Consider the following 576716-nt stretch of genomic DNA (forward strand, 5'->3'; position numbering starts at 1 on the left):
TGGCGAATTAACAAAAAGCCAGTCTCAACAATAATCACCGCAAACTACCAGATTGTAACAAAACTCATGTTTTGTGACTTTTATAGAAGGAAATCTGGCAACACTAGCCAATCTGGCAGGTGACACCAGATCCACAACAATGCAAATGATTCAACATTCCCCAAAAGTCAATTAAGCTACTCAATTTTATGAAACTGCTATAGAAACGTCAAAGAAAACTGGACAGACTACCCAAGCAACAGAATACAAAGGCATTCCCAGCTCATTAGACGGTTTTATGTTAAACCTTAAAGAAGGTTAGATCTCATGGAATACAGGGAGAACTAGCCATTTGGATACAGAACTGGCTCAAAGGTAGAAGACAGATGGTGGTGGTGGAGGATTGTTTTTCAGACTGGAGGCCTGTGACCAGTGGAGTGCCACAAGGATTGGCGCTGGGCCCTCTACTTTTTGTCATTTACATAAAGGATTTGGATGGGAGCATAAGAGGTACAGTTAGTAAGTTTGCAGATGACACCAAAATTGGAGGTGTAGTGGACAGCGAAGAGAGTTACCTCAGATTACAACAGGATCTTGACCAGATGGGCCAATGGGCTAACAAGTGGCAGATGGAGTTCAATTCAGATAAATGCGAGGTGCTGCATTCTAGGAAAGCAAATCTTAGCAGGACTTATACACTTAATGGTAAGGTCCTAGGGAGTGTTGCTGAACAAAGAGACCTTGGAGTGCAGGTTCATAGCTCCTTGAAAGTGGAGTCGCAGGTAGATAGGATAGTGAAGAAGGCGTTTGGTATGCTTTCCTTTATTGGTCAGAGCATTGAGTACAGGAGTTGGGAGGTGATGTTGTGGCTGTACAGGACATTGGTTAGGCCACTGTTTGAATATTGCGTGCAATTCTGGTCTCCTTCCTATTGGAAAGATGTTGTGAAACTTGAAGGGTTCAGAAAAGATTTACAAGATGCTGCCATGGTTGGAGGATTTGAACTATAGGGAGCGGCTGAACAGGCTGGGGCTGTTTTCCCTGGAGCGTCAGAGGCTGAGAGGTGACCTTATAGAGGTTTACTAAATTATGAGGGGCATGGATAGGATAAATAGACAAAACATTTTCCCTGGAGTTGGGGAGTCCAGAACTAGAGGGCATAGGTTTAGGGTGAGAGGGGAAAGATATAAAAGAGACCTAAGGGGCAACTTTTTCACGCAGAGGGTGGTACATGTATAGAATGAGCTGCCAGAGGAAGTGGTGGAGGCTGGTACAATTGCAACATTTAAGAGGCATTTGGATGGGTATATAAATAGGAAGGGTTTGGAGGGATATGGGCCGGGTGCTGGCAGGTGGGACTAGATTGGGTTGGCAGCCCATCCCACACATGCACCACCCTCTGGGTGAAAAAGTTGATCTTGAGTTCTCTTTTGTATCTTTCCCCTCTCATCCTAAACCTATGTTCTCTAGTTCTGGCCTCCCCCACCCCAGGGAAGAGTTTTTGTCTGTTTCCCTATCCATGTCCCTCATGGTTTTATAAACCTCTGTAAGATCACCCCTCAGCCTCCGACGCTCCAGGGAAAACAGCCCCAGCCTGTTCAGCCTCTCCCTATAGCTCAAATCCTCCAATCCTGGCACCATCCTTGTAAATCTTTTCTGAATCCTTTCAAGTTTCACAACATCCTTCCGATAGGAAGGAGTCCAAAATTGCACACAATATTCCAAAAGTGGCCTAACCAATGTCCTGAACAACCTCAACATGATCTCCCAACTTCTGTACTCAATACTTTGACTAACAAAGGAAAGCATACCAAATGCCTTCTTCACTACCATATCCACCTGCGACTCTATTTTTGAGGAGCTATGAACCTGCATTCTCTTTGTTCAGCAACACTCCCTAGTCCTTACCATTCAGTGCATATGTCATGCCCTGATTTGCCCTTCTAAAATGCAGCACCTCACAGTTATCTAAATTAATCTCCATCTGCCACTCCACAGCCCATTGGCCCATCTCTGACTAAGAACCTGTTGTATTCTGAGGTAACCTTCTTTGCTGTCCACTGCACCTTCAATTTTGGTGTCACCTGCAAACTTACAAATCATACCTTGTACATTCACATCCAAATCATTTAATAAATGATGAGAAGCAGTGGACCCAGCACCAATCCATGTGGCACACCGTTGGTCACAGGCCTCCAGTCTGAAAAGCAACCCTCTACCACCACCCTCTGTCTTCTTCCTTCAAACCAGTTCTATATCCAAATAGCTGGTTCATCCTCTGTTCCATGTGATCTAACCTTGCTAACCAGTCTATTATGAGTCTATTTTCAAGATGTCATCATCTATTTCCCCACATTCTGTATCTTCTATGTCCTTCTCCATAGTAAACACTGATGCAAAATACTCATTTATTATCTCCCCCATCTCCTGCGGTTCCACACATAGGCTGCATTGCTGATTTTTGAGGAGCTTTATTCGCTCCCTAGTTACCCTCTGTCCTTAATGTAATTATAATATTCCTTTGGATTCTCCTTTATCTCATGTCCCCTTTTTGCCCTTCTGATTTCCCTCATAAGTATACACTTACTGCATTTATACTCTTCTAAGGATTCACTTGATCTCTGCTGTCTATATCTGAAATATGCTTCCTTCTTTTTCTTGACCAAAACCTCAATTTCTCTAGTCATCCAGCATTCCCTTCACCTACCAGTCTTGCCTTTCACCTTAATAGGAACATACTGTCTCTGGACTCCTGTTATCTCAATTTTGAAGGCTTCTCATTTTCCAGCTATCCCTTTTACCTGCGAACATCTGCCCCCATTCAACTTTTGAAAATTCTTGGCTAATATCATCAAAATTGGCCTTCCTCCAATTTAGAACTTTAGAACTTTTCCATCACTATTTTAAAACTAATTGAATTGTGGTCGCCGGTCCCAAAGTGCTCCCCCACTGACATCTCAGTCACTCGCCCTGCCTCATTTCCCAAGAGTAGGTCACGTTTTGCATCTTGGTGGTAAAAACAATGACTGCAGATGCTGGAAACCAGATTCTGGATTAGTTGTGCTGGAAGAGCACAGCAGTTCAGGCAGCATCCAAGGAGCTTCGAAATCGACCTTCAAGGGCTTCTGCCCGAAACGTCGATTTCGAAGCACGTTTTGCATCTTCTCCAGCAGGTACATCTGCATACTGAATCAAAACATTTTCTTGTACACACTTAACATAGTCCTCTCCATCTAAACAGTAACATTATGGCACTCCCAGTCTATGTCTGGAAAGTTAAAATCACCTACCATAACCAGCCTATTGTTTCTCAATTTCCCTCTGAATATTGGGGGTGGGGGTCTATAGTACAATTCGAATAAGGTACTCACCATTTCTTATTTCTCAGTTCCACCCAAATGACGTGCTTGGACACATTCCCAGAAATATCCTCCCTAAGTACAGCCATTATCCCTTATCAAAAAGCCTCTGTTATGCACAGAAAGGTAATGGGCATTTATTTAACATAGCAAAACATATCAAGGCAGATATATTTTATTACTGTTTGTAATGTCTCAAAATAAAATGGGTCATGTTCTCTGAGTGAGTCTAGTTTCTAATTACATATGTAGTGTGACAGAAAGAAAGGAGTCAATACAATGGTGTAATTTAAACAAAGGTTCTTCAGTTTTGTCATGCCATACTGCTTATGCAACTTCAACTATTTCCCAAGAGAAGATACATTCGCCCTGAGAGATAAATGGAAAATCAGAAGGAAGTATGACATCTTGTGTAAACTGGTTGAATCAAATAATCAAGTGACCTGTCAGCCAGACAGTAATGAATTCAGCTTTTTAGCGGGGGAAAGGAATATAAAGGATGAAACTCGCTTATGTCAAAATGCACTTTTTAAACTACATTGAGTCATATATTAAACGTAATAATTGCGAGGAACTCCAAAAGGCATTGACAAGCTATATTCAGCACTTACGAAAAGCACCAAGAGAGTTTATGCATCTGATCAAAACCCCATTTCCCCTCAAGAAAAGTGAACTTGTGTGGACCTCAAGATAATGAAGATTGTTGGTATTGATACCCAGATAGGGGAATAGACAATTACTAGGCGAAAGTGAGGACTGCAGATGCTGGAAATTAGAGTTGAGTGTGGTGCTGGAAAAGCATAGAAGGTCAGGTAGCATCTGAGGAGCAGGAGAATCGACGCTTCAGGCAAAAGCCCTTCATAATCACTACTTGGCAGCCATGTTCACACATAAAAGAATAGTGACTTGGTAAAGGTACCTGACTTTTACTTGGTTACCTTCAGTAATGAAAGTATGTTGAATCAACAGATATATTCTGTACTAAGGTTAGCTTTTCAAACCACATATATTTTGTATATTGGCAAACCTTTGGCACTGATGACATTTTTGTTTTTCTTTCCTTTCCTGGCATTACCTTTTTTATTTATTATTTTACATCAATTTTCAATGGACAAGCCCAAAGTAGAAAACTGCTCATCACCACTAGCTTGAGGAGAGGATTGTGTTGTTATATGGTTGCAGTGCCTAACCTACATTTGATTTAACAGAGCAAGTAATGTTTGTGCCACACAAATGCCAGGCAAGGACCATCTTCTATAAGAGACAATCTAACCACCATCTGTTGACATTCAATGGTGCTACCACCACTAAATCCCCTACAATCAACATCCTGGGGGTTACCATTGACCAGAAACTCAACTGGACTTACCATTTAATACAACGGTTACAAGAGCTGTTCAGAGACAGTAACTCACCTAACTCCTCAAAGCTTGACAAGGCTCAAGTCAGGAATGGGAAGGAATTTCCCTTGTTGCCTGGATAAGTGCAGCATGAACACTCAAAAATCTTGACACCATCCAGGACAAAGCAGCCTGTTTGATTGGTATCACATCCACAAATATCCACTTCCTCCACCAACAACGCTCAGTAGTAGCAATGTGTGCTACCTACAAAATGCACTGCAGAATTCACCAAAGATCCTTAGACAGCACCTTCTAAACACACAAACACTTCCATCTAGAAGGACAAGGACAGCAGACACATGGGAACACCACCACCTGGAACTTCCACTTTGAGTCACTTACCATCCTGTCATCGCTGTTCTTTCACTATCACTGGATCAAAATTCTGGAATTGCCTCTCTAATGGCATTGCAGTTGTACCTACAGTTTATGGATTTCTCAAGGGCAGCTAGGGACAGACAATGAATGCTAGTCCAGCCAGAGACGCCCATGTGCCACAAGTGACTTAAAAAAAATGAATATGGTTGAATGTTTGCTTTGTAGATCATAGACAATTACAGCATAGAAACAGGCCATTTGGTCGATTGTAATCATGCCATCCACAAAGATCTGACAACATTAAATTATTTTCCAACTTTTGACCAACAGCCCTGGAGGCTATAGCAACACAAGCAAATGTCTAAATATTGTTTAAATGTTACAGCTTTTGACTCAACCACACTTTCAGATAGTGAGTTCCAGACTTATACTACCCTCTGAGTGAAAGATTCTCAACTCTCTTCTTAGCCTTCTATGTCTTAGCCAAAATCTATGCCATCCTCCCTCCCACCCCCTACCATTATTGAACCATCTACTAACAGAAAGAGTGCCTTCATGTCCAACCATTCCATGCCGCTCACAACCTTATCCAGCTCTATCAGGTGCCTTTTTAACCTTCATTACACAAGGGAAAGAAAAACAATCTGTCTGATCTTTCTTTGTAGCTTAGACACTTTACCCCAAGAGAAAGTGAGGACTGCAGATGCTGGAGACCAGAGTTGAAAAATGTGGTGCTGGAAAAACACAGCTGGCCAGGCAGCCTCCGAGGAGCAGGAGAATCGACGTTTCGGGCATAAGCCCTTCTTCAGGAATGAGGCTGGTGTGCCAAGCGGGATGAGATAAAGGGTAAGGGGGAGGGAATTTGGGGGAGGGGCGCTGGGAATACAATAGGTGAGAGGAGGTGAGGGAGAGGGTGATAGGCCAGAGAGGGGGTGTGGCGGAGAGGTCAGGAAGAAGATTGCAGGTCAAGAGGGTGGTGCTGAATCCTGGGGTTGGGACTGAGATAAGGTGGGGGGAGGGGAAATGAGGAAGCTGGAGAAATCTACATTCATCCCGTGGTTGGAGGGTTCATAGGCGGAAGATGAGGCGCTCTTCCTCCAGGCGTCGTGTGGTCAGGGTCTGGCGATGGAGGAGGTCAAGGACCTGCATGTCCTTGGCAGAGTGGGAGGGGGAGTTAAAGTGTTCAGCTAAGGAGCAGTTGGGTTAGTTGGTGCGGGTGTCCTAGAGGTGTTCCCTGAAACGTTCCACAAGTAGGCGGCCTGTCTCCCCAATGTAGAGGAGGCCACATCGGGTGCAGTGGATACAGTAAATGATGTGTGTGGAGGTGTAGGTGAATTTGCGACAGATATGGAAGGATCCATTGGGGCCTTGGAGGGAGGTGAGGGGGGAGGTGTGGGCGCAAGTTTTGCAGTTCTTGTGGTTGCAGGGGAAGGTGCTGGGAGTGGAGGTTGGGTTGGTGGGGGTGTGGACCTGACGAGGGAGTCACGGAGGGACTGGTCTTTTCGGAACGCTGATAGGGGAGGGGAGGGAAATATATCCCTGGTGGTGGAGTCTATTTGGAGGTGGCGGAAATGACGTAGGATGATACGATGTATCTGGAGGTTGGTGGGGTGAAAGGTGAGGACCAGTGGGGTTCTGTCCTGGTGGCGATTGGAGGGTTGGGGTTCAAGGGCGGAGGTGCGGGAAGTGGAGGAGATGTGGTGGAGAGCATCGTCGACCACGTCTGGGGGGAAATTGCGGTCTTTGAAGAAGGAGGCCATTTGGGTTGTTCGGTAGTGGAATTGGTCCTCCTGGGAGCAGATGCAGTGGAGGCGAAGGAATTGGGAATATGGGATGGCGTTTTTACAGGGGGCAGGTAGGGAGGAGGTGTAATCTAGGTAGCTGTGGGAGTCAGTTGGTTTGTAGTAAAACACTTTACCCCAGGCACTCTGAATCTTGGTAAATCTCCTCTGCCCTATCTCTCGTGCAATTACAGCTTTTGTATAATGTGGTCACCAAAACTGCACTATTCAGCATGACCTTCCTGTTTTTGTATTCTATGCCTTGGTTAATAAAGATAAATCTACCAAATGCCTTCTCAATGAACTTATTTATCCACCTTGTTATGTTCAGGGATCTGTGGATATGCACGTTAAGGTCCCTCTGATATTCAGTACTTTCTAGGGACCTATTGTTCGTTGTGTTATCCCTTGCCTTGTGAACTCTCCCCAAGTGCACGACCTCACCTCTTTCAAGGATAAATTCGATTCCATTCCAGTTGTTGAGATCTCCTGTGGTGTAAGGCAACCCTTCTCACCACTGATGCAACCTTTGTATTTAAGTCTAAAGCTTTAATGCACTCAACAAATAGCAAGAGCCCCAGTACTGAATGCTGTGGGACTCCACTCATCACAGAAACATCCCTCTACCCTTGATTTCTGCCTCTCAACCAATTTTTGGATTCAACATGCGATTCTGCCTTGGATCCCATAGGTTCTAACTTTCTTGATCAGAGGAACCTTATCAAAAGCCTTATCAAAGTCCATGTAGACCAGATCAACTCCATTACACTCATTATAAACCACAGAGTTATACAGCATGGAAACAGATCCCCTGATCCAACTTGTCCACACTGACCAATATTCTAAATTAATCTAGTCCTATTTGATTAGATTAGATTCCCTACAGTATTGAAACAGGCCCTTCAGCCCAACAAGTCTATACTGAACCCTCCGATGAGTAACCCACCCACACCCATTCCCCTACCCTGTATTTCCCCCTGACTAATGCACCTAACACTATGGGCAATTTAGCATGGCTAATTCACCTGACCTGCACATCTTTGGACTCTGGGAGGAAACCGGAGCACCTGGAGGAAACCCACGCAGATACGGGGAGAATGTGCAAACTCCACACAGTTACCTGAGGCAGGAAATTGAACCCAGGTCCCTGATGCGGTGAGGCAGCAGTGCTAACCACTGAGCCACCCTGCCGCCATTTTGACAGCATTTGGCTCATACTCATCTAAATTGTTCCTATTCATGTAGCCCTCCAGATGCCTTTTAAATGAAGTAATTGTAACAGCTTCTACCATTTCATCTATCAGCTCATTCCATACATGCACCACCCTCTGTGTGAAAAGGTTACCTCTCTGGTCCCTTTTAATCTTTCCTCTCTCACCTCAAACATATGTACTTTAGCTTTGGACTCCCCTACCCTGTGAAAAGACCTTGGTTTTTCATCCTACCCATTACCCTCATGATTTTACCCTCATCCAATGCTGTAGGGAAAATAGCCCCAGCCTATTCAGCCTCTCCCTATAGCTCAAACCTTTCAATCCCAGCAAAATCCTTGTAAATGTTTTCTGAACATTTTGAAGTTTAACAACCTCTTTCCTATTGCAGGGTGACCAGAATTCAATGCAGTATTCTACAATTGGCCTCACCAATGTCATGCACAATCGCAACATGGAATCCCAATTCCTATACACAATGCATTAACCAACGAAGGGATGTGTGACTTTTCACCATCCTGTGACTACTTTCAAGGAACTATCCACCTGTACACCAAGGTTTCTTTATTCGGCACCACTCCCCAGGGCCCTACCATTAACTATATATGTCATACCTCGGTTTCCATTACCAAAATGAAATGCCTCACATTTATTTAAATTAAATTCCATCTGCAACTCCTCAGCCCATCTGATTAAAGTCTTCTTGTACTCTGAGGGAACCTTCTTCACTATACCATAAATTTTGGTGTCATATGCAAACTTAGTAACCATTCTTTCTATTTTCACATCACAGACCATAAGACCAAAAGACATAGGAGCAGAAATTAGGCCATTCAGCCCATCGAGTCTGCTCTGCCATTCAATCATGGCTGATAGGTTTCTCAACCTCAAACTCCCGTTTTATCCCTGTAACTCTTGATCCCGTGATACTCAAGAACCTATCTATCTCAGTCTTAAATATACTCAATGACCTGGCCTCCACAGCCTTCTGTAGCAATGAATTCCATAGATTCATCACTCTCTGGCTGAAAAAGTTTCTCCTTATCTCCATTCTAAAAGGCCTTCCCTTTACTCTAAGGCTGTGCCCATGGGTCCTAATCTTTCCTGCCAATGGAAACATCTTCCCAACATCTACTCTGTCCAGACCATTCAGTATTCTGTAATTTTCCATTAGATCCCCTCTCATCCTTCTAACCTCCATCAGGTACAGACCCAGAGTCCTCAAACATTCCTCATATGTTAAGCTTTTCATTCTTGGGACCATTTTCGTGAACGTCCTCTGAACATGCTCCAAGGCCAGTACATCCTTCCTGAGATATGGCACCCAAAACTGTGCACAATACTCAAAATGTGGTCTGACCAGAGCCTTAGAAGTACAACCCTGCTATTTTTGGAAATATATTTTTATTTAAAAAAATAAATTTCTTATGAATATTACAACAAATACAAAACCAAACAATTTAAACCAATGTTAAAAAACAAACCAACTAATTACATAGATAAATAAATAAAAACTAATAACTAAGCTAAAAAAAGGAAAATCTTAACAATAGTAATAATAATAATAATGAACATAAGCCAGCTCAGCTCTTGATCATTGATCGCTTAAGTTTATATGTATTCATATATTCATACATATTCATTCGTAGTTCCTCCCCTGTGGATACCAGATTCATTACATAGAATTGAAAATGTGTTGCTGTAAAAGTGCAGCAGGTCAGGCAGCATCCTAGGAACAGGAGAATCGACGTTTCAGGCATAAGCCCTTCTTCAGCCCTCATTACATAGAATTGCCATGGCAATATAAAGGCTCTTATTAGTATGGTGGACAAATCTGTACCATGGTAGTCCAAAAAGGGCCACCATGCCTTATAGAAATTCTCAGTTTTATGGTGCACCATACTCGTAAGAAAGTCCAAAGGGATGTGCTCCATGACTACGCCAGCCCCGAGGGATTTTCTGATACCCACCCTAATAGAATGTTTTTTCTTGCACAAAAAAATGAGGATACTGAAAAGCCTTTTTTTTGTGTGCATCCAATGAAAGTGAATTAACAAAGCCAAGAAGAAGAGATACCGGGTCCATTTCCACCTCTGTACCCAAGGCCTTCTCTATTTTGCCTACCACAGCACTCCTGTATGCCTGCAGTCTGTGGCAAGACAATGAGTAAGCGTGCCCATGCACACTTTACAGTTAGGACATTTTGGAGATGCTCCTGCTTTAAATTTAGCGAGGCGGTCTGGGACAAATGGACCTTGTGGAAAATCTTCAATTACAAGGCATGGGTTCTGTTGCAAATCAAGATCCTTCTTGCATTTTCCCAGGCATCCTCCCATATTTCAGAAGATATCTCAACGTCCAACTCCCTCTCCCATACTTTACAGAGCCATTCAGTCTCGTCCAAGGGACCCTCTCCCAATAAATGATAAGCATTACTAACATCCCTGCTTTTATATTCAAGTCCACTCAAAATAAATGCCATTATTGCATTTGCCTTCTTAACTATTGACTTAACCTGCAGGTTTACCTTGACAGAATCCTGGACTAGAAGTCCCAAGTCTCTTTGCACTTCAGACTTTTGAATTTTCTCCCCATTTATTCTTGTGGCCAAAGTGCATGACCTCACATGCTCCCACATTGTACTCCAGCTGCCACTTCTTTGCCCACTCTCCTAACCTTTTCAAATTCTTCGACAGGCTCCCACCTCCTCAATGCTACCTGTCCCTCTACCTATCTTTGTATCATCTGCAAATGTAGCCAGAATGCCCTCAGTTCCTCCACCTAGATCGTTAATGTATAAAGTGAAATGTTGTGGTCCCAACACTGATACTTGCAGAACACCACTTGTCACAGGCTGCCATCCTAAGAAGGACCCATTTATTCCCACTCGTTGCTTTCTGTCGGATAGCCAATCTCCTATCCATTCTAGCACCTTGCCTCTAACTCCATAAGCCCTTATCTTACTCAGTAGTCTCCTGTGTGGCACCTTGTTAAAGGCCTTCTTGAAGTCCAGGTGGATATAATCCATCGGCTCTCCTTGGTCTAACCTGCTTGTTACTTCCACAAAGAATTCTAGCAGATTTGTCAGTATGACCTCCCCTTGATGAAACCATACAGACTTTGCCCTATTTTACCATACACTTGCAAGTATTCAGAAATCTCATTCCTCACAATGGATTCCAGGATCTTAGCCACAACCGAGATTAGGTCAATCAGTCTGTAATTCTCCATCTTTGGCCTTACCCCCTTTTTAAACAGGGGTGTCACATTGGTGATTTTCCAGTCCTCTGGGACCTTCCCTGATTCTAGTGATTCCTGAAAGATCACCACTAACGCCTCCACTATCTCTTTAGCTATCTCCCTTAGAACTCTGGGGTGTAGTCCATCTGGTCCATTTATCCACCTTCAGTTTTTCCAGTACCTTCTCCTTGGTGATGGCCACCATACTCAGCTCTGCCACCTCACTCTCTTCAATTTTTGGGATATTACTCACATCTTCCACTGTAAAGACTGTAGCAAAGTAGTCATTCAGTTCCTCAGCCATTTCCTTGTTCTCCACGACTATCTCTCCAACATCATCTTCTGGTGGTCCAGTGTCCACTTTTGCCCTTCATATATGAAAAGAAACTCTTATGGTCTTCCCTTATATTACTTCCTTTATATTACTACCCTCATGTCTAATTTTCTCACTCCTTAATTTTTTTTCTTTGTTGCCCTCTGTTGGTGTTTGTAAGCTTCCCAATTCTCTGGATTTTACTGCCTTTTGCCACATTATATGCCTTCTGTTTTGCTTTTATGCTATCCCTGACTTCCCTCGTCAGCCACATTTGCCTCATCCTCCCTGTACCATGCTTCTTTTTACCTTGGGATGAATCTCTGCTGTGTCTCTTGAATTATTCCCAGAAACTCCTACCATTGATGTTCCACTCTCTTCCCTTCTAGGCTCTTCTCCCTCTCAATTCTACCCAGCTCCTCCCTCGTGCCTCTGAAGTTGCCTTTATTTAGCTGTAATACCATTACCACCGATTCTATCTTCTCCCTCTCAAGTTGCAGAGTAAATTCAATAATATTATTACCACTGCCGTCCTAAGGGTTCCTTAACCTTAAGCACCTTTATCAAGTCTGCCTCATTGCACAACACTAAGTCCAGTATTGCCTGTTCCTAGTGAGCTCCATCACAAGCTGCTTCAAAAAGCCATTTCATCAACATTCCACAAATTCCTTTCCTTGCAATCCACTGCCTGATTTTCCCAGTTCACCTGCATATTGAAATCCGTAATGATCACTGTAATTTTGCCTTTCCTTCACATCGTTTCTATCTCCTGGTGTATCTTGCACCCCAGTACCTGACTACTCTTTGAAGGCCTGTACATAACTTCAACTTTTTTTTTAACTTTTGCAGTTCCTCGATTCTATCCACACAAATTCTACATCATGTGACCCTACTTTGTTTCTTACTAATATGGTTTCCTTCTCAAAAAGTTCAGTTTAATTTGTCAAACATGAATTGTTCTGAACAAATCCATCCTGATTATCCCCAGTCTATCCAAGTGCAGATATATTATGAAATTAAAAACAGTAAGTGCTGGAAAAATTCAACAAGTCTGGCAGAACCTGTGGAGAGAGAAACAGAGTTAATGTTTCAAGTATAATATGATTCTTCTCTGGAACTGGAGATATAATCTATCCCTCAAAATTGTCCCTAATACATTCCCCACCACAGACGTTAGACTAACTGGCCTGTAATTTATTTGTCTATCCTGTCATCCCTTTTTAAATAATTGGACATTGTCAGTCCTCTGGCACCTTACTTGTTGCCAGAGAGAATTGTAAAGTATTGCCAAGGCCTCTGATATCTTTCCTCCCTCAACAGCATAGGGGATATTGCATCCAAGCCTGTAGATCTGTCCACTTTTAAGGCTGCTAATTTTGCTAATATGTAGACTCCTTTCTATGTTAATTTCATCTAATATTTCACCTTGCTTCTATATCTGCATCATTCTTTTCCATTGAGAAGACTGATGCAAAGTGTTAATTATGAACTGCATCCATGTTTCTGGTTCCAAACACAGATTAACTTTCTAGTTTCTATGGGTCTGACTCCTGCCCTCTTGCTTTCTGCATATTTGAGATAAAAACACTCTTGGTTTTTCTATATGCTATCTGCCAATTATCGCATTCTCTTAGCTTTCCTAATTTCCATTTTAAGTTTCCCCTGAGTTATGGTCACTATCTCCAAAATGCTCCTTGACTGATAGATCTTCCACCTGCCTGGGCTCATTTCCAAATATTAGGTCCAGAACTTCCCCTCCCTTATTGGGCTTTCTACATACCAGGTACAAAGGTTCTCTTGGACGCAGTTTAAGAATTTTGATTGTTCCCCAGCTTTCACACTAAACCAGCTAATCTTTGGATAGTTAAAATTCTCTACGTTTGGTCCACTATCTCTCCCTGACTGGTCTGATAGTACAGATCTGTCAGTGTGTTTTCCCTGTTGTGTTTTTTACTTCTGTCCCATGCCCTCCTTTATAATCATCCTATATACTTCTCTTCACTGCTATTACTGATTCTGTGGTCAATATTGTGACCCACTCCTCTTTGTATTCCCTCCCTATCTCATCTGAATACCCTATAACTAGGAATATTGCATTGCCATTCAGTCATAGCTATGACATCATACTCCCATGTGCCTATCAGTGCCCTCAGTTCATCTACCTTTTTCTATTTACAGTAAAATATATCCCACTTATCTAGCCTATCTTTCATCTGCCTTCCAGATTCTCTCACATTTTAACTTACAATTTCATCTTAGCATTCTCCCCTACAAAGTACTTGTCATCTGCCAAGTTAGTTTAAATCCACTTCAACAGAATTAGCATCCCTCCCTACCTGGATGTTGGTTCTTTTCCTATGCAGATGTAACCTGGTCAACTTGTACTGCTCCCATTTCCACCAGAAACAGTCCCAATGCATCAGGAAAGTAAAGTCTTGCCTTCTCACCATCTCTCGAGCCCCACATTCATCTGCTCTATCCTTCTACATGTCTTCTCACAATGGTATAATGCAAAGAGTAATCTGAAAATTACTTCCTTTGAAATTTTGTTTTCCCACTTGTAAGACCTAACTCCTCTTCCTCTCTGCATCATGAACCATGAATTCCGACTGTTCATGCTGTCCCTTCAAAATGCCCATGACATATTTGACCATGGCATGCATGAGGTTACATACTATCCTGGAGTAATGACTCTGGTTGGAAAAGCGCAGGAGGTCAGGCAGCATTTGAGGAGCAGGAGAATCGGCGTTTCGGGCAAAAGCCCTTCACTTGGAATTTCTGAAGGACTTTTGCCCGAAATGTTGATTCTCCAGCTCCTGGGATGCTGCCTGATCTGTTGTGCTTTTCCAGCACCACACTCTCCACTCTAATCTCCAGCATCTGCAGTCCGCACTTTCGCCTATTCTGGAGTAATGTCTACAGCTGCAAAATTATTTGTCCACTGCTCTCAGTAAGGAATTACCCTTGATATTTATTTTTCCCAGGCCTAGCAGCCGGACCTCCCCACACTTACAGTGGTCACTCTTACCATTTTCGAGGCTAAAAGAGTTTGCAAATGATAAACACTCAAGGGATTCTCTCAGTACAGGCCTGGTTTCCTTTTTCTGTTTGGTGGTCACCCATTCACTCTCTATCCGAACTTCCTTTAGCCACATCGTGAAATGTATTATCGTCCAACCACAGTCTCATGAATGCACTGTACTGCTCCAAGCTGCTCTGAAGTTCCAGAATCCGGAATCCTGCACACGAATCCACACATACTCATGATAGATAAATTTGCCATTTATTCATTGGGTTCCCATCATTAATAATGACATAACCTTACATGGGAATGAACACAAACGAGAAAAGAAGTGAAAGTTTATTTTTTCTCAATTTGTTTATGTTTTATTTGATGCAAATACAAGTGAAAAACTTTGCAAGGGCCTACAGCTGACCGGAGTAGCTGCCGACGTACCAGTAAGTCGATCTGCAGCAATTCCGTGAGAGAACCAGTGTGTGACTGGAGGATCATCGAGAGCCAAAACGGTTCCTCTGCAGGCCGGGTGGGGGAATAGGAACTTTCAGGGAGACCCTGGGTTGGGAGGAAGATAAGAGTCGCACCACAAGGAGAAGGCAATGAGAGTCGGATGGCAGAGGGGGAACTATTCTTTCTGAACTGGGCAGTGATTGCTTTTTACCAAACTGCATTTATATCTCTTCAAGGAGAAAAAAAATCACTTCAATTTCAACGCAGAAAGTTTGCTGGTGGGGTAATAGTAATAATGGTCATTTTTCGCGCTCAAAACCCCATGGATTATTTTCTTGAAATTAAAGGGGGCAGAGTCAGACGGAGTGACGGGGTAAAAAAACAAACCATCTAGAAGAAAGTGAGGACTGCAGATGCTGGAGATCAGAGCTGAAAATGTGTTGCTGGAAAAGCGCAGCAGGTCAGACAGCATCCAAGGAGCAGGAGAATCAACGTTTCAGGCATGAGCCCTTCTTCAGGAATGAGGAGAGTGTGCCAAGCAGGCTAAGATAAAAGGTAAGGAGGAGAGACTTGGGGGAGGGACATTGGAAATGCTATAGGTGGAAGGAGGTTAAAATGAGGGTGATAGGCCGGAGTGGGGGTGGGGATGGAGAGGTCAGGAAGAAGATTGCAGGTTAGGAAGATGGTGCTGAGTTCGAGGGTTGGGACTGAGACAAGGTGGGGGAGGGGAAATGAGGAAACTGGAGAAATCTGAGTTCATCCCTTGTGGTTGGAGGGTTCCTAGACGGAAGATGAGGCGCTCTTCCTCCAGCCGTCATGATACTATGGTCTGGCGATGGAGGAGTCCAAGGACCTGCATGTCCTTGGTGGAGTGGGAGGGAGAGTTGAAGTGTTGAGCCACGGGGTGGTTGGGTTGGTCGGTCCTGGTGTCCCAGAGGTGTTCTCTGAAACGTTCCGCAAATAGGCGGCCTGTCTCCCCAACATAGAGGAGGCCACATCGGGTGCAGCGGATGCAGTAAATGTTGTGTGTGGAGATGTAGGTGAATTTGTGGGGGATATGGAAGGATCCCTTGAGGCTTTGGAGCGAAGTAAGGGGGGTGGTGTGGACACAAGTTTTGCATTTCTTGCGGTTGCAGGGGAAGGTGCTTGGAGTGGAGGTTGGGTTGGTGGGAGTGTGGACCTGACGATGGAGTCACGGAGGGACTGGTCTTTTCAGAATGCTGATAGGGGAGGGGAGGGAAATATATCCCTGGTGGTGGGGTCCGTTTGGAAGTGGCGGAAATGACGACGGATGATATGATGTATATGAAGGTTGGTGGGGTGCTAGGTGAGGACCAGTGGGGTTCTGTCTGGTGGTGGTTGGAGGGGCGGGGCTCAAGGGCGGAGGAGCGGCCCCTAAAAAATAAGTATACAGCTTTGGAAACTGTTGGGGGGGACAGCGTTGCAGGTGTAAGCTGCAGTGAAGGGGTCTGTGGCTCTGAGACTCAGAAGGGAAAGGGGGAGAGGAGGAGAGTGCTAGTTATAGGGGACTCTCTAGTTAGAGGGACGGACAGGCGGTTCTGTGGACATGGGCGAGACTCACGGATGGTTTGTTGCCTCCCGGGTGCTAGGGTCCGAGACGTCTCAGACCGTGTCTTCAGAATCCTTAAGGGGGAGGGTGTGCAGCCAGAAGTCGTGGTACACATTGGCACCAACGACATAGGTAGGAAGAGGGGTGGGGAGGTCATTCAAGAGCTCAAGGAGTTAGGCTGGAAGCTAAAAGCTAGGACAAACAGAGTCGTCATCTCTGGGTTGTTGCCGGTGCCACGTGACAGTGAGGCAAAGAATAGGGAAAGAGTGCAGTTGAACACGTGGCTGCAAGGCTGGTGTAGGAGGGAGGGCTTCAGATATTTGGATAATTGGACTGCATTCTGGGGAAGGTGGGACCTGTACAAACAGGACGGGTTGCACCTGAACCAGAAGGGCACCAATATCCTGGGGGGTAGGTTTGCTAGCACTCTTCGGGGGGGTTTAAACTAATTTGGCAGGGGGATGGGATCTGGACTTGTAGTCCAGCAAGTAAGCTAGCTGTGTGTCAGGATGCCCAAGACTGTAGGGAGGCTGTGGAGAAGGTAGCACTGACAGGGACTACTTGCGGACACAGAGATGGGCTCAAGTGCGTATACTTCAACGCAAGGAGTATCAGAAATAAGGTGGGTGAACTTAAGGCGTGGATCGGTACCTGGGACTACGATATTGTGGCCATCACGGAAATGTGGATAGATGAGGGACAGGAATGGCTGTTGGAGGTTCCTGGTTACAGGTGTTTCAGTAAGATTAGGGAGGGTGGGAAAAAAGGAGGGGGGTGGCATTGCTAATTAGAAATGGTATAACGGCTGCAGAAAGGAAGTTTGAGGGGGATCTGCCTCTGGAGGTAGTATGGGCTGAAGTCAGAAATAGGAAAGGTGCAGTCACCTTGTTGGGTGTTTACTATAGGCCCCCCAATAGCAGCAGAGATGTGGAGAAACAGATTGGGAAACAGATTTTGGAAAGGTGCAGAAGACACAGGGTCGTAGTCATGGGGGACTTCAACTTCCCAAATATTGATTGGAAGCTCTTTAGATCAAGTAGATTGGATGGGGCGGTGTTTGTGCAGTGTGTCCAGGAAGCTTTTCTAACGCAGTATGTACATTGTCCAACCAGAGGGGAGGCCATATTGGATTTGGTACTCTGTAATGAACCGGGACAAGTGGTGGGCTTGTTAGTGGGTGAACATTTTGGTGATGGTGACCACAATTCTGTGACTTTCACCTTGGTTATGGAGAGAGATAGGTGCGCACAACAAGGTAGATTTTATAATTGGGGGAAGGGAAATTACGATGCTGTAAGGCAGGATTTGAGGAGCATACGTTGGGAACATAGGCTGTCAGGGAAGGATGTGGTGGAAATGTGGAACTTTTTCAAAAAGCAGATACGACGTGTCCATGATATGTATGTACCTATCAGGCAGGAAAGAAATGGTCGTGTGAGGGAGCCTTGGTTGACGAGAGAGGTTGAATGTCTGGTAAAGAGGAAGAAGGAGGCTTACATAAGGTTGAGGAAACAGGATTCAGACAGAGCAGTGGAGGGATACAGGATAGCCAGAAGGGACCTGAAGAAAGGGATTAGGAGAGCTAAAAGAGGGCATGAAAAATCATTGGCGGATAGGATCAAGGATAACCCCAAGGCATTTTATGTGTATGTGAGAAACCTGAGAATGACGAGAACGAGGGTAGGTCCGATCAAGGACAGTAGTGGGAGACTGTGTATTGAGTCGGAAGAGATAGGAGAGGTCTTGAACAAGTACTTCTCTTCAGTATTTACGAACGAGAGGGACCGTATTGTAGAAGAGGAGAGTGTGAAATGGACTGGTAAGCTAGAAGAGATACCTGTTAGGAAGGAAGATGTGTTGGACATTTTGAACAACTTGAGGATAGACAAGTCCCCCGGGCCTGACGGGATATATCCTAGGATTATGTGGGAAGCAAGAGAGGAAATTGCAGTACCGTTGGCAATGATCTTCTCGTCTTCACTGGCAACGGGGGTGGTACCAGGGGACTGGAGAGTAGCGAATGTTGTGCCCCTGTTCAAAAAAGGGAATAGGGATAACCCCAGGAATTACAGGCCTGTTAGTCTTACTTCTGTGGTAGGTAAAGTAATGGAAAGGGTACTGAGGGATAGGATTTATGAGTATCTGGAAAGACACTGCTTGATTAGGGACAGCCAGCATGGATTTGTGAAGGGTAGGTCTTGCCTTACAAGTCTTATTGAATTCTTCGAGGAGGTGACCAAGCATGTGGATGAGGGTAGAGCAGTGGATGTATTGTACATGGATTTTAGTAAGGCATTTGATAAGGTTCCCCATGGTAGGCTAATGCGGAAAGTCAGGAGGCATGGGATAGAGGGAAATTTGGCCAATTGGATAGAAAACTGGCTAACCGGTCGAAGGCAGAGAGTGGTGGTAGATGGTAAATATTCAGCCTGGAGCCCAGTTACAAGTGGAGTTCCGCAGGGATCAGTTCTGGGTCCTCTGCTGTTTGTAATTTTTATTAATGACTTAGATGAGGGAGTCGAAGGGTGGGTCAGTAAATTTGCAGATGATACGAAGATAGGTGGAGTTGTGGACAGTGAGGAGGGCTGTTGTCGGCTGCAGAGGGACTTAGATATGATGCAGAGCTGGGCTGAACAGTGGCAGATGGAGTTCAACCCTGCCAAGTGTGAGGTTGTCCATTTTGGAAGAACAAATAAGAATGCGGAATACAGGGTTAATGGTAGGGTTCTTAGTCAGGTGGAGGAACAGAGGGATCTTGGGGTCTATGTACATAGATCTTTGAAGGTTGCCACTCAGGTGGATAGAGTTTGTAAGAAGGCCTATGGAGTATTATCGTTCATTAGCAGAGGGATTGAATTCAAGAGTCGTGAAGTGATGTTGCAGCTGTACAGGACTTTGGTTAGGCCACAGTTGGAGTACTGTGTGCAGTTCTGGTCGCCTCACTTTAGGAAAGATGTGGAAGCTTTGGAGAGGGTGCAGAGAAGATTTACCAGGATGTTGCCTGGAATGGAGAGGAAGTCGTACGAGGATAGGTTGAGAGTTCTCGGCCTTTTCTCGTTGGAACGGCGAAGGATGAGGGGTGACTTGATAGAGGTTTATAAGATGATCAGAGGAATAGATAGAGTAGACAGTCAGAAACTTTTTCCCCGGGTACAACAGAGTGTTACAAGGGGACATAAATTTAAGGTGAAGGGTGGAAGGTATAGGGGAGATGTCAGGGGTGGGTTCTTTACCCAGAGAGTGGTGGGGGCATGGAATGCGCTGCCCGTGGGAGTGGTAGAGTCGGAATCATTGGCAACCTTTAAGAGGCATTTGGATAGGTACATGGATGGGTACTTAATCTAGGTTAGAAGTTCGGCACAACATCGTGGGCCGAAGGGCCTGTTCTGTGCTGTATTGTTCTATGTTCTATGTAAGTGGAGGAGATGCGGTGGAGAGCATCGTTGATCACGTCTGGGGGGAAATTGCGGTCTTTGAAGAAGGAGGCCATCTGGGTTGTTCGGTATTGGAACTGGTCCTCCTGGGAGCAGATGCGGTGGAGACGAAGGAATTGGGAATATGGGATGGCATTTTTACAGGGGGCAGGGTGGGAGGAGGTGTAGTCTAGGTGGCTGTGGGAGTCGGTCGGTTTATAGTAAATGTCCGTGTTGATTCGGTTGTCCGAGATAGAAATAGAGAGGTCTAGGAAGGGGAGGGAGGAGTCTGAGACGGTCCAGGTAAATTTGAGGTTGGGGTGGAAGATGTTGGTAAAGTGGATGAACAGTTCAACCTCCTCGTGGGAGCACGAGGCAGTGCCGATACAGTCATCGATGTAGCAGTGGAAAAGGTGGGGGGTGGTGCCAGTGTAGCTCCGGAAGATGGACTGTTCCACATATCCTATGAAGAGGCAGGCATAGCTGGGGCCCATGCGGGTGCCCATGGCTACTCCTTTTGTTTGGAGTAAGTGGGAGGGTTGGAAAGAGAAGTTGTTCAGAGTGAGGACCAGTTCAGTCAGTCGAAGGAGGGTGTCAGTGGAAGGATACTGGTTGGTACTGCGGGAAAGGAAGAAGCGGAGGGCTTTGAGTCCTTCGTGATGGGGGATGGCGGTGTACAGGGACTGGATGTCCATGGTGAAGAAAAGGCGCTGGGGAGAGTGAGGAATGAGGAGAGTGTGCCTGCTTGGCACACTCTCCTCATTCCTGAAGAAGGGCTCACGCTCGAAATGTCGATTCTCCTGCTCCTTGGATGCTGCCTGACCTGCTGCGCTTTTCCAGCAACACATTTTCAGCTCTGATCTCCAGCATCTGCAGTCCTCACTTTCTCCTAGAAGATTTTAACCTACTGCGAATCCTCTTGCAAGGATGCCTTCCTTGAAGGAGCTCTCTTCCTCCCTCTACAAGGATTTCAGTGAGTCCCTCTCTCACTGCACACCCCAGGTCATCTCCTCTGCCAGAAGCTCTTCAGCCACGTTCTCAAACAGACTCACTACTACAGCCACATCTCCTTCCTCAGCACCTGCCTACGGAACCGACTGACTCCGCACGGACTCCGGACTACGTTCAGACCAACAAAATTTGGACCCAACCAGGACAACCAGTACCTACAACAAATCCGAAGCCTCCAGCAACAGACCTCCCTCCGGATCCTCCGCTCCACACTTGCAGCCATGCGCCGCTACCTACATTCCCTGTAATTAGCCCTACCCCAGCTCAGGACAACACTCTCACAGACCTGCAAAGGACCTCTACTGTTCTTCATCCACAGAAGAATCCATACACTAAACAAACAGTTCTTCCTAGCCATATCGGAAATTAAAGACAGTAAGTACCAAAAACCTTCATGTACTTACCTCCACACTCTGGGTTCCTCAACTGTTCCAGAATCTTCGGCCTCCAAAATCACTCTGACGCCATTAACCACGTGGCCGTTGCAACCTCCGCCGCGAACCATGATGTCCCTTCCGCCCCCCACCGACCTTCCAGCCTCCGCGATCGCCGCCCAGACAACCGCCTCCACGATCGCCAGGAAGACCATCGCCGACAGATTCGCGGCCTCTGCGGGGTCCACGGCTATCGGGAACAACACCGTTTTGGCCGTCGCCACAGCCACTTCCGCCCCCGGGGTTGCCATCGCCGCAGCCACTTCCGCCCCCAGTGACATCACTCACCTGCACAACGACCACGCCGCATGCGTCTCCGCCCCCACGATGATTTCCATCACCACGCCTAACCCCGCCCTCACGCCGATCTCCATTCACACGCCTAACCCCGCCCCCACACTGAACCCCGCTCCACGCCGAAACCCACCCCGCCCCGATCGCTGCCCCCGCCCTGATTCCCGCCACCATGCCTAACCCCGCCCCCACTCCCAGCTCCAGCCCCACACCAGGTCCTAGCTCCTTTCCCTGCCGTCTTTTCACCCTCCAGAACTACCCCTTTCTGAGGATGAAAGATCAGTCCTTGGCAGAGGCCTCACCTTCATTTCTCTACGCTCTCAGATTAACGAGTTCAACACGCGGCAAGACATCGAACAATTCTTCCGCCGCCTTCGCCTCCGCGCCTACTTCTTCAACCAGGATTCCTGCCCACCATCTGACGACCCCTTCTCCCACCTCCAACACACCCCATCCACCTGGACACCCCGTGCTAGCCTTTTACCTGCCCTCGATCTCTTCGTAGCCAACTGCCGCCGCGACATTAACTGCCTCAATCTCTACACCCCTCTCACCCACTCCAACTTCTCACCCTCGGAATGTGCAGCCCTCCACTCCCTCCGTTCCAACCCCAATCTCATTATCAAACTGGCAGACAAGGGAGGCGTGGTAGTAGTTTGGCGCACCGACCTTTACACCACTGACGCTAAACACCAGCTCGTGGACACTTCCTCCTACTGCCCCCTTGACCATGACCCCACCTCCCACCACCAAATCATCATCTCCCAGACCATCCATAACCTCATCACCTCAGAGGATCTCCCATCCACCGCCTCCAATCTCATAGTCCCACAACCCCGCACCGCCCGTTTCTACCTCCTGCCCAAAATCCACAAACCTGACTGCCCCGGCCGACCCATTGTCTCAGCCTGCTCCTGCCCCACCGAACTCATCTCTGCATACCTCGACATGGTCCTGTCCCCCTTAGTCGAAAATCTCCCAACCTACATTTGGGACACCACCTACGCCCTCCATCTCCTCCATGATTTTCCACTGCTACATCGATGACTGTATCGGCGCTGCCTCATGCTCCCACGAGGAGGTTGAACAGTTCATCCACTTTACCAACACCTTCCACCCCGACCTCAAATTTACCTGGACCGTCTCAGACTCCTCCCTCCCCTTCCAAGACCTCTCCATTTCTATCTCGGACGACCGAATCAACACGGACATTTACTATAAACCGACCGACTCCCACAGCTACCTAGACTTCACCTCCTCCCACCCTGCCCCTGTAAAACGCCATCCCATATTCCCAATTCCTTCGTCTCCGCCGCATCTGCTCCCAGGAGGCCCAGTTCCAATACTGAACAACCCAGATGGCCTCCTTCTTCAAAGACTGCAATTTCCCCCCAGACGTGATCGACGATGCTCTCCACCACATCTCCTCCACTTCCCGCTCCTCCAATCGCCACCAGGACAGAACCCCACTGGTCCTCACCTACCACCCCCCAACCTCCATATACATCATATCATCCGTCGTCATTTCCGCCACCTCCAAACGGACCCCACCACCAGGGATATATTTCCCTCCCCTCCCCTATCAGCGTTCCGAAAAGACCACTCCCTCCGTGACTCCCTCATCAGGTCCACACCCCCCACCAACCCAACCTCCACTCCCGGCACCTTCCCCTGCAACCGCAAGAAATGCAAAACTTGCGCCTACACCTCCCCCCTTACTTCCCTCCAAGGCCCCAAGGGATCCTTCCATGTCCGCCACAAATTCACCTGCACCTCCATACACATCATTTACTGCATCCGATGTACCCGATGTGGCCTCCTCTATATTGGGGAGACAGGCCGCCTACTTGCGGAACGTTTCAGAGAACACCTCTGGGATACCTGGACCAACCAACCCAACTACCTCGTGGCTCAACACTTCAACTCCCCCTCCCACTCCACCAAGGACATGCAGGTCCTTGGACTCCTCCATCGCCAGACCATAGCAACACGACGGCTGGAGGAAGAGCGCCTCATCTTCCGCCTAGGAACCCTCCAACCACAAGGGATGAACTCAGATTTCTCCAGTTTCCTCATTTCCCCTCCCCCCACCTTGTCTCAGTCCCAACCTTCGAACTCAGGACCACCTTCCTAACCTCCAATCTTCTTCCTGACCTCTCTGTCCCCTACCCCCACTCCGGCCTATCACCCTCACCTTAACCTCCTTCCACCTATCGCATTTCCAACGCCCCTTCCCCAAGTCCCTCCTCCCTACCTTTTATCTTAGCCTGCTTGGCACACTCTCCTCATTCCTGAAGAAGGGCTCATGCCCGAAGTGTCGATTCTCCTGCTCCTTGGATGCGCTTTTCCAGCAACACACTTTCAGCTAAGAAAACAAACCCCAGGCTGAAAATCAACTTACTTCTCACTTTCATGTGAATTTTGTCGTGACCAGCTCCGAATGTCTCTCATCAAGATCAGCATTAGTTAAATCATGTTCTTGGCTCGATCACTGACATCACCCCTTCTCTGGTGATCATGAATTGGGAGTGATTCTTTTCCTCTTTCTCCAAATTGTTTCTTAATGGGAAAGGTTTTATTATTAAGCTTTGCTGTTTGTCCTATTTTAAATGTTAATTTATATTAGTTATTAATTTACAATTAATGTTTGCAATTTAAATATGGATTTTATTTTTGCTGAAGTTCATATTTTCTGTTGTGGCAACCCCTATCTTTCTAAACTTTGCTGACTAGACTCCGAGGAAGAGAAACTTTGAAATGTTGGACTATAACCTGGTGGTGTGTGATTTTTTTAACTTTGAACACCCCAGTCCAACACCGGCATCTCCAAATCATGACTTTGAAATGTTCCACACCTTCCTTCCAAATCCCCATTCCCATGCGAAAAGATGAGCCAACCTTCCTGTAAACTGAAACGAACAAATGCTGGAGATCACAGCGGGTCAGGCAGCACCCATGGAAGAGACAGCAAGCTAACGTTTCAAGTTTGATGACTTGGATGCTGCCTGACTCGCTGTGATCTCCAGCATTTGTTGCTTGTCAGTACAGATCCCAGCATCGTCAGTCATTTGTTCCTCCCAAAAAACTGTCTGCACATTTGGTCATTCTGCTTGAAAACAGCAGTCTTCTCCCATGACGTAAACTTGCTTTGGAAGATTAAATAATCAGGGATCATTTAGCCCGTGATAAAAGAACATGAAAAGGCATTCCGTCGTTGGTTTTTTTTTGTTGTTTTTGTGTCGATATTGTAAATTTCCACTGACGGTTTAATTGCCCGCTGCTGGGATCCGCCCCTCCTCAGGGAGGCACTCACCATGCTGACGGGGTGATGACGGCAGTTGGGGTGGAGCCATGAGCTGGCAGGTGCTTGAATTTGGCTTCGGTTCTGCACTCAGTGTCCATTTCCTCGTCTGTTTTTCGACCTGAACACGCTTTGGCGATCGATAGAGGCCGATGAAGGTTCGCCACGTTGAGTATTTGTTTTTCCAAAATACTTCGTTGCTTTGAGCATCCCGACAGTGTAGCTTGAATCGTCTCCCTCTTCCCCCCGCCCCCGCGTGCCGTCTGCCACTGGCGGTTGGACTGATGCTGGGCCTCGGGAGCGGGCGGCGCGGCGCGCGCTCCCCGCCGTTGCTCTTTCTGCTGCTGGCGCTGGGCGCGTGCCTGGCTTTCCTCGCGCTCAGTTACTGGGTGTCGAGCTCGCGCAGCGCCGAGCTGCAGGCGCGAGTGGCCGCACTCGAAGCCAAGGTCCGGCGCACGGCCGTCGACCTCAGCACCATGGAGCTACAGAAGCATCAGCTCCAGCTACAGCTGCAGAGCCAACTAGAGGGCCACAAGGACGAAGTGGGTCAGCTCGCACTTCTGCACCGCCAACAGGTCCAGACAGAAGCCAGGATCTGCAACGAGGAGAAGGTAAAGTAACATCGCTGAGGGTGGAGGGGCATGTTCTGGAAAGGATTACAGGCAGAATGGAATTCCAGGACAGTTTTAAAAGATATTGAACATTTAAAAAAAAATGTTTGGAACAAAGGCGTTATGTTGGAATACAAAGTGATAATATTCTGGTTAAGTTGTGCAAAACTTTGGCGAGGCCTCCACCTCGAGTTTATAGAATAGAATCCGTAAAGTGCAGATATAGGCTGTCAACGACCCACCTTTTTACTGTAACTGCGCCAAGGCTAATCCTTCTAGGTCAACATAACCTTGGACGTTACAAGACCATTTAGTATTGTCAATCCACCTAACCTGCACATTTTTGGAGTTCCGAATTCATCTTTGGACTTAGCCTGATAAATGATCAGGACCATTTGTGCCATATGCGGGAGTCATAGAGATGTACAGGCACGGAAACAGACCATTCGGTCCAAACTGTCCATGCCGACCAGATAGCCAGCACCCGGCTCATATCCCTCCAAACTCTTCCTATTCATATAACCATCCAGATGTCTTTTTGAATGTTGCAATTGTACCAGCCTCCACCACTTCGTCTGGCAGCTCATTCCCTACATGTACCACTCTCTGTGTGAAAAAGTTGCCCCTTAGGTCCCTTGTTTATCTTTCCCCTCTCACCCTAAACCTAAAGCCCTCTAGTTCTGGACTCCCAACCCCAGGGAAAAGGCTTTGTCTATTTACTCTATCCATGCCCCATATAATTTAGTAAACCTCTAAGGTCACCCCTCAGCCTCTGACGCTCCAGGGAAAACAGCCCCAGCCTGTTCAGCCTCTCGCTATAGTTCAAATCCTCCTACCTTGGCCGCATCTTGTAAATCTTTTCTGAACACTTTCAAGTTTCACAATATCTTTCCGATAGGAAGGAGACCAGAATTGCACGCAATATTCCAACAGTGGCCTAACCAATGTCCTGTACAGCTGCAACATGACCTCCCAACTCCTGTACTCAATGCTCAATAAAGGAAAGCATACCAAACGCCTTCTTCACTATCCTACCTACCTGCGACTCCACTTTCAAGGAGCTATGAACCTGCACTCCAAGGTCTCTTTGTTCAGCAACACTCCCTAGGACCTTACCATTAAGTGTATAAGTCCTGCTAAGATTTGCTTTCCCAAAATGCAGCACCTCGCATTTATCTGAATTGAACTCCATCTGCCACTTCTCAGCCCATTGGCAGATCTGGTCCAGATCCTGTTGTAATCTGAGGTAACCTTCGCTGTCCACTACACCTCCAATTTTGGTGTCATCCGCAAACTTACTAACTATACGTCTTATGCTCACATCCAAATCATTTATATAAATAACGAAAAACCGTGGACTCGGCACCGATCCTTGTGGCACTCCACTGGTTACAGGCCTCCAGTCTGAAAAACAACCCTCCACCACCACTACCCTCTGTCTTCTACCTTTGAACCAGTTCTGTATCCAATTGGCTAGTTCTCCCTGTATTTTGTGAGATCTAACCGGTCTCCCGTGGGGAACCTTGTCGAACACCTTATTGAAGTCCATATAGATCGCATCTACTGCTCTCCCCTCATCAATTCTCTTTGTTACTACTTCAAAAAACTCAAATTAAGTTCATGAGACATGATTTCCCACACACAAAGCCATGTTGACTATCCCTAATAAGTCCTTGCCTTTCCAAATACATGTACATCCTGTCCCTCAGGTTTCTCTCCAATAACTTGCCCACCATCGTGGTCAGGCTCACTGTCCTTCTTAAACAGTGGCACCACATTAGCCAACCTCCAGTCTTCCGGCACCTCACCTGTGACTATGGATGGTATAAATATCTCAGTAAGAAGCCCAGTGTTGGAGATATTTGCCCAATAGGTTAGAGATCACAAAACACAGCTGGAAGTGAAATTGACAAACCGTTTATTGCAAGCCATATGGCTGGAAGAGAAATTGACTAGGCTGACATAGAACTGACAGTCTGCACAGGTAGATCAGAATTTCTCTTCCCAGATCTGAGGATGAGACCAGTTTTATAGGAACGCTGCACAATGACACCGATTAAGAAATGGAAAACTACAATGTTTCTGGAAATGGAGTAATTTAGTTGCAAGGATGCTAATTGAAAAACAGTTTATTGGATGAATGTCCTGTTCCTTCACACAATGCAACATCCTGACAGCAACAATGGTTCCATTCCTCTTCACAGGTAGGTGTTAATATCTCCTCTGAAGTGGTGAGGTGCTTCCATTGTCCTGTTCCTGGAGCATGTCCTTGCTGGTGCCTTTCTGTCTGTCCTGCTCTTTGTGTGGCTTTGGTATTGCTGGGTTGTGAAACTACCCTCAGGCCTTTGAGATATCTGTGGTACTCTGTTATGTCCTTGGGAGCTTAAAGTGTATTCCCTTGTCTGCGTGCTGTCTGATTCAGCTTGTGAGCTGCTTGGGAATTCTAGGTGTTCTGGTACAGTTTGGCCAATATTGCTTTTGTGAGTATATCGTGGTTTAGCAAATCTTTTCCCACACCCAGCAATCCCTTCCATAGCTTCCCACAGAGCTCTAGGGTACACCTGATCAGGTCCTGGGGATTTATCCACCTTTATGCATTTCAAGATATCCAGCACTTCTTCCTCTGTAATATGGACATTTTTCAAGATGTCACCATCCATTTCCCTACATTCTATATCTTCCATGTCCTTTTCTACAGTAAATACTGATGCAAAATACTCGTTTAGTATCTCCCCCACTTTCTGCGGCTCCACACAAAGGCCGCCTTGCTGATCTTCAAGGGGGCCCTATCTGTCCCGAGTTACCCTTTTGTCCTTAATGTATTTGTAAAAACTCTTTGGATTCTCCTTAATTCTATTTGCCAAAGTTATCTCATGTCTCCATTTTGCCCTCCTGATTTCCCTCTTAAGTATACTTCTACTGTCTTTATACTCTTCTAAGGATTCACTCAATCTATCCTGTCTATACCTGATATGTGCTTCCTTGTTTTTCTTAACCAAACCCTCAATTTCTTTAGTCATCCAGCATTCCCTGTACCTACCAGCCTTTCCTTTCACCCTGACAGGAATATACTTTCTCTAGATTATTATCTCATTTCTGAACGCTTCCCATTTTCCAGTCATCCCTTTACCTGTGAACATCTGCCCCCAATTAGCTTTTGAAAATTCTTGCCTAATGCCGTCAAAATTGGCCTTTCTCCAATTTAGAACTTCAACTTTTAGGTCTGGTCTATCCTTTTCCATCACTATCTTAAATCTAATAGAATTATGGTCGCTGCCCCCAAAGTGCTCCCCCACTGACACCTCAGTCACCTGCCCTGCCATATTTTCCAAGAGTAGGTCAAGTTTTGCACCTTCTCTAGTAAGTACATCCACATACTGAATCAGAAAATTGTCTTGCACACACTTAACAAATTCCTCTCCATCTAAACCCTTAACACAATGGCAGTCCCAGTCTACTTTTGGAAAGTTAAAATCCCCTATCGTAACCACTCTATTATTCTTACAGATAACGAAAATCTCCTCACAAACTTGTTTCTCAATTTCCCTCTGACTGTTAGGGGGTCTATAATACAATCCTAATAAGGTGATCATCCCTTTCTTATTTCTCAGTTCCACCCAAATAACTTCCCTGGATGTATTTCTGGGAATATCCTCCCTAATAGCTGTAATGCTATCCTTTATTAAAAATGCTACTCCCCCTCCTATCTTGCCTCTTTCTATCCTTCCTGTAGCATTAAGCTGCCAGTGCTGTCCATCCCTGAGCCATGTTTCTGTAATTGCTATGATATCCCAGTCTCATGTTCCTCACCTTGCCCTGAGTTCATCTGCCTTCACTGTTAGGCCCCTTGCATTGAAATAAATGCAGTTTAATTTATTAGTCCTACTTGCCCCTGCCTGCCCTGACTGTTTGACTCGCTTCTGTTCTCAACTGTACCAGTCTCAAATTGATCTCTTTCCTTACTATCTCCCTGGGTCCCACACCCGACTTTACTAGTTTAAATCCTCCTGAGCAGCTCTAGCAAATGTCTCTGCCAGTATATTAGTCCCCTTCTAATTTAGGTGCAATCTGTCCTCCTTGTACAGGTCACTTGGACCCCAAAGGTGATTCCAATGGTTCAAAATTTGTGAATCCTTCTCCCATACACCAGCTCCTCAGCCATGCATTTAACTGCTGTATCCTCTGATTCCTGACCTCACTAGCTTATAGCACCAGGAGTAATCCAGATATTACTACTCTCGAAGACCTCCTTTTTAAATTCCTGCCTAACTGTCTGTAATCTCCCTTCAGAATCTCAACTGTTTCCCTCTTTGGTCATTTTCAAAAAAGAGTGAATTCAGTCATTTCTCCTTGAAAGTTAACGGCATTGCCATTGTTGAATACCCCAGTATCAATGTTCTTAGGGTTGCCATCGTCCAAGAACAGAACTAGACCAGTGATTATAAATACAGTGGCTAAAAGTGAAGGTCAGAGGCTGGGAACTCTGTAGTGAGTAACTCACTTCCTCATTCCTGCAAAGCACAAACCAGGGGTGTAATTGAGTTCCATGGATGACTAGAGCTCCAATGACACTCAAGAGGTTTGACACCATCCAGGAATAAATAGCCTGCTTGATTGGCAAATCTTATACCTTCACTATCCAATTCCTCCTACATTGATAAATTGGCAAATTTATTTGGAAAGTTTATCAAATTGGCAAATATTTACCATCTACAAGATGCACTGCAACAACTCTTAGGGCAATGCCTTAATCAGATTCTAGCTGCCTGCATTAAAATGCATAGTCATAGAATCATACAGCACAGAGACAGACCCTTCAACCCAACTCATCCACACTGACCAGGTTTCCTAACTAGTCCCATTTCCCTGCGTTTGGCCCATATCCCTCTAAACCTATCCTATCCAAGTGTCATAATTGTACCTGCCTCTACCACTTCCCATGGCAGTTCAGTTCATATATGCACTATCCTCTGTGTGAAAACGTTGCCTTCGGGTCCGTTTTAAATCTTTCCTCCTTCTCCTAAAACCTATGCCTTCTGGTTTTGGACACCCCTCCCCTGGGGAAAAGATCTTTGCTATTCGCCTCGCATAACCTTATAGTGGTTTATAAAATTATCTCTCAGCCTCCTGCATTCCAGGGAAAAAAAAAGTTCCAGCCTCTCTTGATAATTCAAGCCCTCCAATCTTGGTTACATCCTTGTAAATCTTTCTTGCACCCTTTCAAGTGTAATAATGGTCTTCCTTTAGCAAGGCGACCAGAATTGTACACAGTATTCCAAATGTCATACCATACCAATGTCTGGAACAGCTGTAACATGCTTGACAGTTAACTGTCAGTCATTAATTAACTAATGCACCTTTCGTTTTCGGTTAATACTTTTTTGTCTGCCAGGGTTGAGTCTTTGGAACTCTTCTTGAAGGTGGTGGAAGCAGAGTTTTTTTTTGCATGTTTTTAAGGCACACATTTTTTTTTTTGTTCAGCAATGAGCTGAAATTATCAGGGTAAATGAGGGCATGGGTTTGAGGTTCCAAACAGATCAGCAATGGTCTTATTGAATAGCAGAATAAGCTCTTGGCGCTGAGTGCCCTATTCCTGATTTGTGTATTCTACTAGACAGCAGCTACATGGGGAAGCAATCACCTACAAGTTCCTTCTCAGCCCCGGGTGGCACAGTGGTTAGCACTGCTGCCTCACAGCGTCAGAGACCCGGGTTCAATTACCGCCTCAGGCAACTGTCAGTGTGGAGTTGGCACATTCTCCCCGTGTCTGCATGGGTTTCCTCCGGGTGCTCCGGTTTTCTCCCACAGTCCAAAGATGTGCAGGTCAGGTGAATTTAAGATGGCCATGTTAAATTGCCTGTAGTGTTAGGTGAAGGGATAAATGTATGGGAATGGGTCTGGGTGGGTTGCTCTTCGGAGGATCGGTGTGGACTTGTTGGGCCAAAGGGCCTGTTTCCACACTAAGTAAGTAATCTAAAGTAAGTAAAAAGCCCCACGCTGAGCTGTATTGTTACTTCAATATTGCTTAGTCAAAATCTTGGACCTCCCTGGATATTAGATTACAATTGTTCAAAAGGCAGCTGTGCACACCTTTTCAAGGGCAGTTTAGCTGGGTCATAAATGCTTGCCTCATCAGTGACTCCCACATAACGGTAAATGAATTTAAAAATTCAATACTTCCAGCAGTAGTACCAAGATTCATTTGCTTGTACTGCTTCTGTGGTGTATAAATATTTCCCCAAGAAGTGAAAATTTACATTCTTGCTGATCTTTATCTTTTGATGCATGGCAGTTAGATTAGCAGAGTGTTGGTGTAAATTTTTCATTTACCTGGTATTCTGTGCCTCTACCTCTTGAAAACTAATGTTATTTCTTCTGGTGATATTACATACTATTATTTTGGTATTAGTACACTTGCATTCATCCTTTTAGCTTGTGTGGTTTATTCAGGAGCTAACCATTTGGATCCTGGCTGTTGCAATCACAGGTGACTCGAACACTATGATTTGGTTTGTGTTGTCTTTTTCTGCAGGTTATATTATCTAACCATTAAATGGCTAGATAATAACTGAACCATCTTATACTAACCAAAGTTTTTCTTCTTTTTTGGTGTCACTGATGCACTGGTATCTTCTAATCTTAGTTTGTGAAATGACAGGGCATTTTTAAATTTAATTAAGGCCTGTAAATGAGAAAATTGTTTTAGGCATATCCCTGGGGATATTCATTTTTGTCACATGCACTCGAATGAGTCCAGTGAAAGGTTTGGGATGTCACTTCTCAGTGCCATCTTAAATACAAGGTACATAGTAAGGATGCTTTAAATGTTGTTATTGCAATAGCCTATGTGTCTGTTTTGCCTCCAGGACTCATCTGTTCTCCTCCTCCTCTTCCCTCCCCCCCCCCCCCCCCAGCTGGCTTGAGTTGATTCTACTCCGGGCTCCAGCTGCGACTCTCTTCCAGGACTCAGCCCACACTCTCTCTGCTTCCCCTTCTGGGCTCCCAGCTGAACTTGTTCTTCTCTCACTCTGGGCTCCGGCCCACTACTCACTTCTGGCACTTGCCTCACAGGTTGGCCTGGGCTTAGTCTGCTCCTGCTCTGGGTTCCAGCCATGACTTGTTTTCCATTCTGTTCTCCATTCCCCCTAGGGAGGGTAGTTTAAAAAGTTAAAAGTTGGTGGTCGAGTGCGTGGGGATGAAAAACTGCAGCAAAAAGGAGAAAGCAAGAGGGACTGATGAGCAAAGGAACTCCGACTGGAACATCTTACTCTGCTGCCATCTTTGCACAGAATTTCTAAAGGGTAGTGGCAACCCTTCCAAAAGAGAGCATTATTTTTATTGCTGTATACTAATTAAAATGTATTTGTCACTCATTGACCTAGAAATTAGTTGATGCCATCCCCTTTAAAGTTGGGTTCAAGTGTTTGCTATGCTAAGCATGTGCTCATTTTGCATCTAAAGTATGTAGTTCATCACATTATGAAAGGCTCCTGTCTAGCCTGCACCTGAAACTGACAAAGTCTCTTTTCAAATCTGAATAAGGTGCCTAATGTGCATCTGTGTGTGACCTTTCTTGACATTTGACCTCTTCTATGGCATACGGCCTCAAAATGGCCATGTTTATGTGAGGTTTAATCATGGTCCTTCTTTATAAATTTTTAAAAAAACATTTACTCAGTTTGAGAATCATTGACTGCTGCTTGGACGTCTCCTGAGCTCATAATGACCACTCCCCTCCCCCATGGATCCACCTGTGGTGTTACCAAGGAAGCCGCCAAATCAATACAGCCTGAAAGTACTGAGTGAATTGCCTTTCACTGACTGTCAGATTGGCTTGTCCAGGTCACTGGTAATATGGTTATAAATGTCTTGAACTCTTGAGGGCACTTTTATTTTAAAACTTTCCTTTGCTGCAGTACTGTGTTCAGTTCTGGTTGCCCAGTTATAGGAAGGATGTTATTAAGCTGGAGAGGAGATTTCAGAGGAGATTTTATAGGATGTTGTTGGGTATGGAAGGTTTGAGTTATAAAGAAAGGATGGGTAGGCTGGGAGTTTTTTTCACTGGAATGTAGGAAATTGAGATGTGATCTTTATCGAAGTTTATAAAATCATGAGGGGTACAGATAGGGTTAGTGGTAGGTGTCATTTCTCTAGGGTTGGGGTTTTCAAGACCACGTGGCACATTAAGGTGAGAGGAGAGAGATTCGTTTAAAAAAAGACATGAGGAGCAGATTTTTTTACACAGGGTGGTTTACGTGTGGAATGAACCTCCTGAGTAAGTGGTGGATATGAGCATAATTACAATATATAGAACAAATTTGGATAATTACATGAATAGGAAAGGTTTGGAGGGATATGGAGCAGGTAGGTGGAACTAATTTAATTTGCCATTATGTTCGGCATGGACTGGTTGGACTGAAAGGTCTGTTTCCATGCTGTACGATGCTTTGACTGTATAAAAGCAAAATATTTTGATGTTAGAATTCTGAATCAAACAATGCTGGAGAAACTGGCAACAACAGTGGAGAGAAATAGAGTTAACATTTCAAGTTGGGAATGACTCATGATACCAGACTCAATGTTAATTCTGCTTCTCTCTATAGATGCTACTAAACTGGTTGTGTTTCTCCAGCACATTCTCTGTAATTTGCTTTCTTTTATTGTTGTTTGTTCTCAAGGTCTATTATATACTGTCTTAATACTTAATCAGGTTAGAAAAAATTATATAACACCTTTTTTTAAGAACTGCAGGACTTTCCAAAAAACACAACATTGCTAATGAAGTAATTTCAAAATGTAGTAACTGTTGTAGTTTAGGAATGTAGCATCCAATTTGCACATAGCAGACGTTAATGAACGATAATGCAATAATGACTATATATAGTTTTTTTTCATTCATGGGATGAGGGAGTCACTGGCTCGGCAGCATTTATTGCCCAGCCCTATTTGGTCAAAGGACAATTGAAAGTCAACCACATTGTTGTAGGTTTGGAGTCACATGTAGGCCAGATCAGGTAAAGATGGCAGTTTCCTTTCCTAAAGGACATTAGTGAACCAGATGGGTTTTTCCACCAATTGATAATGGTTTTGTGGTCATCATTAAACTCTTAATTCTAGATTTCTTTTTTCTTAAATTCAAATTCTACTGTCTACCATCTGGTGGTATTTGTACCTGGGTACCCAGAACATTATCTGGATCTCTGGATTAATACCACTAGGTCATCACCTCGCCATGGTATTTTTAGTGGTGGCGATTGAGGGATAAATATTGACCATGGCAGCAGAGGTATCTGTTGTACTCTTCAGTGTAATACTGCCATTGGATGATTTATATTCACCTAAATAGGCAGACAAGGCTGAAGTTTAATGGGTATACAGCTGTGCCCAACAACTTGTACAAATTCTTGGTTGAAGGAGAAGCACTATCCAGGACACTGGAGCAATGTGCCACTCATCTGAATAGTGCCATGGTAACTTCTTTGTCCACCTGAGCAAGGCATCTCAGTTTAAGACCTTGTCAGAGATGGGCAGCTGTGATAGTTTAGTGCCATCTAAGTATCCATTTAGATTATCTGCTCAAAACTATTGTAAAATGAAATCAGAGTGGATTGATATTTTATATGGGCCCCAGTTCTTGTCATGAATGTCTTCAATGTGATGAAAATTCAGGAAGAACTCAGGAATCCCAAACCCCATACTTGAATACAGAATTTCTGGTATCCACAAAGCTGGAATTTAGATTATGTGTACATGGTATCTGGAGGCAGCTGGCCAGTTAAATGATTGATTCTGCATTGCTTGATCTCTGTAACCCAAAGTGTGGTGATAAGATCAAAAAGAAGCAGATCTGTTTTCAAGGCATTTCTTTCATGTTACCAGGATATCCAATTGGAAAGCTGAGATACTTTCAAATATGCCTCCAGCAGATCTTGGGGTTGCATCAGATATCCTTTGGGGATTGGTGTCAGGGATTGTTTGGAGGGAATCGGTTGCCCTGCAGGGATGTTGATTGTTGAGAAACTTGTGTGTAAAAAATACATTAACCCCCCCTGGAACTGTCTAATTTAAGACCTACTAAGAATGTAAATGTGTTTATATGAATGAGTTTTTTTTCTCAGTATACTCAGGATAGAAATTTAAGAACAATATTTTCTGTCCTATATGCATTGATCCAGAATGTATCGGTATGGTGGGTGAAGGGAGAGATGGAGGATGCAAGTTGGCAGAAGAGTGTAAGGGGCTATGGGGAATGGCTAGAAGGCATTAGGGTGTATAGATTCCCATGTGGGGTGCATGGAAAATGTGTCGGCATGAGGGGTGAGAACTGAAGGAATTTTTTTTGGAACAGTAAGGTAACCCTTTGCATCTGGTCCTACTTCCCCTTTGCTGGAGAGAAGGGATGGGCACCTTTTGTGTTGCGAAAGGGCTTGGTAGAAAGAAGGGAAACAGTATAGGCAGCTGGCTGACTGTCATTAAGTTTGAGACCAGTGTCCACCAACTTATTCATACTTGTTGGAGGCGAAGGGAAAAAAGTTTTAGATAGTATGCCATAAGGAAAGGAAATTGACAATTTCTTGGAATACACTGCAGTTTTAGCAGACTTGAGTAAGACCCAATTATAAACTTCATGGTCCAGCCAAGTTGAATGCCTGTGCTATGCATGAACATTTAGAAGATCAGTAAAATTTCCGCATACCTTTTTATTTGTCAATAAAGGAGTAATTCAGAGATTTCTTGTTGACAACAAAAACTTACACCTCTTACTCTTTGGCCTGGAACTTTAACTCTGTTTCCCTCCAGACTTGCTATCTGATCTCTACTGAATGTTCCAGCTTTTGTTGTTACTTAAGTCTTCATCCAAAGTATTTTGCTTGTGCATTAGTGTCTGTTGGAATTGCACTCTGTCAGCAGCCATGTCTCAGTTGATGTACTGTTGCGTCTAAGTCAGAAAGCATTGTGGATTGAATTCTACATCTAGAGACTTGAATATCATTGTGCTCCTTTGTAATACTGATGGAATATTGGTGGTACTTCCTTTTGGATGGGATACTCAATCGAGGCTGCAACTGCTACTTGAGGTGGTTATATAGGATTCCACAGTACTATTTTGAAGATAAACAAAGAAGCTCCAATAGCTTCGAGTTAATATTCGTCCTTCAGCAATAAACCAATTATCTGAGTGTTCTAATGATACATTTGTGGAAGCTTTTTATACACAAATAGAAGATTAATGAATGGTGTCAGCATAACAATCACTTTGCTAGCCTTGTCCATGATGGTTCTCTACTAGGCCCAGTGCCCAGTTTTGTTAATCCAGTTTATTTTTGTATTTGCTGGCACAGCACGCTCAAGCAGTGTATTCCGGATCCTAACCACTCACTGTTTATCCTCATAGCCACTAACTGGTTATTTAGCATTCACTCTAACTTAATGTCATCTGGTTCTCAACTGTTCTGCCAGTGGTAGTTTTCTCTCTTCAGACCCTTGTGATTTTGAGCAGTTCTGTCAAATGTCTGTTTTCTGAGCAGACCAGCGTAAACTTCTCCAGTCTATCTTGTAAGTCAAGATCCTCGTCCAAGGAACCATTCTTGCAGTCTGCAGCCTCTATAGAGTCTTTACGTTCTTTACAAATGTAGTCCTTAGAATCGGACATAATACTCTAGTTGAGTTGAAACATTTTTTTAAAGGTTCATCATAACTTTGCTTATGCAAAGAAGTACTGTGCCTCTCTTTATAAGGTTAGAAGTCACACGACACCAGGTTAAAGTCCAACAGGTTTATTTGACATCACAAGCTTTCGGAGTGCTGCTCCTTCGTCAGGTGAAGGTGAGTACCAGGGGCCCAGAATGTTTTTGTGACCTCTCTTATACAGTCTGTTCTGTTATTATCAACAATTTGCCACATATGCTCTCTGGTCCCTTTGCTTCAGTATTATATCTATCATTTTATCTTGCTTCTACTTGATCTTTCCACCAATTTGTTGCACTGTTTCCTATGTTGCAGCAGTGATTATACTTCAGAAAACTTAATTGGTTGTAATGTATTTTAGCACATCCTGACATAGTGAAAAGCACTTTATAAAAAATATAGTTTAGTATTTTTAGGGGATTGTTAAGGGAGGCATTCATAGTGTGGTTGCTAACTGGTATGGAGTTACAAAAAATGTTTGGAAATGACTTGAGTTTGCAGTTCAGTAGCAAAATCAATATTTGTGCATTACGAATGGATTAATACTTTAGATTTTTTTGAAAATTGCTTAGTTTCTATAGCTCTTGCTGTGGGTAGAATTTTGTATTTGCTTCATGAAAATAGAACCAAAGATGGTAATGTGTCTCTTAGTTGGTGATCTTATGTGCATTTGACTTGTTGCAGTGAGAGAATACATAAGATTGGTGTCTCTAGTTGTGCATTTGCATCGAAGATGGCAGCCAGATCACCAGAATAAAGCAGTTAGTGTGGTTAATGCTAGAGAAAGATGAAGTACCTTTACCTTTTGAGGAGATTTCTGGTGAGATGTGAGCGGCACGGTGGTACAGTGGTTAGCACTGCTGCCTCACAGCGCCAGAGACCCGGGTTCAATTCCCGTCTCGGGCAACTGTCGGTGTGGAGTTTGCACATTCTCTCCGTGTCTGCTTTCCTCCCACAGTCCAAAAATGTGCAGGTTAGGTGAATTGGCCATGCTAAATTGCCTGTAGTGTTAGGTGAAGGGTAAATGTATGGGAATGGGTCTGGGTGGGTTGCCCTTTGGAGGGTCAGTGTGGACTTGTTGGGCCAAAGGCCCTGTTTCCACACTGTAAGTAATCTAAAAAAGATATATTTCAGCATCTCGTGGTTGATAGGTTACAAAAATATTTTTTTAAAAATCATGCATTTATTTCTACATCTGCAGATGAAAGAACTTACTAGGAAATGTGGCAAAGACTTACTGTGGAGTGCAGAGAGATTGTCAGGAAGATCCGTTTCAGGAGCTTCATCACAGCCTATGATCATAGAATATGCAGCACAGAAAGAAGTCATTTGATTATCACATCTAGTCCGATTCTTTTAAAATAGCTATCCAACTAGTTCCATAGCCCTGTAATAATTTCTTTTGAATTTGTAAAGTATTTCTTTTATATTTAGTAACTTTATTTTGCTTGCTATTTCAGCATTGAATGTGCACTGCTATGCAAGTATTGTACAGCATTTCAACTTGTATACTGGCTTTTCAAGGCAAGAAGTATTTGAAAAAATCTAATTCCATTGATTCTTGTAGGAACTGATGATTCACTTAACCCCAACTTTAGATTAAACAACTTTTTCATTACTGCAACTACACTGTAAGTGAGAATTCACTGTGTAACATTTGCTTCTGACTTTGCCCTTACACTAGTGGTATTAATACAGTATAAAGCAAGATGAACAGCTTGCATGTACAGTTAAAAAGGCAGGAACTGTTCTCGCAACCACCTTGTTAGAAATGTAAAACCAAATTTCTGAGATGGAAGTGGAAAAAGAATTCAATTATTAAAGATGTAAATATGTTAATGTATAGATTTGACGCACACTGATTTAATATGATGAGTTGCGATTTCCTACTGCTCCTAGGAATGTTAGTATTAGTGGTTTCATTATGCCACTACTGAAAGCTCAATCAGTATTCATCCATGGCAAACACACTCGATTTGCTACTCTTGTACGTAGGCAAATTTTGTCAACATACTGAGTCCGTTCAGTTTTCTTGTAATTTAACATTTATGTGCTCACATATGAAATTAGTACAGTTTCACACTTGCAGATGATCCTACTTAACTGTAGATGTACTACATTCAGAAGCTCAGTAACTGGATAGCTACAGAGCTGTAGAATTTAGTTTTGCATTACATGGGAGGTTACCTTCCCTTGAGTAAATGTAGCAAAGTGAATGTTATTGATTGATTGGAGGTCTACACCTGGAACTGAAATTGAGGTAGCTTTGAGGAAATGAAGGAAGCAAATATTAATTTTGCTATCATCAATGTTGCAGTTTCCAGCACAGAGCTCTATTGATGGTACACAGGAAGACCAAATAATTAGACTTTGTCTTAAATACTACAATAATAGTTTTGTAATTTGTTTGAAAGTTTATAGATTACAAATGAAAAAAAAACCCAAAATGAATTGTATTTGCATTGACAAATCTATGTTCAGATTCCTAACTTTTTTTATATCAATGTTTGTTTGTTTTGCATTTAAAGGAAGCTCTGAATAGAAACATTACCAGTAGCACAAGGATTATACAAACACTGCAAGGTAAAGATGTTTTTCATTCTTTATAGTATTCAGGATTGCATTTTTCCTTTAAGTAGCAGTATCAGCTGTTGACATATGTAAGCACCAGAACATTCTGCAGGCGGTGGCATTTCAGTATTTGGTTTAGATGAGCAGCTTTGATGGACAGTGTCACCAACAATGCTATCAAGCAGCCCTGGCTTAGCAATTATTTGCTCATTGACACTCAGTTTGAGTTCTGCAAGGTGTCTCAGCTCCTGATCTAATTAAAGCTTTAGTTGAAACATGGCCAAGAGATCAGAGTGACTGCTGTTGATATCAGGACCACATTTGACTGAATGTGGCATCAAGGAGTTTAACAAAACTGGAGGCATTGAGAATTGTGGAAAATCTGTTTGCTGGTTGGAGTCATATTTGGCACTAAAGATGGTTATGATTGCTGGAGGTTAGTTATTTCAGTGTCAGGATATCTCTGTAGGAGTTAGCAGGGTAGTGTCCTTTGCTTAATCATCAGCTGCTTCCAACTGTGATAAGGTTGAAAATAGGGATGGTCACTGATGCCAAACATTGTACACAACTCCTGATACACTGAAACAATATATTGTTCAGGTGTTGCTGCATTGGGACACATTGAAGTTGGGGCACGCAAGAGGCAAGTAACAATTGTGCCACTCACATGTCTGGTAACGACCATCTCCAGCAAGAGACAATCTAACTCTCTCACCCCATGGCATTCACTGACATCATCATTGCAAATGGCCAGCAGAGGTTCAAAAGGGATGATCAAGAAGTAGATGAAGGCAGTGTGATATTGTCTACATGAACTTTAGCAATGTCTTTAACAAGATGTTGCATGGTCGGTTGTTGAGTGAGATTAAATCTCTCAGGATCCAAGGAGAGGTTACAAAATTGGCTTGATGGTAGAAGACTGTAGTGGTACAGAATTGGTTTTCAGACCAGAGGCCTGTGACCAGCAGTGTGCCGCAGGGATTGGTGCTGGGTCCACTATTATTTGTAATTTTCTTTTTAAACGATTTAAATGAGAATTTAGGAGGTATGGTTAGTAAGTTTGTGGATGACACCAAGATTGATAGTACACTGGACAGTAAAGGTTAACTGGGAATGCAGTGAGATCAAGATGAAGTTGATCAGTGGGCTGAAGAATGGCAGATGGTGTTTAATTTAAATAAATGCAAAGTGTTGCATGTAGGTGGGTCAAACCAGGGCAGCACTTCCATAGTCAATGCTGGGACTCTGGGGAGTGTTAAGGAATGAAGAGATCAAGGGGTACAAGCTCATTGCTCCTTAAAAGTGGAGTCACAGGTAGACAGGGTGGTGAAGAAGGCTTCCTGCTTGCTTTCTTTTATTGGTCAGCAAGTATAGGAGTTGGGACGTCTTGTTGCAGCTGTACAAGACTTTGGTGAGGCCACATTTGGAGTACACTCTGCATTTCTGGTTGCCCTGCTATCAAAAGGATATAATTAAACTAAGAGTGTGTAAAAGATTTAAAAGAATGTTATTTGGACTGGAAGGGTTTATTTAAAAGGAGAGGTTTGGATAGTTTGGGGCAATTTTTTCTGGAGTGTAGGAGACAGAAAATTGACCTTTTATGGAGGTCTATAAAATGATGACTGGCATAGATAACGTAGATAGCCAACAACTTTTTCACATGGTAGGGAAGTTGGACAAGGTTTAATGTGAGAGGGGAGATGCACAAAAGGGTCTGGGGTACAATTTTTGTGTGTTGGAACAGGCTGCCAGAGGTTGTGATAGAAGCAATTTTGTCATTTAAGCAACACTTAGACAGGCAAGTAGAAGGGATAAGTATGGTGGGATATTGACCAAACATAGACAAATGGGACTAGTTTTAATTGTGAAATCTGACAGCATGGGCAAGTTGAGCTGAAGGGTCTGTTTCCATGCTGTAGACCTCTATGACACTAAGTTCATAACCACCTTCTCAAGGGCAACTAGGGACCGGCAATAAATGCTGGTTATCCAGCAATTGACTCGTCCAACAAGTGAATTAAAAAAAAAATGTGGGGCAAGGAATGAAGCAGGAATATATGGGCTGTTTAAGTTGTATGCTCACTCCTTCAATCAGATGCTGATGTTGCAAAATGACGAGAATCCACACCCACCCTGTTAGTTTAGTTTTATGAACTTGCATAATAATTATTAAAGTATTATTATTTGAGAACTTAGATTCTATAGTAGAGAAAAAATGGATTTTGTGTTCAAATTCTGTTTGAATCTGACTTTTTTTAATGGGTTACCAGATCATTTTGAGCATTGAGTACATTGAGTTAAAAATTTACAAGTCTTGTGATTTTAGTTAAATGGCCAGCAGCTTGCTACCCAGGGAGATAATTGTGAAGGTTTTTACTGACTTAAATTTTACAATTTACAGTTCTGGAGAGAGATGGCTCCAAAAGCAGTTTCATTCAGAGGAAAGAAGTCCAGTGTAATAAAGGTGTTGTTATTGGCAATTGCCAAAACTGAGGAGATGTCCTGAGTTGTTGAGAAGACTGGGAAAAAGTCTCCAGAAGCAGAAGGCTGTGGCGGTGTTGAAAAGGATGACCACCTAAATGGCTGTTGAATACTTGTTTAAGGAACACATGCTAAGTAGTTAGTGAGCCAATTTAGCAGTTTGTTTAAAGGATCTTAGGGACAGACATTAACTGAAGAAAATAGCATTAAGTGAAAGCTCAGATTTTCTGAATGCAAACTGACAACAGCCATGCAACTGAACAAGAAGTTTTGGCATGCCAATGGGATAGCTTTTTACTAAGATTTGAGTATATGCAACGGTAATGTTGAGGTAAAAGAGATGAATCTTTCTGATATTTGCAATGAGATTTTTCTAATAGTTCTTGTATAATGTAAGAGTCCTTTCGTTTTGTACAATAAACCTTTTATGTTCTTTTCTGAAAAGTACATTGACAGCATCTTGTGAATATATTCAGTGACTACTGACCTCCATTGTAAAGAAAATAAATAATGTATCAAACCAGATTTCACTCTGGAATTTGACTTGTCTAGTATTATCATTAACTGCGATCATATAAAATGTACTTGAATTTAAAAGAAATGTGTGATTTGTTAGAAATGAATGTGTGGAGGCACTGAGGATAGGAAGAGGAGATTGCTGTGAAGTTCAGTTAGAAATGAAGTGCTAATTGGAAGAAAGAGGAGAAAAATATAAAGGGGGAAAAACAAGTGGAAAAGTTAGAGATTGAACAAATTGAAACAAAGAGAAATAGCCTTTAATTGGAAAGAGAATAAAGGAAAACAAAGTGAAATGGAATTAAAACAGCTTGAGCTTCACAAAGTCAGAACACAACATGGCTTGGCTAGAAACATCTTTAGACGTTTTAAAAAAAGACAATTGTTCATATTATGTTTCTGATTCCATTGAGGAATTGAACTAGAAATCTGTTTGGAGTCTAACGATACTTTGATTCTCTGACTGTATTTTGATAGATGCTTCCTTTTTACTTCAGAACAATTTCAGGAGCTGCAAAAAGGATATAGCCATTTAAGTCAAAAGTTGCAGGAACTGCAAAAAAAATTAACCTATGATGTGTAAGTATGTGAACTCTTCAGTACTTATTCATTAATACAGTTAATTTTGTACTCTTGTGATGTAGGGGCAGAAATAACTTGTCTTTTTTAATTTGATTAACCATGCAAATATGCTTCATAAAAAGTAGCTGGAAAATTGATTAGCTTTGCCATTGGCAGATTTCATGAGCTTACTGCTTGTCATTTGTTGTGCCTATTAAGCTAATAAATGTATAATAAATAGAAATTATGAAAATTATCTCCCAATTTACTTTCATTGAATTATGGGATTAATCCTAGTTACATATTTGGGATTATGTAGGATATAAAACTCCAGATGGGTGACACAGCCCAGCCAGTCTGTGCTGCTGTTTATGTCCATTTGAGCCTTTCCTCCCATCTTTTCTAATTTAAATCTGCCATTGTATATATTCCCTTCTCCCTCTTACACTTGCACAGTTTCTTTTAAACATGCCTGTACTATTTATTCCAACCATTCTGTTGTAGTAAGTTCTGATTTCTTACTGTTCTTTAAAATTCCTTATTGGATTTGTAGATGATTATCATGTATAATTGTTTTTAGTTATGCTGTTCCTCATAAGAGGAAGTTTTTTTTATCAAAACCCATCATAATTTTAAATATCTGTATTTGATCAATCCTCAACCATTTCTTTTAAGTCAAGAGGAGTGCCAGCTGGTTAATTCTTTCCTTATTTTGCCCTAATCTCACCCCCACCCCCACGTTTTTGGCATGTGATGCATCTTATCTTCTATTATATTGCAAGTGGTCTCTTTTTTTTCTCTCGCGTACTCCATGTGAATTATTTAAAAACCTTCTACATTCCCAACTTGCCCCAGTTTCGAGCAACTTACATCAACTTGAAATTTTAACTTCTTCTGTATTGATGATTGCTGTGGTGAGTATTTTTTGGTGTACTGAATCTATGTAGTATTTTTGCACAGATTTGGAACTTTGGATTTTAATTACTCAGTATTGTGACATAAGTCAGTGTGCAAATTAAGTGACCATTTTAAGCAAAATAAATTAATTGTTGATTTATTTTTATTTGACTATTCAGTACTCAGTGCAGTAACCAAATAAATGATCAGAAAGAGCTGTATGAAGAACAAATTAAGGAATTAAACAAGAGGCTTGCGGAGACTACAAAGTTTCAACCTGAAAACAAAAATGCTGAATCAACCAATCAAAGCAAGTTATTGGTAAAAACACAATCTATTTATAGTCTGTTTTTCAAACCAAAGCTTTGGATGTGGTCTCTTTTCTTTATGTAGTGCACTCTATCCTTTAGTCTCAAATATATTTGTTGGAATTGGAACTTTCAGATCAACTGCTTGGTGATAGAACTTTGCAGTGGCTTAATATAGCTGATACTAGAAATAGTGCAGAACCCAGAAAGTGACAATTCATGTGCAAAACAGATGTGTTTAAAAGAGAATTCTAAGAAACTTACAATGAATTTAAAAAGTAGCAAAAGTGTTCACACAGAGCAACTACCTTTTGAAATAATTGCTCAGAGATTGTGGCATTTAGAAAAGGTGGGTGCAAAGGTATGCATGAGTGATATGCATTTGTGACCCACTTACCTTTTCCTTTAGCCTTTAGCAAACCTGTTCCTGCTATATTTTGTGGTCCTGTGGCTGCAAAATATTGCCTGTCTAGGATTTGTTACTATTCCTATTTGTAGTCATAGGACTGCAATTGCTGACTTGTTGCAATAAAGTTAGCAAACGTTGAAGTTTTCATATTGATAGAAATTGTTGACCCTATGTCTTCCCGTGTTAACAGATTTGACAATCTAGGGTAGCACATTGCATGTTTGTTCAGAGCTGTCTGCACAAGACTCAGTTACAAAAGTTAACATTTTAATACAGAAAGCTAAGCAATTTTATATCCTTTTAAATACACCTGCCTTCTTAAAATAAAATTGTTTTAATCAAATTGAGCATCTAATTATTATTAGATGTGTTGTGATCTTCCCTAAAGATTACTTCAAAGAACAAAATTTGTGCTTCCAGTTAGCAGCTGAAAGAGTGAGTTGTCAAGACTTTTTTTAGTGTAAGAAAAGCCCACTTCTTTTAGTAGGCAACTTTATTAACAATAGAGAGTAACATTCTCCTTGTTAGTACAGATCGCAGTTCTCATGGAATTGCATAGGTTGTAGTAACAATGCATATTATCTCTTGACTTACAATGCCCTTCTGTATCACCATTCTGCTTAGTGGTAACTTTAAATGACTATCTCCAGACCGTTTCCTCAGATTTTGCAGACTACATTAAATCACCTACCAGCAGTGAAACCTGTTTTTGATGATTCTTCTTGACCCTGGCCATGCTGGAACAAATCTAATATCTATGGAAGGTTGCATTTGTCCCTCTTTGAGTAGAGACACCTCTTGATTCTATGATCTGGCAAAGGTAGCTAGCAAATTCAAATCGCTCCTTTGTCTGCCTGTCTGAGATATTCATTGATTTGTAAGAAAGCAGGTAAACTGATTTCAAAAGTGGCTTCCTCTGCAACTCCGTTTCATCTGTGTAGAAATGCTAATTTGCTGCCCTTTCTTGGGAATGTCCGATAGTACACTATGCAAGGCAGGTTTCTTTGTTTCAATTCTGCAGTAAGTACATATGAGCCAGAAACTAATATGCATTGCTACTAAAACCTATGTAATTCCATGAGAACTGCCATCTGTGCTAACAAACAAGGAGAATGTTACTCTTTATAGTTTATAAAGTTGTCTACTAAAAGACGTGGGCTTTTCTTACTCTAAAAAAGTCTTGACAAGTCGCTCTTTCAGCTGCTAACTGGAAGCACAAATTTTGTTCTTTGAAGTAATCTTTAGGGAAGATCACAACACATCTAATAATAATTAGATGCTCAATTTGATTAAAACAATTTTATTTTAAGAAGGCAGGTGTATTTAAAAGGATATAAAATTGCTAGAGCTCAGGAGTGTCTGGCAAAGAGGAGGCAGCAAGTGAGGTGGTTAGCGTTTGGTCAATGGCATAAACAATGATGAAATGTAAACCAGTACCGCCACCAACTGACAGGTGCACAGCCATGGTAGCAATAGAAGAAACAACTCCTGCTGATAGAGGTAGTAGATATTGAAGGCATGTGAAACTTTCATTTTATTGAAGCCCTCTAGCTTGTACAGTCCTGTTTTTTGGAAGAGCTGTCCAATTCTACATCCCTGTCTTTTTTTCCATTGGCCTGCAGCTGTTCCTTTTGCAAGTCCCTTTTCTCATTTCCCCATTAAAAGTAATTATTGAAAGTACTTCTGTCACCTTCCAGGCAATACATTCCTAATCTTGAGGAAATTATCTTAAATCTATATTTCCATTGGCTAACTGGAGAACAATTTCTTCCCATCAGTTCACAACCTATCCTATTTTGTATTCTAAAGAAAGCAATCCCAGCCCCTCTTTTTTTTTTCTTCAATTCTATGATTATTCTAGTAAATCTTTCTTCTACCTGGTCCAAGACCTTTCCAAAGTGGGGTGCCAAAAATTCAATACATACTTGTCACTCCAGCTGAGGTCCAAACAGCATTTGCAGTGCCCTAGCTTAACATACTTTTGTACTTGCTTTTGCCCAAATTTATAGACACTGAATATAGGGTTATGTTTGTATTGCTTGAAAAAATGTCATCTTTTATCAAGATGTTTTCATCTTGCACTCAAGCAGGCACTTCATAAGAATACATATTTAAGGGGCAAACCAACATTTACATAGCATGATAGGAGTGTTAATTGGTTGACAGTGGACTCTGGTAGAGGTCTTCCCATGGCAAATGTACCCAGTAATAATACTTTATAGTTAAAAGCTAGACTTTTTAACTTTTAAACCAGCCAGGTTGACTCCGATTAAGCAAGGAATGCTGTAAGAAATAAATCAGTAAATGAATGTTAAGAATTTCCTTTAATTGAAACAACTATAGTGCATGTGCACAAATTGTTGGTAGGGTTTAATGTGGTGCCCCCCGTGTACTGGGAGCTATATATATTAATATACAAGGTCTGTTCTTTGCAGACAGAACAGTCATTTGTTTCTACTCAGCAAAGTAGATGTAGTCATTCACTGGTTCATTTCTCAGACCAATGCGCTGAACAAAATTTTAAACCAGGCAGGTTGACACAACACAGTTGTTTCTACTCGAACAATCGACCAACTGGTAACTGTTGTATTATTTCTTATGGCAATACATTGCCTAATCTGAGTTAGCCTGGTTGGTTTAAAAGTTAACAAAACCTGGCTGTTAATTGTCAATCAGCATTGACAGATGCATTCTCCATGGCAACACCTGTACTTATCAGTTTGTCAACAAGTCTGCACTTTTTTTCTCTCACGCAGTATAAATGTTGATATTCACCTTGAATTTGTATTCTTGTGAACTGTCTAGGTGAGTGCAAAATGAAAAGCTTGTACAAAATGATTTTTTCAAAAATACTCAAATTCTGAACTGTCTAAACCTCAATGTGTCTTTCTGACAGTTCCATTTATATTGCCTGTTATTCATACCACCATGTTATTTCTAGAACAAATATCCCTGCATTTCAGATTATTTCAGTTCTATCATCAGTGTGCAGTTTTTGGAGTGCATGTCATTGTTGCATAGCTTCCTCTAACCAGAAATACACAATGGTGATACTCGTGTTTGGAAGAGGATTGACAGTTTAGAGCACATGGTTGAAATAATTCATTTGGTTTATAGGACCAGTAGGGTCAGTTTTATAAATCCAATAAAGCAAGCATCACAAACCCAAATTTTTTTCTTCCTCCTTTTTCCTCTGGTCTCTCCCTAACAACGCAAAAATATTTTAAACTAAATAGAATATGGCAGCTTTTAAAGTTGGTAATTCATTTCTAAACATCTAAGTGAATTACAAATTTCCAAATCACTGTCCAGCAGACTGAACACAAACATACAGGAAGACAAGCTACCATTGAACCATCAGATAAAGCACAACTGTTTTCAAGACAAATCAATGACCCCACAGATCTGATCGAAGTTGAGAAAATAAATAAAGTTGAACATCAAGAAACGATAAGTGAATTTGAACATGATGCAACGTCTAGAAGGTTTGCTCAAGAAATTGCAAATAAGTTACTAGATACAGGTATGAATTCTAAAACGCACACTTTGAATGTACCTTTCGTTCATTTAATTATGAACATCTGGAAGTGTAGTTTTTCTATTGAAGTTTATTTGGCTTTAAAATGTTTTAAAAATCCAGCTCAAAGTTTTTCATTTTTTTAAGACAGAACAGTGGATTCAATGCATTCTGACTCTTATACTGTTTTTTTTCCCCTTAACTTGTGGCTGAAATATTCTGTATTGTTTTGAATATAATAATGACGGTTTTAAAAATGCATTTGTGCTAGCAGATACAACTCTTACACCATTCATTTATGCTTTGGCTTTTTGATATTATTGTAGCAGCAAGTGTGAACCATTCTGTTTTTGACAAGAATTAGGAGTGGAATCTCTAAATTTAAAGATAGAATATAGAACACAGAACATTACAACGCAGTACAGGCCATTCGGCCCTCGATGTTGCACCAACCTGTGAAACCAGGCGACACTATTGCATCATCATCAATAAGTTTATCCAATGACCATTTAAATGGCTTTAATTTTGGCGAGTCTAATACTGTTATAGGCAGGGCGTTCCATTCCCTTACTACTGAGCAAAGAACCTACATCTGTCCTATATCTATCACCCCTCAATTTAAAGCTGTCCCCTCGTGCTAGCCATCACCATCTGTGGAAAAAGGATCTCTGTCCACCCTATCCAATCCTCTGATCATCTTGTATGTCTCTCTTCAGTCAACTCTCAAGCTTCTCTCTAACAAAAACAGGTTCCAGTCTTTCCTCATAAGACCTTCCTCCATACCAGGCCGTATCCTGGTAAATCTCTCCTGCACCCTTTCAGTACTTCATATAATGTACACACCAGAGTTTTGTACAGCTGCAATATGACCACATCTACCAATAAAAGCTAACACACCTTCCGCCTTCTTAACAACCCTATCAACCTGGGTTGAAGAATGTGGTGCTGGAACAGTACAGTTGGTTAGGCAGCATCTGAGGAGCAGGAGAATTGACTTTTGAGAATTAGCCCTTCATTAGGATGCTCCTGCTCCTTGGATACTGCCTGACTGGCTGTGTTTTTCCAGCACCACACTCTTCAACTCTGATCTCCAGCATCTGCTGTCCTCACTTTCTCCTGTCAACCTGAGTGGCATCATTTTAGGATCTCTCTGCTCATCCACATTACCAATGATCTTACCATTGGCCCAGTACTCTGTATTCCTGTTACTCCCTCCAAAGTGAATCACCTCATACTTTTCTGCATTAAACTCCATTTGCCACCTCTCAGCGTAGCTCTGTAGCTTATATATGTCTCTCTGCAACTTGCAACATCCTACCGCAACTCCACGGTCCTTAGTGTCATCCGCAAATTTAATAATCCATCCTTTAATGCCCTCATCAAGGTCATTTATAAAAATGACAAACAGACCATTAGTAACTGAGCTCCAAGATGAACATTTCCCATCAACCACCATCTTCTTACAACTGGCCAATTTCTGATCCAAGCTGCTAAATCACCCTCAGTCACATGCCTCTGTATTTTCTGCAATACCGTGGGGAACCTTATCAAACACTTTACTGAAATCCATATACACCACATAAACCGCTTTACCCTCATCCACCAGTTTGGTCAGCTTCTCAAAGAACTCAATAAGGTTTGTGAGGCCCGACCTACCCTTCACAAAACCGTGTTGACTATCTCTAATCAAATTATTATTTTCTAGATGATAAATCCTATCTCTCAAAATCCTTTCCAACACTTTACGCACAACCGAAGTAATGCTCACTGGTGTATAATTACTAGGATTGTCTCTACTCCCCTTCTTAAACAAGAGGACAACATTTGCTATCCTCCAGTCTTCTGGCACTATTCCTGTAGACAATGATGACATAAAGATCACAGTCTAAGGCTCTGCACTCTCCTCCCTAGCTTCCCAGAGAATCCTAGGATAAATCCCATCCAACCCATGGGACTTGTCTATTTTCATCCTTTCTCGAATTGCTAACATCTCCTCCTTATGAACCTCAATCCTACCTAGTCTTAATAGCCTGTATCTCAATATTCTCCTTGACAACATTATCTTTTTCCTGTGAGTACCAACAAAAAATATTCATTAAGCGCCTCGCCTATCTCCTTAGACTACAAAACACAACTTCGCACTACCGTCCTTGACTGGCTCTAATTTTACCCTTGTCATTCTTTTATCCCTGACATAGCTATAGAAAGCTTTAAGGTTTTCCTTGATTCTACCTGCCAAAGAGAGCCTTCAGGTATTTAATCTGCTATGTTCTGAAAGCACTTGCTGCACGAGTACTTATTGAGTTCTCTTCCTTCAGGGTAACCCTCGGGTGATATGATCTTGAATTTTAGGTCCTGCTGATATTATGAACAGAGTTGGGCAGGCATTGAAAATAGTAGAGACTTTTCTTCCCTGCACCACACCTTTCCTTATTTGTGCATATACAGTTGTACAACTTCCAAATTAAAAATGTTGGAAAGTTGGTGTTTCTGTTTTTTGAAATATCCTCTCCCTTTTCAACCTTTGTCAATTTGCTCTTTTAAAACTGTAAGTGTCTCTGGCTCTGCAGCTTCGAGAACATGCCTACTATCGTCATTTGGCAGTGTGGCAATTAATTAATTGACCACCTTGAGAAAAAAACAGAATGGCTGATTCCCACATGACCCATTGTGTAGCCTGACCACAAGAAAATCTCTTCCCTAATATTTCCATTTATCAAGAACCGTCAAAACTGAGTTAATGTGCGATTGTTTTGCAGGCGTGGTTGAAGATAAAAATCAAACAAGGCTTGGCTATGAAAATTTAGAATCCAGAAGAAATGCAGGTTCAGTATACTATAATTTTGCATTTGTAACTGCCAGGGTAGAGTTGCAATGATGAGTAAATGACAGTCATTTATTGAAAGTAGGTTGAAGTGTATGCTCCTTTTAAATCTGTAAGCTACTTGAAAGGTGTGGGCCCAAGTCCTATGATGGACTCGGGTGCCTAACCTAGGCTGCCACTTTATTTATTGGGGTAAATTACATTATCCATTACATGAGACATTAAATGTGAGAATCTGTCCCCTTAAGATTGAAATGAGGAAAATATTTCCTTTGGCTGTTAACCTTTGGAGTTATTGGACATAATTTACTAGTGAACTTAAAAGTTTCAGATGACTAGTAAGGAATTGGAATTGGGAACATGATGAACATGATTTTATTGAATGGTAGAGCAGTCAGAAGAGGCTGAATGACTGAGTCCATCTATTTTTTGAGTTCTTAAATCTTAACTCTAGGAATAGACACTCTGGCTGCTAGACTATCCAAGCTTGAGGCGGCCAGACCTGCTGGTTGCTATATTTCTAAATATTGATCTCCTAGATCATTATAGTTACTGGCCCATTGGGACTTAGTTGCAGTTCCTGAGAACAAATAGCAGAAAGAGTAACCCTTGAGCCTGCTTTGTTATACATAAGATTGTGGCTGATGTGTTTGTATTTTGAAATGGTGTATTTATAACCAACAATGACATTTGCCAATATAAAAATGGAATCTCTGTACAAACCCAATCCAAATCCACTGGTTAGTGGAATTCTAATTGTCACAGTTCATTTATTATGTCAGGAATATTGTCAGTTTTTTATTTTTAATCTCCTTGATTGCTAAACTTTATTTGCATTTTCTTTCCCCCCTCCCCCCAAAACTGCAGATGATGAGTATCAAAATCAAAAAGAGCTGGTGAATACATCGAAAGGGAAAGAAACTGCGGATTATAATGGAGATGAGGGCAATGTTGCAGAATTTGAGAATGACAAAGAAGCAGAACTTGCAAATGAGTTGACAGGTGTCTAGTTAAGTATTTTTATTTTGAAGAAAAGTGAAAAAACCCTCCTTCGATAATGTTTACATACAGGTAAAAACAAGGGCTGCAGATGCTGGAAACCAGATTCTAGATTAAAGTGGTACACAGTGGTTCAGGCAGCATCCGAGGAGCAGGAAAATTGATGTTTCGGGTAAAAGCCCTTCATCAGGATCAGTATGTTTACATACAGCAAATCCTCATTTTAAAGTTGTAGTTACATTCTAGAAGTGCAAGTTTTAAGTGAAACAACTTTAGGCAATTAACATTTCCTATTAAAAGCAATGCAAAAACTGTATTTAGGTTCTGTATCACCATATTAGAAAATGAAGTTTTGTAAATTAAAGGATTTTACATTGCTAAATTCCAATATTGGTAAATAAAACAACATTTTAAATAAAATATAAACAAAATATGCTAATCCTTTTTTCTAATTGCCTCCTGCTTGCTGCCAGTCCCCCACATCGTCTGCCAGCACCACATCTTCCCACTCTGTTATCCTCCCTCTCGCCACCCTATTTGTTTCCGAGTTGCTGACTCTGCATGCCGATCTTTCCATTCCCTTAGCTTCCCTCACAGTGAGCCTCTTGCTTCCTGTCTCCTGAGCCCTTAGTGAGTGGGGGTTGAGAAATGAATGATGAGGTAGGATGAGCAGTTTGGACACAGGGGATGTCATAAGCTGGAGAGGCAGCGAAAAGGAATGCCACCAACACCTGAGAAGGTGAAGGAGGGATAAAAGCCACAGATTTGTGGTTTGCAGTGAGATGGTGTTAGCAGCCATTGGGAAGCATAGCAAAAAGCAGCAAGAGTATGCCCTTTTGAATTGTGAGCTGCCATGTGCTAGAAGGGTCAAAAAGACTGATTCATAATGAACCAGTTGGGTCACGAGACTCTGTCAGATACTGCGTGAAAATTTATAACAAAACTGCTAAAGGTGACTAAGGGCCCTGTTAACTAATGTTGAAAATGGAATAACAAAGTGGGTTAACTTTAACTTACTATAAAAATCTTGAGTTAGGTAGGAACCTCATGCCTTTTCCTAGGCAATTCTTTATTAATATTGTTCTTGTTTGGCATTGAACCTTGTTCTCCTGTCACTAGTGACCTTTGTACTCTTGTTATGTACCAGAAACATTCATGATGCTGAAAGTTCATTTTCTGGCTAGTGTATAAAATGTCTTTATACAGCATACTTTTTAATATTTTGCCTCTTTTCCTGGATTTTCGCAATCAGTACACTGATTTCTGATTTCAGAATTGGTTTCTTAAGTTTCCAGTTATCCTAAGCCTCCAACTGGTGTCCTCGCTTTTCCTTTGTACAAATTAATATTTTCTAATATTGGTTTTGTCAGTTGCAGAGGAACCTCAATTATCCGAAGGACACAGGCAGGGAGTATTTCATTCGATTAACTGAATTTCAGATCATCAAATGCTGGATAACGTAGTTTAGCCAAGCATTGGGACCTTGCGATCTTGCTGGATAATTCAATATTCGGATAATTGAATGTCGGATAATCGAGGTTCCTCTGTCATGCCATTGATTGGTACAACTTTAAGTACTACATTTCCACTAACCAGACTCATGATTAATGCCAACATGATTATTTTGTTCAGATGCCACAGCCTTCTGAAGTGCACAGTTTCTTCCAGACTGAGATTGTGGATCCAATCCAATGAAACAAAACATAATTGCTTGACTGTTCATGCACTAGCGAAACCTTGGAGATATAATATCTTTTAGTAAAGCCTTTTCATAAGGTTCCACACAGGCCGTTGGAGAAAATGCAGAGGCATGGGATTAAGGGTGATTTAGCAGTTTGGATTAGAAACTGTTTTTCTGAAAGAAGGCAGCGAGTGGTGGTTGATGGGAATTATTCAGCCTGGAGTCTGGTTACTAGTGGTGTGCCACAAGGATCTGTTTTGGGATTACTGTTTGGCATTTTTATAAACTACTTAGACGCAGGCATAGGTGGATGGACTAGTAAATTTGCAGATAACACTAAAGTTGGTGGAGTAGTGGACAGTTTGGAAGAATGTTACAGGTTGTAGCGGGCTTCGCTAAACTGCAGAATTGGGCTGAGAGGTGGCAAATGGAGTTCAATGCAGCTAAATGTGAGTGATGCACTTTGGGAAGAATAACAGGAAGGCAGAGTACTGAGTCAATGGAAAGATTCTTGGTAGTGCAGAGGGATCTTGCAGTCCATGTACAAAGATCCCTGAAAATTGCCACCCAGGTTGATAGTGCTGTTAAGAAGGCATATGGTGTGTTAGGTTTCATTGGTAAAGGGATTTGAGTTCCAGAGCCGCAATACCTTGCTGCAACTATGCAAAATGCTAGTGCTGCTGCACTTGGAATATTGTGTACAGTTCTGATCGCCATATTTCGGGAAGGATGTGGAAGCATTGGAAAAGGTGCAGAGGAGATTTACCAGAATGTTGCCTGGTCTGAAGGGAAGGTCTTATGAGGAAAGGCTGAGAGACTTGGGTCTGTTCTCATTGGAAAGAAGAAGGCTAAGAGGGGATTTGATAGACATCTACAAGATGATCAGAGGATTAGATAGGGTAGACAGTGAAAGTCTTTTTCTGAGGATGGTGACATCAGCTTGTACGAGGGGGCATAACTACAAATTGAGGGATGATAGATTTAAGACAGATGTCAGAGACAGGTTCTTTACTCAAGAGTGGTAAGGGCATGGAATGCCCTACCTGCCAATGTAGTTAACTCAGCCACATTAGGGAGGTTAAACAATCCTTGGATAAGCACATGGATGGATGATGGGACAGTGTAGGGGGACGAGCTGAGAATAGTTCACAGGTTGGTGCAACATCAAGGGCTGAAGGGCCTGTTCTGTGCTGTATTGTTCTATGTTAAAATGCTCTGGATTCTGTGTTTGCCTCTTTGTTTCAGTTCCACTATGTTCCTGTTTCTTCTTAAAAGTACTGAAATGCACACTAGCAGTTAGCTAGAAGCATGTATAGCTTGATTAGAGATGCAGGACTGTGTAGCTTTGTACATCTAGTATAAGGTTAAATAATTCCTTCAGGTGCTGAAAATCAATCAATGTGTATGGTATGAACTGCGTAATAATAGACTTTGTCTTCTGAAAGCTAAATAATGACCTTCAAAGTGTACCCATTACCAGACATTGTAATACAAATTGGAATTTCATTTACAAAGGTCTCCCTTAATTTTGACTTGGCTGTCAACATGATTGTTTGTTTATAGTTCTAAATAATAGTTCTAACACTTTTTTTTTATTTTTGAATATTTAGAAAGACACAGTGAAGAAGCTGTGAACAGAATTCTTAAAACTGAAAATAATAACTTGGGATCAATGTTGTGAAGAAAACCTTGTGAAAATGGTTAACTGACTTTATCTCTTTGACCTTGCACATTTTTGGTTGACGATGCTTGAACTCATTTCTTTACAAATGATAGGGGCTTCAAATCAAAATAAAATGAACTGGAACTGATCATATGCAGTGTGCGTTCTATGAATAGTTGGGAAGTCAAGAGTGTAGGAGATTTTATGGTTTTGAACAAAATTTAGTAATAAACCTTTAAGCAGTTGTTTGAGAGTAATTCAGACTCTTGGTGAATGTTTGAGCAGACCAATATTGAAATTTGATGCTCTAAACCTTACTACATTCATTATCAAAATACTGGTATAATATGGTTTCATAATTTAGATATTAGCACCTTTTTATTTGCTTACAAGTATCAAGTTCATTATAATAGGAATCTATTTCAATGTAGATTTAAAGAATTTCTATCTTAGATATATCATCAATTATAAATCTTAAAGAGAATTATTTTTTAATCTGTTGGTGAAGTAGATTTCAAGGATAGGTCCATTGTTTAAAAAAGGTTCTGAAATACTTATAAGATATGGCCAATCTTTACGTGTATTTTTGTTGTGAAGTGCACCTCCTACTGTTGGATGTTTGCAGAAAAAAAACTATTGATTTTTTTTTTCTTGGTTGGATAGCTTTTTAAATTACTAAGATATGAAAATTTTAACTGTCCACGTAGCTGTCCCCATTACAAGCTTACAGTAAACATAATTGAATTTTTGCAAAAAAATCCGGTTTTGGCATCTTGAAGTGACGGTTGAAAACTGAGTTCAAGCTGCTTTCACTCATTATAGCTGTTTAATCTGCTTCACTGCAATATCAGGTCATGAGGATTCTGAGGTTGGGGTGCACATTCCTCTTTCTTTCCACTGAAAGATGAATTTTCCATCGTCTAAAATTAAAACACTACTTGAATAAGATTTATCTGTTGGGCCAAATTCTTTTAACAAAGAAGCAGATTATATTCCATTATTTTTTGTTTTAGCTATCTCAACAAGGGCAATCAGTTATGTGGCTTTGTTTTTAAAACAATGTATTCATGTTTCCGTTCATACATTTTTCTCATTTAAATTTTGAAATTAGCTTGGTAACTTTATCCTGATGAAACAATTTTACTTTTCCCTTTGTATTTTTATTTAAAGTGAATTTTCTACTTGGGAAATCTATTGCTGTGTTACAAAAGAAGGGCAGGAAGGAACCTCCTCTCACTTGGATTTGGTGCCTTTGTGAGCTTAGGAATGACATGGCTTTTTTAAAAAAGTTCCTGAAGTTATGAGAAGTCATTAAAATGATGTTGGCTTTACTGTTCTGTCAATAAATGTTTACTTGGTGAAGCTTGCTACTGTGCTAATATAAGTTATTTGCAAATTGGATTGTTGTTAATTCTATTTGATGGTAACAAAATTTTCATTCTTCTCTTACTGGTCATGTTTCCATTTTTTAAAAATAAGGTAACTTTAGTCTCGGCCACTAATTTATTTTCAGCTTTCAATAGCATTACATGATAAATTGCCATAGCTGTTGATTTTGTAGGTCCTGCCTAAGTAGTATGTACAAAGTTAAGAATCTCTTAACACCAGGTTATAATCCAACAGGTTTATTTGGAAGCACTAGCTTTCGGAGCGCTGCTCCTTCATCAGGTGACTATTTTTAACTTTGTACACCCCAGTCCAACACTGGCACCTCCATATCATGACCTGAGTAGTATGGTACTTTATCCTGCAGTTTGTTTGGAAGTTACCCAGTAAGAATTTTTTTTTTCTAGAGTTGATTGTGGATTAGTTTTTCAAAACCTCATTCATAGTTGTATTACCAAAATGTGTGAACAATCTTATTGCCTTGTATTTAATTAAATTCCAGATATTTATATTTGAAATGTTTTTGGGCATTTGGAATTGTATTAAAATTTGGTTTGGTTTTGATGTTAATAAATAACTTACAGATTTAATTATGTTTTTACATTTCATTTGAGCATTACACATTTAAAATTAAATTTTAAAGCTGTTAACTCTAATTTTAAATCCATTGAAATGGACTTATTTGATTATGCTTCGCACCAAATAAGATGAGAAGGAACCAGGAAAGTTCTGTCTTTCTGAGATGCATGTAGTTCTCAGAAACCAGAGAAGTAAAATAATAAATGTCTGTAGGTGAAAAAATCTTCAGCACCTAATATATAGTTGAAAAATGACTGTAGTTATTTGTGTGCAGTGACAGTCCAGTTGATGACCACCATTGGGATTATTCTAAATTCTGCAGAATACATACACCTACTTTGTCTGTTTATGGAAAATCAATAAATATCTAATGTGCGAAGTAAGCTCAATAACATGAGTTGAAGTGCCACCTATCTCCTTTAGCTACAGCTTCCTTCCATAGGTAATCTGTGATTTTCCAGAAATAAATGTGCTCTGCACACCCGTCATTTATCATTCATGTATAGGCAGTTAATTGAGATATTCTCTGGGAAATAATTGCTTGGTGGGACTTTACATTAGCATAACATTTGAATGAAAAACATTCAAATGTTAAACAAATGTCAACATAATAGGTACTAGGAATACTAAAAGACCCCGAATGACACTCTTACCAGCCTATCTTTCTTGAAAAAAGTTAAATGTTTTACCTGTTGTAAGGTCTGCTGTCCTAAATGAGTACAAGTATCATCATTATGCTGTTCTGTTAATTCAATTCCACAGAAGTTTGGCACTTCTCCAGAGCTGTAACTACTGTAGAAATTATATACTTTTGAGTTTTCACAATACGTCTGGCAAAGCAGGCACAGCTACAGTGGAATTAGTGGCAAATACATTTTTAAATATAACTTGTGGGATGTGAGCATCGCTTTCTGGCCAGCATTTACTGCCCATCTTTAGTTGCCTTTGAGAAGGTGGTGGTGAACTGCTTTCTTAAATTGCTGAGTTCAACATACTGTAGTTGACCCACAATACCTTTGGAGAGGGAATTCCAGGATTTTGAACCAGCAACATATTTCCAAGTCAGGATAATGAGTGGCTCGGAGAAGAAATTGCAGGTAATGGTGTTTCCAGATATTGCTGTCCTTGTCCTTCTAGTTGGAAGTAGTTGTGGGTTTGGAAGATGCTGTCAAGGATCTTTTGAATTTGTTACACTGCTACTACAGATGGAGTGGATGCAATCCAAATCAAGTTGCTTTGTCTTGGATGTTTTGTGGTGTTGGAGCTGCACCCATTCAGGCAAGTGGGGAGTATTCCATCGCATTCCGGACTTGTATCTTGTAGATGGTGGACAGGCTTGGGGGTCAGGAGGTGAGTCAGTCACTGCAATATTCCTAGCCTCTAAATCTGCTCATTTAGCCACTGTTTCTATGATGAGTCCACTTGAGTTTCTGGTCAATTATAAGGATGTTGTTCCTAGGGGATTCACTGATTGTAATATTGAATGTCAAGGGGTGGCAACTAGACTGTCTCTTCATGGAGATGGTGATTGCTTGGTGTTTGTGTGGCGCAAGTTTACTTGTCACTTGTCAGCCCAAGCCTGAATATTGTCCAGGTCTTGTTGCATTTGCACATGGGCTGTTTCAGTATTTGAGGAATTGTGAATGATGCTGAACATTGTGCAAATCCTTGGCAAACATCCTCAAATCTGACCTGTTGATGGAGGGAAGCTTATTGATAAAGCAATTGAAAATGGATGATAAAAATGTGAAGGGTTACAAGAATTTGTGGTCACTACTGTTTGAGTGTTGTAAGAATCCACTTCTTCGCTATTTTCATTAGGTACAGGTCCGTGGTCCATTTGACATTGGAAACCTCTGAAGACACTGGATACAGCAAAGGCTGTGGGCCCTGACAACATTCTGGCAATGGTATTGAAGACTGTGCTCCAAGAACTTGCTATGTTGCCTCGCCAAAATGTTTAATCCAGCTGGAACACTGTCAGATAAATGCATGTCAGATAAATGCCAATGTAGAAAATTGCCTAGCTTTGTACACAAAAAGCAGGACAAATCAAATCTGGCTAGTAAATCGATAGAAGACTAATAGTGTGGTTATCAGCAGAAATTGGAAGGAGCCATCTGTAGTACCATTGAGTAGCATTTGCAAAGAGGTTAATGTGTTCCCTGATGCTCCATTTCATGGTGAGGTGAGAGTTTTAAGAACTAATTTTGAACTAAGAGTAATTCTGAAGTAAATAATTCAAACAAGTTTGAAGTTAACTACACTTGAATCGACCTAGTGTCTTAAATTTAGTGCCACAGAGAAAAGATAACTAGTAGTGCGGTTTTCAGAAATTATTTGTAGTTATTCCAGTAAAGGATAATAGGATTATGATTGCCCAGAATTAAGGGAAGCTTTAGAATTTAAATAAGAATTTTTCTAGCCCTTGAGTGGTGAGGGCTGTAGGGGAATAGTGAGAATGAAGTGATTTGATCCTTTGAATTTCAGAAAATAAAATTTGTCCCCTTAAAGTTTCAACAGCTTGTGAATCTCACTGGTAAGCAGTGAGGATCTTTCCTACATGCATTTTCCAATTCTACAAAACACTGGTGAGAAACTAGATGGCACAAGCTCCTGACGTAAGTCAGCAGGTACATGATGGGTGTTCTGGCCTGTTGCTTCTACGGGGTTCTGTGTCAACTTCATTCACAATGTCATATGACGCTGTCTGCGGACAGCAATTGTCTCCGGTCTGTCCATGGATGTCACCAGTGGCAAAACATCAGTCTCATTACATTACTGTAGTTGATCATTTACAAACTCTGAAGATACCAGCTATACTTTGCAGCTCACTGATCCTGACATTGTAATGCTCCTGGCATGTTACTGTGCACAGGCTAACTTTGTTTACTTGGATATTCACAGTATTACTGCCTACTAGTCTTTTTAGTATATTTCTATTTCGTGCATAAATTAACAGGACCAGCTCACCTTGTTTCTTAGAGCAAAGACATGTTGTACAGCATTGTCGACTGTATATGCCATCAACTTGTATGACAAACACACACTGCGTGTGCTTCAACCAAATGGCTAAATCTGAAGTTTTATGTAGTCCTTAGTTGACTAAGAGGGACTGTTGTCAGTTAGGGGCTGCTGCCAAATGTTGACCATAACCAACCTCGACTGAGATTAGATTAGATTACTTAGTGTGGAAACAGGCCCTTAGGCCCAACAAGTCCACACCAACCCTCCAAAGAACAACCCACCCACACCCATTCCCCTACATTTACCCCTTCACCTAACACTACGGGCAATTTAGCATAGCCAATTCACCTAACCTGCACATTTTTGGACTGTGGGAGGAAACTGGAGCACCTGGAGGAAACCTACACAGACACAGGGAGAATGTGCAAACTCCACACAGACAGTTGCCCAAGGCAGGAATTGAACGCAGGTCTCTGGCACTGTGAGGCAGCAGTGCTAACCCTGTAAATATAGTATGAGTGCAAGCTCGCAGGGAACATACATATTGATTATAAAAGCGTCTATAGATATACAAAGAGAAAAGAAATAGTGAAGACAAATGTCCATTAGAGTCAGGAACCAGGGAAGTTATAATGGGGAACAAAGAGTTGCAGTCTAATTAAATATATTTAGGTTTTTGCCTTCATAAAGGAGGACTACAAATAACATCATGTTGGGGAACACAGGATCTAGTGAGAGGGAGGACCTGAAAGAAATCAATATTAGTAGGGCAATGGTGTTGGGGCAATTGATGGACTTAAAAGGCTGATCAATCGCCAGGGCCTGATAATTTACATCTCCGGAGTGCTTAAGGAAGAAGCCTAGAAATAGTGGATGCGCTGGCAGCCATATTTCAGGATTCTATAGAATTTGATTTGTTTAGGTGAAAGGTAAAGAAAGTAATTTACAGAAATACCCTCAAAGGTAGTTTATTTTGTTGCAGATGGAGTTCAAGAAGTGCTGAGATTATTTGCAGTTTGAAATCATAGCAGGAAACCAACAATGTTTTAAACTACTGTGCATGAGTTGCAGGGAAATCTGTGCTGAAGTTGTGGAATCCACAGTCATGAGGTTAGTAAATAATTTGGAGGATTACTTTTAAACCAGAATACAAAGGAAGATGACAAATAAAATATTGTATGGCAAAGAATAGCTGGAATGATCAAAAGAAGTCCGTGAATCTGGAAAGCAGTGACACCCTTTTGAATTGTTCCCAGAATAGTACTGAATGAAGCTTAAAAGATTTTGTAATGCAAGGAATTCTAGCTGGGTTGTATAGAATCATACAGCACAGAGGCTCTTAAGCCTATTAAATCCTTAAAAGTTAGATCTCTACAAAGACTCCTGCTCTAAACAAACTATACTGCCAATTTAAGGGAACGTATTTTGCTCTTTTATTTATTTTAAAAAGTCTGTTAATTTTAAATTGTGGCATGGTGTAGTTGTCAGTTATTTTAAAAGTTAATAGAACTAAAGATTGTAACACCAAACTTGACTGTTGTAATTTTGGGCTGATTCTTATTAGTTGACTTCTTATTTCAGGTCCAGCCCATCTAAGACAGATGCCTTCAGTAATTGACATGTTTTCACAGCTTGAGTAGGCTTGTGATCTTGTGGTATATCTTGACCTCTGAACCCCGAGACCTGGTTCGACTGTCATCTGTTTGAGTTGTGTAAAACCATCTCTGACTAGATTGTTTAGAAATATCTTCTATAGCTTGTCCTCATTTACTTAGTGGAAAGGAGAAAGAGTTATGCTGGCCTAACAAACAGACACTTGGTAAATTTATGAATGGGAAGATTTCTGGAACTCATTGTAAAAATGTTCCAGCCATAAACATGTAGAATGGTTGTGCTGAATGGAGAACTTAGCATTCATCAATTATTAGCAACAAAACAAATTTTAAAAATTATATTTTTTATTCTGGTCACTAAATACAGTACAGCATAAATTTAGCATTGCTGTTGATGTGCAAAGGCTCAATTTTACGTAGACCCTTTCTAGCATTCTGAAACGTTGCCACACCTGGAGCAAAATGTTTCAAGTCTTGAACTGCGTCCATTGCCATTATTTCCACTGGAGTTAAATTAACTTGACGACTGGAAAGTATTTGTGAACAGAAAAATCGAATTCTGGAGGAACCTGAAATTAAATTTAAAAATTACCTTGCATTTCAAAAGCCATTATTGTATAAGAGTCTGAAGATGCATGCAGATCAAGTTTACATTGGAATATAGAATTGCTTTGCATACTTGCATTTTCTAATTTTAGATATTTTAACTTCCTTCCACTGTGTTCAATGTATTGGTCATTCGCCCTCGCACAAATTAACCTACAGTCTGCTTGATCTCTTCAGCAGCTTGTTGATCCTCCAACCTTACTGGTTATCTACAGTTCTTGGGCATTATCTCTCTACCACTGCCATCCTAAAGACTAAAATTGCAAGGCTATGGAAAGCAGACATTGTTTAATTTGGAATCTTAAACTCTCAATTACAAACATAGATTTAAATCCTTTTTACATACTGTATAAGAATAAAAGGCAGATTAAAGCATGAGGAAAGTTACAAAAAAACAAGGAATCTACAATTAAACAAAAATGCATAATAAGAGTGTTAATGTTCTGAGGACAGCCCTCCAGCAAGGTGCTCCAGCAAAGATCAGAAAATAGGTCCAATCTGCTTAACTTCTCATAAGGCAGTCTCTCCCAACCCAGTAACAGCCTATTTGCACCTGTTTTCAGTGACCTATGAACAAGGGCAACTAGTTTCTTTGGATATCAAAGATTTCTCACTGTTTAAATATGACAGTCTAGGCTAGGATCAGAATATCCATCTGCCTCCAGCCTGTTATATACTTTTATATCAATTGTTAAAGACAACTTGGCCCATATGCTTCATTCCAGGATGACCAATCTCAAAAAGAACATGTTCTCCCAGTTTCTTCCATCTACATGGAGTAATCTAATTCAGACAACAAAAACAATGCAACAATTCTAGGACTGTGTAACTTTTGCCTCTTCATATGAAATGCACTTCTGTGCCATGAAAACCAACTCGAAAAATTGCAATTGTGCAGGATTAACATTTATTAATAGCCACTAGCATTGAAAACTTATTTGCATAAAGAATCAAGTTTTTAAATTGAGATAAAAGTGAAATATTCTAATAACACTTGATAATGGATCATAGTTTAAATTTCCTTCATATTCATAGAGATAGAAAGCACAGACCTTTCGGTCCAACTCTTCCATGCTGACCAGATATCCTAACCTAATCTAGTCCCATTTACTAGCACTTAGTCCATTTCCCTCCAAACCCTTCCTATTCATATACCCATCCAGAGACCAGAATTACAAGCAATATTCCAAACATAGCCTCACCAATGTCCTGTGTGGCCACGACATGACCTCCCAACTCCTATACTCCGTGTTCTGACCAATAAAGGAAAGCATACCAAATGCCTTCTTCACTATCCTATCTACCTCTGACTCTACTTTCAAGGAGCTATGAACCTGCACTCCAAGGTCTCTTTGTTCAGCAACACTCCCTCGGACCTTACTATTAAGTCTGATTTGCTTTTCCAAAATGTAGCACCTCACATTTATCTAAGTTAAACTCCATTTGCCCATCTGATCAAGACCTGTTGTTCTAAGGTAACCATTTTTGCTGTCCACTACACCTCCAATTTTGGTGTCATCTGCAAACTTATTAACTGTTCCTCCTATGTTCACATTCAAATCATTTATACACATGACAAAAAGTAGTGGACCCAGCATCGATCCTTGTGGCACACCACTAGTCACAGGCCTCCAGTCTGAAAAGCAACCCTTCACCACCACCCTCGGTCTCCGACCTTTGAGCCAGTTCTGTATCCAAATGGCGAGTTCTCCCTGTATTCCATGAGATCTAACCCTGCTAACCAGTCTCCCATGGGGAACCTTGTTGCACACCCTACTGCAGTCCATATAGATCACTAGATTCATTCACTGGAAGTGGATATTGCAGGTACTTGTTGCTCATCTCTAAAGACCCTTGAGAAGGTGCTGTTAAACAATCAAATCAGTCTGATGATCTGCTGCAGTCCTTATGCAGTTCAATATCATGGTGCTGTTAGGAAATAAGCTTCAGGATTGTGACCCAGCAACAGTGAAAGAGCAATGATATAACTTCAGGTCAGGATGAACTGTGGCTTGGAGGAGAACTTGCAGATGGTGGTTATACATCTGCTGTCTTTGTCCTTCTAGGTGTTAGAGGTTGCAAGTATGGAATATAGATCATGTCCTCATGAAACTTCTTTGTTACTTCTTCAAAAAACAAGTTAGTGAGGTATGATTTCCCATGCACAAAGCCATGTTGACTATTCCTAATGCATGTAAATCCTGTTCATCAGGATTCCTTCCAACAAATTGCCCACCGCCGACGTCAGGCTCACTGGTCTATAGTTCCCTGGCTTTTTCTGACCACCTTTCTTAAATAATGGCACATCATTAGCCTACCTCCAATCTTTTGGCACCTCAACTGTGGCAATTGATGATACAAATATCTCAGCAAGGGATTCAATCACTTTCCCAGTTTCCCACAGAGTTCTAGGGTATATCTGATCAGGTCGTGGGGATTTATCCACCTTTGTGTTTTAAGACATCTAGCACTTCCTCCACTATAAAAATAGACATTTCTCAGGATGTCGCTATTTATTTCCCCACGTTCTCTGTTTGCCATATCATTCTCCACTGTAAACATAGATGCAAAATATTCGTTTGGTATCACCCCATCTCCTGTGGTTCCACACATAGGTGGACTTGTTAATCGTTGAGGGGGCCTATTCTCTCCAGTTATCCTTTTATGCTTAATGTGTTTGTAAAAATCCTTTGGATTCTCCTTAACTCTATATGCCAAAGCTTTCTCATGTCACCTTTTTCCCCTCCTCATTTCCCTCTTAAGTATGCTCCTACTGCCTTTATATTCTAAGGTTTCATTCGATCTCTGCTGTCTATACCTGACATATGCTTCCTTCTAATTCTTGACCAAAACCTCAGTTGCTCCAGTCATCCAGCATTCCCTACACCATCCCCAGCCTTGCCTTTCACCCTAACAGAAATATACTGTCTCTGGACTCTTGTTACCTCATTTTTGAAGGCTTCAGGATATTGGTTAGGTCACATTTGGAATATGGCATGCAATTCTGGTCTCCCTGCTGCAGGGAGAATGTTATGAAACTTGAAAAGGTTCAGAAAAGATTTACAAGGATGTTGCCTGGGTTCGAGGGTTTTAGCCATAAGGAGAGGCTGAATAAGCTGTGGCTATTTTCCCTGGAGTATTGGAGGCTGAGGGGTTATGTTATTAAGGTTTATAAAATTGAGGGGTATGGTTAGGGTGAATAGACAAGGTCTTTTCATCAGGTTGGGCGAGTCCAAATCTAGACAACAGATTTAAGATGAGAAAGGTAAGATTTAAAAGGGACCAAAGAGTCAACTTTTTCATACAGAGGGTTGGTGTGTGTATGGAATGAACTGCCAGAAGAGGTGGTGGAGGCTGGTACAATTACAACATTTAAAAGGCATCGGGATGAGGATGTGAATAGGAAGGGTTTAGAGGGATATGGGCCAAAAGTTGGCAAACAGGACTAGATTTATTTTGGTTATCTAGTTGGCATAGATGGGTTGACGGAAGGGTCTGTTTCGTTGCCATACATCTCAATGACTAAGAATTTTGATGAGTTGCTGCTGTTCATCTTGTAGATGGAATACACTTGTCACCATTGTTATGCATGCAATTGGGATGCTGCCCATTTAAGAGTCGGTCAGGTCAATTGCATGGGTGGAGCTGAGGGCTCAGTCTAGTACAGGCTGTGGAGATATAAGCATTGAAAAACAAAGTGTTCCTGTTCAGAGTTTGACCTGTTCATCCTTTGTGTATAGTTCCTGGTTCCAAGTGAATTACAAACTGTATATTTAAGATCCCAGATGCAGTGATAATCAAGTTCATTTTGATACTCTTCTGTTTCATCAGATGGTGTGAACCTTGGTAGTCAACTGTGTTAAATGTACCTGGGCATGTTTCAGGAACCCCACCTTGTCTTAAAAAAATACTTGACTTGGGGGTATCAAGCAGAGACTAAAATTATGCATATTTTTCAACTTCCAGCAGTATTTACTCTATGATCAGGTGTAGGGCCCTGACTGATACTTCTCATAGTCCATGGGTGACATCAATTGTTAATATTGCAACTGTTATCCCTACTTAGATTAGGTAGTTCAGCACAGCCAAACACAGATTAAAGCTAGGATTTGCCTGGGTGATGCTTTATGTTGAAAAGACAAGGTATTAGGAATAATGTTTCTTATTTATATACCTGAATAGGATATCTATATGTATCTATCTTTGTGTTCCTGTATTTATTTCTGCAAACAAATGTGACCGCCATATCTCCAGATCTAAAACTTACCTTCGACTCTTTCTTGTGGCCTCCTGCAAGCAGCTTCATCACCACAATATTAGGCTTTGCAACTTTCAAAATTCTATTTACCTGAAAAACAAATTCCATGCCATGGGGGAACAAATTATAGACAAGCTAGAAAAGATGGTTAGCAAATTCAACCCAAGAAAAGGGGCATATGAATGTAGGTGATATTATGTTGATAGATGAAATTAAAATAAGACTTTTAAATAGAGACAATTGGATATACACTTAAGGCTCTAGAAATCCAACATACAAAATGTAAAACTGTTGTTGCCAAGCATCAGTTATATTTCATGTGTAAATATATTCTGCAGTAAGTACACAGTACCTCATTATCTGGGTTTGGGATGTTTTCCAGTATCATCTTTGCCTGTTGGAAGTGCTTACTAGCAGCTATGTATAGGTCGGAAGATTGAGGAGGGGGAGTGTACTTGTTGAGGTCAGACATTTCCTGGTTGATAACAAAACATAAAAATACTTTAAAGTTGAGACTTTTTTTAAAAAAAAGTTCATTAATATCGCATACCAGCATTCACTGCCCGTTTCTAAATGCAACATTCCTTCTTGAACGGCTGCAATCCTTGGATATAGGACCACTGCTTGAAGCTTGTTAAAATGTTTCATAAGATACAGAGTTGTGTAGTGGCCATCACTAAGGAGAAGATGCATAAATTGCTTAGAACAGATGGACTATATCCCAGGGTTCTGAAAGACAGCTGAGGAGATTGTGGGGGAGACATTGGTAGTCACCTTTCAGGAATCAGTGGAGTCAGTGAAGATCCCAAATGGCTGTAAAAGTAGCTAGTATAAGGTAACACCGCTGATTAAAAAGTGAGAGACAGAAGACAGGAAACTATAGCCCAGTTAGACTGACCTTGATAGTTGGTAAGATTTTAAGAGTCCATTATTGTAGCTGAGATTGTGGAGTACTTGGAAGTGCATTGTAAAATAGGGCTGAGTCAGCATGACTTCATCAAGGGGAGATCATGCCTGACAAATCTCTTAAAATTCTTTGAGGTGGTAATGAGCAAGTTAGGAGGAGAGCCAGTGGATGTGATCTATTTGGATTTGGCTGCTGAATAAGATAAGAGCCCATAGTGTAGGGGCATGGTATTGGCATGGTTAGAGGATTGGTTGACTGGCAGAAGGCAGAGCGTGGGGATAAAGGGGTCTTTTTCGGATGGCAACCAGTGACCAGTAGAATTCTGCTGGGGTCAGTGTTGGGATCATGACCATTTACATTATACATTAATGACTGGACAAAGGAACTGAGGGCAGTATTGCTGAGTTTGGAGATGACAAAGATAGGTGGAGAGACAGGTAGTGTTGAGGCAGGGAGGTTGCAGAAGGACTTGGACAGGCTAGGAGTGCGCGTAAGGTAGTGCCAGACGGAATACAATGGGGGAAAAGTTTCAGGCTATGCACTGTGACAGGAAAAATAGTGATGTTGATTATTTTCTAAATGGGCAAAGACTTCACAAATCTGAAATACAAAGGGAGTTATAGTTCAGGATAATCTTAAGGTTAACATGCAGGTTCAGTTGGTACTTAGGAAGGTAAATGCAATATTAACATTCATTTTGAAAGGGCTAGAATACAAGAGCAGGGATGTACTGTTGAGGCTGCATAAGGCTCTCATCAGACTACATTTGGAATATTATGGGTATTTTTGGGCCCTGTATCTAGGGAAGGATGTGCTCACCTTGGAGGGGTCCAGATGAGGTTCACAAGAATGATCCTAGGAATGAATGGCTTGTCATTTAGGGAACAGTTAAGGACTTTGGGTCTGTTGTGGTTCTGTTCGCCGAGCTGGGAATTTGTGTTGCAGACGTTTTGTCCCGTCTAGGTGACATCCTCAGTGCTTGGGAGCCTCCTGTGAAGCGCTTCTATGATCTTTCCTCCGGCATTTGTAGTGCTACAAATCTTCTCACAGACTTTGAACTTTGGGTCTGTACTTGAGAGTTTAGAAGGATGAGGGGGAGATCTTCTTACAAAATACTGAGAGGTTTTCAATATTGGTTGGTTGTTTAAAATGGAATGGGAGGGGTGGAATTAGGTAATGGAGCAGTGAACTCTAAGAGGAGAGGGAGCATGATATTATGAGATGAGGATAATCAATGAGGATAAGAAATTGTTCAACGCAGAGAGTAAGATAGGACAATAGTAATGGTATCACTAACGGAAACTTAATGGTACATGAATGGACAATAACTCTGAATGAGAGTGAAGAACAAAATGAGATGCTCAAAATGAAGAATTCCTGTGAAGGAAGTGGAAAAGACCCAAGTATAGTAAGAAGCACAACATCACCACTGTCTTGAGTTGGGAAGTGGCTACAAATATAGCCAGACCAGGAGCCTTTAAATAAGGGAAAGTATCATCACCACTCAAACAGACTTAAGTTAAAACCTTGGTAATCAATGTAATCATCCACAATATGCTCAGAAATATAAGACACAAAAATAGGAACAGGAACAGGCCATTCGGCCCACTGAACATGCTCTGCCATTCAACATGATCATGGCTGATCCTCAATCTCAACATCATACTCTGCTCTCTCTCCTCACACCCTTCAACACCGTTAGGTCCTATAAATCACTCTTTTTCTGTTGTATATGTATTCAGTGACTTTACTAAAACAGCCTTCTGTGGTACAGAATTCCACAGGTTCACTTGCCTCTGAAGAAATCTCTCATTTAAGGTTAAAATGGCCTATTACATATCCCGAGACCGTGGTGCTTGTTCTAGATTTCCCCAGCCAGGGAAAGCATTATTCTTGCACCGAGTCTGACGAACTTGGAAGAATTTTATATATTTCAATCAAATCCCCCCTCATTCTTCAAAACTCCAGTAAATTCAGGCCTAATCGACCTAAACTTTTCTTATACAACAAAACTACCATTTCAGGAATTAGTCTGATGAACCAATTCCTGGTATGTTTTTTTCTTAAGGAAGGAGATGAAAACTACAAAAGTACTCTGGGTGTGTGGTCTCACAAATGCCCTGTATAGCTGTGGTAAGACTTCCTTGCTCCTGCAGTGAAACCCTCTTCCTGTGAAGGCCACTATATTATTTGCCTTTCTAACTGCTTGCTGCTCACAAATGGGAAGAACATAGTAAACAGGTATTCTGAAGGCTATTGTATAGAGTGGGTGTGAAAGTTTATTTGTTAATGAGTTCACAGTGTCAGAAGTCAGATAGATAAACTGCAAAATAAATTGATAAATTAGTTTCTAACTGACATGCTGAGCGAGAAGTTAAGAGGGAGAGAAAGAGGGAGAAAGAGAAAAAAAAAGAGTGCATCAAATGAGGTAACTTGAGTTGCTGCTCATAATGTCTCTTTCTGAGGAGGCAGAGAGGATATCTTTAGACATAACTCCCTAATAGGTAAGTGTGACCCTGGAAAGGCATAGCATGTCAGGAAGCATCCGAGGAACAGGATTCCTGATGAAGGGCTTATGCCTGAAACATCAACTCTCCTGCTCCTTAGATGCTGCCTGACCTGTGTTTTTGCAGCACCACACTCTCGACTCTTTTCTCCTAATAGAGTTAAGTCTATGATGGTGGCGAAAATGCTAGAACCTCAGAATCAAAAACATTTTGCACATGGAGGATTAAAATGTTAATGAATTGGATAATATGCATGAAGATGTACTCTTGCTACTCACCTTAAACTGTAGGTAATGCACAGGTGGAGGAGTGAGAACACTGTTGAAAGGGGCAAATCTATGCTCGTATCGGACCTGTTCGCTATCCAGTTCAAATTTCGGCTTTCTCACTTTTCCATCCATATCAAAGGCTATCATAGTCTGTACCACACATAAATAAAAATGGGGAAGATATGCCTAAAAAGTGTGCTGACTTGAAACATAAGTTATCTTCAGAGTTCTGAATGATTATATTCACAGAAAAGCATTAAGTCAAATTATTTGTATCAAATACAAAACATTTTTGCAAACCACTCTGTTTTCACAAGGGTATAACCATGAATAATTACATTTGTATTAAATGTAATAATTACTTCAGTATATTAGGAATCTCCCATGGTGTTGCTCTGTGAATAGATTACACCTTGTACACTGATTTAGAGCAGTAGGATGTAATGTAAGAGTGCACATTTTCAGGTTCATTGATTTATAGTGATTAAGTCAAATTCTGCCTTAATATATTGTATTCTGGAATTTTAATGAGTACTATGAAAATTGATTCTGTATATTATTACATAAAAATTTAAATTACTGGTAATTACTAATTGTTCCATTGTCTATTTATTTCATATTTCCTCTCAGTTTCTCCTTGACCATTCAGTTTTCAGCCATCAAAATAATTTATCCCCAGCAACATCAGTATAGGCAGGAAAGTATGGCGAGAGAAAGACAAAAGGAGGCGGCAGATGGCTATAAATAGATTGAGTGAGTGGAGAAAATGTTTGGCAGATGGTGTATCAGAATGAATGAAAAGCTTAGTATTGATTAAAGGGAGAAAGATTTACAGAATTCTGAGGTGCAGAGGGATCTCTGTGTTCTCACGTATGACAAAATGTTACTCTGCAGGAACAGCACATAGTCGAGATAACTAATGGAATATTATTCTTTAATTGAGAGGAATAGAACATAAAAGTAAATAAACAAGGGAGGAAGAATGCAAATATATTGTAGGCATTCAGAGGAGATTTACTAGGTTGATATCTAAAATGAGTGAGTTATCTAATTAGGATAAGTTGGACACCCTGGATTTGTTTCCTCTGCAATTTAGAAGAGTAGAATTGCTCTCTTGAAGAATATAAATCCTGAGTATTCTTGACCAGGTTGATGCTTCCTCTTGTGATTCACAGCAGAGCAAATAAGTGTTGCCCTTTTAGAACAGAAATGAAGAGTGGCTCTTTCTCTTGGAGGGTCTTGTGACTTTATAATGCTGCCTCAGATGGTGATTAGGTGGGGTTATTAAATATTTTTAAGAATGAGGAGAACAGATCCTTGTTAGGCAAGCAAAACAAAGGTTAGAGGATAGATGGGAATGTGAAATTTGAAACACGAACAGTTAGCCACGACCTTACTGAATTGCAGACAATGCTTGAGGTACTAAATAACCTACTTCTGCCTCTATTTTGTATTTATTATTTTTAATGCATTTGTGAAATAGTTAAACACATACCTTAGGCAAATATTATGCACCAGTAGTACAGATTTTCCAGGTGTCATTATTTATTTGGGGTAAATAGACAAAGCCTTTTCCCTGGGGTCGGAGTCCAGAATTAGAGGGCATAGGTTGAGGATGAGAGAGCAAAGACATAAAAGAGACCTAAGGGGCAACTTTTTCACGCTGAGGGTGGTACGTATATGGAATGAGCTGCCAGAGGAAGTGGAGGAGGCTGGTACAATTGCGACATTTAAGAGGCATTTGGATGGGTATATGAACAGGAAGGGTTTGGAGGGATATGGGCTGGGTGCTAGCAGGTGGGACTAGATTGGGTTGGAATATATGGTTGGCGTGGACGGTTTGGACTAAAGGGTCTGTTTCTATGCTGTACATCTCTATGACTCTAAGTCTATGGTACCTACCCAGTAATAAGTTGATCAACCAGCAATGGCCTGTCCCCTGTTGCTCACTCCCTGCTGCCATCACCCTAGCTCATATATGGGCTCTGCTCCCTTGTTCCATTCCAGCTTGCTTTGTGCACCTCCTGTGCAGCCATAAACTTGTATGCCTCACCCTTGTCTAGGCACACTATGATCGGTATAAGAACATAAGACATAGGAGTGGCAGTAAGGCCATTCGGCCCATCGAGTCCACTCCGCCATTCAATCATGGCTGAAGGGCATTTCAACTCCACTTACCCGCATTCTCCCCGTGGCCCTTAATTCCTTGTGACATCAAGAATTTATCAATCTATGTCCTTGCTTACTATGACATGCCTGTTCTGCTCGCAAAAAAAAGCTTTTCACTGTACCTGGGTATGTGACTACAAAAAATCAAATTGAATCAAAAAGCTGATTTCTGCTCTCCATGCCATGCCAATAGTTGACCTTGTTTCCAACTGGAACTCAACCCATTGCATACCTGCTCCATCCTCCAGAAACTCTCCTGCACGGTAGCCCAATGATCAGCCAGAATAACTCCTCGAGCTTGTCCACTCACAGGATTTCTCCTTCCAACCACAGAGTCTGTCTCTGGAAGCAGTGGAAATGAGGGAATCTTCTTTGGGAAAATCCTCCAATCATGGAGACACAGAATCTACAGCTGGAGAAGCAACACCTCAAAGAGTGTGTCTCTCTCGCAATGAGGAGGTTTAGTCATCCATGGAGGTTTTATGGGTGTTTTGGAGTCTCTGGAATGACCTTTGGGCAGTGTTGTCCTCATTTAGCTCTATTCAAATATATATATTTTCAACAAGATGATTGCCAGCAATGGCGTCTCTTCCCTCAACTGGAAAATGATCTCTGGACAGCATCTCGTATCCTTTCACCATCGACATACCTGCTCTGGCACAAAGGGCTTAAGTTTTCAAATGCACACTCATCACACCTAGCTCTACCTCTTCATCATCTCTTTCAATAATTCCACTGTGTGCGCTTTGAACAACAGCTTGTCCATTAAAAATAAGACAATTTACTTTAGCTAAACAATTAGATTAGATTAGATTAGATTAGATTACAGTGTGGAAACAGGCCCTTCGGCCCAACAAGTCCACACCGACCCGCCGAAGCGAAACCCACCCATACCCCTACATTTATCCCTTACCTAACACTACGGGCAATTTAGTATGGCCAATTCACCTGACCCTGCACATCTTTGGATGGTGGGAGGAAACCGGAGCACCCGGAGGAAACCCACGCAGACACGGGGAGAACGTGCAAACTCCACACAGTCAGTCGCCTGAGGCGGGAATTGAACCCGGGTCTCTGGTGCTGTGAGGCAGCAGTGTTAACCACTGTGCCACCGTGCTGCCCACAATGTGAAGACCGAGTCCATTGTCTGTGTCCCCTACCATGAACTTCCTCTTCATGGCACTGATTACAGTCTCCTTAGGCTGAACTAGACTATATAGAAACACAATGTCCCATTCAACACTCAGATAATCTAATATCTTTATAGTCACAAAGGTAGTCTAATTCCACCTCTGTATGAGGTGAGGATCCTATTAAAACTCATCTGCTGCTGAAATTCTCATTTATATCTTTGTCACTTATGAGCTTAATGTATTCCAATGCTATCCTGGTCAGCCTATTGTTTTCCACATGCTGAACTGCTGATCCAAATCTACTGCCCATATTGTATCTGGCACAAAGACAAACTGATTATGTTCACCCATCATCCAACAGTCACCCACTTACATTGGTTCCTGCTCCACCAATCCTCAAGTTTAAAATTCTCATCTTTAACATTTAAATCATTATACAGCCTTCTTCACATCCATCTTTGTAATCTACTTCAGTTCGACAAAACACTCACCAATTTTCCTTTCTTCCAATTTTGGCTTTTTGTGCATCCTCACTCCCATTGGCCTTTAGCTGCCTAGGCCTCGTGTTTAGAAACTTGTTCCCTATGTTTCCACATACCAACTCCCTCTTATAGAACCACAGAACCATACTAAGAGACTACTTTAAATTAAAGTATGTATGCATTTGGGAAGTGCTTTGGGACTACTTTCAATATTACATTTGCTATATAAGGCTTGTTATTGTCGAAGACTTAGGACTAGATCACTACCTAGTTGGCCAATTTAGTAGCCCTTAAAAATGGTGGGCAGGTCCTGAATCCAGAATCATGCACTCCTATTATTTCTGGCTATATTGCAGGTGCAGATAGTATATTTGAGCCCCTTGCATAACAATATGTGGCTCAGTGCATCTCAGAGAAGTCACTAAAGACAAGGGAACCCCCCAGTTCCAACTGGGAAACAAAAAAAGTGTCACCTGTTCACGGAATTCTTCTCCAGATAGGTTTTGTAAGAAAAAGAATAAGTTATTCTTACAGTTTCAATAGTTAAAATGCTGCATTGCAGGTTTGCCGTGTTTTCACTGCAGTAACTGCTTACATGGTTCTCCTCTGGTTCTATCATGAAAATAAGTTTAGAATTACAGTTGCGCTTTATCCAAGATCAGAGTGTGTTTCCCCTTGCTAAAATGCTATTTTGCATTCAAAACTGAAGTTGTCAGCACATAGGGACTTCAGAGTTACGATCGGAAATGATTGAAATATCTATAAATGCTTTAAATTTTAAAACAAAAAACAAACAACTGCTCCCAAAAACTCTTGATCGACAAGTCACCTGTTTTTGCATTTGCAGCAAACTCAATTGTTTTCATGTGTAATATTTTGATTCGTGGGGTCATTATAAATGGACAGTCGATTTTCAAAAGCTTCAGAACGAGATATTTCAAGAGAAGACTGACAGTTTTAAGACGTTATTAGAAAATATAGCAAGTGAATCAGGGTTTTTACAACAAATTTGAATTGTGGAGGGGGTTTAACTTCTTATGTAATGGTTGATTTGATTTGTTTTCCCAAAAATGAATTGTGTTTTGTGTGAGGTCTATTAGATTAGTTAGAGTTTACCTTTTCCACCTCTAATGCAAATACAATGTTCCTGCAGATTAGTGATTGTGAACACTGGCTAACGGATGAATGATACATAGGAGCATGGAGGGGTACAGGGGCGATAAGGGGGATAAAGGAGTACAAGAGAACTTGGAGAGGATGGTGGGAGATACATGGTTTGTTGGAGAGGGTTTGAGAGCTTGACATTCATAATAACATCTGGGCTGATGTCTCAGTGTACATAGACAAACATTCCATGTTGTTAGCTTCACCATCTGCCACTCCAGCTTAGTCTCAAGTCTGTCTCTGGGGGAAGAAGGCCCAATTCTTCCCTGCTCCTGCCTCACCTAACATACACTCAAAGTGTAATTTAACTCTAGAAAAACTCCATAAATAATCTATGATGATAAATAAGGAGTAAAACATACCTCATATCAGCATGATTAAATTTGTTTTACACTTCTCCAAAACTGTTTGTTCCTTAGTTGTTTAGAAATTTTTCTAATGGAAAAATTATACTGACAATAGTTTAAATATTAATGACTACTGATCTGAGTATTGAAACTTCTTCAAGTGAATTTCAAGTTACCATTAAAACACAAAGCAGCATAGGAATGTCATAGATGGAGTTGTGAAAACTTTTGTTTGAAAATGTTATAAAATGTACCTATTGTGCACTCTGTGAAATTGTGCAAATAACACATACTCAGACAGCACAGATGTAGTTTGTAACTCCCTTCAATAGTTCTGGTGCAAAACAAAAGCAGGCAGAGGCCCAGGTGTTCCAATAAAAACTTTAAAAACCCCTTTGTACAAGTTACAAAACCTCTTGCTACGTATCTTTATGTTATCATGAGATATGCATTTTTGTGTTTTTAATCTCTTTAGTTCTTTATTTAAGATTATACGTGACAACTATGAAGGAGGGAGGGAGGGAGTAAAAACAAGTAGCTTTGTAAATTCACCTTTTAATGATTTGCATGTGTTCCAGATTATTCACTCAGGACTGATTACTTTTATAAGTCTTTAGTGTCTCATTGGTACTTTCCTACATTCATACGTTCCCTAACAGCAATAAAACAATAGGAAATTGGCTGATAATTGCAATCAACAGAACTTGGCAAACAAATGGATATGTTAACTCGCAGAAAATTAGCACTATAAGCAAGAGTGGATAAATATTATTGTACATCAGGTTTAAATAAAATAGAAGCCTCAGATTAAACAATGTTTAATATAACAAAATGTATGTACATAGTTGAAAGACCAGAGAATGTTATAGTTGGAGCATTTAATGGGGTATGGGTGTTGGGGTTGTGTGGCAGAGGAGTGTGGTGAGTAACATTTTCCTCTTTTTGTAGTTACAGGATTTACCGTTTCTGTTTGAAAGATTATTCTTCCTTCTCTCTGTTGTGAAGTTCACAGCTTCTCTGATCTCCCTTACGTAGTAAGAGATAGCTATAGTACAGTTTATCAACATTCTTAAAAGCAAAAACATCCTCACCTTATACATTCCAGCACACATATTATGATAAGCCTGGCTCAAGGTGATTTCTTTGCTCAGAGGTCGAACTGTATTTAAGATAAAGAAATACAGTTTCTTATTTTTTTCCTCAAGGCTGAAAAATAATTCAATTCTGCAATACTTTTAGAATCCACTTAAACAAAGATTGCTGCAAATTTCTTTAAACATTATGGCATAAATTGGCATGGGTGTCTGCTTTTAAATTTTTCTTTCACGGATGTGAATGTCAATAACAAGTCAAGCATTTTTTGCCTATTCCTAATTTCCCTTGAAGGTTTTGATCAGACAATCTTGAATTACTGCATTCCATTTAGTGTACGTATATTATAGTGCTGTTAGAGAGGAAGTTCCTAAACTGACAAAAAGGATACCAGCATTAAGTGTCAGCCTACCATTGCATTAGCCCATTCTAGTACTGTCTGCAACAAAGGCCTGCATCTGCAGTCAGTGGGGAAGAAAGGATGCTTATATTTTACCTTACAGAAAATTGTTCAAAAGACTGAGTGACTACTGTCACATGCCTTTCCCCCTTCCGGTGGCAATTTGGATCTGGAATCAAGTCAAAATTGATCGTGACAGCAGCAGGAGTGATGTCAGCAGGCAGGTAAGTGGCCAGTAACACTGAAATATTTACAACAAACTAGGTAGGAAATTAAAAAGATTGAAAATACTTGATTTTTCATAGCAATTTTCAAGTAATGCAGTAAATGATGACAATTAGATTTAGATAGAAGTGAAGATAAGCTTCTTATGAAATATATCAAACTTTGTCATTATGAAAAAAAATGTTGAAATTCCGTAAATAGTTTGGGCGTTACTGAAGGTATTTCGCATTGATTATAAAAGTTACAGACCGTTAGAAACCCTGTTTCACATCATTCAAAAAAACTTGCCATAGGCTTTAGTGAGGATAACAGCGTTAAGATTATGAATTCTCATCAGTTGCAGTGGTTTCCATTGACTGCAGCCCAGGGTTGTCTCAACAGTGCACCCTCCAGAGACACATTTCTGCAGCACTCCAGAAATGTTGCAAGTTTGAGTGAAGTAACAAATGAATATTGACAATATTACTGTCATCACAGAAAATCTGAATCAGAGCTTATTTTAGACAACATTAGTCTCTACCTTTCTTTTTCTTTTTTGTCTTTTTGCTGCTGCGGCCTTTCTGTTGTTCCTCTACAATTCGCTCCTCTGCCATTTGAGAGGAGTCAGCACGGCTCAGTGTTGATATCAGCCAAGCATATAGGAACTCTGAAAGATACCTACAAAGCAGGGGACACCAAAATGCAATTATGAGAGCTATGGGAACACCTTCTGGAAACTTAAGGGAACTATGCAAACAGGCAAGTAATTTTCACTGAACATGCTAGTTAGGACGCAGTTGACATTATTGTATTAAAAGTTAAAATTGTACAAAATGAGCTGAAGCAGGCTTGCTTTTTAAATAACCTTTGCTCATCTTTCAGATTAGTACAATTTAATATGAGTTGGCCCAGTCAAAGATGGGAAAATGAAAAAAAAATTACAAAATGTCAAGTTGGCATCCTGGATGAAGTGTTCTTACTGACAGATGTATTCATATTTTATGGATGTGGCTTACCAACGCAAAGGTCAATGTGAATTATAGTTAGGAGGAGGAATGAGGGCCTGCAGACAGATTGTCAAAAAATTGTGGGATATTTACTTTTTTCTTAATTTGAAGGTTTTAATCCAGCTCTTTCAAGGAATATGGCATATTTCAGAGCACTTCATTCAGCAAATTATTCTCAACTGTTCATAAACTGAGCGATTTATTTAAAATGAACTGTGCAGAACTAGTCTATTTTTACATAAAACAGAATAAAATGAAGAGTGAACTATGTTGAAACTTGCAGATGAATGACTTCAAAGAGATTGCAATGAGCAGAACATTTGGAAGTTTTAAAATCAGTGGCTGGCCTCACCGCTGAGTGTTTCATGGAAAGCAGTTTATCAGTGTGGTCACCCTGCAGATAATGGGATGAGAAATATTCAGCCAAGGATGATTTTGCTGCTAGTGTAGGGGTTCACAGAGTCTGCCTTGCTCTCAATCTGGTATTCAACTTTGGATGCTGGTGATGGAAACTTGCTCTGGGGACTGCAGCAGAATCAAGTCTACAGCATTATGTAGTACGATGCCTCCCCTGTGTCAAAGTCAAGGATGTTAATGAGCAGCTGCAGAGCTTGCTGAAAGGAGGGTGAAAAAAGCAGATTAACAGCCCCGACTGATCATGGTCCTTATTGGTGATATAGTTAGGAGGAGGAATGAGGGCCTGCAGACAGATTTTAGGGAATAAGGACAGAAATAGCAAGCTGATCCTTAAAAAATGTAGTAAACTCCATTATATTTGCAGGGCAATATCCTTGTGGGTACAGAGAAAAAAAAAAGAGTAAATAAAATGAATACGTAGACTGCAGGGATGTTTTGGAAGGAAGGTTTTATATTCCTCGGTTACTGGAACTGAATCTGTGGGATATGGATCTGTATAGGCTAGATAGGTTGTATGTGAACAGAGCTGGAATTGATCTTCTTGCAGCATGATTTGTTGTTAGGGAATGCGTAAAATATCTAAGAAGAAATTATCAGCAGTGCATATGGAGAAAAGGCATGGGTATGGGACAAGCTGAATTTATTTTGTAGATAGCTACATAGCTGCCATATAGAGTCCTTCTGTGTTACGACCATTCTATAATTCCCTTTCTACTTCTATTCTACTTTCTACCTTCTCAGTAGTCACATGTGGAAAATATTTAAATCAGAGATGTATTACAGTTCTATGTATATATAAATAGTAGCAACACAGTTATAAGACTAATGAAATAGAACGAGCTATTTCTTAAATGTGAAAATTCAACATTTGTAGTTGCATAGACTGTTTATAACTAAACAAGATGAGGTAGTCATGATTTAAACTATAGTTTATGAGCCGAAATTCAATCTGAGTCTCTTCCAAACATAGATGCCCAAAAGATAGTATTAGCTAGAACTTTGAATGCTAACGTGGTTAGGTTTTCATACCAGTAGACGTAATAGAATTCATGCATGCTATAGAGTTCCAATTCGAAGCCGCTCAACAGGTACTGGATCATAATCCGAAGGTTATGATAGAGGATCCATGTGCCTAAGCATGCCAGATGCTGTCTCTGTGGTTCCTGCTTCAATAACATGCTATGGAGCGCTGCATCAACCTTTTCAGCCTGCAAGCAGGAGTATATACAAAGTTAAGCTTTTTTTGCTAAACTATTGTCCCTTAAACACACTAGTGTTTGAAATGTAATCTTCACATTATGGCTTTGAAGAATTCCCATCCATCAGTTACTCCCTCCCTTTCTCTCTCTCTCTCTCTCATCACCACCACCCCACACACACACACAAAAATTGTTATTGCAATCATAGCATTCAATAACAATATAATCTTTTGTTTGGTTAACCGTGCCATGGAAAGATCAGGCTCCAGTTACTATATTATTGGCGATTGCTGATCAGTTTTAGACAAATTAAGAATCTCTATGGAGCTGGTTTTTTTGTGACAGATAACTTAAGTGCCAGGATGTTAGATCAACTAAAAATAGCTATTAAATATAATTTCATACAAAATTATAAACACCTGCCACTTGTCCTTTTGATTTTCTGTCTGTCTTGGATTAAAGAAATCTTTTCCTTCCATCCTTTCCCTACTCTTGGAAGATTTTGAATCTTTTACTGTACCTTGATTTCTTCAATCTTTGCTCCTATTGTTCATTTTGAAGGTCAGAACATTCTTTTAAAATTTGGATTTAAGACTCTCCTTTGAACATTGATATTGTTATTATCACAAGAATTGAAATCAAAATTAATAGGTCCTGGGGAGTGTTGCTGAACAAAGAGGCCTTGAAGTGCAGGTTCATAGTTCCTTGAAGGTGGAGTTGCAGGTTGATAGGATAGTGAAGAAGGCATGCTTTCCTTTATTGGTCAGAGCATCGAGTATTGGCATTAGGAGATCACGTTGTGGCTGTACAGGACATTTGGTTAGGCCACTTATTCTGCACAATTCTGGTCTCCCTCCTATCAGAAAGCTGCTGTGAAACATGAAAGGGTTCAGAAAAGATCTACAAGGATGTTGCCAAGGTTGGAGAGTTTGAGCTACAGGGAGAGGCTGAAGCTATTTTTCCTGGAGTGTTGGAGGCTGAGGGGTGACCTTATAGAGGTTTATAAAATCATGAGGAGTATTGATAGGGTGAATAGACAAGGTCTTTTCGCTGACGTGGAGGAGTCCAGAACTAGAGGGCACAGGTTTAGAATGAGGGGGGAACAATTTGAAAGGGACTTAAAGGGTGGCTTTTTCATGCAGAGGGTGGTGCATGTATGGAATGTGCTGCCAAGGGAATTGGTGAAAGCTGGTACAATTGCAACTTTGAAAAAGCATCTGGATTGGTATATGAATAGGAAGGGTTTAGAGGGATATGGGCCAAGTGCTGGCAAATGAGACTCAGTGGCACAGTGGTTAGCACTGCTGCCTAACAGCGCCAGAGACCCGGGTTCAATTCCCGCCTCAGGCGACTGACTGTGTGGAGTTTGCACGTTCTCCCCGTGTCTGCGTAGGTTTCCTCCGGGTGCTCCGGTTTCCTCCCTCAGTCCAAAGATGTGCAGGTCAGGTGAATTGGCCATGCTAAATTGTCCGTAGTGTTAGGTAAGGGGTAAATGTAGGGGTATGGGTGGGTTGCGCTTCGGCGGGGCGGTGTGGACTTGTTGGGCCGAAGGGCCTGTTTCCACACTGTAATCTAATCTAATCTAATCTAATTAGTTTAGGATATCTGGTGAGCATGGATGAGTTGGACCAATGAGTTGTTTCCGTGCTGTACATCTCTACGACTCCATGCAACTCGAAATGATTTCACATAACAAAAAAGTACTAGAACAGTAGCATTTTGTTATTAGTCACATAAATGTAAATTCGCTGATTACGTACTTCCAACAGGAAACAATACACACCATAATACCAACTCCCTGCCCTGTACTTCTTTTCAAGTGCAGATTTCTACAGGGATTGCAGGTTCGCTGAAATACTGTACCTCTAATTTACAAACTTTGCATTTTTATGAAATGACATAAAACGAGTCGGTTTTTTGGGGACATGAACTCTCAGTGGAAATTTGGTTGAAGTTTTCAAGATCATGAAGGAGTGAACAGTGTATCGGGAGAAATTACTCACATTTACAAATGGATTGAGTATCAGAGCACAGATTTACAGCATTTAGCAAAAGAAGCAAATGCAGAGTGACAGAATACATTTTTACACAGTAAGTGGTTCAGGTTTGGGAAGCACTACCTGAGGGTGTGATGCAAGTAGGTTCAATTAAAACAATCACAAGGACGTTGCTTCTATTTGAAAAATCATCCAATGTACAGAGTTATGAGGAAAAGGCAGGGAGTTTGACACCAAATCAAAATGGAAAAAGTGAGGACTGCAGGTGCTGGAGTTCAGAGTCGAGAGTGTGGTGGTGAAGGCTGTAAGCTGATGAAAGGCTTATGCCCAAATGTCAATTCTCCTGCTCCTTGGATGCTGCCTGACCTGCTGTGCTTTTCCAGCACCACTTACTCGAAACTAAATCAAAATGGTCACATAACCAGCGCAGAGAAGACAGGCAGAGTGGTTGGCCTCTGTTTTGTAACAATTCTGTGATATATTTAACAGATGATGTACCCTGTACAAGATTTTTATGGAATTTAAGAACACTGCTTATGTTCATTTGAAAAAAATAATTAAGTTTTTTTTGAGGCTTTATTCATTTGTTGACTGATGTACATAAATTGTGATGATTCTGATCCAGAATCTGTAACTGGCTTTATAAATGTATGACAAGGACTTAAAAAGTTTGCATTAATTCTAAAGGGATTCTGAAGCCTTGAAAAATTCCTCCAAAAATGTGGGTTAACGTAATTGCCAATTATAAAAATGACATGTTGGCTTGGCTAATCATCATTTTGAAATATCATTTGCTTCTGACTCAAAGACTGGTGTGTCTTAAGCTCCCTTGCACATTTGCAACACAGTCCATATTATGTGATTGATCTCCTATGCCAATTGTAAGGTACTGATTAATAAAATATCTACTTGCAGGGAGAAAACAGAGGCTGACTACTAAATAAGTGTTTAACATTTGGTTGTACATATTACAACGCAAAGTATATGTAAAAACATAATTTTTGGGAGTGAAACAAAATGGAGTGGTTTTGTATGCCAAGCCAATTTACAGAGGAACCTCAATTATCCGACATTTGAATATCCAAATATCGGATTATTTGGCAAGATCGCAAGGTTCCAATGCCTGCATGAATAAAGGATAGCATGTGTGGTATTGTGTCGCCATTTAGTGCCACACGTGTGAGAAGTGATGAATGCTTGCAATTGCAAAAAATGTCTCTTTGTTCATCTATTTAAAGTGGCATTTACAATATTTGTTTGAATTATTATTTATCTTTTAATTCATGTTTAATTTGTGTTAGCTGATTCATTAAAAAGATACAAAAAATAAATCAACTAACAATCTTGTTGGTAACTTTTTCATTGGAGATAATTTGGTAACACTCACCATGGGGATCATAACAAAATAATTTATTGTCAAGCTGGAGAAGAAATCCATCCGGAAGAAGTACCATCCTGTTATTAATTGCAACTGCAAGTGAAAGCATGTGAATACACCTAGTCTCCATGTTGGGTAAGACACTAAACCAAAATTCCAATGTAACTCTTAGGCAATCATAAAAGAGTATGACACTTTTCTTGAACAAGACAGGAAGTTTTTCTGGTGTCTTGACAACTTTACCTCTTAATAAACATCTCAAAGCAGATAATCAGATAATTTTCCTCATTGATGAGAACAATGGTTTGCTACTATGTTACATTACATTTCAAAAAAGACTTGGAATGTCCTGAGGTTATGGAAGGTATCATAGAAATACAAGTTACTTCCTCCTTGCATTTCATAGTTCAAGGAAAATACCTCATCTTGAAGAGTGGCAAATTCCTCTAGGCTGTGGCCAAGTTTATCTCTCTGGCGAGCTCTGTTGTGTCCATGAATCTGGATCAAACTACAAAATGGCTAGCAAAAAATAAATCAATGGTAAGTTGATTTAGAAGTTTAAATCTTACAAATCTTGCACCATGACTGTCAGTGTCACATACACATAATATTTTTCAACTTCTGAAACCTGAACAACTGAGATATATGTAAACCGTTAATACTTTATATTCACTAGCTCAGTTGGCTAGATGGTTAGTGTGTGGTACAGATTAACCAAAACAATGTGGGTTCAATCGACAGAATCCTCCCCTGCCCTATTCTTAATAATGGAATAATACCTCTTAAGTGGAAAACAAATTCTCTCTCTGAAATAGATAGATGCCTGCAATACCCTCCTGGACTCTGGGTAGTTACTTAGCCTACCCTAAATTATAATACATAATACTCATATGTGAAACTGCTGCACGTAAAGTGTGGTTTAATAATGCTTTTATGTGAAAAGAATATACAGACTGCTTAACTGAAGAGGCCAAGTTTTTGTTGGTGAGATGTTTGACAATTTAATTTTAACATTCTTTTGCACTTTCAGATAGGGCCTGTATTTTATCTGCACTGCTGCTATAGCAAAAAAAATGTTTTGCTGCAAAGGTAGCAATGTTTTAATTGCTTCTTTTAAAACAAATACTGGCAACAAAAAATGGCCAAATGCAGGAAGATATTTGTTCCAGACTCTTAAAATCTTATCATGTTGCAGGGTAGCTCCATGACGGAGATAAATTTAGTAATGAGCATGCAGACCAGAACTGCCCCAACTTTCATGTCTGATTCATGCAATAATTGCAGCCAAGTTTCAGTAGAAAGGTTAATTCTTTACATTAATCTATTTTCCTCAGGAGAGCCACCATGCAGAGAGGTCCAAGAATGGCTCCAGAAATCAAAAAGAACACACCATAGAAACAAGCAGTGAACCTTCACAGCTGTCTGTGGCAGCATGATAGCTCAGTGGTTAGCACTGCTGCAGCACCACGCTAGGGAACCAGATTCAATTCCAGCCTCAGGCGACTGTGTGGAGTTTGGACATTCTCCTCGTGTCTATGTGGGTTTCCTTTAGGTGCTCTGGTTTCCTCCCACAGTCCAAAGATATGCTGGTTAGGTGGACTGGCCATGCTAAATTGCCCATTGTAACTAGGAATGTACAGACTAAGTGGATTAGCTATAGGCTGAGTCTGGGTGGGATACTCTTCAGAGGGTCAGTGTGGGCTCAATGGCCTACTTCCACACTGTAGGGATTCCACGATTCTGTGACTGACTGTGCAATTACAAACATTTTTGGACACCCAAAGAGTTAGTGACAAAAGAGATAATTCCAAGGCTGGTACAGTAGTGAAGAGGTGCAAGTTAAATAGTTAAGGCTGGCAAGAGCAAGGCAGGGAATGAGATAAAACCGAAACATTAAACTGCATTTATTTCAATTTAAGATGCCTAACAGGTAAGGCAAATGAACTCAAAACTTGGGAACTCAGAACTGGGATATCATACCTATTATAGAACTGTGGCTCAGGGAGGGGGAGGATTGGCAGCTTAATATTCAAGGGTATAAATGCTATAGGAAGAATAAAAAGGAGAGCAAGAGAGGAGGGCGATTGGCTTTTTTAGTTATAGCAGTAGATGGGGAGGATATTCCTGGGAGAACACCCAGTGAAGTTATAGTCCGTGTAACTGAAAAATAGGGCAGTGATGATCACATTTTTGGGATTGTAATATAGCCCCCTGCAAAGTCAGCAGAAGATTGAGAAGCAAATATGTAAGGAAATCTCAGATATGTGTAAGAATGATAGGATAGGAATGCTAGGGGATTTTTAACTTTCAAACATAGACTGGGACTGTCATAGTGTTAAGAGCTTGGATGGAGAGGAATTTGTTAAGCATACAAGAACATCTCCTTATTCAGTATATGGATGTACCTACTAGGAAAGGAGCAAAACTTGACTTTCTCTTGGGGAAATAAGGCACGGCAAGTGACTGAACTGTCAATGGGAGTACACTTTGGGGGCCAGCAATAATTCTATTGATTTTAAATAGTTATGGAAAAGGGCAGACCTGATCGAAAAGTTAAAAGTTCTGAATTAGAGAAAGGCCAATTTTGTTGGGATTAGGCAAGAACTTTCAAAAGTTGATTTGGAAGGCTTTTCACAGTTAAAGGGACAATTGGGAAGTGAGAGACCTTTAAGCATGAAATAACAAGAGTTCAGAGACAATATGTTCATGTTAGTATGAAGGGCAAGGCTGGTAGGTGTAGGGAATGCTAGGTAATGAGAGAAATTGAGGCTCTTTTCAAGAAAAAGTAGGCATATGCCAGGTATATATAAGCTGGGATTGAGTGAATCCAGAGAGGAGTACAAGGGCAGAAGGAGTATACATAAGGAGGAAATCAGGAGGGCAAAATGGGGACCTGACATAGTTTTGCTAAATAAAGGCTGAGAAAAATCCAAAGAGATTCTACAAATACATTAAGGCCAAGAATAACTAGGAGAGAACAGGGGCCCCTTAGAGATCAACAGGCGGTCTATGTATGGAATCACAGAAGATGCATGAGATATTAAACTAATATTTTGTGCGTCAGTATTTACTGTAGAGAAGGATATGGAAGTAGAAAATTTGGAGAGAAAAAAATTGACATCTTGAAAACTGTCCATATTATAGAGGGGGTGGTGTTGGACGTCTTAAAACGCATAAAGGTGGATAAATCCCCAAGATTTGACCAGGTGTTCACCAGAACTGTGTGGGAAGCTAGGGAAGAAATTGCTGGGCCTTTTTCCAAGATAGCTGTATCATCAATAGTCAAAGGTGAGGTGCCGGAAGACTGGAGATTGGCTAACGTGGTGTCATTATTTAATAAAAGTGGTAAGGAACATTCAGGGATCTGTAGACCGGTGAGCGTTATGCCTGTGGTGGGCAAGTTATTGGAGGGGATTCTGAGTGACAGGATTTACATACATTTAGAAAGGCAAGCACTGAATAGGAAGAGTTACCATGTCTTGGTGTGTGGGAAACCATGTCTCATTAACTTGATTCAGTTTTTCAAAGAAGCGACAAAGAAGAATGAAGACGACAGAATGGACTTCAAGGTGTTTGACAAGGTTCCACATGGTAGACTGGTTGGCAAGGTACATGGAATCCAGGAAGAGGAAGCCAACGGGATATAAAGTTGGCTTCAAGATAGAAGACAGAGTGGTGGTGGGGGCCTGTGGTCCCAGGGTGTTTTGCAAGAATTGGTGCTAGGTCCATTGCTTTTTATCATTTATATAAATGATTTGGATGTGAAAATAGATGGTATGGTTAGTAAGTTTACAGATGATATAAAAATTAGAGGTGTAGTGAACAGTGCAGAAGGTCACCTCAGGATGTTGATCAGATGGCCAATGGGCCCAGGAGTGGTAGATGGAGTTTAATTTAGATAAAAGTGAGGTATTACATTTTGGTAAGGCAAATCAGGATAGAACTTATACAGTTATTGATAAGGCCCTAGGGAGGGTTGCCAAACAAAGGGGTGTAAGGTGCATAGTTCCTTGAAAGTGGAGTTGCAGATATACAAAGTGCCGGAGAAGGAGTTTGGCATGTTTGCCTTCATTGCTCAGTGCATTTAGTATAGTGGTTGGGATGTCATGTTGTGGCTGTACAGAGCATTGGTTAGGCCACTTCTAGAATACTGAGTTCAATTCTGGTCTCCCTGCTATAGGAAATATGTTGTAGATATGTATATAACTAGAAAGGTTTCAGAAAAGATTTGCAAAGATGTTGCTGGGACTGGAAGGTTTGAGGTCGAATAGGCTGGAGCATTTTATCCTGCAGTGTCAAAGGCTGAAGGGTGACTTTATGTAGAGGTTTATAAAATCATCAGGGGCATGGGTAGGGTGAGTAGCCAAGGACCAGGGTAGGGGAGTCCAAAACGAAAGGGCATAGGGTTTAAGGTGAGAGAGAGAAGTTTAAAAGGGACTGAAGGGGCAACTTTTTCATGCAGAGGGTCTGCGTATTTGAAACAAGCTGCCAGAGGAAATGGTGGAGACAGAGAGAATTACAACATTTAAATACAGCTAGTTCTCCTCTAATGCCTTAGTTGCTTTCCTGTGTAATGCCATGTTATAGAAAATTGTGCAATAGAAATAATGGGACCTTTGGGGAAAAAAAAAACAGGGTTGGGGTGCACCACCAAAAAATACCAGTAAAAATCTAAACAACAATAGTAGTTAACCTAACACAAACCTAAGTAAATTTTGAGCTGTTGTAAGGTACTGTATACTGTCGTGCAATTCATTAGAATCTTCAATTGATTACTCTCGATTGGCATCTATAACTGCTGGCTGCACTACATTCTAGCCAGTCTTCTGACCCCATCCAATGGTAACACTGCACAAGTCAGATCCCAGAATGAAACCTGCCTTGGTAGATCAAGGGCTGAATCTTAATTTGTTTTGCCAAGTTTCTTGGAGGGTTTCACATTGTGATGCTTGGGGACATCTATCACCTTATTTTACAAAACCCACCTGATTTGGTGCACCTTTCTCACATTCCAGCACCATCATACTATGTACCATTTCCAAAACAACTCAACACTTCCTGTATATCCTGGAATTGACTAACATCCGTGGTGCAGCACCATCTTTAAAAAGATATCATGCACCTAGTCAAAAGCTATCAGTCTGGAAGTGCCCTGCATAGTTCCTGATATTGGCCCTTGGCAGACAATGGAAAATTGGTTTGGAGAAAGTGAGGACTGCAGGTGCTGGAGATCAGAGTTGAGAGTGTGGTGCGGGAAAAGCACTGCAGATCAGGCAGCATCTGAGGAGCAGGGGAATCGACATTTCGGGCATAAACCCGGAATGAATAAATCAGGAATGACTGAAATAATTAATGGAAAATTGGTGCTTCTCTTTGTGGGCTGGGACATGGAGATGCTGCTGATGAGGATGGCGTGATGCAAAGGTAGGATGTTTTATTCTCCCAGGCCAACAGAGGACATCGTTCTCCTGGAACCACACCAACCTGGACCAGGGTTGCCATCCAGGCCAGTACAGTCTCAACCATTTCTAGGAATGCACAGAATGTTGGAAGATCAATGTCATTCTCTCCAGTGAAAATGCCACCATCTTCTCGTTGATACCTCACATTCTCTCTCTCTCTGCTACTGTACCCACCATTTCTGGCAACACTTTTCCCACTCACTCTCATCCTCATTAACATCTGATCCTGATTAACTCTAATCTCTTCTGCACAGCCTACTCTCACCCTCAGGATATCTCTACACATCACAAAAAGAAATAGCATGCCACCCACCTTTCTCTCTCTCACCTACTATGTGCAGAGTTTCCTGGCTCTGACCATGTCCAAGCCCCGACTGGTATTTTTTTTTGCACTTGATTACCATTGTGATTAGTTACTGAAACAGATTCACATGAGTCTGCAGATATTCTTTAACATCTAAACATATTTTTTTAAAAGAGAGAAAAAAACAGCTCTTAATACAAACAACAAAGCCAACTTTCCAACCGCTCCTCAACACTGTCCTTTTCAGTGAACTTTCACTCTTAAGTTTTTAAATTAACAGATTGCTTCCAGCTTCTTGTCCTCAGACTGCCGAGACATTTTCACCATGCTTTTCCAAGTCCACTAGCACAACCATTTCACAATACCTTACACAAAGCTCTTCACAAGAAAGCGCAAGGGTCAACTGGTCATGTGATTCCGCGTGCAGTCTAGTCCTCCGCGCACAACACCTTTTTCCGGGGATGAGAATCGCGTAACAGCGAACAGGAGTTCACTTTATAAAAAGGTTGGAAACTCAGAAGTTGCGTTACAGACAAATTGTATCTAATAAACAAGCATTATAGGAGAGTTACCTGTAGCATCTGGATGGGATACGAATAGGAAGAATTTAGTGGGACATAGGCCAACCACTGGTCAATGGGACTAGATCAAGTTTAGGATATCTGGTTGGCTTGGACGAGTTGGAACGAATGGTTATATGGTCTTTCTGTGTTATATTACTTTATGACTCTAATCAATCTGTTCAGAGATGTTATCACACATCGCTGGAGCAGGTGGGACTTGAACTCGGGTCTCTCAGTGTAGGGGGAGAGACACTATTTCTACACCACAAGAGAGCCCCCAGTAAGAGTAGATTGATCAGATTATGGAATCAGGTACAGCTATCCTGATACATATAGACACACCCAATCCCACATCCATAGAGTCAAACAGCTCCATTAATGTTAATTCTCTAGACTCATAAGATGAATGTTTTTTCCATGAGAGATCTAAGGCCAAAAATATCCATGGAATCATCTGCCATGAGAGAAAGGTTAGATCGAAGAGTAAAGAGAGAAAGAATTGGAAAATAGCAATAGCACCAGCAGAAAGTATTCCTGTTGAATTTAATAAAAAATAAGAACCCAGAAACTTTTCTTCCAAAGTAACAGAATTGCTACCCTTTGAAACAGGTTAAAAATTATGCACCAAATTAGGTGGTTTACTTACCCGAACACAGTGAGTGACAAATGAGTCTATATAATCCTTAGCTTGATGATTATTGTAAAGGCAACATCTGAAATTAACCAAAATTTGAAAAATTAGGCCCATAATATTTATTTATTTTTGCAATACAAGAATATACAGAAAGGACTTTTTTTTCCCCCACAGTTTAGGCTTAAAATCTTCCCTTTACAGATGCTGACAAATTAACAGCATTTTCTGTTTTCATTTAAGTTAGATGGTTATTCATTTCTATTCAAACGAAACACCCTGACCAGCCAAAGTGTACTAAGTACAAAATTAGACATAATACACAAGATGATTCAATCAGGAAGCTTTAAGCATGGTCAAAGAGGTAGGTTTTAAAGAGCACTTTAAACAGAGGAAAGCAAGGTAGAGAGGCAGAGAATTGTAAGGAGGAATCTTCAAAAATTGATCCTGGACAACTGAACTGAATACATTGAGTAACTGTATCAGGGAAGTTCAAGAGGTGGAATGAGTTCAGATATACGTGAGTTGGGGCTGGAGGAGAATACAAAGAAAGGGAGGAGTGAGATCACAGAAGGATTTGAAAAGAAGAATTTTAATCAAAACATTGCGTGATAGACAGGGGAACAGGATTGTGAGCATAAAAATGCAGCCAGATTATTGGGTGACCTTAAGTTTATTGGCAGGAGAATATGGGCAACTGGCCATTATCACTGGAACGGTCAAATGTAGAACTGTTAAAAGATGAATGAAAATTTTAGCAGCAGCTGAGCTGAGCTGAATTCAGACAGTATAATGATATGGGAGAAAAAAAAAATCTGAGCGCTGGCATCAATACATGGTCAGAAACTTATGCTGGGGTCAAAAATGGCATTAAGGTTACAGCAAGACTGGTTTATTCTCAGAATCTTGCCAGGGAAAGGGATGACACCAATGGTTTGGGAAATGGAGTTTGAAATCAGCACCAAAAGCAACATTTTGGTCTCCCCAATGTTTAAATTGCAGAAGTTTATGCAGGAAGCGAAGCCATTCAAGTGATTCCTAGTTATGATTACACAAGAAAGAATGGAACCAACTTAGTAATTGTGTCCAGCTTATACTATAGTTTATTTCTAGCATTTTAATTCAAACTGCAAATTGCATTAAAATGGCTCTACTGAAAATGATTAGGAGCAATGTATGTATTTAACATGGAGTTCAGATCAGCAAATGCAAAAATTAATTGCTTTTGAAGTAGCACAATAGTTTATTTACTCACTTAGCTGAAAGCACAGGAGGACTAACAAAGTATCTCAAAGCATCTTTTATCATATCCTGCATCAGATGTGTACCAAACACCTTTTTGTTATCGACCAAAAAAGTTGCCTGCAACAAAAATATTTGTTATAAATGTAAACTATTTGCTAACCAGGATAATGTTTGTATCAATAATATATGTAAATTGTTTGGGATATTCAGATCATAAACACAGCAAAAGCAGATAACTTTGAATCTCACACTATAGTATTTATAGTATTTAACGTGCAAATATAAATAAACATGTAAACACAATGGAAGTGCAGTCTTTTGAACATTGTATAGAATGTGTAAAAATTTACGTACCTGTAATAAAGACCTAGAGAGCACACAAGGTGACTGTTCACTAAATTCACAGAAAAAGTCCTATAAAATAAAAGTTTTAAAAACACTTCAAAAATATTTTGATGAGACAAATTTCAAATATTTTGAGATGGGAAAATAATCTTGAAACACTCAGACATATTGTTAAAAACAACTTTGTTTGTAAGAGAATTTCTCTATAAAAAGTTTATTGTACAGATGGCCATAACGTTTTGTAGAATCCTCAACTGAAAAAGTGTCCACTCAGCCACTTGACAAACTGTTTTAGAACATAGAACATAGAACATAGAACATAGAAGAATACAGCGCAGTACAGGCCCTTGGGCCCTCGATGTTGCGCCGATCCAAGCCCACCTAAACTACACTAACCCACTATCCTCCATATACCTATCCAATGCCCTCTTAAATGCCCATAAAGAGGGAGAGTCTACCACTGTTACTGGCAGGGCATTCCATGAACTAACGACTCGCTGAGTGAAGAACCTACCCCTAACATCAGTCCTATATCTACCCCCCCTTAATTTAAAGCTATGCCCCCTTGTAATACCCGACTCAATACGCGGGAAAAGGTTCATACTGTCGACCCTATCTAACCCCCTAATCATCTTGTACACCTCAATCAAGTCACCCCTAAACCTTCTTTTCTCTAGTGAAAACAGCCCCAAGTGCCTCAGTCTTTCCTCATACGATTTTCCTTTCATACCAGGCAACATCCTGGTAAACCTCCTCTGCACCCGTTCCAATGCCTCCACATCCTTCCTATAGTATGGCGACCAAAACTGCACACAATATTCCAGATGCGGCCGTACCAGAGTCTTATACAACTGCATCATGACCTCAGGACTCCGGAACTCAATTCCTCTACCAATAAAAGCCAGTACGCCATATGCCTTCCTCACCGCACTATTTACCTGGGTGGCAACTTTCAGAGATCTGTGTACATAGACACCAAGATCCCTCTGCTCATCCACACTACCAAGTATCCGACCATTAGCCCAGTACCCCATCTTTTTGTTATTCTTCCCAAAGTGAATCACCTCGCACTTAGCTACATTGAATTCCATCTGCCACCTTTCTGCCCAGCTCTGCAGCTTCTCTATATCCTGCTGTAACCTGCCACATGCTTCCTCACTGTCAACAACTCCTCCGACTTTCGTGTCATCCGCAAACTTGCTCACCCAACCTTCTAACCCCTCTTCCAGGTCATTTATAAAAATGACAAACAGCAATGGTCCCAAAACAGATCCTTGCGGAACACCGCTAGTGACAGCACTCCATGAAGAAACTTTGCCATCAACTACTACCCTCTGTCTTCTTCCATCCAGCCAATTCCTAATCCAAACCTCCAACTCACCCTCAATGCCATATCTCCGTATTTTCTGCAGTAGCCTACCATGGGGAACCTTATCGAACGCCTTACTAAAATCCATATATACCACATCTACCGCTTTCCCCTCATCAACCTCCTTCGTCACCTTTTCAAAGAATTCAATAAGGTTTGTGAGGCACGACTTGCCCTTCACAAAACCATGCTGACTATCCTTGATCACATTATTCCTATCTAGATGTGCATAAATCCTATCCCTTACAATTCTCTCTAAGACTTTGCCCACAACAGAAGTGAGACTCACCGGCCTATAGTTACTAGGGCTATCCCTACTCCCCTTTTTGAACAAGGGAACCACATTTGCTATCCTCCAGTCTTCTGGGACTACTCCTGTAGACAAAGAGGACATAAAAATCAAGGCCAATGGCTCTGCAATCTCCTCCCTTGCTTCCCAGAGAATCCTAGGATAAATGCCATCAGGCCCAGGGGACTTATCTATTTTCACCTTTTCCAGGATTTCCAACACCTCTTCTCTACATACCTCAAAGCCATCCATTCTACTTATTTGTGCCTCAGTATTCTCATCGACAACAATGCCCTGTTCCTGAGTGAATACTGAAGAAAAGTATTCATTCAGTGTCTCCCCAATCTCTTCCGCCTCCACACGCAACTTCCCCCTACTATCCTTGACTGGACCTATTCCTACCCTAGTCATTCTTTTATTCCTAACATACCTATAGAAAGCCTTAGGGTTTTCCCTAATCCTATCTACTAAGGACCTTTCGTGTCCCCTCCTTGCTGCTTTTAGCTCTCTCTTCAGGTCCTTCCTGGCTACCCTATAACTCTCAATCGCCCCAATTGAACCTTCACGTCTCATCTTGAGATAGGCCGCCCTCTTCCATTTAACAAGGGATTCCAATTCCTTATTAAACCACGGCTCCCTCGCACGACCCTTTCCTACCTGCCTGACAGGTACATAATTATCAAGGACACTCAATAGTTGCCCCTTGAACAAGTTCCACATATCATTTACACTCTTGCCTTGGAGTCTACTTTTCCAAGCCACACATCCTAAGTCATGCCTCACCGCATCATAATTTCCCTTACCCCAGCTATAATTCTTGCCCTGTAGTACACACTTATCCCTCTCCATCACGAGTGTAAAAATCACCGAATTATGGTCACTATCCCCAAAGTGCTCACCTACCTCTAATTCTAACACCTGGCCTGGTTCGTTACCCAGAACCAAATCCAGTATGGCCTCACCTCTTGTTGGCCTGTCTACATATTGTGTCAGGAAACTCTCCTGCACACATTGAACAAACACTGACCCATCTAACGAACTTGAGCTATAGCTTTCCCAATCAATATCAGGAAAGTTAAAGTCCCCCATAACAACCACCCTATTACTGTCACTCATCTCCTGAATCACCTTCCCAATCCTTTCTTCAATGATTCTAGGACTATTAGGAGGCCTGTAAAAGACTCCTAACAGGGTGACCTCACCTTTCCTATTCCTAACCTCAGCCCAAACTACCTCAGATGGCAAGTCCTCATCCATCGTCCTTTCTTTCATTAGTTAAAGTCAATACTGTTCAATCTCGCAAAAGTTAAAAATAATTTGTAGGTCATTTAGCACTTACAAAGATGAAAAGTAAATTCCAGCATTTTCAATGTTTTAACTTTTTTGTTCCATTCAACAATTGTGTTGCTATCTGAACAAATGTACAAGCCAATACTCAAAGATTACAGAAAAAGGGTCACTCTGATTGATGTCATGGTAATGCCTTGGCTCCAAAGATCAAAAATTAACTTTGATAACTCGCTCTGTTGCTGCATGTGCCCATATACCATGGAACTGCCATCACTGGATCAGTATCCTAGATTTTCCTATCTAACGCCGTAATGGGAGGACAATGACTATTAAGACCATGGCTCTTCAAAGAGAAGGGCTCTTGCAGTAATTAAGAATAGCATGCAAGTGTGGCCTAACCAGTGCTATTCACATACCAAGGTTTTGGAACAATAACTAAAAAGTTCACCTTTTCACAGTTAACCACAATTATACCACTGATGGTAGCTGTGGTGAAGTCTGTAGGCTACTCTGCCAACTGAAAGAGGAAGGGTGGCACTCTCTTAAAAAAAACTTAGGCACAGTGAAAGGAAAAACAGCATTAGGTTTATAGTATAAAGTAAAGTTTCATAAAAGAGTTACAAGCAGCTGGGAGTGAGGATGAAGGAAAACAAAAGAAAAACAAGGATCTCATAATAATTGTTTTTAACCTGCACAGCTGAAAATAAATACTAAAGATTTCCTGCAAATTTGCTTTTCATTGAATACAAGAAAATGACTATAGATGAATTAACTGAGCTTTTTTTTTGTTTCTTGATTCAAAAGGGAGAAACAATTTTAATTTGGTATGAAACTGCAAGTCAGAGAGTCAAGGGCTCAGAGACAGGCCATTTGGCCCAAACTGGTCCATGCCAACCAAAATGTCCATCAACGCTAACCCCATTTCCCTGCACTTGCCTATATCCTTGGAAACTTTTCTTTTCCAAGAATTTATCCAAATGCCTTTTAAATGCTGTTAACGTCCCTGCCTCAACCATTTCCGCTGGCAGCTTATTCCATATGCATACCCTCTATGTAAAAAATATTGCCCCATAGGTTCCCTTTTATTCTTTCCCCTCTCACCTTAAACTGATGCCCTCTAGTCCTTGATTCCTCAACCCTGGGAAAAAGATTGAGTGCATTCACCCGAACCATGCCTCTCAGGATCTTATACACCTAGATTGTATTATCTCCAGTATGGAAACAGGCCATTCGGCCCCCCAAGTCCATCATCAACCCTCCGAAGGGTAACCCACCCAGACCCATTTCCCTCTGACTAATGCACCTAACACTATGGGCAATTTAGCATGGCCAATTTACCTAACCTGCACATCTTTGGACTGAGAGAGGAAACCCATGCAGACACAGGGAGAATGTGCAAACACCACACAGACAGACAGTTACCCGAAGCAGGATTCAAACCTGGGCTCCTGGTGCTGTGAGGCTGCAGTGCTAACCACTGTGCCACCCTCAGTCTCCTACGCTCTAAAGAAAAAAGTCCTAGTTTGTCCAATCTCTCCCTATAACTCAGACCCTTGAGTCCTGGCAACATCCTTGCAAATTTCTTCTGCAATCTTTTCAGATTAATAACATCCTTCCTATGGCAAGGTGACTAAAACTGAACACAATATTCCAAGTGCAGCCTCACCAACATCCTGTACAACTGCAACATAACTTCCCAACTTCTGTACTCAATAATCAGACTGATGAAAGACAGTGTGCCAAAAGGCTTCTTCATGCCCTGTCTACCTGTGACTCCACTTTCAGAGAACCATGCACTTGAATCCCAAGGTCCCTCTTATCCATTACACTCTAAGGCCCTACCATTCACCATGAAAGTCAAACTTGATTTGACTTTCCAAAATGCAACACCTTACACTAATCCATATTAAACTCCATTTGCCAATTCTCAATCCACTTCTCCAGCTGATCAAGGTCCTGCTGCAATTTCTGATAACCTTTCTCACTGTCCACGGTAACACCTTTTAGTGTCATCTGCCAACATAGAAATCATGCCTTGTACATTCTCATCCAAATCATTGACATAAATAACAAACAGCAATGGACCCAGGACTGACTCCTGACGCGCTCCACTAGTCACAGGCCTCCAGTCCGACAAGCATCCTTCCACTATTACCCTCTGCTTCATTCCATCAAGCCAATTTTGTATCCAATTTGTCAGCTTCCCTTGGATTCCACGTAATCTAATCTTCCGAAGCAGCCTCCCATGTGGAAGCTTATCAAAGGCCTTACTAAAATCCATAAAGATGTCTACCACCCTGCCTTCAACAATCTTCCTGGTCACTTCATCAAAGAACTCTAACAAATTTGTGAGGCATAATCTCCCACGCACAAAGCCATGCTGACTATTCCTAATCAAGCCCAGTCTTTCCAAATGCATGCATATCTTATCTCAGAATCTTGAGTATCTGGTCAGGACCAGGAGATTTATTCACCTTCAAGCATTCTAATACATCCAACATCTCCGTGATACACAGTGCCCCCAAGATATGATCACTAACTTCCCCAAGTTCCCAAGGTGTTGGGTTTCGGCAATTGCACGGTGTACTCGACATTTGAGTTTGCTTGCATCGGTCTTTGTTTCCAGAACAACATCGGCATTACATAGAAAAGATGCTTTTCTGTGTTGCTAAAAATTGGTGATATAAATACAACTTCTGTTTCAAAGGATGTTTTATATTTCAAAATCAATTTATCCCTGAGAATCATCTGAATAGTTAACAGACGTTTTAGAAAACTATACATAAATCTTCAACTTACCAAAATATTGTGCAGGTTTGTCAAGTTGACAACTTCACAAACCATTTTTATTCGCTCTATAAGTTTAGCAAAATAATTGACCATATCCTCTCGTTTTATAATTTTTGCATAGCGAGGAAATGTTGGAGGTAACAAGCGCTGATTGACCAGTGGTTCAAATCCCATCATTATAGGATGATCTATCAAAAGTGCAAAGTTATTGTTTTTGCTTCAGTATTTATTTCTTAAAAACATACAATTACAGTTTTAAAAACACTAATAAAAGGTTACATTAATCAGCCCATCCACTTCAGATAGGAAACTTTAACAAACCAAAGTAAGAACCAAGTAAATAAAATAGAGATGCAGGGCCAGATGTGCTGTGCCTGAATGTTGTAGGAGCTGGTGGACTCCATTATGGTTCACAGTGATCACATCTGTACCGAATCTAGTTGGCTGAGGAACTCCATCTCAGAACTGATGAGCTGGAGTCCAAGGATCAAACACTGTGACAGTTCAGGGAGCAATCACACTTCTTAGATCAAGTACCTTGAATTTGGTCAGTTGTCAGAGATAGGAAGGTGTGACTATGAGTGAGGCAGATCGATGGATCGAGGGAATAGTTCTGAAGGACCCTCAGCTCTTGAGATTATCTAACAAGTTTAAGATTCTTGCTTTTTGTATCGATGAAGTAGGGGCTGCAAGAAGCAAACTGATCATAGCATCGTGGTGCAGGGATCATTCAAGAAGGGGGAGAAAACAGAAATGAAATTGTATTTGAGAATAGTAGGCAGTAGTCAGGACAACAGACACTGTACTCTGTGGCCAGGATTTAGAATCCTAAAGGCTATGTTGCCTGCCTGGTGTACAGGCTCAGGATCTCTCAACTGGGCTGCAGAGGACCTTGGGGTAGGGGAGAGGAGGGGTAAGATCCAGCTGTTGTGGTTGCATAGGTACAAGTGACATAGGTGGAACAAGGAAAGAGGTTCTGCTGAGGGAGTATGAGCAGCTCGGGGCTAAATTAAAAAGCAGAATAAAAAAGGTAATAATCTCCAGATTACTGCCTCAGTCTCAAGCTAACTGGCACAGGGTCAACCAGATTATAAAAGATGTAAACTCATGGCTCAAATAATTGGTATGGGAGAAATGGGTTAGAGTTCATGAGGCATTGGCGCCAGTCATTCGGAAAGGAGGGAGCTGTTTTTACAGGACAGGATCAAAGAGATCTGGCATAGCATGACAGGAGATAGGGCTTTAAATGAAATAGTTACTGGGTTCAGAAGCATGGAAAACTAGAAAATCAAAGTGATGGATCATTAGTGATGGAGCAGATTGCTACAAGAAATTGAAAGGGACAGAATGCGTGAATGTGATTGTACACCAAGGAACCATGAAAGTATGCAAAAATTTGATGAGAGAACAAATTTAAAGGTATCTTTGTATCTTAATGCATGAAGCATTCGGAATAAGGTTGACAAACTGACAGTACAAATCAAGGTAAATGTGATCTCATTGCCATTATGGGAACATGGTCACAAGGAGATCAAAACTGGTAACCTAAGATTCAGGGATATTTGACCTTTCAGAAACGCAGAAAGGATGGGAAAGTTGGTAGGGTAGCGCTATTAATAAGAAAGAAAACAAGAGCAGTTGAGAATTGATCGATGCTTGGATGATCAAGAATTAATTAGAAAATATGACACCCCTTTTCTAAATGGGAGGCAAGTGTTAGTAATTGCAGGCCGATGAGCCTAACATCTCTATTGCTGGAAAAATATTGGAATCAATTATTAAGGAATTAATAGCAGAATATTTGGAAAATCGGAATTTAACCAAGCAAAACCAGCACGGCTTCATGAAAGGGAAATTGTCTGACTCATTTATTAGTTTTTCAAATAAGTTTTACCCACACTGAACAGGAGGGAAACCAGTAGATATGTTGTATTTGAACTTCCAGAAGATGTTTGGCAAAGCACTTCACAAAGATTTAAGTCATAATAACCTACAGTGTTTGAGGCAGTATATTGGCATGGATAGAGTACTGTCTATTTGGTAAGAATCAGCAATTGGGAATAAGGGGTACTTTCATAAGTTGGTGACCTGTGACCACTGGGGTTCCACAAGGATCAGTATTGGACTGCAACTGTTTACAATATATATTATACTAAGAAGAAGGAGATGAATTTACTGTAGCCAAAAGCTGCAGACACAAAAGTAGGTGGAAAGGCAGATTGCAAAGTGAAAGTTACAGTTTGCAGAGAGATATTGATAGATGAAGTGAGTGAGCAAAAAGATGGCAAATGGAGTTTAAGATGGGAAAACATAAACTTGGTCATTTTAGAAGGAAAAACAAAAGAACAGAATGCAGAAACATTGCAGAAACTTGCAACACAAAAGGGACTTAGGATACTTGGGCATGAAACATAAAGCTAGTTTTGGTTCCCTTACTTAATGAAAGATGTCATTTCATTAGAGACAGTTTGCAGAATGTTCACTAGGATGATCCGCAGTGTGAAGTAATTGTCCTATGAGCAAATGCTAAACAGGTTGGGACTCATTAGAATTTTGAAGATTGAGAGATGATCTCACTGAAACAGACAGGATTCTTAAGGAGTTTGACAGGATAAATGCTGAGAGGATGCTTCTCTTCATTCTAGAACCAGTCAGCATAGCCTCAGAATTAAGGGGTGCCTATTCAATATAGAGATGAGGAAAAATTTCATCTCTCAGGAGTTGAGAATCCTTGTAATTCCTTGCCAAAGAGAGATGTGGGGTAGACAGCTTGTATATATTTAAGGCTGAGACAGATAGATTCTTGATCAGTAGGAGAATCAGGGTAATGGGGAAAGAGCAAGGAAGTGGATGTGAGGAATATCGTACCAGCTATGATACACAGCAGGCTTGAGGAGCTAAATTGCCTACTCCTGTTCCAACTTCTTATAGCCTTGGGTATAATCATCATACACCAAACAAGGAAGGTCCAAGCTTTAAATCCTCGATTTTAGTGATAGAGTTTGCTGACACCAGTGGATAACAGAATTCTAATCTAAAAATTATGCACTACCAGGACAGAAGCATCAAAACGGCCCTTTCCAAAATTCTAGGCTCTCAAAACTAAAAGAAAAGGAATGAGAAATATAAAACCGTAACTCCTCCAGTTTCTCCATTACACTTACCCGACCACACACATCTCAAACTCCAAGCATCCAGTGACACTCCTGGTCTGAGGTCAACTGCATGCCTAGCAGTGATCACTAATCCCAGTCGCATTGCTGGGATTGAAGAATTGTCAGGTGTCTGACTGGATGGCAGTTCTTGGAGGCAGAATATCATGTTTCAGAGGGCCGGAAATCACAACTTCAAGCAACTAATTGTCAAAGTATGTAAAATTCAGTCTAAGCTTTTGGGCCAATGGGAGTGGATTTGTACCTAGTATTCCAGCCAATGGGCGAATCACTGCCTCTGCACTAAATCCCAGTTTCAAGTACTGTTTCAAGGAACCTGTGAAATAACTAAAATGTAGAAAATATTATTTTGTACCTCCTTTTGTAGTATCATTTTGGGCCTGAATGCCATGGTGGATCGAGTTTTGTATAGCAGGTAGAAGATCAGCAGCTTGAGTTATAAGCTTCTGGGCTTCACTTATTGCACTCATCTAGAAAAGCAAGGTACTACATTAGACTTCAGTTTTAAACTTTCTTCATCATTATAATGTCACTGATCTTCCCAACACTTATTCCACGCAGTGCATCAAAACAAAGCTTTGATGGTGGCAGCCTTCCACCATATTTCTATCTGTGAAATTATACAACTAATTAGCAGGAAGTACAACAGCAACCTTAGTGGGTGGAGGAGTCCCCATTTCCTAGATTCAGCCAAGGGAAACCATCTTTCTTTGATTGAGCTGAGAATCAAGGTATAAAGGCTCACACTTCCCTGTTCTTATCTACAAAAATAAATATTACTAACAGTGCTGTGCATCACAGCAACCACGAGGAAATGCTTTTTGATGGATATTCTACAAAGATTGGATGGGGAAAAATGTAGACTTATGAGAGTAGTACAATGCAGTCAATTGGCTGCATGGAGAAAATCAGGAAGAACACAAGGTCGACAAAAAAAAATTATGCAATATCATAAGATATTTTATCAACTGTTCCCCATCCAATTTATTAGAAAGAAATGCAGAGAAAACTCTTTTGTATTGATGCTATAATGTTACTTAGGCCTTTATGTACTGGGTTAAATCACGTGCATACAAATGTGCCCACTTTAAGTGGCAGGGGCAGTATTATATCAATGGATCGAAATTTGACAACTCTTATTAGTGTTCAAATCAGCCAGCATATTAAAGGGAAGAAATATGCAAAAACGTGATTTTCTAGAACTTGACTGATTTACACCACTCAACTGTTTGCTTCACGTAAGCAACATCTTAATCCTGGTCCTCCTATTAGTTTGAAGAATTTGCAAGACTTGTGCAGAACGTTTCTCAATAAATGTATTCTGAAATAAGATTGGTACAGTCATAGAGTGATAGAAATGAACAGCATGGAAACAGACCCTTCGGTCCAACTCGTTCATGCTGACCAGAGATTCTAAATTAATCTAGTCCCATTTGCCAGCATTTGGCCCATATTCCTCCAGACAGACACCTTTTAAATGTTGTAACTGCACCAGCCTTCACCACTTTCTCTGGCAGCTCATTCCAAACATGCATGAAAATATTGCTCCTTAGATCTGTTTCAAATCTTTCCCTTTTCACCTTAAACCCATGCTCGCTTCTTTTGGACTCCCCTGCCCAGGGGAAAAGATCTTGGCTCTTCATTCTATGCCCTTCATGATTTTATAAACTTCTGTTTATCCATCAGCCTTCAATGCTCCACAGAAAATATCCATAGCCTATTCAGCCTTTCCCTATAGCTCAAACTCTCCAGTCCTGGCAACATTTTGATCAATCTTTTCTCTCTGAATCATAGATTTCCAACTTGAAGTCTAACTACAGGGCTTGAACACAGATACCCTAGGGTAGAATTGAGTGAGTATTGCACTACAGGAGGTGCCGTCTTTCTGATATGATGCAAGCCAAGGACATATTCAGTCTACTTGGCAGATGTAAAAGATCCAATTGCACTACTTGAACAGGAGCAGGGGAGTTATCCAGTGTCCTGACCAATACTGTATATACTCAAGTAAAAGTTGATCTCATGTAAAAGCCAACCCCCTATTTTTGGCCAAACAAATCATGGAATTTTCTCATGTAAAAATCGATTTTAGTTCTTCACAGATAACAAATCAACATTTGCGAGTCGAGGTATTGTCCTGTACACAAATGTTATGATGAGTAAATGATTTTTTTGTGCTATTATGTGTTTTGAAGTACAATTCACACCAATGTTAGACTACAGATTTCTTAAGTTCATTATCAAATGAGCACTATAATTAGTACGATAAAAGGTTTATCACACCATTTCCAAAAAAAAAGGTCTATATGCATTTATTGCTCTCGAATTATTGTGCAGCTGTTGACAATTTCTCATGGCTACAATGATCGGTGAGACTGTATGAGAGTCAAATGTCTGATAACATTTTTTTAAAAATCAGAAATAAATGCTTAAAATGTTAGATTGAAACTAAAAAAATGGAGGGAAATGGAAAAACTTGGCAAAAACGCTTAAGATACATCAGGTCAGAGTAAGGTGACAACTTCCCTTTGAATGCAGCTCAGCTGAGGTCAGTTCTCTTGTTGCACTTATGGAATCACCATAATTCATTGTGTATTTTTTTCTTTATTTGTTTAGAGATCAATTGGGCTTCTGCTAATGATATGGTATTTTGAACTGTAGCATGAAGTTTAGTCCCTCAAAAGTAGTATCCATGTCATAATCAACCCCATAAATTTAACGCTAACAAAAAGTCTAAAATTGACTTTTATGAGTATACACGGAATGTGTCCTTCAAACAACATTGCAAAAGAACAGATAGTTACCAGACTGTTGTTTGAGGGAATTTGCTGAAAGCAAATTAATTTCTGTAATCCCTATATTACAGCAGTGTCTATATACTTACGAGATTACTTTATAGTAAGCATGCATACTAGAATAAATTCCACACAGAAGATAAAGTTCGTCAATGAATTTCATGAGGAGTTTGCGAAACATACAATTTTTGCAGGACAATTAGCCTCTAGTTTTAATTGACGAGACACTGAAAAGGAAACATACTTATTCCACCATACACATTTAAATATGATGCCCATCTATTATACTCATATTGAGTTTAATATGTAGGCCACCACATTCCACTTTAATTGTATTGAAGACTATTTGCATATATACTGAGCTGAATTTTTTCATTCTTTAGTCAAATGTTATTTGCAGCAAACTTCATGTAGAGTTTCCCACCATGGCCCATAATGAATTTCCTCCCATAATCTTGCACTGCTCACCTTATTAATTATGCATCAGGGTCGACAGCACCCATTCATTCAATGCTGCAAAGGCTGAAATGCTCACTGCTGCCAGGGGCTTGCACCATGGGCACCACATTTAAACATCAGCTATATAATAGTTTAAATGATACAAGCTGGGAACTGTCCTTCTTAAGTCTGCTGCTCCATTACTTTTGGTGACAAGATGTCACAGAAAGGGAAGTCGGCATGCTGCTTTGGAGAAAGGAACCTGGAGATGCTGGTGAAGGGGTTGTTTAGTGATGAGGGATATCCTCCTTCTATAGGCCTTCAAAGAATGTCCCAATACTGCTCGAAGCCAGCCCAGATAGAAGCCTAGGTGTCATTTCATACACCAAATGAAATGCTGAATACTCCTGGAAGATGGTTAATGACCTCCTGTAATCCACAACAGTGAGTACCACAATTTTCTCCCTGGTTCCTCACTAACTCTGCTACTACACACTAATGTCACTGATGACAGATGACAAGTCTCACCAATGTATGCAGTATCTGCACTCAATAGGTCTCACCTATCTTGTGATCCTAAACTATTAAACCTTAGTGCCCTCTGCACTTTCTACTCAGTCATTTGGGACACCTAACCACATCTGCTGCCTCTGCAAAATTATGAGCAGTTGTTTCATTCACTTTCACACTCAATCCCTCTTCTGATCTCACTGCAAGAGAAAATGTCTCATTATTGGGCAGAGTGTGTAACAACTGTCAGCAATGTGGCTGATATAACGATAAGGTGACCCTTCAGATAGCTAGGGAAGACAGAGATTGCTCATGTGGAGAGACAGACTTCCAGGTCAAGACAACCCAGTCAGCTTCATTGTGCTGTGCTGTACATCCATTACCAACACTGAGAACTTACTCTCAAGATGCTTCAGCCTAAAACCCAATTGCACTGCTAATGGCTACCTTCTCTTATGTAGGCACTTGCAGCATCCACACAGAAGTCATCCCAAAAGGTCAGATACTCAGGCCATCACTTCCTCTGCCACTTCTGAAGAAGAGGCCACAGATCACTCCGGGATCGCACCAATAAGCCTTTCTCCTACACATTCCACCAGTTCAGATATTTTTACCTCACTGAGTTCTCTATCTACTTTAGATTTGGCAGCACAATCTGGCAGACATATCACTGGCATGTCTCTGCATCCAGTCAAGAAAGTAATGCCCAAGGTCTCTGGCACTTAGATGACAGCCAGAGACCAGATATTTGCTCTACTTCAGACAGGAGGGGACCTCCCATGGTGTCAATACAAGTGCACATGCGGTGAACAATGTTAAAAATCACACAATACCAGGTCATAGTCCAACAGGTTTATTTGGAAGGAGAAGCTTTTGGAGCACTGCTCCTTCATCAGGGAGTGGAATAGGACCATATGACACAGAATTTAGAGCAAAAGATCACTGTCATATACTGTTGAACAAACCTAGATTGCTACTAAGTCTTTCATCTTTTAGAATGTGTTGCAGGTTTCGATTCACTAACATGGAAATCCTAGAACTTCTTTCAAGTCACATTCCAGAGATAACTTAAGGTTTTACAAAAAATAAAGTGACATCTCAGCTCAAACAAGACATTAAAGGCGTGAGGTGAGAGTCTGTATATATTCCAATCTTGAGTTGGACTGGTTTTTTTTCCAAAGTAGGAATTTATAAAATGTGACTTGGAACATTTTGCTAGTCGACAGATTGTGTGCTTTTTGAAGAGAAGAGAATGTATCTGCAAATTTGCCTCATAGACTTACATGTGTGTGTGCGTGCATGTGAGTGAGAGTGAGAGTGAGAGAGAGAGTGAATGAGAAAAGGGAAAGACTGGGAGAGACTGTTGTTGTAGCATCTGCTTGGTCTCACCAATGTACCTGCAGTGTGTCAGATTGACAACGCTGGCTGGGTCACATGAGTACCTGCCGCATATATGGTGGGTGTGTCCCCACATGTAATGGCAGTATCCAAATCAACAATCTGACACGTATTGCAGTGGTTGCCATGTCAGGGTTGTATGATGTTGTGGTAGATGCTGTCCTGAAAGCTGGGCACTAAAGGTCTGTTTAAGTTTTGGCGGCTGTTTAAAGGCAACAAGGGGAAGTATAGGGAAGGTTTTGGCGAGATGCTAATCCTCGTCGACAACATCCTGTCGGCTGTGAAGAACAGGGCACAGTTTCTCTGCTCCTGAAAGTACTGGACACTGAAGGGTATCCTATCAGTCTTATCCCGTGTCTGTCTCCTGAGGAGGTCATTACGGTTTCTCGCTGTGGCACGTCAGAACTGGCAATCGACAATTTGAGCATCGTATCCTGATCTTACGAGGGCGTCCTTCAGCACCTTCAGGTATCCACTGTATTCTTCCACATCTGAACAGATCCTGTATATCCATAGGCCTTGTCCATAGGGGATGGCTGTTTTAACATGTTTAGGGTGAAAGCTAGAGAAGTGCAGCATTGTGAGGTTATGTATGGGTTTGTGGTAGAGTGAAGTACTGAAATGCCTGTTCTTGATGGAGATCGTGTGTCCAAGAATGAGACAGGTACTGATGAGTAGTCCTTAGTAAGTCTGATGATGGGATGAAACTTGCTGATATCACTGTGCAGTTGTTTCAGTGACTCCTGTTTAGTTCACAGTGTGTTCTTTGGTCAGATTGGTGGGTAGTTGCCTGCAGTGTTCCTGGTTGTTCAGCTGTCGGTACATTTCCTTGCTCAAACCATCAGGAAATGTGTAAATTCCAGATTCATCAGCTGCACTCAAGGTAGAGCAAAACGTCACCCAACCACAATGCAATGCCACCCATGCTCTCAAAACCAATCGCAGCATTGTCATTATACCAGCAGACAGAGGAGGAGCCATCGTCATTCAGAACAGAACGGACCAATACAAGGAAGTGTACCGACAACTGAACCATCAGAAACACTACAGGCAACTACCGAATGACCTGACCAAAGAACACACCCGTGAACTAAACACATTAATCAAGACTTTGGATCCAGTCCTTCAGAGTTCCCTATGCACTCTCAACCCACATACTTCTCAGTAGGGGACTTCTACTGCCTTCTGAAGATATATGAAGCCAACATACCTGGACAGGAATGGAATCCTGTGTGAACCTCTCTAGCTATGTCAAGGGCACCTTGAAACCCACTGCAACAGAGGATCCCCAGCTTCACTACAGATTTCTTACAGAAATTCAGCACCCATGGACTAGTCGAACTAGGAACATTCCTCGTCACAATGGACTTTTTGGCACTCTACACCAGAATCCCCCATGACGATGGCATCACTGCAACAACCTCAGTACTCATAATCACCAAATGCGGCACCATCCTACAACTCATCAGTTTCATCCTCGACAATCAGTTCTTCACCCAGACACATGGAACAGCCATAGGGTCCAAACTTGCAGCTCAACATGCCAACATTTTCATGCACAGGTTCGAACAAGACTTCTTTACTGCATAGGACTTCCAACCAGCATTGTACACCAGATATATTGATGATATTTTATTTCTCTGGACCCATGGAGAGGAGACACTGAAATAATTACACAGTGATATCAACAAGTTTCATTCCACCATCAGACTTTCCATGGACTACTTTTTAGTATCTATCGCATTCGTGGACACATGCATCATCATCAAGAATGGGCACTTGCACCTACCGCAAACCCACAGATAACCTCACAATGCAGCACTTCTCTGGGTTACACCTTAAACGTATTAAAACAGCCATCCCCAAAGGAAAGGCCCTACTCATACATAGGATCTGTTCAGATGAGGAGGACATCCTCGTAAGACCAGGATATTATGCTCAACTCATCAATCGCACAGTTCCGACATGCCACAGCGAGAACCGTAATGACATCCTCAGAAGATAGACACGGGATACGGCCAATAGGGTAGTCCAGTACTTTTAGTACTTGTCCAATACTTCCCAGGAGCACAGAAACTACTCCCTGTTCTTCGCAGCCTGCAACACATTATCGATGAGGATGAGCACTTCGCCAAACCATATACCTCCCCCTCTCACCTTTAAAACAACTACCAAACCATAAAAAGACCATTGTTCGCAGCAAACTGCCCAGCCTTCAGGACAACAACCACCACAACACCGTACAACCCTGTCAGTGACAACCACTGCACAACGTGTCAGTGTTGACATGGATACCACTATGTACGCGGCAGATACTCATGTGAGTCAGCCGTTGTCTATCTGATACACTGCAGGCAATGGTACATTGGCGAGATCAAACAGCTGCTGCGACAACGGATGAATGATACTATACAAAGATCGCCAGACAGAGATGTTCCCTCCCAGGCGGGGAACACTTCTTCTGTCAGGGACAGTCGGCCTCGGATCTTTGGGTGACTATCCTCCAAGGCAGACTTCAGGAGACACAACAATGCAGAGGCTACCGCGAAGATCGTTACCCATGAGGATGGCCTCAACTGGGACCTTAAGTTCATGTCACCCTACAGGTGACCCCACTACACTACTGACTCTCTCACTCACACACACTCTTACATACTCTCACACTCACGCAGACCCTCTCTCATATACACAATCTCACATATGCAGACACACACGCACACCCTCTCAGGTAGATACTCAATCATACACAAACTATCAAACACACACACACACACACACACTCCCTCCCATGTGTGCGCACACACATGTAAGTCTATGGGGTGAATTTGCATTTGCAGAATTGTATTTGCAGATACATTCTATTTTGTTCAAAACACTCAAAATCTGTAGGTAGTCAATTTTTTTTATAATCTATGTGACATTTTATAAATTCCTACTTTGGAAATAGAACCAGTCTGACTCAAGATTGGAATATATACAGACGCTCACCTCACACCTTTAATGTCTTGTCTGAACTGAGATGTCACCTTTTTTTAATAAATCTTAAGTCATCTAGGGAATGTGACTCGAATGAAGTTCTGGGATTTCCGTACTCACGAATCAAAACTTGCAAACCATTCTAAAAGATGAAAGATTTAGCAGCAATCGAGATTTGTTCAATATATCGCATCAGTGTATGACACTCTGATCTTCTGCTGTAAATTGTGTCCTATGGTCCTACTCCACTATCTAGCTGGCAAAGGAGCAACGCTCTGAAAACATGTACTTCCAAATAAAGCTATTTGACTATAACGTGGTGTAATGGGATTCTTAAACTTTGTACTATATGCATGTGCATTGCTGTGTCTATGGACAGGCTGAGAAGCACCATGAAAAACCAGGTCCAGCAAAATATTCAGTGGGAGCTGAAAATACACATGATCTGCACTCCATGGCTTTAGCCATTAATGTAGCTTTACTTATTGCCAATCAACTTCTCATTGGTTGAAAATGAACATTTTAAATTGCATATTGCTTCAACTGGGATGCCACTGGGGATTTTTAATAGGACAAATGTAAATGTTTTTTTTATTTCCCCTACCTTTCTTTTTATTTATTTACTTCAATGTTTTTCTGTATCAGATTGAACTGGAATCCGTATTATTCCCTTCCCTGATATTAAATTTCTTTCTTGATCCTCAAATTTAATTAGTTTGCAGATAAACTATTGGTCCTACCATTCACCAAGGTCCAGGTGTCCTGTTGCCTCAGAAGCACTCATGTTTCCAACCATTTGTAATGCAAATGTGTTTCAAGAGACTAATGGTTGTCTGGGCTTACAACTAAGAATATATGATAATGCATGGCTGAGAGCCCAGACAACTGTTAGACAAATGAAAAACTTGATCCCCAGCTTGATTGACAACACTCAATAAAAATACTGTGGATACTGCAAATCTGAAACAAACAGTGAATCACGGAGAAACTCAGCAAGCCTAACTATTAGAGTCAGAGCTGTACAGCATGGAAACAGACCTTTTGGTCCAACTTGACCATGCCGAACAAATATCCTAAATTAATCTACTCCCATTTTCCAGCATTTGACCCATATCCCCCTAAATTCTTCCTATTCATATACCATCCCAATGCCAGTTAAATGTTGCAATTGTGCCAACCTCCACCACTTTCTTGGCAGCTCATTCCACACATGCTTCACCATTTGTGAGAGAAAGGTGCCTCTTAAGTTCCTTTTAAATCTTTTTCCTCTCACCCTAAACCTGTGCTCTCTAGTTTTGGACTCCCCAATCGGGGTTGGGCGGGGGGGGGGGGGGGGGGGGGAAGACCTTGTCTATTCACCCTATGGCCCTGATTTTTTAAACTTCTATAAGGTCACCACTCAGCCTCCAATGCTCCAGGGAAAATAATCTCAGCTTTTTCAGCCACTCCCTATAATACAAACCCTCCAATCCTAGCAACATCCTTGTAAATCTTTCCTGAACCCTTTCAAGTTCCACAACATCCTTTCGAGAGTAGGAGGACCACAATTGAATGCAGCATTCCAAAAGGGGCCTAACCAATGTTGCAGACAGCCACATGACCTCCCGAATCCTGTACTCAGTGCACTCACCAATAAAGGCAACCTTACTAAATGCCTTCTTCACTATCCTGTCTACCTGCAATTCCACTTGCATGGAACTTAAACCTACACCAAAAGGTCTCTCCTCAGCAACACACCCCAGGACCTTACCATGAAGGTACATCCTGCCCGGATTTGTTTTTCCAAAATGCAGCATCTCACATTTATCTAAATTAAACTCCATCTGCCATTTCTTGGCCCATTGGCCCATCTGATCAAGGTCCTACTGTACTCTAAGGTCAATGCCCAGTGTTCTTCCAATTACACTGTTCTTCACTGTCCATTGTGCTTCCAATTTTGGTGTCATTTGCAAATCTACTAACCATACCTCCTATGTTCACATCCAAATCATTTCTATAAATGACTAAAAGCAGCACCGATCCTTGTGGCACACTGCTGGTCACAGGCCTCCAGTCTGAAAAGCAACCCCCCACCACCATCCTCTGTCTCCTACCTTTGAGCTAGTTTTATATCAAAATGGCTGGTTCTCCCTGTATTCCATGTGATCTAACCTTGCTAACCAGTCTACCATGAGAAACCTTGCTGAATGCCTTACTGAAGTCCATATGGATCATATCAACTGCTCTGCCCTAATCAATTCTCTTTTGTTGCTTCTTCAAAAAAACTCAATGTGGAGGTGCCAGTGTTGGACTGGGCTGGATAAGGTGATGGTTTCAAAACAGGACAGTAAAGAAGATTTTAACAGATACAGAACAATATGATGGGGTCACATATAGCGTGGCCTGAACCCAAGATCACAGCTGAAGCAGTCTTCATGGGTATGGAACCTTGATAAATTGTCATGATCTCTCTACCTTAATTAGTTTGTACAGTTTTGAATTGCTTATTGTTTTGGTTAGACCCTCGGCATGCCACTCTTATACCTAACATGTTATTCCAGTCATTTAGTTTGACTCCAGCACCACCTTATTTTTAATTTTTCTAATTAGCTCTCTGCCTCACTTAATCGGATTATAGGTCATCCCTTTACTGGTTATTCAGTTGTGACACTTGACTTACACTGTCTGACGCTTTTGGTCACCTGCAGAAACTTATTATCTGACCCTCCACTCACACTAGTTGCATGATCTTTTGATTTCTCTGCCTCTGATCACTCTGCCTATAAGCTGTGGCTGTGAGCTCTTCTCTCTCACTGCACCTGATGAAGGGACTGCGTTCCCTTGTGATTTCAAATAAGCCGTTGGACTATAACCTGGTATCGTCTGACGTCTGACTTCAAAAAACTTAATCAAATTAGTGAGACAAGATTTCCCACACAGAAAGCTATGTTGACTATTCCGAATATGTCATCACCTTTCCAAATACTTTCCATCTCTCAAGATTCCCTCCAACAAGTTGCCCACTACTGATGTCAGGCTCACCGGTCTATAGTTCCCTGGCTTTTCCTTCCCATCTTTCTTAAATAATGGCATTATGTTAGCCATTCTCCATTCTTCCAACATCTCACCTGTGGCTATCAATAATAGGATGATGACACAATAATAGAAATACATCACTTCTAAGGTTTTGTGTTTTCAATCAAGTACCAGCACCCTTTTGAAAAAGGTCTCTATCAACATACCAACAGATAGAAATCCTGTAAAGTGATGCAAACTTGTATGTTAACTTCAGTAGATCCCCTGCTCATCAGCAGGTTCAATTTATGAAAATGATTCAAGAAAAAAGTTTTTTTTGCGTTGATTATGTTGAAAAGCTCCCACAAATAATCTGTCTCACCTCTTTCTTTGTAAAAGCGATCAGGGTTGTCAATAATAACCGAGTAAATTTTATCCTACTGAAAACTGCTGTACATTGTTGATGCTGAAACATAAGTAGTAGTCATATTAGAATTTCCAAGTAATTTATAACAGAAATACTTAAATCACAACTTTTAACAGAAGCCAAAACAGGTTTCAATTCCATCCTTCCTCTTTTCATGTAAAAGAATGAAACAAATTATATTCCCAATTGGATGTTCTAGTATAAACCATTCTTTCAAAAGCTATTTACTACAAAATCTGGGAAACTGACTAGAATCATACAGTGATTCATATAAAATCTACAGTGCAGATTGATGCCATTTAGCCTGTCAAAGTTTGCGTCAACCGTCTGAACAGCATCCCATCCAGAGCTGTTCATCGCCCCAATATCAGTAAACCCCGACATTTACTATAGCTAATTCATCTAGCACATCCAGTGCACATCGCTGAACACTACGGAGCAATTTAGCACGGCCAATCCATCTAATCTGCACATCCTTGGACTGTGGAAGGAAACCCACACAGACATAGGGAGAATTTTTATGTGTAGTTGCACATTCACTCAAGCTGGAAGTGAACCCGGAACCCAGCCACTGTGAGGCAGAAGTGCCATACACTGAGCCTTCATGCCGGCCCTTAGACATACTCTTGTGCAAGTTTATATTACTGACTTTCTCCTGTCCATCCTTTAAGTTGTACCCAATTTCTTTGAAAGGTTACAAAAGAATATCCAATAAAGCAGCATCCAAAACATGGGCAGTGAACAAATTCATTCCTGAAAGACCACTAAATGAATGGGAAAATTCAATCATGGAGTCTTTTGCTGAAGTGAGTGTGTTGAAGCAAGCTTTTGTTGGGGCCTTTCGTCTGGACTGCTGTTATGCTTGTGGAGCCTTTTGCCAGAGTAAACTTTTACCAGAGCCAAGGGAGTAATGGGAGACAGGGTCCTGAGGCTTCAAGGGAGGTATGGCAAAAAGGAGAGAGCACAATTTTAAACCTGACAACAAAGGAAGAAACTGCTCACTGTCAGATAAACTTGAAACAAAGGTAATTAATTTGTTGCAAATGAATATGGAATCTCCAAGTTTAGGCAATGTCAGTTCTGAAGCTAATGGATGGAAAAATTCTATGGCATGTTTTTGTAGTGAATAGTGTCAATTGTTAAACTTAAATCAGAATTTCAGACTTGAGATGTAGTGAAACAGGTTTCAATTCCATCCTTTTTTTATCATGTAAAAGAATGAAACAAATTATATTCCCAATTGGATTTTCTAGTATAAACCATTATTTCAAAAGCTATTTACTACAAAATTTGAGAAACTGACTAGAATCATACAGTGATTCATATAAAATCTACAGTGCTAGATTTTCCAACTGGGTGCATGGAAATACTAGTGAGATCACAGCTAATGTATGTGGAATGTGTGCTTAAGGTGAAGAGAGAGAATGAGGATGAGGAAAAAGAGGAGACTGGCCATAGTAAATCATGCTTCCTGAAACATAGTAGGCAGGGTGGGTGGTCTATTTGGATGAGGCTCTTAGTACACAATCAAGAATTACTTGTGTCAGCTAGTGCAACCACAGCATCTGGTATTCCCTGCCCTTTTGTGAGATAGATATTCCTCCTTTATACTTTGAAGGTGCCGATGTTGGACTGGGGTGTACAATGTTAAAAATCAAACAATACCAGGTTACAGTCCAACAGGTTTATTTGGAAGCACTAGCTTTTGGAGTGATGCTCCTTCATCAGGTGGTTGTGGAATATAGGATCGTAAGACACAGAATTTATAGCAAAAGTTTACAATGTGAAGCAACTGAAATTATATATTGAAAAAGATCTAGACTGTTTTGTTAAGTCTCTCATCTTTTAGAATGACTGTTGATTTCAATTCCTTCATGTGTAAATCCCAGAACATTTTTAAAAAAGTTACATTCTCAAGTAAACTTTAACAATAGGTGCCATGTCGTCTCAGATAACGCATGGTAGGTGAGGTGCCCTGTGTGAGGCTGTCTGCGCCCCAATGTTCAGACTGATTCTGTTTTTAAAGAAGGGATTTGCAGCATCATACATGGATTCATGCAGTTTTTGAGCAAAACAAAATATAATTCTGCAAGTACAAATTCACCCCACAAACTTGTGTGTGTGCGGAGGGGTATGTGTGTCTGTGAGAGAGAGTACATGTATGTGTGAGTATGTGAGTGTAAAGGGGTCAGAGACATTCGACCTTGGACCTTCGGGTGGACATCCTCCAAGGCGGACTTTGGGACAGGCAACAACGCAAAGTGGCCGAGCACAGGCTGATAGCCAAGTTTGATACCCATGGGGATGGCCTCAACCAGGACTTTGGGTTCATGTCACACTACAGGTGACCCCACTGCACGACTCTCTCTCTCTCTCTCTCTCTCTCTCTCTCTCTCTCTCTCTCTCTCTCTCTCTCTCTCTCTCTCTCTCTCTCTCTCACACACACACACACACGCATGCAGAAGCTCTCTCTCATACGCTCACACATTATAATTTTGCAAGTACATTTTATTTTGCTCAAAAGGTGAATCCATTCTAAGATTCTATAAATCCCCTTTTTAGAAATAGAATCAGTCTGAACATTGGGGCACTGACAGCCTCACATAGAGCACCTCACACTGTCAATGCATTATCTGAGATGACATGGAACCTATTGTTAAAGTTCACTTGAGAATGTAACTTTTAAAAAAAGGTTCTGGGATTTGCCTAGGAAAGAACTGAAACCAATGTGGTCAATCTAAAAGAGGAGAGACTTAACAAACAATCCAGGTCTTTTTCAATGTATAATTTCAATTGCATCACACTGCAAACTTTAGCTATAAATTCTGTGTCTTATATTCCACAAGCACCTGATGAAGGAGGAGCGCTATGAAAGCTAGCGCTTCCAAATAAACCTGTTGGCACTATAACCTGATGTTGTGAGATTTTTAACTTCTCCTTTATAGGAGGACTTCCATCCGATTATCACAAAACCACAAACAATACACTTCAAAGAGATGAATTCTTACTTCAAGTTCAACCTCTGGATTGCGTTCTTCTCCCTGCCGACTTCTGGTGCTCTGTTTGGGGGAGGGGACAGGGGGAATAAACACATTATTCTTAGAGTGCAACACAGAGAAACAAACTTTGCAATTAGATTTGCAGTAAAGAAAGAACCACTCAGAATACCTGCATATACTCGAGCAACTGAACAATCAGAATACAAATATTTTGTTATGTTACAGTAAACCAAAAGCTTGGCAATAAGCTATAAATTATGTTGCATATAAATGCTGAACTTTCATTGAAACTTCTTAGCCTACTGCATGAACATAGTACCTTCACTCTTCTTTGTAAATCATCTTCTACATCTTTTAACATGCCTGGAAATAGAGTTTAATAGAAATAGCAGAATAATTAATGGTTCAACAGATCTTTTGGATTCAGTCATACAAATTATGGCACTGAAACAGTAATTGCACATCAAACAAAGAGGCATTTCAGATGAGCATTTACCAATGTGACATTTAGCTCTCCACTATTAAATCAGAATTATTGACTGTAAATATTTGTTTGTGTCTCAATGTTAATTATCACAATTGAATTAATGACTATCATGTAAACAGTGGTTTCATTTCTAAGTCAGGATAAATTCATGACAATTATTTCTTATAACTTCAAAACAATTCACATTTAATAAAATTTTAACCTTGACTTGTAGTTTCTTTCAGTCTTAGTCATGGGTAAATAAGGTACTCGCTGATAGCAGCTCCAGTTATTTAATTAATAGGCTGATTAGAACTAGTCTCTCGCAAACAGAGCCTGACTCAGATCTTTGGAATTCCAGCTAGGATAAATACAGGACAGCTTCACTAATACATGGAGTTAGAATGCTCAACAATATACAACTTTGACACAGATTTGACTTAGTAAGATAGAGGTGCAGTTCTAATCTTTTACAGAAAAGAGTGGTTCGAAAGAGGGTCCAGGTAAGTCCTGTGGCAGTAAATCAAGCGAGCAGGTAGATGATTGAGGTGAGTTTTAAGAGTGTACTTCCTTTAAATTGGGGAGATATAAATAACATGGAGATTCCTGAAGGGCTCATGCCTGAAACGTCGATTCTCCTGCTCCTTGGAAGCTGCCTGACCTGCTGCGCTTTTCCAGCAACACATTTTCAGATATAAATAACATACCAAGTTAACAGTTTAACTACTTAAAATAACTAAAAATAGTGATATTTATAAACTTGAAACTCTATTTCGACAAATAAAGATGACAGGGCAGAGTTTGATACATTTCAGCTGTAGTACATGGGATCTAGAGCACCCCATTGTAACCCACATCAGCACTGCAGCTCAAGAAAACTCCACTCAGTTGATCAACTGCAGTCTGAGCATTGATACTGAGGCAGAAAGGGAGAAAGTTACTTGAACTCTAATCAGGAGCCAGTCATGCCCTTTAATTAGACTTCAGCTTTGGTCTGTAGTCAGAAACAGAGCTATACAAGTGAAGCAGGGAGTACTACAGAATACAAAAAGTCTCCTCATGCATGAATTATTCAAAGCCAGCATGTAGGTATAGTGGTTAATTTGGATGATTATTGCAACGTTTACTACAAGGGGCATGGAATATGAAAGCAGCGAAATCTTGCTAAAACTGTACAAAGGATTGGTAGACTGTCCCTAAAATACCACGTACAATTTTGGTCCTCGTAAAGTGGAGATTGGACATAGATCTGAGAAGTTTTGATAGTTTGACTCCAGGAATGAATGGTTGTCTTAAGCTGAGTAAGTTGGGCTATACTCACTGGAGTTGCAAGGATGATAGTAACCTTATTCAAACACAAGATTCTGGAGTCTTGACAGAGAAGATACTGAGTGGCTATTCTTATGGGAGAGGCCAGAACATGGAGAGACAGTTTCAAGATAAGTAGCCTTTCATTTAATATAGAGATGAGAAGGAACAAGGGTTGCTAATCTTTAGAACTGTTTACATCAGCATGCAGTGAAGTTCAGGACTTTGAATACATGCAAGGCTGAGTTAGACAGAATTTTGACATACAAGTCAGTCAAGAATTATAGGGGTAGACAAAGTGGATTTAGTGCCACTTCAGATCAGCTGTGACTTTAATGACTGGCAGAACATGGTTGGAGGGTTGAATGACTTACTTTTATCACCTATTTCACCTACTTATGCTTCCCACTCACAGCTTTAGGAGCCTTTATTCTAAATGTTAACCTGCTTTTTTTCTCATTCATTTGTGGCATGTGGATGCCGCTGTCTAGCCAGTGTTTATTGCCCATCTCTAGCTGTCCTTGAGAAGATGGTGGTTAGCTGTCGTCCTGTACTGCCACAGTTCACCTGCTGTGGGTTGACCCACAATGCTGTTTGGAGGGAATTCCAGGATTTTGACCCAGTGACAGTGAAGGAATGGCAATATGTTTCCAAGTCAGGATGGTGAGTGGCTTGGAGGGGAACTTGGAAGCTGATGTGTCCCCACATAACTGCTAACCTTGTCCTTTTAGATGGAAGTGGTGTCAGTTTGGAAGGTGCTGTCTAAGGATCTTTGATGAATTTCTGCAGTGCATCTTATAGATAGTATACATTGCTACTATCGAGTGTCGGTGGTGGAGGGACTGGATGCTTGTGACATTAAGCCAATTGAAGCAGGCGGCTTTGTCCTGGATGGTGTCAAGCCTCTTAAATGTTGCTGAAGCTGCACCCATCCAGGCAAGTGGGAAATATTCCATCACACTCCTGATTTATGTCTTGTAGATAGTGGACAGGCTTTGGGGAGTTAGGAGGTGTGTTACTTGCCACAGCATTCCTAGTCTCTTACCTGCACTTGTAGCCACTATGTTTGTGGTCAGTACAGTTGAATTTCTGGTCAATGGTAAGCCCCGGAATATTGATAGTAAGGAATTCAATGACAGTAACATCATTGAGTCGCAAGAGTCGTTGGTTAGGTTGTCTTATGGGAAATGGTCATAGCCTTTGTGTGGCACAAATGTTATTTGCCACTTGTCAGCTCAAGCCTGGATATTGTCTAAATTTTGTTACATTTGAACATGGACTGCTTCAATATCTCAATCTCAAATGGATATTGGTTACGCCACTTTTAGAGTACTAAGTGCAATTCTGGTCTCCCTGCTACAGGTAGGAGGTTGTGAAACTCAAAAGGGTTAAAAAAAATTTACAAGGATGTTGCTAGGGCTGAGCAATAGGTACAGGCTGAACAGGCTTGGGCTATGTCCCTGAGAGGTTACTAAAATCACAAGGAGTATGCATAGGGCTGGGGGAATCCAAAACTAGAAGGCATAGGTTTAAAGTGAGAGGGGAAACATTTAAAAGGCACCTAATGAACAGCTTTATCATGCAGGTGGTGGTGCATATATGGAATGAACTGTCAGAGGAAATGGCAGAGGTTGGTACAATTACAGCATTTAAAAGGCATCTGGATGGGTATATGAATAGGGAGGGTTCAGAGGGATATGGGCCAAATGTTGGCATTGAGGAGTTGGACCGAAGGATTTGTTTCTGTACATTTCTATGAATGGTGTGGGCGGCACGGTGGCACAGTGGTTAGCACTGCTGCCTCACAGCGCCTGAGACCCGGGTTCAATTCCCGCCTCAGGCGACTGACTGTGTGGAGTTTGCATGTTCTCCCCGTGTCTGCGTGGGTTTCCTCCGGATGCTCCGGTTTCCTCCCACAGTCCAAAAGATGTGCAGGTAAGGTGAATTGGACATGCTAAATTGCCCGTAGTGTTAGGTAAGGGGTAAATGTAGGGGTATGGGTGGGTTGCGCTTCGGCGGGGCGGTGTGGACTTGTTGGGCTGAAGGGCCTGTTTCCATACTGTAAGTAATCTAATCTAATCATTATGCAGTCATCAGGGATTATTCTGACTTCTGACCTTATGATAGAGGAAAGGTTATTAATCAAGCAGCTGAAGATGGTTGGTCCTCCGATGTTCTCATGAGGAATTCCTGCAGAGGTGTCCTGGAGCTGAGATGACTGATCTGCAACTACCACGCGCATCTTCTTTATGTGCTTGGGATGACTCCAACTAGTGGAGTCCCCCGAGACCCACTGATTCCGGTTTTGCTAGGACTCCTTGATACTGCACATTGTCGAATACAGCCTTGATGCCAAAGGCTGTCACTGTCACCTCACCTCTGGAATTCAGCTCTTTTGTTCATGCTTGAACCAAGGCTGTAATGAGGTCAGGAGTTGAGTGCCCTGGCAGAATTCAAACTTGGTGTCACTGAGCAGGTTATTGCTGACCAGATGCTGCTTGATAGCACTGTTGATGACACCTTCCATCATTTTACCGATGACCGAGAGTAGACTGATGGGGTGTTAATTGGCCAGGTTGGATTTGTCCTGCTTTTTATGTGCTGGGCAGTTTTTCACATTGTCAGGTAGATAGTGTTGTAACTGTACTGGAATTGTTTGGTTAGAGAGCAGCACATTCTGGAGCACAAATCTTCAGTACTATTGCCAGAATGTTGTTATGGCCCATAGCCTTTGCAGTCTCCTGTGTCTCCAATCATTTTTTTGATATTACACAGTCTGAATCAAATTATCACTTGGAATTAATCAAATAATTTTTGAGGTATTGAATTTGAATTTTCGATTTGGTCACTCCCAACCTCTATACATTTCCCTTTTGCTCTTTGCTGATTCCCCATTCCTATGGCATAAAATTCATCACCATCTTCTAATTTTGAACACAGTTACATTTACTCAAAACACTAACTATTTCAGCAATACATGATGCCAGACATGCTACTTTGTTTTTATTTCAATTTTCCAGCATCCACAGTTTTTTGCTTTCAACAAATTATGCCAATCGTTTCATTAAACTACATATGTTTACCTGTGACTCTCAGATCTGTGACATTATTGGCCATTTTGAAGCCATAAGTCATCGATTGAAAATCCTCCTGAAAATACCAATGAAAATAAAGAGCTAGTGATTGACAAGTAATACATTTTGTACAATATCTAAGTATATTCCTTCCACATGGGGTTGTGCATCTCCATTTACTTATTTGCAATAGAATAAATAAACAAAGACAAATTAAAACTGGAAGTTACCAATAGATTTTATTGCTGGCAAATGATTAGCAACAAATTCTGCTTTCTTTCAAGAAATTTGAACAGTTTTCAGGTATTTTTAAAGAGAGTCTGGAGAACAGTGCTGCAGAATATTAAGTGTTAAGTAAACATAATTAAAATACATTTTTTTGTAGGTGGTATGCAGGAGTACTGGTACTCCCCAATATGCAACTGGGAATTCACTTATGGATATTCAGCATTTTTGGACAGTTAGTGACAGTGCACTAACACCAATCCTATAATTTGACAATAAAACCACATAAAATATTAAATAGGGTAACATGCATTTTTTCAATCCTTGTGAAGGTTTTTCCTTAATCAACCATCGACCTACTTTCTTTGGTGCAGACATGATTTGGATGGATTGTTGAATCACACATTCAAAGGCTGAACTACTGACTTTAGATCCTTAAGTACAACTGCAATGTTAGCATCATTTAATCACAGGCACCTCTGACCTCAAATAATGGGATGTGAACATGCCCAACATGGAGTTGCATTTTCAACTTGACGTTTAGTAATGAGAAGTATGGTGACATGTCTGACTGCCTACTCGCATATAATTTGAAGTGATTTAATCTAGCTCCACCCCACCCCCACTCATGAAGACTGGGAACCTACGTCACTTGATAGTACTGAATCGGAATAATGCTAAAATTTTTAACTTGTATTCATCTGAATAGATGCAAGAACACTGAATTCCAAAAGAAAGTAGAAATTTACACTGCATTACAATTGATTCCTCGGAATGGCAGGACTGATGTCTGAGAAACACTAGATTAATTAGGACTATGTATAGAACAATGAGGATGGATCTCATTGAAATCTATAAAATTTGAACAGAACAAGATGGCTAAGTGCAGGAAGGAGGTTTCCAATGACTGGAAGTCCAGTACTAGGGGTGGGGGTAGGGGGTCACAGTTTAAGAACTAGTATATTTGTCGGATGGCAGCTAGGGTATTGTGGGTAGTTGTGGGTGCCATATTATAGGAAAGATGTGAATGCATTAGCAACAGTGCAGAAGTGATTTTCAAGAATGGTTCCAGGACTGAGAGAATTCAGTTCCAAAGATAGATTGATAAAGTTGGAATTGTTCTCCTTGGACAATAAAAGACAGAAATGAGATTTAATAGATGTTTTCAAAATCATAAGCGAGTAGATAGGTAGAATCTGTTCCCACTTATAAAAGAAAGAAGAATGGAGGGGTATATGTTTAAAGGATGTACAAAAGGAAGCAAGGGTCATGTCAGAAAAAAGCTTTTTCACACAGTGAGTAGTTAGGGTATGGAATGCACTGCCTGGAAATATGGAGGAGACAGGTTCAAGTAAGGCATTCAAGAGGGCATTGATTTATTATTTGTTTAGAAATGGCGTGAGGAATATGGGAAAAAGGCAGGAGATTGGCACCAGGTAATAGAAATGGTGCAGCCATGATGGCTTGAATGCATGTGTAACAATTCTGTGATTCACATGGAACAAATTGCAACTGGAGATTGTTGCTGAACGAGACAAGATTGTGAAAGTAAGTTTTGATATTTCTTTACCTTCCCCCTTTTGCTAGTTTAATATCTACTCCAACTTTTACTGCCCCACCTCTAATAAAAGATCATCAAACATTAGATTGGCTTCTGTCCCTACAAATACCATCTGAACTGCTGTGCATTTGCAGTATTTTCTACTCTTATTTAACGTTTCCAAATTTGCAACATTTTGGCTTTATAAAAAGTCAATTTCTCTTGCTTGGAACATAATTAAAAATGATCCTGACACAAATCTGGAGTAACATTTTTTCAATAACTTATTTTAAAAGATCTACCATTCATAATTTTGGTCTTGCTTAATCCTTGCACTTACCTCTTCAAAAACAGCTGCTTTGTTGACTTTTTCTCTGGCAATGTCACAGATCTTTAGGATGCCCAGAGCAAAAGCTTTCATAGCAGAATCCTCAATTAAGTCTGGATTATGAACATAAAGACACGTGAAGACTGTCTGGGCCAAAGAATGACCTTCCAGCCATGTTATCTGTGAGAAGAAACTATGGAGTTAAGATTCCAATTCCAAATTACATTTACTTATGGCAATATAAAACTGTTTTGTATTTGAAACATTTCCTGCATACACAAGAAAAATCAAATGCATGAATTATTGGTTTATATGATAAGAACAATTCAAATTATTCAATATTTAGTAAGCAAATAGACAGTTCAGGAAATTGATTTGTAAGTACAAAATATATACAGAATAATAAAATAAGCTTTATCCTTTTTGGAGTTTGATTTCAACTGCTTTAAAATATGAAAATAGTGAAGTACTATTAAAATATGAATGATAATTCAAACCATTGTGGTGGCAATTTACAATCCTTTCACAAACTGCTTTAAATCTATTACTTAGTCATTGGATACGGAGAGAATCTATTTGTAGTTTGGCTATTTAAAAGATATGCCTGAAAATGCAAAGCACTACAGGTTTTTAAACTTTACTTTACCTAATTAGACTTTTAATAGGATTCTTCAGTTTCATAAAAACCTTGATACCTATCTAATTTAGGATGGATTACTTAAATTGTAACTTTCATGAAATTTTGTTCAATTTTACCAGTTCAATTTATTAAAGGAAGTTTCTAAATGAGCCAAATTATCTTAGACTTGCAGCAAACCAAATAATTCAATTGAGTTATCACTGTAAACCAAGAAAGAAATGCAAACAAGATGGGTATCAACTTTTTTTTCCAAGTAACTCTCTTGACTTCTAGGTCAGTCTTTATTATTCAACTTTTAATTCTATATATCTTTTGGTGTATGATTCTATTCTCCCACATTCACTATTGTTTCTTCACTTTCAAATGATTCCCACACTAGTTTGTAGAAATCTTCTATTCAATATAGTCCCTTGCCTTTTGGCTGATTGAAGTTAAAAACTGAAAGGCAAACTTTAGGTTTTAATGCAGTCAGACATAAAATAAATGAGAATCCCTGAGGGCTTCTGTAAGCAACCAAGAATAATACGAAGATCATGATAACAGCATTGGTCCATATATTTAAAAAAAACATGATTTACATCAGGTGAACCCTGAGATCTTTCTTCCCTCACTTTAAGCCAACATATTATTTCTTTATTGGACTGCTAACATATTGAATAACAACGCAAAGCATTGAATGGAATTCAACAAAAACTTCTGACAAAAATAACACCATATGGATGCAGCATGTGGCTATAGGTCAGATGGCTAGTGCCAAAAGAAATCTTCCAGATTGAAAAAAAGAGATTCCCACAGAGATTGTGTTTGTGTTATTATGTCTTTTATTTATTATTCATATGAAAGAAAGAAATATGGGAATTGAGGAGACAGAATTTTAAATTTTCTACCATTGCTAAATTGGTGAAATCACAAGGAAAATTCCTAAAAGCTGAATGACAACATGGTTAGCAGGATGACAGATGGCAAAATCAGTTTTATGGAGAAAATCGGAAACTAATACATTTTGCAATAACAAGATTGGGAATATACCTTAATGATCAGATTATAAAATGGAGTAATCTTGGTATGTAATTACTCAATTTAATAAAGATGACAGTGCAAATAAATTAGGCAATAAAAAGGTAATCAAAAAACTTGATTTAGTGTCAAGTCTTGTGGTATCAAATACAAAAGAAAGACATGAAAACACTGACAAATATGCAGCTAAGATTAACAAGTCTTTTACTAAGGTCATGAAGACACAAAGTCAGGCTTTGTCCATTAGAACAAAAACATTAGAAGAATGATAAAATAGAGATCATAAATATTAAAAAGTTAAACTTAACTTTTCAACTGTCAGCAAGAAAGCAGTGGACACAAATTTAAGATAAAAACAATGTCAAAAATTAAGCGAAAGGTTAGAAAAATTATTTCCAGAGAGCAATATGATCTTATTTTTCAAAAACAAACCTCAGTAAATTTCTTTGAAAATGAAATGGATAATTCAAGTAGGTGCCTCTGATGGCTAAACATTGAACAGATGTGCCAAATACTTTCCAAAGTTCTATGATTTCTTAATGTCTTGAAACTAAAAAGATATCAAGCTTACCAAACAACAGAAGCATGTATCCGTTATACCTATCAGTTCAGGCAAGGTTAGACCCTTGATTGTAATTGCTTCATCCTTCAGTAAGATAAAAATATAATATTAAGGAGTACAGACATCTACAAGGGATATCACGCTAAATTGCAGTAGTTTTAGACTCATCCATTTATAATTAGTTTAGTCTGAGGCTCTTCAGATGTTCTCACAGATTTCAACTTCCAAATTCTAAATATTTCTGAACTCACCAACATTCAGCTTCATATAAATGTTGTCTAAATTACACCCACTATTTACTCAATTCTATAACAGCGCTGTTGAGTTTATTAACAGTGAATAAGTAACTTTAGACTTCAAATCTGTTGGAGGGACAGAAAATCCTGAGGGGGGTATTTTTATTTTACTTACTTGACCTCCACGAGGCAGGTAGTCAGAAAGGTGTGGGAAATCTATAATGTGAGATTTTAAAATTAGTGTCACTGATTTGCTGCTGCCTAGAGGTCAGCCAGATTGAATTGGTTAGGACTACAACTTGCAGTCAGGCAATTAGTGTAGGTTGTAGGAACAGGCAAGTCTTGGAGGACCAGTATTAGGAGGGACAAACAAACCAGATGTACATTGGTAGTGGCTAAACTGCAGAACTGATTGTGGTGCGAGTGTGATTGGAGGCAAGTTCTTTCGTGTTCTGTTTGATTGAAGAGGTTTATCAGCGAGACACCTGTATCCAAGAATTTGGTGTCAAAGCACTCAACTTTAAATGCTCATCTCAGCAAGTTAGATTCTAACCTAGTATAATTAAATATAATGAGAATGTATACCTCTTTCAACCTCTTATAATGCAAATCCTATCAGTAATTTAGTTGTCTGCCCACATTTCAACTGTCTTTGAAACTGGGCAAGTTTGCATCTGGAAGTAGGTTTGAGATATAGAAGCTTTTGCTAAAATTCTAAACAGGAAAGGCTGTAACCGGTTGGAGTACCTCTAGACTAATGTAAGAGCATCAATTATCTGTGTTGTTCATCAGATTTAACACTGCTTTCTGCAAAATTTGTGAGTATCATCAAATCACTACTCTCCAAAGGCAATTTAAAAAAAAGATTCTTGCATACATTAGGTAAAGACAGTATAGTGGGCAATTCAGAGATATGGACAACTAATTCAAAAGAAGTGAAATAAATTAGCACCACAGCAGGTTAAGAATTTGAATTTGGTTGGAAAAAACTCTGACAATTAAAAAAAGTTGCAACAGTAAATAAATTACCATGTAGCCTTTTGGGACTTTCATTAAAACTTCATAGATCATTAATGTCATTTAGGAAAGAAAGCCAGCCATCCTTATCCTGTTTAGCCAACAATGTGAACACATCATATCAACATGGCTGATTCACAGTTCCTCTGAAGCAACCTTGAAAGTCACCCCATTATACTAAACTCAAGGCAACTAGGATTGACAATGAAACCTGTAATGAATGTGAAACCTGTAATAATGATACTATATGAAATGTAATATCAGATTCTATTCTCACCTTACCTATGTTTCTTTACACCGGAATTGTCAACAACAAATTAGCAAATTAACTTTTATTCGTTTCGCTTTTTGTAAAGTATCATAAAGAAATACACTTCAATGTTAACAGAATTCAAACTTTACAATAAAACAAAACTTGGAAAGTTAAACTTTTCCATTCCAATGATAATAATTCCATAGTGACCTGTCGGTTTGAAAAATTAAAAACTTTGAATGAACAGCTGTAGAGCTGACAATGTTTCAGGTTTTAAGATTTTTACCATAATAAAGAAAGTAAACCATTCACTCAACATTATTTCAATAGACACTTGATACTCCATTTAATATTTCAAATGGACAAAAATCTCCAGCTATGGTTATATTTTACTTTTGTCAATCAAGTGGACACTTTATTCTCCTGGAACCAGTCAGGAATTCTTAGCTCTTGTGAATTTACTTCTGTTCTTTTTCTTTACTAGCCTGGCAATCTTTAATATGAAGACTATATTTCAGTGAGGGCCTTTCATGGAAATCCTCCCTTTGGCTCAAGCTAGGCAAATCTTACAGTTTAGTTTAAAATACTTATGGATTCTGGTTCCAACCTGCACTCCTACTCTATGAAGTAGGGCTTCTCAGATTTTGGGTTAAGATGGTGTCACGCGCTCCAAAGCAAAAGCTGCTGTGGAGCTCAAACAAAGTGTTAACAGTTGCATGACCCCTTTAAATCCCATCCTACAGTTCTCACAGATTAGGCAATGCCAATTTCAAGCCTCAAAATGGGTTAAAGTGGGTTTAAACACAGAAAGCACTGTTACAAAGACTTGCTGCCCGTATTTACTCTTGGTCTGTCTGGCTATTGTCATTATATCTTCTTTCATCATAGTCTAGAAATTTAAACATCTTGCACCTTCATTGTAGGAAAACAAGCTAGGCTCCCCCTTAAAGTATTTATTAATTAAGCCACCCAGACTTGCTTCCAGTTAGAATTTGGACTAGGACACATTACTCCTTTTATTCTTACATTTTACCCTAAATTATAAGTGCACAATCCAAAAATGCAAACTAATGAAACTTCTCACTTTAATACCTTATAATATAAAAATACTTGATCCCTGAACCTTTCCTCTGTTGTGCAACTATTTCCTGTCCTTCAACAAATCTAATGTTCTGGCCCATGGGTAACTGCTAGATTAAAAATCACATAATTACTCGAATTTCAAATGTACGTTTCTTTTCATTCAGATAAACAACCAGATTTTGTGAAACAGCCACAACTTGTTATGAATAAGAAATATTCACCAATTTTTTTTTGAATGCTGGGAGGTAAAAATTTGGGGGTGGGGACAGAAAGTGCACTTTGCTGAGATAACAGCAAGTACCAAGTTTGAGAATTACATTAACGCAGTCGCAAAAGTCTAGTTTTGAAATAGAGTGCCAAACCTTGATCGCTTGTTCCAGGTTGAGTACCTTACGATTAACCTGGTTTCCAATCATTCCTGCATCCATCTTTGGATCCATCATCTCAATTGCTGACATGGCTTCAAATAGGCCAAAACTGAAGAAAACATTTCAAATGCATCCTGAATTACAATTTTCATACCATTTGCTGTCAACAAATTATGTTGTAAACTTTAATGTATTAGAAAGATCACCAATGAAATAGATTTTAAATAATTTCAAAAGCAGCTTAATCAGTGAAATTAATTTAATAATGCAATTGCATTTGTTGGGAAGTAAAGAAGGTTGCTCCCCGCTCCTTCCACTCTATTATGTAAGATTAACTGTAACTAAAATAAATTGTTACTACTGAATTAAAAAATATTGCCATACTTACAGTTTGTCATGTAGTAGTTCACCCAATTTAAGTTCTAAAATAATACAAATAGATTAAATTAATATTTTTGCTGAAGTAGTTCACTATAAGATGTAAAGTGTAAACGTAAAATGTAAGAATTCTCTTGTTATTACAAATATAACTTCAACTATTCAAAATCTGAAATTTTATTTTGCAACATTTACTGGAGTGAACATGCAGACTCTTTTTACTTTGCATCAGTATCACCACTATGATAACCACAATCAGGGTGTGTCTGTCATGTTACTAGAATAAAGCAGTATGAGATGTCCTGTTGGATGTTTTCTCAGTCTACATCAGTATCAGCACAATTTTGAACACCAGAGTTACAATATACAATGTTAACATTCCTAACAACAAGCTTGTAGCACGAAAGCATACTCAAGGAAATATACACTTGTTACAAGAATATTGCTGGACAATTCTACTCGAGACCTTGGGGAGAGTGAATTGCAGATTCAATAAAGATGAACAGTTTAACTTCAAACATTAAATCCTTTGTACTTGAAACCTAAACATAGATATCTCTCATAAGAGATATCTCTCAGTCCCTGACTCACAAGCCTCCTTCCTGATGAAAGGCTTCTGTTCGAAACATTGATTCTCCTGCTCCTCGGATGCTGCCTGACCTGCTGTGCTTTTCCAGCATCATGCTCTCAAACCTGTACAGCTGTCTGATCATGCAGTGAACCTTCACAGCTGACTGCTTCTGCTGTTTAGTTTCAAATATCTCTGGAAATTGGAGTTGGTTCTAAGAAAAATAAAGTGAAACTCACAGCTGACCTTGGAGAAACCTATGTGGGGAGCTCAAAGCAGGGGAACAGCCAAGTGGCTTTTTTTCTTAAAAAGTGGAACCATACTGCTTTTTTTGTAAATCTACAACAGTGAGAAGAGTGGGTTCTTTTTTGATTAAATGTTATGTTGAAATTTATTTCTTGACTAAACTTTAAAAAATATAAAACATTGGTACTAAGCTATCCTACAGCAGTGTTTTTAAAGCAGTAAGACTGTCCTATTTTCTGGGTTTGTAAATTGTGAAGGTGCAAAGATAGCCTTTAGTAGAGTGAAGTGCTCTTCCTGTTGGATGTGGGAGATTAGGGAGAATTTCAATGTTACTGATGACTATGTCTGTAGGAAATATATTTGGTGGTGAATTCTATAGGATTGCATGGAGCGATCAGGAAGTTACAGGAGCTTAGGGGCGTGATGGATGGCAGTTGTGAGAAGGTAGAAAAACATCAGATATAATCAGGTAGATGGGTGACCTCCAGGAAAAGTTGGCAGGTAGTGCAGGTGTCTCCTGTGGCTATCCCCATCTCAAACAAGTAAGCTGTTTTGAAAAATGCAGGAGGTGGGACTCTCAGAGGAATGTAGCACTGACAGCCAGGTTTCTGGTACCAAGACTGGCTCTAATATAAGGAGGGTTACGTCAGGTTCCAGGTGATCAATTGTGATAGGGCACTCTCTAGTCAGAGGCACAGACAGACGTTTCTAAGGCCGACAAAGAGACAGACTGATGTGTTGCTTCCCTGGTGTAAGGATCAAGTATATCTTGGAGAGGATGCAGAATATTCTCAAAGGGAAGCGTGACCAGCAGGAGATCATGCACACATTGGAACTAATGACATAGGGAAAGAAAGCTGTGAGGTTTTGAGGAGAGAACATAGGAGATTGGGCAGAAATTTAAAACATAGGTCATAGAGTCAGTCCTACAGCACGGAGACAGGTCCTTTGGTCCAAACTGGTCCATGCCAACCAACATGTCCATCCATGTTAACCCCATTTCCCTGCATTTGGCCCATATCCCAGCTGCCACTGTCAGAACCACTTCGGCCCCCACTGATGCCACTCACCTCAGCACCGCCGACAGAATTGTCTATGACATGCCCTCCTGTGGATCCCACAGACACCACCTCCGCACCCTCCCCAGGTAAGTGTCATTTCCAGAAATGATGTCACCCCCGCTCCCTCGACTACCACTCCAGTTACAGTCTCCACCCCCACTCCCAGCTCCAACCCTACACCAGGTCCCAGCTCTCAGCCCTGACGAATTTTCACCATTGCCCTAGACCTCCCCCTCACTGAGGATGAATGATCAGTCCTCAACAAAGGCCTTCCTTTCATCACCCTTCGCTCCCAGATCAATGAACTCAATGTGTGTTGTGACACCGAATACTTCTGCTGCCTCCGGGCTTACTTCTGCTACCAAGACTCCCATGAACCCTCCACCCCTCGCCAACCTTTCACCCTCCAACACCCCTCCAGTTTCTTCCTCTTCAACGTCCCCACCATTGACACTCTTATTCGTTTGGCCGAAGTGGTCCTCACCCACAATTTCTCCTTTGAATCCTCCCACTTCCTGCAGACGAAATGGGGAGCCATGAGCAGCTACATGGGCCCCAGCTATACCTGTATCTTTGTTGGTTGCATGGAACAGTTATTCTTCCGTAGTTACACCAGCACCATTCCTCACCTTTTCTTCCACTATATTGATGACTGTATTAGCATCACCTCGTGCTCCCCATGGTGGATGAACAGTTCATCAACTTCAACAACACATTTCACCTCGACCTCTACTTCACCTGAACCATCTCGGACACCTCTCTCCCCTTCCTGGATCTCTCCATCAACGATCACCAACTCAACACAGACATCTTCTACAAACCTACCGACTCCCACAGCTACCTGGACTACACCTCCTCTCACCCTGCCTCCTGTAAAAATGCTATCCCTTATTCCCAATTCCTCCGCCTCTGCCACATCTGCTCCCAAAAGGACCAGTTCCACCACAGTACACACCAAATGGCCTCCTTCTTTAAAGGGCACAATTTCCTCCCACGTGGTTGATGTTACCTTCCAGCACATCTCATCCACTTCCTGCACCTCCGCCCTTGAACCCACCCCTCCAACTGCAACAAGGACAGAACCCCCCCCCGGTCTTGACCCACCAACCTCCGTATACACTGCATCATCCTCTGCCATTTTCGCACCTACAAACTGACCCCACCAGAGATATATTTCCCTCCCACCCCTATCTACTTTCCCTCTGCGACTCCCTTGTCAAGCCCACGACCCCCACCAACCCACCCGCCCCTCCCCGCACCTTCCCCTGCCACCGCAGGAATTGCAAAACCTGTGCCCACATCTCCCCCCTCACCTCTAGCCAAGGCCTCAAAGTAGCCTTCCACATTCATCAAAGTTTTACCTGCACCTCCACATGTCATTTGCTGTATCTGTTGCTCCTGATGTGATCTCCTACATCGCCTACTCACAGAGCGCTTCAGAGAACATTTCTGGGATACCCGCACCAACCAACCTCACTACCCGTGGCTGAACACTTCAACTCGCCCTCCCACTTCCGCCAAGGACATGCAGGTCCTAGGCTCTATCATCGCGACTCCCTAACCACCCAACACCTGGAGAAAGAACGCCTCATCTTTCACCTTGCCATCTCCAACCACATGGCAATGTGGACTTCACCAGTTTCTTCATTTTTCTTCCCCCTACCTTATCCCAGTTCCAACCTTCCAACTTGGCACCACCCTCATGACCTGTCCTACCTGTTCATCTTCCTTCCACCTACCTGCTCCACCCTCCTCTCCAACTTATCACCATTATCCACACCTTCATGTACTTATCGCACTCTCAACTACCTTCCCCAATAGCCTCACCTGCCTTCCATTTATCTCACCACTCAGAGGCTCCCAGCCTCATTCCTGATGAAGGGCTTTTGCCCGAAATGTCGATTCTCCTGTTCCTTGGATGCTGCCTGACCTGCTGTGCTTTTTCAGCACTACACTCTTGACTCCAATCTGCAGCATCTGCAGTCCTCACTTTCGCCAGATCCTTCTAAACCTTTCCTATCCATGTATTTGTCCAAATGCCTTTTAAATGTGTTTAACGTATCCACCTCAAACACTTCTGCAGGCAGCTCATTCCATATTTGTATCACCCTCTGTTAAAAAAAAAAGTCCTCATGGTAATAATGCCTGGATTACTCCTGGCACCACAAGCTAGTGAGAGTAGGAGTAGGAGGTTACAGCAGATGAATGCATGGCTGAGGACCTGGTGCAGGGGAGAAGGGTTTTTGGATCATTAGAATCTCTTGTGGGTAGACGAAGAGCTGTGGCATTTTTGATTAAGGACAACATTATGCTGCACTTAGGGAGGATATTCTTGGGTGTACGTCCTATGAAGGTATTTGGGTGGAACGCAGAAATATGAAAGGGACGATCACCTTATTGGGATTGGACTATAGTGTCCACTAGTAGTCAGTAGGAAATTGAGAAGCAAATTTAAAAGGAGAACTCAGTTATCTGTAAGAATAATAGGGTGGAAATGGCAAGGGATTTTAACTTTCTAAACATACACTGGGACTTCCATATTGTGAATGGCTTGGATGGAGAGGAATTTGTTAAGTGTGTACAAGAAAGTTTTCCGATTCAGTATGTGGATGTAACTACTAGAAAAGGAGCAAAACTTGACCTACTCTTGGGGAATAAGGCAGGGCAGGTAGCTGAGGTATCAGTGAGGCACACTTTGGGGCCACTGAGTGAAGGAAAAGAACAGATTGGATCTATAATTTAAAGTTCTAAACTAGAGGTAGGCCAACTTTCATGGTCTGAGGCAAGAACGTTCAAATGTTGACTTGGAGTGAATATTTACAGGTAAAAGGGTGGCTGTAAAGTGGAAAGCCTTCAAAAATGAGATAACTAGAGTCCAGAAACACTAGGTTCCTGTTAGGGCGAAGGACAAGGCTGGTAGGTGTAGGGAATGCTGGATGGCTTGAGAAATTGAGGTTTTGGTTAAGAAAAAGATGGAAGCATATGTCAGGCATATACAGCAGGGATCAAGTGAATCCCTGGAAGAATATAAAGACAGTGGGAGTATAATTAAAATGAAAATCAGGAGAGCAAAAAGGGGACATGAGACTGCTTTCCCAAATAAGGTTAAGGAGAATCCAAAGGGATTCTACAAATTCATTAAGGACAAAAGATTAACTAGGGAGAGAACAGAGCCTCTTAAAGATCGGCAAGTCTGCCTTCGTGTGGAACTGCAGGAGACTGGGGAGATACAGAATGAGTATTTAGCATCAATGTTTACTGTGGAGAAGGATATAGAGGCCAGGGAACTTGAGGAAATAAATAGTGACATATTGAAAAATGTCCATATTACAGACGTGGTAGTGCTGGATGTCTTGAAATGCATAAAGGTGGCTAAATCCCCAGGACTAATCAGGTGTACCCTAAAACCCTGTGGGAAGCTAGGGAAGTGATTGCTGGGTCCCTTGCTGAGATATTTGCATCATCAATAGCCACAGATGAAGGTCCTGAAGTATGGAGGTTGGCTAACATAATGCCACTATTTAAGAAAGGTGGTAACTATAGACCAATGAGCCTAACATCAGTGGTGGGCAAGTTGTTGGAGGGGATCCTGAAGGACACGCATTTACAAACCAGGATTTACATGTATTTGGAAAGGTAAGCACTGATTAGGGATAATCATCATAGTTTTGTGCATAGGAAATCTTGTCTTACTAACTTGGTTGAGTTTTTTGAAGACGAAGCAAACAGGATTGATGAATTGGAGATGCCGATGTTGGACTGGGGCGTACAAAGCTACAAATCACACAACACCAGGTTTAATTGGAAGCACTAGCTTTCAGAGCGCCGCCACAACCACTTGATGAAGGAGCGGGACTCCGAAAGCTAGTGCTTCCAATTAAACCTATTGGACTATAACCTGGTGTTGTGTGATTTGTAACTTTGTTGGATTGATGAACGCAGAGAGGTGGACGTGATCTATCTTGACATCAGTAAGATGTTTGACAAGATTCGGCATGGTAGACTGGTTGGCAAGGTTAGATCACATGGAACACAGGGAGAACTAGCCATTTTGATAGAGAACTCGCTCAAAGGTAGAAGACAGGGGGTCGTGATGGAGGGTTGATTTTCAGACTGGAGGCCTGTGACCAGCAGTGTGCCCCAACGAGTGGTGCTGGGTCCACTGCTTTTTGTCATTTATGTTAATGATTTGGATGTTAACAGAGGTGGTATGGTTAGTAAGTTTGCAAATGACACCAAAATTGGAGGTGTTGTGGATAGCCAAGGAGGTTACCTCACAGTACAATGGGACCTCATCAAATGGGCCAAGGAGGGGATGTTAGAGTTTAATATAGAGAAATGTGCAGTGCTGCATTTTGGAAAGGCAAATCAGGGCAGGACGTATACACTTAATGAGTTCATAGCTCCTGGTGGAATTGCAGGTAATCAGGATAGTGAAGGCGGCATTTGGTATGCTTTCCTTTATTGGTCAGTGCATTGACTATGAGTTGGAAGGTTGTATTACAGCTGTACAGGACATTGATACAGTATGCCAAAAAATGGGCTAACCAAAGTCTGGTCTGCCTGCTATAGGAAGGATGTTGTGAAACTTGAAAGGGTTTAGAAAAGATTTACAAGGATGTTGTCAGGTTTGGGGGGGGGGGGGGGGGGGGGGGGGTTGAGCTATGGGGAGAGGCTGAAAAAGCTGGGGCTGTTTTCCCTGGAGCATCGGAGGCTGAGGGGTGACCTTATAGAGGTTTATAAAATCGTGAAGGGTATGGATAGGGTGATTAGCCAAGGTCCCCAGGGGTAATGGAGTCCAAAATTAGAGGACATAGGCTTAAATGGAGAGGGGAAAGATTTAGAGGGGACCTAAGGGACAACTTTTTCACATGTGCATGTATGGAATGAGCTGCCAGAGGAAGTTTTGGAGTCTGATATAATTACAACATTTAAAAGGCATCAGGATTGGTATAGGAATAGGAAGGGTTTAGAATGATATGGGCCAAATGCTGGCAAATGGGACGAGATTCTTTTAAGATATTTGGTTGGCATGGATGAGTTGGACTGAAGGCTCTGCTTCCATGCTGTACAGGGAGGTTACGTGTACCATCTTTTGTGAAGACAAAACTAAGTTATACATTCAGTTCTTCTGCTGTTGCCTTTTTCATTGATTATAATTTCACCCACATCTGACTCTATGACATTCACTGGTCTTTACTTTATCTTTTCTACTTGTTACTTCCTCAAAATCTCTAGTTGACTTGTTAAACATGATTCACCTTTTGTAAATCTATGTTGGCTTTGTCCAATCCCTTTAATGCTTTCCAAATGCAACTTATCATGTCTTTTAGAAAAGACTAGCATTTTCCCTGTAACTAATGTTAGGCTAACCGATCTGTAATTCTTTATTATTCTCTCATTTTTTTGAATTACATTTACTTTCCTTCAATCTGTAGGAACTATTCCATCATCTATAGAATTTTGGAATATGGCCACCAATGCATCCAATGGTTCCAGGGTCACTTTCTTTAGTACTCTGGATGGAGATTATCAGCCTTTAACTCCATTTGTGATTTGTCTTCCTTTAACCCATTAATCTCCCCAGCATCATTTTCTTATTAATACTGATTTCCTGCAATTCTGCCCTCTTACTTGACACTTCGTTCCCTAACATTTCAGAAGGTTAAGTATACCATCTTTTGTGAAGACAAAACTAAATTACGTATTCAGTTTTTCTGCTATTTCCTTGTTTCTTGATGAAAATTTCACCTGCTTCTGAATGAAAGGGGACCTATATTACTAATCTTTATTTCTCCTAGGTGAGAGATGGTGCATCCGTAAGGTGCTGCTAAAGGAACCTTGGTGAGGTACTGCAGCACATCTTGTCAATGATATATATTGCTACTACTGTGTGCTGGTGAAGGCTGTGAATATTTAAGGTGGTGGTGGATGGGGTGGCAATCAAGCAAGCTGCATTCTCCTCAATGGTGTCAAGCTTCTTGAGTGTTGTTAGAGCTGCATCCATCTAGGCAAGTGGTGAGTATTCCACATCACTCCTGATTTGTGCTTTGTCGACAGTGGACAGGTTTTGAGAGATAGGAGGTGGGTTACATGCCACAGAATCACTAGACTCTGATGTGTTTTTCTAACAACTATATGGCCATGCACACCACACAAGTAGATGTTGTGAAACTTGAAAGGGTTCAGAAAAGATTTACAAGGATGTTGCCAGGGTTGGAGGATTTGAGCTACAGGGAGAGGCTGAAAAAGCTGGAGCTGTTTTCCCTGGAGCGTCGGAGGCTGAGGGGTGACCTTATAGAGGTTTACAAAATTATGAGGGGCATGGATAGGATAAATAGACAGTCTTTTCCCTGGGGTCGGGGAGTCCAGAACTAGAGGGCATAGGTCTAGGCTGAGAGGGGAAAGATATAAAAGAGACCTAAGGGGCAACTTTTTCACTTAGAGGGTGGTACATGTATGGAATGAGCTGCCAGAAGATGTGGTGGAGGCTGGTACAATTGCAATATTTAAGAGTCATTTGGATGGGTATATGAATAGGAAGAGTTCGGAGGGATATGGGCCGGGTGCCGGCAGGTGGGACTAGATTGGGTTGGGATATCTGGTCGGCATGGACGGATTGGACCGAAGGGTCTGTTCCATGCTGTACATCTCTATGACTATGACTATGACTCTGTGTCCACTTCTTGATAAATATGGAGAAACCATGTGAACTCATTAGCAAACATACTCACTTTCATCCTTACAATGGAGAGAATTGACGAATGAGCTGAAGATGATTAGGGCTGGGATACTACCTTGAGGAACTCCTACAACTATGATGGATGGGGCAGATGCCCAGATGGCTGATAAATATCTATTCATTGTATTCCAGAACTATAAAAAAAATTACAGCACAGAAAGAGGCCATTCAGCTCATCATGTTTGCATCAGCTGAACACTTTTACCCAACTGATCCATAGCCTTCAAGATAACAGTGCTTCAGTTACAGATCTGACTCTCAAATAGCCATCATTACAGGGGAACACAAGGGAAACACTTCAATGACATTCTGAAGCTCTCTCTTAAGTGCTGCACCATTGATATTAATGACTGGAAGGAGTTTGCTGCCAAACATTTAAAACTGCAAAAACTTGTCTATCAAACTTCATCATGCTTTGATGTAAACACATAATTGATGGAAACACAGCAGCAGCAGAGAAGGAAAGAAAAGAAGCAAATCTTGCACCCTAGATCCCACTATCTCATGGCATGTTCTGCTCCAGATGTCCAAAGATGTGTGCATTATGACTTATCACTTATCAGTTACTTCCAGCCATGGCAGATAGCCACAATCCTGAGTAGGCATATCTTTGAATTGATATGCATCCACTGTTATCAACCAATTTGAAGGACAAGGACAACAAACGTTCGGGAACATTATCGCTGCAACTTTCTCCCCAAGTTGCAAATCATTTGGATATGGAACTATTGCGATTCCTTAATTGTTGTTAGGTCAAAATCTGAAACAGTTTGGCGTATTTACAGATTGTAGAGGTAAAAGGCAGTGTGGTTCACCATCACTTTGAGGACTATTAGGAATGACTAATTACTGTTCATCTTGTTAGTGATGCTCACATTCCAAAGACACCCAAAAAATAAGTTTTTGGATGATAAAAAGAACAGGCAAAGACATAAGTATAAATTCGGAAGAAGTTCTGCTGTTGGGAAAAAAACGATATATTTACTCACTTCTTGGATTACATGACACTCTCAATTTACAAACAAATTAGGAGCAGATCTAGTCCATTCAACCCCTTAAGCCTACACTTTCATTCAACAGGATTATGGCTGACTAGATCACAACCTCAAATGCACATTCCCACCTACTTCTGATAATCTTTCACCTCTCTCTTAACAAGAATCTAGCAACCTCTGCCATAAAAATATTCAAGGACCTTGCTTCCACCAGCTTTACATGATATTAAGAAACTTGCTCAAAATATTGATAAATTTACCTTTACAGCAATCTTTGAATTGCTTGGTGATGTCGACCCAGTTTGCATTACTTTTTTCCATTTTTTCTGAGATGCCAAGCCCCCACCCAATGTCGTCTTCATCCAAAGATGCTTTGGTGACCATGGTAACTACAGAGATCAAACCATATAAGATAGTTTAGACTCTCCTGCAGACAACACTTTTATGGTTCCTGCTGACTGGAAGACTCGACACAAAGATTTGACTTCACTACAGCACTCAGTAGTAACAAAGGCTTTCAACAGTTTTCCTGAGACCTCCAGGGACAGTATCAACGATTATGGAGAAAATACTATCATTTTATTAATTACAGCAGTAGATACAACATTCTAGTAAAATAGAAAATGTTAAGACCTCGGTCTTTTGCTAGGCAGAAAGAGAATTGATAAGCTGGAAGGATGCAATTTCTCAAAATTATCTCTGATCTTTATGCTAGGGGGAGGAGATGTCTTCATCCAGCACACCTGAAATCACACTTGCCCAGCCCAACACCACCACAATGAGAAAAAAGGTTTCACCCACATAGTTCTGTCTGCCTCAAACCAGATAATGGGGAGTGGACAGGCACATTTTGCAATCTTTCAGTCTCCTACTTCTTTTCTCCCCACCACCTCTATGTAACAGGCTTCATGAAAATGCAACTAGCACATACTGCCAACAGATGAAGATGGCTTCCCACTCCCTTTCCACTGCAGAACTTGTGACCATTAACGGCCCTTGTTTTTTCCTTCTCCCAATGAAGTCTGCAACAAACCAAATTAAAATGTTCTCTTCCCTGAATTCTATTACTCCTTTCCTCTTCCAGAGTCCAGACTATAATAATAGTATCAGGATGAGCAATGACATCTCATCTCACCATTTAGCAATTAATATTCTCTTTAAAAAAGCCAGTTTGTGAGGAAGTCACTTATCCCGAACCTTAAGCATTATAATGCAACAGATAATATACATTTAATACTTAAAAACATTGCCAGTTACAACTTGCCATGCCAGAAGTGATTTGTTTATTCCTAACCTGTCTGTTAAGCAATCCATACTAAATGTATTATTTATAAACTCATGTGTTCGAATCTTGCAGAATGACAATGACACTTTAAACAAATTTGGTCTGAAAATTCATATATAGTAACATCTATAGTGGAGCTTTTTTGGTGCAATGGTATTATCCTCTATCTTTGGCAAAGGAGACTCTCCGACAACAGCTCATGGTGTTACAAGCAAGGTACTGACATGGACAGAGATCGGGTGACTGGCAAATGGCAGAGAATGTAGATAAAGGATTTTTTTCAGGATGGTAGCCAGTGACAAGTGGAGTTCCACAGGGGTCGGTGTTGGAACCATAAATAATCACAATATACATTCTGGATCTGGAAGGAGGAACTGAGGGCATTGTTGCTCAGTTTGCAGATTATACAAAAATAGGTTGGGTGGGGGACAAGTAGGAAGCAGGGAGGCTACTGAAGGATTTGGACAGGCTAAGTGAGTGGGCACTGAAGTGGCAGATGGAATATAATGTGGGATAGTGAGAGTTTATCCACTTTGTTGGGAAGAATAGAGATATAGGCTATTTTCTAAATAGGGTAAGCTTCAGAAATCTTGTTCAGGAGTATCTTAAGTTTAACATGCAGGTTCAGTTGGCAGTTAGGTAGGAAATTTAGATGTTACCATTCATTTCAAGAGGACTAGAATACATGAGCAAGATGTACTACTCAGGCTGTGGTCAGTCTGCATTTGGAATATTGTGAGCAGTTTTGAGTCTTGTATCTAAGGAAGGAAATGTTGGGTCCCCTCCACACTAGAGGAAGTTTACAAGAATGGCCCTGGGGGTGAAGGGCTTGTTACTATGAGAAGTGGTGGAGGACTCTGAATATGTACTCGATGGAGTTAGAAGGATGGGGGTGTGAGCTTATAAAATACTGACGAGCCTGGATAAAGTGTACATGATGAAAACGTTTCCGCGTCTGGAGAAATTGTGACCCGAGGGCACAGCCTCAGAGTGAAGGAATGGCCATTTGAACTGAGTTGAGGTGTAATTTCTTCAGCCAGAAAGTGGTGAATCTGTGAATCGCATTGTCGCAGAAGGTTATGGAGGCAAAATCATTGAATGTGTTTAAAACAAAGATAGCAAAGTTTTCGATTAGTTAGGGAATTAAAGATTATAAGGAGAAGGCAAGAGAATGGGGTTGAGAAACATCTGTTCCTATATTTAATGGCTTTATTTAAATCACGCTTATGCAATCACTACTCCATTGCAGAGGCCTTACGTGTAAAATTGAAAATGTCACCAACTGCTCAAATTTACTTGCATGATTTTTTGAGGTCCGCGGATCGAAGCATGTCTAACCGAATGACTGCTGATTACACAAGAGATTACGGGGTTTCATCCTTTCCCCTTACCTCGAGAGTGAAGCAGCCGTCAATACATCACCGTGACCAGATTAGCGAAAACCATACTTTGAGTTCATCCCACTCCTTTCGCCGTACGGCTACCGCCGCACTTCGCTTTTCGGGAACTGAAGTCCTGACAGGGAAGAGAACAGCATCCATACCATATCTGGAAGGACCCTCCGGAACTACAAATCCCATCAGCACCAGTGACGGCGGAGGCTCGCTGAGAAATGTCGCGAGGACTATCTCGAGCTGCGGGATGTGAATTTGACCATTTCCTGTAACTGAATTCTCCCCTGCAGCGGGACGAGGGGTGGAAAGGAGAACTGGAAAAGCCAAATGGTTGATGGCTTTAATTACTACCACAGTCTTTACCTGGGCGTTAATGGAGTCTGTCAGAACATTACTCATCCATCGAGATCAGCAGGAGAGAAAGAGACTACGAGTGTAAAGCGCCTTTAACAACTTGAAGGCGTTGCAACGCGCTTCCCTGCCAATGAAAGTAAGTGTGTTGACAACATCAAGCCACATCGCTGAGTGAGCTGATGACTAGTATTTCCATAGATACTAAATGTTAGAACATTGGGATTGTCCATCCTTTTCCTTGTGCAGTGGATCCTGAGTTTCATTTACATGCATGCTGATTAACGTTGTTAAGAGTTTCTCATTCAGTGAACGTTTCACGAATGAGGGTTTCCATCTGCTGCACGTTGATGCTGGCAACTCGGCATTAAAATATTTTTTTGTAGACACTTTGCGATTGGACGCTGGCATTGTTTGCCACTTCGCATCTTTGTTCTTATTTTAAATCCTAAATCCACTTTAGCTGCGCATACCAGTTTTTAGTATATTCACAGTCTAGGAATGCCCACCTTGGGGGCAGTGACAAAAACAAAGTGCTGGTAAAGACCAGTTCTGGTTGTATCCGTGGAGAGAAAAAGAGAGTAAATTTTATTTTACATTGTTATAGATCGTAAAGTTGGTCAGCATTGTGGGCCATTATTTTATAGTTATTTCAGCCATTAGAAAAGGAAAGTTTTTGTTTGCTCTTGGTTTCTCGCCTTTTGTATCTCGGATTCCTGATCGATCAGAGAGAATAGCACTAACTGTATTCCGTGGATGAATTACTTTTATACCTGTGCTTTGCATTAATATCTGTGCAATCTATGGAGGATGGTCTTCGGAATTATGTTTTTAATATTGAGGACAGGATCGTCGTTTAGTAAGGCTATAAATAAGAAATAAGAGGAGGCCGTTTGGCCCCTCCAGCCTGAGCCGCCATTTAGTAGAATCATGGCCGATCCAACATTCGTCTCGTTCACTTTCCTGCCCTATCCCCATAACTCTTCATTGTTGTACGATCAATAATCTACCCAATGTAGGGCAATCGAATTGGATTTGTGTTTGTGATGCACGGGTTAGATTGCGTCCAGTATTGCATATGATCAGATGCGGAATTTAATACGTACATGAGGGACCTTACAACCTGCCTTGGGAACGATATTAACCTGTTTATATTGCTATAAATTATTTTTCCAAGAGTTCAATTTTATATACAAAGTTACTTGCCGTATTTCTATTTATTTATTTGCCTTTGGGACGTGTGTTACTTGCTGGCCAGCACTTATTACTCGTCCCTCATATGTCCTTGAGAAAGTGGTGGTGAAATGCCTCCTTGAACTGCTGCAGTTCCTATGCTACGGATAGACCCACAATGCCCTTCAGGAGGGGATCGCAGGATTTTGACCCGGCAACAGTGAAGGAATGTTCATATATTTCCAATTCAGGATGGGGAGTGGCTTGGAGGGGAATTTGCAGGTGGTGGTGTTGCCGCCATGAATCTGCTGCCCACGTTCCTCTAGATGAAAGTGGCCATGTGTTTGGAAGATGCTGTCTAAAGATCTTTGCTGAATTTCTGCAGTGCTTCTTGTTTTTTTTGGCCAGGCCCAGGAGCAGACCCAAGAAACATTTTTTTTTCCCTTTTTTTTAGCACCCATGGTGTGTGGGTGCAGGTGTGAGACACAGTGAAAGACACAAAGTGCACGAATCTTTATTCAAATTCCACCACCAGGAAGATAGGAAAACACCCGGGTGGCCAGTAACAAGCACTGCCCTTCACATCAAAGGGCAGTGCTGTGTGATCAAAAGAGTGAAGGGGAGGGTAGGGACTAAATCAAAATAGAGTTGGAGGGAGAAATAATGCACTCCACTCCCTGCGGCGCCCACCTCTCCCTGAACAACTCCAGGGTGTTGGTCGATACCGTGTGCTCCTTCTCCAAGGACACCCGGGCTCAACATAACCGCGGAAGAGGGGCAGGCAGTCGGCCCTAACGACCCCCTCCACGGCCCGCTGCCTGGACCTGTTAATGGCCAGTTTGGCCAGGCCCAGGAGCAGACCTACGAGGAGGTCTTCAGACCTGCCCTCCTTCCTCCGTACCGTGTGCCCAAAGATCAGGAGCGTGGGACTGAAGTGCAACCAGAAGCAGAGGAGGAGGTTTTTCAGAAAATCAAAAAGGGAGTGCAAACGCCCACACCCAATATATACATGGTCCACGGACTCCACAGCGCCACAGAACAAGCAGTTGGGCTGGGAGTCCGTGAACCACCGCAATCTGCGGTTGCAGGGGACTGTTGCATGCAGCACCCTCCACCCCAGATCCACGAGAGAAAGGGGGAGGACTCCCGCGTAGAGAGCCCTCTACTGGGGATCCCCACCTCCCGGTGGCAAATGGGCACGCCAAGGCGTGTCCGGACGGTGGATGAGGGAGAAGAGGTGGACGGTGTGCAAGCAGCAGTCTATACAGGGTCCTCCTTTTCACATCCATGAAAGAAACAAAATTAAAATTCCGGAGGCGGCTCAGGTTGTGGGGCACAGGCTCCCGCGGGAAGTATGGGACCCTGGGGCCAATGTGAAATTCCGTCCGGGCTGGGGTGAGCGCTGACGGGATCCAACCGCACACCTGAGCGTCCTCCAACTGGTGCACCACGTCGGGTCCGAGCACCGCCGTTTTAAGGCGTCGGATGGTTGTGGCCACGTACCGGACGTCTACCGCTGCCCTGCTCGCTATGTCCTGTGGTAGCGTTCAGCCCAGGCCCCCGGCACCCAGCACGTCCCCGACCCTGGTCACCCTCGCCGCCACGGTCCTCCCCTCCGACAGCCACTCGAACCCGCGAGTACGGAGGTGCAGATTCCTGAGCAACGGCTCCCTGACGACAGCCGCTACTCCAGCCGGAGGGTAGGCGCGACGCGATTCGACCATGTTCCAGACAGTGATCAGGTCCTGGTAAAAGACAGGCAGCGTCTTGAGGGCGACCTCCAAACCGTCACGGTCGACGAACAGGAGCTGCCTGTCGTAGTTGAGGTTACGCACCTGGCGGAAAAAATACATCGCCAGGGCGCACCACCTAGGAGGAGGCAGTGCATCTTGTAGAGTACACACTACTCCTGATTGGAAGGAGTGAATGCTTGTGCATGTGGTGCCAATCAAGTGAGCTGTTTTGTCCTGGATGGGGTCTAGCTTCTTGAATGTGGTTGGAGTTGTACTCATCCACTCCTGACTTGTGCCTGGGCTATGAGCAACTTGGCATCCGGTAAATAAGGATAGATAAAATTGGAGAGATTAGTATATGGTTCAACACTAGTGTAGGAAAAGTGGGGTTCAATTTATGGGTTACTGTGTAAACTGGAAACTGTACCAGTGGGATGGTCTGTGCCTGATTTGGGCTGGGACCATTTTTGGTGAGTGATATAACCATGGTGGTAGAGAGGGCTTTAAACTAAGTAGGACAAAGGGATCAAATGAGAGGAGATGTGATAAATTGGAGGGAAATGATATAATAAGGCAGGTTAGCAAGAGGGTAATGATTACCAGAATATGTCTGGAAGGAACAGAGAGTACAAACTTAAGAGTGCATCAACAGTTAAGGCCACTGATTGGTTGCTAAAAAGACAAAGTTGAAACAAACACTGAGAATGCTAGAGAAACTCACCAGGTATGGCAGCATGTGTAGAGAGAGAAACACAGTTAATGATTTGAGTCTGGCATGACTTTTTCAGAACTGTAAGATGCTTTCTTTTTTAAAAAAAAGCCATCCGACAGCTAAAGAACAGACCTGATGAATGGTCTCAACCCAAAACATCAATTTCTCCAGCCCCTGATGTGCTCTGGCTTGCTGTGTGGTTCTTCCAGCCTCCTATTTGTCTACTTCGGATTCCAACATCTGCAGTTTTTTTTGTCTTTAACCAAATTTATACCACTGTGAAGTCTCTTCAAAGGATGCCACTTTGAAGAAGTTCTCTGCCTCCTTCAAGTCCTGATGAAGGGTCTCAACCTGAAACGTTGACTTCTCTAGCTCCTGATGCTGCCTGGCTTGCTGTATTCTTCCAGCCTTCTGTTGGCCACTTTGGGTTCCATTATCTGCAGTTTTTTTGTCTCTTTGAAAATTCCTTGGGCTGATGGAATCCCTGCTAAAATTCTGAAACTCCTGGCATGACTGCACAATCTTGTGTCCTTCATTTAGGAAGATTAGTGCATAACAAGAAGTCTGAAGATCACTGTCATTAAAACTGTATTCAAGAAAGGAGACAAGTCATAATTGGCGAACTACACTCCTTATGCTCCCTGTCTTGCACAGGGAGGATCATTGCAAAGATTCTTCAATCATCTCCCCCAGTGGAACTCCTTCCTGAGTTTCAATGCAGTTTCTGCCCATCAAGAGTCACTGATGTCATGGCCTTTATTCGGCTGCAAATCTGAAGGAAAATGCAAGAAATTACACCAATCACTGTACATGACATTTTTCACCCTCAGGAAAGCCTTTCATTCTTGTCAAACTTGAAGGCTCATGGAATACAGTATCTGCTATGTTGGTGCTTCCTGTGGAAGCAGAAATTATACACAAGCTAGATGAGCGGTAAATCTAAACAGGAATATTTTGTTGATGATGTTTTGTTGATGGGATCCAAATCAATGTGATTGTTGATAGAGTTCCGGTTGGAATGCCATGCTTCTAGGAATTCTCATGCATTCCTCTGTTTGGCTTGCCCTAGGATGGATGTGTTTTTCCCAGTCGAAGTGGTGTCCTTCCTCATCTGCATGTAAAGATATTAGTGAGAATTCCTAGAAGCGGCATTCTAACCGGAACTCTATCAGCAAACACATTGACTTGTATCCCATTTGTCACCCGCTGAGAAAAAGAACAGGAAATGACACCACCACAGGAAATGATGTCACCAACCCAAGGAAACCTAAACACATAAATAAAAAGCGGACCATACCACCAGTGCTTCACCAGAGGCTCACTGATTATGTTACCTAGTATGGTGATGAAATGTCTCAAAACAAACCTTCCAGCTCAGTGAGCAAACCTACATCCATTTTTTGCCATCTTTCAAGTCCCATGATTATATACTTCACAAACTGAAACACCACAAACTAGGGTGAAAAAGATTGTGACATTAAACCAACGCTGTATAGAGCATGGCTAGCTCAGTTGGTAGATAATATGGTTCTGGGTACTTCTACCCAGCTCTGGAGGCCGAATGGTAAAATTGTTGTACTTAAATATTGTATGTGGAATTTCAACGTGAAGTTCAAACACTGCTTTCAGAATCCATGATTGAAACATTCATCTTTCAATAACTCCTAGACTTATAAGCATCACAGTGTTGTGTAGTGTAGTGGTTATCATGTTCACCTGACATGAAAGTATAAAAAAAAGGTGCAGGAGTAGACCAGTCAGTGCTTTGAACCCAGACTACTATTTAGTGAGGTTATGGCTGATCTTCTACCTCTGTACAATGCTCACAAATGTCCTTCTGGGAAGGAAATCTACCATCCCCACCTTATCCGGGCAACATGTGACCCCAGCCGCATAGCAGTGTGAATGATTCTCAACTGCCCTCTGAAATGGCCTAGCAAGCCACTCTGTAATAACAATTGCTACAGTCTCAACAAAGAAATGAGACCAGACAGACCGTCTGGCATTGATGCTGGCACTGGAAAAGACAACAGCAGAAACAGCCCTGTCAACCCTGCAATGTTCTCTTTACTAATAGCTGAGGGCTAGTTCCAAAATTTGGAGAGCTGTCTCACAGACTAGTCAAGCATATCCACGGAATCATACCTTACAGATAATGAGGTAAAAACAATGACTGCAGATGCTGGAAACCAGATTCTGGATTAGAGTGGTGCTGGAAAAGCACAGCAGTTCAAGCAGCATCCGAGGAGCAGGAAAATCAATGTTTTAGGCAAAAGTTCTTCATCAGGAATACAGGCAGAGTGCCTGAAGGGTGGAGATCTACACCCTTCAGGGCACTCTGCCTGTATTCCTGATGAAGGGCTTTTGCCTGAAACGTTGATTTTCCTGCTCCTCGGATGCTGCTTGAACTGCTGTGCTTTTCCAGCACCACTCTAATCCAGAATCCTTACAGATAATATCCCAGACCTGCCATCACCATTCCTGGATATGTCCTGTCCCACCAGTAGGACTCACCCAGCAGAGGTTGCTGCATAGCAGTATTTAATTGGGAGGCAATTGCCCTGGGAATCCTCAACATTGACTCTGAACACCAGGAACCCTCATGTCTTTGGTTTAAACATGGGCAAGGAAACCTCATGATTCCCATGTACTGTCCTCACTCAGCTGATGAATCAGTACTCCTCCCTGTTGAGCAACACTTCGAGGAAGCACTGATGGTGGCTAGGGTACAAAATGTATTCTATGTGGAGGAAAATGGCTCAGTGACAGCACTAATTGAGCTGTTCAGGCTCTAAAGGACATAGCCGCTAGACTAGGTCTGTGGTAGGTGGTGAGGGAACCAACAAGAGCACTAAAAATGTACTTCACTTTATCCTTACCAGTCTGCCAGCTACTGATGTGTCTGTCCATGACAGTATCAGTTAGAGTGACCACCATACAGTCCTTGTGGAGACGAAGTCCCGTCTTCACATTGAGAATATTCTCCAATGTGCAGTGTGGCTTAATCACCGTGCTAAATGGATTAGACTTTGGACAGATCGAGCAACTCAAGACTGGGCAAAATGTACCCACTGACTCATGCTGGACCCTAGCTTGTGACTAACTAAACTGGAACAGGGTCATGTGGGAAGGCAACAAATGTCTCGAAAGACTTTGACAGAAAGCTGCAGAGGTGAAGTCAAGGATGGAGGGAGCACACAAATCTTTAAACAACCTATGTACCCAACCCTTCAATTACCACCTGCCACTCTTGTTGCAGAGTCTGCAGATTGTGTCTTGGACTTAGCAGCCATTTCAGAACTCATCAAACCAGAGTGATGCTAGTTAACCTCGATCCTGAAAGATTTCCTGACAAAACAATTGTTCTGAATGGTTCTGATAGAGTCTGAAATTTTCTCTGTATCCTTCCAGTAATAAGCTTTCTTTTATTTCTTCTTATACTGTACTATATGATTATTTCCATTTTACAATCCAAAGTAAACGTCAATTTGTCAAGTGTAAGAAAGATGTTGAGGACAGTACAGGGAGGAACTATGATTGCTGGTGACAAAGGTCTGAGTTAGAAGGAAAAAAATGAATGAAGAACTTGTGTCTTTTTAACAAGATTTGTGGCTTAGGCTGAGGTTCTGGATGTAGGTTTGCTCACTAAGCTGGAAGGTTTGTTTTTCAGATGTTTTGTCACCATACTAGATAACATCCTCAGTGAGCCTTCCTTGGGTAACCCAAGGAAACCCAAACATATAAATAGAAAACGGGCTATCATCTGGAGGCTGACTGAAGATGTTATCTAGTATGGTAACGAAATGTCTGAAAACAAACCTTGCAGCTCAGCGAGCAAACCTACATCCAGAACTTGCCTCTTTCAACATAGAAAGAGGGCACTTGATAGACTACCTTATATCATCAAATCGGAGGCAAAGAAAGCAATGGTAGCATAGAAAAATTAACATGTATTGCATTGAGAGGCACTATACATTCAAGCAGGACATGTCATCTGTATACTTAATCCCAGATTTCCAAAGCAACTGCTGTATTTAGAAATTGGGAGCAGCCAGAGACTCCCGTACAGCTTCCTCAGTCTGCTGTAAGAGAAAACATGTAATTCGTTATAAGGTTCTGATGGCACCTCGATTCCCTTGAGAAGAAATGAACTGAATTGTTATGGCATATCCAAGACAAGGTTTTATAACTTAAAGATTCTTAACTGTTTAATTAAATAAACGACTAAACATGCGATTTTATTTCATTATGTGAACTTTGAAATTGATATTAGTGCATTTCAAATAATGGTGTTTATATTTGGCCAATAAGAACAATTGTTCTTTTTAAACATGAATCCAGTGGTGTATTATAGCATTTGAGCTACCTCCAGGAACTGGATTGTTACAGTGAGTACCCTTTGAGGTACATAATATTTTTCTTCTGTTTATAATATGTTAAACCTCCACATATTCATGTCTGTTTTTGGATTTTATTTGAAACAAAGTTTCAAAATGAGCAGAAACAATTCATACACATAGTCAAGTGCAGAAAATGTTTCTAAATCCTGGATCTTTTCATTGTGGACTTTAAAAAAACTGTTTCCTTGTGTGACCAATAACTTTGTATCTTTTGCTGGAAACCGTGCATTGGATTTCAATACGGTTTGCATTGGAAAAGCCATAAAAATGAACCAAGAAATAAATGAGTAAATTACACTGTTTATGGAAAAAAAGCATGTTTGTGAGTTAGTTTCATTGTGTAATTTGATTTTAGTATTCGGGTTACGTATTGGATAGATGAAGAACGTTCATACAACGAAAAATCTTTTTTTCTCACTGGTTCTTTTAAGATTGTTTTACCCAAAAACAAAGTGTTTGACCTGACCTTCTATGTGGGACCTTGTCAATGGACTCCAGTAAGGCCATGTAAACCACATCAACTGCACTACTCTCAACAATATATTCAATCACCTTTTGAAAGAAAAAAGCTCAATTACATTAGTCAGACAGGACATCCCTCTGATAAATTGGTGCTGACTACATCTGACCAATTCTTGCCTTTGCAAATATTGGTCAATCTTGTCCTTCAGAATTTTTCCCAAAAGTTTCTTTACTATTAATGTCAGACTAACTGATGGATCTAAGGCAACCAAAAATGTTATGGCATAAATGGCAGTACAAATGTTAAGAGTGGAAGAATTATGATAAAATTGTCCAGTATGTTGGCTCGAGGATAAATACTAAATCCAGGTTATATTACCTATAGAAAGAGACATGATCCATTACTTAATATGGGTCCTGGAAGTCCAAAAACATCAGCATGAATCTGAAAAACATCCAGTATACAACTACTGTTTTATTCTGAAAAAAGCACATGAGTGGAAAATGTCAGGTCTTGAAATCTGATTGTGGTAAAGGGCACACTCAGATTTCATAGAGATGATTTAATGGATTGGTCCAAGAATTGGGGTAAATGAATCTAAAAGTTTGCTATATCTAGTTGGAGAGAGAAATTTAGTCAATTATGGACATTGGAAATAAATACTTGACCACCTTGCCTTGGCTCAATCAAAGGAGGAATTAAAAGTAAAAACAGAAGAGGAGAATAGTTGGATGGGTGGATAGTTTTGACATACAGACTGAAAGAGAGTTGAAGAAAGACCGAATCAGCAAGACGTTATGAGCGGCCTCATTAAGATGATGATAAAAATGAGCAAATAAAATGTGAAGTTTAACTCTTGTTGTAACTAAAGTCTCAAAGGTTTGATTGCCAGACCTTTTCACAACATGCATACAAAACATTGTTTTGGTACCAGTATTTTAAAAGTAGGATTTCTTCTAAAAAAATGCTTTTGAAACTGCCAAAACACCAGTGGTGTTATGGGATCTTTTAATTATTTTGGAAATTATATTTATTTAAATTACCGAGAGAGGTATTTGATTTTTATTTATGTAGAGATTTTAACATGGTTATAACTGAGGTTGGTTACTTTTTCGAAGGTATTTTTAAAAATAATCATTCGGCCAGACCAGAAATGAAACTTAATCCAATATGCGACAAGGACCACCCTTAAATGTCAATGGAAAATTGTTTTTACAGTGGTGGTTTATGATGGGAGTGTAAAGATTGAAGGCTGTTAGTGTAATTTTGGTTTGGGATAGTCAAAATTTGATTTTCAGGAAATGAAATCTTTTAGCGCAGTTCAAGGAAGATCTGATTGGGGCCAGAGGCAAATATAGTTTCCGTCCTCGGAAGGAGTGCAGAACAGTTCAGGGAAATCTCAGTTATCTCTGTAAAACTTCAGTCTGTGAAACGTGTACACCAGGTATGGTTAGTTAGAAATCCAAGGTTATTGAAAGCTGTGAAAGTTAATATCTCAGTTTTATGAGTACTTACATAAGAAGATTATACATTTCACAGGAAGAACCAGTGAAGTTGCACTTAAAGATCTAATATGTTGAGTCTCTATAACAGATATTATCGGAAACTGGATGAGACATTCTTTGCTGCAATATCAATGTAGTTTGTTTACTGCTTAAGTCATAATTTCCAATGTTGCTTGGATAGTGAAGAGTGAAGTAAGAGTGAATGACTATTGGAATCTATTTACAGTTGTTTTCTCAGCTGTGAAGATATTGCCTCCCTCAGTTTGTTTCTAGAGGCTTTGCTTGATTTTTGTCATTTGCATAAGCATGGTACTGAATGTAGTCAAAATATTTAAAGCCAATTTTGTGTCTTCCACTGTACAATAATCATGTTTAGCTCAATTGGTTGGACAGCTGGTTTGTGATGCAGAGAGATGCCAACATTACGGATTCAATTCCCGTACTGGCGGAGGTCAGCACGTTCTCAAGCTCATTCTTCATCTGAAGTGTGGTGATCCTCCAGCTAAACCACTACCAGTCATCTATCTTTAAGGAGAGAGTGGCCCCAATGGGCCTCTTGGACTGTGGTGATTTTACTGCAATTAAGAGTCAGGGAGTTTTTTCTTCCTATCCCTGCATTATTCCAGCATTTTTGTGGGTGTCAAAAAATTGATTATATCTTTTGAGAAGGCATCTAAAAGTTGTGACTGATGATGTGTGACCCTTCACATCTTTGCTGAGGAATTTGATTTCAGTTTGAAAGGTTCCTTCAGAATTGTTTTTGTCAATTACTCCTAAATCAGGTCACAAACTCTGTTGGTATCAGCATCTTGAGAAAATTGAAAAGGATGAATATTAAAATGTAAGTTTTATACGTGGCCTGAGGCTCCAACAGTGTTATCTGCCTATCACAGTATTGGTGAGAATAATTTTCACGTGGTCTTTTTGGGCAAATGTTAAGCTTGCATATTTAATACATGTTGAATAATTTATCTTCAGTTGATCAGTTGTAATCTTGTTTGTCTCAATGTAATTGAGCACTTTTCAGTTTCACTACTAAATTGTTCTTGTTTGACTTTTTTTTACAAATTTAGAAGTGTAAATGAAATTGAAGTCACAAAGGTTTGGTGAAACTGAGTCTTACAAATTTAACTGTTAACTGGCTGTTTAATTGTTTTGATTTGTTTCAACATCAGTACTTTAAGAATGAATATATTACGGTAAGAATCATACAACAATGTAGATTTCACATTGTATTAACTATACTGTTACTTTCAGTTGCTTGCCGGTTGTTACAAAAACATCTGCATGAAAGACCTTTTCCTTGAACTTAAGGTGATAATGAAAGAATGGTAGTTTCCACTTGACGCTTTGTACACAGCTCAAAAGTATTAGGATATTATCTGGATTGTTAGAACTGGATTCTGGGTAGTCCAAGATGGAGGACAGGAAAAATTTATGGCTGTAACAGGCTGCTCTTTTTTTGAAGTATTTTAGGTGTTGGAGGTGATTTCCTCAAATTCCAGGAGCAGCAATTACTATTTTCTATGCTGTTGCATTGTTTTGGAACTTTGGAGAAAAAAAAGTCAAAACCACAGCACTTTTAAAAGGGAGAGGAACAGACAAAGGCAGCACATGGCCAGGTCAGTGCAGGGGGTAGAGAGAGAGAGAGAAGAAACTCACACTGCTAACTGACGCAGCGGTGAACCTCTGCAGTTACTGCCTTTGCTGTTTAAATTCATGTCTCGCTGGACATCGGAGTGCATCTGGGAAAATAAACAAACAGTGAAATTCACAACTAATCTTGGAAGAACCTATTTGGGAGAAGTCACAGCACAGAATCAGAGAAGTGAATATTTTTAAGTGTGGCCTACAGAAAGTCTGCAGTAGTGAGTTGAGTTGGTTCTTTCTTGATTATATGTTTTATTGAGATATGTCTCTTGATTAAACTTATAAATACAAGCCATAAGTATTAAGTTGGCCTGGAGCAGTGTTTTGTAGAGGAATAAGACAGTTCTATTTTCTGGGTCTGTAGATTGGAAGAAGCAAAAGAAGCAAAAATGGCCTTCAGTAGAGTGAAATGCTCTTCTTGTAGGATGTGGGAGATTAGGGAAAGTTTACATGTTACTGAGGATTATATCTGCAATAAATGCCGTTGGTTGCGAATCCAATCAGATCTAATGGATTGGTTGGAGAGTCAGTTAGAAGCAGTGAGGAATTTACATAAGCAAGGGGATGTGATTGATGGCAGTTATAGGAAGGGAAAAAGTTGCAGATACAGTCACATAGATGGGTTAACTCCAGGAAAGATAAGAGAGGTAGGCAGGTAGTGCAGGAATCTTCTGTGGCTATCCCCATTTCAAACAAGTGTGCTGTTTGGAAAATGCAGGGGGTGATGGATTCTCAGGGGAATGTAGTATGATCAGCCAGGTTTCTGATATCGAGACTGGCTGTAATGCAATGAGGGGTAAGTCGGGTTCCAAGAGATTTATTGTGTTAGGGGACTCTCAAGTTCAAGGTACAGATAGACATTTCTGTGGCCAGCAGTGAAAAATCAGAATGGTGTGTTGCCTCCCTGGTGCCAGGATCAAGGATGTTTCAGAGAGGGTGCAGAATGTTCTCAAGAGGGGAGAGGGCCCAGCAGGAGGTCATCGTACACATCGGAACCAACGACATAGGAAGGGAAGAAGATGAGATTCTGAAGGGAGAATATAGAGAGTATAGGCAGGAATCTAATAAGAAGGTTGCCAGAGTAGTAATATCTGAATAGTGAGGGTAGGAATAGAAGGAGAAGGACATGAAGGAATAGAATGTAGGGAAGTCGGTGGTGACATCTTGAAAAATGTCCATATTACAGAGGAGGAAGTGCTGGACGTCTTGAAACGCATAAAAGTGGATAAATCCCCAGGACACGATCAGGTGTACCCTAGAACTCTGTGGGAATCGAGGGAGGTGATTGCTGGGCCGCTTGCTGAGATATTTGTATCATCGATAGTCACAGGTGAGGTGCCGGAAGACTGGAGGTTGGCTAACGTAGTGTCACTGTTTAAGAAAGGTAGTAAGGGCACACCAGGAACTATAGACCATTGAGCCTGGCGTCGGTGGTGAGCAAGTTGTTGGAGTGAATCCTGAGGGACAGGTTGTACATGTATTTGGAATGGCAAGGACTCTTTAGGGATAGACAACATGGCTTTGTGCGTGGGAAGTCATGTCTCACAAACTTCATTGAGTTTTTTGTAAAAGTAACAAAGAGGATTGATAAGGGCAGAGCGGTGGACGTGATCTATATGGACTTCAGTAAGGTGTTCAACAAGGTTCCCCATGGGAGACTGGTTAGCAAAGTTAGATTTCATGAAATAGAGGGAGAAATAGCCATTTGAATATAGAACTGGCTCAAAGACGGTTGTGGAGAGTTGTTTTTCAGAATGGAGGCCTGTGACCAGTGGAGTGCCACAAGGATCAGTGCTGGGTCCACTACTTTTCGTCATTTGTATAAATGATTTGGATGTGAGCATAAGAGATATAGTTAGTAAGTTTGCAGATGACACCAAAATTGAAGGTGTAGTGGACAACGAAGAAGGTTACTTCAGATTACAACATGACTTTGATCAGATGGGCCAATGGACTGAGAAGTGGCAGATGGAGTATAATTGAGATAAATGTGAGGTGCTGCATTTTGGGAAAGCAAATCTTAGCAGGACTTATACATTTAATGCTAAGGTCCTGGGGAGTGTCGCTGAACAAAGAGACCTTGGAGTGCAGCTCCTTGAAAGTGGAGTCGCAGATAGATGAGATGGTGAAGAAGGCATTTGGTATGCTTTCCTTTATTGGTTAGAGTATTGAGTACGGGAATTAGGAGGTCATGTTGCTTCTGTATAAGACATTGGTTAGGCCTCTTTTGGAATATTACGTGCAAATCTGGTCTCCTTTCTATCGGAATGATGTTGTGAAACTTGGAAGGGTTCAGAAAAGATTTACAAGGATGTTGCCTGGGTTGGAGGATTTGAGGTATAGGGAAAGGTTGAATTGACTGGGGCTGTTTTCCCTAGAATGTCGGAAGCTAAGGGGTGACATTTCGAGGTTTATAAAATCATGAGGGGCATAAGACCATAAGACATAGGAGTGGAAGTAAGGCCATTCGGCCCATTGAATCCACTCTGCCATTTACTCATGGCTGATGGGCATTTCAACTCCACTTACCAGCATTCTCCCCGTAGCCCTTAATTCCTTGTGACATCAAGAATTTATCAATCTCGCCCTTGAAGCCATTTAGCGTCCCGGATTCCACTGCACTCCCCGGCAATGAATTCCACAGGCCCACCACTCTCTGGCTGAAGAAATGTCTCCGCATTTCTGTTCTGAATTTACCCCCTCTAATTCTAAGGCTGTGCCCACGGGTCCTAGTCTCCTCGCCTAACGGAAACAATTTCCTAGCGTCTACCCTTTCCAAGCCATCTTGTAAGTTTCTAATAGATCTCCCCTTAACCTTCTAAACTCCAATGAATACAATTCCAGGATCCTCAGTTGTTCCTCGTATGTTAGACCTGCCATTCCAGGGATCATCCGTGTGAATCTTCGCTGGACACGCTCCAGTGCCAGTATGTCCCTCCTGAGGTGTGGGGCCCAAAACTGGACACAGTATTCCAAATGGGGCCTAACCAGAGCTTTATAAAGGCTCAGTTTCACATCGCTGCTTTTATATTCCAACCCTCTTGAGATAAATGACAACATTGTATTCGCTTTCTTAATCACGGATTCAACCTGCATGTTTACCTTTAGAGAATCCTCGACTAGCACTCCCAGATCCCTTTGTACTTTGGCTTTATGAATTTTCTCACCGTTTAGAAAGTAGTCCATGCCTGTATTCTTTTTTCCAAAGTGCAAGACCTCACATTTGCTCACGTTGAATTTCATCAGCCATTTCCTGGATCACTCTCCCAAACTGTCTAGATCCTTCTGCAGCCGAAAATGTGTTGCTGGAAAAGCGCAGCAGGTCAAGCAGCATCCAAGGAACAGGAGAGTCGACGTTTCGGGCATAACCCTTCTTCAGGAATCCTTCTGCAGCCTCCCCACTTCCTCAGTACTACCTGCCTGTCCACCTAACTTCGTATCATCGGCAAACTTCGCTAGAATGCCCCCAGTCCCTTCATCCAGACCATTAATATATAACGTGAACAGCTGCGGCCCCAACACTGAACCCTGTGGGACAGCACTTGTCACCGGCTGCCATTCCGAAAAAGAACCTTTTATCTCAACTCTCTGCCTTCTGTCAGACAGCCAATCCTCAATCCATGCCAGTAGCTCACCTCGAACACCATGGGCCCTCACCTTACTCAGCAGGCTCCCATGGATAGGATAAATAGACAAAATCTCTTCTCTGGGGTGGGGGAGTCCAGAACTCGAGGGCATAGGTTTAGAGTGAGAGGGGAAAGATATAAAAGAGACCTTAGGGGCAGTGTTTTCACACAGAGGGTGTACATGTATGGAATGAGCTGGCAGAGGAAGTGGTGGAGGCTGGTTTAATTACAACATTTAAAAAGGCATCTGGATGGATATATGAATAGGAACGGTTTGAGGGATATGGGCCAGGTGCTGACAGATGAGACTAGATTGGGATATCTGGTCGGCATGGATGAGTTGGACCGAAGGGTCTATTTCCATGCTTACATCTCTATGACTCTAAGTTAAAGCAAATGTTTGCGAAATAACTGGGAAGTTAACATGCCAATTAGCCAGACATACAATTGACTGGATATCAGGTGTTAACGGAATGATTATTAGATGCTGAAGCATGGTGCGATTTGTATCAGAACATGCTTTCCAATGTTAAGGCTTATTAAAATGTAGCTGTGTTTTCAATAGTGACATTTCAACTGTGGAATTGTTTTCTTACTCATTCGTAAGATGTGGGCATCGCTGACTCGGCCAGCGTTTATTTCCCACAACTAATTGCCACGAGGGCAGTTAAGAGTCAACCATGTTGCTGTTGGTCTGGAGTCACGATACAAATCGCACCATGCTTCAGCATCTAATAATGTTGTGCTTCCCTATGATCCACATTGACCTTGCCCTGGTGCTCTTCTTACCCAATCTTAATCTTCTTAATCTTTTATTTCCCTCTATTTCTCCTTGTGCTAGAATCACTTCCTTCCTTGATACATAGACTGCTTGGATTCTCTGACTCTGGTCTTTTGTGCATTCATTTATTTCCCTAGGCACTACTGAATGCAACTATCTTCAGTTGTCTATGTGTTTAAAATCTACAATTTCCTCCCAAGTTCACTCCACCTCTCTACCCAAGGTCTCAACGTCATTTCTTCTTTAAAGATTTTTGATCATAATTCCCAATATTTCCTCCTTTGGCTTGGTAGCTGTTTTTGTTGCAGGTTTAAGGTGCCTTAAGAATACTTCCCATGTTAAAGGCACTGTATTCATGGGCGGAAAGAGAGAAATGAGGCAATAAATGGGGAAAACAGGATGTAGAAGAAAGAAAATAAAGCAATATGAAGGACTTTTTATCCATTGTAGTGATAAATGTGGAACATTAAATAGGAAAAAATATACGTATTAAAGTAAGAGAACCATAATAGTGCAGTATAGTCTCGCATGAAAATTAATTCATGCGTTGAGTCACCAATGGGGAAATGGAAACACCACTTTATCCTTGTGTTTCATAATTTTACTCTCACAGTATTTTGTGACCATTCTTGTAAAATAGTACACAGCAGTCTGTCAGATTTCAGTACATGTTATATTCATGAAGGGTTAGGAATTATTCTGCTGTGTGCATGTCACGGACTCCTGACAGTACAAGACATTTCGCCCATCAAGTCAGCACGAATAGTCCAAAGCATCCTACCCACATCCTATCTCCATAACACAGTATGAAGCAATTTTTTTTAAGCATGACCAATCCACCGAACATGCACATCGGGACTGTTGGAGGAAACTGGATCACCTGGCGGAAAATCATGCAGACACATGGAAGATGTGCAAACTCCACACAGCCAGCCAAGACTGGAATTGAACCTGGGTCCTTGGTGCTGTGAGGCAGCAGTGCTCACCACTGAGCCAACCTTGTCAGTCTGCATCAGGATATCACTGCAGTTCATTGTATTTACTAAACCAATAACATTTCATTCTATACGAATGGACTGTGTGAAATACATTCAATGTCAGCTTCAATATCATTCTAAACCTTTGATTATTTTAAATCTTGGATACCACAATTCATTATATGGTGGTATAAGTTACTTGTGTGCAAATCCCAAGCATATTAAAACAAAACAAATGCTGAATTACATTGAGAAAAATCAATCTGAATTAGTGCCTAAGACAGAAAACAATTGAGTGAATTGCATGAAAACAAAATGTCACCTCGACAGAAATAAGTGCACAGCTAGTCCAGGATGAAGTGGGAGACTGATGTTGAGATGTTTGAAAGGTTTAGTCAAAAGTGCAGGTTACAATCAGTAGAAGGCACTAGTGACAAAAGAAGCTTTTCAAATCTTTTTCAATATCTGGGAGATGCATGAGGGCAACAGTAAAAACACACATTTTTAAGTAATCTAGCAAGCTTCTCCAGCCACAGTCAAACCACCAGGCCCACTAAAATGAGTTTCAAAGTTTCACTCAGGAAACAGAGTGACCCTCTTGACTATCTTTTAACAAGATTCAGAAATGTAACAAACAAATATAAATTCAAGGAAACAGACCAGAAAGTAACAGGTCAGTTCACTCGGGCTCTGCAAACCAAATGTACGAAATGTTCTTTATGTACAGGACATGTTCACAGTATTGCAAGCTCCCCTGCCAAAGTACATAAAGTCAGGAGTGGACAGATGAACATACTGACTACCTAAATAGTTAAGTCAAGGAAAAGGCAGCAGGAATGACACAACATATAGGAGGAGAAAGTGAGGTCTGCAGATGCTGGAGATCAAAGTTGAAACTTTATTGCTGGAACAGCACAGCAGGTCAGGCAGCATCCAGGGAACAGGAGATTCGACGTTTCGGGCACAGGCCCTTCTTCAGGAACACAACATATAGGAACCTATGAAACAGGATCACATATAGATCATTTGGTGCCTTGAGCAAACTTGACTATTCAATGAGATTGTTGTTGATCTGTTTATGTTTCAAATTCCACACTCCCCTCTATTCTTGATAACCCTGGATTCCCGTGCCTAACAAGAATCTCTCTGTCTCCATTTTAAAAATATTCAATGATCCTGCTTCTACTGCCTTCCTGAACTGAGAACTCTCTGACAGAAAAGAATTTTCATCTCTGACCTGAAAGGGTGACCATTTATTTTGAAACAGTGTCTTCTAGTTCTAGATGAACCAGAAGAGGAAATATTCTTTCCATCTCCACCTTGTGAAAACCATTCAGGATCTTAAACATTTTAATCGGGTCATTATTCACCAACGTTGCCTCTAAGTTGCACAGCTGCTTGGATGTTGCGTGCATAACGATCAGCGTGTTGATGTCATTCTCAGTATTGACATCTAATTTGGAAGCTGCTGCCACATGTGGATATCAGAGGTAATTAGAGGAAATATTGCTAATTCTTACTACACGGCGGTAAACCCTTCTAATTAAACCAAACGCACAGAAAAGCTCACCTTGCCTCATAGTCTGTTAAAGTGTGAGTGACAGAATTATCCAAATTCCACTATTTAACAAAAAAATTATTTTATTCTTTAACTCTAAAACTGAACAGTAAACAACTATTTACAACTGTAAGCCTCCTTTCTCTTAGAGATTTGTTATCTACCCCCCCAACCACACCACACCACACCACACACTCCATAATAATCTACTGATCCAAAAAAGCCCCTATTGAATTTACAGCAAATCAATGATCAAAGTCAGTCAGCGGCTGTCATTAGCGGTGGTGAGCTTTCTCTTTGTAGATCTCCCTGGGTCGTCTTTGGTCTTTTATTGCAAAAATGTTCCATTTGAAAAGGTACCTTTTAGAGAGATGGTTTTTGGGCAATCTGTCTGACAATGGCAGCTGGTCTTCTTTCGCTGGCTAACTATTCAAACTTCCTGCTTTTTATACCCAAAAACATTGGATCATTTTATTGGTTCAATGTTGTCAAAACAGTCAAACTCAAATTTGATTGGCTTTTAGCATCTTGGGGCCTAACTTAAACTGATTGTTTTCACAGCAGTTTGAATTTGACCAATGAGCTATCTAGGTTACAGCCAAAATGTTACATCTTTCAATTGTCTAGTATACTCTGTGACATCACAGGTATTTGCTAGATTTCTCTCTCTCTTAAAGATACAGTACATACCTTCAACTTCATAACACAATCACTGTTCTAAATTTCACTGGAAGCTAGCCCAGGCTGTCCAACCTATGCTTACAATATTAGCCATTCAAATCCATGTTTCTTGCAGCTCTAGAGACCCGGGTTCGATTCCAGCCTCGGGCGACTGCGTGGAGTTTGCACCTTCTCCCTGTGTCTGCATGGGTTTCCTCCCAGTGCTCCAGTTTCCTCCACAGTCCAAAGATGTGCAGGTTTGGTGAATTGGCCATGCTAAGTTGCCCATAGTGATAAGTGCATTGGTAGGTGAGTGGGTCTGTGTGGGTTACTCTTCGGAGGGTCGGTGTGGAGTTTGAGGATACAATAGATATGTGAACCACTCAAGTGTACAAAATGTCTGGAGTGACAGTTCCCAGACTGGGAAAAAAAAATCTCTCAACCATTCAGATCAGAAAGAAAACGAGAAATATGCCCCCACCGTAAATCTGAAATTTGATATTGGAGCACAGAATACCGGCGGCACAGTGGTTAGCACTGATGCCTCACAGTGCCAGAGACCCGGGTTCAATTCCCGCCTCAGGCGACTGACTGTGTGGAGTTTGCACGTTCTCCCCGTGTCTGCGTGGGTTTCCTCTGGGTGCTCCAGTTTCCTCCCACCCTGTGCAGGGTCAGGTGAATTGGCCATGCTAAATTGCCTGTAGTGTTAGGTAAGGGGTAAATGTAGGGATATGGGTGGGTTTCGCTTCGGCGGGTCGGTGTGGACTTGTTGGGCCGAAGGGCCTGTTTCCACACTGTAATTAAATCTAAATCTAAATCTAAAAATCTAAACCATCATCCTGTTCAAGCTGCACCACAAGATCTTTCCTGACACTTTGAAAGGAAATAGATACCTCCTGAAAAATGCTTTGCAATCAGGCAAGATAAACCTGCAGTAACTAGTAGAACAGATTCGACAACTAGGAATGACCTAAATTTGGAGGAGTCACAAATGAAAAGATGTCAACTGAATGGTCTCCATCACTGAACAAATGGTCCTGCTACCTTGAAATTGAACAGTTGTGAATTCCGTAAATCATGAGATGAAGGAAGTGTCATTGGATATTCAAAGTTATATACCCATTGAAATATGCCCTCTAATTTGAAGCAGTACTGGTCCAGCTGTATTTTAAAGGGGTCGTCATTGATTTCCTCCATTGTGGAAGCAGGCCATTTGGCACTGAGTCCACACTGACCCTGCAAAAAGCATTCCACCCAGACCCTTGACCCCTCCCCTCTCCCTGTAATGCTGCATTTCCCATGGCTAATCCAGCTAGCCTGCACATTCCTGGACAATATGGGGAATTTAGCAAGGCCATGTCACCTAACCTGCACATCTTTGTGTGCAAAAAAAACTTCCTCCTACTTTAGACTTGGGGAGGAAACCAGAGCACCTGGTGAAAAACAAAGCAGACATGTGGAATGTGCAATCTCCACACAGACAGTTGCCCTGGAATAGAATCCGGGTTCCTGGCTACAATGCTCAGCACTGAGCCACTGTGCTGCCCTAAACGTTGTGAGATACTTTGAAAATTTTCAGTGCCTTATCACTGACATTCTGCGAAGGTGTCAGTGATTCACCCCTACGTTAATTACCAAAGGGAAAGTATGAAGGAGGAACCTCCCAGAGATGGATGGAAGCAAAATGCCAAGAGTGTCAGCTAGAATGAGTAAATTCCAATGTTGTGAAATGTAACATTAAAATCCAAATGAATAGGTCACACTTAGATAATGAAATTCACGAGGCCAATATTGAAAGACAAAACTCTTGATAGAAATGGAAAAATAAATAATTTGGAAAGTTCAGGTAATTAAAGAAGATTTCCATAAACTTAAAGCACTCAAGCGGAAAAGTTAGAGAAAGAGTTGTTGTCCTGGAGAGAATGAAGGCTGAACACAACATAATATGCATGCTGGAAAGGAGCTTATGGAAGAGAAACATGGTTATAAATTCCATCATGGCAGATTGTGAAGTTTGAATTCAATAAAATCTGAAATTAAGACCTGGTGTCATGGTGATGACAAAACTATTTGAATCGCGAATGTGAATTCTGTGAATTGTCGGAGAAATGTATCTGTTTCAAATCCAGATACACTATAATATGGTTCAATCGTAACTGTTCTCGAGACATTTAGGGATAGGTAATAAATATTGGTCTAGCCAGCAATGCCCACATCCTGTTAAGAGATGCAACTTTGACAGTAGAAGAGATTCTTTGGTCAAAATATCATCAGCCCGTGTTTTAAAAAGAAGAAATTGAAAAAAAAAGAGTACCAGGACTGAGCTGATGCAGCTTAACAGTATTTGACAGTTTGGAGAATGTTGTACTGCAAACTATTAATGTGAGAAATGTTGGAGCATTTAAAAGAGGAAATAGGAAATACAAGAACATCAGTGTAGTGGCCAAAGCAGGAAGCTGAAAATCGTAAAAAATAGGCACACAGAGTAATTGGAAGAGAACCATGAGACAAAGAATCATAATGTCAAGCTTGGTCAAAGACCAACTGTAGTGTGGGATGAAGAGGCACGCTTTTACTTTGAATAATGTACTTTGAATAATGTTTTTGAGAAAAAGAAAACAAGACATAAGAAAAACTTGAAGTTTTTTTAACTTTTTAAGTGGAAATTATGTTTATATAGTTAATTTATATAGAAGCTAATCCCCTCTGATTCACACATATATTAGTACGGTGGATACTACATCACTCAGTACTGCACTCCAATTCTGCACAGCTCATGGATAACTTCAATTTCAACTTGGATGTTAGCTGCAATATTTGTACAAAACAACGTGATTATCTCGAAGAGTAAGCTTCATTTCTAATAAGGCATTACCTGGCTTTGGGTGGGATATGGAAAGTAGCTGAGTGAAGGAAGGTCTTCCAGTTGTCATCTCGAAGTCGATACTTGACTGGCACCGCAACCTTAGCTTCAGAAGTACTCTCAATGCAGTAACACGTTAACGGATTATTCATAGTTCCAATAGGGCAGGAAGAGAAACTTTAAAAAAAACTTGTATTTGCGATTCAAATCGTATTCGTGAATGTAAAATACCCAGTTAGTATCCTGTTGTAAAACAGAACAACATTGTGGACGCTACGTGTGAGATATCCTTGATAAATAGAGAACTGTTCCGAAATGTCAAAAATACTATTTACGATAGTTTCGAAACAAACAATCATTGCAACGTATACTACGTCGATGTTGAATTTTCAGACTGGAACAACTTAAAGAAATTGTGTTTTAAATCGATAAAATAAGAGTCGCTGTCCAAACAGAAGGTACGGAGAGCTTTAGATAAATGGTCCAGTTTTGCAGGGGTGTGTCTCAGTGGCTGATGCAGGCGCACGGCGACGTCCGTGCTCTCAGAGTCGGTGCTGCGAGACGTTCGAGCAGTTTGTATCCAAAACAGCGGCGTTTCGTTGCGTATGCTGCTTTCTCCTATACCTGTGCTCTCGACATACACACGGAACAAAGCAAGCAACAATCTGCCACCATTATACGGTATGAGTTTAAAGGGACGTACGTACGCTCTTCTGCTTGTTTTTTTTAAACTGTCGATTGGTACATTGTAAGCTTAAAATATTGAAGCTAGAAAATTCCAGTGTATGATGGAACGTTAAGGTCTATGGAATAAAAGTAGATAGTGACTGGCGGTCAGTGACAGGCCCATCTTTCCATTTGACGAGTGCCCCCTCACTTGCCGAAGCCTTGGCACACTGCAGTTGCTATAGGAAACGCTGGGATTCCTGGGCGCTTTGTTAATTATGTGATTTTATTAGAATCAATATGATTGAACTCGTAACGAAAATGCTAACTTAAAATTCTTTTCACGTTTCACATTCAAAATATTTGAACGTGTATTGAATGTTTTAAACCACAGTACTGCAAGCTGGAGCTATTTCCGGTAAATATGGTAAATTCTTCAGTTGATGCTCAAGGAGACTGGATTGGATATACTTTCCTGCCATTGTCAATATTGTGATTGCCACTTAAAACAGCATCTTCAATTTATTATATATTGTAATGTAACAGTTGAATGCCTCGATTCAAAATTTAATGAAACGCCTCTGTCATCCCAATATTGAATGTTTGCTGAGAATTCTGGTTACTCGGATATTACGTTTGCAGGAAAGGTTCAGAATTCTTACTTTTCAGCAGTTGTTTGCACTTGCATCCACTTAATGGTTATAAGACACTAAAAGTAATTACCATAATATTATTTTATGAAACATATTTTAATAGGTGAATATTTAGATTGGTTCTGAATGATTAGCATGAAGTCTACAAGCAAAGTACCAAGCAAAAAAGGCAGCTTCCATATACAGGCTGAATCTCTTTTGACTGAAGCTAGTGTGCAAAATAACTACTGGATGATCTTTAAGTAAGCATGGAGTGTTGAGACTGTGTGGCGTAAACATTGTGTTTTCTTCTCCACAAGGCCATTACTTCTAAATCTAGATTTGTATGGAAGCTATAGCACAAGAACAGCTCATTTGACTGACCCAGTCCAATGAGTAATTATACTTCAATCAAGCCTGTATCTTCTCCTCTTCATGTAATCCTATAAGCATAACCTTTCATTTCTTTGTTTTCATGTAACCTAACTACACAGAACAGAAAGACATGGATGATACACTTAGAAAGCAATTAAAACACGATCAGTTTACAAGAGGTAAAAAACCTTCTGTATAATGTGTCTTGCAATGGATGAAATACGATATTGACTTTTAGATGAAAGTCTTTCATAGGCCTTCAGCAATGCAATATGGTAAACAGTTCATCAAGCATGGATTCCAGAAACTGAGCTGAGGATATTGAAAAATGTCTGCAGTGTATTTTCCACATCAAAGGTATCTGAATAAAAGTTAGTCGTAGTGAAATTGTGATTGAGTTTGAAGACACACTTATAGTTTAATGCTTGTTATTCTGATGAACATGCTTGCAGTTACCTAATTAAAGTTGATGCTTTAATGAAGGCTTCATATTTAATAAATTTTGTGGATCTGACTTTGTAGGATTGCAGATACCTGGACAGATATTTTAGAAAGCGGTCAATGAAAGGACATTGGGACATTTGTTTCCATAGCATTTCTTGGTAGTTGCATGTCTTGTAACAACTGTTTGCTCATTGGAGACCATATGCCTGGTTTCAATTTCTACTTGAGGTATTGTTGATGACCAGCCTGCTGAAGAAAAGGAGCTTTTTGGCTTAGCTGACCTGATTGTGGAAAAATCCTTTTTGTGAATCCAGAGTGAAACCTGGTTGTCCTCTTGAGGAATACTGGGAAGAATACTTAATTATGTGTTTCCAAAGGGATCTGAGTTTGCAAACCTCTCAACACAACTGCCTATCAACATTCCCTCTATGCTGCATGGCCAGGCAACTGCTCCAAAAGTCTGCGCATGCCAACTTGTGTATGATGCCTTTCCCAGCATTGACTTCTGATTTTGGAAGCCACTGGCATCATGGACTTTACACGTTCCCCCAGAAGAATAAACAAAATTTAGGGGATTGTAATTGCCTATGTTTGGTGACACTTTCTACATGTGCCAGAATGTCCAAATGACAGCCATCTGCAAATCCCACACCTTATCCTTTTCATCTTTAATCACCCTTGGTTAAAATCTTCTTTCCCCCAAAGTGAATCCCTACAAAGAAAGCAATCCACTTTCTACCCTGTCCAATTCTTCCCCTATTGGTGTTTTTGTGTGTATGTGTGTGTTTTGAAGCATTAAGAAGGGTAAATATTTATACTGATTTTTCAAACAGTATGTTAATTAGCCTTACATTATTGCCAAGTAAGTCTTATTTTCACTTTAATTATTTTGTTTCTTGAAGATACCATGTTGATGGATATATTTATTCTAAATCTAATTGGTTGCATTGCTAACTGGGTAAACATTATAAATTTATGTTGTGGTTAATGCAGTAGTGGGAATAAGATAGGGCTTTGAAAGTGCACTCGCCCAAACTCAGCTTTAAATATATATTTTGAAATTCCTGAAAGAATACTGTATGGTAGTTACTTGGGATACAATTTATAATCTGAATTGAATTGAATTGAATTGAATTGAATTGAATTGAATTTATTGTCACATGTACCAAGGCACAGTGAAAATACAGGCAGATCACATAGTTAAGTAGCATAGATAGTAAATAATGGGTAACAGCGGCAAAAACAAAATCACAGGTCCAAGCGAATGTTAAGCGTTTGTGAGTCCATTCAGTATTCTAACAACAGTGGGGTAGAAACTGTTGCGAAACCAGCTGGTGCGTGTGTTCAGACTTCTGTACCTTCTCTCGGATGGTAGAGATTGTAGAGTAACATCCTGCTGAAAGTCAATAATGAATTCCTTGGTTTTTGCTGGCATTGAGAGCTAGGTTGTTCTCATTGCACCATTTTTCCAAGTCTGTTTCGTCGCCATCTGAGATTCGACCGACTATGGTGGTGTCATCAGTGAACTTGTAAATGGCATTAGTCTGGTATTTGGCAATGCAGTCATGGGTATACAGTGAGTACAGTAGGGGGCTAAGTATGCGTCCCTGGGGGACTCCAGTGTTGAGTGTTAGGGTGAAATATTGTCCCCAGTCTTCACTGACTGTGGCCTGTGGGTCAGGAAACTGAGGATCCAGTTGCAGAGGATGGGGCTTAGTCTGAGGTCACTAAGTTTAGTAATCAGTCTCGAGGGGAAAACCGTATTGAAAGCTGAACTGTAGCCAATGAGTAGGATTCTTATGTAGCTGTTCTTGGTGTCAAGATGTTCTAGGGAGGAGTGAAGGGCAAGTGATATGGCATCTGACGTGGATCTGTTGTAATCTTCCAGTCACTCTGAATTCAAATATCTTATTGATCTTACCAAGGATCATAACATCTTCGCCTTTTGAACTGTAAATGTATAGATGATAGTTGTAAGGAATGTATCTAATGATAGGGCGGTAATGGTTTACAGATATTGTTGCTGGACTAGTAAACTAGAGATCCTGGTAATGGACTGAGTTCAAATCCACACCACAGCAAATGCTGGGATGCAAATGCAAAACAAATCATGAAATCATTATTAATTGGCATAAAACCCATTTGCTCCATGAATGGCCTTTAGGGAAGGAAACTAGCATCCTTACCTAGTCTGGTCTACATGTGACTCTTGCAATGTGGTTGATTCTGTGCAATGCCTAGCAAGCCATTCAGATATACCAACTGTTAGAAAGGATGAACTGCAGAATGCTGTTCACCACCACCACCTTGCCAATGAGCAATTAATGCTGATCCAGCCAGACCCCATATAAATAAAAAGCATTTTGTCTTGAATCTGCTGTCATTCAAAAGATTGTTACTTGATAATGACACGAGCCCAACTAGGTTCAGTCTTCATTAGTTTGAAGAGAAAGGCTGTTTCTATTTATCCCAATTGCCTTTGTAAATTTATTTGAAAAATGCTGGTTTCCATATTCAAAATATAATAGAATTGTTTATTGAATATAATTAAATTGTTCTATATGGTGTGGAAAGTTTCTACTTGCTTTATTGTACTTGTTAAAAGTGTTATAATCCCTGAGCAGGTTAATATTTTTACAGAGTATGTATAGTGATTGGGAAGGATTATACCAAAGATGTGCAGGCTAGGTGGATTTGACATAGAAAATGCAGGATTATAGGGTAGAGATGTGGATCTGGGTGGTATACTGTTTGGAGGTTAGGTGTGGGCTGAATGGCCTGTTTTCACCCTGTACAGATTGTATGATTCTATACAACAAGGTTTTAAAATTTTGAGATATTTATGACAACAAACAATCTAAAAACAGCCTCTAGGATTTAATATTGAATTTCAGAACTTGGCCATATCAATGCTCCTAATTTTTTTAACATTTGCAACCATACAACTCCAGCAGCCTTGTATTGCTATCTTTTTTTTCCTCAATAGAGAGATCCCATTTTCCCCTTCTCACATTTTAACCTATATATATTTTCTATCCATATCTCCCTTTCATCACAATTAACAACAGTTTGTCCTTGGAACTAGGCCCCACGCTATCTGTTCCTCTTGCTGCTCCTCGACTGCCATCAAAGATATTAAAAATATTTTTTCCAACCCTTTTCAGTTCTGACAAAAGTTGTAATGGATTTGAAACATTTAACTCTTTTTCTCTCTCCATAGAGGCTGTTGGATCTGCTGAGTTTCTCCAGTATTTTCTGTGTATGTTGTTTTTATTAAACTAAACAGAAGAGACAGTCAGGTTGTACGTTCGCTCACTGAGCTGAAAAGTTTATTTTCAGATGTTTCGTCTCCATACTAGATAACATCATCAGTAAGCGTCTGGTGAAGTGCTGGTGTTATGTTCTAGTTTTTATTTAGGTGTCTTGGTCTCTCTTAAGGTGGGTGATATCGTTTCCAGTTCTTTTTGACAGGGGATGGGAAATGGGGTCCAAATCGATATGTTAATTGATGGAGTCCCAGTTAGAATGCCAGGCCTCTAGGAATCCCCCAGTGTGTCTCTGTTTAGCTTGTCCTAGGATGGATGTGTTGTCCCAGTTGAAGTGGTGTCCTTCTTTATCTTTATATAAGGATACTAGTGATGGGTCATGTCTTTTGTGGCTAGTTGGTGTTCATTTATCCTGGTGACTAGTTTTCTGCCTGTCTGTCTGATGTAATGTTTATTACAGTCTTGCATGGTATTTTGTAAATGCCATTAGTTTGGTTGGCTGTTTGTACAGGGTCCTTTAGGTTCATCAGCCATTGTTTAAGTGTGCTTGTGTGCTTAAGTAGGTTTGTGAGCCAAGGGGTCTGAGTAGTCTGGAAGTCATTTCAGAGATGTCTTTAATTTATGGTAATGTGGCTAGAGTTTCTGGGCGTGTTGTGTCTGCTTGTTTGGATTTGATGTTGAGAAATCGTTGGACTGTGTTTATTAGGTACCTGTTCTTCTTGAATATGCTTAATAGATATTTTTCTTCTGCTGTTCGTAGTTCCTGGGTGCTGCAGTTTGTTGGGGCCCGTTGAAATAATGTCCTGATGTAGCTCCATTCGTGTGTGTAGGGATGATTGCTTCTGTAGTTAGGCATCTGGTCTGTGTGTTGCTTTCCTGCAGACACTGGTCTGAAATTGTGTTGGAAAAGCACAGCAGATAAGGCATATCCAAAGAGTAGGAGAATAACCCGTGTGGTTGCAGGGTTCCAAGTTCTTCCTCCAGGCATTGGGTGGCAAGGGTTTGGCGATGGAGGAAGCCCAGGACCTGCATGCCCTTGACGGAGGGGAAGGAGGAGTTGAAGTCTTCATCACAGGGCAGTGGGGTTGGTGGTTGCGCACCCATGGGATCAATATGGTTTTCAACAGTTTCCTGATGCCCCTGCCCCCACATTATCCCAGTCCCAAGCCTCGAACTCGGTACCGCCCTTTTTACCTGCCTTTCCCATCTATCTGCTCCACCCTCCTGTCTAACCTATCACCTCCTCCCTCACCATCATCTACCTATTGCACTCTCAGCAACCTCCCCCCCCCCCCCCCCCCCCCCCTGCCCACAAGCCTCATTCCTGATGAAGGGCTTATGACTGAAATGTCGATTCTCCTGCTCCTCAGATGCTGCCTGACCTGCTGTGATTTTCCTGCACCACACTTGCACCCTTGTGGTGCAGTGATGATGTCCCTACCTCTTAGTCAGGAAGGGTTCAAGTCTTATCTGCTGCAGAGGTGTGTAAGAACATCTCTGAATAGGTTGGTTAGAAAATATTTCAAAGTTCAAAATATAACCATATAAAATATTCATTTTTAATAAAAATCCTTATGCATATTAATGTTCAATGTTTTGAAAAGCAGAGTCTAATATAGATCACATAGATGTTTCAATTGAAGAGAAATAGAAAATTCTGGAAATACTCAGCACTTAAAGCAGAATATGTGGAGAGAAACAAAGTTCATATTTCAGGATGATGATTATGCTATAACTTGAGAACAAAGCAACACACACTAGAGCATAATATGTTTAATTGAAATCACAGTTATTGTTGTGAAGCTAATTTTAAATTGTGATATTAAAAATCAATGCATGTTGGAATATGGTGTAATAATCACAATTTTTTAGAAAATATTGTATCTAAAGTGATTAATATATTTCAAATATACAGGAGAACCTGGATTATCCGAACGAAATGGGCGGGCACTCTTTCATTCGGATAATTGATTATTAGGCTAATCGATTTAAATGCCTTTCCTCTGGAGCTCGGAGCTTTTAAAGTCTGCTCCCCATTCAGGAGATGAGCAGCAGCAGCACACAGCGCATGAGACTCCCCCCCCCCCCCAAACTCCACCTGCCACCCTTGCAGCACTACCCGCCCCCCCAACCTGGTCCAACACCACCCCCCGCCTCCCAGCAGAAAGTGCATGAACCCCTGCCCACAGCCCAGCCGCTCAACCCCGCCCCCTGCCACCCCAAACTGTGTCGAACATCACCCCTGTCCCCCAATCCTGTCCAACACCACCCCTGCCCTCCCCCAAACCTGTCCATCAATGCCCCCTGCCCCCTAATCCCATCCAACACTGTCCCCCTGCCTGCGCCCCCTCAATCCCGTCCAAGACCGCCTCCCCCCAAAACAACAGGACTGGTGCTGCTGGTGCCTTTGTGTGCACAGACACATACACAAACTTTTTATTGCAACTTTTTGATCAGTTCCACGTTTGCCCTGTACATGACAATGTTAGAGTGATTATCTGGGGACAGTGGGGCGTTTATTAGAACTCCAGGGAAAGTGTGGGGAGACAGAGAGGGCGGGAGGTCAGTCATTTAGAGACAGTGCCTGTTTAATCTCTGTAAACAAAAGACTCGATCACTGTTGGAAACACGTCTCTGATGTAATGTTTCTGTCAGGACCTTGAGATCTCCTTCGGATAATCCAATTTTCAGATCATTGGTATTTGGATAATCGAGGTTCCTCGATATTTAGAAGTAGTGACTGTTCAGATTGTTAGGAGCTAATGTTGAAGTTTTTTTCTGAGTGAAATTGGAGAGTTTTAGAGAACTGTTGCCTTTTGGTGAAATTTAATCTAAACAAAATATGTAAGGAAAATATATTATTTTTTCATTTTTAAAGTGGCATATTGTTGCAGAAATTGTCAGTTATAATGCAGTTACTTGATGCATCAAGGTTGTGTGGCAGTGCTAATCCTCAGTGTGACATGATCTGAGTTTATGTCAGTTGTATATTGTACAATTGTGTGTCAATTTGCAATTTGTTTTTCTGAAGAAAGTTGGAAGGGACAAGACAAAGCAGAAGACAGAGAGCAGTAATGGGAATGGCCCTGGTGAAAATGAGGAAAATTTGGCAAACTAGTGATTTTTATATATGTTGGATTTCTGCTGGAACAATCTGGAATGTCTTGTGTAGATTTCCTGACACCAGTATTTTTTGACTGCTGATCTCATATGCGGAAGGATATCTACATGATGTCTTCGACAAAAATACACTCCAGCTTAATGAACAGTAAATAGGTAGTGGTATATTATATATTACTTAGCTAGTTACATTCTATTTAAGATAGTGATTGTCTCTTGTGAGATATCAGACTCGAGCAAGTTCACTTTACAGCTACTGAAACATTCTCACATAGCATTTGGAAAAAACAGAATTTCCAACCACCTGAGAAATTATGATTGGCTTGCCCCAGGAAAAGTCCTTTAAATTCTGATGGGTGGAGACCACCTTTTGATGTTAATTGACCATTTTTGGGTCTTAAGTGATACAAGTGATGAGTCTTCTATGTCAGTTCTTGGAAAGGAAATAGCTACTATGTGGAAATATCATCCACAAATCCTCATCCAGTTCTGTTGAAGAAAAGTAAACTTTTTTTGTTAAGTATTGTGAGAATGTAAATAATATTTAACAACTGCCAAGATTGGGGCGTTTCAGAATTACAAATATCTTTATGTTGCTGTGAATGCAAGTTACCATGTTTTTCTCAGTCTTTGCAATGATAGTTGCCTGAAAAAAAGGATTTAAAACAACCATTGTTTGCATTAATCAAATCCTTAGCAACTGTGTTATATGGCCTCAATGAACCTTTGATTTCGTAGCTCTTAAGTGCAGAACTCATGTTCTGTAGTAATTTTTTCCGACGACATGTTTAACAATTTTTTTCTTCATCAGGAATGAGGCTTGTGAGCCGAGGGGGGTAGAGAGATAAATGAGAGGTGGGGTAGGGGAAGGTAGATGGAGGTGGGGGTAATGGTGATAGGTCGGAGAGGAAGGTGGAGCGGATAGGTAGGAAGGAAAATGGACAGGTAGAACAGCTCAAGAGGGTGGTGTTGAGTTGGAAGGTTGGAACTGGGATAAGGTGGGGGTAGGAGATATGAGGAAACTGGTGAAGTCCACATTGATGCCGTGTGGTTGGAGGGTTCCAAGGTGAAAGGTGGGGCGTTCTGCCTCCAGGTGTCGGGTGGTTAGGGTGTGCCAATGGAGGATGCCCAGGATGTTCATGTCCTTGGCAGAGTGGAAGGGGAAGTTGAAGTGTTCTGCCACCGGGGAGTGGGGATGGAGATGTCTGGGACACCACTGCCTATTTGCAGAAAGCTTCAGAGACCTCTTCAAGGTGAAAACTAGCTGATCATATCAGACATTTTTTGAATCATATAGTTTAGTTCTTACAACACATTATTGAAAACAAACTTGATGATTCACTCTCACAGGTGAAACATGGGATATAGAGAGGGCTGAGTTCTCATTAATTTTGTTTTCATATGTGAGGAAAATGTGGACCTGCGTGGAAAATATTAATGTTTTTTGGAATTCATGATTTTCTTTTGCAGATTACATATTCTTGTAGCTCAGGTTGAGGTGATCAACTTCCCTTTGCCTTTTCACTGGTAGACCCACCTCTCTCTCTCAACAGCATCAAATAGGATTGTGATTTCTCATTTTTTGGCTGATGCTTTCTAGACTGTTACATAAACTGAATTATATCGAATATTTATTTGTTATGCAATAGAATAATTTATGGGAATCTTGTATTGTCAAGTGAAAGGTGGATAAATGTACTCTGACTAACCTTGACCAGTTGCAGTAACCCTTTTTATGTGGTGAGATAAACACAAGGGTCAAGAGTCAGGGGAAGGTATAACACAATTTTTTTGAACACTTTATCAAGGAAGGACAATATTTAACAGATCCTACAGTAATTAAACTCTATTATACTCAATCAATGTCTTCACAGACTCTTCAGTAAACGGTCTTAAATTTCTAAGTTACAGGCTCAAATCTACACCCAGGCAAAAGTGAGGACAGCAGAATCTAGAGTGGAGCTGGAAAAGCACAGCAGGTCAGGCAGAATCCGAGGAGTAGGAAAATCGACATTTCGGGTAAAAGCCCTTCATCAGGACTCTACTCTAGATTCAAATCTATACCCACCATTTATTTCTGACACATGCTTCCAAGGATTCGCTACACCCTATCTTCCGGTCCCTATCACTGTATTTGAACTATTTGTCTGAGTAGACTGATGAAAACCACTCAGCAAAGCTGGGACAGGCCATCCTTTGGTCTTTGAGGATTGGCTGATGTTTCGGAATTTGTGGTCATCGATTTGGACTTCTCTTGTCTCGGGCTGATTCTGGTCTTCAGGTCATATTGCCGAGGGTGCGGAGCTCGGATGCCAGTTGAAGATGCTCACTGTAGACACCATTGAAGAAGGTCCAAAAGGCGGAGTGATCTGGTCCTTCAGGTTACTCCTTATAACCACATTTTTACTCTCTTTTCAAAGATTCTGTGGCCTGTGTCTAATAGTAGCATCAAACAAGAGGCAGGAAGACCCTACTCTCCATATCAGGAGATCTCGATGTGATTTTGAACCTTCAAATTTTCAAATGTCGTGCTTGTCACACTATGCCTCTGGCCTCTGACAGTGCTGATGGCACCAAGTCTGTGTAGTATTCTTGTAACAAAGCAGATTCATTGGAGGTGTAAGCAATGAGGCAGTTAGCACCTGGCCTTAGGGAGTGGCATGATCAGTCAATGGTTAGTAGTGAGAAACAAGAGATTGACAGTGTTGATGTTCAAAGTTTTAAAATGTTAAAATAATATGAAGCAGTGATTATGCTCTAAATTATTGTAACTCCTATCCTTTGTAATTTTAAAAAAATGCATTATGTTTTAATGGTGAAAGATTTTGTTGTGATAGATGAATAATTAATTAGATTGCTTTCTGGTTGAAATGATGAGCATATCATTCATCACAAATGTGAACATGCTCACTCAACAAGTTAAATTTTCCCTGTAAACATACCATGGTTGATGCAAGTAAATGCTTACATGAACTAAGCACACAATTATAGTCTATTAGTTCTTCAGCCTTTTAAACCAGATTGTTCTTTTGTGCTTGTGCCTGAAAAGCAGGAAGAGCATAATTGAATATGTACACATCAATATTGTATAGGAGACCAAGAATTGAACAAAACCTTTGTATTTATCCTGTTGAATGTGGTATTGCGCTTCTTATAATCGCTCATATATTGTAAGATAAAGATGATCAGAAAACAAATGTTTACTCTTAAAACAATAGTAGAAAGAAATGCAGTATCAAGTTGCTTTATTTTCCAGAGGTTTTAATCTTTTTTTTCTCCTTCGTTGTAAAAGGTAATAATGTGACACTTCCTTAACTTCTGCTGAACAGACAAAACCTTGGTAGGTGCCACCAACATTATAGTGTATTGAGCTGCAGAACGTAGTGTAAGCATGAGAAGGATTGCTAATTGGAAACATGTTGCTTGGGATATACTTCTGAAACTTTCTGATGTTGCATTCAAAGTGCAGGAAAATCAAAATTGACGTATATTTGAATCAAGTTTGTTGAATTAATGCAGTATGTTCATGAATTTCTCCCAAGAATATAATAACAGTTCACTTGCATACATTTGCTTTGTTTTGATTTGGAGGTGCTGGTGTTGGACTGGGGTGTACAAAGTTAAAAATCACACAACACCAGGTGGACAACCACCAGATGAACGAGCGGCGCTCCAAAAGCTAGAGCTTCCGATTAAACCTGTTGGACTATAATCTGGTGTTGTGTGATTTTCAACTTTGCTTTGTTTTGGTTTGACTTATGGCCAAAAGGAGGGATCTGTGTCATAGAGATGTACAGCACGGAAACAGACCCTTTGGTCCGACTCGTCCATACCGACCAGATATCCCAACCCAATCTAGTCCCACCTGCCAGCACCCGGCCCATATCCCTCCAAACCCTTCCTATTCATATACCCATCCAAATACCTCTTAAATGTTGCAATTGTACCAGCCTCCATCACATCCTCTGGCAGCTCATTCCATACACGTACCACTCTCTGCGTGAAAAAGTTGCCCCTTAGGTCTCTTTTATATCTTTCCCCTCTCATCCTAAACCTATACCCTCTAGTTCTGGAATCCCCCACCCCAGGAAAAAGACTATGTCTATTTATCCTATCCATGCCCCTCATAATTTTGTAAACCTCTATAAGGTCACCCCTCAACCTCCTACGCTCCAGGGAAAACAGCCCCAGCCTGTTCAGCCTCTCCCTGCAGCTCAGATCCTCCAACCCTGGCAACATCCTTGTAAATCTTTTCTGAACCCTTTCAAGTTTCACAACATCTTTCCGATAGGAAGGAGACCAGAATTGCACGCAATATTCCAACAGTGGCTTAACCAATGTCCTGTACAGCCGCAAGATGACCTCCCAACTCCTGTACTCAATACTCTGACCAATAAAGGAAAGCATACCAAACGCCGCCTTCACTATCCTATCTACCTGCGACTCCACTTTCAAGGAAATATGAACCTGCACTCCAAGGTCTCTTTGTTCAGCAACACTCCCCAGGGCCTTACCATTAAGTGTATAAGTCCTGCTAAGATTTGCTTTCCCAAAATGCAGCACCTCGCATTTATCTGAATTAAACTCCATCTGCCACTTCTCAGCCCATTGGCCCATCTGGTCCAGATCCTGTTGTAATCTGAGGCAATCCTCTTCGCTGTCTACTACACCTCCAATTTTGGTGTCATCTGCAAACTTAATAACTGTACCTCTTATGCTCGCATCCAAATCATTTATTTAAATGACAAAAAAGTAGAGGGCCCATCACCGATCCTTGTGGCACTCCACTGGTCACCGGCCTCCAGTCTGAAAAGCAACCCTCCACCACCACCCTCTGTCTTCTAGCTTTGAGCCAGTTCTGTATCCAAATGGCTAATTCTCCCTGTATTCCATGAGATCTAACCTTGCTAATCAGTCTCCCATGGGGAACCTTGTCGAATGCCTTACTGAAGTCCATAAAGATCACATCTACTACTCTGCCCTCATCAATCTTCTTTGTTACTTCTTCAAAAAACTCAATCAAGTTTGAGAGACATGATTTCCCACGCACAAAGCCATGTTGACTATCCCGAATCAGTCCTTGCCTTTCCAAATACATGTACATCCTGTCCCTCAGGGTTCCCTCCAACAACTTGCCCACCACCGAGGTCAGGCTCACCGGTCTATTGTTCCCTGGCTTGTCTTTACCGCCCTTCTTAAACGGTGGCATCACGTTTGCCAACCTCCAGTCTTCCGGCACCTCACCTGTGACTATTGATGATACAAATATCTCAGCAAGAGGCCCAGCAATCACTTCTCTAGGTTCCCACAGAGTTCTTGGGTACACCTGATCAGGTCCTGGGGATTTATCCACTTTTAACCATTTCAAGACATCCAGCACTTCCTCCTCTGTAATCTGGGCATTTTGCAAGATGTTACCATCTATTTCCCTACAGTCTATATCTTCCATATCCTTTTCCACAGTAAATACTGATGCAAAATATTCATTTAGTATCTCCCCCATTTTCAGTGGCTCCACACAAAGACCACCTTGCTGATCTTTGAGGGCCCTATTCTCTCTCTAGTTACCCTTTTGTCCTTAATATATTTGTAAGAACCCTTTGGATTCTCCTTAATTCTATTTGCCAATGCTATCTCATGTCCCCATTTTGCCCTCCTGATTTCCCTCTTAAGTATACTCTTCTAAGGATTCACTCGATCTATCCTGTCTGTACCTGATTATATGCTTCCTTCCTTTTCTTAACCAAACCCTCAATTTCTTTAGTCATCCAGCATTCCCAAGATCTACCAGCCTTTCCTTTCACCCTGACAAGATATACTTTCTCTGGATTCTTGTTATCTCATTTCTGAACGCTTCCCATTTTCCAGCCGTCCCTTTAACTGTGAACATCTGCCTCCAATCAGCTTTTGAAAGTTCTTGCCTAATACCGTCAAAATTGGCCTTTCTCCAATTTAGGTTTTCAACTTTTAGATCTGGTCTGTTCTTTTCCATCACTATTTTAAAACTAATAGAATTATGGTCGCTGGCCCCAAAGTGCTCCCCCACTGACACCTCAGTCACCTGCCCTGCCTTATTTCCCAAGAGTAGGTCAAGTTTTGCACCTTCTCTGGGAGGTACATCCACATACTGAATCAGAAAATTGTCATGTACACACTTAACAAATTCCTCTCCATCTAAACCTTTAACACTATGGCAGTCCCAGTCGATGTTTGGAATGTTAAAATCCCCTACCATAACCACCCTATTATTCTTACAGATAGCTGAGATATGTGAGACCATTTATTGTGCAATCAGAATACTTTGGCCGAGCTAAAATATTTTGAAGTAATAGTGCTGCTCTGACTATTAGCCAAGATAATATATTCAGTTTGTTAGCATACTTTTCTTTAAGCACAAGAATTTCATTAAATATAAGTCATCTTTTGTAAACTAACAGTCGCTAAAATACCACTATCATATCACTGTTGGAAACATTCATAGAGTCATAGAAGTGTATAGTATGAAAACAGACCCTTCAGTTCAACTTATCCACGCCAACCAGATATTCTAAATAAATCTAGTTCCATTTGCCAGCATTTGGCCCATATCCTTCTAAACTCATCCTACTCGTGTACACATCCAGATGTCTTTTAAAAATTCTAATTGTGCCAGCCTCCACCATCTTCTGTGGCAGCTCATTCTATAAATGTTCCACCCTCTGTGTGAAAAAGTTGCCCCTTAGGTCCCTTTTTAAATCTTTCCCCTCTACCTTAAACCTATGTCCTCCAGTTCTGCATTCCCCCCACCCCAGGGAAAAGTCCTTGTCAATTCACCCTATCCTTGCCCCTCATGATTTTGTAGACTTCTATAAGGTCACCCCTCAGCCTCTGAAGCTCCATGAAGTGTAGCCCCAGCCTATTCAGCCTCTCCCAGTAGCTCAATCTCTCCAACACTGGCAACACTCTTGAAAATCTTTTTTCTGAAACTTTTCAAGTTTTACAATATCCTTCCTATAGGAGGGAGACCAGAATTGCACATGGTATTCCAAAAGTGGCCAAACCAATGTCCTGTACATGTCCCCATTTAGAATGGTGTGCTGGAAAAGCGCAGCAGGTCAAACAGCATTTGTTGAGGAGGAAAATTGACATTTCGGGCAAAAGCCCTTCATCAGGAATTTGCCTGAAAGGTCAATTTTTTTTTTTTTCCTCCTCGTCGAATGCTGCCTTACCTGCTGTGCTTTTCCAGCACCCTCTAATCTTGACTTTGATCTCCAACATCTGCAGTACTCACTTTCGCAATGTCCTGTGCAGCCGCAACATGACCTCCCAACTCCTTTGCTCAGCGCACTGACCAATGAAGGCAAGCATACCAATCACCTTCTTCACCATCCTGTCTACCTGCAACTCCACTTTCAAGAAACTATGAACCTGCACTCCAAGGTTTCTTTGTTCAGCAACACTCCCCAGGAGTTTACTATTAACTGTATAAGTGCTGCTCTGATTTGCCTTTCCAAAAGTCGCATCTCACATTTATCTAAATTATACTCCATCTGATCAAGGTTGCTTTGTACTCAGAGGAAACCTTTTTTCTACTGTCTACTACACCATCAATTTTGGTGTCATCTGCAAACTAACTAATCAGACCTCCAATATTCACATCTAAATCCTTGATATAAATGAGAAAAAGCAGTGGACCCAGTGATCCTTGGGGCATACCGTTGGTCACAGGCCTCCAGTCTGAAAGGCAACCCTCCACTACCATCCTCTGTCATTGACCTTCGAGTCAATTATGTATCCACATGGCTAGTCATCCCTAAATTCCATGTGACCTAATCTTGCTAACCAGTGTACCATGAGGAACCTTGTTGAATGTGTTACTGAAATCCATATAGAGCACATCCACTGCTCTGCCCTCTTTGTTTCTTCTTCAAAAAACTCAATCAAGTTAGTGAGAGAGGATTTCTCACGCACAAAGCCATGTTGCCCATCCCTAATCAATCCTTGTCTTTCCAAATACATATAATTCCTGTCCCTCAGGATTCCCTCTAACAGCCTGCTCACCACCAATGTCAGGCTCACCAGTCTATAGTTCACTGGATTTCCCTACTACCTTTCTTAAATAATGGCACCACGATAACCAACCTCTAATCTTCCAGCACTTTACCTTTCACTATTGGTGATACAAACATCTCAGCAACAGGCCCAGCAATCACTTCCCTCGCTTCCAACAGAGTTCAAGGGTACACCTGATGAGGTCCTGGGGATTTATCCAACTTGATTAATTTTAAGACATCCAGCACCACCATCTCTGTAATATGGACATTTTTCAAGATGTTGCTATTTATTTCCCCATGTTCTCTATCTTCCATTTGTTTCTCTACAGTAAACATTGATGCAAAATAGTTGTTTAGTATATCCCCCATCTCTTGCAGTTGCACGTATAGATAGCCTTGCTGATCTTTAAGGGGCCTTTCACCCTAATGGGAACCTGCTGTCTTTGGACTCTAGTTACCTCATTTTTGAAGATTTCCCATTTTCCAGCTGTCCCTTTACCTGCGAATGTCTGCCCCCAATCAACATTTGGAAGTTCTTGCCTCAGTCTGTCAAAATTGGCCTTCCTCCAATTTAGAACTTTAACTTTTAGTTCCAGTCTATTCTTTTCTATCACTATTTTAAAACTAATAAAATTGTGGTCGCTGGCCCCAAAATGCTCTCTCACTGACACCTCAGTCACCTAACCTGCCTTATTTCCCTAGAATAGGCCAAGTTTTGCACCTTCTCTAACCACATCCACAAACTGAATTGGAAAATTTTCTTGTACACACTGAACAAATTCCTCTTCATCCAAGTCCTTAACATTATGGCAGTCCCAGTTCATCTTCCAATTGAAGTAGCAGTCACACATAATATGATCTGTTTCCAGTTTGAAGCATATTTTCTCAGCCAATATTTTGAGCATGTTGTATTCCTTTTAAAAAGAAGGACAAGGAAATAAAATGTTGTGTTTGCAGAATCACTCCTACCATCATCATGTGCTCACCCCCACCTCCAAAAAAAGTCTGCCTTTCATGTTATTTTATACAGAATGTGGAGTTCTTTTGACTATGTTACTAGACAAACTGCAGAAGTGCTAAAAAGAAATAACAATGAACAGTAGTGCCAGGTTAAGTAGTGTTACAGTAACTAAACGAGGGAGGAACATTTTTATGTCCAAGTTGAGTCTCCATTTAAACAATTGTGAAGACTGGAAATCCATTTCTGTTTTACATAATCCAACACTGCCTCAAATTCTTTGTGTGTAATCCAAAAATCAACCAACACAGTCTCCATTTGTTAGAAACTTTTCAAGTCTTTATTAACTTATTGTTGCATTTGAGTAATTTATGGAATTACAGTCTCCTTTTCCCTTTGTATCTGTATACTTTTAAAGAAATCCATATTAATTATTTGGGAAACCCTGTGAGGAAATTAGGATGAAGACGTTAGTTTATGTTAATACTGATAGATGTATGTTTCTTAAGAATAACCTGAGGCTTGAGTAGCTGAAATGGAGATGTCCTTTTCGTTGATTGTGTGAAGAGGTTTTATCCTGATTTCTATTTTCCCTTTATTCTGATTTAAGGTCCTATTGCAATCTTATCCTCAAATCACTTGCTGCAAGGAGAAAGAGGAAACACTTTATTGCCATGATAAAAAAAATTAAACCAAGTAGCTTGCCAAGAGAAATGAAATCTTCATTTTTTTCTAAAATTGGATCAATGTTTCCTTACCACATGTCAGTTGTTGTAAAGAATCCTGAATCAATCTTATCTGCATGTTGTGAGCAAGGGAGCAGAGAAAGAGAATGCAACCTGCAGCAAACATTAATGTTGGGATTGTCTACTGCTGGCCACTTTTAATGCGTGAATCAAGCGAGCACCAGTTTGTAGTTCAATCATGTCTTTTCACGTCACAAGTTCCAAGGTGCTTAGCAGGCTATTTAGCTGTGGAAGGCATAACAGTAAAACCTAAACCTCGTTTGTTCCTTTGCTCGCATTGACAGAGGAGAGAATTAGTGATTGATTTGAATTTGAATCTTGAACAATATTCCCAATCCTGATGCCACTTGTCCCCTCCTCTGCTGACTGGGATTACCTCATACCCAAAAGATGCAATTAATTCTAGTTCCTTGTTTGCAAACTGCTTGACTGAAATGTTTCATTACAATAAAATAATGTTTCCATTTTCTTCTTGCAATAAATACTGAAGAGGGGACCACGATAAGCCTTCAAACTGCGGTCTGGGAAGATTAAAATTAATATAAATCTCTTTCAAGAGACTATGTCAGGCTACTTTGAGTTTAAGATCCTTCTTCCTCAGGTTGTTTTTAAGAACAGCGCTATCATAAATATCAACAATCTGTGTCTGATTGAAATATGACATTCCTGGTGATGTTGGCACTGACTATTTCAATTTCTGATTTCCATTCTGTGTCAAATCAGATATAGAAATGAGCTATATTCTAAATCAATAATTTACTTATGAATCAGCAAGATGAACAACCTGTTGAGCCACATAGACCAAAAGACCTCTGTTCAATCCGGGACTAGAGTCATAGAGTCATAGAGATGTACAGTATGGAAACAGACCCTTTGGTCCAACTTATCCATGTCGACTAAATATCCTAACTTTATCTAGTCCCATTTGCCAGCATTTGGTCCATGTCCCTCCAAACTATTTCGATTCATATACACATCCAGGTGCCTTCTAAATAGACTCCCCCACCCCAGGGGAATGTCTATTTCTCTTATCCGTGCCCCTCATGATTTTATAAACCTCTATAAGGTCATCCCAACAGCCTCCACTCCAGGGAAAACAGTCCCAGCCTGTTCAGCTTCTCCCGGTAGCTCAGATCCTCCAACCCTGGCAACATTCTTGAAAATCTTTTCTGAACCCTTTCAAGTTTCACAACATCCTTCCGATAGGAAGTAGACCAAAATTGCATGCAATACTCCAAAAGTAGCCTAACCAATGTCTTGTACAGCCATAACATGACCTCCCAACTTCTATACTCCATGCTCTGACCAATAAAGGAAAGTATACAAAACACCTTCTTCACTGGCCTATCTACCTGCGGCTCCACTTTCAAGGAACAATGATCCTGCACTCCAAGGTCTCCCCAGGACCTTACCATTAAGTGTATAAGTCCTGCTCTGATTTGCTTTCCCAAAATGCAGTACTTTGTATTTATCTAAATTAAACTCCATTTGCCATTCCTCAAACCATTGGCCAATCTGATCGAAATCATGTTGTACTCTGAGGTAACCTTCATTGTTCACTACACCTCCAATTTTGGTGTCATCTGCAAACAAAAATTAACTATACCTCCTGTGTTCACGTCCAAATCATTTATATAATGATGGAAAGTAGTCGACCCAGCACCAACCCTTGTGGCACACTGTTGGTCACAGGCTTCCAGTCTGAAAAGCAACCCTCCACCACCACCCTCTGACTTTTACGTTCAAGCCAGTTCTATATACAAATGGCTAGTTCTCCCTGTATTCCATGAGATCTAACCTTGCTAAACAGTCTCTCATGAGGAACCTTGTCGAAAGCTTTACTGAAGTCTATATAGATCACATCCACAGCTCTGCCCTCATCAATCCTCTTTGTCACCTCTTCAAAAAGTTCAATCATGTTCATGAGACATGAGTTCCCATCCACAAAGCCATGCTGACTATCCCTAATCAGTCCTTGCCTTTGCAAATACATGTAAACCTTGTTCCTCAGGTTTCTCTCCAACAATCTGCTCACCACTGATGTCAGGCTCACCAGTCTATAGTTGCCTGGCTTTTCCTTACCCCCTTTCTTAAATAATGACACCATTTTGGCCAACTTGCAGTTTTCCGGCACCTCCCCTGTGACTATCGATGATACAAATATCTCAGCAAAGGGCTCAGCAATCACCTCCCCATATCCCACGGAGTTCTGGGGTATACCTGATAAGGTCCTGGAGATTTACCTACTTTTATGCATTTCAAGACGCCCAGCACCACCACCTCTGTAATATGGGCATTTTTCAAGATGTCACCATCTATATTCCCACTTCTATATCTTCACAGTAATCACTGTTGCAAAATACACATTTAGTATATCCCCATCTCCTGCGGTTCCTCACATAGACTGCCTTCCTAATCTTTGCAGGGCCCAATTCTCTCCTTATTTATCCTTTTGTCCTTAATATATTTATAAAATCCCTTTGGATTCTCCTTAACCCTATTTGCCAAAGATATCTCATGTTCCCTTTTTGCCCTCCTCATTTCCCTCTGAAGTATACTCCTACTGCTTTTCTACTCTTCTAAGGATTCATTTGATCTCTCCTGTCTATATCTAACTCATGCTGGAAAACTACAGCTGGTCAGGCAGCATCCAAGGAGCAGGAGAATTGATGTTTTGGGTGTAAACTCTTCATCAGGAATGAGGCTCATGGGCCAGGGCGGGGAGGGGGGAGAGAGAGGGAAGGTAGCTGGGAATGTGATAGATACGTAGGTGAAGGTGCAGGTGGAAGTGGTAAGTCGGAGGGGAGAGTAGAATGGATGGACAGGTAGGACCCGTCAAGGGGGTGGTGCTGAGTTGGAGGCTTGGAACTGGAATAAGGTGGGGAGGAGGGAAATGAGGAAACTGGTAAAATCCACATTGATCCTGTGTAGTTGCAGGGTTTCAAGGCAGAACATGAGGCGTTCTTCTTCCAGACATCGGGTGGTAAGGGTTTGGCGATGGAGGAGGCCCATGACCTGCATTTGGGAGGGGGAGTTAAAGTGTTCAGCCACGGAGTGGTGGGGTTGGTTGGTGCAGGTATCCCAGAGATGTTTTTTGAAACAATCCGCAAGTTGGCGGCCTGTCTCCCTGATGTAGAGACCACATCTGGTGCAATGTGGATAGTGTGTGTGGAAGTACAGGTAAATTTCTGTTGAATGTGCAAGGATCCTCTGGGGCCTTGGATGGAGGTGAGGTGGGAAGTGTAAGCGCAGGTTTTGCACTTCTGTATCCTGTCTATAATCTAATGTACGCTTCCTTCTTTTTCTTAACCAAAACCTCAATGTGTGCTTTTGTTGGGTGGGTTTCCTAGAATTCTTCTTTCTCACTGGAATATATCTTTATTGTGACTATTGAATTATTTCCTTAAATTCTTGCCTCTTCAGCAACCATGTTTTTTTATTAAACTTCTTTCCCAAGCCACTCCAGCCAGCTCTGCCATCATCCCAATGTAATTCATTTAATTAATTTAGGTCAGTTGTTTCCACTCTAAGTTTCTTACTCTCAAACTGAATGCTAAATTCTGCCATGTTATAGCACTTGTTTTCTAGGGGATCTTTTAGTCTGAGATCATTTGCTAAACCTGCCTGATCACACATTACCAGATCCAAAATTATTTGATCCCTAGTTAGATCCACAACATATTGTTTGAGCAAACTGTCCTGAATACAGTCTATGAATTCCAGTTGGTCTTCTATATTTTCATAAAGATTGACTTTATCCTGATTAATGTACTGCCTTTTTTATATGCCCTCATTATTTTCTGATTTATTCATTGGCGTACAGTGTTGTATAACTGTGCGACAGCCTACATACTACTTCCACCAGTGTCGTCTTCTCCTCTTATTTCTTAACTTCATCCAGATGGATTCTGCATCTTCTGATCGAAAATGATTCACTCTAACAAATCTTCCCAGTCACTCTTTCCTTCCTGCATGTTCTTTCGAAAAGTTGCATACCACTGAATGTTTAGTTCCCAGCTTTGATCTTCTTGTAACTCTCTCTCCAAAATGGTTATAAGATCATTCCCATTGACCTCTATTTGTGCCCTTTGTTTATTGATTTTTTTTAGAATACTGTGTGCATTTATGTAGAGCCAGTAATTTTACCTCTACCATTTTATTTGCTCCTTTTTAATCATTATTTCTGTTGTTTTTCTGTTTGTGCATGCTAGCCCTTCCCATCCTACTGAGTATCATGGTCTAACTAGGTGATCTGCAATGCAGCCATTTCCTGTTGATTTGTGAGGCTACATACTTTTCTTCTCATTCATTCACACCCACCCCTGGATTTATTTATTTGCCTGGATATTACTCCCAGCATGTTTCCATATAAATAACTCCTTTTTGTCCAGTAGTTGTGCCACTGCACCTTGTTTCTGTTCTTTAATTTAGCTCCTTACTGTTCAAATTCTTTCAGCAGAACTTTCGTCTATTGTTTTTCCTTTCCTGATGTGACACAGAGCAGAATTTGCCCATTCTCTAAACACTTACTTTAGATGTGTTTGCTTTGACTCATCTTGGTGTCTAGTATCTACTTTTTTTTAGAAAAATATATTTTATTCATAGGGAGGAATCTTTATGTACAAACACACTTATTAAAGCAGTTCATAGCCAAAGGTTTTGCGCACAGAGAAGAAAACACTGGGGTTTGATTCTTGATAGCTATAACTAATCTAATGGCATTTCTCAATTTTATTCGGTACAGGGAACTATATAAATGTATCTAAGGCATCAGGTGGGTTTGATTACTGAATGGACACCGGTTGTACTTTGGCAGGAAGACCTTAGATAGTGGTCTTTCCCCACTGTGCCATGGCCGCAGCTGCCCCAAACTTCACTGGGCCCTCAGCATGTATTCCCGGACCTTGTAATGTGCAAGTCTGCTACACTCGGACAGGGTCAACTCTTTCAACTGGAAGACCAGCAACCTTCAGGCAGACCAAAGAGTGCCATTCACTGAGTTGATGGTCATCCAAGCACAGTAGATGTTTGTCTCGGTGTGCAAGCCGGGAAACAGACCGTAGAGCACAGACCCCTGCGTCAGTAAGCTGCTTGGGACGGGCCTCACCAAAACTACTGCAATCCTCTCCAGATTTCCTTTGCGAAGGCACAGGTATTGGGGTGGGGTGGAGAAATTGGGTGAGCTTGTCACACATCTCTTTGTGGATAATGCCTTTGGAGAGAGATACAGTTGTTTGGTCTGGACATGCATGACGGATCTCAAAGATAGGGCCCTTCTCACCACCAGCCAAGAGATGTTTTGGTGCTTTTTGGAAAGTTCTGGTAATGAAGCACTCTGCCAAATGACTGAGACCATCTGCTCAGGGAACTACCCAAAAGGATTAACCCTTTCTTTTTCTCACAGGGTCTCAAGGACACTACATGCTGACCACTACCTGATGGACTTGTAGTCAAAGGTGTTTTTCTCCACAAATGTTTCCACGAAGGACATGTTATATGGGATGGTCCAACAAATTCGAGCAATTTGCACTAATGAGGCCACCCCTACCCTTTGTAACACTGGATACAGGAAGAACCTCAGAAAGTAGTGACACTTGGTGTTTGTGTACCAAGGGTCTACTCACAGCTTGATGCAGCCACACACAAAGGTGTGTTGAGTATGTTCTTTCCCTTTTTGTCCAGCGCTTTATACATGGTATCCCTTCGGACCTGGTCCACCTTTGACTTCCAAATGAAATACAAGATAGTCAGATGATTGAAGCAATGCAGGTTCAGGGTCTCTACCAGATCTGTGCCAATCTCCTGTATGCTGCAACACATCACTTGTCCTGTCATCACAATCGTATTTGATTTAATTAATTAAGTACTCTAGTAACCATGGTCTTTACATTTATTTTAAATATTTTCAATATCAGAATCAATACAATGCTGAAAAGCTATTTTTAGGAGAAAGAGGAAAAAAGAAGCCTCTGGACAGAAACATAAAGTCACAGTCTTACTTGTACTTAAGTAAAAGACTATAAATATTCATGAATCGCTTTCTTTAGGGAAGAGCAGCCAAACACCTCTTTCCTTCCTTTGCTTCACTCCAGGACTCTTCGTAGGTTGCATTCAAGTTCTACTAACTCTGGTGTGGCCACACTTGGGATTATTGTGTACAGTTCTGGTCACCGCATTATAGGAAGGATGTGGAAACTTTGGAAAGAGTTCAGAGGAGCTGTACTAGGATGTTGCCTAGTATGGAGGTCAGGCGTTACAATGAAAGGCTGAGAGACTTGAGGCTGTTTTCGTTAGAGAGAAGGTTGAGAGGTGACTTAATTGAGACATTTAAGATAATCAGAAGGTCAGATAGGGTGAACCTTTTTCCTCGGACAGTGATGGTGAGCACGAGGGGACATAACTTTAAATTGAAGGGTGACAGATATAGGACAGATGTCAGAGGTAGTTTCTTTACTCAGAGAGTTGTAGGGGAATGGAACACACTGCCTGCACCAATAGTAGACTTCCCAACTTTAAGGGCATTTAAATGGTCATTGGATAAACTTATGGATCAAAATGGAATAGTGTAGGATAGATGGGCTTCAGATTGGTTCCACAGGTCGGTGCAACATCAAGGGCTATAGGGCCTGTACTGTGCTGTAATGTTCAATGTCCGTGGTAGAAGCAAATATGGTAGCAATTTTTAAGAGGCCTTTAGATACATGAGCTGGCAGAGAGTAGAAGGATATAGACCATGTACAGGCAGGTGGGATTAGTTAAGAATAGCATCAGTGTTAACAATGACATCATGGGCCGAAGGGCCTTTTGCTGTGCTGTATTGTTCTATGTAAGTTGGCTACTTAGACCTTTTGTGTTGGGAGCATGTGTGGTTATTTAATGAGGAATCCAGTTTCACCTGCCTCATAATTAAACTGGGCAGATGCTGGAAACCAGAGTTTAGATCCGAGTGGTGCTGGAAAAGCACAGCAGGTCAGGCAGCATTCGAGGAGCAGGAAAATCAGCGTTTCAGGCAAAAGCCCTTCATCAGGAATAGAGACTGCTTCTTGGATGCTGCCTGACCTGCTGTGCTTTTTCAGCACCATTCTGATCTAAACTCATAATTAAACTGGAACCCTTGAAAATATAACTCTCTCAAAGTCTGGAAAGTACAGAATTTAAAATGTAGATTTTGTTTAATGCTAACTACGATCCACATTTAGTACATAGTAGGTTTGTACACAACAAACTTTGAATGAACATACACACACACTCGGTCCTAGTTTGAACTGAGTTTACGAGTTGAATTTATGCGCTTCCAATACAGCTTAAGGTAAAGTTGCCATTGTCTTACAAAACCATACGGCTGCACTCTGATTAGACAAAGACAACTAATGGTGGTTTAACCAGAAAGTCACCAGGCCTGAGGTGAAGGGATAGATTGAGAAGGAGACTCCTTCGTGGTAACCTCAGCTATTGGCATCACTGTGTACCAGAAACTGGCTATCCACTCCCAGCTTAAGACGTTGAGTGGAGTCATTTAATGAAAATCTCGTTTTGTTTTTTCTTTATAAGGCTGCTGTTTCACTGGAACACCTGACCAAAAAAAATCTGCTTAAGCTAGAAACTGCAGAATTTTAAACTGTAGAATTCAATTTAATGCCAATTGCAAACTCAATTTGGCTAAATTAGGTTTGTTTAAAATGAAGGTTTAGTCTTTCTTACCTGATAAGTATTCCTACTCAGTCCAGTGACTAATGGAGTGCATACTACTGTATGCTTGACCAGTTTGAGCCCCAATAGTTCCAAGCTTGATTGATTTTGGTGTGGAGGCTGATCTAGAACACTGATACCTGCTCATTCGTGCAGCAATTTATTAAAAGGTGCATTTGGCTGTAATTGACATTGAGAGCAGAAGGAAAGCTTAAATAGTGTGTTGGGCAGGAAAGTGACTGAAGATTTCTATCAGCTAATGGATGTTCATAGCTTTGTATTTTAAGTATTTTAACAAGGATTCTATGAGGGGGAAAAAAGTACTTAATCCTTCTAAAAGAGGTAGTAATCTTAGGATTGCTACCAGTGCCATGTGCTAGTCTGGGTCGAAATAAAAGAATAGGCAGGATGAATGTGTGGTATGAGAGATGGTGCAAGAAGGAGGGGTTCAGATTTTTAGGATATTGGGACTAGTTCTGAGGGAGGTGGGACTATTACAAATCGGACGGTCTCCACCTGGGCTGGACTGGAACCAATGTTCTCGGGGGTGGTTTTGCTAACACTGTTGGAGAGGGTTTAAACTGATGTGACAGGGGGATGGGAACCAAATGAGGAGGTTAGTAGACAGTAAGAAGGTAGTAACTAAAGCCTGTCAGAAACTACATAATAAAGTCAGCATGACTAAGGGAAAGAGTAGGCAGGGAGCAGATGATGAGTGCAAAGGGACTGGTGGTCTGATGTGCATTTGTTTTAACGGAAGAAGTGTAGTAGGTAAGGCAGATGAGCTTAGGGCTTGGATTAGTACCTGGGAATATGATGTTATTGCTATTACTAAGACCTGGTTGAGGGAAGGGCATGGTTGGCAACTAAGTATCCCAGGATATCGATGCTTCAGGTGGGATAGAGAGGCAGGTGAAAGGGGTGGAGGAGTTGCATTACTGGTCAGAGAAGATATCACAGCTGTGCTGAAGGAGGGCACTATGGAGAACTCGAGCAGTGAGGCAATATGGGTAGAGCTCAGAAATAGGAAGGGTGCGGTAACAATGTTGGGGCTGTACTACAGGCCTCACACAGCAAGCGTGAGATAGAGGTACAAATATGTAGACAGATTATGGAAAGATGTCGGAGAAAAAGGTGGTGGTGATGGGAGATTTTAACTTTCTCAACATTGACTGGGATTCGCTTAGTTTTAGAGGTTTAGATGGAGCTGAATTTGTAAAGAACATCCGGGAGGGTTTTCTAGAGCAGTATGTAAATAGTCCAACTCAGGAAGGACCTGGACCTGGTGTTGGATAATGAGCCCGGCCAGGTGGTTGAGGTTTCAGTAGGGGATTACTTTAGGAATAGTGATCACAATTCCTTAAGTTTTAGAATACTCGTGGGCAAAGACGAGAGTTGTCCTAAAGCATGAGTGCTAAACTGGGGGAAGGCCAACTATACCAAAATTCGGCAGGAGCTGGGGAATGTGAATTGGGGGCAACTGTTTGAGGGTAAATCCCCATTTGATATGTGGGAAGCTTTTAAAGAAAGGATGATTAGAATGCAGGGCAGACATTATCCTGTGAAAATGAGGGATAGAAAGGGCAAGATTATGTACCATGGATGACAGATGAAATTTTGAGACAAGCTAAGAGGAAAAAGAAGCATACATAAGGTCTAGGTGACTGAATACAGATGAAGCTTTAGAAGAATATAGGGAAAGTAGGATCAAACTGAAACAAGGAATTAAGGGGGCTAAAAGGGGTCATGAAATACCTTTAGTAAATAGGGTTAAGGAAAATCCCAAAGCCTTTTATTCATATATAAGGTGCAAGAGGGTATCTAGAGAAATGGTTAGCACCCCTCCAGGACAAAGGAAGAAAGTTATGTGTGGAGTCAGAGAAAATGGGTGAGATTCCTAATGAGTACTTTGCATCGGTATTCACCAAGGAGAGGAACTTGCAGATGTTGAGGTTAGGGATAGATGTTTGATTACTGTGGGTCAAGTCAGAATTAGGAGGGGGGGGGAAAGTATTGGATATTCTAAAAAGCATTAAGGTTGACAGGTTCCCAAGGTCCAGATGGGATCTGTCCCAGGTTACTGAGAGAAGCGAGAGAGGAAATAGCTGGGGCTTTAACAGATATCTTTGCATTTTAGAAGATCCAATTCAAGAGCAAACTACAGTAAATGGAAAATCCTGGGGAAAATTGATCAGAGAGGTCTGGGTATTCAGGTCCATTGTACTCTGAAAGTAGCAATGCAGGTCAATAGAGTGATCAAGAAGGCATACGGCACGCTTTCCTTCATTGGACGGAGTATTAAGTACAAGAGTTGACAGGTCATGTTACAGTTGTATAAGACTTTAATTCGGCCACATTTGGAATACTGCATTTAGTTATGGTGGCCACATTACCAGAAGGATGTGGATGCTTTGGAGAGGGTGCAGAGGATGTTCACCAGGATGTTGCCTGGTATGGAGGGCACCAGCTATGAAGAGTGGTTGAGTAGATTAGAGTTATTTTTTGTTAGAAAGATGGAGGTTGAGGGGGGACCTGATTGAGGTCTACGAAATCATGAGAGGTATAGATAGGGTGGATAGGAAGAAGCTTTTTTTCCAGAGTGGGAGACTAGGGGTCATGAGTTCAAAGTGAGTGGGAAAAGGAAACTATGCATGGAAAGCTCTTTACGCAGAGGGTGGTGGGTGCCTGGAACGCATTGCCAGTGGAGTTGATAGAGGCAGGCACGATAGCATCATTTCAGATGTATCTGAACAGATACAAGAATAGGCAGTGAACAGAGGCATACAGATCCTTGGAAAATAGGTTTAGATAGAGGATCTGGATCAGCGCAGGCATGGATGGCCAAAGGGACTGTTCCTGTGCTGTAATTTTCTTTGTTCTTTGTTCTGTAATTGCTATGATATCAAAGTCCCATGTTCCTAACCATGCCCTGAGTTCATCTGCCTTCTCTGTTAGGTATCTTGCATTGAAGTAAAAGCAGGTGAATTTATCAGTCCTACCTTGTTCTCTGCTTGTCCCTGTCTGCCCTGACTGTTTGACTCACTTCTTTTCTCAACTGTACCAGTCTCAGATTGATCTCTTTTTGCACTATCACCCTGGGTCCCACCACCCCCACACCTTACTAGTTTAAATCCTCCCGAGCAACTCTAGCAAATCTCCCTGCCAGTATATTAGTCCCCTTCCAATTCGGGTGCAATGCGTCCTTCTTGGACAGATCACCTCTACCCCAGAAGAGCTTCCAATGATCTAAAAATGTGAACCCTTCTCTCATGCACCAGCTCCTCAGCCACTCATTCATCCTGCTGGTTCCTCTTTCCTTTGAGAACATTCTGCACCCTCTCTGAGACATCCTTGATCCTGGCACCAAGGATGCAACACACCATGGGTTATGAACAGTTATAAAAGTGGAGGTATACAAGCAGGAAAAGGCTTCTTACCCCCCTCCTGCCTGCTCCATTATTCTAGATCACACAGTAGTCCCACATTATCCATATACTCTTGGATGTCTTTACAGATTATCCGAAGGACACAGGCGGGGAGTGTATTGTTCGATTAATTGAATTACGGATAATCGAATGCCGGATGAATAGTTTAACCAAGCATCAGGACCTTGCAATCTTGCTTGTAAATCTGATATTCGGATAATTGAATGCCAGACAATCGAGGTTCTTCTGTATTGCAAGAAATAGATGATTATATCTTGAATTTCCTTCGTGATTGAGCTTCCACTGCCTCAGGTAGAAAATTCCAAAGGGTCACCACCCTCTAACTCAAGAAGTCCCTTTTCATAACAACAGTCCTAAATAACTTGTCTTTTATTCTGATATTTTTTTCCCTGTTTTAGATCCCACAGCCAATTGTCTATCTGTCTATCCTATTCAGAATTTTGTATGTATCTTGATATTGTGTTTAAACTTTCTAAACTGAATATAGGCCCAGTTTTTTCAATCCCTCTTCCTAGAGCCAGGATCGGTCTGATGAATCTTCACTATACTCCCTCTGTTGCAAGTATATCCTTCCTTAACTGTGCACATATTCTACGTGCAGTCTGACCAGTGTTTAGTTCAACCTGAGGAAGTTTTGCTCTTGTATTCAAATCCTCTTGCGATAAAGATTAACATACTTTTTACCTTTCACTTTGTTTGTTGTGCTTGCATGCCAATTTTCAGTGACTTATGCATAAGGACATGTTCTGCACATTGTAACCACACCCTTCCTATTTCTCAGCTCTGCCCATATTGCCTCACTGCTCCACCATAGTGCCCTCCTTCAACATAGCTGCGATATCTTATCTGACCAGTAATGCAACTCCTCCACTTCATTTACCTCTCTCAATCTGCCGGAAGCACCTTTATCCTGAGATATCTAGTTGCCAATCGTGCCCTTCCCTCAACCAAGACTCAGTAATAGCAGTAACATCATACTCCTAGGTACTAATCCAAGCCCTAAGTTTTTCTGCCTGACCTACTACACTTCTTGCATTAAAACAAATGCACCTCAGATCACCTGTCTCTTTGCATTCATCAGCTGCTCCCTGCCTCCTCTTTCCCTTAGTCACACTGACTTCCTTATTGTTGGGGAGATTTCACTGGGGTGTTTAATGTAGGGCTAGGGAGGGTGACACTAGTTCTGCAACAGACACTTCTAGTTCCAGCCCTGAAATGGTTAACAACAGCCAAGCGAGCTGCTGCTGGCGACTGCATGACTACCTGGCTGGAGCTTGTAAGGGATATGCATAATGTTAATTAAATCTTGGAGCCTGTAAATACCAGCCAGTATCAATTGCCCCATCGAAACTCGGGATTAATAAAGAAACCGATCGGAATCTGTAACTGTTAGACAAGTGTGAATTGCTCTATCGGAACCTGTAACTGTTAAGTGTGAATGGCTCTATTTAAGTCTAAAGTGGATAAGTGTAATTGTCAATTTAGTTAAACTGAAACTATTGAAAATGGCTAGCCTGTCAGACGCATAGTAATTCCTTGAAACAATGAACTATTGAATACGGGATCGGAACCGCTCCCGCGGATGGCTGAGCCATTGTCAAGCACAGCAGGAGCTGGACAGGCACTTCGATGCGGCCAATTAGGAGGACGGATCCCCAGCGCGCGCAGATGAATGGACCAATGGGGAAGGCGAACTGACCGGGGACTCCAGGCAGCGCGAAGTATAATTGTGTCAAGTTTGAACGAGAAGGGAGAACGCCTTCTCCTACGAATGCATGCTTGTAGATTCGTTGTACCAGTTAAGATTCTGTGAATAAACGGCTGTCTGCGTCTAACCATAGTTGCCAGTGTGAGTCTCTCCTTCCGAAAGAACACGCAAAGACGGGACCCCGCGGGTCCGTCTTAACATTATCTAGTTCCTTACAGGCTTTATTTACCACCTCCTTACTGTCCACTAACCTCCTCATTTGGTTCCCACCCATCTGCCACATTAGTTTAAACTCTCCCAACAATGTTAGCAAAAGCACCCCCTAGGACATCAGTTCCAGTCCTGTCCGATGCAGACCGTTACCAGTCTTGTTCACCTACAACCATTAAACCATATCCTTTTACTTGTACAAGCACCATCAATTCATCTATCAAGTTGGAAGTGCTCTTTGCATTTTGACAGTTTTTAATTCTGCCTTTTTAACATTACATATGTAATTTTATTCTTGGTTGATTCCAAACCTTGTTTCTGCTGCTTTCCTCTTTCTCTTACAGGTTTTCTATTTCCCATAATGAGCTTAGTTTCTTCCATTCTGATTACCCTCTAATAATTCTATCTTCTGAACATCACCACCAAACCTCTCTGCAAGGTTAGTTTGAATCCTGCTAAAGTGTAGCTCATCCTCTTTGTACAGATCTCATTTGCCGGAGAACTAGTCTCAATTCTCCAGAACTTCCTCCTGCACTGGTTTTTCAGCCATGTGTTCATTTACTCAGAAATCCTGTTTCTGTGCTTGGTAGCATTTGATACTTGGAGCATTAGAGATTAAGGCTTTAGATTAGATTCCATACAGTGTGAAAACAGGCCATTTGGCCCAACAAGTCCACACTGACTCTTTGAAGAGTAACCCACCCAGACCCATTTCCCATTGACTAATGCGCCTAATACTATGGGCAATTTAGCATGGCCAATTCACTTGACCCACATCTTTGAGTTGTGGGAGGAAACTGGAGCACACAGAGGAAACCCAAGCAGACACTGGGAGAATGTCTGTGTCTGTGTGGAGTTTGCACAGTCACACGAGGTGGGAATCGAACCCAGATCTCTGGCGCTGTGAGACAGCAATGCTAACCACTGAGCCACTGTACAGCCCATACCTTTGTGTTGTACTTTTCAGGCACTTGACTAGATCCCTAAATTCTACTTTCTGGACCTCAATCCTCTTTCTACCTATGCTGTTGGTCGCAGTGTGGACCACAATCTCCTGGCTTTTTACCCTAAGTAACACCAAGTATAGTGATTTGGAAACCAGCTGTCAGTTTTACCTTCTGGAATCCAGGCAGTGAAAAATAAAACAGGAGAGCACTTGCCAGCATAATACCTGTCTTAAAAAAAGTTTTAAACATTTTAAGGAAAGCTTTAAAACATCATTATTAACAACATTGTATGTTAATTTTATATATATATATATGTTTCAATTTCAGATTTTTTGAAATGGCAAAGTGAAAGGGGAATTTTATCCAAAATGAATAAAGTCAAAGTGTCAACAGAAAAAGGGTGAGTAGATGAGAAAGCAGACCGATCATTTTAATGGCGTAATAACAACTAGCTTTGTTCTTGTCGTTCAAGCTATAGGTTAAAGGTTGATTGCACACATCATCCGATCGAAATACACAACGCTTACTAATGTTATAATTATGGCAACACGATTAGTCCAATTAACGTCTCAAGTGAAAAGCATGGTTGATCTGTACCTCACCTTGGTCACATTTGCTTCACATAATTAGATTCTAAAGAATAATCTATTGAATTTTTGCGAAGATTTGTAGCTCGGGTTGTAGATGAGGTCGTAGATTTTGTTCATCGAGCTGATCTGGTTTTCTGCAGACGTTTCGTCGTGTTGCGAGTGACATCATTGGTGTGTCTTCGATACGGTGTTGGTGGTCTGTCCAGCCTGGTATTTGTGTGTCTCCGTTTTTTGGTACTTCTGGTTCTATATCTGAGTGGGTTGTACATGGGGTTCAGTTCAATGTGTTTATTGATTGAAGCCTGGCACTCCAACCAGAACTGAACGAATTCTCTTGCGTGTGTCTAGCCTGTGCTAAGATGGCTACGTTGTCCCAGTTGAATACATATCCTTCATTGTCTGTGTATTTGGAAATGAGAGAGTACCGGTTGTGTCAGGCAGTGGCGATCTGATGTCCGTGCATTCATATAGTCAGTTTTGTTCCTCTTTGTCCTATGTGGTGTGTTTCACAGTCCTTGCAGGATATCTTACAATTGAAGAGACTAAGTGCAAACTTGGGAATCGGTTCAGGAAATGTTTATGGTCTGTACCCACCAATCAACCACACCTTACGGTTTCCATCGATTTCAACTCCCTTTCTCACTCGTCCGACGACATGTCCATCCTTGGCCGCTTCCACCGTCAACACGAGGCAACATGTACTGGAGGAAGAACACCACCTCTTCTGCCACGTGAGCCTGCAACCATATGCACATAATTCACCAGCTTCCAAATCTCCCTACCCCCTCCACCTCATCCCAGGTCCAGCCCTCCCTCTCCACCCTGCCCCCTTAACCTGACCCTATCTGTTGTCTTCCTTCTCATCTATCCATTTTATCCTTCCTTCCCACTGACTTATCCTAGTCAGCTCCTAACTGCACCCATCTATCACCATCCCACCCACCTTTCTTTCAGTCCAACCCCTCTCTCCCTCTATTTATTTTGCAGCCCCTTTACCCTCCCCCAGTCGTGATGACAGGTCTTGACCTGAAATATCGATTCCCTTCCTCTCCTGATGCTGCTTGACTTGCTGTGCTTTTCCAGCTCAACTATTTATCCACTCTCTGACTCTTCAACATCTGCAATTCTCACTGTATCCATTGATAATCGGCTATCCACTAAGCTCTTGGTTTCGTCAAAAAAGATGAGCTGAATTATTCATGACCTACTACTTGCCACTACCAGATATTGAAAGCCTAGTTTGTGGGCGATGACAGTCAGAATTTATTGTATTACGTAAATTGTAATATTCTAAGGTTCCTCTCAAGTTTTGGGAGCTGTTTGTGCTCAATGTAATTGAGATTTGATTCCATGATTGGATAGTACTTGCTGAACAGTCCCATGAACAATCAAATCACCATAATTATTGGGCTCATAATTTAGTTCAATAATACTCACTCGAATTGATATAAGCAGGGACCTGCCCTCTGCAGGAAGAAGGTATGAGCATACAAAATAAGAGCAGAATTAGTCCAGTTTGGTCCTTTTTGAGCTTACTCCACCAATCAATTTCTTTTTTGAATTCTACTTCTCATCTACCATTGATAACCTCCGATTATAGTTAGCAAGGGAACTAATTTTCCTCTGCCTTATAAAAACTTGATGATACTGCTTTTACTACCTTCTAAGACAAAGAGTTCCCAAGTCAAACACTCTGAGAAAAAAAGAATGCTCTGTTTGACCCTGATAAGGTGACAACTAATTTTCAGTCAGTACCCTCAAGTTCTGGATTCGTCCATAAGAGGAAACATCCTTTCCACATCCACCTTGTGGGGATTTTTCAGGATCATATATACTTCTGTCAAATCACCCCTCATTCTTCAAGCCTCCTGTGAAAACAAGCCCAGCATGTTCAATCTATTTTCATAAGACTCCTCATACCAGATATTAATTCAGTATACTTTGTTTGAGCTTCCTCTAATGCACTTAAATCCTTTCTTAAATAAGGAGATCAAAACTGCACACTATTTAAAATATGGTCTTCATAAAATCATAAACATAGGAACACAAGTCAGCCAATTGGCCCATCAAGTCTGCAATGCCATTCAGTGAGATCATGGTTGATCTAATTATTTTCAACTCCATTTTTTTGTTATTTCCCCATAATTAACCTAGAAATGAAATTCCTCTGAGTTGAACATGGGTAACAATGCAGCCTCAGCAGCGTACTGCGATAAAAAATACCACAGATTTATTCCCCTCCAAGAGCAGAAATTCCTCCTCACCTCTGTCTGAAGTAGGCAGCCCCTTACTCAGATTATAACGTCTATGGAATCTAAACTGTCAAACCCTTTACAGTATTAAATGTTTCAGTAAGGATGCTCCTCATTCTTGGAGCTCAAAACACTTCCAGTTTTAGGCTGTCTATTGCCCTGTATAGTTTTAGCAATATGTTTATTTTGTAACTTTGTTTACTTCATTCCCTTTGAAATAAAAGCCAAATTCTATTTGCCTTGCATATTATTATTGGCTGAACTGCATGTTATCTTTTAGCAATACATGCTTAATGACCGCCAAAGCTCTCTTTTTTTTCTAGCTTTTTGCATTCTTTCTCCATTTAATAGACAGGTGTTCTATTCTTCCTGTCTATACCCCTCTGAAGATTGTTTGCAGTGTCCTCACTGCTTGTCTCCCCACCTATTTTTGTTTCATCCACAAACTTGGCAAAGAACATGCACTCCCCTCATCCAAGTAATTAATATATATTTTGTAAATAATCGTGGCCCCAACACTAATCCTGTGGCATTCCAAAGTTTCAGGTTGGCTTCTTGAAAATGCCTTCCTTATCTCAACTCTGTTTTCTTTTAGTTAGCCAATTTGTATCCATGCCAATATACTACCTCCCAGACATGGGACCTTGGCTTATTAAATAGCCTTACATGTAGTATCTTATTGAACACCTTTTGGAATTGCAAATATTACATGAACTGGTTCGTCTCTATGTATTCTGCTTTTTACTTCAAATAATTCTGACCAATTTGTCAGGCATGACTTCCTCTTATGAAGCCATGCTCATTTAGTATGATTATATAACATATTTCTAAATGCTCTAATATTTCATTGTTTAAAACACACAAGCACAATCTGAATCACAGATGTTAAGGTGGCTAGCCTCCAATTATCTGGTTATTGTCTCCCTTCATGTTTGAATAATGGTTTTACTCTGGCAGTCTTCTAACCCTCTCATACTTTTAGAGTCAGAGAGATGTTCGGCACGGAAACAGATCCTTCAGTCCAACCCCGTCCATGCCGATCAGGTATCTCACCCCAATCTAGTTCCACCTGCCAGCACCTGACCCATATCCCTCCAAATCCTTCCTATTCGTATGCCCATCCAGATGCCTTTTAAATGTTGTAATTGTACTAGCCTCCACCACTTTCTCTGACAGCTCATTCTATACACGTACCACTCTCTGCGTAAAAACGTTGCCCCTTAGGTCTCTTTTTATATCTTTCCCCTCTCATCCTAAACCTATGCCCTCTAATTCTGGACTCCCCCACCCCAGGGAAAAGATTTTGTCGATTTACCCTATCCATGCCCGTCATAATTTTGTAAACCTCTATAAGGTCACCCCTCAGCCTCTGACGCTCCAGGGAAAACAGCCCCAGCCTGTTCAGCCTCCCCCTGTGCTCAGATCCTCCAACCCTGGCAACATCCTTGTAAATCTTTTCTGAACCCTTTCAAGTTTCACAACATCTTTCCGATAGGAAGGAGACCAGAATTGCACGCAATATTCCAACAGTGGCCTAACCAATGTCTTGTACAGCCGCAATATGACCTCCCAACCCCTGTACTCAATACGCTGACCAAAAAATGAAAGCATACCAAACGCCGCCTTCACTATCCTATTTACCTGCGACTACACTTTCAAGGAGCTATGAACCTGCACTCCAAGGTCTCTTTGTTCAGCAACACTCCCTAGGACCTTACCATTAAGTATATAAGTCCTGCTAAGATTTGCTTTCCCAAAATGCAGCACCTCGCATTTATCGAACTCCATTTGCCACTTCTCAGCTCATTGGCTCATCTGATCAAGAGTTCGTTGTAATCTGAGGTAACCTTCTCCGCTATCCACTACACCTCCAATTTTGGTGTCATCTGCAAACTTACCAACTGTACCTCTTATGCTCACATCCAAATCATTTTCTAGAATCTTAAGGATTGCTGGCAAATTACTACTAGTGCATCCACTATCTCCTATAGCTGTTGTCTTTAATGTCCTAAGATGCAACCCATGAGGTCCAGAGGACCTAACTCTGTTTAGCCCCATTCATTTCCATGGTACCTTTTCTTTAAGTGATTGTCATTGTTCATTCTCTGGCTTACCACAAACGTTGAACTTTGTATGTGTTTTTCTTTCAATTCGATACTATCCTTGACTTCCTATGTTAGCCATTGACTGTTTAACCCTTTTCTAGAATCCTCCTTCCCCGTTGATATATTTGATTATTGTGATTCATGAATACTTTCTTAAATGTCTGCCATTGCTGATCAATCATCTTTTCTGCGGAACACATTTCCAGTGCACTTGAGCTAACCTTACCCTCATTCCTTGCTAAATTTTAATCTGGGTAACAACATAATTCTTTCCAATCCAATTGGCTCAGTGGTAAGCAAAGCTGCCTCATAGTGCCAGGGACCTGGTTCGATACCACTCTTGAGAAGCTGCCTGTGTGGAGTTTGCACATTCTCCTTGTGTTCTCCGTGTGTCTGCGTGATTTTCTTTGCGGTGCTCTAGTTTCCACCCACAGTCCAAAGATGTACAGGTTAGTTGGATTAGCCATGCTAAATTGCTTGTAGTATCCATGGATATGCAGACTAGGCGGATTAGCCATGGGAAATGCATGGTTACAGGTACAGAATAAGAGGGGTGGGTCTAGCTGGGATGTTATTTGGAGAGTCAGTGTGGACTTGCTGGGCCGTATAGCCTCTTTCTGCACTATAGGAATTCTGTGATTTTCTGATATTTATTCAAGACTGAGATGAAGAAAAATTTCAACTTGTAAAGAACATTCCAAAATATCTTGGGAATTCCCTACTTGATAGAATCATGGATTCTCAACAATCTAGTAATTCTGTCGTCTCATCCCCCACCCCCCCCCCCCCCCAGTCGAAGCAAAGTGCTCAAAGACACAGTGTAGTTTTACTTGCTTCATGATTAAATTAGATTAGATTCCCTACAGTGTGGAAACAGGCCCTTCGGCCCAACGAGTCCACAACGACCCTCAAAGAGCAAGCCACCCAGACCCATTCCCCTACATTTACCCCTGACTAATGCACCTAACACTATGGCCAATTCAACTGACCTGCACATCTTGGACTGTGGGGGGGAAACCGGAGCACCCGGAGGAAACCCACCCAGAAACAGGGAGAATATGCAAACTCCACAAACAGTTGCCCGAGGCGGGAATTGAACCCAGGTCCCTAGTGCTGTGAGGCAGCAAATCTACCAACTGAGCCGCCTTTATTCCAGGCCCTGGAGGAAGAGAGAATGATCGTCTGTGTGCACAGGGATATGAGTTCACAGTCTTCTCTAGAACAGCAGTTTCTCAATTAGCTATATGGTCATTTTACAGGGAGGAGCATCCAGATAAGGCAACATGCATATTGATTGGGTGACCGTTACAATCAGCAAGTGTCAATACTAAAGATTAAGCCATCTGTTGTTACACAATGAAAAACTGGCTTCATGTAATGAATACTGTTTACTTTGTTAAACTGACCTCACCTTCTGAATGCTACCTCATCTTGTTAAATAGCTGTACATAATGAATGCTTTTCCACCTTGTTACCCATGCCTTAGCACCCCATTGTTAACTGCAAGTTCTTATCTGATCTGAGTCATGCTAAGTTGAACCTCTTATTTCACAAAACTCAGAACTTAACTCTTTCCCTGTCTGCTTATACCCGATACACACTCTCAGTTCATGATAAGGGTTGATGGATTCTGGGGCATTATTGACTACAGGGATAATATGACTAGCTAGAGTTGATGTAAAAAATAAACCATAATCATGTTAAAGGTTAGAAGAGGCTCAAAGTTCTAAAGTTCCAATTTATGTTAATATATAAAGATTTATATTGAATCATTTTGGAAAGTGTATAAATTCCATAGCTTAGTGGTAATGGGCCTACAGTATGACATTGCTCCTAATTTACCCCTGCTTGGCACCAAATGAACAATTTTGCTTAGAAGAATGTACTTTAAAAGTGAAACAGTTTTACATTGATGTAATAATTGGTACTAGCTTGAGGTGATCATCTTTGGATGAGTCTTAGGCAAAAGTGAGCACTGCAGATACTGGAGATCAGAGTCTAGATTAGAGTGGTGCTGGAAAAGCACAGCAGGTCACACACCATCTGAGGAGCAGGAGAATCGACATTTCGGGCAAAAGCCCTTAGTCAGGAATGAAGGCAGGGAGCCTCTGGGGTGGAGAATATTGTCAAGGCTTAAAGCAGTAAGCGTAAACAATCATACAATAGAATATAGCAGGTGATTTTACAAAACTGACCTTGATTCTGAACAAATCTTCAACCTTTTACAGTATTGTATATGGCTCAGAAGTGTTTCAAATTGGATTACCAGTGGGATCCACAGAATTTACAGGAATATGAGCAAATTCAAAAATAGCATCATGTGTGGAGATACTTGTTGTATTTGTAGACAATTATCACTCTGCCACTGTTGTCCCTGAGTCCATTTTCTTCTTGAGATTTATGCAATGAATGAAGCAAACAATCATTATTTATACAGTCTGCTGGTTAAGAGGGATCAAAACACTAACAGTATTTGCCCACAGTGTAGTCTCCTGTACTTTAGGGAAATAAAAAGCAGACTGGATGACTACATTCTGTCCACAGACATGAGCCTGAGTTTCCTGTTGCCTACCACTTCAACTCATCATCATGTGTACAGGCTAACGTCTCTGTCTTAGGTTTCCTATGGTACTCCAGTGAAGTTTAGCACAAGCTGGAAGAATAACACCTCAATTTTCACTTTGTGCCTGCAGCCTTATGGACTGAATATGAAGTTCAATAAATTTAGGGCCTCAACACCACCTCCCATGTCCTTACCCAAACCCTCTCATTAGATGGGCTGGTATCATAAACAACCCATGGCCCCCATTCTTCCATTCCTTTGTCTTTTTCTCTCTTTCTCTACCTATTGTTTAATCTCTGCCCTTCACCCCACCCCATCTTCAGGATATATACCAAACTTTTTTCTAGTTACTATCCGTTTTGGAGAAGGGTTACTGAACCGGAAATGTTATCTCTGCCTTTTCTCCTGATGTTGAGTTTTTTTTCCCAGTAACTTCTGTTTTTGTCTCTGATATCTACCACCTGTAGTTCTTTTTTTCTTTCTCAATTCAGGCTAATGTGTTACCTCACACAACATGGGCCTGTATTTCCTGTGAAAACCTCTGTGGTACCTTATTGCACTTGAATTTCCAGAAGTATTTGATATGTCCAGAGGCTCCCTTTGATGGACAGAAATAGAACATCGAACATAGAACATGACAGTGCAGTACAGGCTCTTTAGCCCTCGATGTTGCACTGACCTGTGGAACCAGTCTGAAGCCTATCAATCTGACACTGTTCTGCTTTTATCCATATGTTTATCCAATGACCATTTAAATGCCCTTAAAGTTGGCAGGTCTACTACTGTTGCAGGCAGTGCATTCCACACTCCTGCTACTCTTTGAGTAGAGAAATTATCTCTGACATCTGTCCTATTTCTGTCATCCCTCAATTTAAATCTATCATGCTAGCCATCACCATCTGAGGAAAAAGACTCTCACTGTCCATCCTATTGAAACCTTTGGTTATCTTAATTAAGTCACCTCTCAACCTTCTTCTTCTCTCTAATGAAAACAGCCTCAAGTCCCTCAGCCTTTCCTCATAAGACCTTCCCTCCATCCCAGTCAACATCCTATTAAATCTCCTCTGAATCATTTCCAAAGCTTCCACATCCTTCCTATAATGCTGACACTAGAACTGTATGCAATACTCTTAAGTGCGGCCTCACCAGAGTTTTATACAACTTTTTATGACCTTGTGGGTCCAAATCTCAATCCCTCTACAAATAAAAGCTAACACACCATATGCCTTCTTAACAACCCTATCAACCTGGGTGGCAATTTTTAGGGATCTATTTACATAGACAGTGAGGTCTCTCTGCTCATCCACACTTCCAAGAATCTCACCGTTAGCCCAGTACTCTTTATTCCTGTTGCTCCTTCCAAAGTGAATCACCTCACGCTTTTCTGCATTAAACTCCATTTGCCACCTCCCAGCCCAACTCTGCAGCTTGTCTATGTCCCTCTGTAACCTGCAACATCCTTTAGTACTATCCTCAACTCCACCAACCTTAGTGTCACCCTCAAATTTACTAACCCATCTTTCTACGCCCTCATCTAGATAATTTATAAAAATGACAAACAGCAGTGGGCCCAAAACAAATCCTTGTGGTACACCACTAGTAACTGAACTGCAGGACGAACGTTTCCCATCAACCACCATCCTTTGTCTTCTTTCAGCGAGCCAATTTCTGATCTAAACTGCTAAATCACCCTTAATCCCATGCCTCTGTATTTTGTTGCTCTAATCAATTTTCAAAATGTTCGCTTTTTTTTAATAGCTCCAGAGTTGTTCCCACTCATTGGTCCGATATTGTCAATACAATAAATTCAATCTCAATTGAGTTTTAGTATCCTGGGCATAATTTAAATTAATTGATTAAATTTGAATTATTGTCAAAATCAAAATTCAGGTATCCATTTAATAGTCTTTTGCTACACTTGTCTATTTTGGAACAGCCCGTCTCTTATTGTGGGTGTATTTAAAATTTACTTTAAAATTCAGAAGACACTTTCTATCTTAAAGTGAACATACACTCTTTTGACTTGGTAACAATATCCATAAATCCTATCTTTTATAATCACGTCCAACAATTTACCCACAACCGAAGTCAGACTCAAGTCTAGTTCCTCAGTTCTTCCTTACAATCCTTCTTAAATAAAGCTATGACATTAGCCATCCTCCAGTCATCAGGCAACTCCACCATAGTTATAGATGATGCAAATATTTCTGCAAGGGCTCTTGCAATTTCCTCCCTTACTTTCCACAACATTCTGGGATTCGTTAGATTAGATTCTCTACAGTATGGAATCAGGCGTTTTGGCCCAAGAAGTCCACACCGACCTTCTGAAGAGATCCTGTCCAAACCGAGTTTCAGGAAATGAGGGGTGACTGAGTTTAGCAAGAGAGATCAAGGTGAAACTTGCCTTGTGGGCCCATCCGTTTCACTCAACCAACACTCAGACGATCGCGTATTCAGTCCACCTGGAAGCTCCGGGTAGGTTGGACTCCCACTGCTGCCACCATAAGTTGGGTTCTTTACCCGAGGTTTCACACATGAGATGCCATTCGCACACACCAACCTCTGCAAACCGTTATAGTTTATTTATGTTTGTACAAGCTAGGTGACCCCTTTGACCCTCTTCACAGACATGCGAAGTAGAGACAAAGAGGCCCCGAACAAAGTAAACATCTCCCTTTTATACAGGTCACTTGGTCATGCTCACAGATACTCTGGCCACTCCCTCACTGTCTCATGCCATTCCTGACAACCCCCAGCCACTCCCTCACAGTCACATGTTTCCCCAGATACAATGGTAGGATGAGATCATCCTCTGAGATCATGTAAATGCCCTAATTTTGGGGAATCATTATGCAGACGATTCCCCAAGACAATGCAGGTGCGACATACCGAGTTTTGGGGGATAGCTATGAAAACATCTCTGAATGGAAGGCACTGAATGACAGTTTAATTTGATAATAGTAAGGGAGTAGTATAAAATGATTGTCTAAATGGAGTGGGAATCACTGGCATTCCTGCATGAATTTCGTCCCTGCCCACTACCAGAATGTTCAGTCAGTGCAGTTTAATCCTTTAATATTACATTAATGTCCAGAGAGATATTCCAATTTAATCTTTGAACATTGCACTATTACTTATAGATAATAATGTTAAAATGGAAAATGTTAAAAAATATATATCAGACATCAAACTTAAATAAAATAACCACTTCACTGATTAACTGAAATAAAAATGACACTTCTTCAATAAATTTCTTGAAGTAAAAGATTTTCTGCAGTGCCGACCAGGTGTTGAACTCCCCAAAATGAAAACGCAACTTCTTTTTGTTAATTTTAAAAAAAAACCTTTTAAAATGCATCTGGATGGGTATGTGAATTGGAAGGGTTTAGAGGGATATCGGCCAAGTGCTGGCAAATGTGACTATATTAGGTTGGGATATCTGGCTGGCATGGACGAGTTGGACTGAGGGTCTGTTTCCATGCTGTGCATCTCTTTGACTCTAACTCCTGAATTTAGAATAAAAACCTCCATAGAAATGGTGCAATTATAGATCTTGATCAGATCCTATCGAGAGTATCATATCCAGTTCTGAGGGCTAAATCAGCAGATCCCGATACTAGGGCATAGAACATAATTATGAAGAAGGATTGCTTAAACCTGTACTGCTGCCTCACAGTGCCAGTGACCCAGGTTTGATTCCACCCTTGAGCAACTGTCTCTATGGAGTTTGACTATTCTTCCCGTGTCTGCACGTCCTCTGGTTTCCTCTCACAGTCCAAATGTGTGCAGGTTAAGTGGATTGACAAAGCTAAATTGCCTGTAGTATCTAAGGATGAACAGGCTATGTGGATTACCAGTGGGATATGTAGGGTGTTAGAGTTGTCTGGGTGGGATTCTCTTCCGAAAGCCAATGTAGATTTGGTGGGCCAAATGGCCTACTTCCATCCTGTAGGAATTCTATGATTCACTGACATTGGATATTGGGTCAATTGAAATTTATGTTTGAGATCAACAAATAGTTATTATGATGTCATTATTGTGTACTTTACACATTGGTGTTTCAGAATTCACCAATTTAAATCAATCTATTGACTTTAGGTCTAGTCCATTATATGGAGCTAAAAGGATACAACAGCTTACATGTCAGTGGAAGCGCAAAATGACTGCAGAATTGTGACTTAGAATTATAGAATCCCTGCCTTGCAGATAAAGGCCATTTAGAGTCATAGAGTCATAGAGATGTACAACACGGAAACAGATCTTTCGTCCAACTCGTCCATGCTGACCAGATATCCCAACCCAATCTAGTCCCACTTGCCAGCACCCGGCCCATATTCCTCCAAACCCTTCCTATTCATACACCCATCCAAATGCCTTTTAAATGTTGCAATTGTACTAGCCTCCAACACTTCCTCTGGCAGCTCATTCCATACACGTATCACCCTTTGCGTGAAAAAGTTGCCCCTTACGTGTCTTTTATATCTTTCCTCTCTCACCCTAAACCTATGCCCTCTAATTCTGGACTCCCCCCACCCCAGGGAAAAGACTTTGTCTATTTATCCTATCCATTCCCCTCATGATTTTATAAACCTGAAAGTCGTCCAAATTTTTATTAAATTTCACTATATGCCATGGTGGCATTTGAACCCATAGTCCCTGAATCTTACCCTAGGGTTCTGGATTATTAGTCCAATGATATGGCTATTATGCCACTGCTTCACCTGATATGGGATCTATAAATGTCCACATGCAAGGACAAACAGGATCTCAGTTTAATGTTTCGTTTTAAAATGACATCTTTGACAGTGTAGCATTGCTGCAGCACAACATTGATTTGTCAGCCCAGATTTATTCTCAAGCACAGTTCTAGAGTCTCTAGAATGTCACAAATGCATAATCTTCTCACTTGAGGGGAATGTCCAACCTATTGTGCTATAGCTGACACAAAGAATTAGTTTGACTCTTTAAACCCTGAGCAAAAACTAATGTGTTGAAATAAAGAGATACTTATTCAGTAATTTATTTACTCAAATCTATCAGAGAATTTAAATTTCTGTTATGGGTAGGAGACAATACAGTATTTCGTTAACAAACTTGACAACAACTCTTGACAGCGACTTGTGAACAAGTCTGAAATCTAGCTATTGTAGCATGAACTTAGAGAAATTTATTTGCACATTCAATAAAAATGTTTTTAAATATGCTTAAAAAAGGATGTGGTTTTCTCTTCCTTTTCATTATGACTTCTTTTGACATCTTGCTTAGCCAATGCAAAGAGTAGGCAGTTCAAGGGCTCTTTTGATCTGATATCTCCCATTAGGAATTAAATAGTGGCTTTTGCTCCTTATCTGGAAGATCTTTGGCATAATTTTAGCCCTCCCTACAAGAAATTGATTTGATCAAACCACCAACAAAAAAACACACAGAATGCAAGTGCCCTTTTTTTTACAAAATTCATTACTTTACATAAAAATTAAATGTCCTAGTAAAGTATATTTCAACTCATTGTAAACCCATAATACAAAAAGTCACCTTCAGATTATATTTGTAATAAAACTTCAGAGCTATTTTTACCTATAACCCAGCTCGTAGTACTAACTAGAATGGGAATACAATTTGGCCCACCACGTCCATACAGAACCCACACAGACATGGAGAGAACATGCAAACTGTACACGCACAAAGTTGCTTGAGGCTCGAATCAAATCTGGGTCTTTGAAGCTGTGAGGCAGCAATGCTAAAACCACCATGTCACTGTGCCATGTTAACTTGCGGGAGCAGTGAGCACAGGAGAGGCTAGGTGGAACCTCCAATCAATGATCTCTCTCTTTCTGTCTATTACTCGACTTCCTGCAAGTATCGATTCTTCCCTCCTATCCTGTTGCTCTTCCAGAGTTACAATCGTGATTGGAGAGCAGAAAGGGAGGGAGAGCACACATAATTCATGGTTACGGAGCACTTATTCTGGTGGGTCTTGCAGTCACCATTGCAGAAAACCACTAGCTGTGCTATTATGATGTAAGATGTATGTTTTTATATATTTTTCATATCATTTATTTCAGGGTTTGGTTTTTGTGTGTATTTTGCAGAAGTCAAGTAGCATCTGAGTTTTTGGTCTATGTATATACAGGGGCTTAAGATGAACTTTTCTGGCTTTCTAGGGCCATTTTGTTTTTAAAACATATGATAAAGTGGTAAGAAGAACTTACTTGCATTTGGAGAGATTTACAAGCAGATAGCATAAATGTTAAAGAGCATTAGGCTGCTTTTAGTTAGAAAGATTAGGGTTTGAATTTTCTTTTGTTTCAGTGGAAAGTAACTTCCTGTAGCTAGGAAACCCTTTGGTTTCAGTTTCCAGATATCCAGGTTGAAGTTGGATGCGTGATTTTCCTGAAGTGAGGAATTAATTCAGTAAAGTTAGGAATAGCTTACCTCTGCCATGTATTCTTTGAAACTTCCAGACCAGAAGTGTTTGGGTTAAACTCTGAAGAGATTATTTGAAGCTAAGAATTGTTGTTTGCCTTTTGTGCCCTCAACATTTGAATTTTAAAAGCCAATGGAAGAGCACCTAAAAATTAATGAAGTCAAAACTGTGTAAGATCATCTTTTCATACGTAAATAAGGAGAAAGAGGCCCAAGCCTCCTCTTATTCTCGAGAATAAGGCTGGATAAATATAGAGTAAGGAATTAGGGAATGGCAGAGGAGTTGAATAAACACTTTACATCAGTCTTTAAATTGGAAAACACTTATTCAAAAATACCGAAAATACTAAATAGTCAAGGGGGAGAGGAGGAAGGAAATAAATACAATAATTATCGCGAGAGGAAAAAAAGTACTAGGGAAACTAATGGGACTAAAAGGCAATAAGATCCCGAGACTTGGCAGGTTGCATCCTCAGATTTTAAAAGAAGATAATGGATACACTGGTAGGAATCCTCACTTGTTTCGGCAGCACGAATACTAAAATGTGAAGGCTGGCATGGCCCCTGTGCAAAGATGACATGCAAGTTCATGAAATGTTCCATATTTTAAAAAATAATGTAATCTTCCTAGGGTATCCTTAGGTTTGGAAAAGTCCAGATGATTAGAAAACAGCCAATTTATTCAACACCTTTATTCAAAAATGAAGGGAGATAATGAGATGGTAACTATAGGACAGGTTAACATCTGTCATTGGAAAAAGTTTAAATTCTGTTATAGAGGATGGAATAGTAGAGAATTTAGAAGTATGTAATGGTATTGAGCAGACTTGGCATGGTTTCATGAAGGGGCAGTAGTGCCAGTCAAGTTTTTTAGAGCTCTTTGAAGAGGAAACAAGTGCATTAGATTAAGGGAATCAGTAGGTGTAGTATACAGAGGAACCTTGATTATCCGAATTTCGGATTATCCGAAGAAAATCTCAAGGTCTTGATAGAAACATTACATCAAAGAAGTGTTTCCAATACTGATCACGTCTTTTGTTTACAATGATTAATAATGAACCTGGCTTACTGAAATGCTGCCGAGAACAGTGCTGGACATGGATGGGAGCCCGGCCCAAATCACTGACCACCCGTGCTCATTCGCTCGTGCTCTCTCTCTCTCTCTCTCTTCTCCCACTTTCCCTGGAACTCTACACAGTTGTGTGCTCTAAACCCCTCTTCCACAGATAATCTCTCCAACATTGTTCTGTACAATGCAAAGGTGGAACTTGTCAAAAAGTTGCAGTAAAAAGTTGTGTGTACCTGCGTATATGTGTGTGCTATTTTGAGACTCCACCCACCCCTCCCCCACCGCAAAAGGCAGCAGAATCTTGCTGTTGGTATCGTCTGGCTGACCAGGAAGGGGGAGGGAGGGAGCTGACGGGGGGGGGGGGGGGCACGGGGAGCAGGGTGGTCAGGTTGGACGTGGGCAGGGGGTGCGGGCGCAGACTGGTTTGTGGGGCAGCCGGGGTGGGGGGGAATGTTGCGGACTGGGTTGGGGGCCAGACAGGGGCAGAGGCTCACACACAGTGTGCTGCTGCCTAGTCTCCTGAGCCGAGAGCAGACGGGGTTGGAGGGGGAAGGACAGCATGGGAGGCTTCAGCAATGCTGCAGGTCCCTTTACACACAAGTGTGCATCTGCTCAGAAGCAAACCCTGAGACAGAGAGAGGGAGCAAAGCAAGCCGAGCAAGAAAAAGGAAACGTCAGAAAATTCCAAGCCCCAGAGGAGAGGAATTGAATCAGTTAATGAATAATCAATTATCCGAATGAAATACTGCCCACCTATCTTGTCTGGATAATCGAGGTTCCTCTGTATATGGATTTCCAAAAGGTATTCGCCATCCTACCATGTGTAAGGCTACTTAATCTTAGCAGAACAAAGAGACCTTGAAGTGCAGGTTTACAGCTCCTTGAAAGTGGAGTCGCAGGTAGATAGGATAGTGAAGAAGGCGTTTGGTATGCTTTCCTTTGCTGGTCAGAGTATTGAGTACAGGAGTTGGGAGGTCATGTTGCATCTGTAACAGGATATTGGTTAGGCCACTGTTGGAATATTGCGTGCAATTCTGGTCTCCTTCCTATCGAAAAGATGTTGTGAAACTTGAAAGGGTTCAGAAAAGATTTACAAGGATGTTGCCAGGGTTGGAGGATTTGAGCTATAGGGAGAGGCTGAACAGGCTGGGGCTGTTTTCCCTGGAGCGTCGGAGGCTGAGGCGTGACCTTATAGAGGTTTACAAAATTGAGGAGCATGGATAGGATAAATAGACAAAATCTTTTCCCTGGGGTCGGGGATTCCAGAATTAGAGGGCATAGGTTTAGGGTGAGAGGGGAAAGATATAAAAGAGACCTAAGGGGCAACTTTTTCATGCAGAGGGTGGTTAGGTGTATAGAATGAGCTGCCAGACGAAGTGGTGGAGGCTGGTACAATTGCAACATTTAAGAGGCATTTGGATGGGTATACGAATAGGAAGGGTTTGGAGGAATATGGGCCGGATGCTGGCAGGTGGGACTAGATTGGGTTGGGATATCTGGTCGGCATGGACGGGTTGGACCGAAGGGTCTGTTCCCATGCTGTACATCTCTATGACTTTAAGTGCCCAAATATTGGAGGAAGTATATCAGCATGCGTAGTGTATTGGCTATTAATTAGAAGACAGAATTGAGAATAAAGGGGCATTTTCAGGGTGGCAATATGAAACTCATGGGTGCCATAGGGATCAGTGTTGGGGCACAATTATTTACAATCTGTCTTAGTGGCTTGGGTGATAGAAGTGAATGCACTAGAAAATTTGAAGTAATGCACTTTGGCAAGAAGAATACCAAAGCTATTATTATTTAAATAGAAATAGTCTGTAGAAAACTGCAGCACAGATCAATTTTGTGGATCCTAGTTCATCCAAGTTCAGCAGTAAATCGGCAAATTTAATAGAATAATGGCCTTTAATTCAAAGGGAGCAGAGTTTAAAAATGAGAAAATCATTCTAAAACTATAAAAGTGACTGGACAGAACACAGCTGAAGAACTTTGAAGAGTGTTGGGACTCTCGTATAAGCAAAGATAGACTGATATAGGAAGCCGTCCAGAGAAGTTTCAATAGGTAATTCTGATATGAAGGGATTTTCTCATGAGGTTGGACCTGTACTCCATGAACTTTGGAAGAATGAGAGTTGATTTGTAAAGGGCTTGACAGGGTCCATGCTGAGAAGTTGTTACCCATCAAGATAAGGCGAAGGTTTAGGCAGAAAATTAAGCTATTTGGCCCACCGAGTCTGCTCTGCCGTTTGATCATGGCTGAAGTATTTCTCAACTCCATACTCCTGCCTTCTATCCATAACCTTTGATCCCCTTTTGAATCAAGACCCAGTCTATTTCAGGTTTAAGTACACTTAATGACTTGTCCTCCACAGCCATCTCTGGCAGTAACTTCCATAGATTCCTTCACCCTTCAGATCATTCTGGTGAACCTTCTTTAGACCCCCCTCTAACAGCACCACATCTTTCCTTAGATATAGAGCCCAAAACTGATCCCAATATTCCAAATGTGGTCTGACCAGCAGTACATTCCTAGAATACATCTTGCATTCTAGCCCTCTTGAAATGGATGCAAACATAACAACTGCCAAGTGAACCTGCATGTTACCTTTAATTAAGTGAATTCTGAACTAAGATGCCGAAGACCCTTTATGTTTTAGATTTCTGAAGCTGTTCCCCATGTGGAAAATAGTTTATACATCTTTTCTTCCTACCAAAGTGCATAACCTCACACTGTCCCACATTTGTATTCCATCTGCCACTTCTTTGCCCATTTTCCTAGTTTATCCAAGTCCTTCTGCAGCCTCCTCATCTCCTGAACACTGCTTGTACCTCTATCTATCTTTGTGTCATCCACAGGCCTAGATACAATGCCCTCACTTTCTTTGAACAGATCAGACAAAGTATAATGTCAGTAGTTGTAGTCTCAGCACTGACCCCTGCTGAATTGCACTAGTCATCAGCTGCTGTCCAGGTAAAAACCACTTTATCGCCACTCTTTGCCTTTGAATCAGCCCAGTACCTTGTCCCTAAAGTCTTGGACTCTTGTAGAAAAAACTGGGACTAGTTAGCATAATCTCTGAATAAGATGTTGCCCATTTAAAACACAGATGCAGGGAGAATATTCTCTATATCCTAAGAGAATACTCAAACTATGGGATTTTTAATAAATGATTTTCCGATTGATATAAATATTTTTATAGGTAGAAAGGCCATAAAGCAGAGGAGTAAAAATTAGGCCATTCAGCCCATTGGGTCTGCTTTGCCATTCAAGCATGGCTGATAAGTTTCTCAACCTCCTTCTCCCATGTTCTCCCCGTACCCCTTGATCTCCTCGACAATCAAGAATCCATCCATGCCAGTCTTAAATATACTCAATGACCTGGCCTCCACAGCCTTCTGTGGCAATGAATTCCATAGATTCACCATTGTCTGGCTGAAGAAGTTTCTCCTTCTCTCAGTTCTAAAAGGTCTTCCCTTTACTCTAAGGCTGTGCCCTTAGGTCCTAGTCTCTCCTACCAATGGAAACCTCTTCCCAACATGTACGCTGTCCAGGCCATTCACTATTCTGTAAATTTCAATTAGATTCTGGCTATCCAAGATGGTGGTTGGGAAAAATTTTCAGTTGTAACCGGCTACTCCAAAACAATGGCACTTTTAAAAGGGAGAGGAACAAATAAAGACAGCACATAAAGGGTGGGGGTTGGATCCAGGGAAATAGTGAGGAAAGAGATCAATCTGAGACTTGTACAGTTGAGAACAAAGGCGAGTCAAACAGTCAGAGCAGGCAGGGACATAGTGGAGAACAAGGTAGGACTGATAAATTCAACTGCATTTATTTCAATGCAAGCAGCCTAACAGGGAATTCCGATAAACTCAGGGTAAGTTTAGGAACACGGGATTGAGATATCGTAGTAATTACAGAAACATGGCTCAGGGATGGACAGGACTGACAGCTTAATGTTCCAGGATACAAATGCGACAGGAAGGACCGAAATAGACGCAAGAGAGGAGGGGGAGTGCCGTTTTTGATAAGGGATAGCATTACAGCATTACTGAGGGAGGATTTTCCCAGAAATACATCCAGGGAAGTTTTTGGGTGGAACTGAGAAATAAGAAAGGGATGATCACTTTATTGGGATTGTATTTTAGACCCCCTAATAGTCAGTGGGAAATTGAGGAACAAATTTGTAAGGAGATTTCAGTTATCTGTAGGACTAATAGGTGCTTAAGGAAGGGGAATTGAACTTTCCAAACATAGACTGGGACTGCCATAGTGTTAAGGGTTTAGACGGAGAGGAATTTGTTAAGTGTGTAAAAGAAAATTTTCTGATTCAGAAAGTGGATATACCTACTAGAGAAGGTGCAAAACCTGACCTACTCTTGGGAAGTAAGACAGGGCAGGTGACTGAGATGTCAGTGGGGGAGCACTTTGGGGCCAACGGCCATAATTCTGTTAGTTTTAAAATAGTGATGAAAAAGGACAGACCAGCTCTAAAAGACCAATTTTTGATGGTATTAGGCAAGAACTTTGAAAAGCTGACTGGCAGCAGCTGTTTGCAGGTAAAGGGACGGCTAGAAAATGGGAAGCCTTCAGAAATGAGATAATGAGAGTCCAGAGACAGTATATTCCTGTTAGGGTGAAAGGAAAGGCTGGTAGGTATACGGAATACTGGATGACTAAAGAAATTGAGGGTTTAGTTTAGAAAAAAAAGGAAGCGTTTGTTAGGTATAGACAGGAGAGATCGAGTGAATCCTTAGAGTATAAAGGCATAGGATATACTGAAGAGGGAAGTCAGGAGGGCGAAAAGTGGACATGAGATAGCTTTGGCAAATAGGGTTAGTGAGAATCCAAAGAGATTTACAAATACATTGAGTACAATAGGGTAACCAGGGAGAGAATAGGGCCCCTCAAAGATCAGCAAGGCAGCCTTTGTGTGGAGTTGCAGGAGATGGTGGAGATACCAAACGAGTGGAGTCATAGAGATGTACAGCATGGAAGCAGACCCTTCGGTCCAACCTGTCCATGCTGACCAGATATCCCAACCCAATCTATTCACACCTGCCAGCACCCGGCCCATATCCCTCCAAACCCTTCCTATTCATAGGTCTCTTTTATATCTTTCCCCTCTCACCCTAAACCTATGCCCTCGAGTTCTGGACTCCCCGACCCCAGGGAAAAGACTTTGTCTATTTATCCTATCCATGCCCCTCATAATTTTGTAAACCTCTATAAGGTCACCCCTCAGCCTCCGACGCTCCAGGGAAAACAGCCCCAGCCTGTTCAGCCTCTCCCTATAGCTCAAATCCTCCAACCCTGGCAACATCCTTGTAGATCTTTTCTGAACCCTTTCAAGTTTCACAACATCTTTCTGATAGGAAGGAGACCAGAATTGCATGCAATATTCCAACAGTGGCCTAACCAATGTCCTGTACAGCCGCAACAAGATCTCCCAACTCCTGTACTCAATACTCTGACCAATAAAGGAAAGCATACCAAATCCCTTCTTCACTATCCTATCTACCTGCGACTCCATTTTCAAAGAGCTATGAACCTGCACTCCAAGGTCTCTTTGTTCAGCAACACTCCCTAGGACCTTACCATTAAGTGTATAAGTCCTGCTAAGATTTGCTTTCCCAAAATCCAGCACCTCGCATTTATCTGAATTAAACTCCATCTGCCACTTCTCAGCCCATTGGCAGATCTGGTCCAGGTCCTGTTGTAACCTGAGGTAATCTTCTTTGCTGTCCACTACACCTCCAATTTTGTTGCCATCTGCAAACTTACTAACTGTACCTCTTATGCTCGCATCCAAATCATTTATGTAAATGACAAAAAGTAGAGGACCCATTACCGGTCCTCGTGACACTCCACTGGTCACAGGCCTCCAGTCGGAAAAACAATCCTCCACCACCACCCTCTGTCTTCTACCTTTGAGCCAGTTCTGTATCCAAATGGCTAATTCTCCCTGTATTCCATGAGATCTAACCTTGCTAATCAGTCTCCCATAGGGAACCTTGTCGAACGCCTTACTGAAGTCCATAAAGATCACATCTACTACTCTGCACTCATCAATCCTCTTTGTTATCTCTTCAAAAAACTCAATCAAGTTTGTGAGACATGATTTCCCACGCACAAAGCCATGTTGACTATCCCGAATCAGTCCTTGCCTTTCCAAATACATGAACATCCTGTCCCTCAGGATTCCCTCCATCAACTTGCCCACCACCGAGGTCAGGCTCACCGGTCTATAGTTCCCTGGCTTGTCTTTACTGCCCCTCTTAAACAGTGGCTCCACGTTAGCCAACCTCCAGTCTTCCGACACCTCACCTGTGACTATTGATGATACAAATATCTCAGCAAGAGGCCCAGCAATCACTTCTCTGGCTTCCCATAGAGTTCTCGGGTACACCTGATCAGGTCCTGGGGATTTATCCACCTTTACCTGTTTCAAGACATCCAGCACTTGCTCCTGTGTAATCTGGACATTTTGCAAGATGTCACTATCTATTTCCCTGCAGTCTATATCTTCCATATCACTTTCCACAGTAAATACTGATGCAAAATATTCATTTAGTATGTTTTGCAAAAATGAGATAATGAGAGTCCTGTTATGGTGAAAGGAAAGTCTGGTAGGTATAGGGAATGCTGGATGACTAAAGAAATTGAGAATATAAAGAATGTTCCAGGATACAAATGCAGTGGGAAGGACAGAAAAGGAGGCAAAAGAGGAAGAGGAGTGGTGTTTTTGATAAGGGATAGCATTACAGCTGTACTTAGGGAGGATATACCAGGAAACACATCCAGGAAAGTTATTTGGGTAGAACTGAGAAATAAGAAACGGATGATCACCTCATTTGGATTGTATTACAGAACCCCTAATAGTCAGCGGGAAATATATATTCCTGTTAGGGTGAAAGGAAAGGCTGGTAGGTATAGGGAATGCTGGATGACTAAAGAAATTGAGGGTTTGGTTAAGATAAAGAAGGAAGCATATGTCAGGTATAGACAGGATAGATCGAGTGAATCCTTAAGATATAAAGGCAGTAGGGGTATACTTAATAGGGAAATCAGGAGGGCAAAATGGGAACATGAGATAGCTTTAGCAAATAGAGTTAAGGAGAATTCAAAGGGTTTTTACAAATACCTTGATGTCAAAAGGGTAACTATGGAGAGAATAGGGCCCCTCAAAGATCAGCAAGCCAACCTTTGTGTGGAGCCTCAGGAGATATTACATGAGTATTTTGCATCAGTGTTTACTGTGGAAAAGGACATGGGAGATATAGAATACAGAAAAAATAAATGGTGTCATGTTGAAAAATGTCCTTATTACAGAGGAGGAAGTGCTGGACATCTTGAAATGCATAAAAATGGATACATTCCTAGGACCAGATCAGGTGTACCCCAGAACTCTGTGGGAAGCTAGGGAAGTGATTGCTGGGCCTCTTGCTGAGCTATTTGTATCATCGATAGTCGCAAGTGAGGTGCCGGAAGACAGGAGTTTGGCTAACATGGTACCACGATTTAAGAAGGGTGGTAAGGATAAGCCAGGAACTATAGATTGGTGAGCCTGATGTTGGTGGTGGGCAAGTTATTGGAGGGAGTCCTGAGGGACTGGATGTACATGTATTTGGAAACACAAGGACTGATTCGGGATAGTCAACATGGCTTTGTGCATGGGAAATTATGTCTCACGAACTTGATTGAGCTTTTTGAAGAAGTAACAAAGAGGATTGATGAGGGCAGAGCCGTGGATGTGATCTATATGGACTTCAGTAAGGTGTTCGCGAAGGTTCCCTGTGAGAGACTGGTTAGGGAGGTTAGATCTCATGGAATACAGGGAGAACTTGTCATTTGGATACAGAACTGGCTCAAAGATAGAAGACAGGTGAAGGGTTGTTTTTCAGACTGGAGGCCTGTGACCAGTGGAGTGCGACAAGGATCAGTGCTGAATCGAATACTTTTCATCAGTTATGTAAATGATTTGGATGTGAGCATGAGAGATATAGTTCGTAAGTTTGCAGATGACACCAAAATTGGAGGTGTAGTGGACAGCGAATAAGGTTACCTCCAGATTACAGTGGGATCTTGATCAGATGGGCCAATGGGCTGAGGAGAGACAGATGGAGATTAATTTAGATAAATGTGAGGTGCTACATTTTAGAAAGGCAGGTCAGGGCAGGACCTGTGCACTGAATGGTAAGGTCCTCGGGAGTGTTGCTGACAAAGAGACCTTGGAGTGCAGGTTCATAGCTCCTCGAACATAGAGTCGCGGGTGGATGTGGTAGTGAAGAAGGCATTTAGTATCCTTTCCTTTGTGTGTCAAAGTATTGAGTGCAGGAGTTGGGAGGTGATGTTGAGACTGTACAGGACATTGGTTAGGCCACTTTTGGAATATTGTGTGCCATTCTGGTCTCCTTCCTATCGGAAGGATGTTGTGAAACTTGAAAGGGTTCAGAAAAGATTTACAAGCATGTTGCCAGGATTGGAGGATTTGAGCTATCGGGAGAGGTTGAATAGGCTGGGGCTGTTTTCCCTGGAGTGCAGAGGCTGAGGGGTGACCTTATAAAACCATGAGGGGCATGGATAGGGTAAATAGAGAAAGTGTCTTCCTTGGAGTGGGGGAGGCCAGAACTAGAGGGCATAGGTTTAGTGTGAGAGGGGAAAAGATATAAAAGAGACCTCAAGGGCAACTTTTTCACAGAGAGGATGGTGCATGTGTGGAATGGGCTGCCAGAGGAAGTGGTGGAGGCTGGTACAATTGTAACATTTAAAAGGCATCTGGATGGATATGTGAATAGGAAGGGTTTGGATGGACATCGGGCGGGTGTTGGCAGGTGGGACTAGATTGGTTTGGGATATCTGGTCAGCATGGACGAGTTGGACCAAAGGGTCTGTTTCCGTGCTGTACATCTGTACATATGGCTCTGAGATCCCCCCTCATCCTTCTCAACTCCATCGAGCATACATCCAGATTCCTCAGACATTCCTTATATGTTAAGCCTTTCATTCCTGGGACTATTTTCGTGAACCTCTTCTGAACACGCTCCAGGGCAGTACAGCCTTCCTGATCAGAAATTCTATAGGGTATTAGCAGGTAGGAAAAGAGTCAAGTTCTGACTTGTGTCAAACAAAAGGTTCAGCTGAGCATGACTCAGATCGGATGAGATCTTGCAGTTAACAATGGAGTGCTGGAAGCATGGGTCCTGGGTTAACAAGTTGGAAAAGCATTTATTATGTAGAGCCATTTAACAATATTGGAAGTATTCCGTATGTCAGATCTGTTAAACAAGATGAAAAGTAATCATTATGTGAAGCCAGTTAAGGTTAAGAACATTCTTTGTGTCAGAGCAGATGGGTTAATCTTTGTTATTGACACTCGTTGATTGCAACAGGCATCCAACAATATGTATTTTGCCTTATCTGGATGATCCTCCCTGCAAATTGTCTATAGAATTCATTAGAAAACTGTTGTTCAAGAGAGAGGACCGAGAACTCATGTCTCTGTGCAGATTGGCGATCGTTTTCTCTCCCTCCAGGGCTCAGAATAAAGATGAAGGAGGTAAAACTCTACTGTTTCTCAGAGCATTTTGCTTCGACTGATATGGGCACAGAGAAACCGGATGACACTAAAATATGGGGCACAAAACTGCACGCAGTACTTCAAATGTGGTCTGACCAGACCCTTATAGTGCCTCAGGAGTATATCCCTGCTATTATATTCAAGTCCTCTCAAAAGAGATGCCATAATTGCATTTGCCTTCCTAACTACTGACTCAACCTGCAAGTTGAACTTGACAGAATTTGCACTTCCAACTTCTGAATTTTCTCCCCATTTCAAAAATAGTCCATGCCTCTGTTCTTCCTACCAAAGTGCATGACTTCACACTTTCCCACGTTATACTCCATCTGCCATTTCTTTGCCCACTCTCCTAACCTGTCCAAATCCTTCTGCGGCCTCCTCGCCTCCTCAATGCTACCTGTCCCTCCACCTATCTTTGTATTGTCTGCGGACTTAGCCAGAATGCCCTCAGTTCCTTTATCTTGATTGTTAATGTTTTAAGTGAAAAATTGTGGTCCCAACTGTGAGCCTTGCAGAACACCACCTGTCACCAGCTGCCAACCTGAGAAGGCCCCTTTTGTCCCCACTCTCTACCTTCTGCCAGACAGCCAATACTAAGTAGTCTCCTGTGTAGAACCTTGTCAGAGGCCTTCTTGAGGTTCAGGTAGATAACATTCATTGGCTCTCCTTGGTCTCACCTAAAAGAATTCTAGCAGATTTGTCAGGCATGACATCCCCTGGATGAAACCACGCTGATTTTTGCCCTATTTTACCATACGTTTCCAAGTATTCAGAAATCTCATCCTTCACAATGGATTCCAGTATTTTACCCACAACCAAGGTTTGGCTAATCGATCTGTAATTTTCTGTCTTTTGCCTTCTCCCTTTTTAAACAGGGATGTGACATTAGCAATTTTCCAGTCCTTCAGGACCCTCCCTGACTCTGGTAATTCCTGAAAGATCACCACCAGTGCCTCCACTATTACTTTAGCTGTCTCCCTTAGAATTCCGACATGTGGTCTATCTGGTCCAGGTGATTTATCCACCTTCAGGCCGTTCAGTTTTTCGAACAGAAAAATTGTTTGCGTTTATAAAATATTTTTCACAACATGCTGGATGACCCAAAGCACTTCATGGGTAGTGAAATAATTTTGTAGTGCAGTCAGTGTTGTATTTGTTTTATTTAATGATGCTATGTAATATTGCGCACATGTATTTTGCTCAACTGTTTCATTGCCAGAGTCCTACAAGGACATAGATAAGTAGGAAAAAGACTAGGCCATTCAGTCCTTACAGCTTGCTTCACCATTCTGTAAGATCATTGCTGATCTGTGCCCTAACCCCATATACCTACATTGGGCCCATATCCTTTGATATCCTTGCTTGATTGAAAATAATTGCCTTTTTTAGATTTAAACTCACAAATTGAATTAGCATCGACCAGTGTTTGGGGAAGAGAATTCTAAATCTGTACTGCTTTGTGTGAAGATGTTGTTTCTAACACCTCTCTTGAATGGCCTGGCCCTAATTCTGAGACTGGTTCTAGTCTTCGACCAGCGGAAATAGTTTATCTTTATGTACTCTGTCTTTTCCTTTTAATACCCTGAAAACCTCAATTAGATCATTCCTTAACCATCTAAATTCTAGAGAACAAAGGCCTAAGTTGTCACGTCTCCCCTCATAACTTAACCCCAGAAGTCTAGGTATCATCCTTGTAAACCTGCATAGAACTCCCACCAGTGCCAAATATCCTTTCTAAGGTGTCATGCCAGATCGGCTCTCAGTACTCTAAGTGGGGCCTAACTAGGATTTTGTATAACTGCAGCATTGCGTCTGCATCCTTGTAGTCCAGCCTTTTAGATATGAAAGACATTCTGTTAGCTTTCTTGATTATTTTCTGTATCTGTTAATGGCATTTTAAACAGCTATGCACTTGAACCATCAAATCATATTGGACCTCCATTATATTAAACTTTTGTGCCTTCTTAAACAAAAATACCCTTTTTCTTCTTCCTTTTCCAGTCTGAGATAGATAACCTCACACTTGCTTTCATTAAAATCCATTTGCCATTGCTTTGCCTAATTCACCTAATTTATCAAGATCCTGTTGAAACTTTATTCTGTTGTCAACATTACCTCTAATGTTGCCCAATTTTGCCTTCAGCAAGGACCCATGGTGTCAGAGGCAAGGAACTAGCATGGATAGAAGCTTTGCTGTCTGACAGAAAACACAGAGTGAGGACAAAAGGGTCCTTCTCAGGATGGCAGCCGCTGACAAGTGGTGTTCCGTAAGACTATATTGGGACCACAATGTCTTCAGCCAGAGAGTGGTGAATCTATGGAATTCATTGCCACAGAATGCTGTGGAGGCCAGGTCATTGAGTATACTTAAGAATGAGATAAATAGGTTCTTGAGTATCAAGGGGATCAAGGGTTACAGGAAGAAAGTGGTATCAGCCGTGCTTGAATGGCAGCACAGACTCAATGGGCTGAATGGCCAGTTTCTGTTCCTTTGTCTTATGGTCTGGGAGGCCCAGTAGCAAATGCTGATGCATTCAGCCTCCTCCTTCTGGAAGAAACACTGCTGGTGCTCCTGCCACTCGAAGAATCCGTAATGATTTTCACTTTTCATTTCCAGTCACAGCTGACAATGTCAGACTTTGGACGCAGAAAGATTTGGTTCTGGCAAAACTGAAACAGTTGGTTGTGATGGAGCAAACCGAAGTCCTGTCACAATCAGAATTTTGGACTGAGAGAGACAAGATCACATTAGAGGATGGCATATTAGGGTGAAACAGTATCAGGAACACCAATGCAGACACAAGACTCCGCGAAGCGAAAGAGACAGTTTACTTCAGGGGATGAAGTTTCTTGTCGGGACCAAGAGAGTGGCCCTGCATAGATAAGAGACAGACATAGTTGACGTAAAGTCAGGTCCAGGTTTAAAGTTCAGGTAGGTGCGACATTCCTGAACAAGCATGTGGACGAGATGAATGCTGCAAACTCTCAAATGGTGCAGAAGCAAAATGTGCCCAGCTCCTCAACAGCCTTTTTGACTGTTCTAGAACCCGTGGATTCCTCCTCCCTGATCAGCTTTGTAGATATTTCCAAGTTTGAGATGGACGTGCCGAATGTCATCAAGTTGACATCTTTGCCGCCTGAAGAAGTGAATGAATTTCTTCAGAGACACTCTGGGTGCAAGAGGCAAGATACTATGTGTTACATGCCCCCCCTGCCGTGTCAGAGGCGGAGTTGGAGGAACCTGACTCCATGCTAAAATGGCCCAGGAGGAGTACAGGAAAAACAACTGACCTATGTCCTCAAACTCAGATGGAAGAATGTAGTGATTGTATCAAGGTCAGCCAGGTGGACCTCGTTTAATAGGTGTTCCCTCAATGGACCAGTTTTCCAGCCCTGATTAGGATCCCCTCGCTGACGGATAAGACCAATCATGTCCTCTCCCAACTCTATTTTGATTAGTCTCCTCCTCCTCTCCCTACAACCCCCAATTTCACTTTCTGACTTAAACATTGCCCTTATCAAGCTTTCCTATTTGATGTTTCACTTGCCACGTGGGCATTTTCATGGTGGTGGAAAGTAAAATCTTTGCATAATGATGTTGTTTTTACTGTGGCACTGCACAAACATACACACAGCTGTAGGTGATTTGAGGAAATTTATAAGCACTACTGCCGGGTCCCCTTTTGGTGCAGTGGTAGTATGGGGGAATTTATTTAAAAAACTCAGCAATATCAGGGACTTTATTCACCGTTGGAGTCAGGTATGTCTTCGACAAAGAAAAGAACAGGAGTGTCAGACATCCTGTTTGCTCTGAGGAAGTTGGATCAGTGTCAAGGGCTCTCCACATGTAAATAAATGGTGACTTGGTGACTGGATACTGGCCTCTGTGGAATTATGTCTTTGTGAATTAAATATTCCAGGATACTTTTCTTTTAGAAGAAATAGACTAAATGAAAAAGGAGAAAAAGCATTGAAATGCAAGATGGAATCAAAATAATGAAGGGTAAGGGCCACAGCTCAGAAAATAAAACAAATACAATTTTGGATAAATTTTAAGAAAAAAACGAACATCAGAAAGCATTGCTATGGATTATTTATCGCAGAATTAATTTAAAACAATAGCTTGTCCAACAGGTTATCCATCGGCTACAGCATGGTCCACAATGGCTCCTTGGTGGCCTGATGAGCCTTACAAAAAAAATGTCAAGTACTTCTGGACAAGTTTTCAAGACATTGTTCCTCCACATCGAGGAAATTTCTCTTCTTTGCTGCTGATTGGTTCACAAGTGAGTGGGGGCAAGGTTCTGGCCATTGGAGTAGCGGTGAGTGTGTGGGGATCGGGAGTCATTCAGGTGGGCCATCAGTGAATGTTTCTTCCCCAGATACCTTAAGCAAAAACTAGCAAACCTCCTGGGCCTGAGTGAGTGATCTTCTTTCTTCCTTTGTGTGTCTGTGTCACTGACTAGGACAGGATTTATTGCCCATTGCAAATTGCTCAGACCCTAGCTCTGGAATGGCTCATCAGCATTGGAGTTTGACACAGTGTTTCATTGTTGGAAGATGAACAGGAGAGTATTTTGGCACTTTTCTTCATGACTGAACAGCCCTCTTCAGGATCCACTTTGGTCACCCAGCATGAGAAAGAAGGTTCAGAAAATGTGCCCTAAAAATAGTCTTCTATTACTGACCTGGCTGGGAAACTGCATCCAGCAGGCTCATCTATCTGCAATCTTTGAATCTAGAATATGTCTCAAAGCCCAGGTCCACCTTTTGCTCTCAGAAACAGCTGCTGCGTGTGTGGTTGGAGTTGCAACTCTTAGGATCAGGTTATTGAGCAAAGGTGCACAGAACCTGTGATCAATGAAACTGAATTTTCCAAGTGGGCAATCATATTTGTTAGCAAGTGATTGCTGATGAGAGCAATTTGCATGAGAGGGGCCAGTAGTTTTTGTGCTAGAGGAATTGCAGCATCAAGATGGAGTTATGGAGAAAAAAACCTTGCTGTCATCTTGTTGAATGACCAGAAGTCTTGAAGAACAAAATGGTCCAGTACAGATCCTACTTGTTATGTTTTTGTGTTCTAATCATTTTTTAAAAAGTCAGATTTATATGGATCATGACAAAAGTTACTTGTGAGCCACATGGACAATTTCACATGAACAGAGCATCGTATGATGATTAGATTGGATTAGATTACTTACACTGTGGAAACAGGCCCTTCGGTCCAACAAGTCCACACCGACCTGCCGAAGCGTAACTCCCCCAGACCCATTCCCCTACATTTACCCCTTCGTCTAAGACTACGGGCAATTTAGCATGGCCAATTCACCTAACCTGCACATTTTGTTTGGATTGTGGGAGGAAACCGGAGCATCCGGAGGAAACCCACGCAGACACGGGGAGAACGTGCAAACTCCACACAGAGTCGCCTGAGGCGGGAATTAAACCCGGGTCTCTGGCGCTGAGGCAGCATAGAGGAAGAAAATATTCAGTAGGCTAATCCCATCCAATGATTTTCCCTAGCTTATTTAATCCATCAAGTAACTTTTGTATCACCTCTAAAATATTTGTTTTGAAATGATTCAAGGGAATTTCTGATATATTACCACATCAGCCTCGTAGATGATTGCTGTTCATGAACTCTTTTTATATATGCTGCAGACTTAAGGAACCAAACTATAAACTGAAATTATTATTTTCTTATAACCCAAAATAAACAGCTGAAGGTGCTTTGTGATGTAACTGTCCCTTTTATGATGTCACAACAGATTTGTGGCTTTAATTTCCATTGGTGTTTGCTATTTTTTAGAAATACAATGCTTGGATTACTCATGCTTAGTTATGTGTGTTTTAGGAAACAACCAGTTACTGATTCCTGTGTAATTGGATAAAAACAATACTGTCGGACAATGGAGGATGAGAGCCCTGGACATGATGAGATGTACAGTAAAATTGCAAATAAATAGTGTTTTGTAAGCATGAACGTCTAAGAGGTTCTGAATTTATGTTGCCATGGTAGGAAGACTGATGAGTCCCCATGGTCTGATGGCCAACATCCTAGGGTCTTTAAAGGAAGTGGCAACAGAGATCGTAGATCCATCCCTGGATGTGGGAAAGGTTCCAGTGAATTGGAAAAATGCTCATATAACACCTTTATTGAAAAAAAGGCAAGATGTAGAAAATAGAAATCTACAGACCTGTTAGTTTAACGTATGTCATTGAGAAACTGTTAGAAGTTGTTGTTAAGGAAGTAATAACAGGACATTTGGAAAGTCAAAATACAACACATTGGAGTCAGCATGGTTTTATGAGGGGTAAATCATGTTTGACAAATCTCCTAGACTTCTTTGAAGACGTAATAAGCAATATAGATTATGAGGATTCTCTAGATATAATATATCAGGATTTCCAGAAGGCTTTTATAAGGTGCCACACAAAAGGTTAATACACAAAGTAAGATCACATGAGATTAGGGATAATTTATTAACTTGGATAGAGGATTGGCTAACCAACAGAAATCAGTGTTGGGATAATTGGGCCTTTGTGGTTGGCAAGATGTAACTAATGGAATTCAATAAGGTTCAGTCCTCAAACTCCGAGTATTTACAATTTCTAGTATTGACTTAGATACAGAGATAGAAGGTACTGTAACCAAATTTGCAGATGACCCTAAAGTAAGTGGGAACGGAAGTTGCAGTCAAGAAATAAGAAATTTACAAATGGATATGGAGAGGTTAGGTGAATGGGCCAAAATTTAGCAGGTCAAGTTTAATGTGGAAAGTGTGAGGTTATCCATTTTGGTTGGAGGAATAGAAAGGCAACTTGTTATGAAGTAAAGAGAAACTTCAGAGTACTTCAGTGCAGAGGGATCTGGATGTCCTTTACATGAATTGCAGAAAACTAATCTGCAGGTAAAGTAGGTAATAAGGAAGGTAAATGGAATTTTGGTGCTTACAGCTGAAAGCATAGTATATAAAAGCAGGGAAGTGTTGCTTCAACTGTACAAGGTTGGAGTGAGACCGCACTGGAGTATTGTGTACAATTTTGCTTGAAGAGGGATGAAATTTGGAGATCCTTGGTTGTCTTTTGATGAGAGATTGAGCAATCTATACTCTCCAGAGGTTATTGGAATGAACGCAAATCTAATTGAGGAATATAAGATGATAAAGGGGATTGATGAAAGAGACATAGAGAGGATGTTTCCTCCTGTGGGCAATCTTGAACAAGAGGTCAGAGCAAGAGGATCAGGGATAACAGATTTAAAACAGTGATGCGAAATTATTTGTAAATCTGAGCAATTCACGACTACAGAATGTGGTGGATATTGGGAAGTTTAGTAAATTTAAGGAGCAGATAGACAGATTTTTAATTAGTTATGGGTTGAAGCATGATGGAGAATAGGCAGGAAAGTGGAGTTGAGGCCAAGGTGAGATTATCCATGATTGTATCATATGACTGAGCAGGCTTGAGGCACTGAATTGCCTACTGTTGCTCTTAGTCCTTATGAAAGAGACTCTTTGGTGCTTTGCACGTGAAGTCTGCTACTGAAAACTGCAAGCTAAATTCAAAAGCATAGATATATATTTTTTTAAAATCTCCTGGTAGCAACTAAACAATGCAGCATTCTAAAATTGTAAATATTTTCAATCATCCTTTAACATGTATTGTTAGACCTGATTTTAATCCATTCAAAATTGAATGTTTTGCACAAATAAATTAGGGCCCATTATTTGTGTTTGTGCTGATTTTTAGGTTTCTTAATGTGATGGAGATAGCTGAAATTCTATCTGAATGAATTTTGAGGCCTGTAGAATGCAGTGTATTTTTGGTAATTTTCAATTAAGTATTTTGCATTATTCTCAGGAACACCCGTATCCTTGGTCTCCTTGGCCAGCTGGAGAAGATCAACTTGGAATTGACCTTGCAAGATGTGGAAAATGGCCGTCACGTCACTGCCAAGCTTCTTCATTTGGTTCAGACTCAAGGTAATTTTGTAAGGTCTTTATATTTGTTTTAATGGTTGGTCAAGCTTAAACCATGTTTAATTTACCTTAATGTTTTCGTTTTCCTTTACCTTAATGAAAAGCAGGCATATCCACCACAATTACTCTGTAGATGACGAAATGTGGAAGAAAGCTGATCTTAGTCACTTAATAGCAAACGTCTTCACTTTGGTTTACCTTTGAGTTTCTAGTTTGGCATTGCACAGAAAGGTGGTAATTTTTGGGTGTTGTTCAGAAATATTTCCACTGGCCAGCCACTCTGGTAATGTTTTCAGTGAATCCTCAAGGGAATCTAAATTTTGAGGTATACAATGAGGTAAGTGTTTAACCTCATTTAAATTTTTGTAATTATAATTGGCTGTTCTGAGCACCAGGTCTCTTTAAGTTTAACTGAACTGTCTTCCTTTTATCAATTAAATAATTTAATGTCCTGTAATAAGTACTAAGGTCAATAAGTATACAGAAATAACAAAACAAAATAGACTTAATCAATGCGTGTTATCCTTCATATAAAAGCACAATATTTTCAATTTAAGGTTCCTGAGTGCTTTACCTTGATGAGTATTTGCAATGGTCAAGGATGGGTTTAAAGATTTTCCATTACTTTGTAAGTGGTGACAGACCATTGGCTTTTTTTTTGTAGTTTTTCACAGAAATCTTCACTCAGATTGCCAAAATAAACAAACTTTATAAAAAAACTAATGAATTAACAATTGCATAATAGGCTGTGTTTGTCATGTCTGCATGTCCTTCCTGTCTCCAGAATGTTGCCTCTGTTATTATGATTTTATATGAATTATTTAAATTTAAATGACTTTTCAATAGTTCCAATAACATTTGTGTTATCTTGCACAATAGCAACTGGAATGCTGCACCAAATGGGATCTCTGAGTTCCTCCTCCAATGGTCTCGAATTATCTGCACTTTAAAGTTTTTGACAGCTCTGTAGGCATCATTGAGGGTGATAGTCCAGTTTTAAAGCTATGAATTTATCTTTTCCTGATTTGTACTACTTTGGGTTTCTTCAGGCAATAATGCCTGAATTGTTAAGAGTAACTCAACGTGACAAGTGTAGAGCAATATTTGTTTTTATGCCACCTATTGTTTTCCTTGCTATTAATGGCAATTTAGTTGTTGCTTCCTCTACTACACTTTATATGAAGTGTCTTTGTTGTCTACAAACACCAGTTCTTTTTTATGAAATTCAGAAGAATCCCTACATAATTCTGGGCACATTTTTTTACACATTTCCTACTGTTGTTGCAATAAATCTCCGACTACTGCCATTTTTTATTTGCCAGCTGTTCCCAGTGAGTTCCACACAACATAAATTTCACTATATAAAGAAAACAGATGATACAATGATAGCAGCATTCCAGACTGTGTACCAGGGAACATGATTTTCTTCCATCTTTGCTGGTCTTGTTCTCTCTAAAGAAGGTGGCTGTTCCTGACAAGGTTAAAAATCACACAACACCAGGTAATAGTCCAACAGGGTTAATTGGAAGCACTAGCTTTCGGAGCGCTGCTCCTTCATCAGGCACCTGATGAAGAAGTGGCACTCCAAAAGCTAGTGCTTCCAGTTAAACCTGTTGGACTATAACCTGGTGTTGTGTGATTTTTAACTTTGTACACCCCAGTCCAACACCGGCATCTCCGAATCGTTCTTGACAAGGACTGCCTACTCGTTCATATATTTTATTTCAATGGGCTGGTTGTTTACCCTTTTTCAATCGCTTACTTCATCCTTCGAAGCAACAAATACAGAGCAGGTACCCAAAATGTTACAGTGGTCAGCCACCCTTTTTCCATTATTTTGGCTTGAGTTTACTTTTTTGAGTTTACCTCATACTGAAGATCATTTGCCAGCATTCACCCAATGAAGGAGGTATGCTCTGAAAGCTTGTGATTTAAAATAATCTGTTAGACTATAACTTGGTGTTGTCTGACTTCTGATCTTTACTAAACACTTTTGTACCTTTTATCTCTATACAAGGTACCAGAAGATTCCCTGCTATCAATTTTGGAACCCGTGTACATGTACCTTTTGTACCTTTGTTTTACATCAGTACGGGCTACTGTGGTTTTTTTTGTTTGAAGATCGGAAATTAATACTGTGCCAATTTATTCTGTAAGAGTTCTATACTATTCTCAAAAATAGTCTGTACGTATGTCCTTTCTTCCTTACAAGGGGTTGAATGAAGAATTATAGTATACTGACTAAATGCCTGTAGGGCTTTGTTTTGTATCCTGTAAATCTAACTATGTTAAGTTGAAAAGTAAATGAAACCAGGGAAATTCAGCTCAGATCTGGAAAGTATTATTTGCACTCCACGTAGTGGAAAGAGGAGTCTCACAAATGTCTGTTGACTTTTGAATCCAAGTTTTTATGCCATTTAAATGTTGTTGAGTGTTAAAACATCTAGATGCTACTTTGTCTCTTTGTATTCTTTCATGGGTATCACTGGCTGTACCAACATTTATTGCCACCCATAATGGGTCAAAATCCTGGAATTCCCTCCCTAATGGCAAAAATGGGTCAACCTACAGCAGATGGACTGCAGCACACCACCACCTTCTCAATGGTGACTAGAGACAGGCAATAATGACCAGCAATGTCCACATCCCACAAATGAATTTTTTTTAAAATGCCCTAGAGAAAATAGTGGTGAGCTGCCTTCTTAAATCACTGTAGTCTTTGGGTGTAGATACTAACACAGTACTGTCGGGGAGTTTCACGATTTAAACCTAGCAAGTTTATGTCCAAGTCAGGATGGTGTGTTGCTTGGAAGATAACTTGTTAGTGATGGTGTTCCTGTGCACATGCTGCCTTTGTCCTTCTATTTGGGGAAATGGTGGATTTTTGTGATTTTGTAAATTTGTTTTGACATATTCCTGGAGCAAGTGGCACTTGGACTCAGGACTCATGGCCCAAAGATAAAGAGATTGCCACTGCAACACACAAGGTGCTGATCGTAAGATGTTTTCATTTCCAGCATTTGTATTCATAGAAGGTTAGGCTCAATAGGCAATCTTTCATCAGTTTAGTTTGCTATTTAGTAAATTGAATTTTGGAAGCAATCAAATCTTTTTTGATGGAAGCGGAGAAGTGAAACAGTTTATCTGTGAAGAGTCTCTGACTACTCAATTTCTTGGGGTAATAGTGGGTGAATAGGATTGGTGAAGTATTAAGCATGGAGCAAAAGGAAAGGGAGGAATAAGTTTGGCCAAGTGGCTCAATGAAAAAATGGCAAGAAAATTAATGGAATACAGGTGTTTTAGGAGAGCAGGCAGGGACTAAATCAAAATAGAATTGGAGGGAGAAATAAGGCACTGTATCTCACACGATTGATTTGCTTTATTTTCTTACACACGGATGTACTATCACGCACAACTGAGCAACTTTTCTATCACCAAAATTTCTCTGACTTTTTTTAACCTAACTACTAACTAGAAGTCTCTAACTACTAATTAGTAATCATTCATGTAACCAATTAAATATTTACAAGCAAAGCCAATTATGGGCAATGCCAACCATCAAAATGAGAGGAGGTAGGGAGAGACGGAAGGAGCTAAATCAACATGGAGTTGGAGGAGGAATGGGGCTGAGACTTTTAATTTTCTTTTTATACTCCGAAGTGCTATTAAGCATAACGAAGTAATTCCCAACACCAAAATCACTTTGACACTTCTTTCTCCATTTTTTTTTGTTTTAACTGCCAACAGTAATACCCTGTGTAGCCAATCAAGTATTTACAAGCAAAGTCCATAATGGGCAATGTAAATCATCAATCTGGTCAGAAATATTATTACACATCTCTGGAGCAGGTGTGACTTGAGCTTTGGCCTCCTGGTCCAGGGGTAAGGGCGCTGCCACTGTGCCACAAGTGGGCCCCTTTTAGGTCGATTTGTGCTCCTAACATCTTATGGTGCAAAAAATTTGATTTTATGGAGTGACTTAAAGAAACTAAGTGAAGGAGAGAAGAAGAGCAGTTTAGGAGCAAATTCCAGAGCTTAGGGCCTGGACAGCAAAGGCATGGCTATCACTGGTGGAATGATTTAAATTGAGGATATTTTGAGGTTAGAGTTAAATGAGTGTGGGTATCTGAGGATTCAAGGGCTGTAAGAGATTACAGAGCTAGAGGGGAGCAAATACATGGAAACATTTTGAAAGAATGATAAGAATTTTAAAACTAAAGCTTTGTTTAACCAGAAGCAGTGTCAGCATGCACAGGAGTGATGGGTGAACAGATTTGGTGCAATTTAGGACACGGGCAGTGGAATTTTAAGTGAGCTTAAGTTGATGGAGGGAGACCAGCTGTAAGTGCAATAAAATAGTCAAGTCATAAGCTGACAAAGGAGTGAGTGCGGTTTTCAGTAGCAGAACAGCAGAGGCATGTGAAGATGAGTGAAATTGCAGAGGTGGAAGCAGGCAGCCATATTAACAGTAAAAGCATGGGTTTAAGAGCTGCTCTCTGGATCATATATAAGATACAGTAGAGAGGGCAAGAGAGGTGGTAATGTGATAGAACTGGTAAGAAAAAATAACATTGTTTTGGAATGATATGAGCTAGGAATAGGAATAGACGATTCAAGCTTACGCTGTCATTTAATGTCTGATCTCCAGATATAGTCTCACCAATGCCTTGGATACTTGCAACAACATTTCCATACTTTCAAACTCCAGTCCCTAAGCAACAAATGCTAAAATTCTATTTGCCCTTCTTATTACCTGCTGTACCTGTAGATTTGCTGAAGAGTGGCCACATATTAGAAACAGGAGGCAAAGTATAGATAAGTGAAGGACAATGGATATAACTCTAAAATAATAGGAAAAAAGCCATAGAAAATGATCCTCCAGTAATGTTTCAATAGCTAAGAAGGGAGCCAGATGAGTGAGATTGCACCAGCTGGAAATTACTGGACATGTGTTGAAGGAAAACAGTGAGATCAATAGTGCCAAGGCTTCAGAGAGGCTGATGAGGACAGGGAAGGATAATTTACCTTAGGATATGAGTTTTGACTATAAGAGGTGCTTTGCTACTGTGGCAGGATGAAAAGTCTAATTGGAGTTCAGGGAGAGATGGGTAAATTTTGTAATTAGTCTTTATATCTTTAATGTTTTGTACAGACTCTTTTCAAATTTACTCTTCACTTTCCTGTTTGACAAAGTTGCAAAGCTGCTTATACTGAATAAGGTACATCAAAGGAACACCAAACTCTTAACTGTTAATTGGAATATCAAATATCGAATGCGCGTGTAAGAGAGAGAGATTAAATTATCCCTGTACTTTCTTTTTAAGTTCATTTGGCATAATGACAATATCAATATATGTTGGAAATAAAATTTGTTGAGTCGACGGCCCATATGATCTAAAAAAAAAACCTCTGGCAAGCTAATGAGTTCTCTGAGCCCTGATTTGTCATCAGCGACTTGAATAATAGTGTTCCAGTGCCTGCTGGTAATATGCGTGTACATAATTAATTTGATAGAGTACTGCAGAGATGGCCAGCTCTTTGGTCAGAAAGTACACTTCTGGTACTAGCTACGTTAACCATGGGTATATTCCATAGGAACGTAAGCATTAAACTAAGATTAAGAGTTGAATTTTCAGTAATATAAAGAATGTTTATTTTTTAAAATGCTGTATCTCAGTGTTTATAACTGAATCAAGTATGTTAGAAGATTATGTAGTATACCAAGGAACTGGTAGCTAAGCAATTAATGTGACGTATTACATTAAGGATGTTGAGTTGTCTTTGCATCAACATAATCATCTTTGCTTTGAATGAGAAGCATACCTTGATTTAACTTAGGTTAATTGTATTTCTGCAGGAGCTACCACCAAATATTTACATTAAACATGTTGGAAAATTTAGAAAAAATGTTTTTTTCGTATTAGCATTTGCCATTTATTATGGAATTAAGTCCAAATTCAGTTTTGGAAAAAATTATTAACTGTATCTATTAGCTTTCCCATCGTGATGTCAGTGATTTCATACTGCTCAAGACGAGTTACTCTGGCATGGTATGTTCTTTGTGTATCATACCAGAATCCTGATGCGACTCTTCTACTTGGAACTCCAACAAAGGTAATGGAAATCCGCTGGGCTGCCCTCAAAGGCATCCCTGAAGAGGCCAGACTTTGCTAACAAGTCACGAGAGGACCCAGCATGTGACTGACCAAAATGAAAAAGTCTCATGCGAGCAGTCACTGGAAACATCGAAATTTTCAGGAACATCCAATAGTGAAATAGACGCACCTTCCTGCCAACAAATCATCTGTCTAACTCTTCAAGCAGCACCTTCTAGGCATGATCCATGCCTTGAACTTATCAGATATTGTAGAATCTTTCAAACCAGAGTAAAAGCAAGTCATCTTTGATCCAGAGAGACTGCCCAAGAAGAGAATATTTGCTTTGTTCATGATGTCCTCTTCTAGTCTTTTTTATTATCTTTAATCTTTTATTCCAAAACAAGTACCTATTCCCATAGTAATTTGGTTAATTTAATTATAGTTGACAACTTGTCATCCATTTCATTTTCTGTTAGTTATTTTCTTTGACTTGTTTGTAGTATTTGCTTTCCAACAGCAGGTACTTGACGGTACTGCCACTGAATGATCAAGCAAGTTCAATTCCTATTGCCTACACAGTATGGATATTTTTCTTCCTTCCTGTAGTTGCCAGTTCTTGGCAGGGAATGATTTCATGGATGACAGAAGTATCATTTAACTCAGCGTCAAGGCAACCAGCATTGAAGGCTTTTTCATTTTTCATTGCTACTGCTAAGAAGTATAGATTTTTTTTTATTTAGATTTAGATGAGATTACTTAGTGTGGAAACAGGCACTTCGGACCAACAAGTCCACACCGACCCAATGAAGTGCAACTCACCCAGACCCATTCCCCTACATTTTATCCCTTCACCTAACACTACAGGCAATTTAGCCTGGCCAATTCACCTCACCGGCACATTTTTGAACTGTGGGCAGAAACCGGAGCGCCCGGAGGAAATCCACTCAGACACTGGGAAAATGTGCAAACTCCACACGGTCAGTCGCCTGAGGTGGGAATTGAACCCGGGACTCTGGTGCTGTGAGGCAGCAGTGTTAACCACTGTGCCGCCCCTAATGTTGCCAGGGTTGGAGGGCTTGAGCTATAGGGAAAGGGGGGACTAGGCTGGAGCACCAGAGGCTTAAAGGGTGACTTCATAGAGGTTTATAAAATCATGAGGGAATTGGATAGGGTATATAGGCAAGGTCAGTCGCCTGAGGCGGGAATTGAACCTGGGACTCTGGCGCTGTGAGGCAACAGTGCTAACCACTGTGCCACCATGCCGCCCAATCAGTGTATAGCAATCAGGCGTAAGAACTTCCCTGGCCTCATAAACCCGCCCCTGAGTTGTCAATTAAGTGTAGCTCAATTGCTGCTGCTCTCATTCAGAACTTTATTTACCATTTAGAATTTGGATCTTGCTGATACATTGCTACTCATGGTGGTGCTATCATCAACTGTAGTTTTAGGAAGGGTATGTGAATTATCTGCCATTGTTTTGCCATGCAGGCCTTATTCAGGGCTCAAAGCTGAAGGATTGTAACTCTTGCAAGAGTTATACTAAAGTGTTGAAGATAATCTTTGAATCCATTTGAAGTTAGCAGTGAGTATGGGATAGTTTGAGAATCCGAGAGGTTTGGCTACACATCTTGAGATTCCTCACAGGTTATTTGACCGAATAAGGATTCACTATATTCGGGATAATGCACAGATTGACGATTTAATTAGATTAGATTAGATTAGATTACAGTGTGGAAACAGGCCCTTCGGCCCAACAAGTCCACACCGACCCGCCGAAGTGAAACCCACCCATACCCGTACATTTACCCCTTACCTAACACTACGGGCAATTTAGTATGGCCAATTCACCTGACCCTGCACATCTTTGGATGGTGGGAGGAAACCGGAGCACCCGGAGGTAACCCACGCAGACACAGGGAGAACGTGCAAACTCCACACAGTTAGTCGCCTGAGGCGGGAATTGAACCCGGGTCTCTGGCGCTGTGAGGCATCAGTGCTAACCACTGTGCCACCGTGCCGCTCACAAATATTGGGTGGAAAGCCGAATAAGAATAAATATTTGGATTGACACTTGGAGTGTACCACAAAGATAGGTATTTGAGCTTAACTGTTTACAATCTATATTAATAACTTGGGTGAAATTCAGAAAAATCACACAACACCAATCTAGCTATCAGATGAAGGAGCACTGCTCCGAAAGCTTGTACTTCCAAATAAACCTTGCATGATTTTTAACTTTGTCCACTCCAGTCCAACACCTGCACTTCCCAATCATGAAATTCAGAGGAGCAAATTCAATCATTAGGAGGGTTCCAACTCGATAAGGAGGAGGTACTGGATACACCATACTTAAAGTTGACAAAGAATCTGCACTGGTTGAAAAGAATCCAATGATACTGTTACAAGTAAGAGTGGAAATTGCAGACACTAACCATAATCTTAGGCTTGAGGAAGGTGGCAGAGGACTGAGGAATTGCAAACATTCCGCTGATGTTCAAAAAAGGGTATCAGGATAAGCTCAGTGATTGCAAACCAGTCTGTATAATGTCAGTGGTGAAGAATCTTCAAAGAGCAATAATCTGAGTTAGAATTAATAGTCACAGAAATTAGATTATGATTAGAAAGCTAATTACAAATGTGAAAATGGATAGCAAGACTTTCTACAGGCACGTAAAAATGTAAAAAAGTAAAATATGTGTTGGTCAAAGTTATTGATGTAAACAGTAATGGGGAATTAATAGAAGATACAAAGGAAATGATCAATGAAATGAATATTTTTCTTCAGTATAGTGGATACAAAAATTCTAATGGTAGTTGTAAATCAGGAGGTGTAGGTACAGAAGAACATACTGTAATTGCAAACAAGGGAAGTGGTACCAAGCAAACTGTGGTAGCTGTGAGCTTTCAACTCTTGAGGTCTTAATCTTAGGGTCTTAAAAATGCTGGCCAATGAGGCAGTAGATGTGTTGGTGATAATTTTCTAAAATTCTTAAGAGCTAAGAAAGATTCCATCAAACGGGACAGTAACAAATATAACCCCTCTATTCGAAAAGGGAGAGAAGCAGAAGACAGGATCCTATAGATCAATAAACTTGATGTTTGTCTTGAAAACGATGTTAGAATCGATGTTAGAAGTTAAAGCTGTGCACTTATCAAATTCCAAAGTCATAGTGAGTAGTCAACATGGTTTCATCAAAAGAAAATCATGTTTAACCTATTTATTGGAATTCTTTGAAGGAATAAGATGTGCTGTAGATATACTATATTTGGATTTCTATAGGCATTTGATTAGCTACCACATCAAAGCTTATTACAGTATAATAACATTTCATTATATTGTGGTGACATACTAGTTTGGAGAAATGATTGTATGTCCAGCAGAAAACAGTATACCTAAGTGGTTTTTTCATTGGTAGGATGTGATTAATGGAGTCTGGGGATTTGTACTGGGCCCTCAAGATTTTACTGTTTACATCAATAACTTTGAGAAAGTGACGACTGGAGATCAGAGTCAAAGAGAGTGGCGCTGGAAAAGCACAGCTGGTCAGGCAGCATCCAAGCAGCAGGAGAGTCACGTTTCCGGCATAAGCCCTTCATCAGGAATGTGGAGGGGGGAAGGGGTATGAGAGATAAATAGGAGGATAGGGGTGGGGCTCAGGGGAAGGTAGCTGGGAAAGTGATAGGCAGATGCAGGTGGGGGAGTGATAGTGATAAGTGGAGGGGAGGGTGGAATGGATAGGTGGGAAGGAAGAAGGACAGGTACAACAGTTCAAGAAGGCGATGCCAAGTTGGAGGGTTGGATCTGGGTTGAGGAGAAGGGAGGGGAGATAAGGAAACTGGTGAAGTTCAATGTTGATGGCATGTGGTTGAAGGATCCCAAGGTGGAAGATGAGGTGTTCTTCATCCAGTCTTTGGGTTGCTTGGATTTTATGATGGAGGAGATCTAGGACTTGCATGTCCTTAGCGGAGAGGGAGGGGGAGTTGAGGTGGTCAATCACAGGGCATTGGGGTTGTTTGGTGCATGTGTCCCAGAGATGTGCTATGAAACGTTCTGCAGTAGAAGAGACCACATCAAGAGCAATGAATACAGTCGATAAGGTGTTTGGATGTGTAGGAAAATATCTGCTGAATGTGAAAAGATCTTTTGAAGCCGAGGATGGAAGTGAGGGGGGAGATGTGGGCTCCGCTTTTACGTCACTTGTGGCGGCAAGGAAAGGTGCCAGGAATGGAGGGTGGGTTGATGGGGGGTCGTGGACTTAACGAAGGAGTCACAGAGGGAAAGGTGGCAGATGTGGGAAAATGTGCAGTTGTTCATTTCGGCAGGAAGATTGAAAAAGCCAATGTTACTTAAACAGAGCTCATCTCTAGAAATCTGAAGTGCATAGGGGTCTGGTTACTCTAATGCTCGAGTCACAAAATGTTAGTATGCAGGTATAGCACATGATTAAGAAGGCTAATGGGATGCTATCCTTTATTTGAAGAATTTGAAAGTAAAAGTCATATGCTATATTTCTGATATACTACGAACATTGTGCAGTTTTGGTCTCCTTACTTAAGGAAGGATGCAAATAGGTTGGTAGTGGTTCAGAGGAACTTGCTAGATTAATACCTGAAATTAGTAGGTTGTCTTATGAAAATAAGTTGGACAGGTTGGGCTTGTTTCCTCTCGAGTTTGGAAGAATGAGGTGTGATTTGTTGAAATATATAGACCCTGAATTGTCTTGTCAAGGTGAACATGTGGGTGAATTTAGAACTAGAGGGCACAATTTTCAAATTATGGGTTATACTTTTAGGACACAGATGAGGGGAATTGGTTTTCTCGGTTGTGTGACTTTGGAACTTTGTTTCAGAGAGCAGTAGAAGTGAGATCATTACAGAGGAACTCAATAATCTGGCATTCAATTATCCGAATTTTGGATTGTCTGGCAAGATTACAAGGTCCCGATGCTTGGCTAAACTATGTTATCTGGCATTTGATTATCCGGAATTCGATTAACCGAATGAAATTATTCCTGATGAAGGGCGTTTGCCCAAAACGTCGATTTCGCTGCTCCTCGGATGCTGCCTGAACTGCTGTGCTCTTCCAGCACCACTAATCCAGAATCTGGTTTCCAGTATCTGCAGTCATTGTTTTTACCTCGAATGAAATACTCCCCACCCATCTCCTTTGGATGATCAAGGTTCCTCTGTATATACTTTTAAGGCAGATCGATTATTGTTAGTCCAGGGAATCAAATGTTATTGTGGGTAGGTAAAATTCAAAACTCAAACAAATGAAAAGTTATTGTCTTATTCAATGCTGAAGCAGGTGCAAGGGACAGAATATTTAACTTCTGCTTCTATTTTGTATGTTTCTACATTCAGAGAAACCTTGGTGTCTTTCTACATGTATCACAAGAAGTTTACATGCAATTGGGAAGCTAAATATCTTGTTAGTTTTTGGAACAAAGGATTTAGAAAACAAAAACAAATAATTCTTACTAGACTTATTCAGGGCTACTACTGAGGTCAGACCTGGAGTCATGTCTGCAATTTTGGTCTCCTTACTAAAGGAAGGACATCTATGCTCTGGAGAGTACCCAGTGAAGGTTCAATAGACTGGTTCTTGTGGTGCACGGATTGGCCTGTGTTTTCAAGACTTTATAAGAATGAGAAATGATCTGTCATAAAATTTGTAAGGAGCTTGGTTAATGGATTGTCTGTTTCGGACTGGATGAGAAAGTGAAGAAGGACACTAGCATTTATATGGCATGTTTCATGAATGTCAGATGTCTCAAAGCACTTTAGTGATAATACAGTACTCCTGAAGCGCAATTACTATTGTAAAGTAGGAACTGCAGCAGCCAGTGTACAGTGAACTTCCACGAGCAGCGATGTGATAATAAGCCGAGAGTGTGGTGATGGAAAAGCACAGCAGGTCAGGCAGCGTCTGAGGAGCAGGAGAATTGATGTTTGGGCAAGAGCTCATTGTGCCACATCATTCCTGATGAAGGGCTCTTGCCCGAAACATCGATTCTCCTGTTCCTCGGACTCTGCCTGACCTATGCTTTTCCAGCACCACATACCCGACTCTGATCTCCAGTATCTGCAGTCCTCACTTTCTCCTAGTTGGTAATTTGATGATGTTGCTTAAGCAATAATTATTGGATAGGATACTGAGGATGACTTCCCTGCTCTTCTTTATAATGGTGCCATAGAATCTTGAATATCCACCCAAGCAGATAGATGGGAATTTACCTGAATGCTTCTTTTGAAAGCAACTTCTGGTGGCACAGGACATCCTCAGTACTGGAGTGTTAGCCTTGATCGTTATACTCAAACTCTGAAGACGGTGTTCAATCTGGCATGTTCAGACTTGAATGTGAATCTAACATTGACACTCAAACAGAGAGATTTGGTCACTAAAATAAGGGTAGGGATTCTCTTAATGAGAGGATTTGTAGCTCAGATTGAGGTTCTGGATCTTCCAGCTCAGCGAGCAAATTATATCCAGTAGGAATTTTCTGCTTCGGAGAGCCGTGTATGCTTAGTATTTGATAATATTTGAGACGGGCGACAGTAGATTTTTTTGTACTCAAGAAATAAAGGCATATGGGATTGTTCAGGAAGGTTGGAAATTTATAATTATCTAGTTGAATGGGAGAGCAGGCTGGATAAGAGAAATAGCATACTTCTGCTCTTATTTATTATATATCCGTATTCTTTATATTTTGATGAGTATTTTCACTCCATTTTTCTGACATTGATGGTAATGAGTCAATTATTGGATTTGAAGGAGGTTTTGTGTCACAATGATTGTGTTTTTTCCTCTGACCTAGAAGTTCCATACCAGGATTGTTCGCCAAGGAAGGTGTGTTTATAACTTGGCCAAACAGATTGAGTTTTAACTTATAAATTCTTTCATAGAAACATAGGAGCAGGAGGAGGCCGTTCAGCCATTGGAGCATGTTCTGCCTTTCATCACGATCATAGTTGATCATCCAATTCAATAGCCTCATCCTGCTTTCTCCCCATAACCTTTGATCCCATTTGTCTCAAGTGCTATATCTAGCCACTTATTGAATGCATTCAGTGTTTTGACATCAACTACTTCTTGTGGTGATGAATTCCACAGGCTCATCACTCTTTGGGTGAAGAAATGTCTCCTCATCTCCGCCCTAAATGGTCTATCCCGTATCCTCAGACTGTGACCCCTAGTTCTGGACACACCCACCATCAGGAACATTCTCTCTGCATCTACTCTATCTCGTCCTGTTAGAATTTTGTTGATTTGGGGGTGCCAGTGTTGGACTGGCGTGTACAAAATGAAAAATCACACAACACCAGATTATAGTCCAACAGGCTTTTGGAGCTCTGTTCCTTCATCAGGTGGTTGTCAAGTAGAATTTCATTAGTCTCTACGAGATCTCCCTCATTCATCTGAACTCCAGCGAAAACAATCCCAACCTGGTCGATCTCTCCTCATAAGTCAGTCCCAGAATCAGCCTGGTAAACCTTTGTTGCACTCCCTCGAGAGCAAGTGCATCCTTCCTCAGAAAAGGAGACCAAAACTGCTCATAGTAATCTAGGTGTGGCCTCATCAAGCCTCTGTGTGACTGCAACAACATGTCCCTGCTCCTGTACTTGAAAACTCTCGCAATGAAGGCCAACATACCACTTGTATTCTTTACCGCCTGCTGTACAAGGACACCCAGATCCCGCTGCACACACCCGTCTGCCAATTTGCAGCCATTCAGATAGTAATCTGCCTTCATGTTTTTGCTTCCAAAGTGAATAATCTCACATTTATCCAAATTATATTGCATCTGCCATTGATTTGCTTACTCACCCAACCTGTCCAGATCATGCAGAAGGATCGCTGCCTCCTCATCACAATTCACCCTCCCACTCAACTTGATATCATCTGCAAACTTTGAGATGTTACATTTTGTTCCCTCATCCAAATCATTAATATGATCCCAGCTGGGGTCCCTGCACCAATCCCTGTAACACTTCACTATAATTGCCTGCCAATTTGAAAAGGACTCATTAATTTCTACTCTGTCTCCTTTCTGCCAACCAGTTTCCTATCCATCTCAATACACTTTCCCCAATCCCATGTGCTTTATCCTTGCACAATAATCTCTTATGCGGGACTTTGTCAAATGCTTTCCAAAAGCCCAAATATACCAAATTGACAGGCTCCCCCTTGTCAACTCTAATAGTTACATCTTCATAGAATTCCAACAGATTTGTCAAACATGATTTACCCTTCATAAATCCCTGCTGACTCTACCTGATCCTGCCACTGTTTTCACAGTGCTCAGTTACAAAGTCCAAATATAATGGATTTGAGAATTTTCCCCAATCCTCAGACATATTATTTTTCTTGGCCAATCTGTATGCTTCTTCCTTGGATCAGATACTAATTCTTCCTTTGTAAGCCATGAATCGGCTTTCTTACCCATTTTGCTTTAGTGCTAGACAGGAGTAAACAGTTGTTGCAGTTCCCCCATGCCTTCCTTGAATGTTTGCTATTGCCTATCCACAGTCATCCCTTTAAGTAACTCTCCCCAATCTATCAAGGCCAAATTATGTTTCATATCTTCATAGTTCCCTTTATTAAGAATCAATATTCTAGTCTCTGAATCAACTGCCTCACTCTCCGCCTTGATAAAAAAATTCTGCAATGTTTTAGTTGCTCATTCCCAAGGGGTCTCGCACAGCTAGATTGGCAATGATTCCCTTCTCGTACATGCTACCCAGCCTAAGATGGCCTACTGTCTAGTTGGTTCCTCCACAAGCACGGTGGCACAGTGGTTAGCACTGCTGCCTCACAGCACCAGAGACCTGGGTTCAATTCCCGTCTCAGGGCAACAGTCTGTGTGGAGTTTGCACATTCTCCCCGTATCTGCGTGGGTTTCCTCTGGGTGCTCCGGTTTCCTCCCACAGTTCAAGGATGTGCAGGTCAGGTGAAGTGGCCATGCTAAATTGCCCATATGTGTTATTAGGTGCATTAGTCAGAGGGAACTGGGTGTGGGTGGGTTACTCTTTGGAGGGTCGGAGTGGAGTTGTTGGGCCGGAGGGCCTCTTTCCACACTGTGTAAGTAATCTAATCCAAGAAAACCATCCCAAGTACACTTCAGGAATTCCTCCTCTATGGCATTGTGACTAATTTTGATTTTCCCAATCTATGTGCGGATTAAAATCACCCATGCATGTTTAATTTCCTGTTTAATGCCATTTCCAACATCACTACAGCAGTTTAGGGGTCTATATATGACACCCACTAATGTTTTTTGCCCATTGGTATTTCTCAACTCTACCCATACAGGTTCCATATTGTCAAAGCTAACATCCTTTCTCACTGTTGTGTTAATTTCCTCTTTAACCAATGCCACTCCACCACCTTTTCCTTTTTGCCTGTCCTTCCTAAATACTGAATCCCAATTTAAACAATTAGCAGACAGTAAGGCTGGCAGGGGTTCCTCATCAACAATGTGATGGAATGAAATTGGAGCCTTTACCATCATTGTCCTTACCTCAAGATTGCAATTTGCATATCGAAGTGTATGTTATCATCGTAATTTGGACTACTTGGGAGCCAGTTGATTCAATTCGCAGGACGGTCAGTGTGAATCAGATCAATGCCAAAAACAGGAGATTTGTTCCCCACTTTTGCTGGGGTGGATTGGGGAATTGCCTTCTTGCCCTACCCATGATGGAAGTCATGGTGCTGTGGGTTGGTCTAACCTTTGGACAGACAACTCAAGAAGGTGATTGAATCTGGTCCACATTGTTGGGTGCAGTGCATGGTATGCTCATTGCCAATGCCCATTGCTTCTGCATCATCTGAAAAGTGCTACTTCCAACAGAATATAAAATTTTACATTTCGTAGCATCAATTCTGATACCAGTTAATGTAAAGCACAGGGACAATTAGTGCTGAGAATGCCAAGAAGTATAAGAGAGCAATTGTTTTAGATCCTGCTTTCATTCTGATGAGATTATTTTATGCTGGATTCTTGAACTGAAAAATGATGACTGAACTTCTATCCATCTGGTGCATTATTATTGTCCTATTTGACTCTGGGTTGACCACTACTCTATCTTTGAATTATCCTCCAGGCTCTTTTCTCCATAGCAAACTTTCTCTTTGCCCAACAGTTCCAACCTCGACTCCATTATCAGGTATGAATAGGTCATAAATGCATCAGCTCTAATTAAAACTACTCATATAGATGCTTCAGCTGCTACTTTTTCTACCTAACTACTCTAAACATTTCACTAAATGCTTACTCACTGAACTTGAACTTCCCCTATCACTCTGCTGTTCCTATTTCACAATACCACCTGCTCCATCAAGGACATCATCGCAACCCATCTTGTTACCTCCTAAATTCCTAACCTCTTAATGATATTCTAAATTGCTGTCTTTACTTATACATCCTACTTTTAAGGATGTAGTTTAGAGAAGGTTAATAAACTAATAATGGAATGGAAGGATTGTTTTGTGAGAGAAGGTTCACCTGTTTAGGAGTGTATGCATTGAAGTTGACAAGTATATGAAGTGACTTGATTGAAACACATGATCCTAAGAGGGTCTTGACCGTGTGTCTTTCCCATTGTGGGAGAATCTAGAACCAGGCCTTTCTGCTGAGAGGAATGGAGTTGCTCATATAAGCCACATACTAGGAGAATCTTTTTCTCAGAGGATTGAGAGTCTTTGGAATTCTGTTCCTCAAATAGTGCTAAAAATAAAGACTATTAATATTTTTAAGGCATAGGCAAGTAAATCCATAACCAGCAAAGGGGTGAAAGGTTTTGGGAATAAGCAAGAATGTTGAGTAATCAGATCAGCTGTATTCTTGTTGAATGGTGGAGCAGGCATCTGATTTGTATGTTTGTATATTCTATCTTTCAGTGCAGCTAGTCATCATTCTCCTCCCTAATGTTTTCTTTAGTCTCCCTCTCTAAACTTGCAATTAGGGTTTTGAATATTGTAGACACATGCATTCCTATCTCTCTGAAAAATTAATGTGTGAAATCCTTAATGACTGTGTCCCATAGTACATAGTCCATTCTTAGTTTTCTTAGCTCTTCAATGTGCCAAATAACAAACTATTAACAATTGAAGACCAACTCTGTGGCAGATGTTTTATCATTCAATCCTATTTTCTCAAATACATCAAGGTATCTTTTAGCAGTGCTTTTTTTTTTTCGCTTCCCTGATCTATTCTGTTTCCTGCATAGTCCACTAAGAATCTTTTTTTCAACTCCTCTTCTTTGTCAACTACATGTTCCTCCTCCTCTTGAAGCATAGAGTCAGCTTCACTTGTATATTAATGATACTCAACTGTGCCATTATTTTAGTCACCATGAGTACCTTAAAATTTTGATAACTTCTATCTATCACTCAAAACAATTTTCTGGAATATTTTTTAGAAAAGCATCTAACTGTTCACATCTCTCTATGTTTGGGGCGATGATTTGGAGAAGGCACTCCATGAAGCTTTCGCATCTAAGTTAAATAGTAAAGGGAACCCATCCATACATTAGTTAGCTAGGAGCATTTGCAGTTTGTTAATTATTATATAAGGCAATGCAGCCTTTACTTTATCACTAATGCTTGTCCCAATGATGTCTGCAAATGCAATCTGATGAAAATGTGTAGAAGCCATATGGATGAAGATATCACATAGGTCTAATATTATTTTCCATCTAACCAATTTGCAAATTTAGGCATAAAGCCAGTTATTTTGGGTCCTGGGTTGTTGATCTTGGCCTTGGACCTGAACTGATATGAAGTTCTATGATAAATGTCAGAATGAAAATGAGGGAAAAAAAAAGTTTTATAATTGATTTTACAATTAACAGGCATTCCTTTTGATTCAAAGTGCTCCAAGACTATCGTTATCATATTGAGATTTTACCCTCCGGTCTCTCAATCGTCTCAATGGTCCAAGGAAACTGTGGCTTTTAAGCTTCATAGTAGTAAAGGAATAGTAAATATAGTCCTTGGATTTTAATGCTTGATCTAGAGAGACATTGGTACAGTGATGTTTCATTGGTCTAGTAATTCAGAGACTTGGGCTAATGCTCAGGAACATAGAGCATTACAGCGCAGTACAGGCCCTTCGGCCCTCAATGTTGCGCCGCCCTGTCTTACTAATCTGAAGCCCATCCCACCTACACTATTCCATGTACGTCCATATGCCTGTCCAATGACAACTTAAATGCACTTAAACTTTGCAAATCAACTACCGTTGCAGGCAAAGCATTCCATACCCATAATACTCTCTGAGTAAAGAAACTATCTCTGACATCTGTCTTATACCTACTTTAAAGTTGTGTCCCCTTATGTTTGCCGTCCCCATACTTGGAAAAAGGCTCTCCCTGTCCACCCTGTCTAACCCTCTGATTATCTTGTATATCTCTATTAAGTCACCTCTCAACCTTCTTCTCTCTAACGAGAACAGCCTCAAGGCCTTCTGCCTTTCCTCATAAGACATTCCTTCCATACCAGGCAACATCCTAGTAAATCTCCTCTGCACCCTTTCCAAAGCTCCCACATCCTTCTTATAATGTGGTGACCAGAATTGTACACAATACTCCAAGTGTGGTCATACCAGAGCTTTGTACAGCTGCAGCATAACCTCCTGGTTCCAGAACTCAATTCCTCTATTAATAAAGGCCAAAACACTGTATGCCTTCTTAACTACCCTGTCAATCTGGTGGCAACTTTCAGGGATCTGTGCACATGGACACCGAGATCTCTCTGCTCACCTGCACTCCCAAGAATCTTACCATTAGCTTAGTACTTTGCATTCCGATTACTCCGTCCAAAGTGTATCACCTCACACTTGTCCACATTAAACTCCATTTGCCACCTCTCAGCCCAGCTCTGCATCCTACCTATGTCTCTCTGCAGCTGAAAATGTGTTGCTGGAAAAGCGCAGCAGGTCAGACAGCATCCAAGGAGCAGGAGAATCGACGTTTCGGGCATGAGTCCTTCTTCAGGAAGGACATTTCCTGAAGAAGGGCTCATGCCCGAAACGTCGATTCTCCTGCTCCTTGGATGCTGCCTGACCTGCTGCGCTTTTCCAGCAACACATTTTCAACTCTGATCTCCAGCATCTGCAGTCCTCACTTTCTCTTATGTCTCTCTGCAACCTACTACATCCTTCGTCACTATCCACAACTCCACCGACCTTTGTGTTGTCCGCAAATTTACTTACCCACCCTTCTAAGCCCTCACCCAGGTCATTTATAAAAATGACGAACAGCAGTGGACCCAACACCAGCCCTTGCGGTACGCTGCTAGTAACTGGACATCAAGATGAACATGTTCCATCAACTACAGTTCTGTTTTCTTTCAGCAAGCCAATTACTGATCCAAATTGCTATGTCTCCTACAATCCCATTCTTCCGCATTTTGTATCATAGCCTACTGTGGGGAACCTTATCAAACGCCTTGCTGAAATTCATATACACCACATCAACCTATTTACTCTCATCTACCTGTTTGGTAACTTTGTCAAAAAACTCAAGATTCGTTTGGCACAATCTACCTTTCACAAAACCGTGCTGACTGTCCCTGATCAGATTATTCTTACCTAGATGGTTATAAATCCTATCTCTTATAACCTTTTCCAACACTTTACCAACAACTGAAGTGAGACTCACTGGTCTGTAATTACCAGGGTTGTCTCTACTACCCTTTTTGAACAAGGGAACCACATTTGCTATCCTCCAGTCCTCAGGCACTATTCCTGTAGACAATGATGATTTGAAGATCAATGCCAAAGGCTCGGCAATCTTTTCCCTTGCTTCCCAGGTTTGAATCCTGCCTTGCAAGATGATGGAATTTGAATTCAATTGATGATTATCAAATTTTTAAAAAGTGTAATAATAATAATAATTATCATGACATCATTGTCACTTGCTATAAAACCATACCTAGTTCACCAATGTCCTTCAGGGAAGGAACATCTGCCATCCTTATTTGGTTTAGACTGTACGATTGGTTTACTGGTCAATTTCAAAGAGTCAATCAGTTCCTGGGCAATTAGGGAATTGCTAGCCTTGTTGGTGATGCCAGCATCCTGTAAGAGAATAACAAAATAAATCATTTCCACCTGGCTGTGGAAGTTATAGTGTTTGTTCTTATAACATGCCCAACATTTGTAGCAGGAAAAATGAATGTTAACTAAAGACAACTAACTTATTTAGGGTGTAAGGTTACTTTAAACAATTTCATATTCCTCCTTATGACAGAGTTTGTTTAATATTTTCACTTTTAATTGTAACTGTTAAAAATCAAGTAGAATTTGGAGAGTGATGGTTAATGAATAGAGATTCAAATTAAATAGATTACTTTTTTTCCTTGAAATCTTATCTGTTAGAGAAAAGTATAGAGCAAGGTCTCTACCAGTTTGATCAGTTTAGTGCCCAAATTTATGAAACATATGTTAATTCAGTTGTCTCTGCACTGAAAATCTTAATTCAAATTGGCTTTGATCGTTCAGATTTTTAATTTGTTTATGTTTTGTCCGGCAGCATTCCCTTTCTCAGTCCTACAAGAGTCAGGTAGGATTCTGTTTTGGAATTAATTTAGTGAGTACATAGCAATAGTTATCTTAGTAATACTTGGTAATGTAGTAATTTCATTTAATTTATGAGTGTGTTCTATCAGTTTTGAATTTAGGACTGTGAAAATTTAATTAAATACCTGCTGAATATACTGCTCCATTTGGTTAATTGGCCATGTGCATGATGATAACATCAGAAAAAAAACAATTGGAATGACCTGGAGCAGTTGAAAGATGTAAAAATGATTTTCTCTGAATCTATTTAATATTTTTTTTCCACTGGCTTTGAGTGAATTGACTGCTCAAAAGATAAAAAACAAAAAAACAAAATACTACACTTGTCAGAAATCTGAAACACCCAGCAGGCCAGGTAGCATTGATGGAGGGAACCGATATGGATTCAGATTGAATCTTTCAATCATTTTGACAGAGGCTGCAGACACATTAACTCTTTTTCCTTGATAGATCTGGCTGACCAGTCTCCAGCAAAATCTGCAGATTTGTTTTGAAGATATTTATTTTCTGCAGATATTTATTTTCTAACTGAGTACATTTCTACTGTGAGCAGTCAATAGTATTTAATAGGTTGAAACTTTATTGCTGGAACAGCACAGCAGGTCAGGCAGCATCCAGGGAACAGGAGATTCGACGTTTCGGGCACAGGCCCTTCTTCCTGAAGAAGGGCCTGTGCCCGAAACGTCGAATCTCCTGTTCCCTGGATGCTGCCTGACCTGCTGTGCTGTTCCAGCAATAAAGTTTCAACTTTGATCTCCAGCATCTGCAGACCTCACTTTCTCCTCCTATTTAATAGGTTCCCTTGTATGAAGAATGAATCCCTAACATTAGTATTGAAAGTCTTCTAGTTTTGAATTTATAACACAGAGAATTTTGTGCCTTTCCTATGTTTTATTAATATTTTGAATACTCTTCATTTCCATACATGGAGTCACTCAAACAAATTACATGTTAATATAACTGCTTCTGTGAATGATCACAAAAGTATGTTTTAAAATTTAGCTTTATGAACAGTAAAGTTGTTGAATTAATAGTTTCATCTGTTTACATTTTCCTTATGCCTATAACTGAGCCAATGGATGCCAGCATTATTGTCATTTTGTGCATATTTTTGAAAAGCATTTGAAAGCGATTTGAGATTGAGAAGTGCTGAGCGCTCTTTAACATTTCTTCATAGAGGTGATCAAGAACAATCTTATCGTAAAAATATACTTCTCACCGAGCAAGTGAGGGAATATACTGAGAGTATTCGCATTCTCCCTTGCTCTCCAGCCCATTAACAAATCCTGTAGTACAAATTTCCAGTACATTCAGATTGTTGGAAATTGTAATTTGGTCAATTTAATTAGGAACCCCTTTTGTAAGCAGCTGCGCAATAGATTAGGCCATTTAGCTCCCTCCAGACGGTTCTGGCCTTCCACAAGATCATTCTTGACTCTGGCCTCTAGTCCCAGACTCCCATCCAGCAGAAATAGTTACTGTCTAGACATGATTATTGGGAAGGAGGAGAAAATGAGGATTGTAGATGCTGGAGATCAAAGTTGAGAGTGTGGTGCTGGAAAAGAACAGCAGGTCAGGCAGCATGTGAGGAGCAGGAGAATCTATGTTTCAGGCATAAGCCTTTCGTCATGAAGGACTTATGCCCAAAATGTTGATTCTCCTGCTCCTCTAATGATTATATTGCACACCATCACCAGGTGGAGCAATCAGCAGGCACTGAGTTGTGATGTGACACACTGTTCAGTGATGGAGCAAGGCCAATAGCCAACTGACAAAAAGTTGGCTTTGCCAAGAACAAAATAGATGGCATGAAAAACCAACTGTGCTGCTGCCCGTGCCTCACCCCAAAATCAGCACAGCTGGTTTTTCATGCCATCTATTTTGTTCTTGGCAAAGCCAACAAGTGCAGCAAGTGGAATTCTTCCAAAAAAACGTTCATGATTCATAAAGGTAGGGCAGTTTGTGCATTTGCTGACATCGTTGCGCCAACTGTGGTGACTTGCGATGTCAGCAGTGCATGCATGGATGTTTGCTGAAACCTGTCATGTCCTGGTGCATATGTGCTGGTGATCTCATTGAAACCTACAAAATACTTAAATGATAGACAGCGTAAGTTCAGATAAGATGCTTCCCTGGGTGGTGAATCTAGAACCAGGGGGCACAACTTGAAAATAAGGGGAGTGCAACTTAGGTCCAAGATGAGGAAAAATATTTTACTCAGAGGGTTGTGAATCTTTGGAATTCTCTGCCTGAAAGGGCTATGGAAACTCAGCTATTGAGTATATTTTGAGATTAATGGATTTATGATTACCATTGTTATACAGGATTATGGGGATGGTATGGGTGAAAGGCATGACTGAAAGTATTTGATCAGCCATGATCATATTGGTAATAAACCAGAACCAGAGGTCATTGTCGAAGGAGAAAGAAACTGGGCATTTAGGACAGAGCTGAGACAAAACCTCTTCCCTCAGTGAGTGGGGAGCCTGTGGAACTCTCTGCCACAGGGAGCCATTGAGGCAACACATTGAAGACTTTCAGGAAGACTATAGGTATAGTTCTTAGGTCAAAAGAGATAAAGGGATATGAAGCAAGAATGGGAACAGGGTACTGAGTTGGATGATCAGCCATGATTATGTTGAATGGCGAGGGAGGCTCAGTGGTGAAAGGCCTGTTCTTCTGTTGCTAATAATTTAATATTTGAAGTCCAAGTACCTTTCTGCTAAAATAAAGAACTGTGATAGAGATCTGAAGCAAGCAAAAACAGAAATTGCTGGAGAAACTCAGCAGGTCTGGCAGCTTCTATGGAGAGAAAACAAAGTTAATGTTTCAAGTCTAGTGACCTTTCTTCTGAACCCTTCAATGACCTATTGCAGTTGGTAGGTGTAATAGAATGCTTTTCATGGAAACCTAGATGCAGGGGGATTGTAGCTGAATACACAGCAATGTAGTTCTTGGTGAGGAAACTTAACATGTGAAATACAGGATTGTTTCCAGACATCAGGTTTCATGAGAGATTGAGAATAGCAGCAGGCTGTTAATTGCATTTGGGACTCCTTTTGCTGTTTTCTTCCCTGATGTAAAAAGCAGACTAAGGAAAAAAATCAAAGCTGTATACGTAAAACTTCAAAAACCAGCAGTTTTTGTCATGTGACCAGGGCTCCTGGTTGAGAATTCTCAGTGATGGTTTTGATACATCTGGTCAATAACTGCTGTCTTGTAGCAGATTATTGTGGTATTGTTAGCATACTCTTAGACAGAGAGATTTCTAATAACTCTTCCTTTGTTCCAAACTTACTAGCACAGGCATGTCATTTGCCGTTCCTTTGTTTTGGCCTTATTGGAAAATCTATACAATGCAAAGAGTGTGACATTCTAGGAGGATGGCATAACCTTCTGACTCCTGTTTATTGCTGATTAGAACTTATTTGAAATTCTGGTCAACTGACATCATGTCATTAATAGCTATGTTGTAAATCCATTGTATCGATTTTTAAGAAAATTTAAATTAGAGAATGTAATTTTAGAGGAAACTAATTTAGAATTATCCTCTGTGCTTTCTGGGTAGGATATTCCTCTGGCAGTCAGAGTAAGAAATGAATTCTATTTCATTTGGTATAACATGTTCAGGAAGAGGAGAACGCATTATACATTTATTCTCTCACTCTTGACATTCAAACACAAAGTTAGCAGATGCAATGTCAGTGTCCACTGCAGTCTGAGCAACAGCCAATGTCATGGACTTCTCAGTTAAAAGATTCCAAGAGTCAACTCTGGCATAACCATGTGACATTGGCTGCCAGGCATATTTCTCAAAGCTATCAAAAAGGGTTTTAGGCTGTGTTTTACAATTTTACTCTTGGGGTCCATGAGGTTTTAGAATGCAGGAGAGCTAATAGGAGATTGAAAGGCACAGGGGTGCTCAAAACAGACCAAACAACTTACTCGTGCACCATAGCAGCATTATTCCCAGCATCATAGTCCTCATAGTTTTGAACATGCCAATCAAGTCTGCACTAAGCCACCTCTCTTCCAAGAAGTACAACCCCAGCCTACCAATCTTACTTCTTATCTGCATTTTTCCAGTCCTGGTGACAACCTTGAAACCATGCAAACACGAGTCAGACATGATGACGTGCTATGGTCATTTCAAATTTGATGCAGTCTGGTGCCTTCTTTAGGAAATAGCGGATCTCTTTCAAGATTCACAGAATCCCCACAGTGTGGAAGCAGGCCATTCAGCCCATTTGAGTCCCGACTGACCCTCTGAAGAGCGTCCCACCCCCGTACTCTTATCTCTGTAACCCTGCATTTCCCATGGCTAATCCACCTAGCCTGCACATCCCTCGATACTGGGCAATTTAGCATCGCTGATCCACCTAACCTGCACATTTTTGGACTGTGGAAGGAAACTGGAGCACCGGAGGAAACCCACACAAGTATGGGGAGAATGTGTAAACTCTGCACAAACAGTCACCTGAGGCTGGAATCAAACCCGGGTCCTTGGCACTTTGAGTCAGCAGTGCTAGCCAGTGAGTAAACATGCCACCCTGGCAGCAAGGAACTGTATGTTTTCCAGGTAATCATTGAAGAAGTCCAAGAGTTGTGTAGGGTCAAAACAAGGAAGTGTTGGATTAAATTCCTATATCAATGTAAAATCATGTATGAGAAGTGAAACAAGGAAAAAATATGGAGAAATGTGTAAGAGACGGGGATAACCTCTTTAAATTTTTTTTAAAATCTTTTGCATTCTGAAGAAATGAGACACCAGACTTGAAATTACATTTCTGTGCTCTGAAAGTTTATTTGTGCAGCATTTAGGACTTACTATGTAATCAAAAGTTTATCTGTGCTTGAATACACAAGCCCTATTTTCTCTGTTATGGATATCTATTAAGTTCCACAAATTCATACCTTTTGAGGCCAAGTATGTTTGTGAGGGTGCCTCGAGGTGTGTGCATCATTTGGATAAATTGCACAGCAACTTCTACATTTTCTCACTTGATTGCATCTATGTGATTACCAGAAGTTGCACCCAATTTATTCCATAACAACAATAAGTATTAATCCCCTCATTTTTACTTGTTCTGTAAAACCTGGGTTTATTTTGATTCACAACTGTGATGGTTTTCAAATTTCTTAATTTATGATCTTTAACATGATCAATCCAACTTGAGTTGACAATAATCCTTAGGAATCTAAAGTATAGTCTTGTTTAAAGAACTGTAATTTATTCACAGCAGAATTTTTGTTACTCTGAGTTTATGCAAAACTGTAGTGTCTGCTTTTGGGATTTTAATTTGTTTCTGGTAGTGATATTTCGTTAAATGAAGAATGGTTTCTTCAAGTTAAGCCAACTACCAACAATAAATTGCTGCACAAAATAATTCATATATGGTATATTTTACACAAACTAAATTCTATTTACATGCACAGTAGTTTATTTATATCATAAAATAAATACCAGGTATTGCTTTTGCCAGTTTTAGTGGTAAATACCTAACATTATTTAATGATTGATTTGAATTTTCAGAAAGAATGAAAAAAGATATAACAGCCAAAGGTTCATCAGGAATGGAAATAATATTGTCAACACTTGAGGTAAAATCTTCTTTTCTTGTTGTTTTTTCCAAAAACAATGGTTAAGGTTTGAGATTGTACAATTTATTTTGCTGTAAGGATGCAACAGTTCAGTTTGGAAGTCATTTCTTCACATGCATCCTACAGAGATGTACACATTCCAGTGATATTTTTCAGCATGCAAGATTACTCTCTGTTTAAATCATGTTTTGGTGGTTTTCGAAAGAAAAGTTTTAATTTTGCTTGTGGAAAAATGTACTAATCCTAACAAATTTAGATAAAAATTTGTAAAATAATACAACTGCCACTCGTTCAGTTGGTGCCATTTAACATGCAAGTAAAATGCATGACAAAGTGTAAGGGAAACTCAAAGGGTGTTCTTTAAATTATTGCATTTTTCTAGGAGTCTGAAAATACGTCAATTTGCTAGTAAGATGACTTCTGTTTAATTATTGTGTTGCTGGAAAAGCGCAGCAGGTCAGGCAGCATCAAAGGAGAAGGAGAATCGACATTTCGGGCATAAGCCCTTCTTCAGCAATGAGGAGGGTGTGCCAAGCAGGCTAAGATAAAAGGTAGGGAGGAGGGACTTGGGGGAGGGGCATTGGGAATGCGATAGGTGGAAGGAGGTTAAGGTGAGGGTGATAGGCTGGAGAGGGGGTGGGGGTGGAGAGGTCGGGAAGAAGATTGCAGGTCAAGAAGGCGGTGCTGAGTCTGAGGGTTGGGACTGAGAAAAGGTGGGGGGAGGGGAAATGAGGAAGCTGAAGAAATCTGTATTCATCCCTTGTGGTTGGAGGATTCCTAGGCGGAAGATGAGTCGCTCTTCCTCCAGGCGTCGTGTTGCCATGGTCTGGCGATGGAGGAGGCCAAGGACCTGCATGTCCTTGGCGGAGTGGGAGGGGGAATTAAAGTGTTCAGCCACGGGGCGGTTGGGTTGGTTGGTGCGGATGTCCTAGAGGTGTTCTCTGAAACGTTCCGCAAGTAGGCGACCTGTCTCCCCAATGTATAGGAGGCCACATCGGGTGCAGCGGATGCAGTAAATGATGTGTGTGGAGGTGCAGGTGAATTTCTGATGGATATTGAAGGATCCCTTGGGGCCTTGGAGGGAAGTGAGGGAGGAGGTGTGGGCGCAAGGTTTGCATTTTTTGCGGTTGCAGGGGAAGGTGCCGGGAGTGGAGGTTGTGTTGGTGGGGGGTGTGCATCTGACAAGGAAGTTGTGGAGGGAGTGGTCTTTCCGGAACGCTGATAGGGGTGGGGAGGGAAATATATCCTTGGTGGTGGGGTCCGTTTGGAGGTGGCAGAAATGACGAAGGATGATCCGATGTATCTGGAGGTTGGTGGGGTGGTAGGTGAGGACTAGTGGGGTTCTGTCCTGGTGGCGATTGGAGGGGAGGGGTTCAAGGGCGGAGGAGCGGGATGTGGAGGAGATGTGGTGGAGAGCATCGTCAGCCCTGTCTGAGGGGAAATTGCGGTCTTTGAAGAAGGAGGCCATCCGGGTTATTCGGCATTGGAATTGGTCCTCCTGGGAGCAGATGTGGCGAAGGCGAAGGAATTGGGAATATGGGATGGCGTTTTTACAAGGGGCAGGGTGGGAAGAGGTGTAATCTAGGTAGCTGTGGGAGTCAGTCGGTTTATAGTATACGTCCGTGTTGAGTCGGTTGTCCGAGATAGAGATGGAGAGGTCTAGGAAGGGGAGGGAGGAGTCTGAGATGGTCCAGGTAAATTTGAGGTCGGGGTGGAAGGTGTTCGTAAAATGGATGAACTGTTCAACCTCCTTGTGGGAGCATGAGATAGCGCTGTTACAGTCATCAATGTAGCGGAGGAAAAGGTGGGGGGTTGTGCCAGTGTAGCTGCGGAAGATGGACTGTTCCACATATCCAACGAAGAGGCAGGCATAGCGAGGGCCCATGCGGGTGCCCATGGCTACTCCTTTGGTTTGGAGGAAGTGGGAGGATTGGAAGGAGAAGTTGTTAAGAGTGAGGACCAGTTCAGTCAGTCGAAGGAGGGTGTCAGTGGAAGGGTACTGGTTGGTTCGGCGAGAAAGGAAGAAGCGGAGAGCTTTGAGGCCTTAGTGATGGGGGATGGAGGTGTATAGGGACTGGATGTCCATGGTGAAGATAAGGAGTTGGGGGCCGGGGAAGCGAAAATCATGGAGGAGGTGGAGGGCGTGGGTGGTGTCCCGAACGTAGGTAGGGAGTTCTTGGACTAAGGGGGACAGGACCGTGTCAAGGTATGCCGAAACGAGTTCGGTGGGGCAGGAGCAGGCTGAGACCATGGGTCGGCCGGGGCAGTCAGGTTTGTGGATTTTGGGCAGGAGATAGAAACTGGCGGTACGGGGTTGTGGGACTATGAGGTTGGAGGCGGTGGATGGGAGATCTCCTGAGGTGATGAGGTTACGGATGGTCTGGGAGATGATGGTTTGGTGGTGGGAGGTGGGGTCATAGTCAAGGGGGCAGTAGGAGGAGGTGTCCGCGAGCTGGCGTTTAGCCTCAGCAATACAAAGTTCGGTGCGCCAAACTACCACCGCGCCTCCCTTGTCTGCTGATTTGATGGTGAGGTTGGGGTCGGAGTGGAAGGCTGCAAGTTCCGAGGGTGAAGGTTGGAGTGGATGAGAGGGGTGGAGAGGTCGATGTCACGGCGACAGTTGGCGATGAAGAGATCGAGGGCGGGTAAGAGGCCAGCACGGGGTGTCCAGGTGGATGGGGTGTGTTGGGGGCAGGAGAAGGGGTCGTCAGAGGGTGGGCGGGAGTCCTGGTTGGAGAAGTCGGCGCGGAGGCGAAGGCAGCAGAAGAATTGTTTGACGTCGCCGTGTGTTGAATTCATTAATCCGGGAGCGTTGGGGGATGAAGTTGAGGCCTCTGCTGAGGACTGATCTTTCATCCTCAGAGAGGGGGAGGTCTGGAGGGATGGTGAAAATACGGCAGGGCTGGGAGCTAGGACCTGGTGTGGGGCTGGAGCTGGAGCTGGGATGGGGAGACAGGCCACCTACTTGCGGAACGTTTCAGAGAACACCTCTGGGACACCCGCACCAATCAATCCAACCGCCCCGTGGCTGAACACTTTAATTCCCCCTCCCACTCCGCCAAGGACATGCAGGTCCTTGGCCTCCTCCATCGCCAGACCATGGCAACACGTCGCCTGGAGGAAGAGCAACTCATCTTCCGCCTAGGAACCCTCCAACCACAAGGGATGAATACAGATTTCTCCAGCTTCCTCATTTCCCCTCCCCTCACCTTTTCTCAGTCCCAACCCTCAGACTCAGCACCGCCTTCTTGACCTGCAATCTTCTTCCCGACCTCTCCGCCCCCACCCCCTCTCCAGCCTATCACCCTCACCTTAACCTCCTTCCACCTATCGCATTCCCAATGCCCCTCCCCCAAGTCCCTCCTCCCTACCTTTTATCTTAGCCTGCTTGGCACACCCTCCTCATTGCTGAAGATGGGCTTTTGCCCGAAACTTCGATTCTCCTTCTCCTTTGATACTGCCTGACCTGCGCTTTTCCAGCAACACATTTTTAAGCTCTGATCCCCAGCATCTGCAGTCCTCACTTTCTCATTCTGTTTAATTATGCAAAGCTAACTGATGACCATCTGCCACATACCAGGGAAAGCTGTGCATTACACAGCAGTTACTTTAATTGTTCCTGGAAAGTTCAGCAAAGTCCCAGTTGAACCATCATTCAGGTTCTCTAAGGGAATATTTAATTGTATAATATATAATAAGTGCAGCTATTTTGTTCCTTGATCCACTGAACATTGGTTGCCCAAACACTCCGTTTTTTTTCCAGCTAGAAATGCCAATTGTACCTAATCTTTCAAATGATTATAATCATTATTTTCTTTACCACAAACTAGAAATGAAGTAGTAAAGAAACAAGTTTTCAAGATTTCTTTATCATCACAGTTGGATGGTTCTTTGACACTTGTCCAGAACAATCCTCTTTTTATGAAGTGTGACCGATGTCTATCGGAATAACTAACTTCCATGCTTCCCTCCAGGTGTTCATGCATTTTATTTTCATGGGCTATTTCTCAGGCATAGTGGTGATCCTTGAGAATTTATCTGACAACTGGAACTGCCTAATAAATTCAAAGATTAATTGTAATTTGAACAAGCTGTGATACATTGATGCAACACACTTCATTGAGAATCCCAAATAGGTTTGTATCCCAGCGACAATACTGAAGATTCAGTAGCTCCAGAGCTAGTGGCACTCTCTAAGCTGCTCCACAACAGTTACAACACTGGCATTCTTCCAACAATGGAGAACATTTCCCAGCTATGGCTGGTTAATTTAAAACAAAACTGGGCAACGGAAGGTATTTTTGACATTACTATCAAGTGGTGCTGTTAGGTTCTTTTCCCCAGGTTTCACAATGCAATTCGCACACACCAACTTCTGCAAACAGTTAAAGTTTATTCAAGCTTGTACAAGCTAGGTGACCCCTTTGACCGACCATTCTAAGTCAAGTCAAAAAGGCCCTGAACAAAGGAAACAGATCCCCTTTATACAGGTTCAGTTAGCAATGCTTACAGATACTCTGGCCACTCCCCCATAGTCATGTGCCACTCAAGACAACCCCAGCCACTCCCTCATGGTCTCATGTTACCCTAGGTACAATGGTAGGATGAGATCATCCTCGGAGATAATACAAATGTGAATGTCCTAATCCTGGGGAGTCATTATGCAGATGATTTCCTGACTCAGTGATTTCCCCAAGGCAATATAGGTGTGATATACCTAGCTTCAGGGGATGGCTCAAAAGCATTTCTGAATAGAGAAGATTGAATGATAGTTTAATTTGAAAATAGTAGGGGAGTAGTAGTAAATGACTGTCTAATTGGAGTGGGAGTCATCCATTTTCCTGCATGACTGTCGTCCCCACCCACTTCCAGAATGTTCACTCTGTGCAGTGTAACCCTTTAATATTAAGTTAATGTCCAGATGATATTCCCATTTAATCATTTAACATTACGGTACTTACTCCAGCGACTTGCTGATTGATGCTGAGTTTGGAATCCATTACATTTGTTTGGTTCTTGGCCTCATTACACCCTTGCTTCAAACAGACCAATAAAGTTGAATATCAGAGTTGTTGTGTGAGCTACAGCCTGTGACAACTGAAATGCCATTTAATCAACATTGCGATCATTGGCAAACAGAAGAAAGATGTCTCCTGGCTGGAGCCAAAGCTAGTACGAAGAAAGATGGTTGCTCCTGTTAGAGGCACTTATGTCAACCCACGGGCAACACTACAGTAGCTCCTCAGGGTATTTTGCCCCAGCTGAACCTTTTTTTTTTTGCTGCTTCATCATTGACCTTTCCATCATGATGTCAGAAGTGGGGAGGTTCATTAATGATTGCATAATGGTTAGCACCGTTCATAAGTCCTCAAGTACTGAAGCAGGCTATGTTTACGTAGCAGCAGGACCTCAGCAACATTCAGACTTGGCTTAACTAGTGCCAGGCAGTCGCCATCTCTAACAAGAGAGAATCTAAAATTGAACTCTGTTGGCATTGAATATCATTAAATTTCCCACAACATCAGATTATAGTCCAACCGGTTTATTTGGAAGTACGCGTTTTCAGAGCGCTGTTTTATTGTCAGGCAACTAGCTCCGAAAGCTTGTACTTCTAAATAAACTGGTTGCACTATAACCTGGTGTTCTATGATTTTTAACTTTATCCACCTCAGTCCAACACTGGCACCTCCACGTCATTAAATTTCCCAGCATCCACATCCTGGGGATTACTGTTAGCTAGGGATTTAACTGGATCAGACATATAACACTGCAACTAAAAGAAAAGGCAAGAGGCAGGAAGTTCTGTTACATGTAATTCATTTTTTGACTCCTCAAAACCTGTGCATCATGTACTTGGCACAAGTCAAGAGTGTGATCATATACTAGGAGACAGTGAGGTCTGCAGATGCTGGAGATCAGAATTGAGAGTGTGTTGCTGGAAAATCACAACAGGTCAGTCAGCATCCGAGGAGCAGGAGAATCAATGTTTTGGATCGGAGCCCTTCACCAGGAATCATAAACTATCCACTGTACTATACACTATATACCATATACTACACTGTCTGGATGATTTGCACATCCAAAATCTGTCAGGAAGCCTGTCACTTTTAAAATATTTACTCCCTCCATCACAGGTTCACAGCAGCAACAATGAACAAAATCTACATGATGCATAGCAATAACTTTCCAGGCCTCCTTTGACAGTACTTTCCAAACTCATTACTTCTACCTACTAGAAGAAGAAGGAGGGCAGAAAGAATCATTGAATCCCTACAGTGTGGAAACAGGCCTTCGGCCCAACAAGTCCACACTGATCCTTTGAAGAGTCACCCATCCAGACCCATTTCCCCGAACCTATTACTCTACATTTACCCCCAGCTAATGCACCTAACCTACACATCCCTGAATACTATGGACAATTTAGCATGGCCAATCCTAACCTGCACATGGATTGTGGATGGAAGCCAGAGCACCCAGAAGGAACCCACGCAGACATGGGGAGAATATGCAAACTCCATACAGACAGTCACCTGAGGCTGGAATCGAACCAGGTCCCTGGCGCTGTGAGGCAGCAGTGCTAATGACTGAGCTACCATGCCATTCAATAGGGATGGTGACCAATCGCCCAAATGAGTTCCCTCCGTCTCAGGTTGGCCGACTAAATTAGCAAAATATGTGTCTGCCTTTGCGGGGAGGCCAGAATACTCTGTATAGATGGAGCACCTTCACGTTTCATCTGCAAGATCTCTTCCTAAATCACTGACCCATGGAATTAAATGGATCTTCCTTCATTGTCATTGAGTCAAATTGCTGAAACTTTCTGTCTAACAGCATTGTGAACGTACCTACATAAAATGGATTGCAACAATTCAAGAACACAGTTAAACACAATCTTTTCAAAGGCAATTATGGCTGGAATATAAGTGGAGATGTTGTTATAGTTGTAATGTCACTGGACAAGTAATCTAGAGGCCTATGCTAATATTGTAGCAATATGGGTTCAATACCACAATGTCAGCTGGTGAAATGTAACTTCAATGAAAAAAATCTGAAATTAATAGCTTACTTCAGCACAGGTAACTATTAAGTTATCATCAGTTGTTGTGGAAAATAAAACTGGTTCTCTAATGTCTATTAGGGAAGGAAATCTGCCATCCTTAACTGATCTGACCTACATGTGACTCTGAACCCACAACAATGTGGTTAATTCTGATCTGCCTTCTGCAATAGCTCAGCAAGCTACTCTGTTTAAGGGTATTTGGGACTAGACAACAAATGCTGGTCTTTCCAGTGACTTAATTAGATTAGATTAGATTGCTTAGTATAGAAACAGGCCCTTCGGCCCTACAAGTCCACACCGGCCCTCCGAAGAGCAACCCACTCAGACCCATTCCCCTACATTTACCCCTTCACCTAACACTACGTGCAATTTAGTATGGCCAATTCACCTAACCTGCACATTTTTGGACTGTGGGAGGAAACCAGAGCACCCGGAGGAAACCCAAGCAGACACGGGAAGAATGTGCAAACTCCACACAGCAGTTGACTGAGATGGGAATTGAACCCGGGTCTCTGGCGCTGTGAGGCAGCAGTGTTAACCACTGTGCCACCGTGCTGCCCCTAATGTTGCCAGGGTTGGAGGACTTGAGCTATAGGGAAAGGGGGGACTGGGCTTGAGCACCAGAGGCTTAAGGGATGACTCGTGGAGGTTTATAAAATCATGAGGGATATGGATAGGGTATATAAGCAAGGTCTTTTCCCCAGGGTAATGGAGTCCAAAACTAAAGTACATAGGTTTATGATCAGAGAGTAAAGATTTAAAAGGGACCTAATGGGCAGCTTTTTCACGCAGAGGGTAGTGCGTGTACGGAATGAGCTACCAGAGGAAGTGGTGGAGGCTGGTACGATTGCAACATTTAAAAGGCATCTGGATGGGTATATAAATAAGAAGGGTTTAGAGGGATCTGGGCCAAATGCTGGTAAATGGGACTGGATTTATATACGATATCTGGTTGGCATGGATGAGCTGGACCAAAGGGTCTGTTTCTGTGTTGTACATCTCTATGACTCTTTATTGGTCAGACCATTGAGTATAGGAGTTGGGAGTCATGTTGCGGCTGTACAGGACATTGATTAGATTACTTCTGGAATATTGGGTGCAATTCTGTTCTCCTTTCTATCGGAAGGATGTTGTGGAACATGAAAAGGTTCAAAAAAGATTTATCAGGATGTTGCCAGGGTTGGAGGATTTGAGCTATAGGAAGACGTTGAATAGACTGGGGCTGTTTTCCCTGGAGCGTTAGAAACTGAGGGATGACCTTATAGAGGTTTATAAAATCATAGGATAAATAGACTTTTCCTGGGGTTGGGGAGTCCAGAACTAGAGGGCATAAGTTTAGAGTGAGAGGGGAAAGATATAAAAGAGACCTAAGGGGCAACCTTTTCACGCAGGGGGTGGTGCATGTGTGGAATGGGCTGCCAGAGAAAGTGGTGGAGGCTAGTACAATTACAACATTTAAAAGGCATCTGGATGGGTATATGAATAGGAAGGGTTTAGAGGGGTATGGGCCGGGTGCTGCCAAGTGGGAGTAGATTGGGCTGTAATATCTGGTCAGCATGAATGAGTTGGACCGAAGGGTCTGTTTCCGTGATGTATATCTCTGTGACTCTGTGAGTCTATGACCCCGCCCCCCCCCCCCCCCCCCCCCCAGCATGAAGGAATAAAGAACTGCTGGCTTTGCCAGCAAAACTTGTATTCTGTGAATGAATAAACAATCTATGCATGATGTTGCAACTGTGTACTTAAACCACAGCTCACTGCTACAGATTAAAAATGTAAAATTGGATCTCAGCCGGAATGTCTTGTTATAGCTTTAGTGGAAGAACAAAGGTAACCCTGGTATCGGGTCATACACAACAGTTCGTTGGGATTTCTTCTGAAAGTATGGCATAATAAAAGGAGAGCAGCATGGAAATTTTAGCCTTTCATATTCTGAACTGGGACAGATTTGGTTCCCAACATTTGCACTTTGCCTCTGAAAAGCTTTCTGGCTTATTAGATTCAGGGTGGTGTGTGGGGCTGCTTCAGAAAAAAATCCCTGCAACAAAGTTACCAAGGCTTAATTATATTTAATATTTTTAACTACTTCGCAAAGAATGCAGAAACCTATTTGACCTTTGGATTTGTAATTATACAGCACGGTGGCTCAGTGGTTAGCACTGCTGTCTCACAGCACCAGGGTCCCAGGTTCAATTCCAGCCTCGGCGACTGTCTGTGTGGAGTTTGCACGTTCTCCCCATGTATGCGTGAGTTTCCTCCGAGTGCTCCAGTTTCCTCTCACACTCCAAAGATGTGTAGGTCAGGTGAATTGGCCATGCTAAATTGCCCATAGTGTTAGGTGCATTAGTCAGAGGGAAATGGGTCTGGGTGGGTTACTCTTCAGAGGGTCAGTGTGGACTGGTTGGGCTAAAGGGCCTGTTTCCACACTGTAAGGAATCTATCTAAATCTATCTATCTACACATTAAAATCAAGTAGAATGAACACTGCTATTTAGCCTTGACATTCTTGGGTAAGTTGCTGATTCCTTACAAGTGCCTGATTCAGTGGAGTAGATATTGCAGCCCTGGCCATACACCCCATTTGTCCTTTACCTGATGACATCCCAGTGTCCCAGGTTTTCAGTCCCAATGGCCTGGGACACTGTGTATTTCAGTGTACCTCTCTGCAGCAGTCCAGTTTGAGGCTCTTAAATAGGCAATTGTTTCCAACCTCCTCCCAGCAAGATCCTAAACTTAACCTGTGTCAGGAGCATCCAGATTTGTTCTTCCTGATTTGGCAGTGGCCTCTTCTGCTGGTGGATCTGCCAAGCTGAAGAAATGATAGCTAGTTAAAATGGAATACCCTATTGGATGAGGCCAAAAGTTTCACCTGAGAGTAATTAAGGTAAGCTGGCCAAACAGGGGTGGACTTGCCCCAACAATTATGCTAGAATGCTGGAAGCTTGCCTCAGTGTGTAATCAAGTCCCATAGCACTACTTTGTCGTTGTTTGCCCACTGTATGTTATAACCAGTGAATGTCCCGAAATGGCTTCTCTCATCTGCATCATTGTTAAAGGCTTTATCTTTGGCGCCCATTGTCTCTGTGGTGCTTTATATGACATCATCTCCAGTGTATGGGGTCAGCTTCCATACACAGTTGTATGTCTACATTTTTGCCACTTCTCAGTCCCATAACTCTGTTGGTACAGTTAGACTCTTTGTTTGACACTGAACTCCGGGTGAGTAAAGTCTTCTGGCAGCAGAACATTGGGGAAATTGAAATCATTGTTTTTGAGTCTTTCCATTGATTCTTATCATTTTTCATTCACCTGATGACTATTCACTCAAATTGAACAGAACTGTGCAACCTTGAAATTCAGTCTCCATTGAAGTGAGCTTCACATTCAACAATGCCGGTCTTTAGCCTTTCCTTGAACCCTTTTGAAGGACCTTTATACATTCCATTATCATCTCCAGACTTATTTAATATACTGCTTTCTTTGATGGCCTTCTGTCACTCACTTGTAAATTCTAGCTTTCTCAAAGTTCAGTTACTTGCATTCGCTCCTCCTTCTGGGTCCGATTATACTTAACGTCCTAAGCCTTGCTGATCTTTATTGGGTCGCCCTGATCCAGTATATACATTGAAAACCTTTCTGTCTAGCATTTTACATCCTGCTCTCACTGTATATATTTTGTCTTTTGATCACGAGAAACCTAATGATACATATTCTCTGCTCCTCCTTGACATAGCCCAACACTGAACGGCATGGTGCCTCAGTGGTTAGCATTGCTGTTCCACAGAGCTAAGAACCTGGGTTTGATTTCACCCTCCGGTGACTGTCTGTGTGGAATTTGTACATTATCACCATGGATTTCCTCCAGGTGCTCTAGTTTCCCCTCACAATCACAAAAATGTGCAGTTCAGGTAGATTGGCCTTGCTAAATTGCCCATTGTGTCTAGGTGAATAAGCCATGGAACTGAAAGATTATTGGGGTTTGGTTTGCAAGGGGGGGGGGGTGGTCAGGTCTGAGTGGGATGCTCTTCAGAGGATCAGTTTGGACTCTATGGACTGAATAGCCTGCCTCCACACTAAAGGGATTCTGTGATGAACTCATTTTGTCCATTAGATCCACCTCCTGTTAGTATTCCGACTAGACTACTGATCATCCATCTGGGCTTCCATGTTAGCCAATATTTTAAGTGGTTCTCTATCTTTAGGTATTGTCCCCATCTTCTTTACATATGCTGTTGTTACTCATCTGTTGGGTGGGGGGGGGGAAAGAAATCCTTCACCCAGTCATTGTTGCAAACTCCTGTCTCCTGCCCTCTTTCTCCTCCAAAGATCTGTACAAGGAGTCTTCTTCGTCTTAAATCGCATTATTGTTTGCTTTTAAAAAAAGTTAGAGGGGGGATGTTGGAGTATATGGGATAATTAGTATGAAATATATAAACAGACAATAAACAGATATTAACCATGGGCAGCATGGTGGCACAGTGGTTAGCACTGTTGCCTCACAGCGCCAGAGACCTGGGTTCAATTCCCGCCTTGGGCAACTGTATGGAGTTTGCACATTCTCCCCGTGTCTGCGTGGGTTTCCTCCGGATGCTCCGGTTTCCTCCCACAGTCCAAAGATGTGCAGGTTAGATGAATTGGCCATGCTAAATTGCCTGTAGTGTTAGGTGAAGAGGTAAATGTAGGGGAATGGGTCTGGGTGGGTTTTTCTTCAGAGGGTCGGTGTGGATTGTTGGGTCTAAAGGCCTGTTTCTACATTGTAAGTAATCTAATCTAATCAAACATGAAAAAAGATGAATAGGCAATATAAACTGTGGTCTTCTAAAGAGCAAGACTAGGAATTACTCATGGAAACACTTCAAATATGGAAGCAATGTTGGTCCAATGTCTCTCAGACCCGGATAATATACAGATTTGGATTGAGAAGTGGCAAGTAACATTCACATTGTTGTTCGAGCCCTTTGAGAGCTGTCAGATATTTTGACCAATAGGTTATAAATGAATTTAGGTAAAAACAATGACTGCAGATGCTGGAAACCAGATTCTGGATTAGTGATGCTGGAAGAGCACAGCAATTCAGGCAGCATCCGAGGAGCAGTAAAATTGACGTTTCGGGCAAAAGCCCTTAATCAGGAATAAAGGCAGAGAGCCTGAAGCGCGGAGAGGTAAGCTAGAGGAGGATGGGGGTGGGGAGAAAGTAGAATGGAGTACAATAGGTGAGTGGGGGAGGGGATGATGGTGATGGGTCAGGGAGGAGGGTGGAGTGGATAGGTGGAAAAGAAGATAGGCAGGTAGGACAAGTCATGGGGACAGTGCTGAGCTGGACATTTGGAACTAGGGTGGGGCAAGGAGAAATGAGGAAACTGTTGAAGTCCACATTGATGCCCTGGGGTTGAAGTGTTCCGAGGCGGAAGATGAGGCGTTCTTCCGCCAGGCGTCTGGTGGTGAGGGAGCGGCAGTGAAGGAGGCCCAGGACCTCAATGTCCTCGGCAGAGTGAGAGGGGGAGTTGAAATGTTGAGCCATAGGGCGGTGTGGTTGATTGGTGCGGGTGTCCAGGAGATGTTCCCTAAAGTGCTCTGCTAGGAGGCGTCCAGTCTCCCAAATGTAGAGGAGACCGTATCGGGGGCAACGGATACAATAAATGATATTAGTGGATGTGCAGGTAAAACTTTGATGGATGTGGAAGGCTCCTTTAGGACCTTGGATGGAGGTGAGGGAGGAGGTGTGGGTGCAGGATTCGCAGTTCCTGCGGTGGCAGGGGAAGGCGCCAGGATGGGAGGGTGGGTTGTAGGGGGGCATGGACCTGACCAGGTAGTCACAGAGGGAACGGTCTTTGCGGAAGGCGGAAAGGGGTGGGGAGGGAAATATATCCCCGGTGGTGGGGTCTTTTTGGAGGTGGCGGAAATATGGGCGGATGATTTGGTTTATGCGAAGGTTGGTAGGGTGGAAGGTGAGCACCAGGAGCGTTCTGTCCTTGTTACGATTGGAGGGGTGGGGTCTGAGGGCGGAGGTGCGGAATGTGAACGAGATGCATTGGAGGGCATCTCTAACCACGTGGGAAGGGAAATTGTGGTCTCTAAAGAAGGAGGCCATCTGGTGTGTTCTGTGGTGGAACTGGTCCTCCTGGGAGCAGATACGGTGGAGGAATTGGAAATATGGGATGGCATTTTTGCAAGAGGTAGGGTGGGAAGAGGTGTAATCCAGGTAGCTGTGGGAGTCGGTGAGTTTGTAAATAATATCAGTGTCAAGTTGGTCGTCATTAATGGAGATGGAGAGGTCCAGGAAGGGGAGGGAGGTGTCAGAGATGGTCCAGGTAAATTTAAGGTCGGGGTGGAATGTGTTGGTGAAATTGATGAATTGCTCAATCTCCTCGCGGGAGCACGAGGTGGCGCCAATGCAGTCATCAATGTAGCGGAGGAAGAGGTAGAGAGTGGTGCCGGTGTAATTACAGAAGATCGACTGTTCTACGTAGCCAACAAAGAGACAGGCATAGCTGGGGCCTATACATGTGCCCATGGCTACCCCTTTGGTCTGGAGGTAGTGGGAGGATTCAAAGGAGAAATTGTTAAGGGTGAGGACCAGTTCGGCCAAACGAATGAGAGTGTCGGTGGAAGGGTACTGTTGGGGACGTCGGGAGAGGAAGAAACGGAGGGCTTGGAGGCCCTGGTCATTGGCGGATGGAGGTGTAGGGGGATTGGATATCCATGGTGAAGATGAGGCGTTGGGGGCCAGGGAAACGGAAGTCTTGGAGGAGGTGGAGGGCGTGGTTGGTGTCTCGAACATATGTGGGGAATTCCTGGACTAGGGGGGATAGGACAGTGTCGAGGTAGGTAGAGATGAGTTCATTGGCGCAGGAGCATGCTGAGTTCAGTGGGTCGGCCAGGGTGGTCAGGCTTGTGGATCTTCGGAAGGAGGTAGAACCGGGCAGTACAGGGTTCCCGGACTATGAGGTTGGAAGCAGTGGGTGGGAGATCTGCTGAGGTGATGAGGTTCTGTCTGGTCTGGGAGATGATGGTTTGGTGATGGGGGGTGGGGTCATGGTCGAGGGGGCGGTAGGAAGAGGTGTCCTCGAGTTGGCATTTGGCTTCAGCGGTGTAGAGGTCAGTGCGCCAGACTATAAATGAATTTACCCAGGTGTCCCATAACACCAGAATGGTGAAATCACTATAGGTACAAGTTGGTACCAATGCAAACAATTGCACCTTTATTAAGAAAAAAGTAATAGTAAGACTTTAATCCTAGCAATACTATTATTAATCCTGTCCAATCCCCTTAGTTGTTGCAATACTTCCCAGAGTCTCTTGTAACTTTAGTCGGGTTCACAGTGTCATTTTTTCTCTTTTACTCCAGACACTCAGTTGGCCTTTGCCTTTGCCACATGGTCTCTGCTTCTTCGTCACTAGAAAGTCCAAGAGATTGATCTACAGGAAAGCCCTGTTTTTTATGTTGTTAATTTGGATGGTTTTCTGGAACTTGCTTTAGTTCTGGCTAATCACAGAGATTGGCTTAATGGTGTGAAACATTGTCCATTGTTTGGATGGCTTCCTAATGTTTGTTTCTTTGTGTAGCAGAGGCTGGGTACCTTTCTGTCTTGTTTATGATTGAAAATATGCAATCCCCTTTTGGTTCAACAATTGATGAGATGTATCCTTTTACACTATGCTGATGCCATTAGCACCTGGCTGCTGTGTTTGTACTGTTTAACTTATGGGTTTACAATTTGCACAGCTTTACTTTGTCAATGTGTCCCATACCCAGTATCCCTTGCTGATTGGCCAAGTTGGCAATCTACTTGCCTTTTAGCATCAATGAGGCTGCTACATTCTTCATCCTTTCTGAACAGAAAAAACTCATGCAGATATAGTTTAAACTTAATTTTAAAAGATTAATTTTAGTTGTTATTAGGGAGAGGAGGCTATGTGTCATTATGAATTTGATAAGGTTCCCCATGGTAGGCTCGTTCAGACGGCCAGGAGGAATGAGATACAGGGAAATTTAGCTGTCTGGATACAGAATTGGCTGGTCGACAGAAGACAGCGAGTGGTAGTGGAAGGAAAGTATTCTGCCTGAAAGTCAGTGGTGAGTAGTGTTCCACAGGGCTCTGTTCTTGGGGCCTCTACTCTGTAATTTTTATTAATGACTTGGATGAGGAGATTGAAGGATGGGTTAGCAAGTTTGCATATGACACAAAGGTTGGAGGTGTCGTTGACAGTATAGAGGACTGTTGTAGGCTGCAGCGTGACATTGACAGAATGCAGAGATGGGCTGAGAGGTGGCAAATGGAGTTCAACCTGGATAAATGAAAAGTGATGCATTTTGGAAGGTCGAACTTGAAATTTGAGTACAGGATTAAAGACAGGATTCTTGGCATTGTGGAGGAACAGCAGGATCTTGGTGTGCAGGTACATAGATCCCTTAAAATTGCCACCAAGTAGACAGGGTTGTTAAGAAAGCATATGGTGTTTTGGCTTTCATTAACAGGGGGATTGAGTTTAAGAGCCATGAGATCTTGTTGCAGCTCCATAAAACTTTGGTTAGAATGCACTTGGAATACTGTGTCCAGTTCTGGTCGCCCTATTATAGGAAAGATATGGATGCTTTGGAGAGGGTTCAGAGGAGGTTTACCAGGATGCTGCCTGGAATGGAGGGCTTACCTTACGGAGAGAGGTTGACTGAGCTCGGACTTTTTTCATTGGAAAAAAGAAGGAAGAGAGGGGATCTAATTGAGGTGTACAAGATAATGAGAGGCATGGGTAGAGTTGATAGCCAGAGACTTTTCCCCGGGCAGACATTGTTAAAACGAGGGGTCATAGTTTTAAGCTGTTTGGTGGCAAGGGGATGTCAGAGGCGGGTTCTTTACGCAGAGAGTTGTTGGAGCATGGAATGCATTGCCAGCAGCAGTTGTGGAAGCGAGGTCATTGGGGATATTTAAGAGACTGCTGGACATGCATATGGTCACAGAAATTTGAGGGTTCGTACATTTGGTTTACCTTACATGAGCATCAATGGTCGGCACAACATCGTGGGCTGAAGGGCCTGTTCTGTGCTGTACTGTTCTATGTTCTATGTTCTATGAAAGCTATTGCATACGTTGGACAAGCCTATCACTGTACGTTTGATGAGTGATTTGATTACATATACAGCCTGAGAGAGGAAAAAACAATTCATTGTGACAACCCTAAGAGAATTTGAGAGCCTCAAATACATAGACATTGTGTTACAACATACAAAATCCAGGAACAAGAGCAATAGAAGTGAGGGTTGTAATAATAATAATTCTGGGAGATCCTTCTATCATACACACCCATGCAGGTGTGTGTATGCATTTCTGATAGTGAGCATGTCCATCTGTTAGGATATCTCTTTTCCAGTTGGCAATTTTAACTGCCCAGTGAAGTATGCCAAAGTAAATGCAATTAAGACTACAGCTAAATATGAAAGGAGGAAAGTCCACGGATGAATGTGTGTATTTGAGCCTCCGTTCCTAACGTTATTGTACAGTTGTGGGTTTAATCTCATCTATCAGATCTTTTAACTCTTTTGTGCTTTGTATTGTGGTTTCGGCTCTCATTTACTGCATTTGGACTTGGTCCAACTTCTCTGGGAGAAGCTTTATATTTGTGTCATATTTTCAAAATATTTCCCAAGAGATTAACTTAATTTGTCACTAGCATTTATGAATGTCACTTGCCTTTAATAGATGTTGGTTCTGTTAGGCCTATCTGTGTGGGAATGTGAGGTTTAGTACTAAAAGTGGTATCAATGACATAACAGGTTGAATCCCCACATTGGTGCTTCTTGATTGAAGTGGTGACACAGTATTTACCCCCTTCCCCACCCCGTATGAGACTCTCTTGATGTCAGTCCTCACACTCCTATAGCCTCCAAAGTGTAGTTCAAATCAATACTTGTTTTAAACCATACATGGCATGTTCATTAGAACATACACACTATAGACATAGGACGGTGTAGTCCATTTGTTTGTGTTCATTTTTATTGTCCCTATCAGTGTGCCCCTTGTTTTTATAGAATATGAAAGAGTACCATGATACCCCATCCACATTTCTTTCTTTATAATGCCCATATTTTTGACTCCAAAAGTTCTCAACTCCACTGTATTGCGAGGAATGATTGGGATTCCGAGCACCAAGCCTCTGATCTCGCCGAGAGTGCCATTGCAGCTGTCTTTGAACCACTCCTTGGTTAACTGCCTTAGTTGGAAGCAATGTTGACATACCTTTTTCCTTGGACCAGATGTTCCAGCTGTTTATCACTGATCCAGGATGGGACTTTCACTGGCTAGCTTGTGTGAGGTCTTCCCTCAGTTGTTCAACCAGCCAGTTTCCATAGACGCTAAACAAGTCAGATTTTGTCACCTGCATGACCTTTGAATATGATCACTAGGTGGTGGCTAGCCCAGTTCTTGTCAATTATCCTGTTGTTTCCTCTATGTTCTTGTTTAATTCCTCCAAGGTTTGTTTGAATTATTGGGTCAAGATCCTGAGTCTTTTGTCTATATTGGCTAAATCAAAGATAATAACTTTGACACTCCTGCCACGTATGCTGGAGCTAGATCATTAAGGAGTTCCCTACTTTTGCTCATTAGTTACGGGGTGAGGTTTGCCCTCATATTCTCATGTCCCTCATCCCATTGTCATGCAAGTTAAATATGAGTATGGTCTTCAGTGCGGAAGGGCACACCATTTCTGTGCTGGATCCTGTAGCTGTGATATATCTATTGTTATTGGCATGAAGTTGTGGTGGATATTGTCGAACAAAATTTTGTCTGTGGGTTTAATCACCAGTCCGTTACGTGGACCTGGGAGGCTTGTGAGCCAGATTGGGGAAAGGACCTTTACTGCTGGCCTTGGGTCTGTTTTTAATTTAATATTTTAGAAATGCTCCTGGGTGGCGCCTCCTACGGCATCTTTGGCATAACTCCAATCCTTTGGCCGGGCTGTGTGCTAGGCATTTCACTTCCATGCACCTGTTTTCAAAAGCTTCCACCAACCATCTGTGATTCCTACACTCATGTAACAAAGTGTGGAACTCCCATTGGGTTTTCTGTACACTATATAAGTTGATTATCAGACCCAAAATTACCCAATTGCAAAGGGTGAACCCAAAGGATCTTATCCATATACACTGCAGCATCAAGTGGGGTTGTCCCATAGGTATCCTGGATACCTTGGTTTCCTATTAGCCTATGCAACAATGTTATGTAAAGCAACAATACTTAATCATGCAGAAATAAAAGGCTTCGAGTAGACTTCATTCTTGCCTTGGAGTGTTTTCTCCATCATGCTTCCTAAAAGAGATCAAGAGTAGTTGCTGTCAGTATTACTGTTCAACACCTGACTCATATTTTAAGTAACATTACTCAATTGTCAAATTGTCATTAATTCCTGTCACAGCCTCCTCTTATCAACATAAATGACAGATGATGTTGGGGTTCAGTGAATAGTGACAGTTGAGTTGGGGTTGTGGGTGGGTCCATTGTGCCAGGGCCCAGTCAGTCTGCATTTTCATCGGAGATAGTCATTAGTGTAGAGGTAGGGCAGTTGTCTTCCTTTGATGTATTCTTTTAATCTGTTTTGTATTTTGTGCCTGTGTTGCCTCTAGAAGAGGAGACCAATGTGTAGATCAAAAAGAAGTTGGCATTGGACTCTTTATCAATGGTGGTGTACAAGGACGGATCCACAGTCGCGGCCTAGGGGTTGGACTGATACCTACTGGTATCGTCCAATTCTCAGCTTGTATCAGACTCCACTTCCCACATAGGGTGTGAAAGTTGGAGTTATTTTGAGGAATATAGGGCTTCATTTGGTTTATGTGGTGCTACAAAAGTTTATATCCCTAGGAGTTAACTTTATCCACGATGGTGTGGGGTTCTGAAAGCCTGGGGGCTCGGAAGGAGTCAGGCTGACAGACTTGGAGCATAACCTGTTGCCCTACCTTGGGGGTCTTTGCTGTTGAAATAAGCCTGACTCTGTTTATGTTTTGTCCCATTTTATTGCTGCAACTATTCATCAGCTTTTATGTTTTCAAGCACTGTGGGGGTAGTAAATTCATGGGTGTGTGTGTCTATTTTGTGTTCTGATAGTTCCAAGCCTAGTAGAGGCTTGATGCCGCTTGTGTTACCTTGTGATCAGGAGCTGTAATAAACCCTGTGGACCTTGAAACAGAGTTCCTTACAGTCATGAGGCCAAGGGGTAGTACAATATCCCATGTAGTGCTGCTCCTTTGCTCAGTTTTTCTAAGTAGGCCTTTAAGGGTTCAATTAATGAGCTCAATGATACCTCTGGATTTGCGATGGTAGAGATATGAAACATTTGGTTGATGCTGAAGAGCATCGTAAGTTTTTGCATGACTTGTCTGGTGAAGTGGATGCCCTGTTCAGATTCAGCATCACGGTGAAGGCCCCACCTTATGAAAACCTGTTGCACTAAGATCTTAGCCATGATCTTTGCCATGCTTGTGCATGTGGAGAGCACTTCAATCCATTTGGTAAAGGTATCAGTGATAACCAGAACATATTTGAATACCCTTGGATAGGTAGGTAGAGGTCCTGTGTAGTCAAGCTGAAGATTGGTACATGGGCCAACCTTCAGCTAATTACATGCCTTAAGATGCTCTTGTTAATGTATTGGTATGGTTTGTTCTGTACACATATGAATCTTTAATACTTTCCTTGGTGTATCGACCTTTTTGATGTCCATGGATGTCATGATATTGATAAATTATTTGATTGTGGTCATGAAGTCATACTACATTGAGACTATCTTTTAAGCCCAGGCCATTGTTGTTTGAAATTTTACTTTCCCAATTGTTCTAGCTGCCTGGGTGTAGTTCAAATCTGGGTCAGAAATCAGCTTGTTTAAGATCCTCAATGTTTATCTGTTTGACTGTGATGGCCATGGTTAGCTTTGGTTCAGGGATTGGTGGCTGCAAGGGTTGCCCTTGTTACTCCCCCTGCTTGGCCAGTGCATCTACTTCCATGTTTCTGGCTGGTGAGGTTTTATGATGGGCTTTTACAACATGATAATTCTGCCCTTGAGTTTGCTAGTAAATGTATTTTAACAGAGGTGCAGATGAAAGGGTCTTTCTGTCTGCAGAGACAAAGCCCTGCTTTTCCTTGAGTGGGAGGTCATCTGTGAGGCTGGTGCAGATGTACATGCTGGCAAAATGGATATCTTGCTGTGGCCAGAACTGTTCCTGATTGGTGGCTTGTGCACTCATGTGGCTGGGGAGCTCTAATGTTATTTCCATTCCCTGTGATCCTCAACATAAAAGCCATAACCTGTTTTCTGATCGCATTTTTGACCATAGAGGACCATCCTTCCCAAATGGCCAATCGGGGTTGCTAGTAGCAATAACTTGGTACTGGTGTGCACCACCGCAGTAGTTGAGGTCTGTTTAAAAAGTTGAGTACTCTGATGGTTGTTAACATTAATATTCCTTCTTTGGACTGTAAGGGTCCACCTTGCCATGCAGTTCTGGATCACCATGTCATTTTTGATTCTACCCTCTAATAGTAATTGGATAGGGGTATGTTTTGAGTCTGGTGTTTAAACCAACAGCGTATGAGAAGCCTAGAAACCCACAATCGTGTTTGTGCTGGGTGAAGGCGTGTGTGTGTGTGTCTCATCATAATATTCTGAGTCTCTATATTGCCGGTCAACCCTGAGAGTTTTATCCATAATTCACCAAAGGTGCAAATTTTATATTGGCAATGTACAACGGAGATATCTGTGGAGTAGTTGTCAGAGCTGACCATTTGCCAGACACACTGATTACGAATGTCAAAGGAAAGGACATATTTGTGCATAATCCCTACGATGTGCTCCAGATCTGGTATTAGGGGGGAGTCAGATAACTCGGTGCTGGAAGATCAAATTTCCCCACCTGAAGGATGCTGGGTATGTCTCACTTCCCAGTTGTACATGGCTGGTGAAACTGCTAAAGGTGTGCCACACTACGTCTGATTTTGTTTAAGGCTGTCAGGGATTGCTGGTGTCCCAGAAGAATTCAAAGGGCCTATTGTTAATTCTAGTTACCAGGGGTCTCCCATGCAGTCCCATGTAGTGTCACTCACCCAGACTGGCGCAGCTGCACACCACAATATAGTCTCATTGTGCATCAAAAAAATGTTGTGGTTTCTACCCAAGCTATGTGGGCTCATTATGCTGGATCCTCTAAGGGCATTTGCTCTACCTGATGCTGCTAGGATGATAACGTGGGTGTTGAGCCATCTTACCAGTCTTCCAGGATTTGAATCTTAGATGTTCGACAGTCCCAAACGAAATGGCTGGTTCAGCACAATCACAGTATGTATTCAGTTTGGGAGCTGTTGGTGGGAATTCCCATAACCTGGGGGCAGGGAACTCATCTGAAGGACATTGTTCCTTCATCTCCTAGATTCAAATTTAGCCCCCCACCCCAATCCCATCCATCCAGGCTGGAGGTCAGCTGAACTACACTTGTGCGGACTGTTTTCTTTATCTGTCCTGTTCCTTGACTTCCTTTTCCCAGACCCTTACTAAGAGTCACAGCTTGTGTTATGGTCGACCTCAGTTAGGTTAAATTCCTCACACACCAATGGTAATCCCCAGAATGATGTTGATAGGGGATTCACGTAATGCCTTTAAACGTCAAGGAGCAATGGTTAGAGTCTCCATTATTAGAGAAGACCATTGTGTGGAACTGTAGCAATCATATGGCTGCTAAACCCCAAGTAGATTGTTAACTTGGCTAAACAGCAAGGAATGCTGGAAATGGGATACATTGGCCAAGTAATGCTCGGCAAATTGAAAACCGATTAAACTAGACACAATACAAACACAGCAGGTACAAATGAGGTTAGCATTGTATAAAAGGTCACATCTCATCAACAGTTCAATCAAACAAAGGAGAAATGCAATTTTCAACCAGAAGCCCGACAGAAAGGCACCCAATCTCTGCTGCACAAAGAAACAAACATTAGTGAGCCATTCAAACAGTTGTCAATGTTTCAAACACTACACCAATCTCCCTGATTGGCCAGAAAACCATCAAAATATGTATCAAAACAGGGCTTACCTGCAGATCAATCTCTTTTACTTTCTGGCAATGAAGAAGCAACGACTGGTGTGGCAAAGGCAAAGACTGACTGATCGCCAGAGTGAAAGAGAACAATGACTTTGTGAACCAGACTAAAGTTACACGAGACTCTGGGAAGTATTGTAATGACTAAGAGATTTGGGCAGGATTAGGAACAGCATTGTCAGTATTAAAGTCTTAGCATTAGTATTAAAGATCAAAATTAGTATGTAACTTGTTCCTTAATAAAGTTATAACAGTTTGCATTGGTAACAACTTGTATTTTGTTTTGATAGCAAGATGGTGGAGATAACAGATTAGGTAGTGTTCGGGCTCCTGACTGCCCACTCCCTTTCAGCTGACCAGACACATCCTTGCTTTTTTAAATTAATTGCTAATATTTCTTACATTCACCCTTTTGAATCTACTTTGTCTTTTCTTCTTTCTGCTGCTGAGGTGAGGCAGTTTCAACAGGCCCCCGGTCTACAGTTGGACAGCTCTCCAATCCTTGGCAGATGGATAGGACCCAGTCCCTTGGAATTTGGAGAAGTCTTCAATTGCAATTGTGGCAGCCCCCATCCTCAGCAGTTGGGCAGGCCCTGAACTTTGGCAGTGGCCGGTTTGTGAAACCAGAAGGCTGTGGAATGAGCAAAAAATGATACTTGTTTTAAAAAAATCTCATTTTCTTAATATATTATTTATGTAATTGTATGGCGCTGTTTTTGTGGTGACTTTTCCACATTTTATTGTATTTTCACAAATACAAATAACAAATTTCTCACTATCCATTTATCCATTTGTGATTTGACCGTTCTGGTGTTTTGGGATACCTGGGTTAGTTCATTTATAACCTATTGGTGGAAATGCCTGATGGGTTCTAAAGGGCTCAAACGACCTTTGTTATCTCTTGGTGTTCTTGGATAAGAGTGACTACTGGATCCTCTGAACGCAAACCACTAACTTAGCTTGGTGTCCTGAATGTTCAGCCTGAGTCAGTTGTTAAGAGAGCAGGTACTCAGTGCCAAAGACAGGATTTAAGTGACTGAATGAGACATCAGGACCAAACAATTTTGGACAATAAACTAGGTGTTCTGGAAATTGAACAGCAAAGCACAAGTTGGACAGGGATAGTGGGATATAATGGACCTCTGAAGAAGTCAGCCTAGAGGCGCACAGGCTTTTACCTCTTGCGTGAGGACTCCAAAGACATTGGCATCTGTTGAGCCCTTACATACCTCCCTACCCCAAAAAGTAATTAAATTGGGTAAGGCATCTCTGTGTCAATATTTGGAAGATGCACTCAAACGATATCTGTTTAAAAAATGGTCCAAGTGGGTAGAATTCTGTAGCAAGAGTTGATAAAGTGTGGCACTGGAAAAAGGACAGCAGGTCAGGCCGCATCTGTGAAGCAAGAGAATCAACGATTCCTGCATAACCCTTCATCAGACATTTAGCAGTACTGATGAAGGGTTATGCCTGCAATGTTGATTCTGTTGCTTCTCAGATGCTGCCTGACCTGCTGTGCTTTTTCAAGCACCACGCTTTATCGGCTCTGACTTCTCCAGCATCTCCGGTCTTCACTATCTCCTAGCATTCTGTAGTAAGCCAAACTGCCTCAGGGCCAAAGGTTCCATACCACAGGACCTATGGATAGAAACACACAGAGAATTGGGGAAGATAGTTGCTAAAGTAATCATGGCAATAGCGATAGCATCTCAGCCCACATCCCATGAAAAACTAAAACTTTGTGGTTACATCGAACATTGATTGAACTATAGCGTTCATGAAAATCATCAGAAGAATACTAGAACATTGAAATGTAAGAAGGAGGAAAGAACTTTTTGATCTCCAAAGGAAAAAGAAATGGGATTGAAGACCCTTTGATCTGATTCCTTACAGTTTTAAAAGAAATGCTGCATTTAGTGGATGCATTGTTTGTAATCTTCAAAAAGTCTTTAGAATTTGGAAATCACTCAACAATTTAGTAAACTTGTAGAATGGTCAGGGATCAGATTAGGGCCTCAAATCTATATTAATGACCTTGAAAGGACAGACCATTCTAACAAAATTTGCTGATGATGCAAAGATAGATAAGAAAGCAAATTCATAGGAGGATATGAGTGAGCGGGCAAAAACTTAGCAGGTGGAAGGTAATATGGGGAAAAAATTTATACAATGTGGCAAGAGGAATAAAAAAGTATTAAAGTGGAGAGATCTTGCAAAATACTGCCAGATGGAGGCACCTGGATGTTCTTGTACTTAAATCACAAAAGATTAGCTCATATAGGAATACAAGTTGAATGTGAGCCTTTTATGAGTGTAAAAGTAGGAAATTCTATCTCTGCCTTCATTGGACATTAGTGAGACTACGAATCGATCCTCTGAACAGTTTTGGTTGTCTTTCTCATGTAATGTACTTGCATGTTTCAGAAAAGATTCATCAGGCTGATACATAGCATGAAGGAGTTGTCTCATAAGGAAATGTTGAGCAACATGTGCCTATACTCATTGGATTTTAAACGATTGCGAGGTGATATTACTGTAACAGGATATTCCAAGTAGGCTTGACAGGAAAGATGTTGAGGGCAATCTAGAAATAAAGGGGCATAGTTTGATAAAAGGGGATCTCCTATTTAAGACAGATTTTTCTGAGGCAACTTCTTCTAGAGGGTTGTTAGTGTTCAGAATTATCTGCCCCAGTGAACAGTCATTGAATATATTTAAGGCTGAGTTATATTTTTGATTGACATGGACGTTGAGAATTATGGGTGGCAGGAGGGAGCTAAGGCCACATTCAGACTAGCTATGATTTTATTAGGGTGTAGCACGTTCAAAAGGTCAAATGGCCTGCTGCTACTCCTATTTCTTTCTTTTCCTAAATCCCTTACTATCTTTCCTGAATGTAACTGCATGTTGTGAACAGACTGGTTTAATCTCAGATAGCTGAACTCTATGTTTGGAGTTTCTGTTCCTACCACTACCAAAACAGCTCTTTCCAAACTTTCAAATGAATACCTAATGTGATTTTGACAATGGTAAACCTTTCCTCTCCATCCTTCTTAACCAATCTCCAGCTTTGCTACTGTTAACTGCCCCATTCTCCTGTAACTCCTTTCCACTGTCATATAGTTATGCTGGACTGCTATTATTCAAGTCCATTGTTATTTATCAAATTATATCCAGAGTGTCACTTTCAATGACTTTTTGTTCCAGCTAGTCCCCCACTACTTTGGTCCCCCAAGAAATAAATGCTGGTTCCTTCCTATTTCTCACCTCAAAGCTACACCTTCAGCAGCATCACCTGAAGACGTGGCAGTGGATTTCAAATGTACAATGAAGCCGTCCAATTTTACTTCTTGATTTGTTCACTGTTGCCAAATTATCAGATGACTTCTGCAACACCCAGTACTAGTTCAGCAGAAATTTCTTCCAATTAATTATTGAGAAACTAAATTAAATTTTTTTGACAACACTCCATATTGTTTCATGAATAGTGACTGTATTCCTTAGCCTGCAGCTATCTGAGGTTAAATCAGTCTGTCCACAACATTGGAGTTATATTTGAATCTGAGATGAGCTACTGACATCCTAATTGTGGTGTTATGATCACTGTAGGGAAATGATATACCAAAAATCTCATCATTTATTGGACGAACCTCAAATGATTAACAGAAAAATTGTTATTTGAATAAAATGTTAAATTCACTTTAAATGGTGGATACACCAAAGATGCACCTTTTCATGCAACAGGCACTTGCAACACTCCCTGCAGACAATGTGCTGTTCTTTATGCAGACAGGGTAGATCAGGAGTTCTATTAGACAAGATTTTTCACCTCAAACTTTCATGGTGACCATTTTCAGCAAGACAATTTAGTGTCGCTGCCTTTCTGTCTCAAGATATTTTCTGTGTGTATGCATTTCTTTACTGGCCAACTGTTCCCTTGAGTCAGCCTAACTACTTTACAATAGTAACATCTTTTCTGTTTTAGACCAATCACATCTTTTCCTCAACAACTTCCTGTTGGTAATGCTTCCAGGTGAAAGGTTGCCAGTTGACATTGACCAATATTTCTTCTTCAAGAAAGTTGATTTTACAACTGTTACAAAATCTTACAAGTCATTTTTATTCCACAGGCATTTTAAAAGGTTGAAAACTTTCTTTATTGTACTGCTTTGCAGTGCCATCTTGAGGACTTACTGGTCAGAGTTTTGAGTGTTGACATCATGTTGCAGCTGTACAGGACATAGGTTAGGCCACTTTTGAAATATTGCGTGTAATTCTGCTGTCCTTCCTATCGGAAGGATGTTGTAAACTTGAAAGGGTTCAGAAAAGATTTACAAGGATGTTGCCAGGGTGAGAGGATTTGAGCTATAGGGAGAAGCTGAATAGGCTTGGGCAGTTTTCCCTGGAGCGTCGGAGGCTGAGAAGTGACCTTATAGAAGTTTATAAAATCATGAGGGGCATGGATAGGTAAATAGACAATATATTTTCCTGGGCCAGGGGAGTCCAGAATGAGAGTGCATAGGTTTAGGATAAGAGGGGAAAGACATAAAAGGGACCTAAGGGGGAATTTTTTCACACAGAGGGTGGTGCGTTTATGGAATGAGCTGCAAGAGAAAGTGGTGGAGGCTGGTACAATTATGGCATTTAAAAGACACTTGGATGGGTATATGCACAAGAAGAAGGATTTAGAGGGTGTGGGCCACATGCTGGCAAATGGAACTAGATTAGATTAGGATATCTGGTCAGCATGGACAAGTTGGACTGAAGAGTCTGTTTCTGTGCCATACAGCTTTTGACTGTATGACTTCTTTCATCCCATCTCAGTAACATCACTTGATATCATCTACAGCATATCTCATCTGCTGAAACCATCACACATGTCTTTGTTATCTGCCACCTCATCCAGTCCTCATCCACCCCACCACTGTCAACTAGTCTCCCACATTCTACCCTCCATTAGCTTGAGGTCATCCAGTACTTTGCCTATCATACCTTAACTTATTACAACTTCCATTCTGCTAGCACCCTGTGCTTAGGGTTTATATTGGTTCCAGGTCAAGTGAAATCTTGAGTTTAAGATTCTCATCCTTGTATTCAAATATATCCACAACTACATTTTCCTATATTGTAATCTTTGTGATTTCCACCGCCCATTTGTGTTCCTCTAATTTAGTCTCTTCATCACACCACCACCGTTGGTGGCCGTACCTTCGGTTCCTTTTGCCCCAAGATCTGGAATTCCCTTTGTATATCTCTTCAGCCCTGTATCTCTCATTCCTCCATTATGGCACTCTTAAAATCTAGATCTCTTACCAAGCTTTTGGTCATAGAAACGTACAGTTCAGAAGAGGTCCTTTGGCCATCAAGTCTGCCATTCATTGAGTACTCACTTGTCTTTTTGAGTCCTATGTCAGGAGTGGGGGAAGTCATTTGACCCAATATTTCTTTTGTGACTTAGAGTAATATTTTGTTTTATGATGCTCCTATGAAGTGTCGTGTGACATTTCGTTATGATAAAGATGCAGTATAAGTTATTATTTGTTTGTGTATGTGGCTTTGTGTTTTGCTCAGCCCTATCGTATAGTGTCACTCCTTTACATGACTTGCATGGGTACCCACATGTTTTAAAAAATTCTCAAGGTCAAGGACCAGGCTCGCAGGAAAGTAGTCTGACACAGAACAAACAGCCAAGAGGCGAGTCTGCTAGAATATAAGTGTTTTATTCCCCGCAGCGTCGCCACAACCAGTCTCGTACTTACAACGGGTCTGGTTTATACTCACTCTACGTGTTACCGGAACTGGGAGCCGTCAGTTCTCGTAGAGCGGTTGCCAACAACCCACGCTCGGCGGTTAAACGCAACCCCGGAGCAGACTCTACCGAACTGGAGACTTTTCCAGCTGATATACTCTTTTCCAGATATAAACATTCATGTGAACAGCAGAGCAAGGCTAAAAAACACATTCCATTCTGGTTACATACAGATAAGAAGATTCACACGGGAAGGTGTATAATAAGATTCACACGGGACTAAGCGACACCTTCCATTTTCGGTTAGATTCACACATGTATTGGGACACAATTTTAACCCTTTCACCACATTCCACTGCTTGGCCCAATACATGTGTTGCATAATGATTCACACATGTATTGGGACATAATTTTACACCACACCACACTATTTGTAACTTGATATGGTAGACAATTTTCTTATCTGTGGATTTGGTGTCTTCTGAAGGAAACATTATGTGACTGGGAGAACATACTCTTCTTCAGATGCTGGAGAAAATGAGGACTGCAGATGCTGGAGATCAGAGTTGAGAGTTTGGTGCTGGAAATGCACAGTATGTCAGGCAGCATCCGAGGAGCAGGAGAATCGATGTTTCGGGCATAAGCCCTTCATCAGGAAGTCCTGATGAAGGGCTTATGCCCAAAATGTCGATTCTGCTGCTCCTCGGATGCTGCCTGACATACTGTGCATTTCCAGCACCACACTCTCAATACTGTTCTTCAGATGTTGCCAAGAGGATCCTTTAATGTTAACAAAACAGACAGTGAAGATGTTTGTCACTGCCTCATTGAAACAATGCGCACTTTGACAATATGGAGTTCCCACTGTAGTGACATGTCAACCTAGACTAGACAAATAAATTGGGATTGTTGAACGGGGTTTCTAGCCACAATTGTCTAACTCCTGAAATACCCAAAATAAGTATAATAATATGGCTGTTTTAAAATGCACCTCATCACACTAATAAACTAAAAGGCTTATTGATATTTTAGATTCCAAACTGTCGTGAGTTTTGAGATACGCATCAAATATAAACCCAATGAAGCTACAATCATAGAATAATACAGTGCAGAAAGAAACCTCTTGGCCCATTGTGTCTGCTAAAACAAAAGCTTTTTACTTTTCTGGTTTGTGATTGTGAACTGAAGTGGCAAAAAATCGGTTTAAGAAATCAAAGATTGCTGAAAGGATGATTATACTTTTTTAAAAATAAGTTGCCAACACTCATTGTAAGTGCCATTTACACTGCTGTTTAATCAAGCAGCAGGGAAGGCAAGAGTCAGAGGTGTGTACAAAGATTTGTCAAGGGTGGCTAATTGGTCTGTGGAATGGAGTCCAATTTTCAGTGACAACAGCCTTTTGCTGGCCAAGAACTATGTGATTAGCTCCCAAAGTAGATGAACAACTTGTGGGTGTGACTGTTTGGTCAGAAGGCTTTGGACCTCTGAAAAGGAAGGTACTGGTCATTTCTCTGCAGTGACAAAATGCAGTTTGTGCCTGAAGAAAACCTGGGTCTAAAACAAGTAAATTGGCGAATTTTTGTCTTGACTCTGGGCATACTGGAACTTGATTTCCAGCATGCTGTCCAGGTGAGGTATAACTGTACTGCCTCTTTAGTTGAGCCATTTAATTAATCCTACTCTCCTGCTCTTTCTCAATCATCCTGTAATTTTTCCTCTGAGAAATGAGCACTTGTAAATTCATCTAAATTGTGATATGTAAGAAGCTTATAAAACCTTAGATGCACTTTGTATCATTTAGAATTGGTTGTTATTCTATCTCAGAAATCTTGTTGTGAAAGTAAAGAATGCTAAAAATCTAACTGAAATATGAATCCAGACTCAAAATGCACATGATCTTTAGCTGGAATTGAAGCTGATGGTGGTGGATCTCAGCGATGGACCTGGAGTTCATCTTGGAAAACTAGCCTCAGAGTTTTATGGCACTTCAGAGACTTACTTTGCACTTAATATTTCAGTATTTTAAATTTAGAGGGAACATAATTTTTTTTGATTATTTGCTGTCATTCAGATCTACTCAGAATCTGTTAATATCACTGCCTTTCGATTTTTTTTTTAATGCAAAATATGGCTGTTGCAGAGTAAATTGTATCACAATTACAAAGTTTAAACATTTTTAATCAATATATTCAGACATGTTATGCCTCACCTCTTAAAGCAGGCGGGTCTTGAACCCAGGCTCCTGACCCAAAGGTAGAAAAATGACCACTGCATCATTTACTATGGTGCACTTACCCTAGCTATTGTCAATTTATTTATTTACGTTCTCAATGCCATTGGAATTACTTTTGTTTAAATATCTTTGTTTGCTGCACAAAGGAGTAAATTAATAAATATAATCAGTTAACATTGGTGCAACCAATTTAGATCTTCAGCTTTTGAAAGTTAACTATAATCACAGATTTAAAAATCACCTGATTGTCAATCACCTGATGAAGGAGCATCGCTCTGAAAGCTAGTGTACTTCCAATTAAACCTGTTGGACTATAACTTGGTGTTGTGTGATTTTTAACTTTGTACACTCCAGTCCAACACTGGCATCTCCAAATCATGACTACAGTCACAGAAACTGTCATGTGGGTGATTCTGAGCAGTTCTCTGCATTGTAAAGGTAAATTATAACATAAAAATTTAAGTTCCTCTTTTATATGTGAAATTGGTGCTTTCCTGAGGGGACACTGCAGCAAAATAAAATGATGTCATGACTGTGGTGTGTTGGGCTTTTATAGCATTTTTACACTAACTGGTTTAAAAGACTGAAAACACTCATGCACAGTAAGGTTCCTTTGACAGCTGGTGAAGAAAAAAAATCTGTCTTCTTTCAGAACACTCATGATCTACAGACTACGCTGAATATCCTCAACATAATTAATGAACTGGTTTCAGTGGGTAAGTTTGAAGAGAATTTTTTTTATTTAGATGCAGTTTCTCCTGCCCCTGATTTAACGTTTAGTTAAGATTTTGAAAGTTTGGAGGGTAGGGAGGAAAATTTAAAAATAATTGCTAGAATAAATCTTCAAACATTTGTGAACTGTACTTCTTTCCTATTACTGTAATAATTGCAGAGGAAGATACCACTGGATCTTTCCATTAATGATTACTTCAAGCAACATTGTTAAGTACAATGTCTGCCAGCCAAACAAATGTAGTTAATTGTATTTTTGATGCGTTTGAAGAACTTGAATAATTAAAACTTGTGCATAAGATATAGATATTTAAATTGGTTGTGTAGTTTGCACTTTTTTTGTTGCATTTGGTAGCAAAATGGTTTGAAAAAAGGTTGGAAAGAGCTTTTTGATTGTTGTGAGTTCTTTGCTTTAATGGCTATTGCTTCATCATAGAATCATAGAATCCTTACAGTGTGGAAACAGGCCCAACAGGTCCACACCAACCCTCGAAAAGAGTAACCCACCCAGACCCATTCCCCTACCCTATTACTCTACATTTACCCCTGACTAATGCAAGTAACCTACACATCCCTGAACACTATGGGCAATTTAGCATGGCCAATTCACCTGAACTGCACATCTTTGGATTGTGAGAGGAAACCAGAGGATCCGGTGGAAAAACACACAGACACTGGGAGAATGTGCAAACTCCCCACAGATAGCCGCCCGAGGCAGGAATTGAACCCAGGTCCCTGGTGCTATGATGCAGCAGTGCTAACTACTGAGCCACCGTGCCACCCCATAGATGATGCTTGCATTGCACAAATGACTGACTGTCTACAGTTTTTACCATGCTTACATCTCAGAATCGACATGACAGAATAACAAAAACAGAGGCTGTAGAATATACAAAACATACATATAAGTATATTGAAAGATTACTGAAGTATCAATCCTTTTTACTTGGCGTTGTAGGATAATCGACACATTGAATTGGATTGATATATCAAAATTGATAGTGATATATCAAAGAATATTTAAAAGCTTTGACTTTTTTTGATTGACAGTTAGCATTTCAGCATAAATGAAATGTTTTTAATATGGTACCAATTATATTGCCTTTATACATTGGAGTAACTAAATGAAGTAATGCTGATTTTAGTTCCGTTCTTGGTCCACCTAATTTAATCACACTCTTCATGGTTTGATAAAATTGACAATTTTCTATAGATTTATTCTTCTAAAACTTAAAGATTATTGTTAGGTCAGAAATGTTCAACTATTACACTCTCTCATTTATGTGGAAATGAATCTGATGTAGTGAAAAGTGCTTCAGGAGTATAACTTGATTTGGTCGGTTCTTTGGAAACCAAATGTCATCATAATGGCACAAGGGGTATCCTCTTCCCGGTTTATGATCGAGCTAAGTACTTATGCTGTTATGTCAGTTGTTTTTGAGAAGGTCACAACTTGACTCCTCAATTCTTTCATTGGCAAGAGGCATTTTTCATTAAGCATTTTCAGTCTACAGGTTAGAGTCGATTAGTGCTAATGATTTAAACATGATTATTTAAATAGGCTTGTCTGGGTTTCTATGTTTATTTTTCAGGTTCCTTCAGAGCCTTAAGTTTTAGTAGCATGCAATGATCCTCCAGAGGGTCATGTCCCAGATTGTCCTTTTCAGGACAAGCCAACAAAGGTACAACTATGTGATCTAGGTTGTACCATAATGCTGGTAACCAAAGTGATGCTGCTTAGGTACCCAAGTGACCAGTAAAATAGAGCAGTAAATAAAGAAGATATTTAAGCTTTATATATAGTTCACCCTGTTCAGAGATGCTGTTACACACCTCTGGAGCAGGTTGGACTTTTATCCTGGGCCTCCTGGTATGGGGATAGGGACACTACTACTATACCACAAGAACCCTCAAAATCAGTGTTGCCACTTGTTCATCAGAACAATTTGGTAACAGTGTGATTTCAGCCAATACCTCCAAAGAGACTGAACCTTAATCCAGCGCCCTCGACTGCTCGGCCACACTAACGGAGATCAAATTCCACCCTGAGCCCCTGTCCCAAGGACATGAGCCTGACCCTCTAGGTTACTGATAACATTACCACTGTGTCATCACCAACACATACTTCACATTCAGACAGTAAACCTTGTTGATCCAAGCAAAATATGATCTTGGATTGAAACAGTCAAAGGATCCCTATGATCTCATCACTTTGATTTGAACTGTGAGCCCTGAGAAAGTAACAGCACAAAAGGGAGGAGAAGCACCGTGATCGAATGGTGATTCTGAACAGAATAAGAAAGAATTTGCATATCAGACAATACCCATGAATGTCTGTGTAAAACAAAGATAAGGTGAGAACGTGGACATTGAACTGTGGGCATTATAACATGCATGCTGTAATCTGCTTAAAACTTGAAGGTAACAAAGACAAATTGCTGGAGAAAACAGACTCTTCTTTTTCTCCACAGATGCTGTTAAATCTGCTGAGTTCCCCAGCAATTTCTGTTTTTGTGTCAAATTTCCAGCATCCACAGTTGTTTGTTCTATTAAAGCCTGAAGATGTTTTGTAACCTAGATTAGAGTGGTGCTGGAAAAGCACAGCAGTTCAGGCAGCGTCCGAGGAGCAGTAAAATCGACGTTTCGGGCAAAAGCCCTTCATCAGGAATACAGGCAGAGAGCCTGAAGGGTGGAGAGATAAGTGAGAGGAGGGTGGGAGTGGGGAGAAAGTAGCATATAGTACAATAGGTGAGTGGGGGAGGGGATGAAGGTGATAGGTCAGGGGGAGGGAGGGTGGAAAAGAAGATAGGCAGTTAGGACAAGTCATGGGGACAGTGCTGAGCTGGAAGTTTGGAACTAGGGTGAGGTGGGAGAAGGGGAAATGAGGAAACTGTTGAAGTCCACATTGATGCCCTGGGGTTGAAGTGTTCTGAGGCGGAAGATGAGGCATTCTTCCTCCAGGCGTCTGGTGGTGAGGGAGCGGCGGTGAAGGAGGCCCAGGACCTCCATATCCTTGGCAGAATGGGAGGGGGAGTTGAAATGTTGGGCCACAGGGCGGTGTGGTTGATTGGTGCGGGTGTCCCGGAGATGTTCCCTAAAGCGCTCTGCTAGGAGGCGTCCAGTCTCCCCAATGTAAAGGAGACCACCTCGGGAGCAACGGATACAATAAATGATATTAGTGGATGTGCAGGTAAAACTTTGGATGTGGAAGGCTCCTTGAGGGCCTTGGATGGAGGTGAGGGAGGAGGTGTGGGTGCAGGTTTTGCAATTCCTGCGGTGGCAGGGGAAGGTGCCAGGATGGGAGGGTGGGTTGTAGGGGGGCGTGGACCTGACCAGCATCTGCAGTAATTGTTTTTACCCTGTTTTGTAACCTATCAGAGTGAGCTTTACACTTTGCCGTGTTAAGGCTTCTACTCTGTACGTATGAAATAAATGGTTGTAACAGGATTGCCTGATTTCTTTCATCAATTTGTCAAGTTGACCCACATCAGATATAAAATAAATGCTATGGATCTAGGAATAGAATAGAATATCCTTTATTGTCACATGTACTCCATGGAAGAATGAAGAGCTTTTACAATGGCTGCCTCTTAAGGCGCCAACTTAGGAACAAGTATCTGTGTACAATTCTTGGTTACAACAGAGGAAAAAAGTAATTTAAAAAAATTAGAAAAAAATAAGTTAGGAAGAAGATGCTGATCAAGTCGTGGTGAAAGAAGAGATAGTTCACATACTGAAATAAAGCAAAGGACTGTGTATGCTGCAACTTGAAACAAATAAAAACTGAAATTGCTGGAGAAGCTCAGCGTGTCTGGCAGCATTGTGGAGAGAAATCAGAGTTAACATATTGGGTTTTATTGACCCTTCAGAACAGTTTCAAATTTTGTTTAGTTCGGATACTGAATGGGTTAAAAAATGAAAAGGAGGTATTAGAATGGCTGACTTCGCTTAAAGTAGATCAGTCACAAGGGTGGTTCATCAAAGCTAATCAGAGGTCTGGGAGGCAAATGAGTCCTTGCAGCCATCTGTCGATTGTTCAGGGTGGGACCTGTTGCATTAGTGGGGGATCACTGCCAGAAGAGGGAAAATGTCAAGGCTGGGGAGTGCATTTGAACAGTTGGGAATAGGAACAGTGATGTGGGGAATTTCCATGTGAATGGGGGCAGTGGAGGACATGGTGGGCTGCAGGGCTTGGTGTTAGGGGTGGTGAACACCAGTGTGGCCAGAGTGGACATTATTAAGGTGGAATGCTGGAGGCAGGGAAGATAATTATAGATGTGGTGAACCATCGCCTGTTTTACAAAGACTTGAGCAGCATTTTCCTCCTTGGTTCAGATAGATGCAAAATATTTATTTAGTATCTGATATTGGTAAAGTTGACAAATTGTTAAGAGGACTGAGGAAATCAGCTGCAGGTGTGGATAGGTAGAAGTAGCCTGTCAGGGGTAGTAAAAGGGGACATAGAGGCTCTGGAGTGTTACTGAGCAACCAGACTGAGCCTGATCCTGATCCTGATGGTATTCACTGTAGGCTGCAGTCAGTGCTGTACTTTCTATTCTCTAGATGTAAAATGCCACTAATGGTACATCAATACTACAGTTCTCTACAGTCCAGGATGGATGGAGTCAGCATCTGTTTTCTGGATAAAAGTGTGGGATCCTTGTTTGCTGAACACTAGGACGTTTAAGAGGCAAATTCAAGTATCTACTGGGCTTTGCAAACAGCTGTGTTCAATTTGCAATCATTTCTTTGCCAATTTGGATTGCAGATCAAGTGAGCATGTAAAAGGTGATTTGCACCATGCCATTGGTACTTGCAAATTGAACATGGGTATCTCATCAATGTTGAAGTTAGCTGCAGTGATTTTTTTTTAAAAAAAGCCCAGTCTCGACCAAAGGTGAACCATTATCTATGCAACTTTGAAAGCTGTTTTAGAACTGCACGCTATCTATTCAGTATCTATCATGGAAGTGTAATGATGGTCCACACCAAATGCATTGCAAAATTGACTTCTTGTTGTTGGTGTGGGTTAGGAAGGGCTGTATCATTCCCTTTTTGTAGACATTAATTGGTTACTCAGCTGGTGTGGCACCTTCACCAAGTTAGTGCGCATGTTGAATGATGGGGACCTGTTTAGGATCTCTCAGTCATGTAGGCGAAAGTGAGGACTGCAGATGCTGGAGATCAGAGTCAAGATTAGAGTGGTGCTGGAAAAGCACAGCAGGTCAGGCAGCATCCAAGGAGCAGAAAAATTGATGTTTTGGGCAGGAGCCCGTCACCATTCCTACTTTACCAGCACCACTGTAATCCTATCTGTCAGTCATGTACCCACAAATGCATCAAGCCAGTGACCAAGGCCATCTGTTCAAGATCTCACAAGTTCATTTTGATCCTCCAGGACAAGGTCAGTGCTTTAGCCCAGGCTGTAGGATTCAGGAACATAGCTGGGTTCTTTTAGGTGCAGGGTGCCTTTGACTGCCCACATGACACCAAGAGGGCCATATCACAAAACTCAGAATTCATCAACAGGTAGGGATTCCAATTGATTGATGTTCAGGTGATCTATGTAACCACTTCCTCGAGGTCTGTGCCAAAACTCTGGCAGATGCAAAGACTCCTACATCTTGAGCACTCTTATGTACTTGGTGCATTTTAGGTGCCTTACAAGGCTGGTTACTGGGGGTTGAGGGCTACCCACTGTGACCATGTGCCATGGTACTATAGAATATCCCTTGACTGATGCAGAACACAAATAGAATGGTACCCTTGCCCCCCTCATCCAGGGCTGTGGTGGATCAAAGGATGATGGCATGGTGGCCTAATAATTAGCACTGTTGCATCACAACCCTAGGGACCCAGGTTTGATTCCAGCCTTGGGCGACTGTCTGTGTGGAGTTTGCACATTCTCCCTGTGTCTGCGTGGCTTTCCTCCAGGTGTCTCGCTTTCCTCCCACAGTCCAAAGATGTGCAGATGAGGTGAATTGGTCATACTAAATTGCCCATAAATTCCGGATGTGTAGGTTAGGTGCATTTTTCAGGGAAAATGTCAAGTAATTGGGGTAGGGGAATGGGTCTGGGTGGACTTGTTGGGCCAAGTGGCCTGTTTCCACATTGTAGGGATTTTATCCTGTGATTCTGATGAGAATCCCTACAGTGTAGAAACAAGCCAACAAGTCCACACTGACCCTCCGAAGTGTATCCCATCCAGACCCATTCCCTTACCCGATTACTGTACGTTTCCCCTGACTGATGAGAATCTCTACAGTATGGAAACAGGCCATAAAGGCCTGCTAAAGCTGCGGTTCTGCTGCTTGGACCAGGGGTCCCCTGTAGAGTCTAGATAGAGTGTTGTGCATCATCCTAGTGTGCTGTGTAATTGCAGTAGGCAATGAGCCAGCATGCTTCATGATGAGAAACTAAGCAATAAGAGCCCTCCTGAGGAGGAGGACAAAGACAGTGGGAAACTCTCCTTGTTCATGATTGAGCTTAGCTGCAATAGATGCTCCAAGCCAGACAGAACCTTGTGTCACTCAGTTCTTTTGAATAAGAGCTAAATGTAGCAGATATCATGGACTCTAAAATAGTCTAAAATTGGCCATGATGCTGAAATCTGGTTTGCATTGTTGTGGGTACTGAAGTCTCTACTAGGTTTATTTGTGTTGGCTTTTATGTAAATCCATAAAAGCTAATGTTTGGAATTATCAGATTGTTTTCTTGAGTGATGTTCCCCTGATGGACAATGGGAAGATGCAGGTCTCCAGTGAGTTTTGGGGAACTGGTATTGCTGACTTAGTGTTTGGAGGAATGTAACTAGGACATGGAAAATGTGTGGTGTAATGGTTAAACAGCAACTGGATTGAAAGAATGGGGTTATATATGCGAGACAGTGTTAACATGCTGGATATATGCTGTGGTTGCTGTGTTTTGATGTTGCCAGTGAAGGGCAATGCTGAATTGTCAATGCTTGTCCGGGTGCATGATGGCCTTTCAAAGTTGGCATGGATGCAGGGGATGCCAATGTTTTGGATATTTTCTGAGTGACAAGTTGTTATGGGAGTGGTGCATGGCAAAAGGAGGCCAGAATTAGCTATGATAGACACATAGGGGCAAGGTAGGAAATTAATGAGGTGAATTTGGTGAGACAAGTGAGAACAAAATAGTCTTGCTTGGCCACACTGTGGAAATCCATTCAAAAGGCTTGACACATCTGGACTTAGCCAGGAAAATGTAAGATTCAGCCCTATGTTCCTACCTTACAGAGAAGAAGCCCACAAGGTGTAAGCTGTAGTTATTTATATCTGTTGCATAAGTACCTCAAGGTAACTTCTTATTCCAGTTAGTTGGATATCCAAGTTCATAACAAGCCCCAATTTTTGCATGTTTACCAAGACCCTACTATACAGATATGACTGCATTACACAACATTGCCATGTTTTTGGCAGATTTGAGCTGATCTCCAGTTTCAAGCTCCATTATAGTACACTGCTCATTTGAGTGTTATTCTAAGAAAATTTATTTCATTTAGATCACTGTTTTCTTTCACAAAATGTAAATTCTGTTTACTATTTGTAAATTGTAAATGTTCTGGAGTGCTAGATAATTGGATAATTGAAGTGAATATTGTTGTATTGTTGATGAACATTTAACTTATTGGTGACAAAAATCAGAATTAAACCTCCAAGATGCTTATTTCTAGAATACTCCATATTTTAAATATTATAGTGATATATTAGGCCTCTTGTGATTTCTGTGCAATATTATTGGCAATTTTCATTCTGTGGAAAGGAATTTTTAAACAATCTAGACCAATGATTCAAGAACCAGTTTCACTTGGTACACAAAAAGACATTGCCACAGTGGTATATTTGCAAATATGTTGAATTATACAAAATGAAAACAAACTCTGATTTTTCTTCTAGGAGGAGGACGCAGGTGTGGTGTTTTGGTTTCCAAAGGAGGAAGCCAGATTCTACTTCAGTTGCTGTTTAGTGCCAGTAAAGATTCTCCTCCAAATGAAGAAGTTATGATACAGTTGCATTCTATTCTTGCGAAGATTGGACCAAAAGGTGATCTGTTCTTTTTACATTAAATTATATGTGAAGATACCCAAGCATAGGTAATTTTCCATGAACACTCCAGGGGTTCCCTGCTCTCTGACACATACTGGATTAGGTTATTGTTCTGCCTAAATCCATTTACAATACCCATATGCCACTATTTTAAAATCGCACCTTACATTTCACTGTGACATTAGATATTTGATGCTACTATTACAGAACTTGCTTGGCAGAATAATATTTTGGCTGCATGTTCATTGGTTGTTAGACAACTGAAAGTGTGTTAATGGTTCACTGATGTGCTGAAATGGATGGTATTATTTAGGTTCATTCTGCAGTCTGATGTAATTTGAAACCTGGGAACTGGTTCCAAGTCATGTTTTCTGCAGAACATTGCACCTCAGAAGTGTGAAATTAAGCTGATGCATTAATCAGCTCTGCTGAATTCATGTACCACTCTGTTTAACAATAATAGAATAAAACCATGAGGGGCATGGATGGGGTAAATAGACAAGGTCTTTTCCCCGGGGTGGGGGAGTCCAAAACTAAACAGCATAGGTTTAAGGTGAGAGGGGAAAGATTTAAAAGGGACCTAAGGGGCAACTTCTTCACGTAGTTGGTAGTGCATGTATGGAATGAGCTGCCAGAGGAAGTGGTGGAGGCTTGTACAATTGCAACATTTAAAAGGCATATGGATGAGTTATGAATAGGAAGGATTTAAAGGAATATGGACCAAATGCTCGCAAATGTGGCTAGATTTATTTAGGATTTCTGATTGGCATGGACAAGTTGGATCAAAAGGTCCATTTCCATAAGACATAGGAGTGGAAGTGAGGCCCATCGAGTCCAGTCTGCCATTCAATCATGGCTGATGGGCATTTCAACTCCACTTACCTGCACTCTCCTTGTAGCCCTTAATTTCTTGTGAGATCAAGAATTTATCAATCTCCACCTTGAAGACATTTAATGTCCTGGCCTCCACTGTGCTCCGTGGCAATGAACTCTACAGGCCCACCTCTCTCTGGCTGAAGAAATTTCTCCTCATTTGTATTCTAGATTGACCCCCTCTAATTCTAAGGCTGTGCCCACGGGTCCTCGTCTCCCTGCCTAAAGGAAACAACTCCCCAGCGTCCACCCTTTCTAAGCCATGCATTATCTTCTAAGTTTCTATTAGATCTCCTCTCAACCTTCTAAACTCTAATGAATACAATGACAGGACCCTCAGCCATTCATTTCCGTGCTGTATATCTCTGACTCTATGCCTTAGCATCAGAAAATATTTTCCAAACCACAATTGCCTATGGTTTTAGTTCCATTTGGTTCATACTGTGCCATGTAGCTGTATTTAATTTGACACCATTGCCAAACCTTCATGGCTTCTCTTCAATTTGGTTTGGTAGCTGCAGGATAAAATCTTGTCTTCATCCAATAGCCATTAATCTAGTAAAACCATAAACAATTTTATTCAATTGATTTTAACAGAATGTAATCAGGCTCAGCTGGACAACAAATGGTTAAGATAAACATTTACCCCTGTGTTCTTGGTAAAGGAATGGTGGTAACTTGGAAGTCATGGATGAAATTCACACCATAACAAGTTGTTAAATTGTATACAAATATTCTGTACCAAATAAACCTCTTTGTGAGCTTGCACCAGAACGAATGACCATGAAAGCTGCCCGACTGTCAGGAAAAGCCAACTTATTTACTAGGTCTTTTCAGGAAAAGAATCTATCAAATCTACTCAGTGTGAAAGCAGCACAAATCTTAAAAAATGCTACATGAAATGAAAGTAATTGTATTTATCTAGCACTTTGCACATTTTCAGCATGATTTAGTGTTGAATGAATTGGTTGTATTGGTTGTAATCATTGTTCGTATATAAGCAAATGGAGTAGCTAATTTGCTCATAGCATGATTGCACAAACAGCAATAAGCAAATGACCAGTTTATCCATTTCAGAGGCCAGGGCATAAAGGCAGCTCTTCTGCTTTTTGAATAATGCTAGGCTGAACTGGCAGGCTTTAGTTTAATGAGAAGCATCACATTTGCAGCACTACTCCTTCCAAACATCACAAGTTTAATTTTTCATTCCTGAGAACTGAGTTCTAATAATACTGCCAAGCTGACATGCAGTTAAATTGACTCTTAATGCACTCTGAAATGGCAAGCTAGCAGAAAGGAAGATTGCAAGGAAGACTCTTTAGCACAAATGATTGTGACTACTGAGTACAGTCTCTCCAAATTGTAAAATCTTTGTCTAAATACTTGACACTTGTGGAAACCTGATATTAATAAAATCTGAAATAATGTCTGGAACTGCCAGCTGGAGGACTGGTAGGGGATCTGTTTGCCTCTTTAAGGAAAGGCCTGAATGACAAACCAGCCAGGCGATGGTGAAGCCACTGGTAGGCCTTCCTTTGGAATCAAGACACTGAGGGTAGAGCTTTTGCTCACTGAGTGCTGCCGATCAATCAGAGGCCAGCAGTTCTTGTGCTCAGCAGTGCCAAACAAAAGAGGCCATGGCTTCTGGAGGAAGAACAGTTGCAAGAGTTAAGGTATCACAAAGCTGTCTAGGCCAGGAGTAAGCAATGTTGGGATGTGGGAGGAGAGAGTGGCTGGGGCCACCCGCAAAGACAAGATGGATTTTAGCTGACCACTCCTATCCCCAATCAGAACCATCATTGAATCCCTTTGATGGAAGGGCCATGTTTAACACTTATCAAACTGTAGTAGATATAAATCTTGGCTTCGGTACTGTGTCAGTGATTTATATGCAGGCTAAGATTTCTTGTGTCACCTGTTTATGCCCTGCAAGGTTATCCCTTCACTTCTCCACGTGCCCTAAGGTTGCCAACTCTCTGTTCAACATAAAAGCTAAGTACTGCAGATACTGGAAATCTAAAGTGAAACATAATTTGCTGGAAAGGTTCGTCTGGTCCAGGAGCATCTGAGGAGAGAAAAATATTTTGTGTACAATGTGACTTCTTCAGAGTTTCTCAAGCACTTTCTGTTTTTATTTCAGTTCAACATAGGTGTCTATGGTATTGTGAGTGTAGCAACTGCTCATTGGAACTCTCCTTATTCTGATAATTTTTAACTGTGGAATCTCTGAAACTCTTTCTCTCTCCTTAGCTCCTATAACAGAAATTTAATTCACCGATAATAGAGTTCGTCAGTTAACAAGAAAGAATCTTCTTCAGTACCAAAGAAGAGTCACATTGGACTTGAAATATAAACTTTCTCTCTTGAGATCTGCCAGATCTGCTGAGTTACCCCAGCACTTTGCTTTTTATTTCAGATTTCCAGCATCCATTAATACTTTGCTTTCACCCTGTGGTTGACTTTTTAATGTTTTTTTTCCTCTAATAGTCATCTCCCAGGCATTCGGGTTCCATGATTGTTTACTGGAGCATAGCGTTTCTGTTCCCAGAAATCAAACGCTTGTTTTTAAAGTGACTCCATCTCACAAAAAATATTTTATCATAGAAATTCTAATGGGCCATCACAAAATGTATTCCCTGTTTCATGAAGCTGATAAAATTTTAATCATGCATTTCAGTTCTAATTATTCAACATATTTTCCGAAGAATTTGCAAACAATCATTAAAATACAAATCGTATGTTGAATTTCTTATATTCAGGTCAGCATGTCTATAGCACAGTTTAATAATTCAGTGAAATATGATGTCGTAGAAAATTTAATATTGATTTTGCAATTTGAATCACTTTCAATTATGTCATCTTTATACATGATGTCAGTGGATGATATGGTCTGCTTATTGATATCATAAATTATGTGTGCAAATAGCAGGATTAAAGGAGATTAACAAATAAGACATAATTGAATTAACATGTATTGCCAGGCCTTATATGACTTAGCTTTTGAAAGTGACTAGTAGTTGAACAAAAAAGAACTCGAAGGCCTTATGTTCACTCCTTATTATGTTCTATATCTTGGTTGATTGGATTTATATTTGTCCTTATCATATCTTGATTAGCAAAGAAAGATTAGTTAGGATTCTTACTGCTTCCTGATATCCAGTGACTTTTGCTATGTTTATACTGAAGATGGGCAAGGTTTGTGTAATGATTTGTAGCACAGGTACTAGTTATTGTGGTTGTGGGTATGTTCGCCAAGCTGGAAGTTAATTTGCTGACATTTCATCCCCCATCTAGGTAACATCTTCAGTCCTTTGGAGCCTCCTGTGAAGTGCTGCTGTGCTGTGTCTTCTGGAATTTATTTCGTTCCATTTCTGCTGCTTCTGGTTACCGGTTCCAGTTGTTCGTTGTACTGGCCGGTATATTTGGTCTAGGTCAATGTGCTGATGATGGAGTGTGTGGCTGAGTGCCATGCTTCTAGAAACCTTCTGGCTGTCCTGTATTTAGCTTGTCATATGATCGTTCTGTGGCACTCGTCATCTGTGTGTATGGCTACTAGGGACAGCCGGGTCGTGACATTTAGTGGCTAGTTGGCGTTTGTGGATGCGGACTGCTAATTATCTGCCTGTTTGCCCTATATAGTGTTTTGTGCAGTCTTTGCATGGAATCCTGTAAATTATGTTAGTCTTGCACATGATGATATAAGGTTTTTTTCTCCTGGTGAGTTGTTGTCTGAGTGTGGCTGTCGGTTCATTGGTTGTCATGAAGCCGAGTGGTCGGAGAACTCTGGCTAGTGAGTTAGGTCATGGCATGTCCAAGTCGCGTTGTTTGTCTGTTAGGCATCTGCGGATGAAGTTGCGGAGATATCTGTTCTTGGCGAATACTCCGTAGAGGTCGTCTTCTTCCCTTTGTAGGTTGGGAGTGCTGCAGTGTGTTGTAGCCCTTTTTAGCAGGGTCCTAATGCAGTTTCTCTTGTGTATGTTTGGGTAGTTGCTGTTGTAATTCAGGACCTGGTCGGTGTATGTGGCTTTTTTGTACACTTTCGTGGCACACTCAGTTTTGTGTTCTTTGTACCATCACATCCAGGAATGGGAGTTGATTGTTGGTTTCCTTCTCTCTCATAAATCTAATCCCTATGAGAACAGTGTTGATCATCAGGTATGTGTTCTCGATTTCTGTTCTCTTAATGATAACAAAAGTGTCATTGACATATCTGAATTTGGGCTGGATTTGTGGTAGGGCTGTTTGTTCCAATCTTTGCATTACTGCTTCTGCTATGAGCCCAGAGATGGGTGAGCCCATTGGTGTTCCATTGATCTATTCATATATTTAGTTGTTGAATGTGAAGTGTGTCGTCATGCACAGGTCTAGTAGTTTGAGTATGCAGTCCTTGTTGATAGGTTCCCCGGCGTGCTGTCTGTTCTGCTTGTCCAGAAGGTTGGCTATTGTCTCTCTGGCTAGAGTTTTGTCAATTGAAGTGAACAGTGCCATAGCATCAAATAAGACCATTGCTTCATCCTTGTCTATGATAATGTTCTTGATGTTGTCTAGGAATTCTTGTGATAATTGTATGGAGTGTTTGGATCCCCTAATAAAATGTTTTTAGTTTTTATTGGAGTTATTTTGCAATGGCATTTCTGGGTGTGCCACAAAGGGTCTAAGTATGTCTAGTTTGTGTACTTTGGGTAATCCATAAAATCTTGGGGTGTTGTTACTTTCTGGTTTCATCCTTTTATCAGTCAATCCTGGTTATTAGTCTATTTTTTTGAATGTTCCGTAGTGTATTGTTCATTCTGTTGGTTAGCTGTGGTGTGAGGTCACACTCCCTCTGTAGGTAGGTGTCAGTATCTGAAGTAGTTTCCCTGCTTTCTGAATATATTCGGTTTGTCCATGATAACTAGCATTCTGCCCTTGTCTGTTGGTACTATGATTTTGTTCTTGTCATTTTTGAGTGTTTTTAGGGCTTCTCTCTCTTTGGTGTTGAGGTTGTTTGTTTGTCTTTTCCTTGTTAGAAAGGGTACAGTAGTTTGTCTGACTGTTTGCTGTGTCTCTTCGATTAGTCCATTAGTTCTGAGCGTATATTCCAGTGTAGCTCGGGAGTCTGTTGTTTTTGCGTCCCTGTGGTTGTAGTTGATTCCTTTGGCTAGTACAACTTTTTCTGTGTCTGTAAGCTTTCTGTTGGAAATGTTTCTAACCCAGGTGTCTGTCGTGTTGTCTTCTCTGCTATTTGTTAGCTTAGTCATTTTGTTTTGCAGTACTGTTCTCTTTCTGTATGTGGTTCTGTTCTGTCTTATTGAAGATGGTTGGCAGGTACACTACTATATGAAGCTTCCATAATTCAATCTTTTTTCAGTATGCACTGTCACAAATAATCTGATACCTGTATACCTAAGGGAATAAATTCCTTTAGAAAAGAACACACATAAAATCATACAAGAATGGACAAGAAAATATAAATTTTGTCAATCAAACTTTTTCTGTCCTGGCAAGGTGTGGCCTCCATTCACTATAAAACCTGTACTTCCTGCTCTCCGTTGACCACCCACTACCCCTGCACATTCAAATGTAGCTACCTATTTTCCTGGGACAGTAATAAAAGGGAGGAGAAAAACTTTAGATCAAAGAAAATTCTCTTTGACCACCCTCAAAAAGTACAAGGGATCTCATTGAATAATTAACCCAAAGGACTGTTAGTCTAGATCTTTTGTACTGCAGTGTCTAGAATGGGACTTGGATGTAAAATCTTCTAACTCAGAGATGTGAGTATTATGAGGCATGGCTGACCAAGGCCAGACCAGATGATAATAGCCAATTACCTTTCTTGAAGAGCGTTAGTCAACCAAATAGGTTTTTGATGACAATGCAGTAGTTGCTGAGCCTTTCCAGTAATTTCTGTTTTTGTCACAAATCAATAAATATAGCCAGATAGACTACAAGGGAATTAAACATGAGTGTTTAGTTTAATCCCTTCATAAATAAAAATTTAGGAAGTTATGTTAAACGTATATTGAACCTTGGTTACACAGAGTACTATTTGTAAGAAATTTCAAATCCTGATGAATGTATCTGTAATGTTTCAAAGCCACTAGTGATAGTTATGAATTTACTTAGCTTTGATGAAACATGATACATTACAGTTTTTATGCATCCGTTTACAAATAACAACTGTTGTTACTCATGGTTGCCCTTTTGGTAAAAGGCATGGCTCCTTCATTCTCACATGTTTTTCACCTGATCCTTTTACATGTCCCAAGTCTCCTAGTAGTACTCCAGAAACAGGTGCAGCAAGTATAGTCCAGCGTAGGGGCTGGAACCTGCTTTAGAATTAGCACAATTTTTTTTTCTGTGCTGGATTTCTGTTTCCATGGTGATCCAAGACCCAGGACTGAGAGGACTGGAAGTTCCAAATATGATTAGAACCTGGGCTTTTAAACATGTTTTCTTCTACTTAAGGGACAGCATGGGCAAACTGGAAGCTCTCTGTAATACAACAGGAAATCAGCTGCACAATTTAGAAGAATTTTTTACCCAGATAACAGTGAGAATATAAAACTCATTATCAGAGAGTTGCTGGGACAAATAATATTGATAATTTAAGACAAATTAGATAGATTGGGAGATGTGAGTAGAGAGTTTCGCTGATAGAATTAGAGGAAAAATGGCTGAGGATTTATTGATGCTTAAGTGCCAGCATAGACTGGTGAAACTTCTATGTAATCACGTAAGGGACTTTATTCCATGTAATTCTTACCTGTTATAAGTATCAGGTTATAAAGTCTAATAAATGATATTGTTCTCTGACATCTGAAACCTTAATTCAAAGAAAGTCTCATGCATTGGAATGATTAATATGTCACAGCACTACTTGGCACTTAGTTAAAAGATCAGTTCGAAATCCTATTTTCTGTTAATCTTTAAAAGGAGATGTGAAATTTACTTAAATCCTTGGTATGCTATTGTTTCTCTTTGTTTCTTCGAATAGACAAAAAGTTTGGAGTCAAAGCCAGGATTAATGGAGCTTTGGGCATAACTCTAAGTTTAGTGAAACAAAACCTCCAAAACTCCAAGCTGATTTTACCTTGTCTGCAACTGCTGCGGGTTTATTCCAGTAACTGTAAGTAACGTATGGAAAGTATTGTTGTAGCTGCATATTCAAACAACATTCATGTCTCTGAACTTTTCATGGACTGACTGAATGCCACAAATTACCTATATCTTTCGAAAATGATATGGACATATCAAGGAAAGGGGGATAAGTATCTGCTAAAAATGTTGAAAATTGGTATATTTCATTGGATTGGATAAGGTAATGGGCTATCACAATATTTGCCCATTGCGATTTATATTCAGACGTGGCTCAGATTAAATGCAGTCATAAATGTGAAAGCATCTTAGCTTCAATGTAGTACAGTCAAAATTGATTAGAAACTATTTATATTTATTCCAAAATCCATTAAAATGCCTTGTAAGTTAATCATACTTATTTGATTTTTTAAATTCGCTAGAATTTATTTTGGTTTTAATGGCTATACTATGTTCAATTTAATTTTCCACATTTTTTTTAGCTGTCAATGCTGTGTCCTTGGGTAAAAATGGTGTTGTGGAACTTATGTTCAAGATTATTGGTCCTTTTAACAGGAAGAACACAAGTCTTATAAAGTAAGTAGTATAAGAATCGATGGAAAGCATGAATAAATCAAGAAGTAATGTTTAATGTGCCATATTTGTTTTGTTTTCTTTAATAGATTTTAAAAGCACTCTTTTGTTGATTTTAGATGAAGATTTTCTCTGTCATGCTGGGGATGCATTGAAAAAGTATTAATCTTTGAATTTAGGCCCAAAAAAAGATGTATCGGTGCCTTTTTAAAATTGCAAGAATCCAGCAATATAGAAAAGCAAAGAGATTTAGGATCCAAGTAAATATATTCTTCAAAATTAGTGACCAGTTTCAGAAAGTAAAATGTTGTTACAATAAATTAAATATGAAGATACCAAAGCATAGGCAATTTTCCTTGAACACTCCAGGGGTTCCCTGCTCTCTGACACATATGGAATTAAGTTACTGTTCAAGAAGGACTGCCTAAATCCATTTGCACATGTAGCCCATACTTCAATGCAACTATTTTAAAAATGCATCTTTCATTATTCTGTGACATTAGATATTTGATGCAACTATTACGGAATTTGTTTGGCAGAAAGATATTTTGCCTGCATGTTCATTGGCTATTTGACAACTGAAAGTGTGTTAATGGTTCACTGATGTGCTGAAGTGGGTGTCATAAATGGTATAATTTAGGTTCATTCTGCAATCTGATGTTTTCTGCAGAACATTGCATCTCAAAAGTGAATTTAAGCTGATGCATTAATCAGTGCTCTACTGAATTCATGTACCACTCTTTTTAACAATAATAGAATAAAACCATGAGGGGCATGGATGGGGTAAATAGACAAGGTCTTTTCCCCAGGGTGGGGGAGTCCAAAACTAAAGAACATAAGTTTGAGGTCAGGGGAAAGATTTAAAAGGGATCCAAGGGAAATCGTTTTTATGCAGAGAGTAGTGCGTATATGGAATGAACTGCCAGAGGAAGTTGCAGAGGGTGGTAGAATTGCAACATTTACACTTCCACAGATGCCTTTAAAGTTAATGAGAAGGGTTGAGAGGGATATGGACCAAATGCTGGAAAATGTGACTAGACGTATTTAGAATATCTGATTGGCATGGCAAGTTGGACCGAAGGGTCTGTTGCTATGTTGTATATCTCTGACTCTGTAACTGAGGTTCGAGGATTGCACTGTTTCTCTCTACTCCTACTGCTGCACTGGTCACAGCATTTATTTAAATGATTTGCCCAGTTAATGACCTGGCCAGATGTATACTTTCTCTATATTGCATTCACAATAAGAAGATTAATTAACTCGGTATCTTTAATAAACAGCAAGCTTATTGATTTTTAGAAAAGAAGATTTATTCAGCCAAGTTGCAAAGCTGGTTAATGAACAGATTGAAGTATGGAAATCAAAATATAGACAAAACAGCAGCATTTAAATATGCTTCCCCTGCAAAATGGAAAAATTTTAAATTACAGTACAAGTAGTAAATTCCATTGAAATAGATTAGCAATCTGATTTTTAGTTTTTTTTTCCATAAAGACTTAGGTGTTATGACCAATATACACTTATCCTTGTATCTATTGTGGGCATGTACATCAAATTTTTTTCAAGCTTTTAAAAGATTATTTTCTCCACCCTGGACCACTCTGATTTTCTTTTCTGGTAAATTCATCAATAGAATGGTTATATTTCTTTTCCTCCATTCATGGGATTCACTGGCTGGACCAGCATTAATGCATAATTGCCCTGGTGAAGGTGGTAGTGTGTTACCATCTTGAATCGCTGCAGTCCTTGTTATGAAGGGACATCTTGATGTAGCACTGTTAGAAAGGAAGTTGCAGGATTTTGACCCAGTGACAGTGAAATAATCAGGATAGTGTGTGGCTTGAAATTGTCTCAGCCAGATGTATATGGCTTTCTAGTTGGTTCCTTCACCATCTGAACTTATCTTTTAAGTGCCATTCAACTACTCTCCATGATGAACATTGTGAAGTAGCCACCTGTTTTTAAGTTTTTATTTCCAGTTTTTCTTCTTGAAATCAAATTTTACCATCTGCCATTGTGGGATTGAAATCCATTTTCCTGGAACATTAGCGTGGGTTGAGGATTACCAGTCCAGTGCCATTAGCACTATGCCAGCATATCCCCAGAAACCTTATAACTTCCCTTTTAGTCTTGGGCAGGGAACTCCTCTAATGATTGTACTTTTGCTCTTCGTGATTGCACTTGTCCTTGCCTTACTATATGTCTAGAGAAATTACATGTATTTCTGCAGACTCATTTTTGGTAAGGTTTGTTACTGAAACAGCTAACTGTAATTTTATAAACAGAGCTTTTAATTGTTCCAAGTGATTCATCCACATGCCACTGTATAACAGCACATTATCAGAGGAAACTCAACTTGGGAATACATGCTGTTACTTCATTAATCTCTAGAAAGCAGATTTTTTTTAGCCCAAGCGATATTATTTGGCATCAGAAAAGATTGTTTGGTTTGACAAAGGTCATTCCCAGATGTTTAAGGAACCAGCCAGTATCTTTTGAAAATAAGTCTACTTTGGTTAGAAGTCTGGCTCTGCCAATGCTGTAAGTACAATCTTCTAAATGTGGAATTGCGTTGGAACTTGGCTTTGTTGCTATATTAACCTTTTTTGTTCAACCAAATCTTTAATCGTGACAGTAAGGCATTAACAGTACTGAGGAATCCAGCTGCCTTGAGTGGGTTGAATGAGGCATTTTTCCAATATGTGTTGGATTTTTGCTTTCACTTGAGCCTGTGTCTCTCGAAAATGTTGAGAATATTCCATAGTAGAGGATTCTCACACATCCACATGACGTATTGCCAAGGTTGCCTATCTGGTTTGTCTTTACAAACTGTCTTAAATTCTACGATTAGTCTTAATGGGTCTCCTCATTGCCCTGCCTCTGAATATAAAATCATGGTGTCTCACCTCCCTAATTGTTCCATGTTAGGTAATAAGATGGTAAGTGGCACTGTTTTGGAGTTGTCCGGACCTCCCTCCTGCTTTATCCTACTTTCTCTTTTTATCCGGTACTGTCCTTACTACCCATCTGTGGCTCATTCTTCTGACAGGATGTTAATTCGTCATATTGGAGGTAACATAGCTGATTCTCTTTCTGGCATTCTGGGGCATCAGTCAAATAATTTACTTTGTCAAAAACAGAAATTGCTGGAGAAACTCAGCAGGTCTAGCAGTATCTGTGGAGAGAAAGCAGAGTTAACATTTCAAGTCCAGTGACCCATCTTCAGAATACTGGTTTTGTTTTAAATCTTCAGCATCCGCATTTCTTTGTTTTTAATTAACGTTGTCAGTTGTTTTGATTTCCCTTAATAGACCACTGTTTTGAGTTTTTAGTGGTTAACATTGTAAAGCCTACAGTACTAGCATATTATTCCTTGGTTGAAATGTTTGGGTATTGATGTAGTTGTTAGCCCATTTCCTGGAACATTAGCTTAGGTTGAGGATTATCAGTCCAGTGCCATTAGCACTATGCCAGCATATCCCCAGAAACCTTAACTTCCCTTTTAGTCTTTGTTTTTAATTAACGTTGTCAGTTGTTTTGATTTCCCTTTAATAGACCACTGTTTTGAGTTTTTAGTGGTTAACATTGTAAAGCCTACAGTACTAGCATATTATTCCTTGGTTGAAATGTTTGGGTATTGATGTAGTTGTTAGCCCATTTCCTCATGGTTGTGGAACTTGGAAAAGTTCTTGAGTCAGTCCCAGAACATGGCTATATAATCTATGCAAAATATTTGTTTCTCTGTTCTTAAAACTTTCTTTTTATTAGCTTCACATGACTTCTCATCTCATGTCCATAAATTAATTCAAAAGGACTAAAACCAGTGTGCTCGTTTGGTGAAACCAGATAGCAAACAAAAGAAATTCCAGTTTTTCTCCCAGTCATGGGCATGTATGTGACAGTATATTCTGATCCTCGTTTTCAAGATTTGATGGGATTGCCCTAAACCCCTTCTGTCCTTCAATATTGTACAAATGACTTTAATTATTTTACACCCAGACCCTTCATAACTTCTTAAAACATTGTTGACATAATGTTGGAACCTTATCCGATTGGATCTACATCATTTATCCAGATCCAGAGAAAAACTGGGTTAACTTCTCTACCTGTATCTTGGCAGAAATTGTTCTCAAGAATATGGCCTCTGGGGAACCAAGTAACTATACCTCAAATGGTAATGATATACAGTTGTCCCGTTTTTATTTTTGGTTGAAGGCAGTCTGCCAGCACCCTATTAAATGGCTCCATAAAAACTGGTTTGGGAATTAGAGGTGGCAATTGGATTTCAGGCTGTGATTTTTCCCAATCTGGCCAATTTTATGCAACTGCACTATGCCTTTGTGAAGTCTTGGCTAGTAATATGCTTGAGTCATCTGATCCTACAGGCCTTGCCATAGGAAACTCACAGGCTATCCTAAGCATCTCCTGACAATATTTGCATAACACCACTATTTAGTGAACTACTGTCCACTGTTTGTCAGCAGGTCCATGTGGAGCTCTCCACTTTCACAGCAAAAGGCTGAAGAGGCTGGGGCTATTTTACCTGGAACGTTGAAGCTTTAGTGGTGACCTTATAGAAGTTTATAAAATCATGAGGTGCATATGTAGGGTAAATAGACAGGGTCTTTTCCCCAGGGTAGCAGAGTCCAAAATTAGAAGGCAAATATTTAAGGTGAGAGGCAAAAGGTTTAAAAGGTACCTAAGGGACAACTTCTTCACGCAAAGGGTGGGACATGTATGGAATGAGCTGTGAGAGGGAGTGGAGGAGGCTGGTAACATTTAAAAGGCATTTAGATTGGTATATGCGTAGGAAAGGTTTAGAGGGATATGGGCCAAATGCTAGTAAATGGGACTAGATTTATTTAAGATACCTTGTCAGCATGGATGAGTTGAACTGAAAGATCTGTTTCCATGCTGTACAGCTCTATGACTTGAATCCTGTTTCTAATGAAGTAACATGCTTGAATTTGTCCTGCTTCACCCTTGCTTTGAGCCCATTGTACTACATTGGCTTATTAAGTCCTGATCTGAGAAGCCTGACTGAACATTTCCTTCAGGTTTTCCAGATCGCCCAGAAAATGTCTGGATAGCTGTCTGTAATGCCAGATTGACCTCCACCAGTGGAACTTGTTGAACCATTACATGGAACACTGCACAGGAAGGGAAATTTCCTGGAAAGTTATCAGCAAATGGTCTGTCTCCTTGACTTCATTTAGACATTCCATGGCTATTGTAAAAGCTACTACTTTTACTGTGGCCAAATCATGCATCAGAAGTAAGTCAATTCCATCTACAAGTAAACTATGGGTAACCTCTACAGTTACAAAACTAGATAATAGGCCAAACTCCAGGTATACCCAAACAGAAAGAGTAGGTTTACACGCTGCCGTTAACTAAAACCCTGGCCTTCCATGCTCACTGGTGGAATTGTCACACATTTTGCACGGCAAAAGACTTCCTGTGGCTCTTGTATTCCAAAGTGAGTTGTTGATTTACATGCCTCATTTACGAGATAAAGAGTTATTTTTCTTTTTGGCAAGATTTCCCTGCAGTTGTTGGATAACTTGTCTACCTCCCTCACGATGATTAATCCTGTTGCTTTACCCCGAAGCCCACAGAAGTGGGCTATGTAAACATTTAGGCTCTCTGACATGTTGACCACTCTCGGCACCTTTTCTTCCTGATCTGAGCTTGAGATCCCAGGGCATTCCAAACTGTCTGTCCTTGTCCTTGGCTATTTTCCTCCCTCTCATTTGCCTTACTTCTATTCTTCTTGGCTTACGTGAAGATGATTGGAAAAAAAGAGTTTGAAACTGGTAATCATCAGTTGCCTGCCTTGTTTTGTAACCCCGGTTCTCATGATTGGAAGTAGTGGATTTTTAAATTCTGTCAAGAGAATTATTTCCCTAAGGATCTCAAATGTAGTATCTTTAATCCCCTTATCCAGCAGTCAAACATACTTTGCTTTACATGCTCAAATTCAACATAACTCTGTTTAGACTTTTACCAAAGGTTTTTAAATTTCTACCTTAAGTGTTGGGGTCTGGATTTATTCAAGCAGAAAACCTTTTTGTGCTACCTCATTATCTATAGACCCTTGCTCAAAAAGCCTGGCATAAACCTCATTTCTTGCTCGTCAGTCTGCTTTGCGTGAGTAATGTGCAATTTTCTTCTAGCCACCCCATCTGTTTAGCTATCTTTTTAAAAGAAATTTTAAAACTGTCTTTGTTCCTTCAATGAAACTTTGGAAGGGCTTGCACAAATTTAACAGCTCCTTGTTGGGTCTTGGAATGAATTCAGATCTTGCCTCCTCGGTTTATTAGTCAGGATCAAAGGCATCTTTTTTCCCCAGCTTTTTAAGCTAGCCTTCTGTTTCTTGCTCTTTTCCTTTCTGTCTCTCTGTCTTTTTCCCTTGCTTATAATAGTTTTAAGGTATCTTTCTTTTCTCACCTTGATATCTGGTCCTCCAATCAAGTGCTGATTGCCATTGAATGTGGGATCCTCCTAGGAGCCTGCAAGCCAGTTCAATAGGATTTGCTTTTAGGCTTACCATATAGTGACTGCCTTACAAGTCATTTGGAAGAATATCAGTGGTATTGAGATGAAGCTGTACATTTTGGCTTGATCGACTGCTTACAGGGCTCAACTAGGACTGGTCGTGAATGTTCCTGCCCTGGACTTGATCTGGGCAGAAGCACGAAGGCTGCAGGACCTCTACCTCATATACTGTAGCCTTCATTCAATGTTACACTCCTTTATCAGGTTTTAAAGTTGTTAAAATAATTCTCCTTATTCTGTAATGTAGATTGCAGCGGTTCAATAAAGCAGCTGATCACCATCCTTTTGTGTGCAACTGTGATAGGCAGTAAATGCAGGCCCAGCCAGAGATGCCCATGTCCCACAAGTGGATTAAAAACAAAACTTTATCTGTTGCCTCTCTATCAGTTAAATTTGTAATCCCAGAAGGAAACTTATATTTGTTTTCTGTCGCAAGGGTTAATGAAATGCATCAAATTTTTTTGTGTGTTATAGAGTCTCATTGGACACACTGGCAGCATTGCTGAAGAGCAGTAAGTGTTTTTATCTATTATCTGTGGATCGACAGTTGATCATTAAGGAAAGAAATTCTCTTTCCTCTTTAAAATTTGTTTTTGAGATTGCTTCCTTTTTTTCCCTTCCCTTCTTATGCAGGGGCATAAATCTACCGTGTTAAATGCTGTTTGGTCTAAATGCCTATGTGAAAATTCATCTCGTGAGTGAGCTTCATAATTAAACCTGATCCCACTTTTTGATTTTATTCACATATTTTAATTCTTCACATCATTGCCATTTTCAGTTGATGTAGTTTAGATTGAGACTTAAGTGGTATAGAACCTAAACCATCTCCACTCACTTTTATAACCATTATGTCTTTAACACACTGAAGGACATTCATGAAAAAGTTTAATATTTAAGTCAATCCGATAGTTTTGAGGTCACTAGTGCAGTGACAAGCTTTTTATTCCAGATTTATTTCAGTGAATTTCTTCATCAAGTGAATGTAAATTATCTCATGCACTTTTTTGAAGAAGAGCATGGTTTCCTGACCAATATTTAATCCTCAATTGATATCACTAAAACAGATTATCATGCTGTCGTTTGTGAGAACTTAGCTGCAGCATTTTCTATTGCGACACTTAGTATATTTTAAAAGTAATTCATTAATTGTAAAGCAGTCCAGAATACCCTATTGTATGGACTAGGTCAAAGCCCCTCGAAATATATTCAAGCCCCCTCAAAATATATTAAGATAGTTTGGAGTCTAACATTTTCTTATTTTAAAGGTAAGTGTAAGATGTTGTGTTCTTGATGCAACTCGATTGGTCAAACAACCCGGCTTGAAACAAAACATGCTTTATTTATAAGCTATAATTAAAATACAGACAAAAGTAAAATAAAAGAATTGACTTAACTATAACTCTATTGAAATACTTAAAATTATATATGTATTACCTAATACTAATTAAGTGTTTCAATGTAGTATCATCCCATAAACATGCTGTTGGTAAAGGCAAATTCAGTAAAATAGATTGTCTCACATGCAATTCTAGCAGCAAGAAGGGATAAGAGCTCCCTTATCCAGCTACAAGACACCACCAACTGCCAATGAAGTCTAAAACTAAAAATAATCCTGGTTCTGTAGGAGCTGACCCTACCCATACAGGCTGCTTCTATTGTTCCAACTTGTTTTTAAAAAAAGCCTCAAGGCCTCACAAGCCGTTTACTTCATTGGCTTTGGAGGAGGATGCTCGACATCTTTGTCTCAACCTTTCTCCATGAAAAACATAGGGCATCATAAACCTCTTAAAGCCATAGTATCGTCACACTATATTTGTGAAAGGCATGACATAGAAGAAAGGCTTTTTGGTTGTTGGAGTTTAGTGAATGCAGTTAATAGCAGTTCAAAAAGCTACTATACAAAAATTCAATTTAGCTCCTCAAAACTTATATATGACTTAAAACATTCTAATAATTTTATTACCCTAATAGTCTGGAGCACTGGTCCAATCCAGAGATGTCAAATTCCCACCAGGAGGAGAAGATATTTGAATGTGAGGGTTAGAATCTCTCTGCTGGTTGCCACAAAACTATCGTATTGCATTAAATTCATATTGTTTAGAAAAGAAAACTTACAGTGCTTACATGCTCTTAGCTGCATGTGATTCCAGACTCTCAGCAATGATCCTTAAATGTCCTATGAAATGGTCAAAGAATCATAAAGCATGGCAACTAACTTTTCGGTCCAACCAGTCCATGCTGAATATAATCCCAAACTAAGCTAGTTCCACCTGTCTGCTCCTGGCCCATATCGCTCTAAAACTTTCCTATTTATGTACTTAAGTATATTTTAAACATTGTAACTGTTCCTGCATCCACAACTTCCTCAGGAAGTTCATTTCACACACTAACCCCCCACTCTGTTTCAAAAAAAAAATCCCTCCTGTCTTTTTAAAATCTCTTTTTCTCAACTTAAAAATATGCTCCCTAGTCTTGAAATCCCTCATCCTAGGCAAAAGACACCTACCATTAACCCTATCTATAGCCCTCTTGATTTTATAAACGTCTCAAGGTTACCTCTCAACCTCCTATGCTCCAGTGAAAAATGTCCCAGCCTATTCAGCCTTTATTTATAACTCAAACCTTCCATACCTGGCAACATCCTGGTAAATTTCACTTGCACCAAACCATGACAAAAAAAACTGGAATAAAAATAATATGTATAGCTCTTTCTTCTCCCAAAAAGTTTGCAAAATTTTTTGACTTTTGGTTCTCACACCTTTTCTTCCCCTTTAATCTGTAATAGTGGTAAATCATGAAGTATACCTATTATTTATTTTAAAATGTGTATGTATCTTTTATTATAGAAACCAATGCCAGGAGAGCAGTGGATAGGGGATACCTTCCTGTTCTTCTCACAATTTATATTGATTGGCATAGACATGACTCAAGGCATCGGCATGTGCTTATCCGCAAAGGGATTTTAACCTGCATCAAGAATATCACAAGTATCAAGTTGGGCAGGAAAGCTTTCGTGGATGCTGAAGGGATGAAAGTCTTATATAATTCCTCTCAAGTAAATATCTTAATTGGTTTTTAACTTTTAAATAATTATGTGGACATAATCCCAAGATTTTGGGATTCACTTCAGTTGTAATTGTAACACCTAGTTCAATTTCAGTTGTGGTCCTGAGTTGCAAGACCTAATCTAACGGTTTAATAGTCCGAATTTATAACTAGTATATTTTTACAAATTTTACAGGATGTATGAAGTTCATCAAATTAATTCATAAAGATAAAACTTAAAAACTAAAACCAAAAAGAGCAATCACATTGCTCGGAGTATACTTTGGATTCCCCCAACAGTCAATGAAAAATAGAAGTAAATAGGTAGGAGGCTGGAAGAACAAGCCAGGCAGCATCAGTAGGTGCAGAAGTCAATATTTCGTGTGTAACCCTTCTTCAGGACTGGGGGTGGATGTGGTGGGAGCTGTAGATAAAAGGGGAGGCAGGGACAGGGTGGTGAAATGAGGATAGGTGAAAATGGGTAGAAGGTACGAACTGGTTGGTCAATTGGAGGAATGAGTCTGGTCTGGGGGTCCGGTCAGCCCCTGCAGACCCTGCTGTGATGCTCGGTGAAGCGTTCCCTGAGTTTACATTCGGTCTCCCCAACGTAGAGAAGACCACTTCGGGAGCACCTGACGCAGTAAACTAGGTTGGAAGAGAGGCAGGTGAACCTTTGTCTCACCTGGAAGAACTGTTTGGAACCCTGGATGGAGGTGAGGGGGTGGTGTACTGGCAGGTTTGTAGTAAACATGGGTCTGGAGACTGTCTCTGGAGATGGAAATGGTGAGGTTTAGAAAGGGAGGGAGATGGACCAAGTGAATTTGAGGGCAGGGTGACGTTGATGAACTGCTCCAGTTCAGCCTCGGTGAAGGACACTGAACTGATGCAGTCAACGATGTAATGGTGGAAGAGTTGGGGTACAGTGCTTGTGTAGGTGCAGAAGAGGGACTGTTTGATATAGCCAACAAAGAGACAAGCATGGCTGGGGCCCATCCGAGTGCCCATGGCCACCGCCTTGATTTGGAAGAAATGGGAGGAGTTAAAGGAAAAGTTATTGAGTGTGGGGACCAGATGTCCACCTAATTTGAACAACGTGCTTTTCCTTCCTCCGTCATCCAGACAGCCCTCCACCGCACCACTGTCATACCCCGTTCCACCACTCTAACTGACCCCCCACGCAATAAAGACAGAGTCTCCCTTGTACTCACCTACCACCCCACCTCTCTTCTGACCTAGTTTTCTGCATCAGGTGCTTTTGATGTAGTATCCCCTACATTGGCGAGACTGAACATAAACTTAAGGAACAGTTCACTGAGCATCGCAGCCAGGTCTGCAGGGGCTGACCGGACCTCCCAATCACCGCCCATTTCACTTTCCCCAACCACTCCCTTTCCAACATTATCATCCTTGACCTCCTCCGTTGCCAAGACAAACTACAGTTCCTATTGGAGGTGCAGCACCTTCTCTTCCACCTGGGCAGCCTGGAGGACTCGACACTGAGTTCTCCAATTTCAAATAACCTCCCTTCCCAGCCCGTCCTCATCCCTTCCCAGCCCCTCCTCCTCCCTTCCACTGCTGCCTGCCACGAACTGGATTCATTCCTCACATTGACCAACCAGGTCATACCCTCAACCTGTTTTCACCTATCCCCACTTCAACACCCTGCTCCCATCTCTCCTTTTATCTGCAGCTCCTCCCACACCCACACCCAGTTCTGAAGAAGGGTTACACCTGAAATGTCAGCTTCTGCACCTCCTGATGCTGTCTGGCTTGCTGTGTTCCGTCAGCCTCCTGCTTGTCTATGCTGGATTCCAGTATCTGCTGTTTTTTTTCTCAAAACCAAAGAAAAAATAGAAGAGCAGATACATAAACAATTCTCAAAGAGTAATAAGGTTGTAATCGTGAATTTTATCTTTTCCCAACATTAACTGGGATAGTCATAGTGTGAAAGGTCTATAGAGAGCAGAATTCTTAAAATGCATCCAAGAGAGCTTTTTAAGTCAGTGTGTCACAGGCCAGTGGTCTTGGACTGTTATTTTAGGTGATGAAGCCTAGCAAAAAGCGCTTACATCAGTAGAGGAGCATTTTGCAAACAGTGACATGAAAACAAACCTCAGTTATATTCCAAGTACATTATGGATAAAAGGCAAGAGAATTAAGGAAAAGAATGGTAAGTTGTGCATGGAGACTTAGGACATAGATAATGTTCTACGTTAATACTTTATGTCAGTATTTACTAATGAGAGGCGTGATGTGGGTAAAGAAATCAGGGAGAAGATCTTTGATATACATTGTCAGAGAGAGCTTTTTCAGTAGTCTGGTAGACTTAAACATAGATAAATCTCCAGGGCTAGATGAAATGTATCCCAACTGTTGAGTGAGGGAAGGACGAAATAATAGGGGTGCTGGCAATAATTTTCCTCTCTAGCCACAGAGTTGGCAGAGAACTGGAGGACAGCAAATGTGGTACCATTTTTCAAGAAGAAGGAATAAACCAGGAAACTACAGGCCAGTCAGTCTAAGATCAGTGGTTGGGAAACGATTGGAAGTAGTTGTGATAGACAGAATAAATCTACACGGAGAGGCAGAGATTAATCAACAACAGTCGGCATGGGATTTCTCACGGGAAGGTCATGTCCAACTAACTTGATTGAAGTTTTTGTAGAGGTGACCAGGTGTGTCGATGAGGACAATGTTTTGATGTGCTCTATTTGGATTTCAGTGAGATTTTTTTTATGATGACTGGCATGGAATAGTCGTAGCAAAGATCCATGCAAACTTGGAAATTGGGTCCACGGTTCGTTGAGTGACAGGAAGGAGAGCATGGTAATTTCTGACTGAAAGTGTGTCCTGCAGAGTGCCACAGGGGTCATTGTTGGGGCACTTGGCATTCATGATTTACATAAATGATTTAGACTTGAATTTCAGGCAGATGGTTGATACAAAAATTGGTGGATGGTAAGTAGTGAGGAAGGTAGCCTTAGATTACAGGAGGATATCGATGGACTGGTCAGATGGGCTGATGAATGACAGATTGAGCTCAATCCAGAATAAATGTAAACTGGTGCACTTGATCAGCAGTAACAAGGCAAGAGAGACCAAAGTGTGCATATACACCGTTACCTTAAGAAACCAGGACAGATAGATAAAGTGGTGAAGAGGGCAAATTGCCTTTATTCGCTAAGGTATAGAGCAGGGAGATGCTGGATGGTATAAAATGTTGTTAGGTCACAACTGGAGTATTGTGTGCAGTTCTGGAATCCACATTAAAAGAAAAACATAATAACATTGGAAAGAGTATGGAGGAGATTTACTAGGATGTTGCCTGAGCTGGAGAGTTTTAGCTATGAAGAGCGATTGGATAGACTGAGGTTGTTTTCCTTAAAGCAGAGGGGATTGAGAGGGTTCATGATTGAGGGACATAGATAAGTAGACAGAAATTTTTTTCTCCTTGATCAGTGATCAGGGAGCATAGATTTAAGATAAGGGGCAGATTTAGAGGAGATGTGAGAAAAATCATCTTCATGCAGAGGGTGGTGGGAATCTGGAACACGCTGCCTTTCAGGATGATACAGGTAGAAACCTTTTGAATATTTAAGCAGTATTTAGATGTGCACTCTCAATGTCAAGGCATACAAGGCATTGGGCCAAGCGCAGGAAAATGGAATTTGAATATTTGATTTTGACTGGCACAGGCAACTTTTTTCTGTGCAGTAGATCTCTATGATTCTATGGTAAGAGAAGATTTTTTTTTCCTCTTAGGCAAAAAAAAATCAAGGGCTGTCTGGAATATGGACTATGGAATTCACCAGATGATCCATGATTGTATTCAGTGGTCAAGGGCTTGAGTGACCTACTTCTGCTCCACATTTTTATGTTCAAATGTATGGATGTTCATATCAATATATATGTTCATCTTTTGTTTAAAAGATTTAAGTATTTACCATTGAAGTAATCCCAGCACATGCACGTGTTCATGCGCACACACAAAACGTTAGAAATGTTCTCTCCAGAGATTAACTTTGGGGGAGCAAACACCTTTGAGTAAATTGGTTACTGGCATGTGCTGTTGACCCTCTGGAATCTCTTCAGATTCATTTAGGATGTTAAAACGAAATCTTACAGAAGGCTTTGTGGGAGAGCAACTATTTTGGCTTTAAAGGTCTCAAACAATAACCTCATGTAGGTACTTCAGAATGCTAGGGAAGCCTAAGCTGGAAGTCTTGTCCTTTTTTTTTAAGACTATACCTCAATTGAACTCAAGACATATGACTTTTTTAAAAATGTTCTTTTTTTTAAGAAGCAAGTGTCCCAATTTCAGTTGCTTCCTTGCAACAAAATGAATGTCCAGATATCTCCTCACCACCTCAGATGAACTAATTTTCACAATCCATCAAACATGATTCCTCAAACAATAATCCATCAGACATGATTCCTCAAACGATAATTCTTCAAACATGATTCCTCAAACAATACTAATAATAGAAGTGTTTCCACAACATCGTCTAAGTTTAAACTTTTTGAATAATGTTTTTGCTCGCCTGTTTAGCAAGAATATTTTAAAAATCTTTGCTGAGTTTTCCATGCATATATAAATTTTAAATATTGCAATTCTTAAAGAGAACTGTGATATAGAATCTGTAGACTGCAATTATCATCTTCACTTTTTTCGTTTTCAGGATTGCCTTTCGGTGAGAACCCTGGATCCTCTGGTCAATATCTCTAGTCTCATCATGAGAAAATGCTTCCCTAAAAATCGGCTTCCCATTCCAACTATCAAGAGTGTATACCACTTCCAGTTACTAGTAATCCCAACAAGTGGCCCTGTAGCTCAACTGTATAATTTACCTCCTGAAGGTAAGTTTTTGAGAACTTTGAACAGTCTTTTCCAAAACAAAAAGTAAAGTGAGCAGCTAGTATATTAAATAAGTGAATTTGAATGCATGATGCATATTGAAAATAAGGTGGAGACAAACCTATAAATTGGTCAAAGTTGTATTCCTTCCACAAATGAACATTTGGCTCAATCTGGACAAATAATACGGCAGCATAGTTATCCAAATTACTGGTGTACTTCGTCATTGGTTTTGGTCAAAACTACCAATATTCACCAAGATATGAACAGGTGAAGAGAATTGTTTCTGAAGTTACCATATTTTTGTACATCTAGAGCAAACTTAATCTCTGACTCAGACAAACAATTTTCTTGTAAATATGTATTCTTCTGCATACCTGTAGGCATCTGTGTTACGTTGACCTCCACAGAAATGCATCCCATATTTGGAATTAGATAATATGGGTAGTCAAAGTATACCTCTATCTCCAATCTCAGTTGCTAATTGGCTGATTGCTTCAATCTAATACTAAATTGCCCATACTATCCAGGGATGTGAAGGCTCGGTGAGTTAACTATGGGTAATGGAGGTTTACAGGGATCAGGTAGTGAGGGTGGGATTAGGTAGGATGCTGTTCAGAGGGTTAGTGTGGATTTGATGATCTGAATGGCCTGCTCCGTACTGTAGGGATTCTATGATTCTAATCCTCTGTGCTGTTTCTAAGGGCCTGTTCAGTTATTCGTGACAGAGGATAGATGGTGAGTCATAGCAAGAAGAGGCACTTATTTTATGATACAACAGATAGTCTATTCAAAGTTTGAGAGAAGATTTGTAGCTCGGGTGCTCGTTGTTGTGGTTCTGTTCGCCGAACTGGAAGTTTTTGTTGCAAACATTTCGTCCCCTGTCTAGGTGACATCCACAGTGCTTGGGAGCCTGCTGTGAAGCGCTTCTGTGATGTTTCCTCCGGCATTTATAGTGATTTGTACCTGCCGCTTCCGGTTGTCAGTTCCAGCTGTCTGCTGCAGTGGTTGGTATATTGGGTCCAGGTCGATGTGCTTATTGATTGAATCTGTGGATGAGTGCCATGCCTCTAGGAATTCCCTGGCTGTTCTCTGTTTGGCTTGTCCTATAATAGTAGTGTTGTCCCAGTCGAACTCATGTTGCCTGTCATCTGAGTGTGTGGCTACTAAGGACAGCTGGTCATGTTGTTTCGTGGCTAGTTGGTGTTCATGGATGCAGACCATTAGCTGTCTTCCTGTTTATCCTATGTAGTGTATACCACAAAGGTATACAGGAAAGCCACACACACAGACCAAGTCCTAAACAACGAAAGCAACCACCCCAACACACACAAAAGAAGTTGCATCAAGACACTGTTCAAAAGGGCCACAACACACTGCAGTACACCAGAACTGCAAAAAGAGGAAGAAGAACACCTATACAATGTATTCGCCAAAAACGGATACCCCCGCAATTTCATCAACAGATGCCTAAGGGAAAGATAACGGAATGAGGACATGCCACAACCCAACGGAATGAGGACATGCCACACTACCATACATCAAAAACATTTCTGAACTGACAGCCAGACGACTGTGACCACTAAGACTCATAACAGCACACAAACCAACAGCCACTCTCAGACAACAACTCACCAGGATGAAGGACCCGATACCCAGCATGAGCAAAACCAATGTAGTGTACAAAATCCCACGCAAGGACTGCACAAAACACTACATAGGACAAACAGGAAGACAGCTAACGGTCCGCATCCTTGAACACCAACTAGCCACGAAACGACATGACCAGCTGTCCTTAGTAGCCACACGCTCAGATGACAAGCAACATGAGTTTGACTGGGTCAACACTACTATTATAGGACAAGCCAAACAGAGAACAGCCAGGGAATTTCTAGAGGCATGGCACTCATCCACAGATTCGATCAATAAGCACATCGACCTGGACCCAATATACCAGCCACTGCAACGGACAGCTGGAACTGACAACCGGAAGCGGCAGGTACAAATCACTATAAATGCCGGAGGAAACATCACAGAAGCACTTCACAGAAGGCTCCCAAGCACTGTGGATGTCACCTAGACAGGGGACGAAACGTCTGCAACACAAATTCCCAGATAGTTTATTGCATGATAGCAATCGTTTTAAGTTACATTGATTAGTTAAGCATGCCTATTTCAGATTAGCAAGTGCCTGTCACTTCTGACCCATTGGGCTCTCATGCAAGACTGCATGATTCTCCACCCAAGACTGAGAAATATTATCAAATTGGGCAGAATTTATCACAACTTCAATATCAATGCTTCCAAAACCATTACCTTGTACAATCATAACATTTAGAATTACTCTTTTCAATTACCCTAACCAAGAAAAAAATGTGTCACCTACCTGTCTATCTCTTTAAAGTATAACATAGGTTTTAGTAAGATCCCGTCTCATTCTTAAAAGCTCCAGATAATACAGCCTCGGTTTGCCCAATCTCTCTTCAAAGGACAGTCCTGTTGTCCCCGTAACATGCTAGTGAAACTTTGATGCCTTTTGTCCATGTCAATTAAATCCCTCATAAGGTAAAGAGATCAAAAGTGCATATAATACCCGAGGTGAAGTCTCACCAAGGATATGTGCAATTGAATCAAGACTTTACTACTACCATATTCAAATGCTCTTGTGATTCTCCCTAAATAGTCGACATTTGCTACCATCCAATCAACTGGCTCCATTAAACTTTGGAGGATGATTACCAGTTCACCCACAATCTGCATAGCTACCTCTTTCTGGGAACCTAGCCTTTAGTCTCATTAATTTCTCCAATACAATCTCCTCACTAATACTAATTTGCATTACATCCTCATTCTCCCTCATTGTTTGGATTTCTGATAGAATTTACAGCTTTGAAGGAAACTGTATGGTTCCTCCCTCCTCTGTTAGCTGTTTGAAAAACAACTATCCATTTAGTTCCATGCCCTGCTCTTTTCCCAGAGCCTCATAACATTTTCTCCAAGTATTTATCCAGTTTGTTTTTGGAGGTTATTATTGAATCTCATTTTCATTATTCTTTCCAATCAAGCATTATAAATGACAACATTTTGTTTCTCTTCACATTTGCCTCTGCTTCTTTTTGCCAATTACCTTAAGTCTTTGTGATTGGTAATTGATCATTCTGTGGTTGGACATAGCTTTGCCTTATTTATTCATAATGTTTTACATTTCCATCAAATCTCCCTTGCACTTTCTCTGTTAGAAGAAGAACTTCTCGATTTTGTTTAGACTGTCCATGCAACTGAAATCTTTGGTCATCTTCTCAGCATCCTCTCCAAGGTCTTGTGAAAGTGTTGAGAACTGTCTACAGTGTTCCTGATGGGACACAACTCAGTTTGATAAATATAGTTGTCAACGTTAATGTGCATCATGTGATTTTTGACAGTGTAAATAACTTGGTATTCTCTCTATGACTCTATGATCGAGTCACCAGATGGTTCTTTGCTAAAATGTTTGATGACTATCAGTTACTTTGCCCACCACCTCATCCACTGGTCCAAAAGAAAGATGTAGAGCAAGAAGACAGCTCTTTCAAAGATGACGCAGAGGCAGAGCGGAAGAGTCGGACATCGCACAGAGCCATGGTAATAGGGGACTCCATCGTGAGAGGAACTGACCGGGGTTTTTGTGGCAGCAGACAGGATTTAAGGATGGTGTGTTGCCTTCCTGGTGCCAGGGTGAAAGACATCGCGGACAGAGTGCAGGAAATCCTCAAGAACGAAGGTGAAGAACCAGAGGTGGTGGTACATGTCGGCACAAATGATGTCGGGAAGAAGAGGAGGAACATACTACAGCGGGACTTCGGAGAACTAGGAAGAAGGCTGAAAAGCAGGACGTCCAAGGTGGTTATCTCTGGTTTGCTTCCAGTTCCTCGGGCTGGTGTGGCCAGAAACAGGGAGATAATGGACTTGAACGTGTGGTTGGGGAACTGGTGAAGGAAGCAAGGATTTAAGTTCTTGGATCACTGGGGTATATTTTGTGGTAAGCATAAATTCTACAAGAAAGACGGTTTGCACCTTAATAGGTTAGGGACCAGCATTATGGCAGGCAGGTTTTCTACTGCAACACCGCTACATTTAAACTAAGTAGCAGGGGGGAGGGGACAAACTGGATGTTTAAAAAGGAAATTGAAGGGAAAGTTAGAACAAGAGAAGTCAAGAAAGACAACTGTATCAATGAGGCAGAAAACTCGGAAAGGGATCATGCTGTAAGGTTGAGTGAAATAAGGGTTGATGGGAAGGGTGAGAGCAGTAACAAATTAGAAATACTATACATGAATGCACGAAGCATTAGACATAAGATGGATGAGCTTGAGGCTCTTTTGGAAATTGGCAGATACGATATTGTGGGGATAACTGAGACGTGGCTTCAAGTGGACAGGGCCTGGGAAATGAATATTCAAGGCTACACGTGCTATCGTAAGGACAGACTGATGGGCAGAGGGGGTGGGGTGGCCTTGTTGGTAAGGGAGGATATTCAGTCCCTTGCGCGGGGGGACCTAGAGTCGGGGATGTAGAGTCTGTGTGGATAGAGCTGCGAAATACTAAGGGTAAAAAGACCCTCTTGGGAGTCATCTACAGGCCCCCAAACAGTAGTCGGATGTCGGATGTAAGTTGAATCAGGAGCTGAAATTGGCCTGTCGCAAAGATGTCACTACAGTTGTTATGGGGGATCCTGGGAGAATCAGGATGGTATTGGACCTCAAGAAAGAGACTTTGTGGAGTGCCTCAGAGATGGATTCTTAGAGCAGCTGGTGCTGGAGCCGACCAGGGAGAAGGCAATTCTGGATCTGGTATTGTGTAACGAACTAGAATTGGTCAGAGACGTCGAAGTGAAGGAGCCATTGGAAAGTAGTGACCATAATACATTAAGCTTCAATACATTAAGCAATTTGAGAGGGAGAGGGTACAGTTGGAAGTGACAGTACTTCTGTTGAATAAAGGGAACTGTGGAGCTATGAGGGAGGAACTGGCCAAAGTTCAATGGTGCAATACCTTAGCAGGGATGACTATGGAGGAACAATGGTGGATATTTCTGTGTATAATGCAGAAGTTGCAGGATCAGTTCATTCCTAAAAGGAAGAAAGATCCCAGGAGGAGGCATGGGTGGCCATGGCTGACGAGGGAAGTTAAGAAACATATAAAGTTAAAAGAGAAAAAGTATAACATAGCAAAGATAAGTGGGAAAACTGAGGACTGGGAAGCTTTTAAAGAACAACAGAGGATTACTAAGAAGGAAATACGCAGAGGAAAAATGAGGTACGAAGGTAAACTGGCCAATAATATAAAGGAGGATAGTAAAAGCTTTTTTAAGTATGTGCAAGACAAAAAAAAGGTTAGGACTAAAATTGGGCCCTTGAAGACAGAAACAGGGGAATATATTACGGGGAACAAAGAAATGGCAGAAGAATTAAATGGGTACTTCAGATCTGTGTTCACTGGGGAAGACACAAGCAATCTTCCTGAGGTAACAGTGGCTGAAGGACCTGAACTTAAGGGAATTTATATTTGCCAGGATTTGGTGTTGAAGAGACTGTTAGGTCTGAAGGTTGATAAGTCTCCGGGGCCTGATGGTCTACATTCCAGGGTACTGAAGGAGGTGGCTCGGGAAATCGTGGATGCGTTGGTGATTATTTTCCAGAGTTCGATAGATTCGGGGTTGGTTCCTGAGGATTGGAGGGTGGCTAATATTATACCACTTTTTAAGAAAGGTGGGAGAGAGAAAGCAGGAAATTATAGACCAGTTAGTCTGACCTCAGTGGTGGGAAAGATGCTGGAGTCTATTATAAAGGATGAAATTACGGCACATCTGGATAGTAGTAACAGGATAAGACAGAGTCAGCATGGATTTATGAAGGGGAAATCATGCTTGACTAATCTTCTGGAATTTTTTGAGGATGTAACTCTGAAGATAGACGAGGGAGATCCAGTAGATGTAGTGTACCTGGACTTTCAGAAAGCTTTTGATAAAGTCCCACTCAGGAGGTTAATGAGTAAAATTAGGACGCATGGTATTGGGGGCAAAGTACTAGATTGGATTGAAAATTGGTTGGCTGATAGGAAACAAAGGGTAGTGATAAATGGCTCCATTTCGGAATGGCATGCAGTGACCAGTGGGGTACCGCAGGGATCCGTGCTGGGACCGCAGCTTTTTACAATATATGTTAATGATATAGAAGATGGTATCAGCAATAACATTAGCAAATTTGCTGATGATACAAAGCTGGGTGGCAGGATGAAATGTGATGAGGATGTTAGGAGATTACAGGGTGACCTGGACAAGTTAGGTGAGTGGTCAGATGCATGGCAGATTCAGTTTAATGTGGATAAATGTATGGTTATCCACTTTGGAGGCAAGAACAGGAAGGCAGATTACTACCTCAATGGAATCAATTTATGTAAAGGGGCAGTACAGAGAGATCTGGGTGTTCTTGTACACCAGTCAATGAAGGCAAGCATGCAGGTACAGCAGGTAGTGAAGAAGGCTAATAGCATGTTGGCCTTCATAACAAGAGGAATTGAGTATAGAAGCAAAGAGGTGCTTCAGCAGCTGTACAGGGCCCTGGTGAGACCACACCTGGAATATTGTGTGCAGTTCTTGTCTCCAAATTTGAGGAAAGACATTCTGGCTATTGAGGGAGTGCAGCATAGGTTCACGAGGTCAATTCCTGGAATGGCGGGATTATCTTACGCTGAAAGACTGAAGCGACTGGGCTTGTATACCCTTGAGTTTAGAAGACTGAGAGGGGATCTGATTGAGACATATAAGATTATTAAAGGATTGGACACTCTGGCAGCAAGAAACATGTTTCCGCTGATGGGTGAGTGCCTAACCAGAGGACACAGTTTAAAAATACGGGGTAGGCCATTTAGGATAGAGCTGAGGAGAAACTTCTTCACCCAGAGAGTGGTGGCTGTGTGGAATGCTCTGCCCCAGAGGGCAGTGGAGGCCCAGTCTCTGGATTCATTTAAGAAAGAGTTGGATAGAGCTCTCAAAGATAGTGGAATCAAGGGTTATGGAGATAAGGCAGGAAGAGGACACTGATTAGGAATGATCAGCCATCATCATATTGAATGGCAGTGCAGGCTCGAAGGGCTGAATGGCCTACTCCTGCACCTATTGTCTATTGTATAGGAACAAAATGCCATCACATTAGATAATTGCATCAAGAACAGTTTAGGCAGAATTAACTATGACTAGATTAATGTATTTTTGTTAAGATAATTATGACAGTTGAATTGAGGGAAGAACAGGCCTGATTAATACCAGAGATGGATGAGGGTCAAGAATCTATTATCAGATCAGCATTTGGAAAAAAATGATCAGATACTTGGGCAGTTCACTCAGTTCTAGGAGTTTCCAAAACACGAAGTGAAGGCTAGGATTCTCCAGAACTCAATCAAATGTTTTGTATTTGTAATGTTTCATACTTAGAACATAGAACATAGAACAATACAGCACAGAACAGGCCCTTCGGCCCACGATGTTGTGCCGAACTTCTAACCTAGATTAAGTACCCATCCATGTACCTATCCAAATGCCGCTTAAAGGTCGCCAATGATTCCGACTCTACCACTCCCACGGGCAGCGCATTCCATGCCCCCACCACTCTCTGGGTAAAGAACCCACCCCTGACATCTCCCCTATACCTTCCACCCTTCACCTTAAATTTATGTCCCCTTGTAACACTCTGTTGTACCCGGGGAAAAAGTTTCTGACTGTCTACTCTATCTATTCCTCTGATCATCTTATAAACCTCTATCAAGTCACCCCTCATCCTTCGCCGTTCCAACGAGAAAAGGCCGAGAACTCTCAACCTATCCTCGTACGACTTCCTCTCCATTCCAGGCAACATCCTGGTAAATCTTCTCTGCACCCTCTCCAAAGCTTCCACATCTTTCCTAAAGTGAGGCGACCAGAACTGCACACAGTACTCCAACTGTGGCCTAACCAAAGTCCTGTACAGCTGCAACATCACTTCACGACTCTTGAATTCAATCCCTCTGCTAATGAACGATAATACTCCATAGGCCTTCTTACAAACTCTATCCACCTGAGTGGCAACCTTCAAAGATCTATGTACATAGACCCCAAGATCCCTCTGTTCCTCCACCTGACTAAGAACCCTACCATTAACCCTGTATTCCGCATTCTTATTTGTTCTTCCAAAATGGACAACCTCACACTTGGCAGGGTTGAACTCCATCTGCCACTCCTCAGCCCAGCTCTGCATCATATCTAAGTCCCTCTGCAGCCGACAACAGCCCTCCTCACTGTCCACAACTCCACTTGTTTTCCTTTCTTAGATCATATCTTCCTTAACCAAGATATCAAATTATACCGATACTTGTTCTATCCGTCTCCCAATCCTTTTCTATCGCTGTATTACAAGAACCACAGGGTTTTCTGCCGTTTTGTTTGTCTGCTCCGCCCTTCCTACATCATCGTTGTGAGATTGATAATTAGTTATTTTATGCGTCCCCGAACTGCTATTATGTAATGCCTTCCCTTTCTTTATCCCCATTTTTAACTTCTAACATTTGTCATGAATTCAAATTCCCAATCAATCCAAGAGATCTGAAAATAAATTTTAAAAACACAGTTACATAGAAAATGCAAAAAGTATTCATTAATAAGGCTGCATCTGTGGTGAAGGAAGTAGTTAATAATTCAGATGCGAATGTTAATGCTTTCTTTCTTCACAGATGCTGTCTGACCAGCTAGGTTTTTCTTGCAGCTTCTGCTTTCACTTCAGCTTTGAAGCATCCACAGTATTTTGTTTTTATGGTAAGAGTACTTATCATGGACAGTACTTGTGTTTTGTGGTTTGATTTACACAAGTAATCAATTTGTGGAAAATTAACTTAAGGAATGAATGCTTTTGTAAATTTTGTTTTTACATATGCATATTTTATGTTTTGACACTTTATTTATTTACTATTGATGCAGTAGTTCCAGAAAGTTGCACAGTGCTAATTACTGTGTCTTTCTGAGAAAAGAGTTAAAAATCTCACACCAGGTTATAGTCCTACGAATTTATTTGAAAGTACCAGCTTTCAGACCGCTGCTCCTACATCAGGTAACTAGTGGGCAGGATCATAATACGCAGAATTTATGGCAAAAGATCACAGTGTCATATAATTAACATGATGTATTGAACAAACCCAGATTGCTGTTAAGTCTTTCATCTTTTAGAATGGGTTGCAGGTTTTGGTTCATTAATATATAAATCCCAGGACTCTTTTTTTAAGTCACGTTCTCGAAATAACTTAAAGTTATATAAAAAATGGTGACATCTCAGCTCAGACAGTGTATTAAAGGTGTGAGGTTAGAGTCTGTCTGTATCCCAATCTTGAATCAAACTGGTTCTATTTCCAAAATAGGAATTTACAAAATGTTATATGGATTGACCCTCTGCATTGACTGCCTGCAGATCGGGTGCTTTTTGAGCAAAAATAGAATGTATCTGCAAATACAAATTTATCACGTGTGTGTGTGTGTGCATGTGCGCGTGCATGCATGTGGGAAGAGAGAGTGTGTGCGTGAGACAGTGTGTTTGTATGAGTGCATGCTTGGTAGTGTGTGCGTGGGTTTGAGTGTGGAGGGTGTATGTGTGTGTCTGAGAGAGTGTGTGTGTATGAGAGAGGGTCTGTGTGTGTGTGTGTGTGTATATGTATGTATGTATATAGTGTAGTGGGGTCACCTGTAATGTGACATGAACCCAAGGTCCCAGTTGAGACCGTCCTCATGGGTACCAAACTTGACTATCAGCCTCTGCTCGGCTATTCTGTGTTGTTGCATATCCCAAAGAATGCCTTGGAGGACAATTACCCAAAGATCTGACGCTGAATGTCCCTGACTGCATAAGTCTTTCCTGACTGGGAGGGAATATCCCCATCTGGCAATTGTTGTACAGTGTCCATTCATCTGTTGTGGTAGTGTCTGCTTGATCTCGCCAATGTACCATGCCTTGGGACATTCTTGCCTGCAGCATTTGAGATAGGCAACATTGGCTGAATCACATGAGTACCTGCCAAATACATGGTGGGTGGTGTCCCCACATGTAATGGTGTTATCCATATCGACACTCTGACATGTCTTGCAGAGTTGTATGGTGTTGTGGATTGATGTTGTCCTGAAGACTGTGTAGTTTTCTGTGAACAATGGTCTGTTTAAGGTTTGGTGGTTGTTTAAAGGCAAGAAGTGGGGGTTAGGGAAGGTCTTGGTGAGGTGGTCATCCTCACCGATAATGTGTTGCAGGCTGCGAAGAACATGGCCAAGTTTCTCCACTTCCGGGAAGTACTGGACAATGAAGGGTCCCCTCTCGGTTTCTTGCTGTGGATGCCCTCATGAGAACAGAGTACAATGCTCAACTGATCAATCGCCAGTTCCGACATACCACAGTGAGAAACTGTAATGACCTCCTCAAGAGACAAACATGGGATGCGACTGATAGGGTACACTTTGTCTGAGAAAAGACACATTTTATTAAAGCTTTTCATCTTGCTGTTATCAAGGTTCAGCTTGCACCCAGGTAGGCTGTGTTTGTAAAACTTAAAACATAAGAAAACGCTTATTGAATAATCCTGTGTACAAGCAATTACTCTGACAACCAATTTAGTTTGTTAGTCAGGCTCATGGGTGTGGTGCACTTGCACTTACTGGAGGCTACAAATATTCATGTACAGGCCCCTAATCTTTGCAGATAGGAAAAACATGGTGCCTGTTATAATTCAACAAACTAGATGGCAGCTGTTTTGTGGTTCATTGATCAAGGCAATGCCCTCAGAAATCAATGACATCTGCCTAGTTTAAAATTTAAACAAAGCTTGGCAGTTAATAGTCAGTTACCATCTGATTGGTGCATTCTCCATGGCAACACCTCTATTAAAGAGCATCCACTTACCAACTAATCAACCCTCACTCACTCAAGCAGTAGAATTTTATTTCTATTTACTTCAATACTCCTTGCAAATTGCCTTGATGCTTTGACTAAATGTGCATTTATTTAAGCAATACTCAAATTCAGTACTACCAAATGCCTATTTGTGATGTTATTCTTGGAATGTGTATAATGTTGGCAAAATCACATTTAGTTGACTATCCTGTCTTTGCTTAGAAGAAAGACTTAACACGACCTTTAACAGTGTCAATCAGTGAAGCACTTGTCATTATACTAATGTAAGAAAGTTTTGAGCCATGCGTTTGTAGTATTTATTTTACAGTTTTCCAGGCCACTTTAGAGAGTGCTAAGGATCAACTGTGTCATTTGTAAGCCAGACTGAGTACATCTTCAGTATCTTGTTCTCAAGTATATTAATAGGCAAGGAGTAATGTACCTTTAGTTATTAATAAATTGCTCTCCTTTCAAAATGCAGCTCTTTCCTAACACTTTTGGAACGAAGATTGAAATCCTCAAAAATAATTTTTAATGACATTCATTTTTACTGTCAATTCTGTATATTAGAGTAACTCCATCTTGATTAGAAAAAAAAAATTGGGATTCACAGGGACTGGGATAATTTAGCATAGTTTGTTTGTACACTATTGTTGATAAAATTGAATATCCTTTTCCTAGTTGAACTTCTTGGAAATGTGTATGGATTCCTTGCAAAAGTAATGAAAGCTCCAAACCTGTTTGATTGGTAAAGGGTAATAAATATAGCAATTATTTTAATTTATAACCATTTAACATTTAACAGTTGACAAATATATAGCAAAGTAATAATAAGGTAATACAGAAAACAAACCTATTGAGTAACAACAAATGTAATTTTTTGTGCATAGTGTTGTGAAATGTAGTTTTAAAAGTTTTTTGTGATTTAAAATGGTAAATTTGAGAATGACCACAAAACTTTTAGTTATATTGACAACTAAAAGGAGCAAGTTCCTTGATGAAAAATAGAACTAGAGGATGGCATAGAGCAGAAGTAATATGCTAAGGTTAGTTAGACTGTGTATTGGACAAACAACCATTCTAATCTATTGGTTACAGATAGTACATTTGTCATAATTATGAGGAAAAAGCCCTACATTTATAAAAAATGATAGGCTAATTGCAGTGAACTATCGAATGATATGCTAATTGCAGTGTACTAACTAACTATTAGTCACTACTTTAGCTCTTTTTGATTATTACATGTTCTAAGTAACCAATGTGCTTGTTTGAATTTTACTTAACAAACCTCTGCATTGTTGTTTAGATGTTGCAGACATTTTAAAACTTCTTTTGTTTTAGTTGATGATGTTGTAGATGAAAGTGATGACACCGATGATACTGAAATAGAAACAGACAATGAAAATGAAGATGAAGAAAAAGATGAAAACAAGAAGGTGCCAGACTCATTTTGTTTCCAAATTACATGAATTTTAGATCAATACCAAGTAAAAAGAAAATTGCCTTCAAGATGTATCAGATTTGATGGGAAAAAAAAGTGGTGAAATAAATTGGAAGTTGTAATCTATTTGATATGCAACTTTCATCAGAAATGTACACTACAGGAAATATAATAATTATTGAAAAAGATAATTAGTGAGCCAATGAAGAGTCAAAAAAATTTGAAAAATGTCATAGCTTTCCTATACACTGTACAATGATTCCCAAACTTTTCTGATTATTTCTCCCAAAAAGACTATTCCTCCAGGTTTGCTCAATGCCATACATCTTATGGTTTATACCATGTTCATTTCCATCATTTGGATCAACAATGTTTTTGATTCCTCCAATTTTGTCATTAGCACCTAGTCTGTCAAGTTTTGTCACTATTTAGAAAGTGAATTTAATGTGACTATTGCCTCTTTGAATAATCATTACAGCACAAAAGAAAGCAATGTGATTGATCATGTCTATGCTGACTTCACATATTGTCACTTCCATGCCATCTCCCCACATTCTGGCAAATGGCTTCTCTTGGGATATTTAGAATATGTAGATACATTTATTACAGTGAAGGAGGCTATTCTGCCCTTCATATCAGTGTCTGCTAAACATGAACCACCCAGCCTAATCCATTTTCCAGCACTCGGTCTGTATCTCTGGAGTTTACAAGACATCAAGTGCTTATCCATTCAATTTTTGTATGAATTGAGGGCTTCTTCCTCTGCTACCTTTTCAAACGGTGAGTTTCAGTTACCTCCTAAACTCTGGATGAAGACATTGGAAATAACCCAAACCTATCCAGTATTTGTTCAAAGGTATAATTTCCACATTTAGCAACATCTTTGTAAACATCTGTCAGGTAGACTTGTCGTAGTCCCAGAGGACCATCGGGCTTTCATTAGAGAGACACCACAGGTGGTTTAATGTGAGAGTTATTAGGCTGAGGGGCGAGGTACAGAAGATGGGACCTTAGCCGATGCAGGATTTGAACTGTGTAAGTGGTGACTCTGCTTTGCATTTGCAACATCTGTACCTTCCAGTGCAATTATATTATTTTTGCAATGAGATGACCACAACTACACGCAGTACTCAAGTTGTGGTATATAGTTCCAGTATAACCTTTTTGATCTTACATTCTCTGCCCTGCCTATTAAAGGGTAGCATTCCATATGACTTCTTAAACACCTTATCAACCAGTCCAACTAACTTCAGGGAGATTTTCCTGCTGAGGTATCTTACTTCCTGGACGCATTCTGTATCCTTGTATTTATTGTATTTTCTTTGCTTTGTTCTCCTCCCATAATGCATGCCCTAATATTTACAACTTCTCTACCCACTAATTTATTGATGTACATTGTCCACTTTATCAACCACGAGACCAATTTTTTTTTGCATTGGCTGCAAAATTCACAATCAAACCTCTGACACTTGAATCCAAGTCTTTCTTTCTTATTGGTAAAAGCAGGGGACCTTGGATAAAACCATAGAACTCCACAGTAAACTGCCGTCCAGTTGCAAAAAAGACCTGTCTACCATTACCTTTAATTTCCTGTCACAGAGCTGATTTTTTTTGTATCCAGCTTACTACATGCACGTAAAGTCTCATCGTTGCTAAAATTCTTGTAGACCACATCACCCGGACTCCCTCATCAATCTTCTTGCGTCCACCTCAAAAATCAAAAAGTGAGGTACTGGAAAAGCACAACAGGTCAGACAGCATCCAACGAGCAGGAGAGTCGAAGTTTCGGGCATAAGTCCTTCACAATGAAGGACTTATGTCGAAACTCCCAACTGTCCTGCTCATTGGATGCAGCCTGACCGGCTGTGTTTTTCCAGTGTCACACTTCTCAACTCTGACTCTGCAGTCCGTACTTTCTCCACCTCAAAAATGTCATATTAGTCAGACTCAATCTTCACTGAACAAGATCCATGATGACTGTCTTTGATGAGTCCCTTCCTTTCAAAGTGACTGTTTATTCTCTCTCAGAATTGATTCCAATAATTTCCCTACCACTAAAGTTTACACTAGTGGCCTGAAATTGTTCTATCTCCTGCTCGATTTATGAAGCAAGCAATAATTTTAGCAGTCCTCCCACCCTCCAGCACTACATCAGCATCCAGTAAGGGTAAGAGAATGATGATCAGAGCATCTACTATTTCTTCCCAAATGTCTTTCAACAGTCTGAGGAACATTTCATCCAGGCGTGCTGATTATTCATTTTAAAAGATAGTAATTCCCTCAACATTTCCTGTTTCCATATCTTGATCAAATCAAATGTTTCGTGTTCGTCCTCTTCAGCTATGATGCCTGCCTTATTCCCTCTTTTGTGAAGAAAAAGTCTCTGAAGGCAGTGTACAGTCAACCACTTTGTATAGGGACTGAAGTCACACATAAGCCAGATCATTAGTGAACCAATGGGCTTTTATGGCAATCAACAGTGGTTACATGTCACCATTAGGCTACCTTTATAAAAGAAAAATTGCACTCAATTTCACCATCTTTTGGCCCACCATGTCTGTGCTGACCATGATGCCATTCTAAACTAATCCCAAGGACATTGGATGAGCTTCCCTTCCCAGCTCTGCTTCCAAATAGTGCCATGGAATCTTGAATGTTCACCTGAGAGGACAAGTGAATCTTTATTTCATGCCTCATCATTAAGAAGGCAACTCCAACAGTGCAGCAGTCCTTCAGAACTGATGCTGAGAAGGGGTAGTGTTCCCTCAGTGCCGACTCACCAACAGGGTAGCACTCCCACGATGCTGACCTTCCGACAATATGGCATCCCCTACTAACGTCTCTCAGACAGTGCTTGTTCCCTCAGCATTGACCCTCAACAGTGCAGCTCTCCATCAGCACTAATCCAGCCAACAGTGCAGCGTTCCCTCAGCGCTGACCCTCTGACAGCGCTCGCTCCCTCAGCGCTGATCCTCCAACAGTGTCTCGGAGCCAGTATTGATCCTTCAACCAACATCACCAAAAGAGATAGTTGCTCATTCATCTCGTTGTTGCCAGTGGGAACGTGCTGTACTTTGAGTCAGGATTTCTGCAGCCGCTATACAAATGGAAGTGTTGCCTTTCCTATGAACTAGTGTGAGGTTTTATGAGTGATCTTCAGTAATCATTCTGGACTTGAGAGAGCGTGCAGACCTCAGGCGTGGTATAAGTTGGAGAGAGACTTTTTTCAGCTTCATGTATCTCTGGCTATTTAATGCGGGGTCAAAAAAAAACTTGCATTTTTGTCACCTCTTTCACAACCTCAGAACATTCCAAGGCTCTTCGTAACCAATGGTTAGCTACTGTTGTGATGTTCAGAAAAGATGTACAAGGATGTTGCTCAGGTTTGAAGAGTTTGAGCTATAGGGAGAGGCTGAATAGGCTGGGGCTGTTTTCTGTGGTGAGTTGGAGGCTGAGGGGTGACCTTATAGAGGTTTATAAAATCATGAGGGGCATGGATAGGGTGAATAGACAAGGTCTTTTCCCTGAGGTGGAGGAGTCCAGAACTAGAGGGCATAGGTTTAGGGTAAGAGGGGAAAATTTTAAGAAGGACCTAAGGGGCAATATTTTCATGCAGAGGTCATGTATATGGAATGAGCTGCCAGAGGACGTGGTGGAGGCTGGTACAATTACAATATCTGGAAGGGTTTAGAGGGATATGGGGCAAATGTTGGCAAATGGGATGAGATTAATTTGGGATATCTGGTCGGCATGAACGAGTTGGATCAAGGGTCTGTTTCTGTGCTGTACATCTCTAATGACTCTATCTGTCTACACATGGTCCATATTCCTCTATTCCCTGCCTTTCCATGTGTCTGTCTAAATGCCTGTTAAACTTTACTAATGTATATGCTTCTACACCTCACCTGGCAGCATGTTCCAGGTACTTACCACTTTCTGTGGGGAAAAAAATATCCTTGCACATTTCCTTTAAACTTTTGTCCTTAGCATTTGACACTTCCACCCTGGAAAACAGACTCTTAATTATCCATCCATCCATTGTGGGCGGCACGGTGGTACAGTGGTTAGCACTGCTGCCTCGCAGCGCCAGAGACCCGGGTTCAATTCCCGCCTCAGGCGACTGACTGTGTGGAGTTTGCACGTTCTCCCCGTGTCTGCGTGGGTTTCCTCCGGGTGCTCCGGTTTCCTCCCACCATCCAAAGATGTGCAGGGTCAGGTGAATTGGCCATACTAAATTCCCTGTAGTGTTAGGTAAGGGGTAAATGTAGGGGTATGGGTGGGTTTCGCTTCGGCGGGTCGGTGTGGACTTGTTGGGCCGAAGGGCCTGTTTCCACACTGTAATCTAATCTAATCCATGCTTCTCATAAGTTTATATACTTCTGTCAGGTCGTCCCTCAGCCCCTGATGCTGTAGTGAAAACAATCTCAAGTTGTTTAACCTGTCCTAATAGTTAATATACTCCAATCCAGACAATATCTAGGTAAACCTGCCTTGCACCGTCTCCAAAGCCTCCACATCCTTCCTATAGTATGGTAACCAGAACTGCACATAATACTGCAAATGTGCCCCAACAAAAGTGACCTTAAACATGATTTGTCAACTTCATATTCAGTGCCCCAACTGTTAAAGGCAAGCATGCCAAGTGCTTAGACCCCAAGATCTCTCCATATATCAATGCTCCTAAGGGTCCTGCTATTTATTGTATACTTTCCTCATGCATTTGACCTCCCAAAATGTATCACCTCACATTTGTCCAGATTAAACACTATCTGTCATTTCCCTGCCCAAACTTTCCAACTGATCTATATCATGCAGTATCCTATGATAACCTTCCTTGATATCCACAACTCCACCAACCTCCATATTGTTTGTAAATTAACTAATCAAACCATGAACATTTTCATCCATATCATTTATATATATTGCAAACTGCAGACATCCTAGCTTTGATGCTTGTGCAATACCATTTGGTCACAGAAAAACACCTCTCCACAACTACCCTCTGTCTTTTCTGACCAAGTCAATTTTATACCCAACTTGCCAACTCACCATGGATTCCATGTGACTTAATCTTCTAGACCAGCCTACCATGAGGGACTTTGTATTACCCAGCTACCATTTCCCTGGCAGTAATCTGAAAATTACGACTTTTTAACATCCTGCTTTTTAATCACTTTTCTAACTACTCAAATACTACTCGGAGGATGTAATCCTTTTTTCTACCTCTGCCCTTGCTAACTATATGGACCATGACTTCTTGCTGTTCAGCCTCCCTCTCCAGAATTCTCTGCTGCCACTTGGTGACCTTTTTGACTTTTGCACCAGAAAAGTAAGTTACCATCCTTGGTTCACATCAATGACTGCAAAAACATCTATCTGCTCCCCTAACTAAGTAATCTCCAATAACTGTTGTTCTATCAGTCTTTGTGCCTCACTGTATTTCTAGGCCACCTTTGGCATCATGAAGTTGACTCTGGCTACACTGCCCAAATGAGCCATGACCTTAATCAGGATTTATCTCCTTTTCGGTTAGAAAGTGAGATTAACTCAGAGTATTTTCTACACTACCTTCCTGTGTTCACCCATTCCTTGCCTCCCTGTGTACCTTTGGACTATAAGATGACTATGTAGGATCATAGGAATTGAAGTAGGCCATTCAGCCTCTCGAACCTGCTTTACCATTCAGTAAGGTCATGGCTGATCTGTTGCCAACTCCAATGCCTGCCTTGGGTCCATTTCCATTGATACCCTTGCTCAATAAAATTCATTCTATCTCAGTTTTAAACTTAACAATTGAATTAGCATCAATGGCTGTTTGAGGAAGAGAGTCAGAAACCTATATGACTCTTTGCATATAGAAATGCTTTCTTACATCCCTCCTGAATTACCTGGCCCTAATTCTTGGACCATGCCCCTGGTACTAGAATCTTCAACCAGTGGAAATAGTTTACCTACCCTGTCTTTCCCTATTAATATCATAAAAACCTTGATTAGATAACTCTTTAACCCTCTAAATTCTTGAGAATAAAGGGCTAATTTGTCTAATCTTTTCTCATAACTTAACCTCTTAAGTCTAAATTTCATCTTGAAAACCTGCGTGGAACTCCCTCCAGGGCTAAAATGTCATTCCTAGAATGTGGTGCCCACATCTGCTCACAGTGCTCCAAGTGGGAGCCAGATCTAAAACCTGGATCTCAAACTGCTGCAGCTGATGACATTTCTTACACAATTGCTTATCTAGGACATGGAAAGCACCCTACTGTTTATACATTGCACAGCTTCACTGCAATTTTAAAAAAAATTATTAACTAATAACTTTGTTGCAGCTAATCAATGTCACTACAGGTAATAAACTTTATCAATGCTTGCAAAGTTTTGTCCATGATAATAAACCTTGTGAATAACCCTACTTATACTTTATAAATCTTACATATAGATGTATGAAATTGAACAACTCCCCACTTGTTAACAATGTTTAAAGTATTAAATATTAATAAACTGACTGTTGTTTGACCTCAGTCAAAGTAGCAGCAATGTTCATCGCCCAATCAATTTATGACATGCCCTGTGATGCGATATTTTGGTTTCTTTTTTTTTCAAACCTTACATTTTATAGAATCTGCAGCTGGAACCATCTTACAGGTAACTCCTGCGGTGGTGACTATGGTTTATCTACCCTACCTTTCCCTGCTAATATCCTGAAAACTAGCTTTCCTTTCGCTCTTTAAATCCAATACTTTTTCACCCGCATTTTGATTGACCAGTCCTGTTGCCTGAATATTGTGAATTTTACGATGATGTATTTTTGGCACAGTCCTAATATCTTCTATTATCTATTATATTGCATAGTCCAGTCTCCTTGTCCTACGCTGATCTCTCATTAGGATTAAGTGATGTCGAGCAACTATTTCTGTGATTGATGACAGTCTCTTGATCCTTGCTATATTTAGGTAGCCAAAAGGTATCCTTGTGTCAGTTGTCCTTGTCCCAGAAAAAAATCTGGCTTTGATCTTCTTGTATAAATCAACTGACTTGTTTGTTTATACCAATCCCAGATTTTCTGTGAGTTTCACCCTGTAAAGTATAGCCATTAATGTGACTTCGCATTCTCTGTTTCCCTAACCTGCTCATATATTTCTACTTCCTGGGTATTCCCACTAACCTTCCTATTAGGCTAGTCACTATCTCCATTCTCTTTGGGACACTAATCGGCGACTACTTTCATAAGCTTCTTGCTGCCACGTTAACAGTGAATATCCTGTCCTGTTCACTTGATCTAATGATTTCATGTGAAGTCATAGATGTATCTCCCTGAACTATGGTATGCATTTTTCATAGGCCAAAGCATGAAATAGTTTCCTGGCTCTGACGCATTTCCTGTAACTTTGTTTACGTAAATACATTTTCTACCTTTCTTCCATCTTAGTCTTCTGATTATCAGAACTGATGAAGGGCTTATGCTCAAAATATTGATTCTCCTGCTCCTTGGATGCTGCCTGACCTGCTGTGTATTTTCGAGCACCACACTTTTCGATTCTGATCTCCAGCATCATCAGTCCTCACTCTCTCTTGATTATCTGAACCGTCACTGTTAATCCTTGAAACTTATAGGCCTGATTCTGATTTTCACTTCTTGATTCCATTGAAAACTTTATTAGAGCAGTATACATTTTTCAGAATTATTAATTCCTTGGACACCAGAACAATTTGATTTGGCACTTTGATTAACAGAAGTCTATTATGAGAATATCTAGTTTAAATTTCTCAATCCTGGCCACTAAATATTCCACAATGCATACAGGGCACTCCTATCCCTTTTCATTTCTTGTGTGGCTAAGTCCAGACTGAAGTAGGGTTTCTAGGTTCACAGAATAATAGACTCCCACAGCATGGAAGCAGGCCATTAAGCCCATTAAATCCACCCCGACTCTCTGAAGACCATCCCACCTAGACCCATACCATCCCTGTAACTCCACATTTCCCATGGCTAATCCACCTAGCCTGCACATCCCTGGACACTGGGCAATTTAGCATGGCCAATCCACCTAACCTGTACATCTTTGGACAGTCAAAGGAAACCCGTGCAAACAAGGAGAGAAACTCCACACAGACAGTTGCCCAAGAGTGGAATCAAACCCGGGTCCCTGGCACAGTGAGGCAACAGCACTAACCACCGATCCAAGTTGTTGCTTCACGAGATAATTATGTAAAAGCAGAATTTTTTTATTATTAAAAAGAAAATCTCAATATATCCCAATTTATTATCTATACTATTCAATACAACCTTTTCTTTATTTAGAAGATAGTAGAAAATTTTTGTGTTAATTTATATTCTGAGGGGCAGTTTGGAAAGTTCCAAAGTGAATTCATGGCTTGCTTTCATCTGGAATTTGATTTTTTTTTCTGTTGTTGATCCTGATCACAGGCTTTGAGTGCTATTTATAAACTTGAAAACTTGCTGTGTGTAAGTTATGAAACATTTTGTTTTACTACTCAGAATATGTTTTTAAAAAATGTAATATGTTCAGTAAAATTTTCCAGACTTAAATAGAATGTATATTTACACGTATGGGAAGAATATGACAATCAGCATAAAATTAACTGCTTCATTCTGATGACAAAATATTTTCCAGTCATGTTGGAGCTCTGATAATAAACAATAAAACATTTTAAAATAAAGTTTTCTCTCATTCAGAATGATGATATTGAAACTGATATTGACAAGTTGAAGCCTGTTCATGAATTGGGGCGACCAATAGAAGAACTAGAAGTATACAACCAGTTTTTCCCAGAGCTTACAGAGGACTTTCAGGTAAGAAAAAAAATCCATTCTGCTTTGTACACTTACATATGAGGCACTTCAGAATTGTGTAGCATTGCATCGTTTGGCGTTTGTTTGCTTTCTCCTTGGTGCTGTCAAAACCAAGTTCTGTATCTGTAAAATCTGTTCAGTAAAATAGTGCTGTGCTATGTTTTACACTAAAGGAGCGATATGAAAAGTCAACATGGATAATTCCAATACGGTAGAATGTTTGAGAAGGCATGCATATGGATATACCTGGCAGAGACCATTCCCTCAGTGACTTCCTCATTAGGTCCACACCCCCCACCAACCCATCATCCACACCCAGCACCTTCCCTTGCCACTACAGGTGGTGTAAAACCTATGCCACACCTCTCCTCCTCACATCCAGCCAAGGCCCCATAGGATCTTTTCACATCCAGCAGAGATTTTTCTGTATATCTATCCACCCCATACTGCGTCCGTTGCTCTCGATATGGTCTCCTGTACATCAGGGAGATAGGGTGCCAATTCGCCGAGCATTTTAGGAACATCTCTGGGACACACACACTCAAAACCCCATTCCCCTGTGGCCGACCACATCAACTCCTTCTCCCACTCCCCCAAGGACAGGCAAGTCCTGGGCCGCCTCCAACACCAAATCTAAGCCACCTGACAAATGGAGGAAGAACACCTCATCTTCCGCTTTGGGACCGTTCGACCACACAGCTTCAACATCGACTTCACTAGTTTCCAAATCTCCCCTCCCCCCACCTCATCCCAGATCCAGTCCCCCAACTCAGCATTGCCCCCTTGACCTGTTCTACCTGTTTATCTTCCCACCTACCTACTCTATCCTCCCCGCCGACCTATCACAGTCACCCTCCCATCTGCATTCACCTATCGCCTTCCAAGCCACCCCTACTCTCCTATTTATCTCTCAGCCCCCTCTCTCCCCCCCAAACATTCCTAATGAAGGGCTTATGCCCAAAACATCAACTCTATTGCTCCTCGGATGCTGCCTGCTGTGCTTTTCCAGCGCCACATTTTTCAACTCAAGCTGCTATGCAGCATTTTGAATTCCTTTATTATACACTGTGTGAGATCTACACCATCCTTGCACGTCTTGAAACTTTGGTTTCACACAGATGGCATAAACTGACAGTAAAGCTGCCAAACATATCTGAAAACTAAAGTCAAAATAGTCCATTTTGACAGGTTTCTTGAGTTGTTTCTAACAAACAATGCCCAATTTGCTTTTTCAGCTATTGAGAGACACACATTTCAAGAGTTTTTGAGTGCCTGAGTCAGGCATATAAAAAATAACTTCATGTTAATATCAGTGACCAATTGTATTGCTGGCTCCTGATGCATATTTCTCTCTTTGTTGCTAGCAATATAATGGAAACTGACTAAATTTGCTACCAGGTCTGCCATCTACCGTTTGCTGAATATGGCACATTTTCATTGTGTCTGTCTCATGAATGAGATTTGTAGCTTAGGAGTGGCAGTGAAAAGACCTCAATAGAGAAAAGAAACTGCTAAAAATTGACAACAATTGACTTGCCGGTCTCCCCTATCTCTAAATCCTTGAACATAACTAAGATCACAGACCCAGATGTGTGGTAAAGCTCTGTGCTCCAAAACTATAGCACAATTCCTGGCTGCCTGCTGTGTTGCACTGGAATATTAGCATCTACTGGATAATGTAGAAAATTGCTCATCTTGTCCGCAAAAGATAGCGAATCAAATCTGGGTAGTACTGTCTTATGAGCTTGCACCCACTCATCCAAAGATGTTGGAAGGAGTCAGCTACTATATCACTCTCTAGTCATCAGTTTCAATTTGTTGTAGCTTTCATCTAAACATGGACACAAGACTTTAGTTCTGAAACCAAAATTAGAAACAATGATCAGATAAGTATGAAATAATAGCTTTAACTCTGAGCAAGTCTGGCTATAACAACCATGCAGAGAGATTTGGGATGAACTAATTCAACGAAAATAACTCAAAAAAATTATATACGGTCTGTTCTGATTTGAAACAATAGTTCCGTTCCTGTGCAATCCGTGTTATAAAAAATCGCGAAATAGCAGCACCATTTAAACCAATAGGACTAGAATCACATTATAACCAATACATCTAAGGAAAGTTTGCATTCTACAAATAATGGTCTAAATTCTTCAATTGCATTATAGCCACTTTGCGTTGACGGAATGGGCATTATAGCAGAACTGACTGAATGCAGTAAAATAATATTGTAGAATCATAGAGATCTACAGCACAAAAAAGCTTTTTGACCCCTTGCATCTGCCTATTTAAAAACAGCCACTGAATTATTCTAATCCCTGTTGGCCATAACCTTATACACCTTGGCATTCCACACACACATCAAAATACTTACAGGCAGTAATTATGAGATTCCCACCGTTCTCTGAATTAAAACATTTTTCCTTGCATCTCCTCTAAACTTTCTGCCCCTTAGCTTAAATTTATGCTACCTGGGCATGATCCCTCCAATGTTTCTTCTTGTCTACCCTATCTATACACCTCATAATTTAATACATTTCAATGGTGTCTCCTTTCAATTGTCGCTTTTAAGGAAAACAACTGCAGTCTGTCCAATCTCTCTTCATAATTGAAACTCTCCAGCAAAAGCAACATCCTGGTAAATCTCTTCTATATCGTCTCTAGTGCTGTTACAGCCCTTTGATAATATGAAATCCAGAACTGCACGCAATAATATAGCGGTGGCCTAACCAACATTTTGTACAGTTCCTGCTCTTAAACTCTGTGCCTCGACTAATAAAGGCAAGTATACCATTTGCCTTCTTAACCACTTTATTCACCTGCTCTGATACCTTAAGAGGCCAGCGTAAAGCGTACCAAGGACTCTATGATATTCGGTGCTTCTCAGAGTCCTACCATTGATTGTGTATTCCCTTTGTCTTTTTTGCCCTGCCCTGGCCTGTCCTGGTGCATGAGCTGAAAATGTGTTGCTGGAAAAGCGCAGCAGGTCAGGCAGCATCCAAGGTACAGGCGAATCGACGTTTCGGGCATAAGCCCTTCCTTTGTCCTGGTGCATGACCTTTCCAACGTGGATACATAAAAAGCACTAATTGGGACCTGTAGTTATTAAGTACAGTAACAAATCAAATAAGAGTAGGCCATTCAGCCTTTGAGCCTGCTCGATAATTCAATGTGATCATATATGATCATCCAATTCAGTACCCTATTTCTGCTTTCTCCCCATACCCTCTGTATATCTAAGTCCTTCTTGAAAACATTCAATGCTTTGGCCTCATACTACTTTCTATTGCCGAGGCTCTCTGCTACAGAAGGCTCACCACTCTGCAGATAAAGAAATTTCTCCTCACCTCAGTCCTAAATGGCTTATCCTGTATCCTTAGTCACTCCACGTCTGCACTCCCCGGTCATCAGTAATATAATTTCTGCAATTACCCTTTCATCAGAAATACCATTCCCAGGAATCAGTTTGGTAAATCTTTGTTGCATTCCCCTCCATAGCCAGTGCATGTTTTCTCAGATAATAAGACCAAAACTCTTATTTTAAATTGTTTGTGGCCAACAAAATTTTGGGGCATTTCAGAAGGATGCTGAATATAACATGAAGAGGTTCAGGTTTCTACATGGTCTACTTACTAACTTGTTTTAATGGAATCATTACAGATGTGAAGCCAAGTGTTTGACTTTACTAATACTTACTTAAGGTCCATGCCAGAGGGAGTACCTCTTTGTTTATCCTTCTTTTGCTTTTAAATCTGTTATTTCTTCTTCTACTTCACTATCTCAAAGATCTGGAAGAACAAAAATATCTTGTTTAAAAGTATTGCTATGACTTCAGCTGATGTTATTACCAGAAATGTCTGATCCCAGATAGGAACCTGGTTTGATCAATCATATTTTGATATATTTTGGTTTTAATGAAGTGATCAGTCACTGAAACATTAGCACACATGCTGGAAATTTTGCTTTAACTGATTAATGGAAGTTTATCAACAAAAGAAATTAAAATAAATGAAATCAACCTATTTACTTATATTACAAATTGATAGGTTTTTAAACATATATTAAAATATTATCCCATTAAACTCAAAACACTCCTTTATAAATTTAAAGAAAACAACAGCTTTTGTGCACTACCCACAACATATTGCTGGTACAATACCTCCAAAAATAACATTTCTTCAATACTGTCACACCAGAGTCCCTGTATCTAATGCCTTATTAGGTTTAAGCTACTTGTAAGTTTAATTTTTAGACTATAAATGCAGATACTGCCTGCCTGGAGCTATCCTATTCTTGAGCTTAAATGTACTCTTCTTGAAATAATCTCTTCATGGTTTTATCCAAGCACCTGTGCACTGGGATTAACGCTATCTCCTCACTCTAGCGTAACCTCATTCAATATGTATCCTTCCCTTCTTAGGAGCACAGTTTGAAACCACCATCCTATTTTAAGAATGTCACAAGACTGCTCCTGAGATTGGAGGGGTTGGTATTGTATCCACTAGAGTTTAAAAGAATGAGGGGTTGTTTTCATAAAAACCTATAAAATTTTAAAAATCACACAACACCAGGTTATAGTCCAACAGGTTTAATTGGAAGCACACTAGCTTTCGGAGCGATGCTCCTTCATCAGGTGATAGTGGAGGGCTCGATCGTAACACAGAAATTCGCTCCGAAAGCTAGTGTGCTTCCAATTAAACCTGTTGGACTATAATCTGGTATTGTGTGATTTTTAACTTTGTACACCCCTGTCCAACACCGGCATCTCCAAATCATGTATAAAATTTTAGCAAGACAAGATAGGTTGAATGCAGAAAGGATACTCCTAATGGTGGGAGAGTCCAGAACCAGGGATAATAGTTTAAGGAAAAGGTATAAATCTTTAAGGATAAGATAAGAAATTACTTCACCCAGAGAGTGGTGAGCAAGTGGAATTCCCTCCCTAGTACAGAAACATTGTGTGTTTTCAAATAAAGGTAGATATAGCTCTTGTGTCTAAAGGATTCAAGGGAAGTTGGGTGCAGGCTGAGGATATGGAGATCAATGAGCAGTCATAATCATAATTGAATCACCTACTTCTCCTGTCTTCTGTGTTTCTTGTTTCTATGTTTCTCACATTTCTGTTTTCACACTTTCAACCTGCTCCCAGTATAAGGTTGCCCTTATCCCCACTAGCCTTCACTTTCAATAGGGGATCATCATCCACTATATCAGTCACCTGAAACGATCTATTCACTTTTGTGACATCCAAGCCCACTCCTCTTTCCAACAAACCTTTCCCTGTTCTTGGCAGCATTGCCTGTAGCACCAGTGCAACTATACTCCAGCAAAGACTTGTTGTCTTCAAGACATGAGGGAGAATGAGTAAATTTGCAACAGTGTAAAAAACGGATTGAAATATTTTCCATAATATTATTTATCCAGGTTGAACTCTGAAATGAATAAAATACTTTTCAAAGTACTTTTCTAGAGCTGGCTACTCTAATAACTCTAAACATAAGGCTGGCTTTTCGTTACTGATAGGCATGAAGACGAGTCATAAATCTGGGTTCGCAGCTATTAACAGTTTGATCATTTATATAAAAAATGAAATAGTGAACTACAATAGTTTCAAGAACGCATTGCCTCAAACATTATTTTAGCATGGTCTGGAATTTTATATTGATAAACTTGTCCAAGCCATAACCACAATATTTATTTTTAGTTTATTTCTGCTTCCTTTATTCTAGGCATATAACCTTTCTGGAAAAAACCATGCCAGTGTATCAAGGGCTGATATTCAGCAGCCAGGACCCATTATTGTGCCTACAGCAGGAGAAGAGATGCTATCAACCAGCAAAGTGATAAAAGTTTCTGTTAAAGAAAGTAATACACCGGAAAGCCAGCAGATTCTACCTAATGTTTATCGCAGAGTTGCACAGGACCATAAGCTACCGATACTTTTAGATCTGCAAAACAAAGAGCAGAGTAAAAATAGTGTAAACTCGCAGTATTCTAAACAAAATGGCCATACTACTACACAATGTTTGAACAGTGAAATTGCTAAGGGCTTGGATGGTATGTCCTTGCATTGTAAAAATGCTTCTAATGATGTTAAGTGTTGGAACTCGAGGCACATGAACGGAATTGAGACTAAGCCCAGCCTTTTGACACTGGGGGATACCTGTAGCAAAACTTGTCAACAGCTCTCTGGTTGTGGAAAGTCATTATTTACTTCACCATTTGGCCAGCCTCCGTCTTGGCAACAGGTTGGTTCTCAGCTGGGTCAGTTGTGCTGTTCTGGTATTGACACTGATGCAGAGGATGAGTCCTCTATAAGCTCTGAAGAGCCAGGAATTTCTGAATTACCGGAGCCTGGTGTTTTGCAACCACTTCATGACTCTGACCTTTATGTTGAAGTTGTTAAAAAGACTAAATCTGTACCTGAATACAATGAAGTAGCATATCCTGATTATTTTGGACACATTCCACCTCCATTCAAGGAATATCTTATAGAAAGACCCTACGGTGTACAAAGGTGAGTAGGATGGTGATATTGCATGACAAAAAAAAAAGAGAAATTTCAATCGAAGATAGAGGCAACACCAGAATTGAAAAATTTGCAAAAGATAATGAATGGTAACATTGTGCTTTGGTATGCCAAGCCTGAATTTTGTAAACTTTTTGATGATAAAAATGAGAGAGCGTAAGGAAAGCAGATTCATATTTTCATTAACGGCATGTATGATTATATCTTACTGAATTTTTGTGTATTTATCTGATATGTATTTTAACATGGAAAGTGTTTAAAAAAAAAATTCAATACCTTATGAATACCTTAAAAGATGATTCATAATGTACGAAACCATCTTAACATTTAAATCAGAAAATAATTAGAATAAATATATTATGTTACAACATTGCATGAGCATTAAAAAAACTATATATAATGTTCATAGCATGAAATTATATTACACTGCCTTTGTTATATAAATTTAGCTTACTTTGATAGCCATTATCAACTAGTTTAGTTATTAAGTATAGGAAAGGGTTCTAGTCTACTAAAATATAGAGCTATATTTACACTCCATATAATACCGCTAAATTTGATTTGTGAATTTTTTTCAAAAGATTTGGCAGATACTCTTTATAAACTTTTACTTGCTTTACTCTTGTTAGGTTTATGGAATAGCTAGTTTAATGTCAGCACTGTGCAACTTTGTAAAATAATATCTGTTTCATCGTTCTTTACTGCAATTTGCTACGTGTTCAATTAACATTTTTTCTATCACAGAGCAAAAATATTCCAAGATATTGAGAGACTGATCCATGCAAATGACATTATTGACAAAATTGTATATGATCTTGATTTTCTAAGGTGAGTTTGCTGTCTGTAGTCAACTTTAGTTCCACTGTCTAATGTTCATGTATAATGTTGTCTCATATGTTTATTCAATGCATTTTTATATCCTTATCTCACTTAGCTATCCAGTACCAGAAGATGGAGAAACATTAAGATTCAATTCACAATTTGAATCTGGAAATCTTCGAAAAGCCATTCAGATCAGAAAGTAAGATTGACAGCATATCTTTACAAAAATTATCATTTGACTAAGCTGAAATTCCTGAAGTTTGAATAATTTATTGTACTTTGTGCGCAACAATATATTCTTTCTCTTAATTTTTAAAAGATTGGTGATTTAAGTCACTTCATATCTGCAGACTCTATCCATTCTTCAAGAGCATTTACCTCTACTCTAAATGTTTGTGTGTCTCACACCTGCTTTTGCTACACCAAAAATGTGGTCTGTTAGAACTCAGCTCCAAGTTCAAGAGGCCCTGCTGCATTCAGGTTTCCCTTCTGTGACAATCGTAAACTGCCCCCTTTCTCCTTGGTGCGAAAATAGGATTAGTCAGAAATGCATTTTGGATTTGAACATCCAGATCTGCTCGCCATTTTTAAGTTGTGCAGAGTCCCTCCAGGACCATTGAAGTGTGGGCCTATAACTCTAAATGGCATTAGCAACAACATGACATATGGGACTATGATAATAGTTGTGTGGTGGAAAACAGTGACTGGCAATTGGCAGCAAGGAAGATGACGGTGGTGGAAGGACCATGTAGTTTTATTTTTGTGGGTTTATAAACTGGGGACTGAAATGAGAAAGAATTGTTTTTACTGGCTGCAGGTGTTAAAGCAAGTAACCTGATACCCAAAGCAGGCGTTGTAGCCAACTGTTTGAACAAGCAGTGCTTGACATTCAAATCGCAGATGACCTGGAGCCAAGGGTATGTACTGAAGTCATTCCTGTTGGCAACAAGAAGTTGATTGGTCTGTGAACTAGTGACAATTATTGATGACAAAGATCATTTGCTTGCAAACAGCTATGTCATTGGTTCTTGGGTGTCTCAACAGCTTGGAGCTTGAAACGTTAGAGAGAAAGAGCTGTGCCAGCCCAGAAGCTGTCAACTCTTTGCAAAAACTCCATTGAAACCTAAAGAAAACTAGTAACTTTCCTGTTACTGTAGGCTATGACTTTTGAATTGATAAATCCAGAGACATTTTCCAAGTGAACCAGTATGGAAGATATAGACTGTGACTGGGAAATAGATGGTGACATGTTGCAAAATGTCCAGATTAGAGAGGAGGAAGTGCTGGATGTCTTGAAATGGTTAAAAGTGGATAAATCCCTAGGACATGGTCAGGTGTACCCGAGAACTTTGTGGGCAGCTAGAGAAGTGATTGCTGGACCTCTTGCTGAGATATTTGTATCATCGATAGTCACAGGTGAGGTGCGGGAAGACTGGAGGTTGGCAAACGTGGTGCCACTGTTTAAGAAGGGCGGTAAAGACAAGCCAGGGAACTATAGACCGATGAGCCTGACTTCGGTGGTGGACAAGTTGTTGGAGGGAATCCTGAGGGACAGGATGTACAGGTATTTGGAAAGGCAAGGACTGATTCAGGATAGACAACATGGCTTTGTGCGTGGGAAATCATGTCTCACAAACTTGATTGAGTTTTTTGAAGAAGTAACAAAGAAGATTGATGAGGGCAGAGCAGTAGATGTGATCTATATGGACTTCAGTCAGGCGTTCACAAGGTTCCCCATGGGAGACTGATTAGCAAGGTTAGATCTCATGGAACAGAGGGAGAACTAGCCATTTGGATACAGAACTGGCTCAAAGGTAGAAGACAGAGGGTGGTGGTGGAGGGTTGTTTTTCAGACTGGAGGCCTATGACCAGTGTAGTGCCACAAGAATTGGTGCTGGGCCCTTTACATTTTGTCATTTACATAAATGATTTGGATGCGAGCATAAGAGGTACAGTTAGTAGGTTTGCAGATGACACCAAAATTGGAGGTGTAATGGACAGCAAAGAGGATTACCTCAGATTACAACAGGATCTGGGCCAATGGGCTGAGAAGTGGCAGATGGAGTTTAATTCAGCTAAATGCGAGGTGCTGCATTTTGGGAAAGCAAATCTTAGCAGGACTTATACACTTAATGGTAAGGTCCTAGGGAGTGTTGCTGAACAAAGAGACCTTGGAGTGCAGGTTCATAGCTCCTTGAAAGTGGAGTCACAGGTAGATAGGATAGTGAAGGCGGTTTTTGGTATGCTTTCCTTTATTGGTCAGAGTATTGAGTACAGGAGTTGGGAGGTCACGTTGCGGCTGTACAGGACATTGGTTAGGCCACTTTTGGAATATTGCGTGCAATTCTGGTCTCCTTCCTATTGGAAAGATGTTGTGAAACTTGAAAGGGTTCAGAAAAGATTTACAAGGATGTTGCCATGATTGGAGGATCTGAGCTACGGGGAGAGGCTGAACAGGCTGGAGCTGTTTTCCCTGGAGCATCGGAGGCTGAGGGGTGACCGTATAGAGGTTTACAAAATTATGACGGGCATGGATAGGATAAATAGACAAAGTCTTTTCCGTGGGGTCAGGGAGTCCAGAACTAGAGGGCATAGGTTTAGGTTGAGAGGGGAAAGATATGAAAGAGACCTAAGGGCAACTTTTTCACACAGAGGGTGGTTAGGTGTATGGAATGAGCTGCCAGAGGATGTGGTGGAGGCTGGTACAATTGCAACATTTAAGAGGCATTTGGATGTGTATATGAATAGGAAGGGTTTGGAGGGATATGGGCTGGGTGTTGGCAGGTGAGACTAGATTGGGTTGGGATATCTGGTCGGCATTGACGGGTTGGACCGAAGGGTCTGTTTCCATGCTGTACATCTCTATGACTCTATAATGTGTATTTCTTACACACCAGTAAAAGCAGCCAGAGAATAACATCGGAACAGCAACAGTTCCAACCAGCCAAAGAAGGATCCTCTGAACTTCAGAACCAGCAACCAAAGAGCACTGAACTGATTTTTCCACTTTTTGTACTTCTTCCAACAATCTGTTTTCCCTACTTACCTGTCTCTGTGCAAGGGGAGTTTATAAGGGGATTAGAATTTTAGTTAATAGTGTTATGTGCCAATAATTTGTTTCTCTTTACTTGGAGTATGGTCTAATTAGTTGTAATCAGTAATAATCCTGGTTTAGTACAGAAACTAGACGTGCTTTCAATTGACCTTAGTCTGAAAGTCAAGTAAATTGGGGTGTGTGTATGTTTTTAGAAGGACTTTCTTTACAGCACACTATCAGTGAATGTTAACAAAGTTTGGAAGCTTATGGTCCAGGATTTGGATTGGATTGGAAATAGAGGTAATGAGAATTGTTTGTAGTTTGCTACTGAAGAGATGAAGGGAAAAGTTTGAATCATTGTACCACACTTCCTAGCACCTTTGTATTTGCATGGCATGGCTTGAGCTGCAAACGTCAGAATAAGGTTCATGATGTCAAAGGTTAATGTAAATGGATTCCATGGCCCTTCTATGTCCCACTTTGCTAAGAACTATGCTAAACTGTCATTTGTGTATGATGTGAATGCTGATTGTTTACATTAAGAACCTGTTCTGTTCTTGAAACTCCTCATGCAGGTTCAGTGAATCTAATGGATTCACCACATCAGGGCTTATTGTCGTGGTGCTATGATGCAGTGAAGGCACAGAGAAATTGAGGAGCTGCAAATGTGCCAGCAAATCCAGGATGAGTAATAACCTCTGGCATATATCAAACAAACAGTTTCCACATAAAGAAGTTGCCGCTGATGGTCCTCACAGGATGAAGAGGTACAAGAGACCTCGAGTCTATTGTCTCCAATGCCATTTCCTCCAGATGAGTGAGAGGCAGTGTTAGTGCAGAGGAGGATGTCCCGGAGTATCATCACAGAACTGTCATCTGCTGGAGCATGACTTGCAACCCTAAAGGATGGGTGGCCATTCTGTCTCAATGGTTATCCAGGCGAGAGTTGCACTAAATGTTTATGCAACTGGTTGTTTCCAACGATCATTGGGACTTGTGTGGGATCCCTCAATCCTCAACCACAAATGTATCAAGGCTTGTTATCATTGCAGTTTATGCCAGATCACACCGTTACATCTCATTTTCCCTATTACATGGTTACCTGGTCAGTACTGTTGCCCAGGCAGCAGGCTTTGCCACAAAAAATGACTATACCATAGACTGTTCACACACATTGAGAGAACCACACCATAGCATGTCTGACTTTATCAAAAGGAAATGCTTCTATTCTGCAAATCTACAAGTCACCTGAGTGATAATGTTGTCACTTTAAAAAGGTTATTTTGTTCTGGGTTTTTATGAGGAGAGGTTAAAAAGGCAGAGATGACGAAATGGCTACTGAAAACAGCTTAAGTAAATAACTTAGGAGACCTTTAGATTTGTTTTTAAAAGCAGGTATAACAATGGAAGGGGAGTGGGCAGTTCTCCCAGACCAGGCTTCCAGTTTTTGTTTTGTTAGCTTTAGTAGTCAGAAGCTGTTTGGGATCCCAGAAGAATTGGAACTTTAATGAATGATTTCTAGCTGCTACATTCTCTGAAATATCTCTATATTGTTTCCTCCTGGATTGGAGAACTGCATGGAAAAATCTGTGTCTGAATTTACCTCTTTGCCAACGGGTAGCTTTTTGGGATGCTACTATATCGGAACAGTTAATTAGCAGGAGATACAGTATCCATTATTCGGTTAAGTTTTATAATAGTTAAGTTATTCTAAATTCCTCTTTCTTTTGTTTGTATTTTAACTATGGTATTTAAATAAATTGTGTTTTACTTAACATTCAGTAGTTTGACCATTCGTATCACATCTGGAACACAGCACTTCACATCCAACTTTAAAGTAAGAAAAAGTTAGTGTCTAGGCTACTTTCTTAAAATATTTTGAGGGGGTATGGTCTGGTCAATTACATCTGTGATCATCAGTACCATATCATGGAGATCTGTATCAATTATACTGGAAGCTGCCTATATCCTAGAAGTCTCAGACTCCTGCTTCATGTCAAGTGCCAGATGCCTAACAAGGATGGACTGCTAACAGACCAGAGCTGCACTCTGTAACATGGCCAATGACTCTGTTATACAATCCTCTATATGACATCAAATGTAGATACATTTATTCCACAAGGACCATCATGAAGCAAGCCATCTGAAGATGAGGTTCCAATGCTTGGATCAGTATAGGATACATTGTGCCGCTTGTCCTTGCATGCTATACTCTGCATGATGCAAAAAGAGGATGTGGTGGATGCTGAAAAGCTAAGAGTGGCAGTTGCCTTTTGAGAAGAAAATTGAGAACATTGAATAGATGGAACATCATCTTCAGCATGATACAGCAGTGTCACGTCAGATGCAACAAGCTTAACAGGAATTAATTCCAATAGTTATGAATTGGATGAAGTGATCAGTCATCGGATAAGTTTGTTGCTGCCTTGAAAATCAAGAAACCCCTGTTTATTCTTAAAAGCAAATGCATTGTTTTTTTTTCATTTGCTAACTGTTATTTGGTAAACTAAACACATTTTATATAGAAAATACGCTTGTTAACATTTAAACAATTAATTGATATAATTTTAATAGTGTAACAGGTATTTTTTATAAGTACTTACTATCTAACTTATTGCTTTGGAATTTTCTTTTACTGAAATGTATGTTTACCATTGTCGAAAATCTTCTCTTTCTGAAATTTGCTTAATGGCTCCTGAATTGGGAGCAAAATTCACGTGTGCCACCTCCTCCTGCCAAATGCAGAAAGGATAGATAACTCTGCTCCAGAAAAACACATTGCCTGGGCTGCTTTACAATGAGTGTTTCTTCTATTGACAGCCCAGGTAAGATTTTCACCAGTATTTTTTTCAAAGACCATGTATTTATTGTGTGCATGATAAGCACATCAGGTTCACAAAACTTTCCTTTGAAATTTTTAAATTGATATTTTATGGTCGTACAATTCTCTAACAGCATTTCTCATCAGCAACTGTTCAAAAATTTGTTCTTGGGATGTACGGATTATTGGCCAAAATTATTACTTTACTTCTTGTGCCCACGTAGTAAGATGAGCCTTCTGTTAAATCATTGCTCCTGAATTATTAGTTTACCATGAGATTGATACTGGTGTCTGCCATGATTGTAGTAGCAATATTAAGAAATGTGAAAACCTACTTCCGAGTGGGGAGGTATTTAAAATGCCAGCAGTTTTCATATAGCATTTGCATTCTACAGAATCTGGCCTTGTTGTCACCTTTTGTTTGTTCTCGTTACTTCATTTTTGGCCTGATATTTGTGTCTCAGTTCCTTAGTGAAGTCTCCAGTTTTCTAATCACATAACCGATCTTTGTATTATCTGCATATTTATTAATCATATTTCCTAAATTAAAGTCAGAATCATTTACGTATATATCATTACAACACAGGGTAAATCCCTCTGCTAATTTAAGCCAGCAACACAGAAAAGATTCACCCTGTGCTGTAATCTGTTAAAATTCGAGAGGCAAAGAACCATTCCAGAGGTCACTATTTGAAGTAAAAATTAACAACTTTTTTCTTTAAGTCCAACAGAGGATAGTAAAACCAACAACTATTTACAATTCCTTTCTCTTAAACCTATCTTTTACCCCCCACTCTACAATACTAGTCCGATACAAAATCCTGATTAAGATTTACAAAATAAATATCACATTTCAAAACCAGTCAGCTTTGTTGAGTCTCCTTTGTAGATTTTCCTCTGTAGGTTCTCTCCAGGTCGGGTTCGATGTTCTGCTGTGCAAACTTTTTCCACAGACAGGTACCTCTTCGAGAGCTCTTGAGTAGCAGCCTACATTTGTTGGTCTTCTGGAAGTTCTCTCTCTAGCTGTTCAAAATGTCCAGATTTATACTCCAAAACATTGGATCATTTCATTAGTTTTAATATTGTCAAGATACTAAATTCACATTTGATTGCATTCTGGTATCTTGGGGCATAATTCAAACTGATTGGACGAATTTGAATTTGTTTTTGTTCCATAGTAACATAGCTGCTGCGAGCTGTTTCGACCAAGTGTTACATTGTTACCTTGTTCCGGACTCTTTGTTTTGTCCTTGCTAGCTTTTCAAGTCTCTCAAAGGTACAGTACCTCTACACCTTCATAACACCCCCCCCCTTAAGAAAATAAATGAACCATCATAATGAAAAGATGGCTTCATTTTTTTCTCTCTTCCTTAACCACAATATCCTGACATATATACGACTTTAATCTAAGTTCATATTAACTTGTTCCCACATAAGATTAATATCTATTCAATGTTATACTTATCTATACTTTATCAGTTAAATCTGCGATACCGCATCTGCGATTACATTCTTACGACCCATGACATGTACGATATGTAAATTAGAAGTCTGTAATTTAAGACTCCAACGAAGTAGTTGCATTTTCTTGTCTTTAAAGCATTCCAAGAATATAAGAGAATTGTGATCTGTGTACACAACCGTCTCTGACACATTGTTTGTGACATACACATTAAAATTCTGTAAGGTCAGTACCAAACTCAATAGTTCTTTTTCGATTGTGGAGTATTTCCTCTGGTGGATGTTGAGTTTTTTCGAAAAGTAGCCAACTGGCAGTTCAATCCCATCATCATCCTCCTGTAGCAGTACAGCTCTGACTCTAATGTCACTAACATCGATGGCAACTGTAAAAGGCTTTGAAAAGTTTGGTGTAGCTAAAACTGGTACAGTGGTTAATATTGCTTTCAAATGGTCGAATGCCTCCTGGCATTGTTCTGTCCACCAAAACTTTGTGTTCTTCTTCAGCAAATCAGTTGATGGCACCACTACACTGCTGAAGTTTGGAACAAACTCCTGATAGAACCTGTTTAGTCCCAAGAATCGAAGCAACTCTTTCTTTGAGGTTGGTCGTTGAAATTCCTCGATGACCTTCGTCTTTGCGTTCCCTGGGGCCAACCTTCCATGACTGATGTGATTGCCCAAGAACATCACCTCTGCTTTTGCGAATTCAGTTTTGTTTAAGTTTATTACCAGTTTTGCTTCTTGTAGTCATTCAAAGAGCTCTGCCAATTGTACTATGTGGTCTTTCCAGGACTCACTAAAGATCACTACAGCATCCAAATAGACTGCACAGTTTGTTAACCCAGCCACAACTCTGTTCATGAATCTTTGGAATATGGCAGGTGCGTTCTTCATTCCAAAGGGCATCACTTTAAACTGATATAAACCATTTGGGGTTACAAATGCAGAAATTTCTTTCACCATCTCTGATAAAGGTTCCTGCCAGTAACAATGCAGTAAGTCCAACTTAGTGATGTAACTGGCTTGTCTGACTTTGTTGATACAGTCCTCCAATCTCTGAATTGGATATGAGCATGATTTTGTAATGGAGAATCCACAATAATCCATGCAGAATCATTGAGTCACGTCCGCTTTGGGGAAATAAGACGATTGGTGAACTCCTCCTCTCACTCTGGCTTGGTTCGATGATATCCTCACTGAGTGTGGCCTCTACCTCCTTCTGGACTTGTCTGGCTTTGAAAGGATTAAACCGACAGGAGTGTTGTTTTATTGGAGCACTATTCCCTACATCGACTTCATGTACAATAGCATTAGTCCTCCCCATCTGATTCTTACATGTGTTGTTATACTGCAGTGACGAATCTTTCAACTGTGTTCTGTACACCTGAGACAGATAGTTTACTGACCTGGAAGTAAGTGAGGACTGCAGATGGTGGAGATCAGAGTCTAGAGTGTGGTGCTGGAAAAGCACATCAGTTTAGGCAGCATCCAAGGGGAAGGAGAATTGACGTTTCGGGCAAGAGCTCTTCCTGATGAAGGACTCTTGCCCGATAGGTCGATTCTCCTGCTCCTCAGTTATTAACCTGTCCTACTCCGCAAGGCCTTCTTCATTTTTTAACATATTTTGAGGCACATCAAAATCCACACTATCTGGATTTGACATACCCAATACCTTTTTTGTCTATTTGGCATCTTTACTAGATAGTTCACCTGTCTCAACTTTTTCTTAATTTGATAGAGACCACTAAACCTGGCTTTGAAGGGATTTCCTATCACTGGTAATAATACTAACACGTCATCCCCTCAAGAAAACATCTGAATCTCAGAGCTTTTATCTGTAACCCACTTCATTCTGTGCTGTACCCTCTTTAGGTGCTATTTTGCTAACTCACTGACTTGATTTAGTCTCTCCCTCACCTCCAATACATAATCTAATCTGACTTTGGTCCTGTCAATTGTTTTATAATTAATTTCAAAGGGCCTCTTACTTCATGCCCAAATATTAACTCGAAGGGAGTGACCTGAGAAGATTTGTTTGGGGCACCTCTGATGGCAAACAATACAGGTGGGATACTTTTATCCCAATCATTTGGATAATCCTGACAGTATGCTCTCAACATGATCTTCAAGCTCTGATGCCACCTTTCTCAAGCTCCCTGGGATTCAGGATGATATACACTGGATTTAAAATGCTGTATACCTAAACTATCCATAACCTCCTTAAAGAGCCTAGCTGTAAATTTGACCCTTGGTCCGACTGAATCTCTCTGGTTAGCCCATACCATGTGAAGAAAACTACTAACTCCTCTACTACCCTTTTTGTCTTGATTCTCCATAATGGAATTGCCTCTGGAAATTTGGTAGCCACATTCATTATGGTTAACAAGCACTTATCTATTTCTCTGACGCATCTAAGTGTTCAAGTAATTCCCTTACAATTTCAGCTTTACTTTTGTCCATGGTTAAACCCAAATCTAACTTCTTTGCTAATTCTAAAAGTATGGCCTTTTTCTTTCCTTCTAAACTTTCTTGGCAAATTTGAGAATCATCTTCAAACCCCAGAACCTCTTTTGCAATTTTAAGGACCATTTCTCTCGCTTGTAATGTAACTAACCACAAGTCACCGAAATTAAACAAATTGTCTCACCTACACTTTATTTAAAGATCTAGCACACTAACCTGTTTAAATATACTGGGTTTTCTCATATGCCAAATCTATTCAAACAAGTCCAAATCTCAGACTATCTATCTAAACATGTTCAAATCGTGGACAAAAGCCCCCAAACTGTTACGGCACGGGGTAAACCCTTCTAATTTAAACTGGTAACATAGAAAAGATTCATCCCATGCTGTAATCTGTTAAAATTTGAGAGGCAAAGAACTATCCCAGAGGTGACTATTTGAAGTAAAAATTAACAACTTTATTCTTTAAGTACAACAGAGAATAGTAAGACCAACAACTATTTACAACTCCTTCCTCTTAAACTTATGTTTTACCTCCCACTCTACAATACTAGATTAGATTACAGATTAGATTACTTACAGTGTGGAAACAGGCCCTTCGGCCCAACAAGGCCGCACCGACCCGCTGAGGCGCACCCACCCAGACCCATTCCCCTACATTTACCCTTGCACCTAACACTATGGGCAATTTAGCATGGCCAATTCACCTAACCTGCACATTTTTGGACTGTGGGAGGAAACCGGAGCACCCGGAGGAAACCCACGCAGACACTGGGGGGAATGTGCAAACTCCACACAGACAGTCACCTGAGGCAGGAATTGAATCCGGGTCTCTGGCACTGTGAGGCAGCAGTACTAACCACTGTGCCACCGTGCCGCCTACTAGTCCCATACAAAATCCCAATTAAGATTTACAAAAGAAAAATCACGTTTCTAAACTGGTCAGCTTTGTCTAGTCTCCTTTGTAGATATTCCTCTCCAGATTCTCTCCAGGTTGGGTTCGAAGTTCTGCTGTGCAAACTGTTTCCACAAACAGGTACCTCAGAGAGCTCTTGAGCTAGCAGTCTACATTAGTTGGTCTTTAGGCAGCTCTCTCTCTAGCTTTTTAAAATGTCCAGTTTTATACCCCAAAACCTCAGATCATTTCATTAGTTTTAATATTATCAAAATACTCAATTCAAATATGATTGGATTCTGATATCTTGGGGCATAATTCAACCTGATTGGCCAAATTTGAATTTGTTTTTGTTCCATAGCAACACAGCTGTTGCTAGCTGTTTCAACCAAGGGTTACATTATTACTTTGTTCTGGACGGTCTGCTTTGTCCTTGCTAGCTTTTCAACTCCTTTGAAGGTACACTACCTCTACACCTTCATAACAATATATATCACAACAAAAAAGAAAAGGACCTGCAACATGATCCTGCTTATCCTCACTGGAAACAACCTTCTAATCACAAGTGTATCCCTCAACCTCTTTGCTTCTTCCTACAGAAATATTTTTAATCCAATTTGCCATTTGCCCTTGGATCCCATGGACCTTTACTTTCTTGACTGGTCTCTCATGTGGGACCATGTCAACGACCTTGCTAAAATCCTTACAAACCTCTTAAAAACTGCTAATCTCATCAGTTCTTCGTGTTAGCTGATCAATAAATTCAATCAAGTTAGTCAGGTATGATCTTCCCTTATAAATTTTATGCTTTCACAGTCCTGTCAGGCTTTCGACTTCCCTCCCTAAACTCTCTGCCTGGTTATCCAACTTTCCCTCTCCAAACTAAAACGATCTCCTTCACTTAACTCTTGGTCACCTGTCTAAATATCTCTTTATTTGGCTCCATGTCGTGTAAATTACTCCTTGGTACCTTTTTGTAATGTCAAGGGTGCTACATAGACAAACATTGTCTTACGTAATCTGTGATTTTCTAAATTCCAATTACTTTTTCTAGGTTTGAATATGACCTCATCCTTAATTCTGACATAAACAGCAATCACCACCACCAATGGTTTTACTTTGAAGTGAGTGGAATGCGAAATGCTGTTCCTTATCGATTCAACATTATCAACTGTGAAAAGTCCAATAGTCAATTTAACTATGGTAAGCTTTTTTTTTTAACATTTCACTATCTTATTTTTATCATTATTTCAGTCTCCTCAATTATTAAGCAAAATGCAGACATGTCATATTTGAATAATATCCTTTTGTTCCAATGCCCAGTAGTAGCATTTGTATGATCGCAAATATTAGAAATTCATGTTATGACCAGTGATAACCCTAATATTATAATGTGATAATTATAAGAATTCTTGTTAGATTTTCAATATCAGCCACATTACAAACTTATTTTTTCCAATCCACAATTCTTATGATCACTTAATTTTGATGAGATTAACTGTATACTAATTGTTACATAGAGTACAGTTTCTCATTCATTTGACAAAAATTAAGTTTGGAAAATTCAAACAGGAGTTAATAACAGGAGCTTTACTGGCAACAAGAGCAGTTGATGAAATATGTATTGAAATCCAAAATAATGATTTAAATGTTGAAGTGGTTGCATTAAATCTTTCAATTTATGGAGAGGTGCAAGTGTTAGTGGCATTGTTAGCTGACTCGTAATCCAAAGACTCCGGCTTATGTTCTCGAGGTACGGTCATGAATCCCACCATGGCAAATGGTTCAATTTGAATTCAATTAACATATTTGGAATTTAAAAGATAGCCCAATAGTAACCATCAAATCTTACTGTCAATTGTGGTACAAATCCATCTCATTCACTGATGTCCTTTAGAGAAGGATACTGCCATCCTTACCTGGTCTGGCTTACATGTGACTCCAGCTTAACAACAATGTTGTTGACCCTTAACTACCCTCTGAAATGGATTAGCAAACCACTCAGTTGTACTGAGCATTTCAAGAAGGCTGCAGTTAGGGATTAGATTAGATTAGATTAGATTACAGTGTGGAAACAGGCCCTTCGGCCCAACAAGTCTACACCGACCCGCTGAAGCGCAACCCACCCATACCCCTACATTTACCCCTTACCTAACACTACGGGCAATTTAGCATGGCCAATTCACCTGACCTGCATATTTTTGGACTGGGAGGAAACCGGAGCACCCGGAGGAAACCCACGCAGACACGGGGAGAACGTGCAAACTCCACACAGTCAGTCACCTGAGGCGGGAATTGAACCTGGGTCTCAAGGATGGACCTAGCGAGCTGCTAGGTCAATTTCTGTCAATGCATAATGAAAAAAAGTTGTAGACAATGTCAATTTAAGGAAAATAGTTTTACTTGTTTTTCTAGACCTTTTTGATTTCACCAAATTTGGCTTGGAGACACTGCATTTTACTGTGCAATGACAATGAACACAGCTTACTTAATCTAGTATCACCTCTGTGTGTGTGTAATTGTGAAAAGATTAAGGACTTTACGTAAGATCAGACATGCATGTTCAGTGTTACTAACACTGACCCCATTTTGGTGCTTGAGAATGGACTTAATGCCCATACCTGTGGGAATAAGTTGGGAGGAGGGTAGACAAGACGTCTCCAATAGTGGGACACTTGTGACATTGTAGTGGTGAGAGTAGGGAACAGGGTGAGAGAGCTATGACAATGTGGTGTGTGGGTGAAGACCTGTGACAGTGATGTAGATGAGATGTGGTTAGTGGGTATGTAGGTAAGGTGGCAGCAAAAGCCATGAGAGCAGAGGAGGAGGGAGCTGTTTAACCCACAGAGTTTTTGAGTTAAAAGCAACTACCCGTAATATTTGATTTGTAAGGTCAGGATTCAAGTCTCAAAGTTTGGCCAGTTATGTCACGCTAACCTTTTAAAAAGAAAATACTGAGATTAAAGGGGCCATACAAGTATTAGCACTCGGTTGGAGTTTCATGTCAACCAGGGCTGGCTCAGATCTCCCAACCTCAAAATTTCAGCTGGCAACCCAACTGAGAGTTGTGAGCCACCATTTTGGAATCCCTATGCTTACGTTTCATCTATACCACACAACTATGACATAATCTGGACTTGCTTGACTATACCTTGGAAGATGTGAATTTCAAACCACTTGATTAATTGTTCCAAATATTATCACTCAGATAGTAGAAGATATTCAGCATAGGTCTAAAGTAAATACTTGGAAAGCTTAATTGCTAGGCTGACATTCAGTTATTAGACATTTTTTAGTAGGAAAAGATGTTTTTCACTGGAAGAATTTAATAATTTTACAAGCAGATAGTTGAAGGCACGCTGTCACTGACAGCTTAGAGCAAAGATGCAGAATGTATAAGTAACACAAATGATCTGTGTGATTCATAAATGCACATTTCTAATGAACAAAGTGTGGAAAATCTAGCATTATAGAGAAATTGCTGTTTTTTTTATATATAAATAATATAACAGCGTTTCAGAAGAAAACATTTGGAAATTTAGGTAGATTTTTCAACCCAAATATGAAGGTGTAGAAAATCTGTTGAATGTTAGCTTCTGTAGTTACAGTGATTGTGACTTTTTATAGATGTTTCCTAATCAAATTGCTCAAGATGTTATGACACTGCTGGATTAGGTAGGATTTGAATCTGGGCCTCCTGGTCCAGAGGTGTGGATCTTACCACTGCGCTACAACAGCCCCTTTGAGACTTTTGTAATATATTAGAAAACTGGAAGCATCTGTGTTATCATTAGCTGTTAACACCTGGGAAGTAGTGAGTGCAGCAGGCTGTTAAACTCTGCCCCATTACCATTTAAACGTCAGTTGATACCTGAACCTGCTATAACTGTGATTCCAATCACCTCCAGCATTTCCCTGGAAATAGTAACGAATGAACCTCCAAGCTTTTGACGATGTACTGAGGAGTCAAATACTAATACTTAGTAGCATGCCAAGGCCCTCACTTATGCTTGGGACTCCACACAGTTGGATAAACATAACAGAAATCCTGACATTCATTTCCCAAAATTATTCTCACCAAATGCCTTTGTCTAGATTTGTAGCCAAATCACTCAGGAATAGATTATGTGAATTTTTTTATTCTTTCACAAGTCTAAGATTGATAATTTGGTCAGCTACACTCCAAGCAGATTTAATGGATGAGTTTAGAGTGTGGTGGAGAAGTTATTCTGATTCAAAGATCCTCCCCTGCTTAAAATGCAATAATCTTTTTATAAGTACATTTATAGAACCTCAGTAACATTTTTGCTTATTACGGTCTTCTTGCAATGATTTTGGTGAGGGTTCTACTTTCAAGACATACACAATCAACCTCATATGCTGAACATTAAACATCAACAAGTTCTCTAAAATACATGGGTGTGTTTCTGGTTAAGGTCAATTAAGATAATTACATAGTTTTTTTTTAAACAGCTAGAACATGCTATTCAGTTATATACACTTGAAGGGATACTTAAGGGTGCAATATGAACCTGAATCACAAGTTGACTTAATTTCTAAGTAGCTTTCTTTCATTGACTTCAGCAAAATGTATCAACAGCAGATCACACTTAAGATTACTCATTTTCCTAGCAAATGTAATGGTATATAAGTAATTCAATTATTCACTACTACAAAAATATTAAGATTTTGATTACTGATTTTTCTAGAAAGATCTTATGATGCCCCTTCGACAATGAGACAAAAATGTCCTATGTGTCTGATGTGAGGAATAGTCAAAGTACAATAAATTTCTGGAAATACTCAGCAGGTTAGTCAGCATCTGTGGAGAGAACAGATAAGTTAACATTTGAGGTGTAACCCTTTGTCAGTTCTTGAGCAAGTTACAAATGAAAAAAAAATTAAAAAGAGCAGAACGCACATGCATGTGCTCTATATACTTATGTGGCAGACATAGAAGAAAAAGGGAACAGATTCTGGCAGTCTATGACAGAAGACAATGTTAGTAGTTTTGAATAGTTTTCTCAGTTTTTTTACATAAAAGAGAGATGGAGTCAACACTCTGGATCACTGCTGTCTGCACTCTGATTCTTTTATTTTTTTACCCATGCCTTTTTCATCTTCCTGGTTCCCGTTCTGCTTGAACATACTCTGCATTGCTGGTTTTGCATGGTTTCATTTCTCCCTGCCCTACCTCACTCTACCTCACACTCTCACAGCTATTGACAATTCCTTGTGTATTGTAAATATCTTTAATTTCTCCTATTTTGATTCCTATTGTATTGTCTTATGAAGCTAAAATCATTTATATACTTTAGATTTCAAGTAATTACAAAGAAGGACAAAAGAAAGTCAAAAGTAAGTATGTTGAGTTGGAAGAGAGCTAATGTTGTAAGTTGAAAAGGGATTTGGCCTAAGTGGATTGCAAAGATTTGCAAGTTAAACAGTGAATGACCATTGGGAGGCTTTCAGAAGAATTGGTCTGCGTACAAGCATACACATTCCCACGAGGTAAAGGAAAGCCATCAAAAGTTAGGTTCCTCTGGATTACTGAAGATCTAGAATTAAATGAAACAGAAAAAAAGGAGGTTCATGATAAATATCAGGGTCTTAATACAGTGGAGCCCTAAATTGAATACAGAAAGTACAGATAAGAGCTGAAAAAGGAAATGAGAAAAATAAAGCATTTGAGAAGAGATCGGTGAATAATATAAAAGATAGCACACAATCCCTTATTAATGTATAACTAGTAAATAGGTAATAGATGGCATAGAACTAAGACCTTAGAAGAGATGATCTTGTTGTTCCAGAGAACATGGCTGGAATTTGATGAATACTTCACATTTGCATTCACTAAAGAAGAGTATGCTACCAATAAAGGGAAGAGGATGTGGTATATGGAATAAGATTTTTTAAAAAAGTAAAGAAAAGGTATTGGTAAGGTCGACAGCGGTCAAAGTAGAAAGCAATCATCCAGTGATATCCCAGTGGAATATATCAAAAATACCTGAGGGAAATAGGAGTGGTAATGAATTAGACTACAATCCACCACATTTCCTTCATGCAAGAGGACTGGAAGATTGCAAAAAAAGGAATAAATTTGGCAACTATAAGCCAGTCATAGAATCCCTACAGTATGGAAGGCCATTCAGTCCACACCAACCCTCCGAAGAGCATCCCACTCAAAGCCAGCTCCCTTGACCAGTAACCATGTATTTCCCTTTGTACAATCCACCTAACCTATACATCCCTGGACACAATGGACAATTTAGCAATAACCAGTGCACCTAACTTGCACATCAGAGGGCCTGGAGGAAACCCTCACAGACCTTGGGAGAATGTGCAAACTCCGCACAGACAGTCGTCCAAGGATGGAATCAAACCTGAGTCCCTAGCACTGTGCGGCAACAGTGCTAACCAATTGAGAAAAAAACAGACCCAGTAAACGAAAGCTGGCATGGATTAGTTAAAGATAAATTGTGTTTGTTGAACTGAATTCAGTTATTTGGTGATGTAAAAGAGTGCATGAGAGAAGTCTGGTTGATGTGTGTGTGCCAACTCTGCAAAGGTGTTTGATAAAGGAGCACTTAATACATTTATTAGCAAAACTGAAGTCCTTGGTAGTAAATGAACAGTGGCTGCTTGGAAATCAGGTCACGAACAAAAAGAGGAGAGTTACAGATAATGTTTGCATTTTAAATTGGATTCCGTATTGGGATAGCTGAGCATTTTCGTTTTTTTTTTATTAACCTGTGTTTGTGAATCCAAGTCGCCTTTACAAAGATTCCAGATGACATGAAACTCAGAAATGAAGGAAACAATGAGGTGGATAGAAGTAGACATACAAAAGACATAGTGATGAAATCAGTATGTGTATGACATAATTGTAATTTAGTGACCTGATTGATTTTCTTCCTATGAAAATCAATGTCGGCTAAGAGGTCCAATTTTAAAGGAGGTACAAGAACAGAGATACTTGGTGTAAATGCACATAAGTCTTTGCACATGGTAGGACATGTTGAGAAAGTTGTTCGAAAGACGTTTGAGATCCTATACTTTGTGAAAAGTGAGGAAGTTATAAAACACTGTTTAGGTCCTGGCTAGTTTAATCTGTCTAACTCTGCATCATGCACTTTAAGAACAATGTCAAAGCATTGGAGAAGCTACAGAGAAGATTTTAATGAAGCGGTACCAACATCTTAGGCGTCTTATATCTTGTGCAGTAGGATTATTTTTCCTGGAGCAGAAACCAGGAGAGATTTGGCTAAAGTGTTAAAATCATTAAGGTTAAGTAGGGAGTAACTGTTTCCAGTGGCAAAATTATAAGTAAGCAAATGACACAGATTGAAGATAATTGGCAAAATAATCAAAAATGACATCAAGAAAAATAAATACTGCATGCAGTGACTTCTGATGATTTATTATGCAGTGCTGAAGAATGTCACAACAATACATTTGATAATAGTTTGAAAGGAAATTAGATGCATACTTGAAATGGAAAAAATTGCAAAGCTATTTTTAAAGAACAGAGGACGGCATCTAATTAAATTGATCTTCCAAATTGCAAACAAAGGCACAGTGTTGTCCAGTCTGTGACTGTGCTGTAACTGATTTACCTATTTTGATTTCTCATTTCTGTGTTTTACTCACCATCCTACTACCTTTATGTGTCTTTGTCACATCTCGCCATCTTTCCTTTTTTACTTTCTTTAATATGCTGCAACTTTCTTTTATTTATGACAAGAGTTACATTTGGAATATTAACTCATCTGTTCTCTCCACAGAGACTGCCAGACTTGCTATGTTTCCTATTGTTTCAAATTTCTGGCATCTGTAGATATTTTGTTTTGTATTTACAACTTTGACATAAGTGAATTGAACTAAACTTTGCATAAGTACCAAAATGTAACTGTACATGAAATTCAAGTATAAGATTTCCCCATGTAGTGAGTTTGTTGAGAAGATTAAATTATTCCCTTGTTAAAATAAAACTTAAAATGAGACAAACCTGACATAGTTTCTTGAAGTATTTATTTTATCCGTATTGCTATTAATCATTCATTCAACAAATAAATAATATTTTACAGTTGGATTACCAGAAGGTGAATCATTTTCAAATTTTACACTATTCAATTTAAAGCAAATCCCTAAAGGCCATGGAGGCAGATATGTCAATCCACTAATATATATTTCAACATGTTATTTAAAACCACTGCTGTGACATGAGATGTCCATTTCATAGTGGTACATCAGTCCAACTTGAACTACGGGGAAGGGGTAAAACAACCTTAGAATGGACAGCTATTTATTCTAATGAATGAGAATATTATAATGTAGCTTTATATTGGTGATTTGTTCATCTAATCTCTGGTCAGATAATTTGCTGAAGCTCAACCTGATTCATCAGCATTCTTCCTAAATGTCTGAAATGGTATTATTGAGATATTCAACTTTTGGATGATTGTCCGTGTGATTCTTTGTAGCTCGTAGTATATGTGCTAAAAAGATAATACCATAATAAACAAAACACAAGTTAAAATAGTTTATAATGCCTTACCATGGTTTGGGAGGGAGTGGGGGGTTGTGGAAGGTGGTGTGGCAGGAGCAGCAGCATTTTTCTGTGCCTCTGCACTGCAGTTTGACTACCAAAGCAGCATGAGGAAGAGTACTGACATTTGCTTTACTTCCTTAAAATATCAGCTTTCTCCACCAAAGATGAAAGTCTTAGTTAACACATTTCTTTTCCTCTGGCTTAAATGTGAAGTTTTCATTACTAAACGTAAATTATCAAACATAAATGGGAATAGTGCTGGAAACTATAGTGATAAGTTATGATGAACTACCTTATTGAATATACTGTACTGCTGGAAAGGATGTTGCCTCCAGAGAGCATCAGGTCACAGTTGAATTGGAAGCTAGGACAGCATGCATGACAGAGCAGATTATTTGAAGGCCTTGTGGGCTAACAGACTCTAATTGTATACTGTCTTTTTGTGGTATTGTTACATTGTAAATGATTATTTTAAGTAATCAGTTCTTGTGAAACTAACTATAGTTAAAATAATGCTGTGAATTACTGATAGAAAACTAAAATTGTGTTTGTCCGAGAGCTGAAGCTTGCAATTTGATTTATCGTGATTTGTTGAACATATGCAGGGTGACTGAAGTAATATTCCTTCTCGTGTTGAGACAGGCAGTACAAATTCCATTCTCTTGCTTTCACAAATTAGTTTTAAATGTTATGTAAAGATCTGAAGTAGTATCTATAATTTCTTAAAACTGAAGTGAATTTGAAAATTCAGATCACAATTTGCCATTTTAAATTGCCTAGATGTACTGTTAGTAACTGCTACCCAGGAATATCTGTGCCAGCGGATCTGAAACAATTTATCATGGTTGATAGAAGGCTATATTCATTGGTCAGATCATCGTGCTTAGGATTTATTTGCCTTAAAATGGTTGGTAGTGCCAAATGCTATACAAGTGGTACCACTTTGTATTAAAGCTTTTTGTAACTTGACTCTGAATAATTTTATTTCTTAACGAAGGTCTTATAAGTAATCACTTTGAATCAGAATTTGGGAGAATATGATCAATTGGCTTTTCCAGTTCTTTTAAGTTTCAAATCCGATTTAAATAATGGAGCTGATACTGTGTTGTGAATCTGAAAGACACCAAAATACTGGAAGCCCGTGAGGTTTACTAAGAGAAAGAAAGTCCAGTTTTCTTTTCACAGCATTCTAAAATCATTTGAAGAATATGGCAGAAATCAGCTATCATGAGATGGGATTCCCCACTTTCCAATCCACCTATACCACACAGGGCTACACTCTACAACTGGAGCTTCATAACATAACTTTATTCACCAGCATGTGTGAAAACATTGCCCCTTAGGTCCCTTTTATATCTTTCCCCTCTCACCCTAAACCTATGCCCTCTAGTTCTGGACTCCGTGACCCAGGGAAAAGACTTTGCCTATTTGCCCTATCCATGTCTCTCATAATTTTGTAAACCTCTATACGGTCACCCCTCAGCCTTCGACACTCCAGGGAAAACAGCCCCAGCCTGTTCAGCCTCTCCCTGTAGCTCAAATCCTCCAACCCTGGCAACATCGTTGTAAATCTTTTCTGAACCCTTTCAAGTTTCACAACATCTTTCCGATAGGAAGGAGACCAGAATTGCATGCGATATTCCAACAGTGGCCTAACCATTGTCCTGTACAGCCACAACATGACATCCCAACTCCTGTACTCAATACTCTGACCAATAAAGGAAAGCATACCAAATATCTCCTTCACTATCCTATCTACCTGTGATTCTACTTCCAAGGCACTATGAATCTTCACTCCAAGGTCTCTTTGTTCAGCAACACTCCCGAGGACCTTACCATTAAGTGTACAAGTCCTGCTAAGATTTGCTTTTCCAAAATGCAGCACTTTACATTTATTTAAATTAAACCCCATCTGCCACTCCTCAGCCCATTGGCCCATCTGATCAAGATCCCATTGTACTCTGAGGTAACCTTCATCATTGTCCACTGACATCTCCAATTTTAGTCTCATCTGCAAACTTGCTAACTATACCTCCTATGTTCACATCCAAATAATTTATATAAATGCAGTGGACCCAACACCGATCCTTGTGGCACACCACTGGTCACAAGCCTCCAGTCTGAAAACAACCCTCCACCACTACCCTCTGTCTTCTACCTTCGAGCCAGTTCTGTATCCAAATGGATATTCTCCCTGTATTCTATGATATCTAACTTTGCTAATCAGTCTCCCATGAGGTACCTTGTCGAACACCTTACTGAAGTCCATACACATCACATCTCCCACTCTGCCCTCATCAATCCTCTTCGTTACATCTTCAAAAAGCTCAATCATGTTGATGAGACATGATTTCCCATGCACAAAGCCATGTTGACTATCCCTAATCAGTCCTTGCCTTTCCAAATACATGTTAATCCTGTCCCTCAGAATTCCCTCCAATTTCTCAAGTCATCCAGCTTTCCTACATCTACCAGCCTTTCCTTTTACTCTAACTGGAATATACTGCCTCTGGACTCTCATTGTTTCATTTTTGAAGGCTTCCCATTTTCCAGCCATCCCTTTACCTGCGAACATCTACCCCCATCAGCTTTTCAAAGTTCTTGCCTAAAACCATCAAATTAGCCTTCCTCCACTTTAGAACTTCAATTTTTAGATCTGGTCTATCCTTTTCTATCACAGTTATGGTCGTTGGCCAAGATGTTCCTCACTGACACCTCAGTCACTTGCCCTGTCTTATTTCCCAAGAGTAGGTCAAGTTTTGCACCTTCTCTAGTAGGTACATCCACATCCTGAATCAACATTTTCTTGTACACGTTTAACAAATTCCTCTTCATCTAAACCTTTAACACTATGGCAGTCCCAGTCTATGTTTGGAAAGTTAAAATCCCCTGCCATAACCACCCTATTATTCTTACAATAACTGAAATCTCCTTCCAAAATTTTTTCAATTTCCTGCTAACTATTGGGGGGTCTATAATACAATTTCAGTAAGGTGATCATCCCTTTCTTATTTCTCAGTTTCCCCCAAATAACTTGCCTGGATGTATCCCCAGGAGTATCCTTCCTGGGTACAGGGGTAATGCTATCCCTTATCAAAAATGCCACTCCCCCTCCTTTCTTGCTCCCTTTTTATCCTTCCTATAGCATTTGTATCCTGGGATATTAAACTGCCAGTACTGTCCATCCCTGAGCCATGTTTCTGTAATTGCTATGATATCCCAGTCCCATGTTCCTAACCATGCCCTGAGTTCATCTGTCTTCCCTGTTATTTATCAGTCCTACCGTGGCCTCTGCTTTGTTCCTGCCTGCCCTGACTGTTTGACTCGCTTCTTTTCCCAGCGTACCAATCTCAGATTGATCTCTTTCCTCACTATTTCCCTGGGTCTGCCCCCACCAACTTTACTAGCTTAAATCCTCCTGAGCAGCTCGAGCAAATCTCACTGGCAGTATATTATTCCCCTTCCAATTCTGGTGCAATCCGTCCATCTTGTACAGGTTACTTCTACCCCAGAAGAGATTCCAATGATCCAAAAATGTGAACCCTCCTCCCCTGCACCAGCTCCTCAGCCATGCATTCATCTGCTGTATCCTCCTATTCTTACCCACACTAGCTCGTAGCATTGGCAGTAATCCAGATATTACTACACTCAAGGGCCTCCTTTTTAAATTTCTGCCTTCAGAATCTCATCCTTTTCCCTTCCTGTGTCATTAGTTCCTATGTGTACAATGACCTCCTGCTGGTCCAGCTCTCCTTTGAGAACATTCTGTACCCTCTCTGAGATATCCTTGATCCTGGCACCATGGAGGTAACATATCATTCTGATTGTTCACTGCTGGCCACAGAAATGTCTGTCTGTGCCTCTGACTAGAGAGTTCCCTACAACAGTCAATCGCTTGGAACCCAACATACCCCTCATTACATTAGAGTCAGTCTCGATAGCAGAAACTTGCCTCTTTGTACTGTATACCCCTGAGAGTCCATCACCCCCTACATTTTCCAAAACAGCATACTCATTTGTATCTGTGGCTTTTCTCCTTTCCTATAACTGCCATCCATCACACCCCCTAGCTCTTGTAAATTCCTCATTGCCTCAAACTGGCGCTCCAACTGATTCATGCAATCTGAAAGGATTCCCAACCAAAGACACTTCCTGCAGACATAATCATCAGTAACATGCAAACTCTCCCTAAACTCCCACATCCGACTGGAAGACCACATCACTCTACTAAAGGCCATCTTTGCTCCTTCACAATCTACAGACCCAAAATATAGCACCATCTTTTTGCTCCTAAAAACAAAGCAGTGCTCCAGGCTAATTTAGTACTTATGTTTTATATTCTAAAAATATACTCATTAGACAGATCTCAATAAAACATGTAATCAAGAAAGAACCCACTCTGCTCACTACTGTAGACTTGCAGCAAGGCTACACTTAGAAACTATGCACTTATCTGTTCCTATGCTGTGAGCTGTCCCACACAGGTGCCTCCAAGCTCTGCTGTGAATTTCGTTTGTTTGTTAATTTTTCCTAGATGCACTCTGATGTCCAGAGCAGCAGACAGCAAAGTCAGTAACTGTGCAGATACACCTGTGTGTCAGTTAGCAGTGTAGGTTTCTCTCTCTCTCTCTCTCTCTCTCTCTCTCTCTCTCTCTCTCTCTCTCTCTCTCTCTCCCTCACTGACCATGTAGTTGCTGCCTTTTGTCTGTCCTCCTCCTTTTGAAAGTGCTGTTGTTTTGTTTTTTTCTCCCCAAAGTTTCAAAACAGTGCAATAGCATGTTAAACAGTAATTGCTATTCCTGGAATTTGAGGAAGTCACCTCCAACATCTCAAATATCTCAAAAAAAGAGCAGCTCTTGCAGCCACAATTTTTCTTGTCCTCCATCTTGGATTACCCAGAATCCTTTAACCAACTTTGCCCACTTGAGGTGCACACATGCACCCATAAAATGCATCCCAAAGTCTTTAAGGAACCAGAATTCTGGCCCTTTTATTTAGCATGCAGCTTTAGGTCGACAGAATTCAGACGTTCTATGAGCTATCATCATGACCAAATCAACCTAGTCTCACTGATAGTGTGCAGATTTAAGTCTGCCGATACCACCATCCTGTATAATACTTAGTCCTGTCCTGCTCTGTTGCAATGTTACAATATGTAATAGTGTAAATCAGCCAACAGTTTGATATTAATTGTTATTGAATCTGCACGGTAAATTCTGCAGTCAATCTTAAATCCTTCTTGCCCCTTCACCCCGGCTCCCAACTCCTACCCATGGCAGTTGTCTACAGCCACTTTCATTATCACACAGTGGCAAATGCAGTCACGTATGCTGTGTGTGATAGAAATGCACTAACATTTTTAAAAACTTTAAATGTATTATTTGTTAGTACACTGCAATTTTCTTTCCTTGAATTTTTTGTTAGTAAAATAAAGGTCTTAATAACATGATGAATGAATAAAGAATAGAGGATAAATTCTGCACTGTTGCAGTTGTGAAATGTACCTGATGGACAAGCAGTTTATTAATAATATTTATATTATTAATCTTTTTACATGAACAAGAAAATTTTAAACCTTTATTTTCTTTTTGAAGGTATGCATCCCATAATGTATTCTGTCCAAGAAGCCATGCTAGGAAGACCGCAGTGGATTCGAGCTGGCACAGATATCTGTTATTACAAGTATGTGCTGTATTTTTGTCGAATAACAATCTGATTTTTCAAGTAATTTTCTATTTTTCTTACTGCACTGTGCATAAAAAGTAATTAAATGTAGTTTGAGTTTTTATATTGCCACAACATTGAAATTGTTGATTTTTAAGAGAATTGTAATTTGTCATACTTCAGCTTCACTTGTTTCTTGCAATAATTTTCCCAGCATTCATTCTTCTGTTGGAGCCAATTGCTTTGTTATATAGTTATTGATACACTTACTGTTGGCTGTTGGGTGGTTTGATAGTTTTACTTATGAGCAATCTCAGATCTTCCTAATTTTTGTCAGAAATTGTGGCCTCCGTTAACATTACAAGATAGATATAGATTAAAATATTTTGAATTGTATTCATCATAACTGAAATGCAAGAAAATATTTAAGCAACAAGAGAGTAACTTGTACAGCACGAGAAGAGGGTGCATGGGGATGTAGTAGAATCTGTTAAGTCTTAGTTAATTGATTAAGTTCAAATCTGCAATAGGAAAACCGTTTCCAATTAGTCCTGATTCCACTAAGAAAATTACCTAAACCAATTCTGCATATGCTGAATATTATATTTAAACACACATCCTGTTCTTTGTAGATAAAACAAACGTGTCCACAGATTACACTTCTTCCAGTGAGAAAAGAGCTAAAAAGATACCCAATCCCTGCCCATCTTCATTGGATCAATCAGAGTCAACACATTTGATTTTAAATTAACTGAGACAGTTAATAGTTCCGGTTGCGTCTTCATACCAATCATAGTCCAACCAATTAACACCCTGTTCTTGTGCTGTATAAATTATTGGTTGAACATTATTTCCCTTTTAGAAATCTATGCTCCGTCTTCCTAATCAATCCCTCTCTTCCCATGTAACTATTAATTCTATCCTGAAACAAAAACAGAAATTGCTGGAAAATGTCAGCAACATCTGTGGAGAGAAATCAATTTTTGTTTTTGGTCCTGTGACACTACTTCAGAATTAGTAGCTGGGGAAAGGTGTATTTTTTTTATGCAGGAGATTGGGGTGGGAGTGGGAAAGGAGTAAACTATAGGTGGCAATAGAACTGAAAGGGAGAGGAAAAACAGTTGGACAGACAAAGGAGTGGATAACGATTAGGCTAGGAGTATGAATCACTACTAATGGAGACAATTGGTAGCTAACAGTGGGTAGTGTAATACAGAAGATCATGTGATAACAAGGCCTGTTATGTGGGAGTTGCAGTGAGGACATGGGAGAAGGTGCTTCAAGCCATAAAAATTGTTGAGCTTGATATTGAGTCCAGTGAGACTATAGAGTTCCCAAGTGGAAAATGAGGTATTGTTCTTCCAGCTTATGCCACCCCTCCTTCCTTTACTATCTTTTCTGAATATCTTGAATCCAGGAATATTTATCATCCAGTTTTGCCCTTACTTGTACCAGGTTTCTGTAATCATCACAGGCTGTTGACTGGTTAGTCTGCTGGTCTGGTTGATAAGTCCTGTACCAGATTGTGCACTAGTGGGAGTGCACCAAAGCCCCTCTGAGAGCACATTAAATCTTGTATCTTGTTTTCGTTCTAGAAGAAGTGAAGTTTTATCCTCATGTAAAAGTTTCAGCCTCAGGCGACTGACTGTGTGGAGTTTGCAAGTTCTCCCCGTGTCTGCGTGGGTTTCCTCCGGGTGCTCCGTTTTCCTCCCACAATCCAAAAGATGAATTGGCCATGCTAAATTGCCCGTAGTGTTAGGTAAGGGGTAAATGTAGGGGTAGGGGTATGGGCGGGTTGCGCTTCGGTGGGGCGGTGTGGACTTGTTGGGCCGAAGGGCCTGTTTCCACACTGTAAGTAATCTAATCTAATCTAATCTAATCTAAAAGTATGTGAATTTTCAAACAAAATTGCAAACAGCTGGACCTTTTTTTTGCAGGCAAACATATTTTGGTACACGTTAAATGATACTGGAGGCACAAGAATTAAGTTATGTATTGCAGAATAATCAATTCGGCAAAGGCATTGCAGCATTAAATAGAACATAGAACAGTACAGCACAATACAGGCCGTTTGGCTCACAATGTTGTACTGAGCATTTATGTTATCTAATCGAGCATTTATGTTAATCTAACCTACAGCCCCCTCAATTTACTGCCATCCATGTGCTTGTCCAACAGTCGCTTAAATGTCCCTAATGTCTCTGACTCTACTACCACTGCTGGCAGTGCATTCCACGCACACACCACTCTCTGCGTAAAGAACCTACCTCTGACATCTCTCCTATACCTTCCCCCAATCACCTTAAAATTATGACCCCTCGTGACACCCAGTTCTGCCCTGGAGAAAAAGCCATTTAGATGGACTTGTTCTTCTGCCAGGATCTTTTTCTAAAAACTGATATTCACAATTTGCTGTGATTACTGTCTTTCCTGATAGCATTAATGACCATTGTGCTTAGTTGTTGCACTCAAATTCCAGTAGTAGTGTCAAGTTTATATGGTTATCAAATGAAATGTATTGATACCTCCTTGATGTAGAGGGACACTTGGCATGTGACTGATGCATATTCAAGCATCTTTCTGAAAAAATCCAGTTTTGATCTTGCTAGCTGCCTAGGCGTGGTCCACATTCTGCGCGAATTCAAAAGCTCACCTTCTTAAAAATTCAACGTATTTTTCTAATCAACCTGTTTAAAGATGTTATGACACACCTCCGGAGCAGGTGGGACCTTAACCTAGGTCTCCTGGTCCAGAGATTGGGACTCTACTACTGTGCAACAAATGGGTCCTAAACAGTTTTTTTTTAATTTAGACTATTTTTCTAATCAACCTGTTCAGAGCTGTTATTTTACACCCTTGGAGCAGGTGAAACTTGAACCATTGGTTCAGGGATAAGGACACTGCCACTGCACCACAAGACAGCCCTCATCAGGTTACTCTTTTTGCTTTTTACTCTTCATTGATTTCGGTAAATTGCACAAACACTTGCAGGTAGGTGTTAACTCCCTCTGTTGTTTCATTGATTGCTCACAATGACTGTTAACTTACACAGCTATTACTTATTCTTTATGGTAAGTGCTTATATTCTGGTTGGTAAAATTACAACAATGAAGATAATTTTAATTCTGACATTTAGGAGGATCTAAAAATAAAACAATCAGAAAGTATTAGAAACATTCCAGATCAAGCAACAGGAAACAAGTTAGCATTTCCAAATTTTCAACCATTTACCTGAAATTACCGGTCTTTCTATTTGATTTATCTTTAGTCAAAGTTATGGTGTTCTGCTATGAGCTGTTTGTTTTGTTTTACAAACAACTTCATAAAATGACTGCAAAGAACATTTATTATTGTTATACAGTTCACCTGCAATTTTCTGTTTTGTGAAGTTGCTCCATTAGCATATCAGGTATCCCCTAAAATGAGACATTACGTTCAGGCAAGTTCTGAACATACAAATATCTTTTTAGTGAAATATAAATTCCTGCAAAGGCAATTATCCTTTCCCTTGGAAAGGAAATTTGACACTATATTCCAATTGAGGCCAGATAAGTGTTTCCTAACAGTTCATCATAACCTCCTTGTGTTGTACTTTTCTGCCTTTATTTATAAAGCTCAGAGTCCTGTATGGCTTGTTAATCAGTTTCTCAAACTCTTATGATCCCTTCAAAGAATTTGACCCTTTCTGTCCTTTATGGATTAGGACAGTGTTAGCATATTAGAATAATTAAAGCCCCATATTATAGGTAATCTGTCGATTTTCCATCGCTCATTTTACAGTTATTCCTGTCTTTTCCACTAGCTTATGATCAATAATAAAGTACAGTTGTGAAACAGTACCTCTGCATGTTTATTAACTCTAACCAACTAGATCTAGGAAGTTGAAGCAAAAATATCTCTAACCTTTCATCAGCAAAATGATAGAAGGGATTGTCAACATACTATCAAGTGGCATTTGCTCAGCCCTGAAGAAGGGCTTGTGCCCGAAACGTTGATTCTCCTGTTCCCTGGATGCTGCCTGACCTGCTGCGCTTTTCCAGCAACACATTTTCAGCTTTGCTCAGCAATAACCTGCTCCTTGATAGTCAGTTGGGTTCTGCCAGAACTACTTAGTTTCTGATCTCATTACAGCTTGATCTAAACATGGGCAAAAGAACTAAACTCCAGATGTGAGGTGAGAATGACTGTCTTTGACATCAAGGCAGTGTTTGAATGTGACAGCAAGGATGCGATGCAGAAATGGAGTTGGTGGGGTCAGGGCAATGTTCTACGCTTGTTGGAAGCAAACCTAGCACAAAGATTTGGAGATGCCGGTGTTGGACTGGGGTGTACAAAGCTAAAAATCACACAACACCAGGTGTTGTGTGATTTCTAGCACAAAGAAGGATAGCTGTGGTTGTTGGAGATCAATCTTAACAGTCCAAGTTATGTTCCTTCAGATTTATTTTCTTCTGCACACACTTCCGAGGTCTGTGTATAACAAAACCTCCAAATCTGGAAATCAATGCTGGTGAACAGTGTTGGCATGCCATTTGACATGCACAGACCCATGGAGAGGATACTGAAGCAGTCTGTGTCCATTTGCAGCAAGATCTGGATAACCATTAATGACATGAACATCACTGACCATCTCCCACTACCAATATCTCTGGGGGTTACATTGACCAGAAACTAAAATGGACTAGCCATATACTGCAGACACAGAGTGGATCAGAGCCTAGGAAGTTTGTGGCAAGTAACTTACCTCTTAACACTGCTAAGCCTGTCCATTGTCTACAAGGCACAGATCAGGAGTGAGTTGGAATATTCTCCACTTGCCTGTTTCATTGCAGCTCCAACAACTCTGAATTAGTTTAGGACAATCATTTAGGGCAATCTAATGTTTTTTGCATAGTACCTTATCCACCACTTAAACATTCACTTGCACACTTTCACAAACACTCACTGATGTGAGGTGGCACCATTGTGTACCATCTGTAAAATGCAATGTAGCAACGCATTAAAGCTCCTTTGACAGTACTGTCCAAAAGCGTGTATTGTGAGCATGGGCTAGCTGGATACCATCAGTAACTTGCTTGTTGGGAACAGCTGAAATGATTTACCAGTTTTTTTTTTCAGACATATTACATTTTTAACCAGTATCAGACTCTCCTGCACTATTCATTTGGTGTGGTAGGTAGAATGTCTTTTTGGCTTGACAGCAGCATCTTGTTAGTGGCAAACACACTTTTGTTGTATTGCACCGTAACAGAGTAGAACAGTTAGCTTAACCTGTTGCTCAGCGCTGTGAGATATGTCACACTTTACGTTTTGTGATTAATCACATTACATAAGTGAAATAGAATGTACACCTTTCAGGTTCAAAAATGATAGCTGTTCCAAACAAGCAAGGCGTGTGCTTGCAAAACTCACACGTTGTCCAGCACTGGATGTGATTCCATGTTTGGAGAACATTTTCGAAATAATCCAGAAAATGCAAATAATTATGTTGAAAATCAATTTAAGATTATCATTTGGACCCAACACCCAGTATTTTCTATTTTTGTACACATGCATGTACTGGAAGCTAAGTATGTTATCACACATTTTCATGTTCTTTGTGCACAAAAAGAACATTTGTATGCATTGTCGAGAGTGTGGTGCTGGAAAAGTACGGCAGGATTTCTGTTGAAGGGCTTATGCCCGAAACGTCAATTTTCCTGCTCCTCAGATGCTGCCTGACCTGCTGTGCTTTTCCAGGACCGCACTCTTGACTCTGATCTCCAGCATCTGCAGTTCTCACTTTCTGTCATTTGTATGCATTATTCAAAATACATTACAGTCATTCTCTGATTCTTTTCTCAGGATAATGCATTGCTAACTCAGTCAATCTGGCTATTTAAGACTATAAACAAAGCTTGGAACGTAATTTTCAGTCACCATGAATCGGCACATTCTCTACGGCAATGCCTCAACCAATCAGAATGTACTTGCCAACCAATCAGCACTTTTCTCTCATATAGTATTAACATTGGTCTCCTTTTAATCTTGTTAACTTTTCAGGTCAATTACTTTTAATGAGATGAATTGTTAACTGTTTCCCTTCACAGGTGTTGCCTGACCTACTGAAACACCCAGTATTTTCCATTTTTGTATTAAATTTCCAGCATAGGAAGTCTGCTTTCCATTTGACATGACTGTATGATTCTTTTCACCGTACATTGGTTATCATACCATGTTAAATAATAATGACATATAGTTTCATTAGTAGTAGTGTTCAGTGATCTTTGTACCATTGGTGCTTCGAAAAGAGCAACTTAAATGGCCAACTATGTGGTTTAAAAAAGATTTTAATACGATTATGCCTTTCTTTGTAGGAATCATTTTTCCAGAAGTTCAATAGCAGCTGGGGGTCAAAAAGGAAAATCTTATTACACGCTGACATTTACGATGAACTTTGCCCATAAAGATGATGTGTGCTATTTTGCTTACCACTATCCATATACATACTCTACCTTGCAGGTAATATTCATAGTGTAATGTACAGAATGATAATTTTTAATCAGTTGAAATGTGTAACATAGCAATTAATTGCCTATTATGCGGCATGTGGTTGCTTTAACTCAGAACTCTTTATTTACATTCATGGCTATTTAAGAAGCCGTATCCTGAAATCTCTTAGAAATACCACAAGTTGCTTTAGGTGCAGATAGATTTTCATATTGAATATATGTTAAGCTGATGACTTCGTTATAGAACTTGTGTTTTGAATTGCATTTTGCTGAAAGATCTTACATAATTGAGAACCTCAGCTTTTTTTTAAAAAACGTTCAATGCCTTTGAGTTTTCTCAAATTATTGACTACTCAAGTCCTAATTTGATTTTTAACTTACATTGAATGGAGATGGAATAAAATAACCTAGTGAGTGACTAGACATACAGTACTGCATATTTCTCTTGCCTTGAATCATCATGATATTTCTAGCCAAATTCTATAAATAATGCAAATTATAATTCCTGTTTTATTGCAAGTGTCATTATTTAAATCTGTTTTTAAATCTTGATAATCAAAATGAATTTTCCACTCAAAAAAAGCTTTTACTTCCTTTAAGCCTCATTTAGCTAATAATCTTACAAAAACAATTATATTATTGTCTAAATAAATATGCTTGTTCAAAGTGCAGTTGTTTAATTCAACTTTCAATATTATTTCATTTCTGATATGATTTCATCCAAGTGTGTATTTATTGGATAAATCAGTTGGACATTTATCAGAATTAAATGATATTCATAAATGTTTTGATTTTAATTATTTGAAGTTTTGTTCTTTACTTCTTTGTCTCTAATTGTAATTTTAAAAAAACATAACCCTTGATAGATATGCTGATCCAGTAGCTGATTACTGGATCATGATCCATACTGATTGTGTCCCTCTGTCTAAAAGTTTTCCAACTTGAGCAGTTGCCCCTAAAGGATATAAGCCCAACAGACTGTGAGACACAAGCAAACCTCTTTGAAGACAATAGACCACAGAAAATATGTAGCAAATTTACAACATTTTTCCTCAATTTGTAGAGAACTGAACCAATTGCTGCCACCATGTTGAACCTTTCTTAAAGAATACAAGGTTTGTAAATTTCAAATCCAGGAGATTGATTGATGCCCCCTGTGTTACTGAAGGTCTCCAAGTACTCCGGTTTACATCATATGTAGGCATTGTTAATCAGGAATATTTTGTGATGTGGAAGCACAATCCCAATCTTTGTACTCCATGCTTCAGCATGTTAGTAATAGGCTCATGTTAGTGTGTGCAAAATTCTCTTTTGTGAGGCAGCCTGCATGTACATAGTATCGGATAATAAGAGTTATCGATAGATTATTAGATAGAAGTAAAGAATTCTCGGATAAAGGTTAAGAAATGCAATATTTAAACATAGGGTATACTATTGAAGTTGAACTTGCAGAAATTTGCTGTAGAATCTGGTACATGAACTGAAATGGGCTTTTTATAGTGTGCATATTTATCTTTTTCTGCTTTACATCCATGGATATGCTTTAAAAGTACTACTTGGCTATAAAACATTTGGAAATGAGCTGTGGATATGAAAGGCACAATATAAATGCAAGTTCATCTCTCTTTTTAATGTGTAGTAGTTTTTACAGTTGGTGTCTCAACATAAGGCATAGATTAGTGTTCTAGATCAAAGCAGCCAAGACATGTATTACCATACTTGTGGCTCCTTCTAAAATTGTTCAGTCTTTTTGTTAAAGAATGATCAAATTATATTCTTCAAACCTATTCACAGATGTAAATTTCCAATCTTGATGAACATAAAGACAACAATATGAAAGTAAAATTCAGGATGTAAATATAAATCCCAGGAGTAACAGAACTATAAACATTTTATTTGCTTCTTTTTAATAAAGATGCACATCCAAAAACTGGAGTCACTGCATGATCCTCAGCTGATTTATTTTCGGCAAGATTCGATCTGTGAAACTTTAGGAGGCAACCCTTGCCCTGTCCTGACCATTACTTCTGTGCCAGAGTCCAAGTCCTGGGAAAGTCTGTACCAGTTTAGTAAGTACTTTGATGTGTTCATCTGAGCTTAACATTGTAGTTCAGTTACTGGCACCATGAATACATTGAGAGTCTAACCTCTGATTACTCTTTAATAATTGTCTGAAAAACAATATATGGACAAGTATGTTCACTATTCTTTTGCACGTGTCTGTATTTTTCAATAGTGTAAACCTTGTATTTCCTCTTGGTCTTCCAAATAAATATAAAATACAACTCCAAAGCACTTTTAAGCACCTCAGCCAAGAGAGATGTATTGTGTTGAGTAGACAGTAGTTGGTGTCATGTTGTTTGTTCATTGTTCATAAAAGAATATTGTCACTGAATCCAATCTGTTCTCACTTTGTACCCACATGTTTTAGAATTGATCACTGCATAGTATTCATTTATGGGAAGTCTGTCGATTGGCCTCAATTTTGCAGTCAGTGATGAAGATACAGATCACCACTGACCTTGTAAATGGCTTAGCAAGTTACAGATATAGGTTTTCTGTTTGTCTTTATTTATATAATTTGGCAATTTCAATGGGGGAATCTGTGGCTGTCATCAATTTTCAGCCTGACTTGTGCCTGTTCTAATCAGTTGGATGGAAGAATTCTCATAGATGGCAAAGAAAACAAAAAGCAGGAAATATAAATCACATTTAAATTATTGTACACAAAGTGAAATAAAAATGTTGACATACAAATAAAATTAAGACAGAAATATAAAGTTTAGAACAAAAAAGGTATTGAAACTAAACTTTTTAAGGTAACTGATGAAAAATTAGCTTTTCAGGGGCTAAGAGGTTGCTTAACAATAACTATGATTTGGTAAAATTTAAGTTACTTTTGATTGAACTAAGCTCATGATTGACATTGGTGTTTCCAGTAAACATAATTTCTAAATAGTTGAAGTTCATGACATAGTTGTGATGTCTAATTATTCCACCTGCAGACTTATATAATTCCTATTATAGCAAGTTCCACGCTTCTACTTTTAATAAATTGTGTGGATGTCACTTGTCAGTTTTACATTGTAATGATGATAATTTTGAAGTCATTACAACCACCAGTTCCAGGCCAGTGTTTTCTTTCTTCAATTTAGAGCAGTTAAGGCCAATTTGAATAGCCCAATGGCCCCTCAAGAAATGATCAAACTTGGCATAGGTTAGGAATAGAAGCTTAGAATTTGCTTCCACACTGAGTCATGATTTTCCAACAAAATCAACATTTAGTTATCAGCCTTATTGTGATTTATTGGTTTTGAATTTAAACCAAGTACAGAAGCTTAATAATGAACAAGTTTTGAGAAGATTTGGAGCTCAGGTTGAGGTTCTGGTTGTAGGTTTGCTCACTGAGCTAGAAGGTTCATTTTCAGACTAGGTAACATCATCAATGGCCTCTGGAAGATATACCTGTAGGTATGGCCCGCTTTCTATTTATGGGTTTAGGTTTCCTTGGGTTGGTGACATCATTTCCTGTGGTGATGTCATTTCCAGTTCTTTTTCTCAGGGTGTGGTAAATGGGATCCAAGTCAATGTGTTTGTTAATAGAGTTCTGGTTGAAACAACAAACACATTGACTTTGAGCCCATTTACCAACTCCTGAGAAAAAAAACAGGAAATTATGTCACCACAGAAAATGATGTCACCGACCCAAGGAAACCCATACGCTTAAATAGGAAGTGGGCCATACCACCAATGCTTCATCCGGAGCCTGACTGATAATGTTACTTATGGTGATAAAATGTCTGAAAACAAACTTGCCAGCTCAGCGAGCAAACCTACATCCAAAGTTAATAGTTTCTAATTTTAATATCCCAGGTTACCTTTGTTGCCTTGTTGCACATTTTTATCTCTCCTCAACCACCATACTATTCTGCCTAGAAGGATGAGAACAAGACCCATGTCCTTACTTTGTCTGTCTATATATCTTTGTTTATGAATATGAAACCAATTTTGTATCCATGGAAGATTGATATCTATTTAGTGCTGAACGTACATGTAGAGAAGATGCGGGGCAATTTCTGAATATATAATCTTTGAGTTTTGTTTTCTGCTTATTCTACAAGCTTGGTTAAATGGTGGAAGAAAAGCTAGTAAATGTGAAAAAATGAGTAGCAAGGATTTACCTTTACAATCTTATCCAACATAGCAAATTAACTAAATGGAGGTTATGTAAAAAGCCTTTACAGAGTGTAATTGTGTCTTCCTGTGATCGAATTTAATGGTTTATGCATTATTTCCATTTATGAATGACTCATGACCTTAAACTTGTAACAAGATTTACCAAAATATGAAATAAACAGTAAATGATCCTGTTTTAATGACAAATGCTTGAGAAAGCTCAAGTGTCCATTAGAAAATTTATAGTGACTGCTTTGGCATTTGCAAGTAAAATAAAGGGAAACCCAAGTGCAAAAAGAGCAAGAAGATTACTAAGGAAAGTGTAGAAACAATTAGAGACTAAAACAATAATTTCTGTGGAAGCAGATGTGGGTTTGGTACTCAACAAATGTATTGTTTCTATCTTCACAAATGAGTGGTAACAATACTGATATCTTAATTTAAAAGGAGTACAAAATATTGGAGGGGATGAATGAACATTGGGCAAATATGAAGTGGTTAGTCATTTTTAAAAGTAGATACCTTTCTGTGTCTGGATGAAATGCACCCAGAACGTGAAGAGAAATGAAAACAGAATATCATATGGACTGTTACGTGATGTTGTTTAGCAAAGATACAGAGTGAGCACTATAATTACAGATCTGCCAGGCTAGCCTATTAATTGTCATTTAGAAAATATTAGTTAATTAAGGATGTCAGAATGGATTTATTAAGAGAACATCATATCTGACTAATTTAATTGAATTTTCTAACGAGGTTTGAAGGAGGCGTCATTGGTGGTGTAGTTCGTAAGGTGTCTGATGTGGTCCAACATAACTGGACTTGTCAGAAAGTTAAAAACCCATGGGTCCAAAAGGATAATGGCAGATTTGATCCAAAATTGGCTTAGTGATAGGAAACAACTGGTTGATAGATGTTTACTGACTGCAGAGCTATTTCTCATGGGGTCCTGAGGGTAGGCATTATTAAGTTTTCTGATGATACGCAAGTTGTATATGTGTTTATGAGGAAAAGATCTTTACTATAAGAAGATATCCTTGTGACTTGTGAAGTCACCATAAAAGTGGTGAATGGATTTCATTCTGAAAAGTGCAAGGCAATGCATTAGAACAGAACAAGTGCGGCAAAAGAATATACAGTAAATTGTAGGCTACTGAGAAGTATAGATGACCAAAATAATCTGAGTACATTTTCCACAGATAGCTGAAAACAGAAACACAGGAAGAGAAGCAGGTTAAGAAGGCATGTCCAAAGCTTCCCTTTATGAGCTCAGATATAACATAAGAACAGAATCTTACACTTGAACTGTATAAAGCTTTGGTTACGCCTCAGCTACAATAGTGTGCACACTTCTGAACACCCTCATTCCAGGAAGGATTGATTGTACTAGACAGGGTTATGAGCATATTGGCAGGCATATTGTAGAACTGGAGAACATAGGAACATTGAATATAGGAAAAGGAATATGCTATTTAGTCATTGAAGCCTGTTCTGTAAAACAATGGCTGACATGGTTGCTATCTCAGCTCTAGTTTCCTGTCTGCACCCCATGACCTTTGATTCCCTTGTTTATTAGAAATCCATCTGGCTCAGCCTTGAATAAATTTAAAGATCCAGTCTCCACAACCTTGTGAGAAAGAGAATTCCACATTTTAATGATCCTTTGAGAAATAAAAACGGCTGGAGGATTGAGAGGATTCCTGACTCAAGGTGGAAACACTTACCACTGCCACAAGAGCCCTACCTTTCACTGTTCTTTTTTTTAAAATATCATGAAATGCTGTCATACACAACTGAATGACTTTCCCACCACAAAATCATAGATCTCACCTGTTCAATCTTGCATCGTATGATAAGTTCTTTATCCCTAGAACCATCTTTATTTTCTCCAATCAGCCTGGTTGTAGATGTTATTACACACTTCTGCAACAGGTGGGACGTCAATCCAGATCTCCTGGCTCAAAGCGACCACTGTACTACATACTCCAGTGCAGTTATATATTTTTTTCAAATCTGCACATAGATATGGTCTACCAATGTTAGTAAAACTATAGCAAAACTTTCCTACTTTTATATTACATCCCTTTTACAATAAACAACATTTGTTGCCTGAATCAGTTCCTGCATGTCAACTTTATGATTTATGTACCAGGACCCCCAGGGCTAGCTGTAGCACCTGGAGTCTGACTTAATTTAAATGGTATACTGCTTTTCTATTCTTTCTGTCAAAATGGAGAAGTTTACATTTAGGAGAAAGTGAGGACTGCAGATGCAGGAGATCAGAGCTGAAAAATGTGTTGCTGGAAAAGCGCAGCAGGTCAGGCAGCATCCAAGGAGCAGGAGAATCGACGTTTCGGGCATAAGCCCTTCTTCAGGAATGAGGAGGGTGTGCCAAACAGGCTAAGGTAAAAGATAAGGAGGAGAGACGGGGGAGGGGCGATGGGAATGCGATAGGTGGAAGGAGGTTTAGGTGAGGGTGATAGGCCAGAGAGGTCAGGAAGAAGATTGCAGGTCAAGAAGGCGGTGCTGAGACCGAGGGTTGGGACTGAGATAAGGTGGGGGGCGGGGAAATGAGGAAGCTGGAGAAATCTGCATTCATCCCTTGTGGTTCCTAGGCGGAAGATGAGGCGCTCTTCCTCCAGGCGTCGTGTTGCCATGGTCTGGCGATGGAGGAGGCCAAGGACCTGCATGTCCTTGGCGGAGTGGGAGGGGGAGTTAAAGTGTTCAGCCGCAGGGTGGTTGGGTTGGTTGGTGCGGGAGTCCCAGAGGTGTTCTCTGAAACATTCCGCAAGTAGGCGGCCTGTCTCCCCAATGTAGAGAAGTTTACACTTAGCCAGGTTATACTCTGCCAAATTTTTGTACACCAACTTAACCTCTCCATGTCCCTTTGCAAACTCTGCCTCCTCTTGATGACTTACTGTACTACATATCTTCTTGCCATTGCCTATTGTAATTATCCATGTGTTCGGTACCGTCATCCATATCATTGATATAAATTGTGAATCATTGAGGCCCCAGCACTGATTGATCCCTATAGTACTCTAGCTTGCAAATTCGAAAAAAACATATTTATCTTGACTCTCTGCTTCCTGTTGGCTAACCAATCTCTGATCATGAAAATATGTCAGCCTGTACACACTGTGCTCTTATCCTTTGTAGCACTTTCAACGTGGTACCTGTATCAAATGCCTTTTGGAAATCCAAGCACATATCATCACCTGGTGCGCACTCTATCCAATGTAATATTACTTTGCCAAAATCCTCTAATAGATATTATTTTCCTTTCACAAAGTCACAATGACTCTGTATGCTCACGCTGTAATCTTCTAAGTATCCTGTTACAATTTCCTTAATAGATTCTAACACCTTTCAAATGACAGTTGTTAGGATATCTCAAACAGCTGCCTCCAATCAAAATTCTCCAGTTCCTGCCTAATGTTGTTGTAGATCACCTTCCCCCAGTTTAACATCTTCATCCGAGGACTGGTGTTATCTCTATTCATGAGTATCTTAAAATTCACGGTGTTATGGTCACTGCTCCTGAAATGCACCCCCCACTGAAACTTCATTCACCTGGCCAGGCTCATTTGCCAAAACCAAGTCCAGTATATTAAATATGGAACAAAAGGCCTTTTTTCTGTGTTGTATACTTTTGTGATTCTAATGGAGACCGCAGGCTGGCAGTTAGGACTGAGACTTTGGTTAAATTTCACTAAATAATTTAGGAATGCTGTGGCTAATTGCAACAGTCCTTCTTGCACTTATCTTGACATTACTATCGTTATACGATTGTCACTATGTGAAGCTGCAATTTTATATATAAAATAACTCCTATAAAAATAATTTCTGCAGGAAATCGACCGTACATTTTCTTAACATCTCGTGTCCATCCTGGAGAAAGTAATTCCAGTTGGGTGATGAAGGGAACTCTGGAATTTTTAATGAGCAACAGCTTGGCAGCTCAAAATTTGCGGGATTCTTATATTTTCAAAATTGTCCCCATGCTGAACCCAGACGGAGTAATTAATGGAAGGTGAGGCAAGTCTGTGTACATTAAACTGTTCTATATTATGTTTATACAGAAATGCATCACAGTTGACAGTTACTTTTCAGTTACTAATCATAAATGATTGAGCAAGATCTTCTAGAATAAAGAAATATGGAAAAGAGAGCATCTGTGCTACAATTGCTGCTATTGATTCAAACCTTCACTACTGAACCTCATCATGTATGCTCACATTTGAATTAACAATTTTCAGTCAGTGGATAAATATGCTTCATTGACATGACTGAAACAAGTTGTCAGTATACATTATCTTTGCTAATTGTTAAAGCACCCTGAGTACTACTTTTCTGGCCTCCTCTCACTTTATACACCCAAAATTGTACAAGTATACATGTATATCAGTGAACATTGATGAATAGGCAATACATTTTCAATTGCAATACATATACCACGCCCAAAACCATTTTATCTTATGGCAGAGGCAAAAAACACACAAATGAAAATGCAGGCCAACTTGAAGAGAGTAAAATCTGTGAAATTTCTGTCTGACCTTAACTGACCAAAACTCTCATGTTACCAAGAGGTCATGTTGCCCTCGTAATTCTGTACAGTAGATACCTTTTCATAGAATGTCTATAGTGCAGAAAAAGACCTTTTAGCCCATCGGGCTTTCACAGGCCCACCCCCTCCAACAGCATCTCACTCAAACTCAAGCCCTCGCCCTATCCCATAACCTTGCACTTCCCATGGCAAATCAACCTAGCCTGCACAATATGGGCAATTTAGCATAGCCAGTCAACCTAACCTGCACATCATTGGACTGTGGGAGAAAACCAGAGCTCCTGGCAGAAACCTCGCAGACACTGGGGCGAATGTGCAAATTCTGCACACAGTCACCCAAGACCAGAATCAAACCCAGCTCCCTAGCGATGTTATTACACACCTCTGGAGCAGGCGTGAACCTAGGCCTGTCATCCCAGCAGTGGGCACACTACCACTGTGACACAAGAGGGCCTGGCTCTCGAACTTTGATAGAATTAGCAAAAAAGGCATCGGAGCGACAGTGAATGTGGGGTCTCAGAGATGTGTCATTGAATGGGAAGACTGGTTTCGGGTGGCACGGTGGCACAATGGTTAGCACTGCTGCCTCACAGCGCCAGAGACCTGGGTTCAAATCCCACCTCGGGCAATTGTCTGTGTGAAGTTTGCACATTTTTCCCGTGTCTTCATGGGTTTCCTCCGGGTGCTCCGGTTTCCTCCCACAGTCTAAAGATGTGCAGGTTAGGTGAATTGGCCATGCTAAATTGTCCATTGTGTTAGGTGAAGGGGTAAAAGTAGGGGAATGGGTCTGGGTGGGTTGCTCTTCGGAGGGTTGGTGTGGACTTGTTGGCCGGAAGGGCCTATTTCCACACTGTAAGTAATCTAATAAAAAGAAACAGAAAAATCTCACATCTAAGGGGACAGACAGTCATGAACAAGGAATGGAACATACAAACCTGAATAGGTGTTTCATTTTGTTTCTATTTGAAATATTAGGTTAAAAAAAGAATTAGCTTGAAAGTCTTCCTAATTAATTTTTCGATATATTCTGTTTTGTAGTCACCGCTGCTCCTTAAGTGGCGAAGATCTTAATCGGCAGTGGTTAACCCCAAATCCTGAACTCCATCCTACAATTTACCACACCAAGGGCTTGCTGCAGTACTTGGCCAGTATACAACGTAGTCCTCTTGTAAGTACAGCACCTCCATAAAATTGATTTTCTTAATGCTTCACTTCATTGTTGTTAATAAAACACAGACAATGTTTTTGTTTAAAGTTTAGAGTTTCAATTTAGACAAAACTTTTCACTGTGCCTCGGGACACGTGACAATAAATTCAACAAATAAATTCGAATTCGATGCTTCCACTCCCTGAACTCCAGTCTCCTGGTCTTCCTCTGGATGCTGCTCCCACCATCAGTCTTTCTTTCCTAATGTCCGCTTAAAGTTCTTAATGTTGTTTTCAGTATGCCTTTCTCTGCTGGCTCCTGAACTGAATTAACTTGGAATGAAATCCTGGCTCCATCCAGTGACAGATGATGTTTAGTACAGGTGGTTCTGCCTGTACTGACTAGTGCTTGCCACTAGATGGAGCCTGGTCGGTTAAACGATCATCAGATGAATGTAATTTTAATATTTTATGGTGATTACATTTTATTGTATTTATCATTATATTTTAAAATATATTTTGTTACTTAATGAATATAAGCTTTTATGAGTGCCTGTTTCTATGTCGTACGACAATGACTGTAACATGATATTTTAAAGTTACTTTTTGCTGTAAGGCCTTGAAGTAAGCATCCATACATTGTTTATTTTATATTTATTGATTTACTTTGTAAGTTACTTCAGTTATGAACCCACACTATTGCATACTTATGGTATTGTGTTTCAATCTTTTCATTGTTTCTTCAGAGCAAAGCATGTGTGCAGGAACTTAAACTTTAGCTTTCACATTAATTCCTACGGAAACTATGCTTCACTTAAAGTCATTTCTTTTAATGTTGCAGTTTTCAGGAATAAACAAAGAATTCCTGTATAATTGCAACTGCTCTTTAATTCCAGTTATGAACAGAGTTAGATTCTGTCTCAGTTCAACTTTACCATATAATCAGCAAAATACCCATCCACTGGGGCAAAATATTTTTTAGTAATATTGTCTTTTTAAATGCTTGCATATTCTTTTTACCTTCATCAATGTTAACTCTCAGAACTCACCGAGAGGCTGCTGTATTTAAAATTAGTGTCACTGTATCCAGCAGTGGGCCCACAAATTGTAAGAAATTCCTTGTTGAATGTTTTTTAGGCAAAGAGAAAGAGACTTTTGAACAATAAAGGAATTAAGGATTATGGTGAGCAAGATGATAAGTTGAGCTGAGTCCATGAAAAGCTCAGCCATGATCTTACTGAATGGCATAACAGGCCTGAGGGGCTCGACGGCCTATTCCTCCTTCTGTTTCTCATGTTCTTGTGAATCTGACATGGGTTGATGGCAGTCTGCTGAACCCAATTCTCTGGTGGCAGCCTCATGGATACAGGTGTGCTGCCGGTCCACACAGCAGTGGCAGGTTCTGCTCTGATTTTAGGAAACATGTATCACTTGATGATCATCCTGGGGCTTGCAGATGTTTAAACAGCAGCCAGCTGTATAAGACACCAGGTTGTACTCCAACGGGTTTATTGAAGACCACACTCTCTTGGAACACTGCTCCTTCATCAAGTGAAGGCTGAAGACTTTACCTTGTGAAGGAGCAGCATTCAGAAAGCTTATGATTTCAAAAAAACCTGTTGGTCTATAGCCTGGTGTCATGCAACTACTGACTTTGTTCACCCCAGTCCAACACCTACACCACCACATCATAGCTATATAAGAGTTAGAGCATTGTTAGGGTGAGGGCTGCCTTAGAGTCAGAAACACTTTAAGGTGAGAGGTACTTTACATTAGAGCTGCTTTAGAGTCAAAGCTATGTTAGAGTCTTCCAACTAAAATGGACACTCTCTCAGTTTCCCACATTGTTCTCCAGTGACGCAACCTTTGCCCTTCACTTAAGCAATCCACATCCCTTTGCAAACCCTTTATATCTTCTTTATCATTTGCTTTTGTTACCTAACTTTATATCACATCATCAATGAATTTGGCAGCTATAAATTCAATACTCTTTCATCTCTCAGAAAAACAGCATCCATCATGCCACCTCTGTCTGTCCCCCAGTTTCCTGACTGTTGCCTGTCAAATTAGTCAGTCTAAGCAGAATGGTGCAATCTATAGCCACTTTTGTAGGTTCAGAGCTCTTTGAGATGGTTTTTTCATGCTATTGCAGTCTTCTTTACCAAAAGTTACTTGCATTCTAATTTCACCAGTTGTACTACAACCACTGGGATGACACTCTGTCGAAGCACTATGCTAAGCAGGCGGATAGTAAGGATGATGTAGTTATTTCTGTATGCAGTACAGCATGGGAGGTTTATCTCAAATTGAGTTTGGAATGTTTCTTTTATTGTCGCTTTAATTTTGGCTTTGTAACCAAGCTGATGCTATCAGGACAGGCTGAAAAATGTGCAGTTGGGATTATGGTTGGTGATATTGCATTCAAATTAGTTATTCACAGAAATCTGCGTAGAAGGGGACTGGCTGGGCTACCTCCTCTCTTATTCTTCCTTCTCTGACTGATTACTGTGACTGAATAGAGAACCTGAGTGACCTTCTTCATATAGTATTAAATATTGTAAACATTGCTGCTCATATCTTTAGCTGTAATGCAGTCCTTAGCTTGCTTGTACGAACTGAGGTTCTTTCCAAGAATGTTTATATGCTCCATCAATATAGACTTCCATGGCAATGTTCACAGTGGGTTGAAGGAATATTGGTGAGATACATAATTGCATTTATAAGGTCTGGAGTTAAGTTTGTAAATGATTTGTTCAATCTTGAATAGTTTATTGATTTCTAGGAAAGATTATTTGTCTGACTCCATACAGGCAGATAAAGAAACTTGTTTGTTCAGTTGTTTAACTAAATCAGTATTTAACATCAGGAAGATGGTATATCTGATATTCTGTAGTTGCGGTGATAAAGGTTTCTGATGTCTTATTTGAGAGCTTGAGTTCTAAAGTAGAAGTAACTGTAATTTTGATTTTCAGTTCTGTGAAGGAGACTGCTATTTTTTAAGGGCCAGATATACCATCTTCCTGATTTCTTTTAGCAGTGAGTCAACAATATTTCCAAAAAGTCATGTGACTTATGCTAAATGATCAGACAAGTAAGTGGTATGCTTTCCTTTATTGGTCAGAGCATTGAGTATAGAAATTGGGAGGTCATGTTGTGACTGTACAGAATGTTGGTGAGGTCACTTTTGGAATATCATGGGCAAATCTGGTCTCCCTCCTACAGGAAAGATGTTGTGAAACTTGAAAGGATTCCGAAAATATTTACAAGGATGTTGCCAGGGTTAGAGGGTTTGAGCAAAACGGAGTGGCAGAATAGGCTGAGGCTATTTTCCTTGGAGCATCGGAGGCTGAAGGGTAACCGTACAGAGGTTTATAAAATCATGAAGGGCATGGATATGCTAAATAGGTACGGTCTTTTCCCTGGGATGGGGGAGTCCAGAACTAAAGGGCATAAGTTTAGGGTGAGATTTAAAAGTGATGTAAGGGGCAACTTTTTCACTCAGAGGATGGTGCTATATGGAATGAGCTGCCAGAGGAAGTGGTGGAGGCTGGTACAATTACAATATTTAAAAGGCACCTGGATGGATACATGAATGAGAAGGGTTTAGAGGGATATGGGCCAAGTGCTGGCAAATGGGACTAGATTAATTTAGGATATCTGATCGGCATGGATGAGCTGGACTGAAGAGTCTGGTTCCGTTCTGTACATCTCTATGACTGTATGACTGAAGCTACCTGGTGAGATAATTGCTAGTGTTTACTAAATGGAGCTTTTATGACACAAAAGAAGAGGGACAAGATGACAGAAGCAGTTTCAGCTCAAAATAGAAGATGCACACGAGTAGTAGTCCTACTATCTGGCAACCTAAGCGTAGTTAAAGTAACTGGAAAAGTTTGGTGAGAAACATCAGTAACTTAGCCTGTGTCTCTGCGGGATTTGGAGAGAATCATATCTGGTGAGTATTGTAAAAATGGCCCAAAGAAAATGTTTGTGATGTCATCAATTGAGTAAGAAATTAAAGATTGGAGTGATATTTCACTGACTGATCTTACTGGAAAAAGAGTCAAATTTTTATTTTTGCTGTTTATGATAAGATCTTTTCAAATTGTCTTTTATATACCTTTTTGGTCTTTTTCTCTTTTGTGTGTAATAAATGTTGACATTCTTCTGTGAAGATGTTCAGTGAATAACTGCCGCAGTAACCAACTGCAAAATAAAACTTCTGGTCTGTCAAGCCAGGTTTCACTCTGAAATCTGACATATCAAGTATTGGCAGCAGCTGAGATCATATCACTAAATCTTTTTTTTAAAATAATGTCAATAGTTGTCAGAGATGCAAAAAAGTGCAATTGTAATCTGTTTTGTAAGAATCGAAGAACTGAAAGCTTGGACAGGCAAAGTGCAGAGGGCTCATTTTTGTTTTGGAGCCTAGTTTCATGGCTCAATTAATTGAAATCTGAGGTGACTGCTTGCATTCTGTCATGTATTTCTTTGTACAGAAGATCTGAGTTGAGTTCAAGTGATTCAAGAGTAAGGTTTACAAAGTATAGTTAATTACTGTTAATGCATTGAAAAACATTTCCTTTTTCTGAACCGGAGGTCATTAGCTCACTTGGGCACCAGAAATACAGAGAGTGTGTGCAGTTGTAAGAGAGAACACCCATATTTTTATGTATAGGTAATAAAATAACTCTGTGCAGAAATAAAGTCCTCCTTTAATACCCTGCCACTGCCAGATGTGATTTCAGTTACCGAGGCACTATGTTCTGAAATTTCCTCCATAAATGTTTGCATTCTACTTCTCAGATCCTCCTTAAAACCTAATTCTTTAACCTTTCTTTATAGATCCACTTTTGACATGGCATATTCAGGACATTATATGTTGGAGGTACTTGTACAGGTGCCAATAGCTAATTTTGGCATCTCCTGCATTTCCAATAATAATGGCTCCACCACTGATGCCCAGTGTCTTCATTTGTTGAGGTCCCAATCTTTGGAATTTCTTCCCTACACATTGCTACTTTTCTACCTCACTTCGCTAATTCAAGATGTTTCTGAAAACCTAGTTCTTTGACCAAGCTTATGGTCATCTGATGGTAATATCACCTTTTGTGGCTCTATGACATACTTTGTTTTGTAATGTTCCTATGAAGTGGCTTGAGACTCTTTCTTATCTTAGAAATATCGTATAAATTTAATTTATTATTGTTAAATGGGATTGGATTCTTTCTGGGGAATATTTTATCAAGAGAATTTAAGGGTAACCTTTAGTGTTACTTATTGCAGATCAATTAATCTTCAAATTTCAGTGGATGGCAAAACAGATTTAAGATGCTGGTTGTTAACATTAGGTTGAAACTACTGCCAAAAGTATCCACACACCACCCACAGGTCAGATTTTGACTTTGGTCATTCCAAAGGACATTTTCCTTTTTTTTTGAGAAAGAGTTCCATGCATTTTTTTGTGGATTAAAAGCTGAAAGTTCACTCATGATGATTTTTATCATCTAGTATTCATAATATTTTCCCCAAATTTCCTTTGTACAAGCTTAATTAAATGGAAAGTGATTTTAGCATGATTGTGAAGCAATCCTGGTGCTTGAGTGTCACCATAATATGTAAATTAAGAATGTGGCTTTCTGTCTATTTTGTAATTGGCATTAAGAGCCTTTAAGCATTAGTTTTTGTAGATACTTTGTAGAGAAAAATTCAATCTTGAAAGCTGCAAGAACATTCATTCCTCCCAGAAGATAACTAGTAAAACTTCCAACTTAATAAGTACTGAAAACTTAAGTTACATCTATGTCATTCTAAAATATATTGTTACATGGCAACTAATTAGTTTGAAACCATCTTTTTCCTACTGACAACTTTATTTTCTTTTTTGATTCTCTATATTGATGATTTCAGTTATAAAGAGGTAATCATATTAATTGTAATACTATGAAGCTATTCTTGAGTTTTTAAATTTTAATCTACAGCATTACTCACTCCTGTGAAAATAAAATTTTGAGCAGCTGTTAATTATAATAATTGACTGAACCCTTTGTTTTGTTTTCAGCTAATATACTTTTCCATCCATTCTACATCCACTTTGTATCACCTTGTCTTTCCATGACACTCTCCCTCCAATTCATTGCATGAAGAGGTGAATTAATCCAACCATACAATCAGATTCAAAAGTCCAATACTGAATAAGTTGAGACAAAAAGCGGAATTGCTGGAGAAACTCAGCAGATCTGGGTGGTATCTGCATAGAGAAAGCAGAGTTAACATTTCAAGTCCAATGACACTTTTTTCAGAACTATGAGTAGCTGGGAGCAGGTAGTTTACATCCTAATGACAGGGTTTGTGGAGGAAGGAGTAAGCAAATAGGTGGGGATGGAATGCAGAGAGAGAGAGCGGGAAAGAAAAACACGCAGTCAAAGCGATGTAGAAAGGTAAGCCAGAAAGAATGAAAAGTTGGTAATGGGAACTGTAAATAGGTGAAAATGGATTGGCTACACTGAAAGCAGCTCATGTCATGACAGGGCCAGACATGTGGTGAGTGGATAAAGGGCTTAAAGGAAAATGTTTAGGCTGTAAAATCTTTGAAGTCGATATTGCGTCCTGAAGGCTGCTGGGTACCCGAACGAGCAATGAGATGCTGTTTTATTTTCAGCTTGCTCCAAGCCTTGCTGGAGCACTGCAGCAAACATGAGACAGATATGTTGGCCAGGGAACACAATGGTGTGCTGAAGTTACAAGCAACCTGAAGCTGCATAAGTCAATGCAGTTTAATTTCCAATAATCATTAAAGTAACTCAGTTCCTGACAAAAAATATTTTTGGTTCTGTAGTATATGATGCAAGATCACCTTTGAACAAATATATTCTATTCTCATTTCAATGGGCAGAGCCAGAAATGGAAAACCGTATGCTCTTAAGCATCTGTAATGTCACATGAACCTGCTTATTTGTCAAGCTGCAGAATTATCGTCTTATTATTTTCTCTCTTGTTCAACTTTATTCACTGGCTCGACTGGCACTTATCTGAATTGTGGATATTACTGATAATAGTTTTTTTTTCACATCTGGCCAGTTTAGTTTATGAATCTTCATGTGTAACCTGGCCTGGAGACAGCTATCACTGAACTGAGACCCACAGATTGTGAAGGCCAGAATTCAACAACAATCTGAGCAACATTTAAGGACAAGTACAAAGATTGAAAGAGAAAGATTTGTACAATAGAAATATTAGGCACTCTGCTATCATGGCAGATTCTTTTTTCCCCCCAAAAGAATTTTAATGATTACTTTTGGTCATCAACATTGACAAACTTTAATGCCATTGTAAAATGCTTAATCAGATGCTTTGGTACATTCATGGAATCTCATGTGTAAACTTGATAACGTACAGGGAGATTCTATTGATTTTAAAAAGTAGATTTAAGAGTAAATGTTAGTACTGTAAATTCTCACTTCTTACTTAGAAGTCAAAACCTACAAACCTCACTCCAGACAGCCCGAACAAGTGAAGACTAGACGGGGATCTCCAAACACTGTTTAGATATCTGACGGTTTCTCATATTTAGACAGAGTGGTCACTAATTCATTGGTAAACTTAGTCACACCAGATGGAGAATAGAACACTTATTCTTAATACTTGGTTACTATCCAGCAGGAGTACTTGTATTTAATTAATGCAGTTACAGCCCTCCCTTCAGTAGAGGCTCATTGGAATTTTTTTTTGTCTTGGTTCCATCTCACCAAAAATTGAAGATGAAAACCCTGAGGAAAATTGAGTGAGCCTGCCTAAAGGTCCCCTATAATCAGAGACTTAAGGTTTACATCTGAGATACTTGAGATAGGACCAGGCTTTCATCAAAGTACAACGCAATGGACAGATGCATAAACAGATATTGTGCGGTGCAGAAAGTGAGGACTGCAGATGCTGGAGATCAGAGTCGAGAGTGTGATGCTGGAAAAGCACAGCAGGTCAGGCAGCATCTGAGGAGCAGGAAAATCAACATTTCAGGCATAAGCCATTCATCAGGAATTGTGCAGTGTTAAGTGAAGTTGAATTATGTACTTTTTCAAACATAAGAGTATTTTGCCACGTTAAGTACACTTTTAGCCTAAGTTGGGTTTGGAGTCAGTGTTCCCTCTAATTTTCTTTCCACTTGCAGTCTGTGTGCTGACATTATTTGCCATGTATGGCTCATCAAAGTGGTTGTTCACACATGCAATCATGCAGTTTAGAGAGAATGTAGGTTGGAGTTATAAGGTTACATCAGAAAGTATAAAAGTCAATATGTTTAATTAATGTTGGATTGCATTTGTTAATGCTTCTCAATTAAAGGCTGTATCTTGAATGCACATTAGAGTCAAAGAGAAGTACAGTACGGAAACAGGCCCGTTGATCCAACTCGTCCATGCCAACCAGATATCCTAACCTAATCTAGTCCATTTGCCAGCACTTGGCCCATTTCCCTCTAAACCCTTCCTATTCATATACCCTTCCAGATGCCTTTTAAATGCTGTAATTGTACCAGCCTCCACTACTTCCTTTGGCAGCTCATTCCATGCACACATCATCCTCTGCGTGAAAAAGTTGCTCCTCAGGTCTCTTTTATATCTTTCCCTTCTCACCCTAAGCCTGTGCCCTCCAGTTCTGGATTCCCCCAACTCCAGGGAAAAGACTTTATCTATTTATCCTATCCATGCCCCTCATGATTTTATATACCTCTGTAATGTCACCCCTCAATCTCCAACAGGGAAAACAGCCCCATCCTATTCAGCCTTTCCCTATAGCTCAAATCCTCCAACACTGGTAACATCCTTGTAAATCTTTTCTGAACCCTTTCAAGTTTTGTTTTTAAGGGTAATTTGTATCTGTAACAAAGTGATATCTGGAACACGATAAATGATGTGTGCTAACTGTTTGAATTTAATATCTTACCAGCAGATGTACATTTTTTGTATATTACTCAAATTTGTCTCTATCTGAAGTGCCAATCTCACTGTATCTGAGTCTGTTATTCTTTCTGATCTCATTTCCTTTTTTAAAAAAATGTTCTGTCATAACATTTATTGCTGGCAAGGTCAACAACTATTCCTGATTGTTTTTGAGAAAATGAAGATAAGCCAACACCTTTGACTGACTGCAGCAGTTCATCTGGTGGAGGTATAGTCTGCTGTTAATGAAGGAGTTCTACATTTTTACCCAGTGACACTGAAGGAATGCTAATAAAGTTCGAAGTCACAATGATGAGTGGCATAGAAAGGACCTTGCATGTGATGGTGTTCCCATGCATCCACTGACTTGCCCTTCTCCATAGTAATGATTACAGGGTTAGAAAGGTCCATCGAAGAAGTTAGGTGTAATTCTTGGGGCCAAAGGGATCAAAGGATACAGGGCAAAAGGTGGAAGCAGGATACCAAGTTGAATGATGAAACATGATCACATTCAATAATGGAGCAAGCTCAAAGGACCAAATGGGCTACTTTCTATGTTTATATGTTAAGCCTTGTTGAGATTCTGCTGTGCACCTTGTAGATCATAGAATCCCTACAGTGTGGAAGCAGATAATTTGGCCAGTCAAGTCCATATCAACTCTCTGAAGAGCATCCCACCCAGACCCAAAAACCCCCCACTCTATCCCTGTAACCCTGAATTTCCCATGCTTAATCCATCTAATCTGCACATCCCTGGACACTGGGCAATTTAGCATGGCCATTCGACCTAACCTGCACACCTTTGAACTGTGGGAGGAAAGCAGACCACCTGGAGGGAATCCCTGGAGGGACACAGGGAAAATATGCAAATTCCACACAGACATCCAGAGGGTGGAATCGAACCCAGGTCACTGGCGCTGTGAGGCAGCAGTGCTAACCACTGGCCACGCTCCTGCCCTGATACGCAATCTTACCACTGTATCTTAGTGGCACGGGGATGAATGGTAAACATGGAGAACATAGAAAGTAAGAGCAGGAGTTGGTCTGTTAAGCATGTTCTGCCATTCATTATAACCGTGGCTGATCACCCAACTCAGCAACATGTTTCTACTTTTGATGGTGGTTGGGGTGCAAACCAAGTGGGCTATATTTTCCAGGATGGTGTTGAGCTTCTTGAGTATTATTGGAGCTGCATTCTTCCAGACAAGTGGGGAGCTACTTGCTATAGGATTCCCAGCATCTGACCTATTTTGGTAATCACTGTGTATGTCTGTCCAGTTCAGTTTCCGCTCAATGATAGTTTGATTTGATTTATTACTGTCATGTGTACCAAGTAAAAAGTGTTGTCTTACCTGCTTTACATGCAGATCATACTATACAAGTGCATCAGGGTAACAGAACAGAGTGCAGGATACAATATTACAGCTGCCGAGAACGTGCAGAGAGAGATCAACATTAACATTTTAGAGGTCCGTTCAATAGTCTGATAACAGCAGGGAACAAGCTATTCTTGAACTTGTGTGTACATGAATTCAAATTTCTGTATCTTCTGCCTGAAAGAAGAGGGTGGAAGAGAGTATAACAAAGTGGGAGGGGTCTTTGATTATGTTGGTTGCTTTCCTGATGCAGTGGGATGTATAGACGGAGTCAACGGATGGGAGACTGGTTTGTGTGATGGACTGGGCTGTGTTCACAACTCTCTGTAGTTTCTTTTGGTCTTGGGAAGAGTATTTGCCATACGTTGCTGTGATGCATCCAGGTGGGATGCTTTCTGTGGTACATCTACAAAAATGTATAGGAGTCTTTCTGGACATGCTGACTTTACTTAGCGTCCTGAGGAAGTACAGGCATTGTTGTGCTTTCTTGACTTTAGTGTCAATGTGGGTAAATGAGCACAGATTATTGGTGATCGTCGCTCCCAGGACTTTGACGTTTTGACCATTTCCACCTCAGCGCCATTGATCCCATAAGATCCCATTCACTCTGCTCCCTGAAGTCGATGACCAGCTCCTTAGTTTTGCTGACGTTGATGGAGAGATTGTTGTCTTATACCATGCTGCTCAGCACTCAATCTTTTACCTGTACTCTGTCTTGTTGTTGTTGACATCTGACCTACAATGGTGGTATCATCAGCAAATTTGTAAATGGAATTGGGGCGGAATTTGGCCACATAGTTGTGAATATATAACCTGTATAGTAAATGGCTGAGTGTGCAGCCTTGTGGGGTACCAATATTGAGGATTATCGTGGAGAAGATGTTGTTACCTATCCTTACTGACTGTTGTTCAGGAAATTGGTCAGTCATAGAGGGGGAGCAGAGACCTAGGTCCCAAAGTTTGGAGATGAGTTTGTTTGGAATTATGGTGTTGAAGGTGGAGTTGTAGTCAATAAGTAGGAGGCTGATGTAGGTTTCCTTGTTGTCCAGGCGTTCCAGGGATGAGTGTAGGGCTAGGGAGATGGTGTCTGCCATGAACCTGTTGCATCAGCAGGTGAATTGCAAGGAAGCTTAGGCAGTGTGGGAGTCTGGGGTTAATCTGAGCCATGACCAGAATCTCAAAGCGCTTCATAATTATGGATATCAAAGAGAGTTATTGAGGCATGCTGCATGATTTTTCTTTGATACGGGGGGTATTCTTGAAGAAGTTGGAGGCTTCAAATCATAGTAAAAAGAGGTTGAAGATGTCTGCGAATATTCCCACCAGCTGGTCCGTGCAGGATCTGAGTGGGGATTCCATCCAGGCTGGTTGCTTTACATGAGTTTACCGTTAAGAAGACTAATCTGACATCTGTGTCTGAGGGTACTGGTGCATCTGAGGCTATTGGAACAGGTGACATTGTCACATTGCCCTTCTCTTCAAAGCCAGTGTAGTTTGCATTGAACTCATTGGCTAGGGATGTACTATTGCCTGCGATTCTGCTTGACTTCGTCTTGTAGCCCATTATGTCATGTCAGCCTTGCCACAAACGACAAATATCCGTCTGGTTAGTCGGGGTCTCAAACTTAGTTTTGTATTGCTTCTTGGCATGACTTTGTGAAGGTCATACCTGAATTTACTATATAGGTCAGAGTTGCCCAACTGGAATGCCTACTTGAATCCTGGGCCGTTTTTGCTTTTCAGCATCTGCAGCATTCCTAGTCTTGTTTCCTTGACTTTATCATCTTGATTAACCATGTTCTATTAAGATCAGTGGGCAATCTTCTTTGTGGCCAAAATAAATTAAGTAGTAGGCTGGACATCTGTGAAGGTGAGGAAGAAATGCCAAGGACAAGTTAGACCAAAAACAATTATATTTTTTCAAAAATTGGATTAAGTGGAGGGCAAGAGAGGAAAAGATAGTTAGAGTTCTGGGTTTGAAGGCTAGGCAACTGGGTAGTGTCACGAAGCGAATGGAAGTGCTATTCTCTGATCCAAAGTAGCAAAAAGTGCCTCTTTAAAAATAAAATTCACTTGTTTGACTTGGGTATCATTGGCCAACATTTATTAGATTAGATTCCCTACAGTGTGGAAACAGGCTCTTCAGCCCAACCAGTCCACACCAACCCTCAGAAGAGTAACCCACCCAAACACATTCCCCTGCCCTATAATTAATCCTGACTAATGCACCTAACGCTATGGGGCAATTTAGTATGGCCAATACATCTGACTTGTACATCTTTGGACTGTGGGAGGAAACCGGAGCACCCAGAGGAAACCCATGCAGACACGGGGAGAATGTGCAAACGCCACACAGTCACCCAAGGCCGGAATTGAACCTAGGACTTTGGTGTTGTGACGCAGCAGTGCTAAGCACTGAGCTCTTGATGGTTACTGTGCAGTGGGAGGTATGTCGGACCAATAGACAATATTGCCTGTATCTTGTGACCCTTTAGAAAGCGGTGGTGAGCTGCCATCTTGAACTGCTGCAATCAATGTGCTATAGGTTGCCCACAATACCCCTGAGGAGGGAATTCCAGAATTTTGACCCAGCTGCAGTGAAAGAACGGCGATATATTTCCCAGTCAGGATGATGAGTGGCTTGAAGGAGTACTTACAGGTGATGGTGTTCCCATGTATCTGTTTTCCTTGTTCTTCTAGATGTTAGTGGTCATGAGTTCGCAAGGTGCTGTGTAAAGATCTTTGGTTTTTGTCTGCAGTACACCTTGTAGATAGTACACATTGCTGCTAATCAAACTACTGTCAGTAGTGGAGAAAGTGAATGTTTGTGGATGTGGTGCCTATTAAGCATGTTGCTCTGACCTGGATGGTGTCAAGCTTCTTGAGTGTTGTTGGAACTGCATCCATCCAGGCAAGTGGGGAGTTTTCCATCAAACTCCTAACTTGTGCCTTGCAAATGATGGACAGGCTTTGGGGAATCAGGAGGTGAATTACTCACCACAGTATACCTAGCTGCTGATGTGTTCTTGTAGCCTTTGTGTTTATGTGGCAACATCATTGAATGTCAAGGGGCAGTGGTTAAATTGTCTCTTATTGGAAATGGTCATTGCAGTTGTGTGGTGTGAATTTTACTTGCCACTTGTTAGCCTTGCCACTTGGTCCTGAAAAAAGTTTACATCCAAAACGTCGATTTCTCCACCTTGTGATGCTGTCTGGCAGTCTGTGTTCTTCCAGCCTCCTGCCTGTCTATTTATCTGCCCAAGCCTAGATATTGTCGAGATCTTGTTGTATTTGAGTTTGGATTGCTTCAAAATCTTGAGGAGGCATGAAAGGTGCTGAACATTGTGCAAGCATTCGCAAGCATCCCCACCTCTGACCTTTGATAGAGAGAAAGTCATAGATGAAGCAGCTGAAGATGGTTAGGCATAGGAAACTACCCTAATGATGTCTTGGAACTGAGCTAACTGACCTCCAACAGTACAATCGTCTTCCTCTATGCTAGGTATGACACTGACCAATGGAGAGTTTGTCCTCGCAATTACCCCTTGATTCCAGTCTTGCTAGGGCTCCTTGATTCCACCCTTGGTCAAATGCAGATTTGATGTCAAGGACTGTCGCATTCAGTTCTTCTGTCCATGTTTCAACCAAGACTGTAATGAGGTCAGGAGCTGAACGGCCCTGGCAGAACCCAAACTGAGCAGGTTATTGCTGAGCAGGCGCTGCTTGATTGCACTGTCGATGACAATATCCATTGCTTTACTGATGATCGAAAGTAGACCAATGGGGTAGTAATTGGTCATGTTGGATTTGTCTTGCTTTATGTGCAGGACACACCTGAGCAATTTTCCACATTCAGGTAGATGCTGGTGTTGTAACTGCATTGAAAGTACTTGGCTAGGGGAGCAATAAGTTCTGAAACCCAAGTCTTCAATATTATTGCCAGAATGTTGCAGAGCCCATAGCATTTGCAGTATCCAGTTCCTCCGACCTTTTCTTGACATCATGTGGAGTGAATCAAGTTAGCTGAAGAATGTTACATGTGGAGACCACTGAAGGAGTCCGAAATGGATGGCCACTTGGCATTTCTGACTGGCATATGCTTCAGCCATATCTATTCTCACTGATGCGTTGGCTGGTTCCATCATTGAGGATGAGGCTATTTGTACAGACTTCTACACCTCCATTGAGTTGTTTAATTGTCCACTATTATTCATGACTGGATGTGGTAGGACTACACAGCTTAGATCTGATCTGTTGGCTGTGGGATCGCTAGCTCTATCACTTACTTATGCTGGAGGAGAAAGTGAGGTCTGCAGATGCTGGAGATCAAAGTTGAAACTTTATTGCTGGAACAGCACAGCAGGTCAGGCAGCATCCAGGGAACAGGAGATTCGACGTTTCGGGCACAGGCCCTTCCTGAGGAAGGGCCTGTGCCCGAAACGTCGAATCTCCTGTTCCCTGGATGCTGCCTGACCTGCTGTGCTGTTCCAGCAATAAAGTTTCCACTTACTTATGCTGTTTGGCATGCAGGTAGTCCTGCTTGGTAGCTTCATCAGGTTCACACCTCATTTTTAGATATGCCTGTGCTGCTTCTGTCATGCCCTCCTGCACTCTCCATTAAACCCAGGTTGATCCCTTGGTGTGATGGCAGTGGCAGAGTGGAGTATATGCCGGGCCATGAGGTTGAGGATGGTGCTGGAATACAGTTCTGCTGTTGATAGCCCACAGTGCCTCATAGATGTCCAGTAATCAGTTGCTAGATCAGTTCGAAATCTGTTCCATTTAGCACAGTGATAGTGCCACACAACACGACAAAGCATATTCTCAATGTGAAGGCAGGACTCCATCTCCATAAGGACTGTGACTCTTACTGTCACGGACAGATGCATCTGCAGATGAGGTAAGAATGTTTTTCCTTTTTGTTGGTTCCCTCATCACCTGCCACAGACCCAGTCTAGCAACGATGTCCTTTAGGACCTGACCAGCTCGATTAGTAATGTTGCTGCTGAGCCACTCTTGGTGTAGTCATTGAAATCCCCCACCCGGTGTACGTTTTGCACCCTTGGCACCTTCATTGCTCCCTCCAACTGCTGCTCAAATAGAGGAGTACTGATTTATCAGCTGAGGAAGGATCGTATGTGGTAATCAGTAGGAGGTTTCCTTATGTTATAATAATATAAACAGAAAATGCTATAGGCAGCAAATTCAGTAGTGTTCATTGAGGAAAGTGACAAGTTGGCATTTTAGACCTTGTCCTTTATCAGTATAAGATGATACTGTTGAAAGTCAGTACCAAACCGTCAACTTGTCACATTTGTCACAAATGCTGTCTTGCCTTACTCACTGTTTCCAGTTTGTTTTTTATACATGTTAGTGTCACTTTTTTGAAGTAAAATATTTGTTATTACAGGTATAATAAATTATCACAAGGGGTTAACTAGAGCCTTGATATTAATCTGATGTATCCAAATAAGAATGGGCATATTTATGTTGGTTGCTACATTTACATCCCATCCAATGTTTGGCTACATTAAAGTCAACTAATTGTAAAATTGTAAGGGGTGTAAGTTGTGTGATTGACCAACTGCATCTGTTCTCACTGACTACTTTAGGTGAGAATTGGTGTCAAGTTGTCAAACAATGTAATGCAATTTGGCACAGAAAGTAAGAAAATATGACAATAGAAAATGAACACACTTGTAAGAATATTGAATTAAAATGGACACATTTTCCACATGCTTCCATGAAACATGTTTGTTTTAATAAGTAAAATATGCAACCACAGAGGTGATAGATTTAGAGGCTTATCCTGCTCAGGTTCCAGTGTCCAGTGCAAACAATATCATATAGGATGACTGAGAGTTTAATTATCTGTTGAGCGAATTCTGCAGATCAAAATTTACTCATCAAATCCAGGCTACACCTCAGAGGTACTGAGCATTTTATGATTTTGTATCTGTGCCAGAATGTGACATCTTTGCTAACTAAATGTAAAATCCATGTTGACCATTTAATTGAAGAAGTCTCTATGCTGTTGAGATAAGACATTATCATCCCTCTAAACATTTTTATATTTTAATGTTGATCATCTGAAAAAGTCACTGACAGAAATGAGTAATGTTTATTGATAATTCGATTTTGAGGCTTTAAAAATGGACATCTTAAACACTTCTGTGTTTGTACGGGAATGAGTTATTTACCTTATAGTGATCAAATGCTTGTTCATGATCCTTTTTAATGTTAGATTTTTAATTTTTCTTTTTACAAGTACTGATAACAGCCTTTTCATATTAATTGTCTTTCTGCCTGGTCAAGTTACCTCGTCACTGTTTTTACTCTTTAGGTAGATAGTAGGGTGGAATTGACATAGCTGGCAGCCAGTGCTTTCTGTAATCTTGCAGTCAGCAATATCTAGCCGGGAAACTTGAAAAGCTTTTCAAAACATTAACTCTGCTTTCTCTCCTGAAATGCTGTCAGATGTGCTGTGTTTTTCCTACAATTTCTGTTTTGTTTCTGATTTCCAGCATCCAGAGTTCTTTGGTATTTTCTTTTGGTAGAGCAGTCAATCATCTATTTTAATGAATAAGCACAAAATAGTTAAAACATGAAGCTTTTATTTTCAAAACTTTGTTAAAAAAATCTGCCTTTGTTTTGAGCTTGCTAACCCTGTTTGAGGAGCTGTTTGATTCTAGTACAAGAGCTTTTCATAACTTACCCATAACCTATGTAATTTTAGAATTGCAGTGGAAAAATCAAGTGAATTAATTTGTTGTTCGATGACGTCCCATGGATATTCCAAAAATTCAAGATACGGGGGTTGGTGGGGGGGTGGGAGCAGAGCTACCCCAAACATTAAAGAAAGTCTGAGGACAGAGCGGAGTATGCTGGCCATTCACCAAAGAGAAGGTGCTCAAAAAACTGGATGACTTGAAGGTGGATTAATCGCCTGGACCAGATGGACTACACCCCAGAATTCTAAGGGAGATAACTGAAGAGATAGTGGAGATGTTAGTGGTGATCTTTCAGGAATCGCTAGAGTCAGGAAGGGTAAGATATAGGAAGCCATTGTGAGGGATGAGATTTCTGAATACTTGCAAGTGTATAGTAAAATAGGACAAAGTCAGCATGGTTTCATCAAGGGGAGGTCATGCCTGATAAATCTGGTAGAATTCTTTGAGGAAGTAAAGAGCAAGGAGAGCCAATGGATCTAATATCTAGCAAAGGGAAACTTGAAAAAACAAGTTGCATATGCTCATAAGAAATGTAATCATAAATGAAATGTATTTCTCTTTGGTCCAATCAAAATGTTTTTATTTTCTTTTTCTGTTTAATTAGCAACGTGGGCTTCACAGAACTTAAACCAGATACTGTGAAGGAAACTATTTTGCTCTATGAAAAGCTATGGGGAGAAAGTGAGGTCTGCAGATGCTGGAGATCAGAGATGGAAATGTGTTGCTGGAAAAGCGCAGCAGGTCAGGCAGCATCTAGGGAACAGGAGAATCGACGTTTCGGGCATTAGCCCTTCTTCAGGAATGAGGGAAGTTGGTCCAGCAGGCTAAGATACAGTGAGAGAGGGACTCACTGAAACCTTTGTAGAGGGAGAAAGAGAGCTTCTTCAAGGAAGGCATCCTTGTAAGAGGATTCGCAGTAGGTTGAAATCTTTGGGGAGAAAGTGAGGTCTGCAGATGCTGGAGATCAGAGATGGAAATGTGTTGCTGGAAAAGCGCAGCAGGTCAGGCAGTATCTAGGGAACAGGAGAATCGACGTTTCGGGCATTAACGTCGATTCTCCTGTTCCCTAGATGCTGCCTGACCTGCTGCGCTTTTCCAGCAACACATTTCCATCTATGAAAAGCTACTCTAGTTGATCTGTCTTTTCATATAAATATGCCCTTAGCTAAACACACCAGAACAGTCAGCCACAGAAATTCTTCAGAACCGGATTCCAATCTATCTGGATGTCAAGAAGGCCTTTGACAAGGTTCTGCATAGGAGGCTACTGAGTGAGATAAGGACCCATGGTGTGAGAGGCAAGATGCTAGCATGGATAGAAGCTTGGCTGTCTGGTAGAAAGCGAACAGTGGGGATAAAAGGGTCCTTCTCAGGATGGCAACCAGTGCCAAATGGTGTTCTGTAAGGCTCAGAGTTGGGATCACCACTTTTCGCTTAATAGATTAGCAATCTAGATGAATGAACTGATGGCATTCTGGCTAGGTTCACAGATGATACAAAGACAGGTAGAGGGGCAGGTAGTATTGAGGAGGTGGGGAAGATGCAAAAGGATTTGGACAGGTGAGGAGAGTGGGCAAAGAAATGGCAGATGGAGTGCAACGTGTTAAAGTGTGAGGTCATGCACTTTGGCAGGAAGAATAGAGGCATGGACTATTTTCTAAATGGGGAGAACATTCAGAAGTCTGAAGTGCAGAGAGACTTGGGAGTTCTAGTCCAGAATTCTCTCACAGTAAACTTGCAGATTGAGTCAGTAGTTAGGAAAGCAAATGCAATGTCGGCATTTATTTTGAGAGGACTTGAATGTAAAAGCAGGGATGTATATCTGAGGCTCTATAAGGCTCTGGTCAGACTACATTTGGAATATTGTGCACAGTTTTTGGCCCCAGATCTCAGGAAGGATGTAATGGCCCGGGAGCATGTTCAGAGATGTTTCATTAGAGTGGTCTCAGGAATGAGAAACTTAACATACGAAGAACATTTGAGGACTCTGTTCTATACATCGAGTTTAGAAGGAAGAGTGAAGATCTAATTGAAACTTACAGAATGTCAAATAGCCTGGACAGAATGGATGTTGGGAAGATGTTTCCATTGGTAGGAGCGACTAGGACCCGAGGGCATGGCCTTAGAGTAAATGGAACACCATTTAGAATGGAGATTAGCTACAGAGTGGTGAATCTATGGAATTCATTGCCACAGAAAGCTGTAGAGGCCAGGCCATTGAGTATATTTAAGACTGAGATTGTTAGGTTCTTGATTGTCAAGGGTATCAAGAGTTATGGGGAGAAAGCAAGAGAATGGGGTTGAGAAACTTATCAGCCATGATTGAATGGCAAACCAGACTCGATGGGCTGAATGGCCTAATTTCTGCTCCTATGTCTTATAGCCTTGTGGAATAAAAATTATTGAATAATATTTTTGAATGTTCAGGACCCCATGTGGCATGAAATGAGGTTTGCAGGTTCCTGTGAGTCATAAGAATTACCAATATTACCTTTCTTCAGTTTTGGACTGAGTGGTTAAGAATTAATACTCTGGTTGAAAAACAATAACCAGACCATTTATTGTCTAAATCAGAAATTTGGATTAGTAGATTCTATGTACTTTAATTAAACTATGCACAAAATATTCCAAGCATACAAGCAATACAACAATGTATGTTGAAGTTAATTGATACTTGAAAGTGCATCAATTTCAGAATTTAAATATGATCGTAAACTATCAGACGAAACTTTAGTCATTTCAGTTTAAGGAGCCACGTTTAACGTATGATTTAGAAAATCTCATACTGATATAGTTAAAAAGCTTTTGGGCAGATTAGTGGAATTTTATGCTTTGGTTCACTGTGCTATCTAGTCTGAGCATTATCAGTGATAAACCATATTGTTCAACACTCCAACGCTTTCCAAACGTCACCAAAGATAAAAATCAATTAATTGTTTACCCCACTCTCTAAATATATAGCAAGTAGGTTTCATTGTCAGCACAGAACATTAAAAACATCATGAATAGGTGCATTATATAATTACAAAGGTTAAATAAATGTTGGCCTTTATTTACTTCTATGGGAATAGAATAAAAGAGTGCGGAAGTCAGATATTTAGAAAAGCTCTCAACTGGTTCAGAATTTTACAGCACTGAAAATGCCTCTGTTGGTTCTTTGGAAGAGGAATCCAATGTCTCAAATCTCCCCTCTTTCTCAATGGCCCACATATCATCGTAAATATTTATCTAATTGCTTTTTGAAGCTTGCCATTAAATTTGTTTTTACCTTTCTTTCAGACAGTGCATTCTGAATCATAGAGGCCTGCTGGGTTTTTAAAAATCTGACTTTCCCTCTATTTATTGCCAGTAATTTTAATTAATGATCAGGCTGCTCATGGAAACAGTTTTTCACTTTGTAGTCAGTTCTCATGAAGATCGATGAGGAGGGATAAAACTTAAAAAAAAAAGATAATTACCAACTCTGGATGCATTCCTAGATCTTTCAACATATTACTCCCTGTCTCACTCCTGCCATTAATCACCCAACATGCCCACCTTCATGGTGCAACACATTTTTCCTCCCATTAGAAGGCGAATAGCTACTTCATTCCTTGATTGACAGGCAACAATTATTCAGCATCTCTTTCATTTTACCACATCTGATACCTTTATATCTAATAAATCAGAATCTGGAAAAGCTACAGAAAAATGTATGTTAGGCACCTGTGCTTCATTTTACCAGTTATTTACATCAGGTATTTGGAGAGTTGGAAAGCCAGATGAGAAATTGAAGAAGAGAAAGAGACATGTAGGAAATGGAAGTGGCAGGTTATGGTGTAAGGGAAGTAGAGGGAGTGGGGTGAGAAAGAAAAGAGAGCAATGTGGTAAATGTAATTTGTGTACTTAATGATGCTTCATTGATGTTAGGGGGATATTGTGTCTCATAAGTAAAATAACCACTTTATAAAGCATGAGTGATATTAACTAGGAAATAAATCATCTTTTATTGGGCTTATGCTCATCAGAAGGTTTTTTTTTAACAAAAACATTTGCAACAAGAAGTACACACATTTAAACCTTTCAATTAATAGTGATAATTGTTGTGAAAAGAAGAAAACATTTTATTTGTATTAACACCTTTTTAAAAAAATTGTTCATAGCATGTGAACATTGCTGCTGGACCAGTATTTGCTGCCTTTTCCTAATTGCCCTTGAGATGGTGGTGCTGAGACATCATCAACTGCTGCAGTCTACGTATTGTAGATACAGCAAAGGTGCTATTTGGGAGCAATTTCCAGATTTGTGATCTAGCATTATTGAAGGATGCTGGTACAACTTCAGGTCAGGATGGTCTGGCCTGAAGGAAAGCTGAGGTGGTGATCTGACATAGTTTTGCTGCACTTGTCCTTCTCTGTGGTGAGAGTTGAGGGTTTATGCAGTGCATTTCATGTACACTACTGCCACTTTATGCTAGTATTAGAAAGAGTGGGTAATCAAATGGTGAATGGGATGCCATTCAAGCTGGCTGCTTTTCTTCGAAAGCAAATGGAGAATATTCCATACTGCTTCTGATATATGCCTTGTAAGTGAAGGACAGGCTTTGGGAGTTTGAGATTGTGTTATTCACCACACAACTCCCAGCCTCTGATCTCGTCTCATAGCCATAACTTTTACTTCTGGCCTAGTTAAGTTTTTAGTCAACATTAATCCTGAGAATGTTGATAGTTGTGGATTTAGCAATGGTAATATTGTTGAATTTTAATGAGAGAGTGTTAGTTTATCTTTTGTTGGAGATGGTCATTGTACGACAATGTGTGGGGCAGATATCACTTTCCACTTCTCCCGCCAAGTCTGAACATTGTTCTGGCTCACACAGTCTCATGAGGTGTTACAAATTGTTGTAAGAACTGTGTCATCACCAGCGAACATTCCACTTCTGACTTTGAGGTTTGGCCTCGGAAGTAGTGCTTGGTCTTTTTAAGAGTGTATGTTTTGTAAAGTTATTGATATAAAAATGGTTAAATTTAAATTGACTTGATGGGTTTTTGTTTTTCATTTATTGATCATCCCTAATTTTCTTGAAGGCACTTAAGAGTGACCCACATTGATTACCGTGTAGGCTAGACCAGGTAAGGATGATAGATCTCCTTCCCCCAAAAGACCTCCATGAACTAGATGGGTTTTCATGATAATCAGCAGCAGTTGCATGATTGCCATTACTCTAGCTTTTAATTTCAGATTTTATTGAATTCAAATGTCACCATCTACCATGTTGGAATTTGAACTCATGACTCCAGAACATCATCCTGGGGTTCAGTATGAACATGCCACAACATCTCCTTTAATATATATAACATACTTCAAAATGTGAACAGGCTATTTGGAGGTGTGATTGAATGGGTCATGAGGATCCCAGACTGGCATATTATACTGCTGGTACAAAAGAAGTCTCGGTTTGGTGGGAAAGATACCAACGTCAAGAATGGATGGAGAATCATGTCAGAAAATGGGCTCTAAGTTTAAAAAAAGAAAATGAAAAATAGGAATAGAAGTAGATTGTTTGACCCTCGACCCTGTTCCCACTTGGTAAGGTCATGAATGATCAATTTGTGTTTCTGATTTCACCTTTCTGTATACTCCAATAACCCATCATTCCCCTATCTGACAAGTTTCTATGCAACAGTCTTCAAAATATTCATGACCCCACCTCCACTGCCTTCTAAGTCTCAGGAACAAAGGCATGGTAGCTAAATTTACAGATGATACAATTATAGGTAGGAAAGTATGTTGTGAAAACGACAAGGAAATGGCAGAAGGATATAGGGTTGTAAAGTCTCACAACCCTCTAGAGAAAAAAAAACTCCATCAATTTTGAAAGAACAATCCTTCATTTTAAAATTGTGGCCCTTAGTTTTGGACTGACCTACAACAAGAAACATCCTTTCTACATCCAACTTATCAGGACCTTATGCAATTTAATCAAGTCATCCCTCACTCTCCTAAACTCTAGTGGAAACAAGCCCAGCCTGTTTAATCTTTCCTCATGAAACAATCCAGTCATTTCAGCTATCAGCCTACTCAACTGCCTCCAATGTACTTACATCTATCTTTAAACAAGGAGAACAAAATTGCACACAATATTCACAATGTGGTCTCACAAATACCCTGAATAACTGAAGCATAGCATCCTTACTTTTACATACAACTCCTATCATAATAAAGGATAACATTCATTAGCAGCCTTGATTATTCACTGTAGCTGCACGGTAACATCTTGTAATTCTTGCACCAGAATGCCCAAATCCCTGTGAATCTCAAAATTCTGCAGTCTTTCTACATTTAAGTAATACAGTTTTTATGTTTACTGCCAAAATAAACATTTTCACATTTTCCCACATTATCGTCTATCAGCCAATATTTTGCCCACTTACTCAACCTATCTATACCCTCTACCATTTCCTTGTTGTTTTCACAACATGCTTTCCTACCTATACTTGTATCATCTGTAAATTTAGCTACCATGCCTTTGTTCCCATTTTCTAAGTAATTTATATAAATTGTAAAATGTTAAAGTCCCATCACAGACTCCTGTGGGAGACAAAGACATATTTATGAATGATGTCTGTTTTCCATCAGCCAGTCCATCCTCTCTCCCAGCTAATATGTTATCCTCTTATCTATGCTGAATAAGGGGAAATCCAGATTATCGTGCTTTTGAACCAGTGGCTGGGGAGACTTTTGTACTGTTACAGTCTTAGAAGCCATTGGAGCTGCTGACACTAATCAATTGTTCAGGCAATACAAGTGGCAAGATTGCCTTGGAAGGGTTTACAGTAACCGTGAGAGATAGGTACTGTCGGGACCTTGAGGGGATAATGAAATGATTGATCTAGCACCTAAATAGCAAAATAAATAAAAGCCAAAAACATGAAACAAACGTACCTTTCAATAGAAATGATTTTCAAATGATAAGAATTGCATACAAAGTGTATTTGAAAACTTTGGCTACCAATAGATTAAATTGTGTAGCTATAACCTGACCGATTTACATGTGAGCCTATTAGTTTATAATGAAAAATGCTGATAGTCAAAGTGTGAATACAGGTCAGGTTATAAGGAGGTGGTGCCTGCAGTCAAAGATTTTTAATGTTCAGTTATCACCTTTTTAAATAGGTCTTCTGTGATTATCATGGTCACTCACGAAAGAAAAATGTGTTCATGTACGGGTGCAGTATAAAGGAGACAGTGTGGCAAACTGATGTTAGCGCTTCCTCTTGTGATCTACAGGAAGACCTTGGCTATCGGGTGAGTACGCACTTCATCCAACCTAAAGGTGACTGTATAAATTTTTCAGTGACAGGTAATTAGAATTATTGGTAGTACTAATTTTTTTAAAAATTTAACATGCAAGTTTGTTGTACTGCCTAAAAATGACCACTTATTTATACTATTACTGTTAAGGTATAATATCCCCTTTTGGTGTGTTTCTTTTTATAATTATCCAAATTCAGCACACATATTGTATTGGTTTTGTATTCAACTTCTGCACTTAACCAGTCGTCAATTTTTACACATTTTGGGACAGAAAATATATTGCAATGGCAGCTACTCTGTTGACTTAATTATGGACACAGTTATGGTCCTACGGAGTCAACAGGGGGCATAGTACTGTAATATGGTAGTACTTGAATTAATTGTGTTTGAATAACTTCCATATTTTTAAGACACTTCACAGTTGGCTGTCTGAATGTCTATATTTTGGTAGCAGATAATGCTAATATTGATTTTCTGTCTGCTGAAGGCCTTCCTCCTGGATCATGGACTCTTGCCCTCACATGAAGGTTGCGATTCTGGCAAGTTGTTTGGGGCCTCGTGAATTGATCAGAAACATTATGGGGGGATCCCCACCAATTATGTTGGAAGGCCCAACAAAGGAATCATGCTCCTTTAGCTTCTGGGCAGCAACAGTTGGGCTTTCCTTGCAGTTAGGATCCTCATGCTTTGGAGCCAGGAACAGTGGCAGAGAGTGGCAATGCACACCACAAACGTCCAGGGTCATCATAAGATCTCAGACCAAAGATGAATATGGGATTGGGGGGTGGGGTGTTTGGAATGGTGGTGGCCTAATATTATAGTGCAAGAGCAGTGAAGGATTGGCTTAGAGTGCCCCTCCGTTCCTATGAGGCATGGTGTCTGATAGTGAGGACCCTCCCTGCATAACCACTATCGCATTTGCTGAGAAATGTTCTGAATATTTGGGAAAGCTGTGCAGTGTTCATTTAACTCCTAAGCCATCACTACATTGCAGTGGAGTTTGAAATAATCGGTGTCAATTGTTCCATGAATTATCCTCATTGACATTCTGCCAACAAAGTCTGGGAATCCAGTGTTCGCTCCTTCCACCCTGCAACTAAATCAGAGGTGGTTTGCTAACTCTAGGAGACTAAAGTAGGACCTCCCCCATGATTAAGTAGGTCAAGTCGCCATGTTTCTCCCATGATTTAATCGAGAAACTTTTTGCTTATGTCCTGAATTACTAGTGAGTATAGAAACTTAGGAGCACGAGAAGGCCATTCAACCATTCATTAAGATCATGGCTGATCATCAACTCAGTCCCATGTTCCCATATTTTCTCAATACTCTTTCATCACCTTAGCCGTAAGAACTATATCTAACTGCTTCTTGAAATCATTCAATATTTTGGCCTCAATTGCTGCCACAGAAAGTGAAATGGGGAGGACTAAATTCTGGTACTAGTAGACCACTCAGAACCTAGTCATCTGCAATATCCTCTCCTGTTTGCAGTAAGTGCTTCTTGATTATAGATTTTCATAGCACCAAGTATGTACACAGTGGAATCCTATCAAACACACCAGAATTGGGTATAGTAAGAAAAACCAATAAAAATACTAAAGAAAGCTGCTTTCACCAAACTTCCATTATGTGAAATTCATAAATGTTTATATTTTAATTAAGATACTTTGACTTTAAAAACATGCAACCAAACATACTTGCGTTGCGAGTTTTTAATGAACTGGTAAGCCATTATTTAGAACTATTGAGAACACTGTTTACAGTGAAGAATTATAGCTATATAAAGGTTCTCGAATATTACTACTGTGTTGGAATTTGAATGTTTGGTTTTTACTTGTTTTTGTGTTTTCCACTTGAAAGTTGTTGACGATAGATCATGTGAAAGCAAGCAAAGTATTATGGATTTGGACATACTTCAATCCCAGCATTTTTGCAAATGGGCGGCACGGTGGCACAGTGGTTAGCACTGCTGCCTCGCAGCGCCAGAGACCCGGGTTCATTTCCCGCCTCAGGTGACTGACTGTGTGGAGTTTGCACGTTCTCCCCATGTCTGCGTGGGTTTCCTCCGGGTGCTCCGGTTTCCTCCCACAGTCCAAAGATGTGCAGGTCAGGTGAATTGGCCATGCTAAATTGCCCGTAGTGTTACGTAAGGGGTAAATGTAGGGGTATGGGTGGGTTGCGCTTCGGCGGGGCGGTGTGGACTTGTTGGGCCGAAGGGCCTGTTTCCACACTGTAAGTAATCTAATCTAATCTAATCTAATAAATTTCTTTTCAATATCTTTAACAAACACTTTTGATCAAACATTTGACTTTCCTTTTCTTCCTCTGGAGTTTCCCTGTAGCCGTTTTCCAGCTAAGGCAACAAGAAGAGCCCTGCTCCTAGCAGTTGGAGCAACCATCCCTATTCAGCAGTAAAGGATGAGTTTGATATGCAACAGTTCCACCTTTAGTTTTCCATCTCTGTGCGGAAGGATATTGCTCTGGTCAGAATCTTGCAATGACAATATTGGTGTATCAGCAATTCACCGTGCTTATTCTACTTAAATACACAGTTTTAACTACTTATTATAGAGTCTATTTTTCTATAAAGGATGGTAGAAGGCAGATGAAGCCCAAATGTTATTTTGTTTTGTGGAACTCAACTTTATGACATATTTTTCCTGTCGTTTTGACTATTTAGACTCTGCCCAAGGTACTGAATCAAATTGCTCCAGCATTCTGCATGAGCAGCTGTAGTTTTGTGGTGGAGAAGTCCAAGGAATCCACAGCACGGGTTGTTGTGTGGCGTGAGATTGGTGTTACGAGGAGCTACACAATGGAAAGCACGTACTGCGGATGTGATCAAGGCAAATACAAGGTAAAAGAAAAACTCATCCTTACTCCATAAAAGTAGGATTATTTTGAATGCTGCCTGTTTACTGCCCTGCAAAGTCGCAGTCCAATTTTTAACTCCAAATTAATTTTCTGCAAACCTTCAGATTCCTGTGCATGTGGCAGAATTCAAAATGATCCTGCAAGCTTGATTGTCATTCAGGAAGTTCAAAGTCAGATAAGACAATACATACCATCACATAAAGGTGTTACTGGAACCCTAGAATTTCTTTGGGAAATTCCCACTCTCAAGGAAGTTTTTTTGAATTAATTTGGAAATAGATCACACTTTAAATATTATGGTCTACTTATGTTTAAATAATCCTGAGATATTTTCAAACAAGTAGTGATGCAGTTCTTACTAATATTGGATTACATTCCCATCCCTGTGAAATATGGTTCCTTACCTGACCTTAGGAAGATCTGTATTTTACGCTGAAATATTTGTGATTTGTTTTGCTTTTGATTTTACTTTACTTTCCAACTTGCTGTAACCTTATTTGTGTATTCTATAGTTATCATTAAAATGATCAAAATTTTACCTCACCAACTATCCAGTGATAACAATGGTCAGTAAATAGAATAATTTAGGTGGTCTGACTTTTTATGATGTATAGGGTGAAACAAATTGAAAAGTAGTTGTGCTGCATTGACGTTTTGGTTCTTTTAAACTTTGAAGTATCTGATTACATGTAGCATTTGGAGCAATTTGAACTGAGAGGGCAAATAGAAAGATCTCTGAGTCATTGTAAAGATGTGCTGAGGAGGTGACTGGGCGTGGGAACTGAATATTCAGGGATACTTGACAGTTTGAAAGAAAACTATGAAACTAAGCTGTGGTGGGGAAGCCCTGTTCGTAAAATGATAAGACTATTGAGAAATATTCTTGGCATGGAAGATTAAGATGGATCAAGATGATATTTAAATGAGTATGACATCAAGGAGCCCTAGTAGCTCTGAAGTCAAAAGGAATAGGGTGCAAGCTCTTTGCTGTTTGGAATCATATTAGTACAGAGATAGCTGATTCTGGTTGTTGGAATTCCATCATCCCAATCTGAGTACAATGGTACAAGTATTCCTCAGTGTACTGTCGCAACCATCTTCAATGCACTTCCTTCCCTTGAAGCTCAGAACTGTGGTTGTTATCCAAAGATTGAACAATATTCAGCATCATTCATGACTCCTCAGATACAAAAGCAATCTAAGTCCATACTCAGCAAAATCTGGACAGTATTCAGCCATACAGTTGCCAGGGATTGATCATCCCAACAAGAGAGAATTTAACTTTGATATTACCATCACTGAAGTCTCCACCATCAATATCCTGGGAGTTACCAGCTATCTAAATAGCGATTACAAAAGCAAGTAACCACGTCCCGATTCCCCAAAGCCTGTCTACTATCTATTAGACTCAACTCTTCATTTTTTAAGTGCAGCTGCAATCATTCAAGAAGTGTGACATCTTCCAGTGCAATGCAGGCTCACTTGATTGTTTCCCCAATTACACCTTCCACAATCATTCCCTCTACCACAGACACATATTTGTGCCAGTCTTCTTGATATACAAGATCATATCATCATAGAAACCCTACAGATTGCCCGGCCCAACAGGTCCACACTGAACAGTATCCCATCCAGACTCATACCCTCCATATCTCCTATCGCCAGCCCACACAACCCTGAACACTACAGGCAATTTAGCATGGCCAATCTGCCGACCTTGCACATCTTTAGGCTGTGGAACGAAACCAGAATACCCGGCAATCACAGGAGGAATGTGCAAACTCCACATAGACAGCTGCCTAAGGGTAGAATCGTATTTGGGTCTCTGCTGCTGTGAGGCAGCAGTGCTAAACACTAAGCCACCGAGCTGCCCGCGACAGTACACTGAGGAGATGCACTGCTGCAACTCACCAAAGCTACCTTGACAGCATCTTCTAAATCTGCAACCTGTACAACTTAGAAAGGCAAATGCAGCAGATATATGGAACACTCTAATTACCATCCTGACTTGAAAGTATATCATGATTCCTTCACTGTCACTTTGTCAAAATCAAAGAACTCCTTTCCTAGCAGCACTGTCAGTCTTTACTCAAAGACTGCAACCCGTTAAACAAAGTGGCTTGTCACCATCTTCTCAAGGACAATTAGACATGGCCAATAAATGCCACCTTCAACACAAAATAATTTTCAGAGCTCATCTTGAGATTTTCTCAAAGGTTGCTTTTTGATTTTTGGGACCTGCTTTTTGATTTTCAGGGCAATGTTTCCCTCATCGCTAACTTGTTTATTAGCTGAGATAGCCTCACAGTGACATTACCTTCTGTACTTGAGTTGACAAAAGGCATCAAAGTAGGAAGAAAGTGGGAACAGGATACTGATATGTATAATCAACTAGAATCATCTTGAATGTCAGAAAAGGCTCAAAGGGCCAAATGGCAGACTTATGCTCTTAGTTTTCTGTGTTTCTGTGAATGATGTTAATCTTCAGTAGATTGGATAAATCAAATTGGGAACAATAGCATTGAGGACACGTTCATATGTGTTCAAACAGCTTCTTAGAACAATACATTCTGAAATCACTGAAATAACAGGCTATTTAGACCTGGCAATATGCATTAAAACCAAACTAATTAGATCTCATAGTAAAGGATTCTCCATGCAAGAGTGATCATAATATGATAAAATTTTACATTCAATTGAAGAGTGAGAAATATGATCTGAAAAGAGGGTGTAGAGTATCTATTAAGATATATTTCATAATAATTCAATAAAGATATATTATCTTGAGAAAGAAAGCCTTTACAGGAAGTTAGAACCATCCATAGCTAACTGACTGAGGGGTGACTTCATAGAAGTTTATAAAATCATGAGGGACATGGATAGGGTAAATAGACAAGTTATTTTCCCTGGGGTGGGGGGAGTCCAGAACTAGAGGGCATAGGTTTAGGGTGAGAGGGGAAAGATATAAAAGGGACCTACGGAGCAACTTTTTCACACAGAGGTTGTTGCTTGTAAGGAATGAGCTGCCAGAGGATGTGGTGGAGGTTGGTACAAATACAACATTTAAAAGGCATCTAGATAGGTATATGAATAGGAATGGTTTATAGGGATATGGGCCAAGTGCTGGCAAATGGAGCTAGATTAGTTTAGGATATCTTGTTGAGTTGGACCGAAGGGTCTGTTTCCGTGTTGTACATCTCGATGACTAATTACTTTAAAAAATATGAAATTTAGAACATAAGAATAAACTAGTAAGGTACATAAAAATGGGCAATAAGAGCTCCTATTAGAATGTTAAAGGATGAGGCTTAAGAATTAATACTGGGAAACAAGAAAATGGCAGTTTGAATAAGTATTTTATATTGTCTTCATGGTGGAAGGCAGTAAAAGCATCCAAAGAATAATAGAGTATTAAAAGATAAATGGAAGGGAGAAACCTATAACAATCAATGAGACAAAAAAAACTGGTATGAATCTTGGACATGACAACTTGCATCCTCGGTTCTTAAAAAAAAGATACAGGCTTTGGTATTGCCAAAGCTAAGTTAGTACTTTGGGTTATTATTATTATTATTATTATTGACCCTTTATTGGGTGTTGCCCGTGAAGAAATGTTCCAGGGTACATTGCCTTGCATAAAAAAAAGCTTCAGAATCAAATACAACCATCTCCTATTCCCTTATCTGTATATGTTGCCAGGCAACACAATACTGCACGCTTACCAGTTTTGTTCCAATATAGAGTAGTGAAGCTCGCTGACTTCTGTTTGGAATGCTGATGCCATTACAGTCATGGCATGGCAATATAAGTATTAAAGTTATCTCATTTCGCTAAAAGACCTCAGAAATGAAATCACTACTTTGCTCATTATAATTAATTTTACTAGTCACCAATATTCAAAGGCAGCTGCTTTCTTTAATCTTACATTCCATGCACCAGAGTCTTCTGCAGTGTATGTCTTTTGATGAGAGCTGTTTTTAGTGTCTAGGATGCACCTGGATTTTTTTCTTCTTTTCAAAATTTTACCCAGTAATGCACATCTACATTGTCACACTTTTTAAAATTAAGCCTGTTCGGAAGTTATAGTGTTTTACTTATTCCCAGCCTGTTCGGAAGTTATAGTGTACTAATTATTCCCAGCCAAAGTTAGAAGAAGAATATCTAACCTGATTACATTTAATCACATCGGAATGGATTTTACGGGGAAGGATTGCAAATTACTAAATGTGTTATGGTGGCTGAGGCCATTAATTGGCTATGTAAGGACTTTCACATGCCCGAAATGGGAGGGAGCATGCTGCTTAATGTCTTACACACCTAATGTAATAAAGGAGACAGGTTGGGAGTGGGATGGGAGGAAAGCAGTAGCAAACCACCCACTATTACAAGCCCTACCCACACATCTTCAGGGGAGGGGTGCGTAGAATTTCTGAAGTGTGCAAGAATCTGTGAATGTGACATAGAAATGCAAGAAAGGTCAAAAGATATCAATAAAATATTAAATAAGTGAATGCCAAGCCTCACACTAGCTGTAGTATACCTTCATAAAAACTATAAGCTCCGTGTATTCATTCCATGTATTTTGTTTGAAAGGGCCAACAGATGGGGACAAGAGAGCTAGAAGAGATGGGAGCTAAATTCTGCCTTGGCCTTTTACGCTTGAAGAGGCTGTCATCTGTGGAATGTAGATTTCCCCCTGGCCTCCTGGATGTGGATAATGATTTGATTGACACCAGATGCAATGTCACCAGGTAGGATCTCACTTAATTTTCTGGAAGGCTGAGTACAGTTGAATAAATCTAAAATTGGTACATTTTTAAAAAATATTTTTAAAATAAAATTGTGATCCTGAGATTCTTAGAAACCAGTGGCTAAGCTAGAAGTCCAGAAAATATTTTCAGTCTTTTTGAATTAGAAAATTTAATGATGCAATTTAATCATTTACCTGAAATCCTATCTGAATATTTTAAGTTTAAACAATCTTATTTGAATTTGGCTTATTGTTAATTATTCCCTTTAAATAATTTGTTTGGTTCATATATTAGAATCCTAATTGTTAATTTTGTCATTTTTTTACTTTGGGAATGGACTGCTTTCACAATAGTCTGATTGCCATTGGACATAATTGCAAGTATGCTACTTACTCTCACATTGTGCTCTCTTATGTTTCTAAATAGAATTAAGTTTTTTTTAAACATTCTGATAATTAAGGTCAGTTTGGATTTAAGTTACAAGTGACTTTTCAGATCACTTTCTTCTGATCATTACCTGGGGCCAGAGTGTACTGATTCTTTCCATAATTACTTTATTATTGCATAATATTATGTCTACGTTGCATAGTAGACAAGTACATATAAGTACATGCATAGTAGATTATGATCTTCACCCCTGTTTGAGTCAATCCCAGATTAGAAGTAACTGTCATGATTCCGCTCAACTTTAGATTGAGAAATTGATCCTAAAGACACTAAATAGATGTAGTGGGTGTACATGATCAATCTCTGCCCAAAGGACAGGAGCCATCTAATATATTAGCATCCTGTCGACAGTCTTTTTAATATGTATAAAGCATTATATTATCATGGATACTACGGTCGGGCCAACTCCCTTAATAATGTACTCTTCACCATGGAGTACGTGGTGGGCTTTCAAGTCACCTGCAGAGAAGACAAATATTGGTAGAGGAATTGAGTTTCGGAACCATGAGATCATGCTGCAGCTGTACAAAACTCTGGTGCAGCCATATTTGGAGTATTGCGTACAGTTCTAGTCACTGCATTATAGGAAGGAAGTGGAAGCTCTGGAAAAGGTTCAGAGGAGATTTACTAGGATGTTGCCTGGTATGGAGGGAAGGTCTTACGAGGAAAGGCTGAGGGGCTTGAGACTGTTTTGGTTAGAGAGAAGAAGTTTGAGAGGCGACTTATTTGAGACATATAAGATAATCAGAGGGCTAAATAGGTTCGACAGTGAGAATGTTTTACTCTGAAGACAATGGCTAGCATGAGGGGGCACAGCTTTAAATTGAGGGGTGATAGATATAGGACAGATGTCAGAGGTAGTTCCTTTACTCAGAGTAGTAGGGGCGTGGGATACACTGCCTGCAACAGTGGTAGGCTCACCAACTTTAAGGGCATTTAAATGGTCATTGGATAGGCATATGGACAAGAATGGAATAGTGTAGTTTAGATGGGCTTCAAATTGGTTCCACAGGTCGGCGCAACATTGAGGGCCGAAGGACCTGTACTGCACTGTAATGTCTATGTTCTACATGAAGCAATATAAATTTTGAAGAATGAGGCATACAATTCAAGTCAGGTGGAAGTAGTAATCACAATGTTAAATAAATTCTATGTAAAAGAGAAAATAATATCTTGTTTTTAATGGAGAATTAGTTGAAAATTTTAATTATTATTACAGTAAAATATTTTAGGTAGGATAACCATCAGTTAATAAGGTAGCATTTATTTAATTTCCAGAGGATGAATACATAGTTAACAAGATGACTATCCCAGTTAGGTAGAAAATTGGCTTTACTGAGGATCAGCAATCAAGTCTTCATCTTGTGAGAAAAAGATTTATGAGGATGTTTCTGGGGTTGGAGGGTTTGAGGTATAGGGAGAGGCTGAATAGGCTGGGTCTGTTTTTCCTGGAGTTTCAGAGGCTGAGCGGTGATCTTATAGAGTTTTATAAAATCATGAGGGACATGGATAGGGTAAATTGACAAGGTCTTTTTCCTGAGATGGGGGAAATCCAGAATTAGAGGGCATAGATTTTGGGTGAAAGGGAAAAGATTCAAAAGAGTCCTAAGGACAACTTTTTTACACAAAGGGTAGTGCGTGTATGGAATGAGCTGCCAGAGGAAGTGATGGAGGCTGGTACAATTACAACATTTAAAGGGTATATGGGTGGGTATAGTAATAGGAAGGGTTTAGAGGAATATGGGCCAAATGCTGGCAAATGGGACTAGATTAATTTAGGATATCTGGTTGTAATGGACAAGTTGGACCAAAGGATCTATTTCCGTGCTGTATATCTCTATGACCCTAACTCAGTAAGTTCAGGAAATCTGAAAATCCAATGTGTGCGCAATATTTATAACATAGTTTGGGCTACGTAACTAATATCTATATCAATAGTATGTTAATTGTAATTAGAATTTGCTCTTTATGTTCTAATTTTGTTCCAACCATTATTTTAAGTAGAAATTCTGATTTTAAGCATATTTATATAATTATAAGTACAATGAATGCTATGAGCCTCATTGATTCTAGGAAATTCTGGACTTGTTGTAGTCAACTTTTCATTCATCAAGGTTTTACATTTTCAGAATATAACATGGTTCCAGGATATAACAATTCCAGCCATGAGTGGTCTAGTATTATCAGTTTAAACTCATTTTATCTGGTCCTATATCTTTCCTGACAATGCAGAAAACAATATGGTGTTATCAGGTGTGTTCCTTATCAGGGATCTTGTTAACTCTTGTAGGAAAGCATGAATCTGTACTTATAGAGTTCTGTGGTTAGGCATTGTAAACTGTTTTGATGCTTTTACAAAAAGTAATCCTTTCAAATTCTTTAAGCTATTATCTATAGGATAACAACTCCATTGCTCAATAACCCTTCATTACAGCCACATTTCTTTACAGGGATTCCTAATGGTTCTGTGAATCTTTGCTGATAGCAGCTAAATTTATTTCCTATAATATGTATTCTTTTTGAATTCTCTGTTTGAAGGGAGGGCCAAAGCACTGTACCAAGATGTCTACTCTGGGGAGGGCAAGGTGACTGGTCTTGAATAAATCCCAAATGAACAGGGATTGAACCTGGTTTGTGACACCAATTTGATTAACACAGGCTATATGTCCAACTGAGCCAAACAATATCCACCACATCTCCAAAAGAGGGGCCCAAGTTACTGTGTTGTCACAGTCTTTTATATTCAAATTATAGCCTGGGTTATGGATAGTCATGTTAGCACATTTGATTTCTTTCCATTACATGGCTGACAAAAATATTTACTCTGTTACTGCCTGCCATAAACATATGTTGGCAAGATTTACCAGTTGCCTGTTTGTCCCCATTATGAATTTGTCTTCCTTGGCCATTAACTCCTGGAGTAGGATGTGTGATGATGCTGCTCCTTCAACAAGGTTAGGTTGTCCTTGGTTTTTGATCAGATGGCTCGTAATTGCATAGATTCTGAAATGTCTGAATTTATCTACTTGAAGAAGCTTTCAAGTTTTTAAACAAGCATTTGTACAGTGAAAGGGGAGTGCCCAGCTCTTCCAGCTCAGCTTTACTCTGGTTTGGGTTTTAGCAATCTGGCTGTTCAGAGCAAGGAGTCAGTTTTTTGAGGTTGCTAATAAACCAAACAGCTACACGGAAGAAGGTGTTCCATACTGAATCTCTCTGCCATCTCTCTCTCTCTCTCTCTCTCTCTCTCTCTCTCTCTCTCCTGTAAGACCCTGTGTTTGATTTTACCTTTTTTTAAGCAAGGGGTATTTCTGGGGATGTTGCAAATATTTGGAACAGCATCACTAAGTTGTGATAAAGTTAATTGGGTTTTCAGATAGTTAAGTTATTCTGTATTCTGTTCTCTTTTCTTCGTGTTTCCTTTGGTACTCTGTAAATAAATTCTGTTTTATTTAAAACCGAGGGGTTTGCCCAGCTGCATTGCTCTTGGAATATCCACTCTGCGCTTGCTCAAAACAACTAAAAAGTTACAGTCCGGCCTACCTTCTTGAAATGTTTTGAGGGAGTCTGGCCTGGTCTATAAGAGACTTGAATCTTTGAGCTTCATACTCAGAGGCAATTTAATTACCATAAGATCTGAGCATGAATTGTATATAAAACACAAGTTAGAATTTAAAAATTCAGTGACATTTGGCGTAACCGGCACTGGGGTATTTTGAGTCCATTGCTCTAATTGGCTTGCTTTAATTCCAAGACAAGATAATACTCCATTTGGGTTCTGCCAGGGCCACTCAGTTCCTGACCTCATTAAAGCCTTGGTTCAAACATGGACAAAAGAGCTGAATTTTCAGAGGTGAAGTGAGAGTGACAATCCTTGACATAAAGGCCACATTTGACCAAGTCTGGCATCAAGGAGCCCAGCAACCTGAAATCATTGGATATCAAGGGGCAAACTCTCTGCCGGCTGGAGTCATAGTTGGCACATAAGATGGATTATGGTTGTTCAATGTCAGTCACCTGAGTTTCAGCTTCGCTGCATGTGTCTTCAGGATAGTGTCTATAACTAACCATCGTTAACTGCTTCATCAATGACTTTTCCTCCATCATGAGCTTAGAAGTGGGGATGTTCGCCAATAATTGCATGATGTTCAACACCATTCACAACTCCTCAGTTACTGAAGCAGTCCATGTTCAAGTGCATCAAGGTTTGGGCTGACAAGTAGCAAGTAACATTCACATTGTAGGAATACCAGGCAATGACCTTCTCCAATAAGAGATTATCAAACCATTGCCCCTTGACATTCAGTAGTGTTACCAATCACTGATTTCCCCTCTATCAACCATCCTGCAGGTTACCATTGACAAGAAACTCAACTGCACTCACAACATAAACACAGTGGCAATAAGCACAGGTCACAGGTTAGGACTACTGTGGCGAGTAACTCACCTCCTGACTCCCCAAAGCCTGTCCATCATCAGCAAGCCACAAGTGGCAAGAGTGTGATGGAATACTTCTCACTTTCCTGGATGGGTGCTGCTCCAATACCACTCAAGAAGCTTGACACTATCCAGGACAATTTGAGCCTGCTTGATTGGCACCACATCCAGAAATATTCACTCCCTCCATCACCAATGTGTACCAGCAGCAGTATGTGCTATATACAAGATGCACTGCAGGTATTCATCAAAGATTCTTAGCTCGTGCCTTCCTAACCAATGACTACTTCCCTCGAGAAGGACAAGGGCAACAGCATATACATGGGAACACTACCATCTGCAAGTTCCTTACCAAGATACTCACCATCCTGACGTGGAAATATATCACTATTTTGTCTGTGTCACTGGGTCAAAGTCCTGGAATTTCCTCCCTAAGGGCATTGTGGATCAACCTACAGCATTTGAACTGCAATGGTTCAAGCAGGCAGCTCATCACAATCTTCTCTACTAAGTACAGGCAATAGATGCTGGCCAGCAAGTGTCAGCCACGTTCCATTTTTAAAAAAAATGATACGCTATTAAACATAGGATAACTTGACAGCTGAGATGTCATTTGCTTTTGCCTAAGATCCAAATAATAATTCACTCAAACATTGGCATTTAGATAAAGTGAGAGCATTTTGTGAATTTATTTGTTTCTGCTGTATAGACTTTGAGGCCAATTTAGCAACTCCACAATTTCGACCCAGTTGAAGGATCAAATCCAAGTCTAATCACTGCATGGAGTATTTAGCTACTGAGCTGTCAGAAGAGGTCCAACAGAGAGAAAAACTCTGAACACTCTCATTCCATTTTCTTTTTTCAACTGTTTTATACAAATAAATTGGTCACCATTTTGAATTAGAATATGAGTGAAGGGTTAATTAGTTTCAGCCCCTTGAGTTCCAAGGAAGACTCAAAAGATAATTTTGTTTCTCTATCCACAGATGCTGCAAGACCTACTGTATTTCTTCCGCATTTCCTATTTATATTATTGATCATTAGATTCTGTCCTTTTTAAGAATTTGGAAGCCAATTGAACAGTATATTTTTTAAAGATTTTCTTTCTCACCTATTTCTCCACATGAAGCCTCCCTCAATTGTAGTCAGTTTCTTTAATCCTGTCCATTGACAGCTGTTATTTTAGTAGTATAGTTAAATATATTTCATTATCACTGGGAATTTTGTGGAGAATTATGTAATTTTTAGTGTACTAATTCATTTGCAAACTCCCATTTCTGTACAATGATTGGTATTCATTTTTTGACTTGAGAATGTGCTTTATTTGCATTAAATTAATTTGATTTATTTTGTTCTGTACAGAATAACTTAGACACCTGCTGGTCCAGGCACTTTGCTAAGGCGTGTATATATCGTAAGCTTTTCCCTATGTTACTCTTTAGCTGATGATAGACAACTGGGAAAATTTAAGATAAAGGTTGTTACATGCCTCTTTCGAAATATGTTCAGCTATAAAGTACAAGCAGCAACTCCAATGATGCATTGTTATTGAACTGATTAGCTGCATAGCACTGAAGAGTTCCAAACACTCCTTAATAAGGAAAGAATCAGCCCAATTCTACTTGTTATATTTTTGCTATTTTTCAATTATGTGGGATTGAACAAATGAATCAGATAACCTTTCATTCCTTTCAGTATGAGCAGATTTTCAACCTGACCCTTGTACTACTGATCAAAGTAGAGAACAGTGTATTTTTTTGCTTCAGAGTATCATCTTTGTCTTCATCCAAACCTGAGATATGATGGCCACTGGCTATTTTGTCTGTTTCTAATTGCCCTTAAGGATGTGGGGTTGAGCTGCCTTTGAGAACTGCTCCAGTCCTTTGGATTGTAGGTACATCCAAAGTGCTGTTAAGAATGGAGTTTCAGGATTTTGACTCAATGAAGTTGCATCAAAATAGTTCCAAATCAGGATATTATTTGACTTAGAGAGGAACTTGTAGACGTTGCTGTTCCTATGCATCAGCTGTCCCTGGCATACTCGGTGGTAGATGTTATGCGTTTGGAATGTTCTGTAGAAGGAGTTTGTTGAGTAGCTCAGGTGCATATTGTAGAAAGTGCACAGCTGCTGCCGTCTGTCAGTGATAGAAGGAGTTAATATTGAAGATGGTGAATGGGTGCCCACCAGGTGGGCTGTTTTTGCTCTTATAGTGACAAGCTTCTTGAATGTTGTTGAAGCTGCATCCATCCTGACAAGTGTAGATGGTATTGAAAGACAGGAAATGAATTACCCACAACAAGATTTCTCACCTCGGACCCGTGCTTGTGGTAACAGTATTGATAGAGCTGGTCCATTTCAGTTTCTGGTTCATGGTAAGAAACGACAAGGTGTGCCATTTAGTTAATTGATAATTCTAGTTAAAAATGGATACAAAAGCTCCAGCTATATGTTTTGTACTGATGATGTTGCCTCCATCATTGAGGATGAGGGTATTTATGGAGCTTAGTATTTATGCTGTTTAACTGTCAACACTGAATGAGCAGACCTTAGATTTGATGTATTGATTGTGGGATCAATTAGCTCTGCATGCTGTTTCAGTTGACATGCAAGTAGCCCTGTGTTGTAGCTTCACCAGGTTGCTACCTCATATTTAAGTATGCTGGTGCTATTCCTAGCATGCCTCCTGGACGCTTTATCGAAACATGGTGATCCCTTGGCTTGATGGTATTAGTAGGGTGGGGGATATACTGGACTATGTGTTTACGGTTTATTGTTGAGTACAATTCTTGCTGCTGATGATAACCCTTGAGTCTCCTGAATGCCTAGTTATGTGTTGCCAGACATGTTTGAAATCTAACCATTTACTATAGTGATAGAGCTACACAATACAATAGTGGGTATCCTCAGCATGAAGATAAGACTTTGGTTTCACGAACACTGTGTAGTGACATTCCCATTGATAATGTCATAGACCGATCCATTTGCAACAGGAAGATTGTGAGGAGATCAAGTAGGTTTTTCCTTTTTGTTAGTTCCTTCAACTTTTGGTCACACAGTTTTACAGCCTTGAAAGAGACCCTTCAGCCCAATCTCTAAACAATAAAGCCCTACGACTCTCTGAGCAGCTATATCCTATAGGACTTGGTCAGTAATGGTGCTACCGAACCATGCTTGGTATCGGGCTTTGAAATCCCCCACCTAGAGTACATTCTGTGCCCACCTTCAGAGCTAATTCCAAGCGTTATTTAATATGGAGTATTGATTCAGTAGCCAAGGAGGGCTGGTAGGTGGTAATTAGCAAGAGAATTTCTTGTCCACATTTGACTTGATATCATAAGACTTCGTGGGGTCCAAAGTCAATTTTGAGCATTCTGAGGGCAGCTCCCGAACAACCATATACTACTGTACCTCTACTTCTAGTGGGTCTGCCCTGTCATTGAAACAGCCCATACCCAGGGATAGTAATGTTTTCTTTATATGGATTCGGTAGCAGTTCTATACATAATGACTTACTAAACCACTTCAGTGGATAGTTAAGAGTCAGCCACATTTGTGTGACTGGAGTCCCTTATAAGTCAAACCAGGTAAGGAAAACAGATTTCCTTCTCTAAAGGACTATAAAATGGCTTTATGACAATCAACAATGATTTTATGGTCTCCATTAGACTTACTTTTTAATCCATATTTATTAATTTAATTCACATTTTACAAGCTACCATGGTGGGCTTTGAGCTCATCCTCAGAGTGCTGTCCTTGACCTTATGATTATTAGCTCCCTGATATTGCCACTATGTCTCACCTGTCTCATTTGTTGCTCCTTCAGATGAAGAAAAGGAATATGTTCACTTTGATGATTGCAAAATCTTTTTTGATATTTGTACAGTAGGGGACAAGGGGATATGCCCTAGCTGACTTTTCCTTCCCCTTCCTTTCATCCCTCCCCCTTCCTTTCATCCCTCCCACACCAAAGTTAAATAAATCAATTGTAAGTACGTATATAGAGGTTAAGATTGGAGATTATATTTTTTGTTATTTATTCTTTTTTTGTGGGTTGTGGATGTCACTGGCTGGCCAGCATTTATTGCCTGTCCCTTGTTGCCCTTGAAATGATTACATTATAATGGGAATTATGTTTAGAAGAGGCTGTTCTAATTCTAATAATTTAGAAGTATGTTTTTACAGATTCTGGGCAAGGTAGATAAAGACTTCTTAAGATAACCGAATTGTATTGTTAAATGTTCATAGTGAATGAGAATTTTTTTTTAACATTTAGCATCTTCATCAGAAAATTTCAACACAAGAGTAATGGACACTTATCCAAAGAAAATAAATTTGCAGTGCTACAAGAGAGAGGGTTACATAAAGTTGGCATGTACACATTGGGCCAATTAGCCGATGAAGTTGAAACATTCTATGATTGTGTTAGCACATGTAATATGCAAAGTCACTTTCCTTTAATAAAACAAGTGCAATAACTTAATCATCAACCTAAATTGCCCTTTATCTAGGACACGTTAATAAGAGTAAATCTTTGAGATATAGTTTGTAGTTTTCTATTTGAATGTATATAAAATTAAATGCACTGTACCCTATTTTAGGCACAGTACTTCATACTGCCTTTTTGGGATGAAGGCTTTTAAATGAAGTTTTGTTCAATTTTACCATCTCTTCAAGTGTAGAAAGTCGATCCGTATTCCTACTGTCCAGACACACATCATAACTGTACCTCATTGTGTTAAAAAGAAAATATTGTACTCTATTACACCATTTAAAATTACGTTTTCACAGTTAATAGTTCTTAGAATGCACCCTATGAACAATTAATTTTCCCCTGACGGAATCTTCATATGTCAAGGCAAGATCAGCGCAAGTAGTAATCTAAATTTGAATTCTTCATGTTTTATTGGGCTCACAATTAAAACACTGAGTTGTTAGACGACATTGGGTAAGTTGATAAACTATACTTGTTGAGATGCTTGCATAGGAGCAGCTCCAATTGGACCAGTGTACTAATTTTCCCTTGCTGTTGCAAGTTCTGTTCAGTTTGCCTCTCCTTCCCGGCAATTGTAGGATCATACATTTTTTAATGGGACCAGTAGTTGGAAATGTACTGTATGTTCTGGCACCTTGTGGTGCAATGTACTGGCTTAGATGGAATTATTCCTGCCCATCATTCCTTGTATTAACTAAATCTGACAGGATTTTAAGTTTACCGGTAAACTCAGGAGTTAGTTAGAATCTAATTTGAATAAGGACATGAAGGAAATAAAGGTCCAGCTGAAATTAAATTAAAATTGTTAAGTTCAACTTTAATATTTTAGGTATACCTCTAAGAAGTTGTGAGATTTTGGAGATAATTTAGATGGAAAAAGACTAGAATGAATATGGAACAGAGGACACAAGTTCAGTTAAGATCAGGAATTAAGGATGGAATTATCCGCTCCCTGGTATTGCATCGACAAATAGAGAGAGAATGAAACAATTGGAATCTTAACAACAAGGAAAAAATGTTCTATTTTTTCCAAAATATTTAAATGGAAACCTCGGAATCTCACCAGTCAGAGGGAATTAACTTATTCCATCATTTTGCATTTCACTTTTAGCCCAACTCGCTCATAACTGTACCTGTTAAGTTCTCCTCTCCTTCCCCAATAAACTAATGCCAGTTCCTGACATGAAAGTCAAAATGGGTACCTGGAGGCTCATCGATTGCTTGTCCTCACCTTCACCAAACTTCGTCTTCTCAATGTCCCTGCATACTTCATAGACACCATCCTCCCCTCCCCGCCATCTGTGAGTTGTTTTCTCTGACGAAGAGTCATACCAGACTCAATGTTCACTCAACATTATTCCTCTCTGTCCACAAATGTTGCCAGACCTGCTGAGTTTCTCTAGCATTCAATGTTTGTGCTGACTTCACTTTCTCTGCTTTGTCCTCAGTGACAATGGTCAAGCATCACGGAAGGAAGATCAGCAACTGGCTTTAATGTAGAAGTGGTGTGCACTTGTGCTTTAAATATAGTGTAATTTGCATGGATGCCAGATAGTTACAGCAGTGGAATGTACTTCCTTTTCTCCTGCAATATGATTCCATGAGATAGGTACCGGAGAGCTTGGATGTATTAATATTGAAGTGAAGAGCGACAGTTGAATGAGAAAAGGTGCTTCAAGCCACAGCAGACCAGATGCCTTAAATCTGACGTGATGAAACACTCTAGCTGAAAGTGGGAAAATCCAGCCCAAAAGGAAACATTTGTCTCCTGGTGCATTTTTGTTTTAGACATGCGACAAATGCTTTGTTGATGGTTAAAAAGAACATATGCAATGAAGCACTGCATCAGTATCTGTGTGAATACTGTGAATTAAAGTGTATAAAAAGACAATGTCTAAAATTAAATACTTCACTAGATATGCTAGTTTCTATACTGCTGCAATGAAGTGGAGAGATGTTGGCTGTAGTGAACAGCTGGCTAGTAATAGAGATGTGAGAATAAGTATACACTTTCTCTTGGCTTGATTACCTTTGGGGATTGGAATATATTGATCCAGAACTTTACCACAGCAGGTTAAGTGGAAGATGAAGTTCATCATGATGATCAATGTGCTTCCTGTGTGGGAAAACAAGATTTTTAATTTGTTATGTTGTATTTTAAAGAAAAGTAAAACTTCCATGTAGATCATATCCATTATATTGCAAAGATATTCCAAGTATTTTATATGTTGGAAAATTAAATAGACAACCAGCAGAATTGGAAAAAAAGGAAAAAAATGGGAATAGGAATTGCTGAAACAAGATTGAAAACATGTCTATAATATATTTGTAATCAGAATAAGTGGAGGAATTTTGAAAGAGAGGAGCAGTAGAGGCTGAAAATGTAGCCAGGAGTAAAACAGAGGATATGGGCAGGTTGAGTGAGTATGAGACAAAACCTTGGAGATGTTTAAAAATAAGGATTTTGAGATTGATTTTATAGGATTAAAGAAAGTCAGTGAACCCAGTAATAACTGGGTTAATTGAGATAGCCTTTTGAATTGTTTACTTCTTGTGAGTGAAGAATTGAAAGAATGTAAGTGTATTAGCAAAGTCAAGAGATTTAAATTACAGCTATCGTGGCTGTGAACACTATAAGAGACAAGCTTGCCATCGGATGTTTGTATGAAGGAAATGTACTGGAATTCATACAATCTAGATTTGTCTGAAACTGGGTGACACTCTCAAGTGGTGATCCATCGGACTTCAGACAATATTCATTTTACTCTGCAGACAGAAATAATTGCATTTGATTTAAGAAACGATTATTACAAATGAATCATAGTCAAAGTTTCCAGTGTCCCCTCACTTTTCATAATGTATATAGTAAACTTTGTAGTTAGAGTCATGAGTCATTCAGCATGGAAACATACCCTTCCCTCCAATTTGTCCAAGCCAATCAGGTTTCCCAAACTAAACTAGTCCTATTTGCTTGAGTTTGGCCCATATCCCTGACAATCTTTCTTATCCATGTGCCTGTTTAAATATTATAGTTGTACTCACCTCTACTACTTACTCTGTCAGTTAATTCAATGCACAAATCACCCTTTCTGTCGAAAAAGTTTCCCTTTAGGAACCTTATAATTCTTCACCTCTCACCTTAAAATTATGTCCTCTAGATTTAGACACCTCTATCCTAGGGAAAAGACCTTTGCTATCCACCTTATTTATGTCGTGCTTGATTTTATAAACCTCTATAAGGTCACCTCTCAGCCTCCTATGCTCCAGGCAAAAAAGTCCTAGCCTATCCAGCCTCTCCTTATAACTCAAACCCTCCCGTCCTGGCAACATCCTTGTAAATCTTTTCTGAACCCTCTCCAATTTAATAATATCGTTCTTGTAGCAGGGCAACCAGAACTGTACTCAGCACTCCAAAAGTAGCCTCACCAACATCCTGTACAGCCGCAACAATACGTCCCAACTATCTGAAAAAGATAATTCTGCTCTGTCTCTCTCCACAGATACTGTGTGACCCACTGGTTATTTCCTGTATTAACTGATCTTATTTTTCAAGAAAAGGCAAATTATGAGTCCTCATCCTATTACTGCGGCCATTTATAAATTCAAAACATCGCAAGCATTAACTAATTGAATAATTAATATCTATAGTTAAATTAGTGAGCTAATTTAAGCCTCTCACTGAAATTGTTAGCTATACCAGGACAAACTTGGGTTTCTATAAGTATAAGCTACCAGTCCTTAATAAGGAGAAGTAGGATGTTTCTGAGATTCTGCATAATAGTTCTAAAATAGTTAAACTAGCCATACTTTCACCCAATGTATTCTGACACTATCATCCCTAAAGAGCATGGAATATGATTTTGATTTTGTGTTCTTGACCAAGTTCAAATGTTTATCCCAAAGTGATAGTACATTAAATCTTGATGTTTCGTAAATTTTTTCTTGTACTCTGCCATGCAATGAAGTAGATGAGCTAATGCCTTCTCACCGAGGGGAATTAAATTTAGTGGTCTAGTTGACTTGCAACTGATTTATGTTATTTAGAACTAGGTTCAAGTCATTAGCAGTACAAAATAATGCAATTATTTCTCAGTTACTTCTAATTCATTGTTCTAATACAAAAATGCTCTTTTTGCATTAGATTTTTAATGTATTGCTCTCCCATATTCTCAGACAGCACATCAAAACTCTCAGTTAATTAAACAGGAAATGAGATGGATGGCAAAACAACAAAAACCAAATACAATGAGAAAAGAGCTGACTAAAAAAGGGCCGGGTGCTGGGAGGTGGGACTAGATTGGGTTGGGATATCTAATCGGCATGGACAGGTTGGACCGAAAGGTCTGTTTCCATGCTGTGTATCTCTATGACTCTAAAAGGGTTTTCTTTTCTCTGTTGAAGTCAAGGAAATGACAAAATCCTGTAAATAAAAACTTGCCAAAATCATTTTCAGAAATGACCTTATAGTGCTGGTTGTTGTTTTCTGTGAGCAGAAAATAACTAACCAGCCCTCCTTAGAAAGATGAGAACATCCGTAAGGTTTCAAGTGTATTGGAAGAAATGGTGCCAGTGCTCCAATTGTTGGCAATGATGTGAATGATTGAAAACTGATTAAGACTTGATAGGTTTTAATTAATGAATTTGCAAGATTGGATTAATGTTTTAAACCAGATTGCATATGGTTGACCTGCAAATTGCAAAGTGGCATAACTGTTTTGCCATGCAAATAGATTCTAGCTCGTTTGCAATTCTTTTGAATCCTTATACCGCAAACTCCCAACTGTGGGCATTAGCTCACTTGCTTATTACTAATTTAAAAATGACTAAAATGAATATTCCCAATCCTTGAGCAGAGTGAGCAATGATGCGAAAGTTGGGAAAATGCATGGGTTTAGAGGGTGCTGTCTAAGGAAACTTGGTGAATTTTTGTTGTGCATCTTGTTAATAGTGCACACGAACTACTGAACATCACTGGGTGGAGGGAGTGTGTATTTGTGATGTGGTGCCAAAAAAGGCAAGCTGTTTAGTCCTGGATTGTATCAAGCTTCTTGAGTGTATTGAAGCTGCAGTCATCCAGGTAAGTGGGGAGTATTCCATCATACTCCTGACATGAACTTTGTAGATGGACTGGCTTTGGGGATTACTGCTGGTTTCAAAGCCTGTGGCCTGCTCTTGTAATCACAGTATTTGTACAACTAGCCCAGTTCAGTCTCTGATCAGTTGTAACCCTGTGGTGTTCACAAAGGGGGTGGGAAGGGAGTAGTGGGGCTGGGGTTAGTCGTGGTTCAATGATTGTAATGCCATTGAATGTCATTGGGTGATGGTTAGATCCAGATCTTGCTGCGTTTGTACATGGACATATTCAGTATCTAAGGAGTTGTGAATGGTGTTGAACATTGTGCAAGGTGTTAAACATTGTGTAATAACCAGTGAACATCCCCACTTCTGACCCTTTTGATGAAGGGAAGGTCATTGATGAAGCAGCTGAAGATGGTTAGGCCGAGGACACTACTGTGAGGAACTCCTGCAGAGATGTCCTGGAGCTGAGAGAACAGATTCCAACAAGCACAACTATTTTCTATGCCAGGTACGACTCCAAACCAGCGAAGAGTTTTCCCCAATTCCTATTGATTCCACTTTTGCCGAGGCTCCTTGATGTCAAGGGCAGTAACTCTCATCTAATCTGTGGAATTCGGCTCTTTTGCCTATGTCTGAACCAAGGCTGTACTGAGGTCAGTACTGAGGCTGTACTGATTGGTTGTGGCAGAACCCAAACTGGGCATCAGTGAGCAGATTACTGCTGAGCAGGTGCTTGATAGTACTATGAATGACACCTTCCATCACTTTACTGATGATCAAAAGTAGACTGATGGAGAAGTAATTGGGTGGGTTGAATTTGTCCTGGTGTTTGTATACAGGATATATGTGGGCAATTTTCTACATTTGTAGGATAGATGTCAATGTTGTAACTGTATTGGAACAGTTTGATTAGAGGCGTGGCACATACTGGAGCATACATCTTCATTGTTAATGTTGGAATGTTGTCTGGGTCCATAGCCTTTGCAATATTTAGTGTCTTCAGTCAGTTTTTGATAACATATTAATGAATCAAATTGGCTGAAGACTGGCATCTGTGATGGTGTGTACCTTGAGAGGAGGCTGAGATAGATCATTCACTTGATATTCCTGTAATTGTTTCTTGCAAAGGCCCCGACAAATAGTATTGTATTATGATTTCACAAGATTAACAGCTCATTTTTAGACATGTCTGTTGCTGTTCCTGGCATGCCCTCCTGCACTCTTTGTTGTACCAGGGTTGATACTTTTCTGTGATGGTAATGGTAGAATGCGGGGGTGGGAGGAGGAGGGTCGAGTGGGGGATAGAGCAGGCTATGAGCTTACAGAATACTGTTCTGCTACAACTGATGACCCACAATGCCTCAGAGATACCTAGTCTTGAGTTGCTAGACTGTTTGAAATCAACTAGGAGAAAGTGAGGACTGCAGATGCTGGAGATCTGAGTCGAGAGTTTGATGCTAGAAAAGCACAGCAGGTCAGGCAACATCCAAGGAGCAGGACAGTTGACGTTTCAGGCATAAGCCCTTCATGGATTCCTGATGCTGCCTGACCAGCTGTGCTTTTCCAGCACCAAACTCTCGACACTGTTTTAAATCAATACCATTTAGCATGGTGTTAGTGGCATACAACCCAATGGAGTACATCTTCAGTGTGAAGATGGAACTTGATCTCCACAAGGACAGTGCAGTGGTCACTCCCACTGATTCCGTCATGGAAAATGTATCTGTGGCAGGAAGGTTGATGAGGATGAGTTGAAGTGTCCATGATTTTTTCAGAGAGGGTGGGTGCTGAATGTCAGCAGCACGTCCTTGTACATCTGTGCCATGTAGGCCCAGATATGTGAAAGTTTCTCCTGCAATGAGACAAAAGGAGGGATTGAGTGAGATAGAAGAGCTGTTTGTGATGATGTGGGAGAAGCAGTAAAGTGTCTCCTGTAAGTGATTTAGAAGCACAAAAGGCAGAAAGCATTCATGGTTTTAGATGATGAGACTGGTGAGCACCATCGAATGGAGATACTGCAAGGGTTAGTAAATGTTGTAGACCAACAGCCCTGGTGATCTTACTGCACAGCAACAGAGTTAGAGTGAGTGTGGAGTAGCCGACCGAAGATGGTGGCACTTACCCACCATTTACCTAGTACCTGTACTGTTGATTGTTTTTGTCTGAGAAACAGCACTGACACATACCACTACCTGATTTCATGAATGGAGTCCTTTGTCAGTCTGCAGGCTAGAGGATGGCCCTCTTCTCCACCAGTCCATCTACCAGAATCCCTAAGTTCTTGATGTTCAAATATTACAGTATTATGGACACTTGCTGGTTTGCAGTGTCTGAGGTGATGCAGAGCTGTGATTTAAATATGTTGTCAGTGATGTGAACATTACATTGCCTCAGCAACAGAGATCACTTCCGCCTCTTCCACCAGATGATTGCATGGGCTTGATGTTAAAGGCTGGTGCATAAATAGTGAAATAAAGTGTAGGTGATTGTGAGAAAAGTCAGAATAGGCCATGGTAGACCACCTGCACTGAATCTCATTGAAAATGGCACTGCTAAGAAAAATAAAAATCTAGTTGAACGTTTGATGCTGGATGAAGTAGTATAGAATTATGTCCATTTTCAAGGAAACTCTTGGTCGCATCGTGTTTGCCTCCCGTTTGACTTTGAAAAAATTACAAAAAGAAATAGAATCTAAGAATCTCTCACATGCAACATTTGTTTCCATATTATTCTTTCTTTTGACATGCTATTGTCACCAGTGAATTATGAAACATTTGTTCGAGTATCTTGAAAAGCTTTCACTTCTACATCTGTTACTAATTATTTAATTTAGTGTTTAAATTATTATCATAGCTCCTGTAAATTATTGAGCAAAATCCTTTCCATCAATGTAAAGTTCTGTGTTTATATCTTAGATGTTCATTAACACATGCTGAAATATTTGTCAGATACCATCATAGAGCTAAGTTAACATTTTATTTTAATGTTTAGTTGTTCAAGTTGGAGCTGTATGTTTACTAAATTAAAGAAATCATGTTTTTCTTTTGGGATTTTTGTTGCATTTCTACATTTCTAGGATTTTTATGTAATATTTGTTTTCCACAATTACTATAATTAAAAAGGTCTTTAAGGTAACATTTTGTTACTGAATGCAAATAATTGGGAGATAAAATAATCGTCCTAGTATAGATACAGTACATTTAACTGTTCAGACTTTGGCTATTGTAAAATTTCAACTCCACTTAACCTTCCTCCGTCATATTGCTATAATAATTTAATGAGGATGCAAAATTCCACACTGCATTTATTCATGCCCTCTCAATGAATTGTTTATACTAGCTCATTCATATATGGGCATTGCAAATAATGTCATGAAGTAGGTTTTTTGAGATAAATTGATACTAATATAATCTATTATAGATTTTATTCAGATTTGTTAGATCAGTTGTTAATTTTAAATTTGAGAGCTTTTTTTTTGTTAAATAAAGTTCTTGAGGGATATGGGCCAAAAACAGGTGTATGGAGTTAGGCCACAGATCAGAAATGATCTTAGTGAATGGTGGAACAGGCTAAAGGGGTTAAATGGCTTACTCCTGTCCCTGTGTCCCTATGTTATTCAACTATGAATTAATTGTTAGCCTGCAGTTTTCATAATAGCATGAAAAAATGTATTTGCCAAGGGGATCTTCTGCTTCAGAATAGTGTCTGTCAATTTGCAATGGTGCTGCATTTAACAACACTTTATAGCTGACAGTGGGGAAAAAACGGTATGCGGGTCAATCAACGATCTCTCTCTTTATGTCTCCACCCACTCAATTACCTGCCAGCTTGTCCGGTTTTAGTTTACATGCCTGTCAAGAATTTTGGTATGTGTATTGATGTTACCATAGAAACATCTTCAATTCAAAGAACCATAGATCAAATAAAACAACACAATTTGGTGATGTTTCTCCTTCATGTAAGCTTTCCATCTGTACTTGTGTGTTTTGTATAAGATGTCAGATTCAGCACTTCCAATAAGACTTGGAGGGAATCAGCTATAGATGGCAGGAATTCAGTATTAACTTTCAACATAAAAAGTTGACTAAATATCTTGTTCAAAGAAGTCAATTTTAACTTGTGCCATTTATAGAAGAAAACTGCTTATCCCAACATAACTTACGGGCATGACCTTTGTCAGCACAGCCAATGGGCAGCATTTTTCACGTGTTGGGAATTTTGGCCCTAGCGCCAGTAAAGTCTGGGGTGAATGCACTCCCACTACTAACAATGGCCCTGCAGCCTTTTAATGTTCTGTAGAGTGTTGATGAGGGGAGGCAGGCTTTCCAACCCATCTGAAGAGACATTTCACTGTAGAGGGCAGTTTGTCATTCCAGCAGCAGTATTGGGACTGGTAGCCCCTGTTGAAACTGCATCATGCTCCAAAAACAAAGTGCCAGGATTCATGTACATCTCAAGGAATTTTGATAGGGCCAGGAGTGAAAGCCCTGGAAGGAGAAGGAGGGTGATGGGATTGGCAACAACATTGCATGTACCCTGATACTTGGGAGGGAACGGCCAAGACTTGGAGGGAGATCCTGATTGGGAAAATGATCTGTCTACCACCCCATCTTATATCTGAGGCCTCCTCATCATCTTCATCATTGTCATTACCACCACCCCACCCTTAACCACCTCCTTCTGGCTTAAAAAGTTTGTCCAGTTGCTATTAGCCCCTATTAATTAGGATCTCCCTTGAGGCAAGGCCAATGCAAAATAACTTCTAAGTTAGTACATACTGTGAAAGACAGACATAGAGTTTTACGGGCACTCCTGCTAGCAATTTGCCAATGGGGTTCTGTAAAATTCTAGTTATTTTGTTCTGCTTTAGTTTTTTAATGCATTGCAACTTTAAAAGTAACGTGGTCAGTTAGCCAAATTTTTCAATGCTCCTAATAGCAGTATTTCCTGACCCCCATGAATAAATGGACCCCAATAGTAGTGGGAGTTTTTCTGAAGTCCTCTTCATCAAGAGTAAAGCAGAGAGCAGGAGAATAAATACCATTTTACTGCAGTTATTGGGACAGTGTGGTTTAGTTAAATAAAGCAAGTTATGGTAGATTTTGATTTCGATAATGAAAGACAAGCACTTAACAAAAAGCATAAAACAGATAGTCTAAACCTTGACTTTCTAAGAACATAAAGGAGTTAACTTCATGATAAGATAAGCAACCTACCGAGTGGACACACAATTCTTAGAATTATTTTCAGGAACTATTACATCATGTCATAGAACATATAATGTTGGAATTATTGCTTGATATTTGAAGATATTACTTCTATGTTGTGTAATTTCCTTGGTCTGTATCTCTCTCTCTCTCTGAAGCTTAATCTGAAATAGATGACATAACAATTTGAAGAGAAAATGAGGTCTGCAGATGCTGGAGATCAGAGATGGAAATGTGTTGCTGGAGAAGCGCAGCAGGTCAGGCAGCATCTAGGGAACAGGAGAATCGACGTTTCGGGCATTAGCCCTTCTTCAGGAATGAGGAAAGTTTGTCCAGCAGGCTAAGATAAAAGATAGGGAGGAGGGACTTGGGGGAGGGGCGTTGGAAATGTGATAGGTGGAAAAAGGTCAAGGTGAGGGTGATAGGACAGATTGGGGTGGGGGCGGAGAGGTCGGGAAGAAGATTGCAGGTTAGGGAGGCAGTGCTGAATTTGATGGATTTGACTGAGACAGGCTGGGGGGAGGGGAAATGAGGAAACTGGTGAAATCCGAGTTCATCCCTTGTGGTTGGAGGGTTCCTAGCCGGAAGATGAGGCGTTCTTCCTCCAACCGTCGTTTCGCTGTGGTCTGACGATGGAGGAGTCCAAAGACCTGCATATCCTTGGAGTGGGAGGGGGAATTGAAATGTTGAGCTACAGGGTGGTTGGGTTGGTTGGTCCGGGTGTCCCAGAGGTGTTCTCTGAAACGCTCCGCAAGTAGGCGGCCTGTCTCCCCAATATAGAGGAGGCCACATCGGGTACAGAGGATGCAATAGATGATATGTGTGGAGGTACAGGTGAATCTGTGGCGGATATGGAAGTTTCCTTTGGGGCCTTGGAGGGAGGTGAGAGGGGAGGTGTGGGCGCAAGTCTTGCACCTCCTGCGGTTGCAGGGGAAGGTGCCGGGAGTGGAGGTTGGGTTGGTGGGGGGTGTGGATCTGACGAGGGAGTCACGGAGGGAGTCGTCTTTACGGAATGCTGATAGGGGAGGGGAGGGAAATATATCCTTGGTGGTGGGGTCCGTTTGGAGGTGGCGGAAATGACGGCGGATGATGCGCTGTACATGGAGGTTAGTGGGGTGGTAGGTGAGGACCAGTGGGGTTCTGTCCTGGTGGCGGTTGGAGGGGCGGGGTTCAAGGGCGGAGGAGCGGGAAGTGGAAGAGATGCGGTGGAGGGCATCGTCGATCACGTCGGGGGGGAAATTGCGGTCCTTGAAGAAGGAGGCCATCTGGGATGTGCGTTTTTGGAACTGGACATAACAATTTTAATTGATCCGCAATTAAATTGAGTTGGGATTGCCATTGATATAGCACTAAGGGGCTTTCATGTTGCAGTTTGTGCAGCAGTGGTCAAACACCATTCAGCCAACTTGATAAAGTGATCATTTGCAATTCAGATATTTGAAAACTGTTAAGAACAATATAATCAATATTTATTGAGCTTGGCAAAGTGCTTCATCACCTTAAATGGTAACCAGTGATCTTATTTAAAGAAATGTCAATCAGTGCTTCAGCATTGAAGTATTGACCAGAGAGATTGGTTAAGATGATCATCAGTGCAATGGCCTTGGTGCCTTTTAAGGTCGCAACTCATTTTTAAATGTGGCATTTCTAGATATAGCACACTGAATCAAAAAGCATTTCTCTCTGTTTCGACAATAGGGTTAACAATGATGTACTAACATTTTGGAGAAGGAAGTGATTTTTTTTTATTTTGAATATAAAATGGATTTAGATTTTAAGCCTTTCTTTTGTCCACTGCTAAAGTTTCACCAGAAATTATGTAAATTACCAAGTTTCTTTTAGCTTTGTCTAGCAATTTATTGTTTTGCTCTTGAACGATATCAGAAACACGTGTATATAAATTTTATCAAGATATTTATGAAGAAACATTTATTTTGTATGCATGAGCAGAATATTTTAAATAGCTAAACATTTTAATCTGAATGAGTACACACTTTAAACAGAATGTTAAGTTAAAACAAAGAACTGTGAATGCTGGAAATCTGTAACAAAAATATAAATTGCTGGAGAAATTCAGCAGGTTTGGCAGCAACTGTGAAGAGTAATCAGAGTTATCTATTTGTTTCCAGTGACCCAAAGAAGTGTTCTGAAGAAAGGTCAATAGAGCCGAAACATTAACTCTGCTTTCTCTCCACAGATTCTGCCAGACCAGCTAAGTTTCTCCATGAATTTTTTTTAATGTTGTGTATTATTAGGTGTAGTGACTTATAATGTAATCCAGAACAGCAACTGTAATTGGCAATATCGAACCAACAGCAATGAAATCATTATGTCTGTTCTCTGGTTCCATTTGAGGGAAAAGTAACAGACAGGGGTACGGTGACAAAGCTGTACATTTCAAATAATATTATGGAGCTTTTAATGTCCATCTCAATAGCTGGAGCAGAAGGTTTGATGAAGCACTTCCAACAATGCAGCATTTTTTTTTCTGAGGTCAACTGAAGTGTCTAGCTAATTTTTTTATGCCAAAACCATGAATTTTCAAACAAATATGGAGAATGCTGAATATCCGGGAATGACTATTCTTCAGAATTTGTTTCAGATTTCCAGAATATGCAGTATTTTGCCTTTATTGCTTGAATTTTCAACTTTCTTCTGTTTTGAGAAATATCTCAAAGATTAATCATGCAATAACGTTGATCGATCATATATTTTGGAGTTTTATTTATTTTCAGATTGTATTCTCAAAAGCATTAAAATTCACTCAGTCATAATGCTTGAGCACACTTCTATATGTCTTCCAAATTTCCAGATGAAAAGTCTAAAATTGATAAGTTTGAAACAGGGATTCAAAATGTCCAATAATTTCAATAAAATCTTAGCTTGTTATGTTTGGAATTTTCTACTGTAATAAAACTTTCCCAAGGTGTAGCTTTTTTTTCCCCTGAAACACTAGAGGGTACAAAATATGATTTTCTATTCCAACTGCAAAAACACAGCCTTGACGTGAAAGAATCTATCTTCGGTGCAAAAATAGTTGATTATCTTCCAACTTGCCAACCCTAGCCATTGACTCCCTGCTTTAATATTTATTCTGTGAAACAAATTGTCAGTTTAATACCTTTAATCACTGGATTGTGAATCTATAGTTAGTAAAGAAATAGTAACTTGACTTATTACAAAATGATGCAATTTTTTTAATTAGATGGATTCCAAATTACAAAAGCAAGCAGCGACAGTTACTTGTACAGAAAATGACCTGAGAACTTCCTTTGCCATTAACGAGTCTTTGGTTTAGCCCTGAATTGGTTCTATGCAGTTTAAGAGTACAATATAAATGAAAACCAGGCAAATGAATGTTAACTGATTCTAGAAACTTTAATTAATTATAATTATTGACTTCAAATTATGACAATCAAATACATGATTGCTGTGTTCCTGTACATTATTGAGATTTTAATCATGAGCTGAGTGTCAAAACCCTAAGTGTAGTCCATCACAAAAACCTTGCTAGTCATTTCTTATCACCACATTTCACTACACTTAATTTCCTCTTTAGAGTAAATTAATTTAATCTAGAACTGTAACGCCTATATAATCATATTCCATATTATCTTTCAATCCTGTTCTCATCAACCTTAAACCATAAGACCATAAGACATAGGAGTAGAAGTAAGGCCATTCGGCCCTCGAGTCCACTCTGCCATTCAATCATGGCTGATGGGCATTTCAACTCCACTTACCCGCATTCTCCCCGTAGCCCTTAATTCCTTGTGACATCAAGAATTTATCAATCTCTACCTTGAAGACATTTAGCGTCCTGGCTTTCACTGCACTCTGCAGCAATGAATTCCACAGGCCCACCACTCTCTGGCTGAAGAAATGTCTCCACGTTTCTCTTCTGAATTTACCCCCTCTAATTCGAAGGCTGTGTCCACTGGTCCTAGTCTTCTCGCCTAACGGAAACAATTTCCTTGCGTCCACCCTTTCCAAGCCATGTATTATCTTGTAAGTTTCTAATAGATCTCCCCTTAATCTTCTAAACTCCAATGAATAAAATCCCAGGATCCTCAGCCGTTCCTCGTATGTTAGACCTACCATTCCAGGGATCATCCGTGTGAATCTCCGCTGGACACGCTCCAGTGCCAGTATGTCCTTCCTGAGGTGTGGGGACCAAAACTGGACACAGTACTCTAAATGGGACCTAACCAGAGCTTTATAAAGTCTCAGTAGCACAACGGTGCTTTTATATTCCAAACAACTCAACATTACTAGTTTATTGGTTGAGAAGTCCTGGTCTTTTCCTATAAATTCCTATGCAACATTGCACAATTGTATCTCTTCCCCTTCTTTTATCCAGATTTCAATTTCTGATTTTTCTAATGTCCACATTTCCACTCTGTCAGTAAGAAAGGCTATAATTGCTATTCTTGTAATTTGGAAACTCTCCATTCTAGCACCCATCCGCTTTCCTATGTCTCTTCCTACCCACATTCTTTGACTACTTCCTCTAATTCTTGCCCTGTCTCCTACCATTCAAGCTGCCACAGTTGCTCTCTTCTTTTGTGAAGAGCCATAGAGTGTTTGACTAAAGGTGTATGTTTTGGTATATGTTTTGTTAACTACCATGGATGCTCCACATGCCCCACAAATATCTTCAGACCTGCCATTGATCCATTTGCTCGTCCTGGAGAAGAAACGTTTTCATTCAGCTCCATTAGAGAGACTCCTCTAACCCCTGACTGACAAAGTGACTGTGAGTGCCTCCACTGGTTTCAGTTTTAAATTCTCCAAAGGGAGTCAAATCAGTATTCTGCAATTTGAAATACAACGAAAAACTCAATTCCCCTCCTCTTGAGCTGTCTAATAGTCTGTCAGCCATGTTACTCTGTAGATGGGGAGGTGGTCAAAATTAGCTGAAGAAACCAGATCATCTTAGCTGGCTGAGAGTCAGAAGCATTTCCTTTATCCATAAACCAGTTCTTAAATATTCTCCCATTGTCGTTCACTGCCATGTGCAGCCATGTCCTGTGCACTCTCAAATATGGAAGCTGAGATTCCGATTCAGAAGCAGCCACAATTATCCTGTGAATAGTTTTATTGGTTCCAAACAGTAGAAATATATAGATTTGCTTGCTTAAAGAAATACACAATAATAGCTGAACATCAAAACATAACAGAATTAAAATTCTTGAGTCTCTTATTATAATTTCTTGACCTTAATATGTAACAATTATGTTTGCTTATATTACTTTTAATGGTGATGTGATTCCCCATAGAGGCTAACAGCCTGAAAGGAAAGGAATTGTGAAACAACCTGGACATAAGGAACTAATGTGCAAAATGTTATTTTTTCAAAACTTTTACTGTAATATTCAAACTGAAAACCAATGTCAAAATAAGTATGTCTTAATAGATAAATGGCATTTACATACTATGATCTCACATTAAAGGATCCTTTAGGGAAGAGTGATCATAGCATGTTTGAATTTCAAATTTCATTTGAGGACAAGAAACTGGAGTCCCACACTCATTTTCTGGAGTTAAACAAACAAAGATAATTATGTAGGTACGAGCATAGAATTGCCTGAAGTGGACTGGTGGAAAAACTAAAAGATAGGACAGTTGATGAGCAGTGATAGATGTTTAAGGGTGTATTCAATTGCTCCCAATTAAAATACACTCTGGAGAGGAAGAAAGATTCCAAGGGGCAGGGAGGGAAAGCATCCATGGCTAAGCAAGGAAGTTAAAGTTAACATAAAGACAAAAAGAAAATCATACCATAATATAAAGGTCATTGACAGGCTGGAAATTTGGAAAACTTCTAGAAACCAATAAAAGGTTACTAAAAAGTTATAAAAACAGGAAAGGTTAGTTATGAAAGAAACTGAGCACAAAATATAAAAATGAATTTCAAATGCTTCCATAAGCATATAAAAGGGAAGAGAACAGCTAAAGTGAATGTTGGTCTTTTGGAGGATGAATCTGGGGAGTTAATGGTGAGGAGCACAAAAGACAGATACACTAATCAATATTTTGCCTCATTTTTCATGGTGGAAGACTTTAGTACCATTCCAACAGGTAATGCAGATACGTATAGAAAGGAAGGCACTTAGAACAATCTTCATTACTAGGGGGAGAAAAGTGTTCAGCAAACTTTGGGATTGAAGGCAGACAAGTCCCCAAGGCTGCTTGCCTACATCCTAGGGCTTAATGGATGTGACAGCATAGATAATCCATTGGATATATTATTTCAAGATTCTGAGAGGTGGGAAAAGTTCAGTGGATTAACAAAATGCCTTTATTCAAAATGGAAGGGAGTCAGGAAGTGGGAAGCTGTAGACCAGTCAGTTTAACATCTGTGTCTTGGAAATTATTAGAATTCATTATTAAAGAAGTAATAATGAATTTCAAAAGCTTCTATAAATATATAAAAGGGAAGAGAACAGCTAAAGTGAATGTTGGTCCCTTGGAGGATGAATCTGTGGAGTTAATGGTGAGGAGCACAAATGGCAGATACACTAATAACTTGGAAAGTCAAAACACAATCCATCAGCATCATCTTGGTTTAATGAAGAGTAAATTGTGTTTGGCTAATTTGCTAGCGTTCTTCGAAGATATAACAAGCAAGGTGAATAACGTGAATCCTGCAGATGTAGTATATCTGGGCTTCCAGAAAGCATTTAACAAGATGCTGCACTAAAGCTAAATCTATAAGGCCACTTCACATGGGGTTTGGGATAATTTATTAGCATAGATACATCGCTTGGCTAACTAACAGCAGAGATTTAGGATAAAAGGATCTTTTTCTGTTCAGCAAGATGTCACTTGTGGAATGCCACGGAGTTTGGCCTCAGTCCCAATTCTGTTTACAACCTTTGTTATTGGCTTGGTTGCAAAGATAGAAGGTGGCAAAGTCAAATTTGCAGATGACAGTAAAATAGGTGGGAAGATAAATTATAAATTATAATCGAGAAACAAGAAATTTGCAAATTGGTTAGTGCCAAAATTTGGCTTATAGATTTAACATGGATAACCATCAAATCATCATTTTGGTCAGCAGAATAGAAATGGAGACAAACTTTAGAATGTTTCAGTGAAGGGAACTTTGGGTGTCGTCATATATGAATCACAGAAGACTAGGTAATAAAGGAGGCAAATAGAATATTGGAATTTGTTGCTAAACGAATAGAGTTTAAAAGTAGGGAAGTGTTGCTGCAACTATACAAGGCATTACTGAAATGGAGTAATGCATACAGTTGTTGTCACCTTACTTGAGGAGGGATGTAGTTGTATTGGAGGTAGTTCAGAGGAAGTTCACTAGATTGATTCCCAAGGTGAGCGTTTTACCTTTATGAAGAGAGATTGAATAGTTTAGGCCAGTACTCGCCGGAGTTAAGAAGAATGAGAGGAGATCTGATTGAAGTATATGAGTTGCTAAAGGCGATTATGGTAAAGAAGGTGTAGAGAGGATGTTTCCTTTTGTGTGAGAATGAGAGTTTGCAGTTTTAGGATAAGGATTTGCAAATTTAAAAGAGATGAGGAGTAATAACATCTCTCAATGAGCCATGAATCTGTGGAGTTCACTACCCCAGAATGTGGTGAATGCCAGGATATGGAGGACATTTTAGGAGGAGATAGAGAGATTTATAATTAGTAACAGGAGAGTGGGCTTGAGATTGAGATGAAATCAGTCATGATCATATGGAATTGTGGAGCAGGCTTGAGAGACTAATGCTTCAATATAAATAAATTCAGTTTAAAGGTTTGACACAACAAAAATAATTCTCTCATAATTCTCAGTATCACTCCCAGCATTTGACACCATATGTAGTCTCAAAAATCTTTCATCTTGTTTGTGACGCACACAATATCTCACTGGATTTGGTCCTTGAATCATTGTCACTAGTAGTTTTACTCTATTCGAGGTCCTCAGATACGGTTAACACCAAAAAAGTGCTCTTCAACAAATGCTTTCTCCCTTCAATCATAATAATCTTAATGACTTGGTTTTACAGGATTTCTTTCCAGTCAACCAACCAGCAATACCTGTGGTGAAAACATTAGATCCTGAGCATGCCTGAGCTCTTCATACTGCTTTTGGATTTCAGTAGTTAGTTGTACATGACTTTGTTAAGAACTTCGGGACTTTGTTTTCTTCTTACTGCCCACTGACCTTTTACTGAGGGCGATTTACTACTTCTGAGCACCAGAAGTTCCTTGCTAGAGTCTGTTGCAGCACCATAGGCTGAAGCACAGTACCTCTAATTAGGTTCTATTTGTCAAACCCCTCCCAATTCTGCTTCTGCACACAATCACCACTCACTCTTGCCATCACTCACTAGGGTTAATTGATAATCTTGTGCCTTGAGTTACTGGCAGTAGCTATCATACAAAACTACTGCCTCTGATTCTCTTCCTGCTCTCAGTGGATGTGCAAGAGAGTGTGGCTTTTGCCCACAGATGTCTTTAACTTGGTGAAAGCTCGCTGTTGCCCAGTTACATTTCAGATCAGCACTTAATGTGGCAGTCCTTTCCCAAATGAGGGTCTTGCCAGCTCTTTAGTCTGCTAAGCAAGTCCCCTGAAATAGAGTTGAGGTAATAGTGTGGACCACACTGGAAGTCATTGTATTCAAAGAATACAAATTGTGCAAAATTTGGGAGCATAGTAAAGAGAAGGAAATTGACAGACTTCAAGAGAACAAAGGATTGTGGAATGGATGGGCAAATGGCAGTTAAAGTATAATGTAGGTAAAATTATTAATTTCACGTGAGTGAGACAATATGAATGATACAAATTTAAAGGGAGTCCAGGAAGAGACAGTCCTAGTGTACAGATGAGAGGGCAGATTGAAAAGGTTTTTAAAATGTCATATGGGATTGTTAAGATTATGAACAGAGGCATTCAGTGTAAAAGTATGAAGGTTAGGATTGTAACCTTCAGCAGGTAGCAATGGTGAGGGAGGTACGGAATATAGATGAATACTGTTGGAAATATAGAATACAATTGAAGTGACCAGTCTCCTGTCAAACTTAAAACGAATGTAGGGAAGATGTTTAGTCAGTTTATTTGAAAATAATCTCTCATATCAAATCTTACCATCTAATATCCTGGATTCCAAAAAGAATTCCATGGAATTCTTCATCCTAATGCTAGAATTTAAGTTATCTTTGCTGCTATTAAAGATAAGCCAGGTATTCAGTGTTTTGATTAATTTTATAGGTTTTGAATTCTTGATGAGACTGGAAGTGTTCAGAGTCCTTTTTTTTTTAAATCAGTTGTGCTGAAAGTTACTGTATTTGTTTTTATACATTAAATTTCAGAAATCTAATCTGGCCTTGGAGCGAATTTCCAAGAATGATAGCTGGACTTTAGGAGTTAAGAGGATATGAGGAGAGATTATACAAATTAGGCATTTTTCGCTCAATTTTCAAAGGTTAAGGAGTGATCTGATCGAAGCCTTCAAGGATTAACAGGAAATGAAGAGTAAATAAAGATAAACTGGTTGGTGATTCTAGAACTATGAGTCACAGTCTAGAAATTAGGGCAAACCATTAGGAGAGGTATTAGGAAGCATTTCTACTCACATAGGATGGTAGAGATTTCAAACTCTCATCCTCAAATAGCAGTAGATATTAAATCAGTTGTTAGTTTGAAATCTGAGATAGATAAAATTTTGTTCAGGAAAGCCAAAGACTCATGTATACAGTTAGGCCACAGATAACTGTGACTTCTGAATAGTGGAACAGGTACGAGGAGCTGAATAGTCTACTCCTTTTCCTATGTACCTAGTAAATACTCAGTAGAAGGTTCTTTTTTCTGGCTGGACAGTTGCAACACTCTTTGAGTTTTAGAGAATGTATTGGGAGCATTTTTTTATCTGTGGCAATCTGAACTTGATTGGTAAACTGTTGTAATAGACAAGAAAACAAGTTTAAATTTCAGACAGTTTGCTCAAGTTGCATTTTTTTTAAGAGTAGCCGGTGTAAAAGAGTAGAGAAGGATACTGGGTATAGTCATTGTCCATTCCCTTGTACAGTACTAGGCACTGTCTATTATTACTTCAGACTATATAATGATTGTATTTGATTTTGTTTTTAGTTTTCACATTTAGGCATTCTCAAGTGGATGATTTCAGTACTGGAAAAAAATAAAAAATCTGTATTTTCTCTCATTCTTCTGTGTAATTAGCATTAGACAAAAGCAAATAACAGTGCTACCTGGCAGTTTGGAAGTTGTGAATTATGGCTAGTTCATCACTGGTTAATAGATTGGAATTGGGTCAGCAGTGATGGACAGATATCTATGTTCATCTTACAGCTCAAATCATGCTTCAAAACTATTTCTTTGAAGATTGATCAATAAAAAGTAAGCCACTCAAAGTTCTATTTGATTTTCTCTGGCTTTACATAATGGTAGTCTGAGGTTTTTTGCACATTTGCTATTTAGCCAAGGCTGCAGTGGGAAGACTGGTATTTCGAGCAATCCTTAGGGTCTAAGTCTTAGGATTTCAGGAAGTGTCGAGGATCTCTTGATTGGGAAGAGAGCTGAGGCTCTGGTATGGAAAGGCCATTGGTGGAAAAATCTGGGGGTGTGAGAGTATCTGCAAAAGACATACCTTGTGAGGGGATGCCCTCAATGTTGAAAGGAAGCCAGTGATGGAAGAGCTGCACTCCACACCATCTTGCCTGAAATATGTAATTCTACATTTTTTACCATCACTTTCAGTTTTTACTTTGCTGGGGCATCCGCAATTGTGTTGTTATAGGCAGAAGTGTACACACTTTTAGTGTAAGTTGCTGCAGCAAATCCCCCCAGACTTGGTTCTTGGTTTTGTACTTTTCATGCTACCTTTTTTAAAAAAAATCTGTCATGGACTTTTTCCAGTAATGACCTTGTATTAAGATTTGTGATCGGATCTAAATTTTTACAATTTATTTGGTCTGGTTAACTTCGTCAAGAACAACGTTGCTGGCATCTAGGTTTTGTTTAATTCATTCAAAGGGAGTGGGCATTGCTGATTAGATGAGCATTTATTGCCCATTCCTAATTGCCTTACGGTGATGGTTTGCTACTTTTTTAAACTGCTGCAGTTTGTTGTTGTTCTGAATGGTGTTGAGCATCTTGATTGTTGTTGAAGCTGAACTCATTCAAGCAATTGGTGAGTATTCCACCACACTTCAGATTTGTTGATGGTAGCAGGTTTTGAGGAGTCAGAAAGTGAATTCACCACTGAATAGTGAACCACTAACCTGCTGCTCCTGTTGCCATGATATGGTTGATCTTATTCAACCCCTGGTCAATGCTAATCCCCCGGCTGTTCCAAATGGGGGAATTTAGCAATGTGATTCCATTGAATGTTAAGGCAGCTCATTTTGGTGATAAGCGTTACCTATCATTTAGTTGACATGAATGTTACCTGCTACTGGTCAGCCCAAGCTGTAATGTTGTCCAGATCTTGCTAACCAAATACAGACTGCTTCAGTATCCAGGAGTCATGAGTGATACTGAACAATGTGTAAACATAGAGGGGATGCAATTGAAGCACCTGGAGATGGCCAAATTTAGGACACTACTCTGAGGCACTTCTCACGTGATGTCCTGGGGCTGAGATGACTGATATTCAACAATCGCAACCTTCTTCCTTTGTATGACTCCAGTCATTGACAACTTTCCCCTAATTTCCATAAATTCCAGTTTTGCCATGTCTTCCTGATGCAATATTTAGTCAAATGCTGCCTAAGGGCAGTAAAGATAATATTTCCTGAAGAATTCAGCTCTTTTGTTCATGTTTGAACCAAGGCTACAATGAGGTCAGGAGATGAGTGGCCTTGGCAGAAGCCAAACTGGGCTTCAGTCAGTGCATTATTATGAAGTAAATGTCATGATAACACTGTCAACAATATCTTCCATCACTTTGATCGCTCAAAGTAGACTGAAATGTGTAGAAATTGGCCAGGTTAAATTTCTCCTGCTTTATGTGAACAGTAGGTACCTGAAAATTTTCCATATTGCCTAGTAGATGCCAGTGTTGTAATGGTACTGGAAAAGGTTGTCTCGGGACACAGCTACTTCTGCAGCACTGAATTTCACTACTTTTGTTTGAATGTTGTGCAGTATACATTACCTTCAGCTATTTCTTGATATCACGTAGTAAATCAGATTGGCTGAATCCTGGCTCTGTCATGCTGAGGACCTCAAAAGAAAGTGAAGATGGATCATCCACTTGGCATTTTATCTGAAGTTGCTTGTGAATGCTTCAATCTTGCTGTCTGCAAGCTGTGCTAAGCTCCTCCAGACTCTGGGGATATTTGTTGAACCACCTTCCCAGTGAATTTTTTAACTCTTCATCACCATTCACAACTGGATTAGTCTAGACTCTAAAGTTTATAACTTCCCTGATCTGTTTATTGAACCAGGGTTGGTTCCATGGTCAGATCCACACCCCCCACCAGCCCACACCCCACTCCCGGCAACTTCCTCTGTCACAGCAGGAAGTGCCAAACCTACACCCGCACCTCCTCCCTCACCGCTATCCAAGGCCCCAAAGGATCCTTCCACATCCGACAGAAATTTACCTGTATCTCCACCAATGTCATCTACTGTATCCATTGCACTTGATGTTCTCTCCTCTACATCAGGGAGACAGGACGCCAACTTGCGGATTGTTTCAGAAAACATCTCTGGGAAGCTCACACCAACCAACCTGACAGCCCCATGGCTGAAAACTTCAACTCCCACTCAGCCAAGACATGCAGGTCCTGGGCCTCCTCCATCGCCAAACCCTAACCACCCTTTGGCTGGAGGAAGAATGCCTCAAATTCTGCCTTGGGACCTTGCAACCACACAGGATCAATGTGGATTTCACCAGTTTCCTCATTTCCCCTCCCCCCCACATTTATCCCAGTCCCAAACTTCCAACTTGGCACCGCCCTCTTGACCTGTTCATCACCTTTCCCATCTATCCGCTCCACCCTCCTCTCTGACCTATCACCTTCATCTACCTATCCCCCAACCCCAACCCCCTCCCATTTATCTCTCAGCCCCCCAACCCACACGCCACATTCCTGATGAAGGGCTTTTCACGTCGATTCTCCTGCTCCTCGGATGCTTCCTGACCTGCTGTGCTTTTCCAGCACCACACTCTCTACTCTAATCTCCAGCATCTGCAATCCTCACTTCCGCCTAAAGTGATGGGTATGCCACGTCGTGAGGCTACATATTGTGCTTAAATACAACTCAACTACTTGTGTTGGCCAATTGCGATTCTTGGATGCCTGTTCTTGAGATTCTGTATTTGTTTGAAATCTGTTTAATCCAGTGCAGTAATAGAAACACACAGCACAACGGAAAGTATCCACAATAAGAAGTCTCTGCAAAGTCTGTATGGTGGTCACTCCCACCAATACTGTCATCTACAGATATATTTCCTACAGGTAGATTGATGAGGACAGAGCCAAATTGGTTTTTCACTCTTGATGGTTCCCACAGCATTTACTGCAACCCAGTTTAGCAACTATGTCCCATAGGACTGTTGCGATGGGCATTCAAGTTCCCTGCCCAAAGTATATTCTGTACTATTGTCGCCATCAGTGTGACCTACATGTCGTATTCAACATGTTGGAGAACTGATTCATCAGCTGTGGGAGGTAGATTGTGATAAGTAGTAATCAGCAGGAAATTTCCTTGCCCATGTTTGACCTGATACCATGAGACTTCCTGGAATCCAGAGTCAATGTTGAGGACTGCCCTTGCAACTCCGTTTTGACTGTAAACCACAGCGTCACCACCTCTGCTGTGCCTGTTGATGGGACAGGACATACCCAGGGATGGTGGTGATTTTTGGGACTTTGCCATTTTCATGGAATCATGACTACAAATAATGTCAGACTGTTGCTTGACTATTCTGTGGGCCAGCTCTCCCAATTTTGGCATAAATCACTAGCTGTTAAGTTGAACTTTGCAAGTTCATCATGGCTGTGTGTGCCACTGTTGTTCTCCATGCCTTAGTTAAGCTGGGTGCTACCATCAAGTTTCATTCCTTTTATCTCATTTTGTACTAAGTGGCTTGTTCTACCATTTTGGAGGATGTTTAAAAGTCAGCTCCTGAAGGCTACAAATTGGAATCCAGGGTGAAATTCCCTGCTATAGTGATCCTTAGTCACAGGATTCACTATTGTTCTTTGTTATTCATTAAAGTTAGCCATTAAACTGTCAGCATTGCTCTTTGAATCTTTCTGTTCAAGTTTTAAATCCTACTTTCCATTTTTTTACTGTCCAAGTTTGGAAAATGTCTTTCATCTAACCAGAATCTGAATTGTATCCACCCCATGTTGCTTAAATTTAGGATTAATTATAAGTTGACATTCTTCTCCATGATTTAATCTTTCTTTCTTTTTTCAGGAACTGCATGTTTAACACTGTCCCCTGTTGCTCAATTATTCTTCGATTGATTAAAATCTTTTTTTAGCTACTTTGAAAACTTTCACCCATGTTATGTTGATTTTCTGCCAAGCAAGCTTAATAATCTTTTTTCATTCGGTTCACAAATTTTCATGATTTCTTCTTGGTTTTCTCCGATTGCATTTGAGCCTTGTCCAAGTCCTTTCTATAAGTATTTGACTCTTCCTTTTGAAGGCCCAACTTGCACACTGGACTCAGCATTTTCACTCTCCTTCAAAGCACATTTCCCCCCTTTCTCATCATTAGTTTTGTGTACAGTTGCTAGCTGCTCTTTCTCACCTTGTTTACTTTTAATGCATTTTTAGATTAGATTGGATTACTTAGTGTGGAAACAGGGCCTTCGGCCCATCAAGTCCACACCGACCCTCCGAATAGCAACCCCCTACATTTACCCCTTCACCTGACACTACGGGCAATTTAGCATGGCCAATTAACCTAACCTGTGCGTTTTTGGACTGTGGGAGGAAACCAACGCAGACACGGGGAGAATGTGCAAACTACACACAGACAGTTGCCCGAGGCGGGAATTGAACCTGGGTCTCTGGCGCTGTGACGCAGCAGTGCTAACTACTGTGCCACCGTGCCGCCCCTAAATATTTTTTAATTCATGTGACTTTACATTGTCTCCAACTGACATTAATTTTCCTTTTAAATCTAATGCTTCAATGTAATTTTTAAGTTAGGAGGCTGAGTAACTGATTTTTGTTTGCTCACTTTAACATTAACTGGCGTTCATTAACTATTTTAAATTACTTGACTTTTCCTGTACAATTTCAGTTTCACCAGCCTCAGGGAGCTTTCTTGAAAGTGCTGGAGACAGCAATAATCTATCCCTAAGTTGTGTTGTTTCATGACTAGAAATCAACACCTTTGAGTGGTAAAGTAGGGAGAAAACCACCATAACAGAGCCAGTTACTAGACCATGTTTTAAATCAACTTTATAGAAAGGGACAGTTCATGAATTGGCATCAGTATTCCAAATCAGTACCCTTCTACAAATGTTTTGGATATAGTTTAATGTCACTTGCCAGCATCAGCAATTAGTAATCCTGTAACTCTAAGGATAATAATTAATTTGCCTGTCTCAGCAAATGGATATAGGGAAACTTTACTCTTGAATGAAAAATCTCTATAGCTTTATATTACCTGATTCATTCTCTCACTAAATGATGTGGGATCTCCTTACATGTCATTCAGTTCACTGGTGAGGACCTCGCCACTTTGGGGAATACCTTTAACTGGACATGTGCAACAGGTTTGTTTATTTAACTTTCAATATTCAGCCTCTACTCTTCCTTTTTTGTGACAAAAGTGGCTGGTTGTCCTTCTTGAACAAAAGCTGTGCTCGGAACCTTTGCTTCTGTTAATCCAAGAAGAGTTTCAGTTTTTTTTAATCTTTTCTTTCTGTCTTAGCAGGCCCTGACCTTTTCTTATAATCAATATCCTTTTCATTCCACTTTCTCTGAGTGTTCCAGAATGGAGTCTGATCATTTTGTGAGTTAACTCTTAATTATCTGCCATTAGCAAGGCTTCTTTATTTTACGAACTTGTAGTCTTTCAAGTGAGGCACCAGCTACAAAGAGACATTAAATTTGAATTCCTCCATTGACATCAACTCTCTAAGGTTATTGAAGTTCTGCTCCATCTTTATCAACCTATATACTTCCAAAGCTTTCCCTACCAACATGCTTTATAGGAATATATTCCACTATTCTTTCGGCCATTTTCTCGAAGGATGCAACATATGTCTTCACTTGAAAATTTCTCTCTAAATAAGAGGAACTTTCTCCTGAGTCAGCCTCATTATCCCCATGAATTCAAGCTTGTGTAATTATAACTCCTGCTTCGTTTCAAGTTTTTCCGTGTTTTTCTCTCTCTCTCTCTCTTTATCTCTTTCCTTCTCCTTTCAACTCTTACCGATGATCACTTTCTATGTCAGTCAGTCTTAGTAGTATTTCTTCTTCAATATTGGCCAGTTATACTTTCTCACTAACAGAACCAGTCGTTTCTTCCGCAGCCTCTCAGGTGCCTAGCCAATTCTTATTTTTTTGTTCCCAGCATGTGAATATCACAAGCTAGGTCAGCATTTATTGCTCATCTAATTCTTGAACCACGGCAGTGCAGGTACGCCCACAGTGCTACTAAGGAGGGAGTTTAAGGATTTTCACCAAACAGTATTAAAGGGATAGCAATATAGTTTGAAATTGGAATGTTTGGTGACTTAGAAGGGATTTTTCAAGTGGTGGTGTTCCCATGCATCTTCTGACCTTGTTCTTTTAAATGGTAAAAGTTATGCACAAAACGCTATATAGGACAAACAGGAAGACAGCTAACAATCCGCATCCACGAACATCAACTCGCCACAAAACGACACGACCAGCTATCCCTAGTAGCCACACACGCAGACGACAAGCAACATGAATTTGACTGGGACAACACTACCATTATAGGGCAAGCGAAACAAAGAACAGCCAGGGAATTCCTAGAAGCTTGGCACTCATCCACAAACTCCATCAACAAACACATCGACCTGGACCCAATATACCGGCCACTACAACGGACAGCTGAAACTGACAACCGGAAGCGGCAGGGACAGGCCACTATAAATGCCGGAGGAAACACCACAGAAGCGCTTCACAGGAGACTCCCAAGCACTGAGGATGTCACCTAGACAGGGGACGAAACGTTTGCAACAAAAACTTCCAGCTCGGCGAACAGAACCACAGCAAAAGTTATGGGTCTGGAAGGTGTTGTAGAAGTCTTGATGAGTTGCTGTAGGTGCATTTTGTAAATGTTACGAACTACTGTGACTGTGCATTGATGGTGGAAACTGTGAATATTGCAGATGGTGGACAAAGTGTTGATCAAATAGGCTGCTTTGTACAGGATATGATTCAACTTTGAATATTGTTAGTGCTACACTCATCCAGGAATGTAGAAATTATTCCATCAATCCCTTGACTTGTGCTTTGTAGATAGTGGTCAGGCTTTTGGGAAGCAGGAGATAAGTTTCAGCCTGCAGGATTCCTTACCTCTGACCTGCTCTGCAACTGCAATATTTATATAATTGTCCAATTCAGCTTTTGATTAATGGTTAGCCCACAGGATGTTGGTAGTGAGGAATTCAGCTATGGTAACTTTGCTCAATGTCACGAGGCAATGGTTAGATTTTCTCTTGTTCAGTATGTTCATTGCCTGGCACAGTTAGCCAAGCCTAAATATTGTTCAAGTTTTGCTGCACATGGGCATGGAATTCTTCATTACCAAAGGAGTTACCAGTAGTGCTGGATATTGTGCAATTATTTGTAACCTTATTCTGACCTTCTGATGGTGGGAGGGTCGTTGATGAAGTTGTTGCATACGGTTGGGCTCAGGGCACTACTCTGAGAAGCTCATACAGAGATGTCCTCGGACTGCGATGAGTTATGCCTAGCAAATGCAACAATCTTCCTTTCTATATGACTAGCAAAGAGTTTTCCTCTTGATTCCCATTGACTTCAGTTTTGTTACGGCTCCCTGATGCTACACTTAGTCAAATGCAGCTTTGATGTTAATGGAGTCACTTCCACTTCACCTTTGGAGCTCAGCTCCTTTGTCATGTTTGGACAAGGCTATAATGAGATCTGAGTGGCCTTGGTAGGACCCAATTGAGTATCAGTGAGCAGGTTATTCCTGAATAAGTGCTGCTGGGCAGCACTGTTTTTTGCACTGATGTGAAAAGTGATATTTGCAGAGTTGCGATTGAATAATATTCTGCTGTAGCTTAACATCTGATCTTAGAATAGTCCCTGCGTGCTCTGAAAATAGTCTTTTCTCAACCATTTCAAGTGTCAACAACAGATTGTCTCCTGCAACCTCAATGTACTCATCTTTTTCCCAATGCAATATAGCAAAAGCAAACACGGACACTTATTTGCTTAATTGTCAGAGAGTTCCAATTAATTTATTACAATTAAATAAGCTAATCCATGGACTGATAGCTTAATTGTACTCATGTTCAGTCTTTGGGTTAATTCCCAGAATCTGATATGTAATCAAGGAACCATCAAGTCAAAATGATGATATTTACTCAATGAACAACCCATCTCAAAATGAAGAAATTGCTAACTAAATTCAGTTTCTTGTAGCTTTTACTTTAACATGGAACAGAAGCAATGAAAAATGGCCATGAAATAACTGACAAACAATGTCTCAAACAAAATATTACACATAGTTTTGAATAATTGATACAACAAAGATAAATCTAACACAAGCACAAGCATTCTCCTTCAGCGTGTGTGGCATCATGTAGCTACAAGTTCCAGGGTATGCTGCCCCTGATACACACAGATATTCCATCTAACAATAGTTTCCTGTCTGTTTCACAGGTACAATTATCAGCAGCAAGGTGCATTTCTACAAATCCTCTCGTCCTCAAATCATAACATTCTCATAGCTTTTCAGAGTTTCTTTTCAATGGACAGCTAATAACATCCAGGTTTGCCCATTCCTAGGAAAGCACCCAGCTCTTTAGTGTCTCTCAGCTATTCAGGATGTCAGGCATGTGCAGACTAACACACAAATTCTGTGTAACAAATCGAATTTAGTCTGACACTCAGTCTACCTAAGTGCCTTCACATTAACTGTATATTCCAGTCAGCTAGGCATACCTGTGTAGTGACAAGATAATTGTACTCAAAATCTATGTATGATGTAAACCTAATCTATAGTAATGATTTGATTTAGCTAACTATACGCCTCTTAATTGATATATGTTAATTTCTTGTGTCTGAATCCAAGAGTATAACTGCCTCTGTAATCCTTTTTCTTGAGTCACCAGTGTATCATTTTTAGAGTCTCTGGTGTCAATAGCTATAGCTAATTAATAAAGGCCATTTTAGCACTCTACAGATCTTTGCCCAGGGGTCACTTTCTGTAAATAAAGATCAGTGGATAGTAAGGCTACTATCAGATCCCAGAAATTCCTGCAACATACTCCAAAGGCTTTACTGTTCCCAAACCCTACACCACATCATTGCCCCAATTCCCCACAACATCTCCAGAGCCAGCAATGACTCAATTGATGAAGGACTTCATGTTTGCCCTTCCTATATTCCTGTTGAAATGTCATTAAATGTTACACTGCCTTCCATCAGGTGTAACTGGGCTTTTTACAGAGATGTCATTAATAACATTTGAATGACCAAATTGACCCTGAAAGTCATTATGCTTCTAGAGTTCTGATAAATTATTTCATACTTTGTTAAACTAAATGTTTCAATTTGTTTTGAAAACAATCTTTTAAGAATAATTAAACTTCTATCTTCAGCTTATATACATATCCTAATCTTCAATTTGCTTTTTTGACATAAATTCTGAAGATAATTTATTTCCTGTTTTTAGTTCTCTGAGAGGACTAAATTTTTTCAAAAATTGGCAAAGTCTTAGTTTCTTGGAGGATTTCTGTCTCTGAACTCTCATGAATTATCTCATGCAATTCTCTGCTGCTCCCAGGGCACTGCATTTGAGCTAACTTATATTCACCTACTCACTGTTGCAATGACCTTTTGGCATTCCTGATGCTGCCACCATAATTAAAATCCAGCAATTACTGCTGCAGCCAGTAATATCCCTTCATGTACACTTAATGGGAGGAAATCAAAACTGAAAAGCTTCCGAGGGCGTGGTGACACTTATTGCAACTAGAATCTCACATTCGGAAACGTTGCTACTTTACACCATCACTCATCTGATTGACTGTCATAGTAACTGCATGCAAAAATGAAGCTACTGAAGCTATCAATCCATAGTGCCACACCATGTTAGAACTCTGTCTGAACCTTTTTTTCCCAAATACCCAGCAGCGCACAACATCTTTCCATTGTTCAATGTAGATGCTATTTAGAAAACCTCTATTGAACAGCGGGGAAAGTGAAGAAAAGAAGAAGCAAAAGCTGCATTGACTACTGGAAAAACATGGAGGCTGCTTGCCTTTCAAGCAGCAACAAATTTGCAGTCAATAAATGATGACATTACCCAACTCCCATCTGTGGGGAAACAGGTGTCAGTTAACGCTGCTTAAGCTTTCTCACTGCTGAAGGTGATGTTCTGTAAAGACTGCTGCCACTCTTGAGTATCCATCACATCCCTGTTTGCCTGCTCCAGTTGTGAAGAGTACAGCATGCTAGGATTATGCAGTACACTATGTTTGGACCATACTGCAAGAACCGCCAGGTTGATTCATGCATCAAAACCTCATCTTCAGGAGGTGCTGAGCTGGGATCCTTCAGTGGCCATTAATTGACAACTTGAGGACCTTAATTAGTGTTGTGTTGAGAAGGTTACCTATGAACTTTGTCATCCAGAAATTAATTAGTGACATGGTACAAAGGAGTGAGTATCTTGGCAGGGCCAACTCATCCAATTATTTCCCATTACCTCCCTAGGAAGGATATATTGCAGTCCAAGAACTGTTGCAACAGTAATTGTAAAAGAAAACACCCTTATATAAAGATAATAAGATAGCAATAAAGATAAAAGAAATATTCTCCAGAATACCTAGAAGACTTCCCAATACATTGCCCATTAAAGAAATCATCCACTTTCCTTATCATTGATTTCATTGAAAATTAGGAAGTCTGTAGACTAATGCCTGTCTTCTGTCATGGTGGAAAGCTGAAATTCTACTCATTCAAAATTCTAGTGCAGATTCTTTCAAAATAGTCATTAATTAATTTGCACCAGTTATTATTCTTTCTTGGTGAAATTTAAGAAGTGTACTTATTTCTTCCAATTTTTAACAACTTATCAGATCTGAAGTATGGCTGCAAGAGATGTTAGTACCTATCTAATAGCTTGCCCAAATGGTCATTGTTCTTGTGTGACCTCAGGTAGTGAGTAAGTATTTCTAATCAACTTGTTTAGAGATGTTATGGCACACAGCTGGAATAGGTGGGACTTGAACCCCAGCTTCCTGGCTCAGAGGTAGAGACATTACCAGTGCGCAACAAAAGCCAGTGAGTACCAGTAGAATATTAAATCTTGGTAGGGTTACAACTGATTCCAATTCTATCTTTGAAAAAGAACATTAGAAATGCGAGTTGAAGCTAGTTTTTTCCAATCGTCTAGCACAGATACGGTTAGACCAATTGTTAGGTCAGTTTCCCACACCACTCAGAGGTCACCTAAGCATGCACAGACCTGGACTTGAATTTGGAACATCCTTGTTCAAGTATGTTACAGCCAGAAACCCTCCAGCTGTGTTAACATATTGTACAAACGTTTGTCTAAATACACTAGTTATATTCATTCTTGGAATTTGAGTGTAGCTAAAAAAAGGATGTATTTTGTTCCATCTGGAATTGTTTTTAACAAGATGGAATTGTGAGCAGCCTTCCTGAACCACTTCCAAAAATATGTGCTTTTGATACACTCACAGTGGTAACTTGGTACAAGTATGTGACTTGCTGAGCCACTGCAGAGGGCAGTTGACCACGGTTCTGTGGGGCTGGAGTCATGTGTAAGTCATGATGACAGATTTCTTCCTCTGAAAGATATTAATGAGTTAAATGGGTTTTTATAACAATTTGATAATTTCATGATATCTAAGACTGAGAATTTTTTTAAGTTCACAACTTATAAATTTTATTTTGATTTCTCCTCAGCTGTTGTAAAGGGTTTAGAACTCATGTCTCCAGATCCTCTGGAATTCTAATTCAGTTCTTCTACCTCTACTGTATCTGTTAATTGTTTGGCCAACAGTACATGGAGGAACATAAGAGGTGGACTTACAAATTCACTAAGGGACCCGTCTGATTTTTCTATTCATTATTATAAATGGGCAGTAAGTCATGAGGTTCTATTAAGAGCACATCGTCTTTCATGAGCTAAACCTAGCCTAAGTCCTACAGGCAGAATATATGTTCATCAATTCTTTTAGATTGGTGGAAAATGAAATTGATCTTGGGCAGGAGCAGCACCAGTTTTACAGTCCACCTTTAGTGTTTTCCTTCTATTAGGTTCACTTTAGATGAAAAACAGCTTGCTGCCGAGCTGTGAGGGCCTGCTCTGTCGTAGCATCCAAGAACAAGTTCACATTACATTTCTACTTTTACAGCTGGTGGAGCCAGCTTTTTTTTTGTTTCAATTTCAAAGCTAATTCTTTGTAAATAACCTCCGACAGCATACTTTAAACAATAATCTGGAATAAATACAAATTAGAACCTGCATAATAGCAAGTGGAACTAGTAAATCTGTGACAAATGTAATGCACAATTTCTAATTGTGTAGTAGATAAATATTTTAAGTTACCTTTCTCGTAGATGAAAGAGTTCTGCGAATTCTTTTGAAACACATTTAAGCACTGATATTAATTGGACGTTAAATGTTAACTCCATTTTATGACAAGTAATATTGTAGGAATACCTTTTTCATGAAAGAATACTATCTCCAGACGTAAATACTTTTAAATGTCATTACATTGTTCTAGTTAATAGTTAAGATTTGATGGTTCTATCTTGAAGCCATGTTTTATCATGGGCTCAATTTTACCAAAAATTAACTAGATGTCAATTTTGGGGAATTTCATGGAGAGTTTCTCTAGCGAATTATCACTTTCAATTCTCAACTGCTCAGCTGATTAAGTATCCACCACATCTCCATGATGCTGTTCTTTCTCTATCTTGAACTCACCAGCAGAAGTACTGATTACTGTTAGGACCTTCTGGGAATCATATCATAGTCGCCATATTTAAATCCCAACTAAGCACTAGGTCAATCACCACAAGCCAGGAATAGCTATTCACAGTTGCACTGTGGAAAGAATTATCCTGGGGATCGTCAGCAGAAGCACATGAGCACCATGATTAGCTAAACATGACCTGGAAGTCCTGGTGGATGTGGTGCTGGAGAAGAGGGCTGTCTTTCCTCAGGACACCACAGCCAACTGATACAAATTTGCCAACAAGGTCAGTGTGGTGTCCAAGTCTGGAAGAATGCTCAACAATGCAGAAAGAAGGCTAATGACCTGCATTCCACAATGGTAAGTGCCACCATCTTCTCTTTGCAACCTCACTCTCTTCTACTGCACCATCTCCCACTAAGGTTTTTTGTCTGCCACTCACAGTATTGCATACAACATCTCTGTCAATCATTCTCATCCACCCTAACTGCAAACTCTGTTTGCTGTCTCTGTTGCCCCTACCTGCAGCAGCACTAACAACTGTGCCAGCCACTTTCATTTCACTCAATTCCTCCCTTTGTCTCATTCCAGGAAAAAACATTGCCTGCAACAGGGTAGAGAGAGCCAACGCGGGTGATGGGAATGAATTACATTTGTTTCATCGCCCTGTATGAGAACCATGTCTACTCGTGTTGTGATGTTAAGACCTCCATGTCCTGGCAACTCAATAAGATTAATTGCTCATTACTGTGCTGCTCTCCAATTATTGCCATTTTGAACATGTTGTTAACAGGCTTGAGCTTCTACCCATTTTTCATAACTCATCCTCTCACTTGTCCTCTACAGGCACCAGCAGTGTTTGCCATGAAGAGATCAGCCCCTTAAGATATCATCCCCTCCTACATGTCTGAGAAAGAAGTCACAGATTCCTGAAAGGAAGAACCAGCAATCCTGTCTCTGGCACTGCTCCTGCTCAGATGATGTCACTTCAGTTGGTATTTTAGGTAGATTAGAGTGGGGAGCACATTCTGGTGAGCACACCACTGGCATATCTCCTCAGCTGGCACCCTGGTACTCTGAGGATTGCCAGTGTCCAAGCACCTACTCAGCCATACACAAAAGAGGTATCGGTCATTAATAACTTAATTCGATTGTCAAGCAGAAACAGAGATAGCAGGCAGGATTTTCAGAAGCAATAGGCAAACTGATTCAAAGATTGGAGGAATACCCCAATGCTGTCTGTATCATGATGCCTAGCCAGGTTGGCTGCTGCCATAGAGATTAGGGTCCAGCACACTCATTGGTGCTCAGCATTAATGACAAGAGGATAGGGAGAACAAGGGATCTTGACCTCACTCTGCCCCTTTTTCAAAAGGAGATAGTACAGTGCTAGTAGGTACCCAGCTGAAAGATAAACCACATGCAGGCCTCTAGCAGCTTCATCCAAGGACACTCTGGAAGCAATCATCTCAACCCTCATCCTACGTGTAAACCCCAAACCTGTGGGAGTTCAAACCAAGTAGTGTGAACCTTCAAGATGGAACACTGTTAGTATGTCTGGGCCATCTAGCCACAAACACCCCCAGGGCCACCCACCCAAAAACTCTTAAGGCCAAAAGGTTGGACTATAGGACACGGTCCCTCCAACTTGCCTGTGAACCCCAAGATGCACCTGGGCGTTGAGAAGTAAAGGAAAAATAAAATCATCTGAGGACACATAGGTGGCATTTGAGAAACTTAATTGTCAATGCATTATCATATTTGGAAATATATTTTCACTTTTCATAATCAGCTTTGTCAGCCACTGTTACTTTGGTGACAATCACAAAAAATAAAGGTACAGAGGCTATGCTCTTGTTCAGACACTCTGTGCACAATTGTTATCCTTCCTATATGGCCCAGAGCAGTATGAAACCTCTCATACTACTTTGAAGACTTTCATCAGGTTGTAAGCCTATTTTTATTGATCAACAAGAAAAGCATAAAAAGATCAAAGTGGTATACCATGCTTGCAAATGAGTTTACACAGAGGCTGCTGGCTTCCACTGTGTAAAAACATTTACAGTCGCTGAAAAATTATTTAAAGCAACTCAATTTGGCTGAATGACGTTAACATGCCTGTGTTGCTTTGGCTGTTGCTGCAGTGTAGGATAATGAAGGTGCTGTTCCTTCGGAAGAACATTCTCAATTTCTTATTTAATAGAATGCTATGGTTCTCGCAGATCCTCGTCATCCATTACGTAACCATGTGGCATCTTCCAATTGTCTAGTGCAAAAAATCCTCTAACAGTATGGTATTGAAGCGAACTGCGTAGAAATCTGACATGGAGGAGACATCTTTTGGCACTTGGCCCCAGCAGAAAAAGGTGTTGCATTGCATTTTGGAACATCACAACATTGTATTCTGACCACCAACTCTTGGACCAAATATAGTGCCTCTGCGACCTCTCTCACCTGCATGGCATTCCATGGGAGATGAGCAATTGCAGCTCTCCCACATCCTCACCTCATTATGAGGGTGCCTATGGCTGGAAACTCTGCATTGGAGATGGCTAGTCCATGTGTTTCTCATCCATTCCTATGGATGCATAATGCAGGGAGCCAGTGAGATAATCACAGCTTCTGTGCCTGGACCCATTGGGGATGGTTCCAATATATCTGTATGGGCTATATGAGAAACAAAGCAGCTCCTCAAAGCAGTAATGTATCATTCAGCAGTCACAGCGCACATAGATAACTTAAAAATCGTCATATAAACATTGGAACAAGCAGGCCTTGAACAAGAGGCCAATGAAATGCTGCTGCGTGGACCTTGCGAGTATTGTTGATCTGATTCAGATGTATGCTACTGAAGTCTTTTGGCACACATCCAGTTTGAGAATGTATATGTAGCGATGACAATAACCTCTTCCCGCACTCTCAACCCACATCTTATCCAAGAAACATACTGGATAAATGTGTGATTTGCTTATGGTCCAAAGTGTGAAGTTCACAACTCCTACAAGCCATGGAACCTTGGGAGGTGATTGCAGCATTTGTATCTAAGGAAAATCTGTACGGCTCAAATGACATTACAGCCATTAGAAGGATTCATGCCTAATGTTGAATGATATAGTGAAGAGTGCCTGTGGCCAAGATTTAGATTTGACACTATAGGTGTCTTGGGGTGAATGCATGAGATCCCATACAGAATTATGTGATACCCATCATGGATTAAAGACATTTGTTATCTGTTTAATTCTATTAACCATACAGACTGACGTGACTAATAACTACACCTTTTAGACTTTGAAATGCGCTAATTTGTTGAAGCTCAAACTGTGTTTTTGCTGCATAACATACAGGAACATGCTATGGGTGTGACATTGTTGGTGCCATTCAGTAATCTGTCCTTCTCCTTGACTAACCATTGCTCACAGCCAGATCAAGCTATCTAGCTTTGTGTCTGCACTAACGGCAAGACCAGACAGATTTACTCTAAGCCTTTAAATTCTGAATGAGGGGCAAAGTAAAAAAAAGGCAAGGCAAGGAATAATAGAGATACTGTCAGCATCCAAATAGTTGCAAAATGAGTGAGCACTAAGACCTTTGAAGTGCAACCTGCTTCAATTCATGGGATGGATGCCTGTCCTTATGTGCAAAATGGCCTGGCAGCAGCATTGCAATGAAAGGTATCAGCATGCTCCAAAGTGCAGCATTGAAATGGAGAACTCGATTCTAAGTGAGTTAGAAATGTGTCTGAGGTGCTGGGGAATACTAGCCAAGTTGGAGACCCAGTGGTGTATGCGCAGGCTGGAGCTTCCAGGTAAACACTTAGACTCTCACATTGAGTCTTGCCGCCTTCCTAGTTTTTTTCTACCATGTTATGGGTATAGCAAACTGCATGTCAATGAGATGAGAATGGGGAAAAATTAGATGTTTAATGCATCCAAATAGCCTTTTTACTGCTCACTAATGAGACTTCCTTCATGCCTTTCAAATCTTGGGTGGAAATTTGGGTGTTTGTTTCTCAACATCAAGATTTAACATTTGTCAAATCGATCATATTTTCCCAACTGATTCACCATTGCCTAAATCATTCAGGGACTGGCAGAATTCCACCTGATGCCTTCTAATTATTACAATTCTGCTACTTTGTTGACTGCTGCCTTGCCAAGTCTATTTAAGAAAGTTTCTTTCTTATGCAGGCATGTTCTCTCAATATTATTGTTCCAAAAGACAACATGTATACAATTCAATTAAGTATAAAGTCATGAATTTTAACGAAAGAAGTTCCGTTCAAGTCAGAAATGATGAACAGCTGGAGAGCTGCATTTTCACTCAGTTTCTGTGATTCAACTTTGAGCTGCCTTTAACATAAATAAAAGTTTTTAAAAATTAATTTAGTTGCAGACTGCTTCCTAAAAAGACTTAAAAGCACAACAGCTTTATTCTCCAGTAATAAGAAAATCAGTTGAGGTAATTGCCTATTTTTCCTTTCCCCAGCTCTATATGATGTGGGAGCCTTCGATATTTATTTTGTGTGGTTGAATTGTAGTTTCCCCTGCTGTTTAATAAGTACACCATGCTTTGAATAAGTTCCCTATGTTCTTTTTTTTTTAATTACTTATTTCTTCATGGAGCAACCACTGTATTAGAATAATATGCTGGTCACTTGTATACTTGGCAGCAATGGAGCTGTGCGATTTCAGGAAAGAAATCAAAGCATTTTTACCAAGTATTCTGCCTAAGAATGTACATTAAAACAATTTGATCTGTCGTTTTATATTTGCTCAGGTTTGTTTTGGTTTGTTGCTTTTTTTCTAGTAACGCATTCATTAAATAATAAGGCATGAGAAAAAAATTGGTTAATCACAAGTAATCAACTGCATGTGGGTTGTTTGTGTCCAAGTATCAAAGATCACCGCATTTTTACAAAAAAAGGCAGATATATAATATAAAAGTCTATTATTAGTTCAATTGTGTGCTTCCACAAGGCAGAAACAACATGTTTCTTCTCATGTGAATATGGTATATGTAAAAATCTTAAGATTTGAAATTTAATGTGACACTTTAAAAGATTATGCAGAAATATCATTTCAAAATGTTTGTAATTTAAAACGCATTGTCATTTGAGAGTGAAAATTAAATTTCAATTCCATTGGCAACCTTCAAGGAGTAATGAATCTGGAAAGATTACAGATGGAGTGAAGAACCATTTGTGGTTGGGCAATTCACACAACCTCAGTTTCATTTCAACTTTTTTGAGTTGTTTTTTTCAGCAACCTTGGGACTCCATTCAATGTAATGAAATCTGACTCCCACTTTAAACATGTATCTCCATTAAGAGGTGCACCTGTGCCCATGTAGTTAGGTCAAAGTTCAGAACTTCAGTGACCAGCAGCCACTTATGTTCTGTGCAGCCAACTGATATCACATTTTTTTTCACAATCTTTCACAGCAGTTAAGAATGGACAAAAGATATCTTAAGGTAAATATCCAAAAAGAATGTTGGATCTTTGACTCTGATTCTCTCTCACTGAAGCAAGGTCCAGAACTGCATTTTAAAATAAAAGTCTTCAGCTTTTCATGAGAGAGGCAGAGCTCTCCATATTGCTGTCCTCGAAAAGTAGCAAATTAATAAGAATCTGGTTTCATTTGATTATACTGAAAATCTGAGAAGATGTAGACCTTAATGCAGACTTGTGCTGAATTTTGAACTACTGTACTTGCCTAATGAAATATTAAAAAGCACTTAGTACTGTCAAGCAATATCTTCAGCTGTTCCCTGGAGAGACTTATGAAACTAGGGGTGGGATTCTCACTTGTTTTTATTTTTGTAACTATCCCAAGGACCTCTGGGCGACTTGACAGGAGCCTTGTCTTTCAAACCTCTACGTTTTCACTAATGGCTGATAATCACTTTAAGTCCCTTTGAAGAAGTGTTTTAGCACTTTACTGGAGGAACCAATTAGAAAGCCTCTGAATCATTACATGCTCCTGAATTACCTTGGTGCCTTGGAGACGCATAAAAGAAAATTGAGTTTTGTCAGTATGAGATAGTGGAAGCTAAAATTTGAAGCTGCAGTCTTTGTTGTGAATATCCTTGACATTAGTGCCAAGATTGTATTTGGAGATATGTATTTGCACTGAATATCACCCTGTCTAACAGTAGGCTGAGAAAATCAGATGTTATTTGAACAAAATTACATTTGAATTTCTGTGGCTGGAACCATAAAGAAAGCTACCTTTGCCCTAATTTGATTCTTTGACTAAATAATGAGAAACTGACTATTTTCTGCACAGCTTCTGTGTGATATTTATCTTTTATATGTTACAAAAGAAGCTGCTTTTATGACCAGTAAGAAGCAGATAACAAGTTTTTGACCTTCATTTTAAATTATTAAACATCTAATCATAAAGCGTGAGAAGGTTTTAATTTTCTCCTGAATCCTTCTGTCTGTCCCCTCATCTCTCTATGATGTACTTTTTTTCGTGCTTTACCACAAAAGCAGCTCACTTTTAGGTTTTCATCAGTACAGCTGTGTTTTACTGTGCAGAGTAATAACTCTCTCTTCCTTACTTGCAGTGAATTGCCTTCTACCTGTTCCAGACCTTCACCACAATGTGCACCAGCCTCCCCACCCAACACCACATCCCAACTCCTACAACTGGGATTGATATTTCCACATGCCACCAATTTGTATTGCAGCATTAATCACTGAACTGTCCAATTCTAATATGGTATGGGTTTATGTTACAGATCCACATCAAACTGAAGGGACTTTGTAATGGCTTTGTCTCCTGATGCTGTAGAATCCCACGCTTTCATATTTGGGATAATTCCTGCTGCTCAAGCATTTGTATATGAACATCCACACAGCTAGGCTGATCAGTTCCCCATTTGTTTCCCAACATCACTAGAGATGGCAGAAACACTTTTTATCTCATTTGAAATAGAGGATCTGTTACCATTTGTGGATAGGTTTCAAGCTAAATGTTGTGTGTTTATAAAGTTTTCAAGTGATTCACACTTCCTATCTATTATTATGACTTTTGAATACTCCAGTGGATAAATTCTTTTTTTAAAAAAAAATGCCACAGCTGTTAAACAGAAATTATTTCATTTCTTTTATGTGGAAACAGTGGTGCTCACAATTCTTATTCACAGTCTCTAAAAATTTCCATTGGTTAGACTTTAGCCCCAGAGTTTCCAGATTGCAATGGTTGTTAGCATTGAGAAATGTACTGCTAACATCAAAATAATGCTCATGCAATTAATGAACCGAGAATCGCATGGACTGTGCATAACATAGTTTTCCAGTATGAGCTGCAATTCTCACCACTTGCACATGCTCAAAAAACACGGGCTTTCGTCACCATGACTGCCCAGATGGTTATTTCTTTCTTTGGGCATATGGATTTTTTTGTAGCACTGTTGTTGAAATCAGTTATACAGCCAAAATCCTATTCCACTATCAATTATTTATCTCCTGAATCGTTATGAAATGTCATGTGAACACTGCACTTTAAAAAAAAAAGATTGAATTATGCCCTAACTATGCTCATCTCTCAATATACTTAACAAATTGTCCCATCATGTATATGATATCTTACTCTGCAGGGTAAAACAAGTCTTATTTCCCACATCCAGTACATGCTTTTACCAAGGCTCAGGTTTCAGCCTTTTAAAAATAATGATCAGCATTTTTATTTTGGAACATTAGTACACTTTTCTGAACATTTTAGGGTATTGTTGCCTTCAATTTCCTATTGACCAAAATGTTCTGATGTTCTACAATATTTTTGTCCAATAAGGAAACCTGAAGAATCTGGTCTATTTGTTTCAATTTGCACCATTATAGAAAGAGATCTGAATACCTTGGAATCTGAAATGTCCAAAGAAATGTTATAAAGTATTTGATGCTGCAAATAAATGGATAGAAATGAAAGATAAAACATTTGACACTATGGAACGACAATCTGGAGTCCCATGTTTACAGAATTCCCTCTATAATAAGCATCACTTACTCAAGAACAAAGGATCATTTGTGACTCAGTAATTGGTTCAAAGATTGAGCTAAGTTTTCAGTCCAAACCCCTGTGGCTATGTTTGAGTTTGGAAATATGGAAATGCTAATTATGGTACCATGGCACAAATTTTTGAAAGGCAACTAATTGAGTGGGGGCTTATTGGACACAATCCAATGAAGGGTGACAGAATGGGCTTCTGGGCCCAGTGAGCCAACAGGAAACGTGCTAGCACTTAGATTAGCTGCTGCAGTGTCAGAACTCAAAATTGTGGACATTAGGTGCAAAAGAGGGTGCACTTCAAAGACTTTTAAAGAAAAATTACAAAGAAGCCACAATTACCAGGTTGTAATCATTTAGATTATAAAGGTAGTCACAGTAAAACTAAGAATGACATTTAACATTTATTTTTTGACAACTCCATCTGGCTCATTAATGACCTTTAAATTTGCCATCCTTACCTGGACTGGCCTACATGTGACTGCAAGCTCATAGCAATGTGGTTGATTCTTAAATGTCCTCTGAAGTGGCCTAGTGAGCCACTCCGTTCAAGTTCGGTTAGGAATAGATAACAAATGCAGGCCTTGCCAACGACACCTACATCCTATGAGAAAAAAGAAACAGTTGTGGCTTTCGGGGATGATGTCAGTTTGTCAGATGGAGTAGAAGGCCCTCAGTAGCTGCCAGAAAACCACCTATTTTAGGGCAGCTTCTGCCTTTTGGAAAACTTGCAAGCAGTGGATAGCTGTCAGTTCCTTCACCATATAAAGCCCTCAATCAATTCCACTAGTTAAAATTGCCAGGAAATTAACACACCAGGCAGCAGTAGAAAATTGCAGGTATTTACATCTTCGTGTCCTCCACAGCCTTTAAAATTCCAGGTAAAGGCAGAAACAAATGTGGTTGCTGAAAATTGGATACAAAAACAGAAATTGCTGGAAAAGCTCAGCACATCTGGCAGTAGCTGTGGAGAAAAGTTAGAGTGAATGTTTTGAGGTCTGGATCATGTTCTGAAAAAGGGTCACTGGACCTGAAACATTAACTCTGATTTCTCTCCACAGATGCTGCCAGACCTGCTGTATTTTTTTAGCAATTTCAGTTCTTATTTCTTTAAAATTCCAGCCCTCTTTTGACATTTTACTGTGTATTTTGAACTTTTGTGTGTATATGTGCATTTATGCGTTGATGATTAGAATCTATTGTTTGTAAAAATTATCAGGAGGTTAGTCTGATCTTAAATATTTGCTTTTTAATATTAAAATATCAATGACTACATCTAAATCCTGCAAATATGATAATTTGTTTTGGTGCGAGGTAGTGCCTTTCTGCCAAACTTTATTGAACCTTTTATTTTAAACATGTTTTCTATCTGCAGTCCTACCACTCAAGTCCTTGATGAAGATGAGCCACGTTGCCTTGAAGAGATTGATTACAGTGCTGAGAGTAGTGATGAGCAAGAAATTGATCTAAATGAAACAGCTGACTTTGACACCCAATACTTTGACCCAAGTACACAAGAGGAGCAACTCTCTGATTCTGACATCCCAAAGAGAGACTTCTTTCTTTAAGTTATAAATCACCAAAGAGGCTGGAAAATAAGTCTGATATTCTATAACCAATAAAAAAAAGTCAGGGTTAAAATAGTCTGCTCTGAGTAAGAGCTAGCTCACTCAGGCATATTGGCTAAATTAATAATAAATATACTGCTGGTAACACTGGAAAATTCAACTCTATTATTTAGTATTGACTTCAAGTGCATTTGTACAAGTCAGGATAGAATCCTCCACTGTTTTTATTTTCTCTGGATGCAGTTGCATGGCTGATTTTGTATGCAATTTTATTTTTCACTACTTACCTTGATCGTGTTTGTCTGTATGCACAGATTGTTCTCAAGATATGTACCAATGATCTTTTGAAGTCACTTAATTTGTGGAGAAGTTGAAAATAGCCTTGTCTGTTCAAACTTCAAATGATGTCTATTTAATTCCCCAACTTTTGTTTTAGTTGTGTCAGTGTTCCAGGATCGTTTGATGAGAAATATGCTGCTTTAGCTATAACATTCAAATATTGATAATTATATTGTTATTGTTAAGTAGAATTGATCTGTCTTGAAATGTATCCATCTGCTGCTAAAAGAATATAAGTTGCACCTTGCTGTGGATTATATAAAACGTAAAAGCTGGCTGTCACTGTATTTAAATTTATTGTCAACATTACCATACAATGTTGACACTATGTACAGTGAATTGTTAGCTTGTCATGAATAATGAAATGATGTAATTTTGATTTTCAGACTATGAATTAAAGAATTGTATTGTGGTAGTGAATTTGCATACTCCTGTCAGTATTATTTCTATTTTTGTGCCTAAAATGCTAATAAACTAAAAGCTTTGAAGTTCTGCTTCAATACATGATTGTTGTGGGACTTTCAGATTTCAGAGTCTATCTGACCATTCCATGCTTGAACCTCCGCCTGCACGCACTCTCAAAATCTTTCTCTTAGAAAGGTACATGCCAAACTACTTTCGAATGTGACTCCAGGCACACAATAACAAAACACCAAGAAAGCAAAATAATAATCTTCAGTATATAACCATTAAGTTTTGTAGATCAACATTATAAATGTGAAAGTGTTTTTGAAGTAATTTATAAAAATGTTATTGTATGTACTCACCAGTCCGTTACTTCATCTGAGACTCTTCAGCTCATGGACATTGGCTAGGTAGCAGTAGATACGAGTAATGTTTTCATTTACATTAGTCATTGATTTTATTATTCATTCAGCAATGTGGACTTTTCTGGCAGGATCAGCTTTATTGCCCATCTTAATTTGTCCTGGTGACGGTTGTAATGATATGCCGCCTTGAACCACTGCAGCCCATTTCATGGTGTTACACCACATTATTGATGTTCGTGCGAGACAAGCTGAGTAAAGTTTTAGTTTTCTCCTGAAGATTCCAGTTCCTCTTCACAACCCCTCAACACTGTGTAATTGGCATGTGCGTGCGTGTGTATACACACACACACACACACACACACACATAAACACTAATCTGCTCCTACCCCCATACACGCACTTCAATGAAGCTGTAATCGCACACACATGTTGGCCACTTTGTAGGTCAGCAAAGCAGTGCTCGGCAATGGGAAGGTTCAGCAGCTTTAACAGCCCAAATGCCATCCTGAGCCCAAGCCAACATACAGTGTGGCCATCTGGGCAATAACTGTGAATGATCTCAGAAGAAGAAATCACAAAAGTGGGAGACAAACAGCATAGGCGGGACCAGAATCCACCTGGAGCTCAGTCTTAGAAGAAGAAATCTCATGACCACAAATGCTGTTTCTATGACCCCAAATAGGATTACAATCTGCAATTTTGAAAGTGTTGTCATGAAGTTTGTTCCTTTTTTTATTGGGGGATAGCCAATTTAATTTTTAAAATGTAAATAAAACCCAATATGCAATAAAAAGTGAGGAGTGGAAATAAATTAGTTATAATTTAAACTATAAATACATGCAGCAGTTAATTGCTAGAATTTGAAACATGCTTGGAGCTACAATGCTGTGGTTAATGGAGAGCATGCTGGTGCACAGTTTAACCACCATTTTGTGATGGCAAAGCTGATGTTAAATTTCAGCAGTATGGTTACACCGGCTTTGAGTACCTGATCTTTGGCTGTTGTCAGTAGACACAAAAGTTCTAAGATGTTAGGTGAGTACAGTCAGTCTTCAAGCGGCAAGCAGAAACTTCGTAAATTTCTATAGTTTTGGATTTTTACACACCTAGAATCATAGAATCCTACAGTGTGGAAGCGGACCAATTGGCCCCTTGAGTCCACACTAATCCTTCGAAGAGCAGCTCTCCCAGACCCACCCCATCCCTGCAAACTTGCTTTTCCATGGCTAATCTACTTAGCCTGCACACTTCTGGATACTGTGGGCAATTTAGCATAGCCAATCTACCTAACTTGCACATCTTTGGACTACAAGAGGAAACCCACACAGGGAGAATGTGCAAACTCCACACTGACAGTTGCTCGAGGGTGGAATCGAACATGGGTCCCTGGTGCTGAGAGGCTAACTACTGAGCTGATCTGGCCAATCAACAGTAAAGATTCACCAGTGTCTGACATCGGTTATATGTGCTTTTTCTTTAATAGTAAATGGAAGAAAAAGAGTGGGTTTTTTATAGCACCTTTCATGAGCTTAGAACATTTGAAAATGGTTGACATCCAACAAAGTACACTTGAAGAAGAGCTATATTGTAGAATTGGAAAGTACAGCAGCTGATTGCAGGAAGCAAGAATTGTGCATTTCAATAAGCTCAAATTATATCCTGATCATTTCTACAGAAACATGCCAAGTGTACAGTAGCCATAATTTATAATTAAATATGCAGTACATACAAGCGTATACTTATGGAGGTAGTTTCAAGGTTCACTTTCCCATCTTTTGAGTATCAATAAGTTGAGCAATTGCTACCCCATTAATCGGCAAATAATACACAGTATAAATAGCATACTAATAAAGTACATAGATAAAAGGCTCTAATGGCACAATGGTAGTACCCCTACTTCTAGGCTAGAAACCTGGTTTCAGGTCTGTCCTGTTTGTGAAGTGCATGATAACATGCCTGAACAGATTGATTAAAAATACTTATAATAGAGTTGAGAGAGTCAACATCGCGTTAATATTTTCTTTGTACTGTTCTATTCTAAATATGAATTTTTCATATTTGGTTTTAATTCAGCATCTTTTGCTAATACTTCTCTGGAATATCTATCCTGGCGAAATCGGTTTGCTCTCCTGCTTTTCCTTGAAATTGTGCTGTAAATTTCTAACATCCACTAGCAGGGGTCTCAATTTAATGTTTCATCTGAAATATGGTATTCTGACTGTATAGCAGTCCCCTTGTATTGTGCTGGAGTTTAAGTTTTGACTTTTTTTTGCTCAGGATATGGGGTGGGCCTTAGAACCTGGAGCCTTGTGACACGGAGTGAGAGTATCCCCAACTGAGCCACAACTGATGGCTTGCTAACAAGCATATTGACCAGGATAATATACTGCAAATGGCACGCTGTGGTTGATGTATGCAGTGTAACTTTATGGACTACATGAGCAAAAGTGGGAAGTGAGGAGGGCACTACATTCAGGGTGAGAAGTGGGGAGTTTGTGGTGTGTGACCTGCACAACAGGCATTACCAGCCCCCCCCCCCGCCACCCTAAGAGGCCACCTATCTTACTTCTGTGCCACCCAACTGAATCTGAATGCCCAAACCTTCTCTTACCTCACTGGGCACTAGGTTCCTTGCTTCCATAAACCTAAATCTACTAATGTTTCTATATCATTTATGATTCTATTCATGTTTCTTTCTTCACCCCCAGCAGCACCCACTACTCAGCTTGGGATAATGGAGGTACCAACCAATCAGTTTGGCTGGCATCTCCCAAGGGTGGAAGTCCCACTTTTACATAGTCTATCCCAATCACAGTTCATTGTCCCATATAATGGAATAAGTACATTTCCAGCTGATTTTACTTTTAGTATGTCCCATGAGCTGTAAAATTTACCTCATGAAATTTGGAACCATAAGCAGACAATTCTGGAAATGTGCAGATGGTCATGAAGGAGATAGATTGAATTACTGTTTACATGTCAACCATAATTAGAAATGGCCTTTAGATAGAGTCATAGAGTTATACAGCACAGAAATAGACCCTTCAGTCCAACTCATCAATGCCAACCAGATTATAGAACATATATAGAACATTAGATTAGATTAGATTCCTTACAGTGACCCTCCGATGAGCAACCCACCCAGACCCATTCCTCTACATTTACCCCTGCACCTAACACTACGGGCAATTTAGCATGGCCAATTCACCTAACCTGCACATCTTTGGACTGTGGGAGGAAACCGGAGCACCCGGAGGAAACCCACGCAGACACCTGGAGAACGTGCAAACTCCACACAGGCAGTTGCCCGAGGTGGGAATTGAACCCAGGTCCCTGGCGCTGTGAGATAAATCTAGCATGGGCCAGCATTTGGCCCAAATCTCTCCAAACTCCTCCTACTTGTATACCCATCCAGATGCCTTTTAAATGTCGCAATTGTACCAGCCTCCACCACTTCCTCTGGCAGCTCATTCCACACACGCACCACCCTTTGCGTGAAAATGTTATCCCTTAAGTCCTTTTAAATCTTTCCCCTCTCATCTTAAACCTCTAGTTTTGGACTTGCCATATCCCATGGAAAAGACCTTGTCTATTTACCCTCTCAATGCTTCTCATGATTTTTATAAACCTCTATAAGGGCACACCTCAGCCTCTGACACTCTAGGGAAAATAGCCCCAGCATATTCAGCCTCTCCCTATAGCTCAAACTCTCCAACAATGGCAACATCCTTATAAATCTTTTCTGAACCCTTTCAAGTTTCACAGCATCACCTTCTGCCTTCTATGGGCAAGACAATTCTGAATCCACATGGTCAAGTCACAGTGGAGGCCATGCATCTTTTAGATGAGCCTACCATGAGGGACATTGTCGAAAGCCTTACTAAAATCCATGTAGACAACATTCACTATTCTATCCTCATCAATCACCTTTGTCACACCTTGAAAAGTTCAATCAATTTAGTAAAACATGACCTGCCCTGCACAAAGCCATGCTGACTGTCCCTAATTAGGCCATGCTTTCCCAGATAAACATAAATCCTATTTTTAAGAGTTTTCTCCAATAGCCTCCCAATCATTGATGTGAGACTTGCCAGTTTCCTGGATTATCCCTATTTCCTTTTTTGAACTTAGGAACAACATTAGCTACTCACTAGTCCTCTGGGACCTCTTCAGTGGCTAATGAAGATATAAAGATCTTGGTCAAGGCTCCAGCAATCTCCTGTTTTGCCTCTTTCAATTTCCTGAGGTAGATACCATTGGCCCTGGAGACTTATCCATCATAATGCTCTTCAAAAGACTCAACACCACTTCTTTCTTGATTGCAAAATGCCCTAGCAAATTAGCATGACCACATAACTCTCACTATCCTCCATGTCCTTCTCTTGGGTGAATAGTGATGCAAAGTCCTCATTTAAGATTTCACTCACATCCACTGCCTCCAAGCACAAGTTCCCTCCTTTATCCTTGAGTGGTCCTACCTTCTCCCTAGTTATCCTCTTGATATTAATGTATCTATAGAATGCCTTGGGATTCTGTTTAATCCTATGTACACTTCTTGGCCCCTTCTCGCTCTCCTAATTCCCTGCTTGAGTTCTTTCCTGCTTTCTTAATATTCCTCATGGCCCTGTCCAATTTTAGCTTCCTTTTTTTTCTGTCTTTTTTCCTTTTGACTAAATTCACAACCTCCCTCATTATCCAAAGATCCCCTACCTTGCCATTCTTGTCCTTTCTCCTGACTGGAACATGCCGGTTCCAAACACACATCAGCAGGTCTTTAAACCATTTCCACATGTCAAATGTGGAATTGCCTGATAACAGCTCCTCCCAATTAACACTCCCTAGCTCCTGCCTAATACTGATGTAATATGCCCTTCCCCAATTTAGTACCTTGCCACAATGTCCTGAATTATTCTTATTCCTAGCTGTCTAAAAACTTAAGGAGTTGCGATCACTGTTTCCAAAATGCTCTCCCATTGAAAAGCTGTTCACCTGGTCAAGCTCATTGGCCAGTACAAGGTCTAGTATGGCCCCTCCTCTAGTTGGACTCTGCACATACTGTTTCAAGAAACCCTCTTGGATGCACTTAACAAACTCTGCCCCATCTAACCCTCTTGTTCTAAAGGAGTCCCAGTCACTACTAGGGAAGTTAAAGTCACCCACTATGGCAACTCTGTTTTTATTGCATCTTTCCATAATCTGTCTACATATTTGTTCGTCAATGTCTCAGTGGCTCTGGGGTGCCCAATATTATAATCCTATCAGAGAGATTACACATATCTTATTTTTGTGGTCTATCCATATTGCCTCACTGATGAGCCCTCCAGGTATGTCCTCTCTAAGTGCAGATGTAACATTCTCCCTGATTAGCAATGCAATTCCTCCAGCTCTTTTATATTCCTTTCTATCTTGTCTAAAACAATGAAACCCTGGAACATTGAGCAGGCAGTCCTGTTCCTTTCTCAACTGAATCTTTGTAATGGCCACAACATCATAATCCATTGTTCTGATCCAGGTTCTAAGCTCATCTGCCTTACTTATAATACTCCTTGCATTGAAATAAACACACATCAGCTCATTAGTACCATTGTGTCATTTACCTGTCTCTGCCTGTCCTTTTTTTATGATTTACTGGTACTAATATGTACCTTCCCCTCAAACCCTACACTTGCTGACCCAATTTGTATGATAAGCTGAACATCTGTTAATTGGAACTTGTGAAAAACCTTCATCCCACAGCTTCCTGTCCTTTGTGTTATGAATTCAGCGATCTCACTCTTTTCTCTTGAATTGCCCCTTTCATTGTAACTGTTACCTCAGTGACCCTGCCTCAGAGAGTTAGGGACATGTGTTCAATTCCACCTTCAGACAACTGTCTGTGTGGAGTTTGCACTTTCTCTCCGTCTCTGCGGGGGTTTCCTCCAGGTGCTCCGGTTTCCTTCCACAGTCCAAAAGATATGCAGGTCAAGTGGATCGGCCATGACAAATTGCCCATAATATCCAGGGATGTGCAGGCTAGGTGGATTAGCCATGGGAAATGCAGAGGGGTTGGGTCTGGGTGGAATTCTCTTTGGAGAGTCAGTATGGATCCAATGGACCGAATGGCTTGCTTCTACACTGTGGAGGGGATTCTATGATATGCCCCCTACCGTTATTGCCAAACCTCCTGACTGACTGTGGGAGAAATCATAATTCATTTTTTTGGCAACAATGTTCTGATGTTTTCATTTTTGCATATTTTTCCACATTTCCTGCCCTAAACCATACCATTTGATGATTAGAAAATTCCATGATGTCTTCCAACATAAGCTTCCAAAATACCTTTAGGTTGCTTAATATCCTAGGACCAGTTTGTATATTATCAGCATCAGGCCATCTTTCCAGTAAAATGTATCAATGCATCAGTATTGATTCCAGTTTACAAACAGACATCATCAGAATCCATAGGATCCTCCCCTTCACACATTGAACATACTTGTATAGATTTTTGATTTTCCATTCAATTTTCAACTTGCTCTGATTATATTATGCATATTATAAGTCTTATTATAGATTGTTACAGTTATGCTTCTAAATTCATAAAGTTTACTCATAAAGTTCTAAATTCATAAAGACATTTTACTAGTTGATTTACAACTAAACATTCATTCCCCTATCTGAGTTCTGAATTATTTTGTGAACTTTGAACTGTATTTGTTTTGTATCATGTAACCTTGACAGAACCAAATCTTTAATGCTTACTGAAAAATGTTATGCAACAAAGAAATTTTGAGTATTTCTTCATTTGCATGGACCTCAGAAGAAAAGTAAGAAACTGTACAGGTCATTTTGCTAGAACGGGCAGTTACATTCCAGTTACAACCCTGTGCTGGAGAAAACTGCACTCTGGGAAACCGCTATCGAAAATCACACTGAAGAAGATCACTAATAGAAAACTGTTATATTCATTCAGTAGGAAGTTTGCGCTATCCAAACACTGTCCACAATTCATCAGTTGTGTTATAGCCAATTCTCATTGATGAAACGCGCATTATAACATACCACTCTGTACTTACTTTAATTTCCCTCCAAATATTTCCCAGAGCTCTCCTGAAGTTATAAGTTTCTGACATTAAATCTGCACATATAATTAATTAGAACATCAAGATAGAATTTATCTTTAAATCTTTTACGTTTTCACCCTGTAGTAACAAATTTTCCAAACCTGGGAGGAGATGGTTTAATGGTATTGATGCTGGACTATTAATCCAGATTCCCAGCTATTGTTCTGGGGGCCCATAGCATATGGCAGAGTTTGAATTCAATTAAAATCAGAAATTAAGAATTTAATGATAACCATGAATCCATTGTCAATTGTTAGAAAAGTCCATCTCATTTATTAATGTCCTTTAGGGAAAGCAGTTGCCATCTGCTTACCATACTTATCTGCTTACCTTGTCTGGCCTAACTGGGACTCCAGACCAACAGCAATGTGTTGAATTGACTCTTAACTGCCCTCTGGGTAATTAGGGATAAGCAATAAATGCTGGCCTAACCAGTGATGCCCTCATCCCCCGTGTAAATAATAATAATTTTTAAGATCCATCATGATTGTTCTTAGAACACATGAGGAAATCTATACGTTCCGAAACAACTGAGCTAAGTTGTCGAATAATCAGCTTCAAGGGGCTGTGGGAGATCTGAAATGTGTTATTTATGGTCAGACTAGTCAAAAACTTCATGCAACTCATTCAATTCTACAAAGCAGGACTGTCACAAACTGAAAGAGCAGGGGTAAAGAACAGGGGATCATTAACGATCAGAGTGGAAAGGCAAACAGATTTATGTCGTTGGGATTGTTTGGACTGACGACGGATTAATTGTCTGCTAATTTGGTTTGGTTGAGAAAATCAAAGGTTCATCCAATAATATGTTTCCTGTGAATATTATTTTGACAAATTAACTGTGTGGAATGTCAACTCTTCAGACTGATCACAACTGTTGCTGTGAGCTAGCTCTTGGGTCACTAATCACACAATTAACTCAGGAGCACAATATCTCAACTTGAATTTATTTCCACACAGCTTCAGAATATTTAAAAGAAAATCTATCACACCCCATACAATGGCATGCAAACATCTTCAGTGAAATAAGCTCATGGTGTCCCAGTCTTAGAGTATGTCTGCTTAAAGTCACAAATTACATATTTTTTACTGGCAGACTAATGAAACAGATTGCTAGGCAGTCAGATTGTCAGTATGGCAGAAAACATATGCCACTGAGAGGAAAGAACAATCCTTTTCTTATTCCAGACTGATGAATTATTGCAATACAAGCTTTTGTCTAATGGCATTCAGTATCTTTCTATAAAGTACTAGCAAAACAGAAAATATCAGCTATGCCCTTATGTGGAGAACAGAGAAATGGCTAACATTTGTTTAACAGTTGGGACATGAGTGAAGATGACAGCAAAAATCCAAGCGATTGTTTTGAAATGTTTAGTACACATCTCCAGCCAAAGTCAAATGATCAAATTCGTTGATAAGAGTTTCAAAGCTTGAGCCAACATCCAGGTGAGCCTATTGACAATTTCCTTACAAGACTAAAATATCAGGCCAGAAAATGTAAATTCAAGAAAACAAATGAAAGCCTGATAGATCTGCTTATGTGGGTCTTCGTGGTCTGAAGTATAAAAATAATTGAATTGCAAGAACAAGGTCACAATATTGTGGATCCCACACAGTGCCAGAGTACATGAACCACAGGTAAATGCACTGACTACCCATATAGCTAGCCTTTATTTAAGCTAAGAGGAAGTCAGTAGATTTCATGCAATGAAACAATGACAAAATAGTGCACAACAGACAGAAAGATATGTAAAAACAATGGAAGGCCGCAACAGTTCACAGGCAGGAGGATAATTCTCACATATAGATCAAACTGCTCACCTGCCATGGTGGGATTCAAACCCATAAACCCAGAATATATTAACTTTAGGATGTGGATTGCTAGTCCAGTGATATTACCATTACACAACCCTCTCTCGATTAACGATTCATATATCACCGAGGCGTTGTCTTAAAGTAGTTAAATAATGTACAAGCCTTTCAATATTTTTAAGAGTAGGGTAGATTCAAATACTAACATTGGAGTACAGGCAGAAGAAAGTGAACTCTCAATGAGTCTGAAAATTTAGCAGAGTTCAGCTCAGCATTGAACAGGATGCTCAAATATACATCATCACTTTAAGCCCAAGTGAGCAAATTCAAAACAAATGGAGTCCGGGTAAAAGTACAGAGTTTCTAAGAAAAAGATATCACTGTTCTACTGGAGTAAATCCTAGTTTATCCATAATGTGACATGAGTTATTATCAGATGTCTAATGGAGCAGAGATGGTGGAGGAAAACTGGTGGAGTTGGGCATAGTTAGTATTGGAATGGAAACTGTTTTCATATTTGAGGAGAATATAAGTGGCAAGTTACAATCAAGAGAAAGGGATGTGACAATGCTGTTCCTTTAACAAGGTTATGTTGTCCCTGGATTTTTTCAGAGGGGTTGTAAAGTCAGAGGTTCTGATATGTCTGACTTGAGAATGCTTTTACGTCCCTTGTACAATGAAAAGGGAGTGGCCAGTTCTCCCAGTTCAGGGTTTGGTTTGGTTTTAGCCAGCAGTCAGTTTTTGAGAAGCTGTTAGACCCACAGCTTCTCTCTCTCTGACATCTCTCTTGTAAGACCCTGTGTTTGACTTTACCTTTTATGGCCAAGGGGGTGTTTATGGAGACATTATAAGTATTTGAAACAGCATCATTAACTTATGATAGAGTCGATTGGGTTTTCAGATAAATTATATTATTCTCAATTCAGTTTGCTTTTGTTTGTGTATAAATAAATTCTGTTTTGTTTGGAACTGAGTGGTTGGGCCAGCTGCATCACTCCTGGAATATCCACTCTACACCTGCTTCAAACAACTAGAAAAGTTAGGGTCAGGCTGCCTTCTTGAAATGTTTTGAGGGGGTCTGGCCTGGTCCAAAGCAGCAGACAATTTGGGATAGAGCCTTATGGCAATTGAGGCATTCTCAGGGAGGAGAAGAAATTGCAATGTACTGGTCAGTTTGGGATCTCTTGCATCTTAAACATTTGTAGTCTGTCTTTTTACCTTTACAAAGCCCTACCTCATGTAATGAGTGTTCATGATATATAAATCATTAGTATTACTTGGAAACTCTGATCGCATATAGACAAAAACATGTATGATTTTAAGTTTGATTTATATTTCTATGCTATGTAGGTTAAGAAGGGAAGGACACAATTTTAGTTCAGTTTTAGATTAGTTCTGACATATGCCACATTGTCTGGAAATTGTGTTTACAAGCATTTAAAAGAGCCTTTTAAAGAGCCTTGGTGAATGGATCAGTGCTTCAGAAAATAAGGGTAGAAAAGAAAGAAAAAATAAGCTGTTGCCTAATAAAAATGTGTCCTATGACACAGGTAAACAAGATATGTTATTTTTAAAGAAAAATCAGAACCATCCAAAATATAGTGACTGTGCACATTTCTTTCAGAGACATTCAGAGACAAAATAAGCTTGTGATGTCAGCAGCACAGTTAAATCCTGAGTGGCTTAGAGGTTAGTAAGAGAAAACCTCTGGAAATAGAAGGAAGGAAGATATCCTTCAAGACTTTTGAATGCACTTATTTAAGGAAAGCATATTAAGTGTAAATGAGTTGTGGCAGCAATTTGTTTAAGATTCCCAACTAAAACGTTAACTCAAGAAGATAGCATCAAGTAAATGTGGACACTTACCCAGAAAGCAAGCAAATACAGCCTTGCCCACGGACCAAGGAACTCTAAAATGGAAATAGGGTGACCCTCCACTGATGTTTGATATTACAGGGACAAAAGGTTAAATTTTCTATTTCTGATATTTGTAATAAGACTTGTTGTTGTCATATTGTAATATAGTTAGTGCTTTTTCATCTGTGTGAAATAAACTTAGATGTTCTTTAGTTGAAAGTACATTGACACCTTCATGTGAATTGACTGCCATAGTAAACAAATTGCAAAAGTAAAACTTGTGGTCTATCAAGCCAAATTTCACAACTTGTCCATCATTTCCATCAGCAGAGTCCATAATACTAAATAACTGAGGAATGCATTTGGAGACATTCATAGACTAGAATTGAATCACTACAGTGTTGAAGTCCACAACAATCCTCCGAAGAGTAACCCACTCAGACCCATTCCCCTTCCCTATTGCTCTAAATTTACCCCTGACTAATGCAACTAACCTACACATCCCTGAACACTATGAGCAATTTAGCATGGCCAATTCACCCAACCTGCAAATCTTTGGATTGTGGGAGGAAACCGGAGCACCCTCAGGAAACTCACAAAGACACGTTGTGATGTTAAATTTCTTCATAGTCAACAGGACTTCAACTTTTCACCTTTTAGTAACTTATTCTCTTGTCTGGTATTGAGATACTTAAATGGCCTCCCATACCAGGCAGCAATATATCATGAATATTTTTGGAGGGACCTTCTTTAACTCAAGGCCTTGACTCAATACATTGAGCCCCAAATCTCTAAAAGAGCTTTTAGACTTTTGTTAGATGCACTAAACTGATGTGATTTATTTGGATTGTTCTTGTTAATGATATATAAACAGATGGATTTTTTTTAGAATACTACTGGTAACCATTTTGAACTGCTACAAATTTCAGATAGCCAGATAATTCTGGCTACCTAACGTCCTTATGATTAGACTTGTGGAACATTTATTCTGAGACATAATTGCAGTATTATGGAATGAATATCCACGGGTAGCATTGTTGTTTTTCAACTGAAGTTATGGCATGGCATAGCAAGGATAATTGCAGGAATTAATTCACTACAATATGAAGTATTAACAAAATGTCTCAATAAATATACTGCAGTAACTCACCATAGGTATAACCACCGTACACTCATTTATAAGTAGCATTTAAAGAGCCTCAAGGTGAATAGCTCAATGCTTAAGAAAATTAAGGTGGAAGAGAGAGAAAAATGGTCTGTTGCCGAACAAAAATGTGTCCTGTGACACAGGAAGACAAAGACAGAAGCAGTTTATTCTTAAAGAGAAATTAGAAGTATCCAAACATTGAGTGACTGCCAGTGGAAATGAATTCCATCTTCACATTGAGAATACTCTCCATCATTTTGAGCGGCATTGACATCAGGCTAAATGGAATAGATTTTGAAACAAATTGAACAACTCCAAACTGAGTATCGAGGAGGTTCTGTCGGACTCCATAGCATAATAGTACAGAGGCACCTCGATTATCTGGCATTCACTTATCCGAATATCCGGTTATCTGGCAAGATCGCAAAATCCCGATGCTTGGCTAAACTATGTTATCTGGCATTCGATTATCCGGAATTTGATTAACTGAACGTAATACACCCCGCCTACATCTTTCATATAATCGAGGTTCCTCAATCACAGCCTGCAACCTCATGGTCCAACATAATCACGGTCTACCATTATCACCAATCCAAGGGATCAGTGAACAGTGCAGGAGGGCATGCCAGGAATGGCATCAGTTCTACCGAAACATAAAGTGGCAACCTGGTGAAACTACAGCATAGAACTGCTTGGATGACAAACAGCAGAAGCAGCATGGAATAAGCAGAGCTCAGTGATCCCACAACCAACAGTTCAGATCTGAACTCTGCAGTTCTGCTACATGCATTTCTGAATCTTGGTAGACAATTAAGTAAGTAAGGAGGAAGATGCTCCATAAATATCTCTATCCTCAATGATGGGGGAGTGCAGCACAAGAGTGCAAAAGGCAAGACTGAAGCATTCAAAACAATCTTCACCTAGATTTCAGCCTCCTCTGAAGTTTGCCAGTCTTCAGCCAGTCCAATTAATACACCAAGTTTAGTAAGATATTTGCTCAGCCTCATGGGGAGAATTACTCCATACAATGTGACTTGATTCACACTCTGCCAAAGAAAACCATAAAATTGAACCGTGGATATTCTTATTTTCTTCTGGTATCCCTCTGCTGGTATATATATATATATGTTTCTTTTATATATTGTCAGGTAATTTGAAAATTTACTGAACTCATCTCCATTGAATGAAGGTCCTTTGTCCTATCATAATGTTTGTGAGACTCCAAAAAAAATGAAAATCTGGTGAACTTTGGGCTGAGAGTTTTTGAATCCAGTGACTGGGAATTTGCAGTACTCATCAGTGAAGACCAGAAGCTCACCAGTGTGCAACTGTGAAATCAATGTTAACTTCTGTCCACAATCTGAGAGTCATAGAGGTCTATAACACTGAAAACATCCCCTTGGCCTGTGCCGGTCAAAAGCAACCACCTATATATTCTAATCCCATTTTCCAGTCTTGTCCCATAGCCTTTGTTGTCTGTGCTTTGGGCACTTCAACTGGTTTATGTGTTAAAAACACTTTACCCAAGGGTTCTTGTCAGTGAGAAAGAGACACAGAATACAGGTTGCGGTTCAACTCAATTTTATGAACAAAATATTAAAAACCCCATGTGAGCATTTCCCAAATTCACACAATATTATGGGTGGCATGATGGCTCAATGGGTGGCATGGTGGCTCAGTGCTTCCTCACCTCGCCAGGGACTGAGGTTCAATTCCAGCATCGGGCAACTGTCTGTGTGGAGTTTGCACATTCTCCTCGTGTTTGCGTGGGTTTCCTCCGGGTGCTCTGGTTTCCTCCCACAGTCCAAAGATGTGCAGGTTAGGTGAATTGGCCATGCTAAATTGCCCATAGTGCTAGGTGCACTAGTCAGAGGAAAATGGGTCTGAGTGGATTACTCTTCGGAGGGTCCATGTGAACTTGTTGGGCTGAAGGGCCTGTTTCCATGCTGTAGGGAATCTAATCTAATCAAAAAACAAAATTCCTTTTTATACAGTTCTATCCATCTGAGAAAGAATATTACCCACAATGATCCATGTGATTAAGCTGGGCAGCTGGAATCTCCTTCCTCTTTGACATAGGGCTGGCTCTTTCCCATGAAGGTGGGTCTTACAGGTCAGGGCAGATCTTTTCCCAGGTCTTCTTGAATTGCCACAAGGTCTTCTGCCACAAGTTTTGCTTGAATCTTCGCTGAGCGGGTGACTTCCAACTTTATGCTTTTATTTGCCCCTCACCCCAGAATGTTCAGAACATTCTGTGTCCTTTGGCCAATGGGGTCATGAGCTGGGTTCAAAGCATTCAATGGGGTTGTGCCAACACCCTTCACTGTTGCCATGTGGGAGGTGTAAAGTACAGGCACTGGCTGGAAGGCAAGTTGCCAGAAAGTCTGATTGATACTTCGCCAATTCATAAACTTCAAACGTTGTAAAAGTAACTTTAAACTTTGTGATTTATTTGTCCTTGGTTTTCACTGTTCCCTATAGCCTATAGTTTAAGTTAGTTTGGTCAATTTTCTGTCAGGCTCAATTTGTCTGGCTGTGATGTCATGGCCAGTTTTGGACCTGTGATCACTTGACCATGCCTGGTTTGCCTTGTTCACTTGTAAGTTCACATTAAAATATCCCTTAATTGGTATAAGGATTTCTGTTTCTACCTTTACAGGCAGCAAGTTTCAGATTTCTACCACCATTTGTACTCTAGTTGTGGCTGAACCAACTTTTTATACTGTTCCGGTATAGTCTCTCAGCTTCTAAACTCTATGCCTCAACTAATAAAGGTAAATATACCATTTGAAGTCTTAACCACTTTAGCTACCTATTCTGTTGTGTTATGATGTGAAGGTCGAATCCTTCTGCTAATTAAAACTAAAACACCCAGAAAAACTCACCTTATCTTGTAATCTGTTAAAAGTGTGAGTGAGTGACAGAAAACCCCTGATTTCCATTGTTTAAAGAAAAAACAACAAATTATTTTCCTAACTCTAACAGTGAACACTAAACAAAAGACTATTAATAAATCCAAGTCACTTTTATTCACAAGTCACTATCTGACCTCCAACTGTATTAAAATACTACTCCAATAACACAATTATTAAACATTACATTAACTTAATCTTTCAAAGTCCATACAGTTTCTTATGCTGTCTTCCGTTTCGTCTTCCAAATCAAGTTCTTCATTCTGTCCTTCCAATTTGCTATATTCTTCCAGGGTTATCTTCTTATTTTTTACTGCTTTTATTGGAAAAGGTACCTTTTGATAGATAGTGCCTTCTCAGAATTCTTTGTGAGTATGATGTTTATTTCTTCGGATGGCAGTTTGCTCTGACCAATTTTCAAAATGCCTTCTTTTTTATATTCCCAACATCATACCTTCCGATTGGTTTGATGTTGTCAATATAATAAATTCAACCTCAACTGGGCTCTGGTATCCTTGGCACAATTTAAATTAATTGGTTAAATTTGAATTGTTGTCAAAACAGTAACCAAAACTCAGGAATACATTTAACAGTCAATTATTACCTGTATCTATTTTGGAACAGCCCTTTTCTTAGCTGTTCTGTATACTGTCAGCTGTTGCTGTATCCTAATCTCAGAAAAACACTTACTATCTTAAAGTGACCATACACTCTTTTTCGACTTTGTAACACCTATCCCCTTAAGAACAAAAAATGAACTATCATAATGAAAAGATGGCTACATTTTTTTCATTTTTCTCTCTACATCGTAATACCATTATTATGAAATATATATGTCATTAATCTAAGTTATACCTCTTATTTTAATTCTGCACACATATATATCATTGGAATTAATACAGTCCAATCTTATCTACACCTTTTCTTTTAAAACGGCGATAACGTATCTGCAATAATATTTTTAGACCCGAAGCATGTACAGTTCATAAATTAAAAGTCTGTAATAGCCTCGGGCTCCACTGTCTGTGTGGAGTTTGCACATTCTCCCCGTACCTGCGTGGGTTTCCTCCAGGTACTCCAGTTTCTTCCCACAATCCAAAGATGTACAGGTTAGGTGAATTGGCCATGCTAAGTTGCTCATTGTGTTCAGGGATGTGTAGATTAGATGCATTAGTCAGGGGCAAATGTAGAGTAATAGGGTAGTGGATTGGTTTTCATGGGTTACTCTTCAGAGGGTCGGTGTGGACTTGTTGGGCCCAATGACCTGTTTCCACACTGTAGGGATTCTATGACTTCAAAGACTCCATCGAAATTGTCTCATATTTTTGTCTTTAACTCTTTCCAAAAATGTGAGAAGGTTGTGATCCATGTACACAATCGTCTCCGAAACATTATTCATTACATAAACATTAAAATGTTGTAAGACCAGTTCCAAACTCAATTGCTCTTTTTCAATGGTGAAGTATTTTCTCTGGTGTATATGGAGTTTCTTTGAAAAGTGACCAATTAGTTATTCAATTTCATCATCATCTTCCTGCATCACTGCAGCTCCAACTCCTATATCGCTAGCATCAATTGCAACTTAAAGGGTTAGCTAAAACTGGTGCGGTGGTTAACATGGCTTTTAAGTTCCCAAATGCCTCCTGGCATTGTTCTGTCTATTGAAATTTTGTGTTCTTCTTTCGTAAATCCATCAGTGATGCCACTGTGCTGCTGAAGTTGGGTACAAATTTCCGGTAGAATCTGCTCAGTCCCAAAAATCAAAACACCTCTTTCTTCGAGAATGGTCATTGAAATTCCTCAATGGCTTCGTCTTCACATTCCTAGGAGCCATCCTTCCATGTCTGACGTTATGTCCCAAGAACGTCACCTCTGCTTTCATGTATTCTGTTTTCTTTATGTTTGTTACCTGTTGTACTTTTAATCATTCAAAGAGTTTTGCCAACTGGACCATATGATTTTTCCGTGAATGGCTAAAGATCACTACATCATCAAGATAGATGGTACAATTACTAAATCCTGCCACAACTCTGTTCATGAGTCTTTGGAATGTGGCTAGTGCGTCCTTCTTTTCAAAAGGCATCACTTTGAATTGATATAGCCCATTCGGGGTTACAAACGCAGAAACTTCTTTCACTTTTTCTGATAAAGCTACCTGCCAATAACCATGCAGTAAGTCCAACTTTGTGATGTAAGTGGCTTGTCCAACTTCTCTACACAGTCCTCCAACCTTGGTACTGGATAGGAGTCCAATTTAGTTACGGCATTAAACTTCCACTAGTCCACACAAAATCATTGAATCCTGTCAGGTTTGGGAACTAACACGATCAGCAAACTCCACTCACTCTGACTCAGTTCGATGATGTCTTTGTTAAGCATTGCAACCACTTCCTTCTGCACCTGTGTGGCTTTGAGAGGATTAAACATGTAGGGGTGTTGTTTTATCAGAACTGCATTCCCTATTTCCACCTCATACACAACAGTATTAGTCCTCCCCATTTTATTCCTACATATGTCCTCGTAAGGCTGCAACAAGCCTTTCAACTCAGTTCTTTGCTCCTAAGACAGATAACTCACTATCCTATCCCATTCTTCAAGGACTTCCTCGTTATTTAACTTATTTTGGGGCACATCAAAATCCACATCTTCTGGCACATTTTACAGGTATGGCAAAATTCAACCACATCCTTATGCAAGTCCAGGCCGATAGAAGGGCTTATGTACCTAAGCCTGTGTCTTTCTTACAGCTAGATAACTCCTACAGGTAATTCATGTGCTACCTGCAATACTTCCTGTCTATATCCTAATAACAACACAATCTGGTGCACTTCTGCCCATTTATCCTCTGCATGAATCTGCCATGATCTCCATTTCATTTTAGGATTCCATCCTTAAAATAATAACCCTGAAGAATGCATTCTGATTCCTTTTCTGAGTATGAACCATGATATAGATCTTTTATTGTCTCATCTTTCTGTTGTAAGTCCATTAGCCTTTCAGGACTAAACATCCCTGCCTGACCCTCTACCTGTTCAGGATTTTCCTGTACCATTACATCAAAAGGGTGTCAGTGAACTGAACCTCAACTTCTTAATCTTTCTCTTTAGTTTTTCTTTCTTGTTGTAACTTAAGATAGTGGGATCTTCTAATTACAAAATCTGGAAAAATCTGGTTTTCCTTCAGCTTTTCCACCACAAGAGATGTCATTCCCACCTTGGATCCTGTTAGGTCATTTCCAAGAACAAACTCTATTTCTGGAACTGAGACTTTGTCAATCACTCCCACTGTTACTTTCTCAGTCTTTATTTGACTCTCCAACCTGATCTTACACAGGGGAAAAGTTGAATTTCTGTCCATGTATTCCACAAATTATCACCCTCTTGGATAACATGTCAAAAAGAGTGCAAATACTTTCACCTCTTAGTATTAGTGACTGACCAGATCCCGCATCTCTAAAATTGTAATTTATTTTCCGTCTCCCCTTTTCTCCCTGAATAAACTTTACCCACAGAGGTGAAGTCTTTATGGAGTTCAGGCACTAACTCCATACCCAAGCTTTGGTTACACTGTGCACTCTTTTGCAACTCCTTGACTTTTCTTGGGGTTTCCTTTACTACTTCCATTAATCCCGTTGGTTTAGTCTCTTTTACCACATCTTTTCCCATAGTGCCTTTCTTCAAAGACCTGCACTGGTACTTTATGTGTCCCACCTTACCACAGTGCAAACACCTGAGGCCTTTTACCTACTTTTCACCCTCTTGGGATTGTTTTTCTACCTGTAGTAAACTATTTCCAGGGAGATCTTCTTTTCTTTTTGTAGTAATGGATTTCCCTCTCTCCCAATATTTATCCCTCACAGGAGGAAATTCTCTTCGGAAACTAAATTTGACTGTATGCACCAATGCATATTCATCTGCCATCTTTACAGCTCTTCTCACTTCTTGAACTTTCTGTTCATCCACGTAAGTCCTTAACGTCTCTGGAAATGTATATTTTAACTCCTCCAGCAGAATAATCTCTCTCAGAGCCTTATATGTCTTGTTTATTTTTAAGGCCAACTAATTCTTTTGAACTCAACATAAGTCTGATCTGGTTCCTTCCTTATGCTTCTGAACCGCTATCTATATGTTTCTGGTACCAATTCATAGACACTCAAAATAACCTGTATAATCTCTTTACCCCTCATCTGATAGTGCTGCAAATAACTCACTAGCCTTGGCTACCAGCTTAGTCTGAAATAGCATCACCTACAAATTCTCTCTCCATCTGCCTAGCCAATCTTTCAAATGAAATAAAAAATGGCTTCAACATTTTTCTTATCGAAATGTGGCAGTGTTTTACATATTTGTATACATCCCTACCTTCTACCTTCATCTCCATCCCATTAACTTGACTTTCTTGACTAATTCGCAATCTCTGAAGTTCAGAAACTCTCTCTTTCTTCTCTCTCTCTTTCTCTTTGCTCCCCTGAGAATCTTCTATCCCTTTCTTTCTCCTCTAACTCAAGCTGCTTCTTCTGCAATTGAACTTTAGGTATTTCCAAAGATTCTAATGGCATTTCCAGCACATTTAAATGTTGAGCTATTTTGGTGATAACCTCATCATTTTTTTGGAGACATAGGCAACTCCAGCTCCAGCTTGCCTACCAATTGCAGCAGCTTTTTCCTTGCTTCCCTTTCGTGAAACTCCCAAAGTCACTTCTTCCACCCCCAGAAAACCTTTAATCCAACTTTTAATTAGAAATGGCCGAAATTAAACAGATTTTTCTCGCCTAAATTTTATTTAAAGATCTAGGACACTAATCACCAAGTGAGTTTAAATCTGCTTGGACCTTTCAAACCGCAAATCTGTTCAAATTTGTTCAAGTCCATCCAGATCTTAGACCTGATCTGTCCAAGTCCTGAATGACGAGCCCCCAATCTGTTACAATGTGAAAGTTGAACCTTCTGCTTATTAAAACTAAAACACCCGGAAAAGCTCACCTTGCCTCACAATCTGCTAAAACTATGAGTGAGTGAAAGAAAACCCCTGATTTCCACTGTTTAAAGAAAAAAAATTATTTATTTTCCTAATTCTAACATTAAACAAAAACTATTAATAAATCCAAGCCCCATTTTCTTAACTAGTCACCATCTGACCCCCAACTCAATTAAAATGCTGCTCCAATAACACAATTATCAAACATTACATTAACTTTATCTTTCAAAGTCCATACAGTCTCTTATGTTGTCTTCCTTCTTGTCTTCAGAATCAATTCCTTCAATCTGTCCTTCCGATTTTGCTGTATTCTCCCTGGGTCATCTTCTTATTTTTTACTGCTTTTATTGGAAAAAGAACCTTTTGATAAATAGTGCCTTCTGAGAATTCTTTGTTCTGACCAACTTTCAAAATGCCCTCATTTTTTAATATTCCCTACAGTGTACCCTCTGATTGGTTCGATGTTGTTCATACAATAAATTCAAACTTAAATTATCTGAGGCATAATTTAAATTAGTTGATTAAATTTGAATTGTTGTTAAAACAGTAACCAAAACTCAGGTACCCATTTCACAGCTAATTGTTACATGTATGTACTTTGGAACAGCCTTTTTCTTAGCTGTTCTGTATACTGGCTGTTCTATTGTTGTACCTTAAATTCAGAAAAACACTTTCTATCTTAAAATGACCATACACTATTTCAACTTTGTAACAATTGCCTTAAGGGACTAGTGGACATGTTACACCAAGGTCCCTATGATCCTCAGTGCTTCCCAAGGTCCTTGACATTTATCATGTATTCCTTTGCCTTTCTTGTCCTGCCCAAACACATCACACTATGCTGATTAAATTCCATTTGCCACTAATCAGCCATCTGACCCCCCATTTGTATCCTTCTGTACTCTAAGGTTATCCTGTTCACCATTTATCACCCCACCAATTTTCTTGCCTTCTGCAAATTTACTGATCAGTCTTTCCACATTCAAACCTAAATATACCACAAACAGCAAGGGCCTCAATACTGATATCTGCAGAACCCCACTGACTGAACCCCCAGTCGCAAAAATGCTCCCAACCATCACTATCGGCTTCCTTCTACTCAGTCAATTCTGGATCTAATTAGCTAAATTTCCAATGGGGTCTTACCTTCACTATTAGTCTTCTATGTGGGACCTTCTCAAAAGCCTTGCTGAAATCCAAGCAGATTAGTAGCTTCCCAGTTTATCCCTTACTCCCTTGTTAATTAATGATACCACATTGTCTGACCTCCAATCGTCCTGTGGCCAGAAAGGAATTGAAAATTATTGCTAGCACCACTGTTATTTCTTTGCCTCACTCAACAGTCTAGGATATTTTTCATCTGACCCTGGAGATATATCAAAGTTCAAACCTATCTGACCACTCAGAACCTCCTCCCTGCCTATGCTAATGTCTTTAAGTATATCATACTCATTCCTGATTCCTAATCCGACATCCATCACTAGTGAACTCTGGCACAAAACATTCATTTAGAATTCTATCTACATTCTCTGGCTTCAGACATATATTACCACTTAATGGACCCTATTCTTTCCCAATGTATTCCTTTCCCCTTGATGTAAGATAACTTAGACTTTATTTTACTGCCATTATTCTTTCATGCCCACTATGGCTCTGCTCATTTCTTTTTTCAGATTTCCCCTTGCCCATTATGTACGTCTCGAGGGCATCTGCTGTCTTGAGCCCTCAGTATCTGCCATAAGTCTCCCTTCTTGTCTTTATCCAATTCTACATATACCCTGATATCCAATGTTCACGGGATACAATAGTCCAACTTTTTGTCTTTATTGGACATGTTGGCCCTGTATTATTTTCCCTATTTCCTTTATGAATGTGTCCCACTGCTCTGACATAGATTTCAGATCCATCGTTGTCCTTTCCCATAACAATCTTGAACCTAACTAAGTTACAATCGCTGTCTGCAAAATGCCCTCATTATATAAAATTAAGTCCTGGACTATCCCCTTTCTTGTAGGGCTTTCTATTGGCTTGAAAAGCTTTCCTGAATGCATTTTAGGAATTCTGCTCCCTCTAAGCCTCTCACACTATGACTACTCCAGTTAATATCAGCAAAGCTGTAATCCACTACTATCACTAGCATATTACTTTTACACATCTTTCAAATTTGATTAGATATCTCCTCTTCTGAAGGTAGTTCAGACACCATGAAAATTTGACATCATGGTTGCCTGACATTGATTGAATCTTGTGTTCTACTGTAGATTAATTCCTGGAACTATACCTTTCCCTAAAGAGTTGTTTGGTCTTAACAATTCTGCAGTGACCTTTATGTGCTATGCTGACATTGCATGTCCTCAATCAATGTGCAATACAAGTGCAGTTTGTGCATAACACAAATGCAGATCTGGTTGTAATGGTGAGCTCATTCCAACTTTTGTGAAGATCTTGCAACCTATAAGAGATTTTACAAGTAGATGACGGCTTGAACACCCTTTTTCAATTTGTGGTTCCATAGCCATTATACATAGGTGTGATGTCTTATGTTGTTTTGTTGCTGCTTTGGTAACTGCCAGCTTTAATAACATTGGAACCAGATTTAGACTTATATTGTTAAGTTTTTGTTCGGTAACATTTTCCTGATAACTGATTAGCCTGTCTGCTGGCAAAAGATGTTGTGAAAGGTTTATGCATTGGCTTGAGCTTGCCTGGCTGATACTCAATGTGGAATTGCACCCATTGTACTTCAGTAACCAACACTCCTTTTGAGTAAATGGTTTACTGTGTGGATTGTTGAATAAATTCACAAGGTCTGTGATGAATTATGACTTCAAACATGCTTCCATACAAATAGAGATGAAATTGTAAGATTCACCATATAGTTGAGAGTGCTTCTGTCTCTGTTTGTGAACAGCTAATCAACAGACATTAACAATCTGCTTGTTGTTGCAATGATTGATAGGTCTCCTAGCTTATATTTCTTCACGAGAACTGCATTTAAGCTAACTAGGCTTGTGGCCATGACTAATTTGTTAGTTTTCTTAAGGTCAGGATAAGCATTTGTGCAACTTGCTGACATTCAAAGAACAAAAAACAAACTAAATTACAGCACAGGAACAGGCCCTTCAGCCCTCCAATCCTGCACTGATCCCAATCCTCAACCTAAACCTGTCACCTATTTTCTAAGGATCTGTATCCGTCTGCTCCCTGCCCATTCATGTATCTGTCTAGATATATCTTAAATGACACTATCGTGCCAGCCTCTACCACCTCTGCTGGCAACACGTTTCAGGCACCCACCACCCTCTGCATAAAGAACTTTCCACGTATATCTCCCTCAAACTTTTCCCCTCTCACCTTGAACTCATGACCCCTAATAATTGAGTTCCCCACACTGGGAAAAAGCTTCTTGCTATCCACCCTGTCTATATCATTCTGTAGACCTCAATCAGGACCCCCTCAACCTCCATCTTTCTAATGAAAATAATCCAAATCTACTCAACCACACTTCAGAGCGAGCACTCTCCTTACCAGGCAACATCCTTGTGAACCTCCTCTGCACCCTCTCCAAAGCATCCACATCCTTCTGGTAATGTGGAGAGCAGAACTGTGTGTAAGTATTCCAAATGTGGCCAAATCAAAGTCTTATATAACTATAACATGACCTGCTAACTCCTGTACTCAATACCACATCAGATGAAGGAAAGCATGCCGTATGCCTTCTTGATCACTCTATCGACCTGCGTTGTCACCTTCAGGGCACAATAAACCTAAACACCCAGATCTCTCTCTATATCAACTTTCCCTAGGGCTTTTCCATTTACTATAGAGTTCGCTCTTGAATTGGATCTTCCAAAATGTATTACCTTGCATGTGCCCGGATTGAACTCCATCTGCCAATTTTCTGACCAGCTCCCCAATCTATATTCTGCTGTATCCTCTGACAGTCCCCTTCACTATCTGCTACTCCACCAATCTTAGTGTCGTCTGCAAACTTGCTAGTCAGACCACCTATAGCTTCCTCCAGATGATTTATGTATATCACAAACAACAGTGGTCCCAGCACAGATCCCTGTGGAACGCCACTAGTTACAGTTCTCCATTTTGAGAAACTCCCTTCCACTACTACTCTCTGTTGCCCAGCCAGTTCTCTATCCATCTGGTTTGTACACCCTGAACCCCATGCAACCTCACTTTCTCCATCAGCCTACCATGGGGAACCTTATCAAACGCCGTACCGAAGGTGTACCGAATTTCATTTCTTGACCTCGATATAGGTTTGTGTGATATAGTCTACTCCTACTTTTATAAGATCATACAGGACCAGGTTCCATAGCACGGTCAGGAATTAAGCAACTAAGCAAGAGGGCATGCCAGGAGCAGCACCAGAAATACCTAAAAATGAGGTGTCAATCTTGTAAAATCTCCAAACAGGATTACTTGTAGGCCAAATAGCATAAGCAGTGATAGACAAAAATAACAATCCCACAACCCAACTGATCACATCCAAACTCTGCAGTCCTGCCACATCCAGTCATGAATGGTGATGGACAATTAAACAATTCACTGGAGGAGGAGTCTTCACAAATAGCTCATCCTCAATGATGGAAGAGTCCAGCACATCAGTACAAAATATAGGGCTGAAACCTGTGCAGCAATCTTCAACCAGAAGTGCTGAATGAATGATCCATCTTGACCTCCTCCAGTGTTTCCCCAGTATCACAGGTACCAGTGTTAGCCAATTCAGTTCATCCCACATAATATCCAGAGATGGTTGGAGGTGTTGGATAGTGTAAGGTTTATGGTCCCTGACAACATTCTGGCAATAGTACTGAAGACTTGTGCTGCAGAACTTGCTGCTCCCCTATCCAAGCTCTTCCAATACAGTTCAACCATGGCATCTACCTGACAATGAGGAACATTGTGCAGGTATAACCTGTACACAAAAAGCAAGAAAATTCTAACCTGGCCAACTATCACTCCATCCATCTACTTTAATCATAAGTAAAGTGATGGAAGGTGTGTCATCAACATTGCTATCAAGCAGCACCTCCTCAACAATAACCTGCTCACTGACACCCAGTTTGAGTTCTGCCAGGGCCACTCAGCTTCTAATTTCATTACAGTCTTGGTTCAAACATGGACAGCAGAGCTGAAATTCAGAGGTGAGGTGAGAGTGACAGCCCTTGATATCAAGGCTGCATTTGACTATGTGTGGCATCAAGGAGCCCTAGCAAAACTGGAATCAATAGGTCTCAGGGACAAAACTCGCCACTGGTTGAAGATATGTCTGACACATAGGAAGATGGTTATGGTTGCTGGAGGTCAGTTACCTCAGTTCAAGGACATCCTTGCAGAGTCCCTCACAGTAGTGTCCTAGAACTGACGATCTTCAGCTGCTTCATCAATGACCTTCCCTCCATCATAAGATCAGAATAGAGATGTTCACTGATGACTGCACAATGTTCAGTACCATGTGCAACTCTTCAGATAACTGAAGCAGTCCTTGTTCAAATGCAACAAAACCTGGACAATATCCAGGCTTGGGCTGACAAGTGGTAAACAACATTTGTACCATACAAATTCCAGACAATGACCATCTCCAATAATCGAGAATCTAACCATTGCCTTTGACATCCAATGGTGCTACCATCACTGAATGCCCCACCATCCACATTCTGGAGGTTACCCATTGAGCAGAAACTGAATGGCTCGTCATATAAATACAGTGGCTACAAAAGCAGGTCAAAGCCTAGTCACTTCTGTAAGTAACTCACCTCCAGACTCTCTGAAGATTGTCACTCCAACACTGGCCTCAGTAGCAACAATGTGTACCAACTACAAGCTGCACTGCAAAAATATTTCAAAGATCTTTTGATAGCACTTTCCAAAGCCACAACATCTTCCATCTAGAAGAACAAGGCAGCAGATATATAGAAATACCACCACCTGCAAGTTCCCCTCCAAGATACTCACCATCCTGGAAATATGTGATTGTTCCTTCACTGACACTGGGTCATAATCTTGGAATTTCCTTCCTGTCAACTTTGTGGGTATATCCACAGCAAATGGCCTGTAGCAGTTCAAGAAGGCATTCACTATCACCAGGGCAACTAAGGAAGGACAATTAATTGTTGGCTTAGCCAGTGATGCCCATGTCCCACAAGTTAATGATAAAAAAAACATTTTTAAACATAGGAAGAAACAGGAATGAAGATTGGTTCAAAACCCACTTTGCGGAAATATTACTGAAGAGAAGAACACAGCTGACCTGGCTTACACCCTGCTTTCTCATCCTGAAACCTATGACCATGTCATGTGAGCCAAGGTAATTGTGCAGATGTCAGTAAGATGGGTCTAGATGGAATGCTGTTTGGAGGATTGGTTTAGACTTGATGGGCAGAATGGCCTGCTTCCACATTGTAGGGATTCTAAGAACAGGCTTTGATCCTACTGTGCTTAGTATATTTTTCTCTGTGTTACTGACTTATGTTTTCTCTGCTGACATGGAGGAAGCATACGTCTACAGACAATCAGGTGAGAAACTTCCCAATCTATTAAGACTGAAATCTGAAACAAAAATGCGGCAGGTTGCGATCAGAGAACTCGTGTTTGCTGATAATGTTGCACGCTACCCAGATAAAAGATCAATTCCAAACGCTCAAGGATTTGCATCAGTATCAAGCAAACTGTAACTTTGTGTGTATTCCTAGTGTGATCAAACTCAGTGACACAACACTGCAAACAGAGTCAGCTAATTCTTCTACCTTGGATGTATGGTGACAGACAAACTTGATGAAAAAATCTGCAAATCAACAACAAGATTCGGCAGGGGAGCAGCAAAGTCTGAACAACATACACCTACTACAAAAAAGGCAATAACTTCTTATTTGGGTGTCTATGACACACTCTTGGTATCACATGTACACACAGTCACCTGTATTTGGAAAGCATGGACAGGGGAATGAACTGGAGCTATTATTTTCCCTTTGCATGGAACCAAAGATTCACATTTGTGAATTTGAATTCATTAATAATCTTACTTCCTGTTTTCTTCCAAAATGGAGACTTGTCACCAACACCACTCAGAAAATGTATTCTGCTGAATACTAAATACTCTACTAAGTACTCTCACAAAGATAACAGGATATTTATTAGTTTCTCTTAATCACACCTTCTGCAGAGCTGCCAAAATTGATGAAGTATACAAAAGTTATATTTGTGATTTATAGGAGTGAGATAAACAAATTGAGCTGTATTTAGTTGTCAAAATGATATGCATCACAACTATTCACAATATTAAACAAAATAAATGCCTTTCATCAACATTTTGTGTTGAACCTTCACTAATATGACATGAATGGAAACAATTGACTGCTCAGTCTTGTTCTTCCATCTATTTGTTTATTCCCACTCTGAAAACTTTGAGCCATATTTTAATGAAAAATGGGTAAGCATGCTTTGGGTATGCATATACCATCTGAAGAATTATCAGTGATGAGATGTGGAAGAAGATATTTTGTGCTTGCTGTCCTCTTTTAAGGCATTATTAATCCACTCACCTCAGTTACTAATGAGTGTCAGCAAAAAAGAATGTGAATGTGTGGAGTAGGCAATTTACATCTTATGAGTCTTTCTGTGGGGTTCATTCAAGTAAGTACTCTGTAAATAAATATTTATGGCTGAAGTTTTGGAGAGTCCCATAGAATCCCTACAGTGTGGAAATAGGCCACTTGCCCCAACAAGCCCAAACTAAACCTCCAAAGAGCATCTCACCCAGACCCATCTCCCTAGCGTGATAACCCTGCATTTCCCATGCTAAACCGCACACCCCGAACCCTATGAACAACTTAGCACCGCCAATCCACCTAACCTGCTCATCTTTGGATTGTGGGAGGAAACCTATGCAAACACAGACAGTCACCTATGGCTGGAATTGAATCCAGGTCCCTGATACAGTAAGGCGGCAGTGTTAACCACTGAACCACAATGAAAGATTCCAGTGTGCTTACTGAACATTGAGCCTATATGATCAAAACTGCTCAATCTAGAAAGGGTAAGCTTTTGGAACGCTCCTCTTCATCAAGTAGCTGTGGAGCAGGACCATAAGACACAGAATTTATAGCAAAAGATTACAGTATCATGCAACTGAAATGATATATTGAACAAACCTAGATTACTTGTTAAGTCTTTCAAAATTTAGAATGAATTGCAGCTTTCAGTTCATTAATAAGTAAATCCCAGAACTTCTTTTAAGTCACACTCTTGAAATAACTTAAGGCTTTATAAAAAAGGTGACATTTAAGCTCAGACAATGCATTAAAAGTGTGAGGTTAGAGTCTGTCTGTATCTTAATCTTGAGTCAAACTGGTTCTATTTCCAAAGTGGAATTTATAAAATATTACATGGATTGACTGCCTGCATTGACTGCCTGCAGGTTGTGCACTTTTTAAGCAAACTAGAATGTATCTGCAAATACAATTCTGTAAATGTGAATTTAATCTGTAAACTATTATGTGTGTGTGTGCATGAGAGAGAAAGATGGAGTGAGTGTCTGCATGTGAGCGTGAGTGCATGTGAGAGAGTGTGTGTTTGCGTGTGTGCATGCTTGGTAAAGTGTTTGTGTGAGTGTGAAGGAGTATAAGCCTGTGAGAGGGTGTGTGCATGGGTATGAGTCTGGGGGGTGTATTTGTGTGTATGAGAGATAGCGTGTGTATGAGAGAGCGGGGGGTATGTAAGAGTGTGTGTAATAGTGTGCTTGTGCGTATGTGAGAGAAAGTATAGTGTAGTGAGGTCACCTGTATTATTTACATGTAAATAATAAAAATGTTTAATTTAGTGCGTTCTGAGTGCAACTTTGAAAAATAAATTTTTATATTGACATCTGTAGGAAGACATGACGTGGAACAGCCGGTGTCAGATTGGGGTGGACAAAGTTAAAAAATCACACAGCACCAGGTTATAGTCCAACAGGTTTATTTGGAAGCACTAGCTTTTGGAGCGCTCCTCCTTCATCAAGTGCTTCTGAGATGTCAACTATTTTTTATAAAACCTCGAGAATATGACTTAAACAAAGTTCTGGGATTTACGTATTAATGAACTAAAACCTGCAACCCATTCTAAAAGATGAAAGACTGAACAGCAATCTTAGGTTGTTCAATATATCATTTCAATTGCATGACACTGTAAACTTTTGCTATAAGTTCTGTGTCTTATGGTCCTGCTCCACAGCTACCTGACGAAGGAGCAGCTGTCCAAAAGCTAGTGCTTCCAAATAAACCTGTTGGACTATAACCTAGTGTTGTGCAATTTTTAACTTTCTATAGGAAGATCAGCATTTCAACTGCAGCAGGGAGTTGCTGCGTGTTTGAGAAATGCTGAAGATAGTGCTGCTACCTTTTACTGTACCTGGGCAACTCCTTTCCATGGATGTTTCTATTTCATTGAGGTCTCGAAACATCTTCCACCCACACTGCCACATTTGGTTAGTTCATCTGAACATTTTATACACTAAAGCAAATGCCAAAAAAATTATCCTTATTGAAGCCATAGTCCTGTAAGGTACTCCATGAATTTTAATTCTGAGGATGTAATTGCATGTCTGCTGTTATTCTGAACTTTTTATTCTTCTATTTTTTTCTAATTTACTCCTACGAACTGTAATGCTCCTATGATCTGTAATACTGGACTTTTTATTTTTCTAATTTTCTAATTTTTTTCCTAAGAACTTGTACTGAAGGATTTGTACCTACGATTGTGCCCTAAGTGGTGACTTGTAAACTTTTTACTTGAGTACACGTGACAATAAAGCTAATTCAATTCAATCTATATATAAACATGAACTCTTTTCCCATTCTATTTCAAAGTGCTTACTTATAGAACAATCAGTCTGAAAAGTAATTCATATATCAGGAAAATTAATTTTAAATGATATTTTGCATAATTTCAGTACATTGGTAAAGAAAATATTTGAATAATTAATTTGAAGCAGACTTCTTTCACTGTGAAATTTCAGGAAACGTCTTGGAAATATGCACTTTGATTTGCATCTCATTGTTGTCATGAGAAACAGCATTTTCCAATTTGTTTGTTAAAAATGAAATTACACCTGACAATAAAATGCACCATAATGTTATCTGGAACTTGGTGGTTACTACATTAACAGAACCAAAAACAAAATTATTCCAGTCAAATGAAACATTATACAAGTTTTCAAAGGGCCAAAGATTCAACTCATGAACTCTGCTTTTTTTCCATTTCCTAATCCAAAGTGTGGATTTAGATTTCTTCACCAACATTTCACACAGCAGTTTCAAGTTTTTGGAACTGCTCCAATTATGGTAAAAACACTTGAAGTACCATGGCAACAGTAGTCATGCTGAAGGGTAACCATGCTACTTTACATAAGTGTTACTGTCAGACTGCCAGTGAAAACAAAGGTCTGTGAAAGCAATAGATGTGAACAAGGGTCTTTTTTAACCCAAGATTAATTTTAATTCATTTTCCTTCTAAGTTCCAATTGATCAATACCATTGAGGTTTTATCCTGCCAAAACCTGAGTTTCCTCCCGTACATGTCTATCAAAAATGTTTTCTCACTGGTAATTTTCTGTCTGACTGCTGTCTTTCACCTCCTCTGTCTCAAACCTCTTGTTTGCAAATGTTCACATGTTAGAAATGCTTAACCTAATTCAAATATAGTATTCTAGAAAAACCAGAAGGTATTAGATAATGTATTACAAAGAAAACCAGGATAAACTTTTATCCTTAAAAAGACGGAAGACGGAACAACTTTCAAGTATACTAGATATTGAAAGATATAAACAAGGTCTATTCTGCTTCAAGGTAAGCTGATCATTAAATCTGGGTACAGCAATGTTATGTGTATCTTGCCATTAAGACAATTCACCTTTGAGGATTTTAGACACTATGTTTAGACAATAATGTGACTCCACCTATCAACCAGTCTGGCTGAAAGCTACACATATACAAGCTAGTTATTCTGCAAAAAATGTCTTCCCTATAATTTATATAATGTGTTTTGTGGTTTTGAATGAGCTAAACCATGGAGTTAATCAACCTACACTGAATGATGAGCGGCACAGTGGTTAGTGCTGTTGCCTCACAACACCAGGGCTATGAGTTTGATTCCACCCTCAGGTGACTGTAATGAGTTTGCATAATCACCCTGTGTCCAAAGGTGTGCAGGTTAATTGAATTGGAAATGCTAATTTGCCCACAGTGTCCAGGGGCATGCAAGCTAGGTGGATTAGCTTTGAGGATAGGGTATGGGGGTTGGGTCTGTGTGGGATGCACTTCAGAAAGTGGACATGGGCTTGACTAGCCTGCATCCAATCTTTGATTGAACATTAACACAAGGTATATCTAAAATTGATGAAAGGACATTTTAATTTAGAAAGGGCTTTGAGTTTCTTGATGCAAAAGGCTATTGAATGCTTGGGTTCATTTTCTAATTAGAATAGTAGAAGTGCAAACATTGGTTTCATTCAAGATTTTGCTAGATGCTTTGACATGAGGAGTGGTGAGGATTGTAACAGGCCAATTTTAAACTAGCCACATGTCTGCTGCTAAAAGTGACCAGTTTATATTCTTGCTTGAAACTCAACTTGGAACTTTGAATTAACCTATAGGGTTCTACAATCAGATGAAAGGCCTCGCTGAAATAGTCGAGATCTTTATGATTTTATAGAAATCAAGATCCTACTGCATCAATGGGCGTGCCTTGGTACTTTTCTGTGACTCTCCTGCCAGAACTGAACAAGTCAGCATCTTGTGGAAAGGCTGAGGTAGCATTCCAGGTAAGTCTAATGAGGCCAACAAGAGGATGGATACTCCACTGGGCACAGAAAATATAGTTGTGGCTTCACTGTCCTGGACTCTTCAGGATGTTCTGTCTGGGTCAGTCCAGAATTGGGGTCTCTACTTTAAAAGTAGGGGTTATACTTTTAGGACAGAACTGGAAATAAATTATTTCTGTCAGAGAATTGCATGATTATGGAACACTGGAAATTGGGGGTCATTAAATATTTTTAAGGCAGTATTAGGTGAGGGAATCAAACATTATTGGGATCGTTGGGAAGGTGTAATTCAAAACTCAAATCAGAGTAGCTATGATCTTACTGTAAGGCGGAGCAGTCTTGAAAGTCTAAATTATCCACTTCTGCTTCAATTTTGTATGTTTGCAAGAAACAAAGTAGGAACCTTGCCATGTTGGATTACAAATCCACTGTGCAATAACTACACAAAATGGCTGACATCATATATAATGTGAGTGATTAAATTACTGCTTTTTTTTCTTCAAAGTGGATTACAACTTTTGGAATTGGAGGCCTTGCTAGAATCAATTACAGTAACCATGCTTCCAATGATTCATTAGTGTCACGTATTTGATTTCAATTTGTACTTCATTGGCAGGCCATTCAGTGTCCAAGAATGCACTTTAAGAATTACAGCCTCAAGCAATAATGACCATTACATTGTGTGAATTAATTGGCTCCTTGTCATGTTAGCTAAAATGATGCAATGAAACAAAGGCACTTGAAGGTGGCAAACGAGATTTCCATTTTGCAAAAACACTCTATAGCTACCATCGGAAGCTAATGCTTTGTAGCTGCAAGAATCTCACACTGAGCGGCATGCATTCAAGAACATGATCAGTGACAAGGATCACGTGTCTTTTCTTTGGGTTGGAGGTGAGCATCTTGTTGGCTTTCAGGCAAAATTCTACTCCTGCATAACCTGAAAACTTCGATTGTGCAACATACATCTGAATAAGGTAACATTCCTCAGAGCTCCTTATTAAGTTACAGTGATGAATTCCTTGGAAAGCCTCCTTGCCACAATGTGTGATGGCATAGCATGAGTCTTCGTTGTGATGGATGGGAGGTTTCAGAAGTTCTTTCAATAAAATTGCGTTATCTGCCTGGTATGCCGTACAGATTATCTGATGATAGACCTGACATGGAAATCGCCACAGCTGGAGTCCTTGAGGCTTTCATTCTCTTCCAAAGGCAATGTAGAAGAAAACAGCAATTATTACTTTGTCGGCAAACCTAGCAGATCAGAAACGTCCAAGGGTTGCGATACATTCTCCAGATGGAGAAACAGCAAGTGAAGCTCCACCAAAGAGATGGAGGAGAACCCATACCTACAAATTTGCTATCTTTTTTTTTCACTTATCTGATCTTTCTCATTCACTCGAGACATGGACATCACTGCATTCATTGCCTGTCCCTACTTGCCCTCGAGAAGGTGGTGGTGTAGGACTTGCACTCAAAAAGACTAGGTGGCAATTCCATTCAGCGGTCATCAAATACCTTGTTTAAAGTGACAACTGGAGACTTGTGTGGCACCTTCCAGTCCTTGATCCATAAATGTATCCAGGATGCATCTGATGTCATTTTCTTCAAATTATAGCCATTCATATCCTTCCCTCTTGACAAGGACAGTCAATCAGCCTGAGCAGTGTGATTCTCACTATCACTGGCTTCTCCCAGGTGTAAGGAGCTACAGAAAGCACACGTATTACTTTGAGACCACCTTACTACTGTCTTGCTGAGTTCATTAACAGAAAGTGTTTCCATACCATCAATATGTAAGTTACATGTAACTATCAATGACAAATTTTGCACCAAAAACCTGGGAACTTCCATGCCTCTTAAATATTTGAGAACTTATGGGTTCTTTGGCCATACTGCGATAGCTGCTGGGGAGATGGGGAAACCTCCTCCAAATTGGCTGGTAATACCTTTATGAAACCCCCAAACAGACACAGGACAAATGCCATGTGGGTCAATCTAACAGACCATAGATGTGCTTAAGATGAGGTTTTGAGCACTGAGGAGATTTCCTTAATACTAGCACCGGGTAGGCAACTCAGTCTTCAAAACTCCCATTCATCACTGCAGAAGAGTAACTTCCCTCTAATTATACTGTCCCCTGCAATTATTTCATTCCTATTTCCTTCCCCACTTGAAAGCACCCAGTACATGACGCTGTGGCCAGTTTGCTCATCCTCCAAGGAGCCACACTCTCATCTGCACAGTTTGCGAGAACCTCATAACTGTTGGACAATTGCAGGGCTAGACACCTTGAATGCTACCTTCTGGTACCCCCTACCTAACTCACTTGCCATCACATATTCCTATCCCAGACCACAGATTAAATTTGAATCCCCTAAGGGATGTGGGCATTGCCTGGAGCAAAGTGGCCAGGTAACTTTCCCCCTCCCTGATGTGGCATAATATCTGCAGTTCAGACTTTGGCTTCTCAACTCAGATCTAAGTTCCTTGAGTTATAAGGACTTACTACAGATGTATTTGGCCTGGATCACCGTGGAAATAAAGCAGGTCCCACATACTGCAGCTACAACACATCAACAGTTCCTCTTTTGCCATATACTTTATTTAATAATTAATTGAATATCACTACTCTTTATACTTGTTCTGCTTTTTAAACTATATTGTAATGATCTTACTTATACACTGCTATCAAGCATATATTTAACAAGTTATTTTTAAGAAAAAAAGGGAGACTAGAGACTTAAACACAAATTTACAACCTTACTTTTATTTTAAAGACAAGAGATATTCACTAATCCACTGCTTTCCCTGCACTTGAGCCATATTGTGGTTTGTGCTGTCACTCTGCTGCTGGTCAAACAGCAGGTTGGCCTCTCAATCACAATTTCATTCCCTGCTTCTCACTTTTCACTCTGTAGACTTTACTTCTTGCACTGAACATTGCTTAAATCGCCTCTATCTCCTCTGTACTAAACTCCCACGTTGTACTAAACTCTCAGATATACTCGAATAAAAGCAAAACACTGTAGATGCTGGAAATCTGAAATAAAAACAAAAAGCAGGTCTGGCAGCATTTGTGGAGAGAGAAACAGAGTTAATATTTTGAGTCCAATGACCACTTCAGAAAATTCTGATATCCTCACTTGGCCTCTGTTGCACTTTCCCTGATGAGAAAGAGTCTTCAAAAGGAGTGAGATAGGTAAGTCAGTGGGTAAATAAAATCTGCAGAAAGATTGCAATGTGGGAAATTGTGAATTTGTCTATTTTGGTATGAAGGGTGGAAAAAACAGTCTTTTTTTAATGGAGAAAAATTGGAAAACTCTAGTACGGAGTGATCTAAATATCCTGATACATAATTCACGAAGAAGTAGTATGCAGGTACAGCGAATGTTTAGAAAAGCAAATGCAATGCTATCATTTATTGCAAGGAGAATGGAATATAAAAACAGCTACGCTTTTCCATGATTTCAAAGAGTTGTGCTGAGATCACATCTGGAGTACTGTGTATAGTTGTGGACTTCTTACTAGAGAAAAGATATAATAACATTACAAGCTGTTCAGTGAAGGTTCACTCAAATCTAATTGAAACTCAATGATCTAATTAAAATAAGTAAAGAAAAATTGACAAGGTGAATTATTGCTATAGTGGAGAGATTCCCTAAGTTCTTTTAGTTGCAGATGAGAACATTCCAAATCAGAAATCTCCTGAGTAAGGAGGGATGAACTGGTTCCCCTCTTTATTTATCTGCCCCTCTGGGTTGGTCACAACAAGCATAATTTTAAATGGGTCCCTTCCTTTCTGCTAAAAGGATCCCATTAAACCATTAGACCGTGTGCATAGGAGCAGAAGTAGGCCATTCAGCCCAGCAAGACTGCTCCGCCACATCTGATCTGTTCACCCTCAATTTCACATTCCTACCTTTCCCCCCACAACTCTTGATCCCCTTACTGATGACAAACCTGTCTATCTGAGCTTTGAACCTATTTAATGACCCAGCCTCAAAAGCGCTCTGTAGTAAAACATTTCACAGATTCACAACTGTCTGGGAGAAGGAATTTCTCCTCACTGCTGTCTTAAATGTGTGATCCTTACTCTGAGATTATGCTCTCTCATCCTCGGCTCTTCCACAAGGGGAAACAGCCTTTCCACATCTACCCTGTCAAGTCCTCTAAAAACCATGTATGTTTCAATACAGCTGCCTCATATTCTTCCAAATTCCAATGAAGACATGCCCATTTTACTCAATCTTTGCCCATAAAACAGTCACTCCATCCCGGTATCAGACAAGTGAACCTTGTTTAGACTGCTTTCAATGCCAGTATATCTTTCCTTTGATAAGGAGCCCCAAGGATCCATTCTCACCACCGCCGCCCCCCGCCCCCCCCCCCCACCCAACCCCCCCCCCCCCCCCCACCTCCCCCCACCTCCCCTGACTGTACTCCCTGAACAACCACAATTGTGTAGCCAAATTCCAAACAAATACCACGTACACGTTTGCTGACAACACCACCATGGTAGGATGGATATCAAACAGTGATGAGTCAGAGTACGGAAAGGAGATACAGGGCTTAGTGTCATGGTGTAATGATAGCAACCTCTCTCTCAATGGCAGCAAAGAATTGATCATTGACTTTAGAAAGCAAGGAGGAGAACATTCCCCGTCTACATCCACAGAACGGAGGTTGAGAGGGTTGAGAGCATCAAGCTCCTTGGAGTGACGATAACTGGCAATCTGTCCTGGTCTTCCCATGTAGATACGAAGGTCAAGAAAGCACAACTTCTTTCTCAGGCAGCTTAGGAAATTCGGCATTTCCATAAGGACCCTGACCAATGTTTATAGATGCACCATTGAAAGTGTGCTATCTGGCAGTATAATAGCCTGGTATGGAAACTGCTCTGCCCAGGACTGTAAGAAAATACAGAAGGTTTTGTGCATAGCTCAGGCGAAGCCAAATTCCCATTCATAGCATCCATTTCCAAACTCCCATCCATAGATTTCTTGTTGCCTTGGAAAGGCTGCCAACAACATCAAAGACCCCTCTCACCCCTGTCATGTTCTCCTATCACCTTGTCTATCAAGCAGAAGATACAGAAAGTTTAACACACACAGCAACAGATTCAAGAAAAGCTTCTTCCCTGCCATTATTAAAGCGCTGAATAGACTCTCTAACTTCAAATAATGTTGATTTTGGTAATGTCGATCTTGCTTTGTGACCTCCTGTGCAGTGCAACCTGTATGAGTCACTCTGTCTAAGCACCTTATCATCTGTATGTCATTGCTTGTTATGATCTGCCTGAAGCACTCGCAAACAAAATTTTTCACCGTACTTAGGTACAGCTAAAATCAAATCAACTGTCATGTTTTTACTTAATAGTTGGAATAAATGCCTGCTGGCTTCTTCAACACCATGATGTCCAATATGTTATGGAAGGATAACATATGTTTTGCTGCATCAGATAAAACACCCTATCAGAGGCCAGCTTGACTATTTCTTTCAGTGGGTCATTGGAATTCTCTTTCCCCTGAGACTGAGTCACTGAATATTTTGAAGGAAGAATTAAATAGATTCTCAATTAACAAGGGACCCAAAAATTTTAGAAACCAGATAGAAAGTGAAGTTGAGGTCATAATCAGATCACTGGTACTAACTAAAACCTTTATTGATGAACTAATTGAAAAACTCTGAACTGAAGCAGGAATCAAATACAATGAGACAATACATGTCTCAATGAGAATTAATATAGTGCATATCATTAAGATGTTTAAACAAAATCTGTGCTGTGTGGATTTTTCAGCATCATACATCTCTATACAGCCCTGAAACTATGTTCAAGTTAATGAATATCAATTATACCATACTGCGGGGATTCAGCTTTCAAGGATAACTTGAGTGAATAAAATTGATACACGATTACAAGTCTGTGGTCCAAGGCTCTTTAGAAATGATATTATAGCTGGTTGCAGTATTAGATTTCAAATTGCATAGCATTATGACTGCATTCATTATCTACTTTCCGTTCAATGTTGTTGGGTTAGGGGACTGTTGCCACTTTTAAGTAAGTGACTGGCAATGGAGTTGGCTGACAAGATGTCAAGTCTGCACTGGTGAATGCTGAGCAGCATCCGAGTGATGGGTGAGACTCCAACTTTTTATTTTTAACATGGCTTTACAAGCACCATTAACTGATTCAAATGGGAAATCTGTGATATATAGATTGTCTGATGCATTATGGAATTTCAATAGGCTAGTGCCTCTCTGTCCAGATTCTGCATATAAAGGGCAAGAACCAGGAGAGAACTGGGGGTTTTGCACATTTCCAGAAGGTGCCACAATCTCATTTATTAGTTTTTTTCCAATTGTGATGCTATGCTGTGGGATAGCAACAATGATTCATTCATTAAGCTCTCTAATAAAAGTTCACTTAGACTTCTATCAGGGTTTTCTTGTAAGTTCTGATGAGAAGTTTCAGATTGTGGTGAATAATTGAAGGACAGTATGACTGTGTGAAAGGACTTTGAAAACAATGGCTGATATTGGCTTTTGGGAAACTGTTGATAGATGTCACTCAGCAGTTGCTAGTGGGATAATTTGATTCCATCTGATTGAGTGGAGTTGGTCATTATTTAGGATGCTGGTTCAGGATTGTTTCATTTCTAGATTCCCAATGTTAAAACAGTCACCCTCTTGACTAGAGTGTTTATGGCAAATTCTGTTTGGTGGGCAAAAAAGAAATGAAGGGAAAAAGCTTTCAAGGATAACTTGAGTGAATAAAATTGATACACAAAAAAGAAATGAATGCAGGTTGTTTTCCTGAGTTTCATTTGTTGGACATATAAATTATGATAATTCTGAAATGATCAATCTGTAAAACATCACAGTGATTGATGAATGAGATACCACTTGCATCAATGCAATCCAACATGGGTATAGGTAGCTTGATCATGCTGAGCAGGAATTGCCTGACATTCTAAGTTGAATTCATCAGTAATGAGGTTACCAGTCATCTGTTGCTAAATGTGAGCTTTCAAGGCAAATATGTTAAATGTTAAATGATATTGGTTGTACTGATGATTGAATGTTTCTCCATTGAAGCTCCCTTTATATTAAGTAGAAGGAATCTCAATTTTGAGTCTTTGTCTAGAAAGTAAACTGTCTGGCTTGAAGAGTTGTCTTGCCATTATCAGTCAATTGATTCGACTCTGAAATTTCTCTGATTTAGTCTTTTAGTTACATTGTTAGTTTTCAGAATAAAGCAATTACTCACAGTAGTCAAGAGTGTGTTGCTGGGAAAGCACAGCAGGTGAGGCAGCATCCAAGGAGCAGGAGAATCGATGTTTCAGGCATAAGTCCTTCATTACGAATGAGGCTTGTGGGTCGGGGCTGAGAGATAAAAGGGAGGGGAGTGGGGTTGGGGGCAAGGTAGCTGAGAAAGTGAAAGGTGGATGAAGGTGAGGGAGAGGTGATAGGATGGGGGAGGGGGAGTGATGGACAGGTCCGAAGGGCAGTGCCATGTTGGAAGCTTGGGACTGGAATAATGTGGGTGGTGGGGAAATGAGGAAGCTGTTGAAATCCACATTTATCCCGTGTGGTTGCAGGGTCCCAAGGTGGAATACGAGGTGTTCTTCCTCCAAGCATTGGGTGGTAATGGTAAAGGACCTGCACATCCTTGACAGAGTGGGAGGGGGAGTTGAAGTGTTCAGCCACAGGGCAGTAGGGTTAGTGGGTGCAGGTGTCCCAGAGTTGTTCTATGAAACGATCTGCAAGAAGACATCCCGTCTCCCCGTAGAGATGACCACCACCGGGTGTGCTTTCTCCTAATTACTCACAGCAATGTGACAAGAAAGCCCCTCCTGGTTGATTGTAAATTGTTGACTGAATTCCTTCCTGAATACTTTCCATAACATTCTTGCGTGCACATCTCCAGTCATCTAAGATGTGTTGAGCACAAGACCAATTGCTTTCTATTATGCCCACAGTATTGTGACCACAGTATGCATTGCACTGTGCACCAGGATAATTGGATGAAATGCCAGTATGCTAACTAATAATAATTATCATTGCATAATGTGTTCCTTTAATATAAACGTGAAATCATTAAAGACAAAGCCTATGATCCAACTCCAGCAGAGAAGAAGGTGCCAAGAATGGAGGAAGCTAGGTTGTAGCCATAAAGCCTGATGTGGTAGTTCCATATATTTGAGAAAAGGCAAAATATGTTCTGATTTACACACAGACATCATACATGCCCTTTTATAGAAGGTTCACTACCATCTAAACTTATTACCTACTTGTACCATGTTTCTTTTTCCATTCAAATCAGAAGCACTCCATACTAATTAGAAGCAAAACATTCTGAATTCGCTATCAAAGCCATAACCCCATTTTCCCTACAAGAGCTGATTCCTATGGCACGTCATTCTGGAAAGCATTGTGGTTTGAAGGCAATGATGAATCTCTGGGCTACCAAGCTGAAAGGATGGAAATTGAATTGGTATGAGACGCTACTGTTTCCTGGGTCTAGTTCCTTCCTAACACTACTCACACCAAAAGCAGTCAATTGGGCATTCAGACTTAAAGTGTTTTCTTTAGTTGTAGTGCCGGGCTTTACTGCTGTCTGAGTGAGAGGAGGTAGACTGGCAACAATTGCAGTTGCCTCAGGGGTGTAAATGTGCTGCCTCATGTAATAACTCTTGCTACAACTACAGCCATGTTTAAAAAGACAACACAGCCAGTACTAGCACTTGGAGCAGCCAATCTTCATTTGATTGGATGTGTAGTCAAAACAAGAGAAACTGCTTTAAATGTACATCTACCTAGAACAGACAGACAGCCCTGTAGGGTGACCTATGATCTGCAGGGAAACAGAATATATGTTATTGTTGAGGTGTGTGAATCCAGTTAAACTCAAGCATGTCAATTCTGACTATAACAGATACTAGGCGAAAGTGGGTACTGCAGATGCTGAAGATTAGAGTCAAAATTAGAGTAGTGCTGGAAAAGTACAGCAGGTCATTCTGCATCGGAAAAGCAGGAAAATCGATGTTTCAGAAAAAAGCCTGATGAAGGGCTTTTGCCCGAAATGTCGATTTTCCTGCTCCTCAGATGCTGCCTGATTTCCTGTGCATTTCCAGTACTACTCTAATCTTGACTGTGATAGATACTATTCAAGTTGAAGTTCAGGGTCTGAATTCTTGGGTCACATTTGTGTGAGAGGAATTATTGTTTGGCTTGGATCCTGATAGGTTCCTTTGTAGTTGCCAGGGAAATAGCTTCTTCATCTATAGTAGACAGCAGTTTTGAAAATTACAGAATTTTTACAATGCCAAATGAGGCCATTCAGCCAATCATACTACACATCTCTATTATCAAGTTTGGCTGTATTATCTAAAACCAATCTCCTACTTTTCCCACATATGCCTGCACACATTACTATCAAAAAGAAATGATCCAATGCCTTCTTTATTGCTTTCACCACATTTCCAGGCAGTGGATTCCATAATCAAACAAGGTAAAGGTAAATTTGCCATAATGCTACCAGATCATAGGGCTGCTCTCCCATTAGAGACAGAGACAGCTGGTGATGGTTTAATCTGAGGATCATCATGCCTCAAGTGAGGTAAGAAGCTGAGAAGAAGAATCCTTTATGATAACTCAGGCAAGGCAGGAATTGAACCCCTGCTGTTGACATCACTCTGTATCACAAACCAGCCATCCAGTCAACTGAATTAACTGACCCTACATATCATAATAACTCACAATATCAAAAAGGTTTTCACACCTTTTGGATCTATGCCCTCTTATTCTTCTTTCTTTTACAAACTGGAATAACTTCACCTTATCTGCCCAGCCTGCCCATAATTGTAAAACCTTAATCACATCTCCTCTCCTCTATCACCTTCTTTCCAAGAAGAACAATCTCAACTTGCTCAATCTATCCTCCCAGCGGGTTTCTCATACCTGGAATCACTGTAGAATCTAGATTAACTGCAACACACTCTCCAAGACATTTGCCTGTATCCTATAATGTGGCACTCACAACTGCACATAATCCTCCAGCCGAAGTCCTTCTGCTCCTGTACCTCCTTTAAAATTGTACCCCAATTTTGTGTTGCCTTCCAATGTTCTTCTGACCAAAATGCATCACCTCACACATCTCTGCATTGAAACTCATCAGCCAGAAAATCATTCAAGTATTGTGGTCAGGAGTACATTCCATATTCTCACAAAGTCTATATTGAAAACCTTTTGATCATCAATAAACTGCTTTCTGAAGTCAGGCTCAGTAGGATATCTATTATGTTGAAGAATATCTCAGTCTAAAACCTACCCCACATATTGCTGTTCTTCCTTTGTCACTTTCACTAAGTCATTATATTTTGTTAAATAATTCAAAGAAATTTGGTTGCTGGAAATCAAAAACAAAAGCAGAAATTGCTGGAAATATTTGGCAGATCTATGGAGAGAAAGCAGAGTTAACGTTTTGATGACCTTTCTGTTTGAGAGCTAGGGTTCTGAAGAAGGATCATGGGACCAAAATCTTAACTCTGCTTTCTCTCCACAGTTGTCAGACCTGCTGAGTTTTCCTAGTAATTTCTATTTTTGATTCTATTTTGTGATCTGTGGTATTTCTTCAACCTCATTGGTACTGCTTGATCAGTTGGAGTTGGTGTTAACCTTGTACTAAATTATCAGAAAGTTTATTAGTCATCAACAACAGGAATACCCTCACATTTACTTCCTTTGAACATTGGGAAGTCTAAAGCATCGTTTTCAAAACCTGCTCCAAACTTCATTCCTTAACTCACAACTCCGTCCCTCTATCAGACAATAGTCTGAGATTAATGCAATCTTTTCAAAACCTCAGGATAGTGTTTTGCTAGAAATTGGTGCATTTAAAATGTTATTTTCCTTGCAACACAATCACTTGGAGTTCAGTGTCAATTGTCTCTGACCTCAAGCCCACTAACACTAACTAAAAGAGGGCTGGTATTGCCACAAATGGCTGCGGATGTAAATTAAGTGACTCTCCAGTGAGAAACTGATAGAATATAAGTAAAGTGTCAAAGAAACTTCAAGCAGACTTGTCTGTGATCTCTTGTGAGTACAAAGATGACAAAGGGCTGATGATCTTTTGCTCAATTGCAAGCCACCCCCTATGGATTTTGATCCAGAATGCAGACACATTTTATGTTTTGCCCATTGAAAAATACACAAGAACTAGGTTTAAAGAGTTGGTTTGAACTCTACTGGAGTGGACTAGTGGGAGTTTTGTAGTTTTGTGTGTAGCCATTTAGGTTTGAGTATTAGCATGTTGTGAAGATTATGGCGGAAGAATTATTGCTTGGTTTCCCTGCAGGAAAATGCCATCTCTCACTCTGAGGGCTGAAAACCAGTTACAAAAACAGAATCAGGACAAAGAAACTTCAACCAAATCCAAAACCTCAACAAAAATGACTGTAGAACTAGCAAAGTTAATGTTACTTTTTACCTCCACTGCAATAGCTGAAATATCAAACCATCTACTCTTTGCAAACAATTCAGAGACTGATCCATATATCTTTTTTTTAAACTTTGACCCTTCTAAAGTCACCTTTTATCTCTAGTCTGTGTTTCTTTTTGTTTTTTGCAATTAATAAACTCACTCTATGTTAATTCAGTAAGCCTGGTTAAATTGACTCCTTTTTGAAACATAAGTTAATTTGGATCTGGGAGAAAGGTATCCACAAGGAGGGATCCTTTCTAAGTTGGCCTTGTTACAACCCCCTGTGTGGTTGTGTGAATTTCAAAGGGGAGTCAGTTCATCTCTCTTCACCCAGGAGCTTTTTCATATGTCATTGTTTTTCCTTAGCTTGATACTCAGGAATTAAATGGTAACAGAGGATGACTAGACCTTACTAATTCAAAGTGTGAAATATTAATGCAATATTCACCAGTGCTCTCCTGTTATTTACAAAGGTGAATGACTCCAAATTTATTCTAAGATTAAGATTGTGGGGCTAATTTTCAAGTGACTGCTTCAATAATTAGATTAAAGTTGCTGATGGAATTATTTTGAAGTCTGACCATATTTTATGGCTAGATTTCATTTCTATAATTCCAACAAGCATATGCTCCACCCATTGGTTCATGGAAATGGCATCCAGAACTTAACAGGCAGTGAAGAACTCCTAACTGAAGCACTGAAATATGGCACCTACCTGCTTAGATTTGAAGTGCTGTTCATCCACTTCCAGGCCTATATAAATATTATGCTGTGAAGCTGTGGGCAGCCAATGGGCCATAAACTTGAAAAAAATCATATATCATCTTGCAGGTATTGAATTGTGAATTGGATTTAAGTGTTTTACGATGATTGAAGTAGCAATTAAAGTAGCCATTTTCATACCTCATCTCTGTAAAGTTATACTTTTTGAGATTTCTCAGAATGCTCCATAAAGTAAATCAAATATCTTTTGATTTATCAATTAAACATCAATTTGTAGATCCATTGTTTTTCAATGTTTAATATTTTGTCATTTTAAGACTAAAATGATTTTGGATTATACAGCATTGTTAATGAACTAGTCAGCACTTTTATATCAGATTCCCATATTTCAACAAAGCTGTCAACCAGTTTAAATAAGAAATTAAAATGTTCATTAAAAATAACTAAAGGAATCTCATAAAAACTCAGTCCTAATGTTGCACATTATAATTGCAATGTGGGAGATTTCCAGAAAATGCAGTATTGCTAAACTGAAATTTTAAAAGCTGTGCAACCAGGAATTCCCACTGCATCTGGACACACACCTTATGCATTCTATGTATAATAGACATTATTCTATGCTGCCATGTTTGAGGTTTGAAGCAGTATATGTTCTTTTAGCCAGAGTGCCAGACATATTATTATCCAACTGCAAGTGGGTGTTACTTTTGTTAACAACTCCAGGCTTGCCATGTGTTATTACAAAAAAGAGAGGATGCTGGAGAAATGCAGGAGGTCTGGCAACAGGAGGTCTAGAAACAAAATCTTGCCCTGTGAGGCTGCATACGCAGCCCCCTACTGTACTCCTTATACACTCATGTCTGTGTGGCTAAATCTGCCAGGAGTCCATTTACAATTTTGCTGGCAACACCAGCGTTGTAGGTTGGATTTCGAAAAGGACAAGACAGAGTACAGGAAAGAGATTGAGTGCCTTGCGGCATAGTTTAAAAACAACAATCGCTCCATCAATGTTAGCAAAATGAAGGAACTAGTTATTGACTCAGGAAGTGTAGTGCAGGGCGTGCCCTTGCTGTATAATTGGTGCTGAGGTCAAGATGTTGAGAGTGTCAAGTTCCTGGGAGCGGCAATCACCAAGAATCTATCCTGGTTCACCCACATGGACACGATGGTCAAAAAAGTGCAGCAATGCCTCTACTTCCTCAGAAAGCGAAGGAAATTTAGCCAGTCCATAAAGACATTTACCGATTTTTATAGATGCACCATGGAAAGCAACCCATCTGGGTGTACTAGGTGATATGGCAACTGTTCTTCCCAAGACTACAAGAAACTACAGAGAGCTGTGAACACAGCCCACTACACCATCACGCAAACCAGCCTTCCATCCATTGACTCCATCTATACTTCCTGCTGCCTCAGGAAAGCAACCAACATAAACAGAGACCCCTCTCACCCTTGTTGTACACTCTTCCACCTTCTTCTTTCAGGCTGAAAATATACAAGTTTGAATACATGTCTGAACAGATTCATGAAAGCTTCTTCCTTGCTGGACCCCTCAAATGTTAATGTTGATTTCTCTCTATGCAACTTCTCGGCTGTAGCACTGTATTTTGCACTCTGTTCTGCTACCTGTAGAGCATGAAAAATGATAATTTTCACTGTATCTCAGTACATGTGACAATATTCGGAGATGCCGGTGTTGGACTGGGGTGTACAAAGTTAAAAATCACACAACACCAGGCTATAGTCCAACAGGTTTAATTGGAAGCACACTAGCTTTCGGAGCGACGCTCCTTCATCAGGTGATTGTGGAGGGCTCGATCGTAACACAGAATTTATAGCAAAAATTTGCAGTCTGATGTAACTGAAATTATACATTGAAGAATTGATTGTCTGTTAAGCCTTTCATCTGTTAGAATACAGTGATAGTTTCACTTCTTTCATGTGTAAATTACAAAACCCCTTTTTTTAAAGTTGCATTCTTGGGTTAGCTGTTAACAATGGTGATAGCTAGACAATATGTTGAAGGTGTTAGCCCCCTGTGTTCTCTATCTATGACCTGATGTTTAGATTGATTCCAATCTAAAAAGTGAGATAACAGAGTTTTACATAAATTCAGAATTTATGTAAAACTCTGTTATCTCACTTTTTAGATTGGAATCAATCTAAACATCAGGTCATAGATAGAGAACACAGGGGGCTAACATCTTCAACATATTGTCTCGCTATCACCATTGTTAACAGCTAACCCGAGAATGCAACTTTAAAAAAAGGGGTTTTGTAATTTACACATGAAAGAAGTGAAACTATCACTGTATTCTAACAGATGAAAGGCTTAACAGACAATCAATTCTTCAATGTATAATTTCAGTTACATCAGACTGCAAATTTTTGCTATAAATTCTGTGTTACGATCGAGCCCTCCACAATCACCTGATGAAGGAGCGTCGCTCCGAAAGCTAGTGTGCTTCCAATTAAACCTGTTGGACTATAACCTGGTGTTGTGTGATTTTTAACATGTGACAATAATAAGCAAATCAAATCAAAACAGAGTTAATGTTTTGAGTTTGGTGACCCTTTGCAGAACTGAAAATTGTTGGGAAAGAGTGAAAGTTGTGCTGATGAAGGGATGGGCTTGGGGGTTTTGATGGCAGGGAGAATGGAATCCATGGAGACAATGCCTAGAGAGAGAAAGAAAGATAAAGAAAAGTGAGAAGCAAACAAAGAAATTGCTGAAGATAAGCCATGTGAGAGATCATACTGAGGTGGAGTGCTAACAGGAAGTGTAAATGTTTGTAAATGGGTTGGCTGTGCTGAAAGCAGTCATACAATGCAAGACCTACAAGTGTGGGGGAAGGGAGTGAACAATTTTGCATTCTGAAATTGTTAAACATGATGTTAAGTTCTCACAACTGTAAAGCTCCTATGCAGAAGATGAAGTGTTGTTCCACCAGTCTGTGCTGAGCCTCACTGGAGCACTACAGCAGGCCTGAGAGAGAAATATTGGGATGGGAGCATGGTCGTGTGTTGAATTGTCAGGCACAGGAAGCTTGGGGTAGTTTTTTAGATGGAACATAAGCGTTCCACCAAGTGGTCACCCATTTTGCATTTTATCTCCCCAGCTCAGAGAAAACCACATGTAGTGAGGTATTGGGAGTGGAGGAGGAGTGGATTAAGGTATCTCAGAGGGTATAGTCCCTGTGGAATGCTGACAAAGGCAGGAGGGGAGGGGAATATTAGTCTGGTGATGGCATCCCACTGGAGGTAGTGGAAATGGCAGCTTTTAGTCCTTCGGATGTGGAGGCTGGTGGGGAGTGTGGATGGGTCATGGTCTTTTTACATTTGTTGACACAACAATAGCAGCTTAGCTGAGCTCATTACTTGATAGAGTTAGTTAGTTCAGTTGGCTGCAGACTGACACCAGCAACATGGGTTCCATTCCTGTGCTGCTTAAGGTTACCATGAAGGACTTTCCTTCTGAATATTTCCCCTCCCCTATGAAAGTGACCGTGAGGTTAAACCACCACTAGTCATCTCTTTCTCATGATACAGCTATCCTCTGGAACTATGGTGTCTTTACTTTTAATTGATAGAGAAAATGTCATTGAATTGACAAAGCTGAAAATGTGTTGCTGGAAAAGCGCAGCAGGTCAGGCAGCATCCAGGGAACAGGAGAATCGACGTTTCGGGCATAAGCCCTTCTTCAGGAATTGACAAACACAGCCAACTATATCCATAGCATTATGACTTTACAGTATATAATTTTTCCATAGTATTTTGCATTATTTGTTCATTATGAGTTTAATCTTGACGTACAATAGCATTAATCATAGGTACATCCATACATGGAAACAAGTCCACTATGATTACAATGATGCAGGACCTGAACTGACAGTAAGGAACCTTAAAGCAGTTAAAAAATGTGCAAAGATGGCCATTGTGGGCAATGAATTTAAGTGCTAGTAGTAATATGAATGGAGAAAAAAACCTGTGTTAGACTTTTCCCCCCACCAGAACAAATCAAAAGAAAAAGACAATTAAACTTTAAAGTTGAAGTAATTACACTTGGAGAAAATAAAACTTCCAGAACATCCTAAATTGGCAGCTGTCATTAATACAGAAAAGCACAAAATTCAGAGAGGTATTAATGAATCTGTATGAACATATAATCAGCAAATGAATTTCAATACAGATAAATGCGAGGTGGTACAAATTTATGGGAAGAATAATGAGGCTGCATACCCTTTGGAAAGTAAGCTTTCTGAATGGACAGAGGATCTTAATGATGTGGGATCTTCATACATAAATTGTGAAACATAGCAACAAACTATAATGTCATTCAAAAAAGCACAAACAAGAAGAATAGAACTGAAAAACAGAGAGCCTTAACTTGGCTGCACATGGAACAATGAGCAGTTCTGGTCTCCATATTATAAAAAGGATTTAGAAGCTCTTGGTAAAAATGTGTAAAGGCTTTACTAGAATGATATTAGAACTGAGAAGCATTGGCTCGTAGGAACAATTGAACAGGCTGAGGCTTTTCTCTTTAGAAAATAGAAGACTTCGTAAGACATGATAGATGTCTGAGATAATGAATGGGACAGAGCAAATCTACAGAAGATGCTTGTTGGGAGAGTGCACTGGGGAGGCGTGAATATAAAATAATAACAGATCTAAAACAAGAGAAACTCATTTCCCTAGAAAGTAGTTAGATTTAGGTTTACTAAGTTTAGAAGTATCGAATTCAACATGAAGATCCCTTTGATTTTTGCTCTAAAAATGAAACATATTTCCTTTTAATGACTTGAGGAATCGAAAGCTTTTATGAAGCCTTACTCAGGAAGAAAATTGAATGAGCAAAGTTGTCATTCTTAGGATTCAAATGCAAAATGCTGGAAAGCCCTGGCAGCTTACACAGCATCTGCGGAGATATTAGAGCAGAGAGTGCTTCTGAGCTGATAATTGAATCACGCCAAAATATGATTTCACTGGTTCCTTTCAGAAATGAACCTCGTGTTGAGTTCTTGGACAGAATCTATTCTGAACTCTAAACTGTTGCCATGTTCAAATGAGAGTCCAAAAAGTCTGCTCGCATTCCCTGTTCTGAAGAAAAGTCATATCAGCTACTAAACGTTAACTCTGTTTTCCAGATACTGGCTGGCCAGCTGAATTTCTTCAACATTTTCTATTTTAATGTCAGATCTCGAGAATCCATTGTACTTTGCTATTATGATTAACACGATATTGTGTGGGAAACAGGCAGTCACTTGTAATATTCCTGAGTTGGCCAATCAATGGTCAGAGGAAAAGTGGCCAGTAGGGGGCCTTTTCATGAAAGCAGCAATCGAGGCTAAGCATGGGAGAGGAGATCCTCAAATGGATGCATCCTCGCTTCAACCCTTTCAAATGTAAAATTTAAGGTGATCTTTGTGGCTGGAGGGGAAGTGAAAGCCGAAGGGAGGAACCCAAAGAGCAAATCCAGCTGAAAGGTGACCAGCTGTCGTTGCTGCATCCAAGAAGGCAGGAATGCTTCTAAGCTTATTTTTGGACAACTGCTTCCCACTCATATCCTGTTGCCAGACGGCTGCCTCTACGTAGCTAACCTGTTCCTGCGGCTTGCAGAAACCTGGAGGGTGACTGGAAAATCCTCTTTCATAAGCTTTAAATGGCCATTAATGAACGGCTGCATGCAGGTGGGGGTGGGCCTGCCATCCCTCAGGTGATGGAACCCAGCGTTTAGCCAATGCCACTTTTTTAGTGATAGAAGTCAAAAATCCTCACCTTCATTTCAGATTTCCAGCATTTGTTGTTTTTAATTTTTGTTATTTTAAGAATTCATTGCATTGTAGAAGACAAAATCTTTAGTTTCTATAGCGAAATTCCTGGTATTGCTTTAACTATGAAAGATGCTGAGGAGAATCACTTACTGCTCTGTCATTGAAGTCCATATTGGTTAGTTTTTTTTAAAGCCATTTTAGGCTAAGAGAGGCTCAGGCTATAAATTCCCAAATTGAACTTCAGCAGAGAGAAATCTGTTTCTTTCCCTGTTACCTTATCTGTGTATGAGAGTTTGTGTATGTATGTTAGAGAGATAAACATTTATATTTTCATATTATAGCCTATATGTGTTAACTTGCTTTACATCATATTTCAATAAGTTTAATTTTTAATTAATCAATAGCTTTTGGTTTTTTAAAGAAACCCAATTGTTGCATTTTTTATTTCAAGACTAACAAGAGAAAGCTTGCAATTAGCCATATCATGAACTGGGTGAAACAATTACAATTATGTTGTGACCTGTAGCATGGTGGGATGAGAGAAAAACAATGCACTCCTCTCATCTCAGTCTTAACAGTATGAACATCTTTAACATTACACAATGATGACAGTAGTGCACAATATGAATTCAAGGGAATTTACATAAAATTCAAATGTACAGTTATCTACTTCTGATTTAATTAAATAATCAACTATAGGAGATTCTATTGTTTACAAAGAGCCTAAAAAATCTTCATTCATCAGTAGATTTTAGAAGACATGAATAAACAGTGATACCTAGCATTACACTTCTATGCAAGGTGTCTTTTGAATATTAAGTAACCAAATTGGTGAGGTAGTTTTCTAGTATACTGCAAAATATTTGTTAACTTAAGCCAAGAGAGAAGAGGTAATGGGAATTATTGATTGCACAAAGAGATTGTTTTGCTAGCATAGACGATTAGGAGAAGCAGATTTGAAGATAATCTGGTAAGAATTTGGAATTCAAAGTTCTGTTGAAAAGTAGAAAGGAGGGAATGGCTATTGAAATGAACTTGCAAATAGTCAAATATGTCCCTGATTCCTTTTAGTTAATGTAGTAGATAGCTGAGATCGAGTGTTATTGTCATGTCTCAATGTATGCAGGAGGAGGTGCTGTTGTTACAGATCAGTAAACTGAATATGGAAAAGTGCAACGAGGAATAATGCATAATGAGAACGAATCTCTTTATGTATTCCAGTTTTATGTGGCTCTCAATATGGCTCACTTAATGTTCATTTTAATTATTCAACAAACATTGACTATTTTATTTTTTTAAAAAACAAGGTTCTTAAACTATCTTTAATACAATACAGCCACAAGCCACTAACTCTTAATAGACACAATTCTTCTTCAGCCTTAGCATGGTGTGGTTATTTGCACTTTGTTTTCTTTATGTTTAATATAATATCCAATAAGCTCTCCCTATTGATAAGCAGCTATAAATTATTGATCTGCTATGTTCAGATGGATTGTTACAGATATTGTTAGCATGCTATTATTGTGGTGAGGCTACTATCGCCATTGAGTCTTTTTCTAAGTTAACATCCTACATCGCTGTAAATTGTCACTGTTATGAATGTGAAAACATGTGCATTATAACACTTTTCACAGCTAGCAGATCTTTCAAAGTGCTTCACCGGAAATGAAGCACTTGTTGAAGTGTAGTCTCTGTTACAATGTAGGATATGTGGCAGTACAGTCCCACAAACAGTATGCTCTTCTTCATTATTGTGCAATAGGATCTTATAAATTTACTCAAACAGGCTATTGGGGTACAAGTTTGACATCTGAAAGACAACACCTCCAAACGTGTAGTCTATCAGTATCTCACTGAAGCAATAGCCTTGGTTTCTGTGCTGCCTGTAGTCAGAACACAGAACATATGATTTGGAGGCAAGCATAGTACCAACCGAGTCACAATGGCACTGTGGGGTGAACCTTCTCAGCCCCTGAACAATGTAGGCATTGGGAAAATACAGTGGGATGACAGAAATGTGATTCTCAATGTCAAGACAAAGAGTCCAATTCTACAACTACATTTTGAAAGATAAGATGAGAATCACATGAAACAGAGATAAAAATCACACATCACCAGGTTATAGTCCAATAGGTTTAATTGGAAGTACTAGCTATTGAAGTGCTGCTCCTTCATCAGATGGTTGTAGAGGACACAATTGTAAGACACAGAATTTATAGCAAAAGTTTACAGTGTGATGTAACTGAAGTTAAACACTGAAAAATACCTTGAGTGTTTGTTAAGTCTCTCATCTGTTAGAATGACCATGTTAGTTTCACTTCCTTCATATGTAAATCGCAAAACTTTTTTTAAAATGTTACATTCTCAAGTGAACTTTAACAATTGGTGACAGCCCAGACATGAACCAAAGCTGAGACACCTACTTGCATGCATTTACATGTCATTAGAACTTAATCTCACTTCATGTATACACATTTTCTCATTTTCTCCATGCTGGTTAGAACCTAGACAATAACAATTCTCAACATGAAAATCAGCATGGGTACCTGGCAACTCCAGCTCACCACTTGCTTCGCTCGCCCTCCAGCATGGAAAGCAGTCACTAACGTTTCAGGGTACACTCCATAACAGTAACTGTCTGCCTTCGCTGTCCACAGATGTTGGCATTGGACACGTGCCAGCCACACTGCATCATCGTGGCACATAACTGACCCACTTACAATACAGTTCTTCACTTCAATGCTGCACTTTGGAGCTCACCTTTCATTGTAATGTTGCTGCCAGGACAACTTGCATCCAGGGACAGGCATCCAACTGATGGATTGGACCAGGCTCTATCTCAGGGCTGCTCACTGGCTGTCTTAGCATTAACTCAATATCTAGTTGGATGTTTGCAGCATCTCTGCCTGATCTTGTCTATTTGCACTTTGCCCCCTCTTCCAGAGCTTAAGTATTCTCAGTATTCTGTCCTACAGTTGAAGGTGGAACATTTAATGCAGGCATGAAGCCATGCAGCTTGCCATGTTTGTCAGCAGTGATCAGTTAGGGGGGTGCACTGCACCATGTTATGTCAATGTTATACTTGCTTTATATACCAACAGTGTACTTGGCCAACACATTGTATGCACTTCAACCAAATAGCCATGTCTCATGTCAATGAAACCAGCCTTCAGTCAGAGAGTCACAGCACATTAAGTCAAGGGCATCGGTCAATATTGGTCCAAGGGCTTGGGAGAGTCTTACAGATCCAGTTAAATCATCATGGGAAGTCATAATAAGTCAGTCAGTGAGCTGCGTAGGTATCAGTCAGGGGTCTGTTCATTTATCAGTCAGGAAGTCAGTCATGGGGGTGGGCCAAGATCATTCCTGGGGGTGTCTGTTCACTGAAAGTAAAAGGGAGTTATCAGGGGACACTGCTTTGGTCGGCAAGCTAGGGAACTCAATTGTAAGCATTGGAGATAGCATGCTGAGGTACAGAGAGGATAACAATTGTGAAGGGAGGCAACTCAATTTATAAGGCGGGAATCAATAGTGCTTGGGAGGAGGTCATTGACATTCAGCACTTCCTGGCTGTGATGAGGGAGACAGGCATGAGCACACAGTGTGCTTGGGGAACATGGAATGAAATGAGAAATTAATAGCTAAATAAGCACATGGGAAGCAGACGTGGGAAAGATCAAAGGCAATAGGGTTGACAACGAGAACAAGAATGAAGGGGATATGAGGAATTGTGTTGGTCACCTGGAGTGAGAGGCTGAGTCTGTGACTCATTCTGTGAAACGTGATCATTGCTGCATTTCATCCCCTCCAAATCACACGTATGTAATGGAAAAGAAATTATTGTCACCGCACTTGGAGTGGGTGGAGTCAGTGTTTCATTCTCTGAGGGGTGGAGGGGATTTTGCTTTTGTGGCAAGTGAGACCCTTTCAGAGAACAAACAGCATTAAACAGACAAGTGCAAGAGAAATGCTGCAAGTGAACCTTACACATTAGCATACCGTGTCAAATAAATCTTGGCCATAAGCAGTCTTGACCACACCATTCAACATCACAAATCAATCCCACTAATGGTTGTGAGGCATAAGCAATGAATTGTGGCCTGGAAAGATTCACTCTCATTGCCATTCACTTTTCAAGGCCCCATAGACTGCACAGAGCTGCTCACTTCACACCTTGGATTATAAAATATCCACACCATTTATCGTATTTATAATGCTGCCTTTCTTGGGTACTGTGGGAGAAAAGGTCCTCGTTATTGTTGCCACACCTACAGCTATTCATGTGGAAAAAGGCTTGAGCAATGGACATCTGAATCAGGGCAAAGGTGTGCAACATTCAGGTAGAGGTATCCCATCAGCCTTCCTGTTTAGGGCCCTCCGTGTCCCAATGTTTAAATGCAACTGCTGACTGATCACAATACTGAGGAGTTGCTTTGGTTCTGATCTCACTGACTCACTGGAGCTATCTACAGTGAATTCACAGAAGTTGTGGTGTTCCCTGTAACCATTGCACTGAGGGCTGCTGTATGAATGAATGAGGAACATATGTGACTGCAAGTTTAAGACCATTAACCTTTAACTGATGTAAAACCTTCCCATTCCATGGGCGAGCAGCCATAGCTGCTCTAATAATGCAGCAAAAATTCAGGAGAGCCATGGAAGACCACACAGATGTGAGGAGGTAGTGGCATTATGCTCTGTCCAAAGATGGAAGTCAGAATGCCATGTTATGCTGTCCAGCATACCTGCAATACAACATCCTTTTCCACTGGGATCAATAGGATGGCCACTCCATATTAGATTTCTGCGCAGGTTGTGCTTGAGGCTTCATACTAATGATGCCACTTGATCCTCAGAATCACTAGAGGATGTACAAAGACCATGGGATGATGGGGATACATGAGAGCTGCAGCATTGCAATGTTGAAGGTGTTCTTCAGATGGATCAGCACCTTTATCCTATAGTGCAGCACCACTGACCAAAGCAACATAGAAAGGACTTCCTTGTGAATGCCATTCAATGGAACTGTGTGAAGTCATCTTTCACCAACCTAATGCTGCTGAGGCCAGCATCCCCTGTTTAATTCTAATTGTAGTTGCAGCTTATTGAATCATTAAATCCCTGCAGTGTGGAAGCAGACCAGTTGGCCCACTCATTCCCCGTGACTCTCTGCAGAGCATCCCAACCAGACTCAACCATCTATCCTATCCCTATAGCCTGCATTTCCTACAGCTCATCCACCTTTCCTACACATCCTTGGATACCATGGGCAAATTAGCATGGCCAATCCACCTAACCTGCTCAAATTTGGACTTTGGGAGGAATCTGGAGCACCCAGAGGCTACCCATGCTGATACAGAGAGAATGTGCAAACTCCACACAAATGGTTGCCCAAGGTGGATCTGAACCTGGGTCCCGGACAATGTGAGGCAGCAGTGCTAACCACTAAGCCACCTTGTTGCCTTTTTCTTTGAACTTTCTATGTGGTTCATACTGTTTAAAGAAATTTCAGATTATAAATGGATGGAAGCCTTCACAATATTCAATGCCTCTTCATTCAATGCTGAGAAAGTTTCATGATAAGATTTTGTAGAAAGGATAGCTATCACTTAAACAGGATTAAAAATCATGTTGTGCTACAGATGCCTAGCCTTTCTACCTTCAATCTTATAGTTGCACCTAAAATGACTTTTTCCCGCCTAGCTGATCATGAAAAGTGAAAATACATATATAAACATGGTAATAAATTAACAATGAAGGGTCATTCATGGCACATATATGCCTTCAGAATGTCTCCTTCTTCCTTTCCCTCCTACTATGTTGAGTGCATTCCTGGGCTTCACAGCTGGTTGGAAGGAGCCTACCCTGTAATGGAACCTGTTGTCCTTGGACCTTTGAGCAGGTGACCCAAGGCATATTTGTGGTTTGACGGCCCAGGCAGACTGGGTGTGTACCCTCAGCTTGAACTCCCACAGTGTTGCAAGCAGCAGACATGGTTGAAGTGACTGCCAATGGAGTATCCTGAGAGGAGGTTTCCGCAGACTCTGCATGTGATTCCCCCTCTGGTTGGGTCGCTGACTGAGCACCAATAGCTAGAACGATGGAGAGTAGGTTTGTGCACTATTTAGGAGAAAGTGAGGACTGCAGATCAGAGCTGAAAATGTGTTGCTGGAAAAGCGCAGCAGGTCAGGCAGCATCCAAGGAGCAGGAGAATCGATGTTTCGGGCATGAGCCCTTCTTCAGAAATGATATTCCTGAATTCTCATTCCTAGAGGCTAGAGGCAGCACAGTATAAACAGCATTGGTGCTGTCCTCCAACTTTTAAGTCTAGTTGCCCAACGCCTCCAACAAAAGTCCTGCTGCTTCTATGCCTGACTGTGCATTTGGATGAAATTCTTAGTGGCTGACACCATGGGCTTCTCTCCAGCCTGACACTGAATAATTCTCTGAGTGCCAACAGCTTGGGATATTTCTCCCTCAACCAGCTGCAGAGATGTGGCAGTGATGTGCTCACCAGATGTATTTGTGACACTAATCTCCTGAAAGCATCTACTGAGGTGTATGTATCTGAGCTGGTTGAGGGTGCAGGATGCAGCCTTTCTGATGCATCTTCTGGGGGATCTGAAACTTCTTCCTCAGTGCTGGAGGAAGATGTCATGTGGGGCTATCCTCTTGACAGCAGACATTGTGCAGATGCCACTTGTACCTGCAGGAGACAAAGAATAGGTTTTGTGAAATAGGAGACGCTCAGCCATGATAACATTCGCAATGGTGACAACTGAACAGCAGCACAACACATGGCAACAAATTTTACCTGACTCCTGGAACATGGCAGTCTCAACATCACCTTTTGAGAGGTCTCTATCTTTGCCTACTCAGGCAATGATCCTCTCCTCACAGGAGTTGAGTGCATTGGTGTTAGGCACCCCACCACTCATCTTGTCTCTTTTCACAATAGTGTGAGCCATTTTCTCCTGAAATGAGACAACGGGGAGGGGGATTGACAAATTTAAGTGGCTGTATCACTGTTAGTGTTGTTGCAAGTGAGGGGAATGTATTGAGGTGTCCTGAATGAGGGAGGGTATGCATGGTTAGTAGTGCAGAGGGTATGCATGGTTAGTAAGTTGGAGAGGGTGGGTTTAAGGTGAGTGACAGCAGTTGAGGGAAGATGCTACATGCAATAATGAGAGTGGTAGACCATGAATTTTGATGGAAAGTAGGTTCAGAAGCAAAGATAGAGTGAGTGTGAGGTAGCAGAGTGAAAATGGTAGCACTTATTCTCCTGGAACTGCAGAAATCATTAAACTGCCTGTGGCATTGTTGGGTGTTCCTCCAGACTGTGGAAATGGAACTGATATGGGTGGCAACTTCAGACCAGACTGGCAGTGTCTGTGGCCATGATATCCTCTGGTAGTCATGAAGAAAGAGGACAGCTTTACTGTCTTGTCCCCTCCAAGTCTGCAAGCTGCTAATTTACCTCTGCCAGCAATCTCCAGCGCAATTCTTCAGATACAAGAAGTATGCAGAGCAGCTTCAGGCTGACAGTATTTGACATTGTGTGCAACCGATCTTTAAATATGGTGCTGCTGCTAGGAATCTTGGGAGGTTCTAGCAGTGGTAAACACTTCAGCTGCTAGCAGTGGAAGATAGCATGCCCACAATGCCATAGAGATGTGGTATGAAACTCTTGAGGCAAGCTCTGAAGAAATGCAGGAGAAAACCTGCCAAGGCTCAAGGAGAGAAAGTACCCTTGAGCACCACCCTTGATTTCTGGTAAAATTCAGCCCTATATCTTCACCTGCACTCATGAGAACGTTGCACTGGAAGCACCAGTAAGGCTGGCAGTGTTCTTCTGGTTACTTTCTTTTCTCAATGTTTTTTCAACCAACTATCAAATGTCTTCAAAATGAATATCATTAGTTTAAAGGGTTTTGCCTGAAGCATTAACTCAGCTTTCTCTTTCCCATGCTGACTTCCTTATGCAACTCCCTATTTTCTGTTATTACTTCATTTTTGCAGCATTGCTGACTTTCTTGTTATTTGTAATGTTCTGTTGAGGAAAATTGCGATCATCTTTATATATATGCATGTTAACGTATTTTCCAATGGGCTGCCATGCTATTAATGATCTTGAATGCATTTGTTTAATCAGGGTTTTTGCCATCTTGGAATAGATTAAAGCCAAGTGCTATTAATCACAAAAGAAGCTTCTGCCCTCTCCAAATAATTAACTCTTTCTTGTTCATCATTTCTTCACTGTTGATAATTGAAGACTATTAAGTTCTCTGTTGCTATTCTTTATAGTATTTCTAGTATTTAGCATTAAAAATGGAGACAACAGTGAATTTCTTCACTTCTATCTTAGGTCTATTACCATGTAGTTCTTGAAGGGCATTTTATTTTATTTGTTAAGACTACTAGATTATTGACAAACACTATAATAGCTGCAGTAAAATTCTACCACACTTTTGTTAGCTGAAGTTTATTATTTCATTCATTTAAAAAGATAATGAGAAGATTCTAAATATTACATTGAATTCAATGCATTGCGGTGACCTAAAGGATATTATTCCTAAGAATATTATGGGTTGACATGATCTTCATAGAAAGGACTGAAGGAAGCCAGTCTGAGTTATTGGTCTGATGGACAATTATGCTGCGTTGAATCAATCAAGATATTCCTTATGTCTTCTGGATTCACTGGGTATAAGATAGTTATTTTGAGACTGTATGGAGGTGGTCTAAAAGGTGGTGATGGGGCGTTGTTGGTCCAGTTTTTCTCATATGATTCTATTCTGCTCAGCTCATTACAAATTAATGACAATTTTTATGTGCAGGAAGTTCTGCTCCCAGCAGGGATCTTCTGGACTCCAACTTCCAAGCGCTATATTTAAAAGGTTCCTGAACAGCGACTGCAACTCAGATAAGCATAACTTAACCTCTGCTTCTCACCACCAGCCATCCCTGGAGTTGATAGTGACCAGGCTAAAAGACGCATCATGCTTTCATGATCCCTGTTTCCTAGGGACAGCATCAAGTGGTTGTCCCAACTGATGAAGACAGTTATGGAGGTTCACATCCATGAACAGCTCAAAACAACTGCTGCAAGGTGATGAATGATTTGCCATGCTCTGCCAGGTTATGTACCACTGTCTACTCAATATTCCATGCCTTTGTGAGTGTGAGTTAGTATTGTAAATATTAAAAGCAAATGCACAGGGCTGTCACATACATGACTGGGTGCCAAGCATCTCCATCAAATATCTCATATGTTACCGATTTCTGTCCCTTTATTTGAGGTATTAATGTAGTACTACTTGCACCACGGTAGTATGGACACTCTCACACAATTGTCAGAATTCACACTTGGATACATTGCCTCCAAGCCAGTCACCATCCTGACTTGGAAATATATTGCTGTTCCTTCAGCGTTGCTGTGTCAAAATCCAGGAACTCCCTAACATCATTGTAGATGTGCCTCAACCAAAGGGACTGCAGTGGTTCAAGAAGGCAACATCACCTTCTCAAGGGCACCTGGGGACGGGCAATAAATGCTGACCCAGCCAGTGAAGCTCATACCCTATGAGAGGATTTTAAAAACTCAGTAGGTCATGCATTATCAGCTCACTACTCTTTCTTCACAACAGGAGAACATCTGGAAGCTTTCCAGCATAGGCTTGCATGGGATAATGTCACAAAAAATGGCTTCAGGATGAACTCCTCATAAGTGTCACGTATCATATAATGTTTCACTGATTTTCATTCACTCCAATAACTTGGCCACACTGATCTAACTATCAGTCAGAACTCTTCAACTTCTAACTTCTCCCATACCACATTCTTCTTCCTAGTAATGTTTATGGTTAAACACAATTGGGGATACTGACATCTCTCTCTATATCTAACTATATAGGCACTGTAAGAGTTTAAGAACTACAATCAAGACCACATATAATGGAGACTTCATAGGAGCTGGTTGACCCTGTGACACTTCACCTCATAGACTGTAAGCATTTAACTACAATAATCAAGATTACGCATGACTGAAACTTTTCATGATGTGATTGACATGAAGACATTTCACTCCTTACACTTTTAAGAATTGGATTGATTATAAAGGAGCTGTGTGCTCTGGAAGAGGTTTGGGCTCTGCAGAACTTATAGGGCAAAGCCTATACTTTCAGATATACAGCTCTTACATGTTGGAAACATAAGTGTTTCCTGACTTTGGCTAAGAAGATTGTGTGTAACTGGAAAAGCACAGCAGGTCAGGCAGCATTCAAGGAGCAGGAGACTTGACCTTTTTGGGCATAAACCCTTCATCAGGGCTTATGCGTGAAATGTCGACTCGTCTGCTCCTCGGATATTGCCTGACCTTCTGTGCTTTTCTGGTGCCACACTTTTTGACTCTGATCTCCAGCATCTACAGTCCTCATTTTCTCCTAAAAGATTGTGCCAATGACCTTAATTCTAGTGGGCTTGGTATTGATGCATACTCATGATATGACAGTGAATGCAAAAGAGCTTTCTGATTAAGAAAATGGGGAAAGCTTACCTACCTGAAAGTTTCTAAGATGATAAGCAAAACTTTAAATAGTTTTGGGAAACTGACATTTTGCTTCCTATCTTTTAAGATGCTCCAACCTCCCCCAACCCCTATTAAAATCTCCAGGTACTCCCTGAAGGATTCCACTCTCTGTTTCTATTCGGCAGCAGAATAATTGAACTGAGCATGGAGCAATAATAGATAAAAAAAGTTACTGATGGTTTGAGAGTTGCAGTCCTAAATCTGAAAAGTATAACTTTGACTTTTAATGAATCTCTTAAATCACTAACTCCGGTTTCAAAAAGAAATTGTGCACAACACTGTTTTTGTCTGAAATAATAAATTATTTTAATACATTGTAGCTTAGGGGTTTGTTCAAGTCTGGGCTATTAATACTGTTGGGATGAAGATCAAAAGAGAATAGAATAGTTACTTAAAAGAGTATATGGAAATCATAGTGATTGTGAAGAGAAGACATCTGCCTTTTTTTGTTCATAATTACAATTTATTGAAAAGATATCCGAAAGATGGTACCTTGTGCTATGCTGTTTGCAGAAAGAAAATGGGGAATACCTGCATAGAGAAATTCACAACAGTTGGATGCCTTTAAGTTAATTTTAATTTACAATTTTACTGCTGCTGGATCTGACTGTCAGAAATGTTCTAGGCTTGAGAAATGCACCTAGCTGGCAGTACCTTGAGTCACGAGAGCTCTGTGTAATGTTCATAACTCTCCTTTAAACCTGACAACACTGTATCATTTTCAAAATGACTCCCCTTAGGCCAGATCCAAATAACTGCAGTGCCTGCAAACCTTTAGTCATTACTAATATGGGAATGTCATAAAGGTTATTATAGCAGTCAAAAAACCAGACTGCCTTTTAATGATGTTCTGACAATAAAAGAGCCTTTTGTAGAGAAATTGAATCAAATGTAAGGGGAAAAATGAAGGAAGGGAAATGCTAAAATACTAACATCTGTGAGTTTTCACTGACTTGATTCAAAGAAATGAGTAGTTATTCTTGTACCTTCAACATCATTCCTTTCTTTCATTGCTTTTCTTTTTGTAACATAAAGCAAGCTCAAAGAAAACTAATACAAAGCTTTGGTTTTCCTGATAAATTGCAAATATAGAAGCCATCCTGCACTCTTCATGGCTACTTGATTTTAGTCGCACTTTCTCCTTCTGGCTGAGGGTTCTGTGTGATTAGAACTGGGTGCCATAAGTATTGCAGTTTAGCTTTAAGTTCAGGTTTTAGAAATTGCTCATCCCTTTACCATACAATGTCTATGTGATTTATACAGGTAGAAATCTATGTATGTTGAGAGTGCAACTTCCTTTCACTGATTAATGATTCAGTGTATATTAGCAGTGCAAAGTACTAGAAACCTCCTAATGCTCAGACATCTGCCTTACATTTGTTGCCTGGGACTTGACTCCAATGCGAAAACCTGGCTATTAATCTTGAATTCTTCCACTTGAATTTTAGACTTTTCCTGATGATATTGCAACAACTTCTGAGGTGAAGTTTTATGGAAACTCAATCTTTATGAAAGCTTGCAAGCTTTGCATAAAAGAGATAAACTGTGAAATTCCTTAAGTGGGTGTCACACTGCAGCCCTCTTGCCTGCCTGATCTGTTCACAATTTTATGCAGCAGGTGGGCCATCCTCTCTCGCTCAATCATGCCCGTTAATTTGACTATTTAATGGCTATTTTCTGGCCAGCTAGCAGGAAGAATTTAGGGACAGGGGAAGTCTTGCAGGTAGCCTTACTTTATCCTTAGATATGAAGGTGCGGATTTGGTGAAGGCCTTTCCAAATTGGATGCCGACCCATTCAAGGGTGTACCTTCCACCTCAGCATGTCCATGAAAACTTCCAAACCCCTCTTCCCACCTTTTTTGGGGTCAAATTCCCTCACTGCTATGAACTCCCTGGTTGTAAAATGTCACTGTGCAGGTACAGCAAGTAATTAGTAAGGCTGATAGAATTATTGTTAATTGTGGCGGGAATTGAATATGAACTTAGAAAAGTTATGTTTCAGTTATATAGGGCATTGATTGAGTCAAAGAGTCATAGAGATGTACAGCATGGAAACAGACCTTTCGGTCCAACCCGTCCATGCCGACCAGATATCCCAACCCAATCTAGTCCCACCTGCCAGCACCCGGCCCACATCCCTTCCTATTCATATACCCATCCAAATGCCTCTTAAATGTTGCAATTGGACCAGCCTCCACCACTTCCTCTGGCAGCTCATTCCATACACGTACCACCCTCTGTGTGAAGAAGTTGCCCCTTAGGTCTCTTTTATATCTTTCTCCTCTCAGCCTAAACCAATGCCCTCGAGTTCTGGACTCCCTGACCCCAGGGAAAAGACTTTGCCTATTTACTCTATCCATGCCCCTCATAATTTTGTAAACCTCTATAAGGTCACCCCTCAGCCTCCAACACTCCAAGGAAAACAGCCCTAGCCTGTTCAGCCTATCTGAAATATTGTGTATAGTTCTGGACCTAGGTTTGCTCTCTGAGCTGGAAGGTTCATTTTCAGACGTTTCATCACCATACTAGGTAACATCTTCAGTGAGCCGCTGGACGAAGCTGGCTTTGTCCAGAGGCTCACTGAAGATGTTACCTAATATGGTGACGAAACATCTGAAAATGAACCTTCCAGCTCAGCGAGCAAACCTACATCAAGAACCTTAACCTGAGCTACAAATCTTCTCAAAGATTGTGTACAATATTGGTGTCCTCATTTAAGGAAGGTAGGGTAGCTTGCATTATAACAACAGGTTGGACAGGTTAGGCTTATATCCATTGGACTTCAGAAGAATAAGAGGCTACTTGAATGAACTACATAAGATCCTAAGGGGTTTTCACAGGTTCGTATTCTTGTGGGAGAATCTAGAATTAGAGGTTCAAAAAAAAATCATCCTTTTAAGAAAGAGAATAGAAAGTTTTGTTCTCTCGGAAAGTCTTGATTCTTTAGAGTTCCATTCTTCAAAATGTGGTGGATCAGAGTCTTTGAATATTTTTAAGGTAGAGGTTGTTAGATTCTGCGTAAGTGAGAGAGTGAAAGGTTATTGCGAGTAGGCAAGAATTGCACCAGAACTGCAAAAAGAGGAAGAGGAACACCTATACAAGGTATTCGCCAAAAACGGATATCCTCGCAATTTCATCAACAGATCCCTAAGGGAAAGACAACGGAACGAGGACATGCTGCAACCCAAAGGACTAGCCACACTACCATACATCAAGAACATCTCTGAAATGACAGCCAGACTACTGCGACCACTAGGACTTATAACAGCACACAAACCAACAGCCACACTCAGACAACAACTCACCAGAACGAAGGACCCGATACCCAGCATGAACAAAACTAATGTAGTGTACAAAATCCCATGCAAGGACTGCACAAAACACTATATAGGACAAACAGGAAGACAGCTAACGATCCGCATCCACGAATATCAACTAGCCATGAAACAACACGACTAGCTATCCCTAGTAGCCACACACGTAGATGACAAGCAACATGAATTTGACTGGGACAACACTACCATTATAGGGCAAGCGAAACAAAGAACAGCCAGGGAATTCCGAGAAGCATGGCACTCATCCACAAACTCCATCAACAAACACATCGACCTGGACCCAATATACCGGCCACTACAGCGGACAGCTGAAACTGACAACCGGAAGTGGCAGGGACAGGCCACTATAAATGCTGGAGGAAACACCACAGAAGCACTTCACAGGAGGCTCCCAAGCACTGAGGATGTCACCTAGACAGGGGACGAAACGTTTGCAACAAAAACTTCCAGCTCGGCGAACAGAACCACAGCAGTAGGCAAGAATGTAGAGTAATCAGATCAACCATGATGTTATCAAGTAGTAGAGCAACTTGTGAGTCTGAATACCTGGAATATCTGGAATTAAGAATCTCATGATGACCATGAATCCATTGTCAGAAAAACCCATCTGGTTTACTAATGTCCTTGAGGGAAAGGAACTGCCATCCTTTCCTGGTCTGGCCTACATGCGACTCCAAACACACAGCGATGTGGTTGACTCTTAACTGCCCTCTGGGCAATTAAGGATGGACAATAAATTCTGCCTAGCCAGCCATACCCTCATCCCATGAACGAATAAAAAAAAATTTGCTGCTGGTCAAATAGATTGAGGTTGAATCTGTCTTTAGATTGATGGGAATGTATTCCCCACCAACTGCTCGGGTTCTGGGAAAAAAATCCTTGCCCTGAGGTCTGTATCTAAGTACTTTTAAGAAGGCACCAATTTCTTTTGTTTTATCCATTGTAACCCTGCATTACTTTCTTTGCTGGGAAAGTTGTCCAAAATATTTCCAATTGTCTTCTAGTTTACTCACTGAAAGGAGAGAATTAATATGGGTTAACATTATTGAACAAATGTTTAATATTGTTGAACCAAATTTGTTTCTGTGCAATTTTAGTGGAAGCATTAGCCCATTTATTCTAGTTGAAGATAATATTAAAATTCCAGGAAGGGTATTTGGCTGAAGTGTGTTAAAGATTTTCGCAATAAGATCACTGAGAGTTATTTCTATCCTTGTATTTTTCATACTCTGAGGACCTGAAATTATGCAATGGGATATTAATATACAAACAGTGAATGTAAAGTCAGAAATTTATCTTCCTTATTTTACCAAAGAGGTGTCCTGTTAAAAATACATCAGTGTTTCATGCTGTGATTTCACTGCTTCAAATAGATTACCAGACTTTTTAAATCAACTCTTCCTGCACTTGCCTCCAACTACTAGCTTCTGAATCCACTCTCGCTACCAGTGAGGAGGAAACCCAAATTACATCCTGGCACGTGGTGCATTTCATCTGTTAGTGCAGATTGGCTGACTTCTTGACCAATGACTAATATGAGATTTAAGGCCCAAATTTTGTTGAGCCTCAGGCTGCTTGGTTTTGGTGCATGGTGAAATTGACACACCAAAAAACAGACTATAATGAATATCAACCTTAGATTTCACCAACTCTCAACCCACTTACATGCAACCAATTGAATTTTGCCAAACAGGATAAATCTGACATTTTAAAAACAGACCATTCTCATCATGCTTTGAATAATTGGGTGAGGAATTGAGCTCATTAGTGCCCACATTTTGGGTTCTGTGACTGCTTTTGGAACAAATAATAAGTTGAAAGCTGGGCAAATCGGGTTCAGATAGGAAGTGGGTGAGGGTATTAGCTCACCACAGTGGATATCCATCATATCTATACAGTTGATTGATAATAGGGACAGGAGTAGGCCTTTCAGCCTGTCGAGACTGTCCCATCAATCAGTATAATCATTCCTGATTGAACACATCAATACCTTTTTCCCAATCTACCCCATAATCCTGTAAACCAGTGGAAATCAGAAATCCATTAATCTCTTAAATGAGCCTATGCAGCTCTCTGTGATAGAGAATTCTAAAAATTCCACAATCCTCTGACTAAAAACATACCCCCTCATCTTGGGCCTAAGAGGCATTCCCCTTATTTTTCAAATGTCCCACCTAGTTTTAGATTCCTCTACCAGGAAAACATCTCACCTGCATCTACTCTGTCTATTATTTTAAATATTTTGTGAATTTCCATAAGATTACCTCTTTGAAACTCTAGAGAATACAAGTTCAGTTTTGCTTAATCCTGATTCATAGGTCAGTGCTGTCATCCTGGGAATAAGTCAGGTCAACCTTTGCTGCATTCCCTCTATGGTAATAATTTATTTTCTGAGATAAGGAGACCAAGACTGCACACATACTCTACAAGTGTGATCTTACCAAGTTCCTATACAATTGAAGTAATACTTCATTACTCCTGTGCTCAAATTCTCTTGTAATAAAGGCTAATATTCCATTACCTTTCCTAATAGTTTGGTGCACCTCCATGGTAGTTTTCAGTGAATATTGACAAGGAGACCCAGATCTCTTTGTACATCTACACATTTCAACCTTTATAAGAAATACACTGCAAATCTGCTTCTCATACCGAAGTGGATAATCTCACATTTTTTCTAAATTATGTTCAGCTTCTAAAAGCTGAACAGACATTCCACAGCAGAAAGACATCCTCACCAGCACATTTTAAAGAGATCATCAACTTCTTGCAGGTTAGTTGCTATTAGGTTTCACCTGGCTTGTTGCTATGATTCTTTGCAAAATTGTTTAATGTTATGTTCCTGTTAGGGTGAAAGGAAAGGCTGTTAGGTGTAGGGAATGCTGGATGATGAGAGAAATTTAGGTTTTGGTCAAGGAAAAGAAGGAAGCATGTGTCAGGTATAGACAGCAGAGATCAAGTTCATTCCAAAAAGCGTGTAAAGATAGTAGGAGTATACTTAAGAGGGAAATGATGAGGGCAAAAGGGGTCATGTGATAGTTTTGGCAAATAGGGTTAAGGAGAATCCAAAGGGATTTTATAAATACATTAAGGACAAAAGGGTAACTAGGGAGACAATAGGACCCCTCAAAGATCAGCAAGGCAGCCTTTGTGTGAAATCACAAGAGATAGGGGGAGATACTAAACAAGTATTTTGCATCAGTGTTTACTGTGGAGAAGGACATGGAAGATATGGAATATAGGGAAATTGATGGTGACAGCTTGAAAAATGTCCATATTACAGAGGAGGAAGTGCTGGATATCTTGAAACGCATAAAGATGGATAAATCCCAGGACCTGATCAGGTGTACCCTAGAACTCTGTAGGAAGCTAGGGAAGTGATTGCTGGGCCCCTTGCTGAGGTATTTGTATCATCGATAGTCACAGGTGAGGTGCTGGAAGATTGGATGTTGGCTAACGTGGTGCCACTGTTTAAGAAAGATGGTAAGGACAAGCCAGGGAACTATAGACCAGTGAGCTTGGTGTCAGTGATGGGCAAGTTGTTGGAGGGAATCCTGAGGGACAGGATTTCATGTATTGGAAGGCAGGGACTGATTAGGGATAGTCAACATGGCTTTGTGTGTGGGAAATCGTGTCTCACATATTTCATTGAGTTTTTTGAAGAGGCAACAAAGAGGATTGATGAGGGCAGAGTGATAGACGTGATCTATATGGACTTCAGTAAGATGTTTGACAAGGTTCCCCATGGGAGACTGGTTAGCAAGGCTGGGTCTCATGGAATACAGGGAGAACTGGCCATTTTGATACAGAACTGGCTCAAAGGTAAAAGACAGAGCATGGTGTGCAGGGTTACTTTTCAGATTGGAGGCTTGTGACCAGTGGAGTGCCACAAGGTCCACTGCTTTTTGTCATTTATATAAATGATTTGGATGTGTGCCTAAGAGGTATGGTTAGTAAGTTTGCAGATAACACAAAAATTGGCAGTGTAGTGGACAGCGAAGAAGGTTACCTCAGAGTACAATGAGATCTTGATCAGATGGGCCAATAGGCCGAGGAGTGGTAGATGGAGTTTAATAAGTGTGAGGTACTGCATTTTGGAAAGGCAAATCAGGACAGGATTTATCCATTTAATGGTAAGGTCCTGGAAAGTGTTGCTGAATAAAAAGATCTTGGAGTGCAGGTACATAGTTCCTTGAAAGTGGAGTTGCAGGTAGATAGGATAATGAAGAAGTATACTTTCCTTTATTGCTCAGAGCATTGAGTACAGGAGTTGGGAGGTCATGTTGTGGCTGTACAGGACATTGGTTAGGTCACTTTTAGTATATTGAGTGCAATTCTGTCTCCCTCCTATCGGAGGGATGTTGTTAAACTTGAAAGACTTCAGAAAGAATTTGCAGGATGTTCCAGGGTTGGAGGATTTGAGCTATTGGGAGAGGCTGAATAGTTTGGGGCTGTTTTCCCTGGAGTGTCAGAGGCTGAGGGGTCACCTTATAGAGGTTTATGCCATCATGAGGGGCATGGATAGGGAAAATAGACAAAGTCTTTTCCTTGGGGTAGGGGAGCCCAGAACTAGAGGGCATAGGTTTAGGGTGAAAAGGGAAAGATTTAAAAGGGACCTAAGGGCTAACCTTTTCACGCAAAGGGTGGTGCGTGTATGGAATGAGCTGCCAGAGGCAGTGGTAGAAGTTAGTACAATATTTAAAAGGCATCTGGATGGGTACACGAATAGGAAGAGTTTAGAGGGATATTAGCCAAATGCTGGCAAATGGGACTGGATTAATTTAAGATACCTGGTCAGCATGGATGAGTTGGTCTGAAGTGTGCTGTACGTCTCTATGACTCTACGTTGCAAAATATGAAGGAGTAGTGTAGCAGGTGCTGCACAAACACTTGCTCCCAGAGATGACTCCATTCCTGGAATACAATATGAACAAGGCTATGCAAAGGCACATTGTCAGAAGGAGGACAAGGAGCAGAAAAGCTCTCAGCAGGAGGTCTTTCTACTCAGGGCATTCAAGGATAATTCAGTGAGAATTAATGTGTGAAATGTTTGCGATTCACTTGGGATGTACTCAATGAAATCTGCTGCCTGTGGAAGCCACAACTTCAGAGAAAGGCAAAACAAAATTGTCAGTGGCTGGAAAGATACTGGTGATAACGAAATTTGATGTATCAGCTTTCTTCCAGGCTAAAACTGGAGATATTTGCAACATCTCAGAGTTTGTTATCCACTGTTGCCTGGAGGCTTTCTTTTCAATGAGCATTTTCTTGTCAATGAACATTTCATTCTTTTTTGCTGGAGACAGGCAGGTAGAATAAACCTGTATATGTATCTTCAATAGGGATGCAAGCTTCTTCAAGATGTAGGATGACATTATCTGCATTGCTTGTGGACACTAACCCATCCCCCCCATATTGGAACCAACAGGAATTCACGGCCTCAATATGCAGCTAATATGTGACCTTTTGCAGGTCTTGAATTGGTATTCTGTTGGCAGTCATGATGCCTTGATCCTGTGCTTTACCACCAAGACAAACAAAATGTGGTGATTGGATGCCCACTGTATCCATTGACCACAGATGACTCTGGTGTGTAATCCAGTCACACATACACACCATGAATATAATGAAACCAACATTGCTATATAAAATATGACAGAACAGAGCATTGGTTTATTGGAACGCTCTGGATGATACCTGCAGCAGTGAGCAGATTTTGTGTCAAGAATTTTGGTTGTGTGCTGCAAGCTGCAAATCCTCACCACCATGGGGAGACACCCCATGACACCAACTCAACTACAAGCAATTGTGTGACAGAAGCAAGGGAAGAAGCAACCTAGACAGCCTCGTCCTGTCTGGACTGTCCATGGGACACTCATCAAAGTGCAACATCAGTAGTAACCCAAAACCCCATACATTAATATCTTCATGATCATTCTCCTTGGTGTTCCTCCAGTGCCTGGTCAGGTTGAATCTTTTTTCAGTGCCTGAAAGGAAAGAAGGGCATACAATGTTAGAATTATCAGATTATAAGGTTATTATATTTTGCGCCTGTGTCTTTAACTAAGCTAAATTAAGGGGAATTGTGTAAACTTTTCTGGAGTCTGTCGTACAGTAAATCTAGGAGATGTTTGAACACATGAACAGATGAGTTAGGAACAGGAATAGGCCATTTGGCCCCTGGAACCAGCTCTACCATTCATGGCTGATCTGAGTACAATCTCAAATGACTACCTGTCCTAACAACCCTTTGCTTAGCAAGAATCTATCCACTATACCAGAGTATTATTCAACGATGAGGCTGTCAAAGATTAAAGGGAAGCCTGAACTATCTTGCTGGGGAAAGTGTTCACACTTGGGGACAATAGCAGCATTGAGTTTACTGTAAACTCTTGGGAGATTAGTCATTTTCAAAGTCCAAAGAAGGTTTTGAATATGTCAGGTGGTAAACTATTATTCTTTAACCTGTCCATTTTTTTTCCATGATATGATTGAATTGGGGTAGAAAGAATAATTACTTAATTTGTATCTGGCTACAAACCCATGGAGTTGGATTTTGAGGGACGAAAGTGCAGAGGAAGCGGATGCAGGTCAAGTTACAGTTTTTTTAAAATATCTTTGAGCAAAGTGCGTCTGCGTGCGTCCAGAAGGAAGAGCAGCAAAAGGGCAAACATTTATGTCTTTCACTGCATACCACTGTGAGGAGAATCTTAAATTCAAATTGAAAAGATGAAATATGTGAGGTGTTAAAATAAGGGTGTATGATTAGCCTAGCTTTGCAAGGGAGAGAATCTCTGGGAAAACTTCCACCATGAATGATAATTCTCGTGTTAAAAGCTATCAAGCTAAGAAAAAAATGGAACAAAAATAAACATTGGGGATCTAAACATCATTTAGACTGGTTCCTGGAGAATGAAACATTTCCTTAACTGACTGTGTAATGTATACCTGTAAAGTGAATTTTTTTTGGTCATTTAAAAAGTGAAAGGGGAAAATTCTGTTTATAGCTATTGTCTATCAAGTAACATTTAGTTAGTGGATATTTTAGTCTATTATAGTAAAAGTCTTAAAACATCAAACCTTGTGTAATCATTTTCAGCTATTAACTAAAAGGTGAAATTATTTTTGCAAAATTATTAGTCTTATGGAGATCATAATAAAGGCTACAATTATGCTTTGGGGAGGAATGGAAAAATGTTGTATACATCATCTGCAGCTTGTAAATCAGAAGAGAGTGGGGGATGACGAAAAAGTGTGATATGATAAGGTGGATTAGATATGAGAATGTTTTCATCGTTAATGGCTTCAGCATTGCTGTTGGCCACAGCCTGAGCAATAGATGTCCCAGTAATTGGCAGTCCTTTTGTAGAGGTCTGGACATCATGTTAGCTCCTGCTGCCTCAGGTGTGGATCAATTTGTTTTGCAAAAGAGGGTGAAATGGATCAGTATGTGTGGTGCAAAATGTTTGGCTGATGTGACTATAGCGGTTGAATAGCTGGCATTGTTTGCAAACTGTGAACTGTCAGTGTGCAGCTTGTAGCATTAGTCAGTGGGAAGCATGTGGATATGAGGAAACAGTCCTGATTGATAGAAATTTTTAGTAGTTGAGTGATAGGGATGTGATGTATTGAGCAGTGTCCGAGGCAAGTGTAGCATGGTTTAGTATGTAAACGGTACTTGAAGATGCATTAAATTATCTTCACTTACTAGGGTGAGGCCATTAAACGTCCTGGATCCCTAGATCCAGTTCCTTGGGACTTGACTTGTGTCACTCAACATCATATATACTTACTCTCACTGCCATCTGAGTATCTATCTGAAGGGCTCTCTGGCTCCCTGTGCATAATGCCATCTGTCTAATCTTTCATCAATACCTCTAGTACTGTACCCAAAACACTTGAAGCCTATGCATCCCCTCTTTCTTATTTCTAAGGTCAAGTCCAGTTTCCATATGTTTGCTAATACCTGCTCGAGCCATGGTGCCCACCCCCTTTAAGAGGTGCATGACAGCTTTGATTGGTGCTCGGAGGTTCCAAAGTTGAACCTCTGCTGATGCACGTAATGAACAGCATGGCTAACACTGATTGCAGCAGAAACCATTCACGTGAGCAGGCTGCACAAAGTTGGCAAGCTGGTCACATTACATTGAATGAGTTAATTGTGTAGCATGACCCCCCTGCTCGTTTTTGTGTGCTATCTGATACATTCCCTATTCTGAATAGTCTCTGCATCCTTTCTGGTGCCATTTTAGCCCCTTGTAATGTTGTGAGAAGAACTGTAAAGATTTACTTCTTTAAGTAAATGAGTGAATAGCTCTGTTCAGATTTTACTATTTGGTCAACATCATTTCAATGTCCCTAATTCCTGGGGTCACTGCTTTGAAACCTCTTCCTTGGGGCAGCTTCTTGTTCCTGCTGCTGTATTTAATCACCTGGTTGGATGCATCGTCCTTTATCCAACTACATGAGCAGCCTATCATTCCAATTGTTTTCTGGTTGTCTGAAAAAAACTGAAACCATACACTGCTTTGTTTTTTTCTGGCTACCTCACTTTGGGCTTTTGTTTAGATTTTGCTGCCAATCTGAGAATATAAATTTTCATGATTCTCAGGATACTAAATGGAGGCACTCAATTAGAATATTGAACCTGAGTAATTCAAAAGGTTGTGGAGATTCACCAGCTACAATATCATTTTTTTTATGTTTCAACAACTTTGACACAATATGAAAAAACTTGCAAGAGTGAATTGGTTGTAAACTGGTCCCTCAATAATGATGTGTTAAATCCAGCAGAATTCTTTACTGACAGGTGTTTCCAGGAGAGGAATTTCTGACATGCTACGCATTTATATATTAATATCCCACTGTATTTTTTCAGGGTCTCATCCTATTAGGGATACAATGATATAAATTACTCTCAGTAATATTATTATGGAATTACTTCACACAGAAAGGCATTTCAGTCAGAGTGGGAAATTTGAGAGCATAGCAGACAAATATCCCACATTGTACAGAGTTAAAGGGGGAAGTTGAAAGAATATGATGGATTCTTAACTCTTTCTTTGTCTCCTTTTTGGACACATGAATGGCACAATGAACCCATCCTTCTGGGACAGAAATTAAGAGCAGTTAGTTTGAGGTTATTTATCTTATAGTGACTTTAACCAGATTGTAGGCAGGGTTTATATTCTTGTTGTTTCCAATATGAAATAGATTCCACAGTGAAAACTCTGCTCTGTTCAATTTTATATGTCTAGTCAAGTTCAACCAGTTCGATTGTTTATAATTGTAACTTGTCTCAATATTTTGCTTTCTAGCCCAGTTACCAGATAGACCGTACAAAAAATGCAAGGGCACAATGTCAATAAGAATTCTGTTGTAATCCTTTTCCTTCTGTGCTGCTGCAGTCCCGCCCTGTCTTCACCAGTCTACACATGCTGCAGCCAGAGTCCCATTCCGGGCTACACCAGCTCACACCATGCTGCAGCCAGGGTCCCATTCCAGGCTACACCAGCAGAGTCCCGCTCCAGGCTACACCAGCTCACACCATGCTGCAGCCAGGGTCCCATTCCAGGCTACACCAGCAGAGTCCTGCTCCAGGCTACACCAGCCCACACCATGCTGCAGCCAGGGTCCCATTCCAGGCTACACCAGAGTCCTGCTCCAGGCTACACCAGCTCACATCATGCTGCAGCCAGGGTCCCATTCCAGGCTACACCAGCAGAGTCCTGCTCCAGGCTACACCAGCCCACATCATGCTGCAGCCAGGAGTCCTCTCCACATGGAATGAGAGTCCTGCTCCAGGTTTCACAGGCTGGCTGACATTGTAGATACGCTGCCTCTGAAGACGCTGCCACTAGTCTGGGATCCATCAAAACTGCCTTCCCAAAGAAGAACTCTCTTTGTTAGGTAAGTTTGAGTGAAAACTAAATAAATCTCAGTCCCAACTCTCGGACTCAGCACTGCCTTCTTGACCTGCAATCTTCTTCCCGACCTCTCCGCCCCCACTCCCTCTCCGGCCTATCACCCTCACCTTAACCTCCTTCCACCTATCGCATTCCCAACACCCCTCCCCCAAGTCCCTCCTCCCTACCTTTTACCTTAGCCTGCTTGGCAAACCCTCCTCATTCCTGAAGAAGGGCGTATGCCCGAAACGTTGATTCTCCTGCTCCTTGGATGCTGCCTGACCTGCTGCGCTTTTTCAGCAATGGAAGAAGGGGGCAAAGGAAAAAGAAAAACTCATACTGGGGGGCACGGTGTGTCAATGGTTAGCACTGCTGCCTCACAGTGCCAGGGACCTGGGTTCAACCCCAGCCTCGGGCAACTTCTGTGCAGAGTTTGCACGTTCTCCCCATCTCTACATGGGTTTCCTCCGGGTGCTCTGGTTTCCTCCCACAGTCCAAAGATGTGCAGGTTAGATGAATTGGCCATGCTAAATTTCCCATAGTATTAGGTGCATTAGTCAGAGGGAAATGCGTCTGGGTGGGTTATTCTTCGGAGAGTCATTGTGGACTTGTTGGGCCGAAGGGTCTGTTTCCACACTGTAGAGAATCTAAACTAATCCCAAGTTGTGACATTGCTCAATTAGATACTGAGTAGAAAAGGATCCTGGATCAGATTACAGGAGTAGTTAATGGAATCAAATTCAAGGCAAATCAGGTGCAAAACTTGAAATCTTGGTGTCCTCTATATTGAGGAAATGAAATGCAGGCTGGGTGACTGCTTTACAGAACACCTACACTCTCTCCACAAAATGACCTCATGCTTCCAGTTGCTTGCCACTTCAATGTACCACTGTATACCCACAGCAACATTTCAGTCACAGGCCTCCAGCAAGCCTCAGTGCAACCTTTATAAACAACATCTCATTTTCTGCTTAGGGACCCTGCAGCATCTAGGTCTCAACATCAAGTTCAATAACGTTAGAGACTGATTCCATCCTTCCATGTCTTTTACCCACCCCACACCTGGTCTTGATGTGACAGGGGTTGCTTTTAGCACAGCCACCTATTCCCACATACTCTTTGGCTCATTATCACATTATATGGGTTGCATTTAGCATAGCTAACTATTTTCTCAATCTTAGCTCTTATCGTCTCTTATTCAGCTTTTATTTTGTCCTGGCTAGTATCCATTCTCTCCTTGTTTACTTATCTCTTTCATACATCACTCTTTCTCTGTATTGAATTGAATCATTTATTGTCATGTGTATTTAATATAAATGCAGTGAATTGTCACTTCCGCCCCCATCATGGCCACTCCCACAACCACTTCCGCCCCTCACAATTCCTCATACATCACGCGTGACATCACTTCCGCCCCTCACATCATCGCTGATGTCACATGCTCAGTGACTTCCACCACCCCTACTGCCGGGTCTGCCACCACTTCCGCCCCCACCAACGCCACTCACCTGCATTCTGCTGACACGCCCCCTCACATATCCCACTGTCACCATTCCCGGCCACCAGAACCCTGAGAGGAGCACCACTCCTGCTCATGACTCCACCCCCATTCCCCCCACCACCACACCCACTCCAGTTACTGGCTCCGACCCCACTCCCAGCTCCACACCCACACCAGATCCCAGCTCCCAGCCCTGCCGAGTTTTCACCATCCCTCCAGACCTTCCCCTCACTGAGGACGAACGATCAGTCCTCAGCAAAGGACTCACCTTCATCCCCCTCCATACATGCATCAATGAATTTAATACACGCCGTGACGTCGAAGACTTCTTCCGCCACCTCTGCCTCTGAGCTTACTGTCACAATCAGGACTCCCGCCCACCTTCCGAGGACCTCTTCGCCCACCTCCAACACACTGCATCCACCTGGACACCTCACATTGGCCTATTACCCGCCCTCGACCTCTTCATTTCCAACTGGCGCCGGGACATTAACCGCCTCAACCTGTCTACCCCCCTCCCCCACACCAACCTCTCACCCTCACAACGCGCAGCCCTCCAATCCCTCTGCTCTAATCCAAATCTCACCATCAAGCCAGCAGATAAAGGGGGCGCAGTGGTAGTCTGGCGCACTGACCTCTACACCGCTGAAGCCAAACGCCAACTCAAGGACACCTCTTCCTACTGCCCCCTCGACCATGACCCCACCCCCCATCACCAAACCATCATCTCCCAGAACATACAGAACCTCATCACCTCAGGAGATCTCCCACCCACTGCTTCCAAACTCATAGTCCAGGAACCTTGCACTGCCCGGTTCTACCTCCTTCCCAAGATCCACAAGCCTGACCACCCTGGCCGACCCATTGTCTCAGCATGCTCCTGCCCCACTGAACTCATCTCTACCTACCTCAACACTGTCCTATTCCCCCTAGTCCAGGAACTCCCCACATACGTTCGAGACACCACCCACCACCCATGCCCTCCACCTCCTCCAAGACTTCCGTTTCCCCGACCCCCAACACCTCATCTTCACCATGGATATCCAAACCCTCTACACCTCCATTGGCCATGACCAGGATCTCCAAGCCCTCCATTTTTTCCTGTCCAGACGTCCCCAACAGTACCCTTCCACCGACACTCTCATTCGTTTGGCCGAACTGGTCCTCACCCTTAACAATTTCTCCTTCGAATCCTCCCACTTCCTCCAGACCAAAGGGGTAGCCATGGGCACACGTATGGGCCCCAGCTATGCCTGTCTCTTTGTTGGCTACGTAGAACAGTCGATCTTGCGTAATTACACCAGCACCACTCCCCACCTCTTCCTCCGCTACATTGATGACTGCATTGGCGCCACCTCATGCTCCCACGAGGAGGTTAAGCAATTCATCAACTTCACCAACACATTCCACCCTGACCTTAAATTTACCTGGACCATCTTTGACACCTCCCTCCCCTTCCTGGACCTCTCCATCTCCATTAATGACGACCGACTTGACACTGACATTTTTTACAAACCCACTGACTCCCACAGCTACCTGGATTACACCTCTTCCCACCCTACCTCTTGCAAAAATGCCATCCCGTATTTCCAATTCCTCCGCCTCCACTGTATCTGCTCCCAGGAGGACCAGTTCCACTACAGAACACACCAGATGGCCTCCTTCTTTAGAGACCGCAATTTCCCTTCCCACGTGGTTAAAGATGCCCTCCAACGCATCTCATCCACCTCCCGCAACTCCGCCCTCGAACCGTAACAAGGACAGAACGCCCCTGGTGCTCACCTTCCACCCTTCGCATAAACTAAATCATCTGCTGACATTTCCGCCACCTCCAAAGAGACCCCACCACCAGGGATATATTTCCCTCCCCACCCCTTTCCGCCTTCCGTAAAGACCGTTCCCTCCGTGACTACCTGGTCAGGTCCACGCCCCCTACAACCCACCCTCCCATCCTGGCACCTTCCCCTGCCACCGCAGGATTTGCAAAACCTGCGCCCACACCTCCTCCCTCACCTCCATCCAAGGCCCTAAAGGAGCCTTCCACATCCACCAAAGTTTTACCTGCACATCCACTAATATCATTTATTGCATCCATTGCTCCCGATGCAGTCTCCTCTACATTGGGAGAGCGCTTTCGGGAACATCTCCGGGACACCCGCACCAGTCAACCACACCGCCCTGTGGCCCAGCATTTCAACTCCCCCTCCCACTCTGCTGAGGACATGGAGGTCCTGGGCCTCCTTCACCGCTGCTCCCTCACCACCAGATGCCTGGAGGAAGAATGCCTCATCTTCAGCCTCGGAACACTTCAACCCCAGGGCATCAATGTGGACTTCAACAGTTTCCTCATTTCCCCTTCCCCCACCTCACCCTAGTTCCAAACTTCCAGCTCAGCACTGTCCCCATGACTTGTCCTACCTGCCTATCTTCTTTTCCACCTATCCACTCCACCCTCCTCCCTGACCTATCACCTTCATCCCCTCCCCCACTCACCTATTGTACTCCATGCTACTTTCTCCCCACCCCCACCCTCCTCTAGCTTATCTCTCCATGCTTCAGGCTCTCTGCTATTATTCCTGATGAAGGGCTTTTGCCCGAAACGTCGATTTTGCTGCTCCTCGGATGCTGCCTGAACTGCTGTGCTCTTCCAGCACCACTAATCCAAAATCTGGTTTCCAGCATCTGCAGTCATTGTTTTTACCGCAGTGAAAATTGTGTACTGTTGCCATGCATGATGCCATTCACATTAACTTAAAATAAAGAAGAGAAAGATAACTTAAGAAGAGTCCACGTTTTCCTTCTGTGCTGCTGCAGTCCTGCCCTGTCTTCACCAGTCTACACCATGCCGCAGCCAGAGTCCCATTCCAGGCTACACCAGCAGAGTCCTACTCCAAGCTATACCAGCCCACACCATTTCGCAGCCAGAGTCTCATTCCAGGTTGCACCAGCAGAGTCCCATTCCAGGCTACACCAGCCAAAGCCATGCCGCAGCCAGGAGTCCTCTCCACGCAGAGTGAGAGTTCTGCTCCAGGCCTCACAGGCTGGCTGACACTGTAGCCACACTGCATCTGAAGACGCTGCCACCAGTCTGGAACCCATCGAAGCCATCTTCTTAAAGAAGAACTCTCTTTATTAGATAAGTTTGAGTGAAAACTAAATAAAACTGAGAATGGAAGAAGGGGGCAAAGGAAAAAGAAAAAGAAAAAAATGGATGAAGAGGAAAAGTCTGTCTACAGGAGCCCAGATGCTGTCCACTCTGTGGTTGTCTCTGGGCTCCGCCTCCTCCTATCCGCTCACTTCTCCCGTTCCACCCCCTCCCCCACCTCAGCATCTGCACAAATACCAGTTGTTCCTAGCTCCAAATAGTTCACCAGACTTGAAACATGAACTCAGCTTTCTTCCCACATATGCTGTCAGATCTGCTGAGTCTCTCCAGCGATTTCTAATATTGTTTGAAATCTCATAACTGCATTTTGCTCAGTTCTGAGATTTTTAAAAGTTCTTTCAAGAGATATGAGTATTGCTGGCTAATCAGCGATTGCTTTCTATCTCCAATTGCCCTGGAGAAGGTGATGAGGTATTTTCTCGAACTGTCACAACCATTCAATGTAAGTGCACCCATATTGCTTATGGAAGGGAGTTCCTGAACTTAGCAACATTGAACGAACAGCAATATAGTTCCAAGCTAGCTTAGCATGTGGCCTGAAGAGGCTCTTTCAGCTGGTGGTCTTCCCATACATCCACTGCCCTGGTCATTCTAGGTAGTGGAGATTGTGGGCTTGGAAGGTGTTGTCAAAGAAACCTTGGCAAGTTGCTGCACTGCATGTTGAAGACGGGGTGCACTGCTATCACTGCATATCAGTGTTAGAGGGAATGAATGTTGAAGTAGTGGATGAGAAGCCAATCAAGGCACCTGCTTTGTTCTGTACTTTCTTGGGTGTCATTGGAACTACACTCAGCCAGGCAAGTGGAAAGCATTCCTGACATACTCTTGACATAGGTGTCTTATAGGTGGTGGACAGAATTGAAATGACATGATGAGACTTATGCACTGCAGAATTCTTAACTGCTGACCTGCTCTTTTAACCACAACACTTATGTGGCAATAAAAGCAAAATACCATGGGCACTGGAAATCTGAAATGAAAACAAAAAGTGCTGGAGAATCACAACAAGTCTAGCAGCATTTGTGGAGAGACAAACAAGGCTAATATTTTTGAGTTTGGTATAAGTCTTCTTCAGGCCCCTGACTTCAGAGTTCTGAAGAAAAGTCATACCAGACTCGAACTGTTAACTCGACTTTTCTCTCCACAAATGGTTCCCGATCTGCTGAGTTTCACCCAGAAAAGCTTTTTTCTATTTGTAAGGCTATTCCAGTTCATTTCTGGTAATGGTAACACCCAGTTGATTGTGGGCATTTAGCTATGATAATGCCACTGAAAGTCAAGGAGAGATGATTAGATTCCCTCTTTTTGGGAATAGTCATTACCTGGCACTTGTGTGGAATGAATGTCATCTGCACCTCATCAACCCAAGCCTAATTCTTCTCAGGATCTTGTTATTTATGGACATGAACTGTTTTTGTGTCTGATGAGTTGCAAATGATACTGTTAACTGTGAAAACATCAGTGCATGTCCCAACTTTTGAAACTATGATAGAGGGAAGGCCACTGGTGAAATATCTGAAGCTGGTAGAGCCTACATGCCATCCTGAGGAACTCTTGTAGCAATGTCCTTGAGCTGAGATGATTGGCCTCCAGCAATTTCAGTTTCAGTGGAACGTTTTCCATACAATTGCCATTGCTCAGGAGCTTTCATACCAGACTAAGTTAAATGTTGATTCCTTTGCCCTGTCCTTTGCATGCTGTTAAAGTAGCCTTGTGTTGTAGTTTCACCAGAATGACATCTCATTTTTAGGCATGTCCTCCCATGCTCCTTAGTGAACAAGGGTTGACCCCCAGGTTTGATGGTACGGTAGATATGTCAGACCATAAGATAACAGATTGGGATTGAATCCAAATTCACTATTAACTCATAATCCTTTTTGAATAACCAGTTTGGAGCTGCTTGACCTGTTTTGAATCTATACATATTACATGTCAGTAATGTCAGAATATGATGGTGGCAGGACTATGTCTTCATAAGGATTGTGTGGTGATGATTACTACCTCCTTCTCCTTAGGCTGTCACTCAAAACAGAGAATGATTCTGGAGTTGTGGTTCTGAGGTGACAATGCAGTGTTGGATTCACTAACCATGTCACAGGAGAAGCAGGTGCTGTTTGAAGAGAGAAGTGGGTAATCAATGAACAGTTTTCTTGCCCATATTTGACCTGATATCATGAGACTTCATGTGACCCAGAATCAAATTTGAGGATTCCCAGAACAACTATATTCCACTGGGCTGCCACCTCTGGTGGGTCCATTTTGCTTGGGATGGTAATGGAAGCATCTGGGATGTTTTGTTTTTAATTCATTTGTGGAACATGGGTATTGGTGTTTGAGCCATCCCTGGTTGCCCTTGAGAAGATGGTCATGAGCTGCCCTCTTGAACTGCTACAGTCCATTTGCTGTAGTTAGACATACAGTGCCACTTGGAAAGATATTCCAGGATTTTGACCCAGGAGTATGACTATATCAGATTGTTGTTTGACTAGTCAATGGAACAGCTCTCGGTTTGGCAAAATGCCTTATGATAGCATTATAGGGCAAAAGCACATGTGTGTACAGCATGGAAACTGGTAAAAAAAAGTGAAAGCAGTTTAAACGGTTTAGTTCATATACATACACAAATAACCATAAGAGGGCACTATTAAAATCCACAAAGGTCAGCAAGAAGGACTGCAGAGTTGACAAGTTTCTGAGATTTAATTGCTTTTTGCTTTTTTGTAGCAGTAATGACAGAACTGAGTTGTTTACTGGGTCACCTCTGAAGGTGAGTTTGGAGTCACATGATGAAGAGTACAGAAAGGGCACGGTGATACGGTTTGGTGATTATAGAGGAAATCAAAATCCTCTCACTTGCTGTTGAGTTTTGACGAAGCTTTCATTTGAATGAGGAGCAATCCAGAGAAGGCCAGGAGGTTGTTCCATGTTTCAATGTGCATAGGTTGGTACCAGGAAGGGGAGGACGGTTAGGGACGTCCAGTCCTAGAGTCCAGGAGAGTTAAAACTAGAAGCTAAACATTTGGAGACAACTAAAATGACATATACAAAATATAAAGAGCTATATCCAGGAATGTGATCTGAGCTAAGAAAGTGATTCTTAAGTTGGCTTGGTCTTAGTAGCCACCCTTTTGAAAGAAATCATTGTCTGCACTTTCTTGTCAAAGATAGGGTAACTAATAACCTGTCTTCGACTTCCCATGTAGATGTGGCAACCAAGAAGGCACAACAATGCCTTTTCTTCCTCAAGCAGCCCAGGAAATTTGGCATGTCCATAGGAACCCTCACTAACTTCCACAGATGCACCATTGAAAGCGTAATGTATGGTGCATAACGGCCTGGTATGACAACTGCTCTGCTCAGAACTGTAAGTAACTATAGAAGGTCGTGTGCACAGCCAGACCATCATGGAAGCCAACCTCCCAACCATGGACTCCATTTACACAGCTCATTGCCATGGAAAGTCTACCAATATCATCAAAGACCCATGACAATCCGGTAATCATTTCCTACAACCTCTTCTGTCAGGCAGAAGATACAAAAGCTTGAACACATGCACCAGCAGGTCCAGGAGCAGCTTCTTCCCAGCCATTATTATACTGATGAATGGAGTCTCTAGCCTCAAATAATTCTGATCTTGCTAATGTTGATTATGCCTAGCATATGCCCTGTACTATGTAACCACCCCTCGAAGTTTTTACAATCTTTGATCCTTACTTACTGTGACCTGTCTGTACTGCTCATAAACAAAGCTTTTCACTGTACTGTGGTATACGTGACAATAAACCAACTAACCAATCATCAAATAATGAGTAGCAATCAATCGCCAACCTAATTTCAGGTCTTTTTTTAATGATGGAGGAAGTACACAGTTTAATAAGTGTTGATAGATCATTCTAAAACTGTCTGCAAGGATTTAATCAACTATATTAAGAAGGAGGAATTTAGAACTTAAAGTTTTTTGAAGATGCATTGAAATCATAATATTCTTTTCCTAAACCATCTGCACACTGATTGTCTGGCCCCTTGGAATGGCAGCACAACCACATGGCTGAGAGGGAATGCTATGTTTGGGTTGTAGAATCAAACAGCTGGCTGGAAGGTAAAATAATATAAAGCATTGACATAAAAATATTTTTTAGTAATTCATGGGATGTCATTGTCACTGGCTAGACCAGCATTTATTGCCCTTCAGCATTTCTAGATGAAAATGCTTGCAAGTGTTTTAGCCTTGTCTTTTAGACTGATATGTTGGATTCTTCCATTAGCAAGGATGGGGATACATGTGGCACCTTCTCCTCTTGTGAGTGGTTTAATTGTCTATCACTACTATTGTCTTGATATGGCAGTACTTCACAATTTAGATCTGATCCATTAGTTGTGGGATTATTGATGATGGTGGTTAAGCATGAAGCATTGTTTAGAACAAACAATGAAAGAACAAAGAACAATACAGTACAGGAACAGGCCCTTCAGCCCTACAAGCCTGTGCTGACATGTTTTGCCCTTCCATATTAAAACTGGCCTCATTTACAGGATCCATATCATACAGTCATAGAGTCGTAGAGAGTACAGCATGAAAACAGATCCTTCGGTTCAACCTGTCCATGCCGACCAGATATCCCAACCCAATCTAGTCCCACCTGCCAGCATCCGGCCCATATCCCTCCAAACTCTTCCTATTCATATACCCATCCAAATGCCTCTTAAATGTTGCAATTGTACCAGCCTCCACCACATCCTCTGGCAGCTCATTCCGTATACGTACCACCCTCTACGTGAAAAAGTTGCCCCTTAGGTCTCTTTTATATCTTTCCCCTCTCACCCTAACCCTATGCCCTCTAGTTCTGGACTCCCTGAACACAGGAAAAAGACTTTGCCTATCCTATCCATGCCTCTCATAATTTTGTAAACCTCAGTACGGTCACCCCTCAGCCTCCGACGCTCCCGGGAAAACAGCCCTAGCCTGTTCACCCTCTCCCTGTAGCTCAGATCCTCCAACCCTGGCAACATTCTTGTAAATCTTTTCTGAACACTTTCAAGTTTCACAACATCTTTCCGATAGGAAGGAGACCAGATTTGCATGCAATATTCCAACAGTGGCCTAACCAATGTCCTGTACAACTGCAAAATGACCTCCCAACTCTTGTACTCAATACTCTGACCAATAAAGGAAAGCATACCAAACGCCTTCTTCACTATCCTATCTACCTGTGATTCCACTTTCAAGGAGCTATGAACCTGCACTCCAAGGTCTCTTTGTTCAGCAACGTTCCCTAGGACCTTACCATTAAGTGCATAAGTCCTGCTAAGATTTGCTTTCCCAAAATGCAGCACATCGCATCTATCTGAATTAAACGCCATCTGCCATTTCTCAGCCCATTGGCCCATCTGGTCAAGATCCTGTTGTAATCTGAGGTAACCCTCTTTGCTGTCCATTAGACCTCCAATTTTGGTGTCATCTGCAAACTTACTAACTGTACCTCTTATGCTCACATCCAAATCATTTATGTAAATGACAAAAAGTAGAGGGCCCAGCACCAATCCTTGTGGCACTCCATTGGTCACAGGCCTCAAACAACCCTCTACCACCACCCTCTGTCTTCTACCTTTGAGCCAGTTCTGTATCCAAATAGCTAGTTCTCCCTGTAATCCATGAGATCTAACCTTGCTAATCAGTCTCCCATGGGGAAACTTGTCAAACGCCTTACTGAAGTCCAAATAGATCACATCTACTGCTCTCCCCTTATCAATCTTCTTTGTTACTTCTTCAAATAACTCAATCAAGTTTGTGAGACATGATTTCCCACGCACAAAGCCATGTTGTCTATCCCGAATCAGTCCTTGCCTTTCCAAATACATGTACATCCATATCCTTTTAATCCCCTCCTATTCATGTATTCGTCCAGGTGCTTCTTGAATGCTGCTATTGTGTCTGTTTCCACCACCTCCTCTGACAGAACATTCCAGGCACTCACCACCTTTTGTGTGAAAAACCTTCCTCACACATTTCTTTTAAAATTCCCCCTCTGCACCTTGAACCTGTACCCCTTAGTAATTGACATCTCCATCCTGGGAAAATGCCTCATACTTTTCACTCTATCCATGCCGTTCACAACCTTATAAACTTCTATCAGGTCACCCCTCAACTTGCTGCGTTCCAGTGGAAACAAACTCAGTTTATCCAATCTTTCTTCATAGCTAAAATCCCCCATACCAGGCAACATACTGGGATACCTTTTATGTACCCTGTTTAATTTTTCAGTGTTTGCTGACAGAAACAGGCAGTTCAATTTAGAAACAGACAGAGATAGTTTTAGAACTGGTTTTGTGTGGGTTGCACCTCACTGTAGGAAAGATAAAGGAAGCAAATGTTGATTAGCACTGCATTGAGCAAAGAACATACTATTTTTATTGTTCATCATGTAGAATGTGGATGGAGACTTGAGCTCAATTTGAAATTCATGAACAGTAACGAAGCTGGAAGATTTACCTAGCTTGAACTGAGAGGAAGTAGACAGGCAGGAGGCTGGAAGAACACAGCAAGCCAGGCAGCATCAGGAAGTGGAGGAGTCAACATTTCGAGTGTTGGTTACACCCGAAATGTCGACTTCGCCACCTCGTGATGCTGCCTAACTTGCTGTGTTCTTTCAGCCTCCTGCTTGTCTGCTTTGGAGTCCAGCATCTGCAGTTTTTTTTTGTGTCTGAACCAAGAGGAAGACGTCCATATTGATCCTTACAGCACCTTTTGTAAAAAGCAGCTTCAATAGTTAGCTTGGGAAAGCAAAAGCTGTGGAAGCATGCTGGAATAAAGTAATTCATGCATGTCTGTAGCCAGGACAAGGAACTGAAGACTTCACAGTCATGAGTTCTGTAAAGAAAATTTGAATAGCTGCAAAGCTAAAGGAAATACTCCCATGGAATTGTACCTCAGAGAAATGTTGAAGAAAAATCCAAGTATCTTCTGGAGATCAGTGGCATACCATTCAGTTGGTCCGTAAACAAGAAAATTAACCTTTAAGAGTTTGTAAGATAAGGGAACTCTTGTGGGTAGGTGGTGGAATGGATGTATTAAATAAGACTGAGTTGGTATGTCTTTTTAAACATACATCTTCATAAATTACAGTATAAGGTAATGATGCTTGCTTTGTTTAATTTATTTTTGTATTCTATAAGGTTTGCTTTTGTTTAAAAATGTGAAATTAATTAATTCCTGACTTTAAGGATTTCTTTATAAAATTGTAACAAGCCCTGACAGAATAGTAACGATATAATTAATGTTGTTGGAGGAAACCCCTCAGGTAACCCACTGAGACTCAAGCAGTTCACAATATGGGAATTACAATGGCGATTTGGTTCATGCCAGAGGTTCAAGCTTTAGAACTTTGGAAAGACATAGTGTTCAGATCTCAGTGTAGGTGAGATAGAGGATAAGGGACCTGGGTCAGAATATTTGGGCTGTTAGAGGGATTGTGATCTTAGAAATCATAGAATTCCTACAACGTGGAAGCAGGCCATTCAGCCCAAAGAGTCTGTACTGACCTTCCAAAGAGCATGATGGTGATGAGAACTTAACTGTTTTTGTGTAGGTTACATTTTGGGTTTGTTTACACTAGTACCTCCTACCTTAGGGCAAACCTATTTTGTTGCAAGAGAGCTGAAGTAGATTATTATCTTTGATCAAATTAGTATGTGGGACACTTCTGTTCAAAAGTTTGCATGTGCATCCTGCTTGCCATTTTGATTCCTTCAGAGGCCATGTAGCTCCTGGGCAAGAGTTGCTCAATTAAAAACGATTTACAAACACATGATAATGCAGTTGGACAATTGATCATTTAGTAAGATAACTAAGTATAATTAATAAAGGACCCATACAAATTCTATGAATTATAGTAAAGAAATGTTGCTTAACTATGCAGTGATAATGGATATTTATATCAATCATAATGGCATTCCAGTCAGTCTCTGAAGACTGAAGGCTTTTATCTTAATGGACAAGCCACCAGAATTCATCCTAAACCTGGGATAGACTCAGTTTTTGTAAGCATGGCTAATAGCTTAGAAATGTCTATTTTTGTCATAATGGTTGAGTTAAAAAGTTCACCATTCACAAGCAGCAATACCAAATCAAATCCCTTTCAAGCAGTTGCAACTCTGGAGCTTTTAACATAAATTAGATAAAATCAGGAAACAGTATAATATGAATTATACAGCAGCGTAAACCAGCGCTGTATAATTCATATTATACTGTTTCCTGATTTTCCCGGTGTCTGTGTGGGTTTCCACCAGGTGGTCTGGTTTTCTCCCACTGTCCAGGTTGGGTGGATTGGCCATGCTAAATTGTCTGTAGCATCCAGGGCGTGCACGCTAGTTGGATTACATAAATGCAGAGTTACACAAATAGGACTGGATTTGGCTGCAATTTTCTTCAGAGTGTTGGTGCAGACTCAATAGGCTGAAAGGCTTCTTTCCACACTGTAAGGATTCTATTCTATGAATGTTAAGAATAAAGGGGTACGAATATGCTAAGAAATTTATCTTCCATCAGAGCTCTCCCACCATAAGTCTTTAGCTTCTTAAGTTAAAGCTATTAGTTACATGTTACTGTACATTTGGATGCCATTATATGGTTCCCAAATACTCTACTCGTCTCATGGAAAAGACAAGATCTTCTCACAAGAAAGTAACATTTAAGAAGAAAGTAATTATTATAACAGTAGCATTTACTTTTTAACCATTTAATGTTATTCTTCTCTTTTGTATCTCCTGAAATTAATAATCTATGTTTAGGGTATGGGTGTCAGCTTCTTGAGTGTTGTTGGAGCTGGACCCATTCATGCAAGTGGGGAGTATTCTATCACATTCCTAATGTGTGCCTTGTAAATGATGGACAGGCCTTGGGGGGTCAGGAGGTAAATTACTCACTGCAATATTCCTCACCTCTGACGTGCTTTTATAGTCACTGTACTTATATGGTGAGTCCAGTTGAGTTTCGGGTCAATGGAAATCCCAAGGATGTTGATAATGGAGGATTCAGTGATAGTGGCTATGTTATCTCTAATTGGAGATGGTAATTGCCTGGCATTTGTGTGACATGTATGTTATTTGTCACTTATCAGCCCAAACCTGGACATTGTCCAGATCTTGCTGTATTTGAACACAGACTACTTCAGTAACTGAGGAGTATTAAATGATGCTGAACATTGTGCAATCATCAGCAAGCCTTTCCATTTCTGACCTTATGATGGAGGGAAGATCATTGATGAAGAAGCTTAAGATAGTTGGCCCTGTCACTATCATGAGGAATTCCTGCAGCGATACCCTGGAGCTGAGATGACTGACCTCCAACAACCAAGACAATCTTCCTATGTGTCAGGTATGACTCCAAGAGATTGCCCCGTGATTCCCATTGATTCCAGTTTTGCTAGGGCTCCTCGATGCCACACTTGGTCAAATGTAGCCTTGAGGTCAAGGGCTGTCACTGTCCCCTAACCTCTGGAATTCTGCTCTTTTGTCCATGTTTGAACTTGGATTGTAATGAGGTTAGGAGCTGAGTGGTCCTAGCAGAAGCTGAATTTGGCATCACTGAGCAGGTTATTGCTGACTAGGTGCTGCTGATAGCACAGTACATGACAACATCCGTGTTGTCATGGAAAATGTATGGGAAGTAGTTGTGAGGCTAATAAAACCTGTAGAGACTGGAAATAGCAACAGAAGGAAATAATGTGAGGTGTGAAACTATGATTTGGTGATAGCAACCAGGAAAGAGAAAACCTTTGAGTATGGGGGTTTCATATGGGCCAGATTTAATATCAGCATCAGGAGTTAAACATAGCTAACATCACCAGGTCATTACACTTCTCCCTACATTGTTGCCAAATGTAAACACATTGATGTTTCCCTCCTCCATGATTTGTTGCACTTTTGCTGGAATACTTTGTGAAAGGCTCCTCATCTTATTGATTGTCTTTTCCTGGATATCTAATATTACATCTGAAAATCTGTGGCATCTTCTAGCTCTTGGTCTTTTAGCTGATTTGACTTTTGTAAAATGAATTTAAGCAAATTATGCGTGCCTGTGATCAAACAATAACCCTTTAAACTGTTCAGGTTGCTCTGAAATCACGTCAGAATAGCTGAACTTTTGCTCAGTGCAATTTCTTTCTGCTCTATTCCTCACACATTTAGCCAATCCACAGCATATAAGCTGTACTAACAGCTCACCTGTCAAAAACAAATCAGCTTCAAGCAAGGAAATATTTTTTGTCTGGTCCAGTTGTTTGGATGGGGAGATCAATCTGTTGTCGCATTTTATCATAGAAATCTAGCTTAAAGGACTCTTCATTGTGAATGCATTTTTAGCTGGATGGAAGTAAGAGGCTGAGGCACTAAAATTCAATTTGCGTGCTAGAACAGGGTTTGGGAAGATCACTTAACAGGGGGCAGAACTTGGAATAAAATATAGCTTATGGGGACAAGTAAAGAGGTTTTCTGATAGCTTGTCCTGAGTCAAGAGCTCTAGATTGTAAGAATTCATGGACAGATAGCCAGCAGTAAAAATCTTAGAACTTCATCAGAAAATGTCCTTAAGACTGATTACCTCTCCCAAAGTTGAAGCTCTCCTGCATTGGACTGACACATGCTAATCAAATTTGCCAGACCACTGTTCAAGAACCAGTATTGATTGACTTGATGAGATCTGGGTATACATAAGAAGGGTGCTGGAAAAGCACAGCCGGTCAGGCAGCATCCAAGGAGCAGAAAAATCGACATTTCGGGCAAAAGCCCTTCATCAGGTCCTGATGAAGGGCTTTTGTCCGAAACGTCGATTTTCCTGCTCCACGGATACTGCCTGACTGGCTGTACTTTTCCAGCACCACTCTAATGTAGACTCTGATTTCCAGCATCTGTAGTCCTCACTTTTGCCTAGTTGATCAGATCTGGACCAGTTGCCCCCAACTATATACTGACTCTTCCTTAAAATTTGGATCAGGTTCTGAACTTTTGTGACTATGGTGTCATTCTGCCACAATCGTATCAACAGAATGGTGATACCTAGAATTGCATAGAATGAGTGCACCACTAGCAAAGCTGAGATCTATTGCCAATCACTAATTGACATTAACAAGATGGTGGTGAATGCTCTTTTGCAACTGTCCATGTCTGACAAGTGTAAGTACATCCTTATTGTAATTTAGGATGGAGTTCCAGGTGTTTGATCCTTAGTATGAAGAAATACAACATGGTTTCATATCAGGACGATGAGGGGTTTGAAAGACCTGTTCCACTGTTTTCAGTCTTGGGATTTCCAACAACAATGAGATCCACTGAATCTAAAAGTCTTCATATTTATTGCCAAGACCAATACTTAATTTGAGTGCATTGGATGTTGGTAGGACATTTCTAGGTAGTCCTTCAGTATTCTTAATACTATTTTATTTGTGACTATAGCTATGTTCTAAACTGTGATGCTTTCATATCTGTGTGTGTGGATTCCTTCAAGCCTGAACTGGTGAAACATGAATAAGGACAGTTAGCTTTCTGGCCTAACAAACAGACTTGATGAATATTAACAGGAAATTTATGGTATTAATGCAACTAATTACAAATTACACAAATATGATTTATATTAGTATAGAGAATATTAGAAGCACACCAACATAAGTTTTGCCTTTGACTAACTTACTCTGACCAAGTCCCTGTGAGATCATCACAGTAGGTGGTGCATACTGCACTCAATCAAGTCTTAACCCTGTTAGAGCATATGTCCCACAGTTTCTGTTCTGCTCCAATCCAGTCTCTGAAAACACAAGCTTGGCATCAGTTACCATTTAATAGACGTTTTCTACAGTTTCAACCTTTGCCTTAATCTACAGCTGCATACAGGTGTTAATCAAAGGGTATTCTACTGAATGGAGATAGTGGGATCACAATTAATCAGTGAATTTGCATCACAGCGTGTGCAGTAATAATCCTGGTTCTAAAAGTAACATTTAATCTTATTTCTTTAATAAACTTCAAAAAAGGACAGGGTTCAGTGTAACTGCATGTTTCAGGCAAACAGCAATAAGCTTTTCAGTCCTGGCGCTGAAGCAAGGTTAACCTCATCAATTATATACAGTCAACTCCCCAGTCCTGACTGGATTCATCAGTGGAAGCTCACTATTAGTGAAAGGGCAGGAAATAGCATGCAATTAAAGCTCATAAAGGCTAGAGCTATGTGTAAAGCGCTTCCTTAATTCTTTTAGGGCACAAACCTGGAAATGGCTAGTTGGATGATGAGCATTTCAATTTTTTAATGTTATTTCATAATGTCACCTGGAGCCTCAGTAAGAGCTCATTCCATTTTGATTGGTATGAAGTGAGCCAGTTTTAGGACCAATAACAATGATATGTAAGAAAATTAGGAAAATGTTTAGTAACAAGGAATTTTATGTGGTAAGGTAGACCACTATTTTGCTATTCATCTCCTTACAACAATGAAAACAGTTGAGATGAACTGCACTAGTACTCTGAAAGGCTGAGGCAATTAGTTAAACTAAAGTATTTATTTCTTTCTTTGTTCTCTACCAATACTTGTCACAACTCCTGGATTACTCCGAAGAGCAAAGCATTTATTTTATCCTCTACACTCTGCTTTATCCACCCTCACTTCCAGTAATAATTGCAAGTAAGTCATGGATTTCTTTGCTTATCAAGATTGAAATGACTTGTTCAGTTGCCTCTGCAGCTTCATTCTGTGCTTCGGATCATCAAACCAAACTTACCCAAACTCTCCTCCCTAGCCCAGCTCAAGTAAGTTAATATTTTCTCCCCTATTTCTCCTAATGGTCTTTCTGTACTCACCTTGATCATGAGACCCACATTCTGCTTCCATTAACACTAAACAGCCCTAGCAGGGATGGCAGTGGAACAACAATGGCGGATATTTCTGTGTATAATGCAGAAGCTGCAGGATCAGTTCATTCCAAAAAGGAAGAAAGATCCTAAGAGGAGGCAGGGGTGGCCATGGCTGATGAGGGAAGTTAAGGACCATATAAAGATAAAAGGAAAAAAGTATAACATAGCAAAGATGAGTGGGAAATCGGAGGACTGGGAAGCTTTTAAAGAACAACAGAGAATAATTAAAAAGGAAATACGCAAAGAAAAAATAAGGTACGAAGGTAAACTGGCCAAAAATATAAAGGAGGATAGTAAAGGCTTTTTTAGGTATGTGAAAAGAAAAAAAATGGTTAAGACTAAAATTAGGCCCTTGAAGACAGAAACAGGTGAATTTATTATGGGGAACAAAGAAATGGCAGAAGAATTGACTTGGTACTTTAGATCTGTCTTCACTGGGGAAGACACGAGCAACCTCCCAGATGTAATAGTGGCTGAAGGACCTGAACTGAAGGGAATTTATATCAGGCAGGAAATGGTGTTGGAGAGACTGTTAGGTCTGAAGGCTGATAAGTCCCTGGGACCTGATGGGCTGCATCCCAGGGTACTGAAGGAGGTAGGTCTAGAAATCGTGGTTGCATTGGTGATTATTTTCCAATGTCCTATCGATTCAGGATCAGTTTCTGCGGATTGGAGGGTGGCTAATGTTGTCCCACTTTTTAAGAAAGGAGGGAGAGAGAAAACAGAGAATTATAGACCAGTTAGTCTGACCTCAGTGGTGGGAAAAATGCTGGAGTCAATTATAAAGGACGAAATTACGACACACCTGGATAGCTGTAACATGATAGGTCAGAGTCAGCATGGATTTATGAAGGGGAAATCATGCTTGATTAATCTTATGGAATTTTTTGAGGATGTAACTCTGAAGATGGACAAGAGAGATCCAGTGGATATAGTATACCTGGACTTTCAGAAAGCTTTTGATAAAGTCCCACATAAGAGGTTAGTCAGCAAAATTAGGGCACATGGTATTAGGGGTAGGCCACTTAGAACAGAGTTGAGGAGAAACTTCTTCACCCAGAGAGTGGTGGGTATATGGAATGCTCTGCCCCAGAAGGCTGTGGAGGCCAAGTCTCTGGATACTTTCAAGAAAGAGTTGGATAGAGCTCTTAAGGATAGTGGAATCAAGGGTTATGGGGATAAGGCAGGAACAGGATACTGATTGAGAATGATTAGCCATGATCATAATGAATGGTGGTTCTGGCTCGAAGGGCAGAATGGCCTACTCTTGCACCTATTGTCTATTGTCTAAACTGATTACCACCACTGAGCTTTGTGCTGAGCTACATTTGCAAGTGGGTTGGTCTACTTAGGCAGGACCTTCACGTCTTTCAAAACTTTCAAAACTTTCAAATCACCATCACTCTCCCACCATAAAAGCCCACACCTCGAGCCTCATAAGCGATTGATGTCTTTCTTCCTTCTCTAAAGTCTTTGAAACTGTTAGTTACTATTTAATACTGACAGCAGTTGGTGATCCACCAGCTAGACAGATAGTGGTAAGCCCTTCTTGAACAATCCACATTCCTCTAACCAGATTGCTGTGGGAGCCTGCAAAAATAGGAGGTGAGATGGACTCACAAAAGCCAGTCTGCATGCCCTGGCAAGGGGGTTGGGGGCTGATCTTTAGGAATGTGGGGATCTTCACCTTTGAGAGACCCTAAAGGAATTCTTTCACACTATTGCTTCCTGAATATATGTACATGTGCTTGCTAAGAGATGATCAAACATATCTAAACATAAAACAAGTCTTCATCACCACACAGCAATTACAGAACATAAATACAGAGCAAGTAAACCATTATGTTGAAGTGAAAATACAATGTAACAGCTTATAGAAGACAAATCCTATAAATACATTTCAAAGTTTACACAAGTCCTCAGTATTATTATAATTTACATCGGGGTATGTAGCCTGTGATTATTTATCCAAAGGGGGGCCTTCAAGTAAAGGCATTTGAAATTTGAAAACTACTACTCTGTTTCCTAACTGGAATTCTGTTCCAAATTCTGTTGTTCCATTGGGATCTTGCTTACATTCATATTTCTCCAGCACTCTAATCTCTAATCCAGCTTCCCCAATGTCAAAAGAGAGTCCATCATTGCCTAGCTGCAGATCTTAGTGTGCTGCAATGGTTTGCCGTTTCTGCACCAGAAGTAGTTGGCCAATTAAAGTTGCACATGCACCTGAAATAAACCGAAGCCTGTGAAACATTGCAAATGGGTATTATAAAGGAAACACAGGAGCTTCGATATGGTCCCCTACTTCTATTAGGGCACTGTCACCACTTTCTCAGACCCATTGGCACCCTTTCTGATGGATGATCTGAGAAGTTTCAATAACTTCCGTAATGTAACGGATCTCCTGGGAACTTTTCCCCCACTATCATTTTCTTGAAGCAGGTAGTGAAGGAACATCTTATGATGGTCCTACGCTGGGTAAGTCAGTGTATGCATCACTCGCTTTCCTTCATTTTCTGCTGCTATCCTATCCAGTGTTTTGTGGGATCATGGTGAATCTAGCCTCATATCACTTCAGGCTATTATTGCAGCTATGCTGGTCAAAAACAACCACCCTGTCCGATTTTCCAGCGCTTGGCTCATAGCCTTTTATGCATTAGCATCACAAGTACACATTTAAATGCTTCATAAATGTTATGAGGATTTCTGTCTGTACCATCCTTACAGGCAATGAGTTCTGGATTCCCACCATCCTCTGGCTGGAAATGATTTTCCTCACATATCCTTCTAAACCTTCTGCCCTTATCTTAAATCTTACCCTTTCACCATACCTGCCCTCCAGTCATTGATGTCTCCATCAAAGGAAACTGTTTCTTCCTGACTACCCTGTCTATGCCACCTTAGCCACTTTAGCCATCTGTCCTGAATACCTCAAGGGACCAGTGTATATACACATACCTATGGTCCTCAGTACTTCCCAGGGTCCTATCATTCATCACATATTACCTTGTCTTGTTTGATTGAACCATTTTAATCTTAATTTAGATGCATTCTGTAGTTTCCTTCAATTATTCTTTCAGACTCTAGTACTCTTGTACATATTTTAAATGGTATGATAGTCTCATTTGCTACTAATAATGGCATCCAACAATAGGAATTTTCCTTGAGCAGCAACGTTAATGTGGGACCACATCAAGTGCCTGTTGTACTCCCTATGCAATATTCAGATGATTGCAATCAATGCCACTTGCACTATTCTCTCTCACTTTGTATTTTGAAATGGAGGAAGTTGTATGTATTGAAATGGAGACATATTTATTACGTACACCTCGAGGGAGCTCTGATTTACTGTATTCAGTATGTGTAGGTTCGATTCCTGCAATGGTTTTGAAAAGGAAATGATTCAATCCCCACAATGTAGTCTATTCAAAAATGGCATTTTAAAACGATTACTGTTTTCATTCATAACATCTGCTAACAAACAGTTCAGTTATAAATATGTTGTGAAAACCTGATGGTTTTCCTGAGCAACATGCTCCCCAGATTATCCTATTTAACCTTTGACTTCATAAAGGATACATTTTGCTTTTACGCTGATGACCATTACACTGAAGTCCTCTATTAGTATAATAAATAATTGTTAACCAACTTTGATCTTTGTCTCTGCTGATTAAGTTCTTGTGGGGTTTGTTGCTGTGGGTTTTTCCATTAACTCTCCTGTTGATTCTCAATAATGTTGGGTTAAAGACAAGTGTCTCTCTGGGACTTCGGTTCTACATGGGAGTGGCACTAAAATATTCTCTTTCAAGTCATCTGCAAATTAGTGAAGACGCACACATTAGATGGCAGTTGATATATTCCATCCCTTCCAGGATTCCATAAAAGCTGTAGTGTTGTTTCTTTTTGAACCTTTTAAAGACCAATTTGTAATACTACATGAAGTACATTTCTTCCCATGTGAATTCCAACAGGAATTTTGTTCAGTGAATTTTATCAATTAAAATGCAGCTACAATTTATTGTAATAATGTATTTGCTGAATGTCTTCTAAAAGTTGAAGGAATTAGATTCCAAGCTGCTTTATTCAATTTGATTTACAGTGGCCTGGGGGTAATTGACAAATGAGCCCTATAGTTTTTACAATGTTACATTTTTACAAAAATGAATGAAAAATGGGAGCTGGTGGAATTCTATTGTTCCTTGGGTAGCTGCTTAATACACATCAGTCAGAGGTTTCACTATCGTCTAAAGTAACATGTCAAATTTGGATTAGATTAGATTACTTACAGTGTGGAAACAGGCCCTTCAGCCCAACAAGTCCACACCAACCCGCCGAAGCGCAACCATTTAGTTGTAATTTCTCAGTCAAATACCTAACAAAGTACTTTTTAAAATCAAGCACTTCCAAAAGAAAAGCTAAGTATAAAGGGTAAGATAACTTTTCAAACTTATTGCTCAAACTTATTAAATTGAAACAAATGGCAATCTTATTTATCTTACTATGTTCTTACAGGATTGGTTATCTAGAAATGGCTGAAGACAAGCTAAATTAAACACCCTGAACTTCTGGCTTAAGATGCTAACAAATGCTTCAGCCTTATTTCTGCACGTAGATTCTGGGCTTCCACTGCCATTGAGGGTGGGGAAATTTGTGGAACTTCCTCATCCTGTTAGTTTTTTAATTGCCCTGCACCGTTCACAGCTGGATAGTGCAGGATTACAGATCTGATTTGTTGGTTGTGATCGTACACTTCTCTAACAAGCACTGGGACATATGTTAATTTAATGCCGCTTTTTAAATACAAGGTATGGTTGTTGTCATATTTTTCCGCAGCTAAGGAAATTAGCTCACATAGCATATTCTGTAAGAGTCAGAGGAACAAAAATTAATTTATACCCAAACCCAACCATGACAACAGCTTCTGTGCTGCAAAGTGTTCAAAAGTACCACATGAAGTCAGTTTGAAATATTAGCACTGTAACATTTTCCAAAAACAATGGCACACCTGTTTTAAAGTTGTCTGTTGCACAGTTTTGTATTCATTAAATTAAAATTACTTTAATGGAGATGATTGGATGGAAATTAATTTCACATGAGATCAGCAAAGTCATGTGATACCAGCTCCTTGACCTCAATCCCTCAGGACAATAGTATGTTGTTATAGATCTCATATATCATTATCATTAAACCCATCACCTTTCATTCTTCCAGTAGGTTCTCCAGGTTTTAATATAAGAATCTACACTGAGTTGCTAAATCTTGTTCTCATTCTGTGATTAGTTATTAAACAGTTTTGGACAATTTTCTTTCCTTTTTCTTTGATAATTGCCTTCAGGAGACGTATTTTTAACATACATGCTACACATTCATATATTAATATTCCATGTTACCAAATCAGGGCGTGATCCTTTTAGAGGTACAGAGATAGAAAATACTGTCAATGATATTATTATAGAATTGCTTCACATGAGAAGACCTTTCAATCAGGGTGGGAAATTTCAAAATGTTGCAATGTACAAAGTTGACCAGGGAAACTAAAAACCGTTATAGTTTCTAATGTCTGTTTGGCTTTTTCTTTGGAATAGATGAACAGGACAATGCATTCGTTCTGTTGACATAGAAAATAAAAGCAGTTATCTTGGGATTATTTATCTTATTAGTAATCTTAACCAGATTTTGGACAGAGTTTATGTTCTTGTTGTCTATATGGATAAAATAAATGAATGGATTTCATTCTGAAATTCTATTCTAATTGATCATACATTATTCATTAAAATCACCCATTTTGAGTATAGCTGACAATAAGGCATATTTTGTTAAAGCTTTTCTCTTGCAATTTTTAGACCTTTCTGATGTAGTGCAGCAGAATTCAAGCCTTGCTTTTCCTCAATTCATTACAAAAGTTAGAAATGTTTGCAAAGTTCTTAGTGTGCCAGTCAGATAGACCCAGGTTTAAAAACAAATGGGCAAGGTTTCTGTATTTAACAGGAACCCACTTGTAGCAGCTATGATCTACTGACATATACCTCTACTGATTAAAACTCTAAACCCCTTCTAAAGTCCTCCCACATACACATACTGATAGGCATAGACAGGCTAAAAAAAATGGTGTTTATGGGTGAAAGGAAAATAAAGAACTGGGGAAGTACAAATGACTTTAGTCCACAGGGTTCAGGGGATAATGCTTGCAGTTGCCAGAATTATGTGTTCCACAGTCTTTTTTCTTCAGAGCATTTTCAATTCTCTACAGGAGGCATGGACGACTGGCATGTTTACTACAAAATCTCTTAGTTGCTGCTTTAAGGCCAGAGCTTGAGCAACTAGTGAGGGAGAATAAGTTGGCTTCCATCAGACTTTAGATATTTTACTACAGAGAAAGACAAGCCATCTGTCCTTGTAACAGCCTAAAGGCTTTTGCTAATATTTACACACCTACTTTAAATGACTGAAGCAAAAGACTCCATCTGAATTGTCTCACATTTTGAATTTTAAACATTTCAATTAAAAATGTTGGATTATGTAGATTAGTGCTTCTTTGTCACCATGTCGAAGTGTTGAATAAACTTAAAGTCTCTTTTATGTTGGTTGACCACTTCTCTTTTTGGTTTAGTTACTTAGAGAAGTATGCCACTGGCTTTATTATTCCTGACTCATCATCCTGTAATAAGACTGCACCTAACCCAAGCCATTGGCATCAATTGCCACTTTGAAAGGTTTGGAAGAATCAGAGACAGCCAGCACTGGTTCATTTATTAGGATTGTCTTCAACTTCTCAAAGGCTGTATGATAAGATACAGAAGCTTGAACACATACACCAGCAGGTTCAAGAACAGCTTCTTCCCTGCCATTATTAGCCTGATAAATGGAATCTCTAACTTCAAATAATGTTAATTTGTTAATGCTGATCCTGCTTTGAGCACCTCTTGTGCAGCATAACCTGTATGCCTCACTCTGTCTAAGCACCCTATGATCTGCATGTCCTTGCTTGCTATGATTTGCCTGTAATGCCTGCAAACAAAGCTTTTCATTGTACTTAGGTACACATGACTACAATAAATCAAACCAATATCAATTTTTTGCTGACCATACCATTTTTGCTTGTTTCTTTAACAAATTTGTTTAAGTCACAGCTATTGTGCTGAAATTACTCTCAAATTTCCAGCAAAATCCACATATTCCTAAAAATCTTTCATTTATTGTTTCATTTTAGGAATAGGGAATTATACTGGAGTCTTCACTTTCACTGTCCTTGGCAACACTTGTCCTGAGGTAAGCTTCTCTTATATTCAGAAATCCATTTTTACATATGTTTATTATGAAACAAGCCAATACCAATTGTTTAACAAAGTCATCTACTTGTTTTACAGTAAAATCGACGTTTCGGGCAAAAGCCCTTCATCAGGAATAAAGCTTTATTCCTGATAAAGGGCTTTTGCCCGAAACATCAATTTTACTGCTCCTCGGATGCTGCCTGAACTGCTGTGCTCTTCCAGCACCACTAATCCAGAATCTGGTTTCCAGCATCTGCAGTCATTATTTTTACCTACTTGTTTTACATGCTGTTCCCATGTCTTGCTTTATAACACGACATCGGCTAAATAAACTACACAGCTATGACTTATTTCATCAGTCTTTGGAATGTAGCTGGACCATTCTTTAAACCAAATGGCATCACTTGACAATGGTAAAACCCATTTGATATTAACAGCACTTGCAAGTACCCCTTCAATAGATCAGTGTTAGAAAGGAATGAGGCACTGCCAATCCTGTCAACGCAATCTTCTAAGTGTGAAATTGAGTACAAACCTTTTCTGTAACTATATTTACCTTTCTGTGGTGTATATGGTACCTAGTTGATCTATCTAGTTTAGTCACTAACACTACCGATTAAATCCGACTGCTTCAACTAGGTTGAATCAAGTAGTTTTCTAGTATGTAATGAACCTGTGTTTTCACCTGAGCTTAATTTCCTCGACTGAACTGGAAAGGATGCTATTTTACTGGTGCTGACTCTCCTTCATCCATGTCATGACAAGCGAACAGAATACATCCAGGTGTAATTTTGCAGATTATCTGAAACATTCTAAGTAGTCTTACAAGGTTCTTCAATTGTCCTTGCTCAAAATATGAGAATACATTGTTTAATTGTCCAATACTTTTGCATTAGCTAGTTGAATTACAGGAGGTTTGCTTTGGGAACTGTTTACTTCTCCTTTTACATCACTAATTATTGTTTGTGCTACCTTCTGCTATTGTTGCTGCCTGACTCACATGCTACCCCTTATCCTTTTCCCTACAAAAATATCATTTCAAGATGTTAATGTGACATAATCAAATCAAACACATAAGTCACATAAGTCATCTTACTCACTTCCTTAAAAAGCCTGTATGAACTACTGAATTTCACTTTCAGAGCTTCATTTTACAAAGGCAGTAATCCCAATACTTCATCCTCCACTTGTAAAGTTCTCACTGTGAAATATTTATCTGTACATTCCTTCAGCTTTGCTTGTGAAACTCTCAAATGCCCTTTTGTTAGCTGACATGCTCCTGTGAGTCTTTTTAGAAAAGTGGACAGGCAATCAACATTGAGGATTCCAAATGACAGTCTACCTTTGAGCATGGTTTTGAGATTCTGATGGTATCTCTTGAAAGCTAACTCGGTTTGCAGATGATAAACAGTTGACTTCAATTGTTTTACACCCAAACTCCTAATGTTCTTCTGGAAAACTTCAGACATGAAGTTAGAACTCTGATTGGATTTTCAGATTATATATCAATTGATAGTCCAAAACGAATAAAAATCTAAACTAACTTTTCCACTACCACCTTAACTGTAATGGTGCTTGAAGCATTAGCATCTGGAAATCCTACTGTAATATCTGTAATTATAAGGATGTACTAATGCCCTGCTTTCAGTTCGTCATGTCCCTACACAATCTACCGATATCAACTGAATCATTTAAAACTTTTCTATGGGTAGTAAAGGTACTGTTTTAATTGTATAATGAGGTTTTCCTGCTGGTCATTTACTATACATGTGTAAATAAAGGGTGATTTGAGGATTGGATTCTGGCCTTCGTCGAGTTATTTCAGTGGTGTTGAGAGAAAAACACACCCCTGAAGATATTTGCTCGTAGCAGTCATCTTTGAATTGGGGTAAGCATTTCAGGCATCACATCATTATTTAAGAAGCTTGACTCATTCAATGCTGCCATTGGAGGCTGGGGCCAGTATGTGAAAAGAATATGTTATTTTTTTCTGGACAAATGACAGTATGGCAGATGAGAAACAATGAGTAATTCTCCTGACTGCTTGTAGACCTGTAGCTTTATCAGTTATTGGGAGCCTAACTTGCCACAATGCACCAGTTACTAAAGCCGTTCGAGAGCTGATAGATTTAACTAAGGAATATTATGACCTCCCCCAAGCCTCCTCTAATTCTGAGCTGCCATTGGTTTTACTCAACAGTTGACGAACCAGGTGAACCTCGGACTCAGTTACATGTCGACTATGCCAGCCCTTCCATCAGCTCTATGATTTTAGTCATTGTGGACACCCATTCAAATTGGTTGAACATTCATAGAGTTCATTCATCGAACACAAGGATGATGATTGAAAAGCATGTAAGAATCTTTTGCAATACATGGACTCCGAGAGGTGTTGGTTTACAGTCAACAGGTCATCATTTACCAGCAGGGAATTCAGTATTTCCTAAAGTCATTTGGCACGTAAGGACAGCTCCATACCATCCATCATCCAATGGTCTGTTGAAAAGACCAGTTCAAATTGAAGGCAGGCTTAACAAAACAGCCAACAGCTTCAGTTGATACCAAACTGTCCCGGTTCCTGTTTGACTATAGGACCACCCCTCACACGACTACAAGGACAGCTCTGGCAGAGTTGCTAATGGGAAAATTACTCCCACTTGATCTACCCAGACGTGTGTGTGTACGTGTGTCCTCTGAGAGAGAGAGATGCAGTTTACTTCAGGGGAGATTTGGTGTCAAAACCACAGGAATGGTGCTGCAATGAAAAGAGGCATAGCTGACAAGAGGTCAGATCCCATGACGTACAGAATTCTGGTAGGTGTGAAAGTCCAGAACAAGCATGAAAGTTGCAAACTCGCAAACAGGGCAGGAGCAAGTCATACTTGGCCCCTCAGAACATCCAGCAATGCTGTCAGAATCTGTGTGTTCTTCCCCTCCACCTAGTGTTGAAGAAACCTCTGAACCTCTGTGGGCGGCATGGTGGCACAGTGGTTAGCACTGCTGCCTCACAGCGCCAGAGACCCGGGTTCAATTCCCGCCTCAGGCGACTGACTGTGTGGAGTTTGCACGTTCTCCCCGTGTCTGCGTGGGTTTCCTCCGGGTGCTCCGGTTTCCTCCCACAGTCCAAAGATGTGCAGGGTCAGGTGAATTGGCCATGCTAAATTGCCTGTAGTGTTAGGTAAGGGGTAAATGTAGGGGTATGGGTGGGTTGCGCTTCGGCGGGGCGGTGTGGACTTGTTGGGCCGAAGGGCCTGTTTCCACACTGTAAGCAATCTAATCTAATCTAAAACTAGATGGATATGCAGGTGCCACAGCCTCAACACTGTTATTGCCTGAAGAAGATGAATTTCTTCTTGGGTGTTCCAGGTGCAAGAGGCAGGCGACAGTGCATTACACGTCATATGTATCCAAGACAGAGTTGGCAGAAGTGGATCTGGTATGAAAACATCCCAGGAGAAGCTACATGAAAAAGAATAGGCTTATGTCCCAGGAATTAGACGGTGAGGGATGCAATGATTGGAAGGAGGCCAGACAGTTGGACCTCGTAGAATATGAGTTCCCTGATTGGAGCTGCTAGCCCTGGTCTAAACATTCAGCCCTGGCGGACAGATATAAACAGGAGTATTGGGGTTCAGCTCACACAAGGAGCCAGCTCTGTGTCAGCTGGATCAGTGACATGTACAATGCACGTGTAAATAAAGGGTGATTTGGTCACAGGATACAGGCCTTTGTGAATTATTTCAGATAGAGGGGAACTGGTTGATATGTTGTATTTGGATTTCAAGAAGGCATTTGACAAGGGACCTTAGAAAAGTTTAATTCATAAGGTAAGAGCACACAGTGTTGAAGGTAGAATATTGATATGGATAGAGAATTGGCTCATGGGCAGAGAACAGCTGGTGGAGATAAGAAATTCTTTTTCAGGTTGGTGACTTGCAACCAGTGGCTTCCAATAGGATTAGTGTTAGGACCATAACTGTTCACAATCTATAGTAATGACTTGGAGGGCGGAAGTGAATGTAAAATAGTAAAATTTGCATATGGCAAGTGGAATACGAACAGTGTTGATAGGTTAAGCAAGTGGACAAAAAATTGGTAAATGTACTATAATTTGAGAAAATGTGAAGCTGTTTCATTTTGGAAGCGAAAACAAAAGAACAGAATGCAGGTAGTTGAGAACCAAAAAACGCTATCTGTTTTGGGGTGGCTCAGTGGTTAGCACTGCAGCCTCACAGCGCCAGGGTCCCAGGTTTGATTCCAGCCTCAGGTGACTGTCTGTGTGGAGTTTGCACATTCTCCCCGTGTCTGTGTGGGTTTCCTCCGGGTGTTCTGGTTTCCTCCCACAGTCCAAAGATGTGCAGGTAAGGTGAATTGGCCATGTTAACTTGCCCATAGCATTATGTGCATTAGTCAGATGGAAATGGGTCTGGGTGGGTTACTCTTCAGAGGGTTAGTGTGGACTAGTTGGGCCGAAGAGCCTGTTTCCACACTGTGGGGAATCTAATCTAATATTATTTAAATGAAGAAAAATTGCAGAAAGCAGCAACACAAAAGGACCTGGGGGTACTTGTGCATGAAACACAGAAAGCTAGCCCACAGGTGATCAGGAATGGAATGTTGGCCCTTATTTCAAGGGGGATGGAGTATAAGAATAGGGAAGAACTGAAAATGTGTTGCTGGAAAAGTGCAGCAGGTCAGGCAGCATCCAAGGAACAGGAGAATCGACGTTTCGGGCATAAGCCCTTCTTCAGATTCTCCAGCATCCGCAGCATCCACAGCCCTCACTTTCTCCTATAAGATTAGGGAAGTCATACTGCAACTATGCAAGGTGCTGGTGAGGCCACATCTGGAATACTGTGAGCAGTTTTGATCTCCTTATTTAAGGAAAGATATTGTTTCATTGGAGGCAGTTCAGCGAAGGCTCTCTAGGATAATCCCTGATACGGAAGAATTGACTTATGAACAGAAGTTAAATACGTTGGGACTCTACTCACTGGAATTTAGAAGAATGAAAAGTGATCTCATTGAAACATTTGAATTCTTAAGGGGCTTGACAGGGTAAATGCTGAGAGGATGTTTCCCCCTCATGGGAGAGTCTAGGACCAGAGGGCATAGACTCAGGATAAAGGGGCACCAATTTAAGACTGAAATGAGGAGGAATTTCTACTGTCAGAGGATTGTGAGTCTGTGGAACACCACAGAGAGCTGTGGGGCAGTATCCTTGTGCATATTTAAAGCTGAAATAGATACAGCCCCAGTCAGTAGTGAATCATGGGTTACAGGGCAAGGGCAGGAAAAGGGGTATGAGAAATGTCAGCTCAGTCATACTTCTAGCAGACTCGAGGAGCTGAACAACCTAGTCCTGTTTATATTTCTTATAGTTTTACACATGATGGAAAAATACTCAGAATTCATTCTTGCAACTGCCTGTCTCTTTTGCCTCAACTAGACTTTCTGTGATTAAGGACAAAGCTATAATTTTCATTCCTGATAAATCATTCCTTAGGTCACTTCTTAACTACCCTGAGTAGCACTAGTCCAGAGAACAAGTTGTATTCTCCACCTATTCCATTTACCAACACTTTTGCTCTTCTTTGAACTCTCTGGAGGGAAAACTAAATCCTTCTCCAACAGGAGAGTTTGAGTAACCCCTGTATCCATTAGTATTGCTATTGGTTTTGATACTTTTGAAACTTAGACAAAATCTCTTTTCATCTCTCACCTGCCCTGTGTACCTCTTCTGCATTCAGCAGTGTTCTCTCCAGTCTCTTTGTTTAACTTAAAGCTACAATTCAAACCATGCCACTCTCCTTTGAGTTTCCTTTTTGGACCAATGGTGAGAAGATCCAATAAAATATATGTGCAAAACTTGACCTACTCTTGGGAAATAAGGCAGGGCAGGTGACTGAGTTGTCAGTGGGGGACCACTTTGGGACTGGCAACCATAATTCTATCAGTTTTAAAATAGTAATGGAACAGGATAGAGCAGATCTAAAAGTTGAAGTTCTAAATTGGAGGAAGGCCAATTTTGATGGTATTAGGCAAGAACTTTCAAAAGTTGATTGGGCACAGATGTTCGCAGGTAAAGGGACGGTTGGAAAATGGGAAGCCTTCAGAAATGAGATAACGAGAATCCAGAGAAAGTATATTCCTGTTAGAGTGAAAGGGAAGGCTGGTAGGTAAAGGGAATGCTGGATGACTAAAGAAATTGAGGGTTTGGTTAAGAAAAAGAAGGAAGCATATGTCAAGTATAGACAGGATCGATCGAGTGAATCTTCAGAAGACTATAAAGGCAGTAGGAGTATACTTAAGAGAGAAATCAGGAGGGCAAAAAGGGGACACGAGATAGCTATGACAAATTGAGTTAAGGAGAATCCAAAAGGTTTTTATACATTAAGGACAAAAGGGTAACTAGGGAGAGAATAGGGCCCTTCAAAGATCAGCAAGGCAGCCTTTGTGTGGAGCCGCAGGAGATGGGCAGATACTAAACAAGTATTTTCCATCAGTATTTACTGTGGAAAAGGACATGGAACATATAGAATGTAGTGATATAAATGGTGACTTATTGAAAAATGTCCATATTACAGAGGAGGATATTTTGAAATGCATAAAAGTGGATAAATCCCCAGGACCTGATCAGGTATACCCTAGAACTCTGTGGGAAGCTAGGGAAGTGATTGCTGGGCCTCTTACTGAGATATTTGTATCATCGATCGTCACAGGTGAGGTGCCAGAAGATTGGAGGTTGGCTAACGTGACGCCACTGTTTAAGAATGGTGATAAGACAAGTTCAGGAACTATAGACCAGTGAGCCTGACGTCGGTGGTGGGCAGGTTGTTGGAGGGAATCCTGAGAGACAGGATGTACATGTATTTGGAAAGGCAAGGACTGATTAGGAATAGTCAACTTTGCTTTGTGCGTGGGAAATCATATCTCACAAACTTGATTGAGTTTTTTGAAGAAGTAACAAAGAGGATTGATGAGGCAGAGTCAGAGATGTGATCTATATGGACTTCAGTAAGGCATTTGACAAGGTTCCCCATGGGAGACTGGCGAGCAAGGT

The 576716-nt window shown here is 40.5% G+C and overlaps 3 protein-coding genes and 1 pseudogene across 11 annotated transcripts; 3 read left to right on the plus strand and 1 right to left on the minus strand.

Moving 5' to 3' along the window:
• Nucleotides 1-25191: 25191 nt before the first annotated feature.
• golm1 (golgi membrane protein 1) lies at nucleotides 25192-57798 on the plus strand. 3 transcript variants are annotated; one of them, XM_043713184.2, is made up of 8 exons: nucleotides 25192-25707; nucleotides 39924-39978; nucleotides 43461-43542; nucleotides 44601-44742; nucleotides 48451-48661; nucleotides 51415-51480; nucleotides 52347-52488; nucleotides 55770-57798. In XM_043713184.2, coding segments are annotated over exons 1-8 (1026 nt in total). In that variant the 5' UTR covers nucleotides 25192-25380; the 3' UTR covers nucleotides 55771-57798. The 3 variants fall into 3 exon arrangements, with proteins under 3 accessions (XP_043569119.1, XP_043569114.2, XP_043569113.2); XM_043713179.2 differs by having other exon boundaries at nucleotides 25193-25707; nucleotides 48454-48661; nucleotides 52347-52481; XM_043713178.2 differs by having other exon boundaries at nucleotides 25194-25707; nucleotides 52347-52481.
• A 4896-nt stretch (nucleotides 57799-62694) lies between these two features.
• On the minus strand, nucleotides 62695-140829 carry naa35 (N-alpha-acetyltransferase 35, NatC auxiliary subunit). 2 transcript variants are annotated; one of them, XM_043713161.2, is made up of 23 exons: nucleotides 140685-140828; nucleotides 138269-138397; nucleotides 128407-128440; nucleotides 128013-128127; nucleotides 125071-125145; nucleotides 122855-123022; nucleotides 120759-120825; nucleotides 116221-116264; nucleotides 115911-115961; nucleotides 112858-112941; nucleotides 101720-101834; nucleotides 98201-98379; nucleotides 92463-92522; nucleotides 92119-92225; nucleotides 90879-90945; nucleotides 84324-84422; nucleotides 80359-80537; nucleotides 78447-78583; nucleotides 77301-77368; nucleotides 70924-71064; nucleotides 67584-67706; nucleotides 67241-67321; nucleotides 62695-62936 (listed from the first exon to the last, which is right to left on the minus strand). In XM_043713161.2, the coding sequence occupies exons 2-23, from the start codon at nucleotides 138390-138392 to the stop codon at nucleotides 62877-62879; spliced, it is 2178 nt and encodes a 725-aa protein (XP_043569096.1). In that variant the 5' UTR covers nucleotides 138393-138397; nucleotides 140685-140828; the 3' UTR covers nucleotides 62695-62876. The 2 variants fall into 2 exon arrangements, with proteins under 2 accessions (XP_043569096.1, XP_043569102.1); XM_043713167.2 differs by lacking the exon at nucleotides 70924-71064 and having other exon boundaries at nucleotides 140685-140829.
• A 137-nt stretch (nucleotides 140830-140966) lies between these two features.
• Nucleotides 140967-471102, plus strand: agtpbp1 (ATP/GTP binding carboxypeptidase 1). Of its 6 annotated transcripts, none has more exons than XM_043713129.2 (28): nucleotides 140967-141177; nucleotides 195707-195779; nucleotides 227829-227950; nucleotides 248584-248613; nucleotides 254164-254231; nucleotides 285008-285071; nucleotides 293007-293153; nucleotides 301009-301140; nucleotides 301592-301685; nucleotides 308715-308752; nucleotides 311087-311295; nucleotides 315965-316142; nucleotides 328416-328510; nucleotides 337211-337327; nucleotides 343057-343844; nucleotides 344601-344684; nucleotides 344791-344877; nucleotides 356410-356558; nucleotides 369501-369588; nucleotides 375927-376071; nucleotides 377977-378130; nucleotides 384090-384270; nucleotides 385843-385972; nucleotides 410149-410280; nucleotides 412970-413146; nucleotides 417757-417914; nucleotides 418268-418294; nucleotides 470083-471102. In XM_043713129.2, exons 2-28 carry the CDS (start codon nucleotides 195748-195750, stop codon nucleotides 470273-470275), a joined length of 3819 nt encoding a protein of 1272 aa, XP_043569064.1. In that variant the 5' UTR covers nucleotides 140967-141177; nucleotides 195707-195747; the 3' UTR covers nucleotides 470276-471102. The 6 variants fall into 6 exon arrangements, with proteins under 6 accessions (XP_043569064.1, XP_043569055.1, XP_087853669.1 ...); XM_043713120.2 differs by lacking the exon at nucleotides 140967-141177 and adding an exon at nucleotides 163522-163820; XM_087997543.1 differs by lacking the exons at nucleotides 140967-141177; nucleotides 248584-248613 and adding an exon at nucleotides 163526-163820.
• LOC148151915 (U6 spliceosomal RNA) lies at nucleotides 209831-209921 on the plus strand (annotated as a pseudogene).
• Nucleotides 471103-576716: the final 105614 nt, after the last annotated feature.

Source organism: Chiloscyllium plagiosum, unplaced genomic scaffold, assembly GCF_037043375.1.
Source record: "Chiloscyllium plagiosum isolate Xiang-an unplaced genomic scaffold, Cpla_swu_hap1 HiC_scaffold_2, whole genome shotgun sequence".
NCBI classification, from domain to species: Eukaryota; Metazoa; Chordata; class Chondrichthyes; order Orectolobiformes; family Hemiscylliidae; genus Chiloscyllium; species Chiloscyllium plagiosum.

Coding starts and splice junctions, on each gene's coding strand:
- golm1 (XM_043713178.2), top strand. CDS start 25,381: ATGCTGGGCCTCGGGAGCGGGCGGCGCGGCGCGCGCTCCCCGCCGTTG. Junction 43,543..44,600: donor AAAAAATTAACCTATGATGT/GTAAGTATGTGA, acceptor TTGACTATTCAG/TACTCAGTGCAGTAACCAAA. Junction 44,743..48,450: donor CCAATCAAAGCAAGTTATTG/GTAAAAACACAA, acceptor ATCACTGTCCAG/CAGACTGAACACAAACATAC.
- naa35 (XM_043713161.2), bottom strand. CDS start 138,392: ATGGTCACCAAAGCATCTTTGGATGAAGACGACATTGGGTGGGGGCTT. Junction 128,441..138,268: donor ATTCAAAGATTGCTGTAAAG/GTAAATTTATCA, acceptor GTATTATTTTAG/AACTTAAATTGGGTGAACTA. Junction 128,128..128,406: donor GAACTACTACATGACAAACT/GTAAGTATGGCA, acceptor TGTTTTCTTCAG/TTTTGGCCTATTTGAAGCCA.
- agtpbp1 (XM_043713120.2), top strand. CDS start 163,745: ATGCTGCTTTCTCCTATACCTGTGCTCTCGACATACACACGGAACAAA. Junction 308,753..311,086: donor GGCAGCATTGCTGAAGAGCA/GTAAGTGTTTTT, acceptor CTTTTATTATAG/AAACCAATGCCAGGAGAGCA. Junction 328,511..337,210: donor AAAAAGATGAAAACAAGAAG/GTGCCAGACTCA, acceptor TCTCTCATTCAG/AATGATGATATTGAAACTGA.